The sequence below is a fragment of the Argopecten irradians genome, chromosome 10, assembly GCF_041381155.1.
Source record: "Argopecten irradians isolate NY chromosome 10, Ai_NY, whole genome shotgun sequence".
NCBI classification, from domain to species: domain Eukaryota; kingdom Metazoa; phylum Mollusca; class Bivalvia; order Pectinida; family Pectinidae; genus Argopecten; species Argopecten irradians.
In genome coordinates this window covers 32,736,807-33,241,900 of record NC_091143.1, presented here as the reverse complement: position 1 = coordinate 33,241,900, position 505,094 = coordinate 32,736,807, and the positions used below count along the sequence as shown (strand labels likewise).

The 505,094-nt window shown below is 35.0% G+C and overlaps 20 protein-coding genes, 1 long non-coding RNA gene, 2 other non-coding genes and 1 pseudogene across 44 annotated transcripts; 11 read left to right on the top strand and 13 right to left on the bottom strand.

Annotated features, from left to right (window-relative positions):
- Positions 1–13,137: 13,137 nt before the first annotated feature.
- LOC138333697 (uncharacterized) lies at positions 13,138–14,034 on the bottom strand. Its single transcript, XM_069282244.1, has one exon. It carries the CDS (start codon positions 13,892–13,894, stop codon positions 13,469–13,471), a length of 426 nt encoding a protein of 141 aa, XP_069138345.1. The 5' UTR covers positions 13,895–14,034; the 3' UTR covers positions 13,138–13,468.
- LOC138333696 (uncharacterized) lies at positions 13,138–18,745 on the bottom strand (annotated as a pseudogene).
- Positions 18,746–21,183: 2,438 nt separating this feature from the next.
- Positions 21,184–32,028, bottom strand: LOC138333695 (ADP-ribosylation factor-like protein 15). Its single transcript, XM_069282243.1, has 5 exons — positions 31,413–32,028; positions 28,592–28,736; positions 28,114–28,173; positions 27,584–27,792; positions 21,184–22,101 (listed from the first exon to the last, which is right to left on the bottom strand). The coding sequence occupies exons 1-5, from the start codon at positions 31,464–31,466 to the stop codon at positions 21,919–21,921; spliced, it is 651 nt and encodes a 216-aa protein (XP_069138344.1). The 5' UTR covers positions 31,467–32,028; the 3' UTR covers positions 21,184–21,918.
- Positions 32,029–34,113: 2,085 nt separating this feature from the next.
- Positions 34,114–47,116, bottom strand: LOC138333694 (organic cation transporter protein-like). Of its 3 annotated transcripts, XM_069282241.1 has the most exons (11): positions 46,906–47,116; positions 46,182–46,387; positions 45,186–45,416; positions 44,026–44,228; positions 42,171–42,470; positions 39,874–40,008; positions 38,812–38,902; positions 37,277–37,389; positions 35,501–35,573; positions 34,509–34,641; positions 34,114–34,467 (listed from the first exon to the last, which is right to left on the bottom strand). In XM_069282241.1, exons 1-11 carry the CDS (start codon positions 47,039–47,041, stop codon positions 34,406–34,408), a joined length of 1,683 nt encoding a protein of 560 aa, XP_069138342.1. In that variant the 5' UTR covers positions 47,042–47,116; the 3' UTR covers positions 34,114–34,405. The 3 variants fall into 3 exon arrangements, with proteins under 3 accessions (XP_069138342.1, XP_069138341.1, XP_069138343.1); XM_069282240.1 differs by having other exon boundaries at positions 34,115–34,641; positions 46,906–47,115; XM_069282242.1 differs by having other exon boundaries at positions 34,115–34,641; positions 46,922–47,071.
- Positions 47,117–54,066: 6,950 nt separating this feature from the next.
- LOC138332804 (uncharacterized) lies at positions 54,067–57,295 on the bottom strand. Its single transcript, XM_069280762.1, has 3 exons — positions 57,127–57,295; positions 56,729–56,870; positions 54,067–54,743 (listed from the first exon to the last, which is right to left on the bottom strand). Exons 1-3 carry the CDS (start codon positions 57,273–57,275, stop codon positions 54,540–54,542), a joined length of 495 nt encoding a protein of 164 aa, XP_069136863.1. The 5' UTR covers positions 57,276–57,295; the 3' UTR covers positions 54,067–54,539.
- A 25,143-nt stretch (positions 57,296–82,438) lies between these two features.
- On the bottom strand, positions 82,439–86,927 carry LOC138332803 (uncharacterized). The gene is made up of 3 exons (XM_069280761.1): positions 86,740–86,927; positions 85,115–85,247; positions 82,439–82,665 (listed from the first exon to the last, which is right to left on the bottom strand). The coding sequence occupies exons 1-3, from the start codon at positions 86,892–86,894 to the stop codon at positions 82,459–82,461; spliced, it is 495 nt and encodes a 164-aa protein (XP_069136862.1). The 5' UTR covers positions 86,895–86,927; the 3' UTR covers positions 82,439–82,458.
- Positions 86,928–118,253: 31,326 nt separating this feature from the next.
- On the top strand, positions 118,254–159,265 carry LOC138333692 (uncharacterized). Of its 8 annotated transcripts, none has more exons than XM_069282232.1 (6): positions 118,254–118,592; positions 131,868–131,948; positions 132,705–132,772; positions 142,398–142,572; positions 152,003–154,510; positions 157,970–159,265. In XM_069282232.1, the coding sequence occupies exons 5-6, from the start codon at positions 152,008–152,010 to the stop codon at positions 158,023–158,025; spliced, it is 2,559 nt and encodes an 852-aa protein (XP_069138333.1). In that variant the 5' UTR covers positions 118,254–118,592; positions 131,868–131,948; positions 132,705–132,772; positions 142,398–142,572; positions 152,003–152,007; the 3' UTR covers positions 158,026–159,265. The 8 variants fall into 8 exon arrangements, with proteins under 8 accessions (XP_069138333.1, XP_069138336.1, XP_069138334.1 ...); XM_069282233.1 differs by lacking the exon at positions 118,254–118,592 and adding an exon at positions 119,547–119,611; XM_069282231.1 differs by lacking the exon at positions 118,254–118,592 and adding an exon at positions 119,711–119,933.
- A 7,588-nt stretch (positions 159,266–166,853) lies between these two features.
- Positions 166,854–212,238, top strand: LOC138333691 (myosin-IIIb-like). Of its 6 annotated transcripts, XR_011210022.1 has the most exons (32): positions 166,854–167,033; positions 172,278–172,346; positions 172,808–173,041; positions 175,864–175,966; positions 176,677–176,833; positions 182,703–182,808; positions 183,250–183,372; positions 184,493–184,601; positions 184,921–185,034; positions 185,405–185,505; positions 186,202–186,288; positions 187,595–187,660; positions 187,961–188,077; positions 188,453–188,564; positions 188,928–189,001; positions 190,025–190,078; positions 192,704–192,823; positions 193,307–193,392; positions 193,789–193,884; positions 194,164–194,255; positions 196,588–196,752; positions 197,173–197,306; positions 197,677–197,864; positions 199,281–199,370; positions 200,014–200,131; positions 201,406–201,453; positions 202,466–202,531; positions 203,656–203,694; positions 204,797–204,997; positions 205,360–205,404; positions 207,961–207,992; positions 209,157–212,238. XR_011210022.1 is itself a non-coding variant. In XM_069282228.1 (31 exons), the coding sequence occupies exons 1-30, from the start codon at positions 166,920–166,922 to the stop codon at positions 207,973–207,975; spliced, it is 3,198 nt and encodes a 1,065-aa protein (XP_069138329.1). In that variant the 5' UTR covers positions 166,854–166,919; the 3' UTR covers positions 207,976–207,992; positions 209,157–212,238. The 6 variants fall into 6 exon arrangements, 4 of the variants coding, with proteins under 4 accessions (XP_069138329.1, XP_069138330.1, XP_069138331.1 ...); XM_069282228.1 differs by lacking the exon at positions 205,360–205,404; XM_069282229.1 differs by lacking the exon at positions 207,961–207,992.
- A 3,523-nt stretch (positions 212,239–215,761) lies between these two features.
- On the bottom strand, positions 215,762–215,834 carry Trnat-agu (transfer RNA threonine (anticodon AGU)). The gene has a single exon. It is a non-coding gene; the product is annotated as a tRNA-Thr (tRNA).
- Positions 215,835–220,267: 4,433 nt separating this feature from the next.
- LOC138333690 (aquaporin-9-like) lies at positions 220,268–228,859 on the top strand. Its single transcript, XM_069282226.1, has 7 exons — positions 220,268–220,929; positions 221,929–222,055; positions 225,261–225,398; positions 225,706–225,824; positions 226,282–226,499; positions 226,812–226,990; positions 227,244–228,859. Exons 1-7 carry the CDS (start codon positions 220,867–220,869, stop codon positions 227,294–227,296), a joined length of 897 nt encoding a protein of 298 aa, XP_069138327.1. The 5' UTR covers positions 220,268–220,866; the 3' UTR covers positions 227,297–228,859.
- Positions 228,860–231,083: 2,224 nt separating this feature from the next.
- On the top strand, positions 231,084–248,995 carry LOC138333689 (aquaporin-10-like). Of its 3 annotated transcripts, none has more exons than XM_069282223.1 (8): positions 231,084–231,426; positions 238,938–239,064; positions 239,332–239,469; positions 239,925–240,043; positions 243,176–243,393; positions 244,214–244,401; positions 245,274–245,334; positions 248,729–248,995. In XM_069282223.1, exons 1-7 carry the CDS (start codon positions 231,337–231,339, stop codon positions 245,312–245,314), a joined length of 921 nt encoding a protein of 306 aa, XP_069138324.1. In that variant the 5' UTR covers positions 231,084–231,336; the 3' UTR covers positions 245,315–245,334; positions 248,729–248,995. The 3 variants fall into 3 exon arrangements, with proteins under 3 accessions (XP_069138324.1, XP_069138326.1, XP_069138323.1); XM_069282222.1 differs by having other exon boundaries at positions 231,086–231,426; positions 245,274–245,330; XM_069282225.1 differs by lacking the exon at positions 245,274–245,334 and having other exon boundaries at positions 231,085–231,426.
- A 2,535-nt stretch (positions 248,996–251,530) lies between these two features.
- LOC138332802 (uncharacterized) lies at positions 251,531–252,232 on the top strand. The gene is made up of 2 exons (XR_011209877.1): positions 251,531–251,611; positions 251,771–252,232. It is a non-coding gene; the product is annotated as an uncharacterized lncRNA (long non-coding RNA).
- A 2,376-nt stretch (positions 252,233–254,608) lies between these two features.
- On the bottom strand, positions 254,609–279,122 carry LOC138333685 (secretory carrier-associated membrane protein 1-like). 5 transcript variants are annotated; one of them, XM_069282216.1, is made up of 10 exons: positions 278,914–279,122; positions 275,892–276,002; positions 274,361–274,399; positions 271,188–271,334; positions 269,467–269,533; positions 268,617–268,745; positions 268,222–268,381; positions 265,061–265,159; positions 263,821–263,938; positions 254,609–260,423 (listed from the first exon to the last, which is right to left on the bottom strand). In XM_069282216.1, exons 1-10 carry the CDS (start codon positions 278,968–278,970, stop codon positions 260,259–260,261), a joined length of 1,092 nt encoding a protein of 363 aa, XP_069138317.1. In that variant the 5' UTR covers positions 278,971–279,122; the 3' UTR covers positions 254,609–260,258. The 5 variants fall into 5 exon arrangements, with proteins under 5 accessions (XP_069138317.1, XP_069138316.1, XP_069138318.1 ...); XM_069282215.1 differs by lacking the exon at positions 263,821–263,938 and adding an exon at positions 262,483–262,600; XM_069282217.1 differs by lacking the exons at positions 263,821–263,938; positions 274,361–274,399 and adding exons at positions 262,483–262,600; positions 275,379–275,405 and having other exon boundaries at positions 278,914–279,121.
- Positions 279,123–279,125: 3 nt separating this feature from the next.
- LOC138333688 (universal stress protein YxiE-like) lies at positions 279,126–319,108 on the top strand. Its single transcript, XM_069282221.1, has 5 exons — positions 279,126–279,195; positions 313,842–313,918; positions 314,545–314,628; positions 315,967–316,076; positions 318,839–319,108. Exons 2-5 carry the CDS (start codon positions 313,843–313,845, stop codon positions 319,031–319,033), a joined length of 465 nt encoding a protein of 154 aa, XP_069138322.1. The 5' UTR covers positions 279,126–279,195; position 313,842; the 3' UTR covers positions 319,034–319,108.
- On the top strand, positions 293,423–301,380 carry LOC138332660 (uncharacterized). Its single transcript, XM_069280655.1, has 4 exons — positions 293,423–293,452; positions 295,953–299,479; positions 299,861–299,989; positions 301,053–301,380. The coding sequence occupies exons 1-4, from the start codon at positions 293,423–293,425 to the stop codon at positions 301,378–301,380; spliced, it is 4,014 nt and encodes a 1,337-aa protein (XP_069136756.1).
- LOC138333687 (universal stress protein YxiE-like) lies at positions 306,293–312,792 on the top strand. The gene is made up of 4 exons (XM_069282220.1): positions 306,293–306,401; positions 309,065–309,148; positions 310,134–310,246; positions 312,430–312,792. Exons 1-4 carry the CDS (start codon positions 306,326–306,328, stop codon positions 312,622–312,624), a joined length of 468 nt encoding a protein of 155 aa, XP_069138321.1. The 5' UTR covers positions 306,293–306,325; the 3' UTR covers positions 312,625–312,792.
- Positions 319,109–324,188: 5,080 nt separating the features above from the next.
- LOC138333684 (universal stress protein YxiE-like) lies at positions 324,189–330,335 on the top strand. Its single transcript, XM_069282214.1, has 4 exons — positions 324,189–324,861; positions 327,479–327,559; positions 328,851–328,963; positions 329,962–330,335. The coding sequence occupies exons 1-4, from the start codon at positions 324,792–324,794 to the stop codon at positions 330,163–330,165; spliced, it is 468 nt and encodes a 155-aa protein (XP_069138315.1). The 5' UTR covers positions 324,189–324,791; the 3' UTR covers positions 330,166–330,335.
- Positions 330,336–330,470: 135 nt separating this feature from the next.
- On the top strand, positions 330,471–342,128 carry LOC138333683 (universal stress protein YxiE-like). The gene is made up of 4 exons (XM_069282213.1): positions 330,471–332,605; positions 333,468–333,548; positions 337,221–337,333; positions 341,006–342,128. Exons 1-4 carry the CDS (start codon positions 332,512–332,514, stop codon positions 341,234–341,236), a joined length of 519 nt encoding a protein of 172 aa, XP_069138314.1. The 5' UTR covers positions 330,471–332,511; the 3' UTR covers positions 341,237–342,128.
- Positions 342,129–347,729: 5,601 nt separating this feature from the next.
- On the bottom strand, positions 347,730–348,611 carry LOC138332659 (uncharacterized). Its single transcript, XM_069280654.1, has one exon. The coding sequence runs from the start codon at positions 348,609–348,611 to the stop codon at positions 347,730–347,732; it is 882 nt and encodes a 293-aa protein (XP_069136755.1).
- A 1,598-nt stretch (positions 348,612–350,209) lies between these two features.
- Trnai-aau (transfer RNA isoleucine (anticodon AAU)) lies at positions 350,210–350,278 on the bottom strand. Its single transcript has one exon. It is a non-coding gene; the product is annotated as a tRNA-Ile (tRNA).
- Positions 350,279–353,822: 3,544 nt separating this feature from the next.
- Positions 353,823–366,332, bottom strand: LOC138333681 (uncharacterized). 2 transcript variants are annotated; one of them, XM_069282209.1, is made up of 4 exons: positions 366,194–366,332; positions 357,732–358,872; positions 357,106–357,477; positions 353,823–356,342 (listed from the first exon to the last, which is right to left on the bottom strand). In XM_069282209.1, exons 2-4 carry the CDS (start codon positions 358,681–358,683, stop codon positions 355,489–355,491), a joined length of 2,178 nt encoding a protein of 725 aa, XP_069138310.1. In that variant the 5' UTR covers positions 358,684–358,872; positions 366,194–366,332; the 3' UTR covers positions 353,823–355,488. The 2 variants fall into 2 exon arrangements, with proteins under 2 accessions (XP_069138310.1, XP_069138311.1); XM_069282210.1 differs by lacking the exon at positions 366,194–366,332 and adding an exon at positions 358,977–360,944.
- Positions 360,970–366,284, bottom strand: LOC138333682 (uncharacterized). Its single transcript, XM_069282212.1, has 2 exons — positions 365,321–366,284; positions 360,970–364,371 (listed from the first exon to the last, which is right to left on the bottom strand). The coding sequence occupies exons 1-2, from the start codon at positions 366,282–366,284 to the stop codon at positions 363,866–363,868; spliced, it is 1,470 nt and encodes a 489-aa protein (XP_069138313.1). The 3' UTR covers positions 360,970–363,865.
- Positions 366,333–376,339: 10,007 nt separating the features above from the next.
- LOC138333680 (glycosylated lysosomal membrane protein-like) lies at positions 376,340–387,765 on the top strand. The gene is made up of 6 exons (XM_069282208.1): positions 376,340–376,485; positions 377,782–378,057; positions 378,577–378,786; positions 381,056–381,283; positions 383,720–384,012; positions 384,804–387,765. Exons 1-6 carry the CDS (start codon positions 376,393–376,395, stop codon positions 384,988–384,990), a joined length of 1,287 nt encoding a protein of 428 aa, XP_069138309.1. The 5' UTR covers positions 376,340–376,392; the 3' UTR covers positions 384,991–387,765.
- Positions 387,766–403,199: 15,434 nt separating this feature from the next.
- On the bottom strand, positions 403,200–448,519 carry LOC138333678 (potassium/sodium hyperpolarization-activated cyclic nucleotide-gated channel 3-like). Its single transcript, XM_069282207.1, has 10 exons — positions 447,699–448,519; positions 424,500–424,663; positions 418,235–418,402; positions 415,743–415,842; positions 414,586–414,652; positions 410,419–410,568; positions 409,708–409,926; positions 409,074–409,220; positions 407,816–408,059; positions 403,200–407,263 (listed from the first exon to the last, which is right to left on the bottom strand). The coding sequence occupies exons 1-10, from the start codon at positions 448,499–448,501 to the stop codon at positions 406,236–406,238; spliced, it is 3,090 nt and encodes a 1,029-aa protein (XP_069138308.1). The 5' UTR covers positions 448,502–448,519; the 3' UTR covers positions 403,200–406,235.
- Positions 448,520–505,094: the final 56,575 nt, after the last annotated feature.

Genomic DNA, 505,094 nt, shown 5'->3' with positions numbered 1-505,094 from the left:
TCTGGATACAAGTTTTACACCAATACAGGCTGTAAGCCGGTCTGTGTGTTCTGGGTACAAGTTTTACATCAATACAGGCTGTAAGCCAGTCTGTGTGTTCTTGATACAATTTTTACACCAATACAGGCTGTAAGCCGGTCTGTGTGTTCTGGATACAAGTTTTACATCAATACAGGCTGTTAGCCAGTCTGTGTGTTCTGGATACAAGTTTTTACATCAATACAGGCTGTAAGCCAGTCTGTGTGTTCTTGTACAATTTTTACACCAATACAGACTGTAAGCAAATCTGTGTGTTCTTGATAACAGTTTTTACACCAATACAGGCTGTAAGCCAGTCTGTGTTCTGGATACAAGTTTTACATCAATTCAGGCTGTAAGCCAGTCTGTGTGTTCTGGATACAAGTTTTACACCAATACAGGCTGTAAGCCGGTCTTTGTGATCTATGTTTTTGCCTATACAGGCTGTAAGCCGGTCTGTGTGATCTATGTTTTTACCTATACAGGCTGTAAGCCGGTCTGTGCGATCTATGTTTTTACCTACAGGGATGCTACCATTACCTTATGAGTGTTATCCCATGCTTTCTTTCTAAGAAGAAGTCGTTTATATGGAAATAATTTAATTTCATATGTTACACTCATTTCTATTGGTTAGATCTTTGTGGTTATTTTTCCATAAACCGAAAGAATGGTACGAAGAGTATTATGACGTCATATATACAGAACGGTTACGCGGGGAATCTTAAAAGCGGCACAGTCATCTAAATTATTTGATAACAATGCGCCTCAACTCCATTTGTTTTATTGTAAAAGTAAGTAAAATCACTAAAATGTATGCCTAATTAGTACCTGAGTGAGTTCTCTGAATTAAATTATAAGCATTATTCTCAATATCTTTTGGGGTTATGAAGTCATACCGTCGCGTCCATGAATGAAAGAATAATGCTTAAATAGTCGAATTGGCCCCTTTTGACCCCGCCCCTCAGACCCCTAGAGGGCCAGCCCCATTATTTGTACAATTTTGAATACCCTCCCTATAAGGATGTTACTATTGCATTATGAGTGCTATCCCATGCTTAGTTTCAGAGAGGAAGTTATTGATATTAAAATAGCCAAATTGACCTCATTTGACCCAGCCCCAAAGGCCCCCCCCTTGGGTCAGCCCCATCATCTTTACAATTTTGAATTCCCGCCCTATAAGGATGCTTCCATTGCATTATGAGTGCTATATATATATCCCATACTAAGTTTCAGAGAAGAAGTCGTTTATATGGAAATAGCAAAATTGACCCCTTTTGGCCCCCGCCCCTCAAGCCCTAGGGGGGTCAGCCCAATCATTAGTATAGTTTTGAATACCTGTTCGATAGAATGCTACCATTGCATTATGAGTACTATCCTATATGGAAATAGCAAAATTGACCCCTTTTGGCCCCGTCCTTCAGGCCCCAGGGGGTCAGCCCCACTGTTTGTACAATTTTCAGTCAGTAACCCATTAGGATTTTACCAGTCAAGTTCCGACAAGCGGTTATGGAGAAGTCGATTTTTGACGGACGGACAGACGACGGACGACGGACGAACGGACGCCGGACGCCACAGTCCTTCGGACCAGATGATCAAAAATGGTATGTAACATGCAATTACTTTTTTAATATATTCCATATGGTTGTTAAGCTATGATATGAAGAATGATCATGACTTACAATGTACCTGTAGGTCAAAGTTCATCTGACTCAATCTATCAATGCATGCAATATCGGCGAAATCTCTATGGTAATTAAACCATAATATATTAGTGTATCTCTGCTGATACATAAATATATAATGTACATGTATATTTGTAACTTACTATTAAATGAAAACAATGGTTTTGCATGCTAGATGTCAGAAACAATTAATTGCCTTTGTACCACTGCGTTTAAACTTATGATTGATTGTTTGAAATTTGTCAGCATTCTTATCGTCTACGCACGAAAATCTCTATCTGATATCGGTATTACTACACTGCTACACGTACGGTAGGGCTATATTTGTGAGTTCAAACGGTTACAATCACGTGCACGAGTGAGCCATTTAAATCTACGATATAGCACTGGTGACGATATTGCAATATGTGTTACGAAAACAGTTTTGTTCGTCTGAAATCCATAGCTGCATAAATGCATACGACGTACCAAAATCAGCGTGCGCACACCGCACAGACATCGTGCGCCCAACTATGCGATGTGCGGTACAGACCCACTTTTTTGCGATTCATATCGCACATTTTGAAATATTTGGTGTATCAATATTACGAAATTATTTGCACTGGCGGAATGCCATCGTAATTAAATAACGTGAACAGAGAATCCAGTAAAGTTCTGGTTATTGATTCTTGTTTTATATCACATGATATTTTAGTTTCATTACATTAGTAATTGTTGTTTAACTACATACCTGTACGATGATAAATGTTTACAAGTGGACACGTACATTGTTTATAGATATAACTGTACTGCACAAAAAAGGGTTGTGTACATAGTATTAGGCCATAGTTGTGGTTTTTTTCTGATTTGCGTCATTTCGATTTTCTTAAACCTACCAGCCAGCAATGCGAAAAAACAAACACACAGAAATAAACACAATGTTTTGCTAAGGAAACCAGAAAGTAAAGTTTTTTGGAGGTTCAAATTGAAACTGAATTTGTACATTTTTCTACAAAAATAAGTTATTTCATTTCAACTGATCAACTTTAGAAAAAAACTTTTGTTTTTATAGATTTTATATATATGGAAATTGTAGGAAAAATTACTTACCCTGTTATCCACCTCTCATATTGCCCAGTTCGGAAAAAAAAGTTTGTGTTTGTTTTTTCACTCGAGAGACCTAAAACCTACCAGCACCCTGACGCAAAACAGAAAAAAAAACACAACTATGGCCTTATCGGAAGTGGATGTGGGGGTGACTTTGTGTGAAAGATGGACGGTCACCATGGGGGCACGCGCCCCAAAGAAAATACGATATTTTATTTCCCCCAATGTTTTATTTCTCTGTCATGTGATATATTTCAATTAATCACATACACTGTTATAAACATGAGACACAATATGAACTGCTATGTATGTAATCTGAAGTATAAAATATTTCAGACGTTGTAAGTCGGTCTCGATATTATGCTGAAAAACAAAATACAAAGTAATGGCTGAAAAATGTCTGAATTATTTATTCAAAATTTATTCTATTAAAATTAATGGATGTATAGTCTTGTTTAAAATTACGTTCATTACAAATACAAATAATGGAACTTTTCTTTTGAAACGTCCCCTAGAAATCGCCTAGTATGCGTCAGAGTCCGCGCGCGTATGTAGAACATCTACATGTACGTTCACGCGACGCTTAAAATTACTATTAGAAATGTCTAATATGCGCAGTCATGTAGGCGATAACCAGTAAGTAAAACCAACGAGAAACCGTGATACATTGTGAACAGCATAAAAGAAAAAAACACTCATTACCAAAGAAAAGGCAGACCTAATTCCAATAATGTATTGACAGCTGATGATCTCTACCGTAATATATTATCGGAGATAATTAGGTGTGGACATCGCGTGCACTTATTGATAGCTCTGATGGAACACATGTCGAGATTAACCTGAATTTAATCTGCAAATATACCTGAACGCCATTCTTATTATGGTAAACATGCCGTCACGCAGTCATCTCACAAATATATTGACATAATCAATCGAGTGGCCATAAAACTCACATAAGGACAACTGGTAGTTATATAACTATTTGCACTGAACATGTATAACTCAGTGTCTTACGTATTAGTAGTAGGTTGTGTATTTAACTCAGTGTCTTACGCATTAGTAGTAGGTTGTGTATATAACTCAGTGTCTTATGTATTAGTAGTAGGTTGTGTATATAACTCAGTGTCTTATGTATTAGTAGTAGGTTGTGTATATAACTCAGTGTCTTATGTATTAGTAGTAGGTTGTGTATATAACTCAGTGTCTTATGTATAGTAGTAGGTTGTGTGTATATAACTCAGTGTCTTATGTATTAGTAGTAGGTTGTGTATATAACTCAGTGTCTTATGTATTAGTAGTAGGTTGTGTATATAACTCAGTGTCTTATGTATTAGTAGTAGGTTGTGTGTATATAACTCAGTGTCTTATGTATTAGTAGTAGGTTGTGTATATAAACTCAGTGTCTTATGTATTAGTAGTAGGTTGTGTATATAACTCAGTGTCTTATGTATTAGTAGTAGGTTGTGTATATAAACTCAGTGTCTTATGTATTAGTAGTAGGTTGTGTATATATAACTCAGTGTCTTATGTATTAGTAGTAGGTTGTGTATATAAACTCAGTGTCTTATGTATTAGTAGTAGGTTGTGTATATAACTCAGTGTCTTACGTATTAGTAGTAGGTTGTGTATATAACTCAGTGTCTTACGTATTAGTAGTAGGTTGTGTATATAACTCAGTGTCTTACGTATTAGTAGTAGGTTGTGTATATAACTCAGTGTCTTATGTATTAGTAGTAGGTTGTGTGTATATAACTCAGTGTCTTACGTATTAGTAGTAGGTTGTGTATATAACTCAGTGTCTTATGTATTAGTAGTAGGTTGTGTATATAATCATGTAGTATTATATTGTGTATACTCAGTGTCTTATGTATTAGTAGTAGGTTGTGTATATAACTCAGTGTCTTATGTATTAGTAGTAGGTTGTGTATATAACTCAGTGTCTTATGTATTAGTAGTAGGTTGTGTATATAACTCAGTGTCTTATGTATTAGTAGTAGGTTGTGTATATAACTCAGTGTCTTATGTATTAGTAGTAGGTTGTGTATATAACTCAGTGTCTTATGTATTAGTAGTAGGTTGTGTATATAACTCAGTGTCTTATGTATTAGTAGTAGGTTGTGTATATAAACTCAGTGTCTTATGTATTAGTAGTAGGTTGTGTATATATAACTCAGTGTCTTATGTATTAGTAGTAGGTTGTGTATATAACTCAGTGTCTTATGTATTAGTAGTAGGTTGTGTATATAACTCAGTGTCTTATGTATTAGTAGTAGGTTGTGTATATAACTCAGTGTCTTATGTATTAGTAGTAGGTTGTGTGTATATAACTCAGTGTCTTACGTATTAGTAGTAGGTTGTGTATATAACTCAGTGTCTTATGTATTAGTAGTAGGTTGTGTATATAACTCAGTGTCTTATGTATTAGTAGTAGGTTGTGTATATAACTCAGTGTCTTACGTATTAGTAGTAGGTTGTGTATATAACTCAGTGTCTTACGTATTAGTAGTAGGTTGTGTATATAAACTCAGTGTCTTATGTATTAGTAGTAGGTTGTGTATATAACTCAGTGTCTTATGTATTAGTAGTAGGTTGTGTATATAACTCAGTGTCTTACGTATTAGTAGTAGGTTGTGTATATAACTCAGTGTCTTATGTATTAGTAGTAGGTTGTGTATATAACTCAGTGTCTTATGTATTAGTAGTAGGTTGTGTATATAACTCAGTGTCTTATGTATTAGTAGTAGGTTGTGTATATAACTCAGTGTCTTATGTATTAGTAGTAGGTTGTGTATATAACTCAGTGTCTTATGTATTAGTAGTAGGTTGTGTATATAACTCAGTCTTATGTCTTAGTGTAGGTTATATAACTCAGTGTCTTAGTATTAGTAGTAGGTTGTGTATATAACTCAGTGTCTTATGTATTAGTAGTAGGTTGTGTATATAACTCAGTGTCTTATGTATTAGTAGTAGGTTGTGTATATAACTCAGTGTCTTATGTATTAGTAGTAGGTTGTGTATATAACTCAGTGTCTTATGTATTAGTAGTAGGTTGTGTATATAACTCAGTGTCTTATGTATTAGTAGTAGGTTGTGTATATAACTCAGTGTCTTATGTATTAGTAGTAGGTTGTGTATATAACTCAGTGTCTTATGTATTAGTAGTAGGTTGTGTATATAACTCAGTGTCTTATGTATTAGTAGTAGGTTGTGTATATATAACTCAGTGTCTTATGTATTAGTAGTAGGTTGTGTATATAACTCAGTGTCTTACGTATTAGTAGTAGGTTGTGTATATAACTCAGTGTCTTATGTATTAGTAGTAGGTTGTGTATATAACTCAGTGTCTTATGTATTAGTAGTAGGTTGTGTATATAACTCAGTGTCTTATGTATTAGTAGTAGGTTGTGTATATAACTCAGTGTCTTATGTATTAGTAGTAGGTTGTGTATATAACTCAGTGTCTTATGTATTAGTAGTAGGTTGTGTGTATATAACTCAGTGTCTTATGTATTAGTAGTAGGTTGTGTATATAACTCAGTGTCTTATGTATTAGTAGTAGGTTGTGTGTATATAACTCAGTGTCTTATGTATTAGTAGTAGGTTGTGTATATAACTCAGTGTCTTATGTATTAGTAGTAGGTTGTTGTGTATATAACTCAGTGTCTTATGTATTAGTAGTAGGTTGTGTATATAACTCAGTGTCTTATGTATTAGTAGTAGGTTGTGTGTATATAACTCAGTGTCTTATGTATTAGTAGTAGGTTGTGTATATAACTCAGTGTCTAGTATTAGTAGTAGTTGTGTATATAACTCAGTGTCTTATATTAGTAGTAGGTTGTGTATATAACTCAGTGTCTTATGTATTAGTAGTAGGTTGTGTATATAACTCAGTGTCTTATGTATTAGTAGTAGGTTGTGTGTAATAAACTCAGTGTCTTATGTATTAGTAGTAGGTTGTGTATATAACTCAGTGTCTTACGTATTAGTAGTAGGTTGTGTATATAACTCAGTGTCTTATGTATTAGTAGTAGGTTGTGTATATATAACTCAGTGTCTTACGTATTAGTAGTAGGTTGTGTATATAACTCAGTGTCTTATGTATTAGTAGTAGGTTGTGTATATAACTCAGTGTCTTACGTATTAGTAGTAGGTTGTGTATATAACTCAGTGTCTTATGTATTAGTAGTAGGGTTGTGTATATAACTCAGTGTCTTATGTATTAGTAGTAGGTTGTGTATATAACTCAGTGTCTTATGTATTAGTAGTAGGTTGTGTATATAACTCAGTGTCTTATGTATTAGTAGTAGGTTGTGTGTATATAACTCAGTGTCTTATGTATTAGTAGTAGGTTGTGTATATAACTCAGTGTCTTATGTATTAGTAGTAGGTTGTGTATATAACTCAGTGTCTTACGTATTAGTAGTAGGTTGTGTATATAACTCAGTGTCTTATGTATTAGTAGTAGGTTGTGTATATAACTCAGTGTCTTATGTATTAGTAGTAGGTTGTGTGTATATAACTCAGTGTCTTATGTATTAGTAGTAGGTTGTGTATATAACTCAGTGTCTTACGTATTAGTAGTAGGTTGTGTATATAACTCAGTGTCTTATGTATTAGTATAGGTTGTGTATATAACTCAGTGTCTTATGTATTAGTAGTAGGTTGTGTATATAACTCAGTGTCTTATGTATTAGTAGTAGGTTGTGTATATAACTCAGTGTCTTATGTATTAGTAGTAGGTTGTGTGTATATAACTCAGTGTCTTATGTATTAGTAGTAGGTTGTGTATATAACTCAGTGTCTTATGTATTAGTAGTAGGTTGTGTGTATATAACTCAGTGTCTTATGTATTAGTAGTAGGTTGTGTATATATATAACTCAGTGTCTTATGTATTAGTAGTAGGTTGTGTATATAACTCAGTGTCTTATGTATTAGTAGTAGGTTGTGTATATAACTCAGTGTCTTATGTATTAGTAGTAGGTTGTGTGTATATAACTCAGTGTCTTATGTATTAGTAGTAGGTTGTGTATATAACTCAGTGTCTTATGTATTAGTAGTAGGTTGTGTGTATATAACTCAGTGTCTTATGTATTAGTAGTAGGTTGTGTATATAACTCAGTGTCTTATGTATTAGTAGTAGGTTGTGTATATAACTCAGTGTCTTATGTATTAGTAGTAGGTTGTGTATATAACTCAGTGTCTTATGTATTAGTAGTAGGTTGTGTATATAACTCAGTGTCTTATGTATTAGTAGTAGGTTGTGTATATAACTCAGTGTCTTATGTATTAGTAGTAGGTTGTGTATATAACTCAGTGTCTTATGTATTAGTAGTAGGTTGTGTGTATATATAACTCAGTGTCTTATGTATTAGTAGTAGGTTGTGTATATAACTCAGTGTCTTATGTATTAGTAGTAGGTTGTGTATATATAACTCAGTGTCTTATGTATTAGTAGTAGGTTGTGTATATAACTCAGTGTCTTATGTATTAGTAGTAGGTTGTGTATATAACTCAGTGTCTTATGTATTAGTAGTAGGTTGTGTATATATAACTCAGTGTCTTATGTATTAGTAGTAGGTTGTGTATATAACTCAGTGTCTTATGTATTAGTAGTAGGTTGTGTATATAACTCAGTGTCTTATGTATTAGTAGTAGGTTGTTGTGTATATAACTCAGTGTCTTACGTATTAGTAGTAGGTTGTGTATATAACTCAGTGTCTTATGTATTAGTAGTAGGTTGTGTATATAACTCAGTGTCTTATGTATTAGTAGTAGGTTGTGTGTATATAACTCAGTGTCTTATGTATTAGTAGTAGGTTGTGTGTATATAACTCAGTGTCTTACGTATTAGTAGTAGGTTGTGTATATAACTCAGTGTCTTATGTATTAGTAGTAGGTTGTGTGTATATATAACTCAGTGTCTTATGTATTAGAGTAGGTTGTGTAGATAACACAGTGTCTTAAGTATTAGTAGTAGGTTGTGTATATAACTCAGTGTCTTATGTATTAGTAGTAGGTTGTGTATATAACTCAGTGTCTTATGTATTAGTAGTAGGTTGTGTGTATATAACTCAGTGTCTTATGTATTAGTAGTAGGTTGTGTGTATATAACTCAGTGTCTACGTATTTGTAGTAGGTTGTGTATATAACTCAGTGTCTTATGTATTAGTAGTAGGTTGTGTATATAACTCAGTGTCTTATGTATTAGTAGTAGGTTGTGTATATAAACTCAGTGTCTTATGTATATTAGTAGTAGGTTGTGTGTATATAACTCAGTGTCTTATGTATTAGTAGTAGGTTGTGTATATAACTCAGTGTCTTATGTATTAGTAGTAGGTTGTGTGTATATAACTCAGTGTCTTATGTATTAGTAGTAGGTTGTGTATATAACTCAGTGTCTTATGTATTAGTAGTAGGTTGTGTATATAACTCAGTGTCTTATGTATTAGTAGTAGGTTGTGTATATAACTCAGTGTCTTATAGTAGGTTGTGTATATAACTCAGTGTCTTACGTATTAGTAGTAGGTTGTGTATATAACTCAGTGTCTTATGTATTAGTAGTAGGTTGTGTATATAACTCAGTGTCTTATGTATTAGTAGTAGGTTGTGTATATAACTCAGTGTCTTATGTATTAGTAGTAGGTTGTGTATATAACTCAGTGTCTTATGTATTAGTAGTAGGTTGTGTATATAACTCAGTGTCTTATGTATTAGTAGTAGGTTTGTGTAAATAACTCAGTGTCTTATGTAATTAGTAGTAGGTTGTGTATATAACTCAGTGTCTTATGTATTAGTAGTAGGTTGTGTGTATATAACTCAGTGTCTTATGTATTAGTAGTAGGTTGTGTATATAACTCAGTGTGTCTTATGTATTAGTAGTAGGTTTGTGTATATAACTCAGTGTCTTATATGTATTAGTATATGTAGGTTGTGTGTGTATATAACTCAGTGTCTTATGTATTAGTAGTAGGTTGTGTGTATATAACTCAGTGTCTTATGTATTAGTAGTAGGTTGTGTATATAACTCAGTGTCTTATGTATTAGTAGTAGGTTGTGTATATAACTCAGTGTCTTATGTATTAGTAGTAGGTTGTGTGTATATAACTCAGTATCTAGTATTAGTAGTAGTTGTTGTATATACTCAGTGTCTTATGTATTAGTAGTAGGTTGTGTATATAACTCAGTGTCTTATGTATTAGTAGTAGGTTGTGTGTATATAACTCAGTGTCTTATGTATTAGTAGTAGGTTGTGTATATAACTCAGTGTCTTATGTATTAGTAGTAGGTTGTGTGTATATAACTCAGTGTCTTACGTATTAGTAGTAGGTTGTGTATATAACTCAGTGTCTTATGTATTAGTAGTAGGTTGTGTATATAACTCAGTGTCTTATGTATTAGTAGTAGGTTGTGTATATAACTCAGTGTCTTACGTATTAGTAGTAGGTTGTGTATATAACTCAGTGTCTTATGTATTAGTAGTAGGTTGTGTGTATATAACTCAGTGTCTTATGTATTAGTAGTAGGTTGTGTATATAACTCAGTGTCTTATGTATTAGTAGTAGGTTGTGTATATAACTCAGTGTCTTATGTATTAGTAGTAGGTTGTGTATATAACTCAGTGTCTTATGTATTAGTAGTAGGTTGTGTATATAACTCAGTGTCTTATAGTATTAGTAGTAGGTTGTGTATATAACTCAGTGTCTTATGTATTAGTAGTAGGTTGTGTATATATAACTCAGTGTCTTATGTATTAGTAGTAGGTTGTGTATATAACTCAGTGTCTTATGTATTAGTAGTAGGTTGTGTATATAACTCAGTGTCTTATGTATTAGTAGTAGGTTGTGTGTATATTAACTCAGTGTCTTATGTATTAGTAGTAGGTTGTGTATATAACTCAGTGTCTTATGTATTAGTAGTAGGTTGTGTATATAACTCAGTGTCTTATGTATTAGTAGTAGGTTGTGTATATAACTCAGTGTCTTATGTATTAGTAGTAGGTTGTGTGTATATAACTCAGTGTCTTATGTATTAGTAGTAGTAGGTTGTGTGTATATAACTCAGTGTCTTATGTATTAGTAGTAGGTTGTGTATATAACTCAGTGTCTTATGTATTAGTAGTAGGTTGTGTATATAACTCAGTGTCTTATGTATTAGTAGTAGGTTGTGTGTATATAACTCAGTGTCTTATGTATTAGTAGTAGGTTGTGTATATAACTCAGTGTCTTATGTATTAGTGTAGTAGGTTGTGTATATAACTCAGTGTCTTATGTATTAGTAGTAGGTTGTGTGTATATAACTCAGTGTCTTATGTATTAGTAGTAGGTTGTGTATATAACTCAGTGTCTTATGTATTAGTAGTAGGTTGTGTATATAACTCAGTGTCTTATGTATTAGTAGTAGGTTGTGTGTATATAACTCAGTGTCTTATGTATTAGTAGTAGGTTGTGTGTATATAACTCAGTGTCTTATGTATTAGTAGTAGGTTGTGTATATAACTCAGTGTCTTATGTATTAGTAGTAGGTTGTGTGTATATAACTCAGTGTCTTATGTATTAGTAGTAGGTTGTGTATATAACTCAGTGTCTTATGTATTAGTAGTAGGTTGTGTATATAACTCAGTGTCTTACGTGTATTAGTAGTAGGTTGTTGTGTATATAACTCAGTGTCTTATGTATTAGTAGTAGGTTGTGTATATAACTCAGTGTCTTATGTATTAGTAGTAGGTTGTGTATATAACTCAGTGTCTTATGTATTAGTAGTAGGTTGTGTATATAACTCAGTGTCTTACTATTATAGTATTGTGTATATAACTCAGTGTCTTATGTATTAGTAGTAGGTTGTGTATATAACTCAGTGTCTTATGTATTAGTAGTAATAGGTTGTGTATATAACTCAGTGTCTTACGTATTAGTAGTAGGTTGTGTATATAACTCAGTGTCTTATGTATTAGTAGTAGGTTGTGTATATAACTCAGTGTCTTATGTATTAGTAGTAGGTTGTGTATATAACTCAGTGTCTTACGTATTAGTAGTAGGTTGTGTGTAAAAGTGTCGTACGTATTGGTTTTTAGGGTTTTGTTTCCTGCGGGAAATTTAGAGTAGACTGTGATTTATTTTCCAGACGAAGGCTATGCAGTCTAAAATTTGGAGCAGAGACAGTTAATATTATGAATATTGTTTCAGTGTCCTCGGCTTTGGGTAGAATTCTGGTGGACCATCATACATTGAACCTAACATTACAGAGTTGTCCCATTTTGGAGGTTTCAGTTTATAAGTTCTACTGGATGTTTCTTCGTTTTAAGACTGTGTTTAATAAATACTATCTTATTCAGTCATATTTTTTCGCGGCTTTCTTAAATCCAGTATTGAAATCTTAAGCATTGAGTGCTGGCGCACCTCCTGTTAACCGACTCTGCAGGATTTTTTCAGGTTGGGTGGCTTGCTTGGTTTCACAAAAGGCCTTAGGACTCAAATATGTACATGTGCGATAATGGAATCTCTATAGTTTTGCACGTCCACTGATACAAAGCATGTAGCAATCCAACAGTGGTCAAAAGATTGACAGTCTGGTATTCTTATTTCAAGCTAAAATATTTAGAAATGAAATAATTAATGTACGGATGAGATACGAAGTAGAACAAAATTTTCTTGAGTTTCTTGTGACAAACACGGCTATTGAAGTTACTTTCCGTATCATGAATAAAGTTATAATCGTCCTAAATTACTTTGCATATAAATTATGGTCACTATAGGTACATTTTGTATGTTAAAACGGCAAAATATTTGTTATGAAATAACAAAAATATCTTTCTTGTGGTAGTTTTGGTTCATTGATCAACTCATAGCAGTCATTAAACATGTTGTAGAATTTCATCACTTCTTTATTAGTTTCCATAATTAAGAAAAAACTTTAAAAACATTTCCACATCATACATTTCCAACTTTAGTCATGTGTCATTTGCAGCGTGTAGTAGCCAGGTGACAGAGATTTTGCAGCGGGAACTCCAGTTTCCCTTAATGCCAATATGCATCTTTACTATATGAACAGCACGTAAAGCACGTCCAGATTCGTGTGTACCAGTAATGTAAACAACTGTATACAATATAAGCTGCTACAGGTGTGAATGAAGCATCGCCTACAACCACACGACACCCTGTCTAAATCGATACGATGGACTGTCTAGCTGACATTTGATTTTAAGCACTTGATTGTGTAACCATTTACGGGTACATCAATCCGCACTTTCACCGTGGATCAATATAATCCCTGAGAATGATCACGTTCGCGCCACTGGCAAATTGTTGGAATCGCTTCAAACAGAATTAGCATAATAAATAAACAATACGGATATTTTACATGTAGATGTTTATTTCGATAAAGGGAATACGCATGCAACAACTACGGTAATATACGGATGGCCTCTCCTGGTTTTTCCCCGCTTGATCGGGTTTCTAATGAAACTACATAATGTAAGTCTTATGTCAAGAATAGTCAACCTAAATGTCGATAAATAACATTTTAAACTAATGATAAGTTAAATCTTATGATGTCTTTACAATAAGTTGAGCGCGTAAATTTCATATACAAAACCCAGCTCATGCATAACTGTCCAGTCCATGTTTGTCATTTTGAAGGCAGTGTGATTGGCGAGCAGTTTGCCATATTTCCCATGGGAGGTTGTTTATATACGTTTTATTTTTATACTCCACGGCCTCTGTAGCTCCGTCGCTATCTTTTGGTCCTTAGTGGGAGATTTGGTGTTCTTATAGTCGAGTTTAGTGAAAGCCTGTGACCTTTGATCCGGTTTGGGTGACGGCACGTTCTTCTGGTCCTGTTTATGGAACATTTTGTCGTTCTGTTTGGTCGACTTTGTGTCATTTTTGTTCTCCTTTAGGTCACCTTTCTGTGTGTTCTTTCGTCCTTTCTCTTTCTCGTTCTGCTGCCTTTTGTCATTCTGTTGTCGTTTGTCGTTATATAGTCGTTTGTCGTTATTTTGTCCTTTGTCATTGTAATGGCCTTTGTCGTCCGGTTTTGGGGGCTGTTGTCTTGGCTTGGACACCTCTGGTTTGTTAGCCTTCTCTTTGAGTTGGTACATTTCCTCGCCCATTTTCACGGCCTTCAATTCGCCCTAACTTTCTCCTTCATCAGATTCTATACTGATGTCACCAATACTGCTGTCTGGATCCTCCTCCGACTAGTAATCATCTATGTCTATGTACATGAAGTCCTTGTCTGTCGGCTCGCAGTCTGGATCCTCCTCCGACTAGTAATCATCTATGTCCATGTACATCAAGTCCTTGTCTGTCGGCTCGTAGTCTGGATCCTCCTCCAACAAGTAATCATCTATGTCTATGTACATCAAGTCCTTGTCTGTCGATTCTGATCCATCAGACCTATCGTCATGATTCCTGGTCTTCTCAGATTCGTTACCATCCACCATGTGCACGGGGTCAATGTTTAAACCTCGACGTTTGCTGCATTTGATGAAGTCCCGGATGTCGCTCTGTTTTTAGCCGATGTATCATTCGGACTCCTAACACGACATTTAACCCTTTTCAGGTTCCCAAGGAATGATGACTGGAGAGGGGGATACCTTTCGCCACGATTCAATCTCCATCTTTTTTTTTTCTCTTGCGACATTTCTTTCGGTTTTCCTTTCCGTGCAGATTTCCAACTGGCCCCGACTTTTTTGCTCCAGGTATAGAGAGTCGTGAACTTCCCGAAGGAATTCTACCGTTAATTCCAGTGGGAACAGCAGGACTTCCATAAAATACGTATGAGTTTGGATACTGCATCTTCGTCAGCAATCGCTTCCATTTTCTGTTTGATCATGTCTGCCCCACTCATTTTGAAAAATGGTCACCATAGCCGTCAGCAGTAAGATCCCATTGGGGTTCCGTTCTCAATGTAACAATGTGCATGTATCACAAAGTGCACGATTTTATGTTTAAGCCTCAGTACTTATAAATGCTTACTATGAAATAATGCTGTATGGTAGTCGTATTAGCTTTTTGGAAGCTAATTCTTGTTTCTATTATATATTGAACTCTTTTACATACCACAATTCCCTTTAACACATACAGTACATAATCAAAGATGTAAATACCTATATACAATATAGAAATTGGGCGTTTCAGGATGAGAAACGATTTTAAAAATACGATAATGGGCACTACAGAAACTTTTATAACTGTTAAATGGAATTCAAGACATTATAGCAGCTTCATCTTTTTACATTTCAATACCATTTAAAACACTCACCATAAGTATCAGCCACATTTTAAAGTCATCGGAACGTAAAAGAGTAATAAAACTCAGATGAAAAAATATTGTTATTTAATTTACATTGAACATTTAAAACGTAATAAAGATTTATGTACATAGCACTTTCTGAACTATATTGAATTGAGTGTTACAAATCATGATATTCGGTTCGGCAAATTTCATTAAGCTGAATTTAAATAATTTACCAGTAATGTTAAGTACATTTACATTAACAATACTATTTAGAAAGCATTTAGCGAGCCTGCGCATGATTATATTTTCTCACATGTTATAGAGAGGTCCTGACGCTCATCCAAGAACTCAAACATAACCCCCTCTATTGTAACTGGGAAAGCCCGATACATCGATCAAGGCCATGAAATTCACACTAGTAATTACAAGACCTAATCATATTTCAAGAGTATAAGGCTGTCAAGCACTTATTGGTAACGGTTAATTTAAGGAACAAAAAGAAAAATAGGGCAAAATTAGGGATAACATTTTGAATTTAGAACCACAAATTACATCAGTTTGGAGCATTAAAAAGCATCTGCAATTTCTAGAATTAAAACATGCTGAACCCATGGATCAAATACTTTCACAGTGGTTGTATGATTACAGGACCAGCCAATCAATCAGGATTATAGTAAATTAGTAAATAAGCAAAAGGACCATTATGAAACATGATTAAGTCCATTGGGTGGTCAGCAAGGCCCAAGGACCAATATTTACACCACAGTGGTGTCTTCTTGATAATCAAAATACTGAAAATACTATTTAATGAATATTGTTAGGATATTAAATTTCTGAATATATATAACCCTAAAATACATTAAATCAAACCTGAAACAAAAATTACAAATAACCCTCTAAATAGACCTACGCAACCTGAATTTGATATGTGTTATCAATATTTCAATATAAACTACAACATGTCTTGGATAACTTTGATCTGTCAGACCTAGTAAACCTATTTCATTCTGTAAAAGATATTGTGTAAAATGGCAAGGCTTGCACAGAGATAATATAAGAATGGAATCAAAGAAGAAAATCTCATATATAATGTGTTAAGTTAAATTTTACTTGCCCCCCCCCCTCCCCCTCCTATTCTTTATTGAGTTATTGATATAATTTTATCTCCACTCATCCCCCCTTTACCATAATGGACTGGTCCAGCAGCTTAATCAGAAGAGTTTGAAATGTGTCTTCATGGATAATGAAGTCTGGATGAGAATATCAAAGTCACAGCTAACTGATTATACCCAGAATAAATATTTGTAATACATTGCCAATGACATTTTCCTGAAACATTAATTTCTGAACATAATTACACTTTAGTGTCTCTTTTAAAACAATTTTAGGCACAATGAGCACAAAATGATGACAATTGAGACAAGAAATCATATGTTTGGGTCAGTTGATAAGATACAGTTTTTTGTTGTTTTGCAAATTCAATATCTGCATAATGACATTATTCTAATCTACCAGAGTTACTTCCCTTTGTTTTGCCAGTACTGAAGGAGGAGTGAAACCAAAGGGAGTATCTCCAATTGATCTGAATGCATATTCAAATTTTAGATGTACAACTTTCAAAAAGATTTCTTGACACTAACCACTGGACACACTTGAATTATGGGAGAATTAGTTGATATTTCATTTTAATATTTTGTGTATTTCAATAATGATGGATGAAACTTAGTTTTCAACATTTGACTTGAGTGTCAGATTATCAAGATTATCAAATCTGATCCGGACTCTCCGCCAATATTAGAAGAGGCTGAGAATATCCCTGGATACACCAGTTACATAATTAGATCCTATTGGGATTACTGCTTTAGGATGAAACTAGGATCTCAGTCATTCTACATAGTTTTCAACATTTATTTAATTAATTGCACATTATCTATTGCCTGATTACAGATGTATCTGAGGGAGAGAGAATTCATTGTGTTAAATAATGGTCAAAACAATGGTTGCAAACAAATGAATACCCGGTACATGTACAATGAGAAATCAAATGAAAATTAGGACTGTTTAAAAAACACAGGAATTAATAAATATTAGCACATGTATACCACAGACAGAAAAATGTACATTATGCATGTGGTTTTTTTTAATGATTTACAAAAAAAAAAGGGAATACATACCTCAAATAGACAATGTAGAGTGCTACAGAAAGTGTTTGATAATTGAATAGGAGACCTTAATCGCTCACCTGGATATTACATCCTTTATGGCAACTGAAGAATTAAGAAGATATTGGATTTTATATCCCCTTTTGGACAAGTATGTGCAAGTACAGCATTTACTTCAAAATCAGTTCCTTTCCATGAAAGATGCTGCAATGTAATTGGGTTAAAATCTATTAGATACTTAATGAAAAGTAGCATTTAAATGGGTTTGGTGTTTTCATCACTGCTTGACCTTGACCCTCAAAGCCCAGGGATCAAAGTCTGGCCAAATTTGGTTAAAATCCAATCAGATCTTTATGACAAGTGGTGATTAAAAGTAAATGTAGATGAACGACTGGCAGATGACAGACGCCTACCCATGACATATGCTCATGCTTCACTCTTCTGACCAGATGGATGAAATCTACAGAATAGAGTGAAACCACAGGAATCCAAAAGTTTAAGATTCAATTTTACAATATGTCACATGGGGTAAACAATAGTGAGACTATACCTCAAACTTGATCCAGATTCAACTAAATTTCTACACTACCACATTCAAGTTATAGACAAGAGGCCCATGGGCCTTAACGGTCACCTGAGTTTGAATATATAATGAAACAAATTAAAGAGATGTAAACACTATATACTGGGCCTTGAAGTTGGTCAGTAATGTTATAAATTTGACTTTTCTGTCTATGAAGAGTATCTGCTTCCATCAAACCTGTGAACTTAGAAGAAGGATTTTTTGAAATTTTAGTCATTTTGACCCTGTTTGGTCTCGCCCCTCTGGTCCCTCAGGGGGTCAGCGTGGACCGATATGGATGTATCTCAGGCTAATAATTCAAATCAAGTTTGACTCATTTCCTATGTAAATTGAGCAAAAAATGCTCATAAATGAATTTCCCTATATAAACTATAGTAAACTTGACCCTTTCCCTAGGGGAAAACGTGAGACCCCAGGGTCATATAATACACGATTTTGATTGGCCTTATGCCTTAGAAGGTTTGTACAAAATTTTATTGAAATTGCTTCAGCAGTTTTGGAGAAGAAGTCAAAAATGTAAATTGTTTACGTGCAATGTATGACGGATGATGCATGGCGGAAGACACACGAGGACGGACAAAAGGCAATTAGAATTGGTCACTTGTGACTTCGTCTCAGGTGACCTAAAAATCCTGAAAATATGATAATAATGGTATAAAAATTCTACAAATATAAAGTAGTTAATGAAAAAATAAGTATATATTTGTGATCATTTCTTCACAGTACATAACACATATACATAGTCGTATCTAACATATAGCTGCATGAAACTTAAAGCCATCAACTTAAATGATAATGTGGAATTCTTTCAGCTATATGTAATACAGATATGATGGAAGTGATGTGATTCCCAGTCTGTAGAGAACTGATGTCATTCCCAGTCTGTAGAGAACTGATGTCATTCCCAGTCTGTAGAGAGCTCATCCTGATGTCATTCCCAGTCTGTAGAGAGCTCATCCTGATGTCATTCCCAGTCTGTAGATCTAGAGATCTGATGTTCATTCCCCAGTCTGTAGAGAGAACTTCATGTCATTCCCAGTCTGTAGAGAAACTGATGGTTCATTCCCAGTCTGTAGAGAACTGATGTCATTCCCAGTCTGTAGAGAGTCTTCCCAGAGAACTGATGTCATTCCCAGTCTGTAGAGAACATTCCCTGTCTGGTAGAGAACTGATGATTCCCAGTCTGTAGAGAACTGATGTGATTCCCAGTCTGTAGAGAACTGATGTCATTCCCAGTCTGTAGAGAACTGATGTCATTCCCTGTCTGTAGAGAACTGATGTCATTCCCAGTCTGTAGATCCTAGAGAACTGATGTCATTCCCTGTCTGTAGATCTAGAAACTGATGTCATTCCCTGTCTGTAGATCTAGAGAACTGATGTCATTCCCTGTCTGTAGAGAACTGATGTCATTCCCTGTCTGTAGATCTAGAGAACTGATGTCATTCCCTGTCTGTAGATCTAGAGAACTGATGTCATTCCCTGTCTGTAGAGAACTGATGTCATTCCCTGTCTGTAGAGAACTGATGTCATTCCCTGTCTGTAGAGAACTGATGTCATTCCCTGTCTGTAGAGAACTGATGTCATTCCCTGTCTGTAGAGAACTGATGTCATTCTAGTCTGTAGAGAACTGATGTCATTCCCAGTCTGTAGAGAACTGATGTCATTCCCTGTCTGTAGAGAACTGATGTCATTCCCTGTCTGTAGAGAACTGATGTCATTCCCTGTCTGTAGATCTAGAGAACTGATGTCATTCCCTGTCTGTAGATCTAGAGAACTGATGTCATTCCCAGTCTGTAGAGAACTGATGTCATTCCCGAGTCTGTAGATCCAGAGAACTGATTGTCATTCCAGTTGTAGAGAATGTTGCCATTCCCTGTCTGTAGAGAACTGATGTCATTCCCTGTCTGTAGAAGATCTGATGTCATTCCCTTGTCTGTAGATCTAGAAACTGATGTCATTCCCATCTGTAGAGAAACTGATGTCATTCCCTGTCTGTAGATCATGCTCTTCCCAGAGAACTGATGTCATTCCCAGTCTGTAGAGAACTGATGTCATTCCCTGTCTGTAGATCTAGAGAACTGATGTCATTCCCTGTCTGTATCTAGAACTGATGTCATTCCCTGTCTGTAGATCTAGAGAACTGATGTCATTCCCTGTCTGTAGATCTAGAGAACTGATGTCATTCCCTGTCTGTAGATCTAGAGAACTGATGTCATTCCCTGTCTGTAGATCTAGAGAACTGATGTCATTCCCTGTCTGTAGATCTAGAGAACTGATGTCATTCCCTGTCTGTAGAGAACTGATGTCATTCCCTGTCTGTAGATCTAGAGAACTGATGTCATTCCCAGTCTGTAGAGAGAACTGATGTCATTCCCTGTCTGTAGATCTAGAGAACTGATGTCATTCCCTGTCTGTAGATCTAGAGAACTGATGTCATTCCCTGTCTGTAGATCTAGAGAACTGATGTCATTCCCTGTCTGTAGTAGATCTAGAGAACTGATGTCATTCCCCATGTCTGTCCCATCTGTAGAGAACTGATGTCCCAATCTCCCTGTCTGTTAGATTCTAGAGAACTAATGTCATTCCCAGTCTGTAAGAGAACTCTGATGTCATTCCCTGTCTGTAGAGATAACTGATGTCCATTCCCTGTCTGTAGATCTAGATCTAGATGTTGATTCCCAGTCTGTAGAGAACTGATGTGATTCCCTGTCTGTAGAGAACTGATGTCATTCCCTGTCTGTAGATCTAGAGAACTGATGTCATTCCCTGTCTGTAGATCTAGAGAACTGATGTCATTCCCTGTCTGTAGATCTAGAGAACTGATGTCATTCCCTGTCTGTAGAGAACTGATGTCATTCCCTGTCTGTAGATCTAGAGAACTGATGTCATTCCCTGTCTGTAGATCTAGAGAACTGATGTCATTCCCTGTCTGTAGATCTAGAGAACTGATGTCATTCCCTGTCTGTAGATCTAGAGAACTGATGTCATTCCCTGTCTGTAGATCTAGAGAACTGATGTCATTCCCTGTCTATAGAATCTAGACTGAAATGATGTCATTCCCTGTCTTGTAGATCTGTAGAGAACTGATTGTCATTCCCACAGTCTGTAGATCTGAGAGAACTTGATGTTCATTCCCCTGTCTGATGATCTAGAGAACTGGATGACCATTCCCCTGTCTGTAGAGAACTGATGTCATTCCCAGTGCTGTAGAGGAGAACATCTGATGTCATTCCCACAGTCTGTAGAGAACTGATGTCATTCCCTGTCTGTAGATCTAGAGAAACTGATGTCATTCCCTGTCTGTAGATCTAGAGAACTGATGTCATTCCCTGTCTGTAGAGAACTGATGTCATTCCCTGTCTGTAGATCTAGAGAACTGATGTCATTCCCAGTCTGTAGAGAAACACTTGTTCATTCCCATCTCGTAGAGAACTGATGTCATTCCCTGTCTGTAGATCTAGAGAACTGATGTCATTCCCAGTCTGAAGAGAACACTGTTCATTCCCACTCTGTAGAGAACTGATGCCATTCCCAGCCTGTAGAGAACTCATGTGATTCCAAGTCTGAAGAGAACTCTGTTCATTCCCAGTCTATAGAGAACTGACGTCGTTCCCAGACATCAGAAAAAGCAATTTGAATAGCCCACCATGGGATGATGTCGGGCTAAAAATGTGGAAATATGCAGGGAGGGAGTTTCCACTTTATATTAATTTTGAAAATTCAGCCTGCACTTAAATTTGTGTGAATGTATGAACAGCGTATAAAAGTCTGAAGGTATACAAACACCACTACAAAAGGTTTACGCTTGCAAATCGTTAAGTACTCACATGTAGAGGTAAATTGAATGTGTTCAACCTTACATAGAGAATTTTGCTCAATTCATTTGAAGATTAATAAGTATCTTTACTAGTACTTTTATTACATATATAGTGTCGAGCTACTTCGATGTAAACATTAACTATTAATGCGTACTCACGATAATATCCACTAAGAATGAAGCATATGAAATCAAAGTGAACAAGGTTATAACTGTATAAACATCAACACACCAGGTGACAATACCAAATATTGGTATTCAAATAATAATGATAAATAGTTGTCATCACAGTTGACTAAATTCATTGTTGTCTGAATGATAAATAGTTGTCATCACAGTTGACTAAATTCATTGTTGTCTGAATGATTTGCCTTTGAATGAGGTTTAGGATGTAGAAGCGTCTTATTGAGTTCCTCGAAGCTTTGTTTGATGGAGTCTTTATCATGAATACTGCATCCAAATATATTCCAGCGCCTGTGTCCGTCCTCTAGGCTCACTTCAAGAATTTCTTTTAGCTGAGGAAACACAGAGAAAACTCATAATGAAAAATTCATCAATAAACATTGACTTCATAATAATACTACACATGGTTAAAAGCTTATTTAGAACTTACACAAAAATCATCATGTAATAGCAAAAATAATCCTAATCATAGACAATTTAATAAAATTTAAATTAAGTTACTAATAAGAGATGAAATATAAATATTGGGCCCCGCCCCTCCTGCCCCGGGGGGGTCAGAGCCAAAATTTATGCAAACTATGTTCCCCTTCTCTCCAGGATATTTCTGGCCAAATTTGGTTGCAAACATGCAGAAATCTATAACAAGCAGCAATTTAAAGGAAATGTTGAAAGACGGACGATGGACAGACCAGGTGAGCAAAGAACAAACATGGATATTGAACTTATCACGATCATCAGTGTTTTTGGATTGATACTGATGCTACAAGATAAAGGGAAGTAATCTCATAGAGTGCATAATGCAATGGTACAGTATATTGCAATTGTAGTCTGTCACCATACACTGAAGTTGCATAATTATTATAAAATAAATATTTTTTTACCAGACAGCACAGAGACTACATAGTGACTTCTCACCCCTAATATATAATTACATTGTATACGGTAGTTATCTCTCACCCTAATATATAATTACATCGTATAGTTATCTCTCACCCCTAATATATAATTACATTGTATATTTACCTCTCATCCCTAATATATAATTACATTGTATAGTTATCTCTCACCCCTAATATATAATTACATTGTATAGTTACCTCTCACCCCTAATATATAATTACATTGTATAGTTATCTCTCACCCCTAATATATAATTACATTGTATAGTTATCTCTCACCCCTAATATATAATTACATTGTATAGTTATCTCTCACCCCTAATATATATTTACATTGTATTGTTATCTCTCACCCCTAATATATAAATTACATTGTATAATTATTATCTCTTACTCCTAATATATAATTACGTTGTATAGTTTCATCTCACCCCTAATATATAACAAGGACATAGTCATTCAGATTCCCCGCCAAAGCTGAAGTGAAGTTTGATTGTGGAGACTTATGTGTATAAAAAAACAGGAAAAAGGAAGTTGAGCTAAAGAAAGATGGAGTATAATTCAAGTAGAGCGGGGCTGCAATTGTTGAATCAGGTATACAGCCTTGACATTTGTTGGCGATAATTTTCCCGTTTTTTTTTTTTTTAATATAAAAAAAATTTTACTCCTCGCAGTATTAAATTCAAGGTCTGTGTTGCCTAATGTCTTAAGATACATATATCATTCAAATTTGACCGCAGTTTTGAAATTCGTATTTTTTTTTCATCCACCAATTAACACTGCCACGAATATAATCCAAATGTTTTTCTTTCTTTTCTGGTAAGGGCAGATACAGCAAGGTGAATAGTTTTCATGAATGTGAAGCATACAGGTGAAAAACTATTAACCTGTTTATAACTAGTACAATGACAGTGTCATAAAGGGCCTAAAAAGAATGTGTCTATGAAGTTTCGTGGAAATATCTCTGCTGGTTTTAGAGTTATGCTCCGGAAATGAACCTGCTACAAAAATATGATATTTTCAGCAATGTTTCTATGGTTACAGAAAAAAAAGCACAAAAAGTGAAAACCTAAAAATAGCAAAAGGCACTACTAGACCATAAGAACAATGTGTCTATGAAGTTTCATGGAAATATCTCTGCTGGTTTTAGAGTTGTGCTCCGGAAACGATTCTTACACAAAAATCTGCCATTTTCAGCAATGTTTCCATGGTTACAGAAAAAAGTACAAAAAGTGAAAACCTTAAAATAGCAAAAGGCACTACTAGACCATAAGACTAATGTGCCTATGGAGTTCCGTGCATATATCTCAACCGGTTTTCCAGTTATGCTGCGGAAACGAACCTGGTACAAAAATATATTTTCAGCAATGTTTCCATGGTTACGGAAAAAGTGCAAAAAATGAAAACCTAAAAATAGCAAAAGGCACTACTAGACCATAAGAACAATGTGTCTATGAAGTTTCGTGGAAATATCTCTTCTGGTTTTAGAGTTATGCTCCGGAAACGAACCTGGTACAAAAATATGATATTTTCAGCAATGTTTCCATGGTTACGGAATAAATGCAAAAAATGAAAACCTAAAAATAGCAAAAGGCACTACTAGACCATAAGACCAATGTGTTACGTGGAAATATCTCTATTGGTTTAGAGTAATGTTCCGGAAACCATTCATACGGATGGACAGACGGAGACGGACAGACGGACGGACAGAACCCATTTGTATATCCCCCGCCAACTTCGTTGGGCGGGGGATAAATTACATTCTATAGTTTCATCTCACCCCTAATATATAATTACATTGTATAGTTATCTCTTTCACCCCTAATATAAAATTACATTGTATAGTTATCTTTCAACCCTAATATATAATTACATTGTATAGTTATCTTTCACACCCTAATATATAAATTACATTGTATAGTTATCTTTCACCCCTAATATATAATTTACATTGTATAGTTATCTTTCACCCCTAATATATAATTACATTGTATAGATATCTCTCACTCCCTAATATATAAATTACATTGTATAGTTATCTTTCACCCCTAATATATAATTACATTGTATAGATATCTTTCACACCCTAATATATAATTACGTTGTATAGTTATCTCTCACCCCTTATATATAATTACATTGTATAGTTTATCTCTCACCTCTAATATATAATTACATTGTATAGTTATCTCTCACTCCTAATATATTATATTTAAGGATTAAAGTTTCTTTCTGGTGGTTCTATCGAAAGGATAAAGTTGAGTAGGTATCGATATTTGGAATGGACCGCGGAGCGGTCCATGAAACAAATATTGATACCTACTACTCAACTTTATCCTTCGATAGAACCACCAGAAAGAAACTTTAATCCTTATATTTACAGTCTTAACTATTATTTTCATAGCTCAAAATTTATCCTTAATAGTGTTTATGGCATTTATAAGACTAACATTGGATTATATCGTTTGGTTCCGACAGGCATTTGGAACAGCCACTCGAATGTGCGGAAATTCCCGCCAATTTATCAATGAACATACAAATAAAATGATTCCGTCTGATGAAGCATGTATCTGAGGTTTTCCCGGTATGGAACTTTAAATAGTTTTTATTTATCTGCTGTTAAAAACACCATGGTGCAAAGCAGTTTGGTTTTATTCTTTTGCTTCCTATGATTACACACGCTTACACAATTCATAACGTGGCAGGATATTTAACGTAGTTGTGACGCGGCGTCCGATTCAAACCGCCTGTGTCAAGGAGGTGTGACAAACAGAGAGTTTCTTTAATTTTGTGATCACTTGAGTTCTACTTAATCAGTTCGCGTTTGAAATTACTTGAATACACGGATGTTTTACATAGTTCCATGTCATTATTTCCGGATTTTGGAGATTTTCAAATTATCGGACGTCGTTTCGAGGAACATGTACAAACACAGGTAGGCCCACTACTGTAAACGTTTACTGTACCGCTCTCAAAATGTTAGCTATTTTTATATTGTTGTTTCAAAAACTTCAATAAATATTAGAGATATCTATTACAAGTATTGTAAAGCTACAATTGTAGGATTCCGTTTCATTGATATTTCGAAACACCCAAAACATACATTGTTTATGTAAGGCCTACTCTCGCCGATTCACAGTAGATAATAACGTACAGGACTTGTCTGTCCCCCGAGGTGAACAAAAATGCATTGTCGTGCTAGGTCGTTTTGGTTAAACTTATCCAACTCAAAGACTATGTTGTCCTGACATATCTTATCCATTTGCGTACAACCAAAGATGTTAAAAATACAAATAGGATGTAGACCTACATGTTGTAGCGAACAACACAGACTCACTGACACAAAACATGTAAACATTGCGACGTCATCGGAATGTGCAAAACTGTACATTGTACAACATTGTTTATTTATCATAACGCACGGAAGCATTGCTCAAAGAGGTACGGTAGTAACATAAACAATGTAACTTTTCTACATTTGTATTTACACACGTACATGTATATGTGTTCAAACCTATTTTGATACATGTACATGTTCATCGAACGTACGTTCAGTTACTGAAAACACCAAAAGTTACATCATAAATTCATCCGCGCGGCTCCAAATTGCGCGTGACATACTCAATCTATCGAGAAATAAAGTTGAGTAGTTTGTTGAAATCAACTGGGTTTATACTATCAATTCATCCCTAATATATAATTACATTGTAGTTATCTCTCACCCCTTATATATAATAACATTGTATAGTTACCTCTCACCCCTAATATATAATTACGTTGTATAGTTATCTCTCACCCCTAATATATAATTACATTGTATAGTTACATTTCATCCCTAATATATAATTACATTGTATAGTTACCTCTCACCCCTAATATATAATTACATTGTAGTTATCTCTCACCCCTAATATATATTACATTGTATAGTTACATTTCATCCCTAATATATAATTACATTGTATAGTTACATTTCATCCCTAATATATAATTACATTGTATAGTTACCTCTCATCCTTAATATATAATTACATTGTATAGTTATCTCTCACTCCTAATATATAATTACATTGTATAGTTATCTCTCACTCCTAATATATAATTACATTGTTGTATAGTTATCTCTCACTCCTAATATATAATTACATTGTATATTTACCTCTCATCCCTAATATATAATTACATTGTATAGTTATCTCTCACCCCTAATATATAATTACATTGCATAGTTATCTCTCACCCCTAATATATAATTACATTGTATAGTTATCTCTCACCCCTAATATATAATTACATTGTATAGTTATTCTCTCACCCCTAATATATAATTACATTGCATAGTTATCTCTCACCCCTAATATATAATTACATTGTATAGTTATCTCTCACCCCTAATATATAATTACATTGTATATTTACCTCTCATCCCTAATATATAATTACATTGTATAGTTACCTCTCATCCCTAATATATAATTACGTTGTATAGTTATCTCTCACCCCCAATATATAATTACATTTTATACTTTCATTTCACCCCTAATATATAATTACGTTGTATAGTTATCTCTCACCCCTTATATATAATTACATTGTATAGTTATCTCTCACCTCTAATATATAATTACATTGTATAGTTATCTCTCACTCCTAATATATTATTATATTGTATAGTTACATTTCACCCCTAATATATAATTACATTGTACAGTTACCACTCACCCCTTATATATAATTACATTGTATAGTTACCTCTCACCCCTAATATATAATTACATTGTATAAAGTTATAGAATACCTAAAACATAATTACATTGTATAAAGGTACCTCTCACCCCTAATATATAATTACATTGTATAAAGTTATAGAATACCTAAAACATAATTACATTGTATAAAGGTATAGAGTACAAACCTGGGAGACAGTTTTTGCATTTGGTTTATCCTGATAATTACACAACACTAATAAAGGGAGATCATCCAACACTGGGTCACCGAGAGCTTTGTGTAGTTCATTACTGGCTAGCTTTAGGCGCTCGTCAGACGAAGAGCTATCAACTACAAATATAATTCCTTGGGCTCCAGCGTAGTATCGGTCCCAGTATGGACGAATCGATTCACCACCTTAAAGCAGAGAAACAGATATTGGTGATCACATTATATTGAAATTGAATGCTATGTACTAACATTATATAGATATTGAATGTTATGTTCTAATGTTATATAGATATTGAATGTTATATTCTAATGTTATATAAATATTGAATGTTATATTCTAATGTCATATAGATATTGAATGTTATGTTCTAATGTTATATAGATATTGAATGTTATGTACTAACATTATGTAGATATTGAATGTTATGTACTAACATTATATAGATATTGAATGTTATGTACTAACATTATGTAGATATTGAATGTTCTGTAGTTTTGTATACTGACCTCCTAGTTCTTTGACATCAACAATACAGTCGTCAAACAAAAGAGCTTTGATGCTGAACCCTGTAAACCAATCAAATTCTTTACCACCGTGACAAACAAAATCTATCATTCATAAATATATACATGAATTATAAGGTAAATCATGCATCTTTTCCTGCCTTATAAAACTTTGAAATATAGATCTGTGATTTTTTTTTTACGTAGTAATGAAAATATATATATGTTTGTGCAGACAAAAATCATGTAAATAATTCTTAATGAAAACAAAAGACTGCTAGTGAAGTATTAATGTGATGTTTTTAAGTAGTCCAGAAAACCATTTCCAAATTATCATGAAACCTTCTAAAGAGCGACGTACACTATATTCGTAATATTGAAAGTTTGATCATCAAAAACTGGCAATATCATTGAATTCTCCAAACTCAAATACATTTTCCATAACAATGCTTGGCAACTATATAAAATACATTTTCCATACCAATGGTTGGTGGTATTTCATCACACTTTTCCCCACTAAGCACTGCTAACAAGGAACTCTTTCCAGACTTTTCCAGACCAATACACAGCACTGTGAAGTTGGGCTTGGCAGGAGGCGGTCCAAATCCACACAGTCTCCGAAAAAACTGTAATAAATGCATAAAATGTACAAATCCTCAGTCTGCAAAAAAAATGTAATCAATTCATACAATGTACATATACAAATTCAGTCTCTTGAAAAACTGTAAGCAATTCATACAATGTACAAATATAAATCTACAGTCTCTGGAAAAACTGTAATAAATGCATGCATTGTACAGATATAAATCTACACAGTCTCTGGAAAAACTGTAATAAATTCATACAATGTACAGATATAAATCTACAGTCTCTGGAAAAACTGTAATAAATGCATACAATGTACAGATATAAATCTACAGTCTCTGGAAAAACTAATAAATTCATACAATGTACAGATATAAATCTACAGTCTCTGGAAAAACTGTAATCAATTCATACAATGTACAGATATAAATCTACATAGTCTCTGGAAAAACTGTAATCAATTCATACAATGTACAAATATAAATCCACACAGTCTCTGGAAAAACTGTAATAAATGCATACAATGTACAAATATAAATCCACACAGTCTCTGAAAAACTGTAATAAATGCATACAATGTACAAATATAAATCCACACAGTCTCTGAAAAACTGTAATAAATGCATACAATGTACAAATATAAATCTACACAGTCTCTGGAAAAACTGTAATCAATTCATACAATGTACAAATCCTCAGTCTGCAAAAAACTGTAATCAATTCATACAATGTACATATACAAATTCAGTCTCCTGAAAAACTGTAAGCAATTCATACAATGTACAAATATAAATCTACAGTCTCTGGAAAAACTGTAATAAATGCATACAATGTACAGATATAAATCTACAGTCTCTGGAAAAACTGTAATAAATGTATACAATGTACAGATATAAATCTACAGTCTCTGGAAAAACTGTAATCAATTCATACAATGCATTGTACAGATATAAATCTACAGTCTCTGGAAAAACTGTAATAAATGTATACAATGTACAGATATAAATCTACAGTCTCTGGAAAAACTGTAATTAATTCATACAATGTACAAATATAAATCTACAGTCTCTGGAAAAACTGTAATAAATTAATGCATACAATGTACAAATATAAATCCACACAGTCTCTGGAAAACTGTAATAAATGCATACAATGTACAGATATAAATCTACAGTCTCTGGAAAAACTGTAATAAATTCATACAATGTACAGATATAAATCTACACAGTCTCTGGAAAAACTGTAATAAATTCATACAATGTACAGATATAAATCTACACAGTCTCTGGAAAAACTGTAATAAATTCATACAATGTACAGATATAAATCTACACAGTCTCTGGAAAAACTGTAATAAATGCATACAATGTACAGATATAAATCTACAGTCTCTGGAAAAACTGTAATCAATTCATACAATGTACAGATATAAATCTACAGTCTCTGGAAAAACTGTAATCAATGCATGCAATGTACAGATATAAATCTACAGTCTCCGGAAAAACTGTAATAAATTCATACAATGTACAAATATAAATCTACAGTCTCTGGAAAAACTGTATTCACTTTGATAAAGTCTAGCAGCAAGACATATCAATATTGCCACTATTAGCCCAGCTCAGGTTAAACTGACTCAAAAATGGATGTGCTATAAAAACAAATCAATCAGATGATACAGTGAATATGAGAGACTCCTGTGTTGTCAAGCACACGGCACCGTCAGTCGAGATACAAGGAAGCTTGGTGCCAACGATCTTCTTCTATTTACATGACGCCGTCAAAATATGACGATTATGTCACGGTGATCTGTAGGGGTGCAAGGGTGTGAAGGGATTAAATAATTTGTGATTTTTTTTTATTTTTTTTTTTTTTTAGTATACAAGTATAGATAAAAGGTGTGTGCAGAACTAATGTGTGAGGGCTTCAAGGGCTACGTTGGAAATATGTGCCTTGAAGTCCTCGAGTGTAGCGCATTGTACTGCTGCTACAGGGAGGAGATTCCATTGTGTTATCGTTTGTGGGAAAAATGAATATTTGTATGTGTCCTTTGTAGCAGAGATTTGTCTGAAGGAGTGTGGATTGGAGTGTCTGGTTCTGTGGTCTACTGGTAGGAATATGGTCTGGTATTCGACAGCAACTATATTGTGTATCATTTTGTAGAAAAGTATTAATCTTGTGTGTAGCCGTCGTGTCTGTAATGTTGGCCAGTTGAGTTGATGTATCATGTTTGTAACCGAACTGGTGTCGTGATATTTGTTGTGAATATATCTTGCTGCTTGACGGAACATATCTTGCTGATGACGGCACATATTCCCGCACATTTTTTATACACGGCATGTTTTCCAAGTATTTCGCCTTCGAGAGATTCAAGTTGAATATTTCTTTCTGATCTGTATATGACGACTATTATTATACACATGTATTTCTAAACACAAAACATCCATTAAAAATAGTTTTGAAGAAAAGCATAAAAATCAATGATCGAAATTCAAGTTTAAACAGTTTTAATCTCGTTCTGAGGTTATAATCCTAACTATATTCACTTTTTTTACACGTAGCTGCGCTCTTTTGTGGCTTTGCCTTAAATTCATATTACATCTGATTAGGAGGGCGATTGAGCCGATATATTCCGTATCTGTTTCTGCATGCACTATTCTTTTATGTATTGCATAGCGTGCTAAATGTTGTCATCTTTGAATTCTGAACAAAATTCTCACCGTGTAAATAGCCATCCTGAACACAGCACATGCTAACAGTAGATTGTCACACATCTTCTCAGATCACACCCTGTTGGTAGGTTCTTGTTTACGAATGGCGGGAAATGACGTCAGCATGGATTCGGCGAGACTAATTTCACTTCCGCCGTCTCGAACCGATTACGACCGTATCAATATTACAAAAGTTCAGATATCGCTGATAATAAAGATATGAAAACAATTTTTCAGGAAAAAAAAAGAAAAATTAATTTCACGTTTTTCATGTCCACGAACCCTTGAATTAAATAAATTACCATGCAGGCTTCATATCAGTATTGGCTATGATAATCAAAGTACTGAAGGTACTTTAAGGTGGAGACTTCAAAACACATTTTAGGTAAAATTAAACGCCGTAGACGTGCGTAGGTATGGCAAAATTAAAAATTAAGTGGAACAAAAATGTTTGATACGAAGAAGTTTTAGACGAAACTGGAAATACAATGTAGAATAAATTGATACCCTGGTTCATATGTATTCTAACTATAGGCCTACTTAATTGAAACTCTCAATGCTCCACCAACTAAGAATGGTATATTAGACTTGTAATTCTGCTCCACAACGTATACGTATACGATACTCTACGTTACGCTCCAATACAAGCCTGTATTGGAGCGTAACGTTAACGTAGAACATCGTAGTGGAGCGGAATTACAAGTCTAATTTTAATTAGATTGACGAATGGTATTTGTTCTTTATAAAAAATGGCAGCAGACAAATTAGTATTTTTTTTTCAGTTACAAAAGTTACTTAATTTACACCATTACCACAATTAAAAAGGTTGAGGTTATTATTTTACTTTGTAATTCAAAATACAATATAATAATACAATAGTTTTTCTTTATGTAAAGTCACATATTTCTTACAAATAACAATAGCACTTGTGAGCTATTATCGCGACAAACAAAAGTATATATGTATTGTTAACAACACAAAGATTATATTAAAATGTGGAAAATCAAAAGATGTAGGTTTGTATACATAGTTTGATAAAGAGACAAGACCTAGAGACTTAGCAATATACAATAGTCGTGTAATCTAGTTTGATAAAGAGACAAGACCTAGCGATATACATATAGTCGTGTAATCTAGTTTGATAAAGAGACACGACCTATAGCGATATACACAGTCTTGTAATCTAGTTTGAAAAAGAGACAAGATCTAGCAATATACATAGTCGTGTAATCTAGTTTGATAAAGAGACAAGACCTAGCGATATACATATAGTCGTGTAATCTAGTTTGATAAAGAGACATGACCTAGCGATATACATAGGCGTGTAATCTTGTTTGATAAAGAGACAAGAACTAGCGATATACACAGTCTTGTAATCTAGTTTGATAAAGAGACAAGACCTAGCGATATACATAGGCGTGTAATCTTGTTTGATAAAGAGACAGACCTAGTGATATACATAGTCGTGTAATCTAGTTTGATAAAGAGACAAGACCTAGCGATATACATAGTCGTGTAATCTAGTTTGATAAAGAGACAAGAACTAGCGATATACACAGTATCAGTTGTAATCTAGTTTGATAAAGAGACAAGACCTAGCGATATACATAGTCGTGTAATCTAGTTTGATAAAGAGACAAGACCTAGCGATATACATAGTCGTGTAATCTAGTTTGATAAAGAGACAAGACCTAGCGATATACATAGTCGTGTAATCTAGTTTGATAAAGAGACAAGACCTAGCGATATACATAGTCGTGTAATCTAGTTTGATAAAGAGACAAGACCTAGCGATATACATAGTCGTGTAATCTAGTTTGATAAAGAGACAAGACCTAGCGATATACATAGTCGTGTAATCTAGTTTGATAAAGAGACAAGACCTAGCGATATACATAGTCGTGTAATCTAGTTTGATAAAGAGACAAGACCTAGAAGACCTAGCGATATACATAGTCGTGTAATCTAGTTTGATAAAGAGACAAGACCTAGCGATATACATATAGTCGTGTAATCTAGTTTGATAAAGAGACAAGACCTAGCGATATACATATAGTCGTGTAATCTAGTTTGATAAAGATACAAGACCTAGCGATATACACAGTCTTGTAATCTAGTTTGAAATAGAGACAAGATCTAGCGATATACATAGTCGTGTAATCTAGTTTGATAAAGAGACAAGACCTAGCGATATTCATAGTCGACTAATCTAGTTTGATAAAGAGACAAGACCTAGCGATATACATAGTCGTGTAATCTAGTTTGATAAAGAGACAAGACCTAGCGATATACATAGTCGTGTAATCTAGTTTGATAAAGAGACAAGACCTAGATATATACATAGTCGTGTAATCTAGTTTGATAAAGAGACAAGATCTAGCGATATACATAGTCGTGTAATCTAGTTTGATAAAGAGACAAGACCTAGCGATATACTTAGTCGTGTAATCTAGTTTGATAAAGAGACCAGATTTAGCGATATACATAGTCATGTAATCTAGTTTGATAAAGAGACAAGATCTAGCGATATACATAGTCGTGTAATCTAGTTTGATAAAGAGACCAGATTTAGCGATATACATAGTCATGTAATCTAGTTTGATAAAGAGACAAGATCTAGCGATATACATAGTCGTGTAATCTAGTTTGATAAAGAGACAAGACCTAGCGATATACTTAGTCATGTAATCTAGTTTGATAAAGAGACAAGACCTAGCGATATACATAGTCGAGCTAATGCCTCTGTATTGGTAGGCTTTGTCTCATGTACACAGATTACCAAAACAATACTAGATTAGTAAACAGAAAAAACGAAAACAAGGAAATTTACATAATTTTAATTATGAATATTTCCCGTCGTTTAATTCCAACGCGTTGTTTACGTTGGTTGTTTTCCGTCGTTTAATTCCGCTGTTTCCCGTCATTTTTATAAAATATAATTCCAGTGTGTTGCTCAGTTGTTTTTTGTTGTTGTTTTTTTTTGTCTCGTTTTTTTTGTAGTTTTATTCCGCTGTGTTGTTTATGTTCAATGTTTTACGTCGTTTAATTCCGCTGTGTTGTTTATGTTCAATGGTTTACGTCGTTTAATTCCGCTGTGTTGTTTATACCATTGCTCCAGCTCCTCGACAGTGGTGGGCAGTTCATGTCCAGTCGGTTCCGGTAAGAGGGGCAATAATAAGGCCACCGATACACACATGACACCGAATATGGCCCCGGGAGCCCAGCTTACTTTTTCAGCCTGGAAATAAACATTGCCCCGATATGATATAGCTATGGTTGTGTAGGACAGGAAACGCGCGGATATTAAGGATATAAAATATCAAAAGTAAATATATGTTATAATCATATAGAAATATCATCTTTTCTGATTTGTGTCATACAATGTATGTCATAAAAGATATGAAAGTCTTAAATGGAAATGGTACACAGTATTTTTGTAAACGGGAGGCATTAAACTTCCAACGCATGGCTGTTATTTATCATGTTTGTCTCAAATCTTGGTAACAGTGATGCGTTTGGGGACTTATCCTTAATAAGTTAGCTCTATATCTAGACCGTGGTGATAAGTCGTTTTTAGTCACAGAAGCTTACCACCACATCATAATTAATATTTCTCCATCATAAAATATTCTGTTGTTGTATACTTCCTGTTTCAAATGTTATTTAAAAGAAATTGTATTATTAAAACTAATAGGCATGAAGAGACAGTGTAAATATAAACAATAATAAACCACTATTGAGTCTGTGAGATGGGTTTTCCATTGTAAAACATGCATGCATAGTTATGGGACATCCTATAAGTTATTGGGGAAGGAAGGAACAATTTCTCCAATGTCAGCCATTTAGAAGCCGTAACTGAGATCTCGAATAATTTTGATAATGGATGATCCACAGAAAAGAATGAATTTTCAAATTATGCTTTCTAGGAATAGCAGATGACGGTGATGCACCAACCTGAAAACACCATCACTTTATTTAGCGAGTAATTATAACATCATTTTAATTTATGTTTTTTTTCTTTTTCAGTCAATTTTGTTGTTTCCACTTATTTGTTAAATCTTATCAATTAATTACAAACATGTATTGGCTGTTCTTACCAATGGACCAGCAAACGGAGCCAACATTCCACCGATTCGTCCAGCAGCAGACGAAAAACCAATGCCAACATTTCTGAATGGATACAAATATGTGCCCTTTAGAGCTAAAATCCTAAACACGGTAAAACTAACCAAATTGGTCTGATCGTCTGTTGTGTTAAAGAGACAATTCACTAAGGCTATATCTTTTATATAATCAAGAAGCAAAAATGGCATAAATGTATTATTCTACATTTCTTATGAAACATTTAACATAAAATATTGACAAATTCAATGTCATTGTTTAGTATTTTAATTGATACCGTTGTAATTACAAATTGTTGATCAATACGATTAAGCAGGTAGATCTCTCTACATGTACAACATGTACGCTGTACCCATACCCGAGCCAAAGTCACGCACGTTAAACAAATTAACTACATAACCACTGAGAAGGTGACAAAATGATTTTAGACAAGAAAATTCACCTATTAAAGTAAACATACTACTGTCAGAGCGATTTAAGCAGTTCTAGACAAAAGTTGCACTTCTCTACGAGCAAGGGACAGGGTTCGGCATACATGATGTTCGACCACTATGTGTAATGGCGGACAGCGAGCGAGTTTGAACATTTTACACGCATTTCACCACTATGGGCTTTTCTGTTATATCACCGTAAAACCGACAGATCTAATATCCATTAGAACTGGGTTTTTTCGATATATGTACAAATTTTAATGTTCTCTTAGACTGAATTGTCACTTGAAAAGAATATCAGACACAACAGACCAAATTATGTATAATCAATCATCACACAAATCTAAAACCATTTTGGTTTATGTTTTTATTCAAAACGAGACAGACTAAGGTAAAGTAGAACTCCAGAAAACCGCGAAACGAAATCTCCACGAAAACACCAGTAACCTACATATAAAACCGAAAAAATGCGCCACCGCGTATATTAAGTAATTTTCATTCTAATAGCAATTCCTTAAAACGCCGTAACACCGGTTACATGTAACGCGATTGACAAATTAATGTAAAATACAGATAAATATGAAATATCATATATATAAGATCTTACATGAGTGTTCATTTCATATGAGATTTTATGAAACGAGTCTAAGAAGTTTTTATTTTAGCGAGCCTTGGCGAGCAAAAATTAAAACTTCGAGACGACTTTGATAAAATCTCATATGAAATGAACACAAATTTAAGATACTTTTTATCACATTACCGATACCTACATAACAAACAATTTCACGTCAAAATGTATTCCGAAAATCCAGCAGAGGTCGCCATTTTGTCCCGCCTTCCTCTTAATCCTGATGTCACGTCATTTTTCCTGACGTCATTTAATTGTTTCTGTCTAACGTCACAATGAATTTCTAGGCAATGAAAATCGCTCAAGGTCATATTACACTAGTGCCATACGCAAAAATATTACACTGGCGAAATCACTGCATATCAGGTGGATTATGTGATAAACAAAAATACAGTAATGGTAGAACCAGATTCCACGAAAGAGAAAACGAGCGCTGGTTCATCAACATCATAGAAATCTGAAGCAGATCGGGCTGATAAGATTCAGTGATTTTAAGATAATAAATACTGAGTTTGATTAATCCTACCCCCTGGAGGCTCTGACGCCAAAACATCATGACATCATAATCACCGGAAGGCGGGGCTTATCGACGGCTACTTACCAACGTCGTTTTTGTATCTCAAAACCGACGTATTTCAAATGAATCAGGATAATAGCGGATTAAGAAGAAAATGTTATTTCTTTCTTTTTACCTGAGGTTTGTAGGGTATAACTCCGGTGTAAATAAGAATATCGTGCTAAAGGATCCAGCGATACTCAGCTTTCCGATAAAGAAGAAGATCATCAAAGCCACCTCTGCACCTGGCTTCTCTATCAAAAGATAAAATAAGAAATTGTGAACAAGACTCAGTTATAAAAATGGCACTTGTTGCAGTTTGATAGGTACGACAGGGAATAAATTGAGAAAATTATGTTCATTTGTTATTTATCAAACTTTTTTTTTCAATTTCTCTTCATATGAAATAGCAACTGGATTATGACATGACGTACCTCATTGTAAGAAATATTGATGTAATGTATCAATGAAATTATTAGAAACGGGTTTTATTCAATTAACATGAAAGAAAAATAAACATGTGTATGTAAATTTATCAGCGGTTCTTTTACACGTACTCCAAATGACTTCTAGAATTAAAGAATCGTCCTTGAGCTAGATGTTTTTTTTCAATTCTAGTAAAATGGAGAGACAAAATATCAATCTTATTGATGGCTTCATATTATTTTCTTATTGTAAGAAAGGCTATGTGTTTGTATGGGTAATTGTTTATTCCTATAAAAACCTGAATACTTTGTTTGTTTGTTTGATTACATTTGTATATACTAGTAACAGCCAGGGTCATGTAAGGACGGTCTCTCATGTATGCAGTGTGTAGCGTGTGTAAAGTGCGAGGTGCGTGTTTTGGGAGACTGCGGTATGTTCGTGTTGTGTCTTCTTGTATAATGGAACTGTTGACCTTTTTATAGTGCTATATCACTGAAGCATGCTGCCGAAGACACCAAGCAACACACCCCACCCGGTCACATTATAGTGACAACGGGCGAACCAGTCGTCCTACCCCCTGTATGCTGAGTGTAGTCCGCTAAACCTGCCTATATTATTAGGCTTTTTTAATTTTTTTTTTTTGCCTAATATATAGACTATATATTAGGCAAAAAAAAAAAAAAAATTAAAAAGCCTAATAATATAGGCAGGTTTAGCGGACTATGCTGAGTGCTAAGCAGGAACAGAAACTACCACTTTTATAGAGTTTGGTACATGTCTCGGCCAGGGGACAAAACCCAGAGCCTACCTCACAGGGACAAGCGCTCCACAAAAGGCCAAAAGTGAGGCGGTGTCAAGAGAGACGTTAGGAAGAATAAAGTCAGTTAGGAAGAAGAGAAAAGGTAAGATCCTAAATTTAGTCGTCTTTTACAATCATCCAATCGGGGTAGCAGGTTTAATACTAACGCCCTATCTACAGGGCCGAATTACCGATAAGGCGAGGGATGATGATCATAACTTTGTTTGTTTGACCGCTGTCACCCTTGACTTTTCGTGGAGTTCACATTGAAGTGGTTTCTTCGAAACATTCACAATAAACACAGAAGAGATATCCTTCGTTTAAGGTTCTTGGACCTTTTGTATTAATCAATTCCATCTTAGAATGATTGTAGCACTATAGCCCAATACATTTAAAGGGTTTTTGTATAATAATGACAAAATAATGTTTTACATTAACACAAAAACCTTATCAGATAGATAATTAGCGACTGTTCCGGCTATGAGAGATAAAGCAGCTACTGCGTGGAATATGATACAAAGCCACTTCCGGCCCCATCTACCAATGTGAAATACATAGAGTAATACAATATGTGCTGTTCCATTATTCACCAGTACTTATAGATCCCAATAAAACAGTTAATGAATCGACTGATACCATCATTAATTATTATTATTTTTTATTATTTATATTATGCTATGCTATCAATAAAATAACTCCCATGTGTATATATTATATACTCCCCAACAGATTAATTGGTGTACAATTATCTTATTTGAACGTTTGCGTTACTGCATTCTCGATACTCCAAGGGTTGTGATCACTTACGATCTCTACACCCTGGACAATTTCATAGTAAAACTGGAGGCAACAGAACAAACGATGTGGATGCAATGTCATAGGTTATATTTCCTGCCTGATACGGGCACCCCCCCCCCCCCCCCAACATAAAGAGATTTTCTGGTATGCTAAGATCCAAATTACTTCCATTTGCTTTAAAATATACTTAAGTTAAAAAAAAAGTTACTTAATAATATCAAATGGGATCATTTCAAAAGAAGACAACAACATTTCTTGGTAAATTTAATTGAATTCTGGATATAAAATACATTACGCGTACCATGATTAGCACAAATTAAATGTATACGTGATCAGAGGTCATTATTTTATTCTACCTGGGACCAGTTTCATTTAAAAATTCCAAAGGCCCCAGGAGTCTGTACTAGGGATGATTTAATGTTGCCCTCTAATTGACAATTATTTTGATATAGTTTTGAACCAAAAAAGGGACCCTGGTGTACAGCTCGAGAGGGCAACATTAAAGCATCCCAAGTACATGCCTTTGGGGCCTTTTGAAATTATTAAATGTATCTTTCTAGTTCTCTGTTATTGTACTACAAAATGCACTTGGGTTTTGTCCAATCGGTCCGTGGACAAAATCCAATTATAGCTGTAACAGGTCTTTTAGACATGTGTAAAAAATAAGTATTTGTTTACGAACATTGTTTCGTAAAATGTTTGCCACTTACCTATTGAATGTAAAGTATTCGATGAGTGCTACTGGCAATTCCGCAAGGGAAAGAAGAAAGAAACTCAAGAAACGATCCAGAGGTAGAGAAGCAGACGACAGAGACAAGCCATAATACGTAAGGCTATTGACAAGCCTGAGTCACAATAGAAACATAATAATGTGGATAGAGTATAAAGAGATTCACGATAAATGAAACATAGCAATCTACAAGATAGGATAACGACACTTTTACTCTAAAATCACTTTATTTTCCCGTATACTGTATTTCGCGTCATCATGAATTACAACATATTCGCGACCAAGGGCCTATCAGTATATTTACATTTGTTAGTACAATTATTGGCGTAACGTTTGAATTCGCGTTACTTTGAGTTTGTATCCCGCGACAATAAAACGATTTACAGTAGTTTAATTAGCCTTTAGAAAAATGACGGAGAAAAAAAGCACATGTCCGATCATTTATTATCAAAAAGGTTCACTCTTCCATCATATACACACAGTAAGACCCGCCCTTCAATCAGACACACAATAAGACCCGCACTTCCATCAGACACACACAGTAAGACCCGCTCTTTCATCAGACACACACAATATGACCCGCACTTCTATCAGACACACACAGTAAGACCCGCCCTTCAATCAGACACACACAATAAGGCCCGCACTTCCATCAGACACACACAGTAAGACCCGCACTTCAATCAGACACACACAATAAGACCCGTCCTTCAATCAGACACACAGTAAGGCCCGCACTTCCATCAGACACACACAGTAAGGTCCGCTCTTCCATCAGACACACACAGTAAGGTCCGCTCTTTCATTAGACACACACAGTAAGACCCGCTCTTCCATCATACACACACAGTAAGGCCCGCACTTCCATTAGACACACACAGTAAGGCCCGCACTTCCATCAGACACACACAGTAAGGACCGCTCTTCCATCAGACACACACAGTAAGGTCCGCTCTTCCATCATACACACACATTAAGGTCCGCTCTTTCATTAGACACACACAGTAAGGACCGCTCTTCCATCATACACACACAATAAGGCCCGCTCTTCCATCATACACACACATTAAGGTCCGCTCTTTCATTAGACACACACTGTAAGGACCGCTCTTCCATCATACACACACAGTAAGGCCCGCTCTTCCATCATACACACACAATAAGGCCCGCTCTTCCATCAGACACACACAGTAAGGTCCGCTCTTTCATTAGACACACACAGTAAGGACCGCTCTTCCATCATACACACACAATAAGGCCCGCTCTTCCATCATACACACACATTAAGGTCCGCTCTTTCATTAGACACACACTGTAAGGACCGCTCTTCCATCATACACACACAGTAAGGCCCGCTCTTCCATCATACACACACAATAAGGCCCGCTCTTCCATCAGACACACACAGTAAGGTCCGCTCTTTCATTAGACACACACAGTAAGGACCGCTCTTCCATCATACACACACAATAAGGCCCGCTCTTCCATCATACACACACAATAAGGCCCGCTCTTCCATGAGACACACACAGTAAGGCCCGCTCTTCCATCAGACACACACAGTAAGGTCCGCTCTTACATCATACACACACAATAAGGCCCGCTCTTCCATCATAAACACACAGTAAGACCCGCTCTTCCATCTGACACACACAGTAAGGACCGCTCTTCCATCAGACACACAGTAAGACCCGCTCTTCCATCAGACACAGAGTAAGACCCGCTCTTCCATCAGACACACACAGTAAGACCCGCTCTTCCATCATACACACACAGTAAGACCCGCTCTTCCATCATACACACACAGTAAGGCCCGCTCTTCCATCAGACACACAGTAAGACCCGCTCTTCCATCAGACACACACAGTAAGACCCACTCTTTCATCATACACACACAGTAAGACCCGCTCTTCCATCAGACACACACAATAAGGCCCGCTCTTTCATTAGACACACACAGTAAGACCCGCTCTTCCATCATACACACACAATAAGGCCCGCTCTTCCATCAGACACACACAGTAAGACCCGCCCTTCAATCAGACACACACAATAAGGCCCGCTCTTACATCAGACACACACAGTATGGACCGCTCTTCCATCAGACACACACAGTAAGACCTGCTCTTCTGTCATACACACACAATACGACCCGCTCTTCCATCAATCAAAGCAATCAATAGTGTTAGGTTTAAACTGTAAATAATCTGTTGAGCAATTATTTTAAATACGTAGAATTTACGGAAATCCACATGAGGTGATTTTTGTATGACTTACCAGGTGTACGTCATGATTAGAGTAATGATGGCTATTCTCCGTCTTGTAAATAGTGTCCATACCGTGTACTTAGGCAGAACGTCAGTGGAATGCCCCGTCAATTCCTTCCCATTGATGCTCTGTGTTTGATTATCGCCCTGTAATAACTTTGATTTTAACGCGATAGCTCCAGCATGATCTACAACCTCTAAGATTTCCTCCTCGTTCACCTTGTTCATTTTTGCAGCTTTTCTTAGAATTCTCTTTGCTTCGGTTATTTTACCATTTGCCAGCAGCCAACGAACAGATTCGTCAAAAGTCCTAAGGTAAAAATAGCATATTCTTATTTATAATAATAACAACATTATTTTATTATATCAGATCAGATATTTAAATATGTGTTTATTTTTAGTAAAAGTTGATATATAGCGTAATTACATAAAGTATTTGTACTCACATGTGTGAACTATCTGACCGTTATTATGCAGCGACATGGATTACTAGCAGTGCATGTTTTAAAATACAAATTACTAAAGTCTCAAAGAATATGGACAAGATAATATGTTTATATCTGAACTCTGCCAGAGTGCCTCACGCCCGTTCACTCCAAAGACTCGATCGTAGGACAAAGACAGACACAGATGTGATGTTTACATTTGCCATCCATCATTTTGAACAAAACTGAATGCACTGCACGTCGGAATATTTTTTCTCGTTTTTAAAAAAAATACAATTGTTAATTAAAATAAAATGTTTGTATTATATATTAATAAAATATATTGTTTACAAAATTCTATGAAAAACTACACATGTACATTTACATGTAATGTGCGTCGAAATGTCAACAAAGCCATGTGTTTCTTTAATAAAGTGGCATTCGTTGCATAGAACATTTTTATTTGCAAGCTCAAACTTCAATGTTACCATGCAGTTATGGTAAACAAACTCGGCTAGAATTTGCGTATAGTGAAAAAGCTTAGCAAGTGTAAATATAAAACAATGAATGTTACCACACAAATGCAAGACTTTATGATCAAATGTACCTTGGTAAAAACCAGTGTATCATTGTTTTAGTGATATTATCAATGATGTCATGATGTTTTATTGTTAAATCCTAACTCTAAATTATTGTATTCCAACAAACGGTGTGATCACTTACTTTATATAATGTTTTAATCCGTGTCATTAAGATTTTGCATGAAGAAATTATAACAGTTTTTTGAAACACCCTGTGCATACCCAAACTGATACGGCTTCAAATGTCTAATATTAAAGTTATATGTGCCGTAACTGGGCGATAATTTTGACATGCTATTTTTTTCATCATTTATTAAAAACCATAAGGTTTGATGAATAAAGCTGTAAAAACCATTCAAATGGCTTCAGATGATTTATAAACGTTAGTTATAACATAGAAATTCTGTAATGAAAAATTGTTGCTTTTATGCCTTAAATATGTTTAAATGAAAACATACCTGCAGAAGTCACTTTATAATTACTAAAAACATTGTAAAAATGTGTAATGAAATTGTAGACCACAATTTGGCTTCATGGTTTCACCGTATGTACTCATTTCACTTCACTATTGATGTAAATAAATGATTTTCGGCTGTACTGCCAAAAATCATTTTCAGCTCTTATTTGTACATGTAAAATTAAAACCTATGCATTTAAAGCACTGTAATTTTCAAAAAGTTGGTAATTTTCGGTGCTGAATAACATATTAAAAGCTCATCTTGATTCGTGGGTATGAAAAATACGGCACATATAACTTTAAAGCTATTCAGTATAAATCCTTTAATAAAATATGTTACAGTGTCACTCAAAAGGTCCACGGGTTAAGAAAAGGAAACCAATCCCTATCTTGCATACTGACCAAAATCCGAGTAGGCTGTGGATACTGATCAGGGAGAGGACAAGGTACAGGTATCGCCATGACAAGTCTTGCATGACGTAGGCCACTGGCGCGATCAAACATAATCCCAGTGCCCATACGGTACATCCGAGGACTTCCGCCATGTATCGACTCTCTTCCGGTAGTATCTCCACAGACATCACCGCCCTGGCCATCGCCATGCCCTACAACGCCATGTGTAAAGCATCCTTGTCAAAAACCCACAAAAGCAATATTTTCTTCATCGACAACATTGATGGCAAACTGACAGCTGTGGGAACAAAATAGACTATAGTAGCATCGTCTAAAGCAACAGCTGCAACAAGAACATAAAAACACAAACATCGCAACCAACAACACGAACATCGCCACCAACAGCAAACATCGACACCAACATCGCAGCATCGCCACCAACAACACGAACATCGCCACAAACAACACAAACATCGCCACCACCAACACTAACATCGCCACCGACAACACTAACATCGCCACCAACAACACTAACATCGCAACCAACATTACGAACATCGCCACCAACATTACGAACATCGCCACCACCAACACGAACATCGCCATCAACAACACAAACATCGCCACCAACATTACGAACATCGCAACCAACATTACGACCATCGCCACCAACATTACGACCATCGCCACCACCAACACGAACATCGCCATCAATAACACAAACATCGCAACCAACATTACGAACATCGCAACCAACATTACGAACATCGCAACCAACATTACGAACATCGCCACCAACATTACGACCATCGCCACCACCAACACGAACATCGCCACCAACAACACAAACATCGCAACCAACATTACGAACATCGCCACCAACATTGCGAACATCGCCACCAACATTACAAACATCGCAATCAACAAAAGTATCATAAACGATAACATTCGCCACCAACAGCATTAACTTTTATTTTAGCGCAAATGTCATTATGACGTCATAAATCAAAATGATATAAAATAAATAAATAAATAAATAAAAGTTATGTTAAAAGCGTAGGTAGCTACAACGTTATAATTTAAATAAATTTCAATATTTTACAGGTTGTATTGTACTCCACGTGTTTTAAGCTATTGTCCGTGTTGTCAACTGTTTATTAAAGACATACCTGGTGTGTTACGCCACATATAAAACGCATAATGGCATAGCAAGTAAAAGTGGGCAAAAGAGCGGCGCCTATCCCTGAAGAAAACAGGACTATCTGTGACGTCACCAAAACAATCTTCCGTCCGTACTTGTCAGACAGCTGGGGAAGAAAAGCGGCCCCGACCATTTGTCCGATCATCATCAACATTTGGGATACCTCGGCTCTCTCTGCTCCTTCACACACGAGATCCCACTGTTATCGTGTAAAATACATAATATACAAAATGTCACAACAATTCGACAGATAATAACAGAAAACACACAATCTAAAACAGATAACAACAACTCAGTAGATAATAACAGACAACACACAATATAAAACAGATCACAACAATTCAGTAGATAATAAGACAACACACAATATAAAACATGTCCCAATAATTCAGTAGATAAAAACAGACAACACACAATTTAAAACATGTCACAACAACTCAGTAGATAATAACAGACAACACACAATATGAAACATGTCACAACAATTCCGTAGATATAGCATATTACCGTTATGTGACTATGAACCAATTCTAGAATTAATCATTACGCTACACTTTTATTTGGAGAAGCATGATGGAAATTTCTTCTAGCTATGTAAAAAGACTTATTTGAGGAACACCTCGTCATATATCACGAAATTGTTACGATCTAATTTCGACCATTCTGACTACATTGTTTGCACTTCCGTTCAGATTCATATAGATTTATTTTTTTCCGATTTTCTATGAACGTGAAATTCATGAAACTAAATCACATTTGAAAAACAAACGGTTTGAAATACCCTGTTATTGCCTATTTTCTCCAAAACATGTCATTGATAATCACATTTTTTTTATTTACTGCATATCATTGATATTATAACTTTACGTGTAAGCACATAAATTACTACGATTACACGTAAAATATCAACATCTTTACGCTAAGATTTGATTGTAACAAGCTACCTGTGAGTGCAAGTTCTTACCTCAGTCACAAAGGTTCTGTCTTTCTGTAGACCATACGTATAGCCTGTCGGACAAGGTGATAATTCCATGATGGTGTGATTGGTACCGTTCAGTAAAACATCTATATGACATGCGCCGTATCTTGTGGTTACACTTGAATTAGATAGGACCTCATAACGGCTTGTTATATTCTCCACCTCAGCGCACTGGTAGGGAGGACGATAGCCTAGTAGTAATATATATAATGTCTATAAAATGGCATTTAAGATAAAACAATGGGAATAATTTTCAGGATACAAACACGTCATCATCATCATCATATCCATTGTCGTCGTCATCATCATCATCATCATCATCATCATCATCATCATCATCATCATCATCATCATCATCATCATCATCATCATCATCATCATCATATCATCATCATCATATCATCATCATCATATCACCATCATCATCATCATCATCATATCATCGTCATTATCGTCGTCGTCGTCATCATCATCATCATCGTCGTCGTCGTCATTATCGTCGTCGTCGTCATCATCATCAATATCATCATCATCATATCATATCATCATCGTCGTCGTCGTCATTATCGTCGTCATCATCATCCTTGTAATCATCAACATCATCGTCGTCGTCATTATCATCGTCGCCGTCTTCGTAAAGTCGTAGCTTAAGTCGTTAATACTCGCCTTGGATGTTTTTCTGAAGTTTAAGAGTATGCTGAATACTAACCTATAAAGACAATTACCATTAAATGAATAGATTCAGACAAAACGGACGTAAGTTGTAAGAATATCTGAAAACTTTGGTATCTTCCCCATGTCCCAAGTCTCCTCCAAACCTCATCTAGGTAGTTATACTCCGGCATCGCATATGTGATGTTATTACCGGCGACGACAGCGTTATTCTGTCTTTGAAAAGTGTCTCCGGAAAAAAACCAGCTGGTGATCAACTCGTATTTATATATTCGACTGTATGAATACAAAATTGTATTTATATAAACGTACCGCGATGTTCAGTACTAAGTGGTTGTGATTTTGAATTGATAATGACAATAATGTATTATATCAAACGTTTAAATTCTCCTTAAACCAGTGATAGGGCGTTTTAAGACGCTGTTTAAGGTAGTGATGATTTTTAACAATTACTTCTTAGGTATACTTGAACATAGTTATTATAATCAATAAGTGTACGTTACTTGAACAGAACTAAGATGATAGAAATTGTGTATTTTACTTGAACATAAATATGTTGATAAAAAGTTTGTTATGTTACTTGAACATAACTATGTTGATAAAAAAGTCTGTATCTTACTTGAACATAATTATGCTGATAAAAATTGTTTATGTTACTTGAACTTAATAATGTTGATAAAATTGTGTATTTACTTGAACATAACTATGTTGAATAAAAGTTTGTATGTTACTTGAACATAATTATGTTGATAAAAAGTTTGTATGTTACTTGAACATAATAATGTTGATAAAAATTGTGTATTTACTTGAACATAACTATGTTGATAAAAAAGTTTGTATGTTACTTGAACATAATAATGTTGATAAAAAGTTTGTATGTTACTTGAACATAAGTATGTTGATAAAAAGTTTGTATGTTACTTGAACATAACTATTTTGATAAAAAGTTTGTATGTTACTTGAACATAACTATTTTGATAAAAAGTTTGTATGTTACTTGAACATAAGTATGTTGATAAAAAGTTTATATGATACTTGAACATAAGTATGTTGATAAAAAGTTTGTATGTTACTTGAACATAACTATTTTGATAAAAAGTTTGTATGTTACTTGAACATAACTATTTTGATAAAAAGTTTGTATGTTACTTAAAAATAACTATTTTGATAAAAAGTTTATATAATACTTGAACATAACTATGTTGATAAAAAGTTTGTATGTTACTTGAACATAACTATTTTGATAAAAAGTTTGTATGTTACTTGAACATAACTATTTTGATAAAAAGTTTGTATGTTACTTGAACATAAGTATGTTGATAAAAAGTTTATATGATACTTGAACATAACTATTTTGATAAAAAGTTTGTATGTTACTTGAACATAACTATTTTGATAAAAAGTTTGTATGTTACTTGAACATAACTATTTTGATAAAAAGTTTGTATGTTACTTGAACATAAGTATGTTGATAAAAAGTTTATATGATACTTGAACATAAGTATGTTGATAAAAAGTTTGTATGTTACTTGAACATAACTATTTTGATAAAAAGTTTGTATGTTACTTGAACATAACTATTTTGATAAAAAGTTTGTATGTTACTTAAAAATAACTATTTTGGTAAAAAGTTTATATAATACTTGAACATAACTATGTTGATAAAAAGTTTGTATGTTACTTGAACATAACTATTTTGATAAAAAGTTTGTATGTTACTTGAACATAATCATGATAATAATTGTATGTTACTTGAACATAACTAAATAAATAAAAAGTGTGTATTTTACATGAAAATTAATAAGTTGATAAAAAATGTGTGTATGCAGCAGGCCTTTACTTCGGTTTTACTGGTCACTCGAAGATTGTTGTGTTGTTGGCTTTTCGCAAGGTAAAAATTGTTTGTTTCAGTTTAGTAATTCCACAGAGTTCGGTAATATTTCTGTCACCAAATAACCATCCAATTTTGTTAACTAGTGTTTATAGCATGTACTAGGAGCGATGGTTTGACCAGATTCGACTTTACAAAGACATTACATTAGGTCATTTCTGACCTTGAAATGAAAATGGCGACTGTAGATTGTAATGGTGTAAAGTAAGTAATTTTGTAACTGAAAAAAAACGTATTCGTTTGCTCCTACATGTATTTTTTTTGAAAAAAAAACTTTGTCAGCAGTGGAGCATCTTTAAATTAAACACTGGTTTTTTTTTCTTAAAACAGTATATCCACTATGTTCAGATGACACAATAACATTGACTATGTACACTGGTATCAATTGGGACGCCCCATACATACTATGTTTACATGTTATAATCTATAGCCGCCAATATCGAAAAAAGATTGGGTGTGTATACTTTCATACTTTATAATGCTATAAACACTATAGTAAACATAACGGCATGGTTATTTGGTGACAGAAATATGTACTGAACCCTGTGGGCTTACTTAACTGAAATGTGCAATATTATGCATACGTTGCCAAAAATTACAAACAAAATAATAATTTACGAGTCAACAGTAATATCTAAGGTTAGGGCAGATGTCGCCATGCTAGACACTTTTTATCAACTAAATTGTGTTTACGTACACCTAATATGTTAGATAGGCATACAATAGATGGGTATTTTCGATCTTGTCTTGGCTCAGTCATATCTCTCTCACCTCGACCACTCAGCTACAGCAAGTTTAAAGTTATTAAAGGACGCACAAATGTTGTTGCGCGATAGCGACGCAGACGTAGATGACGTCATGGTGTGTCTTATAAATATAAATGGGGGGTATTGTTTAGATGGAAACCCTATTTCAAATAAATGGTTTGCATCGCAAAGGAGCACACGTCCAATTTAAACATATTATTGACAAATGTTTATAAATGATTTTACTGTATCACAATATCGGTTTTCTACGCACATTTAAATATGGGTTCCAGCGTATGTAAGTGTTTTTACAATCACGAAACCGGAAAATGTTGACGTATTAAAGGAAAATCAACCAAAAAAATAAAATCAACCAAAAAAAGTATCAAATATTGCATGATTACTCTACAGTCAGGCGCGTAGCTGCAATGTAAGCACATTTAAAGCCAGTGAATGCACATCACTTATCTAAGTATGTGAAATTCAAATATTCGAGGGACGTTTGGAATGTACTGGTCAGTAACTTTGGAGTTTTATGTGTATGTTTTTGTGAAACTCGTTTAAGAATGAGCATACCAGTGAGAGTAACAGTCTTTCTACCACAATAAGCGGTGCTATTCAACTCTCACAGCATAAAATAAACGGCACAGTTGTTGATTAACAATTTGTTTATACCACACGTGGTATAAACTCTACGCATTCTGATTGGCTGACACGGTGAACTTTGACCTGTGAACTTTTTTCTTGGTGTCACATCATCATTTGTCAACGTCATCAATAATCGAATGACGTCATACTATGTTGTGATCGCTGCTGTTCTGATGTTGGAAAACGTATGCGTTGTGGTCGTTGTCTCAAAATACGTGACGTTTTCATACATGTTAAATTGACATTATATTGATAATACATCTTGACGGACAAGATTATACTGAGGAGTTTCGTAGATTTAACGTGTATGAAACGAACTTGATGTTGATGGTAATGGCTTGATGATTATTTGGCGGGAAATAGACGATGCCGTGTCGTGCGAATGCTTTTACATTTATACGTGTAGTCCGACATTGAGTTTTAATTTATGGAAGTAACTATGAAGATTTGAACTCAATAAGACGTTAAATGAGTGTAATTTAACCCTTAAGATATTCCGATTAGAAGAATTTGATATCGATGGATTCTTTATCAAACGATGAATTTTTAATACTTATCAGTGTCTTTTTGTTGATGAAAATATTACTACACCTTATTTGCATATTTCGGTAAATACACGTTACCGTATCCCCACCGTATATCCGCCGTATTTCTATCGGCTAAAACAAATAAGATTGTGGTAGAAACAGGTCACACTACTCGTGGGTGTTGAATATTGAATTTGTTCCAAACTCCTAAGTTATTTCTTAAAAGTAACAAAAGACACTCGCTAATTAAGGCTCGTGTCTTTAAAAAATAACTTACTCGTGTGGAACAAATTCAATATTCAACAACCACTCATTGTGTTATCTTTATATACATTGTTTAAGAATTGGAAATTAATATATAAAAAAACTGTATACATGTATTTAATTTTTCCTGATAATATTCCCGACTAGCGAAGCTCGCCTCCTTATCAAGAGCAAATAAATAGTGTAGATAAAAAAGCTACTATGGTGATATAAGGTCTCTCATGATGGACTGCCAGTTCGTTTTAGGAAGTATTAAATCAAAATTATAATGTTGTTTATTGCCTAAGAGGAACTTTAATTTTATTCTAGGCATTTCAGGTTTTGAAGTCGTGGATTAGAAATCATTTTATTGAGAACATAAGTGTTTGAGTTTTGACATTGTGGTGCTCACTCTGTATGTGGATTAGGCCGAATCACCTGTCTCGTAAAATGAGCTCCTTTTCTTTTTGTCGTCGTTTATTGATACGCTCATTTTAAAAGGCTCATTTTTAAGAGACAGAAGATTCAGTCTATACGTAGATATGTATTTTAATACATATATAAATTGAATATGTTTGTTTCTGGTGGAAAAGAAAGATAAAATCATAGCATTAACAATATGAAGGTAAGAAATAATGATGCCACCTTACATTGGGGATGATCTAAATTTTGCTATTTCTAAATTACGAACAGATCTTCCTTGCTAACAGTTGGGATATATTTCATATCTTCCAAGTCAGAATAAGTGCATATTCATTGAACACTTATCATCAAACATATAACATACCTACCTGGAAATAACGAGTCTATATTTTAAAATGAATTCATTTCCTTAACTAACGAGACTAAAATATATTTGATGTACCCTACAGATGTATCAGCATGACCCATTTGGTGTTACCTATGTTGCATAATGGTAGATAACGCAAAAACTGCCAAATGCCACCAAATGGCACCATTTGAAATCTAGATATTTCAAATTTTTAACAGAGGAGACTATCACGGACCCCCTTCAAACCTTCTCGTACCTGCGGCGCCCTCCTCCAAAAAGCGCTTACACACCCAACATCCTTCAGCTACGCGCCTGACAGTCATTAGTTTTCTCGAGCAATTCTCATGCGGATGAACTTGACCATCGCCATGGACATTCCATTACTTACGAATGTCACGTAATCTAGATACCGATACGAGAAAAAGATGGTCAATGGGGTCAGATGTAATGTTTACAGGTTTTACAGGAGAAACATCTTTAAATGTTGTTACTCTGATGAAAATAAATACATTTTATTGCTATGCGATATCCTTTACTCATACTAATATTTACCTTAATTGTGAAAAAATGTTATGTACCATGCACCATATCGTTGAACATATTCGCGTGATAAACCGGAAGTTGTGAAACGTCATATGCAAGTAAACATTAACTTGTGCAGATCAATTGGACATTCCATATCACCTTTGACCTCCAACTCGTGCTTCACACGTTTACTGAACTTTGGCATCATAACCCTGGTAATCGGAAGTCCTAATGCCTTCACATATTTCAGAGATGTTTACCTGGTAAACAGATTATATAAGTGGTTTTGATAAATATATGTTAATATTTCTTTGACTTTCAATATTTCAAAAAGATATACATTCTTGTTTGTCAAAGTACAAGGAGTTTAACAAAATTTTTGCTATGTAGAATGAAAATTTGATACAATAAGGAAATAAATTTATCCTATTTTTTAGTGAAATCGCCATCTTGTAGTTTCTTGGGTTTTTTTTGTTGTTGTTATTTTTTTTTACATTTTGAGGAACTAATAGAGGCAGAACACGGATAATTCTTTACCAAGAGACCAGGACGGGGAAATATCTACCCTCGGAGGAGTTTCACGACAGTCTAACACTCGGCAAGCCTCATCGGGTAGAGATTAATCCGTCTTGCCATGAAGATAGGGAAAGATCTTAATCTTATCCCTAGCAACCACGGGATATCACTGTGAAGTATGAGAGAATCCGAAATCAACAAGGAACATTGCATAACCTAGGTTGATGTTCCGATTATCATATCTTCATATTCTTCATGACATTATGAATTTCTATCTGAACAATTTTACCAAATTTTATTGTCAGTTAAAGGGACAATTCAGTCTAAGAGAACATTAAAATTTGTATATATATCGGGAAAAATCCAGTTCTAATGGAAATTAGATCAGTCGGTTTTACTGTAATATGCCTAAAAAGCACATAGTTGTGACATGTGTGTAGATGTTCAAACTCGCCCGCTGTCCGCCATTACACATTGTGGTCGAACTTCTTGTATGCCGAACCCTGTCCCTTGCTCGTAGAGTAATGCAACTTTTGTCTAGAACTGCTCAAATCGCTCTGAGAGGAGTGTGTTTACTTTATTAGGTGAATTGTCTTGCCTAAAAATCATTTTATCACCTTTTCAGTGGTTATGAAGTTTATTTGTTTAACACGCGTGTCTTTGGCTCGGGTTTAGGTACAGCGTCCATGTTGTACCTGCTTAATCGTATTGATCAACGATTTGATATTTCAACGATATTAATTAAAATACTAAACAATGACGTGGAATTTGTCAATATTTTATGTTATATGTTTCATAAGAAATGTAGAACAATGGATTTATGCCATATTTTGCTTCTTGCTTATGTAAAAGAATTATTAGCCTAAGTGAATTGTGTCTTTAATCATACCGTATTTCAATACTTTACTTTCATTTGTCAATTTGATACGTCATTTGTAACATTTGACCCACCAAAAATGTTCTTTTTTGACCCACCAAAAATGTTCGTTTTTGGCTCAAATTCAATACGGCGATCATCTGAATGACATCATAACAGAAAACATTTGTATTTTTTGTACAACTAGTTCCTTATTAGTTAAGAATCATTGGATAAATTATTCGTCCACCAAAATCTTGAAACCGTTTTTACATAATACATAGTAATGTTGTATGGAATTAACTTCCAGTTATGACGTCATCAAGATAGTGGAAATGGAGAATTTTAACCAGATTTAAAAAATTGGCATACCATTTTATGATCCAATATGACAAATGCGGTATCAAAATAACGGGAGAAAGACATTGTTCAGTTAAGAAAAGAATCGAAAACAAAAAAGAACCAACATAAAAACATGATAACAAAATCAACTTCAATCAAAGAAAAAAATCAAAACACGAACACAGACCAATTCGTTATACACTTATCACCACTCAAGATAATTAAGCATTGAAGTTTCTATTTTTTAATTTCATCAGGGTATAAAAGAAATTTTGTTTGCAAACTGTGTGAATCCGCGTAGCGGATTCTAATAAAAGTTTGCAAACAAACTTTATAACCCGATGAAATTAAAAAATAGTGACTTCAATGCTTATAATTAATTTTCCAGGCTACTTTTATAAAATTAAATACGTTTACACGTACGATTACATTAATTATTTCCAAGGGATTATATTTTCCAAATCAATACGCAACGTCGGTTTCCGCGCCATTCTCGGATTTTTATTTCATCGTGGAATAAAAAAATTGAATAGGCCAATTAGAAAGCCAGAAACAAAGAGAAAATTAATTATTTAAATATAAATCAAAATAATATATCCTTCATTCTAAAACGACCAGTCGAGAACATAGAACCAATAATAGGTCATGTGGTAGCCCTCTCTCGAATCACCCGTCGTACAGCCTGGAAGTAAGGACTGGTCGGGTTGGCGTGGGTCACGTGGTACAAGGTAGGTACCATTCCAGCCAATAGCACACGAAGGGGGGTCAGCGTCCTCTACTACAGACGAGTGGAATACAACATGGATTGTCTGTAAAACAGGTATGTGTACTACATCACTCTTTTTTGCGTTCATATCATTCTGATTTAACACTTTACAAATACATCACGAACCATATGGATTTGTTTTAAATATATTTTATCTGTATCAGATATATACAGTGGGATTGGGCACAAGTTGGACAACTTGTTTTAGGCCCTCTCCCAATACAATTTAATCAATACATACACAACAAGATGACAATATATTTACGTATGTGTAATTAGGAGAGGTAGAATTTGACGGAGAAGGAAAGAGTTGGTAGAAAACAGGCAAAGTAAGATACGTATTGACCGAGGGCTATACTATTTTAAAAATAAAAATATGTCTAATGCGGGTTATCTGCCGATGCGGGCTATCTATGGAAATCATTACGAAAATAGAAATATATACGTGCTATACGTTGTAAGCTATATTAAAGACACAAAAATAGGAGGTGAATAGCTGAGGTACGCTCCTACCATATTAAAGTATTTTTATATCAGCCATTTTTCTTGCATTTGACACCTATCATTAACCATATAATATGCTAATGACTCTAGATGTCTTTAAATAAACCTATGTTTCCCTCTCCAAAATGAAAGGATTATAACATTTAGACTCACGTGCCATTATTAGTACATAATACAAATTATATGTACATTACCTGTGCGGGCAATACACAGGGAATCACTGTAGGTGGAGGGAGGGGAGAGATAGAGAATGGGAAAGGAGGGGAGAGATAGAGAAGGGGAAAGAGGTTTCGTTATTATTTTTTTAAGGTTTACTAGAATGACATATTTTCCTATGCTGACAGCAGAAGTTTCAGCATTTCACGTGTCGATGCTTTAAGCTGTTTTAAATCACATCCCGTGCCATGTTTTCGCTCTCCAATCTATCCAGGCTTTTACAATATACGTTTCTCTTTTGCAGTCAGCATCATAGATTAAGTTTTCACAATATATATCTTGTGTACAAATAAAGGGAAGAAAAACATTTGGATTATAATTTCCAAACTCTATTTGTATCAACAATGTATTTCTGGGTGCTCTGGTATATAAGTGTATTTTACTCATCTAAAAATCCATTACTTCTATGCATTAATAACCGCAAATCGAGAGAAATGAAATTGTTTAATACGCGATATAATTCTATTCGTTGTTGAACATAAACATCACTGTGGAAAAAGATGTGACTTGCATTTTCAATTTGGTATCCGCATTGACAGTGACGATTATCTACTAAATTTGATAAAATAGGTCGTTGATTAAAGTACTACAATTGCTCCTAAGTCTGGCTTGTAATATGTTAGCAATTCCATTTCCAATAAGATAGTAATTTTGAATTGAAGGTCTCATAGTGTTTATTGATTCTTTGAACACTGAACACGAAATATTTTGTCAGATCTGTAAGTCAGGTTGGTTCCATAGACGAATAGTAGTCGGAAAAAATTTTAGAAAGCTGTAACCGGAAATTAGACAAAAGTATTTCTTTGGTTCAGTTGAACAGAACTAATATAAGATAACCTGACTTAAGTTTTACTATTGAATCGGTATCTATTGTGTACATAAATTTTGGCAAAATATAGGGAAAATAAGTTCATCGGGTTTGGAACATACTCCTGTCATCAAATAGTCATGCCATCATTTTAGCCTATAGGAGGCACAAGCAACGTTGTACAAAAGTACAAACTGTGAGTCCTGTTTGGTAAAACTTAGAGAACTTTAAGTCTTATAAAAAGAGAGAAAGTTAAACAAGAGACATGCACAAAAAGGTAAAGAAGATATACGAGCACAAACCAATGAGGTAATAATCAAAAGGATATTTTCACTGTCAATGCTGCATTCCGATCGGTAAAAAGCGAATGAAAATATCAAAATTGAGTTTATCGCTTTTATGTTCACCGTGAAACCTTATATTCACTGCATTATAATGTAATAAAAAAATTATTTTGTATTGATGTATTTCCTACATTTACACAACCATCACATACGTACCGCCGCATTAATGCTGTCGTTGAGGGCAGAAACCCGGAAATCAATTGGACCGTGGTCACATGATCCAACCTGGATTTGCTGGGAGTGGTTGTACCGGACATTCGGCTTTAGTGGAGGAGTTTTGACAGTTGATATACACCCACTCACAAGTAAAAAAATGTATCATACTTTCATTATTTAAGTCGAATTCCTTGTGAAGTCATCATGATATTTGCCTGTTTTCCGCTTTTGTAAATTATTTAGAAACATACTGCTGTTGATCAATTTCTAATCTGTAAATAATCGAATTTAACCTCGACATTACTCCTAGGTTTGTAAAAGTCTTTGTAGAATTGAATAAAGGCTTTTGTTAAATACTTATTTCGCTTCAAGACTATGAAAATGATAAGTTTGACTACCTGGGATCCCAGGTATCATTAACAGTGACTAGGAATGTGACTGTCTGCACATTGACCAGCTTCTCCTGTAGTTCCCTCGGCCAGATGGCTGTCACACACAGCCAGAAGTAACCGATCAGTACTAAAACCAAAACCTGGTGGGCAAACATGGCTTCCCCCGACTAAACCACTATCGTTATCGCTACCATTACAAGGTCAAGGCTTTCGATTATTTGTCAGCTTTATTAAAATTTATATAACTGTTGCTTTTTTGAAAAATATGTAAAAGTATGTTTTTCTAACATTACCAACTATCATTTTTATTCACTTTTATTTTATTCTTTCTTCTTTTTTTTCTAGATCTTTTTTTCATGTTGATATACAATGATCATATTCATTAATAATTAATTTGACTTAAGAAAACAAATCTTATTTTAACAATAAGGAAAGAAATGTTAGATAGGAAACACATCGATGATATATATTTCAGGACTTCAATATATAGATTTATACTGTGAACAAGGATATTTGTATTAAGTAATTTAATTTGATTCTCGATTTCATATAAATGGCATCTGCCTTATGTTGTATTCAACATTTCAACAATATTTTCATTTATTGCTTTATATTAGACAATTCTTAATAAGTATAATGTATTTTGTCTTTTTGCTTTGTGTATAGACCAATACCAATATTTAGTGTCTAATTTCATAATCACCAAAACATTTATCAAGCGTGTTAAAACTTATAGATCAATACGCATGCATGATTTTATTCCTAATGCAGTCGGACTGTACATTTTTTAAAATTTCAATTCAAATTTCTTAATGAACGGAAAATGTATTATTGCATGATGGTTGAAATGGTTTTATAAATACTGAAGTAGTAAAAATAATTCTTTCTGAACCTTAGTTAGCAATATTTGAGTTATCTCCCTTTGCGCACATTTAAGCTAGTCTTGCTTAGTAACATTAAGGTAAGCTTAGTCTAGCTCAAACAACATAGCGGGAAATATTTGGCCTCCGAAAAATATAGAGATATTGTTCTTACTAAGTAAGTGCATTTCTTGAGGAAGAAAGCTTGATACTGTACAGGTTTTTGTCTGTTAAATTCAAGCAATTAAGGATCATTAATATTTCTTCTATCTGCTGATAATTTAAGTATTTCTGAGATTATATGTTAAATCTATGTTTGATAGCAAAATAGACGGAATTTCACGGTCAACACCGTTTCTTTTGAACTGAGGAGACAACCAGTTAACGAGAACGAAATTTGCGCTTTGCAGGAATTATGTATATGTATCTTCTCTTGTTCTCAACCAATCCCCCATTACATTTATTATGACGTAGAGATGTTTACCATTATCTAATTTTATCAACAAAGGAAATGATTTGTTTTAAGAAAATCACGTCATTTAAATAGAATTTTGAGTCGAACGGTGTGTACCAAGGGAATTTGTTACCCTTAAAATATTTGTTCTTAGACATTGGTATGTAAGTTTTAACTTTGAGAACGAAAACCGAAAACATTTAAGACAGAAATGTTTAATCATAATTGACATCATTGAACAAATAATTTTTAATTAAAAAATATGATATTGTAATTGTTTTCTTTTCATACAACATACAGATGTAGCCAGTGTCATCATTTCAAACTGTGTAATATGTTTTGCTTTGGTCTTATCTTAACCGGACGGAAATGTGCTTTTTGTTGCTATGTTGTCTAGTGTTCTATGTTCCATATTAATAAAGCGGTTAACTACCTCAATGAGGTGTATCTCTGGAAAAATGGGTTCATTAACCACAGAATATGTTGTCTGCTTTCTATTTTTACTTTTGTTTGCTTCATACACATAGCCAACAGGTAGAGTTCCAAAGACACAGTTTCTAATTGACCACTGTTTTCCAAGATCTCCTCTTTCCTGCTTAGGGTATTTATAATAAAGGCACAAGAACTGCGAACAAATTGAATTCATTCCTAAAGCAGTTAACAAAAATTTGTAGTCAACGCCAAGATAAAGTTTTACTATATATGTTTTTTCACAGATTTGTACTTCACAGTTTTGTAACTGCTTCACCTCCATTTAAAAATCTTTCAAAGTCAGTTTCAGGTCCTCATAGTTTTCTTTTGTCCTTATAATAAATATGAGGTAGTTCCCTTCCACTGAGCCGCACCGAGCCTCATTCATGATAGTGAAAGAAAAGTTAATCACATCCATTTTTTTGCCAACTTTTGTTCCATCCCCTGATATTTTATGTGCAATGTATCTTCATTATTACAGGAATCCTGCTCAATCAGTTTTTCACAACAGCCATTATCCTTTCCCTCAATGATTGTTGTACTCCTAACCCATCTGCAGTTTCTCTAATATTAAAGCTGGAATTAATAGAATGAATTTGTTCTGATACAGAAAAACTTCGAGGCAAAGACTTAAAGAGCATACTCAATTCATGATAACATGACCACGAAATATGAGTTGTGTCAAGGACATATATCAACATGTTCATGTCAAGTATTTTCTCTGATGACACCTCAGAATCATCCACCAATGACACCTCTTTCTTTCCATTTCTAATCACGGTCACCTCAACTACACTACATTCATTCGATTTAGCACTCTCCAATTTCTGACTTTCAAATTTTGCTCACATAAGAATTAGTACAATCACTTAGCGGTTTTTATTTTGCGTTTAACCGAAACAGGAGTAACAGAGTTTAATATTTCCTGAAAACTTTCACAGGATGCTTTCCATTTTTTCTCTACATGTCTTACATATGTTATATTTTTTTAATTTCTTGTCTCAAAAATTCATTTTCATTTCTGAGATTTTCATTTTACCTTTCCAAGTTGTAGCCCTGGTCATGTGTAACCTCAACAAACCAAGTGATGCAGCTGATTCTTAAATGCCTCAGACTGTCTTCACCCTTTCTTTTTTTTCTCAAACCATCTGATTTCAGCTTGAATCTCATTGTCTCAGGGGTCAAAACTTTGACCCTTGACTACAAAAAATCTAATTAGCTGAATGAATAAATACAACCAGTATCTGTATGTCAAACCTGTGTTGGAGACCACTTGAATGGTTATTGAAAAAGGGCCTCTCCAATGACATTTAAATGTACATTTGAAATATGTAAAGAAGTTAATATGCTACAAAATGTGTAATACACTTACATTGAAACTAAAACAACTGGTCTGTATAGATTTTTTTTTTTTTTTTTTTTTTTTGCAAAGTCTGGTTTTATTGAGTAGATTGATTATCGTCCTATTAACAGCCAGGGTAATTTAAAGAATGTCATGTTGAGATGGTGGAGAAAAACCGACCAGCTTTGAGCACATGGCAACTGCCCCAAATGGGATTCAAACAGGTGAAGGTTTATGGTTATACCAATATATCAGGATATCTATGCCACTTAGCATTTATTTGTTCAACTTAATTCTTTGAACATTCTTTGGAACACCTTTTCTTATCACATGTGAACATTTTTATCAATAAATATGATATCCCACTTATGCAAAGTATCCAATGTACTAAACGTCTGCAAGGTACTAGACTATCAAAATATACACTTGGACCAAAACAAAACTTTTGCGGAAACTGTACGACTTATTTCATCTATATACATGAACATACATGAAGTTGTTCTCATATATGTGGTTGTTCCCGATCTGGACACTCAGTACCATGGACCACCAATTCATTTGGGTCCCTCCATTCATCATATCTGGCAGGCATCCTATTTGAATTTTAAAAAAAATATAGTATTGCGAAATTGTTCATGCCACTTTGATAATTCATTAATGTTTCATATGTATGAAAAAGGAAAGGAAAAATGCAGCGCCCAGACCGCCAGACAAAAACTACCTTATTGAAACTAGGACATTTTAATCAGAAAAAAAGCACCCTTTTTGATTCCATAACATTTTGTTCAGTCAAACCTCACCCTTATTAAATCTAAATCATTTTGTTCAGACAAGACCATCCTTAATCTAGAACATTTTGTTCAGACAAAAACCATCCATAGTCTAGAACGTTTTGTTCAGACAAAACCCATCCTCAATCTAAAATGTTTTGTTCAGACAAAAACCATCATTAATCTAAATAACTTTGTTCAGACAAAAACCATCCTTAATCTAGAAAATTTTGTTCAGTCAAACACCATCCTTAATCTAAATAATTTTGTTCAGGCAAACACCATCCTTAATCTAGAACATTTTATTCAGAAAAACTACCACTCTAACTGAATCTAGAACATTTTATTAACACAAATCCCAACTCTCTTGAATCAACAATTTTTTTTCAGGCAATAACCATGCTCTTAATAGGCATAGATATTGTTTTGATATTGTCTGCACAGTAAAACATCAGATTGTTTTATAGTTCATTGAGAGATAATTAACATATCTTTTCCCGTTCAATACATGTTTGTGATAAAATCATTCTTGTGAAACAGTTTGAATGACTCATTCTATTTATATATATAAAAAAACATGTTAGATATTAAAAAAATATTTGATCAGAAAAAATATATGTTGTTGTTTTATCAGAACGTTTTCTTTTTGAGAGACGATTCAGTCCTGATATTACATGACGTGGTGCGAAATGCATCTTGAAATGAAATGTGTGTTTGGAATACTTTAACAGAGTGTTTCGTCTGTTTGGAATACTTTATCAGAGTGTTTCGTCTGTTTGGAATACTTTATCAGAATGTTTCAACTGTTTGGAATACTTTATCAGAGTGTTTCGACTGTTTGGAAGACTTTATCAGAGTGTTTCGACTGTTTGGAAGACTTTATCAGAGTGTTTCGTCTGTTTGAAATACTTTATCAGAATGTTTCGTCTGTTTGGAATTCTTTATCAGAGTGTTTCGTCTGTTTGGAATACTTTATCAAAAGGTTTCGTCTGTTTTGAAAACTAAGGTAGAATCTTTTCGACTGTTTGGAATACTTTATCAGAATGTTTCTACTGTTTAAAATACTTTATCAGAATATTTCGAAACTTAAGTTGTAGCTCGTCAATTGGATTGGAAGAATGCCAATAGACCAGTGCCATAGTTTGTATCGATATTTCAAAATATTCAGAAATTTATAATATAAGATTAAATCATGAAAATGAAATTCTAAATTATGACATGAATGTGTTTAATTACACCACAATAATATGTATAACTCCAATGTGGCGCTTCTATTTGGCAAATGTCCATCATGTCATTCAATTCTGTCTTTAAACTGAAAATTTGTAGCTGCTGTCGTTAAATGTTTGTAGTTATTGTCTTTGATAATTTGTAATTACTGTGTTTGATAATTTGTAGTTACTGTATTTGATAATTTGTAGTTACTGTGTTTGATAATTTGTAGTTACTGTGTTTGATAATTTGTAGTTACTGTGTTTGATAATTTGTAGTTACTGTGTTTGATAATTTGTAGTTGCTGTGTGTGATAATTTGTAGTTACTGTGTTTGATAATTTGTAGTTACTGTGTTTGATAATTTGTAGTTACTGTGTTTGATAATTTGTAGTTACTGTGTTTGATAATTTGTAGTTACCGTGTTTGATAATTTGTAGTTAATGTGTTTGATAATATGTAGTTGGTGTGTTTGATAATTTGTAGTTACTGTGTTTGATAATTTGTAGTTGGCGTATATGATACTTTGTAGTTGCTGTGTTTGATAATTTGTAGTAACTGTGTTTGATAATTTGTAGTTACTGTGTTTGATAATTTGTAGTTGCTGTGTTTGATCATTTGAAGTTACTATGTTTGATATTTTGTAGTTGCTGTGTGTGATACTTTGTAGTTACTGTGTTTGATATGTGATAATTTGTAGTTACTGTGTTTGATAATTTGTAGTTACTGTGTTTGATAATTTGTAGTTGCTGTGTTTGATAATTTGTAGTTACTGTGTTTGATAATTTGTAGTTACTGTGTTTGATAATTTGTAGTTACTGTGTTTGATAATTTGTAGTTGTTGTGTTTGATAATTTGTAGTTACTGTGTTTGATAATTTGTAGTAACTGTGTTTGATAATTTGTAGTTACTGTGTTTGATAATTTGTAGTTGTTGTGTTTGATCATATGTAGTTGCTGGATGTGATACTTTGTAGTTACTGTGTTTGATAATTTGTAGTTGCTGTGTTTGATAATTTGTAGTTACTGTGTTTGATAATTTATAGTTGCTGTATGTGATAATTTGTAGTTTCTGTGTTTGATAATTTGTAGTTACTGTGTGTGATAATTTGTAGTTACTGTGTTTGATAATTTGTAGTTACTGTGTTTGATAATTTGTAGTTACTGTGTTTGATAATTTGTAGTTACTGTGTTTGATAATTTGTAGTTACTGTGTTTGATAATTTGTAGTTACTGTGTTTGATAATTTGAAGTTACTGTGTTTGATAATTTGTAGTTGCTGTGTGTGATAATTTGTAGTTTCTGTGTTTGATAATTTGTAGTTGGTGTATGTGATAATTTGTAGCTACTGTGTTTGATAATTTGTAGTTGGTGTATGTGATAATTTGTAGTTACTGTGTTTGATAATTTGTAGTTGGTGTATGTGATAATTTGTAGTTACTGTGTTTGATAATTTGTAGTTACTGTGTTTGATAATTTGTAGTTACTGTGTTTGATAATTTGTAGTTACTGTGTTTGATAATTTGTAGTTGGAGTATGTGATAATTTTGGTTACTGTGTTTGATAATTTGTAGTTACTGTGTTTGATAATTTGTAGTTACTGTGTTTGATAATTTGTAGTTACTGTGTTTGATAATTTGTAGTTACTGTGTTTGATAATTTGTAGTTGCTGTGTGTGATAATTTGTGGTTACTGTGTTTGATAATTTGTAGTTACTGTGTTTGATAATTTGTAGTTACTGTGTTTGATAATTTGTAGTTACTGTGTTTGATAATTTGTAGTTGCTGTGTGAGATAATTTGTAGTTACTGTGTTTGTTAATTAAAAATTGCTGTATGTGATAATTTGTAGTTACTGTGTTTGATAATTTGTAGCTTGTGTATGTGATAATTTGTGATTACTGTGTTTGATAATTTGTAGTTACTGTGTTTGATAATTTGTAGTTACTGTGTTTGATAATTTGTAGTTGTTGTGTTTGATAATTTGAAGTTACTGTGTTTGATCATTTGAAGTTACTATGTTTGATAATTTGTAGTTGCTGTGTGTGATAATTTGTAGTTACTGTGTTTGATAATTTGTAGTTACTGTGTTTGATAATTTGTAGTTACTGTGTTTGATAATATGTACTTTCTGTGTGTGATAATTTTTAGTTATTGTGTTTGATAATTTGTAGTTGTTGTGTGTGAAATTTGTAGTTACTGTGTTTGATAATTTGTAGTTGTTGTGTGTGAAATTTGTAGTTACTGTGTTTGATAATTTGTAGTTGATGTGTGTGATAATTTGTAGTTACCGTTGCTGTTTGTTAATTTGTGGTTACTGTGTTTTATAATAAGTAGTTGGTGTGTTTGATAATTTGTAGTTGCTGTATGTGATACTTTGTAGTTACTGTGTTCGATAATTTTTAGTTATTGTGTTGGATAATTTGTAGTTGTTGTGTGTGATAATTTGTAGTTACTGTGTTTGATCATTTGAAGTTACTATGTTTGATAATTTGTAGTTGTTGTGTGTGAAAATTTGTAGTTTCTGTGTGTAATAATTTGTAGTTACTGTGTTTGATAATTTGTAGTTGGTGTGTTTGATAATGTGTAGTTTTTGTGTGTGATAATTTGTAGTTACTGTGTTTGATCATTTGTAGTAGGTGTGTTTGATAATTTGTAGTTTCTGTGTGTGATAATTTGTAGTTACTGTGTTTGATAATTTATAGTTGCTGTATGTGATAATTTGTAGTTACTGTGTTTGATAATTTGTAGTTTGTGTGTTTGATAATATGTAGTTTCTGTGTGTGATAATTTGTAGTTACTGTGTTAGATAATTTATAGTTGCTGTATGTGATAATTTGTAGTTGCTGTATGTGATAATTTGTAGTTACTGTGTTTGATAATTTGTAGTTTGTGTGTTTGATAATATGTAGTTTCTGTCTGTGATAATTTGTAGTTACTATGTTTAATAATTTGTACTTACTGTGTGTAGTAATTTGTAGTTGCTGTGAGTGATAATTTGTAGTTGCTGTGAGTGATCATTTGTAGTTATTGTGTTTGATATTTTTTAATTACTGTGTTTGATAATTTGTAGTTGTTGTGTTTGATAATTTGTAGTTGCTGTGTGTGATAATTTATGGTTACTGTGTTTGATAATTTGTAGTTACTGTGTTTGATAATTTGTAGTTACTGTGTTTGATAATTTGTAGTTACTGTGTTTGATAATTTGTAGTTACTGTGTTTGATAATTTGTAGTTACTGTGTTTGATAATTTGAAGTTACTGTGTTTGAGAATTTGTAGTTGCTGTGTTTGTTAATTTGAAATTGCTGTATGTGATAATTTGTAGTTACTGTGTTTGATAATTTGTAGTTGGTGTATGTGATAATTTGTAGTTACTGTGCTTGATAATTTGAAGTTACTGTGTTTGATCATTTGAAGTTACTATGTTTGATAATTTGTAGTTACTGTGTTTGATAATTTGTAGTTACTGTGTGTGATAATTTGTAATTGATGTGTGTTATAAGTTGTAGGTACTGTGTTTGATAATTTGAAGTTACTGTGTTTGATAATATGTAGTTTCTGTGTGTGATAATTTTTATTTATTGTGTTTGATAATTTGTAGTAGTTGTGTGTGAAAATTTGTAGTTACTGTGTTTGATAATTTGTAGTTGCTGTGTGTGATAATTTGTAGTTACCGTTGCTGTTTGTTAATTTGTGGTTACTGTGTTTTATAATAAGTAGTTGGTGTGTTTGATAATTTGTAGTTGCTGTGTGTGATAATTTGTAGTTACCGTTGCTGTTTGTTAATTTGTGGTTACTGTGTTTTATAATTTGTAGTTGCTGTGTGTGATAATTTGTAGTTACTGTGTTTGATCATTTGAAGTTACTATGTTTGATAATTTGTAGTTGTTGTGTGTGAAAATTTGTAGTTTCTGTGTGTGATAATTTGTAGTTACTGTGTTTGATAATTTGTAGTTGGTGTGTTTGATAATGTGTAGTTTTTGTGTGTGATAATTTGTAGTTACTGTGTTTGATAATATATAGTTGCTGTATGTGATAATTTGTAGTTGCTGTGTGAGATAATTTGTAGTTACTGTGTTTGTTAATTAAAAATTGCTGTATGTGATAATTTGTAGTTACTGTGTTTGATAATTTGTAGCTTGTGTATGTGATAATTTGTGATTACTGTGTTTGATAATTTGTAGTTACTGTGTTTGATAATTTGTAGTTACCGTGTTTGATAATTTGTGTAGTTGTTGTGTTTGATAATTTGAAGTTACTGTGTTTGATCATTTGAAGTTACTATGTTTGATAATTTGTAGTTGCTGTGTGTGATAATTTGTAGTTAATGTGTTTGATAATTTGTAGTTACTGTGTTTGATAATATGTACTTTCTGTGTGTGATAATTTTTAGTTATTGTGTTTGATAATTTGTAGTTGTTGTGTGTGAAATTTGTAGTTACTGTGTTTGATAATTTGTAGTTGATGTGTGTGATAATTTGTAGTTACCGTTGCTGTTTGTTAATTTGTGGTTACTGTGTTTTATAATAAGTAGTAGTTGTGTGTTTGATAATTTGTAGTTGCTGTATGTGATACTTTGTAGTTACTGTGTTCGATAATTTTTAGTTATTGTGTGTGATAATTTGTAGTTGTTGTGTGTGATAATTTGTAGTTACTGTGTTTGATCATTTGAGTTACTATGTTTGATAATTTGTAGTTGTTGTGTTTGATAATTTGTAGTTTCTGTGTGTATAATTTGTAGTTACTGTGTGTATTGATATTTGTAGTTTACTGTGTTTGATAATTTGTATAGTTGTGTGTTTGATAATTTGTAGTTCTGTGTAGTTTTTGTGTGTGATAATTTGTAGTTACTGTGTTTGATAATTTGTAGTTAGGTGTGTTTGATAATTTGTAGTTAGTTTCTGTGTGTTTGATAATTTGTAGTTTCTGTGTTGATAATTTGTTTACTGTGTTTGATAATTTATAGTTGCTGTATGTGATAATTTGTAGTTACTGTGTTTGATAATTTGTAGTTTGTGTGTTTGATAATATGTAGTTTCTGTGTGTGATAATTTGTAGTTACTGTGTTAGATAATTTATAGTTGCTGTATGTGATAATTTGTAGTTGCTGTATGTGATAATTTGTAGTTACTGTGTTTGATAATTTGTAGTTTGTGTGTTTGATAATATGTAGTTTCTGTGTGTGATAATTTGTAGTTACTGTGTTTGATAATTTGTAGTTACTGTGTTTGATAATTTGTAGTTACTGTGTTTGATAATTTGTAGTTACTGTGTTTGATAATTTGTAGTTACTGTGTTTGATAATTTGTAGTTACTGTGTTTGATAATTTGTAGTTGCTGTGTTTGTTAATTTGAAGTTGCTGTATGTGATAATTTGTAGTTACTGTGTTTGATAATTTGTAGTTTGTGTGTTTGATAATATGTAGTTTCTGTCTGTGATAATTTGTAGTTACTGTGTTTAATAATTTGTACTTACTGTGTGTAGTAATTTGTAGTTGCTGTGAGTGATAATTTGTAGTTGCTGTGAGTGATCATTTGTAGGTATTGTGTTTGATATTTTTTAATTACTGTGTTTGATAATTTGTAGTTGTTGTGTTTGATAATTTGTAGTTGCTGTGTGTGATAATTTATGGTTACTGTGTTTGATAATTTGTAGTTACTGTGTTTGATAATTTGTAGTTACTGTGTTTGATAATTTGTAGTTACTGTGTTTGATAATTTGTAGTTACTGTGTTTGATAATTTGTAGTTACTGTGTTTGATAATTTGTAGTTGCTGTGTTTGATAATTTGTAGTTGCTGTGTTTGATAATTTGTAGTTACTGTGTTTGATAATTTGTAGTTACTGTGTTTGATAATTTGTAGTTACTGTGTTTGATAATTTGTAGTTACTGTGTTTGTTCATTTGAAGTGTGTGATAATTTGTAGTTACTGTGTTTGATAATTTATAGTTGCTGTATGTGATAATTTGTAGTTACTGTGTTTGATAATTTGTAGTTTGTGTGTTTGATAATATGTAGTTTCTGTGTGTGATAATTTGTAGTTACTGTGTTAGATAATTTATAGTTGCTGTATGTGATATTTTGATAGTTACTGTGTGTGATAATTTGTAGTAACTGTGTTTGATAATTTGTAGTTATTGTGTTTGATAATTTGTAGTTACTGTGTTTGATAATTTGTAGTTATTGTGTTTGATAAGTTGTAGTTACTGTGTGTGATAATTTGTAGTTACTGTGTTTGATCATTTGAAGTTACTATGTTTGATAATTTGTAGTTGTTGTGTGTGAAAATTTGTAGTTACTGTGTTTGATAATTTGTAGTTACTGTGTTTGATAATTTGTAGTTGGTGTGTTTGATAATGTGTAGTTTTTGTGTGTGATAATTTGTAGTTACTGTTTTGTTGATTTGTGTTGTGTTTGATATTTGTAGTAGGTGTGTTGGTTTATCATTTGTAGTTTCTGTGTGTGATAATTTGTAGTTACTGTGTTTGATAATTTGTAGTTACTGTGTTTGATAATTTATAGTTGCTGTATGTGATAATTTGTAGTTACTGTGTTTGATAATTTGTAGTTTGTGTGTTTGATAATATGTAGTTTCTGTGTGTGATAATTTGTAGTTACTGTGTTAGATAATTTATAGTTGCTGTATGTGATAATTTGTAGTTGCTGTATGTGATAATTTGTATTTACTGTGTTTGATAATTTGTAGTTTGTGTGTTTGATAATATGTAGTTTCTGTCTGTGATAATTTGTAGTTACTATGTTTAATAATTTGTACTTACTGTGTGTAGTAATTTGTAGTTGCTGTGAGTGATAATTTGTAGTTGCTGTGAGTGATCATTTGTAGTTATTGTGTTTGATATTTTTTAATTACTGTGTTTGATAATTTGTAGTTGTTGTGTTTGATAATTTGTAGTTGCTGTGTGTGATAATTTATGGTTACTGTGTTTGATAATTTGTAGTTACTGTGTTTGATAATTTGTAGTTACTGTGTTTGATAATTTGTAGTTGCTGTGTTTGTTAATTTGAAATTGCTGTATGTGATAATTTGTAGTTACTGTGTTTGATAATTTGTAGTTGGTGTATGTGATAATTTGTAGTTACTGTGCTTGATAATTTGAAGTTACTGTGTTTGATCATTTGAAGTTACTATGTTTGATAATTTGTAGTTACTGTGTTTGATAATTTGTAGTTACTGTGTGTGATAATTTGTAATTGATGTGTGTTATAAGTTGTAGGTACTGTGTTTGATAATTTGAAGTTACTGTGTTTGATAACATGTAGTTTCTGTGTGTGATAATTTTTATTTATTGTGTTTGATAATTTGTAGTAGTTGTGTGTGAAAATTTGTAGTTACTGTGTTTGATAATTTGTAGTTGCTGTGTGTGATAATTTGTAGTTACCGTTGCTGTTTGTTAATTTGTGGTTACTGTGTTTTATAATAAGTAGTTGGTGTGTTTGATAATTTGTAGTTGCTGTATGTGATACTTTGTAGTTACTATGTTCGATAATATTTAGTTATTGTGTTGGATAATTTGTAGTTGCTGTGTGTGATAATTTGTTGTTACTGTGTTTGATCATTTGAAGTTACTATGTTTGATAATTTGTAGTTGTTGTGTGTGAAAATTTGTAGTTTCTGTGTGTGATAATTTTTAGTTACTGTGTTTGATAATTTGTAGTTGGTGTGTTTGATAATGTGTAGTTTTTGTGTGTGATAATTTGTAGTTACTGTGTTTGATAATTTGTAGTTACTGTGTTTGATAATATATAGTTGCTGTATGTGATAATTTGTAGTTACTGTGTTTGATCATTTGAAGTAACTATGTTTGATAATTTGTAGTTGGTGTATGTGATAATTTGTAGTTTTTGTGTGTGATAATTTGTAGTTACTGTGTTTGATCATTTGTAATTGGTGTGTTTGATAATTTGTAGTTTCTGTGTGTGATAATTTGTAGTTACTGTGTTTGATAATATATAGTTGCTGTATGTGATAATTTGTAGTTACTGCGTTTGATAATTTGTAGTTTGTGTGTTTGATAATTTGTAGTTTGTGTGTTTGATAATATGTAGTTTCTGTCTGTGATAATTTGTAGTTACTGTGTTTGATAATTTATAGTTGCTGTATGTGATAATTTGTAGTTGCTGTATGTGATAATTTGTAGTTACTGTGTTTGATAATTTGTAGTTTGTGTGTTTGATAATATGTAGTTTCTGTCTGTGATAATTTGCAGTTACTGTGTTTAATAATTTGTACTTACTGTGTGTAGTAATTTGTAGTTGCTGTGAGTGATAATTTGTAGTTGCTGTGAGTGATCATTTGTAGTTATTGTGTTTGATATTTTTTAATTACTGTGTTTGATAATTTGTACTTACTGTGTGTGATAATTTGTAGTTACTGTGTTTGATCATTTATTATTGGTGTATCTGATATTTTGATAGTTACTGTGTGTGATAATTTGTAGTTACTGTGTTTGATCATTTATTATTGGTGTATCTGATATTTTGATAGTTACTGTGTTTGATAATTTGTAGTTACTGTGTTTGATAATTTGTAGTTATTGTGTTTGATAAGTTGTAGTTACTGCGTGTGATAATTTGTAGTTACTATGTGTGAATATTTTAAGCTCGGTTGACCAAGGTAATGTTAGTTCTTAGTTACATTTGTAGATTTGTAGAAATGTTCGCCAAACATTGTCTTATTTCATTGTCGTTGTTGGAATGATATACATGTAGAATATCGGGGTACAATATACTTATAATTGACTGTACCCAGGTAGTTGTTCATTTGCTATATACGAAAAAGAAATAGCAGAAACCTGCTTGCGTTTGGTAAATTCAAATATTCATTCTTTATCTCTCTTTTTCCTTAAAACGATTAATCCACTCTGTTTTCTGTTTGAGAAAAGATAATAGTCAGGTTTTCTGAGAAAAATTGAAAAAGATGTTTGATAAACTACCTAAAGTTATTGTTAAAGAGATTACACACTTGAGTAGTAGTTATGACTTGTTATTTTTGACATCAGAGTGCACCTCTCATCGTAAACCGGTTCGTTATCTAGCGAACATCTGATCTTTTTATTGAGTTGTATGTGTAAATGTGGCTAAACGTATACGTATATCAATTGGAATGTTTGAGAAAAGATAATATTTAGGTTTTCTGAGAAAATTGAAAAAGATGTTTGATAAACTACCTAAAGTTATTGTTCGGAGATTACACACTTGAGTAATAGTTATGCTTGTTATTTTTGACATCAGAGTGCACCTCTCATCGTAAACCGGTTCGTTATCTAGCGAATATCTGATCTTTTTATTGAGTTGTATGTGTAAATGTGGCTAAACGTATACGAAATATCTTTATAAAAGTTCTCTACCCTAAGTAAACGTGACATATATTAACAGTGATAGATAATATCTTTGCATTCATGCAAGACATTAAAAAGGTATAGCCAATAGAGTATATGTACACGCTTTCAAAACAGGTTGTCGTCACTATGGAATGAATTAGTGACAGACACAACGAGAGATCAAAAGCGGAGAGATAAACACAACGAGAGATACATAAACACAACGAGAGAGAGAGAGAGAGAGAAATACATAAATACAACGAGAGAGAGAGAGAGAGAGAGAGAGAGAGAGAGAGAGAGAGAGAGAGAGAGAGAGTAAGTAATCAACATGGAAGCCATTGAAAATGCATATAAATAAATAAACGTCGAAATAACTTTTTGCTACGGGACACTTCGTTGTTTTTCTTTGGCGTATCACTAACGCCGGTGAAAAATGTAGTAAAGATGCGCCACCACTAGTTTTTATCACTAGATGATTGAGGGTGGTTGTGTATTATGTTTGCCTTTATGGTGCAGACTTACTTTAGTTGTGTGGGATGATTTTGAAAGGAAATGAATATCATTTGTAGCCACTTTAACTAGATGAGGTAGAGTTCGTCACGGAGAGTTTTCCACCTTTCTGAATATACACATCATTGGAATAATATTTACCGATTTTTTTATCCTCCGCGAAACGATTTTGCCTGGGGTATTGTTTTGGGTTATCTCCGTCCGAGATCGTTTTCCGGGATGTAACTCAAAAACCGTTCAAAGCAGCTCCGTGAAACTTTCTGTATACATCAGACAAGTGCCGAAGTTGTGCCTTTTGCTATTGTGGACCTTCAATTTTGGGAATTTTTTCCGTTACCATGGAAACTTAGTCCACTAACTCTAAAACCGTTTAACGCAGCTCCATGACCCTTTCTTAATTCGAATATATCAGACAAGTGCCCTATTTGTGTGCCTTAGTTGTGCCTTTTGCTATTGCAAACCTTCTATATTTGGAATATTTTCCGTTACCATGGAAACACTTATTAAAAAATAACAAATTACTGTTTCCTTTTGTTTCCGGACTATAACTCAAAACCGTTCAACACAGCTCCAGAATATTCTCTGAATATATCATACAAGTGCCTTTGCCTGTACCCTGTACCCTGTACCCTGTACCCTCTATCCTGTACCCTGTACCCTGTACCCTCTACCCTCTACCCTGTACCCCCTACCCACTACATGAGTTGCTATTACGGACTATCGGCTTGCGCATGCGCGGGTTATGACGCCTTAGATGTTCGAGTGAATTATAAAAGATTATGAAGGAATCTTATTTCTTGATATAAAAGCAATTTTTCAATTACTTTCATACCAATGGCAGTCGGTAAATTTATTCCGAGTCATACTTGCATACCTTGTACCCTGTACCCTGTACCCTGTACCCCCTACCCACTACATGAGTTGCTATTACGGACTATCGGCTTGCGCATGCGCGGGTTATGACGCCTTAGATGTTCGAGTGAATTACAATAGATTATGAAGGAATCTTATTACTTGATATAAAAGCAATTTTTCAATTACTTTCATACCAATGGCAGTCGGTAAATTTATTCCGAGTCATACTTACATACCTTGTACCCTGTACCCTGTACCCTGTACCCTGTACCCTGTACCCTCTACCCTCTACCCTGTACCCTGTACCCTGTACCCCCTACCCACTACATGAGTCGCTATTACGGACTATCGGCTTGCGCATGCGCGGGTTATGACGCCTTAGATGTTCGAGTGAATTACAATAGATTATGAAGGAATCTTATTACTTGATATAAAAGCAATTTTTTAATTACTTTCATACCAATGGCAGTCGGTAAATTTATTCCGTGTCATACTTGCATACCTTGTACCCTGTACCCTGTACCCCCTACCCACTACATGAGTTGCTATTACGGACTATCGGCTTGCGCATGCGCGGGTTATGACGCCTTAGATGTTCGAGTGAATTACAATAGATTATGAAGGAATCTTATTACTTGATATAAAAGCAATTTTTCAATTACTTTCATAATAATGGCAGTCGGTAAATTTATTCCGAGTCATACTTGCATACCCTGTACCCTGTACCCTGTACCCTGTACCCTGTACCCTGTACCCCCTACCAACTACATGAGTTGCTATTACGGACTATCGGCTTGCGCATGCGCGGGTTATGACGGGTTAGGCACGAGAAAACATAACGACATGGTTTATTTGGTGACACATATACCTTACGAACCATGTGGACTAAAATATTATACCAAACTGAGTTAGTAATATAAATATAAGCATTAAACTGTCTTCATATGGAATCTATGCTATATATATATAAGCCAGAGCTTTACAAATATCACCCCATAATGTACCGACAGTTAAATACTTATATTTACATAATTAACGGTTTTGGGGGTCTCTTAGTTAACATCGTTTACTCAGACAAAGAAAACCATTTATGAACAACGATTTAATTCACAGATGGAACAGCCATTTTGACGGTGATCAGTTGACGTTACCATGTCAACATTAGTGACGTTATAATGGTCACGTTTCGGATGTCAGTTATACCCCCATAAACATCATTTTGCCTTGGTTTAATTAAGTTTCTTTAGTAGAAGTGGCAAGTAAATGCAAATATTTGAATACATCTCTATATTTAGCAGACAAATATACTTGCACGAGACCGTACAATGCACACTACACAGGAGGGATTACACGCGCTTATTTCAGAGACAGACTCTCAGGCGTCTTTTTAAGTAAAAAGGTGTGCTGAAAGTCATCAGAATAGAATACACAGTTCTGCTACATAAATACGTTTTTTATTTAAGAATGAAGAACTTATAAGGATGAACATTGCAAAACATTTAACGAATAATAACATGTTTTAAAGGAGGGGTGGTAATGTGAGCCCTCTGGTGGCCATGACTGATACAGTAAGCATAATAGTTTTTGTTTACAGATACCAGGGCGTTAGGGCAATGTTAAAACAAGTACGGTTTATACTGTTCATACTTTTAGTAAAGGATCACATTCATTTAGGATACATACCTGTAAATCCACAGTTTTGGATGGGTTTCTTTGCACCTCTGTGACTAAAACACCGGCAACGCGAACGTGTTAGATAGAGCACCGGGAAAAAAGTTTTGTTCTGGTAAGGTTACGTCACAGTTCTCGTTTACGGAAAGAGCCGAAGGTTCCCGATTGACCTCGAAGTTGAATAAATTTCGGCACATGTGCTTGTGACCAGATTTTTCAAGCCACCATTCAAAACCATCTTTAAATGTGTCTTTAGAGAGTGTTTAGATGTGAGTGTGTGTTATTTTTAAGATAAATAATCAGCATATAACAATGATGAAACACGGAAATAAAATGCATTATAAAAATAACCTTGAATACCCTGTTTGCATGCTTCAGTGATCTACCGACATCTGAAATATGGAATACTATATATATATATATTACAGATGTTCCATTTAAGAATATTCAACTTTCTACATTGTTAAATATGGTTCGAATTGATGAATTCTGACAAATGTATTCTAAGCGAGACTTACAAATCACTGTACATTATAGATGCCGAGAAAGACAATCCAAAGCAGAACTGGCTTGAAAAATTATCTAAACTTCGATTTGGATATATATGGCTACGTCAATAACCTGCTATTATTGTATATTTGCCTTTCATAAAAGAAAGAGTTAAATCGAGTAAATGTGATTTATAAAAGCATATGATAAAGCATCTCTAAATGATTATTACCAGGATTTCCCTAAGTTCTGTATGTTGACTTGTGTATTTACAAGTATAAGTGCTATGAATGAACGCATAGTTTAACGTCTGTAGTGAAAGTATATAAAACTTTCTAGTAATACACTGTGCGTATATATAATAAGTTAACTAGATATAGCAACTTTTTGCAATCTAAATTATGTTATAATGAATGTAAAAAATATGTATACAATGTATATGTATATATTTTTGTACAGATGGGTCATTGATCCAAAGTCAATCAAGAATTGAAATGAATTGATAAATTGAAAAAAAACGAGAAATGAGAGGTTCATTCAAATGATTCCTTTATAATATTTTGTAATTCATTGGAACAAATAAGGCGTCATAACCCACGCATGCGCATGTCGCAATAGCAAATCATGTACAGGGAGTATGGGGTACAGGGTACAAGGTACAGGGTACAGCGTACAGGGTACAGGGTACAGGGTACAGGGTACAGGGTACAGGGTACAGGGTACAAGGTATGCAAGTATGACTCGGAATAAAATTACCGACTGCCATTGGTATGAAAGTAATTGAAAAATTGCTTTTATATCAAGTAATAAGATGTTCCTTGAAACGATTCCTTCATAATCTATTGTAATTCACTCGAACATCTAAGGCGTCATAACCCGCGCATGCGCAAGCCGATAGTCCGTAATAGCAACTCATGTAGTGGGTAGGGGGTACAGGGTACAGGGTACAGGGTACAGGGTATGCAAGTATGACTCGGAATAAAATTACCGACTGCCATTGGTATGAAAGTAATTGAAAAATTGCTTTTATATCAAGTAATAAGACGTTCCTTGAAACGATTCCTTCATAATCTATTGTAATTCACTCGAACATCTAAGGCGTCATAACCCGCGCATGCGCAAGCCGATAGTCCGTAATAGCAACTCATGTAGTGGGTAGGGGGTACAGGGTACAGGGTACAGGGTACACGGTACAGGGTACAAGGTATGCAAGTATGACTCGGAATAAAATTACCGACTGCCATTGGTATGAAAGTAATTGAAAAATTGCTTTTATATCAAGTAATAAGATGTTCCTTGAAACGATTCCTTCATAATCTATTGTAATTCACTCGAACATCTAAGGCGTCATAACCCGCTCATGCGCAAGCCGATAGTCCGTAATAGCAACTCATGTAGTGGGTAGGGGTACAGGGTAGGGGGTACAGGGTAGAGGGTAGAGGGTACAGGGTACAGGGTACAGAGTATGCAAGTATGACTCGGAATAAAATTACCGACTGCCATTGGTGTGAAAGTAATTGAAAAATTGCTTTTATATCAAGTAATAAGATGTTCCTTGAAACGATTCCTTCATAATCTATTGTAATTCACTCGAACATCTAAGGCGTCATAACCCGCGCATGCGCAAGCCGATAGTCCGTAATAGCAACTCATGTAGTGGGTAAGGGGTACAGGGTACAGGGTACGGGGTACAGGGTAGAGGGTACAGGGTAGAGGGTACAGGGTACAGGGTACAAGGTATGCAAGTATGACTCGGAATAAAATTACCGACTGCCATTGGTGTGAAAGTAATTGAAAAATTGCTTTTATATCAAGTAATAAGATGTTCCTTGAAACGATTCCTTCATAATATATTGTAATTCACTCGAACATATAAGGCGTCATAACCCGCGCATGCGCAAGCCGATAGTCCGTAATAGCAACTCATGTAGCGGGTACAGGGTAGAGGGTACAGGGTACGGGGTACAGGGTACAGGGTACAGGGTACAGGGTACAGGGTACAGGGTATGCAAGTATGACTCGGAATAAAATTACCGACTGCCATTGGTATGAAAGTAATTGAAAAATTGCTTTTATATCAAGTAATAAGATGTTCCTTGAAACGATTCCTTCATAATCTATTGTAATTCACTCGAACATCTAAGGCGTCATAACCCGCGCATGCGCAAGCCGATAGTCCGTAATTGCAACTCATGTAGTGGGTAGGGGGTACAGGGTACAGGGTACAGGGGTACAGGGTACAGGGTACAGGGTACGCGTACAGGGTACAGGGTAAAGGGTGCAGGGTACAGGGTACAAGGTATGCAAGTATGACTCGGAATAAATTTACCGACTGCCATTGGTATGAAACTAATTGAAAAATTGCTTTTATATCAAGTAATAAGATGTTCCTTGAAACGATTCCTTCATAATCTATTGTAATTCACTCGAACATCTAAGGCGTCATAACCCGCGCATGCGCAAGCCGATAGTCCGTAATAGCAACTCATGTAGTGGTAGGGTAGGGGGTACAGGGTACAGGGTACAGGGTACAGGGTACAGGGTACAAGGTATGCAAGTATGACTCGGAATAAAATTACCGACTGCCATTGGTATGAAAGTAATTGAAAAATTGCTTTTATATCAAGTAATAAGATGTTCCTTGAAACGATTCCTTCATAATCTATTGTAATTCACTCGAACATCTAAGGCGTCATAACCCGCGCATGCGCAAGCCGATAGTCCGTAATAGCAACTCATGTAGTGGGTAGGGGGTACAGGGTACAGGGTACAGGGTATGCAAGTATGACTCGGAATAAAATTACCGACTGCCATTGGTATGAAAGTAATTGAAAAATTGCTTTTATATCAAGTAATAAGATGTTCCTCGAAACGATTCATAATCTATTGTAATTCACTCGAACATCTAAGGCGTCATAACCCGCGCATGCGCAAGCCGATAGTCCGTAATTGCAACTCATGTAGTGGGTAGGGGGTAGAGGGTACAGGGTACAGGGTACAGGGTACAGGGTACTAGAATCAGTTACAAGTTAAAGTTGTGCCTTTTGATATTGTGGACATTTTATGTTATAGTGGAGCGACTAAGCATACAAATTGTTCAAAGTTTGAAGAAAGCATGACACTTTGCATATGGCTTCTTTAGGACATAAGGTTTCAGGAAAAAAGACCCCAAAAATCACGGCTTCTGGTGGCCGCCATATTGATTTTCCAAATGGCGCTAAACCACCTTCTGCGACCCATATCTCACATTCTATAACAGGTAGACCCATACTTTTAACGTCTACACCCATATCATTGAACATTCTGGTAGTGTTACACGTCAAGTAGAAGGACGCCATTTTGTATTTTAAGATGGCCGCCAACTCTGCAAACTATATCTGTATATTATATATATAAATGAACAATCTGATTTTAAGCAAATAAACTTCTGCAAATATAATACGAGTATTTAAATTTTTGTAGTGCTTCTTACATTTTGAAATATAAGATGGCCGTTTAAATCAAAGTTGTTTCCGAATTTCACTCTGTAAGTGATCGAGCAAAATATCAAGTTAACATTCTTTCACGTCTACACCCATATAGTTGATATTTATTTTTATTGATACTTCATGTAGAAAGACAATCATTTCGCATTCAAAGATGGTCGCCACATTTACTACATTAACCTATTTATCTATATATAATAATAATAATATAATGATTGTCTAAGCTGACTTTAAACAAATTAAATACATGCAAATTCAGTGAGTATTTATATGTTTTAGCGTTTGATACAAAATAATTCAATTCTAATCTAATATTCAAAATGACTGCAATCTGAAATTCAAGATGTCCAGCAGCATTAGATTAAAGGTACATAAATTAACCGAAACGTCGGATAATTTCTGAAACAATACTTTAAAACTTGAGTCCCAAATGGTATTAACTTCTGTAAATATTACACTTAACACTATTCTCTGAACCAATCTGAATAGATGAATCAAATGCAAACGTAAATTTCCATAAAGCGTGTCGTTTATGATCCCCGACGTCGTCTTTATCAACACACCGTGGTTGACTTTCACTTCGGTGATTAGTAAACTTTTAATCATTTCATCCTTTCGGACAGGTATCGGACCATTAACTCTTTCAATGTACAGCAGCTTGAAAAACATTCATGTTCCACACCCATTTTCATGCCTAAAAGTAAAGTATAGTTCTAGAATCAAATTTTACGCAACAGCAACATTTGTCATTCTCGAAAGAACATTCATACAATAACTCAGTGTTAATGCTTTAACTCTAAAAAGAGGCTTTGGCAGAGAGAACAATCACAAATTGCTTTGTGAAATCGTCTACACCATGCAATTGAAAATAATCTTTCCTGAAGGAAATTTTCACCACATCAGCACAATAACCTATTGGTACACCTTACACCGTCTACAAATGCAAGATGTGCCAAAACCTTATAAAAATACTGTAAAGTGTCATCATGGTGATATTCATGACGGCTAACGAATATATTTTTGCTAAAGCAAAAAGGCAATAAGGCTACAAATTGTTAATTATGGCTGCAATGTCCGGCCGCCAACCGCATCTGAGGAAATTTGATGTGGATTCAGGGGAAGATATCCCCCCTATTGTTAATAATCCGATAAAATGTCAGAAAATTGGTTGGATGTAATCCTGAACGACATTAACAACACCAGGAGATTCCATTTAAGGAATGACTTCATAGTAAGTTCATGCAAGATTTTGCCGCCAAAGCGTGGATGTCTGCCTCGCCTGACAATGAACCCTTGTCGTACTTCTATCAAACAAGTCCTTGCGAAGATAATCATAAGTACCTCAATGGCAAAGCATTATAAAATTTAGCTGAGCCTTCGTAGAACTCCCAATTTCAGGAGATGAAGATGGCGATGGCAAGACAGATGATAATGTTGAAATAAGAATAGAGATGAAGCGCTATGCTAGCAGTGCAGTATATGTAAAAAGATGCACCTAAAACACATAGCCACTCTCAGTAAAACATACCTACGGCACCAAGGACTGGGTGAAAATAAATTGCAGTGATGGAGAACAGAAGAACCGTAAGCCTTCAAACTAAGCGCAAGCAATGGAGATAATAGAGAGTATAAACATGCAATATTGGGACCACATAGACAGCAAACTAACTTAGTCAGATATTTGTCATCCGGAACCTTGCCCATGACAAAAAGTGGGACCGATAGTACAAGTTGTTGATTGTGCCACGAGGAACTCTTGCGCGTTCTATTACCCCAGCTAATTAAAAAAGTATAGAGGTTGCCCTGAGAAAGTGCTAAGTAAATTGGCAGACATCTTGAAAAGAAAACAAGCCCTAGCCACTAAAACAAAATAGCTTTATCAACTTTGTTGAACACAAAAAGTGATGAGAAACGTTAGTATGATATGAAGAAGGATTTCATACATACACACGAGAAAAAATGTGGATTTGTTCTCAAACACCATAAGGTGAAGAAATGCGTCCAGATGAAGTGGTTAAAGATGACTTGAAATTTTCATAGAAGCTTCACTGTGAGGAGGAATTTCTGTTTAAGGTTTTCCTGTTTACTGCACGTCCCCACATCGGAATTTTTGTGGTAGTGGCAAGTAATCAACAATGGATTTACTCTCCAAAACAGGCGAGAAGGATTAATCGCTGAAGAAGTGACAAGGTATGAGTTGGGTGTTATCTGCAAATGAGCAGTGATTTGGTTAATCGTAGTTGACTTGCAACTTTGAAGATGTTCTAGTTGAGGAGGCGATAAAGCCCATGAAATATGATCCTCCGATGAGTTAAATGCAGGGATTTATTCCAATACAATTCAAGACATGTCATATATATCAACATTTTATGAGTGTTAGCTTGATTTTTTGCTCGATTACTTACAGAGTGAAATACAGAAATTCAAAATGGCGGTCATGTTAAAATTAAAACAAGATTCAAATTATTTATTTGTACACTGCAAAAGTATTAGTACTTTCTCTATATTTGCTTAAAGCCAGTTTAGCCAATTAGATGCATTGTATATAAAGATATAGCTCGCACAGTTGGCGGTCATCTTCAAATATAAAATGTTGGTCATTCTACGTGAAGTTTAACACTACCAGAATGTTCATAGGTATCAATTATATAGGTGTAAGCGTTTAAAGTTTGGGTCTAGCTGGTATAGAACCTGAGTTATGGGTCGTAAAGGTGATTTGGACGGCCATTTTGAAAACCAATATGGCGGCCGCCAGGATCGATGATTTTTTGAGTCCATTTTTTTCCTGTAACCTTATGTCCTAAAGAAGCCATATGCAAAGTATCATGCTTAAAAATTTTGCCGAAAAATCGACCTTAGCAGCTTCACTAATAGGTGGGTTTTTTTCTATTACCATGGAAACTAAGCCAAAAATACCAAATTCTTGTTCTTTTTGTCTCCAGATCATAACTCCTTAACCGTTCAACGCAGCTCCATGAAATTTTCTGTATATTTCAGACAAGTGTCCTTCTGTTGCCATGAAGAAATGCCAAATTATAGTTTATTTTTTTACCTGCCGTTTTTTTTTTCATATTTACAATACTCGCATACATTTTATGTAATACTTGAATAATTCTTACTTTGACCTTGATGATTTTGGGGTTTATTCCAACTGTGGGGCGCGGGGATAATGCCATGCTTTGCGGCTCATTTGTTTATCTAAACCCCTTACGCATTTAAAATGGTCTATTAGCACTCTGGGAGATCGAAATGTATTTATATGTAGTATACATGTATATAGACTTAAGTACTTATACCATCCATGTGAACCATCATCATCGTTGGCAATCGACTGTGTCCCAACAATTAAATGTCATTGCGTCGTCTTGAGAACTGTTCATATTAAGAGAACGAAAATCTGGCGGTGATTTTGACGATTAAATTTAATTGGATTATTTTTTGTAATTCAATCCGATGGAAAGTACATTTTAATATGTACTTCAATCTAATTGGGTTTTTTTTTTTTTGTAATTCGATCCGATAATAAGTACATTTTGATACGTAACTCAATCTAATCGGACTAATTTTGATATACAGTCAACACCAGTTAACTCGATATGAGCGGGTCCAGATTGACATTTCGAATTATACGAGCACTCGAGTTAGTCTTAATATATTGTTATTTATACTAACAAACTTTTAATCTTGTTAAAATCTTCTGACAGCTCAAATTACTTAAGTCTCAGCTTTTCCTGATACCGTTCATTTTAAGGGTATTTCGCTTAGACGTTTCTAATCACTTTTTCAAATCAAAATAAACTGATTAATGAATTTCGAATAATGAATGAAAATCGTTGAGACCTTTTATAAGGGATGATGGAGTTGCAGTTGATTACAAATCTTTATTTTCCAAAACTCCAATCAAGAAGATAAAACCAGTAGTACGTCATGTGGTATCCCTCCCGCGAGTCCATTACGAAGCATCCCGGGAGGAGGGATTGCTGTGGGTTCTTCGCTGTTGGCACTAGGTAACTACCGTTCCAATTAAAACGGCACTCCGGGTGAGAGGCATCCTCTATAACGTGCGATTCAAACATGACATCCATAGTCTGCGGAAAATAAATTAAAACAATAGTTTCCTTATCATCTGATGTCATAAATATATTTGTTTTTTAAATCTGATTACACAGTTACAAAACATGCATGTGTTGATTTACATCATCAACTGTTATAGGTGTATATAGGAATCAGTAAGTGCACTGAGATCGTGGTAGAGAGAACGTTAAATGGTTACATCATCCTTGAAGACAACACAAGGATGTCGATGTTTGAGAAAACCTGACTACTTTTTCATTTCAAATGGCGTGTTTTCTGTGGGTTTTTTTTATTTTCAATGTTCAATTTCGTCTATGAATCTGAATTAAAAGAATGATAAATGGTACTGGTAGTATTTTTCTCTTCTTGTGAAAGAAAAAATTGGTGCCACATTTAATCGAGCATGTAAGGAAGTAACAGACATAGTCAAGTTATGTAAATTTCACTACACTACACATAGGAAAATAACAGACAAAATGTAGGAAAATAAATCACGACAAAATTAATTTTTGAGTAAAATACCTAAAATAAAATAACTACACATAGAAAATCACGTATGTAGGAAAAAATACAGACATAGTTAATTTGAGTAAAATACACTACCCCATATAATCACGCATGTAGGAAAATAACTGACAGTTAATTTGGGTAAAATACACTACCCATAGGAAAATAATAGTTAATTGGTAAAATAACACACATATAATCACGCATGTAGGAAATAACAGACAAAGTTAATTTGGGTAAAATACGCTTCACATATAATCACGTATGTAGGAAAATAACAGACAAAGTTAATTTGGGTAAAATACACTTCACATATAATCACGCATGTAGGAAAATAAAAGACTTAGTAAAGTTATGTAAAATACACTACACATATAATCACGCATGTAGGGAAAAAAGACAAAGTTAAGTTATGTAAAATACACTACACATATAATCGACGCATGTAGGAAAATAACAGACATAGTTAATTGAGTAAAATACACTACACATATAATAACACGCATGTAGGAAAATAACAGACATAGTTAATTTGAGTAAAATACACTACCCATATAATCACGCATGTAGGAAAATAACTGACATAGTTAATTTGAGTAAAATACACTACCCATATAATCACGCATGTAGGAAAATAACTGACAAAGTTAATTTGAGTAAAATACACTACCCATATAATCACGCATGTAGGAAAATAACTGACAAAGTTAATTTGAGTAAAATACACTACCCATATAATCACGTATGTAGGAAAATAACTGACATAGTTAATTTGAGTAAAATACACTACCCATATAATCACGTATGTAGGAAAATAACTGACATAGTTAATTTGAGTAAAATACACTACACATATAAACACGCATGTAGGAAAATAACAAAGTTAAGTTGAGTCAAATACACTACAATCAAGGACCCTATAGAAAACAGAAATTACTTGATAAGCTTTTATAGCATTGACAAATAATTTCCGTAGGCATCACTTCATTTCAAAATCGAAAACAAATATAAACAACAGATTTTGCCTTTTTTCGCACTGGATAATTCAAAGTTTTGTTAAACAAATAATGATTAATCCGCTAATCAGAAACGAAAGCAAACATGATGCAAACTATTTACAACACATTATTTTTTCAAAGTAAATTATCCTGCTGAGTGAATTGCAACCCGTGTTTTGGTCTTATTCTTTCTGTACATTGGACTGAATATCTTCTCATTATGTATAATGAAAAAAAGAAAAAAAATCAGCAAACTTTGTAGCAAGAATATGATCAAAATTCGGGTTGTAAATTCACTCAGCAATTTTACTTTGACATGATGATTTATTTTGAAAAAAATTATGTGTTTTATGCTAAATCAGTAGGTCAAATTAAACTGTTGAAAAAAAAGTTTATGCTAATTCAGTAAGTCAAATTAAACTGTTTATGCTAATTCAATAGGTCAAATAAAACTGATATCGAAATTTCAGCGTTTGTCGTTTTACAATTTCCATGTGTTTACTAAGCTGTTATAAGGGTCATTTCATAATCTTGCATGCAATATCAAAATGAAAAAAAAGGTAAATGTCATTTCAACATTGAGGAACAGTTACACAAACTGGTATTTAGACTAATCACATTTTAACGACAATTTTTTAATTAAAATTGAAATGGGTGTTTGTGCATAACTTGAATATTACCATCGGCATAATAAAATATTCCGTTCACAAATGAAGATAGGAAGATGTATTCATTGGTTTAGCTGATAAGAAATCTAAATTTTAGATAGCAAGTAAATAAGCCTTTCATCTTTCAAACAGTTTGATCTCTTATATCTAATTATGATTTTGTTTATCAAGAATTTCCCCAACAAAGCATAAAAACAATATGTTAACCAATAAAAAATAATGGCGTGAACTGACCATCTTAATAAACAATAATGCAAATCAATGTTTAGGAAATTGATCCTCGACCTTACCATGGCGTCTCGTCCATTGGTCGCCTTCATCATACTAACGGTGATACCCCCGTAGTCACATGTCCCAACCTCTATATTACTAAATCGCTTCCCTAACGTTATTGGCGGTGTCTTTATCGTACGAATACATCCACTGCAAAATAAAGATTATATACTAATAAAGTACCAACTGCAAAATAAAGAAAATATAAATACCAATAAAGTACCATACTGTGCGCGCAAAAATAAAGAAATATAAATACCAATACAAAGTACCCACTGGCAAAATAAAGAATATATTAATACCAACAAAGTACTCACTGCAAAATAAAGAATATATTAATACCAACAAAGTACTCACTGCAAAATAAAGAATATATTAATACCAACAAAGTACTCACTGCAAAATAAAGAATATATAAATACCAACAAAGTACTCACTGCAAAATAAAGAATATATTAATACCAACAAAGTACTCACTGCAAAATAAAGAATATATTAATACCAACAAAGTACTCACTGCCAAATAAAGAACATATTAATACCAACAAAGTCCTCACTATAAAAAAAAATACAAAGATCATTCACAGGATAATTAGAAAAAGCTTAAAATCTATTTAACTAAAACAAAATGCAGACATGTAAAAAAAACTTATAACATGAGTGTAAGACGTTTCGCAGCAGTAAATGAACATGAGGCTTTTCAATAGTTGATTTGATGACAAATATCAAATCAGTATGCGCTCTATCACGGAAGGTATGATAATGAAAAGTGGTCATATTTCATCGACTTGTTCATGTAAACTAGGCTTTACATCACAGTGTACAACTATCAGAAAATGGAAAATTTTATTTGCTGAATTTGAAAATCATAATCTCTACATAATTTTGCTGTAACGTTTTACTTTTTTCTGAGTAAATATCTGGGTATCTGACTACTATAGAAGAATATTCAGTGATTTAATACTGAGATAACCCGGTCGTGATGATTCGGTATCATGTTAAGACAAACTTCGCCAATATGATTATTGAATTTTCGCTGCAAAAACCCTTACTTTTGTCAATTGACCTTGTTACCTTGTATCTCAGGTACCATTGACTGTGACCAGTAGTGACACCTGACTGATGTTGACCTTGTTACCTTGTATCCCAGGTATCTGTTACCTTGTACCCCAGGTATCTGTTACCTTGTATCCCAGGTATCATTGACCGTGACCAGTAGCGACACCTGACTGATGTTGACCTTGTTACCTTGTATCCCAGGTATCTGTTACCTTGTATCCCAGGTATCATTGACCGTGACCAGTAGTGACACCTGACTGATGTTGACCTTGTTACCTTGTATCCCAGGTATCTGTTACCTTGTATCCCAGGTATCATTGACCGTGACCAGTAGTGACACCTGACTGATGTTGACCTTGTTACCTTGTATCCCAGGTATCTGTTACCTTGTATCCCAGGTATCATTGACCGTGACCAGTAGTGACACCTGACTGATGTTGACCTTGTTACCTTGTATCCCAGGTATCTGTTACCTTGTATCCCAGGTATCTGTTACCTTGTATCCCAGGTATCATTGACCGTGACCAGTAGTGACACCTGACTGATGTTGACCTTGTTACCTTGTATCCCAGGTATATGTTACCTTGTATCCCAGGTATCATTGACCGTGACCAGTAGTGACACCTGACTGATGTTAGTGAGGTGTGTCTGCAACTCCTGTAATTCACCAGTGCCTTTCCAGGCATCTGACAGGCCTAGATTAATGAATCCAGTAAGTAATAACAAAAACAGTAGCATAGTCGTATTGGTCCTATACCGTAATCTGTCACTGTGAATTAAACATTTGGTAAGATAAGAAGCGCCTTCAGTTTGATGAGATATGTCTGTCTTGTGCACAGTCTAACCACTGATAATGTTTTATGTTATTTATTTGTTATGTATCTTTTATTTTCTTTTCCTTTCCACGAGTTCCATTAATAAAACGTAAAATAAAAGGAAAACGTTATTGGAGAAAATCAGACAACATTTTGTGTCTATTCGTTTTGCCAATAGAATGACACAGCTTAGCAAACGAAAACCGACGTCCAAGTATATAAGATAACTTGATAATTATCAAATCAAGAAAAATGAAATAAAGAAATAATCAGAAATGTAAGCGTATTACAATATTTCTATATATTTACATATGCCCCTATATATGCCCCTGAGGGGCTTTCCTCAGGAATGTTCGAGGAATTCCATAGTTACGTCAGTCAAACACCATGCAAACACTTGTCTATCATCCGTGCAATAAAATAAAAGTCGTGACTATGAAGATTATAGTTTATATCGCGTACGTAGACCGATACATACATTACAACATTCAGCAGCTCAACAGTCATACCATTTGATCAACAGGCTATTTCATAGTCACTTTCCTCGGTTGAAAATCAAATATAGCGGCTCGCTCCACTTCGGCCGCATCACTACCCTGACAACGATACCGGTAGTCGTTCCGCCTCGGTTATCTCAATTTTTATTCGAAATGGGCATTATTGATGCATTATCAAATTGAAAAAAACAACAACATAATTTAGAAATAATTAAAGGTGTTATTGTTATATTTCAAATCAAACTGGAGCTATAACATTCAACAATCGGAACTATATCTTCGGTCATCCTGACTACTGTAGTTACCCAACTTAGCAACCATCACCGTTTTAAATTTGACGTAAAAGTAGACTTATTTATGTAAACATAAAGATTGAACAGTGTTTTGATTGCGTTAAAGGTGGTATGAACGCAATGGGATACAGACATATTCAATAATCTTTATAAAAACGAAAAGGACCATGTCTGTAAGTGTTACCGTTCGCGGTCATGTATTTATGTCTTATCTCGTTCAAGTTTAAGAATTAGGGACAAAATAGTCACTTCAAACAAATCAATCATTTGAATGTTGCTATATTTATTTCACAATAAACAAATTGTATAGTTAGTGTTGTCTTACACTGTCGCTTACTGTATAGTTGATGTTGTATTACATTGCTTACTGTATAGTTGGTGTTGTTTTACATTGTTTGCTGTAAAGTTGATGTTATTTTACATTGTCGTTTAATGTATAGTTGGTGTTGTATTACATTGCTAACTGTATAGATGGTGTTGTCTTACACTGTCGCTTACTGTATAGTTGGTGTTGTTTAACATTGCTCGATGTATAGTTGGTTTTGCTTTACACTGTCGCTTTCTGTATAGTTGGTGTTGTATTACATTGCTTACTGTATAGTTGGTGTTGTATTACATTGCTTACTGTATAGTTGGTGTTGTTTTACATTGCTTACTGTATAGTTGGTGTTGGTTTACACTGTCGCTTACTGTATAGTTGGTGTTGTTTAACATTGCTCGATGTATAGTTGGTTTTGCTTTACACTGTCGCTTTCTGTATAGTTGGTGTTGTATTACATTGCTTACTGTATAGTTGGTGTTGTATTACATTGCTTACTGTATAGTTGGTGTTGTATTACATTGCTTACTGTATAGTTGGTGTTGTTTTTCACTGTCGCTTACTGTATAGTGGTGTTGTTTTACACTGTCGCTTACTGTATAGTTGGTGTTGTTTTACACTGTCACTTACTGTATAGTTGGTGTTGATTTACACTGTCACTTTCTGTATAGTTGGTGTAGTTTTACACTGTCGCTAACTGTACAGTTGGTGTAGTTTTACATTGTCGCTTACTGTATAGTTGGTGTAGTTTTACACTGTCGCTTACTGTATAGTTGGTGTTGTTTTACATTGCTTACTGTATAGTTGGTGTTGTTTTAAACTGTTGCTTACAGACCGATACATACATTACAACATTCAGCAGCTCAACAGTCATACCATTTGATCAACAGGCTATTTCATAGTCACTTTCCTCGGTTGAAAATCAAATATAGCGGCTCGCTCCACTTCGGCCGCATCACTACCCTGACAACGATACCGGTAGTCGTTCCGCCTCGGTTATCTCAATTTTTATATTCGAAATGGGCATTATTGATGCATTATCAAATTGAAAAAAACAACAACATAATTTAGAAATAATTAAAGGTGTTATTGTTATATTTCAAATCAAACTGGAGCTATAACATTCAACAATCGGAACTATATCTTCGGTCATCCTGACTACTGTAGTTACCCAACTTAGCAACCATCACCGTTTTAAATTTGACGTAAAAGTAGACTTATTTATGTAAACATAAAGATTGAACAGTGTTTTGATTGCGTTAAAGGTGGTATGAACGCAATGGGATACAGACATATTCAATAATCTTTATAAAAACGAAAAGGACCATGTCTGTAAGTGTTACCGTTCGCGGTCATGTATTTATGTCTTATCTCGTTCAAGTTTAAGAATTAGGGACAAAATAGTCACTTCAAACAAATCAATCATTTGAATGTTGCTATATTTATTTCACAATAAACAAATTGTATAGTTAGTGTTGTCTTACACTGTCGCTTACTGTATAGTTGATGTTGTATTACATTGCTTACTGTATAGTTGGTGTTGTTTTACATTGTTTGCTGTAAAGTTGATGTTATTTTACATTGTCGTTTAATGTATAGTTGGTGTTGTATTACATTGCTAACTGTATAGATGGTGTTGTCTTACACTGTCGCTTACTGTATAGTTGGTGTTGTTTAACATTGCTCGATGTATAGTTGGTTTTGCTTTACACTGTCGCTTTCTGTATAGTTGGTGTTGTTTTACATTGCTTACTGTATAGTTGGTGTTGTATCACATTGCTTACTGTATAGTTGGTGTTGATTTACACTGTCGCTTACTGTATAGTTGGTGTTGTTTTACACTGTCGCTTACTGTATAGTTGGTGTTGTATCACATTGCTTACTGTATAGTTGGTGTTGTTTTACACTGTCGCTTACTGTATAGTTGGTGTTGTATCACATTGCTTACTGTATAGTTGGTGTTGTATCACATTGCTTACTGTATAGTTGGTGTTGTATCACATTGCTCACTGTATAGTTGGTGTTGTTTTACACTGTCGCTTACTGTATAGTTGGTGTTGTTTTACACTGTCGCTTACTGTATAGTTGGTGTTGTTTTACACTGTCGCTTACTGTATAGTTGGTGTTGTTTTACACTGTCGCTTACTGTATAGTTGGTGTAGTTTTACACTGTCGCTAACTGTACAGTTGGTGTAGTTTTTACATTGTCGCTTACTGTATAGTTGGTGTAGTTTTACACTGTCGCTTACTGTATAGTTGGTGTTGTTTTACATTGCTTACTGTATAGTTGGTGTTGTTTTAAACTGTTGCTTACAGACCGATACATACATTACAACATTCAGCAGCTCAACAGTCATACCATTTGATCAACAGGCTATTTCATAGTCACTTTCCTCGGTTGAAAATCAAATATAGCGGCTCGCTCCACTTCGGCCGCATCACTACCCTGACAACGATACCGGTAGTCGTTCCGCCTCGGTTATCTCAATTTTTATTCGAAATGGGCATTATTGATGCATTATCAAATTGAAAAAAACAACAACATAATTTAGAAATAATTAAAGGTGTTATTGTTATATTTCAAATCAAACTGGAGCTATAACATTCAACAATCGGAACTATATCTTCGGTCATCCTGACTACTGTAGTTACCCAACTTAGCAACCATCACCGTTTTAAATTTAACGTAAAATTAGACTTATTTATGTAAATATAAAGATTGAACAGTGTTTTAATTGCGTTAAAGGTGGTATGAACGCAATGGGATACAGACATATTCAATAATCTTTATAAAAACGAAAAGGACCATGTCTGTAAGTGTTACCGTTCGCGGTCATGTATTTATGTCTTATCTCGTTCAAGTTTAAGAATTAGGGACAAAATAGTCACTTCAAACAAATCAATCATTTGAATGTTGCTATATTTATTTCACAATAAACAAATTGTATAGTTAGTGTTGTCTTACACTGTCGCTTACTGTATAGTTGATGTTGTATTACATTGCTTACTGTATAGTTGGTGTTGTTTTACATTGTTTGCTGTAAAGTTGATGTTATTTTACATTGTCGTTTAATGTATAGTTGGTGTTGTATTACATTGCTAACTGTATAGATGGTGTTGTCTTACACTGTCGCTTACTGTATAGTTGGTGTTGTTTAACATTGCTCGATGTATAGTTGGTTTTGCTTTACACTGTCGCTTTCTGTATAGTTGGTGTTGTATTACATTGCTTACTGTATAGTTGGTGTTGTATTACATTGCTTACTGTATAGTTGGTGTTGTTTTACATTGCTTACTGTATAGTTGGTGTTGGTTTACACTGTCGCTTACTGTATAGTTGGCGTTGTTTTACACTGTCGCTTACTGTATAGTTGGTGTTGTTTTACACTGTCGCTTACTGTATAGTTGGTGTTGTATTACATTGCTTACTGTATAGTTGGTGTTGTATTACATTGCTTACTGTATAGTTGGTGTTGTATTTTACACTGTCGCTTACTGTATAGTTGGTGTTGTTTTACACTGTCGCTTACTGTATAGTTGGTGTTGTTTTACACTGTCGCTTACTGTATAGTTGGTGTTGTTTTACACTGTCGCTTACTGTATAGTTGGTGTTGTTTTACACTGTCGCTTACTGTATAGTTGGTGTAGTTTTACACTGTCGCTAACTGTACAGTTGGTGTAGTTTTACATTGTCGCTTACTGTATAGTTGGTGTAGTTTTACACTGTCGCTTACTGTATAGTTGGTGTTGTTTTACATTGCTTACTGTACTGTATTACTGTATAGGTGTTGGTTACTGTATAGTTGGCGTTGTTTTTACACTGTCGCTTACTGTATAGTTGGTGTTGTACATTGCTTACTGTATAGTTGGTGTTGTATCACATTGCTTACTGTATAGTTGGTGTTGTATTTTGCAAACTGTATAGTTGGTGTTGTATCGCTTACTGTATAGTTGGTGTTGTTTTGTCGCTTACTGTATAGTTGGGTTGTTTACACTGTCGCTTACTGTATAGTTGGTGTTGTTTTTACACTGTATGTATAGTTGGTGTTGTGTTACTATTGCTTGATGTATAGTTGGTGTTGTTTACAAGTCGCTTGACATGAGTTGTGTTGTTTTACATTGTCGCTTATGTATTTCATGTTGTATAGTTGGTGTTTTACATGTCGCTTACTGTATAGTTGTGTTGTTGTTTTATACATTGTCGCTTACTGTATAGTTGGTGTTGTTTTACACACTTGTCGCTTACTGTATAGTTGGTGTTGTTTTACATTGCTTACTGTATAGTTGGCGTTGTTGTTTCACACTGTCGCTTACTGTATAGTTGGTTGGCGTCGCTTAATGTATAGTTGGTGTTTTTTTACACTGTCGCTTACTGTATAGTTGGTGTTGTTTTACACTGTCGCTTACTGTATAGTTGGTGTTGTTTTTACACCTGTCGCTTACTGTATAGTTTGGTGTTGTTTTACAATGTCGCTTACTGTATAGTTGGTTGTTGTTTTACAACTGTCGCTTACTGTATAGTTGGTGTTGTTTTACACTGTCGCTTACTGTATAGTTGGTGTTGTTTTACACTGTCGCTTACTGTATAGTTGGTGTTGTTTTACACTGTCGCTTACTGTATAGTTGGTGTTGTTTTACACTGTCGCTTACTGTATAGTTGGTGTTGTTTTTACACTGTCGCTTACTGTATAGTTGGTGTTGTTTTACACTGTCGCTTACTGGTAATAGTTGGTGTTGTTTTACACTGTCGCTTACTGTATAGTTGGTGTTGTTTTACACTGTCGCTTACTGTATAGTTGGTGTGTTGTGCACTTTTACACTGTCACTTACTGTATAGTTGGTGTTGTTTTACACTGTAGCTTACTGTATAGTTGGTGTTGTTTTACACTGTTATTGTATAGTTGTTGTTTTACACTGTCGCTTACTGTATAGTTGGTGTTGTTTTTCACACTGTAGCTTACTGTATAGTTGGGTGTTGTTTTACACTGTCACTTACTGTATAGTTGGTGTTGTTTTACACTGTAGCACTTACTGTATAGTTTGGTGTTGTTTTACACTGTCGCTTACTGTATAGTTGGTGTTGTTTTACACTGTCACTTACTGTATAGTTGGTTTGTTTTACAATGTCGCTTACTGTATAGTTTGGTGTGTTGTTTACACTGTCGCTTACTGTATAGTTGGTGTTGTTTTACATTGTTTGTACACTGTCGCTTACTGTATAGTTGGTGTTGTTTTACACTGTCGCTTACTATATAGTTGGTGTTGTTTTATCACTGTCGCTTACTGTATAGTTGGTGTTGTTTTACAATGTCGCTTACTGTTATAGTTGGTATTGTTTTACATTGTCGCTTACTGTATAGTTGGTGTTGTTTTTACACTGGTCGCTTACTGTATAGTGGTGTTGATTTACACTGTCGCTTACTGTATAGTTGGTGTTGTTTTACACTGTCGCTTACTGTATAGTTGTGTTGTTTTACACTGTCGCTTACTGTACTGTATAGTTGGTTGGTGTGTTGTTTTACACTGTCACTTACTGTATAGTTGGTTTGTTTTACACTGTATTACTGTATAGTTGGTGTTGTTTTACACTGTCGCTGTATAGTTGGTGTTTGTTTTACAACTGTCATTGTCGCTTACTGTTAGTTGGTGTTGTTTTTACACTGTCGCTTACTGTATAGTTGGTTGTTGTTTTACACTGTCACTTACTGTATAGTTGGTGTTGTTTTACACTGTCACTGTATAGTTGGTGTTGTTTTACACTGTCGCTTACTGTATAGTTGTTGTTGTTTTTACACTGTCGCTTACTGTATAGTTGGTGTTGTTTTTGCACTGTCGCTTACTGTATAGTTGGTGTTGTTTTACACTGTCGCTTACTGTATAGTTGGTGTTGTTTTACACTGTCGCTTACTGTATAGTTAGTTTTATTTTCATCTACATTGCCACTTCCACGAACCGCAATGACCACAAATGAAATGGACCAATTGAAAAGACAGATGGCCTTGTGCGTATCAAAAATAAAATTGGAGAATTTCCTCCTCGCAACATTAAACAATTAAACTCCGTGTCGAGATGACCTGTATTTTTCGATTCGTTCATCAAACTGTTTAGTGTTTTGAACATTGATTTTCTGGTCCGCTGAACTGATTCCATAAATCGATAATGGCACCCAATCCTCATTGTTAATTCCATAACCTGACCTGTCAGACGTGTTGCCGCTATATGGTATCTCATTTTTATTGTGTAGTTCAGAAGGGGGGGGGGGGGGGGGGGGGGGGGGGGGTATGCATTCAATACATCCTTCACTACAATGTAAAATAACGTATTACCTGATACTAATTTGAAGCAAAGATGATTAGTAGGGGAGGAGAAATAGTTCCCCAAGTAACCCTCTGGCAGTTTTTTGAGACATGGTTTTTTAGGACCGGTATGGTGTCTAGTTTCATTTTATGCTTGTTGCCATTGACAACTAATGTCTCATGGGGGTCATATGGCGGCCATCTTGGATTTCGGTAATAAAAAATGGCCAAAATGACACATTCGCATATATACACATAGATAGAGAACCAGACAACAATAAGAGGCAAATAAATAAATTTTGTATATAATTGAAATATGCTGTATACAATTAAATCATAATAATGACGTTACGTCTTCTCATTTTTGTGAAATGACGGGAAAACAATGAAATTTTCACCTTTTCCCCTAAAAATCGATAAATGTCAACATTTTCAACAATGATTGATTGGCAAAACACCTTGTAACAATCATTTCGAATTGCACTTACCCTTGGGTAAACACATGTGTACTATAAAAAGATAGATCGCATCAATGAGTTCGGAAAAAAAACTTAAAACGAATAGATTACAGCTCAAATATTCTGGCAAAACACATTGTAACAGTTTTGCTAAATTGAACTGACTCTTGTCTAAACATATGTATTTTAAAAGGATTTTATGTTTTTTAGCAGAATAATCGTGGACATCCCCCTCCCAACACTACTCATAGAGAAAAAAAATCACATAATTATTATTACATAAATTCTATATTCCTTGATCTATGATTCAGACAGTTCCCAATGACAATTACATTTTAAACAGGCATGGTCATGTAAGAATGTGCCAGGTTTATTGGTGGAGGAAAGGCGGAGTTCCCGGAGAAAAAACCACCGCCAGCAGTCAATACCTGGCAACTGCCCCACATTGGATTCGAACAAGCGACCTAGTGGTGGAGGGCTTGTGGTAATGTGTCGCGACATCATACCAATCAGCCACCGCGGTCCCAATTACAACTAGAACGTGATTAGTACCGTAATAATCCACTCTCTTTTAGTGAACAATTGGAAAACATAGAATTTTTCATAAATTATCGGCTCTTGCCAGAACGAAACGTACCACTGTGGTAGAATTATTATCCTTGACTTTTTTGTCCTGAAGACACGATGGTATAGCACATCACATTACCACAAAACTAAATCCTGTCGATCTCTCGACTGTCCCTTTGGTTTTTATCAAGCTGCTTCAGGTTGGCGTAGGATTTCAGCACTAAAAATAAATGTCCACATCTATTTCGACGATTACCTCATGCTCAACCTAGTCTAGGAATCGTTGGAGCGGAACGCCCGTCTGGTCCTGAAACGTTTGCTCAAAGTCGATTTTATTCCTTCCAGAGAGAAGTCTGAGGTTTTTCCTCTCATGACTTCTTCCTAGGAAACCGTTTCAACACAGTTCGGGATTTGCCCTTCCATCTTTGGAGAAGTTCCGAGAAGGCAAGAAATCTTGCTCCGACCTACTATTGACTGGTCATTCGTCCAGCGTTAGTTTTTCAATTTTCTGGGTAATATCAACTCCCTGGCAGATGTGATCCCCCTAGGGAGACTTAACATCAGACCTTTCTAGAAGTTCTTCCTCGCAAACTGGGTGCCTGCCAGCAGGGCATGGGAGGCGTGGTGGACCCTAAAAGATTATTTTCTCCAGGGGTTACTTATCCAAGTCAGCTACAACCATGACCTTGTTCACAGATGACAGGTTTGGGGGCTTACCTCGACGGCCATTGCAAGTCGGGGTAGTGGTCTGGGGATCAGGTCTTCGAGCACATCAACGTGCTGGAGATAAAGGCTGTTCGGTTGGCTCTGCAGGCTTTTCAGAAGATTCTACATCCCAAGGTGGTTTGTGTGACTACGGACAACTCTACAGTTCTCTGGAGAGAAAGGGTGGGGGTCAAAGTCCCAGGTCCCTTGTGCCCTCGCCATTCGTGTTCTTCTCTTCTATCAGGAAATGCGATTGCCTATCTTTGTCCAGCATCTTCCAGATAGGTTGAATGTTCTTGCGGATACTCTTTCCAGGCGCCGCAAGCCGGTTATGACAGAAAGGCAGCTAAATCCCCCAATCTTCGAGGGCATTTGCTAGGTGTGGAACATACTTCATATAGACCTTTCCGCCACGTCCCTGAACAACTAGTTGTCCACTTTTGTCTCTCCGGTGCCACACTAAATGACTTGGGCTGTGGACGCTCTATCTTTGGATTTTTCGAAATTTCAGGAGCATCATTTCCCCCTCCTTCTGATAGCGCCCCTGTGACCGAGACAATCCTGGTTTCCGGAGCTCTTGTCGTTTCTGTTGATGGATATTTCTCTGGATTTCCCACTCAGAACCAATCTCCTACGCCAGCCTCGGTCCCGAAAGATCCATTCACGAGCATGGAAGCTATTTCAGGAGGTCTCGCTCAGTCATGAAAACGTATCAGCTCGCATCGCCCGATCAAAAAGGTTTTCCTCACCTTTCGTCTACCAGTCATGGTGATTGTCTGTGATTGGTGTATCGACAGGAAGATAGATAAGGCCAAGACCTCTGTCCATCTGATTGCGGATTCCCTTCTCTATTTGTTTAGAGAACGCAAACTTGCCTCTGGTATGATTGCAGGCTATCATATGGCTATTTCCAGTGTACTGCATTCTCATGGTAGACCAGAGTTAGGGTCTTCCAACTCTTTGTCTGCCTTGATTAGGGGGTTCTGACTGGACAGGCCTAGAGTACGGCGGTTAGCTCCACTAATCTAGCACTTGTGTTACTGAAAGGGGCTCCTTATGAGCCTTTGGTGTCGGTCTCCATTAAAGTTTTCACTTTTGACTTCCTGCTTGCTCTTGCCTCAGGCCGTAGGAGGAGTGAAATCCATCTAATCACTTTTCATGCTTCGTTGGGCCAGATATAGCTCTGTTACCCTACTCAATGATTTACAATCTCTATTGAGTCGAAGAAGAATGATCGGCTGCTTTGTCCCAGTCGGACACTTAGGTTTCCCCTTGATAAAACAAGGGGGCGATGTACTATTCTTGCCCATTAAACAGGTCAGGAGGATTTCTCCTCCCAGTACATCTCAAGATGGATATGTCAGGTGATCAGGATTGCTTATGAGCAGTCTAATTATCAATCTGGGGCGAAATGCAAGGGGATGGCCCATGAGGTTAGAGCCCTTGCGGCTTCTTTGGCTCTCCATGATGGGTCCTGGTTCCAGGACATCATGTATGCTGCCTTTTGGCGTGGTCAGACTACTTTCACTGACTTTAACCCCGGTCCCTGTCCTCTCATTCTAATGGACTTTTTTCCTAGGATCCCGTTGTGGCGGCCCAGTCTGTGACTGTTCCTCCTCAGCAGATGTTATATGTATTTGTATTTTTTAACTTATACGAGCAGGCATCCCAATGGTACACCTTTTTCATGGGAAAGTATATCCAGAATTGAAGGAGAATAATTCGAACCCAGTTGTTTTCACTAAAGATAAATAAATTATTACGGTTATTGGGAACTGCCTGAATTATGGATAAAACATGTGAACTAGCCTTTGGATGTTTACTGGATCCGGGAATAAGTGGGGTATTTTTACTGGGGGAGGGGGTTAGGGGTCATCTCGCTTCTTCTGCTAAAAACCATAAATCTATCCTTTTAATATGTTTAGACAACAGTCAGTTCAATTCAGAACAACTGTTATAGTGTGTGTTGACAGAATATTTGGAGTTTTAGTTTATTAATTTTGTTTTTCATTTTTTCCATCTGAATTTTCTTTTCGGTGGAGGGGATGGGGGTCCCTGGTTTTTCCCATCTCTTTCATGCGATATTTCTATTTTTCCTAGTACACATGTGTTTACACAAGGGTAAGTGCAATTCGAAATGGCTGTAACAAGGTGTTTTGTCAATCAATTTTTACTTGTGAGGAAAATTATGAAATTTTATCGATTTTTTAGGGGAAAAAAAGCTGAAAATGTCATTGTTTTCCCGTCATTTCCCAAAAAAATGAGAAGACGTAACGTCATTATTATAATTTAATCTTATTCAGCATGTTTGAATCAAATCAAAAATGTGTTAATTTGCCTCTGATTGATTGTCTGGTTCTCTATCTATGCGCGTATATACGAATGTGTCATTTTGGCTATTTTTTGATAAAATTTGTCGGGGCGGAGGGGGTCCCTTTTCTTTTTACCGACCTCATTGATGCGATCTATCTTTTTATAGTACACATATGTTTACACAAGGGTTAAGTGCAATTCGAAATGACTGTTACAAGGTAATTTGTCCATCGATTTATTTACTCATTGAGATTTTGAGCGTTAATTAAGTAACATCAAACAATAAAAACAACACTTGTGTCAATTTCAAATCCGCAACGAATTTGTTGAAGTTAACAATGAAATTAATGTATTCTTTTGAGATCCCCCAGTTTGAGTGGAAATTCTTTCTTTTCAAGACATCTGAAATATTGAAATACGAATGACATAAAACATCCATTGTCATTCAATATCGATGTCACTCTCGATGGCTCCTGATTCTGGGAGGCTAAAGTTGGTTCCGAGTTCCGAGTTCCGTCTAAGGATTTTTTTTCTCAAATGGAATTAAAGAAATTCAGTTGATGTGATTGAACATATTACAAATGTTGTCTGTTGTGCTTTGTCATGTAATTTGTGATAGAGTTAGCTTAAACAAGTGTTCAAATAACTCATTTTTTATAAACGGTGGGTCTGTACCTAAGGAGGTCAGCCACACAATTTGTATAATTTTGAATTCTCGCCCCAATAAAGATACTACCATTGCAATATGAGTTATACCCCGTACTTAGTTTCAGAGAAGAAGTCGTTCATATGGAAATTTGAGGTTTTTCAATGTAAAACCACTCTTCATGGTATAATACTTACCATTACTTTAGAATGCAAATACGCTATCTACACCTATCTTTGAAGCCTTGACAAACAAAAGATTTGTAGAGAATCCCGTCTCCCTATCGTACCTTATCTCGTTCTTGATGAGAGTAACATAGAGTGGTATTCTTTTCTCAAAAAAAGCCACAAGGGGAAAATGACTGTGAAGGAAAAGGGGGGAGGGATGGGAAACAAGGGTGGGATTCCGTAAAGATATTGTAAGTACTACATCATGAAAATTGGTTTTACATTGAAAAATCTCAATTTCATTTCACCAATACGCTACCATAACTTTAGTATACGAATTCGTCTTTCCGTAGTAGAGAGTCCGAAGCCAGGCAGCTCAGTCAAAGGGAAATTTAGTAGACAAGCCACAGGTAAAAAGAATAAAAAATAATTGAATGAATCCCGAAGGAAAGGAATAAAAATAGATATACCTCCACGTGAAAAGAGTTTATCCTTTTGAAGCCTGCTCGCATACAGTTAAAAACCACAAATGTATATAATGTCTACTGAGGAGGAGCAGTCAGAAACTGAGTCACCACAACCGCACCCAAGGAAATACGTCCATTAGAATGGGAGGACAGAGACAGTGAAGGTCAGTGAAAGCAGACTGACCACGCCAAACGGCAGCAGATATGTCATGGAACAAGGACCCGCTGAGGAGAAAAGACAGAATAAGTGAGAAGGGTAATGGCAGAGGCGCAAAGAGTGAAGAGTGTAATACACGACATAGATATACTAATACATAGTCCGTATAATACACGTTATAATTATACTAATACATAGTCCGTATAATACACGTCATAGATATATTAATACATAGTCCGTATAATACACGTCATAGATATATTAATACATAGTCCGTGAAATACACTTCATAAGATATATACTAAATACATAGTCCGTGAAATACACTTCATAGATATACTAATACATAGTCCGTGAAATACACTTCATAGATATACTAATACATAGTCCGTGTAATCCATGTCTATAGATATACTAATACATAGTCCGTGTAATCACTCTAGATATACTAATACATAGTCCGTGAAATACACTTCATAGATATACTAATACATAGTCCGTGTAATACACGTCATAGATATACTAATACATAGTCCGTGTAATACACGTCATAGATATACTAATACATAGTCCGTGTAATACACGTCATAGATATACTAATACATAGTCCGTGTAATACACGACATAGATATACTAATACATAGTCCGTGTAATACACGTCAAAGATATACTAATACATAGTCCATATACACGTCATAGATATACTAATACATAGTCCGTGTAATACACGACATAGATATACTAATACATAGTCCGTGTAATACACGTCATAGATATACTAATACATAGTCCGTGTAATACACGACATAGATATACTAATACATAGTCCATGTAATACACTCATAGATATACTAATACATAGTCCGTATAACACGCATACTAATACGACATGTAATACACGATATACTAATACATAGTCCATGTAATACACACATAGATTATATAATACATAGTCCGTGTAATACACGTCATAGATATACTAATACATAGTCCGTGTAATACACGACATAGATATACTAATACATAGTCCGTGTAATACACGTCATAGATATACTAATACATAGTCCGTGTAATACACGTCATAGATATACTAATACATAGTCCGTGTAATACACGTCATAGATATACTAATACATAGTCCGTGTAATACACGTCATAGATATACTAATACATAGTCCGTAATACACGTATAGATATACAATACATAGTCCGTGTAATACACGAATAGATATACTAATACATAGTCCGTGTAATACACGACATAGATATATTAGACTACATAGTCCGTGTAATACACGACATAGATATACTAATACATAGTCCTTGTAATACACGACATAGATATATTAATACATAGTCCGTGTAATACACGACATAGATATATATAATACATAGTCCGTGTAATACACGTTCATAGATATACTAATACATAGTCAGTGTAATACACGTCATAGATATACATATATACACACATAGTCCGTGTAATACACGACATAGATATACTAATACATAGTCCATGTAATACACGTCATAGATATACATAATACACAGTCCGTGTAATACACGACATAGATATACTAATACATAGTCCATGTAATACACGTCATAGATATACATATACATAGTCCGTGTAATACACGTCATAGATATACATATACATAGTCCGTGTAATACACGTCAATAGATATATACTAATACATAGTCAGTGTAATACACGTCATAGATATACATATATATAGTCCGTGTAATACACGTCATAGATATACTAATACATAGTCCATGTAATACACGTCATAGATATATAATACAAGTCCATGTAATACACGTCATAGATATAATACTAATACAAATACAGTCCATGTACTATACACAGTCCGTAATACATCAGTGATATACTAATACAAAGTCCATGTAATAACACGTCATAGATATACTAATACATAGTCCGTGTAATGTCATAGATATACTAATACATAGTTCACACTATAGATATACTAATACATAGTCCGTATAATACACGACATAGATATACTAATACACAGTCCCGTGTAATACACGACATAGATATACTAATACATAGTCCATGTAATACACGTCATAGATATACTAATACATAGTCCGTGTAATGTACATCATAGATATATACTAATACATAGTCCGTGTAATACACGTCAAAGACTATACTAATACATAGTCCATGTAATACACGTCATAGATATACTAATACACAGTCCGTGTAATACACGGACATAGATATACTAATACATAGTCCATGTAATACACCGTCATAGATATACTAATACACAGTCCGTGTAATACACGACATTAGATATACTAATACAATAGTCCGTGTAATACACGTCATAGATATACTAATACATAGTCCATGTAATACACGTCATAGATATACTAATACATAGTCCGTGTAATACACGTCATAGATATACTAATACATAGTCCATGTAATACACGTCATAGATATACTAATACATAGTCCGTGTAATACACGACATAGATATACTAATACATAGTCCGTGTAATACACGTCATAGATATACTAATACATAGTCCATGTAATACACGTCATAGATATACTAATACATAGTCCGTGTAATACACGTCATAGATATACTAATACATAGTCCGTGTAATACACGTCATAGATATACTAATACACAGTCCGTGTAATTTGTCATAGATATACTAATACATACTTATGTTACACGACATAGATATACCACAGTTCGTGTACACGACATAGATATACTAATACACAGTCCGTGTAATACCCATTTGTTTGTTTGTTTGTTTGTTAATTAACGTCGTGCTATGTTGTGCGGACGGTCTCCCATGTATGCGGCGTGTTGCGTGTATGTTGTGCGAGGTGCGTGTTTTGGGAGACTGCGGTATTTCATGTTGGTGTCTTCTTGTATAGTGGAACTATTGCCCCTTTTATAGTGCTATATCACTGAAACATGCCGCCGAAGACACCAAGCAACACACCCCACCCGGTCACATTATACTGACAACGGGCGAACCAGTCGTCTCACTCCCCGTTTGCTGAGCTCTAAGCAGGAGCAGAAACTACCACTTTTATAGACTTTGGTGTGTCTCGGCCAGGGGACAGAACCCAGAGCCTTCCTCACATGGGCGAACGCTCAACTCAAGGCCAAAAGTGAGGCGGTGCCAAGGAAGGCATTAAGAAAGATAAAGTCAGTTAGGAAGAAAAGAAAAAATAAGATCCTAAATTTAGTCGCCTTTTACGATCATGCAATAGGGGCAGCATTTACAATTCTAACGACGACATAGATATACTAATACAAGTCCGTTTTATACACGTCATAGATATACAAGTAAATAGTCCTTGTAATACACGACGTAGATATTCTATTACATAGTCCGTATAATACACGTCATTGATATACTTATACAAGTCCGTTCATAGATATACAAATATATCGTCCGTGTTATATATTTTGACGACAGGCATTTAGTTCATTAGTATTTTTATTCTGATTATTTTGTCAATTTATCTTGTATGGAATATATTACTCATACATTACTCTAATGGCCTTTCATTACATAAACAGCTATACATATATACGTTCATATATTACCCTCCAAACGCTGAAGAATATAACATGTTCGTACGCAGACTTACCATATAGTGATGAGTCATCGCGAGGTGATTTAGTTTCCTGTCATTATAAACACAGCTTTTAAAGTTTGTGTATAATCAAAAGTTGGCAATGTTCCAGAAATATACGTTTTCTTCTCATTCATGTTATCGCTTGTCAATAAGAAATATTTAAAGTTAAAATTATCAATTATTGTTGTGGTGATTGTTATTTTTAATATTATCCTGTTGATAAATTACATGTGATTTATCAATGTAGTAATTTCTGAGATATCAAAGCGCATTCATCGCTTATTATGTAATTCTTAATAGCCTTTTCAAACGTACCATTTAATACAATCCTAATCAGATAGTGTCGTGCTACGTGTTCCTTTTTCTCCTAATGTAATTAAGTTATACCGTATTTACGACCTTTGAGATATCACAATAACCACATGGTTAGATAATCAAACCTCGACAAAAATTACACATAGAAACCTCACCAGTGACAACAATTACATCTAGAAACCTCACCAGTGACAACAATTACATCTAGAAACTTTACCAGTGACAACAATTACATCTAGAAACCTCACCAGTGACAACAATTACACCTAGAAACCTCACCAGTGACAACAATTACACTTAGAAACCTCACCAGTGACAACAATTACACCTAAAAACCTCATCCTTACCAGTGATAGCCATTACACCTAGAAACAACAATAGTGCGAACAATTACAACTAAAAAACTCGCCAGTGATAACAATTACATCTAGTAACATCACCATTGACAACAATTACACCTAGAAACCTCACCAGTGGCAACAATAACATCTAGAAACCTCGCCAGTGATAACAATTACATCTAGAAACATCTCCATTGATAACAATTACGCCTAGAAACCTCACCAGTGACAAAAATTTCATCTAAAAACCTCACCAGTGACAAGAATTACACCTAGAAACCTCACCAGTGACAACAATTAAACTTAGAAACGTAACCAGTGACAACAATTTCATCTAGAAACCTCACCAGTGGCAACAATAACATCTAGAAACTTCACCAGTGATAACCATTACACCTAGAAACCACAACAGTGCCAACAAGTACACCTAAAAAACCTCACCAATGACAACAATAACACCTAGACACGTCATCAATGGAAGCAATTACATCTAGAAACCTCATCAATGACAACAATTACACCTAGAAACCTCACCAGTGACAACAATTACATCAACAAACCTCACCAATGACAACAATCACACCGAGAGACATCATCAATGGAAACAATTGCACCTCGAAACGACACCAGTGACAACAATTACACCTAGAAACCTCACCATTGACAACAATCACACCGACATACGTCATCAATGAAAACAATTACATCTAGAAACCTCACCAGTGACAACCATTACACTTAGAAACCTCACCAGTGACAACACAATTACACCTAGAAACGACACCAGTGACAACAATTACATTTAGAAACCTCACCAGTGACAACAATTACACTTAGAAACCTCACCAGTGACAACAATTACACTTAGAAACCTCACCAGTGACAACAATTACACTTAGAAACCTCACCAGTGACAACAATTACTCTTTGAAACCTCACCAGTGACAACAATGACACTTAGAAACCTCACCAATGACAACAATTACACTTAAAAAGCTCACCAGTGAAAATAATTACACCTAGAAATCTTACAAGTTATAACAATTACACCTAGAAACTTCACTAGTGACAATAATACCTAGAAACCCGCCAGTGATAAATATCTCTAAAAATTACTGATACATGAATATGTTGTTCCATTACCAGTTTTACTGTAAGACAAATGCCCCTCATTTTACTTACATTGTAAGAAATGTATTACGTTAAAGTTATATGTGCCTTATTTTTTCATACTCACGAATTAAGATGAGCTTTATAACATGTTATTCATCACCAAAAATTACTAACATTTTGAAAATTACTGTACTTTCAATGCAATGGTTTTAATTTTACAAACGCAAAATAAGACCAGGAAATGATTTTAGCAGTACTGCCAAAAATCGTTTTATGTACATCTATAATGAAGCAAAAATGAGTATCTACGGTCAGACCATGGAACGAAAATGTGGTCTACAATTTCATTTTACATTTTTACAGTATTATTAGTGGTTGTAAAGTGATTTTCTGCAAGGAAGTTTCCATCTAAAACATACATAAGACATAAAAACAACAATTTTACAGTACATAATTTCTGTGTTGTAACTAACGTTTATAAGACATCTGAAGCCATTTGAAATGATTTTCATTGCTTAATTCATCAAACTTTATGTTTTTCAATAGATTAATAGAGAAAAAATTAGCATGCCAAAATTTTCGCCCAGTTACGGCACATATAACTTTAAGATTAATACCCCTCTATTTACTTACATTCTATTACACGTTTTACAGTAAAATAAATGCCCTTCTATTTACTTACATTGTATTATACGTTTTACTGTGAGCTATATGCCCCTCTATTTACTTACATTGTATTACACGTTTTACTGTGAGCTATATGCCCCTCTATTTACTTACATTGTATTACACGTTTTACTGTGAGCTATATGCCCCCTCTATTTACTTACACTGTATTACACGTTTTTACTGTGAGCTATATGCCCCCTCTATTTACGTACATTGTATTACACGTTTTACTGTAAGCTATATGCCCCTCTATTTACTTACACATTCTATTACACGTTTTACTTATAGTAAAATAAATACCACTCTATATGCTGACATTGTATTACACGTTCAACAGTGAGCTAAATGACCCTCATTTTAACGATACTTATATTCCACGTTTTATAGTTAGATAAATACCACTCTATTTACTTACATTGTATTACACGTTTTACTGTGAGCTATATGCCCCCTCTATTTACTTACAAAGTATTACACGTTTTACTGTGAGCTATATGCCCCCTCTATTTACGTACATTGTATTACACGTTTTACTGTGAGCTATATGCCCCTCTATTTACTTACATTGTATTACACGTTTTACTGTGAGCTATATGCCCCTCTATTTACTTACATTGTATTACACGTTTTACTGTGAGCTATATGCCTCTCTATTTACTTACATTGTATTACACGTTTTGCTGTGAGCTATATGCCCCTCTTTTTACTTACATTGTATTACACGTTTTTTACTGTGAGCTACATGCCCCTCTATTTACTTACATTGTATTACACGTTTTATTGTGAGCTATATGCCCCCTCACGTTTCATAGTAACTTACATTCTGTATGTATTACACACGTTTTACTGTGAGCTATACCCGTTTTATAGTTAGATCTTCTAACATATATTACACGTTTTACTGTGAAGCTATATGCCCCTTCTATTTACTTACATTGTATTATACGTTTTACTGTCGAGCGGTAAATACCCCTCTATTTACTTACATTGTATTACACGTTTTTACTGTGAGCTATATGCCCCTCTATTTACTTAAATAGTATTACACGTTTTATAGTTAAGCTACATAACCCTCTATTTACTAACATATTGTATTACACGTTTTACTGTGAGCTATATGCCCCTCTTATTTACTTACATTGTATTACACATTTTACTAGTGAGATAATACCCTCTATTTACTTACATTGTATTACACGTTTTACTGTGAGCTACATGCCCCCTATTTAACTTACACTGTCTATTACCATTTTACAGTAAAATGAAATGCCTCTATTTACTTACATTATATTTACACGTTCTACTGTGAGCTATATGCTCTTCTATTAACACGTTTATATACACGTTTTATAGTATAAATACCACTCTATTTACTAACATATTTTATTACACGTTTTACTGTGAGCTATATGTCTCTTTATTTAAGTATTACACGTTTTATAGCAAGATAAATAACCGCTCTATTTACTTACATTGTATTACACGTTTGTATTCCACATTTTACTGTGACTAAAAGCTCCTCTATTAGCTTACATTGTACACGTTTGACAGTCAGATAAATGCCCTTCTATTTTACTTACATGGTATTAAACGTTTTACTGCGGTAAGATACCTAATACCCTTTCTATATACTTACAAAGTATTACACACGTTTTACTGTGAGCTATATGCCCCTCCATTCACTATACGGTATTACAAACTGCACGGTAGACTTAAATACCACATTTGTCATTTGATAACGGCCACGTCAGAATATGTACTCCATTTACAGGCCGTACAGACCAGACCATAGTATAGATCTGGCGCCTGGATCATATTACAAGTGAGACACGAGAGTGCTAGACGATAATTAAAATAACAAGTATTTATAAATGAAAATACTGTGCTATATTTTACACTTAGCAATAATAAAATATTATCCCGGGTAAAGTATGAACACGTATTATCAAAAGATCATGTAGACCTTGATAGCATATGACACCGCTAAGCAGTGTTATAGTATTAGATCCGACCCACGACATCATCTGTTAACACAGTATTCTCAGACAATATAAGATAACAAAATGTTGGCTCAGTGCCAGGATTTTATAACTAGCTAGTATTTGTAAGGCATTTAAATGTTACAGGAAATTAATAATGTTGTACTACAAACAGCGAATGTCCCGAGGCAGCCAATGTAATATGAGACTTGCGTTAAAAAACAAGCGCCACATATATTGTGTGCGTGCCCAATGTTGGCGCTCTGCCAATATCTTGTTCGTATGATTGACTTGGTGGTATTTCTGTCGTCTGCTCCGCCGCTCGTGTTTCTTTGTCGAATTTGAATAGCGATAAGGGTTTCCCATGGCAACCACCTTTACGTCACTATCACATAGCCTTTAAATGTCAAGATAATAAACGTTGCCATGGCGACCATGCCCTGTGGATCGTGGGTTCTCATCGATTTGTATAACGGGTTTTAAGCTGAACACACAACAGCAAAGTCCCATGTGAAATATTTACATTTTATTCGACTAAAAAGAAATAGTGTTGTCACTTGTATAGTTCAGCAAATATTTACATAAAAGCGATATTGTGACATTTTATAATTAAGGATTAAAGTCTCTTCTGGTGGTTCTATCGAAGGATAAAGTTGAGTAGGGTATCGATATTTGGAATGGACCGCGAAGCGGTCCATGAAACAAATATCGATACCCTACTCAACTTTATCCTTCGATAGAACCACCAGAAAGAGACTTTAATCCTTATATTTACAGTCTGAACTATTATTTTCATAGCTCAAAATTTACCCTTAATAGTGTTTATGGCATTTATAAGACTAAAATTGTAATTATATCGTTTGGTTCCGACAGGCATTTGGAACAGCCACTTGAAGTGGCGGAAATTCCCGCCAATCTTTCAATGAACATTACCAATAAAATGAGTTCCGTCTGATGAAGCATATATTATCTGGGGGTTTTCCCGGTATGGAACTATATTAACCATTTTATTTATCTGTTGTTAAAAACACCATGGTGCAAAGCAGTTTGGATTTAATCTTTTGCTTCGTATGATTTCACACGCTTACACAATTCATAACGTGGCAGGATATTTAACGTAGTTGTGACGCGGTGTCCGATCAAACCGCCTGTGTCAAGGAGGTGTGACAAAACAGAGAGTTTCTTCAATTTTGTGATCACTTGAGTTCTACATAAATCAGTTCACGTTTGAAATTTCTTGAATACACGGATGTTTACATAGTTTCATGTCATTATTTCCGGATTTTGGAGACTTTCAAATGTATCGGACGTCGTTTCGAGGAACATGTACAAACACAGGTAGGCCCACTACTGTAAACGTTTACTGTACCGCTCTCAAAATGTTAACTATATTCATATTGTTGTTTCAAACACTTCAATAAATATAAGAGGTATCTATTACAAGTATTGTAAAGCTACAATTGTAGGATTCCGTTTCATTGATATTTCGAAACACCCAAACGTACCTACTCTCGCCGATTCACAGTAGATTCTAGATAACGTACAGGACTTGTCTGTCCGCCGAGGTGAACAAAAATGCTTTGTCGTGCTAGGTCGTTTTGGTTAAACTTATCCACCTCAAATACTGATGTTGTTCTGACATATCTAATCCATTCGCGTACAACCAAAGATGTTAAAAATACGAAATAGAATGAAGATCTAGGCTACATGTGGTAGAGAACAACACACACTCACCGACACACAACATGTAAACATTGCGACGTCATCGGGGGGGAATGCAAATGCAAAACTGTACATTGGTACATACATTGTTTATTTATCATACGCACGGATGAGCAATTGGTCAAAGAGGTACGTAGTAATACATAAACAATGTATCTTTTCATACATTGTGTAATTTACACACGTACATGTATATGTGTTAAAACCTATTTTGATAACATGTACATGTTCATCGAACGTACATGTACGTTCGGTTACTGAAAAACACCAAAAGTTTCTGATTTGGTACCATCATAAATTCATCCGCGCGGCTCCAAATTGCGCGTGACATACTCAATCTATCGAGAAATAAAGTTAAATAGCTATTTGGTTGAAATCATCCAGGGTTTATACTATCAATTCACTACTGACTGTAAATATTTGCTGATAACACGTTTAAGTCATTAATTGTATTATTTAACTACTATACAATGGAAATTTCTTGAGATAAAATCACTGCATCTATTTCCATGAATATCCATATACAATTACCAATAGGTAGATATCCTGATATATGTTACATCTTTGTACATGTAAGTGTATACATGGAAAATTTGGTCTGAATTTCATCTCATGTACAAACTCTGCTGTATGCGTCACGCATGCGAGCGTTATTGTGTTTTTTTGGGAAGCTACGGTACGTTTTTCTTCTGTATAGCGAATACAGATACAGCAAAGTTGAACGTCATTCATCATACATCATGAAGATTATAATTATATAACCGTTGACAATTTCACGTTGATTCATTAAAATATGTTTTCTTTCGGAATCATACTAAGTTGATAATCCAAGTTACAAAAAAAGATCATTTAATTTTTTTAATCTGCAGTATAGCTAATTACGATGAAATATTCAAATTTAGAAATGAAAGATTGTAAGTATATAGTGTCGCTGTCATAAAATCAATATAATTATATAAGTGTACATCGTAATTGTGTTTATATCACTATAAAAGGCTATAGTATGTTGGCTGATAAAAGAAAGTGCTAATATAATGCCTGGGGCTATAACCATCCATCACGTACATAGCATGGTTGTCAGGAATACTACTCCAATGTCAGTAGGCGTAAGTCAGTAAGCGTCTAGTAAAACATTATTAAATGCAAAAAAATACAACAGTAAAGCGTGTTGAAATATATTCAACTGTTTAACAGTGAAGCATAAAACGTAACATAAAGAAAGAAAATTCCACAATGAATTATTTAAAACAAAATTGTTAAATAAAAATAGAACATAAAAATGGCATTGCTTAACACACTAAATTCATGAAATACATCCGACTTGTTTTCAATTTGTTTTGCTTATTGTTTATCGTTATATTTTTCAGAAAGCGTTACAGTTGATGAGCCCTGTCGAATTTTGACGTAAGTGTGAGTCCATATTTACTTTGAAAGCTACTGCACGTTACCTGGTTCTTCAACATAACTGATAAAAGTTAATTTTCGGAGACTTTAACCCGAGCTCCAAATTCAACTAGAATGAGAAAACATATTCACATTATTACTGACTTGTACATTAAAATTTCACAAATCATGTTTTGTTTTAATTTCTAGATTAATTTTGCCTTTTATTCAAGGCTGCACACATCAGACAATTTAAGCATCATTAGCATTCGAATGAGGAATCAGCACTTATGGATTCTTTTCAGAAAAACATTACCATGGTTGTTTTAATCTGAAGCAAATCAATATCAACAACAACATCAATATCAACAACAACATCAATATCAACAACAACATCAATATAAACAACAACATCAATATAAACAACCACATCAATATAAACAAAAACATCAATATAAACAACAACATCAACATAAACAACAACATCAATATAAACAACAACATCAATATAAACAACAACATCATTATAAACACAACATAATATAAACAACAACATCAATTATAAACAACAACATCAATTATAAAACATAACATCAATATAAAACAACAACATCAATTATAAAACAACAACAACATTAACATAAACAACAACATCAATATAAACAATAAACATCAACATCAACAACATAAACAAACAACAACACAAATTATAAACAACAACATCAATTATATAAACAACAACATCAACATATTAACATACAACACATCAATTATATAAACAACAACATCAATATAAACAACAACATCAATAAACACAACATATAAACAACAACATCACAAACATCAATATCAACAACCAACACATCAATATAAACATCAACATCAATAATATAAACAACAACATCAATTTTATAAACAACAACATCAATTATATAAACAACAACATCAATTTTATAAACAACAACATCAATTATATAAACAAACAACATCAATTATATAAACAACAACATCAATCATACAATATAAACCACAACATCAATTATATAAACAACAACATCAAAATAAAAACAATATCAATATAAACAACAACATCAATATAAACATCAACATATAAACAACAACATCAATATAAACAACATCATCAATTATATAAATAACAACATCAACATAAACAACATCAATATAAATAACATCAATATAAACAACAACATCAATATAAACAACCACATCAATTTAAAAACTATTATTTGTGAGAACAGTGAATTATCTTCCAAGCTTTAAGCAATTTAAGAAATGAGCTAACAGCAAAGTTGTTTCAATCAGAAAATCTCACTTTTTCTTACCACCACCACCAATTGTTCTTTCATCGTTTCGTTGTCATACACATTATATATATGTTCAATTACAATTTGACAATTTTCACAATAAGGTCGCAATACCGTATTTGACCCAATAAGCGTTCTTGCATATAAACGCGGTTCCCTCTTTTCAAGATCCCAATTTTGTTTACCTTATATTTTAAATACAGTTCACTGAAGACATGAATATTGCATAATTGTGGTTTATATGTATTTCTTTGGAACATTGATTTTCGATTTGCAGTGTGTTATAATTTTTTAAAAGTTTAAATTTGATCCCATTAGATGCTTCCTTCATCTGCTCAATTTCCATGCACTCTCAGACCTTATTGAGTCGAATAAGGTACATTTTGTAGGTCAAGTTTTTAAAATCGGCAAATGACCTTGAGAGTTGCAGGAAATTGTATCATGCGAGTCTTTATGAGTGTCATTTATTACAAGCAAACTTGTCATAAATGTACGAGCGATTCATTAATATAAGCAAAAGGTTTGCAAATAAATTAATCTTATGTACATAAAAAGCCTCGATTGCAACTAACCTCAAGATTCATGCAAACGATAAACGCTGAAGAGCTCATCATTGATGACCAATAAAAATCTAAAGTTATTTATAAATCGCCAGTATGCTCGCACGAATAATGATAAGCTAAGGGAACTGTTCGACTTCAGAGAACGCAAGGGGTGCAGTTTTGGTGTATATTCGAAACTAGAACAAAATATAATGCAAAATGCATGATCAGCGACTTATTCTCGACGTACATCGCATGAAAGGTTGTATCTTCCACATCTGACTGTGCCAACTCTCGCGATTTTTGTTTTTTTGTTGTTTTTTTGGCAACTCACTATTTCCATTGTCTGTCCCAAAGAACACGTATACATCGTGTCTCACAAAACAAGAAAAAAAATTCACAATATCTTCCGCATTCTCACACCGACGCCGAGTTATTAAGTAATCTAGGCCAATAAATTATTATCTGGCCCATTCAACAAATACTTGTTAAAATCAGAGATTTAAATAGTATTTAAATCTCTGTTAAAATGAATTAAAAATGGAGAAAGAAATCAACAAAACCATCCATGAATATCAAAACAGAATACTTTGTATAAGTAACATTTTAGTGTCATTATAAATAGTACCATGGTTTAATGAAAGTGGCGTTGCGCAAAATTCCCTCTTTGTCCTGATTGTTGGGTAGAGGAGAGATCGTCCCCGTGTCAACATTTTCATATAGTATTGATTCCCTGGTATAGACAGGTGACTTATCCATCCCAGTTAAACCTACATGCTCTTAAACATAAATAGTTTCATTACTACCTTCCTTTTCCCTGTCAGCTCTTATTCATTTACTTACACCTGAACCAAAAAGGTCCATTTTTGCCTTCCTTCTACCAAGTAAATTTCTTACTTATGAACCAAAAAGGTCCATTTTTGCCTTCCTTCTACCAAGTAAATTTCTTACTTATGAACCAAAAAGGTCCATTTTTGCCTTCCTTCTACCAAGTAAATTTCTTACTTATGAACCAAAAAGGTCCATTTTTGCCTTCCTTCTACCAGGTAAATTTCTTACTTATGAACCAAAAAGTTCCATTTTTACCTTCCTTCTACAAGATTATTTTCTTACCCCTGAACCACAAAGGTCCATTTTTGCCTTCCTTCTACAAGATTATTTACCTACTTCTGAACACACACAAAGATCTTTTTTGCCTTCCTTCTATCAGCTCATTTCCTTTCTAGGAGAATTCACACATCATTAAAGTGTGTATTATTATCTTTTCCAGTAAAACCAACAGAATGATGAACCGCGAAGGTTCTTTTATTTGCCTACCTTCGATACTTTCCTGCCAATAGACAAACACACGCCCTTGTATCGTAAATGACGCCATTGGTATTGGGTGTATCATAGCATTGTTAACAAACCAGTCAGAACATGATACTATCGTCCTACCATTTTTCTTGGTTAATTTCATAGGACTTTTTTATATTTCGTTTCCGTCAAGAACACAATGTCCAAGCACCAGATATCTTTACAGTACCTAGTACCAAGCCCTCATTTCCTTGTATGTGTCCTTGATCCGTATTTATCTACTGTATATTGTATTTTCTTTAATTTTCCGCTATTAATTGTTCAGGGTAGGGACTAATCTAAGCTGATCTGGTGGTTTATCAATCTTAACCTTCAATCTGCGAACCTTACGAGTAGTCTAGATCCAAAGATGTAAGAATCGATGCCTTGAATCTGTGATACAGTGCCACTAATCCTAGATCCAACGGCCAAACGATCGCTGTCCTTGTTTTGAAGTACCTGACCGCCCGGGTTGGAGTCGACGATTTGATAGTCGATGCCTTGGATCTTCGAACTCTGACCACCTGCCCAAGATCCGAAAGCGGAGTTTGGTCGCCCATAAGTCGGAGGGCCCGCAGTCTATACCTTGATCTGCGACGCCTGGTCATCCACTTTAAATTCTAAAATCTACTCATCTATGTCTTGAATTTGCGAATACTGACTGTATGTCTTAGATTAAAGAGCCTACAATGTATTCATTGATGCCTAAAAAACATGTGGAATCTGGTCGTCCATCAAAGAGCAAACGGGCAAGCAAACGGGCAATGACGCATTCACTGTCCTATATACCAAATCCTTCTAGTTGGTGCCGTGGACTGTTGGTCGCTGATCCCGGATCAGAAAGTCAAACAGGCAATGACTTGGATGTAGGTTCTGATAGCGGCGACATGGATCCGAGAAACCTATTACTATCGACGCCATGCAGGGGCGTATCCAGGGTTGAAATAATATGAATGCAAATCTGATTCCCCGATGTACATCAGGAACATTGATTTACCCTCTTTTCAGAAAATTATGACATACTAATTCTCTCTCTAGCGATTCCCAGGTACTCTGTGAGCGAAGTGCCTTACTTTTTTTTATTGAAAATGTATAAAGTTCAATTATCAAAGTGAAGAAAAAAATCCATTTTTGACAATTTCAAATTTATACTTTATTTACTTGTACAATGGTTATCATACATTAGGCACATTTAGCAATTTGTAAAAACTCCATGATTTTCGAATGTTGCATTACCAAATGCTGTAAAACAGCAATGAAATACAGTTTGATTGCCACCAATAAAATGTCATAATAAAGCTATCATATGCATGTACTATGCATTTTGACATATCTACAATGAAGTAAAAAAATAAATCCACCGTTGGAGACATTTCTAGGTGATTGGCGTACAACTTTTATCGGATGTATTAAATTTGTTCTTCACTACTGCCTTTGATTTAATATCTTAGCAAATTTACCGTGGCACTATTTGCGATTCAGGTAAAATATGAGTTCTCATGCTTGTTCTCGTATATTTTGTGTAAATGATGTGGATGCACGGGAGTCAAGGAGTCTATGGTAGCTACGCGTCTGCCATGGATATTTTAAGTCTGAACGTCTGACGGCAAACGACAGTGATTAACGAAGCCGTTTATCTGAAACTCTCCCTCCAAAAGTCTGACCGCCATGTGATTTTACCCGGAAAAAATATCACCAAATCTTATATCCGGAAAGTTCATAATGGTTTAAATTTTGGCTCTTATCAAATTTGTTTTTAAAATGTGTCAGCATCAAATGTGTTCACAGGGACACGTTCGAATTGATCATTGCAGCTAAATTATCTTCGGATGAAATTAAACGTTATAAGCTTCTAGCGTATATTTCGAAAAAATAACTTTGCTATAGATGCACGTCAGCTGTAGGATATCGTATGTGTTATCGGTAGTTCACGATGACAAAGGATATTCACTCCGGTTACTACAGTATCTTACTTATAAACTGGGAATATTACACATCTTCAGTTCTTCGCGATTTCGAAACTGCACTGAATTAAATCATTTTCTTTTTTAAACATGCATATTCAGTCATTCGATAAACCCCCCTCTTAAGTGTCTTCCATTACAGTTCAGTCAATTGGAATAGATTTTACAACCAATGTTGCTATATTGAACAATAACGGAACTTTTTTTATAACAAACTGTTCAATGTTTTATCAATAAATATTTATTGGCATTTTAAAAAGAAGTTTGTGAGATAAATCTGTTGGACATCTGAAATAAGTGAGTGTGCATTAATTTTTTTTTTAACATTTCGTTAAACATGTATTCTCGGGTTTTGTCTTGAAGTTCGCTGAAGGATTTCAATTATTTTCAAATGAAGCCGATAATTGCCTTGCACAATAACAGTTAAAGTCGAAAGCACTCTTTCCGTCTCTTTTGTATTTATTACTTTTTAATGGATTTGTAATTTTATTTTTCGTATTTAACGAGATAGAAAATAGGCTTCCGTATATTTACAATCAATATTGGGTTTAAAATACTCGTTTAAGTAATATCATCAAAGCCCAGAAAAATATAATATTGATCCAATTTTTCATTTTAAATAAATAAAACAAATTAAAATAATTAAAGTTAGTTTTGGTCAGGAAGAAATATGTTTTAAAACTGGATTTCTGAGTGATAAAACAACTTGCCATTTACTTAACCATTATTTAAAACCAGCAATCATAGTTGGTGTCATCTATCTAAAATGGGTCAAATTTTCAGTTCACGAAAAAAAAAATCCTAAATGATCTCTGTGTCTCGACAGCAGTTAAAAAAAAACAAAAAACAGCGTCGTAGCCCAGCAATAAAATGTTATCTTCCAACTAACAATGTGCGCGTTTTTAGTAGTATTGTGTCGATGTTGTCTTGTTGCTACAAGGGCGTAGCTTGAAATTATTTTTGAAACATCTAAGAAAAAATGCTTGATTGTACACTATTTTTTGTTGTTGTTGTTTTTGTTTTTGTTACATATTTTTCAAACAATGTATAAGACTACAAAATATTAGATATGCTGGGATTTTTCCAGTGATCTCATGGTGAAGTCACATTACCCAACCACGAGTTCTACAGGGCGGTGTTCTAAGGCCTTAATTATTTTATTTCATTAAAAAAAGAATATCAAGTAATGCTATTATATATTAATCGAATTCACATGTAATTTAAAAATAAAGGCTCCTTGATTCGGTTAATATGGTGATATACTACACCCTCGTGGAATCTAAAATAACAACCTCGGATTACGCCCATGGATAATGTTTGATTCTGGCTGAATATCACTATATTGACATAGATCTACAAAGGTCAATAATATTACTCTTCATAAATTATCATATTAAGATCAAGTCGATTGAGAGAATTCATACCATAGAATCTTGAGTTGAGTTTAATCTGGGAAGATCTGTTCAGCTTTTGAATGGGGAATAGTTCAAACGAACAGAAATAAATTATTTTTTTATACAAATTTAAATAAATAAATATTCGCCTATTGATAGCAAGTCTAAAGTTATATGAAATTATGTGATCATGGCCCTTTGAATAAATGACTTACAAAATGTAGACTTCATGGTAATTTCACCGGGTAAGAAAGTCATGTGATTGTTTTGTTTCCTCTTATTTACGGTAAAATATCTACATCGTCATCGCCATCAACCTTCACGCGATATATATCTGTATAAGCCTATCGATCCATTATAAAGGCATTCAAAACCTGAAAGTTGTGAATTTCATTTGTTTTAGAGGAGAAAGTCGTTCCTTTATCTAGATTTGCATTTCCACATTTTTGATACGTACGTATACAGTATAGTACAGATATGATTTCTATATAAAATAAGCCTAGATTTACTGAAATTATCTAATTGGCACATCGCCAAATTTATTTCACGTTGCTATGATACAATTTTTTCTCCAAACAATGGTGACGTCATCATGACGTCATAATCACATAGTCTTGCTGTGTGACGTGAGGCTCATCAATCACAACACGCAGACGACATTTTGACGTGTTGTCACCTTCGGTAAGCTTTAATGTATTTTACGTACGAATCAGTAGTTTTACCTGTTCATAACATTTTAAATAACTTTTTGTGATTAGTTCGTTTTCTAATTTAAAAAAAAAACCCGAACCTCATCAAGCACGCACAAACGGATTGAACGAAGCCCTCTCGTACGGGACTGAGTTCCACCTCGGTGATCACGTTAGCCCGCGTCTAAAAATAGAATTTGTTTTGGCACCATTGCCTCGCGGAGCACGCGGCGAACAAAACTTGTGGAGTGGAACTTACATTACCTTGACGACAGAACAAAGACCACATGTGTGACGAAGTGATTGAATAAACTATGTAAGTATTTGTCCTACAAACATCTATGATTTAAATGATATATTTTCTCATAAATATTGTGTAGTCGGCACATGGACAGCAGCTGATCAAATCGTCTGCCGGTTGGGTCACAACGAGGGGGCTCGACTGAAAATCAAATTTACCTATCGGTATGCCATCACATATACGTGTGTTATGCTGAGTCCCATGAATGTGACAGCGTATTTTAATTTGTCATGTTGCTAAATCATAGACGTGGTTGTTTCTAAGGATGTCAAACACTTGTTTAAAACACTAAGGGGCCTTCTAAACACAGTCGTCCTAGATGTAAACAGACTAGACTCCTATATTTAGGCCCTAGATGTAATATTCTAGGCTTAGTAGCTAGGCTAACTTATGTGGGACCCCTCAAGCACAGGAGCTTGACGTTCTGTCAATAATATTACATAACATAAATGCTGTAGGAAATATCCGAAATAGCTCTATATATTGTGTATGAGGTTAACATAAGCTTATAAGAGTGTTTTTGTATATTATTGACAGAACGTATAATATATAGTAGATACGCTATATATAATAAGGATAATTATTGCTATATATATAATATATTGACAGAATGTCAAGCTCCTGTGGCTGAAGTTATGAATGGCAACGTTGAAATGAAAAAAAAAAGGACAGTCACGAATCCTTCTCACTTATAAATCCTTGATCCATTATAAAGGCATTCAAAACCTGAAAGTTGTGAATTTCATTTGTTTTTGAGGAGAAAGTCGTTCCTTTATCTAGATTCGCATTTCCACATTTTTGATACGTACGTATACAGTATAGTACAGATATGATTTCTATATAAAATAAGCCTAGATTTACTGAAATTATCTAATTGGCACATCGCCAAATTTATTTCACGTTGCTATGATACAATTTTTTTCTTCAAACAATGGTGACGTCATCATGACGTCATAATCACATAGTCTTGCTGTGTGACGTGAGGCTCATCAATCACAACACGCAGACGACATTTTGACGTGTTGTCACCTTCGGTAAGCTTTAATGTATTTTTCGTACGAATCAGTAGTTTTACCTGTTCATAACATTTTAAATAACTTTTTGTTATTAGTTCGTTTTATAATTTAAAAAAAAACCGAACCTCATCAAGCACGCACAAACGGATTGAACGAAGCCCTCTCGTACGGGACTGAGTTCCACCTCGGTGATCACGTTAGCCCGCGTCTAAAAATAGAATTTGTTTTGGCACCATTGCCTCGCGGAGCACGCGGCGAACAAAACTTGTGGAGTGGAACTTACATTACCTTGACGACAGAACAAAGACCACATGTGTGACGAAGAGATTGAATAAACTATGTAAGTATTTGTCCTATAAACATCTATGATTTAAATGATATATTTTCTCATAAATATTGTGTAGTCGGCACATGGACAGCAGCTGATCAAATCGTCTGCCGGTTGGGTCACAACGAGGGGGCTCGACTGAAAATCAAATTTACCTATCGGTATGCCATCATATATACGTGTGTTATGCTGAGTCCCATGAATGTGACAGCGTATTTTAATTTGTCATGTTGCTAAATCATAGACGTGGTTGTTTCTAAGGATGTCAAACACTTGTTTAAAACACTAAGGGGCCTTCTAAACACAGTCGTCCTAGATGTAAACAGACTAGACTCCTATATTTAGGCCCTAGATGTAATATTCTAGGCTTAGTAGCTAGGCTAACTTATGTGGGACCCCTCAAGCACAGGAGCTTGACGTTCTGTCAATAATATTACATAACATAAATGCTGTAGGAAATATCCGAAATAGCTCTATATATTATGTATGAGGTGAGCCTAAGCTTATAAGAGTGTTTTTGTATATTATTGACAGAACGTATAATATAGTAGATACGCTATATATAATAAGGATAATTATTGCTATATATATAATATATTGACAGAATGTCAAGCTCCTGTGGCTGAAGTTATGAATGGCAACGTTGAAATGAAAAAAAACCCAACTAAATTCAAGTTTATAAAAATACAAATTCATTGTAGAATATGTAAACATCGCAAAATTGAAAGATGCTCCGGTGCTGACAAATAGTATTTCCTATCAAAACCAGGAGCAGACAAATTAGTATTTTTACAAAAGTTACTTACTTCATATCATTACCATCATTGAAAAGTTTGAACTTCTAATTTTAAATCAAGATAAATATATGACAAATAATTTATTGCATCCTGGAAAAATCCGCAGCACTATGCGCATGCACCAAAAACAGATTTAATTATTTTATATTATTTTTTTGTGTTAATTAGACATGTATATACACAATTAAACACCAATATTTACATTTCCGTTTTCACTTTCCTATGAAACCTTACCAACCAGGGCAATCGTTTACACTTGCATAAACGCAGAGGGGCTGCTGCGCAAGAACACAAACCGAAACACTGACTTCCGCCCTTATGTGAATGCGCATCCGGTTAGGCCAAAATATATGCCATGACAAAGGTTCCATATCCACATCAGTTTGAATGCAATGGAAAGCATTATGTTAATATAAAAAAATAAAAAAATGAAAACATGGAATCAATGGATTAAAAACGATAAAGTTATTGTGGAACCATATTTTATTTACTCCCGGAACTTGACACATTTTCCCGCCAAATTGGAGCAAGCTGTTTCGCGATTCCATCAATCACTCAGCTGTTCCACCAATTGCATAACGTTGAAAAAACGAAGGTGTATTTCACCATAACACTAAATTTAAATGAAATGGTCGGTCGAAATGTAAATATAAGGAATGTTTTTAATTTTTTAGCTCACCTGGCCCGAAGGGCCGGTGAGCTTATGTCATGGCGCGGCGTCCGTCGTCCGTCCGTCGTCCGTCGTCCGTCTGTCCGTCAACATTTCCTTTAAATCGCTACTAGTCATAGAGTTCTGCATGGATTGTAACCAAATTTGGCCACAAGCATCCTTGGGGGAGGGGGGAACAGAACTTGTATAAATTTTGGCTCTGACCCCCCGGGGGCAGGAGGGAAGGGCCCAATAGGGGAAATAGAGGTAAATCCTATAAATCGCTACTTGTCCTAGAGTTCTGCATGGATTGTAACCAAATTTGGCCAGAAACATCCTTGGGGGAGGGGGAACAGAACTTGTATAAATTTTGGCTCTGACCCCCCGGGGGCAGGAGGGGGGCGGGCCCCAATAGGGGAAATAGAGGTAAATCCTTTAAAACGCTACTTGTCCTAGAGTTCTGCATGGATTGTAACCAAAATTAGCCACAAACATCCTTGGGGGAAGGGGAACAGAACTTGTATAAATTTTGGCTCTGATCCCCCAGGGGCAAGAGGGGCGGGGCCCAATAGGGGAAATAGAGATAAATCCTTTAAATCGCTACTAGTCGTAGAGTTCTGAATGGAATGTAACCAAATTTGGCCACAAACATCCTTGGGGGAAGGGGAACAGAAATTGTATAAATTTTGGCTCTGGTCCCCCGGGGGCAGGAGGGGCGGGGCCCAATAGGGGAAATAGAGGTAAATCCTTTAAAATCGCTACTAGTCATAGTGTTCTGAATGGAATGTAACCAAATTTGGCCACAAACATCCTTGGGGGAAGGGGAACAGAACTTGTATAAATTTTGGCTCTGACCCCCAGGGGCAAGAGGGGCGGGGCCCAATAGGGGAAATAGAGATAAATCCTTTAAATCGCTACTAGTCATAGAGTTCTGAATGGAATGTAACCAAATTTGGCCACAAACATCCTTTGGGGAAGGGGAACAGAACTTGTATAAATTTTGGCTCTGGTCCCCCGGGGGCAGGAGGGGCGGGGCCCAATAGGGGAAATAGAGATAAATCCTTTAAATCGCTACTAGTCATAGAGTTCTGAATGGAATGTAACCAAATTTGGCCACAAACATCCTTGGGGGAAGGGGAACAGAAATTGTATAAATTTTGGCTCTGGTCCCCCGGGGCAGGAGGGGCGGGCCCAATAGGGGAAATAGAGGTAAATCCTTTAAATCGCTACTAGTCATAGAGTTCTGCATGGAATGTAACCAAATTTGGCCACAAACATCCTTTTTGGAAGGGGAACAGAACTTGTATAAATTTTGGCTCTGGCCCCGGGGGCAGAACAGGTGGGGTCCAATAGGGGAAATAGAGGTAAATCCTATAAATCGCTACTTGTCCTAGAGTTTTGCTTGGTTTGTGACCAAACTTGGCCATAAACATCCTTGGGGGAAGGGGAACAGAACTTGTATAAATTTTGGCTCTGACCCCCTGGGGCAGGAGGGGTGGGGCCCAATAGGGGATTTAGAGGATAATATTATAATTCCTTCAGAAAAGAAACAATGAACCTGTATTCAGAACATTACTTGGCATTACAAACCAGGTGAGCGATACAGGCCCTCTGGGCCTCTTGTTGTTGTTTACTGGTGTGTTAACTGAATTTTTTATACAGATATTACAACATGACACGCTGACATGAGTCATTTAAAATATCTATACAAAAAAATGCAGTTTACACACCAGTAAGCAACAAAAAATAAAAATCATTCCTTAAATAATTGCTAAAATGATGAGTATCGTTTATGCTCTGTCGGCGGTGAAGCATCTTTACAATGTTTGTAATTATCTTTATATTACCTGTATCTTTATCCTAAACAGCCATTCTATTCATCAGTATGATTTTAAAAAATAAAATAACATTCTAATTTTATGTTTATCCAGATTTTCTGATAGACCTTTAAATCTGTGGTAAGGCCATACCTTGTTGTGTTTTTTTTTCTGTTTTGCGTCATTTTGATTTTTTTAAACCTACCAGCTATCAAGGCAAAAAAAACCACTCACAAGGAAATAAACATAATGTTTTGCTATGGAATTAAAGTCAATTAGAATTCAGGGTTCTCATTAAAAGCCGGTTACCGGCAAAAACAGCCGTCTATTTCTTTGTTTACAACCGGCTATTTTTGTCAGAAATAAATATTGGCTAACATATATGGGGGCCTGAGGCCCACAACCACGTATTATTAATTTTCAATCATCTATTGAAAAACTTTGTAGTAACCCTGAAAATTGATACTGGTTTTGTACAATTTTCTACAAAAATTGGTCAACTGATCAAATTTAGCAAATAGTTTCTTTTTATAGATTTTATATATCCATGGAGATTGTAGGAGACATAACTTACCCTGTTACACACCTCTTTTATTGCCCAGTTCAGGAAAAAAAAGTTTGTGCTTGTTTTTTCTCTAAAGAGACCTAAAATTAAACCTATCAGCACGCGGGCGCAAAACAGAAAAAAACACAACTATGGCCAAATGCCTATATTTAGAGAAATTTTAAGTACTATTCATAACTCAATAATTGTACCTTTTTGGAATAGTTATAAGAATTATGTTTATCATTTGAAAAGATTACTGTAAACACTTCATTTTTGTGAATACAATAATTCAAGTTACCGTGTTACATGTTTGTGAATACCGCATCAATTCATGACAAAATGTTCCCACTTATAATCATGCATTTTACATATTTTAATACTATTAAATTTTCGAAATAGCTTTAATTAAATTTGCATTTGAGCGTTCATGCGAAATTGTGCTGGTATTAAAAGGGTAGATAACTTCATACGACGTCAAAAAATACAAAAAGATTAAATCTCACAATAGTGTTGAACCTATTCTTAATTTAATTCCATACTATCCAATTAATTATCGAAGACTTTCAAACCATGACATGTAAGGGTGAATTATTAAAGGGGAGATAACTCAGACTCTTTGTATGCTGTCCAGTCTACATGTAAAATTTATCTGCATATACATCTGTTTAACAATTTATATACATCTGCTTTTTACTCATGGATCCTTGACTTAGCTCACCACTTTAATTTTGAAAATGTTGAGTCCCAAACAAAATTAAAATGAGTCCCAAAACATCCTATCTGCAAACTTAAGTCCTCAAAGCAGGATGTGCCAGCTAGTGTTTCATCTTTTTTAACTGTGATAACATCAAGAAAACTACTGGCTAAAATATATACCGGGGCTGGGAAACTATTCTATTGGAACTGAAAAATTTGGACACTAAACTAAATTTTTAGCTGACAATAGTTTTATCTTAAAATCCCAATAGCGATATCTGTCTGAATTTTTTCGAGATAGGACTACATCGAAGTTAAGAAGTCAAGTTCGGAAAATTTTGATAAAAAAACAAAATTAATATTGAACATGGCTAAGTGGGTCCCATTTTTCAAACAAATCTAAATTAGCCAATGTCGTTGCCGAGAACACAATGTGACTACCATAACTACGGAACATCTTTCTGAACTCTTCCAAGAACAGGTCATGAACTTTCCGACTTCTGTTCGGCAACCAAGATCGTAACTTCTATGCCGACCAGTTTAAAATGAAGGAAATATGTTTACAAGTTTCAACTTTCAACAACTTCTGTACCAAAGTTATTGAGGAATCATTATCAATCTTCCATGAGATAGCTTAGGTTTAACTACATCTACAAATACTAACAATATCCGGGTCAAATCTTATTTGACATAATTTGCTGCTAGTTTATTTACCGTATATGTGGACCTTGTTAACTTGAACTTAGTGTAATTATTTCCAGGATTTTGTGCTCAAATAATTGAAATAACTACCCAGATTAAGCAAGATTTGTTAAAGATGCTCCACCACCGATCATGACAAAAGATATCTTTCTCTATCAAAAACAGGAGCAGACGATTTAGTATTTTTCTTTCGGTTACAAAAGTTACTTGCTTTACACCATTACCATCATTGAAAAGTTTGAGCTTCCATTTTTACTTCAAGACAAACATATTAAAAATAATTAATTGCATCCCGAAAAAATTCCATGGGACTATGTGCTATATGGAATGAAATACTGATTCTGAAGCAAAATAAATTATTTTTTTAATTTTTTTTTGGTGTTGATTAGACATAAATAAACACGATTAATCACCAATTCTTGTTCAAATGATGAGTATCATTTATTCTCTGTCGGTGGTGAAGCATCTTTAACTTTTACAGGATTCATTATTCATAATTATTTGTAGCTAGGCTTTAAGAGTATATCATTCAACCAATAAATCTGCATGACCTTGATGATGACCACAAAATCACAAATATGCTATCCCTGCGAAAATAACCGGTATGCATTTCACCTGACTTATGGTGGTTTTTACAGAATCAAACTTTGTGTTTTTAACACTTAATCTTCTGATGTTACTTTTGTATGTTTGTAATAGTTGTTTGATACTGTAAAATCATTAAATTTTGTTGGACATTTAATTTTGTCAGCATAAAAAACAAAGAAAATTATTGTAACATTTGATTGTCACATAGTTATTGAAGACAGCTTAAAATCTGTATGGGTCATTCAGTAATAAAACCAATTCTGGAGGCAAAGTGTATTCTCTGAAGTGGATGGTATAATATATAAATACTACCTGTATTAGAGGGTGACAGTGCCTAGTGTCACCCCGAGGATATCACTGTCACCTGAGGCAAAGCTGAGGGTGACAGTGATATTCCGAGGGGTAAAACTAGGCACTGTCACCCTCTAATGCAGGTAGTATTTGTTTTATTATACCAAAAGTCTAGAAACAAAACTACTTTTCAAGTATTTGCAATCTATTGAAAAATTTGATTTTAGCAAAAGTCGAACAGTCACCGTCAGTAGTAGAATAGCATATGATCAGCTTCTACTCAGTGGCGCTAACTATCATTGCATTATAAAAAAGAAAACTCACAATCAGCATTTAGTGAAAATTCTTGTTGTCTTGTCTCGTGCGCTTTTGTAAATCTCAATGAGTTTTGGTTTCGTCCCGTCATCTGTTTACAACATTAGCAACGTCACGAAGATGCCTAAAACCGCATGTCTTCCGTTCACCTAATCACCGACGGGTTCATAAAAACCAGCTTATAGTGCTTGGACGGTAAGCGAAAAGGTGTGAACGCAAAGCTCCGTCCTTAATTTGAAAAAAAAGATACTGATAGATAGACTAATTTGGCAAAACTATTACGAAATAGCTCCAGATAAATTTTGAAGCGTTGCTTCAAAAAAAAAGATGGCGTCGAAAAAAGAAACGAGTGCGCATCTTTTTCGGGCGGTTAATATTTTGCACTGTCAAAAATACACTATCACCCGTTAATAGGGGGTTGCTACGAACGTGGCTATCGTTTCCTATTGCTCTAATGTTACCTGCCGTGTGATAGTGTAAAAAACCAGATATCTCTCGACCAATCAGAATGCAGGATTCTCACTTGAGGTATAATAAAATGTATTATAGATCACTAATTTGCAGTAATGTGCCTTGGAGTGATTTTTATTGGCTGTGCCCGACAAGAAATCTGTTTTGATGTTATGATGTAAACAAATTAAATGACCTCTGAAGAAAATGATAATATACATTTTTATCAGAAGTTCAGTATGGAGACATAACAAAATGGCTGCCCCTAGAATTTTCACATTTTGACTTTTAAGTTTTTTAGAATATAGGTTCTTGTTATGTGATAGGAAAGTAAAGATCTCACTTTTAAGGTGTTTATCTCATAGGTTTGATTTCATTGATGTTATATGAAACATTTAACTTCAAGGCTTTAATAAATTAAATAAAAAGAATGTTCACTTATCAGTTTTCATCTTGTTCTGTATGTTCAATAATCAATATATTTTTTGTCAACTTAAGAGCTCTTATAGAACCAATCTTGATATGTCAAATAAAGAACTCTTTCACAAGATTTGTGAACCAATCTTGTTATATCAACTAAAAAGCTCTTTTACAAGATTTGTGAACCAATATTGTTATATCAACTAATATAAAGAGCTCTTTTACAAGATCTGTGAACCAATCATATTATATCAACTAAAGTGCTCTTTTACGAGATTTGTGAACCAATCTTGATATGTCAACTAATTATATAAAGAGCTATTTTACAAGATTTGTGAACCAATCTTGATATGTCAACTAATTATATAAAGAGCTATTTTACAAGATTTGTGAACCAATCCTGTTATGTCAGCTAAAGAGCTCTTTTACAAGATTTGTGAGCCAACCCTGTTATGTCAACTAAAGAACTCTTTTACAAGATTTGGGAAACAATCTTGTTATGTCATTAAAGAACTTCTAGGAAACCAAACTTGTTCTGTCACTAAGGGAATACTCTAGTGATGATGTTGTATTAAAAACTTCTTTTTGTTGGCCTCTTATTACCATGGTTTCATAAAAGAACTAATTAGAACAAATTCAATTTCAATGCATTTAACCTTGAAGTAGGGATACTATTTGCTTGTAAATGAGTCATCCAATGCACCCAACAAGTGCTTTTACTATTCTTAGCATAAGTTATTATTTGCATATTCGTTATGAATTAACTGATATTTCCATATCTTCTAATTTCAGAAAATGTTTGAAAGAGACGGGTTTCAAGGAATTGTGCATTGTAGTTATGATAGCTTTGGCTAGATTTGAATAAAAGAATAAACAAGTATCCAAATTCAAGTGATAACTATTATTTTCACCATGCTTAATTCTAAAGCCAAAGCTCAGTATTCCTTACAGACATGCCTTAATATATGAATTATAAGGACTTCAGCTTCAACGTCTTGTAGTACATGTGCATGTAGGATATCGAAAAAGTTCATCAGAGTAGTCATGGAAACATTCCCAATCATGGATGCAAGCTTTTAGAATGCTTAATCGTCTCTTTCTCCAAACGGAACAACAGTTTCGGCTTAACATCACTCTTCTTAATAATTTATGTAAAAGAATAACAGTTCCATCTTTTCATCACTCTTAATGTTTAGAACGACTAATAGAATAAGTCTGACAAATGGACAGGGATATCCCAAACCGAGTGAAAGATTTTGGCTGGTCAACCCGTGATACAAAGGGTTGACGGCCAAAAACTTTCACGAGGGTTGAGATATATATATCTAAGTCCACTTGAATTGACAGGTTAATGTTTGATTACTTTTCTCCCATATTAAAAAAATAAAAAAAAAACCCAAAGAAATAATGACGTCCTCGACAGTAGTCACCGCATGTTGTTGTCAAGCGTGTGTAAGCTGTGTTTCTCTACTCCGGTAAAGGTCATTTACTGTCAAGTATGGGAGAAAGTTATCACTCTTTTTATTTTTTTTATGTAAGAGAATAACAGTTTTATCTTTCCATCACTCTTGTTAATAATTTACGTAAGACAATCAGAATCCGTTTCCAAGACTTCTTTTCTTCATTCAATCATTTTTTATATTTTTTGTTTTTGTTACCGACTTCGGTATGATTCATGAGTAGCAGTGCAGTAATGCCTGGTGCTTTTATCCAATATTAAAACGTTTATTAAAGTGTTTGCTTTAGACCGTTAATATCACAATTTCTATATATGAAGTTTGATGATTATATAACAAATGATGACAAATCTGACGAGATGTCATGTACTTCGATAGAAACTCATACAACAGGAAGTGGAAGAAACGTGTGGAGCTTTAAGTGTCAAGTCAGCCATTCCATTTCGATACCGCTATTTAATGTAAACACTGTGATATATTAACAATAGATGGCGACTAGAAATTCAACGTGTCCGAAGACCAGCCAACAACTGCATGGAAGCTTTTACAATATTTTATGTCAGAAAAAATTGTTTGATTGCGTATCTGTCATGTATGTCATTGGCCATAGATTTCTCCATTACCTCTATTTGTCTTGACAGCTAGAAAAGCGAGTGCGTCATGAAAACGACAATTAAATTTCATTTCGGAATAAGAAAAACTCGCCTCGGAAGTTTTATCTAAAAGAAAACCTTCAAACAAGTTCCATCAATATTACTTATGGAATGAAAGCCGCGGTTATGAACATTAGCGACCGGCATCACGGTCGTCACGGAATTTGATAGTGGATAACCCGTTTATACTGTTATATATGTAATTAAAATACGATTTTTCCCGGGAATTAAACATATACGGTATAAACACGATGTGCTTGCTTAATCAAGAAATGCTTTTTCCATGTCTATGATTTACTTGTGGGGAATCCTCACGTATTTTAAGATGATTGGGTATGCGATAAGGCATACGTACCGTATAGCCATGCTAACTAGCGTATCTCGCTAACATTTGGCCATTTGCCAATTTTGAAACGCGACCCAAAAGGTTCTGCTTATCAAAAGTTTTGTCCCTCCTCATGTCGACTTTTGCTCTTTGTCTCGTCGTAATCGCAATTTTAGGAGGCCATGTGAGCTATTTCAGTATTTCAGGGGGATATATTTCTTCTCACAATTGAAGGATATATTTTAAAAGTGTTGAAGTAAATTGTGTATTGAATTATAGTTATTTGACGCAATCGTCTTGTATATCTGATTGATGGGTTGAACGCCAAGGCGACAGTATTGACTTTTATTTAAAGATCTTTTGATAATTTTCCTCTACAATATTGTTCCTTTCTTCTGATTTTCTGTAAATCAAGATTTATATAATTTCAGAATATCATATATACATATGAAGAACAATAGTGGATCAAAATTATTGTATTTATTGCTTTAGATGGAAAATTATACCAGTAATTGGAATCAAAACCTGAAACTTGGTAGGCATCCCGTTATATTATTGAAAATAAATCATGTTATTTTAAAATTCCATTACAAACTTGGACATATGCCTTTTGTAATTGGTTTTTAGTCCAGATTAAGTAATCTATTTTATTTTATAGAATGATTTCTCTTCCTAGTTTACGGGATTCCAAGATGATAAAACAGAAGTGAATAAAAAAAGAAACAACATCATAAATGATATATGCCATGGCGCGGCGTCCGTCCTTCAACACTTCTATAAATCGCTAATAGTCATAGAGTTCTGAAATGGTTATAACCAAATTTGGCTAGAAATATCCTTGGGGGAAGGGGATCAGACTCTCTGAGAAAGGGGAACAGAATTTGTATAAATCTTGGCTGTGATCCCCTTCAGCAAAAAGGGAAAGGCACAATAGGGGGGGGGACAAATTAGTCTTTAACTCCTTCAGAGAAAAAAAGGGGAAAAAAACCCCAAAAAACAAAACAAAGAAAAAACAAAGAAAACCAATGATCACGTTTTCAGAACAACAGTTTGTATTACAAACCAGGTGAGCGATACATTCCTCTGAGCCTCTTGGTTAAAGATGCTACGCCGCTAACGAATGGGCATGGCATTTTCTCTCTTTCAATAACAGGAGACTAATAAGTATTTTCTGTCAGTTACAAAAGTTACTTACTTTAACCATTATCACCATTAAAAAGCTGGAGCTTATTTTACTTCAATATAAAGATATGAAAATAATTGTGTCCCAAAAAAACCCAACTCCATCGCACTATGGCCAGTATGAATGAAGTACTGATTGCGCATGCACCAAAAGCAAAACAAGTCATTCTGTATGTATTTTTTGTGTTGGACACATATACACGAGTAGACATCAGTTATTGTTCAGATGATAAGTATCGTTTATGCTCTGTCGGTGATGGCGCATCTTCAATATTTGAGAAAATAGCATTGATGGATACTAGTAAATTATTGAAATAGAAAATTATAATTTGGAATCCGTGCCAATGTTACGATTCATTGGAACCTCAGCCGCCTTCCTTTACCCGTATCCGCACGTTTGCACGTTTATAATAAATGCGGGATTTAGTAGTTGTCGAGGAAAGGCGATGATAGTCTCATCGTATAGAGACCAACCCATCATTGTATGGACAATCACACAGATATCATAAGTAATCGGTGTGGTGCCTACACCATACGCAGTCGATATGATGCCGATAGCATGCGTATTTAGTTTTTGGTGCCGAATGTTATCTTCAAATGTATCGTCTGTCTGTACGTGACGTCCACCCTGGCCATTTTACATTAGTTTCAGATTCGTGAACACGACTTGGAGCCTTGCCAACGTTGTGTCCAATGGTGCGTTGTTCGTGAAGGAACAATTGGGATCTAAAGCAATAGTTCCGATAATCACGGGGAACTGAAGAAATCCTTTGTCTGTTATTATTGTTAGTCAGTCTGGCCGCATCGCTTCATAAAACGTTTAATACTTGTTGTAAAGGTACCGTATTAAATGAAAAAGACGCATTATTAAGACACACTGATATTCAATAGCTATCTAACTTATTTCAATAGGTATTTACCGGGTGCTTCTTGATCAAAAGATGATTAAGTCAATGGGTCTTGACAGTTTAACAAATTTATTAAGATTTCATTGAAACTTTTTTTAAATGAAAGCAAATTCATTAGTTTCACTAATTTTAATACTGCTTTTTTTCAGGAATAAACGATTATGTGTTACACAGAAGGCGTAGATGACATCTCCACAACTAAACGACTGAGCAAGACTTCTGTCAACTCGGTAAGATTATAAGCATTGATTCGTCTCCGTTGGTCTACTGATTTCGATGGTGTAAAGCAAGGATTTATAAGTGAGAAGGATTCGTGACTGTCTCTTTACATTACTAAACACCACGCGAGACGCCTGTGAACCGGGAACAAAAACCGTTTTTCTCAACAAATACTTGTCTTATCGAGTCAAACGAAACACCAATGTAAAGTTTATTAAATAGATTTAGAGGATATGTCTTAAATTTTCGTTAAAAAAATACGACAGCTCATGAAATGACGGCCCGCTTCAGAAAGTAAGACGGTAACCCTCGCACCCGCAAGCTACATCAAAGGCTGCGCCGGCGGATATCAAAGGAAAATCAGCCGTCGACCAACGTCACGGTCACTGCACAAACACAAAAGCTACTGCCTTGTACTCCCCCAAAACCCAGTGTGACTTATCCGTCTCATATACGTCCTTGTGTAAAGTCATGTCGTTATTTTCCTTTACGGTTGTTATGCAGCTTGTTGCGGTATATTTTAAAATTATATAATATTGAGAGATTAGTAGGCAACTATGATGCACAAAAGAAAATAGACTTAGAAAATAGGTAAACAGAGTCTAAAATAAAAAATTGAGAAGCCGAAGCTGCTTTAAACTTGCTATTTGTCGATTTTTCTTAAAATATATATATATATATATGTGTGTGTGTGTATATTTTTTGACAATTATACAAACGTCTTGAATGAATACAGATCGTTATTGAATGGTCTTTATTTGTTTTAGATCTAAACCCTTGCCGTACCATTTACGAACGCTCACGAACAAAGGCGAAGCTTTTTGCTCCAATTACGGTAAGCACACAATGGTTATGATTTCTACCTCCAGCCAAAATTGTTTTCCCCAAAAAGGTCTTGAATGATCTATTTTCAAAGAAGTAGTTCATATCTCCGAATAATCAGCTTTTATATGTGGCAACAGAAGAAGTAATTTATTCAACCAAATACAAGTCGCCATCGATTTTATTATTACCACGTGCACGAGTTCTTTTTAGTATAACGAGTTGGACGCTTGCCAAGTTTTCTAATTGAATGGGGGCCAACCCCTGCTATTCGTTCGGTATTTGGAAGCAGTCAACCGGTACATCGCCGTCACGATATACCTGTAGTTTTGTTGTGCCGGTTACCGACGGGGAGCACAAAGATAAGCCGAGTCCATGGTTAAGCTTGGCGTAATTAATCTTAGAGGCCCGCTAGCCGAGTAGCAATATATTACCATGGAGATAACTGCGTGATATTGCATGTGTGAACAGTCCTGGTTGAGCTTATTGAGTATTGACTAGACACATTATGAGCTCGACTTTCTTTTATTACTAATTCATGAACACACATGTTTTAGATGTAATTGTTCTTCTCTCAGAATTTAAAGCATAAATTACGATGAACTTGACATATTGAAGTGGCAACTTCACATAAGAGCAGACGAACTCTTTCTAAGCATTTGGCAGTGAGCCAACTTTCAGTGTTGTCCGTTAGTCTTAATCGATTATTTATAGCGCCTGAGTGATATTCTCGGTTGGACAACTGAGACGGCCTGTAATTTGTGGACAACACTATCAGACCTAGTACGGTATCTCAGTAAATTGTACACAGTCACTGACAAAATACAGGTAAGCCATGCCCGCTAAATAAGGTCTATGTTAACTACGGCCATTCACCGGAAGGTGTTTCCATGGTAACCGTAGCTACATGTACATACAGGATGTTATCACATCCCACAATGAGGTCATGTGATCAAGTGACTGCGGGGAAACCGTAGTTACTCTCAAGAGTCTAGATGTTTGTTGGCGTCGTTTAGTATTTGTTACGTAAGCGGAGTTACCGTGTTGTAAACATCAGCGTACTGTAGCAGGCCAGGAAGTGGACTAAAGATTGTTGCCGCCAAGCTACTGTGGAATACTACTGTTGCTGTTAGTTATATGTAACTATCTGTAGTCTCATATCTACATTCTTTTTGCATGAGTGTTGTAGGACATACAAAATGTTGGCAGAATGCCAACGTACCGGGCACTCCTAAATAACAAGGCTATTTGTAGTGTATAATTTAGGTGTAGTTATTTTGTGTCCGGATATTGCATATTTGTACATTTATAATATGAAAAGTTACTCAATTTTTCTTGGAATGACACATCAAAAAAATAAAAAAAAGTCATTTAAAGACCAATCAAAGTATTTTGAGTGACTATGAAAAAGATGTTATTATTTGAACATTTATAATAACATTGCAACTATGCAGAATTAATTGACAACTGATAATTTTTTTCTTGGGCTTGTTCTTATTTCAAATTAATCCTTGAAAAGGAGATTAGAAGAACATATTTGAATTGATAGCAAAGTGTACCAAAGGAAAGTTAAGCACATATACTGTATAAGAAAATATAAAATGTGTGTAAGTTTTTTCTCTACTCATAGTTTTCTCTTGTAAAACAATGTATATAATTATAAGGCTTGGTGGACATTTACATGAAAAAAAAAGATGTTAGATAAATAAACAGTTATTTATAGTTTTTTATTGACAGAAGAAACTGAAGAGTATATATATATATATATATGTAAAGTGTGTAATAAAATACCAGGAGTGTGATGCAGTTTTAATACAATACAATACATTGTGTTGTATGTTGTATTGTATACAGTTTTGATTGTGGTTGAGTTGTTGACAACAACCCAAGAACAATATTTTAATTAAAGTATAATTATTTCATTTTTTCCATATAAAAGAGTTATCTGCTCTTGTGGATATAGATATTGATCGTGACGTCATGTGTTTGACAGCATCTGTCAGATTTTTAAGAGAAAGTCACAAACTTTGTAATGTCAGATTTTTCAGAGAAAACCATGTGATCTTGGGTAACTGTACTTCACAATCGATGCCTCTCTGCAAGTGATCTAACTCTAGATCTGTAACATATATGTAAGGTTTTTTTTCAATAATTTTTGTGGAGTATGTTGATTAATTTATTATTATAATATTTCAATGAAATATGTATATATGTTGTACCCTGTAACATACATGGATGATGTAATCATTTATTTGATATAATTTTAAGAACTTGATTTGCTGAATTTTTGTGTTGGTTATTTTAGGGTCAACGAGACATATTGAATTTTCTTGCTGTATAACAAATTCTTTATACAAAAAGAGCAGAATTTGTCTTATTGTTTCTGTTATGTTTGATCTTATTATTTCCACAAATGTTAGCCACGACATTTAAATTTGGACATGATATGTTTGTCACCAAGCTCAAAGATATTTAAAATGTAATTTAGTCAGAATTTAGCTTGCTTTATCAAGTGCATTGAAAAGTTTGCTCCTGGTTTTTATGCTTCATTGAACAAATGTAATCAAGTATGAAGATTTATGGTGCCATAGCTTCATTACAGTCAGACATTGTTTTCTTTAAATACCATATGTCTATATATATATAGTGTCATTGTGTCATTACAGTCAGAAATTGTTTTATGTCTATATATATATAGTGTCATTGTGTCATTACAGTCAGAAATTGTTTTCTCTAAATACCATATATACCAGGTAGTGTCATTGTGTTATTACAGTCTCACATTGTTTTCTCTAAATACCATATATAGTGTAATTTTGTCATTACAGTCTCACATTGTTTTCTCTAAATACCATATATAGTGTCATTGTGTCATTACAGTCTCACATTGTTTTCTCTAAATACCATATATAGTGTCATTGTGTCATTACAGTCAGACATTGTTTTCTCTAAATACCATATATAGTGTCATTGTGTCATTACAGTCAGACATTGTTTTCTCTAAATACCATATATAGTGTCTTTGTGTCATTACAGTCAGACATTGTTTTCTCTAAATACCATATATAGTGTCATCGTGTCATTACAGTGAGACTTTGTTTTCTCTTAATACCATATATAGTGTCATTGTGTCATTACAGTCAGACATTGTTTTCTCTAAATACCATATATAGTGTCATTGTGTCATTACAGTCTCACATTGTTTTCTCTAAATACCATATATAGTGTCATTGTGTCATTACATTCAGACATTGTTTTCTCTAAATACCAAATATTGTGTCATTGTGTCATTACAGTCAGACATTGTTTTCTCTTAATATTGTCAGTGACACAAACACATGATAAATTCCTACCACCAGCAACAGACATCTAGACCAAATTATGCAAATACAGAATTGGATATATATGTTGAATTATAAATATACCCTTCAGAAATTAAGGATCTGTAATATGCTGGATGTATTAAGTTGAGTTACTTATGGTTTTGGTATATTGCTACACTTGCACATTTCTATAAAGTCAATGGATATACATGTAGGGATGTAGAGAAACCAATAGGCTACAGATCTAGAGCTGGGTCAAAGCCAAGCTGGCTCCAGATGGTGAGCCCACATTGGCATTTAGCCAAGATACAGGAGGTTAAATGCTTTGTCAACTGGGTCAGACTCATGATAAACTACTAACTTTTCCATGTTTATAAGATAGACCAAGACACTGCTATTTCTAGACTAACCCATATATAACACATTAACTACAAAGCCTATTATCAAAGTTACTACAAAGGTCTGTTACCACAGTAACTAAAAAGGTTTGTTACCACAGTAACTAAAAACGTTTGTTACCACAGTTACTACAGAGGTTTGTTACCACAGTTGCTACAGAGGTTTGTTACCACAGTTACTACAAAGGTTTGTTACCACAGTTACTACAAAGGTTTGTAACCACAGTTACTACAAAGGTTTGTTACTACAGTTACAACAAAGGTTTGTTACCACAGTTACTACAGAGGTTTGTTACCACAGTTACAACAAAGGTTTGTTACCACAACACAAGGTTTGTTACCACAGTTACTACAAAGGTTTGTTACAACAGTTACTACAAAGGTTTGTTACCACAAACATCAAAGGTTTGTTACCACATGTTACAACAAAGGTTTGTTACCACAGTTACTACAAAGGTTTGTTACCACAGTTACTATAAAGGTTTGTTACCACATTACAACAAAGGTTTGTTACCACAGTTACAACAAAGGTTTGTTACCACAGTTATTTACCACAACACAAAGGTTTGTTACCACAGTTACAACAAAGGTTTGTTACCACAGTTACTACAAAGGTTTGTTACTACAGTTACTACAAAGGTTTGTTACCACAGTTACTACAAAGGTTTGTTACCACAGTTACTACAAAGGTTTGTTACCACAGTTACTACAAGGTTTGTTACCACACAAAAGGTTTGTTACCACAGTTACTACAAAGGTTTGTTACCACAGTTACTACAAAGGTTTGTTACCACAGTTACTACAAAGGTTTGTTACCACAGTTACTACAAAGGTTTGTTACCACAGTTACTACAAAGGTTTGTTACCACAGTTACTACAAAGGTTTGTTACCACAGTTACTACAAAGGTTTGTTACCACAGTTACTACAAAGGTTTGTTACCACAGTTACTACAAAGGTTTGTTACCACAGTTACTACAAAGGTTTGTTACCACAGTTACTACAAAGGTTTGTTACCACAGTTACTACAAAGGTTACTACAAAGGTTTGTTACCACAGTTACTACAAAGGTTTGTTACCACAGTTACTACAGAGGTTTGTTACCACAGTTACTACAAAGGTTTGTTACCACAGTTACTACAAAGGTTTGTTACCACAGTTACTACAAAGGTTTGTTACCACAGTTACTACAAAGGTTTGTTACCACAGTTACTACAAAGGTTTGTTACCACAGTTACTACAAAGGTTTGTTACCACAGTTACTACAAAGGTTGTTACAACAGTTACTACAAAGGTTTGTTACCACAGTTACTACAAAGGTTACTACAAAGGTTTGTTACCACAGTTACTACAAGGTTTGTTACCACAGTTACTACAAAGGTTTGTTACCACAGTTACTACAAAGGTTTGTTACCACAGTTACTACAAAGGTTTGTTACCACAGTTACTACAAAGGTTTGTTACCACAGTTACTACAAAGGTTTGTTACCACAGTTACTACAAAGGTTTGTTACCACAGTTACTACAAAGGTTTGTTACCACAGTTACTACAAAGGTTTGTTACCACAGTTACTACAAAGGTTTGTTACCACAGTTACTACAAAGGTTTGTTACCACAGTTACTACAAAGGTTTGTTACCACAGTTACTACAAAGGTTTGTTACCACAGTTACTACAAAGGTTTGTTACCACAGTTACTACAAAGGTTTGTTACCACAGTTACTACAAAGGTTTGTTACCACAGTTACTACAAAGGTTTGTTACCACAGTTACTACAAAGGTTTGTTACCACAGTTACTACAAAGGTTTGTTACCACAGTTACTACAAAGGTTTGTTACCACAGTTACTACAAAGGTTTGTTACCACAGTTACTACAAAGGTTTGTTACCACAGTTACTACAAAGGTTTGTTACCACAGTTACTACAAAGGTTTGTTACCACAGTTACTATAAAGGTTTGTTACCACAGTTACTACAAAGGTTTGTTACCACAGTTACTACAAAGGTTTGTTACCACAGTTACTACAAAGGTTTGTTACCACAGTTACTACAAAGGTTTGTTACCACAGTTACTACAAAGGTTTGTTACTACAGTTACTACAAAGGTTTGTTACCACAGTTACTATAAAGGTTTGTTACCACAGTTACTACAAAGGTTTGTTACAACAGTTACTACAAAGGTTTGTTACCACAGTTACTACAAAGGTTTGTTACCACAGTTACTACAAAGGTTTGTTACCACAGTTACTACAGAGGTTTGTTACCACAGTTACTACAAAGGTTTGTTACCACAGTTACTACAAAGGTTTGTTACCACAGTTACTACAAAGGTTACTTACTAAGGGTTTGTTACCACAGTTACTACAAAGGTTTGTTACCACAGTTACTACAAAGGTTTGTTACCACAGTTACTACAAAGGTTTGTTACCACAGTTACTACAAAGGTTTGTTACCACAGTTACTACAAAGGTTTGTTACCACAGTTACTACAAAGGTTTGTTACCACAGTTACACAAAGGTTTTTACCACATTACTACAAAGGTTTGTTACCACAGTTACTACAAAGGTTTGTTACCACAGTTACTACAAAGGTTTGTTACCACAGTTACTACAAAGGTTTGTTACCACAGTTACTACATTACAGTACTACAAAGGTTTGTTACCACAGTTACTACAAAGGTTTGTTACCACAGTTACTACAAAGGTTTGTTACCACAGTTACTACAAAGGTTTTGTTACCACAGTTACTACAAAGGTTTGTTACCACAGTTACTACAAAGGTTTGTTACCACAGTTACTACAAAGGTTTGTTACCACAGTTACTACAAAGGTTTGTTACCACAGTTACTACAAAGGTTTGTTACCACAGTTACTACAAAGGTTTGTTACCACAGTTACTACTACAAAGGTTTGTTACTACAGTTACTACAAAGGTTTGTTACCACAGTTACTACAAAGGTTTGTTACTACAGTTACTACAAAGGTTTGTTACCACAGTTACTACAAAGGTTTGTTATCACAGTTACTACAAAGGTTTGTTACTACAGTTACTACAAAGGTTTGTTACTGCAGTTACTACAGAGGTTTGTTACCACAGTTACTACAAAGGTTTGTTATCACAGTTACTACAAAGGTTTGTTACCACAGTTACTACAGAGGTTTGTTATAACAGTTACTACAAAGGTTTGTTACCACAGTTACTACAAATGTTTGTTATCACAGTTACTACAGAGGTTTGTTACCACAGTTACTACAAAGGTTTGTTATCACAGTTACTACAAAGGTTTGTTACCACAGTTACTACAACTGATGTGAAAGTGCTAGCAATGTTTTTTACTTTGATTTTCGGGAATCTGTAACCTTAAGCTTTCGTCGTTTGTGATGAAATATTTCTTTATACACATAATTACTTTATTCTGTAAGAAAGCAATAACATTTTAAAACAAGTAAAACTCTTGTTTAATACTAACCACATATACATCATTCACATACCAATTATATGGTTGGTTTGACATTGGAATTTTATGGTGGCTTTCGGAAGGAAATTGCCAGACTTGAGTAAACCATAATCTATATACCACACCACTGTTGGAAACATGATGATATATACAGAGTTACAGGGGCAATCAGCTACATGTAGTTACACATTCTTCAAAATAGAATGTAAACTATTTTCAGGTAAATAACTGAATTTGATCCCAATAAAAAATTTTTCCCACATATGTTTATGACAATTGCACAGATATTATAACCTATGCCCTATGCCCAAGATTAGGTTGGAAAAACTTGACAAAAAGAAACGAAAAGTCATTAAAAATGTAGATGAAATAGTTCAAAATGGTTGGATGATCTCTTTTTTTTTCATATTTTTTCTTGTTTATGGTTGCTGTTTGCCATGCATGTAACTAGATGCTATTAGATGTAATAATTGTATTGATGTAAAAATCAATAAAGATGTTGATGTAATAGTTTTTCTTATGTTACTATTGTAATAAACGACAGGGAATATTTGTGAAAATATTTTTTTGTGGTGAAATCTGGAGTATAGATTTTGAAAATTGTTTTAATACCTATTTTAATATTACCATATATATTTCTCAATACTATAGTGCAACTGGCATGTCATATAGATCTAAGTGACTATGTTTTATGAAATTTATCAAACAAGTTCAATAATTTGATATGCCACATTTAGGCTAGTGGCATATCAAATTATTTAACGAGTTTGATATTTCATATTACATAGTCACGAGTGTAACATTCTGTTTATCATATAATTCTTATTGATACAAAAATAAGTGAATCTTTTAATTTTATCTCTCTATAAAATAAAAGAAATCCGGCTCGGATGTGACGTTTCCCTCTACTATGACAATCATACGACGTCATATATAGATTATGACATCAAAATACATATGACATCATAATAGTGTTATTACACATGTGCAGAGTTCAATCAACGATCATTATTCGTGGGTCCTTTTCAATGGTTTTTGTGAAAACCATGGGTCCCACAGTGTTATAGATACCCATTCCCAGAAATTTCATGGGTCCTTTTAAAATTCTGTGAGTACAGGACTCGGGATGCGCACGTAGATTTATCACTGCGATGTGTCTTACTATATGACATGGCCATATGACATGGCTTGACTGGCTAGTAATGTGATAACTAGTCTTATAAACTGTTCCAGGCATAGAATATAGCATTTGATAACAATTCAAACCATTTGTAGTCATCTTAAACTATCATTATAAGCAATGAATTCTTTACCCCATTATGAGATTTTGTTACCTTTAAATGATTCATGGGACATTGTATAGATCGTATGGTATCAAATATTAATCTGTTTAATTACATATTCAAAGGGAGGTAATTTTAAAGACAAAGGGAGATAACTTCAGTAGTGATCAAATAAATTAAAGGTATTTCAAAGGATAGTAATTCAATTCAAAAAGATTAGATAATTTAGGTATCAAAGGTTTAGAAATACATTTATATTTAATGAAATAATTAAACTTTATTAATGTACATATAGAAGGTGTATCAACAAGGTTTCCTACCAGTAATTTACAATAGATTTTCCTTATTGAAGCCAACACTTTCAGCAGTGGAGGGATATTGGCTCTAGGCCAAAATCTTCTTTTTATACTCTGTATGCTTGAGATAGCAACTATACTATAACTGCATAGAATATTTACCAGTAGACTTGGCTGACTGCCAGACTGCGGGAGCTGGCTCATTAAACCTTAAGATCTACTGCAGATATTTAAGTCCTAAATGGTGACTATGAGGCTGAACAAGGTTATATAACTTGACATATCTGACTGATGGGAACAGATGTAGACACCTGGACTCGATACTGTGACAGCTTTCATCTTTAATGTGTTTTCCTGTTATCTAGACACAGATGGGTGAATTATTAATGCTACTTCATTTTATTCCCAGAAGCATGCGTTAAAATGTAAAATTTACAGTCTGTTTTTAAGTGTTTCTAGTGTGGAAATGGGATAAGTCTTAAGTATGATAAGGGATACCATTATCCTGTTGAGAACTCTTGTATCATGTAAATACATACAAATTAATACCTACAGTGAAGTGACATTTATTTTTATGAATTTTTATGATTGAATAATCTAAAATTAGCTGAACTAAAACAGTTCACAGACCAATGAAAAGCTCTTGCCAAAGAATTTGATTAGGTGACAGGCTGACGTCTGAGGCAATAAAAACTTTGTGAAAATTGAATGTGTTTTCAATTCTGTAAACTTTGTAAAGAAAAAAACGGTTTTATTAAATACAAGTATAATTTTGAAATTGTTCTACAAAATAAATAGATATTTCTTATAAATACATATTACCGAATACAGTACTGTATTTGTAATATTTATCAATATCTTTTCAATTTGGTCTTTGTCAGGTACCCGTGAAAGGAAGCTGAACAGCTGCAGTCTCCCAAGAATTGAAGTTCATTTGATGGCCAACAAGGGTCAAGAAGTACAACCACTGGTCTAGGGACAAGCAAGAGAGCATCAAGTGTGACTCATGATGTCGGTCTGCTCCACGCTGTCTACACCCTGATAGCTAATACACAGGCAAGTTATATCAGGTTTCTGCTGTAAATGTTGTGGTCAGGTTCATCATCCTATGAACAGCCAGGGTCATTAAGGGTCAAGCCATGTTTAGGAGGAAAACTGGAGTACCTGGAGATAAAACAGCCCAGTGGTGAATCTAGGGCCAGGCTTGTGGTAAGATGTGGAGGCATCTGATCAACATGGCTGCTGAATTTAACAGTCGTAAACATGGTATTTGTGAGCTTTCTGACAGGAAAAGACATGCCTAAGTTTAACAAAAAACATATATGACATGGTTTATAGCCTTTTTGGCCCCCAAATATGTCAATTTCTAGGAGCTGTTATTGATTACAGGGATAATTTGGTGATCATGCAGGCTGATACTGTTACAACACAAAATACAAAGGTATGGTATCATACTGTTACAACACAAAATACAAAGGTATGGTATCATACTGTTACAACACAAAATACAAAGGTATGGTATCATACTGTTACAACACAAAATACAAAGGTATGGTATCATACTGTTACAACACAAAATACAAAGGTATGGTATCATACTGTTACAACACAGAATACAAAGGTATGGTATCATACTGTTACAACACAAAATACAAAGGTATTGTATCATACTGTTACAACACAAAATACAAAGGTATGGTATCATACTGTTACAACACAAAATACAAAGGTATGGTATCATACTGTTACAACACAAAATACAAAGGTATGGTATCATACTGTTACAACACAAAATACAAAGGTATTGGTATCATACTGTTACAACACAAAATACAAAGGTATGGTATCATACTGTTACAACACAAAATACAAAGGTATGGTATCATACTGTTACAACACAAAATACAAAGGTATGTATCATACTGTTACAACACAAAATACAAAGGTATGGTATCATACTGTTACAACACAAAATACAAAGGTAATGTATCATACTGTTACAACACAAAATACAAAGGTATGGTATCATACTGTTACAACACAAAATACAAAGGTATGGTATCATACTGTTACAACACAAAATACAAAGGTATGGTATCATACTGTTACAACACAAAATACAAAGGTATGGTATCATACTGTTACAACACAAAATACAAAGGTATGGTATCATACTGTTACAACACAAAATACAAAGGTATGGTATCATACTGTTACAACACAAAATACAAAGGTAATGCATCATACTGTTACAACACAAAATACAAAGGTATGGTATCATACTGTTACAACACAAAATACAAAGGTAATGCATCATACTGTTACAACACAAAATACAAAGGTATGGTATCATACTGTTACAACACAAAATACAAAGGTATGGTATCATACTGTTACAACACAAAATACAAAGGTATGGTATCATACTGTTACAACACAAAATACAAAGGTATGGTATCATACTGTTACAACACAAAATACAAAGGTAATGTATCATACTGTTACAACACAAAATACAAAGGTATGGTATCATACTGTTACAACACAAAATACAAAGGTATGGTATCATACTGTTACAACACAAAATACAAAGGTATATGGTATCATACTGTTACAACACAAAATACAAAGGTATGGTATCATACTGTTACAACACAAAATACAAAGGTATGGTATCATACTGTTACAACACAAAATACAAAGGTATTGTATCATACTGTTACAACACAAAATACAAAGGTATGGTATCATACTGTTACAACACAATTATAAAATACAAAGGTAATGTATCATACTGTTACAACACAAAATACAAAGGTATGGTATCATACTGTTACAACACAAAATACAAAGGTAATGTATCATACTGTTACAACACAAAATACAAAGGTATGGTATCATACTGTTACAACACAAAATACAAAGGTATGGTATCATACTGTTACAACACAAAATACAAAGGTATGGTATCATACTGTTACAACACAAAATACAAAGGTATGGTATCATACTGTTACAACACAAAATACAAAGGTATGGTATCATACTGTTACACAACACAAAATACAAAGGTATTGTATCATACTGTTACACAACACAAAATACAAAGGTATTGTATCATACTGTTACAACACAAAATACAAAGGTATGGTATCATACTGTTACAACACAAAATACAAAGGTATGGTATCATACTGTTACAACACAAAATACAAAGGTATGGTATCATACTGTTACAACACAAAATACAAAGGTAATGCATCATACTGTTACAACACAAAATACAAAGGTATGGTATCATACTGTTACAACACAAAATACAAAGGTATGGTATCATACTGTTACAACACAAAATACAAAGGTATGGTATCATACTGTTACAACACAAAATACAAAGGTATGGTATCATACTGTTACAACACAAAATACAAAGGTTGGTATCATACTGTTACAACACAAAATACAAAGGTATGGTATCATACTGTTACAACACAAAATACAAAGGTATGTATCATACTGTTACAACACAAAATACAAAGATAATGTACTTACATACTTTACAAAAAAATACAAAGGTATGTATCATACTGTTACAACACAAAATACAAAGGTATGGTATCATACTGTTACAACACAAAATACAAAGGTATGGTATCATACTGTTACAACACAAAATACAAAGGTATGGTATCATACTGTTACAACACAAAATACAAAGGTATGGTATCATACTGTTACAACACAAAATAAAATACAAAGGTATGGTATCATACTGTTACAACACAAAATACAAAGGTATGGTATCATACTGTTACAACACAAAATACAAAGGTATGGTATCATACTGTTACAACACAAAATACAAAGGTATGGTATCATACTGTTACAACACAAAATACAAAGGTATGGTATATACTGTTACAACACAAAATACAAAGGTATGGTATCATACTGTTACAACACAAAATACAAAGGTATGGTATCATACTGTTACAACACAAAATACAAAGGTAATGCATCATACTGTTACAACACAAAATACAAAGGTATGGTATCATACTGTTACAACACAAAATACAAAGGTATGGTATCATACTGTTACAACACAAAATACAAAGGTATGGTATCATACTGTTACAACACAAAATACAAAGGTATGGTATCATACTGTTACAACACAAAATACAAAGGTATGGTATCATACTGTTACAACACAAAATACAAAGGTATGGTATCATACTGTTACAACACAAAATACAAAGGTATGGTATCATACTGTTACAACACAAAATACAAAGGTATGGTATCATACTGTTACAACACAAAATACAAAGGTATGGTAATCATACTGTTACAACACAAAATACAAAGGTATGGTATCATACTGTTACAACACAAAATACAAAGGTATGTATCATACTGTTACAACACAAAATACAAAGGTATGGTATCATACTGTTACAACACAAAATACAAAGGTATGGTATCATACTGTTACAACACAAAATACAAAGGTATGGTATCATACTGTTACAACACAAAATACAAAGGTATGGTATCATACTGTTACAACACAAAATACAAAGGTATGGTATCATACTGTTACAACACAAAATACAAAGGTATGGTATCATACTGTTACAACACAAAATACAAAGGTATGGTATCATACTGTTACAACACAAAATACAAAGGTATGGTATCATACTGTTACAACACAAAATACAAAGGTATGTTACATACTGTTACAACACAAATACAAAGGTATGGTATCATACTGTTACAACACAAAATACAAAGGTATGGTATCATACTGTTACAACACAAAATACAAAGGTATGGTATCATACTGTTACAACACAAAATACAAAGGTATGGTATCATACTGTTACAACACAAAATACAAAGGTATGGTATCATACTGTTACAACACAAAATACAAAGGTATGGTATCATACTGTTACAACACAAAATACAAAGGTATGGTATCATACTGTTACAACACAAAATACAAAGGTATGGTATCATACTGTTACAACACACAAAATACAAAGGTATGGTATCATACTGTTACAACACAAAATACAAAGGTAATGTATCATACTGTTACAACACACAAAATACAAAGGTATGGTATCATACTGTTACAACACAAAATACAAAGGTATGGTATCATACTGTTACAACACAAAATACAAAGGTATGGTATCATACTGTTACAACACAAAATACAAAGGTATGGTATCATACTGTTACAACACAAAATACAAAGGTATGGTATCATACTGTTACAACACAAAATACAAAGGTATGGTATCATACTGTTACAACACAAAATACAAAGGTATGGTATCATACTGTTACAACACAAAATACAAAGGTATGGTATCATACTGTTACAACACAAAATACAAAGGTATTGTATCATACTGTTACAACACAAAATACAAAGGTATGGTATCATACTGTTACAACACAAAAATACAAAGGTATGGTATCTATACTGTTACAACACAAAATACAAAGGTATGGTATCATACTGTTACAACACAAAATACAAAGGTATGGTATCATACTGTTACAACACAAAATACAAAGGTATGGTATCATACTGTTACAACACAAAATACAAAGGTATGGTATCATACTGTTACAACACAAAATACAAAGGTATGGTATCATACTGTTACAACACAAAATACAAAGGTATGGTATCATACTGTTACAACACAAAATACAAAGGTATGGTATCATACTGTTACAACACAAAATACAAAAGGTATGGTATCATACTGTTACAACACAAAATACAAAGGTATGGTATCATACTGTTACAACACAAAATACAAAGGTATGGTATCATACTGTTACAACACAAAATACAAAGGTAATGGTATCATACTGTTACAACACAAAATACAAAGGTATTGGTATCATACTGTTACAACACAAAAATACAAAGGTATGGTATCATACTGTTACAACACAAAATACAAAGGTATGGTATCATACTGTTACAACACAAAATACAAAGGTATATGGTATCATACTGTTTACAACACAAAATACAAAGGTATGGTATCATACTGTTACAACACAAAATACAAAGGTATGGTATCATACTGTTTACAACACAAAATACAAAGGTATGGTATCATGTACTGTTACAACACAAAATACAAAGGTATGGTATAATCATACTGTTTACAACACAAAATACAAAGGTATATGGTATCATACTGTTACAACACAAAATACAAAGGTATGGTATCATACTGTTACAACACAAATTACAAAGGTATTGGTATCATACTGTTACAACACAAAATACAAAGGTATGGTATCATACTGTACTGTTACAACACAAAATACAAAGGTATGGTATCATACTGTTACAACACAAAATACAAAGGTAATGGTATCATACTGTTACAACACAAAATACAAAGGTATGGTATCATTGACTGTTACAACACAAAATACAAAGGTATGGTATCATACTGTTACAACACAAAATACACAAGGTATGGTATCATACTGTTACAACACAAAATACAAAGGTATGGTATCATACTGTTACAACACAAAATACAAAGGTAATGGTATCATACTGTTACAACACAAAAAATACAAAGGTATGGTATCATACTGTTACAACACAAAATACAAAGGTATTATGGTATCATACTGTTACAACACAAAATACAAAGGTATGGTATCATACTGTTACAACACAAAATACAAAGGTATGGTATCATACTGTTACAACACAAAATACAAAGGTATGTAATCAACTGTTACAACACAATTAATACAAAAGGTATCATATGTTACAACACCAAAATACAAAGGTATGGTTATCATACTGTTACAACACAAAATACAAAGGTATGGTATCATACTGTTACAACACAAAATACAAAGGTATGGTATCATACTGTTACAACACACAATATACAAAATGGTATGGTATCATACTGTTACAACACAAAATACAAAGGTATGGTATCATACTGTTACAACACAAAATACAAAGGTATGGTATCATACTGTTACACACAATATATACAAAGGTATGGTATCATACTGTTACAAACACAAAATACAAAGGTATGGCTATCATACTGTTACAACACAAAATACAAAGGTATGGTATCATATTGTATACAACACAGAAATACAAAGGTAATGTATCATACTGTTACAACACAAAATACAAATGTATTGGTATCATACTGTTACAACACAAAAAATACAAAGGTATGGTATCATACTGTTTTACAACACAAAATACAAAGGTATTGTATCATACTGTTACAACACAAAATACAAAGGTATTGTATCATACTGTTTACAACACAAAATACAAAGGTATTGTATCATACTGTTACAACCAAAATACAAATTGTACAAAAGGTATTGTATCATACTGTTACAACACAAAATACAAAGGTATGGTATCATACTGTTACAACACAAAATACAAAGGTATGGTATCATACTGTTACAACACAAAATACAAAGGTATGGTATCATACTGTTACAACACAAATTTACAAAGGTAATGGTATCATACTGTTACAACACAAAATACAAAGGTATGGTATCATACTGTTACAACACAAAATACAAAGGTATGGTATCATACTGTTAAAACACAAATATACAAAGGTATGGTATCATACTGTTACAAACACAAAATACAAAAATATGGTATCATACTGTTACAACACAAAATACAAAGGTAATGGTATCATACTGTTACTACAACACAAAATACAAAGGTATGGTATCAATACTGTTACAACAGTTTCAAAATACAAAGGTATGGTATCATAGATAAGTATGGTTTCAACTGTTTACAAACAAAATACAAAGGTATGGTATCATCATACTGTTAACAACACAAAATACAAAAGGTATATATTTACTGTTACATACATCAAAAGACAAAGTGTATCTACTGTTACAACACCAAAATACAAAGGTAATATGCAGTATCATACTGTTACAACACTAAAAATACAAAGGTATTTTATCATACTGTTACAACACAAAATACAAAGGTAATGGTATCTTACTGTTACAACTCAAGATTACAAATGTATTGTATCATACTGTTACAACACAAAAGAAATGGTATATATTTCAGACTATACATAAAATACAAAGGTATTGATCTGTAACTTTTATATACACAGGTAATAGAACATTGTAATACAATGTTACAACACATCATACAAAGGGTATGGGTATAGAGGCGTCATACTGTTACAAACACAAAATACAAATTTATGTATAGCATCTACTAATTCATCATAGAGTGTTATTATACACAAAAATACAAAATTTCATACGGTATGGTATCAATACTGTTACAACACAAAATACAAAGAGTAAGGTTACTATATATTTTCTCCTATACAACACATCATTGAGCAAACTATATATTTCTCTATAGAGTCATCATCCTTGAGCAAACTGTAAATTTCTCCTATAGAGTACATCCTTGAGCAAACATATTTCTCCTAAAGAAGCTTATACCTGTTACAACACACGAATACAAAGGTATCTATATCATATATTTGCAATCGATGATAGTGGCAGTTGACTATATAAAACCATCCTAAACTTACATGATCCCAAATTAACTATAGGTTGAATTTCCTATATTTGAGAGTATCCTTGGATGCAAAATTCTATATTTTTCTCCTATAGATGCACATCCTTGAGCAATCTATATAATTTCTCCTATAGAAGGTATTCCTTGAGCAAACTATATATTTTACTCCTATAGAGAGCATCCTTGAGCAAAACTATATATTTCTCCTATAGAGCCGCATCCTTGAGCAAATTATATATTTCTCCTATAGAGAGCAATCCTTGAGCAAACTATATATTTCTCCTATAGAGAGTATCCTTGAGCAAACTATATATTTCTCCTATAGAGCGCATCCTTGAGCAAACTATATATTTCTCCTATAGAGAGCATCCATTGAGCAAACTATATATTTTCTCCTATAGAGCGCCATCCTTGAGCAAACTATATATATTTCTCCTATAGAGCACATCCTTGTAGCAAACTATATATTTCTCCTATAGAGCGCATCCTTGAGCAAACTATATATTTCTCCTATAGAGCACATCCTTGAGCAAATTATATATTTCTCCTATAGAGCGCATCCTTGAGCAAACTATATATTTCTCCTATAGAGCGCATCCTTGAGCAAATTATATATTTCTCCTATAGAGCGCATCCTTGAGCAAAACTATATATTTCTCCTATAGAGCACATCCTTGAGCAAACTATATATTTCTCTCTATAGAGAGTTATCCTTGAGCAAACTATATATTTCTCCTATAGAGCGTATCCTTGAGCAAACTATATATTTCTCCTATAGAGCGCATCCTTGAGCAAACTATATATTTCTCCTATAAGAGCGTATCCTTGAGCAAACTTATATATTTCTCCTATAGAGCGCATCCTTGAGCAAACTATATATTTCTCCTATAGAGAGCATCCTTGAGCAAACTATATATTTCTCCTATAGAGCACATCCTTGAGCAAACTATATATTTCTCCTATAGAGAGCATCCTTGAGCAAACTATATATTTCTCCTATAGAGCGCATCCTTGAGCAAACTATATATTTCTCCTATAGAGAGCATCCTTGAGCAAACTATATATTTCTCCTATAGAGCGTATCCTTGAGCAAACTATATATTTCTCCTATAGAGCGTATCCTTGAGCAAACTATATATTTCTCCTATAGAGCGCATCCTTGAGCAAACTATATATTTCTCCTATAGAGCGCATCCTTGAGCAAACTATATATTTCTCCTATAGAGCGCATCCTTGAGCAAATTATATATTTCTCCTATAGAGCGCATCCTTGAGCAAACTATATATTTTTCCTATAGAGCGCATCATTGAGCAAACTATATATTTTTCTTTTAAAGTATTTTTAATACCTACATATATATATTCTTAGTAAATATTAACCTATGTGTAATATATCAGACCAGGCAAAAAAGTCCCGGCCAAATTTTCAAAGTTGTCTAATGTTTGCATATTTTGGATGGTAATCATGGCATCTAAAGCTCCAAAATAAAAAACAATTCCATTACAATTGAATCAAGGATTTACTAAATAGCCCAAATGCAACATCTTATTTCTTAAAAGTTGCTTTGTTTGAAAAAAATGCTTGATTTGGGGTCAAAAAGAGGCCCAAACCATACCATGTCAAAAAGGACCACCACAAAGGTCAGTAATACTAAAAATAGATTCAGGTCACTAATATCTTGCAGGGACCAGCAGGGGACTTGATCATGAGCATTTACACTGAATGCTTGTTTCGGACGTGAAAACCTTATTGATCCTGGTTTAATCAGGATATTAATCCACTGTATTCAGCAGTACTTATTTCAATTGTATAGATGATTACAATCTGTGTTTTCATTAATTATTTTTATTTTAAAATTTCAGGCACCATGCAGGTCCACATCAAACGAGAGAGAAATGATGATAGATATTCTGCCAGTGAAGGAACACCGGCGACCTTGCAGAATGGTCACATGGTGATGCAACAGATTGGGGAGGAGGGTTACAATAACACCCTACCTCCACCACCCCTCATAGATGCATCTCAGGTGGCAGCACTGAACAATCAATATCTGCAAAATGGCATGGCTGCTAGACAAATTCCTGGACACCAGGACCCACAGAACACTAAGCTAGTTGAACCAGTAAAGCAGAAAGTGCCAGAATCACAAATAGACTATCCTAGTTTTAAGGGCATGTTTGGATGGACGACAATCGATGGTGTCAATGTGCCTTACATCTTCCGAAAAGACAGAAAGTTTATGTCTGTACGAGTTGTGGAACAGAAGTTATTAAGTCGGTATCCAAACTCTTACCCCGACGAATTAGGCAAACACCAACCTCTTACTAGTTATTTTATCACTACACATGAGGCTAAACTTCTCAATGAGATTAACATGGTGCATTGTGGGGGCGAATTCGGACAAAAGGAATTTAACACCAAAGACTTAATAGTGCTGCTAGAGGACTTCAGTGAGTTCCATAACTTAGTGAAAAAGACCTTCCCAGAACACATTGTAAACACTCCCCCGCAGCATCAGATCAACCAGGCGTTAGTTCAGGAGAGTCAAAGTCAGGGATGTGGCTGGATACAGGTCAACAATACAGTCACGCCTTACATCTACAAAAACAAGGACAAGTACGTGCCTTTATCTGTGATGAGGTATGCGGCTTCGCTCAATGTTCCTGCTCAAGGAATCCTCCCTGAGCCAGAGGAATGCAATCTGTTAAACAAAGCCTGTAAAGAGGTGGGATTTAATTTCTCTTTCTCCAAGACTACGAGAGTGGTGGCACTGAATGAAGTAATGAAACATTTCCCCATCACAGTTATTGACCTGCCATCTGACAATCCATTAGAGTATGCACAGTATGTGGAGGTGCCAGCCATGCCTCAACAGACAGTGCAATCAATGGCTAACATGATGCCACCACAGCAGCCACCACAACAGTCAAGACCTCCTCTTAACCATCCAGTTCAGGGACAAAATATGCAGATGGCTGCAGACCGCTTCCCTCCTCCCACTAGAGGGCCTGGGCCACCTGGTGGAATTCATCCTGCTTTCATGGACCCTCGTTATATGTTTTCCTACAACAGATTCCCTTATAATGTGTACAATGTACCAAGTGGTCCACCTAATGTGACTGTCAATCCAATGTCTAATGGCTTTGGTAGTGCAGGTCCGATGCCCATTATGCCTCCACCATATCAACAACAGATGAATAGTCAAGTGAGAGCAGCCCCAGGTGTGATGGGCAAACAGAAAGTTCCTTCTCCAGCGCGGAGTTCTAGTGGAGGCTCAGTGCAACATAGACCTCCTAGTACTAGTCAGTCCTCTATGTGGAGTGACCAGTCAGGCAAGATATCTTCTGGTAGGGGCAAAATGCCTTACTCTCGCTCTCCAAACACTCAACCACATCATCAGTACCAGTCACAACACCAACAGATGGCTGCCGGCCAGTCTATCCCTGGTAGAGTGGCGCCACCATCAGCATTGCCTAACCAATCCAGACAGTCTCCATATACCGCTAGTGGCAATCCCAACTCAGGTCAAAATGGTGGGGTGGTGCCTGGTCAAAGTATTCCTCCTCCTCCTCTCATGTCAGGTCCTCACAATACAGGCAGCATCGCACGTACTTCTCCTCAAACAGGCCCTTCACCCGTCACAAATAATGACCATCCCAAGAGTAGGTCACGAAATAGTAGTGGGGCATCACCAGTGCTCCACCAGCGCAATGGTGTCAAGTCTCCAGCTCAGGTTGTATCTCCAGTTTCAGGAATACAAGCTGGGCAGGGCAAGCCTGAGGAAAACAGAAAAGCTGAAGTGCCTTCTCTTACAGAATGCATTAAAGGAGTGTGGCTGGGTGGCAAAAGCATATCTTGTATGCACCTCAATGGACCAAAGCGTACAGGCAAGTTTTGTCTGGTTGAAGCTGTGTGTAAGCTTTACTTTAATGGGTGTAGTGTGAATGAGTTTCTTTTTGCGTTAGAAAATGTGTTGAATGTTCCTCTTGTGACTTGTACAGATGAAGAGGAAAAGGCATTTATTCATTATTATAGTTTACCTGTGACCGTGTTAAAATGTAACAAAATGATTGATTTTGATGACTTGGAGAAGTTCTTCCCTCAACTGACGTATGTGTTTCGTGGTAAAATAGGATCCACAGAACCTCACAAAACCCTCTCTCAAAATGGTGGGGCTACATCGCCAGATAAAGCAAACGATAGTGCTTCCACTAAGACAAACTACGAAAACCAAAATGGCAGTCAGAATTCAGCTCATCAGAGGAAGAGGCCTAACTCTAGTGTGCCTCCTGGCCTTAATAAACAACCTTGCCGCCGTCTTGACGAAGCCGTGCGAAAGCTCCACAGCCAGCAAAAGGGGAATGAAAATGGTAAGTGATGTCGTTTAGATATTTCAATTTTGATGGTCGATCCTTTCCATCTCTGTTTTCAGTCTCATCATGTGATATTCTGTTGGGTTTCTTCCTGATCTGGAGGTTGGTATTTCTTACAGCTATTTTTTTTAGGTTTTAGCCTACTTATAATTACAAGTAACAATACAGCACAGTCTTATTATGTGGAAATTAACAACAATTCTAGCATTCTGATGGGTTCAATTATTTTAACAAGTTACTAATACCAGCTGGTGACAAAATCTTTGCAACAAAACATTGCTTTGCTGCCTTTAGTCAATCTATTTTGTGTGCATTCAAATTGTTACCATTTAAAGATAGCTACGTGTTGTACCCCAACAACAACTGCCCCATCCCCAAAACCTTCCCCTCTCTGTACCCCAACAACAACTGCCCCACCCCCAACACCTTCCCCTCTCTGCACTCCAACAACAACTGCCCCACCCCCACAACACCTTCCCCTCTCTGTACCCAACAACAACAACTGCCCCACCTCCAACACCTCCTTCCCCCCTATGTACCCAAACAACAACTGCCCCATCCCCAAAACCTTTCCCCTCTCTGTACCCCAACAACAACTGCCCCACCCCCAACACCTTCCCCCCTCTGTACTCCAACAACAATTGACCCACCCCCATTACCTTCCCCTCTCTGTACCCCAACAACAACTGCCCCACCCCAAACACCTTCCCCCTCTGTACCCCAACAACAACTGCCCCACCCTTCCACACCTTCCCCCCTCTGTGCTCCAACAGCAATTGCCCCACCCCCAACACCTTCCCCCCTCTGTACTCCCAACAACAATTGCCCCACCCCCAACACCTTCCCCTCTCTGTACCCCAACAACAACTGCCCAATCCCCAACACCTTCCCCTTTCTGTACCCCAACAACAACTGCCCCGACCCTAACACCCTTCCCGTCTCTGTACCCCAACAACTGCCCCACCCCCAACACCTTCCCCTCTCTGTACCCAACAACAACTGCCCCACCCCCAACACCTCCTTCCCCCCTCTGTACCCCAACAACAACTGCCCTATCCCCAACACCTTCCCCTCTCTGTTACCCCAACAACAACTGCCCAATCCCCAACACCTTCCCCCTTCTGTACCCCAACAACAACTGCCCCCCGACCCCAACACCTTCCCCTCTGCACTCCAACAACTGCCCCACCCCCAACACCTTCCCCTCTCTGTACCCAAACAACAACTGCCCCACCTCCAACACCTCCTTCCCCCCTCTGTACCCCAACAACAACTGCCCCATCCCCAACACCTTCCCCTCTCTGTACCCCAACAACAACTGCCCCATCCTCAACACCTTCCCCTCTCTGTACCCCAACAACAACAATTGCCCCACCCCATTACCTTCCCCCCTCTGTACCCAAACAACAACTGCCCCACCCCCCAAACCTTCCCCTCTCTGTACCCCAACAACAACTGCCCCATCCTCAACACCTTCCCCCCTCTGTACTCCAACAACAACTGCCCCACCCCCATTACCTTCCCCTCTCTGTACCCCAACAACAACTGCCCAATCCCCAAAACCTTCCCCTCTCTGTACCCCAACAACAACTGCCCCACCCCCAACACCTTTCCCTCTCTGTACCCCAACAACAACTGCCCAACCCCAAACACCTTCCCCCTCTGTACCCCAACAACAACTGCCCCACCCTCAACACCCTTCCCCCCTCTGTACTCCAACAACAATTGCCCCACCCCCATTACCTTCCCCTCTCTGTACCCCAACAACAACTGCCCCACCCCAAACACCTTCCCCCTCTGTACCCCAACAACAACTGCCCCACCCTCAACACCTTCCCCCCTCTGTACTCCAACAACAATTGCCCCACCCCCATTACCTTCCCTTCTCTGTACCCCAACAACAACAACCACCACCCCAACACCCCTCTCTTTGTACTCCAACAACAACTACCCCACCCAAACACCTATCACTGTAATATCAGTATTGAGCTGTTTCAGTTAACAGTTCTGTAGATAATGTCCTAACTCATTAGCTATACCATAACCGTTTCTAATAATCAAAAATAAGCCCCATATCTATTACAGCTGTTCATGAGCACATAATTAGATACTTAATTACCATGGCAACAGCTGTGCTTGTCAGTGGGATCAATTCCATATGTATCCAATAAAATCAATATAGCCTAACTTCAGGAAAACACTTGATGTAGACTTGTACTTTTCAATATGTGAATCTTAATAAGGTGAGTTGCTACAATTAAATATTTCATGTCATAAATTGGTTAAACTTGATGCTTAACATTAAAATATGTATAAAGTATAACCAAATGTGAGTCATTATGACTGAACCAGTGAAAGTCTGAACCAGTGAATGATTGAATTAGTAAATGACTGACTTGGTGAATGACTGAACCAGTAAACAAATGAACCAGTAAAGGATTGAACCAGTAAGGATTGAATTAGTGAATGACTGAACCAGTGAATAAACTCAGTTAAGCACTGAACTAGTGAATGACTGAATTAGTGAATGACTGACTTGGTGAATGACTGAACCAGTGAACAAATGAACCAGTAAAGGATTGAACCAGTAAGGATTGAATTAGTGAATGACTGAACCAAAATAACAGTCTAAACCAGTAAATATCTGAACCAGTGAATGACTGAACCAAAATAAACAGTCTAAACCAGTAAATATCTGAACCAGTGAATGACTGAACCAAAATAACAGTCTAAACCAGTAAATATCTGAACCAGTGAATGACTGAACCAAAATAACAGTCTAAACCAGTAAATATCTGAACCAGTGAATGACTGAACCAAAATAACAGTCTAAACCAGTAAATATCTGAACCAGTGAATGACTGTCCTAAACCAGTAAATATCTGAACCAGTGAATGACTGAACCAAAATAACAGTCTAAACCAGTAAATATCTGAACCAGTGAATGACTGAACCAAAATAACAGTCTAAACCAGTAAATATCTGAACCAGTGAATGACTGAACCAAAATAACAGTCTAAACCAGTAAATATCTGAACCAGTGAATGACTGAACCAAAATAACAGTCTAAACCAGTAAATATCTGAACTGAACCAAAAAATAGTTTAAACCAGTAAATATCTGAACCAGTGAATGACTGAACCAACAACTGACTGAACCAGTGAATGATGTTTACTGAACCAGTCATTGTCTGAACCAGTGAATGATGTATACTGAACCAGTCATGGTCTGAACCAGTGATTGATGTATACTGAACCAGTCAATGATTGAACCAGTGAATGTCTGAACCAGAAAATAACTTACGGTATATTCTTAAATCTAAACATACATATTTACATTGTATTTTTAATTCACTGAGGTGGTGAGGAAAAATAACCCTATATTATATCTAATCATTTGTATGGGCCTCTTGTCTAAGAATATATTTTTAATGAAGATACTTGTTGTATATTTCAGGAGAGGGACTGGAGACTGGTGAGAAAGCTGGGGGATCCATTATAGTTCTGGACTAGCTCCAACAGTGGCCAGACATGGTTAACAGTATTACACGTACCATCTCTTCAAACTTTTATAAAAAAATTTTGCTCTGAAAAAAGGCAAACTCTTTAGAGTCATTGGTTTATTATTTATTCTCATTGACAACCAATATAAGTCTCATCTTGAACATCAAGTCCAAGTACTGTACAACTGGGTAAAACTGGTGTGCATCCGGTCCAGTAGAAATGTTCATCAGGTTCTTTGTAGTGCTATCATAACCTGATTTTTATCAGCTCTGCTAGTTATCTCCCCTAGGATGCCAATATTCAATGTTAAAGATGTCTGTAATACACAGATATATAACACAACACCAATACATTTCTTAACTTCTCCAACCATAATCAATAGGAAAACATTACAGAAGTCAAAAGAGCTATCATAAGATAAAGTACTTTCCTTAACTTCTGTAATGCTTTACTGAGAGTTTTGAATTAGAAGTGATTCATTAGAATTAATAGAGGAATGCCTGTGACTCTGAGCCCTGTCACATGTATATCCATGTTATACCAAAGAAAGGACAGTAAGATTTCTGAACTAACTACATTTGCCAAAGTTACAATTTATTTTAGTTTTTTTGTAAGTATTAACAAGTGATTTCTCAATTTTCTAAAATGCATTTAAAAACTGGATGCAGGTAAGTAAAATAGTGCTTCCTAGCAAATACTATATGTTTATAGCAAGCTACAGAATATGCATATATAATAGCTTTGATTTATATTTTAATGTTTACTGTTCTCATGCTGTAAATAATATGATGAAAACGACTATCAAAGATGTGTGTATTTCTTCCTATGACCTGTTGATATTATCATGTTTTATTTGTTAGAATCAGAGTATTTTAGATAACTCTCTCTAGTGTATAAGATACTAGTGAAGAGATTTAGATCAATTTTATATGTTCTGCTCATGACAGTATTATTCCATGTTTTTGTTTGTGTACAGATAGATAGTGTTTGAGTCATCTTTTATTCCATCACATGAAAATGATTATGTTTTAAAAATCTTAAAGAAAACAAACAGCTGTGTGGTGTCCGTAACATCACTGACAAATCCTAGAACAAAACAGCTGTGTGGTGTCCGTAACATCACTGACGAGTCCTAGGACAAAACAGTGGTTAGGACACAGTGGTATGGTGTCCCTAACATCACTGACGAGTCCTAGGATAGAAAATAGATGTATGGTGTCCCTAACATCACTTACAAATCCTAGGACAAAACAGCCTGTATGGTGTCCGTAACATCACTTACAAATCCTAGGACAAAATAGATGTGTGGTGTCCCTAACATCACTGACAAGTCCTAGGACAAAACAGCTCCCTAGGACAAAACAGCTGTATGTGTGTCCCAGTAACATCACTGACAAGTCCTAGGACAAAACAGCTGTGTGGTGTCCCTAACATCACTTACAAATCCTAGGACAAAATAGATGTGTGGTGTCCCTAACATCACTTACAAATCCTAGGACAAAACAGCTGTATGGTGTCCCTAACATCACTGACAAGTCCTAGGACAAAACAGCTGTGTGGTGTCCCTAACATCACTGATGAGTCCTAGGACAAAACAGCTGTGTGGTGTCCCTAACATCACTGACGAGTCCTAGGACAAAACAGCTGTATGGTGTCCCTAACATCACTGACAAGTCCTAGGACAAAACAGCTGTATGGTGTCCCTATAGCTAACAGCTCTAGCTTCCATAAAACCTGTAAGAAGGGAGACAACTCTTTCAAAGAAATTGCTTAAAAAATTTGGTTTGAATGTGCAAATAAGTACATGTACTTGAAATTTAAAACAATGCTATTTTCTGATGTATATCACACCTAGCTGCACATTTGTGGAAGCATGCTGTTTGATGGTTATGTATTATTCAGAAATACAATTATTGCAAAAACATGACAAAAGTAATGACAAGCATATGTAAATAAGTTTTTCTTTATATTAATAAATCCCTGGTTATGAACATGTTTACCATTACAAATTACTGGCGAAAACATTCTAAGATGTATATATAAAGTTGAATTTATGTGGTGTCCATTGTCACCACTGTAAAATTGACTCTTATCTTCAGCATTCAATAGTGCTTTAATTTTAGCGACTTTGTTAGATTTAAGTTCAAAGATACTAGGAAGATTTTCTGTTATTATTACAGAAATCTATTTGTACAATGTTCTTTAATTCCCAAAGTAAGTCGTCTAAAAAATTTGTTTTACTGGTATTATAAAAATGTATATCAATATGTAGGTTTGTGCATACATAATAAATTAAGAGTGCCTTTGATAAGTTTTCTTTCTGTATTTAGGTCATCAAACCCAAAGAGTCCATATGACCCATTGTCATAATGCTTCGTCCACCACTGTGTGTTGTTTGTAAACTTTTAATTCAAACAGCTTCATGTACCAAAGGGCCCTTATATTGGGCATGTATCATGCTGGGATGAAGTGCTACGAAATGCACGTTTGTTCAATAAATAGCCATTATTTTCATTCAAATTCAGAAGGGTTATCTAGTATACTGGTACTCTACAGTAAGTTCAACTTTTAAAAGACTTCTTATTAATAAGTACAACAGTTGATTTTTTGTATTTTATCAAAAAATTGTTCTCTCCTCTACTGTGTAATTCTACTCTGTTGTATTGTACCAATAGTCAGATGACCATTAATGCCCATGGACCTCTTGTTACACATTTGTATTTTGATAAATTCAATTTTTATGATTGTATTCTATCACACTCTTTTAAAAAATTCTGATATCATGCATCTTCATTTGAGTCTTATACATAATACACTCTTAGACATCATCATTCGTCGTCACTGTTACAAATATTATTTACAAGTCTTATAGTATAACTAGGGCATTATTTTTACTGAGTTCAACCTGGTGCCATAAAGCTGATATATTTGTCAATTATGTGATATATGTTCTAATGTCATCATTGATCTAATGATTGACAGGTTTACATAATGTTCCAAATTATTGGGTTGTAATTTTTCTTTATTTTGTTATTTTGTTGTGTTGATGTTTTTACAAAATTTAGACATCATTCGAATATGTTGGTAAATGCATCCTTGACCAAAAGTGTTTACAAATCTATACATGTTTTGTGTTCTTCCAATTTTCATCTTCCATGCATAAGTTTTTAGGTCACCTGAGAGGTAGTCTCATGGTGAACTATTTGAATCGCCTTTTGTCCATCGTCCATTGTCCGTTGTCCATCATCTGTCATCCGTCATGCGACAATCAACTTTTTACATTTTCGACTTCTTCTCCAAAACCGCTGAAGCAATTTCAGTAAAATTTTGTACAAACCTTTAAAGGCATAAGACCAATCACAATTATGAATTATATGGTCCCCATCCCCCAGGAGGCTGTATGAGGGTCCAAAAGGGGTAACATTGACTAAAATTTCAAAAATCTTCTTCTCTACTCACAGAGGTGGTAGAATTAAATACTCTTCATAGATTGAAAAGTCTTTACAATAATTGTAAGTTATATGACCCTCGGGTCTCATGTTTCACAGAAAAAAATTCTGTGATGCTGTCAGCTTTCATTATACATATACAATATGTATGTTTAAAAATAAGAAAACTAAAAATGTTAGTTACCATTGATGAGAATAAGCTTCATTTGACATCGACACGAAGCAGATTATGATTTATAATGAGGATAGTTGATATTTGTACACTGTATTATGTTAAATCAAAAGAATTCTAATTAAGGTTTGAAAAAGTATGACCACCTGCGTCTTTTGTGAAGTTGAACAGAGGTGGATAGGGTAATTTAAGTAAACTCAGCTTATAGATTGGAAGGGTAAGGGTGTATGGGAAACTGATGAAAATATTGCCGCCCCAGAGGTTTTAGAAATGTGAACTTTGACCAAAGCTGTATAAATTGTTAAATATGTGTAAACTGTATCAGAAATGAGTGCGATATATTTGTATGACTTTATGGATGTACATATCAAATTTATAAACAACAGCAATTTTATGTACAAAAAAGAAAACATTAAAAATACAATAATTTCTGGAGTTTGTTTCAATTCAATGATGGACCACTATAAATTCGTCTTCAACGCCTAGTGTAGTAATAAGTTTCATCGTTCTACAAGGTGCAATTTTATTACATATAGTACGGTCTAAGGGAGATAATTGTAACTCTTAATGTATATGGGCTATTCGAAATTCCCCAATATTGAGATTAGACATTTTCCAAGAGTTTCCCTTATACACATGAATACAGTATAATCACAGGCGTTTGGATCTATAGATATTTTTCTTTCTATATATATGTAATACTGACACAGATTTACATATAGCCAAACGCCTGTAGTATAATCGACCTCTCAATCACGCAACAGTCAACAATATTATATAATCTAGGATATTATGGATTTATCCGTAAAATGTCTCATTTGTTACAGTATTTAAAGGACTCATTGTATCAAGGCGTCGGTTTTAAGAGCAAACCAATGTAAATAGGGAAAAACAGCAAACATCTTTTTATTACTTGCCGCGTGGCTTCAAGCCATTATTCATTTGCCCGAACCCCATTTATTTCGAGTTACGTGGTCAGATTCACAAATAAACTGCTTATATATGCCTCGTATGATGACATACACCATAGAAATACATTACAACAAAAAATATGTTTATAACTTTCTGCCAGTACGTATATACGATCACGTCTAGTGTCGCGAGCGTCACTTGAAGTATATGTACACTATCGCCATTTATATCATACTCTGTTTAAATATGTCCTGAATAGTTTGTCTATTTGGAATAAATGGGGTTTGTAGGCGATTGAAGTAGAGTGGTGTGTATTTCCAGCCTTGTGTCTATAGCTCTATTCTGTTATACTTTTTACAGCAAATTTATAAAATACTTATAATAGGAGAGCTTTGATTACACCTTGGTACATTATGTACCTGTGTTTGAAAAAAGAAACATACCACCAGAATTGAACTTCATTATATATATACAAACTAAAATCGATCTTTCTAAATATTTAGGTTTAAGCACAACCTTACATGTACGTGTACGGGTACGTGTAGACTACACGTAGACGTATACTTTGACGTTATCTGTTTACGTCATGAAAACGACGTTTTATGACGTGTACGTGTATGGAGTTACATGTATGTTGGCTAGCTCTGTTCAGCTATCAATTTCTCAATATTCTGTGCCTTATTCAAACGCAATTACACACTGTTATACAGCATAAATCCATAAAAAACTACTGTAAAACTCATTGAAATACAGAGGCATTCAAACAGGTCTACACGTTTGTACGTACGTGTAATCGTCGCGCTACAAGTTATGACTATGTATAGCATGCGCAGATACGAGGCAACATATAAAATGATGACGTCATACACACTAAATTCAGGGGATTCCCCGTTTACACGTACCCGTACACGTACACGTAAGATTGCTTAACCTCTCTATTAATATTTTAATACCTGTTTATCTTTGCATCTCTGCCCAAAATTAACGTTTAACTATTCAAAAGAAACACATTAAAGTAAGTTATAACGTTCATAAATTACGTGTAACTTGGGTTTATATCGTCACTTACAAAGTGGAGTTAGGATATTTTTCATTTTACGATTATAAATTGTTTCTCTGTGAAGGCAATCTCGGTAACTTTCTTTTTATTATACCTGTAAGCCCTTATGTCATGACATCTTAATAAAATGGGCACATGCATAACATGTAAACGAGGCGGGGCAACATCAGAGGGACCAGGTAATATAAGCTTAATACATTTTGACATATCCTTAATATATTCATTGGAATTGATTAAGCATGTTCAATAGAAACCAGTAAAAAGCATCCAAGATGTATGATAGAAAAACTAGCTGTAAAGTCCCATGTACAGATAATTCCCCTAATTTCCCAAGTCTCCGTGTTTAACACATCTGAGGAATTGACGTTAGAATTAGCACATGTAATAGGGATAGAAAAGTATAACACATAGGAAATAATTCTCCGTCAACCGGTCAAACCCCGACAAATAGTTTGCTTCCCATTTTGTCGGATACACTGATTTATTTAAAAATATTTGATGTCAAAGTATTATTATCTTTGCAAGCATATTAGTTAGACTTGCACATATATATTGTTTTACTATCAAAATGGACTGAAATGAGTCATAAAACTGCTATTTCCATTTTTTATCTATAAATGATAAAATGCAAATTGATGCATTCTATCGGTCTAACCATCTAATCTAAGATCTACTAAGATCGGCTGCTCCCGACTAAATTCGTAGATTTATTTCTTTCGGCAAACCTCGGCCGATTCCGGTACCTACTGTGAGCAGATTACCCAACGACATGCCAGGCAAAACAACCGATTATAATTACTACCATTCCAGGATGTTAACAATAATTGTAGATGTACATGGGTTGCATATATGTTTCTCTTAAAAACGATGATCATATTTTCAGATTCCTAAGTTCCTAATGTTGAATGTCGAATGTCGAGCTGCGCAACATTCAAAAGTCCGTTCGTTTGTCAGTTAAACATAACTTCTGAATGTTCAATGTCGAATGTCGAGCTGCACAACATTTCTGAAAAGTTGAATGTTCGAATGTCGACCTGCACAACATTCAAAAGTCCGTTTCGTTTGTCAGTTATACATAAGTTCTGAATGTTCAATGTCGAATGTCAGAGCTGCACAACATTCAAAAGTCCGTTCGTTTGTCAGTTATACATAAGTTCTGAATGTTGAATGTCGAATGTCGAGCTGCACAACATTCAAAAGTCCGTTCGTTTGTCAGTTATACAAAATTTCTGAAAGTTGAATGTCGAATGTCGACCTGCACAACATTCAAAAGTCTGTTAGTTAGTCATTTATATATAAGTTCTGAATATTGAATGTCGTATGTCGAGCTCTGCAACATTCACATTATGTTGTCGTTGGCAATTAAGTTCTGAATGTTGAATGTCGTATGTCGAGCTGCGCAACATTCACATTCTGTTGTCGTTGGTCAGTTATTGGTTCTGAATGTTGAATGTCGAATGTCGAGCTGCACAACATTCAAAAGTCCGTTCATTAGTTAGTTATATATAAGTTCCGAATGTTGAATGTCGAATGTCGAGCTGCACAACATTCAAAAGTCCGTTCGTTAGTCAGTTATACATAGCTCTGCATTAAGATTCTGCTGTCGTTGGCCAGTTATATAGGTATGTGTACGTTTTCCCGGCATTGCATGGACGATATATTAGAAATATATGCCGCTGACGTAGCGTAGGCCAAATCTGGCCTACGATTTCACATTTTTAAGAGGTACCGCGAGCTGACTATATATTAGGCAAAAAAGAAAAAAAGCCTAATAATATAGGCAGGTTTAGCGGACTTACATAGAACTATGCACGTCTACACACGTGTACAATGTAGAGTATACACGTGTACAATGTAGAGTATACACGTGTACAATGTAGAGTATACACGTGTATAGTCCAACGTAGAGCAGGATTTTTACCGATTTTTTAATCCAGACGCCTAAAACATCTTAAAAATGGTGTATTTTTGTAATTAACTACACATGGATATAGAAATTGACGACACATGTAGAATATAGAAATTGACGACACATGTATAATATAGAAATTGACGACACATGTAGAATATAGAAATTGACGACACATGAATATAGAAATTGACGACAAGTGTAGAATATAGAAATTGACGACACATGTATAATATAGAAATTGACGACACATGTAGAATATAGAAATTGACGACACATGAATATAGAAATTGACGACAAGTGTAGAATATAGAAATTGACGACACATGAATATAGAAATTGACGACACGTGTAGAATATAGAAATTGACGACACGTGTAGAATATAGAAATTGACGACACGTGTAGAATATAGAAATTGACGACACATGAATATAGAAATTGACGACAAGTGTAGAATATAGAAATTGACGACACATGAATATAGAAATTGACGACAAGTGTAGAATATAGAAATTGACGATACATGCAGAATATAGAAATTGACGACCGTAAAGACTTTTAAATCTTATTTCAGTTGTATTATATACATTGTACATGTACCTAATAGTTCCAGCATATCACTCTCTTTTTAGTAGTCAGTAGTCTTTTCATCAACTTTCAATGCTTCGTACAGGTTAGTAGTCCGCTAAACCTGTCTGTAATATTAGTTTGCTTTTTCGCCATAATATATAAATATTAGGCAGAAATGGTGAAAAATATAGATCGATGCATCTGAAATATGCCACTGAAGTAGCGTAGGTCAAATTTATCGTACGATGTCGTTTTAATAGGTAACTGGAGCTGACTATATATTAGCAGAGATTTTAATAGTAATCAAATTTTCTCTGTTTCTGATATTAGGAAAAGCAAAAGTTTTCTTTGTTTTTTTTTTTGTTGAAGGTAAATTTTGTATTCGATTCTTTTTTTACGTTCGGTGTAAATGGAGGTTTTCGGTTTTTTTAATAATGCATAATTTACATAATTAGTTCCAATTATTACATTTTCTTTCTGTCGAGAAAATGATAACGGTAAAATACTTGTTACACAAAAAATGCTACAAGTCTGTGATACATGCTGAAGAATAAATGGTTTGATAGGAAAGTGAGTTTTAATACGTTATTGTGCACACCTCGGGATTATGTTGACACACGATAGTATAGGTGTGGCCTGATTCATCTTCACCACGATCACGACCGAACAATGAACAGCAGACTATCAGTTTATTTTTACCTTGCTATACCGTCATCGGAAATGACCTATCAGTGTTATATCGATCTAAAAATAGCGTGCACGATCTGGTTCACTGAGCAAAGAAAACACAGGTAGACGGGTAGCAGGAAGCAGAAGTTACATATCGACCATGGAGGGTAGACCCGCCCTAGGAAAAGTGGAGGATTTGGCTACTTTGGCCAAACTTGACGACAAAGTTCTTCTTGAGGAATTACGAGCGAGGTACAGAAATAACAACATATACGTAAGTATTTGGACAGGTGTTGCACATATATATAAGGCCAATACACATTGGCAGGTATCGTGATGTATAGTACGTACCAGTACTGTATATTTGTAGGTATTTTGTTTTGCACAAATTTTGAATGAATGTCATTGTGTTATAATGCTGCTGTATATACCTATCAAAATCGATTAATACATATATAACATTTCTGGTACCGTCAATATTAGATGAAGTTGACCATACAGCTGTCAACAAGCCGATTCTATACATTGTACTTAAGGCTAACGCTACTGTCAATGGTCAAAACGCACCAAACCACTTCCTAGTCTATTCTCGCTAAAGTTTGCTAGCTAATGCCTGTATTATTGTGTTGGCATTTATTATAAGATCATGGACGTTATCTGCTTTTTAAAATTCAACAAAAGCTTAAAACAAGCAAAGAAGAGGTTACATTGTAATACAAAATCTTCAATATTATACACATTTTATACATACAAATGCATACCCTAACATCTCGATAATAAGTCTAAATCGAAAATAAGCCAGTCTTGAATTGAATTTCTTACAGTGAAATATATCCTTAAAATATGCCAGTTTTGAAAATAGGCCCCTTTTGATTTATGAAAGCTTGGATTTCTTCCTAGGAAATAACCTATAATATAAGACAACTTTTTCTGATGGTGGTCAATATGAAATATAGATATAGAAATTAAATATTTGCATATACATAAATGCATATTTGTATTATTTATATAGGGGCATTTGGTGGCCATGTAGTCTAATGTCCCGACATTTACCACAAGCCCTCCACCTTGGGATGCGGGTTCGAATCCATTGGCAGTTGCTACTGACCGCTGGCCGGTGGGTTTTTTCGACTCCGGCTTTCCTCCACCAACAAACCTGGCAACCTTACATGACCCTGGCTGTTAATAACGTAAAAATAAACAAACCAAACAAAGTATTATTATCACATTTTCATGTATCTAATGTACTTTTTTTTTGCATGTTAGAAAAATAAGTAACTATCATACGTTAATAAATAACTTTAAAATAAGGCAGGCTTAAAAAAGTCTTTTCCTGAAAATAAACCTGGGATTTTCTACAAAAAAAAAGAAAAAAGGCCGTGGCTTATTATCAAGATTTTACGGTGTAAGACCAAATTATCATCTAAGGAACCAAAATCACATGAACAAAAAAATTATAAAGATATGTACATGTTTCTTGTCTCACAAAACACTGTACCATCAAAGATCTAGTGTAAAATTACTCTCACCAAGATAATTTTCTTACCTTTATGCATCAGTATTGATTTTCTGTCACCATGACAGTCTATCTGACCCAGATGATGAGAAATGATTTTTTATATAAAAATCGTCTCTGGTGAAGTTAATAGGTCGAGAGTTATAAAATCCTTCAGTATGTACAGGTGTATTAACGATACATGAATTTTCAGTATCCGTGTTGTTTCTCCAGGTGAAACATAATAATTCAATCATATTTATCTCTCTGTATCAGAATATTAGCTTACATGGTTTCTAAGATTTTATGTTTATTTTTGTCTACAATCCAAACATGGATATCCCAACTGAAGCAGACTCCATAAGTCTCCAGTCCTGCTGTAGAGGCGCACCATAACCCGTCATTCCTAAATTATCATGGTCATTATGATAACCCAACCCACCATGATACCCAAACATGATAACCCAACCCACCATGATAACCCAACCCACCATGATAACCCAACCCACCATGATACCCAAACATGATAACCCAACCCACCATGACAACCCACCATGATAACCCAACCAACCATGATAACCAAACCCACCATAAAACCACACCATGATAATCCAACCCACCATGATAACCCAACCAACCATGATAACCCAACCCACCATGATACCACACCATGATAACCAAACACACCATGAAACCACACCATGATACCCAAACATGATAACTCAACACACCATGATAACCCAACCCACCATGATACCACACCATGATAACCCAACCCACCATGATACCACACCTTGATAACCCAATACACCATAATACCACACCATGATAACCCAACCCACCATGATACCACACCATGATAACCCAACCAACCATGATACCACACAATGTTAACCCGACACACCATGATACAACACCATGATAACCCAACCCACCATGATAACCCAACACACCATGATACCACACCATGATAACCCAACCTACCATGATAACCCAGCCCACCACGATAACTCAACCCACCATGATAACCCAACACACAATGATACCACACCATGATACCAAACCATGATACCAAACCATGATACGACACCATGATAACCCAACCCACCATGATACCACACCATGATAACCCAACCCACCATGATAACCCAACACCATGATAACCCAACCCACCATGATACCACACCATGATAACCCAACCCACCATGATACCACACCATGATAACCCAACCCACCATGATACCACACCATGATAACCCAACCCACCATGATACCACACCATGATAACCCAACCCACCATGATACCACACCATGATAACCCAACCCACCATGATACCACACCATGATAACCCAACCCACCATGATACCACACCATGATAACCCAACCCACCATGATACCACACCATGATAGCCCTACCCACCATGATACCACACCATGATAACCCCACTCACCATGATACCACACCATGATAACCCAACCCACCATGATACCACACCATGATAGCCCTACCCACCATGATACCACACCATGATAACCCAACCCACCATGATACCACACCATGATAACCCAACCCACCATGATACCACACCATGATAACCCCACCCACCATGATACCACACCATGATAACCCAACCCACCATGATACCACACCATTATAACCCCACCCACCCACCATGATACCACACTATGATAGCCCAACCCACCATGATACCACACCATGATAACCCCACCCACCATGAAACCACACTATGATAACCCAAATCACCATGATACCACACCATGATAACCCCACTCACCATGATACAACACAATGATAGCCCTACCCACCATGATACCACACCATGATAACCCAACCCACCATGATACCACACCATGATAACCCAATCCACCATGATACCACACCATGATAACCCAACCCACTATGATACCACACCATGTTAACCCAACCCACCATAATACCACACCATAATAACCCAACCTACCACGATACCACACCATGATAACCCAACCCACCATGATACCACACCATGATAGCCCTACCCACCATGATAACACACCATGATAACCCAACACCACCATGATACCACACCATGATAACCCAACCCACCATGATACCATACCATGATAGCCCTACCCACCATGATACGACACCATGATAACTCAACCCACCATGATACCACACCATGATAACCCAACCCACCATGATACCACACCATGATAACCCCACCCACCCACCATGATACCACACCATGATAGCCCTACCCACCATGATACCACACCATGATAACCCAATCCACCATGATACCACACCATTATAACCCACCCACCCCACCATGATACCACACTATGATAGCCCAACCCACCATGATACCACACCATGATAACCCACACACCATGATACCACACCATGTTAACCCAACCCACCATGATACCACACCATGATAACCCAACCCACCATGATACCACACCATGATAACCCAACCCACCATGATACCACACCATGATAACCCAACACACCATGATACAACACCATGATAACCCAACCCACCATGATAACCCAACACACCATGATACCACACCATGATAACCCAACCCACCATGATACCACATCATGATAACCCAACCCACCATGATAACCAACCAACACACCATGATACTACACCATGATAACCCAACCTACCATGATAAACCCAACCCACCACGATAACTCAACCCACCATGATAACCCAACCCACCATGATACCACATCATGATAACCCAATCCACCATGATACCACACCATTATAATCCCAATCCACCATGATACCACACCATTATATATCCCACCCACCATGATACCACACCATGATAACCCAACCCACCATGATACCACATCATGTTAACCCAACCCACCATGATAACCCAACCACACCATGATACCACACCATGATAACCCAACCCACCATGATACCACACCATGATAACCCAACCCACCATGATACCACACCATGATAACCCAACCCCACCATGATACCACATCATGATAACCCAACCCACCACGATAACCCAACACACCATGATACCACAACATGATAACCCAACCCACCATGATACCACATCATGATAACCCAACCCACCATGATACCACACCATGATAACCCAACCCACCATGATACCACATCATGATAACCCAATCCACCATGATACCACACCATTATAATCCCACCCACCATGATACCACACCATGATAACCCAACCCACCATGATACCACATCATGTTAACCCATCCCACCATGATAACCCAACCCACCATGATACCACACCATGATACCACACCATGATAACCCAACCCACCATGATACCACACCATGATAACCCAACCCACCATGATACCACACCATGATACCCAACACACCATGATAACCCAACCCACCATGATAACCCAACCCACCATGATACCACACCATGATAACCCAACCCACCATGATACCACACCATGATAAACCCAACCCACCATGATACCACACCATGATACCACACCATGATAACCCAAACCACCATGATACCACACCATGTTAACCCAACCCACCATGATACCACACCATGATGCCACACCATGATAACCCAACCCACCATGATACCACACCATGTTAACCCAATCCACCATGATACCACACCATGATACCACACCCATGATAACCCAACCCACCATGATACCACATCATGATAACCCAATCCACCATGATACCACACCATTATAATCCCACCCACCATGATACCACACAATGATACCACACCATGATACCACACCATGATAACCCAACCCACCATGATAACCCAACCCACCATGATACCACACCATGGTAACCCAACCCACCATGATACCACACCATGATACCACACCATGATAGCCCAACACACCATGATACCACACCATGATACCACACCATTATAACCCAACCTACCATGATAACCCCACCCTACCATGATACCCCACCCTACCATGATTTCCCACTCTTATGTAAATCTTCATTGTTTTACAGACGTATGTTGGTGATATACTGATTGCAGTGAATCCTTTCCGAGAGATTCCAGGATTGTATGAAAATGATGTAAGTTCTTATTTTTACCTCAAAAACACACCATATCTTTTTTATGATTAAGTTTAGCAAAGTTAATGAAATACGTGTATATTGAAAATACTGGTTTGTCAAGTCTGAAAAGAATAATATTTATTATAGTGTAATGGGATAGGACTGGGCGGATCATTGGTGACCAGGTAGCTCAGTCGGTAGAGCACTTGGCTAGTGTACATAATCGAAGGGTTCCGGATTCAAATCCCAGTCTGGCCGCTACATTTTTTTCTTTGATGTTAAATGTCCATGGTATATCAAAAATGATAAAACCAGATGTTGATCACAAATAAAATTTGAATGGAATTTTAGAAATGATAATTTTGAAAATATCCATGATCTATCCCTATTTGATGCCATGGGTGTTTCAGTCACAAATGATTTAGGTTGATACAATATTATTCAACATCATTTCAAAATATGGTTATATTTTCTGATAGGAAAGTCAGCGATATCAGTTGGAGCAGAAGAGCACACATCCCCCACACATATTTGCTGTGGCCGACTCGACCTATCAGAATATCATTGGCTATGGGGGGCGAGTTCCTCACAACCAGTGTGTGCTAATCAGCGGAGAGAGTGGGGCCGGAAAGACAGAAAGCACTAAACTCATCATCAAACAGCTGGTCGAACTTTGTAGGGGAAACACACAGCTGGAACAACAAATTTTACAGGTGAGTGGTGATCAGAGGACAAAGAAGGTATCATGGTGTCTTCAGAAGAAACAGCTGGGGGATGATATTTTGGATGCAACAGGTGGGTTGTGTCTTAGGAGGGAACAGGGGTGGGAGATGTCTAAGGAGGGATCAGGGGTGGGAGATGTCTTAGGAGGAAACAGGGGTGGGAGATGTCTTTGGAGGAAACGGATATGGGTGATGTCTTAGGAGGAAACAGGGGTGGGAGATGTCTTAGAAGGAAAAAGGGGTGGGAGATGTCTTAGGAGGGAACAGGGGTGGGAGATGTCTTAGGAGGAAACAGGGGTGGGAGATGTCTAAGGAGGAAACGGAGGTGGTGATGTCTTAGGAGGAAACAGGGATGGGAGATGTCTTAGGAGGAAACGGAGATGGGTGATGTCTTAGAAAAAACAGGGGTGGGAGATGTCTTAGGAGGAAACAGTAGTGGGTGATGTCTAAGGAGAACAGGGGTAGGAGATGTCTTGGGAGGAAACAGGAGTGGGTGATGTCTTAGGAGAAACAAGGGTAGGAGATGCTTAGGAGGAAACAGTATTGCGTGATGTCTTAGGAGAAACAGGGGTTGGAGATGTCTTAGGAGCAAATGGAAGAGGGTGATGCCTTAGGAGGAAACAGAGTAGGGAGATGTCTTAGGAGGAACACTAAGAGAGATGTCTTAGGAGGAAACAGGAGTGAGAGATGTCTTAGGATGAAATAGGCACATGGTTGATGTCTTAGGAGGAAACAGAGGTGGGAGATGACACTAGGATGAAAAAGGCACATGGATAACATCATAGGATGAAATTTGCACATGGATGATGTCTTAGGAGAAACAGGGGTTTGAGATGTCTTAGGAGAAACAGGGGTTTGAGATGTCTTAGGAGGAAACAGGGTTGGGAGATGTCTTAGGAGGAAACATGTGTTTGAGATGTCTTAGGAGGAAACAGGGGTGGGAGATGTCTTAGGAGGAAACAGGGGTGGGAGATGTCTTAGGAGGAAACAGGGGTGGGAGATGTCTTAGGAGGAAACAGGGGTGGGAGATGTCTTAGGAGGAAACAGGGGTGGGAGATGTCTTAGGAGGAAACAGGGGTGGGAGATGTCTTAGGAGGAAACAGGGGTGGGAGATGTCTTAGGAGGAAACAGGGATGGGAGATGTCTTAGGAGGAAACAGGGGAGGGAGATGTCTTAGGAGGAAACGGAGTAGGGAAATGCCTTAGATGGAAACAGAGTAGGGAGATGTCTTAAGATTAAGTAGAGTTGGGACCTATATTCATCATGCTTCGTCTTTTGTACTCTGTCCACCATCTGCGGTGCTTTTCACATTTTGAACTTTTTGAGACTCAAGTTCTTCCTATGCGATATAGCTGAAACCTGCATGAAATGATCCTGACATGGTCTTGACCAAGTGTTGTTATTTTTCGGGTCAATTTGAAATCCAAGATGGTTGCCACAGCTACCATCTTGAAAACACATTTTGAACTTCTTCCAAAGTTCTACTGGTGCTATTTAGCTGAAACTTGCATGAAATGATCCTGACATAGTTCCAACCAAGTGTTGTGTATTTTTCGGGTCAATCAAAAATCCAAAATGCCCAACATGGTCGGGACAAAGTGTTTTTATTTCTCAGGTTGATCCGAAATCCAAGATGCCCGCCACTGCCACCAAATTCTTCAAAACACATTTTGAACTTCTTTTGAAGTTCAACGGGTGCGATTTGGCTGAAACCTGCCTAAATTGATCCTGATATGATCTTGACAAAGTATTATTGCTACATCTCTCAGTTGATCCCAAATCAAAGATGGCAACTGTGGCACCATAATATCTAATTAATTTCCTTATTGCCAAGGAAGTCGGATGACCGTTAAGGCCCTAGGGCCTCTTGTTTAAATATTATAATACCGTATTCACTGTCATTAGCGCTCAGGGCGCTTAAATAGTAGTAACAAAAGGGGCTCTTATTAATGAACCAGAATGGAAGTTGTGGACGTAAAAATCAGGCATGTTTTAAATACTCATGACATATTAATCTGTTACAGTAATCTTGTATATATACCTTTTATCCTTTGAGATACATGTCTTGATTGACATGTAAAAGACACGCAAGTTCATGTAATATGGGATACAATGCTGATGTTAGAGGTATCACTTGTTGTAAAACATTGTTAAATCCATGGGATGGGAGCGTTTATACAACTTCAACTCTTCTCCAGAAAAGAAAAGGGGTGCTAATTACGACGAATTCGGTAATATATGTAATAAAACAGTTGTACTATGTCCTTGGTCATTATTTTATTAATTTGTTGTTCTTATAAAGCCAGGATAGTATAATTCACACCATATGGATATCAATCCAAATAGATCTATTGGCAAATATCAATAATTTGACAGGTATTTTCATTTTGACAAATATTTATTCAACTACAACAAAGGAATATAGGTTTCCTCCCACACTAAGACCCCTCACGCGCTTACATCCGGGCCATCGAGAGTGATTTGCATAAGTTGTATAACTTGTTTCGTAATCGATGTAAAATAAATAAAGTTTATATATATAAACGAATATATCACTTCGTCATTGAAACGTTCTTTTTTGGGGATGTAGATGTGGCGCGCTGGTAAAACCAACTATCACTTCGTTGAAATGTCTTTTTTCGAGGACATGGATGTGGCGCGGTAGTAAAAGGCGCAGGTATATTTGGCTAGGAGATTTGGTGCTGTAGATTGAGTTCCTCACCCAGATAGGGCACTAGTCAATAAACTGCATCCTTTGTTATATTGTGTTTCTTTGATATGAGTATTAATTGATGTGTATATATGTTTTATAGGTAAATCCTCTGCTGGAAGCCTTTGGAAATGCGCAAACTTTGATGAATGACAATTCAAGTCGTTTTGGAAAATACATTCAGCTGGTATTCAAAGATGGCCATGGTAAATTGAAGGAGAACTGTTGTTGAGGGACCAGTAATAATTATATCCTTGGTCATTAAGATGTGAAAGTAGTACTAAAATATAGTTTGAATGTCTATACTGCTGAAATTACAAATAAGCTAGAATAACTGATCCTATATATAGGAAATAAAAATCTTAAAGATGCTCCACCGCTGACAGAGCATAAATGACGCTCATCATTTGTCACAATAATTGGTGTTTAATCCGCGATATTAATTAACACAAAAATACAAATAAAATAATTTATTTTGCTTTTGGTACGTGCACAATCAGTACTTCATTCCATATAGTACATAGTGCCATGGAACTTTTTCGGGATGCCATTCTAAATTATTTTTAATATTTTTATCTAGAAGTAAAATTATAAGCTCAAAATTTTCAAAGGTGGTAATGGTGTAAAGTAACTTTTGTACCTGAAGAAAAACACTAATTTGTCTGCTCCTGTGTTTGATATAGAAAAAATACTATTTGCCTGCTGTGAAGCATCTTTAAAATTGCAGAAAAATACATTTAGATAAATATTTTATCTATTAGAAAAAAATTAAATATCTGACTGACTTCACATACCCTGTTATATTAAGTATTTAAGCCGATATATAGTTTTTGGTGATTAATATTGGGTGATTATTTAAATGAAGAAATAAATAGATGTTTTGATCAAATATTTAATTTCTTCCATCAAATTTCAGTGATGGGAGCCAAGATATCGGAGTACCTGTTGGAGAAATCTCGGGTGGTCAGTCAAGGAAAACATGAAGAAAACTTTCACATATTTTACTACATGTTTGCTGGCCTGTCAAATGAGTTTAAAGCAGCACACTATCTTCAGTCAGCAGATAAATTCAGGTAAATATACACTTTGATGAAGTCATTCTCAACAGTCACAAAACCTAGCTTGGTAACCATTTACTATCATTTCCTTGGGGTAAAGAAAGTCCATGTGATTTTATCACCATTTGACCATTTAAAGCTCAATATTTACATTTACTTGTTTCTTCCACTATATAAACTAATCCAAGACAAATTGAAGTCTATGGGGGTATAATTGACACCCAAAACCTGACCATTATGACATCACTAATGTTTACATGGTGACATCATCTGTTCACAGTCAGAATGGCTCTGCCTTAAGGATTAAATCGTTGTTGATCAACGGTTTTCACGGTCTAACGTAAATAATATTAATGCAGAGACCCCAATATCATTTAATAATGTAAATATAAGTATTAAAACTATATTCCTATGATATCTATGGTCTATATCTGATGCCAGAGCTTTGCAGACAATCATCACAATGCCTGCTAGCACATTATGAGATGATTGTTTAAAGTTTAATGACCATTTTTTTGTGTCCCGAATGTGGTATTAAAGGTAAGGCAGATTGGACATTTAGTTGGATGTCAAGTTTGAGTGTAGATAAAAGATAAGGCAGATTGGATGTTTAGTTTGATGTCGAGTTTGAGTGTAGATTAAAGGTAAGGCAGATTGGATGTTTAGTTTGATGTCAAGTTTGAGTGTAGATTAAAGGTAAGGCAGATTGGATGTTTAGTTGGATGTCAAAAATTGAGTGTAGATTAAAGGTAAGGCAGATTGGATGTTTAGTTGGATGTCAAGTTTGAGTGTAGATTAAAGGTAAGGCAGATTGGATGTTTAGTTGGATGTCAAGTTTGAGTGTAGATTAAAGGTAAGGCAGATTGGATGTTTAGTTGGATGTCAAGTTTGAGTGTAGATTAAAGGTAAGGCAGATTGGATGTTTAGTTGGATGTCAAGTTTGAGTGTAGATTAAAGGTAAGGCAGATTGGATGTTTAGTTGGATGTCAAGTTTGAGTGTAGATTAAAGGTAAGGCAGATTGGATGTTTAGTTGGATGTCAAGTTTGAGTGTAGATTAAAGGTAAGGCAGATTGGATGTTTAGTTGGATGTCAAATTTGAGTGTAGATTAAAGGTAAGGCAGATTGGATGTTTAGTTGGATGTCAAGTTTGAGTGTAGATTAAAGGTAAGGCAGATTGGATGTTTAGTTGGATGTCAAGTTTGAGTGTAGATTAAAGGTAAGGCAGATTGGATGTTTAGTTGGATGTCAAGTTTGAGTGTAGATTAAAGGTAAGGCAGATTGGATGTTTAGTTGGTTGTCAGTCAAGTTTGAGTGTAGATTAAAGGTAAGGCAGATTGGATGTTTAGTTGGATGTCAAGTTTGAGTGTAGATTAAAGGTAAGGCATATTGGGTGTTTAGTTGGATGTCAAGTTTGAGTGTAGATTAAAGGTAAGGCAGATTGGATGTTTAGTTGGATGTCGAGTTTGAGTGTAGATTAAAGGTAAGGCAGATTGGATGTTTAGTTGGATGTCAAGTTTGAGTGTAGATTAAAGGTAAGGCAGATTGGATGTTTAGTTGGATGTCGAGTTTGAGTGTAGATTAAAGGTAAGGCAGATTGGATGTTTAGTTGGATGTCGAGCTTGAGTGTAGATTAAAGGTAAGGCAGATTGGATGTTTAGTTGGATGTCGAGTTTGAGTGTAGATTAAAGGTAAGGCAGATTGGATGTTTAGTTGAATGTCGAGCTGTGGTGTAGATTAAAGGTCAGGCAGATTGGATGTTTAGTTGGATGTCGAGCTTGAGTGTAGATTAAAGGTAAGGCAGATTGGATGTTTAGTTGGATGTCGAGCTTGAGTGTAGATTAAAGGTAAGGCAGATTGGATGTTTAGTTGGATGTTGAGCTTGAGTGTAGATTAAAGGTAAGGCAGATTGGATGTTTAGTTGGATGTTGAGCTTGAGTGTAGATTAAAGGTAAGGCAGATTGGATGTTTAGTTGGATGTCAAGTTTGAATGTAGATTAAAGGTAAGGCAGATTGGATGTTTAGTTGGATGTTGAGCTTGAGTGTAGATTAAAGGTAAGGCAGATTGGATGTTTAGTTGGATGTCGAGCTTGAGTGTAGATTAAAGGTAAGGCAGATTGGATGTTTAATTGGATGTCAAGTTTGAGTGTAGATTAAAGATAAGGCAGATTGGATGTTTAGTTGGATGTCAAGTTTGAGTGTAGATTAAAGGTAAGGCAGATTTGATGTTTAGTTGGATGTCAAGTTTGAGTGTAGATTAAAGGTAAGGCAGATTGGATGTTTAGTTGGATGTCAAGTTTGAGTGTAGATTAAAGGTAAGGCAGATTGGATGTTTAGTTGGATGTCGAGCTTGAGTGTAGATTAAAGGTAAGGCAGATTGGATGTTTAGTTGGATGTCAAGTTTGAGTGTAGATTAAAGGTAAGGCAGATTGGATGTTTAGTTGGATGTCAAGTTTGAGTGTAGATTAAAGGTAAGGCAGATTGGATGTTTAGTTGGATGTTGAGCTTGAGTGTAGATTAAAGGTAAGGCAGATTGGATGTTTAGTTGGATGTCAAGTTTGAGTGTAGATTAAAGGTAAGGCAGATTGGATGTTTAGTTGGATGTCAAGTTTGAGTGTAGATTAAAGGTAAGGCAGATTGGATGTTTAGTTGGATGTCAAGTTTGAGTGTAGATTAAAGGTAAGGCAGATTGGATGTTTAGTATGATGTCAAGTTTGAGTGTAGATTAAAGGTAAGGCAGATTGGATGTTTAGTTGGATGTCAAGTTTGAGTGTAGATTAAAGGTAAGGCAGATTGGATGTTTAGTTGGATGTTGAGCTTGAGTGTAGATTAAAGGTAAGGCAGATTGGATGTTTAGTTGGATGTCAAGTTTGAGTGTAGATTAAAGGTAAGGCAGATTGGATGTTTAGTTGGATGTCAAGTTTGGGTGTAGATTAAAGGTAAGGCAGATTGGATGTTTAGTTGGATGTCAAGTTTGAGTGTAGATTAAAGGTAAGGCAGATTGGATGTTTAGTTGGATGTCGAGCTTGAGTGTAGATTAAAGGTAAGGCAGATTGGATGTTTAGTTGGATGTCAAGTTTGAGTGTAGATTAAAGGTAAGGCAGATTGGATGTTTAGATGGATGTCAAGTTTGAGTGTAGATTAAAGGTAAGGCAGATTGGATGTTTAGTTGGATGTCAAAACTGAGTGTAGATTAAAGGTAAGGCAGATTGGATGTTTAGTTGGATGTCAAGTTTGAGTGTAGATTAAAGGTAAGGCAGATTGGATGTTTAGTTGGATGTCGAGTTTGAGTGTAGATTAAAGGTAAGGCAGATTGGATGTTTAGTTGGATGTCAAGTTTGAGTGTAGATTAAAGGTAAGGCAGATTGGATGTTTAGTTGGATGTCGAGTTTGAGTGTAGATTAAATGTAAGGCAGATTGGATGTTTAGTTGGATGTCAAGTTTGGGTGTAGATTAAAGGTAAGGCAGATTGGATGTTTAGTTGGATGTCAAGTTTGGGTGTAGATTAAAGGTAAGGCAGATTGGATGTTTAGTTGGATGTCAAGTTTGAGTGTAGATTAAAGGTAAGGCAGATTGGATGTTTAGTTGGATGTCAAAACTGAGTGTAGATTAAAGGTAAGGCAGATTGGATGTTTAGTTGGATGTCAAGTTTGAGTGTAGATTAAAGGTAAGGCAGATTGGATGTTTAGTTGGATGTCGAGTTTGAGTGTAGATTAAAGGTAAGGCAGATTGGATGTTTAGTTGGATGTCGAGCTTGAGTGTAGATTAAAGGTAAGGCAGATTGGATGTTTAGTTGGATGTCGAGTTTGAGTGTAGATTAAAGGTAAGGCAGATTGGATGTTTAGTTGAATGTCGAGCTGTGGTGTAGATTAAAGGTCAGGCAGATTGGATGTTTAGTTGGATGTCGAGCTTGAGTGTAGATTAAAGGTAAGGCAGATTGGATGTTTAGTTGGATGTCAAGTTTGAGTGTAGATTAAAGGTAAGGCAGATTGGATGTTTAGTATGATGTCAAGTTTGAGTGTAGATTAAAGGTAAGGCAGATTGGATGTTTAGTTGGATGTCAAGTTTGAGTGTAGATTAAAGGTAAGGCAGATTGGATGTTTAGTTGGATGTCAAGTTTGAGTGTAGATTAAAGGTAAGGCAGATTGGATGTTTAGTTGGATGTCAAGTTTGAGTGTAGATTAAAGGTAAGGCAGATTGGATGTTTAGTTGGATGTCGAGTTTGAGTGTAGATTAAAGGTAAGGCAGATTGGATGTTTAGTTGGATGTCAAGTTTGAGTGTAGATTAAAGGTAAGGCAGATTGGATGTTTAGTTGGATGTCAAGTTTGAGTGTAGATTAAAGGTAAGGAAGATTGGATGTTTAGTTGGATGTCAAGTTTGAGTGTATATTAAAGATAAGGCAGATTGGATGTTTAGTTGGATGTCAAGTTTGGGTGTAGATTAAAGGTAAGGCAGATTGGATGTTTAGTTGGATGTCGAGCTTGAGTGTAGATTAAAGGTAAGGCAGATTGGATGTTTAGTTGGATGTCAAGTTTGAGTGTAGATTAAAGGTAAGGCAGATTGGATGTTTAGTTGGATGTCGAGCTTGAGTGTAGATTAAAGGTAAGGCAGATTGGATGTTTAGTTGGATGTAAAGTTTGAGTGTAGATTAAAGGTAAGGCAGATTGGATGTTTAGTTGGATGTCAAGTTTGAGTGTAGATTAAAGGTAAGGCAGATTGGATGTTTAGTTGGATGTCGAGCTTGAGTGTAGATTAAAGGTAAGGCAGATTGGATGTTTAGTTGGATGTCGAGCTTGAGTGTAGATTAAAGGTAAGGCAGATTGGATGTTTAGTTGGATGTCAAGTTTGAGTGTAGATTAAAGGTAAGGCAGATTGGATGTTTAGTTGGATGTCAAGTTTGAGTGTAGATTAAAGGTAAGGCAGATTGGATGTTTAGTTGGATGTCAAGTTTGAGTGTAGATTAAAGGTAAGGCAGATTGGATGTTTAGATGGATGTCAAGTTTGAGTGTAGATTAAAGGTAAGGCAGATTGGATGTTTAGTTGGATGTCAAAACTGAGTGTAGATTAAAGGTAAGGCAGATTGGATGTTTAGTTGGATGTCGAGTTTGAGTGTAGATTAAAGGTAAGGCAGATTGGATGTTTAGTTGGATGTCAAGTTTGAGTGTAGATTAAAGGTAAGGCAGATTGGATGTTTAGTTGGATGTCGAGCTTGAGTGTAGATTAAAGGTAAGGCAGATTGGATGTTTAGTTGGATGTCAAGTTTGAGTGTAGATTAAAGGTAAGGCAGATTGGATGTTTAGTTGGATGTCGAGTTTGAGTGTAGATTAAAGGTAAGGCAGATTGGATGTTTAGTTGGATGTCAAGTTTGAGTGTAGATTAAAGGTAAGGCAGATTGGATGTTTAGTTGGATGTCAAGTTTGAGTGTAGATTAAAGGTAAGGCAGATTGGATGTTTAGTTGGATGTCAAGTTTGAGTGTAGATTAAAGGTAAGGCAGATTGGATGTTTAGTTGGATGTCAAGTTTGACTGTATATTGAAGCTTTAATTGGATGTCATTCGAAAAGGTAATTACCTTTATGGATCCAAATTTTTCCATGAGTGAAGAACAAACTTTATTTATTAAAACTGAAAATGGGAGTTTTATGCATAAATGTTTTAATGTATGTTGTTTGATTATACAATTAAATGGATGAATTGTAAATGGATTTTAAATTCATTGGCATTCAGTAGTTAGAAATCTATTTTTGAACACTAATAGTCTGGCAAACTATCTGTTGTTGACTTCACCTGCATGCTTCAGTGACTTTAGCTCTGTAGACTGAGAGTTCCCCTATCTCAAGGAGATACAATGTATCCTGCCACGTAATCAGCCTTTTCCTTTGTCAGATACCTGACCAATGGAGGGGGTTCAGTGAATAGAGACCCTCGACTGATGAAGACTCGGTACGAAGAACTTGTCAACGCCATGGATATGGTGGGATTCACAGACGAGGTGAGAGGTCACAGATGTCAAAAGGTCAAAGATGTTTTTTAATGATGATAAACAGGTTACAGAAGTTAGATATACTGATGATAAAACAAAAACAGTTTTATTATACGATTTCTTCACAAAAGTTTTACATCATATTCATTCCCAATTAGTGAAACAATTTCCCCAAATATTAAAAATCAACATACGACATTTCCTTATGTAGGATTATAATACATCATCTTTATTCATTGATGAATGTTGTTAGTTTTGTTTTCATCCTTTTTCTAAATAAACATTTAAATTGTAATTTAGGTTATGATCTTTTTAGTTAAATATATAATATTTCTTGAAGGCCGATTCATTTTTTTTTCTACAAAGAAACCAACCATTCTTGTTCTAGAGTCAGTGAAAATTAGTTTGTGTGACTCTGATTTCTATTGACGCTTTTTTTTTCTTTAACAGGAGCAGATGAGTACATTTAATATGATAGCTAGTATTCTCCATCTGGGAAATGTCACATTCGGGATGGATGACGATGACGCTGCTTTTATAGAGGACGAGAATGGAGCGGTAAAAGTAGCATCGGTACGTGATCACAGTGTAACATGAATAGTCATGGGTATAGTGAGCTGAAACTTTCTGAACATTTTTTGAGTTATATTTTTGTAAGAATGATTAATTACCGGTGTATCATAGTATTTTGAATCTGTTTGTTATTCAATAAAACAACAAACACAAGGTAAGTTATTACACAACAGAGATGCATGTTATACAGTGTAATGTTTTAGCCAGTTGAAGTGTTTAAGGTCAAAACTTGATTAGTTATCATTTGTTCAAGGTCAGTTAAAGATATTTTAGTTTTTTTGTTAAATGCCAAAAATTATTCTTATTATCTGTTTGAAAGACGTCATCAACATCTGGTTTTAACATAATCGTCTGCTCCATATTTACTTGATTTGAAACATTCACAGTAAGAGTAAATTATCAGCCCTACAGTTTTAAAGTGAAACTACAATTAAATACAGAAGTTAATTTTTAATAGGTTAAATGTCGCAATACTCCACTGATCTTATGAGGTTCAAATAAAATTTGTATCAATTAAACACTAGTTGTTTAAGGTCAAAACACATTTACTGTGTCAAGGTCAAAGAAAATTGGTACATGTATATATACCATCCAAGGTCAAAATATGATTGTTGTTATATGTTCAAGGTCGGGTCACAATTTAATCGTTTCTGTTTCAAGCCCAAACACATTTGAGTTATCATCTGTTCAGGTTTATTACATTGAACTATTCCGTCTTTGCATATTACAGAGTTAGCTCCCTTGCGGGTAGGTATCAATTGTTACATCAGTATTTTGTGAGCACAATTCACGTTGTTTTCTCTGAAAAGTATTGTGTTAGGCCTGCAAACACATGACGCCACAATCAATACCTATCAGCAAGGGCAGATAACTCTGTAATATGCAAAGACGGAATACAAGCTTGAAGAATCTTTTGTTTAAGTTCAAATAATCAATTTTTATTTGTTTTTATAGTAAATCCGACTTTCTGATTGGCGATACTTTTTCTTCATATTTTTTGTGAGAATCCGCTTCGTGGATTCCCACAGTTTGCAACCAAAATTTCTTTCATAACCCGATGAAGTTAAAAAATAGTGACATTAATGCTTAATTGAAATTAAAACATGTTTTTTCTATATAGCAACTCCTGGGCATCAATACACAGGAAGTGGTAGGCACACTTACCGCCATGGTCACTTTCACCCGAGGAGAGCAGGTCAAGCGGAACTACACAGCTGAGAGAGCTAGAGGTATACCCATGGTCATTTTGTCTAGAGTTCAATGTTTATAATGTTTCAAAGTCATACTTATTCATAAACTTAAGTCTTTATGTATAGTCATGCATTTTGACATGTATGTTTGAAGTCTTAATTTACCATGGTAGAATGTGAAATAGAAATAGTATCTTAATTTTGATAAAATGAATGTTCATGAATAATCAATATTTGTTGATTTATAATGCTGATAGAAAATTCATGCCCAATTATTGGGCATTTAAAAGAAATCTTTTTTGAACTTCAGATAAAAAACAATCAGATTTCCAGGTTTAACAAAACTATCCATTTTCAGACGCTTGTGACGCCATGTCGAAGGCTATATATGGACGTCTCTTTGGTTGGATTGTCAATAAAGTGAACCAGTTACTGGCCCCGCCCCTGATGCATGCAGAACAGAGGGAGATAGGTATGGTCAAATATTTTTTTGGGTCAAAACATGTAAAACCTACTATAATGGATACCTCTGTCTGAAGAACACCTCTCAATAAACAACATTCTTGCTTTGTCAATATGGTGTCCTTTATAGACAGGTTTGACTGAATCAATTGAATTGTATCAATATTGACCTGATGTTAAAAAAATTTAGTGCAAACATGTTTCAGATATATTTTATTTGGTATGAAACTCTTTTATCCTGATATTGCATACTAGCTAGGTAATATTTTGATAGTTTTGAGAAAAGCTCTATAGCATAATTAATGCTTGATATGACATACAAGCAAATTAACAGTCATTCAAATTGTAATTTATTTCTTTTAATTTCTTTTTTTGTGAAGGTATATTGGACATATTTGGTTTTGAACACTTTGAAAAGAACAGTTTTGAACAGGCGTGCATTAACCTGGCCAATGAACAACTCCAGTTTTTCTTCAATCAGGTAATATAATACTGAGTCAATCTCTCTTCTCATTAATTACATGCCAATCTTTTCCTAACTAACTATCCAATTAAGTATCTGCTTTTGTTCTAAATTTGTACCAGCCTTAAACACATCTAATCCAAAAAAAGTTTTTACACTTTAAATGTTTTAGATACTCACTGCCTGAATTAGCTATAATTATAAAAATGATTTCAAAGTATTAAACCCATTAATACCATCTCACCTAAAAATCCTCCTGTTTTCAACGATTCAATAAAAGAATATGATGAATCACTGTAAGTTCACCTTTGTGGTATTTAATTAACTGTACATGTATCTCGTTTGATTTTATCAGTTTTGCTGTTAAAGAATGTAATGGTCTGTTGATTTGATAAACTACAATTTTCAGTAAGAATAGGACCAAAATGCACTATCAAATTCACTCAACAATTTGACTTTGACAGGATAATTTAAATACTTTGAAAAAATATCGTGTTTGCAAATTAAATGAGCTGAAACATCTATCATTACCACTGAAATATTTACACAAAATAATGTGTTTGCAAAATAAATGAACTGAAACATCTATCATTACCGCTGAAACATTTACACAGTATAAAAGTTTGAAAAATAATCTTTGTATAGTGATTTTTAATACATGTTGTAGATAGTTGGTAGATGTGTTTATAATCAATGTTTATATCATACTGACAGCACGTCTTCAAGCTAGAACAAGATGAGTATACCAAGGAAGGAATTGATTGGACGGAAATCAAGTTTGTAGATAACCAGCCTCTCTTGGTAAGTCTAATTATTTCTTTTTGTTTTTGTATTTTTTTTTATTTTTCAGAAGTTTTCAAAATGTAAAAGTTACATTAGATATCAGCATACAAATCATTCATAATCTTCATTCCCTCATTCATCATCATCATCATCATCATCATCATCATCATCATCATCATCATCATCATCATCATTATCATCATCATCATCATACATATATTCACTCAATATACAACGTCATTGGGGCCGCGGTGGCCGAGTGGTTAAGATGTCCCAACATATTACCACAAGCCCTCCACCTCTGGGATGCGGGTTCGAATCCCATGTGGGGCAGTTGCCAGGTACTGACCGCTGACCGGTGGTTTTTCTCCGGGTACTCCGGCTTTCCTCCACCAACAAACCTGGCATGTCCTTACATGACCCTGGCTGTTAATAGGACGTAAAACTAAACAAACAACGTCATTCATTAATCACCATATCCCACAGTAGCAAATTATATTTGATTACCATTATCACACTCAGTAAACAGCATCACTATAGTTACATCTTTGCACACTAACATCATCACTCAATTCGCATCATCATTACCATGATCATCATCATTGTCAAAATATCCTTTCTACATGTATTTTAATGATTATTAATTGATTATTATTATAAATCTAATTATTTCTTGGGCTAAAAACAATTTGTCTGTTTAGGGTTACCCGACTGACCCTAATCTTTTACCCCCGACCCTAATTTTTTTCCCCACATTTTTACAAGTCTTTTTTAAAAATTCTGGCCATTATTTTAGAGTGAAAGACACTTAAAAAAAAAATCCAGACCTACTGACCCTTTTTTTTTTTGCGTAAACAGACAATTTTTTTTGGCCTTATCACTATTTACTCCAGTTGTTTTTTGGTAAATTTCAAAGATTTAATTTAATGTTTGAAAAATTTAGTTTTTAGTGTGATGACAAAAATAAATGGTCAAAAATCAATATCATTTGATCATAAATAATTTGTGAACTTTTTTACTCTTTCATTGTGAACTATGTATGCATATTCATTGGATCATAAGTCATTATGGTTAACACCCCTGAAAATACATTTAGTCTCTTCTGATATCAAAGTATAGACTAGTCCATTTTGATATTTTAGAGGTGGAGAAGTTAAATACTGCTATGATTTTCTTGCATTAATAAATTTGTGTAGGAAAATGAACTTGTATCCCTGTTCTTCTGTGTATGAAGTTTCAGAGTATTTTAAGATTAAATGATATTACAGCTCACAAATTTTAAAAATACATTTGTGTTTATAATACCAAAATAAATCTATTGTAGGATCTGTTCCTGAACAAACCAATTGGAATATTATCCCTGCTAGATGAAGAAAGTCACTTTCCGAAGGTAAAGTTCTTGATGTCTGAGGGTCAGTGGGTGGTCAGTTTTATTCATGAATTGTTAATCTATTGTACCAGAATTGCTAATAAAAAAAAAAAAAAAAAAATTTTTAATTTACTACCTTCATAATGAACAATTTTGTTGTTCATGAATATTTAAAGAGTAAAATTAATTGGAAGATTCTTTTTAATTCTATATCCCGGATAATGTAGTTATACAAATATCAGTGGTAAAAATTTACCATTTAATTTATAAATTTATCAGACTTTATTGTGTCCCGTAAATAATGAATTGTGTTTTATTCAGGGATCAGATCAGACTTTCGTTGACAAACTGAATATCCATTTTAGTGGAAATAAATTTTATGGAAAAACACAGCAGAGCACATCAGGGAAATTTACAATCTACCATTATGCTGGAAAGGTATGTCATTATAAACTTGAACTGCATTCAGTTGGCAATTATGGGAATATGATCTGACCAACTGCAAATTTTAATAAACATGTTAGCACTTCATGTTAAATTTGCCACTGTCCAGATGGCATTTATACTCCAATTACTATCAGCTGAATGCAGTTCAATACTTACGCGATAAAAAGAAAACAAACATGGTGCATTTTAAAAGAAGAAAAGGTTGTTTCTTTATGACTCCCATCTTATCTATAATCATGGACTTTTTGCAAAAAATCTTCACTTTTGCGAGTTCCTGGACATCGTTTTTTGCCCAAATTTTGGATGCGGAAATTATACTGGTAGAGGTGATTTTTTTTAGTATTTCCAGCCCAATATATTTTACAGGTGGCCTATGATGCATCATCCTGGCTGGAAAAAAATCGGGACACTCTGCCTCCAGGTGTCATGGAGATGTTACAGGGCAGCACAGATGAACTTGTGAGGCTGATGTTCAGAGGTGAGATATCGCTACCTTATTCTACTGAGTAAATATGTGTACCTCTATGAATTCCTAGCTAGCTAGGCTTCTGGCCACTACCTAGCTTCTTATAAATAGGTATTCAAATCGTTTCTTTGTACACACAAAGTTACTTTACACATGACGTGTATAGTTTACTGATGCAGTTGATTATTTCATCCACCTTGAAATCAACAAAATTTTATTAGTATTTCAACTTGTTAATTGTGTTATTTTTCATATGTTCTTCATCCATTTAGAAACATTTAATCCTGTCTCACATTGAAATCCCAATGAATGATTATCGTTTTATTCCAATCCATTTTTATTTACCTGATATTGTATTTGATTGATGAATTTTAGGTCAGGTGACCAGAACTGGCAGTCTAGCTCTCCAAGGCAGGAAGTCCATGAGCAGACGGACTCGCAGAAGCAAGGTGGATTTTATTTTCATATTGCAGGGATTGTTCAATAATTCAAACTGTACTTCACTAGAAAATCCTATGTGTTAAATTTTGTCAGATTCCATGTGTATGTATATATGTACTGGTGCTAATTAATCATACATGTTCATAAACAATCAATTACCATAAATCTGTCATTCAGAAAGTTATTTATACATTTTTGGAATCAAACTTCCCAATGACGGCTGATGATATCACAGTGTTTACAGATCCTGCTTGTATTTGCACTGGTTCACACAATATTGTGACATACATTATCAATGATCTTCATGGTTTAATATTTTCAGCCGATTAGTTTTAAAAAGAGCATTTAGCAATACTAGGAATGATATAAAAATGATAAACTTCAAGTCAGAATATAATTTTCTCTTGTTTTACTTTCTGTTTTACCTAATATGTATACGGGAAAGAGGTGCACCGAAGGGTGTAACAAGAATAGTTATACCGAGAGAATATATATTGAGAGAATTAACGTAACACATATATGACGTCACATTACTACCCAAAGGAACGATAACCCATTTTACATTTCCAGACAATTCCCAACCTGCTGGATATTTGGAAAATAAATGTTTTGAGTTTATTGGTTTATGAATAAATCGACAAAACGTCTCATTCATTGAGATGAGTACATTTATAGGTCATCTGACCCTAAGGGTCAGAATGACCTGTAGTTATCATGCTTCATTTGTCATCGCCTGCAGTGCGCCATGCGTCGTCCATAAACTTTTTATTCAACCAACTTCTTCTCAATAACTGAAAGGTCTAGGGTACTGATATTAGGCCAGTTGCATGCTGGGATGAAGGGCTACCAAATTTGTTCAAAGGGATGACCTTGACCTTTATTCTGGGTCACAGGGGTCAAAAAGATTAAAATCTTTAAACAACTTCTACTCATTAACCCAAAGGCCCAGGGTACTGATAATGCGATTATTTGTGATTCTGTTATTATTAGATATTTTTTTGATGTTATATGCCTCTCTGTTATCATTACAGAAACCTTCCATGGATGGACGCAAAAGGAAGCTCACAGTCGGGGGCCAGTTCAAGGTTGATATAAAAAGCATATAAAGTTTTGGTTGAAAATATATTTTTTTCCATGAAGAAATGTACCATTCAAGAAAATATGAACATGAATATGATATGAAGGAAACACTAGACTAAATGTACTATACCGTATCTTTCCCTTCTCACCAAGTACTAGACTAAGTGTACTATACCTAGTCCTTCTCACCAAGTACTACACTAAGTGTACTATACCTAGTCCTTCTCACCAAGTACTAGACTAAGTGTTCTATACCTAGTCCTTCTCACCAAGTACTAGACTAAGTGTACTATACCTAGTCCTTCTCACCAAGTACTAGACTAAGTGTACTATACCTAGTCCTTCTCACCAAGTACTAGACTAAGTGTGCTATACCTAGTCCTTCTCACCAAGTACTAAACTAAGTGTACCATACCTAGTCCTTCTCACCAAGTACTAGACTAAGTGTGCTATACCTAGTCCTTCTCACCAAGTACTAGACTAAGTGTACTATACCTAGTCCTTCTCACCAAGTACTAGACTAAGTGTACTATACCTAGTCCTTCTCACCAAGTACTAGACTAAGTGTACCATACCTAGTCCTTCTCACCAAGTACTAGACTAAGTGTACTATACCTAGTCCTTCTCACCAAGTACTAGACTAAGTGTACTATACCTAGTCCTTCTCACCAAGTACTAGACTTAGTGTACTATACCTAGTCCTTCTCACCAAGTACTAGACTAAGTGTACTATACCTTGTCCTTCTCACCAAGTACTAGACTAAGTGTACTATACCTAGTCCTTCTCACCAAGTACTAGACTAAGTGTGCTATACCTAGTTCTTCTCACCAAGTACTAGACTAAGTGTACTATACCTAGTCCTTCTCACCAAGTACTAGACTAAGTGTACTATACCTAGTTCTCACCAAGTACTAGACTAAGTGTACTATACCTAGTCCTTCTCACAAAGTACTAGACTATGTGTGCTATACCTAGTCCTTCTCACCAAGTACTAGACTAAGTGTTCTATACCTAGTCCTTCTCACCAAGTACTAGACTAAGTGTTCTATACCTAGTCCTTCCCACCAAGTACTAGACTAAGTGTACTATACCAAGTCCTTCCCACCAAGTACTAGACTAAGTGTACTATACCTAGTCCTTCTCACCAAGTTCTAGAGTAAGTGTTCTATACCTAGTCCTCCCCACCAAGTACTAGACTAAGTGTACCATACCTAGTCCTTCCCACCAAGTACTAGACTAAGTGTACCATACCTAGTCCTTCTCACCAAGTACTAGACTATGTGTACTATATCAAGTCCTTCTCACCAAGTACTAGACTAAGTGTGCTATACCTAGTTCTCACCAAGTACTAGACTAAGTTACTATACCTAGTCCTTCTCACCAAGTACTAGACTAAGTGTGCTAAACCTAGTTCTTCTCACCGAGTACTAGACTAAGTGTACTATACCTAGTCCTTCTCACCAAGTACTAGACTATGTGTAATATACCTAGTCCTTCTCACCAAGTACTAGACTAAGTGTACTATACCTATTCCTTTTCACCAAGTACTAGACTAAGTGTACTATACCTAGTCCTTCTCACCAAGTACTAGACTAAGTGTACTATACCTAGTCCTTCCCACCAAGTACTAGACTAAGTGTAATATACCTAGTCCTTCTCACCAAGTACTAGACAATGTGTACTATACCTAGTCCTTCTCACCAAGTACTAGACTACGTGTATTATACCTAGTCCTTCTCACCAAGTACTAGACTAAGTGTTCTATACCTAGTCCTTCCCACCAAGTACTAGACTAAGTGTACTATACCAAGTCCTTCCCACCAAGTACTAGACTAAGTGTACTATACCTAGTCCTTCTCACCAAGTTCTAGACTAAGTGTTCCATACCTAGTCCTTCCCACCAAGTACTAGACTAAGTGTACTATACCTAGTCCTTCCCACCAAGTACTAGACTAAGTGTACTATACCTAGTCCTTCCCACCAAGTACTAGACTAAGTGTACTATACCTAGTCCTTCACACCAAGTACTAGACTAAGTGTGCTATACCTAGTCCTTCTCACCAAGTACTAGACAATGTGTACTATACCTAGTCCTTCTCACTAAGTTCTAGACTAAGTGTACCATACCTAGTCCTTCTCACTAAGTACTAGACTAAGTGTACTATACCTAGTCCTTCTCACCAAGTACTAGACTAAGTGTACTATACCTAGTCCTTCTCACCAAGTACTAGACTAAGTGTACTATACCTAGTCCTTCTCACCAAGTACTAGACTAAGTGTACTATACCTAGTCCTTCTCACCAAGTACCTGACTAAGTGTGCTATACCTAGTCCTTCTCACCAAGTACTAGACTAAGTGTACTATACATAGTCCTTCTCACAGAGTACTAGACTAAGTGTACTATGCCTTGTGCTCACCAAGTACTAGACTAAGTATACTATGCCTTGTGCTCACCAAGTACTAGACTAAGTGTGCTATACCTAGTCCTTCCACCATAGCTGACCCTACATTTGTTATATCTTTATGTAACCTATAAATAAAAAGTAGTTAAATCAAAAGAAAGTAAACCTACATTAAGAACATAAAAAGTTGACAATTATAATTATTTGGTAATCTCTTTTTTTTCAGAACTCCTTACAGATTCTGATGGAAAGGATGATGTCGTCGTCACCAGTGTTTGTCCGATGTTTGAAACCAAATCATGTGAAAGTTCCCGGCAAGTTTGACGAAACTTATATAAGGGATCAGGTAATGAGAATTGTGTAAATCTTTATAATAGTAAACAAATCTGTGGGCCTGTGTAAGATAGCTCACATGCGCTATATAATAAAATGACCTCATCAATATAAGCGGCAAAGCCAAGTCGTGCATTTTTTCGATGACGTCATCAATTTTGACACATAACGATGTTCATGTGATAATAACGCAATGAAAAAGCTGGAAAGCAACGAGAACCCTACTAAGTATTGGAGAAAAAAGAATCAAACATGGATCTGTCAAGTGGACAAGGATATCTGAACTCCAATGACAGATTTTGGCCGTCAACCCATGGCAAGGTTCAGGTTGACTGCCAAAATCTTTCACTCGGGTATCCTGGATATCTCAGTTCACTTGACAGACCAATGTAAGATTCTATTAATCTTATCCGATGTCTGATGATTCTGTATCATTTCGTTTTATCACTATTTTATCTGATCCAATGTCTGATGATTCTATATCATTTCTTTACAGTTATTATACACTGGGATGCTGGAAACTATCAAGATTCGGAGAGAGGGTTTCGCTGTGCGACCATCCTTCCCAGAATTTGTAGAGAAGTAAGGATTCGTGTTCAGAGGTTTCTCGATCTGCTCCATCTTTTTCTAGAATATAACTTCTGTTTACTCCATTTGTAGTTCTGCAGTGTCTGGAAGCTCCTGTGTCTATAAAGTGGAAGATTTTCTGATCTGAGAAGAGCACACATCGAGCTGACCTCTGGGCTTATTCCGATGATTTGAATTCTAAATATGTATATCAATAATATATTCTTTATAGAGAATAATATATTAATTGCTTAGATGTTTTATTATACTGAAAACTGAAAAAAATGACTACAATATATAAAAAGGAATATTAAATGTGTGAAGTTTTAATGATTTTCAATACGAGGTGATTCTGGAAAGGGAAAAAATTATGTTTTAATTCATGCTAATGGGTGAAGTTTAAATCTTTAGGTACAAGATCCTTCTGTGTAAGGCCAGTCTAGACGGAAACAAACAGAACTGTGTTCGGATCCTTAAAGCCAGTAAAATCACTGGCTGGCAAGTTGGGTAAGAATAATACCGTATTCGACGTAGCTTAAAATATAACATAGGGGATGCATATTAGGGAACCAAGATGTGAGAGAAAAACAATCTTTATTTTTATTTTAACTCTTGACACATCAATCTGTCACAGGAATTGCATATGCCTTCTGCATATATTTTACATTGAAAGTCTATATCAGTTGAAATTTGTATAACATGCTATATATTGGAATTTATTTAGTAATGTGCAAATGCTATTTCATGTGATGGAGTGTGGCTGACACTATGTGTAACACTTTACAGGAAAACCAAAGTGTTTATGAAGTACTATCATCTTGAACAGTTGTCAGACATCTTTAAAGTGATGGGGAAGTCTGCAGTTCATCTTCAGAAAGGTACACAGACTTACAATATATTTGATTTCTGTTCCTCATATCCAGGTACATTGTATATCCACGTATATCCAGGTAATAGTAATCTTGAGTTCTAGGTAAAAGACTCAAGTGACCTTTTTTAATCGCCTTTTGTCCGTCGTGCGTCGTCCGTCGTATGGCTGTAAACAATTTACATTTTCGACTTCTTCTCCATAACTGCTGGAGCAATTTCAATGAAATTTGGCACAAACTTTCGAAGACATAAGGCCAATCAAAATTTTGAATTTTATGGTCCTCTCCCCCCCAGGGGGCTGTGGTAGTGGCCAATTATATATATAGGGCAAAAGGGGTAAAATTGACTAAAATTTCAAAAATCTTTTTCTCTACTTACAGATGTGGTAGAATCAAATACTCTTCATTGATAGAAAGGCCTTAGGTCCTTTACAAAAATTGTGAATTATATGACCCTGGGGTCTCACGTTTCCCCCTGGGGAGGGGGTCAAGTTTACTATAGTTTATATAGGGAAACACATTTTTGAGCATTATTTGGTCATTTGTAATAGGAATGAGTAAACTGTTGTCAGAATTATCAATATGAGATGGCCATTAAATCCTATTAACAAATTTTCTATGACTGACCCCCATGGGCCTTAGGGTCAGGGTCAAAAGGGGTCAAATAGGCTAAAACTTCAAAAATCTTCTGAAGAAATTCTGGAAATAGCAGAATCAAATACTTTTCATAGATAGAAAGGTCTTAAGGTCCCTTACAAAAATTGTGAATTATATGACATTGGGATCTCACGTTTCCCCCTGGGGAGGGGGTCAAGTTTATATAAGTTAACTATATAGTTTGTATAGGGAAAACACATTTATGAGCATTTTTTGCTCAATTTTCATAGGAAATGAGTCAAACCTGGTTAGCGTTATTAGCCTGAGATAGCATTTTAACTCATCATATCCATATAATATGGTCCTGGTCGACCCCCTGGGGCCAAAAAGGTCAAATAGGCTAAAACTTCTAAAATTCTGGATGATGTAAAGGCCGGTCTTAAGGTGTTTTATAAAAATTGTGAATTATATGACCCTGGGGTCTAACGTTTCCCCCTGGGGAGGGGGTCAAATTTACTATAGTTTATATAGGAAAACACATTTATAAGCATTTTCTGCTCAATTTTCAAAGGAAATGAGTCACACTTAGTTAGAATTATTAGTCTGAGATAGCATTTCAATATCGATATCATATCCTTATTGGTCCTGGCAGACACCCTGGGGGCAGAGGGGCGGGGCTAAAAAGGGTCAAATAGGCTAAAACTTCAAAAATCTTTTAAATTTGGAAATGGTAGAATCAATACTCTTTATAGATAGAAAAGTATTACAGTGTTTTATAAAAATTGTGAATTATATGGCCCTGGGTTCTCAGATTTTCTCCTTGGGAGGGGGTCAAATTTACCATAGTTTATATAGGAAAAACACATTTATTAACATTATTTGCTTAGTTTAGTAGGAAATTAGCCAATCTTGGTTAGAACTATTAGCCTGAGATATAGCATACGTCATATTCATATTGGTCCTGGTCGACCCCCAGGGGCCAGAGGGCCGGGGCCAAAAGGGGTCAAAATGGATAACATTTCAAAAATCTTTCCTCACAGATTTGATGGAATCAAATATTCTTCATAAATTAAAAAGTCAAATTTATAAAATCACTGACTGCCTTCAAGAGCCTGATGGGCCAATGTAAGTGGTTATATGTCTTTGTTTCATTCTGTATATGAACTCAGGTGACTGTTAAGGCCCATGGGCCGCTTCTTTTTCTCTGAAATTCGATTTGGGAATTTTTCATTGTAATTGGGAAAAATATAGGGGGGTTTGGCATTGTAAAACAGGTCGTTTACTGACCCCAGTTATATAAGGAGAAAAATCACAGTGAGTCAAACTTGATTAGAATTAATAGCCTGAGATATAGCATTTAAACATCCATATCGGTCCTCGCTGACCCCTTAGGGGACCAGAGGGGTGTGACCAAACAGGGTCAAAATGACTAAAATTTCAAAAAATTCTTCTTCTAAGTTCACAGGTTTAATGGAAGCAAATACTCTTCATAGACTGACCAACTTCAAGGCCCAGTATATAGTGTCTATTTGTCTTTAATTTGTTTCATTATATATTCAAACTCAGGTGACCGTTAAAGCCCATTGGCCACTTGTTTATGTAAGAACATTACAGTATACCTGAATACAGATCCGAAGATAAAGTGCAATGACACTTTGGTAAATTTTTTTTCAAAATAGTCCTGGAATTTTTAAGTAGCACAAAAATTATTGAAATATTATAAATGTTATGTCTGCTGTTTTAGTTGTCAGAGGGTTCCTAGCCAGACAACGAGTCAAGTTACGGAAGCTGGAAGCTCAGAAAGAGGCACAACGTGTACACAACTTTCTCTCCCAGATATCCAACTTGTCTATTGAGGTCAACAATCATCAACACAGTGCCAGGGTTCACGACAAAGCCATTCCTCCAGGTAGGGGGAATTATATTGTAAATCAGAAAATCTGTAAGTTACAGAGCTGGTCATGTAGTTTTTATTGAAAAAAATGGAAAATTTACGCACCCAATAAGATATCCAACTTGTCTATTGAGGTCAACAATCATCAACACAGCGCCAGGGTTCACGACAAAGCCATTCCTCCAGGTAGGGGGAATTATATTATAAATCAGAAAATCTGTAAGTTACAGAGCTGGTCATGTAGGTGTTTATTGAAAAAATGGAAAATTCACGCACACAATAAGAATAATTTGTTTCTGTTTTCTTGGTTATACAATTTTTGAAAGCAGATGATTGATATAAATTAACAATGATGTTTTTGTATAATTGAGCATTTGATTCTTACTGATATACTGAGTCGATATTGGACGACATTAACTGTGGTTTTTGTTTCAGCGTACTTCAAAACTGGAAAGGATGAGTTACCTCCCCCTCCTGTACCCTCGTTTGACGGCATCGCAACTCCACGAAGCTCAGGAAACAAATACACGGAACCTGTGGGTCCAACCTCCCGTTCATTTGGAACTCAGGTGTGAAACATGTCTCTTTTCTGAAAATAATTGAGTTTCCCTTTAAGCTAGTTGTCTAATATAAACCGTTTCCTTAAAGTAAATTTAACAACATTGCCTGCCATAATACACATTAGATTGATCATTTCTTGCGTTTTGTCTTATCGATTTTGATCTTTATTCCTGGCAGATCTTTCAATTAATATAAGTTTGCATACTGTACGTCTTCTATTCCCCCTTTTGTGAGCAGTGGAGGAGATGCATTGCTTTACTAGACCAGTCCATTATTGACTTTAAGGGATGAATAGGATAAGCATAATTCTTACTTATTGGTGATTTTATAGGTTAACAATTATCTTGATAAATGATCATTAATTTTCTTCTTTTTTAGGCCGACAGTTCTGACTCTGATCAGTTCTCTGATGACGAGTTTAAACCCATATCATCGACGCAATTCGGAACCCCGGGGACACGCCAGGCCACGGTGAAGTGGTTCAAGGAAACCCAGTCACAGCAGGTGTATGACCCCGCCGTCAGTAGCTTTATCGCCGAATGGTTCCATGGGGTCATTAGTCGGAGGTAGAGTCTAGTGTTATAACATAGCTTCATGGCTGAGTGGTTCCATGGGCTGATTAGTCTGAGGTACAGTCTAGTGTTATAACATAGCTTCATGGCTGAGTGGTTCCATGGGCTGATTAGTCTGAGGTACAGTCTAGTGTTATAACATAGCTTCATGGCTGAGTGGTTCCATGGGCTGATTAGTCTGAGGTACAGTCTAGTGTTATAACATAGCTTCATGGCTGAGTGGTTCCATGGGCTGATTAGTCAGAGGTACAGTCTAGTGTTATAACATAGCTTCATGGCTGAGTGGTTCCATGGGCTGATTAGTCTGAGGTACAGTCTAGTGTTATAACATAACTTCATGGCTGAGTGGTTCCATGGGCTGATTAGTCTGAGGTAGAGTCTAGTGTTATAACATAGCTTCATGGCTGAGTGGTTCCATGGGGTGATAAGTCAGAGGTACAGTCTAGTATTATAACATAGCTTCATGGCTGAGTGGTTCCATGGGCTAATTAGTCTGAGGTAGAGTCTAGTGTTATAACATAGCTTCATGGCTGAGTGGTTCCATGGGCTGATTAGTCAGAGGTACAGTCTAGTGTTATAACATAGCTTCATGGCTGAGTGGTTCCATGGGGTGATTAGTCAGAGGTACAGTCTAGTGTTATAACATAACTTCATCGCTGAGTGGTTCCATGGGCTGATTAGTCTGAGGCAGAGTCTAATGTTATAACATAGCTTCATGGCTGAGTGGTTCCATGGGGTGATTAGTCGGACGTAGAGTCTAGTGTTATAACATAGCTTCATAGCTGAGTGGTTCCATGGGGTGATTAGTCTGAGGTAGAGTCTAGTGTTATAACATAGCTTCATCGCCGAGTGGTTCCATTTGGTCTTTAGTCTTTTTCATTTGATATAAGTCATACACCATGCAAGCATTTGTCTCTCCTTTCTAAAACTGTATGGATGTTTTGGCTATGGAAATCCAGTTTTGGGTTCTCCATGTCATAAATTCAGTACATGTATCTAGGGTGTAGTTTCAAACCATGTTATCAACGGCCATCAATATCTCTCTACTTCAAACTGCATCACTACTTTGACATCTTAAAGTTATATATATATATATATCATTGTTATATTTGCAATGAAATGACGTACAGCTATAGTTCAACAAGTGGAACTTTATATATCTTCGGTAATCCAGACTACTGTAGGTACCCAACATGGAAACCAATACCATTACAACGAACATGCAAAAGTAGACAAATTATGTAAATTTATGGATTGAACAGCTAACGTGCTATATGTAGAATGTGTCTGTATCCAAATGCTTCCATAGTCCCTTTAAACGCAAACACTGTTCAATCAGTATACAACACAACCCACCAAAAGCCCCCAAACGCACACAAATACTTTCATGCATATTTAATGCTATTTCAGAACTTCTGAGGTCCTCCTTGGCTCAAAACCGATTGGCTGTTTTCTCATACGAGTCAGTGAAAGTCGATTTGGATACACGTTATCATTCAGGTAATTCTCACAATGAGTAAATGTATACATCTTCTGTTAATGGATTTTGCAGCTGTGTTTGCTTCCATTCTAATTATTCTGAAAATGAAGTAATTAAACAATTAATTTTTCTAAATATCTTACACTATATTTATAAAAATTTAAAATCAAACATATGTACAACATATTGAATATGTAATATTTAATTTTGTTTCCTGACGCTCTATATAAATGTAAATAAAATATTTTTAACTTACTTAAAAATCGTTACAAATATACAAATCCTCAAAAACTATTGACCGGTCAATAGTTTGACTGCTGACCGATGAGGAACATTTTAATAGGCTCCATTGTTGAAGGCCAGCCTAAGTATTCTTTTGACTAAGGTCTTCTCTCCAGAGGCAGTAAAAGGTTCAAGATTGCGGTTCAGGTAACGAAACAGTTGTTTCATGATATATCAGTCAACAGTCAGAACTCTTTTCCCGAGGTGTTGGAACCAACCTGCTGAACTGTTTTCGGTATTTCATCGCATTGGTCCCAACACCTCAGAAAAAGAGTTTTGCCCGTTGACTGATCTGCTACGAAACAACTGAATATTATTATTGGGTTTATTGCTGTAATTATCTCTGTTTGAAATAACATGTATGTCCACTACTGTTTGTAGGGGCGAGGGCAGGGTCAGACATTACATGATAGATCAACTTCCCAATAAAAAATTTGTGATCGTTGGAGAGAAAAAAGTTCATCGGACATTGAAGGATTTGGTTGACTACTACAGTTCGGTAAGATCCAGGCCCCGCTTGCACAAAACTTCTTAAGTCTGTTCTCAATTCTTAACTTTGAATATGCTTATTTTTAAGCATATGCTTAAAATTGGCTTTCACAAACGTTCTTAATTCTCAATTCTCAAATCTTAAGTTGAGAACGGGCAAATATTTGAGAGTCTGTAATCTCGTTCTTAGATATGTTATATCCCATACTTTGTAGAAACTCTATTTAAACATCGTGTAGCTCACTTTCGTGAACCATCACCGCCATACTTATTTTTTTTTCAGAATGCTTCTCGATTTTACATATTGTGACTGCATTATGCAAATTATGTAGTGTTGCGCTTGTCAGTAAATTCGGGAAGCGTTCTGAAGATCAAATGAACATAGCGGTTATGGTTAAAGTAAGTGAGCTACACGATGTTTAAATGGAGTTTCTACAAACTACGGCACATGACACCTCCAAAGCAGATTGTGGAAAAACTCAGTTATAGGTACTCTTTACCACCACAAGCGTAGATTTTGTGATTTCGGCTTTGTTTTTGAGCTACCCTTTAGAGGCGAGACGACATTTCGACTAACAGGGAAATGTCTATCTAGCATATTTTTCGTAAATTTCCCTATTCATCAGGCCCTAACTTCGTCAATAATTGGCCACTTTTGTTCATCAAGCACTCATTAGAAAGATGAAGTATTTCTGTTTAAGGTAAGATATGCGTCACTAGTTTATATACCACATTTATTAAAATAATCACGGTTTTAAAAAGATAGGTCCGTTTTTCTCGAACGCCGAGTTCATGAAAGTGATACCATAATTGGAACCTTTAATATTAATACGGGTCCACGCAGTGTCACAAACAAGCCTTAAGGAATTCCCGTAACTTAAATTTCCCCTAAGAAAACATTATTGGATGATATGAAAAGTTCTTTAATGCTTTCCTATGGAGAATTATAAGCTAATAAGTTTCGGAGTTTCCCTTTGTGGAACTGGGGTATTGTATTTAATTCTTTTAGGCAGATTGACAAATTTTTTTATTTGGAAAATTTTGGGGTGATTGTGTACTTTTTTCACATATGACATTGTTTTCTCTTTAAGTATATATTATGTTAAACTGGCTTCCATTGCCTTGAAAGGTTATTAAATAAGTGACTTCATCTTGAAAGTGAACAAGTATGATGGTATATGTCATTCGATAATGGAAATAAAAATAAAAAGATATAATTGATATACATGCATAATTGTAGTGTTTTCATTAATATCATTAATTATTAGGAACATTGTATTTTAGAATCACCTTTCAAACTGGGAAGGATATTTGTCTGAACCATGTGGACAGGTAGTATATATATTTCTTGATTATTCTTTCGTTGACTTAGTTAATATATTTTTTGTCTTCAATGAACATATTAATGAAATGAAATTACTATCTTCATAATAAACCAATGCCAATATTTGGAAACGAAACTAGAACAGAAGCGGAAAAGACCAAACGGAAACCTGACATGGATCATTTGTAAAATTGTAGACACAACGTCCTTTACAAAATGATTTTGAAGACTTACTGACAAAATACAACAAGTCGCTGGGGAGAGTCGCTGATGCAACAGCTCGCTCGCTGGGACAGTAGGTCAAAATGGGTAAAATTCAAATGATACTGGCGTTTCACAATGTTTGTTCTGAGTTTATTGACTTATTAACTTCAAAACTTTTTACCTGTTGATTGTTTCATTTCGTCACGGTTTCCGGTAAATCAAACATGGAGTTAATTGGGTATACGTTTTCAGCAACCATTCTGGAAGAACCCTGCAACGACTCCCACCACCCTTTATATTGATTCATAAACGGTTCTCCAAAAATTGGAGGAATTTACGATTACAGATTACATGGCGGTGTATTTTGAATAGAATTATGTTAATGTTGTGTGTGTCTTTGATATTGCCACTAATAGCTGACGAAACATTATAATCAGCAAATTTGTAATATGTGAATTATCTGAGAAATGTATTTATATCAGCCTGACACTAGATCTGACTATGAGAAAGTGCAGAACAAGGTAACATATGTCCCGCCTTTCAATCGCCGCGATAGCCAATGAGAGGCCCTGTTACTTACGGCGCTGGGTACCTCACAGCATCATCCACCTGCTGTACTATGTGACCTACTGGCGAGAGAGCTATTACATCAGCGTCTCCCCCAACAATTGTTATATTTTGTCAGTAAACAATTGCAATAGTAATGTACAATCGTACAATTGCTTATTTAGTTAAATTCAAGCTCAACACCACATGAACATGTTTTAGAAACAGATCGTGGAACGTAATATTTAAAACCAATGTGTTTGTCGACAGGAGGATGGAAACTGTGACTATCAGGAACTTATGCCTGAGAACTACTACTTTAAACTGGAGCAAAAGGTAAGACAAGCATAAATATATATTCATATGTATAAAGAAGATAATGATATTCAATCACTTCATTAATAAGTCTTTTTTTATTTTGGTTTGATAAATAAATTTGTATTTGTTTGAAGAAGAATGTTGGAGAAACGCAATTTAGATTCAATTTATTTTTGTTATTAGTCAAAATTGTGTGTTCTTTAAATTTAAACTCACTTTGGACAGAATTTACAAAAAAAATCAATTTGAGCTTTGTAAATTACATTATCAAGGGATATCAAATGCATGATTTTGTGTCTACCTGCAGGAAAGAAATATCGCAAAACCAAATGCCAAAGAAAACAAACGATTCTGATATCATTCATTCTATTTAGAGAATTTAGGTTTTGAACCTAGTGGACACATTTAATCACCTGTAATATGTTATATAAGGTGCAAATACAGCCGGAAATTGTTACCTTTTGTAAGATTTGTTGGTATTTCGTAATTTAATTTGATATATTTAATTTCATTTGGCATTAACCAAAGAAATGGTTCCAACCAAAAACAAATATGTGCTGGGAAAGCATTATATTTTGAAGGGAATGATTTCTCGTTGTTGAACAAAATCAACAAAGTCCACACAAAATTTTCTATTTTTAATAAATATTTTAAATGTCATGTGTGCTTTGTTCATTAGAAATCTGATCTTCACCCACAAACTTCGGCTTGACACGTCTAAATGTCGTATCTAACAGTGCAGACAATGATTAAAAACCTTGTATTCACACAAGCCAATAAAATTATGATTTTTTTTTTATCCCAGAAATTGAGCCCAGAAAATTTTACAGTAAATACGTTCTATTTATATTTGATCTCACACTGTGTTAATCAGATGTTGATTAGCCGGTTATTTTTGTTGGGATATTTTCACAATTCTATGGTACAACGATATGGCAGTGGAACTTTTATTCATGAAATGAAAAAAGGTGTTGTGAATAATATTAAATTCTTTAAGTCAGATTACGAAGTTAAACTCCTCTGGAAATAAAAAATGTAAACACAAACCTTACCCGCAGATATAACCGGCTGTAAATATTACATTATATACTTCACGTTTTATCTTGATCCAACCTCAACTATGACCTGTGTTCCAATAACAGGCACCGCCGCAAAGGCCGATTTCTTCAGGCCCTAGAAGAGTAAGAGCATTTCTAAACCTAACCCATTCTCAACTGCTTCTCCCTTGGCTTTTCTTGAAAGTGATCTCCCTGTTACAAACGTTCCCGAACTTAATAATGAAATTATGCAAATATACTATTCTTACTATCTATGGAAAACATCATGTCAAAACTGGGTTCAATTTAAACACTTAAACTACTGATAATGAAATAAACAATTATAACTCTTTTTTTGGTTATTCTTAAGTGAAATTTCAACTACTGTATAATATCTATGTTGAATTGATTCTCAAGGTGATTCTCTTTAAAAAAAATACATTATAAATGTATAAACGCTTCACTTTACAAAAAGTCGTTTTGTTGCAGAAATGGCAATGTTTGTAACAGAAAGATCCCCATGCTGCAGCTACAGTCCAATCGTCATTTTATGTGATTTGAAATCCTGAATTTGCAGAAACTATATCTATAGAATGGTGTCATGATTTATTTTTTTCCAATGAGTGTGGAATATGAATGTATATGGTACGAGAATCGTTAGATATTCATTACAGGTCATTTTGTGACGAAAAAGTAACCCATAGAAATAAGAAAATGTGCAGAATAAGCACTTGCATGCATACTGAAACATAACAAGGTTTGTAGCTTATAGCTTTATGCAAATTATCTAACAACAATAAAAAATTAAAGCGTACTTAAGAACATGAATGTGCTGTTTTCATTTAAATGTCGTTTTTGTCTTTTATCTCACAATTTCTGAACATTGTAATGTAGAAGTTCTGCCATTAAACATTTACGATTGAATGTTTTCCTTTGCACTTTTCATTTATCGATGGTGTGCGTGTTGTTTAATAAATTTTATTATTTTTGTCATCATAATATTTTCTCACAATTTCAAGCAGCGATTAGTTATAAAATATAAGGTTGATATCAAGACAGTTCATTTTTAAATTTCGTCTATTTCTCTTGTGTATTTTATCTGCTAGTCAAATAATAATCTGTTAAGAATACTTTTATCTGCATCTGAACGTATCAATTTTAGAATATAAAAGGTTTCCTATAACTCAAGTTTTTGTATAAAACGTCACCATGTGTTAAATTTAGTTAAATCTAATACCGTCCACAGCAACAGGCGAGTCGAGTGCGAGCCAGCCGTACGCCAGGAGGCCCACAGAGAGATTCCACGGTAACAGGTCCCCCTCTTCCTGACCGTAACTATACGATACCCAACAACTCTAATACAAGGGTACGGTCGTCCGCCGCTATGAGCGGCAGACCTCTCCCGGAAAGACCAGTGGACGCTCAGAAAAGACTTCTCCAAAATCAGGTAAGGAGAAAATTTATGTAGAGCCAATTTCTAGCCTGTAAATGTAAAGGAATGGAAAAAACATAATGCGTGCGTTGTTATTGTTGTGTTTGGACAAAGAAAACCATTAACACTGTAGGGAGTTAAGTCCGCTAAAACACACATAGAACAAGATGTTGTAAACATACTGTAGAGGTAATATGATTTCAGCGTTCAGAATGTTCTATTAATTGCCTTTTCTGGATGGCGTGAATTCATCAAAATCAGGGCTGCTCTGAAATTTTATTGCGCGAGATTTTGTAGGTCTATATACAGTATATGTGCTTAATTTGACGGCTTGATTCTAACCCTAAACTAATGCAAGGATGTTACTTCATAACCAGAATCCTGACTACTAAGTCCGATGTTCCTCAGTAAAGACTGCGCGAGTAAGTTAACGATTTCACCGTCTGGTATATATCATACATTTAAAACATATGTACATGCAGATATATCATTGATAACGTTGGTGGTTAGTTAACTATATCATAGACTGTAATTTATAGATTTATCATTGATTACCTTGGTACTTAGTTAACTATATCATATTATCATATACTTTAACATATAAATATATCATAGATCACCTTGGTAGTTAGTTAAAGATGCTCCACCGCCGACAGAGCATAAACGATATTCATCAATTTAACAATAATTGGTGTTTAATCGTGTATATATATGTCTAATTAACACGAAAAAATGTGAAGTAATTTATTTTGGTTTTGGTGCATGCGCAATCAATATTTCATTCCATATCGAACATAGAGTGACGGATTTTTTTCGGGATGCAATTAATTGTTTTCAATATTTTTGTCTTGAAATAAAATTAGAAAGCTCAAACTTTTCAATGGTGGTAATGGTGTAAAATAAGTAACTTTTGTAACTGAAGAAAAATACTAATTCGTCTGCTCCTGTTTTTGATAGCAAAAAAAATGCCATTTGCCAGCGATGGAGCATCTTAAATTATATCAAATCATAGTGCTTGTCTCCTATGTCTGAAGACAACTCAATATATTTACTCTCTTACGTCTGATAGAGCATGTGTTTGATGGTTATAATAGAAGATACAATAGCACATCTACAGATAATTGATTAAAAGCTATTCATTAGATTTTAGAAACATCATTATTATCTTAATATATTTTTAATGTTTGCCCAATCTAAAATATACTCGAAAAGTTAAACTGATATTGGATCCGTAGAGTTGGATACATGCGATGTACGTGGTATTGTGTGACTCGTTGTAGTACGAGGTCGAATACATATCTAATTAGTACATTGATGTATATTTTTTCAATAAATTGTTCCATTGACCATAAAATTCAATCTAGGAATCTTTTTAAATTAGTTTTTAGGTCATCTGCCCCGAAGTGTCAGGATGACCTATAGTCACCATGCTTCGTCCGTCGTCGTCCGCCGTACGTTAATTTTTCACATTTCAAACTTCTTCTCAAGTTCTACCCGTGCGGTTTGGCTGAAACTTGCATGAAATGATCCTGATATGGTCCCGACAAAGTGTTGTTATTTTTCAGGTCGATCCGATATCCAAGATGGCCGCCACTTGAAAACACATTTTGAAATCCTTTTCAATTTTTACCGATGCGATTTGGTTGAAACCTACATAAAATGATCCTGACATGGTGCTGACAAAGTGTTGTTATTTTTTGGGTCGATCCGAAATCCAAGATGGCCGCTACAGCCACAATCTTGAAAACTTATTTTGGACTTCTTTAGTTCTACCCGTGCGGTTTGGCTGAAACTTGCATGAAATGATCCTGACATGGTCCCGACAAAGTGTTGTTATTTTTCAGGTCGATCCCAAATCCAAGATGGCCGCCACAGCCGCCATCTTGAAAACGTATTTTGAACTTCTTCTCAAGTTCTACTGGTGCGATTTGGCTGAGGCTTACATGAAATGATCCTGGCATGGGCCCGACAAAGTGTTGTTATTTTTCGGGTCGATCCGAAATCCAAGATGGCCGCCACAGTCGCCATCTTGAAAAAGTATCTTTAACTTCTTCAGTTCTACTGGTGCGACTTGGCTGAAGCTTACATGAAATGATCCTGACATGGTCCCGACAAAGTGTTGTTATTTTCGGGTCGATCCGAAATCTAAGATGGCCACTACAGCCGCCATCTTGAAAACACATTTTGAACTTCTTCTTAAGTTTTACCAATGCGGTTTGGTTAAAACTTGTATGAAATGATCCTGACATGGTGCTGACAAAGTGTTGTTATTTTTGAGGTCGATTCGAAATCCAAGATGGCCACTACAGCCGCCATCTTGAAAACACATTTTGAACTTCTTCTTAAGTTTTACCTATGCGATTTGGCTGAAACTTGTATGAAATGATCCTGACATGGTGCTGACAAAGTGTTGTTATTTTTCGTGTCGATCCGAAATCCAAGATGGCTGCCACAGCCGCCATCTTTAAAACACACATTTTGAACTTCTTCTTAACTTCTGTTTGGCTGAAACTTGCAAGAAATTATCCAGACATGGTCCCGAAACACAAATTGAAATTGGCTACCATGACACTATATCTAATTAATTTCCTATACGATTATTGCCAAGGTAGTCAGATGACCTTTAAGGCCCTTGCGCCTCTTGTTTAATATTAGTTTTTACACTAGGTATAAATTACAACAGCACAACGTACAAATCTACATACATAACAATTATTGAACACGTTTGAGTTTGTCACATTTACGAACGTGCAAAACGTTATATATAATAACAATTGGTAATAATATATCTTATCAAAATTTCTCAAATTTTGAAATTCTTAGTACATTTTTAAGTTATCATTCCGAATCTCTGCTCTATTTTCCGCTGTCGTTAAAAGCTATTGATGAAAACGATATATTTTGAATCAGTGTTTATTTCGCCGGATTTGTTTCGCTGCTAAGAGCTTAGTTATTAATTAGACCTGTTTACAATTTAGATCCAAAGGCGATAAGCCAGCGAAGATTACAGGTAAAGTTCTACTCGTCTTTGGTATACATACAATCCTTTGTGTTGGGCTTTTTCTTGTTCGACTTTTCAGTTCTGTCTTTCGGACGAAATTCAAAACTCATTTCATGATCAGTAACCGGGTATTTCCACACGTTTATTACCGCTTATAGTCAAGGTCTATGTTTCTATGTTCTGGCCATACTTGTCGATCACACTCTTCAATTAACGTTTGTAAAAGACAATAAAAAAATTGATATTCCTTTTCTTGTTACTAATTTCTGTGTGTATTTCAGTAAGTCAGCTTTCACTCAGTTTTTTGTGTGATGATTGTAGCGTTGAATATCAATAGTACAAATATTTATCCGTGAAGCACTGCTTGTTTGCACGTGATGCGAACACCTTCCCATTATTTTTCGTGCAGTGGGTAGTAAGATCCATAGTGGTTTGGAGACTGTAATACATGTACATGTATATTCCCCTTGTCATATCAAAGCGTAAGTCAACAAAATCGAAATAAATCCTATCTATTTAGAGTGTATATACCAATATGAATATCCCTTATTTCAACTGCTTGTTCGTGGACATATAACTAAGTCTGTTCTTCTTCCAAACATCCTGTGTTAAAACCATGCATCATGATAGCAATAAAAATATTTGTGACAAATATTACTATTATACTAATGCAGTATCAAGGATTGCATAATGATTTCACATCAGTAGGGAATATATCGGAATACTGTGGTATTTGTCTAGCTTCATGACTTTATGCTTTACTTGGTTTTCTTACTCTGTTGGATGTACACATTTTTTTATCGGATTCTGTTTCTCATGCCAAGACAGAATATCGTTCTTCACGCTTTATTGTTATGCATGACACTGTTATCTATTCATTATAACATACGGGGCAGTGTATTAACTACACGCGATCATTATTTAATACACTCATCAACTTGTCTATCAATTGGATATTGTTCAAGAAGGCCTATGCGCCGTATTTAAGATCTTTTGTTTTGCAATGCAGAGACTATTTCAAATTTTCATAAATAAAACGCATTTTGTAAAATTCCAAATCTATATTTTAAAGCTACATGCCAGCTACTATTAATACGTGGATATTATATATGTATATATAAAATGTGTTAAAATGTTTTGTTTTAAGACTAATTTTTTCATTATGTTTTGCAGAAAACCAAATACGACTATTGAAGCCAATGAAAGTGTATTGAAGTGGTGCTTTATTCTACAACAGGCGAGTGGGTCTCCCACACAATGATTCCATGACTTTGTTTTCTAATGTAGTGCTTTACGTACCAGTGAGACTATACGTGTAGTTATATAAACAGGGTAATTCCCAGAAATGTGTACAACCCTCCTATTTCTTGTGTGTTGGGATATACTGGTAGTTTTTTTTGTGTCTAGTGTTCCAATTCACTATTTACTCGACGTGTGTGCATACCCTAGATCATCGTCTATTGTTACATGACATTATACTGTTAGTAATGAACCATGTATATCACATAGCACTACTGTTTCCGCTAAATCGCTGTATGTGAGTTAATTCATTGTATGCAAGAAAGATTATTTTGCTTGACATTATGTAATTTGTTTACAAACATGTTAAACAACATTCCGTGCGCAACGCAGCGAGTTAGAGTTTGTGAAAAATAAACACCGCTGAAATATAAACTGCGTGTGCAATCAAGTTTCTTAACTGTTTTTAGCGAAACAATATCGCCATGAAAAAATTATGTTGGCATCAAAACGCGAAATTAGTTATCTGCTAATATATGTTGGTTTACAGAATTTATCGATATATCATACATTTAATTATTTCGATTTTTATTACCATACCTCATTAAAATGATGATATATTTCTTTCATTTCTATCTGGCCTAAATGATAATATCATGCTCAGTTCAAATAAAATCCATTAATGTTCCAGTATATTATATCCTTGCCTGGCCTTAAACAAATATTATATGACGTTAACTTGAATGGGTAATCTTGTTTTTAATATACGTGTCCATATACGCATGGTTTATTTTCGTGTCCATAGCATCATCATTAATTAAACTACACACGTTTACAATTCATGAACAGCTTAATGTAATACTGATCAGATCCTCTGTTGCAAAAAAGTCAAGGTCATCGTAACTGTACACGGAGTTATTACAGCTAATACTAAATCATCTTCAAATTATCTTTACGCGGTACATTATGTTGCGGTTGTATATTATAGGATCTATTACTCTATAATATTACATATTACTAGCCATATCGCTCATCACAGCTGTGATACAGTAGTATTTAAATCAACATTTTTTATCCGACACCACATATTCCTTCATGCCTTTGTTGTTATCACACGTGTCACATACGATATATATGACACTGAACTATGCGTTTGCTATAAGATATATTAACAACAAATGTTCCAAATGCAAGTCGAGGATTTATAAAAATAAAAAGTTGTAAACCAAAATTTGGATTAATTAATATGCTTTCATAAATATGGTATTTGTTTTGAGATGTTTTAGATGATTCAAGCGTTTCACTGTAACCAACTTTGCGGTGAGTAGATTTCTGCTCTTACTTGCTGAGATATTGCTGTGAAGTATAACACACTTTCGTCTTTTGTGAGTTATTCAGAAATGAAAATATGTCCAAAAGTTGAAAATGCAAACGCGTGCAAATTACCAAATCTAATACGTTTTTAGTTTATTCGATATCGAGAACATCCAAACTAACATCAATAACTGTTTTCAAAGATAACGGACATTTTGTCTTTTTAAAATTAACAATCAATTTTATAATACATGTACATCATACTTAGCCACTTGCATTTTCATATAAGTAACAAGATATGTTTTTTACATAATTTGTAAATATATTTGTAGTGAAATTAAACTTTATACTATACTGTTGATACTCCGGTATACTATTATTAAGTTGTTAGTCCGTTAGCCTACTCTACTGAAAGGGTTTGGATTATACATGTTTAAAAATTATGATATATTTCGTCAATGAGTTATATCCGGGAACAATAGAGGTAGACGTGCGTTCACAGGGAGATTTTGATATACTAGCCAATGTAGAAACTATTATTCAGCACAAAAACCCTTTATTTGTGTGGAATGAAAAATAAAATTTAAGAACTCATGATATAGATAGATAGATAATCTTTATTCCTCCTTATAACGTATGAACGTAGTAGAAGGGTGTAACGTGCATAATAATATGTAATACAGAGAGATTAAGGTGTAACGTAATAGAGAGATGAAGGTGTAACGTAATAGAGAGATGAAGGTGTAACGTAATAGAGAGATGAAGGTGTAACGTAATAGAGAGATTAAGGTGTAACGTAATAGAGAGATTAAGGTGTAACGTAATAGAGAGATGAAGGTGTAACGTAATAGAGAGATTAAGGTGTAAAGTAATAGTGAGAGATTAAGGTGTAACGTAATAGAGAGATTAAGTGCAACGCAATATAGAGCGATTAAAGTGCAACGCAATAAAGAGAGATTAAGGTGTAACGTACATAATAGTATGTAATAGAGAGAGATACAGCTGTAACATGATAGAGAGAGATTAAGGTGTAAAGTAATACAGAGAGATTAAGGTGTAACGTATTAAGAGAGATGAAGGTGTAACGTAATAGAAAGAGATTAAGGTGCAACGCAATAGAGAGATTAAGGTGCAACGCAATAGAGAGCGATTAAAGTGCAACGCAATAGAGAGAGATTAAGGTGTAACTTAATAGAGAGAGATTAAGGTGTAAAGTAATAAATCAAAGAGATTAAGGTGTAAAGTAATACAAAGAGATTAAGGTGTAAAGTAATAGTGAGAGATTAAGGTGCAACGCAATAAAGAGAGATTAAGGTGTAAAGTAATAGAGAGAGATTAAGGTGTAAAGTAATAAAGATAGATTAAGATGTAAAGTAATAGAGAGAGAAAAGGTGTAAAGTAATAAAGAGAGATTAAGCATTACATAATTCAGAGAGATTAAGGTGTTACGTAATAGAAATTTATGGCATTTATTTGTTGTTTAATGCCTTCTTTGTTCATCATTCGTTTTAAATACAAGAAGAACATAATCAAGAACTTGATAACCTGTGTCGTGTGTATTACCTGATATAATCCATAACCTGATAACCCGTGTCGTGTGTATTACCTGATATGATTCAGAACTTGGTCACCCGTGTCGTGTGTATTACCTGATATAATACAGAACTTGATAACCTGTGTCGTGTCTATTACCTGATATAATCCATAACCTGATAACCCGTGTCGTGTGTATTACCTGATATGATTCAGAACTTGGTCACCCGTGTCGTTTGTATTACCTGATATAATACAGAACTTGGTCACCCGTGTCGTTTGTATTACCTGAAATTAAGTTGTCACTGAAACATTTTTAATGTATTTACAGTAAAACTGATATACGTCACAATGATATAATCCAGAACTTGAACATTATTAACATAGTTATATAATTTTCTGTGATTAGATTTGTTCTATTTTTGTGTGTGCTAATATGCAAGATAGAAAGCAACTGAACGAATATCCAATGCTATAAAACTGAGTAGGTCAAAGCGAACCATATCTCTATAGAAATCCACGAAACATGTTAGTGCGTAGTGCCAAAAGGACCATTGCTTCTGGAGTTATGAATAAATCAAAATGTTTCATTGTTGTTTGTATAAGATATTTATCATATGAATAGTTATATATTTTTTATTATATACGAATGCATATTTTTGAATGCATTATTTCAATTGCATAATAAAATAGTAGAAGTGAAAGTTAACTTTGCATTGAGTTTTTCATATCGGTACGGAACACAACATATAGAGATGTACACTTAGATGTTCCCCTATGGCAACTTCTTATGGCTTCATTTTGCCAATAGGATATAGTTAAATGTTTAGAGCATTTTGTAAGCAGTTTTAGTAGTAACATGACTGGAAGATTGTAACAGGAGTGCTCTTGTCTTTATCAATTAATATACAGGTTTCAAATATTCGATAGTCATGAAATGTTTATAAATCTATTTTGTTGAAAGTTTGTCATATGTTTTGAAATAAAGCTTTCTAAAATAAGTAAAAATAGAGGAAGATAACACTGATTTTCATAAGGACCATCCAAATATGTTGATAAATTAAATTACGACATGAACATATGATATCTGAAAGTAATAAGAATTTAGGTCACCTGCGACGAAAATGTGGCAGAATCAAATACTTTTCATAGATTAAAAGGTCCCAAGGCCCTTACAAAAATTGTGAATATGATGGCCCTGAGGTCTCAGTTTTTCCTCTGGTGAGGGGCTCAAATTTACTATAGTTTGTATAGGGAAAACACATTTATGAGCATTATTTGCTCAATTTTCAAAGGTAATGAGTCAGACTGACTTTTTTTAGAATAACTAAGACAGCAGTTGGACATAATATCCATAGAGGTCCTGGCTGACCCCCAGGGGCCTGAGGAGCGGGGCCAAATGCGTCGAAATGGCTAAAATTTCAAACTCTTCTCTGCTTGGAGATGTGGTAGAATTAAATATTCTTCATATATGGAAAAAAGTTAATTTCAATACCATGAGGTCCTAGGTTTTCCCCTTTGGAGAGGGTCAAATGTAATGTGCTTTAGTTTATATAGGGATAATACATTTATGACTATCATTTGCCCAGTTTCATTGGAAAGGAGTTACTTGGTTAGAATTATTAGTCTGAGATAGTATTTGAACATATAATATCCAGATAGGTCTATGACTGACTCCCAGGAACCAAAATGGCTAACATTTCAGATATGGTGGAACAAAATACTCTTCATGCATTGAAAGGTTTCAAGGCCCTCTACAATATTTGTGGCCTTGGGGTCTCAGATTTTACTTTAGTTTATATACGGAAAACACATTTATGGGTATTATTTGCTCAGTTGTCATAGGAAATGTAACAGATGTAATGGAATCAAATACTCTCCATAGATTAAAAGGTCAAAATGTTATAATCATTGACTGACTTCAAGAGCCTGTTGGATCAATATTATATAGTGTTTATATCTCTTTGTTTATTTCTAGTGGTTAAATGGAGATCACTGAATGTAATGGAGATCATTGAATGTCCTATCGATATTTTTTAATAAACTTATTTCAAACGTCTTCGTTGTGTATCTAGAATTGATAATTGGCGGAGAAAGTAACAGCAGCACATCGTATTTTGACCGTTTGTTATATTCGTTTCATAGGAATCGTATTATTAGCATCTTTAGTTTACTTCGAAATTTGTGAATGAACAGATGATTGTCATCAGATTGTATTAGCATCTTTAGTTTACTTCGAAATTTGTGAATGAACAGATGATTGTCATCAGATTGTAGACTGTCAGAAATAATAGAAAATGACGGCTTCAATCACACATCATATCAACATACATACAGTTAATACGCCATCTACCGTGTTTGAAGGTCACGTATTTTAAAAAGACAACCTGGTATAGACGTATCAACATAACTTTTTTGAGTTATCGCCCTTTGTAAAGCGATAGTGGCGCCGGGAGTAAAGCAACTTCCGGTTTACATGGACAGAGCATTGCATGGTAGTAGATGTCAGCTGATCTTTTGCGTAAAACACTTAAATTACGAAATTTTAGAGGTACATGAATGTTATGTTTGGATTTTGAACTGCTGTTTAAACCAAGTGAAAGAATATAGTTAACTGTCAAGTCATATTCACTAGAAAAACTACCGACTGTAAGTCCCCGGTAACGTGATAATGGCGGTATTACACTGGTTACATACACGTACCTTTCGCGTAGATACATTACTGTTGACGGTGATTTGACAGCTGTATTAAATGTACAGATAAAACGTCTACATATCATGTTTGTTTGTAAGCATCTGTGATTTAATTCTAACACTTAAAAGTAGCCGTTTTCAGTGAAATAGGTCAATAAATATTGTCTTCGACCATAGCACATGAAGGAGTTTGACGTCTCACGATTTGTATACATCCTACAGTATCGACATAAATATACCACTCTATAAATTATTATTAACAAAACCTATGTTTTTGAACTGAATAAAGTATTTAATGTCACCGTAACAACATTTTGTTAATTTGTGTTATGTACTTTAATTGTATGTATGTAAATTAAAATAAACATTTCCCACTATCATAACCATATTGGAACAGACTACAATTATGAACCTGTAGACTGAATTTGTCTTCTAATAAACCATCTGAAAACATGCTTAATGAATAATAATAAATGAATGTTGTTACTACATGTATGTACATCATAACATGTTCAAATGTAGATGTATACAACATTCAAAAGAGTATGTTTTTGTTTTTACAACAATTACATGTACATACAGGTATCAATCTAGCTCTGATTTAGAACCGTTTATGGTTAGTTCCCCTCAAGGATTGAATTACCCTCTAAACTTTAAAAAAAATCCCATTTGAAGCTAAAACTGAACACTTTTTATGACAAAAATCCCCCTTTGTCTTATTTTTCATCACATTTTAAGCCTTTGGTTGTAAATGTCTTCATGTTTATTATACATCTGCTACATATATCTATGATGATGGAGCTTAAAAAACTGTTTACTGAATCCTGCAATAACATTCTAGGTGTTATAACACTTCAAAATGATTATTTCTACCAAAATGAGAATGGTCAAATATCCGATAATGCAGCTATTATAAACTTTTCCCAATTTTGAAAAGGACCATAGTTTTCCCCACAACCTAGATTTGATCCCTGGTATATATACAGGAGAAAATGTAGCGGCCAGACCGGGATTCGAACCCGGGACCCTCAGAACACTAGCCGAGTGCTCTACCAACTGAGCTATCTGGTCACCGATGATCGCACCAGTCTAATCCCGCTACAAATATATAATGCATATTTGGTTATGATAATGTATATGTATGTTTACTTCTAAGACTTTGGTTTATACTAGTCCTAAGACAATGTCACAGCCAGCTGAAAGCAATAAAATCTTCAAACCAAGGGCTTGAACACTTATAAACTAACCTGAAAAATAATTAACCATTTCTGGAAGAAATGGGTGGGAAAAATGTCACTGATTAGAAAAAGATCATAGGTTATGTCTGAAAGTGTACCTAAAAGAATAATTTTCTCATAAATTTCTAATGTATTTTCCATCTGTATTCCAAATCAAATAACAAACAATTATGTCTTCAAATTCTCATACAATCATCATTATTTATGATGTTCGTTACATAATACACATAGTGTAAATTTTTTTGGCAGTTTTCCTATGTGTCGCTGTCATGGCCATATCCCTTACTAAAGAGACAATGCAGTGAGGCTAGATACACAAGATTTCTGTCAGCTTGAAAAAATAATTGCAAATATCAAGATTTGAAGATAGTTTTCTTTTGGTTTGGGCAGTTTGCTAGCATCAGTATTTTCACAAGAAATTTACAATAAAAAATCTCCTAAGATGCATATCAATCACTAAAGAAGTTTGATTAGCCTGAACCTGAGTGTATTGTACATGTATTTATATCCAACAAATAAAAAATATATACAATACATGTAACGTGTATATAAGCCAGGTTTTCTTTCCAGTTTTTTATATATAGGATCTCCGATTCTGTGTTTTCTGAAGTTTGAAGGTACCATTCTGGCTAAAATGTGATTAATGTATAGATGGATTTCTAGCATAGTTACAATGTACTATGTTCTAAAAAGTAAAAAAAAAACCACTTTATTATATGCATTTTTACATCAATAGCTGCAGTATCATGCTTCATCAAAGTGTATTTGTAACACAGTATGGTTTGATGTATATGCATTTATCATTTGTATATAGTTATCATCAAATTATAAATAAATAATAATTTGCTTAATTGCTGACTATCTACTCTAATATATAACCACATAAAATGAAAGAGATAACGGTTTAACTTCTTCATGAAGGCGGTGGAATACAATTCACATAAACAAACACACATAAGTACAAACATGTACATTCTTTCAGCTTCCTCTTCATTTAGACAGCAACACCTACCACTGATTACCTTTTGTTGTCATCAGCTTATCAACTTTTTAAGATTTACATGTAGGTCAATTCAAATTGGTTTTATTTGAAACTATGTGCACATAAGAATTCATACATGTATATCTAAATAAAGTGCTATGAAGTATGTGTAAAGAGTGCATGTGTATTTCATTTTGAATATAAATAATAATAATACATTTATCTACCTAAAGGGATCATGATATGGCATTAAATATTTCTGATTTGAATGAAAAGACTATCATCATTTACCAAGTCTTTTAGAAGAAAGCAAACATTTCAAAGTACAAGTCAAATAATCCATTTAAGATTTGTTTTCACATAAACAATTGTTTCAAACTATTCCAAGTAGCAGAAACATTGACAAAACAGTGATGGTAAGTTTTAACAGTTTTATTTCCAGATCCTAGGGTGCAGAAAAGAAATCTATGTATACACAAGTGTCATCCTATTTAGACTTTTGGATTGAAGGGTGCTGTTTATAATGAGAAAAAAAATCCTTAATCAACAGTATACTCTCTCTGTGTCCACTTCAAATACAGCAACTACACAGTATTCATTTGTTTGAATGATGACACTTACAAGATATGGACAAGTTGTATTAGGTTTTGAGTAAATATAATTCCAAGTGACATGAAAGAATCCTATATTATAATAGCCATTAATTGCCTATAATCAATGAAAGGTACATGTCCATTTCCACAGTGCGTTCTAAGTTGTCAGTTACCAATTTGGATCGAATTATGGTAATCCCTTACCCATTCAATTTCGTACCCAAACAAACTCGTACCCACATTTGGCGAACTCGCAACCAATCATGGCTAACCCATACTCATGGAATTTGGAGAACTCGTACCCATCATAAAATAGATAGTTCATGTATTTGTGATTGATATATATAAGACTTAAAGTGAATAGTCGGGGAAAGGAAACCAGTCTAAATGCGTTCTTTGGCCTTCCAAAAGTCATTGCATACCATAATTATGGTCAAGTTCTGCTTACGGTGTCCAGTTTTGACCATTGAAATTTTGGGGAAGCCCCGTGTAAACGCCAAACTCTCTGAAAACGAGGCTGCGTGGAAATGTCAACATGGACATGTGTTTCTCAGTCGTATCGGTTTCGTTTCGTGTGATAAACCACTAATACGGTATGTAAATTGTTGTTTTGAGATGATACATTTGATGCAAATGAAGTATTCTTACATTAATGACAATGCTTTGTAATCATTTTTCGATAAAAGCATCTTTATACATGGAAATCGACACAAATATTCTGCCGATGTAGAGATGGGGCCCCGGCAAGGGGCAATTATTGCAGCATCGCATTCGTCGTATTTTACATCAACCGAATCATGAAGGTTAAATACAAATAATCGTAACATAATTTCCCATTTAAAACCACACGAAAACGTTCCATACAACGTCCATGCATGTAGCTGTCAAAGATGTGAAAATAAATTAGCTCATACAAGTCGAATTGACCCTCCACTAAAACTTTTAATATCGGCCACGCCCACTTAAAAAATGAACGAAAAAGTGGGGAAACTATCCAATATTTACGAGAAAAAACACATACATATAAGAAAATATGCAGTCCAAACAGTATTACCAACAACACGGGTCACAAATCGGGGAAAATCGTTTCAAAGTTACTCAAAAATGCAGGTAGTTGTAAGCTGTTTCTATATTGCGCAATGAAAACCGGAAGTGTCTTTACTCCGATCAAGGGGAGGATAACTCTAAAATTTCAAGATGGCGGATTGAAAAAGACAACCTGGTATAAAACAGGCTTACGGAGGACCAGCTGTAGAAGGTGAAGAAATGCGGAGTCCTCGGAGAAAACCTACCAAACTATAGTCGCTATTTAGTTGAGTTAGATTATGACCATATCTATCCGGGGACTAATAGACTCGACATCAGATACTGTAACCCAACCTTTTATAGAGCGGGATCTAAGGTTGGGGGGGGGGGGGGGGGGGGGGGGGGGGGGGGGGGGGTTTGTCTTCTTCGGGAAAATGGGTTTGACTACTTTTTAGGGGCGCACCCCCCTCCCCACAACTTAACGAACCAATGTTTTATGACCAACTGATAACGAAATCGAGAGGTAACATTGTATAAACTGGGATGAACTCCCGGTTATGACGTCATCAAGATGGCCGCCATCTCGAATTTCACTAAAGATTGAAAATAGTCATAACATTGACATTTTTCAACAGAAGAAGACAAACGAGGCATCAAAATGATCACAATAGGACAACATTTGACGAATTTCTATGACTATTTTTAACTTTTCCGTGAAATTCGAGATCGCGGCCATCTCGATGACGTCATAACCGGAGCTTATACAATGTTAACATTGTTTTTTTTTGTTGGTGTTGTTTTTACTGATTGATCAGAGGTCAAATAACTGATTAGAAATAATAGTTTGCTGTTGGCAAACATTTTTGCTGTATCAAGCCAAATATGAAAAATTTGCTTAAAAATTACCATTTTTTCGTAGCAATAACTACATATATTGGATAATACGGTCCTGATATGTATTTGTTGTTCTATTGTGGTCATTTTGATGCCTCGTTTGTCTTCTTCGGTTGAAAAATGTCAATGTTATGACTATTTTTCAATTTTTAGTGAAATTCGAGATGGCAGCCATCTTGATGACGTCATAACCGGAAGTTCATCCCAGTTTATACAATGTTGCCTCTCGATTTCGTTATCAGTGGGTCAAAAGGCTTCAGAAAAACATTGATACGTTAAGTTGTCGGGGATGGGGGGTGCACGTGAACCCCCCTAGATTTTTTTTAATTCTATCGGGGTATGAAAGAAAAAATGTTTGCAAACTGTATGAATCCGCGTAAAAAATAGTGACATCAATTCTTATAATTAATTTTATACATTATTTGATAAAATGAAGTACATTTATGTAGTGGTTATTCAAGGGATTTTTTTCCCGAATTAATACGCAACGTCAATGTCTCTATTGTGACGTCACGATAACGTCGGGGTTTCGCGCCATTCTCGGATTTTTTTTCATAGTTGTATGCAAAAAAAATATTGGCCTATCCAAAAGCCATATTTTCGCGCCATTCTCGGATTTTTTTTCATAGTTGTATGCAAAAAAAATATTGGCCTATCCAAAAGCCATATTTGGTATGAAACCAAAGAAAAATTATTTATCAGTATATACTGTTTGTTCTAATTTCGTTATGGCGTATACAATTACGAATTGGCTAGTGAAAAAGGACACTATCACACAAGGAATGATCACCAGTATCTATGGTAAATACACTGATGCCGGACATTTCTCATAGTCTGGTTATCATTTTGATGCCAAAGACAGCGTACCCAGTATGTGAAGGCCCACTGGACGAGCTTACAGGGAATCTTTGATATCATCTTTACAACAGAATACATGGACGGCAACCAGAAAAAAAATGGTCAACTGCAGTATGGTTTACATGTCAGATACATGATTTTTAGTTATTTCAAGCTAACAGTACTTATTACAAAGAAACTGTCGTCAAAATACACACAATTTAAGATAAACAAACCGATAGCTATAGATAACACATCTACCTTTGCTGTCATGGATTGACACGCTTACCGTTCGGAATCTAACGATCTAAACAAGATAGTTTTAAAATTTCCGGTCAAACTACGTCTGTTGCAACGGTTTCTGATTTTGGTTTAGTGTTGTAATTAAGACGTGTACCAATATTTGTTCTGACTTTCGAGCTACAATATCAGGATGAACTCGCCTTAAAAATCAATAATTTGCGGAAGATATTGCTACTACCGAGGATTACCAATACAAACATCTTGATACGAGACGTAACATCCTCGTCACCATGCTGCCAAAGTCAATCAAGCGTGAAGCCATGGCCGAATTCCTGGGAACGTTTATGTTAATGGTAAGTTATGTTTTTACTTTCATTAATCAGGTCAGTTATATCTACCAATCAAAACTGGATAAATTCTTCATGTCTGGATAGGAACGCAGTACTCTATAACGGGTAAAAGAGATAAACATGAGAAACAAATGTTGTGCATGTAAGGTTCTCATTACATATTACATGTTCAAATTATCGGGAAAATACAGTATACTTTGGGGAGTGTATCAGACAAAGAATTGAAATAGTTTACAGTGTCAAAAGGTCTGAGGTTATTCAAAAGAATACAATCAACCGTTTAAACACAAAACCAGACCATAGGTCATGGTGACCTATTGCGATAGTCTTTTCTCCGTCGTCCGTCGTGCGTTCACATTTCCTTGTCAACGAGAGAAATTTGTATGTAGAATAACATTGGAAAGATCTTGGACGAGTTCGAAAATTAGCATGATTCGACAGTAAGTTATGGAGTTATTGCCCTTTGTACTAATAATTACTATTGGGCCTTGTGAACGCGATAAATTTAGTAAATATGAACTGAGCTTAATGAAACTTTGTATGTATAGACTAGCATTGGAACGATCTCGGAAGAATTCGAAAATCAGGAGGAGTCGACAGTAATTTATGTAGTTATTGCTCTTTGCAATGATAATTATTGAACCTTGTTAACACGATAAATTGAGTGACTATGAATCGAGCTTAATGAACTTTTGCATATACATGTAGAGCTTAATGAACTTTTGCATATCTCGAACAAGTTTGAAAATAAGCTTGATTCGACTCTAACTTATTAAGTTATTGCCCTTTTCGATGATAATATTGAACCTTATGAACAAGGTAATGTGAGTAAATATGCACCAAGCTTAATGGATTATTGCATGCATACCTTTTAGGTTTATGTTCTTATTTCATGAACAAAAGACATCAGTTGGATAGTAAATTACATAACTAATTTGTATCAAATATCAGGTGACCGTTAAGGTCCATGGGCCTCTTGTTCTAACGTTTTATGGTTTCTAGGCATTTAGTGATGGCGCGAATGCCCAGTGGCTGCTAAGTGGTGGGACCCAGGGATCTTCTCTATCTATCTATCTGTCCCAAGGGATAGGAGTGATGATGGGGATATACATCTCAGGAGGGGTATCAGGTACGAAAATAATAAACAATATTTTATCCTCTGAAGTATTTTCCTATTACATTCTCTAGCCCTCCTGATTAGACTAAGGAAATACTAATTTCTTACAAAAAATCAAACGAGTGAAGGATAATTGTACCGCTGTATATACAAATGTAGCTATCACCCGACCTCATAATTGATCTTAAAACGGTAAACTTTTATTCGATACGACTTAATTTCACGAATGTGATATGTACCATAAATTCGCGATTGCAAACATCCGGACGTGACGTGATTGTGCGTTATATTGGTGGCAGCGGTGGGATACGAACCCACGCCTCCGAAGAGATTGTCATACATGATGCTACATAATGTAAAAAAAATTGACACCGCTGTATATACAAATGTAGCTATCACCCGACCTCATAATTGATCTTAAAACGGTAAACTTTTATTCGATACGACTTAATTTCACGAATGTGATATGTACCATAAATTCGCGATCATTTAAATGCGCGAGCTCTAGCTAATCTGTAATAATGGTGGAGTTTGCGAGATATAAGACATTAATTAGAAACATACAAGTAGACATATATGTTTATACAAGGAAAACCGACACAGCAGTACCATGTTTTATATATGGTAGTTTTTAATATGAAAAGTTTGTTTTACCAGCCATAAACCGCAAGTCAAAATATTCATATTATTGGTTTAATTAACCATGTGAACTCATTTTACTGCACTATAGACGTGAATACCAAATGATTTTTGGGAGTACTACTTAAATTAATTTTTGGGCTCTTATTTGTTTTTGTTAGATTAAAACCTCTGCATTGCAAGTATTGTAATTGTCAAAAACAATGTTGGTATTTTTTTAGGCGGTGAGTCTCTTTTTGATTCGTAAGAATGACAACTACGACACATGTAACTTTATTATATAATGTACAAAGTATGGACACTGTTGAAATGCGAGTCGCTCATTATTACAGACTCTCTTGATGTGTCTTTTATTGTGACCTCTATTAAAGTTAATAACTGTACAACACTATCACGTATGAAAATTCCAGAATCGTCATTTTGAGTCCTAGTTATTAGAATGTAATCGCGAGTCTCCCCACTTACATCCAGTATTATCAGTTTTTCTAAGATCTAGAGCTAAAACAGTATCACAACGAGACAAATCAAACATCTCGAAAGATCGAAACATTTACATTAAAATCATGCCTGGTTATAATCCACAATTTTAATTATTCCTGGTTACAATCCACCATTTCAATCCACCATTACAATTATACCTGATTACAATCCAACATTTTTATCATTCCTGGTTTCAATCCACTATTACAATCCACCATTTCAATCCACCGTGAAAATACACCATTACAACCAATACCCAATTTTAATCAACCATTACAATTCACCATTACAATCCAACATCGCAACCCACTATTACAATCCACCATTACAATTTGGTTTTTTTACGTCCTATTAACAGCCAGGGTCATGTAAGAACGTGCCAGGTTTGTTGGTGGAGGAAAGCCGGAGTACCCGGAGAAAATCCACCGACCAGCGGTCAGTACCTGGCAACTGCCCCACATGGGATTCGAACCCGCATCCCAGAGGTGGAGGGCTTGTGGTAATATGTCGGGACATCTTAACCACTTGGCCACCGCGGCCCCACTACAATCATACCTGTTTACAATCTACCATTACAATCATACCTATTTACATTCCACCATTACAATCATACATGATTACAATCATACCTGGTTACAATCCACCATTACAATCATACCTATTTACAATCCACCATCACAATCATACCTGATTACAATCAACCATTACAATCCACCATTATAATCCACCATTACAATCATACCTGATTAGAATCCACCATTACAATCAAACCTGATTACAATCCACCATTATAATCAACCATTACAATCATACCTGATTACAATCCACCATTACAATCCACCATTACAATCCACCATTACAATCCACCATTACAATCAAACCTGATTATAATCTACTATTACAATCCACCATTATAATCAACCATTACAATCATACCTGATTACAATCCACCATTACAATCCACCATTACAATCCACCATTACAATCAAACCTGATTATAATCTACTATTACAATCCACCATTATAATCAACCATTACAATCATATCTGATTACAATCCACGATTACAATCCACCATTACAATCATACCTGGTTACCATCCACGATTACAATCCACCATTACAATCAACCATTGCAATCATACCTGATTACAATCCACCATTACAATCCACCATTATAATCCACCATTACAATCATACCTGATTACAATCCACCTTTACAATCAAACCTGATTATAACATACTATTACAATCCACCATTATAATCATACCTGATTATAATCTACTATTACAATCCACCATTTCAACAATACCTGGTTACAATCCACCATTACAATTCTCCATTACAATCCATTACAATCCATCATTACAATAAGACCATATTATAATCCACCATTACAATCCACGATTGCAATCCATTATTATAATCCATGATTGCAATCCACCATTACAATCATACCTGGTTACAAACCACCATTACAATCCACCATTACAATCCACCATTGCAATCATACCTGGTTACAATCCACGATTACAATCCACCATTACAATCCACCATTGCAATCATACCTGCTTACAAGCCACCATTACAATCATACCTGGTTACAATCCACGATTTAATCCACCATTACAATCCACCATTGCAATCATACCTGGTTACAAGCCACCATTACAATCCACCATTGCAATCATACCTGGTTACAATCCACGATTACAATCCACCATTACAATCAACCATTGCAATCATACCTGGTTACAAGCCACCATTACAATCCACCATTACAATCCACCATTGCAATCATACCTGGTTACAAGCCACCATTACAATCCACCATTACAATCATACCTGGTTACAAGCCACCATTACAATCCACCATTACAATCCACCATTACAATCCACCATTGCAATCATACCTGGTTACAAGCCACCAGTACAATCCACCATTACAATCATACCTGGTTACAATCCACGATTACAATCCACCATTATAATCAACCATTGCAATCATACCTGGTTACAATCCACGATTACAATCCACCATTACAATCATACCTGATTACAATCCACCATTTTAATCCACTATTAATGTTTATTGTAAGGTGGACATATAAACCCAGCAGTTACCATAGCCCAGGCTGTCCGAGGTCGTCTACCGTGGGTAAAGGTGCCTTTCTATTTAGCAGGCCAGTACGGAGGGAGCTTCATCGCTTCTCTATCAATATACCTGGTCTACAGCGGTAATCACGAAGATTTATATTAGATTATATAGTGACAATGGCATGGAAATATTATCAAGCCTTTCTTCAAAGTCTAATTATTTATCTGAATATTTTAAGATCATATCGTATATGGTAATTGCATGATTTGGAAATATTTATATCATTCGCAGTAATTTTTGTTCATTTCAAGATGCCGGTTTGTATTATAAAGGATACATATGTATGTTAAACTAAGAGTTGCAGTTACAATTACTATATTTTAGTTTAACCACCTTAATCTTCCTTTTTGACCATTTCTGTTAATAGTCGATTTGTTACACTGCAGACGCTCTTTATCACTTTGATGGAGGAGTGCGAGCGACGAAGGGTCAGAATGGTACAGCGGGGATATGGGCGACTTATCCGCGTGGATTTCTGTCTGTCACAAACAGCATCGTGGACCAGGTCAGCTGACACTTTTTAAATAACTTATAAACTAAAGATTTTGTTTCGTAGTTTTCTCCTTTAAAGTTCTCTAAGGTTTTTGTATTGTTATTGAGAATATGCTCTTTAAGGTGGACATTAACTATGAAGTCCGGACATGGTTTCTAAGGATATGAAAAACATTTTAGTTTAAAGGCCCACTTAGATATCATTCAGGGGACCAGTGGGTATGAAAAACGCACTACCTTTCAAAACGAATTTTACGTCAACATTGAACACGAGCAAATGCATTTGAATAAAAAATCTTCTAATTTGTAGACTTCAGTTCAGACAATCGTGGTATCGTTCAATGATCATCATTTCACCGACTGGTATTCAGTAGTGTAACATATTTGTCGTTCGTTTTCTCTCAATATTTATATGTTTTATTTTCAAAAGATTTGTATATAAAAATTGCTGCTCTTGAAATGTTTGGTAGATATTCGGAGCCGCAGTTCTATTGGTATGTGTGTCTGCCTTGTCTGACCAGAGAAACATGAACACATCATCAGGACTCTTACCCATTTGTACAGGCCTCGTGGTCTTCGTCATCAATAGCACGTTTTGCTTTAACTGCGGCTGCGCAATGAACCCAGCACGTGACCTGTCACCGAGGTTGTTTACCGCAATGGCAGGTTGGGGAAGTGAACCGTTCAGGTAAAATGATGAAAACGTGTAATAAAAGTTAAACTTAGCTCGATGTATCAGCGTAAAGCGTAATTATTTCAGTTATTTTAAACACTTCATACAATATCACATTTCGTATAGGACTAAATTTATCTGCTTGTAGTTGATCAATTTACGTTTAGAATTACCAAATTATAATTTCGTGACTAAACCAATACCTCATCAATAGTGTGATTTTGAGATAAAGGGTATTTTATTTTAAATGTACATTTACATTTACGTAAGGTATTTGGAATAGTTGGAAATGTAATTATTCTTACAGATTTCTTTTATTTACTATAGTTTTAAGGGGTACTCGTATTTTTGGGTGCCTGTCCTTTGTCCTCACATCGGAGCTATTCTGGGAACCTTAATATATGATGTTTGTGTCGGCTTTCACTGGCCAGATCAAGAGGGAACACATGATGGTAATCCTGAGCCTGTCTGGATCCCACGTACTCCGGACAAGATTAAACAAACAGGTATGAATGCATTGTATTTTATTATTTTTTCATTAACACATTTTAAGTGGTTTTAACTGAGCTACTGTTTTAGGAGCAAATTCGGTAAAAACATCCAAGCGATCTAGAAAAAAAACCCAGAAAAATATCTATATTGATATGAATTTAATGCAAATGAACCGCTAAATGAAGTAATTATTAGATAATTTTCGAAATAGTTAGGCAGTAGTATATTTTGCATTAATATATAATTGACATTTTTTTAAACTTGCAGAGTATCAATTTGAAAATGATGAACTGGATTGTCTTTTGGAAACAACGTTATGAAGGACATGAAAGAAGTAAAGTTCCTAATCAACCATGACCAATACTTTGTTGGGGATGTTTCAGCTTAGCAATAGAGCGGAATCTTTAAAGAGTAACCCGTAAAACACTTTACATACGGATTGAATGTAAAATTAGGAAAACAATATTACCATGAAGCAGCTGAGTGAAACAGATATGATCAGAGATGTAATGAAACTCTGTAGCAACACCACAAAACGATATTATCGAACATAAGTAGAACCAAGGGATATTAAGGCAGCTAGGAACAAATGATATTATCTCATCTTATCATGGAAACATAAACACAGCGATGAATCTGCTTTATGCTAGTTGGTATGACCAGTGATTGATTTCTTTGTCTTCGAGGGAAGTCCTGTATTTTCCTTTGTTAATTTAGAATGTTTGTCTTCGAGGGAAGTCCACTGTTTTCCTTTGTTATTTTAGAATGTTTGTCTTCGAGGGAAGTCCACTGTTTTCCTTTGTTATTTTAGAATGTTTGTCTTCGAGGGAAGTCCTGTGTTTTCCTTTGTTAATTTGGAATGTTGTTCTTCGAGGGAAGTCCTCTGTTTTCCTTCGTAAATTTGGAAAATTGGTCTTCGATGGAAGTCCTCTGGTTTCCTTTGTTAATTTGGAATGTTGGTCTTGGAGGGAAGTCCACTGTTTTCCTTTGTGATTTTAGAATGTTTGTCTTCGAGGGAAGTCCTGTGTTTTCCTTTGTTAATTTGGAATGTTGTTCTTCGAGGGAAGTCCTCTGTTTTCCTTCGTAAATTTGGAAAATTGGTCTTCGATGGAAGTCCTCTGGTTTCCTTTGTTAATTTGGAATGTTGGTCTTGGAGGGAAGTCCACTGTTTTCCTTTGTGATTTTAGAATATTTGTCTTCGAGGGAAGTCCACTGTTTTCCTTTGTTATTTTAGAATGTTTGTCTTCGAGGGAAGTCCACTGTTTTCCTTTGTTATTTTAGAATGTTTGTCTTCGAGGGAAGTCCTGTGTTTTCCTTTGTTAATTTGGAATGTTGTTCTTCGAGGGAAGTCCTCTGTTTTCCTTCGTAAATTTGGAAAATTGGTCTTCGATGGAAGTCCTCTGGTTTCCTTTGTTAATTTGGAATGTTGGTCTTGGAGGGAAGTCCACTGTTTTCCTTTGTGATTTTAGAATGTTTGTCTTCGAGGGAAGTCCACTGTTTTCCTTTGTTATTTTAGAATGTTTGTCTTCGAGGGAAGTCCTCTGTTTTCCTTTGTTAATTTGGAATGTTGTTCCTCGAGGGAAGTCCTCTTTTTTCCTTCGTAAATTTTGAATATTGGTCTTCGATGGAAGTCCTCTGGCTTCCTTTGTTAATTTAGAATGTTAGTCTTGGAGGGAAGTCCTCACGTTTCCTTTGTTGATTTTAGAATGTTTGTCTTGGAGATAAGTCCTTTCGTTTCCTTTGTTGATTTCCTGTATTTGTACTACAACATAAGATATTTTTTTAAATCTGTTGCTTTTGAAACCTATCATTCAATACCTTACCTGTTATATCATACTTGTTGTATTACGTTTAGCTGATATAATAAAGAAACTAATACCGCGTTTACTCTTTTGTTTATGATTGGCTATCGGTTTTACTTTCAAAATAGTCACCTTGAATTTGTTTTAGTTCTGCTTCATTAAAGAGCATGGATATGCTCTGTTTGAATAAGGGGAAACACGCCAAAAACTCTATATTCTTTAAAGATGCTCCACCGCTGACAAATGGTATTTTTTCACTATCAAAAACAGGGACAGACGATTTAGTATTTTTCTTCAGTTACAAAAGTTACTTACTTTATACCATAACCACCAATGAAAAGTTTGAGCTTCTAATTTTACTTCAGGTTAGAAATATAAAAAAAACAATTAATTGCATCCCGAAATAATTCCGTATAATTATATCTATATGGAATGAAGTACTGAATGTGCATGCACCAAAGGCAAAATAAATCATTTTATTTTATTTTTTGTGTCAATTAGACTATTATATACACGATTAAACACCAATTATTGTTCAAATGATGAATATCATTTATGCTCTGTCGGCGGTGGAGCATCCTTAAGTAAGTGATATTTATTGTTATAATAATAAATGATGAAAATACAAGCATAATCTTTACTCATTATTATGTTGTTTGCTATCTATATATTAAATGGAGTAAAAAACGTTTCTTGTACAAAGATGGAAATCCATCCACGCCGCATATAGCCGGAGAGAATGGACAACTGTCCAAGCTGCTAATACCCCCATCCACATCCGTAATATATAACATAAAACAGTATCTACATAACAGATCAAACACAGCTGTGCCTTGAAACTAAGATGGATTTAAACAACTGAGCATATAGATTCCAATACATTCCAGTATTCCTTGGACTTTGAAATTGTGTCCCGCGGGAAAAGTCTCGCGCCTCCATGTAGGCAGCCATTAATGTCTAACCTGAAATATAATCTATGTTTGTATATTTTCATTGTTCTTTCCCTCATTGTAATAACAAATAAAACTGAATATTTTGGGTTTTGCATTAATATAACCGGGACCGATTGTATAATTTGTGTGTCAAACTTCGTTGCCTTACAATAACTACGTTAAGATTTGTACCCCTTCCCTGGTAACCAATTGGGTTATTTGTCTAAACGTTTTTCTCGTGTATCATTGTGTCTCTCATGAAATCTCATCAGTATACACATTATGTTGAATGTTAACTAAAGTGACTTTGCATTTCTTGACTGACACTTGTCATGATCTACTACAATAGTCCCTACTTCGGGGCATTTAGACTGGTCGACAACTTGTCACTATAACATGACTATTCGGCGTCACGTTCTAACGCTCAAAGTAATTTAGACGCGATAACATACGTAGGGTTCGAATACTGGTCACGGCACCCAAATGTAATAGCGAGAAAATGGGAGGCCAGACCGGATCGAACCCGAAACACTATCCAGTTCATCCTCGATACTCCAGAGGTTACAATCAGTGTCATTATATCAACACCTGGAATATTCCATAACAAAACTGAAGGCAGTACAGGAGAAAAGAAAGTGATCAATAACAGGCCTACATAAACTTCCTTTGAAGATTACAGAGACATAAACGCCCAACTTCATATGCAAAGTTATATAGTCGACCGCAGTGTATTCAACTCTTTTGATGTACGTCAAAGGAACAAATTACTTTTTCATCTGTGGTCGCAGACGTTGCCATTAGTTTTGCTACACAATTTCCAAGTGGTGGACATAACGATATTGATAGTAACCCCTGGAATATCGATGATGTAGCTGCGGGTGTCTACCGATGGATGTACCTGGTCACCGATCACGATGATTGTCCTAGTTCCACTACAGTCATTATAAAAGGGATATTGGTTATTACGCATTCTCTTTAAATGGGAAGCAGTCTTTAAATGACTTAAGCTGTTGATAAACATTATCACTTTATACGGTGTGAATATTAACCTTTCGTTATTAACATCTTCTATATATCAATTATTTACATTTGATATCGGGAGTACTTTATTGTGTAGAGAGATATTTACTTAGATTTCGCTTCGCGCGATATCAACTTTGTTCGAATATATGTTCTGCAAACTTGAATTTGTCTAAAAATAGACGCTATCAATATCTCTCTACATTTCCATAGATATCTTAGATCGTTTACTATTGTATGACCCACGTGGCAGTGTGAGCAACTTCCGTTGCTTTTCTGGACGACGTGATTTTTTATGCAGTTGCAACATTTTATCACATATACTCCCCTCCAATACGAAGTCATACTTAGACAGTGTATTAAAGATTAACGACTTGTTAGGATTTAACGGAATGTATTTGTACAGGTAATCTCCACATAGATATACAGACCGTACTGACCCAGTCTAGTTATAAACACTATGAGGTATTACACTGCACACATACACACATAGCGGCGAGGGATTGTCCTGTGGTGCTACCATACAACACAAATACTGTATACAACGTTAGGAACATGCTTTGATGTAGCACTTTGGATGGACATACGACCACCACGGTTGTCACAATGACAGAATGGTTGAGAAAGAAACTGAAAGTCAGGAATGACCTGGTACGGGAATTTCTGGCCGAGTTCCTCGGTACTTTCATTTTAATGGTAAGTATCGTTTGTGTATATGTGCACGTATGCATGTTTTCTTTTTTCCCCTCAAAGGTCTTAAAATAATTCTAGATTTATACATACTTGTGTTTATGTCTGAAAACGAGCTCGGCACAACCTGCGTTGTATGTGCATGTGCATTACATGTGTAGTGCACACGGAGCCACTTAGCTTTAAAACTCATGGATATATTCATGCACATATCTGCCACTCTGTAATTAACTGTGTCATTAACGACATATATTTTTGCATTTTGTAATTTACATTATTTGCACACTAGGTACAATTTTCTAGGCCAGATGAAATTTGCATTGCATATCATATTCCAACACCGCCTCTCTGAAGAGCACACAGGCGTATTCAGGGCCACAGATTGTATTGTTGCTTATGTGAACTAAGAGGTCGCAACTGTTAAACGATTTAAATGTATGGGTCATTCAGACCATTGATATTTATTCAAATGCTGGAGGTAGAACGTACTACTTGGCTTTGGGAGACCTTGAGATTTAAAGTTCTGAACTATAAATATCAATACGAAATAGCGTTCTGACCTGTCCCTTTAAAATGGTTTTATGTACATAAACATTATATATTGTTGTTATAAAACAAAGGGATAGCTCGTATTTATAACTGACAACGGATTCATATGACGTTTTACATAAATGAAAGAGTAAATTTGTCCATGGGATTGAAAAATTATTCAAATGACGTTTTACAGAAATGAATGTAGTGAAGTTGTCATTGGGATTGAAAAAGGATTCAAATGACGTTTAACATAAATAAACGTACTAGTTAATTTGTCCATGGGATCGAAAAAGGATTTTTTTCTTAATAATAATTCCTTTAATGTATCCTGTGTATTTTATCATGTATATGCTGATTTTATTCGTGATAATACTTATCAGTGATAATCATCCTTTGTTTACACACTACTGTTTTTTTACTGACAGCATATGCCCCAATATTAAAGGCCCACTACCTTTCCGAAGCAAAATTTAAAGGTGTCTTAAAAACATTGATAACATAAAAAATAGATATCGATCGCCTAAGATGAGGTAATAACACCAAACATATGCAAGATTTCCTGCGTAATATATGATTACTGTGGAGTATTCATTTCGCTGTTTTGCCGTCTGGCGCAGTGATATTTAACTACCGCGCGGTATTTAGGACGACGGCGGGAAACATAAGAAGACCCGCGTTATGAAAAATTAAAATTTTAGGTTTTTTTTTTTTTAGAAGATGATGGTGAGTGTAGTATTAACGGTAAGTTAATACCTTTTCCAGCTCTACAAAATTATCGATCTCGTTTTACATTCCCATTTTAAAAATTGAAACCGTTTCGGAAAGGTTGTGGGCCTTTAAAGGTCCATTGCCTTTCCAAAACGGCTTTTAATTTTTAAAATGGGAATGTACAACGAGATCGATAATTTCGCAAAAGTTATTAATTTAACAATTAATATTATACTTATCATTTTTTTCTGAAAAATTTCATTCAAATAAATAAAATTTTAATTTTCAAAACGCGACCGGGTCGTCTTATGTTTCCCGCTGTCGTCCTAAATACCGCGCGGTTGTTGACTACTACTGCACCAGAAGGCAAAATAGCGAAGCGAAATAAATCTCCATTGTTATCATATATTACGCAGGAATTCTTGCATATGTTTAGTGTTGTAGCCACATATTAGGCCATCGATATATATTTTCTTATGATATTATGTTTTTTAGAAACCTGTAACTTTTGCTCCGGAAAGGTAGTAGGCCTTTAAGTTATAATAACTATAATTTTTATGTAAGGATACTAATGATGGGTTTAGAGGACACATAAATCTTGTCTGTCCTTGATGACTACGTCTTACCCTGCAAGTTAGTAAGCTGTTAAACTTTAGAACAAATGGAATAGGATAAGCATATTAAAATACAGTTGTTAGCCAGTGTTAGATGTTTCTAATGATATGTTAACGATTAATATATCTAGTTAATTGAAAACATAAGACTATATTAAAATATGTAAAAGGCTTTTGTTTACTACCTCATATGACAGGACTCTGACTTTTGTCTATTAAGTAACTCGGTTGACTGCTGTAGGCAGTGTTATAACTAATGCACACCACAGCTAGTAAACTGTGGCACAATGCCTGGTTAGTATATAGGGTTAATGGAGACGCCATGACAACAATAATGTTATCCAAACCTATAAAACAGAGTCAGGCTTGTGGTAAATCCCATATAGAGCTGTGTGTCCCTAAATATAAATTTGTTTCTGCTGCATCCACATCACAAAGCCATATCTATAGCTATATGTCAGGTCCCCATCTTGGAAAACCAAACAACAATAATGGAACTATGATAAGGCAAATTTAAAAAAAGTAAATCAAACAAGTAAATTGATTGATTTATAATTATAAATAAATTAATATAATATAAATAAATAACATCATAAATAGATAAAAGGATTATCTCACTTTGCTAAGGGAACCAACACCTAGCATAATGAGAGGTTGTCCGGCATTCATACACTGGCATTTATTGTTTGTTTCAAATACGTAACTAGAAATGTCTCTATTGGTACACTATATCTGCATTATTTATTGTTGTTATGTGTTATAAAATGTAACTGTGTGTTGTTTTACATTATCGGGAACAATCAAGCAATTTTCGACAAATGTTTCAAAATATTTACAACAGTCAACAATAGCATTCAAACAAAACAGTCACAGATAAAAAAATGTAAAATAAGTGAAAAATTCAGAATGCCTTTATAAGATAAAGGATACTTGTTATACAGTATGGCGACCGATAGCCATTAGATTCTGTCCTGGTATGGTATTGGTAGGAATTCTAGCATGACAACATGTAACTGTATCTCGTACCAAGCTTTGGAATATCGAGTTCTTCAAAAGAGGAAAGGTTTAGCAGTGGTTGGAGGTCATTTCATATGTTTCAACAAGATTGCATTGATTCAAAGAGATTAGAGACTAGATTGCATGCGTTTATATTAGCAATTTAAACCATTCACGGTAATCTCAAAGCTGCATGATAACACCAAACTGACCTTGACACTTACGTGAATTATAGGCAGTTCTAGGTATAGGGTTCCAAAATGTATTTTATAGTTAGTTTGAGAAGTGGTTTGAGAAGACGGAGTAAAACCCATTCTTACAGCAATATTATACAAATATCGACCGGTTTTTAATTGGATACGGTGATTTATTAACTTGAGGAAGTGATATCACCCGGGGCCGAAGGGTTGTATCACTTTTCCCAGGTTGATAAATCACAGTATCAACCTGAAAACAGGTAGATATCTGTTTTATTATATGGTATTAACATAATACAAACCCTTTGACTACATGCACATACATGTATCTCCTCTGCAGGATATTGAGTAGCCCCTCTCCCCGATATTGAGTAGTCCTGTTGAGTAATTTCGAAGAGAAAAATGAAGGCTGCTAATAATGAAATTAAAGAAACGCCACATTATATATTTTACTAATATGTAAAAATATGGAAAAAATGAGAAAAGTGTACACATAAATACCGGCAGGGCTATACTGATTGCAGTAAACCTATTGCCTCGATCTCCGTCACATCTCGTTGAATGTTGACGTCACAATAGATTTTTCGACATCATGGAAATTTCCCTTGCGCTATATTTGGGTGCGACCTGGACCTGTTGGAATGTTATATCAACCTATGAAGTGATTGTGACATCATTCAACATGAAGTCACAATGCAAGGTATTTGGGTAAGACTTTGGGGTTTCGTATCAATCTGGGATGACGTCTCAATGCATAGTTTGGAATTTTCTGGTGGATATCGTGTTGTATCAAGGCGGGAAAGTGTAGTTTCAGCCAATCAAGAGCAAGCAAATCGCACAGACATATAGTAGATGTTAATTCCTATAGTTTATTGCATGTAGTGCGTATACAGTTGTTTATATCGCTGGGGAGTTTACTTTGTTTGAATATAATCAATTTTTATTTGTTTTCATACTAAATCCAACTCTCTTATTGGCAGATTCTTTTTCCTTATATACTATGAAGAAAAAATCCAAGAATGGCGCGAAAATCCGACGTAATCATGACGTCACAATAGACACGTCGACATTGCGTATTGATTTAGAAAAAAATTTGAATAATCAATAGAATCATACATTTAGGCCTATTCTATGTTATCAAGTAGTCAGAAAAAATAATTACAAGCATTGATGTAACTTTTTTAACTTCATAGGTTTATGAAATAAATATTGTTTGCAAACTCTTGTGAGAATCCGCTACGCGGATTCACACAGTTTGCAAACAAAATTTTTTCATAACCCTATATTTACACTTGCTAGGCTTGGTCACTATACGCTAATACTAGCCGATTTTGTTTACCATAACTGCATGGTAACATTGAACTTTGAACTTGCGTAAGGAAATGTTCTGTGCAACGTAAAAGGACTACTTTTTTAAAAAAGAAACACATGGCTTTGTTTACATTTTGACGCAACATTAGTGATTACGTGTATATTGTTGTTTTTCATAGAATTTTGGGAAAATGTAAACAATATATACATGTTTTATATTTATATATGATTCAAACAATTTTTAAATTAACAATTGTATAAAGAAACGGAAAAATATCCCGACCGGGGCGACGTGCTTTCATTTTTGTTAAAAATGATGGATGTCAAATGTAAACATTACCTCTGTGCCTATGTTCGTCCTACGATCGAGTCTTTGGGGTAGACGGGTGTGAGACCCTCTGATAGAGGTCAGTTATAAACATATCCTCTTGTCTTTGTTCTTTGAGAATTTAATCATGTGTATTATAAAACATGCACCGCTAATAATCCACGTGTTGACAGTTCCGCGTCACCACAAATACATTGTATCCATCGAACACAAGTGAATTTGTTTCATCTATCGATGGCGATATGGATCTAAGCGTAGATTATATAATCACATGGCTCCCAAGGATGTAAAACCGTCAAGTCAGACGACAATTCAAACACATTGAGTTACTTGAAAATCGGTGTCCGACAACTTCGGCAAACTCCAGTGTGTAAGCGTGCGTCAGCTTCGCCTCGCTGCACAGTAACGGTCACCGAGTTCACACATGTGGCCGTGTACAAATTCTTTATGTTATTACGCTATATATTAACTTTTAGCAAAATTGAATATATATTTAAAGTTCTGATCTGATTAAATAAAATTATCTATGAAATTTACTTTGTTTGTCATGTTTATTTTACACTAAAATATTGAACTTTTTTGTCGTCGCGGATGAATAATTCTACCTTACGTGAAGCGTCATCATTCGCTGTTCAATTGAGTAAGCTCCTCCCACTTTTGACCGACTTTTATTGAATAATTACGTCACTTTCAAATGACGATTTTATTGCATAAAATATAAATAAAAAGTCGTGTCAGTGTAAATATAGGGATTGGATTTCGTTTTTATGTTAACCATGCTTGTATGGAGCAATTCCTCTTGATAAGTCAAACAGCATCATTAAAGCATTGATGTTGCTATGTATCTATATATATATATACTTAAAAACCAACTTTATTGAAAAGAAATATAATATCCGTTCCTCCATTGTATTTTCCTCTTGTTGAAATATATCATGAAAACATGGTAATTTTGAGAATGCTGTTGAACTTTCCCAGTAAACCTCAATTGGCTTCCCGAAAAAATTCCGCGGCACTATATCCTATATGGAATGAAGTAATGATTATGCATGCACCAAAGGCGAAATTAATTATTTTATGTATTTTTTGTGTTAATTAGGCATATATATACACGATTAAACACCAAATATTGTTCAAGTGATGAATATAGTTTATACTCTGTCGGCGGTAGACCATCTTTAATATACATAGATGTAATCAATGTTAAATATGTGAACTGTAGCACAGAAATCAATATCATAGATACAGTGGTTTAGGTGTTTTACGTTAAGATGACCATGCTTTTGATTACAAATTAATATCACAGATACAGTGGTTTAGATGTTTCACGTTAAGATGACAATGCTTTTGATTACAAATTAATATCACAGATACAGTGGTTTAGATGTTTCACGTTAAGATGACAATGCTTTTGATTACAAATTAATATCACAGATACAGTGGTTTAGATGTTTTATGTTAAGATAACCATGCTTTTGATATTTCACACTAAGACAATAAAATTTATGATGTGCCATATTCAGCGCCTCTTAAATACATTGACCGGGCTCCTGGTAATATATAGGGCAGGATAGAGGTGGTATTTTATCATGTTGGACGTCGCCTAATAAACAAAATTTTGACATTGTCAAACGGAAAACCTTTTGTAATAAGACAACATACTGGACTAAGAATCAACTTATATCGCAAGATAAAGACATCTAAAACAAACAATACACTAAATAAAACAAACTGATAACATCGAAACTTTTCAATAACTGCAATGCTAGTGTCACTATTTAGGTTCTTTGCATAAAAATCCAAACATGGAAAACTGATGTGCATTATGTTATAAACTTAAGGCAATACAATATTGCTATTCTCGTCCAACTTCTCTAGCCAATGGTATACTCTCACTGAAAGGAAAGCATAGCATCGTACTGAATACCCTTGGCTTGTGAAGTTTTAGTGATGGCATCGTACTGAATACCCTTGGCTAGCGAAGTTTCAGTGATAGTATCGAACTGAATACCCATGGCTAGCGAAGTTTCAGTGATATTATCGTACTGAATATCCTTGGCTAGCGAAGTTTTAATGATAGCATCGTACTGAATATCCTTGGCTAGCGAAGTTTCAGTGATAGCATCGTACTGAATACCCTTGGCTAGCGAAGTTTCAGTGATAGTATCGTACTGAATACCCTTGGCTAGCGAAGTTTTAGTGATGGCATCGTACTGAATACCCTTGGCTAGCGAAGTTTCAGTGATAGTATCGTACTGAATACCCTTGGCTAGCGAAGTTTCAGTGATAGTATCGTACTGAATATCGTTAGCTAGGGAAGTTTCAGTGATAGTATCGTACTAAATACCCTTGGCTAGGGAAGTTTCAGTGATAGTATCGTACTGAATATCCTTGGTTAGGGAAGTTTCAGTGATAGTATCGTACTGAATACCCTTGGTTAGGGAAGTTTCAGTGATAGTATCGTACTGAATATCCTTGGTTAGGGAAGTTTCAGTGATAGTATCATACTGAATATCCTTATGGATTATCTTCGTGTTCTCTTCATTCTTCAAAATCAAGGATTTGTTCCAACGGTATACATCAATCTCATAACTGTTTGACCCTGAATACCTGTGCATAGAAACCAGATGCTTGATAAGACAGCATAGTCACCATTATAGATTCAAAATAGTGGAACTTCATACAGTAACAGTCCAGAAAATTACTAATAGTTCAAAACTTAACAATATAAGCTTATTTTACTCACACACACACACACACACACACACACACACACACACATATATCACGTTTTATTTTTACGTCTGATGGAATCCTATTTTTTTTTAGATTTTTGGCGATGGTTCCGTGGCCCAGGCAGTCCTCAGTAAACAGTCTGTGGGGAATCACATGTCCATACACTGGTCCTGGGGGGTCGGGGTTATGATGGGTGTGTACGTGGCCGGAGGGGTATCAGGTAATAATGGAACTACATTTTTAGTATTCTTCCATTCACGTACATTTGGGCATGCTGATAAAACGCATCCTATATATTTAGAAGAAATGGTCCGAAAATAAGTCACTTGTTTAATGTCAAAAAGTAAAACAAATTGGTTCTTAAATCTAAATGACATCATTTTTAATAGATTTGGTATTATCATATTCATACGAGTTAAAGATAATGAAGTCAATAATATATTACTCCGTAGATTGCACCGTTACTGATGTTTGGTATACATTTTAGGTGGACACATCAACCCGGCTGTCAGTGTGGCTCAAGCATGCCTTGGGAGGTTTCCCTGGAAGAAGGTTCCGCTGTATGCTGTAGCTCAGTACTGTGGCAGCTTTCTAGCCGCCCTCGTGGTATTTCTAGTCTATTTTGGTTAGTATGACAGGTCATAAAATAGTAACACCTGGTATTAACAGACCGATATTTGGCTTAGACCTGGCTCCCGAATTCTCTAAACAAAAGTGCAGACTTGAGGTCTTGAAGTTTTTCTTCTATTTGTAAAAATGTGACTTAAGTCAGTTTTTGACCTACGTTTATTTTGCGAAATAGGGGTCTGGTATTAGCCGACGATCGACCAAAAAAATCCAGATCTGTTCATCGTAGCTGCAAAATTGTAGCTCAAAAACCTTTAAACAAAAATGGTGTCGTCTTCAGAGCTACAGTTGGTGCCTATTACTGCTAATCGAGCAAAATAAGATCAGACCGAAAAGGTATAGTAGGCTGGGTATGTATATTCGTTCTAGAATTAGCGTACTAGGTACAGTATTTGTGTCATTCAAGATTTTAAAACATTGTCTAATGGTCGAACTTGTTCACTTATTTTTCAGATGCAATAAATAATTACGATGGTGGAGTCAGAACGATTCTTGGCGAGAATGGAACTGCAGGAATTTGGGCCACCTATCCTACCGAATACGTTTCTATTGGCACATGTCTTGGTGATCAGGTAAACAAAACAAATAAACAAATAATCAGTAAACAAGATGTCTAGTTTGTCAGTAGATTGCCCTACTTACTTACTATTTACCGCTGGCAGGTAAGTTTTGAAATGATACTAACACGATTTCACCGGACATTGTGGTCACAAAAACTTCAATTGGTGAAATAATTACATGTTATAGAATAATTCAATAATAAAAATTGAAGGCAATGCATTTTAAAAGGCGCAGCTAGATGTTTCAATAACCATTTATTATGCACTTTTAAAAAGTTCAATTTATGGAAATAACGGAGCCGAATTTTCGGTTTGCTTTTATTCATTTATTCACACTCTATACTTGTCCCAAAACCCCCATATAAGAAGGAAATCCACAGAAGAAAAGGAAGCATTTTTCCCCCGAAACAGATATTCCGTTTTTGTCAACTGATTATATTAGAAGATGGTCTATCACTTGAACGCTTGCAAATAAAGAGCAATATCACTGAGCTTCTGCCGGATGAAGTTTACGTCCATCGGATCATAAAAGCGTTTGAACCGCTTGATCATATAATGAGCTGACTTCAAAGCATAGTATTCACGCTGATGGGATTTGTTACAGTGGGAAAATAAAATGGCGGCCGCAAACTGAAGCTGTCAGTGTGAAGGATTGAATTTTGAAGATTTAATTTTTCTTATATTTTCATGTATGTGTTACCTTAGAAGTGCTGCGCAATTTGTGCACAAAGGGCTGCGCCCTTATAGTTTCCTAGTTAAATCGCGAAACTGTCCTTCATTTGAACTTGATTGCCTCATTTTGAGACTGTACGGTAAAATTGGTGGTAACAGAATAACCAGGAAGTGAATTAAATCACAAGGTCGCGATATCTGATAACAAAAAAGGTCACAATTTATCTCCTAAGGTAAACAAATGTAATCACCAGACGTAGATATATACCGATAACATATATGTCTGGTATCATACTCTACTCTAAAGGTTTACCCAGTACGCTATTGAATATACATAATGTAACATTGAAAAGTATGTTTTGTATTATTCAATTCGTCATTTGTTTATGCGCTGTCCATGTATTGTGATTAATTTGCCATAGACCTGTTGACGTGTAATAATTACCCCCACCCCTCCATCATTAATTATATACCTACTGGCCCCTCCATCGTTAATTATATACCTACTGGCACCTCCATCATTAATCACATACCTATTGGCCCCTCCATCATTAATTATATACCTACTGGCCCCTCCATCATTAATTACATACCTACTGGCCCTCCATCATTAATTACATACCTACTGGTCCCTCCATCATTGATTAGATACCTACTGGCCCCTCCATCATTAATTACATACCTACTGGCACCTCCATCGTTAATTATATACCTACTGACCCATCCATCATTAATTATATACCTACTGGCACCTCCATCATTAATTATATACCTATTGGCCCCTCCATCATAAATTATATACATACTGGCCCCTCCATCATTAATTTATACCTACTGGCCCCTCCATCATTAATTTTATACCTACTGGCCCCTCCATCATTAATTTTATACCTACTGGCCCCTCCATCATAAATTATATGCATACTGGCCCCTCCAGCATTAATTTATACCTACTGGCCCCTCCATCATTAATTTATACCTACTGGCCCCTCCATCATTTATTTTATACTTACTGGCAGAGATTTAGTGAGAATCTGACGTGTAAGTGTTGTTATCAATACACAAGTCATTATATGTTTTGTAAGTCAACTAAACTTTTTATATAACTCGATAATCAATCACAGCTGTGACCGCACTGTGACCTTTCATTGAGAGTTTGACAGACGTGTACATGTATTGATCGTAGGAACTTGTATGGTCTAGAAAATCACTTACTATAAACCAATTTCCTATTGAGGCTATCGATTCCGTTTTAAAACAAATTCGCGGGACTTAACGAATAAATTGAAATACCTTTCATTATAAGTTGATATATACTTTACTTGACTGCTGTGGTTAACAGTATGCATAATAAGATAATTTTGTCACGTGATTTCGAGATTACTTAATTACAAACATATCATTAATTTATGCTGAGGCCAAAAAAATATGTCTGTTTAGGGTTACACGACCGACCCTAATGTTTTACCATCGACCCTAATTTTCCCCCCTTTTTTACGAAAAAATAGTAAAAAAGTCGGGATTTTGATCTCAGACTCCTGTTTCTTGCATCATTTAAGAGTGAAAACACTGAAAAAAAGAAAAGAAAAGAAAAATCTTCCCGACCGACCGATCCCAATGTAACCCTAAACAAACAAATTTTTTGGCCTTGTTTCGACTGTCAGTAATTCTGAAAAAGATTAAATCGATATCTTTTTTAACCTTTTGATAATAAAACAAATCTCATAGTTTATACAATCTCGGAAAGTGTTCTTTTATTAAAGTAAAACGTTCAAATACCCAGCACGAATCTGTGAGAAGATAAATCGTTCAAACCATAGAATACAACAGACGGTTGTAATTCAACAGGGAGCTAATGGGTAAATAAAGGGAGGTAAACAAATGCGAAAAATGGCTCAATAATTCTGTTTATAATAATGAAAATGACTTTTGCTACAGACAACTCTGACGTGATTATTTTTAGAATATCCATTCTCATGGCATTCCCACTTTTCTGACATCACCATATTAATTAACATTGCTGTAGTTACAATTCATTATAAACTCAAATTGCAGTTTTGCTTATAGGCATTGAATGCAGTTGCTGGTTTGCTTGCTTCCCTTATTTTTATCAGTGTATCGAATCAATATAAAGGATTTAAAGGTCTTAGCCTAATTACTAATTCAGCATTGATTTGTTTCTTGAATATTCCCTCTTTGAATATTACACAGTTAGCTCCCTTGCGGGTAGGGATCGATTGTTACGTCATCATTTTGTGAGCGCAATTCACGTCGTTTTCTCCAAAACGTGTGACGTTATGATCGCAAACACATGACGTCACAATCAATCCTACCCGTAAATGCAGATAACTCTATGATATGTAAATTCGGAATAGAAACACATAGATGGCCTCCTTTTCATATGAAATGATAATCCTTCTGGTCTTTAATTGTTTTATAAGGGAACTCGATTCTATCCTTTTTGTTACACAGGTTTTTGGCACCGCCATTTTGTTGATCTGTGTGTTGGCCATAACGGACGAGAGGAATATGACTCCCCACAAAGGCCTCGTGCCGATCAGTATAGGTCTGGTGGTCTTCGTCATCGGCATGACGTATGGTCTCAACTGTGGATACGCAATCAACCCTGCGCGTGACCTGGCACCAAGGATATTTACCGCCATAGCAGGATGGGGAGCTGACCCGTTTAGGTATTGCAATAAATCTGTTTAACACTTGGCGATATAACACACAGGGGTATTCCTTTCTGGACAACAGAATATCTTTAAATCTTAAAACACCAAATGTTTTGCCTATGATCAGAAGGTCAAACACTTACTCAAATACTTTGCTTTAAAAATTTGAAATGCAATAATGATTTTGTAAATATGCAATGTACAATATATAATTACATTCTCTTAAAGAAAACCTCCTCCCCCTTGCTCCCCAAATCTCATTTCATTATAATAGTATGCAAATATATTGCTCAATGCAATCTTATATGATATATAAACTTATTCTGGTGTATTATGGCACCAGACAAACTAGATTTTTAATTAATTGAAATTTTATTAAATTAGATCACTGTGACCTATTTTTGATACTTAGTTATATTTTTCACGCATTATATGAAAAATTATTCAAAATATCATTTTAAAAAAAATGATGCTTATCGGTCATGGCAAACAGAGGGCCTAATGTGACACTCCACCTTTAATTCGAAACAAAATCTCGAATAAAATCGAAATTGCGAAATTTTTGACCCGCGAAAAGAAACAGTTGTACAGTATTGCAGAAGTGTCATCAACAGTGTACTATGTCTTCTTACTGTAAAGCCGGACATTTTCACGGGTCAAACTTTTCGCGATTTAGTCCAAAACAGGAAAGTTTACTCTTCGCGTTTTTAAAATTTCGAGATGTGGCGTGAAGTTGATAATTCTTCCATTACACAATATTTTTGCGGCTCAAATCAATGTCCTACGAAATCGTTGAAATATCTTCCCCACGATTATGTATTACTTCTAATTTCAGCCATCGAAGCTTTTCCTACTTTTGGGTTCCTGTTATCGGCCCACACGTCGGTGCAGTGGTCGGGGCATTTACATATCAGCTTTTCGTGGGATTCCATTGGCCTGACGAATCAGACGAACAAGATCTAGAGAAACAAAATAACATGCGCAAGAGTCGTGAGGCCGTCTACTCGGACGGTGAAGATAAAGGTGAAGTGATGATAATAAATTCTGAAAAGTTCAGTTTCCTACAGGCAGTTTATAAAGATGCTAGGGAGAATCTGCCATAAACGTAAATTATCAATAACTGATGTTTGTTTCAATAGAACACTTTTCGGCGTCTGATAACTATTCTGAATTTGAATACATATAAAGACAAAATCTGCATTATTCACTCTATGTTTAAGTACTATATGAATTACATAATTATAATTCAATACTGTTAAGAGTAGAATATTTGCCTTGCTGAAGAAGCGAAGCCCCTTTACCTTACATGTAAACTGCGTATAATTAATGTTGTTGTGTATAAATTCATGTGTACTAAATCATCTACTGTTCATTCATTGTCTTTTACTTATGATAATCCTCTGTTGAATACACCTTATAAAGAAATAGATTTATAAGTTGATAGCTTCAGTATGATTGCTCAACGAGCACACGCTTCACCCCAAATATTCTGATCCTGTGGTGCCCTATCGGTTTGTGATAACATGTTCATCCTGTGATACATACCCGTTACGCTTTGGGGAAGTGGGCTTAACATTTCGTGGTAAATTATATACAAACCTACAACTGACAAACATAGTAACAATTTCGATTCCAAATATCACAGTAATTGTTTTGTTCTGTATAAAAGTTTCATTTAGATTATTGTTTTTATTTAATGCAGTCTATTTCACTCCAGCTGGCAGAAATATTAGTATAGATACAAAGTAACACGGATTGTTTTATTCAATGCAGTTTTTTTCACTCCAACTGACAAAAATATGAGTATAGATGTAAATGTATCTTACAGTCAGTACTTGTTTTGTGTATATATAATGTAACGTAGACATTCGTTTGGGTTGTTTTATTTAATGCAGTCCATTTAAATCCGCCTGGAGGATTGGAATTACAGGAATGACGTCACTGCCCGGGATGTAGGTTGTATTAACCGTCACTGTTAATTTGTGGTCCTGGGCACTCACTTAACATAAACTGGTTGTCTTTGTTGTTGTTTAGTACATACACCAATCATATCATAAAAATAATCCTCAGTTTCCATCACTCACATAGAAGTTTTTGATCACATAGTATATTCCACTAATGCTCCACCGCCGACAGAGCATGATGATAGTCGTTTAGGCTGCGCATCAGTACTATCTATATATGTGAACGAATTTTTGGTGAATTAATTATTTATATTTAACTTGAAGTAATTACTCAACTTTCAACGATGGTATGTGTAAAAAGTACTTTTTAACCGACGAAAAATATCAAATGTGTGCTGTTTTGACATTTGTAGCGTTTAGTCGTTGTACCTTTTAATCGTTGTAACAGCAGGAAATATTACCTCATTACATATATAAACTATGGAGTGCAATATTGTCAATGCATTTGCAATTCATTGATCTATAAAGTCAACTTTCAAATTCCAACAAAGGCAGCCATTCTTGTATCTGTGTTGTGTAGTAGATTCGTAATTGTACATTGTATAATAGTTAACACTAAAATATACATTGTATAAAAGTAAAAAAACTAAAATTTTCATTGTGGAAAAAGGTATGATCAAGTGAAAAGGGCTACAAACAGCTACAAACTTTCACTCAAACACTTACATTGCATTAATAATGGTTTTACTTATTTACTTAATAAAACTTTTACGAGTGTGAATACCAAAAAAAAAAAAATGATTTGTGATAACTTTGTCATTGAAATGTTACTTCATTACATGAATAAAATAGGAATGCTGGGACTGATATGCCTGGTATATCAAATCATAGCAAAAAAAACCTATAAATAAGAGGAAAAATAATTATTTTCCTTTTTCGTGGCTATCACTCTTATACAGTACCTCATAGAAAATCACAGTCTTTATATATGTAAGGTACAGGTTACATGTTCCTGGGATCATTCGAGTCTTTATATGAATAGTAAAGGAAAATAGTTCTGCAAGAGAAGGACGTGGAAAGCGTTATTACAAGCTACCTGTGAAAACTAACCATGCATAGTCCAACTCATATTTGACAGTATGTTGGTCATTAATATAAAAAGAACAACAGCGAAAACACCAAACCTGAAAAAGGCTATTTTAAGAACCTATTTGTCACTGATACTGCACTTTAGCTGCACGGGTCCACCTCCTGGGTCTGGTTTATACATATTGATTGTGACTGTGAAGGAAAATCCATTGAATGCAACCTTAATCTTTTATGCCACACTTGGATTGATGATTTAGTGCAGTTTGAACTAGAAAGAGAGATTCTCGTTTGAGAATATACCTAGTTTTGGCATAGTGACCTACAGACATCTTTCATAAAGCACTTACTCTTAATAATCTTTGGTTTCATACCCCTGAACTTCGAAGCACTTTATAGATTGAATCAGTTTTACCGTTATCAATGATTATTTCTCGATTTAAAAATCATATTTACGAGTTATTGACGTAAATATCAGTAAATGTCTATTGTAGTGGAGTAATAAATTATATTCCTTCACAGTCCTATACTAATTCATGATACAACAAGCATTTGCTGTCTACTTTATGGTGATCACATGCTTTACAATGAAACCAAATTATATATCAATCACCTTATCATTAGACAATAACTAAAAAGTTGTTAACGATAACATCATCAAACAAAACAGTGAATCTTGCTTGAACAAAATAGCTGTTTTCTGCAGTGAATCAAGCGCCAATAGTTATTTTATTTGTTCTAAGTGGTATTGTTGTAATACTCATAAGCGGCTCTCAGTCCGTACTTCCGGCCTGGTCTCATTCGGAGTTAAACTTCCATAGAAGATCACGGTGTTGTCTTTATTGGCAAGTGTGGGCTTTTTTTCGCTTGCCCATCAAACGCATTAGCATTTGCCACGACGTGACAGCGAATGCTTGCTAACACTAATATGTGTGGGTCAACTTACTAGTGTTTGGGAAAGGCTTGCACTTATGTCTTACAGCGGTACGATAAGACTCTGATGTTGTAATTCTACTAAATCCGAAACTTTTGTTGTGCATTGTTCATGTTCTTGGATAATTTTATTAGTTTCTTTCACCGGCTGAGAAATGTGCGAAACTTATCTCACACTTTTACATGTAGAACATAGTTCATTTATAAAACTTGTTTCGTCAGTATAATGCAATTAATATAATTAGTTGAATGAATATTAATTATCAATGTGACAATTTTCTGAAAATGATCTCGTTCTAGTTATCTCTGTGTTAAATTTAAAGTTATAAACTATATCGTAACTGCTGTTGCGACATAGAGTCTTATCTATCTGTTTGTGGTATTTAACATTAAAATTAATAATTTTGAGTATATATGTTAACGTTGAGTTAATAATATTAGATTATATATTTTATGTAGTTTATTTCAGTTTTCTATTTCATACTACTATTTATTCAATTTGATGTTTTAATCACTATTTCTTTGATGGTATGTTTCATTACTATTTTTGTATTTTATATCATATTATTTCATATATTATATGGTAACATTACTAATATTATGTTTGAGGTTGAATTTAGACAATTATTAACAAATATTAACATTAGAAATTGTAGATGTATTTCTTATTTCACTAAAAAAAAACTACTTTGATAACCACTGTCGCTTGACAGTAATATTTGTAGGGGTATGTAATAATTTAATCAAAACGATTAAAATAAATGCGCATTGCTTACTACATTTTGCTTTAATTGTTAAAAATCATTAAATTCAGGTAATATTTTAATTTTCATGCCATGCTAGTAGACAATCTGATTTAATTTGAAGCAATCTACCCGACGTTTGTTAACCTATATAGATATAGGAATAAAAATAATATATGATTATGTTAAAGCTTCTGAAAGCTAAGCTATTTTTTCGATTTCAGCATGATTTTTTCTTAAGGTACAATATGTCAATATCTATGTCACAATAAATGAAATGAAATTCTCCTTTGGTATTGTAAAGCTTATACCTATGCCATCTGCGTAAATAAAAAGATGAAAATGTTTTCAGCGAACGCAAATTGAGCGCAATCGCGGAAACCCAATAAGTGTTATTAATGCAATCTAAACGATCATTTTTTTCAATACTAAATTTTAGATTCAAGACAAATATGAGATGTAGGTCACATTGACCTCGTTTTAACTCTAAGGTACAATATGTCAATATCTATGTCACAATAAATGAAATGAAATTCCTCCTTTGGTATTGTAAAGCTTATAACCTATGCCATCTGCGTAAATAAAAAGATGAAAATGTTTTCAGCGAACGCAAATTGAGCGCAATTACGCGGAAACCCATCTCATAAGTGTTATTAATGCAACCTAAACGATCATTTTTTTCAGATACTAAATTTTAGACTTCAAGACAAATTATCTGGTGTACAAGGAAAGGGATGGAATCTCACAGTATGTCAAGATAGCTGACCTAACTCGGAATGATTGTGACACACTAGATCGTACTTAAGGTTATATCATACGTATCCGCTGAAACATTGGATAACGCCTTTGTTCTCGGAGATTGTATGTTATTTTAGTTTTACATGATGGTCTAGAACATATGACTTCTAAGCATGTCAATTTGAAAATAAAGATAATGTTATTTGTAAGGAAGTAAGGAATTCAGTGTAATTTTATGACTTATAATGATTATTTCACATCCTCGGTGGACATGTGTGTTACAGTTTGCCATGTATTTCCTATCACAAATACCGAGAATATAACGTGTAGAATTGGTTTCTGGTTTGAAGAAAACTATTAACCATTCGTATTTATGTAATGATTTTACAGCCTGTATCTTTAAAGAACACGTTATGGATTGAATCTTCATAATTGAAACTTCTTTATAAAAATCCCCTATCTTTATTTTCGAGTGCCTATTACTCGGACATGTAAGCCTATCGTATTCTGTATATGGTTTACGACTTCATATATCGTATCCAATGCTATGCTTTAGACAAATAAACGTAATCGATTATTTGAGCAAATATTCAGCTTAATCTAGCTAGAGAAAGGCGTCTTTTGTAAAGTAATCATTTGTATATTTTCCATGTGATACTGTATAGTATCCGAAATAATGTTATACAGCCATCCTGTAAAATGTGTGGCGTGATTTTTCCCTATATCATATCAGAAAAGTATTCCTTATATAATTAATTATGTATGTTACCCGTGTAACAGTAAATCTATAATCATATAGGAGTGTATGTATACAAATTGTTGTTTGTTTCAGACATGCGCAATATACAGTAAACCAACTAATTTTCGCGTTAGTTTTCAATTTCGCGAATTTTGAAAACGCGAAATTAAATCGCCGCCAAAAATAGTCGAGTTTTAGTAGATCGCCCTGTATCCCAGAGAGCTGATCACCATGCAAAAACGCTTATCGTTATGCTAATTTTAAGTCCTCATTTGTAACTATTAACTGGTGTCTGGAATAAGGCTGGTACATAAAAAAGTTTTCAATTTTGGAGCATTTTAAGGTTAAAAATGTCCGTGATTAAATAATATCAAATCCTTTGTTCTCCGAAAAGTCTGTAAGGAATACTTCATTCTGTAACATCCGAAGGTTTGTCTGTTATATTTCATCCTGTAACATCATGGTATAAGTTGGTATCCTTCATACTTATTCCTGTAACATCGAAGGTTAAGTGGTATAATATTACTTCATACTTCATTCCTGTAACATCCGAAGGTTTAGTCTGGTATAATATACTTCATACTTCATTCCTGTAACATCCGAAGGTTAGTCTGGTAATATATATACTTCATAACTTCCAATTCCTGTAACATCCGAAGGTTTAGTCTGGTATAATTATACTTCATACTTCATTCTGTAACATCCGAAGGTTTAGTCTGGTATAATATACTTCATACTTCATTTCCTGTAACATCCGAAGGTTTAGTCTGGTTAGTAACATCCGAAGGTTTAGTCTGGTATATATACTTCATACTTCATTCCTGTAACATCCGAAGGTTTAGTCTGGTATAATATACTTCATACTTCATTCCTGTAACATCCGAAGGTTTAGTCTGGTATAATATACTTCATACTTCATTCCTGTAACATCCGAAGGTTAGTCTGGTATAATATTCATACTTCATTCCTGTAACATCCGAAGGTTTAGTCTGGTATAATACACTTCATACTTCATTCCTGTAACATCCGAAGGTTTAGTCTGGTATAATATACTTCATACTTCATTCCTGTAACATCCGAAGGTTTAGTCTGGTATAATATACTTCATACTTCATTCCTGTAACATCCGAAGGTTTAGTCTGGTATAATATACTTCATACTTCATTCCTGTAACATCCGAAGGTTTAGTCTGGTATAATATTCACTTCATTCCTGTAACATCCGAAGGTTTAGTCATTATACTTCTATACTTCATTCCTGTAACATCCGAAGGTTTAGTCTGTATAATACACTTCATACTTCATTCCTGTAACATCCGAAGGTTTAGTCTGGTAAAATATACTTCATACTTCATTCCTGTAACATCCGAAGGTTTAGTCTGGTATAATATACTTCATACTTCATACTTCATTTCCTGTAAACATCCGAAGGTTTAGTCTGGTTATATATATACTTCATACTTCATTCCTGTAACATCCGAAGGTTTAGTCTGGTATAATATACTTCATACTTCATTCCTGTAACATCCGAAGGTTTGGTCTGGTATAATATACTTCATACTTCATTCCTGTAACATCCGAAGGTTTAGTCTGGTATAATATACTTCATACTTCATTCCTGTAACATCCGAAGGTTTAGTCTGGTATAATATACTTCATACTTCATTCCTGTAACATCCGAAGGTTTAGTCTGGTATAATATACTTCATACTTCATTCCTGTAACATCCGAAGGTTTAGTCTGGTATAATATACTTCATACTTCATTCCTGTAACATCCGAAGGTTTAGTCTGGTATAATATACTTCATACTTCATTCCTGTAACATCCGAAGGTTTAGTCTGGTATAATATACTTCATACTTCATTCCTGTAACATCCGAAGGTTTGGTCTGGTATAATATACTTCATACTTCATTCCTGTAACATCCGAAGGTTTAGTCTGGTATAATATATACTTCATACTTCTGGATTCCTGTAACATCCGAAGGTTTAGTCTGGTATAATAAATACTTCATACTTCATTCCTGTAACATCCGAAGGGTTTAGTCTGGTATAATATACTTCATACTTCATTCCTGTAACATCCGAAGGTTTAGTCTGGTATATATACTTCATACTTCATTCCTGTAACATCCGAAGGTTTAGGTCTGGTATAATTTACTTCATACTTCATTCCTGTAACATCCGACCGAAGGTTTAGTCTGGTAAAATATACTTCATACTTCATTCCTGTAACATCCGGACATAAGGTTTAGTCAAATATGATTGAAAACTATGTGTTAGTTTCTATCATTATGTAAGAGGAATCTCATTACCGTACTAACTATACTAATTATATACATTTGTACATAGCATATTAATTAATAACATGTAAGTTGCATGATAAATAATAAAGCAATGCAATTCTATACGTTATCCCTAGGTTTCAAATTGTTAAACAAAATTACAAAACGAGAGACCTCAGATATTGAGTAAGTTGATTATTGTAGTTAGACATACCGGTACTAATACGACTTTCGTATCTATGATCTAATTTAACATAATGTATATATTAATCGTTTATTTTGAATTTATTGCATAGTCTATACATTGTAACATAGGACATCTTTCCAAAAGTACTATTTGTGGAGGAAATATATTTGTTAGATAAATTCATACTTTGTATATCTATGTTATGTAAAACAACAATAAAGATATTTCAGAAAATAAAATGTGTGTTCTTTACTACAGGATGGTGAAGCCTGGAACATTTTGACATTGTAAGTAGTTTAATGTACGTATGTTTAAGCTCGAGCAAGAGTTGTACACGGTCTAGGTCGTAACAGGAGGAAAGCGGACATTTTGGCAATCGCTGGTGTCACGTTGAAAATGGACATCCGTTGAAAATTGACCTCGGGTCATTTTTTAACATTGAAAACTGACCCCAAATGCCGTTGAAAATGGAACGTGCAGTTGAAAACTGACAACTTCGAGGGTCAATTCTCCACGGAAGGTCTGTTGAAAAATGACTGTTGAAAAATGACCGTGGCAAATTCTCAACGGAATTCAATTTTCTATTGAAAATGACAGTAGTACACAAGTGGTTGTGCAAACATAACTCACAAGTTCTGTTATCTCTTTCTCCATATAATAAATTGCGTAATCACTGCGATTTAAATTAAAATTTTGTATTGTTATCGTAACAAATACTTCATTTAAACGTTTGAGGTACCTGGACGTTTATTACAGAGAATACGGCATTCCAAAGTTTTTATGTTTCTACAGTAATTACTCTGTCCGTCCGTATGTCTGTCACTTTGTCCATGTTCTTTGTCATTTGTTTATTTGTCCAGACTTGTCTCTTCAACTATATAAACTAACCAAGGCAAAGTGAAGAATATGACGGTAAAACTGACACCTAAAACGTGACCATTATGACGTCACTATTGTTGACGTGGTGACGTCAACTGATCACCGTCAAAATGGCGGTTCCATTTCGTGGATTAAATCGTAACAAACGGTTTTCTTGTTTGGATTATATTATGTTAATACAGAAACACTAAAATGAGTTAATGTAAATATAAAAATCAAACTATCTTCCTTGGCATCTATGGTCTATATAGATGCCAGAGCTTTGCAGATAATCATTTCATAATGCGCTAGCGGTAAAGGTTTTAATGTTAGTCAGACGAGTAATGATATATGTTTAAATGTTAGTCAGACAAGCAATGGTAAAGGTTTAAATGTTAGTCAGACAAGCAATGGTAAAGGTTTTAAATGTTAGTCAGACAAGCAATGGTAAAGGTTTTAAATGTTAGTCAGACGAGTAATGATATATGTTTAAATGTTAGTCAGACGAGCAATGGTAAAGGTTTTAAATGTTAGTCAGACAAGCAATGGTAAAGGTTTTAAATGTTAGTCAGACAAGCAATGGTAAAGTTTAAATGTTAGTCAGACAAGCAATGGTAAAGGTTTAAATGTTAGTCAGACAACGATGGTATAGATTTTAATGTTTAACAGACAAGCAATGGTATAGGTTTTAATCTTAGTCAGACGAGAAATAGTATGCAGATAGTACACAAATTAAAGTATTTAGAAATTGGAGAGAACAATTGAAATAAAATGGGAGTCATAATAATAAGCTAATAAATAAATTAGTCTTAGTTTACAAGAATGATTGTTTCAGGAAGTAATGTTTTGTTTTTTCTATTGTCACTGATTGCACTCGCCGGATTCGAACAACGATTTGGCCAAGTTTTTTTTTGGCAAGAGAAGGGCACCAAAAGGGTATTTTCAAGCCTCATTCTATGCAGTTATCACAAGTAAGAGATTGACATTTCCCATAACTGACATTTAAAAAACATACTTGTGAGCAAAAGTTATACAAACTTATTTGGTGTTATTTCCACCGCTGACAAATAGGGTTTTTTTCACTATTAAAAACAGGAGCAGACGATTTAGTATTTTTCTTCAGTTACAAAAATTACTTACTTTACACCATTACCACCATTGAAAAGTCTGAGCTTCTAATTTACTTCAAGTTTAAAATATAAAAAATAATAAATTGCATCCCGAAAAACTACCGCGGCACTATATCCTATATGGAATGCAGTACTGAGTGCGGATGCACCAAAGAAAAAATAAATTATTTGATATAATTTTTTTTGTGTTAATTAGACATATATATTCACGATTAAACACCCATTATTGTTCAAGTGATGTATATCATTTATGCTCTGTCAGCGGTGGAGCATCTTTAAGGAGAGTTATAGTAAACTGTTACGAATACACCAACAATTAACACAGACTTTGGGAAAAACCACAAAAGGTTTGATCCATAAAAACAACTGTCATGTTCTTTTATCTTTAGAATGTTTTCTCCTTTTATCATAACATCTCTCTTAGTCGGTTGGTAACATTATCATAACATCTCTCTTAGTCGGTTGGTAACATTATCATAACATCTCTCTTAGTCGGTTGGTAACATTATCATAACATCTCTCTTAGTCGGTTGGTAACATTATCATAACATCTCTCTTAGTCGGTTGGTAACATTATCATATCATCTCTCTTAGTTTGTTCATAACATTATTATAACAAAACACTAGTTTACGATGCCACACTGTAATGTTTATTTACAGATAACCATACATATATAGTTAATACAATGATAAGAATACTATCCATGTACTTCTCACACTGGAATCTCGTATTACATGTACGAGATTTCACCTAAACATCTCACCAATATTTATGTACTAACCTACATTCCTGTTACTATCTAACAAAAGAAGGAAGAAATCGCTCCAAGACACTCACAGTCTGCAGACATATCTGTTTATCCTTGATCTCTAATTAATTAAAGAGTCTCATTAGAATTATCAGCTGTAACTGGATAAGACTTTTATGAAAATATAACAATATGAAGGTGAAAAATATATACGATGATAAAATGAACAGATATCCTATCACAAGACATGTATAATAATAAAGGGAGAGAACTCAGAGTAACTAGAATCAATAACCTCATCATTACCGGTTACTGTTAAAAAAGGTTTTTAGAAAACCTAGACAAACATCAAGGAACCTATGTTCTAAATTTATTTGGTATTGTGTCCATCGAAGAATTTTAATCGCAGAAACCATAATGTGTCCTGTTTGTACTAGTTTTGCCAGGTAACGTTAACGCTGCAAAATACGTTATGGAAGTTCTACCCATATGTGTCTAGATTACTGTTTAAAGAACCAATATAACGAAAAATCTGAACAATAGCACACCGATATTATATGACTAAACATAAAGAAATATTTCATTTAAACATGAAGAAATGTTTCTACTTAAAATAAGAACAGTTTCTTCTAAATATCAAGAAATATATCCCTCCTAAATATTAAGAAATTTGTAACATTAAAAGAGTTGTTACCGGAAAAAAAAAAACCCATTTAGAACGTTCCTTCTACAGATAAAGAATTGGTCCTTCTAAATACATGCTAATTCAGAAATATTTCTCCTCCTAATCTTAACGAAATGTTTCTCTAAAACATTAAGAACTGTTCCTTCTAAATATTAGACACGTTTCTACTAAACATTAAGAATTGTTCTAAGAAACATTATTAATTTACCAAGATGTTAGAGTAAGATGATACAACATACAATTACAGGGCATCATGAATGAAACAGAGAATGGTATCCAATGAAAATAATGTGGAGGATATCGTTAACAGAAACGTGTGGTTTAAAATCAGAATTTAAAATCTGACATAACAAGATACATGTGGTGCTAATCACAATTATTTACAAACAACATGCGAGTAACAATATAAAGCTTAAACACCTTTCACTCAACTCAAAACTGTCGCACATCAGAACAAAATCAAAAATAATCTACACAGGTATTGCTGGTAAAAAAATTAGCCATTAACAGCAATTCTAGATCTGTATATGAATATTTAAACATGAAAAATGAAATATAAAACCTGTTCCATAATTTGGTTTTACGTACATGACTGCTTATCTAAAGTAATGTATTCAACTTGGCCTACAATCGCATTCATCTACTGTAAAACACTTTTTTGTGTGTACAATTTTTCGTGTATGATGTAAGATATTTAAATTTTGCTTGATCTTAAATATATTCAGGAATAAATTCATTAATAAGAGCTGTCACACATATTTTTAACTATGCAATCATATTACACCTCTGAAGTAGGCCAGATACCATATAGCTGGTTATTTACGCAATTTGATCTAAAAATGAGAAAATCATATACATGTTAGCGATTTTAAATTTTCACAATATGTATTTTAAAAGGTAGATATCATTCAACCATCTAATTATTTTGCATATCAAATATGCCGTGAAATTGCAAAAAGAGCATCCTCGCGAAATAATAAGCTATATGCATGGTACATGTATGTGATTTATTCAGAAGCCAGCCGTACTTTGAGTAAACACCAACCAGATCTACAGCTGTATACATATTTTTCATACACGATATATCATTAAGACAATTAAGTGCTCATTTGCTCGTCACAATTAAGGTGTAAATGTAGACTAAGCATTATTAATTTGAAACTTTTGAGATAGTAATGCCGCCAATTTATTTAAGGTTATCTTAAACTTAAAAAAAAAAATCTTGTTCATTTTTAGACAGCAAATGGCCAAAATCATAATTTAATAAACTCATATTAATTTGTATGTTTACTTTTGATTTAATTGTTCGCGAAATATTTAAATTTGTGTGATCTCTCACAAAAAGAAAATATGTATCTCACAAAGATGAAGTAGTTTAACGGTATTTTCCTTGGTTGATTTGAGGATACAAAATATCATACAAGCCATGACCCACCACCACCAATACCAAGATAGATTTTTCTCTTACCAATTTCTTTCTGCAAACAAGATTTGATCATCACATCTGAATGAAATGCCATCTGCAGCATTCCTGCTCTTGTTTATACAACAAATCTAAAAGAACTTAAATTACATCTTAACACTTAAATGTATAAAGAACAATTGTCGACACACAGACATCATATTGATGTTTTTATTCTCAATGCATTCCATCTATGCATATTAGTGTTCTTTCCTGGTGGGAAAGTATAAATTGTGAAGTCAATTTGTATGAGTGACACATTTACATTTTGTATTTTCATTGAACAAATATGACCTTGCACTCTTAACATACGGCATCACAATTAATATCTTCACACAAAGGAAGATAACTCTGTAATATACAAACATGACAGAGATGGTAACGTGAGAACAGGTTACATTGGGTATTCCTTCAGTAGAAGAATAAGCATTGATAGTGAAAAATAAGTGAAATGAAAATGTTGTTCTGGAATGTTTGTATCTCATGGACTTACGATTCATATTTAATACATTTTAGTCAATATTTTCAAACTTTCTAACAAAAAAAACAAGAATCCTTATTTAATAAGTAATAAACAGGTCAAGCTTATATTTATCTTGAAACTCGAAGGATTCCATGAAAACTTTAAATCTTCAAACTATTTAAATTAAGGGTGCATGAATATACAAGGTTGGGAAAAACAATTTGTTGCCTATCAAATAACACTTTATGTAATAGGCATTAAATAACACTTTATTCAATAGGCATTAAATAACACTATATTTAATAGGCAACATATTTTTTTGAGATAAAAATGTTCCGATTAATTTGCTCTTTAAAAGGTTTTGTGTATTTAGTTTTACAAGACTATCTCAAGAATTTCCAAATGGGAAAGAATTCAAAACTGTTACGCTAGGCAGAAATTTTAGGAATAAATTTCAAACTTTAAGGTACTGTATGAATAACACAGAGAAATAATGACAAAATTAATGTCTTAGATCTTCATCAACAGAACCGTATCAGTCTGTAAAACCTGTTTATAAGTAGAAGACTTCGTAGTTTTCACGTGTTGTAACAGTGTCCATATCATTGGGGCACTGGAATCTTGGTAATTGCACACAACCACACTCAAATTTACAATGATACTAATCAAGAACAAATTGTTGTGACATAAATACTTTAATAGGAAAATGAAGTGTACACATGACATGTGTTTTAAAATTCTTCAGTAATAATCTCAGTTTTGCAATATCCACCGTAATAGGTGTGTTTCCTGTAAATATTCAAACAAAGCTTTCACAATATTCCCATGTTAAATATTGTGTGGACAAAATCATTATTCAACATAGACCTCCACCATGTCCAAATTTGTATGTTTACTAAAGAAACATTTGATAAACAAAAACATATAAGATCTATTTTAGTAAACCTGATTGATACTCAACACCAGATCAAATGGATTTTTTTTTTTATTTCAAATTTTCTTAGGTGGCAAATGTCGATCAAAGAACATTACACCACAATCTGATCGATTAGAGCTACTTCCCTTTGTTTCATACCGTCAGTAGAAATAAAAAGAAGTACATCATTATAACTATAATAGATTAGACAGTTTTACCATCATCATTTTAATGACATCGGACAACACTAATTCCTGTCAAACAAAAGAAAACTCATCCACGTGCACGTTTGATGCACAGATCTGCCAATGAACTATTACAGTCTTAGAACAAGCTCAAAAAGATTTTAGGAGTAAATGAAATATAATAAAGTAAAACAGTTATAATTATAATATTTTCTTAAGCCTCCTCACCCAAGTAATATGATCATGGAGCATCAAAATTAAAAAGCAGCGTTTTCACAAAACACATCACAAACGCAACAGGATAAAATATGAATTCATGTATTTTGTATTGATACTGATAATAATTAATGATGAATCTGAATTTTTCACATTTTGCATGTACAATATAAACAACAGAAATGTCTCAGTCTATGAAACATTGTAAAATAACAGAAATAATAGTATGAAACAACATCAAAACTGGACATCTACATTTACAGAACATATGCTCTCTCAACACTGACTAATTTGTCCAATCAGAAGCATACAAGCAAAAACTGACCTTTTGTGGATAGAAATGGGACAATTCTATGAAACATGCATGACTGCATTGTCACATGTGTATCTTTTGTTTTCTCTTCATTCTTTGAAACAAATTGTATTTGAAGATTCATATTCTATTCTTTGTTGTATTTCACTCAATTTTCATTTTGACTTAATTTTTGCAGCAATAAAGACGATATTGTCTTAGATTTGATTGTTCTGCTGTTGTAGTTTTTTTTCTATTGTTTTGTTCAATAATAGCACTTCACAATATTTCAATACAAACATAGCCTTAATTAGAGTACCTCCTTATCCATTGAGGATTCGGCTAAAATGTAATAAATTTCTATCTGGCTAAGAAAATGACATGGTAGCACATGCAGTATTTGACACAGAATTAAACTCTCTTACGATAAAGAATAAACAAGAAATCCAATTTACATACATAGCTAGACACTCAACAATACTTTGAATATTTGGTTTCAAAAGCTTTCGCAGCAAATATAATTTCATAAATGACATTTTCCCAATCTGTAATACTACTCAACAAGCTGTTTAATATCATATTTCAGTCTGAAAACACATTTGTCCCGTTCTTTGGACTATGTTATGTGGCAACTACTTCTGCTGAATTGGATTCTGACTGAAATATTTTCTGCTTTTCTCACAAACATTTAACAAGATTACAGGGCTATAGTATCACACTCTATGAATAAGTTAAGCTTTTACTCACACTCTGCTCCACTCGCCCATATGTACACACATTATACATTGTAAAATTTGTGGAATATAAGACTGAAAACCATATAATCACCATTCTAACCTCACAGAGAACTCTTCACAGCTTAGCTTGTTGTTAATTCAATGTCTAACAGGTGAACAAAGTTCCCTCCCCCCACTTTATTTTGAATAAATCTGTACACAGAATTTAACAGATATTCTTCTCGAGACATTTTCTAGTGAAGTATTTGTCCGTTGAAGTAAAATCAAAGGATCAAAAGAAAATAAATTGCTGCAAAATATATTCCGAAAATGACTCAAAGTTTTGAAGACTTCTAAATTCATCATGAACAACAAACAAAATGTTGTTCATCAGAAACAGACTGTTCACTTTGACAAGAGAATCAAAACAAACCCAGCCATACTACTGCCTTGGTCGGCCTGCTAGGTCCTGCCTCTATATTTGGCTGTATCGGCCAAAACCTACACAGATAGAACTATACACTTTAAAACGTCTTTTTGTGTGCACCGCGACACTCACAGCGCCACAGCGAACAGTGTTACTATGGAATGGCTTAGTACTTATTTGACGTCCCGTACTGTTGCGCCATTCCTTTAACAGCTCCTTGCGCTGCAGTTGATGCAGCGCTCTGCACTGCCTCATTTTTCATAACCCCTTGAGAGAATTCCATCTGAGCTTTGGTAAAGCTAGCTCCTGTACTGCGGTATATTCTATGCACCTACAAAGTAAATATAAAAGTAATAAAACAGGTGACAAAATGAATGAAAGATTATGCTTAAAGTGTATCAGTACAAAATCTATACATTATTTTTTATGTTCTAAGCCTTTATGCAAAGTTTAAATTCATGTTTCAAGATTCCACTGAAGAGGGATAAATATGGTCTGTTACAAGAAATTCAAGGGGAATAACTTAAATCTTGCAACGCCTATTGATCAAAGAGATGCTAATTATTATAGTACATGATCTGTTAAAAGAAATTAAAAAAAAATCATGAATTTCACAAAAACTGAAAATATTAAAGTGTAAGATTTTATGAATAAAACTACTGGATATAATGTAAGTTTGTCTGTTTTGTGGAATCTTTATTTTTTTTTTTTAAAGTGCCATATTGAAGCGAGCCTTTAATGTGCCCACTGTGTAAATGGCTCTACAGTTCATCTTAGCTCCTCTTTGTGTACCAAGTTAGTACTCAGGGAGACATTGTGATCTATCGAGTCACTTCCCTTAGTTTTCTCCGTTAGTAACAACGAGACGTAACACCCTGTAAGTACTAACCGAGGGATAAAGGGAAGTAACTCTGTTCATTACTCAGCAAGCAGTCATGTTATAACACATGTAGATAAACTGATAAACACCACTAAGTATGTACACCAAACATGCTGGGAATACTCATGCATACAAGCCATGGCTATCCTAATACCATTCTGTCGGTTGAATCCTGGTATATACTACCTATGATTACTAACTGGCCATCGGGTAATTTATAGGCCTCAGTACAGACAAGTGTTAATACAGACACCGGTAACATCTCCATACAAAGTTCAATCTGTCACAAGAGACATGCAGGAGATGGATTTTTTGTATCAATGAAATACAAGTTTTTATTCTTTCCTCAAAGTGTTCATGTTATGTTTCAAACTAGGCAACTCATAAACACACGAATAGCAGACCTAGGCAACTTTCTGCTGATATACTGAATCCTCTAACATGCATTTTCTAAGCAAGCTTTTTACTTCAGCTCTGCTAACCCATCATCCAATCATAGATGATTAAAATAGCTACTCAATTCACAGTGAAGCAAGCCCTCTCCTCCACCATAAAACTTATTAATCAAAATCAACATACATTGTCATATTGATAGTGTGCTGTCCCCGTCCCTAAGCCATACTGCCCTGCCCTACACCCATCTTATTGAAGCCTCTATTGATAGTGCCCTGCCAATTGTTTATAGTGTGCTGCCCCCTTTCGATAGTGCCCTGCCCCCTATTGGTAGTGCCCTGCCCCCTATCGATAGTGCCCTGCCCCCTTTTGCTAGTGCCATGCCCCCTATTGATAGTGCCCTGCCTCCTATTGATAGAGCCCTGCCCCCTATTGATTGTGCCATGCCCCCTATTGATTGTCCCCTGCCCCCTTTTGATAGTGCCCTGCCCCCTTTTGATAGTGCCCTGCCCCCTATTGATTGTCCCCTGCCCCCTTTTGATTGTCCCCTGCCCCCTTTTGATAAAGCCCTGCCCCCTATTGATTGTGCCCTGCCCCCTTTTAATAGTGACCTGCCCCCTATTGATTGTGCCCTGCCCCCTGATGAAAGTGCCCTGCCCCCTATTGATTGTCCCCTGCCCCCTTTTGATTGTGCCCTGCCCCCTTTTGATAGTGCCCTGCCCCCTATTGATTGTCCCCTGCCCCCTTTTGATAGTGCCCTGCCCCCAATTGATTGTCCCCTGCCCCCTTTTGATAGTGCTCTGCCTCCTATTGATTGTCCCCTGCCCCTTTTGATAGTGCCCTGCCCCCTATTGATAGTCCCCTGCCCCCTTTTGATTGTGCCCTGCCCCCTATTGATTGTGCCCTGCCCCCTTTTGATTGTGCCCTGCCCCCTATTGATTGTGCCCTGCCCCCTTTTGATAGTGCCCTGCCCCCTATTGATTGTTCCCTGCCCCCTTTTGATAGTGCCCTGCCCCCTATTGATTGTCCCCTGCCCCCTTTTGATAGTGCCCTGCCCCCTATTGATAGTCCCCTGCCCCCTTTTGATAGTGCCCTGCCCCTTCCTTCCAGTACCCACCTTGATCAGCATGATGATCTGTATAACAGCACAAATAGTAAAGAAAAATGAAATGAATAGCATCACAGCTCCCGAGAATGTGTGTTTGCCAACGATACCAAGAGAATTAATCCAGCCTCTACAAAGAAATAAAATACAAACTTAAAAGTATAATTTCTACTGGGGAGGCAGGCAAATAAGCGGTTGTTAGTAAGTGCAATCACCTGGAAACTAAAGGTGTGTACCAACTATCAATTCACTGTCTGATGAACAAGCCAAATAAAATCACTGATTCATTTAAGTTAGGACAACCGTTGGGTTTTTTTAACCGTCCAATTTTTTGGGTATTAAAAGGAGCTCAAAATAAGATTAAATTGTAAAGCTTTACTTAGCGATTCATCAGCACAATGAAATGGAAAGTTGTAGAGAGGCATCTAGAAATGGTTGCTGCCTACAAATCTACACATCAAGCGGGATATAGGATGCTCTCGACCTCTGTTCCATCATGTTCACAAGATTTGCTTCAGATCAGCAACCATTTCAGATTGACTCAGTGCTAATGCACATTTACAGCAAACTGTTCATGATCAGCCCACAGACGACAGGAAAACAAAATCAAATTTGACACATATACATCTGTAGTTCTGGTCTATGAAATGTCTGCTGTCTTGTGATTTACACGACTGACATTTGTACAGGATTCCCCAATTGAAATGTGACCATCAAAAAGTTTCTCCCCTAGTTGTTGGTGGAATTTTGTGTCTACATGTACTCTGAGTTATCTTCTTTACAAATACAAGATTTGAAATGATGCCTCTCTGAAAGCATTATTATTTCTTATTTTAATAGGAAATACAAATTACTTAATGTAAAAAAAATCTGGTTGACAGTCAGCTTTGAAAGTTGGTAGCTTTTGGTAATCACATTTCTAAATCTTACAACACAATACATGCATATCAAAACATTCAAAAGAAATTCAAAATAATATTTAAAGAACCTCTTTTGATTGTTGTTGAAACAGAAGAATTATCACAAACTTCTAAACCTATGCTTTCAATACCAATAAGTGGAGAATATCACATTCACTGAATTCAAAATCAATCTTTCCTATTCTTATTTTGGCATACATCAAGATTAAGAATTTGAATGCACATTTCATTCTTGTATAAATGGCTTTAGAATTAGGTATGACTCCATTTAAAGAAGCTGCAAACATTCTTCTGTTTTTAAACAAACATATAACAGACAGTTACAACACCATGTGATACGACAAGAAATAAAAAGTGAGAGCCAGCTCCCGCAGTCAGCCACTGGCCACAGGCTACATTCCTCAAGGACGAGTAAGTAACAGCTATCTACCTTGCCCAACACAAAAAGCCCGACAGTGGCTGTCAGACCAAAGAAAATTCCAACAAAAATCATTATTAATCCTGCCGCAATATTGTCCCCGACAACGCCAAGACCACCGATGATTCCGCTGTAAAAACATGAAATACGTAATATATACATGTATTGAGGTCAAGATATATAAAAATAATACAAAGGTATAATATATTATCATTAAGGATTAACTTGAATAGATTTTTTATGTTATGGAGATATAACACAAAAATCTTAGTGTACTCTAAATAGCTAACTCTAAATAAACTGCGAAGCAGTTTTGATGAGAGTACACTCAGATTTTTGTGTTATATCTCCATAACATAAAATATCTATTCAAATTAATCCTTATAATTCAATTTACTACAGAAAATCTCTTCAATATTCAAAATTCATTTTTAGACTCTTGTCAATGAAATCATTACACCTTCATCTCAGCCAATCAGAAGCAACGTTACAAATGGCGGCACCATTTTTTCCTTTATGTGCTGATAAAGTAAATTTTAAAGCCAATGAAAATACTTGTAACAAGCAAAATAGAATTAATCTATTAAAATGTAAAACAATGCATATACATAATAATAATAATCTATCCATTTCTGATGAAGATAAAATTAAAGGTAAACAACACTTAAACATATGTATGTATCCTTTAACAGGAAGCTTAGTGAACATTTCATATCTTTCTGATGGGAACCCTTTTTTGGTATTGTTTGTGACAGACCATTGATATAGAGTGTATATAGACTAATGTTTTCACATTTTACAAATAAAAAAAGTTGTTAAAATATTGAAAATTGCACTTAACATCGATAGCCATAATTCTTTTATGTCATACTTAAAGTGGATGCAATTCATAGTTTATTACCAGTAAAGGATCATATGATCCTCAAAACTAGACTCAAATATAAAACTTGGTTAGAATTAAAGTGATTGTCGATACATTCTTTATCTAAAGTCTATTTGATGACAGTACTTTGTATTAAATTTACAACATATTTCTGGAAACCATAAAATGTTTCAACAGTTTGGAATCAAATCAACGAGACGTCCTTACATGACCATAGCTGTTAATAGGACGTTAATAAATCAAACAAACAAACAAATCAACGAGAAATCCAAGAGAAATATTTGTGAACAATTTTGCTATTTTTAGAAAAGATGGTTTAAATTAACATCCATATAAAGATGGGATTAAAGATGAAAATTGCATACTTACACAGTAAAGTTAGTTATTCCTAATGCCTGAATAACACAGACGATGAATTGGAAAAAGAAGATAAAGAAGAAAACAAAGAAGTTGAAGGAACTATCACTCCTGGAAAATAAAAAAAAAACAAGCTCAATTAATCTTGATCATCAGCACTGCTAAGAACATTTTTATATACCATGTTTATATCACTACTAATTGTTGTTAAATTCACCTTTCAAGTGAAATCTTTATCAAAGTGAATTTAAAATGAGCCGATACAGAAAATATTTTTGTAAAATTGTACTGTTAAAGATGCTCCACTGTCGGCAGAGCATAAACTATACCCATCATTTGAACAATAACTGCTGTTTGACCATGTATATACGTGTCTAATTAACACTAATACACATATGAAATAATTTATTCTGCTTTTCGTACATGCACAATTAGTACTTCATTATAGCGCCGTGTACTTTTTACGACACACAATTAATTGTTTTTAATATTTTTATCTTGAAGTCAAACAGGAAGCTCAAACTTTCCGATGGTGGTAATGGTGTCTTAAAAGTAAGTAACTTTTGTAACTTAAGAAAACTACTTATTTGTCTGCTCCTGTTTTTTATTGGGAAAAATATGATTTGTCAGCGGTGAAGCATCTTTAATAATCAGTAACACTATTGTATTTCAGTAAGTCAATTGTATTTCAGTAACACTATTGTATTTCAGTAAGTCAATTGTATTTCAGTAACACTATTGTATTTCAGTAAGACAATTGTATTTCAGTAACACTATTGTATTTCAGTAAGTCAATTGTATTTCAGTAAAACAATTGTATTTCAATAAAACTTTTGTATTTCAGTAAGACTATTGTATTTCAGCAAGACAATTGTATTTCAGTAAGACTATTGTATTTCAGTAAGACAATTGTATTTCAATAAAAGTTTTGTATTTCAGTAAGACTATTGTATTTCAGTAAGACAATTGTATTTCAGTAAGACTATTGTATTTCAGTAAGACTATTGTATTTCAGTAACACTATTTTATTTCAGTAAGGCAATTGTATTTCAGTAAGACAATTGTATATTTCAGTAACACTATTGTAACACTATTTTATTTCAGTAAGACTATTATGTTTCAGTAACACTATTGTAACACTATTGTATTTCAGTAACACTATTGTATTTCAGTAACACTATTGTATTTCAGTAACACTATTGTATTTCAGTAACACTATTGTAACACTATCGTATTTTAGTACGACAATTGTATTTCAGTAAGACAACTGTATTTCAGTAACACTATTGTATTTCAGTAAGACAATTGTATTTCAGTAACACTATTGTATTTTAGTACGACAATTGTATTTCAGTAAGACAATTGTATTTCAGTAACACTATTGTATTTCAGTAACACTATTGTAAAACAATTGTATTTCAGTAACACTATTGTATTTCTGTAACACTATTGCAACACTATTTTATTTCAGTAAGACTATTATATTTCAGTAACACTATTGTATTCACACACCATTGTAACACTATTGTATTTCAGTAACACTATTGTATTTCTGTAACACTATTGTAACACTTTTTTATTTCAGTAAGACTATTATATTTCAGTAACACTATTGAATTTCAGTAACACTATTGTAACACTATTGTATTTCAGTAACACTATTGTATTCACACACTATTGTATTTCAGTAACACTATTGAATTTCAGTAACACTATTGTAACACTATTGTATTTCAGTAACACTATTGTATTCACACACTATTGTATTTCAGTAACACTATTGTATTTCAGTAACACTATTGTAACACTGTTGTATTTCAGTAACACTATTTTTATCTGTAACACTATTGTAACACTATTGTATTTCAGTAACACTATTGTAACACTATTGTATTTCAGTAACACTATTGTAACACTACTGTATTTCAGTAAGACAATTGTATTTCAGTAACACTATTGTAACACTATTGTATTTCAGTAAGACAATTGTATTTCAGTAACACTATTGTAACACTATTGTATTTCATTAAGACAATTGTATTTCAGTAACACTATTGTATTTCAGTAAGACAATTGTATTTCAGTAACACTATTGTAACACTATTGTATTTCAGTAACACTATTGTATTTCAGTAACACTATTGTAACACTATTGTATTTCAGTAAGACAATTGTATTTCAGTAACACTATTGTAACACTATTGTATTTCAGTAAGACAATTGTATTTCAGTAACACTATTGTAACACTATTGTATTTCAGTAAGACAATTTTATTTCAGTAACACTATAGTATTTCAGTAACACTATTGTAACACTATTGTAATTCAGTAACACTATTGTAATTCAGTAACACTATAGTATTTCAGTAACACTATTGTAACACTATTGTATTTCAGTAACACTATAGTAACACAATAGTATTTCAGTAACACTATAGTATTTCAGTAACACTATTGTAACACTATTATATTTCAGTAACACTATTGTAACACTATTGTATTTCAGTAACCCTATAGTAACACTATTGTAATTCAGTAACACTATTGTAATTCAGTAACACTATTGTATTTCAGTAACACTATTTTTATCTGTAACACTATTGTAACACTATTGTAATTCAGTAACACTATTGTAATTCAGTAACACTATAGTAACACTATAGTATTTCAGTAACACTATTGTAACACTATTGTATTTCAGTAACACTATTGTATTTCAGTAACACTATAGTATTTCAGTAACACTATTGTAACACTATTGTATTTCAGTAACACTATTGTATTTCAGTAACACTATTGTATTTCAGTAACACTATTGTAATTCAGTAACACTATAGTAACACTATTGTAATTCAGTAACATTATTGTTACACTATTGTATTTCAGTAAGACTATTGTATTTCAGTAACACTATTGTAACACTATTGTATTTCAGTAAGACTATTATATTTCAGTAACACTATTGTAACACTATTGTATTTCAGTAACACTATAGTAACACTATTGTAATTCAGTAACACTATTGTATTTCAGTAACACTATTTTTATCTGTAACACTATTGTGACACTATTTTATTTCAATAACACTATTGTAACACTATTGCATTTCAGTAACACTATAGCAACACTATTGTATTTCTGTAACACTACAACCAGATGAGTAAGACTATTACCTGAAGGCTTTGTACAGTGGTCGGTACCAACAGATGAAGGAACAAGGGGTAAATAGCACAAACCAAACAAGGGATAAACCAAACGTGGCACCGCCGTCCCCGTCCGCGATAAAGTAGGCAAGACTTCCTAGCACGTTTAGGAATAGAGTTATACAGTAGACTGAAACAAAAACATCCATTATAGGTTGAAAATATTTCCAGGCCATGAAGACAACACTTTCCTACATTATCTAAACTGAGATATTCTGTTAAAATATATTTTATACTTCAATCTTCAAATAAATAGAAACACATATATATCAAAAAAAAAAGAAGATTTATCCAAGAAAGTCTTTAAATCACTATCATTCTATTTTGTTATAATTGTTTTCTCATAACATGTTTTTTGTACTTACACATCCATAAGTAGTAGACAAGTTTAACTGTCCTTTGGAATTCAAGTGGAATATCTACACTGAAGTCTTGATAAAAGCATGGCCCGACTGGACAGCAGGTTGGCAGCGGGGGCCAATTGTTCTGTCGCTCTGGAGGAGAACACAAACATCAAATTATCACAGCACATTCACAATCTAATCTCAATAAACATATTTTAGAATTACTTTATGAAAATGGTTGTTTGCCTAACTTTGGTTTAACATTTATAACTAGGGTCTTTTATTAATAAAGGATGTGTTATGTTTAGGTGGTGGAGGAAAGTTGGAAGTACAGAATAAAAGCTATCGAACCAGATGTGGAGGGCTTATATTACGGTAATATGTTGGAACATGTTAACCACTCGACCATCCCGACCAAGAGGATGAAGGCTTTTGGTCGTATGTTAACCACTCGACCATCCCGACCAAGAGGATGAAGGCTTTTGGTCGTATGTTAACCACTCGACCATCCCGACCAAGAGGATGAAGGCTTTTGGTCGTATGTTAACCACTCGACCATCCCGACCAAGAGGATGAAGGCTTTTGGTCGTATGTTAACCACTCGACCATCCCAACAAAGAGGATGAAGGCTTTTGGATGTATGTAAACCACTCGACCATTGCGGCCTTTCTTCATTTACACACAGAATTGAGGTATGAAAAGGATTAAACTATAATCAGGCAGAGACAATCTCAGAAGGCTGGTGATACGATAATCTAGTTTTTATGAGGGAGTGAACATATGGCAGTTTTTCTCACTAAGAATGGGCTCCTTCTGTAGATTTTACATCCAAACTAGAATTTCTACAAACACTAATTATATGAGTAATTACCTTGAAACTGCATATTCCTCATCTCCTGTTCTTTCCTCTGGAGTTCTGCAGCCTTCTTTTCAAGTTCCTGAAATAATGATAAATCAATGTCATCTGGCACTTTATAAATAAGTCAGAATTTGACAACAAATAATTGGGTTGGTGTGTGTGCCGAGGGGGGGATGCATTTCTTAGTATCATGATATGATTATTAAACATTTCTAATATAATTATATTCTATGATAGGCAATATAAGACAACTAATTGACAACAGTCTTGTGTACGGGTTAATGATGACCTGAATTAACTAACAGCAAACAGGTGAGTACAAATTACCTTATTTTGTTACAACTGACAATGTAAAACACACTTTTTCAGAAATCATCCATATTATATTTCTTGACAAGTTCAAAATTCTTTCCTACATTTTTTGATAAGCTACAGACAATTATCGTTCCTCCTGACAAGCTACAAACAATTATCTTACCTCCTGATATGCACAGCTATGAACAATTATCTTCCCTCCAGACCATGGCCAGCTATGAACAATTATCTTACCTCCTGACAAGCAATGAACAATTATCTAACCTCCTGACAAGCTATGAACAATTATCTTACCTCCTGACAAGCAATGAATAATTATCTTACCTCCTGACAAGCATTGAACAATTATCTTACCTCCTGACAAGCAATGAACAATTATCTTACCTCCTGACAAGCAATGAACAATTATCTTACCTCCTGACAAGCATTGAACAATTATCTTACCTCCTGACAAGCTATGAACAATTATCTTTCCTCCTGACAAGATATGAACAATTATCTTACCTCCTGACAAGCTATGAACAATTATCTTACCTCCTGACAAGCTATGAACAATTATCTTACCTCCAGACCAGCTATGAACAATTATCTTACCTCCTGACAAGATATGAACAATTATCTTACCTCCTGACAAGCTATGAACAATTAACTTTCCTCCTGACAAGATATGAACGATTATCTTACCTCCAGACCAGCTACAAACAATTATCTTACCTCCTGACAATGCAAGCTATGAACAATTATTTAGCCTCCTGACAAGCTATGAACAATTATCTTACCTTCCTGACCAGCTATGAACAATTATCTTACCTCCAGACCAGCTATGAACAATTATCTTACCTCCTGACAAGCTATGAACAATTATCTTACCTCCTGACAAGCTATGAACAATTATCTTACCTCCTGACAAGCTATGAACAATTATCTTACCTCCTGACCAGCTATGAACAATTATCTTACCTCCTGACAAGCTATGAACAATTAATTTACCTCCAGACCAGCTATGAACAATTTACTTTCCTCCTGACAAGATATGAACAATTATCTTACCTCCTGACAAGCCATGAACAATTTTCTTACCTCCTGACAAGATATGAACAATTATCTTAGCTCCTGGCGAGATATGAACAATTACCTTTCCTCCTGACCAGCCATGAACAATTTTCTCACCTCCTGACAAGCCATGAATAATTTTCTTACCTCCTGACAATCTATATACCTATGGACAATGATCTTACCTCCAGACCAGCTATGAACAAACATCTTTCCTCCTGACAAGATATGAACAATTATCTTATTTCCAGACCAGCTATGAACAATTATCTTTCCTCCTGACAAGATATGAACAATTATCTTACCTCCAGACCAGCTATGAACGATTATCTTACCTCCCGACAAGCTATGAACAATTATCTTACCTCCTGACGTTTCTGGAGGTCGTCTGTGTTGACTCTTTGAGCTGAGCTAGCAGAGTACGGTGGAGGTTCCTCCGAGGGCTGCATGATGGCTGGCTGACCCCCGGGCTGTGAGGGCTGGGGTGGGGGAATACCACCTCTATTCTGGCCCTGATAATGAAAATTTCATACATATTATTCTGTCACATATAGAAAATACACTCGGTAAATAATTAAAAATGACTTTTAGATTTATCTTATACAATCACTCACTAACATGTTATCCAATTAAGTCACTTCTATGTAAGTCATCATATTATAATACATTTGTATATACTTCAAATTTTCAAAAAGTCTGAGTAACATTGAAAGGAATTTTCATCTTCCATTAGTTTTTCTTTTAAACTATATAAACAAAAGCATCTGAAGAAATGCAGGTGTTTAATTCAGCACTGGTAAACTAGCTCTCTCTATATATATTATATATAGCTATCAGTAAAATATTTGGTAATCACGACTAAAAATACAGTACTGAGTATACGTAACTGGACATGGTTATAGCCCCTACACAATTGGTTAAGGTAGACCAAGAGATTGAGCTATACTGCGACAAGAACTTCTAAAAGGTGCTACAATATTTATATTGTGGTACTTTCAATGGGACTGTATTAGATTTCTTAAATCAATGAAAAAGAAATTACACTGGTTGCTATAGCTAAAAACAGGAATCAAACCCACAACCAAAGCAAAAAGAAAGTGGATTATTTAACCCCTCCGATGAAGGGCTTGTACACGACTTTAGATGTGGATTATTTAACCCTTCCTATAGAGGGGTCTGTACATGACTGTAGATGTGGATTATTAACCCTCTATGAAGACTTGTACACGACTTTAGATGGGATTATTTAACCCTTCCTATAGAGGGGTCTTGTACATGACTGTAGATGTGGATTATTTAACCCTTCCTATAATGGAAGACTTGTACACGACTTTAGATGTGGATTATTTAACCCTTCCTATAGAGGGGTCTTGTACATGACTGTAGATGTGGATTATTTAACCCTTCCTATAATGGAAGACTTGTACACGACTTTAGATGTGGATTATTTAACCCTTCCTATAGAGGGGTCTTGTACATGACTGTAGATGTGGATTATTTAACCCTTCTTATAGGGGGCTAGTACATGATTTAGATGGGCTTGTACATGATTAGATGTGGATTACTTGTACAACTTTAAGTGGATTATTTAACCCTTATAGGGGGCCTTGTACATGACTTTAGATGTGGATTATTAACCCCTAAGGGATTGTACATGACTGTAGTGTATATTAACCCTCTTATAGGGGGCTGTACTGTTAGATGTGGATATTACCCTGTGGATTGGATTATAACCCCTTTATAAAAGGGAGGCTTGTACAACTTTAGATGTGGATTATTTAACCCCTCTTATAGGGGGCCTTGTACACGACTTTAGATGTGGATTATTTAACCCTTCCTATAGAGGGGTCTTGTACATGACTGTAGATGTGGATTCCCTTCTTCTGGGGAGGCATTGTACACAACTTTAGATGTGGATTATTTAACCCTTCTTATAGGGGGCCTTGTACATGACTTTTAATTTAGATGTGGATTATTTAACCTTTCTAATAGGGGGGCCTAGTACATGATTTTAGATGTGGATTATTTAACCCCTCTCATAGGGGGCCTTGTACATGACTTTTTATTTAGATGTGGATTATTTAACCTTTCTAATAGGGGGGCCTAGTACATGATTTTAGATGTGGATTATTTAACCCCTCTTATAGGGGGGCCTTGTACATGACTTTAGATGTGGATTATTTAACCCTTCCTATAGAGGGGTCTTGTACATGACTGTAGATGTGGATTATTTAACCCCTCTTATAGGGGAGACTTGTACATGACTTTAGATGTGGATTATTTAACCCCTCTTATAGGGGAGACTTGTACATGACTGTAGATGTGGATTATTTAACCCCTCTTATAGGGGAGACTTGTACATGACTGTAGATGTGGATTATTTAACCCCTCTTATAGGGGAGACTTGTACATGACTTTAGATGTGGATTATTTAACCCCTCTTATAGGGGGGCCTTGTACATGACTTTAGATGTGGATTATTTAACCCCTCTTATAGGGGGCCTTGTTCATGACTTTAGATGTGGATTATTTAACCCTTCCTAAAAGGGAGGACTTGTACACAACTTTAGATGTGGATTATTTAACCCCTCTTATAGGGGGCCTTGTACATGACTTTAGATGTGGATTATTTAACCCTTCCTAAAAGGGAGGACTTGTACACAACTTTAGATGTGGATTATTTAACCCTTCCTATAATGGAAGACTTGTACACGACTTTAGATGTGGATTATTTAACCCCTCTTATAGGGGGGCCTTGTACACAATTTTAGATGTGGATTATTTAACCCTTCCTATAATGGAAGACTTGTTCACGACTTTAGATGTGGATTATTTAACCCCTCTTATAGGGGGCCTTGTACACAACTTTAGATGTGGATTATTTAACCCCTCTTATAGGGGGGCCTTGTACATGACTTTAGATGTGGATTATTTAACCCTTCTTATAGGGGGGCCTTGTACACGACTTTTGATATGGATTATTTAACCCCTCTTATAGCGGGGCCTTATACATGACTTTAGATGGAAACATTTGGCAATCAAATCATTCATTAATACTCTAATTCATACACATTGTGCTCAATCACAGTAATTCTTATAGGTTATTCTACATTTAAATAATGAATAAAGTAACAACTAAATCTACTTGCTTTTTAAGTTTAGGTACAAAAAAATTGGAACCGATTCATTGTCTGTGATTATAACTCAAAAAGTGGACTTCGATGCAAATTTATTCTCAAATTCTTGGGGTTTAACCCCAAAATACCAAACCGGCATTAGATCTTTTTTCTCAATCTTTAATTTTGTCAATATATATTCTGACTGATGCAACGAGTTACTTGGGCAAAATTTCATGTCAATTAATATTGGATGCGAGTAATTATAATTTTGTCAAAAGTGGATTTTTATGTGAATGTTGATGCTGGCGCAGGAACAGTTAGCACCTTGTAGTTTGGACTATCATCGAACACAAAAATAAAAACCCTCCTCCAGCTCAAAAAATGGCTATCAGCTGACCTATCTACACCAAAGCCTTTACCGTTTTCTCTGTCTTTTCCTTTGGTTTCTTTTCTTCAGTCTTTGAGAAAACCATGTCACACAAATAATAATTGATATCAATAAATATTGATTAGGGTATCAATATATAATATTTATTACTAATTAGGGTATTGGAATAGTGACACATTAAAAGGTCTCATTCTGCTGGAATGGTGATCACATAAAAAGCTGAGACCTAACGTACAGCAATCTGCTGGAATGGTGATCACATAAAAAGCTGCAAGACATGAATGGCAGTGGCAGATATGGCATGTACATGTGATTGAGATAAAAGGAAAATTACAAATGTGCAAATGAAAATTGAAGTTGATACATAATACTATGTTAAAGATGCTCCACCGCTGACAAATTGTATTTTTTCACTATCAGGAGCAGACAATTTAGTATTTTTCTTCAGTTACAAAAGTTACTTACTTTACACCATTACCACCATTGAAAAGTTTGAGCTTCTTATTTTACTTCAAGTTAAAAATATGAAAAATAATTAATTGCATCCCGAAAAAATTCCGTGTCACTATATCCTATATGGAATGAAGTACTGATTGCGCATGCACACCAAAGGCGAAATAAATTATTTTATATTATTTTTTTGTTAATTAGACATATATATACACGATTAAACACCAATTATTGTTCAAATGATAATTATCATATATACTCTATCGGCGGTGGAGCATCTTTAATAACTAAATATTAGGTACCAGAAAAATGCTTTAAGTTGCAATAATATCAGTGTTTATATATTTTTCATTGCTAGAATTACTTATTGATTTTAAGTTGAGAAAAACTAAAGGACTGGTATAAAAATATCATGAAAATGCATGATGCTGGTTATTCAATCTGTATGTCCTTACTTATATTTATAAGCACAATATTGAATACCAATTTATAAAGATCAAGTCATTAAAACTTTTAATTTAAAACATGATTTTACACTTTAGCCTGGAATGTGTTAGGGACATTAGTGCATAATTAAAGGAGAGTATAAAATGTTATACCGCTAGTAGTGGTTCTTCACTCATTGACTAAAGTCAACAGAAAATATCAACAAGCTATAGAGCTTTAAAACTGTATCTCAAAATAAATTATTATACTGTGATGTATACAATTAATGTGTGGATAAGAAAGAAAGAAAAATATTAGCATATCGAAAATCTATAAGTAGATTTGCCACAAAACACAGAACACCATATATATAAAAAGATAAATATTTAAATACATGTATATGTATTAGATTTCAACAAAGGTGATAAAAACAGAAAGATCCTTCTGTGCTTACCGAAAAATAGTATAAAAAAATCTACACCTCTTTTACACTTTCCATGTCACTTCTGTTTGTATCACCTTGAATGATTCAAAGCACTGAGTCGATAATGTTGACACAACTGTGGAGTTATACATAAAGAATTTCCTATCAGAAGTCTTGTGTCCAATGAGATACTGACACAACTGTGGAGTTATACATATAAAGAAAATCTTATCAGAAATCTTGTGTCCAATGAGATACTGACCCCTGCCGCTGGTCTGGTTTGGTTGCCTCCATCAGCGAAGGGATTGTAGTCCTCCAGTCCCCCCTGCCTACCGCCGGGTCCTCCTTGTGTTGCCTGCTGAACTGACGGGTCCTGAAACAGAACAAGTAACGAAATTGATTTGCTTGGTGTCAATGTTGTAGCATGTACATTCTGGCCCAGCTAGCCTCTTGAAATTCTGAAAATACAGCTTATAGTAGATACAATGGAGTTGGAGAATCAGATGAATACCAGACATTTCAGCCTATGTTCAGATAGCCCCGGAACGTTTAACCCGGGCACTTGTGATAGTCAGCCTCCGGTGACAAATTTAAAATTAATGTTTTGTCCCGCCCCTAATAATGTATGTATTAGAAAAAGATAAAACATCAAGTTAATCAATGATAGTTTTCACATTATTCACAAATCGTTTCGCAAAAAGAGAGAAAAAATTTGTCTCAAGTTATGAAAGTACTGAGCGATTATATATCCAAACAACATTTAATGATAGATCGATGTTGCCATTTCCTTCTTTGTTTTTGCAAAATGGTTTCATAAAAATTACATGATTGATTTCTTGATAAATATGACAGAAAATATTTTAGATAATTTATTAAGGATGCAAAATGTTCTTGTCGGTACTTAAAATCTTGTTGTGATTTTTTGCAATATGACGTCTTTCGGAATAACAATTAAAAATATGTAAAACAGATAATAATATACTCTACTGATCAGGGCTGTTACGAGTACCCGAGTACCCTTTTACGGGTCGGGTTGGGGATGTAACCGGGTCAAAATATGTGTACCCTGGTACCTGTCAATGTACGTAAACAAGTCTAGAACTTATATTAAAAGTATTACAAAATCCAACTCATTTGTTTTGTTTTCACTCACCAAGGATGACACCTTATCTTTTCACAACATGTTCACATGCAACATTGTTCCAATTTTTATTTCTCATGACCGTCTTTTGATGCAAGAACAATCTACCTGATAGACATGTGCACTTAAATAGGTCACACTATAGTCATATCCCAATACACTAGAGATCGTCGGAATGAAGACTATGTCACATGACCGGAAGGTTTCCGGTTGTATTGTACCCATGTGCAAAAACATTTCTTCTCGGACTGGTAAATGCTACAGACACGCTGGTTAGACTGATACTTTACAGCAGCTCATTAGCAATTATGAATGTCCAATAGAAATGAAGTAGACAATCAACGACTGAAGCTATCTTTACTGATCATGAACTCACATATGATTTCATCGAATCTCCGTCGATCAACCGATCTTCCCAAACAGCAAACATAAAGTAACCCAATTTGTTACAAAAGTAGTAGATCTGTGTCGAGTACCCGGGTACAGGTCGGGTGCTAAAATTTGGGTACCGGGGGACAAAATTTAGTACCCGTGACAGCCCTACTACTGATCGAGACACGTGTAGTTATGAAGGAACATGTACAGTAGTCGTTATTTGGGAAAAATTACATCTCATGAAACACATTATTTCCACATAAACAAAACAATACCATCGTAAAGTATTCATTAGTAGCTCCACTTTTCTGTATTTGCACATTACAGAGTTATCTGCCCTTGCGGGTAGGTATCAATTGTGACGTCATGTGTTTGCGAGCGTAATGCCATGCGTTTCGGTGAAAACGATGTGAATTGCGCTCACAAAATAATCACATAACAATCAGATATCTACAGGCAAGGGAGCTAACTCTGTAATATGCAAAGACGGAATACATGCACAGTAGATTATGCACATAATCAAGACTACTGTTTGGTCATGACCACTGGTTGGGTCCCAGTATAGCAAAATTTTCACCTGCATACTGTATTATGACCATTGCAGTATGGGTCAGGTAGCAACAATCGAGTAGATACAAGTGAGATGGATTTGTCAATGTCTTTTTACACCACTAAACACCACGTGAGACACCTATGTACCAGGAATAAAAACCAGTTTTCATGGACGTAAGATTTAGAAGAAATGTCTTAAATTTTCATTAAAAAAATATGACTAATCCTGAAATGACAGCCTGCTTCAGAAAGTAAGACGGGAAGTCATGCACGGCAAACTACATCAAGGTTACACTGGCAGATAATTGAGATATCAAAGGAAAATCAGATGTCTCCCAATGTCACGGTCAGTACACAAACACAAAAGTCATTGCGAGGTACTTCGTCCAAAAACTGTGAGTAAATTACTTCTCACTTTTAAATCATTTGTATACCCTGTGGCAAAAATTGTGTAACAATTAGAGCTCTTTGATTTAAAATTTATAAAAGTCATATAATTTAACTATAACATTATCCAGTAGCCGTGACAGAAAAGTAGTCGTGATTGTGTGCATGTTCTACTGTGCATCCAGATTTCCAAATGTCTGGAGCTGTTGATGAATACTTTATGGTGTTCGTTTGTTTATGTGGAAATAATGTGTTTCACAAGATGCAAACAATTAAATTTTACCTAAATCACAACTACTATTCAATCACAACTACTGGTTGGGTCCCAGTGCAGTAAACAGTGATGATCATTAAATGCTCCATTATATTCCAGCAGGCTATCTCAGACTCATATCTATCACAGTTTTAATTATTTCCAGTCATTTTATCATGTATCTTTCATAAATTTCCTTAGAGCTTTATCTAAACGACCATATCAAGATCTTATTATTATATTTCGTTTTTTATCGTTATTCTGAGATAATGTTATATTTTCATTAATAACCTTGGACATCCATCTTTCCAGTGAACCATTTCCAGCATCCACCAGGTTACAGCGAGTGTTAGTGGGAGGAATCGCTCCATATTTCCCCTCAAAACGCATGCATTTCAGTAAAATAACATTTCATATGTAAATCGTACATAAACATCTAAAACTAAGACAGAAGTGAGTCATAGACTGGTCTCGTGATATACATTACCTCAATCAGAAAGTATGGATTTTTACCTAAAAATATTCAATCGCTGTCACTGACAGCCACATAACGTTTATTACGACCTGGTTTCTTACCGCAAAGGGACTTGCCGTATTCGGGTCGGCGAAAGGATTGCTGTCAAAATCTGACATAATTAAATATCAAGCAACCCAAGACCGACGAACTCGTGAAGTGTATTTCTGATTCCCTCAATTTCCTGGATTTATTTACAGGTGTCGGTGAGTTGGAAAGATGGCAGATCACCTACTTCCGCACACATGCGCAGTCGCAAACGTCACATGAAATGACGTCACCTTCAGAAAAGCAAGAAATGTCACTCCCTGTAATCGATTAACCCAGAGAAGAAGGCTGACAGGGTAAGTACCTCGTGATAGTTGACTCATTATGATCACGTATAGTTGTATTACATGTATCAACATATAATATTTAAGAATGGTACCATTGGAACGCACATGAAGAATATATTGGAAAAATGAAAAGGTGTGTGTATATGTAGAATGAAAATGCATTTGTTTGTCTGTCAAATGTGTTACAAAATTTGAAAATAAAATGAAAAAAAAAAAATTATATACAGTATATATATATTTATATGTAATGGAGGAAATAGAAGAATTCATAATAGTGATATCAAGGACGTATATCTCACTTATAAATCCTTGGTGATATGTTTGGGTTTTTTTTTATTATTTTCATACTAGATTATCTAAATCTGGCTGTTTGATTGGCCGATTCTTGTTTTTTATACCACTAAAATTCATTTTTTCATACTAAATCTAGCTTTCTGTTTGGCCACTTCCTTTGAACAAAAAAAAAAAAAAAAACCGAGAATGGCACGGACACCAATCATTAGTGTGCGTGACGTCACAATGGAAAAATTGATTTAATTGATAAAAAAACCTGTATTTTATTTTATCAAGAAGTCTGGAAAATTAATCATATGCTTTGCCCAATGTACGCGGAATCACATTGTTTGCAAACAAAATTTCTTTCATACCCCCATGAAATTAAAAAAATAGTGACATCAATGTTTAAATAAAAAAAGGTTTAATTCATAATATTAGTGATGTATATATATAGATTAGTGATAGGTCCCCTCAGGGCACATGTATACACTATGTAGATTATATAATTAGTGGTAGGTCCCCTCAGGGCACATGTATATATATATATGTAGATTAGTGGTGGGTCCCCTCGGGGCACATGTATATATATATATGTAGATTATATAATTAGTGGAAGGTCCCCTCAGGGCACATGTATATATATATATATATGTAGATTAGTGGTAGGTCCCCTCAGGGCACATGTATATATATATATGTAGATTAGTGGTAGGTCCCCTCAGGGCACATGTATATATATATGTAGATTAGTGGTAGGCCCCCTCAGGGCACATGAATATGTAGATTAGTGGTAGGTCCCCTCAGGATACATGTATATGTAAATTAGTGGTAGGTCCCCTCAGGGCACATGTATATATATATGTAGATGTAGATTAGTGGTGGGTCCTCTCAGGGCACATGTGTATATATATATGTAGATTATATAATTAGTGGTAGGTCCCCTCAGGGCACATGTATATATATATGTAGATTATATAATTAGTGGTAGATCCCCTCAGGGCACATGTATATATATATATGTAGATTAGTGGTGGGTCCCCTCGGGGCACATGTATATATATGTGTAGATTATATAATTAGTGGTAGGTCCCCTCAGGACACATGTATATGTAGATTAGTGGTAGGTCCCCTCAGGACACATGTATATGTAGATTAGTGGTAGGTCCCCTCAGGACACATGTATATGTAGATTAGTGGTTGGTCCCCTCAGGGCACATACATATGTAGATTAGTGGTAGATCCCCTCAGGGCAAATGTATATATATATATATATATAGATTAGTGGTGGGTCCCCTCGGGGCACATGTATTTATATATGTAGATTATATAATTAGTGGTAGGTCCCCTCAGGACACATGTATATGTAGATTAGTGGTAGGTCCCCTCAGGACACATGTATATGTAGATTAGTGGTAGGTCCCCTCAGGACACATGTATATGTAGATTAGTGGTGGGTCCCCTCAGGGCACATGTATATGTAGACTAGTGGTGAGTTCCTTCAGGGCACATGTATATGTATAGATTAGTTGTAGTAGTACCCTCAGGGCACATGTATATGTAGATTAGTGGTAGGTCCCCTCAGGGCACATGTATATATATATGTAGATTAGTGGTAGGTCCCCTCAGGGCACATGTATATCTCAGTGTATATGTAGATTAGCTAATTAGTGGTAGGTCCCCTCAGGGCACATGTATATATATATGTAGATTATATAATTAGTGGTAGGTCCCCTCAGGACACATGTATATGTAGATTAGTGGTAGGTCCCCTCAGGGCACATGTATATATATGTAGATTAGTGGTAGGTCCCCTCAGGGCACATGTATATCTGTAGATTAGCGGTGGGTCTCCTCAGGACACATGTATATGTAGATTAGTGGTAGGTCCCCTCAGGGCACATGTATATCTGTAGATTAGTGGTAGGTCCCCTCAGGGCACATGTATATCTGTAGATTAGCGGTGGGTCTCCTCAGGGCACATGTATATGTAGATTAGTGGTAGGTCCCATCAGGGCACATGTATATGTAGATTAGCGGTGGGTCCCCTCAGGGCACATGTATATCTGTAGATTAGTGGTAGGTTCCCTCAGGGCACATGTATATATACATGTATATGTAGATTAGTGGTGGGTCCCCTCGGGGCACATGTATATGTAGATTAGTGGTAGGTCCCCTCAGGGCACATGTATATGTAGATTAGTGGTGGGTCCCCTCAGGGCACATGTATATCTGTAGATTAGTGGTGGGTCTCCTCAGGGCACATGTATATGTAGATTAGTGGTAGGTCCCCTCAGGGCACATGTATCTGTAGATTAGCGGTGGGTCCCCTCAGGGCACATGTATATATACATCTATATGTAGATTAGTGGTGGGTCCCCTCGGGGCACATGTATATGAAGATTAGTGGTAGGTCCCCTCAGGGCACATGTATATGTAGATTAGTGGTAGGTCCCCTCAGGGCACATGTATATGTAGATTAGTGGTAGGTCCCCTCAGGGCACATGTACATGTATATGTAGATTAGTGGTAGGTCCCCTCATGACACATGTATATGGAGATTAGTGGTAGGTCCCCTCAGGGCACATGTATTTATATATGTAGATTAGTGGTGGGTCCCCTCGGGGTACATGTATATATATATATGTAGATTATATAATTAGTGGTAGGTCCTCTCAGGGCACATGAATATGTAGATTAGTGGTAGGTCCCCTCAGGACACATGTATATGTAAATTAGTGGTAGGTCCCCTCAGGGCACATGTATATATATATGTAGATGTAGATTAGTGGTGGGTCCCCTCAGGGCACATGTATATATATATGTAGATTATATAATTAGTGGTAGGTCCCCTCAGGGCACATGTATATATATATGTAGATTATATAATTAGTGGTAGATCCCCTCAGGGCACATGTATATATATATATGTAGATTAGTGGTGGGTCCCCTCGGGGCACATGTATATATATGTGTAGATTATATAATTAGTGGTAGGTCCCCTCAGGACACATGTATATGTAGATTAGTGGTAGGTCCCCTCAGGACACATGTATATGTAGATTAGTGGTAGGTCCCCTCAGGACACATGTATATGTAGATTAGTGGTTGGTCCCCTCAGGGCACATACATATGTAGATTAGTGGTAGATCCCCTCAGGGCAAATGTATATATATATATATATGTAGATTAGTGGTGGTCCCCTCGGGGCACATGTATATATATATGTAGATTATATAATTAGTGGTAGGTCCCCTCAGGACACATGTATATGTAGATTAGTGGTAGGTCCCCTCAGGACACATGTATATGTAGATTAGTGGTAGGTCCCCTCAGGGCACATGTATATGTAGATTAGTGGTGGGGTTCCCCTCAGGGCACATGTATATATAGATTAGTTGTAGGTCCCCTCAGGGCACATGTATATGTAGATTAGTGGTAGGTCCCCTCAGGGCACATGTATATATATATGTAGATTAGTGGTAGGTCCCCTCAGGGCACATGTATATCTGTAGATTAGCGGTGGGTCTCCTCAGGGCACATGTATATGTAGATTATATAATTAGTGGTAGGTCCCCTCAGGGCACATGTATATATATATGTAGATTATATAATTAGTGGTAGGTCCCCTCAGGACACATGTATATGTAGATTAGTGGTAGGTCCCCTCAGGGCACATGTATATATATGTAGATTAGTGGTAGGTCCCCTCAGGGCACATGTATATCTGTAGATTAGCGGTGGGTCTCCTCAGGACACATTATGTATATGTAGATTAGTGGTAGGTCCCCTCAGGGCACATGTATATCTGTAGATTAGTGGTAGGTCCCCTCAGGGCACATGTATATCTGTAGATTAGTGGTAGGTCCCCTCAGGGCACATGTATATGTAGATTAGTGGTAGGTCCCCTCAGGGCACATGTATATGTAGATTAGTGGTAGGTCCCCTCAGGGCACATGTATATGTAGATTAGTGGTGGGTCCCCTCAGGGCACATGTATATCTGTAGATTAGTGGTAGGTTCCCTCAGGGCACATGTATATATACATGTATATGTAGATTAGTGGTGGGTCCCCTCGGGGCACATGTATATGAAGATTAGTGGTAGGTCCCCTCAGGGCACATGTATATGTAGATTAGTGGTGGGTCCCCTCAGGGCACATGTATATGTAGATTAGTGGTAGGTCCCCTCAGGGCACATGTATATGTAGATTAGTGGTAGGTCCCCTCAGGGCACATGTATATGTAGATTAGTGGTGGGTTCCCTCAGGGCACATGTATATATGTATATATGTAGATTAGTGGTGGGTCCCCTCGGGGCACATGTGTATGTAGATTAGTGGTAGGTCCCCTCAGGGCACATGTATATGAAGATTAGTGGTAGGTCCCCTCAGGGCACATGCATATATATATGTAGATTAGTGGTGGGTCCCCTCAGGGCACATGTATATGTAGATTAGTGGTAGGTCCCCTCAGGGCACATGTATATATATATGTAGATTAGTGGTGGGTCCCCTCAGGGCACATGTATATATATATGTAGATTAGATAATTAGTGGTAGGTCCCCTCAGGGCACATGTATATGTAGATTAGTGGTAGGTCCCCTCAGGGCACATGTATATGTAGATTAGTGGTGGGTCCCCTCAGGGCACATGTATATGTAGATTAGTGGTGGGTCCCCTCAGGGCACATGTATATATGTAGATTAGTGGTGGGTTCCCTCAGGGCACATGTATATGTAGATTAGTGGTAGGTCCCCTCAGGGCACATGTATATGTAGATTAGCGGTGGGTCCCCTCAGGGCACATGTATATATGTAGATTAGTGGTAGGTCCCCTCAGGGCACATGTATTTATACATGTATATGTAGATTAGTGGTGGGTCCCCTCAGGGCACATGTATATGAAGATTAGTGGTAGGTCCCCTTAGGGCACATGTATATGTAGATTAGTGTTAGGTCCCCTCAGGGCATATGTATATGAAGATTAGTGGTAGGTCCCCTCAGGGCACATGTATATGTAGATTAGTGGTGGGTCCCCTCAGCGCACATGTATATGTAGATTAGTGGAGGGTCCCCTCAGGGCACATGTATATGTAGATTAGTGGTGGGTCCCCTCAGGGCACATGTATATGTAGATTAGTGGTAGGTCCCCTCAGGGCACATGTATATGTAGATTAGTGGTAGGTCCCCTCAGGGCACATGTATATGTAGATTAGTGGTAGGTCCCCTCAGGGCACATGTATATGTAGATTAGTGGTAGGTCCCCTCAGGGCACATGTATATGAAGATTAGTGGTAGGTCCCCTCAGGGCACATGTATATGTAGATTAGTGTAGGTCCCCTCAGGGCACATGTATATGAAGATTAGTGGTAGGTCCCCTCAGGGCACATGTATATGAAGATTAGTGGTAGGTCCCCTCAGGGCACATGTATATGAAGATTAGTGGTAGGTCCCCTCAGGGCACATGTATATGTAGATTAGTGGTAGGTCCCCTCAGGGCACATGTATATGTAGAATTAGTGGTAGGTCCCCTCAGGGCACAGGTATATGTAAATTAGTGGTAGGTCCCCTCAGGGCACAGGTATATGTAAATTAGTGGTAGGTCCCCTCAGGGCACATGTATATGTAAATTAGTGGTAGGTCCCCTCAGGGCACATGTATATGTAGATTAGTGGTAGGTCCCCTCAGGGCAAAGGTATATGTAGATTAGTGGTAGGTCCCCTCAGGGCACATGTATATGTAGATTAGTGGTAGGTCCCCTCAGGGCAAAGGTATATGTAAATTAGTGGTAGGTCCCCTCAGGGCACATGTATATGTAAATTAGTGGTAGGTCCCCTCAGGGCACATGTATATGTAGATTAGTGGTAGGTCCCCTCAGGACACATGTATATGTAGATTAGTGGTAGGTCCCCTCAGGACACATGTATATGTAGATTAGTGGTAGGTCCCCTCAGGACACATGTATATGTAGATTAGTGGTAGGTCCCCTCAGGACACATGTATATGTAAATTAGTGGTAGGTCCCCTCAGGACACATGTATATGTATATGTAGATTAGTGGTGGGTCCCCTCAGGACACATGTATATATATATGTAGATTAGTGAAGGGTCCCCTCAGGGCACATGTATATATATATATATGTAGATTAGTGGAGGGTCCCCTCAGGACACATGTATATATATATGTAGATTAGTGGTGGGTCCCCTCAGGACACATATATATGTAGATTAGTGGTAGGTACCCTCAGGACACATGTATATATATATGTAGATTAGTGGTGGGTCCCCTCAGGACACATGTATATATATATGTAGATTAGTGGTGGGTCCCCTCAGGACACATGTATATATATATGTAGATTAGTGGAGGGTCCCCTCAGGACACATGTATATATAGATTAGTGGTGGGTCCCCTCAGGACACATGTATATGTAGATTAGTGGTGGGTCCCCTCACGGCATATGTATATGTAGATTAGTGGTAGGTCCCCTCAGGGCACATGTATATGAAGATTAGTTGTAGGTCCCCTCAGGGCACATGTCTATGTAGATTAGTGGTGGGTCCCCTCAGGGCACATGTATATGTAGATTAGTGGTGGGTCCCCTCAGGGCACATGTATATGTAGATTAGTGGTGGGTCCCCTCAGGGCACATGTATATGTAGATTAGTGGTAGGTCCCCTCAGGACACATGTATATGTAGATTAGGGGTGGGTCCCCTCAGGGCACATGTATATGTAGATTAGTGGAGGGTCCCCTCAGGGCACATGTATATCTGTAGATTAGTGGTAGGTCCCCTCAGGGCACATGTATATATATATATGTAGATTAGTGGTAGGTCCCCTCAGGACACATGTATATGTAGATTAGTGGTAGGTCCCCTCAGGGCACATGTATATGTAGATTAGTGGTAGGTCCCCTCAGGGCACATGTATATGTAGATTAGTGGTAGGTCCCCTCAGGGCTGATGTGTATATATATATGTAAATTAGTGGAGGGTCCCCTCAGGGCTGATGTGTATATATATATGTAGATTAGTGGTGGGTCCCCTCAGGACACATATATATGTAGATTAGTGGTAGGTACCCTCAGGACACATGTATATATATATGTTGATTAGTGGTGGGTCCCCTCAGGACACATGTATATATATATGTAGATTAGTGGAGGGTCCCCTCAGGGCACATGTATATGAAGATTAGTGGTAGGTCCCCTTAGGGCACATGTATATGTAGATTAGTGTTAGGTCCCCTCAGGGCATATGTATATGAAGATTAGTGGTAGGTCCCCTCAGGGCACATGTATATGTAGATTAGTGGTGGGTCCCCTCAGCGCACATGTATATGTAGATTAGTGGTAGGTCCCCTCAGGGCACATGTATATGTAGATTAGTGGTAGGTCCCCTCAGGGCACATGTATATGTAGATTAGTGGTAGGTCCCCTCAGGGCACATGTATATGTAGATTAGTGGTAGGTCCCCTCAGGGCACATGTATATGTAGATTAGTGGTAGGTCCCCTCAGGGCACATGTATATGTAGATTAGTGGTAGGTCCCCTCAGGGCACATGTATATGAAGATTAGTGGTAGGTCCCCTCAGGGCACATGTATATGTAGATTAGTGGTAGGTCCCCTCAGGGCACATGTATATGAAGATTAGTGGTAGGTCCCCTCAGGGCACATGTATATGTAGATTAGTGGTAGGTCCCCTCAGGGCACATGTATATGTAGATTAGTGGTAGGTCCCCTCAGGGCACATGTATATGAAGATTAGTGGTAGGTCCCCTCAGGGCACAGGTATATGTAAATTAGTGGTAGGTCCCCTCAGGGCACAGGTATATGTAAATTAGTGGTAGGTCCCCTCAGGGCACAGGTATATGTAAATTAGTGGTAGGTCCCCTCAGGGCACAGGTATATGTAAATTAGTGGTAGGTCCCCTCAGGGCACATGTATATGTAAATTAGTGGTAGGTCCCCTCAGGGCACATGTATATGTAGATTAGTGGTAGGTCCCCTCAGGGCAAAGGTATATGTAAATTAGTGGTAGGTCCCCTCAGGGCACATGTATATGTAAATTAGTGGTAGGTCCCCTCAGGGCACATGTATATGTAGATTAGTGGTAGGTCCCCTCAGGACACATGTATATGTAGATTAGTGGTAGGTCCCCTCAGGACACATGTATATGTAGATTAGTGGTAGGTCCCCTCAGGACACATGTATATGTATATGTAGATTAGTGGTAGGTCCCCTCAGGACACATGTATATGTAAATTAGTGGTAGGTCCCCTCAGGACACATGTATATGTATATGTAGATTAGTGGTGGGTCCCCTCAGGACACATGTATATATATATGTAGATTAGTGAAGGGTCCCCTCAGGGCACATGTATATATATATATATGTAGATTAGTGGAGGGTCCCCTCAGGACACATGTATATATATATGTAGATTAGTGGTGGGTCCCCTCAGGACACATATATATGTAGATTAGTGGTAGGTACCCTCAGGACACATGTATATATATATGTAGATTAGTGGTGGGTCCCCTCAGGACACATGTATATATATATGTAGATTAGTGGAGGGTCCCCTCAGGACACATGTATATATATATGTAGATTAGTGGAGGGTCCCCTCAGGACACATGTATATATAGATTAGTGGTGGGTCCCCTCAGGACACATGTATATGTAGATTAGTGGTGGGTCCCCTCACGGCATATGTATATGTAGATTAGTGGTAGGTCCCCTCAGGGCACATGTATATGAAGATTAGTTGTAGGTCCCCTCAGGGCACATGTCTATGTAGATTAGTGGTGGGTCACCTCAGGGCACATGTATATGTAGATTAGTGGTGGGTTCCCTCAGAGCACATGTATATGTAGATTAGTGGTGGGTCCCCTCACGGCACATGTATATGTAGATTAGTGGTAGGTCCCCTCAGGACACATGTATATATAGATTAGGGGTGGGTCCCCTCAGGGCACATGTATATGTAGATTAGTGGAGGGTCCCCTCAGGGCACATGTATATCTGTAGATTAGTGGTAGGTCCCCTCAGGGCACATGTATATGTAGATTAGTGGTAGGTCCCCTCAGGACACATGTATATGTAGATTAGTGGAGGGTCCCCTCAGGGCACATGTATATGTAGATTAGTGGTAGGTCCCCTCAGGGCACATGTATATGTAGATTAGTGGTAGGTCTCCTCAGGGCTGATGTGTATATATATATGTAAATTAGTGGAGGGTCCCCTCAGGGCTGATGTGTATATATATTATGTAGATTAGTGGTGGGTCCCCTCAGGACACATATATATGTAGATTAGTGGTAGGTACCCTCAGGACACATGTATATATATATGTAGATTAGTGGTGGGTCCCCTCAGGACACATGTATATATATATGTAGATTAGTGGAGGGTCCCCTCAGGACACATGTATATATATATGTAGATTAGTGGAGGGTCCCCTCAGGACACATGTATATATAGATTAGTGGTGGGTCCCCTCAGGACACATGTATATGTAGATTAGTGGTGGGTCCCCTCACGGCATATGTATATGTAGATTAGTGGTAGGTCCCCTCAGGGCACATGTATATGAAGATTAGTTGTAGGTCCCCCCAGGGCACATGTCTATGTAGATTAGTGGTGGGTCACCTCAGGGCACATGTATATGTAGATTAGTGGTGGGTTCCCTCAGAGCACATGTATATGTAGATTAGCGGTGGGTCCCCTCACGGCACATGTTATATGTAGATTAGTGGTAGGTCCCCTCAGGACACATGTATATATAGATTAGGGGTGGGTCCCCTCAGGGCACATGTATATGTAGATTAGTGGAGGGTCCCCTCAGGGCACATGTATATCTGTAGATTAGTGGTAGGTCCCCTCAGGGCACATGTATATGTAGATTAGTGGTAGGTCCCCTCAGGACACATGTATATGTAGATTAGTGGAGGGTCCCCTCAGGGCACATGTATATGTAGATATTAGTGGAGGGTCCCCTCAGGGCACATGTATATGTAGATTAGTGGTAGGTCCCCTCAGGGCACATGTATATGTAGATTAGTGGTAGGTCTCCTCAGGGCTGATGTGTATATATATATGTAAATTAGTGGAGGGTCCCCTCAGGGCTGATGTGTATATATATATGTAGATTAGTGGTGGGTCCCCTCAGGACACATATATATGTAGATTAGTGGTAGGTACCCTCAGGACACATGTATATATATATGTAGATTAGTGGTGGGTCCCCTCAGGACACATGTATATATATATGTAGATTAGTGGAGGGTCCCCTCAGGACACATGTATATATATATGTAGATTAGTGGAGGGTCCCCTCAGGACACATGTATATATAGATTAGTGGTGGGTCCCCTCAGGACACATGTATATGTAGATTAGTGGTGGGTCCCCTCACGGCATATGTATATGTAGATTAGTGGTAGGTCCCCTCAGGGCACATGTATATGAAGATTAGTTGTAGGTCCCCTCAGGGCACATGTCTATGTAGATTAGTGGTGGGTCACCTCAGGGCACATGTATATGTAGATTAGTGGTGGGTTCCCTCAGAGCACATGTATATGTAGATTAGTGGTGGGTCCCCTCACGGCACATGTATATGTAGATTAGTGGTAGGTCCCCTCAGGACACATGTATATATAGATTAGGGGTGGGTCCCCTCAGGGCACATGTATATGTAGATTAGTGGAGGGTCCCCTCAGGGCACATGTATATCTGTAGATTAGTGGTAGGTCCCCTCAGGGCACATGTATATGTAGATTAGTGGTAGGTCCCCTCAGGACACATGTATATGTAGATTAGTGGTAGGTCCCCTCAGGGCACATGTATATGTAGATTAGTGGTAGGTCCCCTCAGGGCACATGTATATGTAGATTAGTGGTAGGTCCCCTCAGGGCTGATGTGTATATATATATGTAAATTAGTGGTGGGTCCCCTCAGGGCTGATGTGTATATATATATGTAGATTAGTGGTGGGTCCCCTCAGGACACATGTATATGTAGATTAGGGGAGGGTCCCCTAGGTGCTCATGTATATGTAGATTAGTATAAAATATCACCCGTGTAGTAATGAACCAGACAATGATCTGAGGTTATCTATCTTTGTATAGAATGTCACTCTTGTATTCATGTTTTATTAATCACTTACATTGTATCATTTTATTATCACAAACGATATTATCAATTAGTGATTAGTTATTGCACAGTATCTATCTATTTTTGAAATATGATTTCACATTCTGTGAATTAACTGATTAGCATGTTGAGAAGGATTTCACTGGCGTTATATCATTATATAGGTCATGTAAGGCTGAACACAGAGCATCCATACCACAGGGACCTGGCACGAATTTCTAACCAACAGTATTGATATATGTGCCAGGTCCCTGTGATCCATATACTCATGACATTCACTGATAATTAATATAGACTGTCAGGGGACTAAAAGAATCTTGCATTGGTCTGTCAAGTGGGCAGGGAATCCGATATCTCAACATGAGTGAAACATGTTTGGCTGGTCAATTCGAGGTTTGATTATTAAGATATCTCTGTGAACCTTACAGACCCATGATTCTCCTCCCCCCGTACTTTTATGAAAAATGGTGAACATTTAGTTATATAAACATTTTTATAGAGACGCACGTCATCACATTGACGTCACGGTGCGTAAAAGATAATGACGATGTTGACATTGCATGACTGCAACATGTATGTGGTGCACATGCTAAGGGAAAAATCATTCACCCTTTTAGGGTAAGACAGGAGATCTCAACCCTCGGGATACGATTCTTAAGCTGTCAATCGGGATACGATTCTTAATCTGTCAAACACTCGACACAACCTCGTGCTTGACCACTTAAGAATCTAATACTCGGGTTGAGACCTCAAATGTGTTGAACGATTCTTTTTCCAAGCACCCACGGGATAGCCCTGTCATGATATCCACCATATGTAATGTAAAAAAATAGATATGCATGATTTGAAATTATGAAAAATAGTGAAAATAAAATTTAGAGCAAATATACGAGAAGACATACTGTATTCCATGCCAGGGTATAGATATTAAATCACTTCGTAAAATATTTATAAAGGGCTCCGGAAATCCAGCTGTTTGCATATAACGATTTTAAAATCCGTCGGACTATTCAGCTTTGTATGCAAATTGGTTTACAAAATCCAAACTTATTAAGTTAAAATCGATTTATTTGATAGATAAACATTTATGCCAAGTAAAAGATTCTCTCTTTGTAATATACTATGGTTTATGATCGGTTAATCTGAACTGACTTTTGAGGAACAAATATAATTTTTGTCTATAGTCCAGTCGGGTACAGTGTAAGTTTGAATTATCTCCCCTTATCTATGCCTCTTAGAAATATAGGCTGACAGGCTCATGAAAATCGAAAAAAATTGTAACTAGACCTGTTCGATATTTGTTCGGAAGACACTATTCTTTCTTAGTGTGTGTGTCGGTAATACAATTGTACATATGTACCTTTTTAATCCGTTGAATATATTCTGTATCATATTAAGAAGAAAGTTATCGAATTTACAAAGACCCCTTACTCTTTTAAATGCATTAAAGGCCCGCTACATTTCCCGAATGGCTTTTATTTTTTTTAATGAAAAGGTAAAATGAGATTGATAATTTTGTAGAGTCGAAAAAGTTATTATCTTCACTCATCATCACCTTCTGAACAAATTAATCAAAATAAATTAAATGTTAATTTTCATAACGCGAGTTGTTTATGTTATCAATATATATACATTTTCGTCAGTTATTGTTGTTTTTAAGAAACTTTTGTTTTTTGTTTTGGAAAGGTAGTGGGCCTTTAAATGTCAATACTTACTCTACAATAGAGTGATCATATGTATAAATAGGTTCTATAAAACGGGGGAAATACAAGATAAAAACAAATAATCTCGACTGTTTCGGAAGGTTTACCTTTTCCGTGTGCACTCACTGTATCTTTTTGAGTTGGAAAGTCTATGAAAATTTCTATTGAATTATATTGATCAACTATTGTAATAGTATTAAAAACTTTATCTCCAACTTGTGGGTTGTTCACAGTTTTATATGTTTTATCGTGATCAAGTTGAGGATTGAGAACAAGATTGAAATCTCCACAAATAATTATTTCAAGATATACGCAGTAGTGTTTGGCTATCTTTATTTAGACCACCGTATTATATTATCACCCAAGTCATGCTTACAGAGTCAATTTCTATATCTGGCATATCTAGCAGTATGATTTTTTTCTTTAACTTAAAACTTAAATTCATTTTTTTGTTAAATACATGACTACTCCTTAAGCATCGGTCAGAATTTTGCTAGTTTCAATTGCTTTGTTGAATAATAGTTTAAATGGTGTAGCGATAGATCTAGAGTGTCGAAGTGTTTTCGGTATCGTTTGATTTAATACCATTACGAATGTCGTTGATCGATGACATCTTGTACAGAAGAAATTGATTTGATGGGGACATCCTCGATAACTCCAGGGTTCCGACCACATACATTCAGAGTTCAATTGAATTTGCCAAGAAATGTTTGTGTCTTCATTTGGAATGATCTAATTTTATGTTAAGTATATTTTCCACAAAATGGAAATAATTTCGATCTTAGCATACATATTCATTATTTGTTTTGGGAGATGTTTGAGGGTGGTCGTAAAAGCGAAAATCCTATGTCATTGCATCCACATTGTTTTAAACCTGGCTACTCCCCTGACGATCTCCACACCCCTGGACTATCTCATAATAAAATTGGAGGCAACAGAACAGAAATGTTATTTTAGCCCAATGATGAACATTTGTAGACGTATAACGGTGCACTATAATGTGGTTGACTGTCTAGCTCTGAAGTTGGGCGTTGCTCTCTCTGTAGTCTTCAAAGAAAATTTTTGCAGACCTGTGATTGGTTCAGATGTTTTCCGCTGAGATGCCTCCAATGTCCAGGGGTGTGGAGATCGTAAGTGATCGGAAACCCCGGAGTTCATACTTCCGTGAAGTTGATTCCTAGTTCCCAGTTCCTTATTCCATTACTTATTCGATTCCCTGATTACTTTTTCGATTCCCTGATTACTTATTCAATTTCTTACTACTAATTGCCATCAGAAATGGTTCAAAATGCATTATTATGCATCACAATAATCTAGTTGACCTTTTAATTGCTCATTAAGGGCCCATTACTTATTCGATTCCCTGATTACTTATTCGATTCCCTGATTACTTATTCAATTTCTAGCTACTTATTACCATCAGAAATGGTTCAAAATGCATTATTATGCATCACAATAATCTAGTTGACCTTTTAGTTGCTCATTAAGGGCCCATTACTTATTCGATTCCCTGATTACTTATTCGATTCCCTGATTACTTATTCAATTTCTAGCTACTAATTACCATCAGAAATTGTTCAAAATGCATTATTATGCATCACAGTAATCTAGTTGACCTTTTAATTGCTCATTAAGGGCCCATTACTTATTCGATTCCCTGATTACTTATTCGATTCCCTGATTACTTATTCAATTTCTAGCTACTAATTACCATCAGAAATGGTTCAAAATGCATTATTATGCATCACAGTAATCTAGTTGACCTTTTAATTGCCCATTAAGGGCCCATTACTTATTCGATTCCCTGATTACTTATTCGATTCCCTGATTACTTATTCGATTCCCTGATTACATATTCGATTTCTAGCTACTAATTACCATCAGAAATGGTTCAAAATGCATTATTATGCATCACAATAATCTAGTTGACCTTTTAGTTGCTCATTAAGGGCCCATTACTTATTCGATTCCCTGATTACTTATTCGATTCCCTGATTACTTATTCAATTTCTAGCTACTAATTACCATCAGAAATGGTTCAAAATGCATTATTATGCATCACAGTAATCTAGTTGACCTTTTAATTGCCCATTAAGGGCCCATTACTTATTCGATTCCCTGATTACTTATTCGATTCCCTGATTACTTATTCGATTCCCTGATTACATATTCGATTTCTAGCTACTAATTACCATCAGAAATGGTTAAAAATGCATTATTATGCATCACAATAATCTAGTTGACCTTTTAGTTGCTCATTAAGGGCCCATTACTTATTCGATTCCCTGATTACTTATTCGATTCCCTGATTACTTATTCAATTTCTAGCTACTAATTACCATCAGAAATGGTTCAAAATGCATTATTATGCATCACAGTAATCTAGTTGACCTTTTAATTGCCCATTAAGGGCCCATTACTTATTCGATTCCCTGATTACTTATTCGATTCCCTGATTACTTATTCGATTCCCTGATTACATATTCGATTTCTAGCTACTAATTACCATCAGAAATGGTTCAAAATGCATTATTATGCATCACAATAATCTAGTTGACCTTTTAGTTGCTCATTAAGGGCCCATTACTTATTCGATTCCCTGATTACTTATTCGATTCCCTGATTACTTATTCAATTTCTAGCTACTAATTACCATCAGAAATGGTTCAAAATGCATTATTATGCATCACAGTAATCTAGTTGACCTTTTAATTGCTCATTAAGGGCCAATTACTTATTCGATTCCCTGATTACTTATTCGATTCCCTGATTACTTATTCGATTCCCTGATTACTTATTCAATTTCTAGCTACTTATTACCATCAGAAATGGTTCAAAATGCATTATTATGCATCACAGTAATCTAGTTGACCTTTTAGTTGCTCATTAAGGGCCCATTTCTTATTCGATTCCCTGATTACTTATTCGATTCCCTGATTACTTATTCAATTTCTAGCTACTAATTACCATCAGAAATGGTTCAAAATGCATTATTATGCATCACAATAATCTAGTTGACCTTTTAATTGCTCATTAAGGGCCCATTACTTATTCGATTCCCTGATTACTTATTCGATTCCCTGATTACTTATTCAATTTCTAGCTACTAATTACCATCAGAAATGGTTCAAAATGCATTATTATGCATCACAGTAATCTAGTTGACCTTTTAATTGCTCATTAAGGGCCCATTACTTATTCGATTCCCTGATTACTTATTCGATTCCCTGATTACTTATTCGATTCTAGCTACTAATTACCATCAGAAATGGTTCAAAATGCATTATTATGCATCACAGTAATCTCACGGATTTTAAGGCAAAATGGACTTAATCAATACATAGTCAAATTTCGATTAAACACGTTGAATACCATTGAATCTATCATATTATTGTAACTCGTTAGGATACTCTACTTAAAGGGAAAATTACACTCAATAAAACTTGCGTTTTTTTATCAGAGAAAGAGGAAAAGAATCACACCAAAGAGGTTTGATAGGAAAGTGCACATAGTAACTTTGCCAAATTTTGGTCGAAATGAAACGGAACGCAAACTTCCTACAGCGAACAAAGTGAGCATCGTAAACACAGTGATCCCACAATAATCATTGAAAGTAATGTTCATGCTCAGCATGAGGAACAGAATCGTCGTCCTGCACCACATTCCCGTGAACAACAAGACCCGATCAACGCAGAGTCATCGGATGACAATGCTGATGTGACACCTCGACGTAGTCCAATGTTCGGTAAAAGGAGAAAACACCTTGGTGATCGGAATCGTCGTCGTGCAACACATTCCCATGATCAACCAGACCTTAGCAACGCCGAGTCATCGGGTGACAATGCTGATGAGACACCCCGTCGTAGTCCAATGTTCGGTAAAAGTATAACAACCATTGGTGATCGGAATCGTCGTCGTGCAACACATTCCCATGATCAACCAGACCTTAGAAACGCCGAGTCATCGGATGACAATGCTGATGAGACACCCCGTCGTAGTCCAATGTTCGGTAAAAGCATAACAACCATTGGTGATCGGAATCGTCGTGCAACACATTCCCATGATCAACCAGACCTTAGCAACGCCGAGTCATCGGATGACAATGCTGATGAGACACCCCGTCGTAGTCCAATGTTCAGTAAAAGGAGAAAACACCTTGGTGATCGGAATCGTCGTCGTGCAACACATTCCCATGATCAACCAGACCTTAGCAACGCCGAGTCATCGGATGACAATGCTGGTGAGACACCCCGTCGTAGTCCAATGTTCGGTAAAAGTATAACAACCATTGGTGATCGGAATCGTCGTCGTGCAACACATTCCCATGATCAACCAGACCTTAGCAACGCCGAGTCATCGGATGACAATGCTGATGAGATATCCCGTAGTAGTCCAATGTTCTGTAAAAGGAGAAAACACCTTGGTGATCGGAATCGTCGTCGTGCAACACATTCCCATGATCAACCAGACCTTAGCAACGCCGAGTCATCGGATGACAATGCTGATATGAGTCCCCAACGTGTTCTCATGTTCGAAAAAAGGAGAAAACCCCTTGGGGATCAAATTCGTCGCTTTGCACCACATTCCCATGAGCAAGAAGACCCGAGCAACGCAGAGTCATCGGACAACAATGCTGATGAGAAACCCCGTTGTAGTCCAATTTTCGGTAAAAGGAGAAAACCCCTTGGTGATCGGAATCGTCTTCCATCATCACATTCCACTGAAGATACCGTCTCGAACAATACTGAGAACTTCGAAAACCTCAGCGAGGTTAGAGGAAATGTTAAAACAGGGATAGTTATTGATAGAAAGGAATGGGAAGTTATTGCGCCATTACCAACAAAGAGAAACCGACCTCGATGCTTAAAGAAAGGTTGGCATAAAGTAATTGGCAGTAAACTTGAAGAGATATACCAAGAGGGATGTGTCTTTTCATATATTTACAACATAGTAAAATCAGAACACAGCAGAAAATACCAAGCGCCATTTTTCAGGGGAAAAGCACAATGCAGACGTTCAAAGTGTGAAAGAAACATTGATTTGATTATCCACGATGAACCCACAGAACCTTTTGATAATGTCTTAATGTATGCTACATTGAATGGAAAAGTCTGTCACGACAAACCTGAAAGGCGTCCATTAACTGGTGATGCAATGACCTCCATGGCACGGAAAGCTCTTGACGTAGGGATTGACAACGTGTATTATGAGAACATTGAGGCCTCATCTAAGCATGAGTATGAACTTGGCGATATTAAATCTTGTCCATCAAAGACAGTCCTTAGAAAGGCCGTGAATGAGATTGTACAAGCAGAAATGCTTCACAAGGACATCATTCAAGAAACAGTATCTTTGAGACAAAGTTACATTGATGATGACGCTGATCCAACATCCAGATATGCGGGCTATCTTCAGTATGTTGCAGTCGATCCTTTCACGGTAATAATGTTTTCCCATGCCCAAATTGAGGTTCTTGTGAAGATGGCTAGACCAGATATATATATCGATTCAAAAGGATGTCTCATCAAATCATTCCCAGACCAGAAGAGGCCTTACCTCTATTCTGTTGTTATCAAACCAGAGGAAAACCTTCCACCTCTATCCATTGCTGGCATGGTAACAGCAGACCACTCGCAACCTTCCATTATACATTTTCTCACATTTTTCCAGAGGGCGGTTAAGGAAAATTCCAAATCATTTCAGCCAAGAAAGGTGGAAGTTGACTGGAGTTGGGCTTTGATAAACAGTATACTCATGGCCTTCAAATGCATGTCTGTAAAACGCTATCTTAAAGTTGCATGGGACATAGTTCATCATCGAATGCAGAATGAAGACCTATCTAGTTTAACTGTTGTACACATTTGCATTGCCCGTATGACCAAGACGTTTTGTAAACACGCACGTCAAACCTCCAGAAAAGACAAGGAACTCTTTAGGTTTCTTATGAAGTCATTTGCTCTTCTCTCCAATGAAACATCCATTGAAAGCGCAAAGGAAGATCTATTATCAATTTTCATGGTACTGCTATCTACAGAAGATACAGATGATGTCAAAAAAGCGAGAAAAGCCGTCAATGAGAGATATCAGAAATATCCAGACTGGGCGACCGATGAAAACTATGTATACACTGAAGATGAAATAGAGCATAGTGTCAAACTGGATGATCAAGATGTCTCCATAACTGAATCATCGCCATGGACACAAATGGCTGAACAGACAAAAAGAGATCTCACAAGATGCATCAACGAAAAAGAACCCTCGAATAGTTTCTACTGTCCAGAAATAGTATATATTCTAGTTAAGAGATTCTTTCCCATTTATCCACTATGGAGCGGTCTCCTTCTTGGTTCACTTGGACGCTATGAGTGCGATTCAGAATCACTACCAATAGAAACAAATGAAACTCGCCATTCAAATGCAAATGTGGAAGCCTGGTTCAGGATTGTTAAGAAGGACATATTGAAAGGAAAGGAGCGTCTAAGACCGGCCAAATTTGCATCGAAACTCAAGCGGAGTATCAATGCTCGAATAAAGGAACTGAACCTACCTGAAATGAGATGTGCCAAAAGGAAGAGAAGAACTATTGATGTTGCCGAGGAAAAATTGTCAAGAAAGAGAAAACGAGGCAAAAACAGGTATCAACCTCCCAAGAAACCAAAACAGACTGCAAGGAGTTCTGGGGACAGCCGACAACAACAAGATACAAGATTTGAAAATGAAAAACAAACAGTAGCGAAACATGAGAGCGTTCTTCAGAAATTTCCCCCGGTGCCTCGGTGGGGAGGTGTAACCAGCATCGGGCAACATCTTAGGAACACTTGCACCATTGACAATTTTCTGACCATCATGTATATCACTCATTTGGACAACCAGTCCCTATTAACAGATTGCAACCGCCAAAATCCGATATTGAACACTCTACTTAATTCTCTACATCTAATGTCAACCGGAAACTTTGCAGACGCCAAGGCCACATGGCTAACCATGGTAAAGGAGCGATTCCTTCGTGAAAAAGTCATCAACCTATATGGCGAGGAAGATGAGATGTTCGCTGGCATTTTCAACAAAACAGTTCAAACAATGATCAAGGAGAAATGCAGCAGCCCCTCTTGCCCGCATCCGTACATCGAACGACAAAGGACAGGGATATTCCTAAGGTAACATGAAATAAAAACTTTACGGGTTCATTCACTGTAGAGAATGGTATTTATGTCTTGTTGCCATTTCATTAAAAAAAAAGGTCATTGTCGTTAATCATATACAATGAAATGTTATATTACATATTCAATAATGATAGTCATTCATCTAATTCATCTGTCAACGTAATGAAATGTGATACTACATATTCAACAATGATAGTCAGACGGTGACGTAAAGTTACATAAAGTCTTTTGTGTCATTAAGGAATTGCAATTTGTCAATTGAAACATTAGTTTAGTCCTTAAATATTGCGTTGATTGATTTTAGAAGAAACAATTATTGCAAATAAATATAGAACCATTTATAGCAAGTGATACGTCCCTTTCGGTTTTTAACAGTTCGAATTGTCCCAGTACCATCGATCAGATGTTCCGAGAATGGATTGCTCCTAGTGATTCGAGTTGTGGATTGACGATGCTTTCTGATTCTGAGGTGGAGAATGTTTCCGGAGAGACTGGTGCAATGAGGTGAGAAAAGTTAGTGTGAAAAGGGATATATTTAAAACGTGACTGGTGGAAAAGCCAGAGTTTGCGCTCCTATAACTAAAATAATTTACTACTCTGTACTGATGAATGTTGACTTGACACCGGCACTATGAAAAGAATAATTCTTCGGGATAAAATATGATCAATTATGTTTTATCAATAAACATTTTTTTCTGAAATGAAATGAATATATACATAAAAAACAGAAATCAGGGAGAGCTGGGAATAAAAATGTCCACTACAGAATGATCTTTACTGGTCCATCATCTGTCTCTTTTTCGGATATCTCCTCTAGGTTACAGGATATTCTACATCATTCTAGGTTTTTAGATCTATAGAAAAGAGTACACGAATTCTTAATACATTAAATATCTAATAATCTTGTATAGAAATATTCAAAAGTTATCGGTATTAAACATTATCAGGTTGGGACATTGTTTGTGAATGAGACAACTGCGTAAACATGATGTACATATCATTTCCTTGTTTATATCGATAAAACGAGGAGAAGTATAGTGCTTTGTCTTAATACGTCCGTCCAGCGAAATGAGGTAATTCCATTCTGGAGAATGTTTCAATACATGGTGGATCAATGATTTAATCATACGACGATCAAACGAAATTAAAAAAAGATATTGCAATTTAATATCACGTTTTTTTCCTATTGTTTCTTTATCTCCTTTGTTTATCGTTTGTTTGAACGTGGGGAAAGGATTTTTGTTTGACTTTTTTTTGGATGATACGGCAAAAACGTATCTCAATGCTTTTTAGCCTGAATTCCAAACGATTTATCATATGCCTTAAGATAATAGAATGTAACATTAAAACTTCAAAAAAAAAAACTGAAAGTGCTTCAATTCCGCAGCAATATTTTATTTGTGATATCTGATGAAGAACCTCAGAAGCTTGTTATTCATCTCTTCATCGCTTGACTAATTTCAGGAGGTTGCAAATGACCTGGCGACGTCCACGATTGTAGATTTTTTCAGTATTCAGTTTTATATATTAAAAAAGATATAAGATTAAGAGCTATTATTTTCTGCAGGTGCACAGGAAGAAGATCCATTTCTCGGGTATTTGGAGATGGACGGCCATATGTACTAGTTCTGCGAATAGCCGACTTGGTACGAATCGGATATCTGGAAAATGACATTGAAGACTTTACTGAGAATTTACATTATCCTACTGGTGACGTATACACGCTTGTCGGTGTCACCATGCACCGACATGGCCACTTTAGTGCCTTCATTCGATCAATTATCCAAGGCTGGATCTATTATGATGGACTTGTTGGGTCGTTAAAGAAGTTTTCCAAAGCCTGCATCAAAGGCTGCACCCACGTAAATGCCATTTACGTTCGGGGGTTGAAATAAATAAATAAAGCTCCGTTCAAAAATCGCATTTTGTTATCATTTCAATCAATCCTTGTTAATACAGTGCAATTAAAACTAACCATCGTAACCGTAATTTCTTTTGTATTGCCGAAGGTTTTTTTTACATCAAAGATAAGGTATCTATGTATATTAATAATAGAAGAAGCATGCATATATTTATGTAAAAATTGTACTATCTTCCAATGTCAAAATCAGTGCGTGTTATATAGAGCTTATTTGATAAAATCATAAAAAAATGTCTTTTTATAACCTTTTTGCAGTGAAAGGGTTTTGTAATGAAAATATAAGTGATATTTTTACTAGTCCAGGAGTGATATTTTCATTCGTTTTTGACCAATCCGAATGCAGCATTGACATTGAAAATATCGTTTTGATTATTACGCCATTAGTTTGTGCAAAAATGTCGCCATATTATTTGAAAAAAATATGACGTTATGCTCACAAAAATACTAAACATAATCGCTTAGGCAAATAACTTTGTAAAAGACAATGGCGGAATAACCTTTGGCCGAAACAGTAGTGATGGTCTTCTAAAAATGAAAGCCAGAAAACAAATGTAATAAATAGAATATTCCTTGTTTCTTGATGAATACCTCATGAAAGATATTTAAGTTTTCACCTCACTCGATGAAATGTTATTTGTATGCAGCAAGAAACGGGGAGTATCCTCTATTTATTTTCTGTCCGCTGGTATACCCTCATGTAAGTAATACGCAGGAAATTACGATAATGGAAAATGGAAATAGCAAGTACATTTAGATAAGACATCAATATGGATCAATACGTTACATAAAAGAATGGAAAATATGTCACAGCTCTAGTTAAAGTTATATGTGCCGTATTTTTCATACTCACGAATCAAGATAAGCTTTTAATATGTTATTCATCACCAAAAGCTACTAACATTTTGAAAATTACAGTACTTTCAATGCATTAGTTTTTATTTTACAAATACAAATAAGAGCAGAAAATGATTATATGTACATCTATAGTGAGCAAAATGTTATGTTATTAGTAATTGTAAAACTATTTCTGCAGGAAAGTTTCCATCTAAACATACATAAGGCATCAAAACAACAATTATACAGTACAAAATGTCTGTGTTTTAACTAACGTTTATAAGGCATCTGAAGCCATTTGAATGATTTTCACGGCTTAATTCACCAAACCTTATGGGTTTCAATACATAAATGAAGAAAAACATGCCGAAATTTTCGCCCAGTTATGGCACATACAACTTTAAAGTAAATTATTTCTAATATAATACAATAAGTGTAATGACTGAATCGCATACGTAATGGGCCCTTAATGAGCAATTAAAATGTCAACTAGATTATTGTGATGCATAATAATGCATTTTGAACCATTTCTGATGGTAATTAGAAGCTAGAAATTGAATAAGTTATCAGGGAATCGAATAGGTAATCAGGGAATCGAATAAGTAATGGGCCCTTAACGAGCAATTAAAAGGTCAACTAGATCATTGTGATACATAATAATGCATTTTGAACCATTTGTGATGGTAATTAGTAGCTAGAAATTGAATAAGTAATCAGAGAATCGAATAAGTAATCAGGGAATCGAATAAGTAATGGGCCCGTAACGAGCAATTAAAAGGTCAACTAGATCATTGTGATGCATAATAATGCATTTTGAACCTTTTATGATGGTAATTAGTAGCTAGAAATTGAATAAGTAATCAGGGAATCGAATAAGTAATGAGGGAATCGAATAAGTTATGGGCCCTTTACGAGCAATTAAAAGGTCAACTAGATTATTGTGATGCATAATAATGCATTTTGAACCATTTCTGATGGTAATTAGTAGCTAGAAATTGAATAAGTAATCAGGGAATCGAATAAGTAATCAGGGAATCGAATAAGTAATGGGCCCTTAATGAGCAATTAAAAGGTCAACTAGATTATTGTGATGCATAATAATGCATTTTGAACCATTTCTGATGGTAAATAGAAGCTTGAAATTGAATAAGTAATTAGGGAATCGAATAATAATCAGGGAATCGAATATGTAATGGGCCCTTAACGAGCAATTAAAAGGTCAACTAGATCATTGTGATGCATAATAATGCATTTTGAACCATTTATGATGGTAATTAGTAGCTAGAAATTGAATAAGTAATCAGGGAATCGAATAAGTAATCAGGGAATCGAATAAGTAATGGGCCCTTAATGAGCAATTAAAAGGTCAACTAGATTATTGTGATGCATAATAATGCATTTTGAACCATTTCTGATGGTAATTAGAAGCTAGAAATTGAATAAGTAATCAGGGAATCGAATAAGTAATCAGGGAATCGAATAAGTAATCAGGGAATCGAATAAGTAATGGGCCCTTAACGAGCAATTAAAAGGTCAACTAGAACATTGTGATGCATAATAATGCATTTTGAACCATTTATGATGGTAATTAGTAGCTAGAAATTGAATAAGTAATCAGGGAATCGAAAAAGTAATGTGCCCTTAACGAGCAATTAAAAGGTCAACTAGATTATTGTGATGCATAATAATGCATTTTGAACCATTTCTGATGGTAATTAGAAGCTAGAAATTGAATAAGTAATCAGGGAATCGAATAAGTAATCAGGGAATCGAATAAGTAATGGGCCCTTAACGAGCAATTAAAAGGTCAACTAGATCATTGTGATGCATAATAATGCATTTTGAACCATTTCTGATGGTAATTAGTAGCTAGAAATTGAATAAGTAATCAGGGAATCGAATAAGTAATCAGGGAATCGAATAAGTAATGGGCCCTTAATGAGCAATTAAAAGGTCAACTAGATTATTGTGATGCATAATAATGCATTTTGAACCATTTCTGATGGTAATTAGAAGCTAGATATCAAATAAGTAATCAGGGAATCGAATAAGTAATCAGGGAATCGAATAAGTGATGGGCCCTTAATGAGTTATTAAAAGGTCAACTAGATTATTGTGATGCATAATAATGCATTTTGAACCATTTCTGATGGTAATTAGAAGCTAGAAATTGAATAAGTAATCAGGGAATCGAATAAGTAATCAGGGAATCGAATAAGTAATGGGCCCTTAACGAGCAATTAAAAGGTCAACTAGATCATTGTGATGCATAATAATGCATTTTGAACCATTTCTGATGGTTAATTAGTTGCTAGAAATTGAATAAGTAATCAGGGAATCGAATAAGTAATCAGGGAATCGAATAAGTAATGGGCCCTTAATGAGCAATTAAAAGGTCAACTAGATTATTGTGATGCATAATAATGCATTTTGAACCATTTCTGATGGTAATTAGAAGCTAGAAATTGAATAAGTAATCAGGGAATCGAATAAGTAATCAGGGAATCGAATAAGTAATCAGGGAATCGAATAAGTAATGGGCCCTTAACGAGCAATTAAAAGGTCAACTAGATTATTGTGATGCATAATAATGCATTTTGAACCATTTCTGATGGTAATTAGAAGCTAGAAATTGAATAAGTAATCAGGGAATCGAATAAGTAATCAGGGAATCGAATAAGTAATGGGCCCTTAATGAGCAATTAAAAGGTCAACTAGATTATTGTGATGCATAATAATGCATTTTGAACCATTTCTGATGGTAATTAGAAGCTAGAAATTGAATAAGTAATCAGGGAATCGAATAAGTAATCAGGGAATCGAATAAGTAATGGGCCCTTAATGAGCAATTAAAAGGTCAACTAGATCATTGTGATGCATAATAATGCATTTTGAACCATTTATGATGGTTAGTAGTAGCTAGAAATTGAATAAGTAATCAGGGAATCGAATAAGTAATCAGGGAATCGAATAAGTAATGGACCCTTAATGAGCAATTAAAAGGTCAACTAGATTATTGTGATGCATAATAATGCATTTTGAACCATTTCTGATGGTAATTAGAAGCTAGATATTGAATAAGTAATCAGGGAATCGAATAAGTAATCAGGGAATCGAATAAGTAATGGGCCCTTAACGAGCAATTAAAAGGTCAACTAGATCATTGTGATGCATAATAATGCATTTTGAACCATTTATGATGGTAATTAGTAGCTAGAAATTGAATAAGTAATCAGGGAATCGAATAAGTAATCAGGGAATCGAATAAGTAATGGGCCCTTAATGAGCAATTAAAAGGTCAACTAGATTATTGTGATGCATAATAATGCATTTTGAACCATTTCTGATGGTAATTAGAAGCTAGATATTGAATAAGTAATCAGGGAATCGAATAAGTAATCAGGGAATCGAATAAGTAATGGGCCCTTAACGAGCAATTAAAAGGTCAACTAGATCATTGTGATGCATAATAATGCATTTTGAACCATTTCTGATGGTAATTAGTAGCTAGAAATCGAATAAGTAATCAGGGAATCGAATAAGTAATGGGCCCTTAATGAGCAATTAAAAGGTCAACTAGATTATTGTGATGCATAATAATGCATTTTGAACCATTTCTGATGGTAATTAGAAGCTAGAAATTGAATAAGTAATCAGGGAATCGAATAAGTAATCAGGGAATCGAATAAGTAATGGAATAAGGAACTGGGAACTAGGAATCAACTTCACGGAGGTGGAGTTCATTTGTATCTGGGGTAGATATTCTAGGTCAAGAGAGGAATTTGCAATAGATGTAAAATAATCATTTAAAATAATACATTTATCAAGTTTACTAAGTGGATGTTGAAATATTATAGAAAGCCAATCTTTTGTAAAAAAAAAAAAAAAAAAAAAAAAATCTCTGTGTCTTACGTATCCCAGTAAGTTATACTGTCACACATGTCACCGTTTATCGCTAGTTGTCTATCCGTCCAGAGTTCAAGGCCCGGTTGCATACATCCACATGTACATGTATGGTATATTAATATATTGTAAATTTTACTGATAACAAGTTTGTGTAGCCGCTGTCGCCGAAACCAACTAACATGGCTGACCAAGAGAAGGCTCGTGTATGTTTAATAGCAGTCGATGGGAGTAAGCATTCCAACTACGCTCTCGATTGTAAGTATTTTTTTTGTAAAGGAATATTCATCAGTATGGCTCTTCAATTATATAGTTAAAATGCCAATTCTCGAAAACTGCCAGGCCGGGAGATAGACTGACCTTGGATAGGTCAGCTCTTACACACACCATGCATGTGATAATTTTATGGCAAAGGAAGCTTCAGTGTGCTTGATTCAGTAACTCCATCAAGAGACCGTTACGCAACAATGGCATGTTCCTTTCAGGAAAAAATGACCAAATTCTCCCACAAAGGGACAAGGTCCCCACGAGAGGTCGAAAATGAAGCGATTTCAATAAGAATGTAACAATGCCATCAGAGAGAAGACATCTACAATCGCCGTGTGCATGCCAAGGATTCAATGCGTATGCTATGATGAATGCCAATTACGATTTTCCAATATGAAGTTGTACTGATGAAATCATTAGATATTTATTAGGTGATATCTAGATATTTTTTTCCATGTTCCGATATCGAACCATGCATACATTTTATCCTCAGAAACGTACATTTTTTCACATCACTTACAAGAGACTCAAATAACCAAACATCATGAATACGCACTTTACACAAACTTACTAGTAGGTTTGTTCGACTGGCCAAATGAAGTGATTTTAGTGCACAGTATCACTAGTTTAAACGGAAAATAATACCTTAAAAGAATTTGATTTAGCCCCATCCTTCACCGGTGTTGTAAATACATTCGATATACATGTAACCCATCCTTCACCGTGATGTAAATACATTCGATTTATCCCCATCCTTGACCGTGTTGTAAATACATTCGATATAGCCCTATCCTTCACGCATGTTGGAAATATATTCGATATACATTTAACCCCATCCTTCACCGTGTTGTAAATACATTCGATTTAGCCCCATCCTTGACCGTGTTGTAAATACATTCGATATAGCCCTATCCTTCACGCATGTTGGAAATATATTCGATATACATTTAACCCCATCCTTCACCGTGTTGTAAATACATTCGATTTAGCCCCATCCTTGACCGTGTTGTAAATACATTCGATATAGCCCTATCTTTCACGCATGTTGGAAATATATTCGATATACATTTAACCCCATCCTTCACCGTGTTGTAAATACATTCGATTTAGCCCCATCCTTCACGCATGTTATAAATACATTCGATATAGCCCCATCCTTCACCGTGTTGTAAATAAATTCGATACAGCCCCATCCGTCACACGTGTTGCAAATACATTCGATATAGCCCCATCCTTCACACGTGTTGTAAATACATTCGATATAGCCCATCCTTCACCGTGTTGTAAATACATTCGATATAGCCCCATCCTTCACCGTGTTGTAAATACATTCGATATAGCCCCATTCTTCACCGTGTTGTAAATACATTCGGTATAGCCCGATCCTTCACCGTGTTGTAAATACATTCGGTATAGCCCGATCCTTCACCGTGTTGTAAATACATTCGATGTAGCCCCATCCTTCACTGTGTTGTAAATACATTCGATATAGCCCCATCCTTTACCGTGTTATAAATACATTCGATATAGCCCCATCCTTCACCGTGTTGTAAATACATTCGGTATAGCCCGATCCTTCACCGTGTTGTTAATACATTCGATATACATGTAACCCTTTCTTCACCGTGTTGTAAATACATTCGATATAGCCCCATCCTTCACCGTGTTGTAAATACATTCGATATAGCCCCATCCTTCACCGTGTTGTAAATACATTCGATATAGCTCCATCCTTCACCGTGTTGTAAATACATTCGATATAGCCCCATCCTTCACCGTGTTGTAAATACATTCGATATAGCCCCATTCTTCACCGTGTTGTAAATACATTCGATATACATGTAACCCTTTCTTCACCGTGTTGTAAATACATTCGATATAGCCCCATCCTTCACCGTGTTGTAAATACATTCGGTATAGCCCCATCCTTCACCGTGTTGTAAATACATTCGATATAGCTCCATCCTTCACCGTGTTGTAAATACATTCGATATGGCCCCATCCTTCACCGTGTTGTAAATACATCCGATAAAGCCCCATCCCCCACCGTGTTGTAAATACATTCGATATAGCCCCATCCTTCACCCTGTTGTTAATACATTCGATATTACCTACAATCGTAGTTGTGTTACGTGTCTCGGACTACGATAGTGCCCATCACTTGACCTTGGACGGACCAATGTACTTTAGACATGTACAATTGTGACCTCAACTGAGGATGTCTCATGGGTGTCCAGCTACGGGTTCATGCACAGGTGTACGACTCGTGTAATGCCACACTGATATATACATTGTAAACATCTTATGTCACAGAGTGATGAGACACCACATGACATCTTACAGAAGTTGTCATTCTTATTGCATTGTAACACATGAATATGTCTGGGGTTGCGATTTTCCGTGGCAGGAAATTCTCATTATAATTACTTGTTACTGTAATGACACTTTATATTGACGGTAAGATTCCCGCAAAGAACTTATGTACTCAGGTTGTTTTTTTATCTAAATCGTTATTAAAACATGATATTCAGAATAACACTTAAAATAAAACAATATATCATATTTTTTACCCCGGTAGTTTTCGAATTGGCTCTTACTGCTGTTTCCTATTCTCATACTACAAATTGCCATCACGTTTGACATTCTTTTTTCAGGGTATATTAAGCATGTCCACAAAGAAAATGACCGAGCCATCTTGATAACGTGTGTCGACCATTCCACAGCCTTTGCCTATGGAAGTAAGTATCACATAATGCCATCAGTGTACGGCGTACTGTCATCAGTGTACGGCGTACTGTCATCAGTGTACGGCGTACTGTCATCAGTGTACGGCGTACTGTCATCAGTGTACGGCGTAATGCCATCAGTATACGGTGTACTGTCATCAGTGAACATGGATGGTTTGTCTGAATTACAATAGAAAATGATCGTGTGTTGTATAATATTATGAGATTTGATTTTTAGATTACATCCAATTTTAAATGTTATATCGGTTTGTTTTAATACTGATCATCAGTCCCTGTTTTTGTGTATACTTCGCTTGTCCTAGCTTCAGTCTTGTATTTTATATTCAGTGTCCAGGAATAATGTATGATTACATATTTGGGATTCCATTGCAAATATATATGCTTAAAACAAAGAAATCAGTTCGATTCAGGTGTAGACTATTGGACCATCCTCTGAAATATGGCATAAGATCCGAAAATATCTAAAATAGTAACAATAACACATTTAACGATAAACGATTGACTAGAAATGGACTTTTAATAATGGTATACACAGATATGTCAACAGTGCAGCATCAAAAGTGACTCCTAAAATAATAAAACTGCATTCAATTGGTAGATATACACGTAATACACATAATGTAACATAAATGAATAATCATCGTCTCAGCCAACATCAGAGCAATATTTCTGCGGGTGGCAATTAATTATTTCATATTTTGTTTCATTAAAAAGTAAATGAGAAGTTCAAACATTTTTGAAATGTTTAAGAGTAAGATAAGTAAATGTTGTCATTTAGGAAAAGTATTTTGTCTGTTTGTTACTAATGATAGCAATGATATTTTTCGGCGATATGCTGCTTTTACGTAAAGTAATGTCATTTTCAGCTATCTTTGCACATTTTTAGCATTTTGCTTTAAGGTCAATACAGAGGTTGTAGTCACAATGCAAATTTACGTAAAATAAATTTTAGTTATTTACATTCTTATATTTGAAGATGTGTCCATGGTTCCGGGGAATCCCGACGCCATCACAATGGCCTATAAGAAAGAGGAGCACAAAGCGAGAGACTTGCTGCACAAACTCGAGGAAGAAGTTGTGAAGCAGGGGGTAAGGCATTAATGTCATGACTGTTGAAGTTGATCTTCTAATGCCCAGAGGTTTGGCAGGAAATATAATTTCGGAAAGAATCCAAGGAAAGAACTTTTTTAGTAGCCTGTGTTTTCAAATGCTTACAATGACAATCGACAGATTCCAGTTTGTCCCTTTTCACGTAAAATACTATTACACAAACGAATTACATACATGACAAAGGCGAACGCCTGTATATACGTGGAAGTAATGACAGAACATAGTAAAATGAATAAAAGGACTTTGTTTAAAACTTCCTACATTATAATGAATGCTATTAGAGATACGTGTGACAAATGCAATAACCAAACTATTATAAATGCACGGCGTTAATGTATCGGTTACTCTTTGTTATGACGATTGCTTCAGTTGACATGCTTCTTTAAATTACTGGGATAGCGTAATTTTCAATCCAGATATTGTCTTTTTTGCTAAGGATAATTTATGCGATGGACCATTGGTTATTTAACTCGGGGTCACGGATGCAAACGATGTTGTCGACAGGGATGGTAGATGCCAGGTGTATTACTGAAAAACAAGTAGCTTTCGCGAGTTTGTAATTTGCGTTGTTATTTTCTCGTGGAGATTAAGTGTCGTGATTACTATTTATCCGCTAAATACGCGACATTTAATAGCATGCAATTCGCAGGTTTACAGCCGACAACGGGTCTATCTCAGTCTACATGGACGGGTTGTTACCAGGAACTGTTCGATAGTTATCAGGTTCTGTTTGATAGTTGCCAGGTACTGTTCGATAGTTACCAGGTACCGTTCGATAGTTACCAGATACTGTTCGATAGTTACCAGGTACCGTTTGATAGTTACAAGGTACCGTTCGGTAGTTACCATACACTGTTTTATAGTCATCATGTGTTGTTCTATAGTTACCAGGTACTGTTCGATAGTTATCATGTACTGTTCGATAGTTATCAAATACTGTTTAATAGTTATCAGGTACTGTTCGATAGTAATCAGGTACTGTTCGATAGTTTCCATGTACTGTTCGATAGTTGCCAGGTGCTGTTCGATAGTTTCCATGTACTGTTCGATAGTTGCCAGGTACTGTTTTATAGTTATCATGTACGGTTCGATAGTAACCAGGTAACGTTCGATAATTATCATGTACTGTTGATAGCTACAAGGTACTGTTATATAGTTGTCATATAATGTTCGATATTTACCAGGGACTGTTTGATAATTACCAGTTACCAGGTGATGTTCGATAGTTACCAGGTACATGTACCGTTCGATAGTTACCAGGTACTGTTCGATAGTTACTAGGTAACGTTCGGTAGTTACCAGGCAGTGTTTGATAGTTATCAGGTGCAGTTGTATAAAATATAAGTTTTTGTTCGATAGCTACCAGGTACCGTTCGATAGTTATCATGTACTGTTTGATAGTTATCAGGTACTGTTCGAAAGTTATCAGGTACTCTTCGATAGTTATCAGGTATTGTTCTATAATTACCAGATAATGTTCGATACTTACCAGGTACTGTTCGATAGTTACCAAGTACCGTTCGATAGTTGTCATGTACTATTCGATAGATATCAGGTACTGTTCAATAGTTACCAGGTCTGTTCGATAGTTATCAGGTACTGTTCGATTGCTACCATGTACTGTTCAATAGTTACCAGGTACTGTTGGATAGTTATCATGTACGGTTTACTGTTTGATAGCTACAAGGTACCGTTCTATAGTTATCAAGTATTGTTTGATAGTTACCAGAGACTGTTTGATAATTACCAGTAACGGTTCGGTAGTTACCAGGTAATGTTCGATAGTTACCAGGTATTGTTCGATAGATATTAGATGTTGTTCGATAGGTATCAGCTACTGTTTGATAGTTACCAGTATTTTTCGAAAATTATCAGGTACCGGTCGATAGATTATCATTCACTGTTCGGTAGTTATCAGCTACCGTTTGAAAGTTATCAGGTACTGTTTGATAGTTATCAGGTACGTTTCGATAGTTATAAGGTACCGTTCGATAATGCACTCTCTAAGCTGTTCACCATTGGCCTTGTACCTCTTTTATTGACAGCAACTATAGAAAAGACAAAAGAACAATTAAAAAAAATAGCAAAATTACAAAATAAAGAACAAATAGTGATATTGATTGAGTATATATTAATGATTCTTATTATATATTTACACCTAGGTGGTCGCAGAAACCCTTAAAGTAGGAGGAGATGCAGGGGAGGCAATCGTCAGAAAAGCAGAGGAATATGAAGCCGACCTGATCGTGACCGGATGTCGCGGGTTAGGACAGATAAGACGGACAATGATGGGAAGTGTCAGTGATTATATAATACATCACTCACATACACCTGTGCTGGTCTGTCGTCATGACTGATGACGTCATCATCGATATTCATCTCTACCATAACGTTTTCTTCTTATTGAGAAATAAATTAAAGTTTTTCTTTTATAATCGCTCCGTTATTATTGCAGCATTTCAAATAAAGCGGACGAAATGAAAAGAACGTTTTGTATCAAAGCAGGATACATAATGCAAGATTAATTAAATAAAATGGGAATAAAACTGATACTTGACTTGATACCATTTCTATGTTTTTATTGTTACAAATATCCACTGTTTTAACTGAGAAGCTCTTTTTGTACTTCCGTGATTGTCTTATAAGCGCTAAAAAGAACCAATGTTTATATCAATTAAGTAAATCAAATCCGAGACAGGTGACAATCCAAAATGAAAATTTGGCGGTGACAACCGAAACAGTGTAATTATACCTGGCAATCCCCAACTGAGTTGTGTAAACAAACTTATCTTCACGTGTGGTGTGATTTCGTGAGCTTTGATGATTAAGAAACCACTAGAACATTTCGCTTCAAATATAAGATTCTTATGGGATCTTCAACCATGTATATTTCCATAGTCTTGAGGTCGACAAACTCATCTATGAAGACATGATGTACATTGCATTTATCTGGCGAGGTATTTTTGCCAGGTGTTTGGACAAGATAACAGGAGTCGTTTTATTTCCGCGCTACTGCAAAGTGTGATATTTTCATTAGTAAGAAACAATCTAGTATACCAGGTCCTTGGTTTTAATCTATCGATACTTATTGTGACATATAATCCTTTGTTATTTCGTCATCATACCACAATGGATAAAGTGTTTGGTGCCTATGGCAGCACTATCTAGGAGTCCGTTTTACTATTATAAGGAGACACGACAGGAATATGCCGCAGTCTCCCAAAACATGTAAACAATTACACACACAACACACTACATACAAGGGGAAGCCACAGTCTCCTTAAACATATAAACAATTACACACACAACACTCTACATACAAGGGGAAGCCATCTTCATATGGCTGTTAACAATCTTTATCAACACATTACCTCCTCAATACAATAACAACTAAATTATCTACGTTAAAAGCACAAGGCACACCACGGCTGCGACCCCAAGTCTACCCCAGACACAGAGCTCTGTTATCTGACTAAGGTTCACGGTCATATCTAGATAATACACCTTGCTGTTTTGTGTCTAGTAAACCATCGGTACCCCGTTTTTCCATCCCGTCTTCTTTCCATCCTCCCAGCATGGCTACAGAACAGAAGAAGCGCCTGTGTTTGATTGCAGTGGATGGCAGTAAACATTCCGATGTGGCCCTTAATTGTGAGTAAATAGAGAAATTTTATGTTTTGTGCCATTATTAAAAACCATACTTTCGTATCATTTATTGACCTGTAGCGTTTGACGGACATCCCTGGTACCTTGGAGGTGAAATAAGGGCTTACAATGGAAGCAAGCATACACATACGGTATATCGTAAAAAACATGGGGCTTCTCGCTTGTGTGATTTAAAGCTTTCAACGTATGTCGTTTGATAGAAATATTTGTGAGCACGGTCATGTATAGTAAATTTCGTTGGTTTTATATTCGCGTTGTCATAGCAACCACAAAAACAACAAAACATTATACATAGTGAAGGTTTCATGTTATACAGTAGAATTATTATCCAGGTGTAATATATTTTGTGGCACGCTCTGAAAGTTTTGGTTCGAGGTCACTTGTCAATATGTACAGATAACGTTATCGGTGACCTTGTTTCTCTACGACGACTGCGTCCTATTTAGATTCAAGTTATCAACATACATTTTCATACATGTATTTGATTTTTCATTTCTGTTTATTTTTTTAAGTAAAATAGAATGTATCGCCGTCTATTACTGTTTGATGATCATTTGCTGTACTGACTTCCAGCTTCACTGTTTGGACCATTTTGAGATTTTCTTTTTTAGGGTTTATAAAGCATGTCCATAAAGAAAACGACCGGACCATCCTAATAACTTGTGTGGATTATAACTCGGCCTTTTCCTACGGAGGTAGATATCAGTTTTAAATATGTCTTAATTTCCAGTGAGAATTCCTTCAAATATCGCTTCCGAAGCTCACAGAGGTCAAGCTCAGTGTGGAATAAAAGTGTTTTTTTTCCTTCAAAACAAGTTTTGTCTATATAGTGGAATCTGGCTGTTTTGGCGGCAAAGATTGTGCACATTTCTCACGAAATATTTTATTTTGTTGATCAATTAACTAACACTTAAATAAATCCTTCATAAATTATAGTTTTCTTTGATTTGGGGTATATTTCAATGACAGTTTTTGGGAAATAACAGGAAGTAAAACGATATTTCTATCATCAATAGAGGAGCTTTCTACGATGGCCGATAGCGGAATAAACAAGCAATGCAATAACTACTAACGGTTTTTGTACCTATGTTACAAACTATATGTCAATAATCCTTTATTGTATCGAACAAAAACCTAATCTACTTCAAGTAAAAATAAAGCCAATGGGTAACAAATTTTGTACCTTTAGAATATCTTGAGTTACATGACGTACACATCTATTTTCCTTCAATGTCATGTCAACACGTGCATATGTACATGCACATAATTACAGTTGATAAAAGTGCTGACCTTTCCCCCAGTCGTCAGTAGCGAAGGGAAGCAGATCAGATCGCAGGCCCACACGTTTGCTTTATTAATATGGGAAAAAAAACTGTTAAACATTGCTTTATTTTTATTCTAAATTATTCTTTGAAATACCAATTGACTACACTGTAGCTACAAAAAAAAAAAAAAAAAAAAAAAAAAAAAAACAACAACATTTTCTTATTTCACTTTCTGTACAAAGAGATCTGAGTATTTACTCGTGTGAACAAAAAAGGTAAACAGGCATGTATTTCGTCCGTCACGTTATCGGCCATCTTAGTTTTCAACTTGAGAGAGTTTTTAAAGATGCTCCATCGCCGACAAAGCATAAATTATATCCATCATTTGAGCAATAATTTAATCGTAAATACATATGTCTAATTAACACAAAAAGTAATTTAAAATAATTTATTTTGCTTTCGGTGCATGCGCAATCAGTTCTGCATTCCATATAGGACATAGTGCCACGGATTTTTTTCGGGATGCAATCAATTATTTTTGATATTTTTATTTTGAAGTAAAATTAGAAGGTCAAACTTTTCAATGATTGTAATAGTGTAAAGCGAGGAGTATCTTTTGTAACTGAAGAAATATACTAAATCGTCGTCACACTCGGTGAACACGGTGTGGGTACAAAACGTCCGGTTTAGAATATTTTTTTCTTAATTCTTTGCAACATTATCATCAACGTACATATTAATTTTGCATTGCATTTTGTTCATACGCAGTGTCCATGGTACCAGGAAATCCTGAGGCCATTTCGAAAGCCTACAGCAAAGAGGAGAAGAAAGCTACCGCTTTGTTAAGCAAACTTGCAGAGGAAGCATCAAAACATGGGGTAACTGTATGATATCAATAGTGACAGTATAGTATACACTATATTACACGGGGTTCGTCATTACATTCAATTAAACATATAGAATAGTTTTGGTTTCTTACATTACACTCTAGTTTGGATTTGTTCTATGTTTCTTGTGAGTATTGAAAGACTAAATATTAAATAATGATATTAACAATGTTAAGGGGAGTAGATACTAGACTTGTCTACATAGGACTAAATTTTAAACAATGATATCAACAATGTTAAGGGGGGTAGATACTAGACTTGTCTACATAGGACTAAATTTTAAACAATGATATCAACAATGTTAAGGGGAGTAGATACTAGACTTGTCTACATAGGACTAAATTTTAAACAATGATATCAACAATGTTAAGGGGAGTAGATACTAGACTTGTCTACATAGAACTAAATTTTAAAACAATGATATCAACAATGTTTAGGGGAGTAGATACTAGACTTGTCTACATATAACTAAATTTTAAAACAATGATATCAACAATGTTTAGGGGAGTAGATACTAGACTTGTCTACATAGAACTAAATTTTAAACAATGATATCAACAATGTTTAGGGGAGTAGATACTAGACTTGTCTACATAGAACTAAATTTTAAAACAATGATATCAACAATGTTTAGGGGAGTAGATACTAGACTTGTCTACATAGGACTAAATTTTAAACAATGATATCAACAATGTTAAGGGGAGTAGATACTGGACTTGCCTACATAGAACTAAATTTTAAACAATAATATCAACAATGTTAAGGGGAGTAGATACTAGACTTGTCTACATAGGACTAAATTATAAACAATGATATCAACAATGTTAAGGGGAGTAGATACTAGACTTGTCTACATAGGACTAAATTTTAAACAATAATATTAACAATGTTTAAGGGGAGTAGATACTAGACTTGTCTACATAGGACTAAATTTTAAACAATGATATCAACAATGTTAAGGGGAGTAGATACTAGACTTGCCTACATAGAACTAAATTTTAAACAATAACATGTTAAGGGGAGTAGATACTAGACTTGTCTACATAGACTAAATTTTAAACAATGATATAACAATGTTAAGGGGAGTAGATACTAGACTTGTCTACATAGGACTAAATTTTAAACAATGATATCAACAATGTTAAGGGGAGTAGATACTAGACTTGCTACATAGGACTAAATTTTAAACAATGATATCAACAATGTTAAGGGGAGTAGATACTAGACTTGTCTACATAGGACTAAATTTTAAACAATGATATCAACAATGTTAAGGGGAGTAGATACTAGACTTGTCTACATAGGACTAAATTTTAAACAATGATATCAACAATGTTAAGGGGAGTAGATACTAGACTTGCTACATAGGACTAAATTTTAAACAATGATATCAACAATGTTAAGGGGAGTAGATATACTAGGACTTGTCTACATAGGACTAAATTTTAAACAATGATATCAACAATGTTAAGGGGAGTAGATACTAGACTTGTCTACATAGGACTAAATTTTAAACAATGATATCAACAATGTTAAGGGGAGTAGATACTAGACTTGTCTACATAGGACTAAATTTTAAACAATGATATCAACAATGTTAAGGGGAGTAGATACTAGACTTGTCTACATAGGACTAAATTTTAAACAATGATATCAACAATGTTAAGGGGAGTAGATACTAGACTTGCCTACATAGGACTAAATTTTAAACAATGATATTAACAATGTTAAGGGGAGTAGATACTAGACTTGTCTACATAGGACTAAATTTTAAACAATGATATTAACAATGTTAAGGGGAGTAGATACTAGACTTGTCTACATAGGACTAAATTTTAAACAATGATATTTACAATGTTAAGGGGAGTAGATACTAGACTTGTCTACATAGGACTAAATTTTAAACAATGATATCAACAATGTTAAGGGGAGTAGATACTAGACTTGCCTACATAGGACTAAATTTTAAACAATGATATCAACAATGTTAAGGGGAGTAGATACTAGACTTGCCTACATAGGACTAAATTTTAAACAATGATATCAACAATGTTAAGGGGAGTAGATACTAGACTTGCCTACATAGGACTAAATTTTAAACAATGATATCAACAATGTTAAGGGGAGTAGATACTAGACTTGCCTACATAGGACTAAATTTTAAACAATGATATCAACAGTGTTAAGGGGAGTAGATACTAGACTTGTCTACATAGGACTAAATTTTAAACAATGATATCAACAATGTTAAGGGGGAGTAGATACTAGACTTGTCTACATAGCTAGGACTAAATTTTAAACAATAATATCAACAATGCTAAGGGGAGTAGATACTAGACTTGTCTACATAGGACTAAATTTTAAACAATGATATCAACAGTGTTAAGGGGAGTAGATACTAGACCTGCCTACATAGGACTAAATTTTAAACAATGATATTAACAATGTTTAGGGGAGTAGATACTAGACTTGCCTACACTAGACTTGCCTACTTAGGTCTTCTCTCTCACAGCGTTCTTGTAGTGAGTCCATTGAAGCTTTGGCAATATTTAAAGAAACGAAGCAAACCATGATTGATGGTATAGTAAGAAATATTTCACATTCTGGTAGATTAAATGATAATGCCAATATCAGGTGGTGGTATATTGTATCTCCAAATCGTATACCGTACTGATTTATAAACATTTTTAAAAGGATGAAACGCGTACGATTGATTTCATGATTGTTTGTACAGTTTACTTCACATTCCATAGGTAAAGGCCGAGACGCTCAGAGTTGTGGGGGAGCCTGGGGAGGCTATAGTGAAGGCTTCGAAGGAAAACCAGGCCGACCTGATCGTGACCGGATGTCGCGGATTAGGACAGATAAGACGGACAATGATGGGAAGTGTCAGTGATTATATAATACATCACTCACATACACCCGTGCTGGTCTGTCGTCATGATTGATGACGTCATCCACCATTGTCTATATCATAGTTCGCTATATCAAGGAATAATATATAAATTACATGTGTTGTTGTATCTATTATCATTGTTGTTTTATGTGGATTAAGACACAGGAGGGGGCTAGTTTTTGCTCTCGTATGTCTGTCTCTCTGAAACATCTGTCCGGATTTGGTTTCCAGATGATAACTTTTGAACGAATTGATGGATTTTGATCAAACTTCACACAATTGTAGCATATGAGAAAATACAGCTTGGGATTTTTCAGGTCTGAAGATCAACTACAAAGGTCACTGCTACTTTAAAGACAAAAGACAAGTATCTTTCCAGATGATAACTTTTGAACGAATTGATGGATTTTGATCAAACTTCACACAATTGTAGCATATGAGAAAATACAGCTTGGGATTTTTCAGGTCTGAAGATCAACTACAAAGGTCACTGCTACTTTAAAGACAAAAGACAAGTATCTTTTATGTTTATTATACAAACCACCATTCTAGACTTTGGACACGACTGAAATATGCTTTGGACAAAGCTTTTGACTATACGCCTCGTATTATACTAACAGGGGACATAAACATTGACCTATTAACAGAAACTAACAATGATCTTATCAATCTCGCGCAACAATATAATTTGACTAACCTTGTAAACAGTCCAACTAGAATAACACATACAACTCAATCTCTTATCGACCCATTCTACATCAGTGATACTGTATCCTCCGAATCATCCATGGTTATACCGGTTTTAGAAACTATTAGTGATCATAGAGCTTTTATTGTGTCATTGCCATCCTGTCTACCTAAACATAAGTCTTTTAAGAGGAAAATATGGTTGTATAACAAAACAGCTATTCTTAACCTAAAAACAGAGGTAGGACATGTAAAATGGACTGATTTTTTTTCTCAAACGGATAACGTAAGCGACAAGTGTAAATTGTTCTCAGATAAACTTATGTCTATTTTAGAAAAAAAAACATATCCTTAAAAACATTGTAACTGTTAACAGAAATGACAAACCATGGATGAAAGGAACTAAAAGGAAAGAAATCAAACGTAGAAACAGACTAAGAAAACACTGCATCAGAGTTAAAATCCCAATGTCCGAAATAAACGCGCGCGAAACAAAGTAAACAATATGCTAAAACACAGTATTTCACGCAAATGTAGACGGATTCATCAATAACAACTCAGCTAAACCCAAAGTATACTGGAAACTAACGTGCATGCTTTTGAAAGGAAACCATTCAACTGACATACCCCCTGTACTAAATCCTACTAATAACCACTCCACTTCAAACGACTATGTAAAATCCAACATTCTAAACAACTTCCTCAAATCTGTTTCTGACCTTGACGACCATGACGACTCTGCACCCAATTTTGAAAAACAAACTGATATGACATGTGCCTTTCTGAAATTGTAGTAACTTATCAAGATGTTTAAGATATAATTAATATTTTAGACGTGAACAAAGCTGCTCTTCCTGACGGTATAAGTCATAAAATGTTAAAAATGTTATCCAATGAATTATCTGCACCTCGAACACTCCTATTTATTGAATCCCTAAACATCTGTATTTCATATGGAAACTTGCCCCCGTGACATCTATTTTCAAAAAAGGGGAACCTAAATTGGCAAATAACTACATACCCATTTCCCTACTTAGCTGCATAGGCAAACTTTTCGAACGAATAATCCATCAGCACGTTTGCCATTTTTTCTTCCATAACAAACTTCTATATAATTTACAGTCTGGCTTCCTACCTAATCACTCAACAACTCACCAACTTATAGAACTCTATCACATCATACTTACAGCAATGGAGAATCGTGAATATACTGCTCTTGTTTTCTGTGACTTTTCCAAAGCTTTCGACAGTGTCTGGCACACAGGATAATTGATTAAATTAGAAAACTACGGGATAAAGGGTAAACTACTGAATTTGATTACTTAAGCCAGTCAGTCGTACTAAAAAATGATATATCCTCTGAAGTATCTATCAAAGCAGGAGTCCGCCAAGGTTCAGTTTTAGGCCCACTTCTTTTTCTTGTTTACATTAACGATATTTCAAATACATTATTATCAATTACTAGACTTTTTGCAGACAACACCACATTAGCATACTCCTCTAAAAACGTACATGATATAACACAAGTAATAAACTACGACATGGAACTACTACACCTCTGGTCACAGAAATAGCTACTAAACTTTAATCCTAACAAAACAGAAATACTCCTAGTCTCTAACACGCATATTCCTGCAAATCTCCAATTTATTTTCAATAGCAAACCTATACCTATTGTTAGAAATCCCAAACACCTAGGAGTCATTATGAACAACAATGGTACATGGAACACTCACATTGAACACATACATGTACTAACAAATTCTACCAAGTACATTGCAACTCTAAGGAAATTAAAATACATCCTAAATAGAAAAAAAAAAACATAGACAAAATATTCCTTGTTTTTCTTCGACCACTTTTGAAATATGCCTGCGAAGTATGTAATAATTGTAATATAACACTCTCGAATCAATTAGAAAACATGTAGTTAGAAGCTGGCCGAATCATGACCTGTTTACCAATATTTTCGAGAGAAAAATATATTTACAGAAAGCTTGGATGGAAACCATTAGCACATAAGCGTAAGGACAGAAAATTATAAATTTTTCACAATATATATCATAATAACGCTCATTCATACCTTAAATTTCTTCTCCCACCACTTGTGTCAAACTTCTCAAACTACAATCTTAGAAACAATAATAGCTTTCAAAACCCACACTACAGACTGCAAATCACAAAATCATCCTTCATACCAAAGGCTTCACCCTACTGGAACAACCTACCAACAGAAACAAAGTCTTCTGATTTTTTCAAACAATTCAAAACTCGTCTTCGACCTCAAAACACCATACTTCCTCACATTAAATGCCTTCTCGAATATGAATATGGCCCTAGAAAAACTAACATTTTACATTGTCAACTACGAAATCACTGCAGCCCCTACATTACGACCTATATAAAGCTAATCTTCGAGACGACTCCTATTGCGACTGTGGACATTACCCAGAAGAGGCTTTCTACTTCTTACTATACTGTAAAAATCACGACAAGTCCCGTATCTTAATGCTCCTGTCTCTTAACTGGTACAAGGAAATCAACGTGGAACACCTTCTTTTTAGAGATACTAATCTAGACGCCAATCTAAATATTCAAAAATGTAGATCTGTCCAACGTTTTATTTCTAACTCTAAACGGTTTAACCGAACGGCCAGGATACTCTCAGCTTTCTCTGCCCAAATCACGTTTCCCACTTTTACTTCAAGCTCGTAAATTACTAATTAATTTAACTAAATTAATTTGTTTTTATAAATTTATCCAACAATAAGGAGGGTGTGCCTGGTTGATCTTATCTACTCGGCTAAGTACGAAAGACAGGATTTCGTAAGGACCCGGATTATCATGGTGAAAGGCAAACGCGGCACGGGATGTGACTGAACATTAGAAAGGCAGAAGGCTATGAACACAAGCATTATACTTACGCCAACTAGCTAAGAATCACCACTCACACGTTCTAAGTAAAGCTCTCTATAACAAACAAAAATATGCGTTGGTGTCTCTTATCCCTCCCTTATCTCTTTAGCTATATCCTAATTTGTAACTCTTCTTTTTCAATAAAATTGATTTAAACTAAAACTATAAAGAGATTGTTTTACAAAATATTTGTTTCTAGACGATAAATATTTGAATATAGATATATAGAAATATTTTTTTCTAGACGAGAACATATCAACGGAATTTGTTTAAACCTCATACAATGATAACATGACTAAGCAATAATAATAACTAGGCATAGATGAAAAAATACGATGGTATATACATGTAATGGTACCGGAATTTTTTTCCTCACTAGCACTCCTTCAACAGAAAAAGCCACGTGTATGTTACCTTTGTAAGGTAACGCTGCTCTCATGGAAACGCTACAACATTCTCAATACTCCAAGGATTCCCATTACGTACAATCTTTACACTCCTGGACTATCTCATAGTAAAAACGATGACAACTCGAAGGAAAAAATCTCAACCAATTACAGACCAGCAAGCATTTTATTTGAAGATTAGCTGCAGAGGGAGCGACGCCGAATAGTCAACCACAGTGTACCGTTCTACGGCTCTTTTTATGTATATCAATTGACTAAAATACCGATGTTCTGTTCCTGGAGTATCGAGGATGACGCCACAAAAGTGTGACTGAAGCTTGTGACCTAATGCCATAGTAATCAACACGAACAAAAATGACGCAAACTATATATACTTCTACCGTGAAATTCACCATTCCATTCCGTTGTCAGTGTAGTACGGAAGCGTGTTAGGCTCACAGAGGAATACTTTTTTCAACTAAATGATAAATAGAATATCACACTCGTGTCTACGTAATATGTAATTTATAAAACTAAATAATTCGGTATGGCACTCGCCTAAAGGTTTGTAGCATCAAATTATTGAACTCGTTTTATTCCTAACTGACTTTATCCTTCCTAATGCCTCCCTTGGCACAACCTAATTTTTGGCCTTGAGTTGAGCGTTCGCTCTTGTGAGGAAGGCTCTGGGTTTTGTCCCCTGGCCGAGACACACCAAAGTCTTTAAAAGTGGTAGTTTCTGCTCCTGCTTAGCGCTCAGCATTAAGGGAGTGGGACTACTGGTTCGCCCCTTGTCAGTATAATGTGACCGGGTGGGGTGTGTTGCTTGGTATCTTCGGCGTCATGTTTCAGTGATATAGCACTATAAAAAGGCAACAGTTCCATTATACAAGAAGACACAACACTAACATACCGCAGTCTCCCAAAACACGCATCTCACACTTCACACACGCTACACACTGCATATTTGAGAGGCCGTCCTTACATGACCCTGGCTGTAAATAGGACGTTATATCATCAAACAAGCAAAGAAACATTATAAATTTCATGTTAAATAGCCACTCATGTAAGATCCGCTATATTTTGCATATGTTTGCTTCGACTGTAGACCTTTTACGATGTTGTTTAAAACGCAAGAAAAATCCTTGATCTGCAACTAAACCCGTGTGCGTGCATATACATGTACTTCTCACCGCACCATCACCTGGCGGGACTCTGTCAGTGTTGATGTGTGGTACATAAATACTGTTATCTTTTAAACGTCAGTCTGGCAGGGTCCATTGACGTTATTCATCATTTTGCTTGCTCGGAGTATGTTAATAACCAGATATTCCATATGGTTTATAACTCGCCTCTAGGTTATACCAGCAACAGACGTTACCAATACTTTGATGAATGATCAGACGCACTGGTATGGAGTGCACAAACATTATGCTTCTAACATATTGTTAGTTCCACAGTTGGTAGTCTCGCGTCTGAACAGAACCGTGATATTTTGTGTAAATTTAGTTTTAGACAATGAATGTTATCTACAGGCAATATCCAGATATCCCAGGAAGGGGATATGTAATCGGTTATATGCAATCCTAACTTGATTTTACAGATAAAACTGGTAAGTCGATAACTTCATTAACATTTACGGTAAATAAAAGGATAATTGATGCGGATTCATCGATCGTGGATATTTATATGATGAACAAACTGGCTGATGCACTGGCTCCGTAATGCATTACGCTTGTTAACTACTCCTAAGAGCCATAGAGATAGCTTTGATGGGAGTACGAGATTCATTCTACGTTTCCAAGTGAACTGGAAAACAAAATGTCCAAACAGCGGTTTGTGGTGTTAATCTGCATGGACGGTAGTAAACATTCGGACTACGCTCTCAAGTGTAAGTACATAAAAATGTGTAGATCTAGATCAAGTTTAAAAAGTACATAACATTAATTACGTAGATATGGATGAAGTTTAAGTACATATATGGATATGGATGAAGTGTATGTAGATATGGGTCAAGTGTAAGTACATATGTTAATATTGATCAAGGGTAAGCACGTACATATATATATATAGATATCGATCAAGTTTACGGAAATATGTTAAATGGATCAAGTGTGAGTACATATATAGATATTGATCAAGTTTAAGTACATATATAGATATGGATCAAGTTTAAGTACATATATAGATATGGATCAAGTTTAAGTACATATGTAGATATGGATAAAGTTAAAGTACATATGTAGATATGGATAAAGTTGAAGTACATATGTAGATCTGGATGAAGTGTAAGTACATATGTAGATATGGATAAAGTTTAAGTACATATGTAGATCTGGATGAAGGGTAAGTACATATGTAGATATGGATCAAGTTTAAGTACATATGTAGATATGGATCTAGTTATTTGTTAGAAGCACCATTGTTACATCTGATATATATATTTACCGGTATGATAAGAAGACTTTTGATAATAAAGTTATCATAGGTATGGTCAAATGACTGCGCCTCGGGAACTATGTCATCCCTTGACAACACTATATTTAAGACCATAGTGGCCTCAAAAGAAGCTAATAACATATAAATATATTTATCGGTATAGTTGAATGGCTATTGATAATCACGTTACATTATTATGATTTTTTTTACCGGTATTGTTAGATTAATAATGCTCCTGAACGTATTGTATTCTCTAATATTGTACGATAAATGTGTATATGATATTTCTCTATCATCTCATCATTTAATTCGGATTGATATTTCGTATCTTCACACTATAGCATATGTATGTCCATCTGTTTCAAGAAAAACAAAATAGGTTAATGTGTGCATTCAACTGCGTTTATGACGATTGTATAGTAATGTATTCCACACAAAAGCAAAATATTATGTTAGACAAAACACACAATCTTCGAACAGAAACATACATGAATATGACATACGAGATGTAAACAAATGCTTGATTTTTTTTATTGATGTTGTTTATTTTTATATAAATCCTGAGATATATATCAACATCTTCTGTATCTAGTTTGCGATAAAGATACCAGATGGGTTATTTTTCAAACTGTGTTCTGGTAAGGAAAATTACACAGACAGAAGTTTATGTGTTATCCTTCCCAGCATTCTCTTTGATGACCTTGTATATGACCTTGGGTATATATCCATTAGTGTTTCATCATTAGTCGTGGTTTAAGCTGTCAAGAGTCGCATAATTGCTTTTAAGTGCCATGTTATTGTTGTGCGTGGTTCAATGTACGGGCAGTGAAATAAACACAATAAAAAGACAATGCATGGTACAAGTCACAGTAACATGGATTACCGTTACATAGCCAGACATGTCTATGTAATCAATGTAATTAAGATTCTTCACCATACCATAGCATAGACCTGTAAATCAAAGCTCATCACAGCGGCTATGCTCATCACAGAGAGGTGCTCTCCAGAGAATAACGACAAAGTCTAAACAACACGACTAGTTTAAGTACCATGGTAATGATGCTCTTAGTTCGATGAGGAGACATATCAAATATCGAAATCGATTTTCCAATCTTGTCAGTCTGTATAGTTTGTGGTTATATCTATTTGAAAGTAATTCCAGATAATGTTGGATATCCCAAACACGAAACGATGTGTATGTTTTGATTACACGTTTTGTAAATGTTAATCCGTGATCATTACCGAATGGGTTGGGAATGATTGTACACAAACAACTTTGTTAGTTCTCGTGTTTTGTTACTGTAAATTTTAATACTTTTTTTTTATTAAATAAACAACAACAGAAGACTGCATATATAATTTGTCAATGTAGCATTTATGTTACAATGGTACTTAATTTCCAATCCGTTTAATATCGGTGAACAAAAGCTGACGAATAAGTCTCCGTTTAATGCCCATACGTATGTATAGTTCTGACGATAGCCTGACAGACCAATAAGTGTAACGGTTATTAATTAAGCTTTCTGAGTGATCATATAACAGTTTTTATTCTGTATTTGCATATTAAAGAGTTAGCCGCCCTTGCGGGTAGGTATTGTTTGTGACGTCATGTGTTTACGACTGTAACGCCATACTTTTCGAAGAAAATAAAAATGACAAAATATCACAAAATAATGACGTCACAATGAATACCTTACCGCAAGGGAACTAACTCTGTAATATGCAAAGATAGAATAAGTATTTCCTACACGTGTTGTATTCCGTCTTTGCATATTACAGAGTTAGCTCCCTTACGGGTAGGTATCGATTGTTACGTCATTATTTTTTGAGCACAATTCACGTCCTTTTCTCCGAAACGTATGACGTTACGCTCGCAAATACATGACGTCACAATCAATACCTACCCGCAAGTGCAGATAACTCTGTAATATGCAAATTAGGAATTGAACGACACTTGAATATAAGTTTTTATTAGCATTTCTCGTACTGGTTGTATAGTGCGACATTTCAATAACTGATGAAGGCAATGATGTATGACCGTACTAAACCTAATGAATTGTATTTTGCAGACTACAGGGATCATGTTCACCAACCCAACAACAGAGTGTATGCCGTGCATTGTGCGCACTACCACACAGAGCACTGGAATAGTGAGTATCATCAGGCCGATCTCATCAGTCCAACATCATTGGCGTATAGAGATATAATGTGATATTTACATAAATGGTTAAATCGTACTCATTTAAAGATGCTCCGTCACCGCCGACAAAGCATAAACGAAACCCAGCACTTGAACAATATTAGATGTTTAATCGTGTACATATATACATACAAAATAATTCATTTTGCTTTTGGTACATGCGCAATCAGTAGGTCACTCTATATAGGACATAGTGTCATTGAATTTGTTCTGGACGCAAATAAATATTTTCCATATTCTTAACTTGAAGTAAAATAAGAAGCTCAAACTTGTCAATGATGGAAATGGTGTAAAGTAAGTAACTTTTGTAACCGAAGAAAAATACGAATTCGTCTGCTTCTTAAAGAAAAACTACCATTCGTCAGTGGTGGAGCATCTGTAATGGCATAAGCATATACAATGTTCGGACTAGTAAGTATAACAAAGTTACGGGAATCCGTTCCGTAACATTTCTGTCCGATATGTGAGTTTTCCGGACTATCGGCGTCCCGGATTATCGCGGGTTTGATGTATGAAATACTGCATTTCCTCGTCATATATTTGTTTAAATACATGGTTGCAATGTTGATGGATGAAAATTTCTGACGTGGTTCTTCGAGTGTTTGTTGTATCTGTGTTAACAGATCACTAGACAAAACACACACTAACTGACTTATTCTGTTACTAAAATAAAGATAAGAAATAGTCTTCTATTCCATACCGTTTGTTGGTACTAACTGATGCAGGTGTAGGCAAAGGAATTCTGTGGGTATTCGAAGTGTTTTGGCATATTGCTTGTCAAATAAACAAGTTATGTTTTATAAGTAGAGAAACATATCTGAAACAGAGACGGCTGTATATCAGTTGGCGTATTTGCGTTTTGGCATTCAAGTATAATATCATAATACTTAAAGTATTTCTCGATATCCGTGAACTATGTCCACCGACCGTTAAACAACAACGATTTTGGGCTTGACTTAAAAACGAACGATGCATTAAAAACGTCTTGAATACCATGTTTACGTCATTGCCGTTTAGAAATACCCATTTGCATGTCTCTTCTCTAATTCTACGAAATTATTTTCACATGTAAAAAAAGCTTGGTAAAGGTGTAGAGTGTTTTTTGAGTCAGTTGACAATTGGTATTTTTGCTGTATAACATAAACGTTAGACAGCGTTGTTTTATGTATCGATTTGATGTTTTTGACGTTTTATATTTTACCAAGGCTTTTATTACCTTACTAATATATTGTCTTTGACAGAGTTCTCAATGACTCCGTCGGATCCTGCAGTGCTGCAGACAATGATCGATCAGGATATCGCGAGAATAAGTAAGGTTGTAGCGCACGTCAAAGACACCATCAGTGATCTCAAGGTATATCGAGATTGACATCACTTCTACCACAAACAATTTTAAGATAAAGCCACCTAAATGATAACATATTTATATTGCGATGACATGTCATTCCACTTAAAAAAACTACAGTGTCAATTTTTTTATCCACGTGGAGAGGTCAAGGTTAAGGGTTAAAGGTCAAGTGGTTGATTTGCTGAAAAATGTACTAAAAACTGGCTTTGACTTTATTTTCTTCTTCAATATATGTCACATCTCTGATGTGTTCACTGGATAATTTTTTGTGAGTTCACGTTAAAATGGGAATGTTTTGGAAAAGGACTTATGGAATTAAGGTCAAAGGTCGTACTACTTACATAGGCAGTTAAGCAAAATAAACTACATAAAACGCTTAAAAATGATTGAATGTATTATTTCTTTTACATTTGTAATTTGATATACACTTAATCTCCTACAAAAGTATGTCAAATTAAACAAAGTATAATATATAATCCATCCTCTTTAAAATATTATTGTTGTTAATCATAATAACAGAATGAATATATCTGTATGAGCAAACTTTTGCGACAATCTTAAAAAAAAGACACATTAGTAATAATCTTCCCTTTTTATCGAAAAGTTTGTTTTGCCAAAAAAGTAGTTGGCAAAAAGGAACAGTTGGAAAAACATATATAATGGCAATGGTATCAGTCGATTCGTCTTGTTTCAAAATAAAGTCCATTTAATGCAAAATAAAAACTAGGTCATGGATTTATTTGAAGTCAAACGTGTATAGAGATTATTGATTCGCATTGATCGATTTTTATCTGATATTGACTGCCTTGACACGAATCATTATGATAAAGGTCTTCGATGAAGACTCTTCTTCATGAGAACACGTACCGTGTTTGATAAGCTGTTTCTTGGCGGTTTTAACGCTCATAGTGCATTTCTTTTTCAAATCCAATCAGAAAGAATTCTTAAAAATATTGAATTTAATAAAACTTAGATTTTAATTCAATAATTTATCACTTTTGCAGATGAGTGCTGAAATTATGAAAGTTCATGGACATCCGGGCCATGCACTTGTGGAAAAGGCGAAGGCAATAAACGCCTCCATGATCGTGGTAGGGTCACGTGGGATTGGTACTGTCCGAAGGACCTTTCTAGGAAGCACCTCAGATTACCTTATTCACCATGCGAATGTGCCTGTTCTCGTTTGTAAACATCCACACGATATGTGAGACAGGCGATGGTGACCTGCTGGTGTGATTATATAATGGGCCGACGGCTACATTGATAACAGATAAAATCAGGCAAGGACTATTTCATACTACACTATTTAATAGAAACGTTCCTTTGACGAAAAGAGGGTTTTAAATATACTTTGAGTCCAATAAAATTTGACATATAATGTCCGCTTATGTTGTTGATATAGTTAATAAATGATCCGGTAAGCGTTGTAGTTTACGGATTCATACGATAACCCTCATTGTCAGACATTTCTGGAGAACTTATCCTAGTCTCAACGTCATTGTCGGACATCTCTGGAGAACTTATCCTAGCCTCCACGTCCTTGTAGAGTATCCACTACAAAAGTGCCGTATAACGTAGTGTATAATGGTGATCTGTATTTTAATCAGATTGTTCTCTGGAGAACTTATCCTGGTCTCTTCTTCATTATCGGATATCTCCGGAGATATTATTTTTGGAAAAGATATTATTGACTAGATGATATTTTTGTTAAAACACATACGTTCCTTCAATGTTTCAGAAAAGAAAAGGGACTTTACCAAACGGAATTATACTGAAATAGACAAAAATAATTGTATACTACTCATATTGTGAATCCTAATAAAGAAGTTAAAAATGGTCAAATAAACTAATGAGCTATAGAGCTAGTCAGTCAGTTATTATTCCGAGTTATGCCACTTAAATGGTTTTTTTCGTAATGTAGCATTTTCTTTCTCCATAATTTTGGATTCGAGTTTGATTTAATTTGTCAAACATTTGTTTAAAAAATAAATATAGTAAGATAGTATATGCTAATTGACTGGGATTTTTACTGGATAACAAATTTTACAAATCATTAGTTAAGTAACCATGTTAACGATCAATACGTTATGTAGATAACATGTTAAGATAGAGTTTATGTAAAGAGACAGTGTTTTGAGTGTGACAAATTAACTGTAAATACTGTTTTTCGGTAAAACAATATTTAAGTGCATCTCCACAAATCCACGTATTTTGCCCCAAATACAGCAGTAGAACTAGTCTTCGCCCCAAATTCGGTGTTCCTAAAAACTAACAGGAGTATTTGTGATGGTTGAAATAACTTCTTATATGCCATTTTTGCATGATGTAATTTACAACCGCCAGTTGTATGGCAATGTCAAAAATGATTCGATGCTTTTGTAAAGTCGAATCCACACACTAGACATTAGACCGTAGTAACTACAGTGATTTTTGGTACACATGTTACGAACCCCGCGGTGGACGTGCTTAACTGAAAAGTACAATTGTTTTTCATAATTTGTCAAAATTTACAAGCAACACAACGATCTATGACTTAAAAGTAATACCTAAGTTTTAGGCCTGATGTAATTAAAAACGTATGAGGTGTCCTACGTACATATAGAAACATTAAAGTCGTATTTGGTAAAAATATTCGTCACTTAGGTAGAATGGGTTATAGGTTCATTGAGAAATAACGCCGAAAATAGAAAGCGGCGATACATTGTACATGTACGTTATGTGATAATGATGCGTATTCATTATTCTTTTGGTCTTACACCGATCAACTAATATAAGTTTATCGCCAATATTTAACTAATTTAAATATTTATTGATATGAAAATAAAATATACTAATTATATACGTGGCTTTGACACAAACTTTTCTCCATTATAAATGTCCCAGTCTGTGTTGTTACGATATTATATGTATAAATAATGTACAGCGTTGAAATGTATGCCAAAAACTATGAAGTTAGACTAAATACATTTAATTATTCATATTTCATATTAAGAAGTATAAATAATATTTTGAAGCAAATGTGGTTCGTTACATTGTATTTTATCATATATCTCTTTTAGACAAAACCTGAATACAGCCTTTTGGTAGTATAATATATCGAGGTAAATAACCCTGAAACATTTGATATTTGTGTCCTTGTCCTCGCTGAAACTTGATACCACCAAGATGGAAATGAGGACGGGACTCTGCGCAATCTTGGAGATCTATTACAGAGGAATATGTGCATTTGAATACAGAAGAGAGTTTGCATACGTCATAGCCTATATAACGAACAATAACCTATATATAGTATGACACCATTTGTGACCTACTTATTCATTTATGTATGACATCTTCTAAGTTATATCTAAAGGCTGTGGCACAAATGCAGCAGGTACTACACTTGTTTGTATAAGATAAAGTGAGATTTGACCTTGGAACTGACCACGTATGTACATACGCTGACCTCGAGAAAGTAATTGTGACGTTCTAGATCTCGTTGTCGGTCACTGATATTTTTACAGACAAACATACTAGTAAAAACCTGTGTACGTGTGCAAGCTAAAGAATAGAACATGGAGGGACAGCAGACAGCCAGCAACGCTGCCCACAAAACTATAGTTGCTTTATGCATGGACGGAAGCAAACATTCAGACTATGCATTGGAATGTAAGTAATACTTATATGTACCTGTTATATATTTTATGTATATCATGTATAGCACATGTGTGATTTAGAGATATGCGTGTGTATGTATATACATGGTCACTGATCACTATATGTGTATACACATACATCATACATGTGCTATAGCTAGGGTGGTATTGATCTTACGTTTTGGTACAATGTGCATATAGTCACTTCTTCCAAATATTTTGTTTAATTGCGGTTTGCGTTCCTTGATAGACATTATACATGTTGAGAGTGTATTAAAGCTTATCGTTTTATGCAATCTATACATCTCTAGTGACGTCAGTTGATTGGCATTTTCTTTCTTGTCATTGCTATAGGCCTTTAAGGGTACATGTACATTTACCATTTTAATGGCCACGTATGTGGTTCCGATAATATATTTCAGTGAAGTTCTGGGTCGAACGCCCCTTCACAAAGATAATGCAGCTACGTTTAGCACATTTCTTACTTTTTAAGTTCTTAAGTTACCGTACTATTATAAAGAGAAAACAGATCCATACAGTGTTTAAGGCCCGATGTCTACTTAATAAAAAAGCACATGAGACAAAAATTGTGTCTATGCATAATAAATATAGATATAAATAACAGCATCTTATACTTTGTATATGACTGCTGTCAAAGATACTTATAACTTACATATGGGAACACTGTACATATCACAACATATACCAGCCGCTTACAAACACTATAATCATCATAATAAAGAGGCTTTATTTTTCTGTGCTTATACCAACGTTCTTGTTTATTGCAATAACTTTTTTGATCACCATGGTGACTGTAAATACCTAACAATGCACATACACACAAACCATAATGATGACATATATGATTATTACAGATTACATGGAGAAGGTCCATCGTCCGGACAACGAGGTCCACGTCATCCACTGTGGGAACTACAAGGCAATGGAGAGTTTGTGTGAGTACATAAACGGGCTGTCTCATGGGTACACAAAACTTGTTAAAGATGCTCCACCGCCGACAGAGCATAAACGATATTCATCATTTGAACAATAATTAGTGTTTAATCGTGTATACATAAGTCTAATTAACACAAAAAATAATATAAAATAATTTATTTTGCCTTTGGGTCATGAGCAATCAGTACTTCATTCCATATAGGATATAGTGCCACGGAATTTTTTCGGGATGCAATTAATTAATTTCTATATTTTCAACTTGAAGTAAAATTAGAAGCTCAAACTTTTCAATGGCGGTATTGGTGTAAAGTAAGTAACTTTTGTAACTGAATAAAAATACTAAATCGTCTGCTGCTGTTTTGATAATTAAAAAAACACCATTTGTCAGCGGTGGAGCATCTTTTGTATCCGAGTTAAGTGTGTGTCTGATACAAAGGTTAGGCTAATAAACATTATCTTTACTTCAAAAAGTAAGTTTGATTTGTTAAGGGTAAACTAGTATGTTTTATTAAGAATTGTTGACCAACTGTAGTCACATTACATAAATATGCTCACAATTATCATATCGGGAAAAAAGACTTGAAATATAAAAATGAAGATTATTTGTAATAGGTAACACAGGTCGACGAATATGCTATGACGCACAGCAGTACGACTAGACTGGCAAACAATCTTTAGAATATTAAAAACATCACTGGAATTGGACATGACAATTTGTGTCTCTTGGACATGTCTGATTCTAAATTTTACCAGACCATAAGTTTCAAACTAGGGTGAGAAAATCTAGTACTGGAACTAAAGTTTCAGTATATTTTAAACTCAAAGTGCTTAGGTGAATGTTAACCCGTGGTAAATGGCAATTAAAGAATGAAAATTAACAGGACACGTGTTTGTGTGTCATTTTAAACTTGGTATTGTACTCTAGCCATCAACATAACTGGTCAGTGGCGTAAAAAAAGATAAAACGTAATGAGGGGGGGGGGGGGGGGGGGGGGGGGTCCCCCAAAATGTCCTCAATATTTTGCAAACACCAAAGGCGCGAGATTTTGTTGTCTGGGGAGTTCGTGCCTGAATGACTTTTACAATGTATTTTGATGATTTTAAAGCGTTCTTAACACGGTAGTTTTTCGATTTAAAGTTACCTGCATTTACAAATGATAATTGTGAATGTCGTCATACCATTATGCAACCCTGTTCGATCTGAACATACCGGATTCACACCATTGGCACATTGTTGTGTAACTCAAAATAAAAATGAATTGTCTCTTTTAAGATATATTTCTTAAAATAGTGTAATCCTTTGATGGACATTTTCAGTCTAGTTCTTGCGTTTTGAATTTTCATTATGAAAGGTGTGAACATTACGTGCTCGAACGTTTCAGGAATCGCGCCGCGCAACGAAAAAAATTAAAAATGAAGTACGAAAAATGTGCCGGAGGACCTTTTTTCTTTCAAATGTGCATTTTTAGAACATTTTCATTTCATTTCAAAATATTTTATTGATAATACAATAAATATAAACAAAATTATAACACATCTCATAAATATAATTAAATAAAATGTACATGTATTAACAATTGGATTAGATAACAGGCAAAGCCTATACAAATTCCTTCCAAGAACACTTCACTCGGCGAAAATGGATTAATGTTTTCCCCCCTGCCCTCCACCGCCTCCTACGCCCCTGCTGGTTTTATGAATTTTTGAAATCTATTGATTGTTGTGATGATAGACTGGTTATTATGATTCCTATGTTTTGTAATGAGAGATGATCTCCGATATCAAAGATATCAAGCTTACACTAAAGACGCGCATTAGGCTTACTAATGATAAAAACAAATGTCTTCTCAGAACTGAACTTGCCTTTAACCATCAATTGAAATAAAAGAAAGATTTTTTACTGTAACATCAGCTTAGTGTGAAACGATATGGCTTTTTCATATCAGCCTTGGCAAATATTTGTCGCTCACCGAGACGTTCGCGGCGTAGTCACACGGATGATGCTGGTGAGTATGTGGAGCTTCCGAATACATGTTTATTATACCTAATATGTAGTCTGTAGCAGTTGCAATACAAATGAAAGAGAATACGCGTTTGTTAATTAGCATATTCATGACATAAGCAGATCCTATTTTTCATTTTTCTCTTGTTCATGTAAATATATTCTAACCAATGTTTTTTATTAAGAAAAGAAAGATGTGTAATGAACGCACTGGAAATATTGCCTGTCTTTGTATTTGAAGATTTATTAATATTCTTCCGTTTCATCTTAGGTGATAATGTTTTAATAACAATGCCAATGTACATGATGCATTCTGCTTTTATCCAATCTCAATAAATGTCATTTCCAATTTACAATGGAGAAATCGTATTTCTATAGTGTAAATGGGAATCCAAAAGACTTTATTCCAATACATGACATCATGCATTTCCTGAATCATCCAAAGATATTTTTTTCTGAAATCATTGTCAGTTATTTAATTTTAATTTAAGTGTTTATGCATCAACGCACCTTTTCGATGGAAACAGCCAAAGTTAAATTCGTACATTGTCACTAAATCATATGAACTATTAATAAAACTAACCAAGTCAGATAAACAGTGTATACACAATATTATTATATATCGGCTTTGGATTTGACTGTAATTCTGATATATCTCGCTAAACAGACGCCCGTATATATCACTTACATGTTATAACTGAAGATCTAATACTCTAACGGGTGTAACACAGTTAACGTAAAACAACAATAGTTTTAATCTGGATTTGACACAAATAGAGATACCTGCATTCGGTCACATATCGAGGGTCATTTCTAACGATCGTTCTGTTCTGCTTTCTGCAGAGCAATCACATCTTATTTTCTTGTATTCGGCATCTGTAGACTGGCAGGTTACCGCTAGGATAATTACGAAGGAACCCTTCAAAATTCCAGAAGTGCCTTCCCGTATGATAGATGTGAACTATATTTCACAGTTAAGGTATCAGAGAAAAATATTCCTTCATGGGTGTATATGAAGGATAAGGATAGATATGACAGGCTGAGAAATCTGATACTATTTTGTGAACTCTTTGTTTGAGTATCCTTCATACATGTATATTTACATTTTCTCTGCAGTTCCACTATGTAAGCTTACTAAGCACAGAAGGCAGTCATGTAGACTATGAATTTCAATATCATATCATTACGTCATTATCACTGTGATGTCACAATTGTCGTACCAGTGATCACGGAAAACAGCTGTTCAAATGGCTGTTCCATCCTTGACGATAATGAATGATCAATTCACTCTAGATGCAAAATCCTTTGGTATTTCAACATAAAATTGTAGACAAATGTAAATATAAGCATTGAACGTCTTTCAGTTGGCATTTATAGCCAATATAAATGCCAACTGGACATAGGCAAATCCAACATGAAGCGCTCATGGAATATGCCTCTGTCAAGTTGGCATACATATTGGCTATGAATGCCAACTGAAAGACGTTCAATGCTTAAATATAAGGAAGCCTCGTGATATCGGAGGATGGAATTTGTACGTTGCGATGTTACTTAATAATAATACTTATTGAGAGCCTTGACGAAATGTTAATGATCGGGAAAGAGAAAGAGAGCCTTGACGAAATGTTAATGATCGGGCCTTCCACTAAATATTACTTTTATTTAACAGCTATGTCCATGGCACCAGCAGAACCGGGACTTTTACAATCTGTTATAAACGAAGAAGAACGACGAATTCAGGACACTATGGAACATATTAAACAAAAGCTCCATGAATGGCATGTAAGTATAGTCAGATGCATTATATTAATTGTTGATACAAAAATAACTTAACAAGTAAATGCTTAATTCTAAAGCTTATATAGATATTTAAAATACATATATAAAATAAAGTCTTAAATATTTAACATTTATCAAAAACATAATTTGGTTTAACGTTATATCAGATATTGACAATCGGTGCTAGTTGGTGTAACGTTATATCAGATATTTAAGGATTAAAGTCTCTTTCTGGTGGTTCTATCGAAGGATAAAGTTGAGTAGGGTATCGATATTTGGAATGGACCGCGAAAGCGGTCCATGAAACAAATATCGATACCCTATTCAACTTTATCCTTCGATAGAACCACCAGAAAGAGACTTTAATCCTTATATTTACAGTCTTAACTATTATTTTCATAGCTCAAAATTTACCCTTAATAGTGTTGATGGCATTTATAAGACTAAAATTGAATTATATCGTTTGGTTCCGACAGGCATTTCGAACAGCCACTTGAAGTGGCGGAAATTCCCGCCAATTTATCAATGAACATACCAATAAAATGAGTTCCGTCTGATGAAGCATATATCTGAGGTTTTCCCGGTATGGAACTATAAATCATTTTATTTATCTGTTGTTAAAAACACAATGGTGCAAAGCAGTTTGGTTTTAATATTTTGCTTCGTATGATTTCACACGCTTACACAATTCATAACGTGGCAGGATATTTAACGTAGTTGTGACGCGGCGTCCGATTCAAACCGCCTGTGTCAAGTAGGTGTGACAAACAGAGAGTTTCTTCAATTTTGTGATCACTTGAGTTCTACTTAATCAGTTCACGTTTGAAATTACTTGAATACACGGATGTTTACATAGTTCCATGTCATTATTTCCGGATTTTAGAGATTTTCAAATGTATCGGACGTCGTTTCGAGGAACATGTACAAACACAGGTAGGCCCACTACTGTAAATCGTTTACTGTACCGCTCTCAAAATGTTAGCTATATTTATATTGTTGATTTAAACACTTCAGTAAATATTAGAGGTGTCTATTACAAGTATTGTAAAGCTACAATTGAAGGATTCCGTTTCATTGATATTTCGAAACACCCAAACGTACATTGTGTATGTAAGTCCTACTCTCGCCGATTCACAGTAGATTCTAGATAACGTACAGGACTTGTCTATCCGCCGAGGTGAACAAAAATGCATTGTCGTGCTAGGTCGTTTTGGTTACACTTATCCAACTCAAATACTGATGTTGTTCTGACATATCTTATCCATTCGCGTACAACCAAAGATGTTAAAAATACGAATATAATGTAGATCTAGGCTACATGTTGTAGAGAACAACACAGACTCACAGACACACAACATGTAAACATTGCGACGTCATCGGAATGTGCAAAACTGTACATTGTACAACATTGTTTATTTATCATACGCACGGAAGCATTGCTCAAAGAGGTACGGTAGTAACATACACAATGTAACTTTTCTACATTTGTATTTACACACATACATGTATATGTGTTCAAACCTATTTTGATACATGTACATGTTCATCGAACGTACGTTCGGTTACTGAAAACACCAAAAGTTTCTGATTTGGACCATCATAAATTCATCCGCGCGGCTCCAAATTGCGCGTGACATACTCAATTTATCGAGAAATAAAGTTGAGTAGCCTTTGGTTGAAATCAACGGGGTTTATACTATCAATTCACCACTGACTGTAAATATTGACAATTAGTGCTAGTTGGTGTAACGTTATATCAGATATTGACAATTAGTGCTAGTTGGTGTAACGTTATATCAGATATTGACAATCAGTGCTAGTTGGTGTAACGTTATATCAGATATTGACAATCAGTGCTAGTTGGTGTAACGTTATATCAGATATTGACAATCGGTGCTAGTTGGTGTAACGTTATATCAGATATTGACAATTAGTGCTAGTTGGTGTAACGTTATATCAGATATTGACAATTAGTGCTAGTTGGTGTAACGTTATATCAGATATTGACAATTAGTGCTAGTTGGTATAACGTTATATCAGATATTGACAATTAGTGCTAGTTGGTGTAACGTTATATCAGATATTGACAATTAGTGCTAGTTGGTATAACGTTATATCAGATATTGACAATTAGTGCTAGTTGGTATAACGTTATATCAGATATTGACAATTAGTGCTAGTTGGTGTAACGTTATATCAGATATTGACAATTAGTGCTAGTTGGTGTAACGTTATATCAGATATTGACAATTAGTGCTAGTTGGTATAACGTTATATCAGATATTGACAATCAGTGCTAGTTGGTGTAACGTTATATCAGATATTGACAATTAGTGCTAGTTGGTGTAACGTTGTATCAGATATTGACAATTAGTGCTAGATGGTGTAACGTTATATCAGATATTGACGATCAGTACTAGTTGGTGTAACGTTATATCAGATATTGACAATCAGTACTAGTTGGTGTTACGTTATATCAGATATTGACAATTAGTACTAGTTGGTATAACGTTATATCAGATATTGACAATTAGTGCTAGTTGGTGTAACTTTATATCAGATATTGACAATTAGTGCTAGTTGGTGTAACGTTATATCAGATATTGACAATCGATGCTAGTTGGTGTAACGTTATATCAGACATTGACAATCAGTGCTAGATGGTATAACGTTATATCAGATATTGACAATCAGTGCTAGTTGGTGTAACGTTATATCAGATATTGACAATTAGTGCTAGATGGTGTAACGTTATATCAGATATTGACATTTAGTGCTAGATGGTGTAACGTTATATTAGATATTGACGATCAGTACTGGTTGATGTAACGTTATATCAGATATTGACAATCAGTACTAGTTGGTATAACGTTATATCAGATATTGACAATTAGTACTAGTTGGTATAACGTTATATCAGATATTGACAATCAGTACTAGTTGGTATAACGTTATATCAGATATTGACAATTAGTACTAGTTTGTATAACGTTATATCAGATATTGACAATTAGTGCTAGTTGGTATAACGTTATATCAGATATTGACAATTAGTGCTAGTTGGTGTAACGTTATATCAGATATTGACAATTAGTGCTAGTTGGTGTAACGTTATATCAGATATTGACAATTAGTGCTAGTTGGTGTAACGTTATATCAGATATTGACAATTAGTGCTAGTTGGTGTAACGTTATATCAGATATTGACAATTAGTGCTAGTTGATGTAACGTTATATCATATATTGACAATTAGTGCTAGTTGGTGTAACGTTATATCATATATGATAATTAGTGCTAGTTTGTATAACCCGATGTCTTATGTAATGCTAGTCACCTGTGATTTTGAGGCACTAAGATAAATTCATCCCAACTGAGAAATACGCAATAGTACGTTGTAATGTTTGAAATAAATATAATTTGAAAAAGTGTGTTGATTGAGAATAGCAACAAAAAGTAGGAATAACTAAGACTCGTGCAGATAATCGTTTATGTTGTGAAATGTCACATTATCGTAAATTCTGCATTTTTGTGAAATGTCACTTTTTCGTAAATTCTGCATTTTTGTGAAATGTCACTTTATCGTAAATTCTGCATTTTTGTGAAATGTCACTTTTTCGTAAATTCTGCATTTTTGTGAAATGTAATTATATTGTAAATTCTGCATTTTTTTACAGTTGAATGCCGTTATCTCACGAATCCATGGCGATCCAGCTCACGTGCTTCTACACAAATGTAATGAAATTGGTGCCAAAATGATCGTGATAGGGTCACGTGGTCAGGGCAAGATCCGAAGAACGTTTTTAGGCAGCGTCAGTGATTACATAGTTCATCACGCTCACGTCCCAGTCATTGTGTGTAAACATGAAAGCCATTTTCATCCTCATCATGGACACGCGAACCACTAATAGACCGACCGCGGCTCTATCGGACATGGAATCTTCACATTTAACAATAGATCGGTGATACTGGACTCACCAACAGCAATTCGTATGAAAGGCAGTTTGGACAGAGTAAAAAGACTAACATTAATGTGAGGCGTTTAACATACGCCGAGTTATGTGACTTGAAGCTATTTTTGTTATCACAGAGATCTTTTCTTCATAACCTCAGGTACAGTGGTATGCAAATATACGAGGTTTTGGTTTGCAATGTAATTAAAGATATCATTCCATAAGTATTCAAGGCTACGAATACGTTGCCTTATCAGCATTATCAAAGAACACAAATAGAATAATGTCAGACGCTATCTCGCGTCGTGCTGTGAGCCAACAAGAACATGTAAAATATTGAAACTTCTAGGTTTGAAATAATTCCGATAATTGGTTTAACTAAAAGTTCCATGACATGATATACCTTGTATCCTGTGGGATGTACATAATTCATACGAATCCTGAATACGAGTATAATGATTTATAATATCTATTTGTTCATCGGTATTTGTTCACTGTTTGTTGTTCATTAGTTTCTATGATGTGATGACTGATATAAAATGGCTTTTTTCTCACTTGTTATAGGTGTCATATAATAGGAGTTCTTATAGTATTAATTAGTGTCAACTAACGAGTACAAACATAGTACAAACTAACTTGTACAACTAGTATAAACAAACTAGTACAAACTAACTATTTTATATAGTATGAATATGACTTCACTTTGCTAGCGTTATATAGCATTATGGATATTTTATTATTGCGTTGTGGTGATTACTTGGACGGGGGGATATTTACCTTGTAATAATGATATGATATGTGTTAATGGGAAATATGGTAATAAAAAGTTCTAAAACTGTAAAAGGAGCTAGACAATGTGGTTTGTAATATAGTATTGAATACGGACTCAAATTCATCACTCAGCTGGCGGAGCATGCTTCTTTGACAGTCTATAGTTAAAAGGTTGTGGGTTATCACGAGATTTTGATTCCTGATCTGGTGACATGACATCAATAAATAATGCTCTCTGTTATAGATAGACATGTACATAACTCGTTTTACAATTATAGATAGTTATGTACGTAGCTCCTTTTACAATTATTGAAAGTTATGTACGTAACTCCTTTTACAATTATAGAAAGTTATGTACATAACTCATTTTACAATTATAGATAGTTATATACATAACTCCTTTTACAATTATAGAAAGTTATGTACATAACTCCTTTTACAATGATAGATAGTTATGTACGTAACTCCTTTTACAATTATAGATAGTTATGTACGTAACTCCTTTCACAATGATAGATAGTTATGTACGTAACTCCTTTTATAATTATAGATAGTTATGTACGTAACTCCTTTTACAATTATAGATAGTTATGTTCATAACTCCTTTTATAATTACAGATGGTTATGTACATAACTCCTTTTATAATTATAGATAGTTATGTACGTAACTCGTTTTACAATTATAGATAGTTATGTACATTACTCGTTTTATAATTATAGATAGTTATGTACGTAACTCCTTTTACAATTATAGATAGTTATGTACGTAACTCCTTTTACAATTATTGAAAGTTATGTACGTAACTCCTTTTACAATTATAGAAAGTTATGTACATAACTTCTTTTACAATTATAGATAGTTATGTACATAACTCCATTTACAATTATAGAATGACATGTACATAACTTCTTTTACAATTAAAGATAGTTATGTACATAACTCCTTTTACAATTATAGATAGTTATGTACATAACTCCTTTTACAATTATATAAAGTTATGTACGTAACTCCTTTTCCAATTATAGAAAGTTATGTACATAACTCCTTTTACAATTATAGATAGCTATGTACATAACTCCTTTTACAATTATAGATAGTTATGTACGTAACTCCTTTTACATATTATTATTATTCTCTTTATTGCCTCCAAATTTGAAGATTACAAAAGCATGAATAATAAACACAAATATACAAAGCATTTTTAAATATAAGAGTAATACAAAGTAAACATTACATTAATAAATAGTTATTTGTTCAATAATATAAGTACAAGTATAAGTACTAGTATATACAAAATATCTTATAAATATTCATTTATATGTTAAATATAGGATGGCATAACAAAGTGTGCAACCCGATGCTTTTTATTAACTTAATTATTATTCATTACCCATTATTCTTTTGTTATATTAGATTTATAACAAAATTATACAACTAACAGTAGGGGTGGGCAGAGCCCTACAAGTACCAGCAAGGCGTTACGGTCTCGCACATCTATTCTATAGTTTTAAGGATACAGCATGTAATTCACATTAAAGTGTTATACTTTAAAAATATATCAACTCCTCTTTTTTCAATTAATACATGATTAAGCATAATATGATTTACACATCTTGTACACATAGACAACAGATTTTATTCTGAAATCATTCAGTTCTTCTTCACTAATAGTGAAGGAAACATTCCCTCCAATCAATATATGAAATATCTGTACATCTGTAAGCGAGTGTAAATATACACTAAACAATATATCACTGATATTAATTATGCAACACCAAAGTTGGTCTCTCAACTCAGAGGTATATGAACATTGTAGAACTAAATGTGTCATAGGGTCCGTGTACAGAAACCCACATTTATGACATAATTCCATCGTATTCAAACTACGTATAGTTATAACTATTTTCATTATATAATGTATTATTTCTCTGTATTGAGGGAACAAAAGCGCTAGCTTCCATAAAATATAAGGTTTAAGTTCGTTATGTAATTCACGAAATCTTCTAAAGTCTGTATCAATTTTCATATGTTCATTAAAATTATGCTCCTCAAATTTCATAACAGCATTGTAGACTATTTTTTTCCAAACAACATTCTTTCTAAAAGTTCCGGTTTCAAAAAATGTTTTTAACTCTTTATATAATGAGTACTTGTTCAATATTTCTACTATGTCAGGAATAAATCCCTTTTGGTATGTTCTACCTAGACGAAAAAGAAGGAGTCTAGTAGTAAAAACTTTAAAAACAAGAGATGTTGGTTTCATTCTACATAATCTTCCAAAAAATAACAATTTTCTGGTGTCTATATACGCTTCAATAGAGGTCCAACCAAGTAATGATGTGCACATATCCGTTCTGGTCCTCTTTTCGAATCCCTGTATCGATTTAACAATAAAGTGTTGTGCTCTCTCTAACATTGTAATTTCCGTTCTTGTGAGTTGCCAAAGCTCGCAACCGTATAAAGCAGATGGATAAACCTTAATTTTGATAATTTTTGCAACAGTTAAGGGGTTAAGGGCACATGGATGAGCACCAGAGCGGACAATGGACATTGTACCTGACCTTAATTTTTTACAAGCATTCGATGTTCTATCAAAATAATTTTGTTTGGAATTTAATAATATACCAACATGTGTAATTTCTTCAGTCTGTGGCATAATACAATTATAAAGATAAGCATTATTATACACAGTACAAGTTCTTATCCTTTGATTTGTAAAAGTTACAATTTTGCTTTTTACGGCAGAAAATGAAAAACGCCATTTTCTACTATAATCTTCACAGATTAAAATCATTTTCTGAAGGCTTTTAAAACTGGTGCTAACTAAACAGATATCATCTGCTTGTGTGGGAACATTAACATTCAAATCTACAATCACTGCACCTAGACCAGAATTTTCTATTTTATTTAATAAATCATTAATAAAAACTAAATACATTTTGGCAGACAATGCCCCTCCCTGTAATATTCCACGTTCCATTTTGAGCATGGGAGACTTTAACCCATTATATAAAACACAACTTTCAACATTTGTATACATACATTTTAGTAAAATCCACATTTTTGAATTAAGACCCAATTCATAAAGTTTGTATAGTAATCCAGCATGCCACACGGTGTCAAATGCTTTATTACTGTCTAAAAATGCAACATGAACATTTGAACCATATTCGATATTGTGATTAATGCACTCTTGTAAACTAAATGACGTACATAAACTACACAAGTTCTTTTGATAAGCAGACTGCTGTTGATTCGGAAACAAGTTAGAATTAAGAACTGTTTTAATTCTTTCCGATAGAATAATTTCAAACAATTTGAAAAATACAGGTAGCAATGTGATTCCCCTGTAACTATTTGGGTCATCTTTCTTTTTACCTTGACCTTTGTACAATGTTATAATAATACCTTTTTTCCAATCTTTTGGAATATATTCGTTTTTTATAACACAGTTGAACAATCTAGCTATATAATCAAAAAGTAATGTACCACCATATTTGATGTGCTCATATACTAAGCCATCCCATCCTCCTGCTTTCTTAGATTTCAATTTTTTACACAATAAAACAATCTCCGAAGTGCTAACACATTCATTCAGATATATATCCTCCTCGTTACGGACTAGTGCTTCAATTTCAGCCACACGATTGGTTATTTCTGCATGAAAATTACTTTTAAATTCTTTATTCGGTGCATCTCGGAATAGATTTTCGAAATGAGATGCCCATGCTTTAACAATGCTATTGGGGTCACGTAAAACAATATTATTGTATTTCATTTCAGTCTGAAGTACTTGATTTTTAAAAGATTTCCCTCTGTATAACTGCCAAAACAAATTTTGATCGATTTCACTAGATTTATCTATTTCATTAAATTGATCAGACATATACTTATTGAATGCCTCACGGAGGTTTCTTCTGAAGGAGGTTTTACTTTCTTTATATTCAAGAAAACTTTTAGATAAATTTCTAGGTTTTCCATCTTTTATCCAAACTTGTCTTTTTGATTGGACATTTTTATGCAATTCTGATAATGCAGTAGACCAGTATGGTTTTAGATACCTTTTGTACTTAATTGTTGGTAAGGTTGAGTTAGAAGATTGTAAAATGGCAGATACAATGTCTCTGTTCAACTGATCTATAGCTTCATTAGATATTTGATCATTTGGCAATTTTATCAATCTTAATTCATTTTCTAGCTCCAATCTATATTTATTAATATCACCGTTTACAATTGATTTTTTCCAGTTATATTTTACAAACTTAGATGTATTGCACCGCTTTAACAGTGGCGAGACCTTCATGGAACATACAATAGGTCGGTGCTCAGACATATTTATAGCCTCTTCATCTAGAACTTCACACGATTCAACAAGGTCAAACTTATTAGACTGAACAATAATATGGTCAATACAAGTACAATTACCAGTCTGGGGCCAAAAGGTATGAACAGGTCCCTTACAATCTGATTGTACATTTACAGATATTAGGTTCATTCTATCTAAAAATAACTGGAATGCAGTGGATCTCTGGTCAACTTTAAAGTTATAACGAGGACCCTTTATTTTTACATTTAAGTCACCTAAAATCACTACTGGTCCCCTTTCGGAGTAAACAGAAATAAGCGATTCCAGTTGATCAATATGGTCAAAAAATAGTTCAATTGGCCTCGAGGAGGCTGGCATATACGCCAAAAAACAATATATGTGGTTCCCATTTTGGGTTTGAATTTCACATCCAATAATTCTAGGGCTATCCACAGGGATCTCTTGAACAATCAATGATTTTTGTCTGAACAAGATACCAACCCCACCTCTGATACTACATTTATAACGGAGTGGGTCAATTTCGTAGACTGGTTTTGCTATATGTGAGTAACAACAACCTTCAAAAGTATCAAAGAAAGACATACTATACTCTCTCAACCAGTGTTCAGAAATACCACATATATCAATGTCATGTGTATTTAGGCAATTAAGAAGATATGGCGTACCGGCCATTATCCCCTCAATATTCCAGCACATAATGTTCAGATTTTCAGTTATGTCCATTTTCAGTTAAAAACACCTCGCGGGGTAACCACGGACGCACGTATATACCGTCTGGCCAGAAGGAACGGTTACCTACCAGACAGTCGCCGTCGTCAATCACGTTAAGTTGTGCAGATGCTGTTCGTTTGTAGTCTCTTTCAAAATATCGAAGACAGGTAACTTTTACATTTTTCCGTTCGAGATACTGTCTCATCAGTTTCTCAGACGAAGTGACTTTGTTGATTCCATGCACATAAAATCTTTGAACCTTCCGCCGAGTTACAGGCTTAAAACCACAAAATTCTCCATACTGCATGTTACACACCGACGAAGGACAGTGGACTTGAATAGGTTTAGGTTTTTCGTCTGGGATCACTTTAGTCTTGGAAGCTGTAGATTTTCCTTGAGAATGGCCTTGTAGGCATGAAGAATAGTGAGCTTGTATGGGTTTTGGCTCCTCGTTTGTCCGCTTGTTTGTCGTTTCTTCAGTCTCGCTTTCCGTCTCGTCGTTATTTGTGTTGTGTAACACCTGGAATCTATTCGATAGGTTTAATGTCGGTTTAGTAGATACAGTTTCATTCGATTTCTCTTGTGTTGTAGATGTACGTTTAACGTCTCTGTAGTTCTTAAGAATCATCTTTTTGAGATCAGTTTTGCTGTTTTTGTAAAGTTGACGTGGATGATTTTAGCTTTTCCATTTCTTCGTCAAGGTCTTTGTACTCCGTTTCACGTTGCTTCATTTTCTGATTTGTTAGCCTTATTTGGTATTTGAGACTTGCCACACCGTTTTGTTGTTCGTTATCGTATCTTTGTGCAACGTTTAGACAGTCTGATATCTTCTCCTTAGTTTCAGAAATGCCCGACTTTACCACATTAAGTTTCTTCTCGGTATTGACACTGAGTTTCTGTATTGCACTGCTTTGTTCATTAATGTCTTCTTTATTGTTATTAACGTTTATCTCAAGCTTATTGTTTTCCTTGATTAATTTCTCGATTTTCTGATGTGTTTCAGTTTCCACTTCTTCTAGTTTTTGTTTAACAGTTTCATTTTCTTTCACACAGTTTTCTAGTTGGTGTTTTAATGTCTTTATTTCAGCCTGAAACTTTTTGGCTCTTGTTTGTGCACTTTCTTTTTCTTTCATGATTTTGTTCATTGTGTTTTTGAGTTCATCTATCTGTTCCGTGTAAGCACTTTTCATCGAAAGAATCTCACGTTGAATGATTGTCACTGTTTCAGTCAATATCTGTACCCCCGCTACATCGTCGGGTTGTGATTGTAATTTTGAATTGGTGCCGATCACACTACCCGAACGTTGCTTCTTTGTCGGTACGACTTCCGCAATGTCATCAGAATATTCGCCATTACATGCAAGTAACAGGGTAAAACAATCTTTTGACAGTTTTTTCTGTAATGACGCTGGAACCACTTGGCCCAACTTTCGCGTTTCGATCCGTCGTCTTAAATAGCCGTCTTTCACGGGAAAGTCATCGCGTAAAACGGCTTTTTGATAAAGATCAGTCCTGATCATTTCTAGATCTGGGATATTGTACATAACTTCTTTTACAATTATAGATAGTTATGTACATAACTCCTTTTACAATTATAGATAGTTATGTACATAACTCCTTTTACAATTATATAAAGTTATGTACGTAACTCCTTTTACAATTATAGATAGTTATGTACGTAACTCCTTTTACAATTATAGATAGTTATGTACGTAACTCCTTTTACAATTATTGAAAGTTATGTACGTAACTCCTTTTACAATTATAGAAAGTTATGTACATAACTCCTTTTACAATTATAGATAGTTATGTACATAACTCCATTTACAATTATAGAATGACATGTACATAACTTCTTTTACAATTATAGATAGTTATGTACATAACTCCTTTTACAATTATAGATAGTTATGTACATAACTCCTTTTACAATTATAGATAGTTATGTACGTAACTCCTTTTACAATTATAGATAGTTATGTACATAACTCCTTTTACAATTATAGATAGTTATGTACGTAACTCCTTTTACAATTATAGATAGTTATGTACGTAACTCCTTTTACAATTATAGAAAGTTATGTACATAACTCCTTTTACAATTATAGATAGTTATGTACATAACTCCTTTACAATTTACAATTAACTAGAATGACATGTACATAACTTCTTTTTACAATTATAGATTGTTATGTACATAACTCCTTTTACAATTATAGATAGTTATGTACATAACTCCTTTTTTAACAATTATAATAGTTATGTACGTAACTCCTTTTACAATTATAGATAGTTATGTACTAACTCCTTTTACAATTATAGTACATAATTCTAACTCCTTTTACAATTATAGATAGTTATGTACGTAACTCCTTTTACAATTATAGATAGTTATGTACGTAACTCCTTTTACAATTATAGATAGTTATGTACGTAACTCCTTTTACAATTATAGATAGTTATGTACATAACTCCTTTTACAATTATAGATAGTTATGTACATAACTCCTTTTACAATTATAGATAGTTATGTACGTAACTCCTTTTACAATTATAGATAATTATGTACATAACTCCTTTAACAATTATTGATAGACATGTACATAATTCCTTTCAATTTACAGTTATCCATTACACCATGAGTAAATTTATGTTGAAAGCACTAGACAGCTGGTTTGTAGGTACTTGAAGCCATCGTAGATGTTCTCGGATACCGATACAATGTATAAATGAGAAGAGGAGATATTTGTGTAAACCGTACGGTATAAAACACCATCCCTCTATAAAACCATTGCATGATTATACACTCTAGAGTTGTCTTCCTTTACTTGTGTATCATATTAGTAATTTTACCAGGTCAGACGCTAACAAGTGTAACAGGAGAGGAGAAAATGTAGCGGCCAGACCGGGATTCGAACCCAGGACCTTCCGAGCACTAGCCGAGTGCTCTACCGACTGAGCTACCTGGTCACCAATGATCGATCCTGTCCAATGCCGCTAAACTCCTTTCCTTTCTCGAAGTCTTCGTCCTCGAAGACATACGAGACCCTTCCAAACACCACCACCGTGGGTTATCTAGTTGGGCGCCAATTTTGTAGCAGGAGAGGAGAAAATGTAGCGGTCATACCGGGATTCGAACCCGGGACCCTCCGATCATTAGCCGAATGCCCTACCGACTGAGCTACTCGGTCACTGATGATTGACCCAGGCCAATCCCGCTACACAAGCAAACTTTAAGATAAAATCTGGAAGATGCAAAACCTTCAGAACTAAATGGATTCTTAATAATAGAAGTCACCAATCACTAGGATACGGAAATCATTATATACCGGTATGTGTTGCATTGTATAAGTCAAGTAGAAAAAATTCTCAGCTAGTACAGAATCAGGTCTTTGCTTATGTAGATAAATGTATAAAAATGGCTTCGAGCTTTCGTCTTACTGTAAGCAACTTTAGTTTCGTATATACGATAATTCACGTCTTCAGTGCATTGTAAGTTCAAAATATTCGTAATACATTTTTGTAATTGTTTTATTTTAAACTAAGTTGTTGAATACATTAAAATGGGACACTTTGGTTGAACCCGTCTTGTTTTATGGCGCATCCATAAATATTTAGTCTATCCAAACATCCGAAAATCATAATTAGGCAAAATCGTGCCATTATATACTTCATGATGATCTTGGTTGTTCCTCTGTGAAAACGAAGCAACATTTTATCAAAAAAGTTGTTATAAAGGCCGTTGCTTATATACTATGACGTAACGATTGTACTGATTGGTCAAACGAAATTGAGAAAGATATGGGTAAACCAATATAATCTGGACGCCAACTAACGATTTTGCCGTTACCCAAAAATCTCTGATATAGTTTTTTTTTCTCTGGTGAATATTACCCATTGGTATGTATGTGATAATTTCCAGATTGGTATGGACCTCGCACCGAAACTTTTAAAAGTGACGGAGCGAAATGGCGCCAAAATCTAATTTCATATATCATAGTTTTGATGTCAACAAGCGATGTTTGTTCAGACACAATATCTGATATTTACTTGTAGTTTTGTTCTCTACTTAATGTAACCTATTGGTTTGAACATATAAATAGTATAAAAGATCCAAGTGAGTGTGGTGTTTGCACCCTTGAGTATTTTGAAATATTCAAGATGGCGTTCAAGATGACCACTGCAATCATGCACATGTAATTATTTTTTTTAACATTAACACCAAGTAAAACAGACCATTTGTTTACTTTTGTACTTTTAAGTTATGAATAGAGTATCCATTTACACCTAAACCTTTTTAAAAATTGAAGAAGATTGACAAATATGGCCGTCAATAGTTTTTATATTCACCAAGGATTTCCGCTATAGCATATATTGAAAATTCCCATAGTTCATTAAAAACAGATAAAGGTCAACAAAAAACTACATCTTATTTTAAGTCTTTTAAGCTTAAAACAGATAAAATTTATACTAAAGTAATATATTTACATTTATTTGTCACTTCTACTATATAAACTAACCAAGGCAAAGTGAAGTATAGAAAGGTATAACTGACACCCAAAACGTGACCATTATGACGTCACTGATCAACTGATCACCGTCAAAATGGCTGTTCCATCTCGTGAATTAAATCGTCGTTAACAAACGGTTTTCCTGGTCTAGCTTAAACAATGTTAATAAAGAAACCCTAAAATGAGTTGATAATGTAAGCGCGCATTATGAAGATTGTATTATATAGACCCTAGATGCCATAGGAAGACAGTTTAATGCTTAAATACATTATAAACATTAATACAAAAAACCAAGATGGCAGACAAAAAGTTATAAATGATGTAATAGTTATCCTTATTTTAAAAATGGAAGGAATTCCATGAAGGTTGAATGTCATATACACGATTTAAATAATAAATATTGACGTAATTATCCAAGCGATAGATTTTGAAAATAATCATCGACAGCAACGACATCACTAAATGGCCGCCAGAGTTTTTGATAAATAATTTGTTATAGCCTAAATGCCAACTAGCGATTTCTTTTGTTTCATGGCATCATATGTAGGGTTTCCATTAACGCCTTTATAAATCAAAATTTCAAGACTGTGGACAAATACGGCCACCAATAGCTTAAGATGTGTTTTCTGTGTTTATTTAAATAATTAGTAATAATGATAAGAATTATTCCAGGGATCTGATTATGTGTATGATAATGCAATAAGATTGCTGGCTTACATTCTGGAGGTTAAAAACACAGAGAAAGAGGACATATCATCACATAGAACTGACTTCTATTCGGTTTGTGAAACAAGAGTAAATGAGTAAAGGACCATTGAAAAACGACTCTTCCATCGTGGACAAAGCACACAAGGGAAGATTGTGAGGAAACACAAGAAAAAAGAAAACCAAGTACGTCGAGCTGATATCAAAAATGTGTAGGATCAAGTGATGGAAAGCAAAACTCCTCCAAGTTGAAATAGGGATTCCAGAGGTTTCCCTGTCTATTCAACTTTCAGAACGAAGCGGGGTGACAGTAAGGGAACGAAGCCCATCAATCAAACGTTTGACATAATCTGTATAGTAAAGAGGAGGCGAGCCATTGCTGAAGCCTACATTGACGAGCGGTGGCTGGCCACCATTACTTTCCAATTTGTCGCTTGATGTTATGGTCAAGTAGGTTAAAACATCAGAGGAGGTCTGGGTACAACCATAAAAATAAAGACTTCCCAGTAAATGAATATCGGTGACATACTTCAAGCAACGGATGCTTCAGAATGCCCAGTTAGCATCGCCTATAGGACATCACACAGTAATTCTCTGGGGCAGGTAGGAGTGGTATAACGCGTTGTTGTTGTATACCAGCAAACGTCGACTTCATGCCATTCTTTAGATTTCTCAGGCGAATAAATAAAAACCGTTTTGATGTACTTGATAGATACTTCCAAAGCACTGTATTTTCACTTGAGCTTTTATCAGTTTTAACTAAAACACTTTAGTTTGTCCTAGAAACTTAAAGCGAGTTATTGGTTCGTTGATTATTTGTTTTGCGTGGCGTCCTAGTAACAGCTATGGGCAGTATTGTATGAGTAAATTCCGGTTTTATGATACATATTTCCATAAAGGACTAACTTCAATGTATAATTTGTAATTGAACAGACATTTAATACGAAGCATGACGAAGGTTTCAAAGAAATAGCATTGGGGCTTCTAAATTTGAAATGTAACCAGATGAAATTTCAAATCACAGAAAGGCTCAATAAGCTATTGGCGACAGAGTCCACCATCTTAAAATTTTGAATATTAACAAGAACATAGAAGCCCTACATGCACCTATTGAATTAAAAAGTACACGTTAATTATATTTCATTCGGTTTGAATGTTAAAGAAATTATTACAATTTTATCATTTCAGTGGCCATCTTGAATATTTCAAAATGACAAAGGGTGTGGATCCACATTCACTTAATATATGGATAGCATTAAACACAAAGGCAATATTCAGCAGAGAAAAAGAAAAATATCAGATATTTGGTTGAGGCAAAAATCAAAAGCTCTTTGGCCTTCGGGCAATAATAGTGATACATGATTTATCAAAGATTTTGAAGGCCATTTTGAATTTAGTAATTTTAAAAACATACATATTAGATCATCCCGTCCCTATTTTATCTAAATCCTATGTTTGACATTCATACTGTATGGGCATATTTCCATTTGGGAGTAAGGATAATTCTAATATTACTTAAGGAATTTTGCTATTTTATTTATTGATTGTATCATTGTATGTAATACATATACCATAGCTAATGCAGTCTTTTCATTCACCTCATTCACACAATATTGATATGGTTTTGTTTTCTCATCCGTCGTTATTGACATTTAAAAGTTTAAACTGAGTACGAGGATAAACTACGTGTGCCTGTGCCTGTGTTGTAGTGTATCAACCACACATTGAGTTATAGCACACACCAACACCCACACTATTTAGGTCATACATGATTTTGTATCACTCAATACATCTATATCTACCTGTACATGTATACCTCTCATGAGTTTTACACACACTGACACTTGCAAGACTCACACTGCAGTCGGTTTTCTGCACACATGCAAGTACACACCAACGCACAAACTATATGCCAGTATTCCTATCAAAAATACATAAACTCCTGTTTATTTACACATATACATACAGGCATAAAGATACGACATTCTTAAAAGGAAAACAAAAGAATATATAAACATACACGTATATATATAAGAATAAAAACAATAATGACTGAGTAGTGAGCGCTTTCACCCCATTCAAGGGAGCTCTTCAGACTTTCGTCCGTAAGAATTTTTCTTCAATTATTATATAGATATACAGGGTGTACCAAAAAACATGTCCCAACTTTAATAGGTAATAACTTTCACAATACTGAACTTTTTATGAAAATTCAAAATGATTTGGAGAGCAGGAGTATCCAAATTTAACTTAGTTGGATACAAATGTGCATAATACATCATAATTGTGTGTGATTACGTCATAATATAAATGATGACATCATCGATGATGTCACATTTTGGTGACTTTCTAGCACCATGAAGATTCAGGCTGAAGATATTGAACTCTACAATGCGGTTGGAAAATCCACTACTTAAGGAAATGAAATGTTATGAAAATGTCACCCATGTATGCAGTCCATCTCCAGGAAGTAGAATAACAGAATTGTGAGGTGATGAGGAATTTTAAAGACAGAATTCATCATATCATCGAAAAAAAGGGCGGACACCTTGCGCCCAATCTTTAAATGAAAGTTATTGATTTTCTGAACAAATCGCAAAATGAGCGAAATATGACTTTCGCTCAATTTTCAATATAGGTATTAACAAAAAGGTATTTGTCCGGGTTGTTATATATCGTTGTACAGAGCAGATCACTACCTTTCTCATGGTAAATAGATCAAATTCCTCCGTCTATCAAAACATTTTTATACAGTGTCAAACTCGGGACATGTTTTTGGGACACCCTGTATATACATGAGGGGAAGATTTGGACCTTGAGCAGAACATGGTGTTTCTGGAAATTAAACGTCACACATTTGTTATAAACCGGACAGATGGACAAATCATATGTAGAACATAGCATTATTTCAATATAGAAATATATATGGCACAAGAGAATGGTGATTGTATATAGCACAAGAGAATGGTGATTGTTTGATTGTCTGAAGTGGCCTTCAGAAGAAATAATCTAGATTTCCGATGGAATCTGGTGTCCACATCACCTACATCCAAGGTCATACGAATTATTGATAGAAAGCTGTGAAAAAGTTCTTTATGTAAAAAAAAATCGCAATCTCGCATGGAACATAAATGTACACTTAAATAATTTTGAATAGAAGATTGCAACTTTTTGTACCCAGTCACTTCGGCCGGTGTCCTTTTTGGATTAAAAGAACTTTTTTTAAGACATACCCTTTAAGGTTAAAAGGTTCATTCATAAGGTCATCTTCCTCTAAATCTGACAGTATAGTACCATCAATTATATGTTCTTCACATATCTCGGCGACGCGGTCCAGTTTATACTTCCGGAACATATTTGCAACTTCAGATATCTTCATTAGCTCTATTGGTGTGTCTTCCTGTTCCAATAGCTTGTGTTCATCGGAGGAAATACTACTTCCATGAATGGGCAAAACACTTTTCGTTTTATGCGATGCCGGTTGTGAATTAGTGGTTGTGTCACCATCACCACCACCACCAACATGACCACCACAACCATCTCCACCACCACCACGACCATCATCATCACCATCAACATCACCATCACCACCACCACCACCACCACCAACACCATCACAACCACCACCATCATCATCATCATCATCATCACCATCAACATCACCATCACCACCACCACTACCACCACCATCAACACCATCACAACCACCATCATCATCATCATCATTATCGTCGTCGTCCTCCTCATCACTATCATCATCGTCGTCATCGGAATCAGCAGCGGCATCATTGATCAATTTGACTACTTTGTTTTCCGATGGTGGTTGACCCTGTGTAATGTGTTCATCTTCTAGAAACACCTCTTCTAGAAGGGCTTCGTCATCAACTAGGAGGGATTCCGAAATGGATGTGGGTGGTGTTACAGCATGTACGCTCCCCCCTCCTCTCGACCGCCTTGGCAAGGGTGGATGTGTCTCTACTGGATCAGCAGGGACATCTGGACATAGGCGGCGAGGGGTGGGCTCAAGGTAGTCAGCTAAAAAGATAAATTTATCAAGCGATGCGTTTAACATATTTTATCGAAACAAATTTGGAATATATGTTGTATTGCAAAAGATAGTGATAACAGTGCTATACTGGGCTAGTATGAAAACCTGCTATGGTATTTATAGGATCTCACCAATAACAACACCAATAAGTTACCCATACATGTATCTTCCCAACATATGAATTGCAGATACAATAAAGTACGAACAATGAATCAATTTGGTCAGCTACAAATAACATACTCTGACAGTTGAGCGTATAACAACAATCATTCATGATTAGGAATGCATGTAAACAAATACGTACTTTCATAACATGAATAGCTATGAATTTAACATGTATTTTTAAGCCAGAATTCCTCTAGTAAATGGGTAATATGTTTATCAAGATACTATTTTATAAAATGTGTTGTATTAAGCATTCAACTGCAATCAGCTGGCGATCATGTAAGTATAAATGCCGACTGGACAACGAATGTTGAATTTTCCGTTGTCCAATTGGCATTCAAACTCCTATAGTTACCAACTGAAAGCAGATCAATGCTTATATTTACATTTGATAAGAAATTTATATAAAATATAGAGGTATTTCGCGTCTATAATGAAGGACGAAACAGCCGTACGTCAAGGTAAGTGGCTGGTAGTCCATGCTCTGAACAACACCATCTACGTTTGGAAAGATAGCATAGTGGAGTTGCAGTGAAATTTGTTTATGGTTTAATTTAAGTGTATTGCATATTCTTATATCTTTACCATCAGTTAGCGACGTGCTCTTTGTTGATGGATGTTGCGATGTCAGCGACGTGCTCTTTGTCAATGGATGTTGCGATGTCAGCGACGTGCTCTTTGTTGCTGTCAGCGGTGAATTATCAAGTGCTACATAGGCATCATCGGTCAATTGATTGATCGCCATTTTTCGAAGACTTGTTTCCATATGTTCTTCATTTGAAGATAAGCTTTTCTTTCTGCAACTGTTTACGAAGATCGGTGAGGAATGCTTCTGAATAGCTTCGTCATAAGGTAAAGGGTGGTGTAGGTCTGTTTGTCGAACGCTTCCATTTCTAGTTGAACGACGCGGTAGACGCGGCGGTGGACCTTGGGGAGCTGTGCGTTCAATGTAGCCAGCTGAAAAAAGGTAGTTAAAAAGGACATCACCTCATTCGAAACGGTTTTGGGGTGTCGCAATATCAATGAGCGGGGAAATACGATAATTAAATAAATACTACATTAATTCATTCAGGTAAATAAAACGTTTTTGAATATTAATTTCTCAACGAAAATCAAGATTTCGACATGAAATAATTCAATTGACAATTAACATAAGGTTACTGGTGTGTGATCCCGGAATGTACATCCACACAAACTTTTATAACACTCACATGATTTTCCGTACAGATTGTACATGCTGAAACCATCACAATCTCTTCCCACTTGTTTGCCGAACTCTGTCCTGAAAGCTGATCTTGTATCTGTATCGATGATTTGTACTTTTACTCCATCCATCAGCTCGAACCTAATGTGGAGACACCAGACATTCTTTATCTTCAGCAAGTGGTTATCAACACCCTCAATCAGGGTGGCGGCCTCTCCGCTCGCACAACATACACACAATAAAGGCTGTTCACTCATAGGTAATACATTGAAACCTACTTCTACTTCGTAGGTCTCTTGTACGTCTTCATCCTCAAAAATCATTTCCTTTAGCTGCCAATTCGAATCTTTGTACAATACATCAACCGTTGTGATCACTATAGGTGTATTTGGACCAGGCAGGGATGTGGCGTCGATACAGTCTCTTGTTATTTGTATATTGTGGCCTTTTACACTGCCACTGAGGACATTATGAGATATAGCATGTTTGTCAACCAATATCACATCATCTTTAGCAATCATCATCATGTTACCATCATCACCACAGCCGAAAATAGGCTGGTGAACTTTGACTGCGTATGGTAAATCAACAAGAATGTCGCTAACATGCTTATATACCTTGCTTACGAAAGTGTTATATTTTAGCTTTGTATTCGCAGATACAAATACATTGCTAGTTACCAGATTTTCAGTATTTTCATAAGTTTTGGCGCCGTAGTCAGCTGATTTGTACCGGGTTGTCCGCCTCGAGACATTTGTGTTTCTACACCGGCGTCTCAGGGAAGCATTAGTGACGGGAGGGACATAGACTCGTAGTCCCCGACTATATAAGGTAAGGACATTGTTGTCTTTGTCAGAGAAACATTTACCTTCCTCGGACGTAACACTGCCCCTAACAATGCGAATTGTAGTTGGATATTCCAAGGCTTGTACAACGCTTCTTAAAGTGTAACCATCCATTAAGAATATTACCTGTACGTGTGGATTATGTGCGACTAAGCGAAATATCAATAACACCCACTGTTTACAAATCAAGGTCCAGAAATACCCACATCATAGTGCATCACGGATCCGATAAAGACCAGGAAGTGTTGTTGTTATCGTAATCAAATTATTCGCCATTCCGTTCTTCCTTGTACTTTGTTCAATCTGAAAAAAGTTTCAATGCCAAATTATTTCGGTATATCTTAATATGTATCTGTTTCAGTAAAGTGAACGTTTTATATGGACCTGTGCAAGCCTCACACACTTACCTTGTTGTAGCAGTAAAAACCCACTTCACGTAATATTGTCGTCTGCTTTGTGATTACTAATAATGTATATATTTGTCAATCGAAACGGCAGGCGCGGGTTATACATTTACTGTTGTTATATTTATAACTTTGCCACCCATCATGATAGTGCATTTTACACGGTAGCTGACAGCGGCAGTCATCTCGTACACACATATTAAAACAATAAACTGTACCTGGAAAATGCGTACAATGACAGTTTGTAAACGCGTATTAGAAAAGTGTGAACATGTACAAAATACGTCCAATGGCACTTAGTGCTAGAAAAATGAGTACCTGAAAACCCCTACTACGTATAACAATTCGTTTACGCGGCTAAAATATTGTGTAACCAATAAGCAAGTCAAGGAAACAATTCTCAGAGAAGTTATTTTGTACGAAAAAGTGTGAAACTTTACCAAATTATTTAGGTCGAAATATCACCATATATAGAATAAGACATTTGACATGACGTACGATAACTCGTCTTTAATAGATTACTGTGGTTTTGTTAAGTTTATTTTCGATAAAAAAAAATAAAACCCTTTTTATTGCATTTAAAAGAAAAGATTTATAAATTTGCATCTTAAGACAGAAATGAAAGCATGACTTAAAACTTAAAAACCATAGTCTTGTGCGATTTTTCCGACATTCAAGTTTTATTTACATTTCAGTATATGTACAAAGTTTACCATTCAGTTTAAAGCTGAAGAAATGTTCCCATTATAATTAACATAGGAACCATATAATCCCAGACTCCCAGCTATCGTAATAGTTTAGATGTCATAGTTACACTGTATTGAGATCTGAGATTACAGTTGTGTAATGCAAAGAATATGTGAACTACATGGTATAACCAAAAAATAACGCACACTGTTATACAAGTATATATCGTCATACCCTGATCACGTGACCTGTCGTCTGCTGTCGTAACTAATCTCAAATACAATGTACATTATTATATGTATACATTGATATTAACACTTAACAAAGACATAAAGATATAAGCATGAACCACATGTTTAATTTTTTGTCTGTGATCTTAATCTTCAAAGTTTAACTGTTCTCGCAATTAACTTATCTACATATCAAAACATAATTGGTTATGGTAGTAGAATAGGAATGTCATTACACGTTTTATTTATATCGCTCGCTGTCTATTGTATGAGCGAGTCATAGAAAAAACACACTTATTAATTATTTTCCGGTGTCGGGCCCTAATATAAATCTTGAATAAATTTGTATAAAGAATACGTGTTCGGTGTCTTAAAATAGAAGTTGTATTTTCTCGAGGGAAAAGAAAGCCAATGGCGACCTAGTTTTTTTCTTACTGACCAAAACAAAAATACCGCTTATATTTTAAGACACTGCACCATTATATACATTTTTTATACTGTTACATTCCGTTCAAAAATTAAGCTGATAGATGCCAACATATATACATAACAATGCCCGTCTTTAAAACAATATTTCGCCTCAGATGCAGATCAATCGAATCGGCACAAAAAAAAAATAAAATAAAAAAATCAGCCAACCGTTGTTTGCAATATAAATGACGATAACCAAAAAGAACACCCCAAAAAGGTGCTGACATGATGAGTTCAATGACAAGTACATAGACATCACAGTGATAGATATCCTACAAATAATTAGAATCATGTATGGAATTGACATAAACAGTAATAGATACACTACAAATAATCATTATTATGAATGGAATTGTCATAACCAGTGATAAATACACTACAAGTATTCAGAATTATGAATGGAATGGACACAAACAGTGATAGATACACTACAAATAATCATTATTATGAATGGAATTGTCATAACCAGTGATAGATACACTACAAATAATCATTATTATGAATGGAATGGACACAAACAGTGATAGATACACTACAAATAATCATTATTATGAATGGAATTGTCATAACCAGTGATAGATACACTACAAGTATTCATAACCAGTGATAGATACACTACAAATAATCATTATTATGAATGGAATTGTCATAACCAGTGATAGATACACTACAAATAATCATTATTATGAATGGAATTGTCATAACCAGTGATAGATACACTACAAATAATCATTATTATGAATGGAGTTGTCATAACCAGTGATAGATGCACTTCAAGTATTCAGAATTATGAATGGAATGGACACAAACAGTGATAGATACACTACAAATAATCATTATTATGAATGGAGTTGTCATAACCAGTGATAGATGCACTTCAAGTATTCAGAATTATGAATGAAATTGACACAATCAGTGATAGATACACTACAAGCATTCAGAATTATGAATGAAATTGACACAAACAGTGATAGATACACTACAAATAATCATTATTATGAATGGAATTGTCATAACCAGTGTTAAATACACTACAAGTATTCAGAATTATGAATGGAATGGACACAAACAGTGATAGATACACTACAAATAATCATTATTATGAACGGAATTGTCATAACCAGTGATAGATACACTACAAATAATCATTATTATGAATGGAATGGACACAAACAGTGATAGATACACTACAAATAATCATTATTATGAATGGAATGGACACAAACAGTGATAGATACACTACAAATAATCATTATTATGAATGGAATGGACACAAACAGTGATAGATACACTACAAATAATCATTATTATGAATGGAATTGACACAATCAGTGATAGATACACTACAAATAATCATTATTATGAATGGAATGGACACAAACAGTGATAGATACACTACAAATAATCATTATTATGAATGGAATTGACACAATCAGTGATAGATACACTACAAATAATCATTATTATGAATGGAATTGTCATAACCAGTGATCGATACACTACAAGTATTCAGAATTATGAATGAAATTGACATAATCAGTGATAGATACACTACAAGTATTCAGAATTATGAATGAAAATGACACAACCAGTGATAGATACACTACAAGTATTCAGAATTATGAATGAAATTGGCACAAACAGTGATAAATACACTACAAATAATCATTATTATGAATGGAATTGTCATAACCAGTGATAGATACACTACAAGTATTCAGAATTATGAACGAAATTGACACAACCAGTGATAGATACACTACAAATAATCATTATTATGAATGGAATTGTCATAACCAGTGATCGATACACTACAAGTATTCAGAATTATGAATGAAATTGACATAATCAGTGATAGATACACTACAAGTATTCAGAATTATGAACGAAATTGACATAACCATTGAGAGATACCCTGGTAAAGGTAAAGGTACGCTGTCCATATTGGATCACTGTAGGACAAGGAACAAAGTGAAAGATTGCTAAAACACACACGAAACGTAAAGGTTCACTACCTTTCCGGAGCAGTATCTAAAGGTTTCTAAAAAACATTCAAAACATAAGAAAATATATATCGATGGCCTAAGATGAGGTTACGACATGAAGTTTATGCAAGATATCCTGCGTAATATATGATAACAGTTGGGTTTCATTTCGCTGTTTTGCCTTCTGGCCATTTTAAAAATTAAAAGCCGTTTTGGAAAGGTAATGGACCTTTAACATTGGGATTCATGAAACATAACAACAATAGTGATCAACGACTGGAACTACTTACATTAGAAAAGTGTAAACGCCGAGTCAGTGAACAAATTCAAGTCCTTTATCAAAGCGTATTTATTGAACGAACTGTGAGATAACGTTTAAGCCTAGCTGATATGGAAGACATATAAAAAAGACATGGAGTGTATATACACGTATTACATCCGAGGTGTACGAAGCGATTTTATTATTTCAATTTCTGGTTATTTTTTAATGACTATTGCGTAATCATGTTCAGATAATAGACTTGGAATGTCAAGAAGCATTCTTCTTCTTTAGACCGAAATTGGGTACCGGAGCGTTATACATTTGTATGTTCATTCGATTTAAAACTGTTTGTTACACTGTGAAGATTTTCTCTTCATGTTGATTTCTCCCACCATTCACTGATTTGTCACCGGTTTTAGCCGTAGAAAATTTCTCTGTCAACCCCTAGGGTATGACAGATTGTGCGCGTTAACCTTTTGAACCTGAAGACAATTACGTGACGTCATGACTTCATGCGGTGTGACCGTGGCGTGCATTATCGATGACGTCATCAATATTGACGTGCAGATGATGGAACTATGTTCATGCCGCGGTAAAAATGCTTATGTTTAGGCTAGTATCTCCTCTTTTTCTTTTGTATGTGGGATAAAAAGAATCATTCCCTACCTATGAGGGTGTGACAACAAAATCACAACCCTCGTGGGAATTCCTGAATGTCCAACCCTCGGCAAGCCTCGGGGTGGACGTTCATGAATTACCCCTCGGGTTGTGATTTTGTTGTCACACCCTCTAGGTAGAGAAAGATTTTATTGATCTTTTCCCCTAACGTACCATGGGATGATGCATACCGTCTAGAAGCAATAATCGTTTTACTTCGGCCTATCTATATCTTAATGCCCCGAATAAAAGCACGTGTCACGGAGTGATCCTTAGGTTGTTTGACGACTACACCACTTGCTCAACCTTCTTAAATACAAACTTAACATTGTGGTACGGAAATCAAACCTGTTCTTTAATAATGAAATTTGTGTTAAGGCTTAATTAAGTAAACATGAAATAATTGACAAAGTGTAGTTCATGCAGATTTTACAGTATGTGAATAATCGTTACGTAAGTTTTTGAGACAATATAAGAACGAAGAAAAGAAATGTGCGGAGTTTTTCACACTGCCGACATGGGTCCGTTATTCTGAACCCTGTATGATAGTCAATGTCTGTTCCATCTTCTTTCGGTTTATCAGCAATGTTTTTTAAACCGTCATTTCGGTCGGTGGCCTTTTTTGAGTAATACAACTTTCTTTAATTCTAATCCATTAAGGTAAAATGGCTCTTCCCTCAGGTCGTGTTCGTTTAATGCTAACAGTATTGTACCATCAACAAGGTGGTCCTCACAGAGCCTAGCCACCCTCTCCAGCTTATACATTCGAAGCATATTTGCAAGATCAGATATTCTCATTTGGTCAATGGTTACTGCATCTAATTCCGAAATCTTGACGTCATCTGTTGTGTTTGGAAGTTCTGTACTATTCATGACTGACCCAGCTTGTACTTGTGGGTCAGACGTTTTGTCAGTCGCAGTTTTCGTGCGTAGGGGTGGTGCAATTGACAACATGCCCCTGGGTGGGAGTGGTGCAACTGGCATCTGTCGCAATGTTACACTCCCAACTCTCGAGCGTGTAGGTAAAGGTGGTGGTGTCCTGTCTGGGACTTTAGCCGGGAGGTCGACCGACTGACTTCGGCGGGTTACTGGTTTCAGGTAGTCCGCTGAAAAAATACAGTGTATGAATTCTGTAATCCAAATATTTCCAGAATTTCGAAGTATAATGTATTATTTTTAAAATCATATTATTTTTTCTTTTTCTTTTAAAATATCATTTATTACATTAAAAGTATCTTTATGTGATTTTTTGAAGCCATTAAATAAATAAATAACAAATTTGCCCATCCTTTTTAATATCCACATCAGTTTTCAAATTGTAAATGGTTGATGGTGATGGCAATAGGATATGTAAACCTCGGGTGCAACTCAAAGAAGATATCTCAGTATAAGATTTACCCTAAAACATTGAAACCTTGATGTCGAATTGTTATGGCGAATCCCTAAGAAAGAATAATTATCTTTATTCCCGTGAAAACAGTGTTCTAGTTTTACCGATTATCTCATAACTTCGCAATGTAACCCAACTTTCTTTCGCGGCTACCAACTTTCGCGATTTCAATTACAAAATAAGTTCGCGAGGATTAACATTCGCTGATTTGAAAATTGTCCGAAAAATCCAATCAGAATCAATGATGTAAATGTTAATTCGCGGAAATAAACTTTCGCGAATTTACTTGGATCGCGAAATTCGCGAAAGTGAATCGCACGCGAAACAAAATTGGTTTATTAAATCGGCTTTACGAGAAGTTTTGAGTCAGTCTTTTCACGATTTGAACCTAAGCTAGAAAACTAAAATTCAGCGAATTAAAATTTCGCGATTTGGTTTGAAGCATATACATTATTCAACCGTTTTGATATGACGGATCAAAAGTTTGCGACTAAAGCGATGGCATGTGAAATAAAAATATCATCCTCATAAAATAACCTGTTATGCGGTATTTCAGCTAACAACGCTACAATATTAGTATGTCAAAGTATTTTATGATTATTTGTGAAATGATGTGAACCTGATCACATGAAAATTATATACTAAGTACCGAGTATAATTCTTACGTGATTTCCCGTACAGATTGTATCTGCTAAATCCATCTGGATCTCTTCCCACTTCTTTGCCAATCTCGGCTTTGAAGGCAGGTTTGATGTCTGTATCGATGACTTCCACCTTTATCCTATCCATCAGCTCGGCCCTATAGTGGAGGCACCAAACCTTTTGTATCCTCAGCATACCATCATCGATATCATCAATCAGGGTGGCGGCCTCTCCGCTCACGCAGCATACAGACAATAAAGGCTGTTCACTCAGTGGTAATACATTGAAACCTACTTCTACTTCGTAGGTCTCTTGTACGTCTTCATCTTCAAAAACCATTTCCTTTGGCCGGGTGGTCTTGTCTTTATATAAAACCATCTCAGCAGCTAACACTTCAGCATTAGGGTTAGGCACGGCAGTCACAAAGACGGTTTGGCTTGTTACAGGTATAGAAACATGGTCATCATTTACACGCACACTAAGTGCTTTCATGTTTTCATAGTCTTTAACATTAACACGGTCAACATAGAGCACTTCGTTTTTAGAAATCACGCGAACATGATTGTCATCAGCACATATGAAAATGGGTTTATTTGCTCTAACCGCATAGGGTAAATCCGTAAGGATGTCACCAGCATTTGTATACTCCTTACCTGCGAAATGGTTATCTTTTAGCTTCGTTTTCGCAGATACAAATATATTCTTAGTGAATAAGTTTTCCGTGTTAACATATTCATCGCCAATATCGTCAGCTGATTTACGTCTCATCCGCTCCGATTCCTTCGCTTCCCTACACCGGCGCCTCAGGGAAGCATTAGTGACGGGAGGGACATAGACTCGTATTCCCCGACTATATAAGGTTAGGACATTGTTGTCTTTGTCCGAGAAACACTTACCTTCCTCGGACGTCACACTGCCCTTAACAATCCTGACTGTTGTTGGGTACTCCAGGGATTGTAAAACTGCTGTTAGGGTGTATCTCTCCATCGAACACAAATTCTTCTCCGGGTAATATGGTAATATGGTACTATATACAGGTGCATGACATAATCGAAAGGAAACGTCGACCGTAAAAAACACACACGTGTAATCCGAGGATATCACTTTGTGTATAGAATATGCCAGATAACATCCAGGAAGTGTAATATAGGTACACCGTGTACACTGGTCCTACGCCATTACGAATATGTCTTCCCTGAACTTTGTTTTAAGCTTGGCAAACATTGTAATGCTACATGGCATGCTTTTTATCCGTAACTGTCCGAATGTTTCCTTCTAACATCATATATAGAATTCAGTTTGGTGATCACATGGGTTGTGTATGCATGTGTGGTATTCTATAACATACCTATCACCGTCATATGTACCCGGAATGTGTTTTACAGTGCAATGCACACAGTCAGCTGACAATGTCGTCTGCTAAAATAATGTGTCACGTTAAGGGTTACATATACACTAAATTGATTGCCAATTCATACAATGACACGTCGATATATCATGTGTCTTAAATCGTCTGTAGATAGAGACGAGTTCTGTTAGTACGTACAGTACTTGTATCACCATATCTACCACTAATTCGTAGATAAAATCCTTTTAACAAATATTGACTTTTAATATGTTAATACAAGGAATTGTTATACCGGAGATGATAAGATACCAATTTCGTTTGTATTTTGTATGACACTAGCAATGTATACCTTATTATAACCCACTTTGAAGAAAAAAAACATTTTATTTTTTGGAAAGTGCATTAATTTTGTTTTCGAAATGCCTTTAGCTCGCGCTATATTTAACGCATCGTTTAATGTTGTTTTAAAGTTGAGTATTTTTTCAAAGTTTGTTAAAGACAATGCTTCTAAAATCTACAGTAGACTTGATTGCTCTACAGCGACGATAAATAACGCGATGCATTAAAAAAACTGGCTTATTCTGTTTTGCATATAATCGTGAAACAATCTTAGCGGCCATTTTTTCGTTAACAGAACAATTATGACGTATAACTATAGGAATACGATTAAGGCAACCAGGAATTGTTTTTAGACATAAATACCGCTTATCAGTTTGTTCCTGAGAGAAACGGCAGTAATTAAGTATATTCGTCGACAGTATTTCCTGTTTGGCAACACGCATCCGCAAATTCATCAATTCGCTAATTAGTTTGATATCAATTTGCGATGAAATGTATTGCACCAACACAGAATGTTCATAATGTTAGATATACAAGACAAAGAATCGAAAGTCAATTTTATTTAAGGATATCAACATCTTCAATAAAGTAAACATAAGTTTGCATGGGATACCCTAATGTACGTGAAGCCTGCACGACGGACCTGAAGTACCTGCCATAGTTTGTCTACTCTCCGCTAGTAAATGGTGGTTTGTTTGATGATATTTTGAATGAGGCAATCATTCTGAATGAAATGAATCACACGAATAAAAAACTTAATAATAATAAGGCAGGTTGTATAAATATTGCATTATTAATAACTATATAAATAAAAAAATACATTAGATCTATTTATGCATGTTTATTACATTTTATTCAATATTGTGTTCAATACGCATGTATCCCGGAATCGTGGAAAGTAGGTGTAATACTTGTAAAACCGTTGTATAAAAACCAAGGGGATACGAACAACTTATATATACTGCGAATAGCCTTGTGTAGGAGATATCATCTATTGTAAATACCAGAAATAATAAGTCATCTGATTCACTTAATATCATTAGTGATGCTCAAATGTATGTGGGCTTTAGAAAGAAACATTCTATTGCTCTAATATTTTTGTTTTAACATACCCTTATATCTATCTATACGTATATATATCACTAAAATAGTTTGTTCTTAGAGTATTCAAAAAATCATTTGAGTCAGTTTGGCGAATATGGAAAAGGAATAAAAGTGATATTTCCGGATTTTTTTTTAAAGTCATAAGAAACTTGTATGATATAACGAAAGCGTGTGTTGAGAAAGCAAATGACATATATGTATCAGAATTATTTTATTGTAATATTGGTCTTAAATAACAGGCGAAATTTGTTACTATTTTCATTTGCCATTTATCTCAATAATCTAGAAGATTTTGTTAAAGCGACTTTAGACCTTATTTAAACATTTTATTTGTATCAAATATATACAATGGGATTGGGCACACGTTATCCAACTTATTTTAAGCCCTCTCCCAATATAATTTAATACATACAAAAATATACACAAACAAGATGACAATATATTTACATATGGAAAATTTGAAGAGAGAGAGGTAGATGGAGAATGAAAGGGGGGGGGGGATAGAATACAGGTACAATAAGATATACAGATTGGTAGGAGTGAAAGAAGGGGGAAGGAGTTTCGATTACAGTTTTAAAAGATTTGATTACTAATGACAATATTCTCCGATGCTGACAGCAGAATATTTAACAGTTCTCTTTTTGATGCTTTCTACTGTTTCAAAAGTCTATCACATGTTGTTGTTCTCCCATTTAACCAGGCTTTCACGATATACGTTTCTCTTTTACCGTCAGCATAGGAGATTAATATCTTTACGATATACAGTGTATATCTTGTGTACTAATAAAGAGAGGGAAAAGAGATTTGGATTGCGATTTTAAAAATCTATTTGTATCGATAATATATTTCTGGATGCTCTGGCACACGAGTGTATTTTCGTCATCTGATAATTAGATACTTGCAAATCGAGAGGTATGAAATTGTTTAAAACGCGATATAAATCTATTTGTTGTTGAACATACTTGCAGTTATTACAGTGGAAGAAGAATTACTTTGTAAGATGCATCATCAATTTGGTATCCGCATTGACAGTGACGATAATTTACTAAATTTGACAAAAATAAGGCATTGTTTAAAGTACTACAATTGGTCCTAAGTCTGCCATGTAATGTATAACCGATTCGATTTCCAATAAGATAGTACTTTTGAATTGAAGGTCTGAGAGTGTCTATTGATTTTTGAAAACTGAATACGAAATACTTTGTCGGATCTGTAGATCAAGGTGGTTCCATTTTCGAATAGGGAAACGAGAGTTTCAAACACGTTTGCACTTTTTATTTTGCAATGAAGAATTAGAAATACTGGAATATTTTAAATATTTGGTCATTTTATTCAACTGTAATGGAACCCTCGCTATATCAAAAAGCAAATTAGCGCATCAGGCGAGAAAAGTTTTATTTTCTGTTTGCAAATAGATAAGGAATATTTCTTTGTCTGTTTATTTACAATTGAAGATTTTCGACACTTTTGTACAGTCTATCCGTTTATATTCTGCTGAAGTGTAGAGTTTTGTGAATATTATTATTATTGAGAAAAACAAAAAAACTCCCTTGCGATTCTATTAAAGTATTTCAAGTTTCATATGTAGTACACCAAATTATATGATGTATGGTGAATTGGGTAAATATCAAGTAAATACTTAAAGAATATCAAATAGAGAAAACTATTTTATTTCATTATATTGTTCAGTTATATTCATAATTATGTTAATGTTATATTGAACGTGTTCCGTCATATGAAAATGTTTATATGACTTCTTGTTACACATATAAGTGTGTATGTGAGCAATAAAGAAATCTGGAATTGAAATCTGTTATATTTAGCTTTCTCTTAATGATCAGCTGACTTTTAGGGATAGATGACTTACATTTTCGAAACGACAAGTTGACACCATTCACTCAACAATTCTTTTTATTATCAACATAAGTATATATATATATATATCTTAACTATAGTAACTGTTTTATACTTTAACCAGAAGACTAAACAAAATATAAAAGGAATATTATACATGGTTAGGAAAATATTAAACACCTCAATAATAATCGATCTTAACGCTTTCCAAACCGGTAAAACAGTGCATTATAAAACTATAAATAAGTGGATAAAATAAATCGACCCCAAACCAGTAACAAGTCCTTGAGTAAGATATATATTTAATGCTTTACAAAAACTAAAATCTTCGTCAACGTCCATTACTTAAGAGGACTTTTCAGTATTAAAACAAACATATGATACATTCCTGTGTATCCACATCATCTTTATGTTAAAACGTTATCAGATAACGTTTACACACAACATCTATGAGAAATAATCGTTTTACCTGCATCGCAAATTATAGTTTCATTGTATTGAGAATTTGTTTTATATCAAATCAAAGACAGTCCTAAAGATCAAATTCACAGATACACGCCGATCGCCAAAATGTCTCTAAAGGATAGGCACAGGGTATATAATTCCCCGCTGATTTATTTCGTGACTTCCTTATAGTTATGCCAAAATACTATTGCATATAATCCATTTGTAGTGCATTGTAATAATTACATGTAGCAATCATTTATATGCAACTATTTTTTGAAACATTTGGAATTGTAACATTCGAGAATCTTGGATTTGTCCACATTAAAACATATATAGGCCTAATGTATGATAACCATGTTACCAGTATAAGTTAAAATTGAATTGTAATTATCCAACATTATACAGATTATATTTTAGATATGAAAGTAAGATACTCTCAATACTAGGAAACCGTTTGAGAAAGGATGAATACTATTCATAATTTGCAGGGGGAGGGGGGCACATTTTTTTTTTTTAATTTTCGTTTGAGCAGCAGAATAAGTAAGACACTACTCGAGTAATCTAACATTTTGATGTTTAAAATTATATTCAGGTTATCATCGGTTCATCATAAACAGCTCAAGTTGATGAATCTCTGGATATGACCCTGGGTGTCGTGAACTTAATGCCAACAAAGAGTTTGTAAGATTCTGACTACAAATGGATCCTTCGAAATCCTTTAATGACCATTGCTTTTTAGCAGCTTCATTTTGCCAGATAATGAAGAGATTGGTTGTTCAATGTTTATAGCACTGTCTCTATTTTCATGAAAATACTATTGTTAGCAACCTTTTAAGGAATTTTTTCATTTAACCTCGATCGCAATCACATGAACTACTTTCGCAGGTAGGTGTTAGATTTCTTACTACTACCCCTTATTGGTGACCATAAAAGGCGACTAAATTTTTCTTGTTTCTAACTAAATTTCTTCTTCCTAACAACTGCTTTTACATTACCTCTCTTTTGTCCTTTGTATTATCTTTTCTCTTATTCCTTACTTATTTTGTTCTTCCTAACGTCTCCCTTGACACCGCCTCACTTTTGGCCTACTGTGGAGCGCTCGCCCCTGTGAAGTAGGTTTCTGTCCCCTGGCCGAAACACACCAAAATCAAGCCACAGTGATTTTGCTTTTTGACTGTTATTGAAAAAAAATCATTTGTTACATTGTCATGAAACGGATACCGTTTTTTCCAAAATATTGAAAACTAATAGATAGCATATTTTGTATGGTTTTGTTTTTAATGTGATATATTCATTAAAAATGTGTCAAGTCTATTCCTTTCTTTTTTTCAAAATGGCTCTTATGGTTATATCAATGGCTATTTATCTCACTCCGTTTTGAACAAATTTAAACATTGTCAAACAATTTTTAACCCATTAGTTGATTGGTTTGTTGTTGGGCTTGACAACAACTCACCTGGTAATGTTGTACTGATTGTGTTTTGGTATGCGGTCTACTGACCCCTCGAACCCATGCACCAGGTATGGAATTCCAGTGCCATATTAAAACGGAAAAATAGCCCAAACAAGTTTTATTTTTATTAACTAGAGATCAAAAATAGGTTACAGTGATTTGGTTTTGGTACGTCACAAACAACCTTACCAAGGTGAAATCATACATCACATTATAAATGTAAGTACTGATGCTTTATAGTATTGGGGATCAAGTGTAGACAAGACCATGTACGTAAGGATGAAAGATGGAGTGCTGAAAGGACGGTCAGACTGACGGAATGACACGACACAAATCTATACTTTTGACCCTTGTTCGGGGTTGAGGAGTATAAAAACCATCAGTAAATAATTTTTATTCATAATTGAAATTGTTTAAAATTATTTATTGATCAACCCATTTAATAAAATGGTGGCCATATTGAAAAAGAAGGTGTCCGAAGGCATTTTCATTCAATAACTATCATAAAAGCATTGACAAAAAAGTAGGATTCTACGTCAATTAAATTTTAAAATATTAAAACTTTTTGAAAAAAAAAATAATATAATAAGGCTTATAGGCTACTATTTAACTTCATTTTTTGTATCCAATAACCTTGAAAATGAAGGTATTGGCGCAAAATTAGGATTTTGAACCAAATATGTTTTAATATATTAGAAAAGTACATGTACGTGTGTCTGTGCTCCATGCACTGTCGTGATTGGCTGTCTAGTCTCGGGTATTGGATAAATCCATGGTAGGGATTGTATACTGGGCAGACTGGTGGATTGATTAGGTAAATATTGGTACATTTCTGTAGCAAAGCATTTCTTAGGCAATTAGATGTGAGAATGGGAGCATTTCTTCGGCAATTAGATATGAGAATGGGAGCATTTCTTAGACAATTAGATGTGAGAATGGGAACATTTCTTAGGCAATTAGATATGGGAATGGGAGCATTTCTTAGGCAATTAGATATGAGAATGGGAGCATTTCTTAGGTAATTAGATATGAGAATGGGAGCATTTCTGAGGCAATTAAGATATATGAGAATGGGAACATTTCTTAGGCAATTAGATATGAGAATGGGAGCATTTCTTAGGCAATTAGATATGAGAATGGGAGCATTTTCTTAGGTAATTTAAGAAATGAGAATGGGGGCATTTCTTAGGTAATTAGATATGAGAATGAGAGCATTTCTTAGGCAATTAGATATGAGAAATGGGAGCATTTCTTAGGCAATTAGTATGAGAATGAGAGCATTTCTTAGATACAATTACATATGAGAATGGAAGCATTTCTTAGGCAATTAGATATGAGAATGGGAGCATTTCTTAGGTAATTAGATATGAGAATGGGGGCATTTCTTAGGTAATTAGATATGAGAATGGGGCATTTCTTAGGTAATTAGATATGAGAATGGGGGCATTTCTTAGGTAATTAGATATGAGAATTGGGGGCATTTCTTAGGTAATTAGATATGAGAATGGGAGCATTTCTTAGGTAATTAGATATGAGAATGGGAGCATTTCTTAGGTAATTAGATATGAGAATGGGGGCATTTCTTAGGTAATTAGATATGAGAATGGGAGGGCATTTCTTAGGTAATTAGATATGAGAATGGGAGCATTTCTTAGGTAAATTAGATATGAGAATGGGGGCATTTCTTAGGTAATTAGATATGAGAATGGGGGCATTTCTTAGGTAAATTAGATATGAGAATGGGGGCATTTCTTAGGTAATTAGATATGAGAATGGGGCATTTCTTAGGTAATTAGATATGAGAATGGGGGTCATTTCTTAGTAAATTAGAATAATGGGGGCATTTCTTAGGCACAGTAATTAGATATGAGAATGGGAGCATTTCTTAGGTAATTAGATATGAGAATGGGAGCATTTCTTAGGTAATTAGATATGAGAATGGGGGCATTTCTTAGGTAATTAGATATGAGAATGGAGGGCATTTCTTAGGTAATTAGATATGAGAATGGGAGCATTTCTTAGGTAATTAGATATGAGAATGGGAGGCATTTCTTAGGCAATTAGATATGAGAATGGGAGCATTTCTTAGGATATTATGTAATGATTCTTAGGATATTAGAGGGATTAACATAAAAATGGTTAAACTTTTCTTACGGCAAAGGCCATTCATTTATGAGAAAAAAAAATTAGTTCTTAAATATTAATAAGGCTGAATCTGAGAATGGGACATATTTAAAAAATTATTATAGCATTAAGATGGGGGACTATTCATTTTTAATATTACAATAAACCTTGGGGGCATTTCATTAGGTTATTGGATGATGAAGATTGTTGGCATTTCTAAAAAACCAAATATGTTTTAATATATTAGAAAAGTACATGTGTCTATTGCTGTGCTCCATGCACTGTCGTGATTGGGGCTGTCTAGTCTCGGCCGGGGTTATGGATAAATCCGATGGGTAGGGATTGTATGGGCAGCAGACTGGTGGATTGATTAGGTAAATATTGGTACATTTTTGTAGCAAAGCATTTCTTAGGCAATTAGATATGAGAATGGGGTCTGGTCATAGTATTTGTACAGTATGTGCTTTGTTTTGTAGATGTTCCATGTTGTATTTGTAATAAATAGTTAATTGTTAAATGGAGTTGTTTGTTCTTCCTCTCAGGAGACAGACAAGCGAAAGCTATAACGTTTGACGTCATGTCATACTCTAACTCAGTCAAACACACTCCTGTTATATAGCAAACGCTTCGGCGAAAAAATAGATGCAAACATCTTTTTATGAAATTCAATCTGTTTCCCAACTTTGGAAATGAAACCACGATCCGCGGGGGATTTTTCCCATTATGGTATAAAACACGGTTTTTTTTAGTAAAAACCAAGGGTAAAAACGTAGTAAACAAGTCACGTGCTTATACCTCATTCATGTCATTGGCCGAAATAATCGACTTTGTATGGGTAATTATAAGTAGCTATAGTGTCACGTGATTGTGTGTTTACTTCCAAATATAGTGATTTCTCTGACCTGTTATTTAGTAGGTATATATTATTTGTCCTGTTGACGGAAATTTTCTTTTCTTTGTGTTATATTTATCTATTTTGAAACCAATAGGACATATGTATGTAAATATAAATTGAGAATTCTACGAATTTAGCCGGGAGAAGCCGATCCTAGTAGATCTAGATTAGACGGTTAGACCGATTGAATTGATAAATAAAAAGTGGAAATGGCAGTTTAATGACACATTTCAAAACATTAGTTAAAGTAAAACGGTAGTTAATAATATATATCATGTGCAATTCAAAATGTATCCATGCAATATTAATAACATTTTGGAGTCTAAAATGTTTTAAATAAATCACTTTTTCCGACAAAATGGCAAGCAAACTATCACTATATTAGGAAGTAAACACACAATCACGTGATCAATAGTTACTCACAATAATATTCTATATTTCGGCCAATGATATGAATGAGGTATAAGCACGTGACTTGTTTTACTAGGTTTTACTACCAAAATAGAAGCAAATTCCATGTGGCTTCTAAATTCTGAATTTATATTTACCTACTTTGAATTTTAGAAGATATATATATATAACACAAAGAAAATATAGGTATATAACAAGAATTAGAATGCTATATCGATAAGTCTGAAGATTAGAATTTAAACATTTCTATGTCGGTCATTTAGAAAAAAAGACGGCCGATGGCTTTTGCCAATTATTAATGTTTATATTTATAGTCAGTAACCCTGAAAATATAGGCTGATAAAAATTAGATCTCTTCGTCAATTAGTTATCAAGATATTAAGCTTTTGATATTTCTATGGCCGTCATAGCCGTCAGCAGCAAGATCATATTGGGGTCCTGTTCTCAAATACTTTGTATTATGTCATAGGAATGGTGTACCAATTTCATACTTGTAAGTGCACGATTTCAAGCTTAAGCCTCCAGACTACATGTGCATTTCTGGTCGACATAATAATGGAATTGAATACTAAAAAAACATAAAAGTTTATAAGGTCATAGTTTTTTTTTTCTGTTTTGCGTCATTTTGATTTTCTTAAACCTACCAGCCAGCAAGGCGAAAAAAATAATAAACACAATGTTTTGCTAAGGAATTTAAGTTTTTTGGGGGGGTTCAAAGCGATACTAATTTTTTTTTCCTGCAAAAATGATTTATTTCATTTCAAATTTGTTATATTTTTTTTTTTTCAAAACTGATTTTGCAAGTACTTTAATTACAGCAACATTTGTTGATCATGCATGTATATATTTTAGGCTAGGCCTAATTGATTTTCGCATTTGACCTTAAAAATCCAAATCCCCTTATCTGGTAAAGGTCGATTTTTTATATGTTATTCATGTGATATAATAGAAAATAAAAACACTTGAATTGTTCCTGTTACAATTACTTTGAGTTTTGGCCATTTTTCATGTAGTATATATCGAATCAACAGCCGAAGGGAGATAACTCTTTGTCTTATAGCGATGCAATGATCAGCTGACTGTGACTTAAAAATCATGTGACCACACAGCCGCTTTCAAGATGGCGATCACCAGAGCGCTTGGACGTGTGTTTTCTGTTTTGGTGTTGATTTCATTTGTTATTTTAACTAATAGTTACACCCCAAAACGACAGGTAAGCCCATCATAATTCTCTTAAATTATGTCATACAGATGTTTTACACGAATATACAGGTTCTACTCAAAATCGTCTTATTTTGAAGCGTAACGTATAACAGAGTATCGCAGTGGGAGCGGAATTACTTATATTGAAGCATAACGTATTGTATCGTAGTGGGAGCGGAATTACAAGTCTATTTTAATTAGATTGACTTCTTGATCGAAGCGTTTAATTTCACGCCACTACAACAGTGTCTGTAATATGCACTATTGAAAATGTAAATAGTACCCATGTAGCCAATATGAGAATGAACTATTCTGTCATGTGATGTACTAAACTATTAAGTAGGCCCTAAGCAACACATATATACTAATTTTAACTTAATAATTAAGTCTAAAAACTGAAAACCAATATACTTTAATGCATCTATATTCTAATTTGCCTTTATGTTCATATCTTTACATTTTCACAAAATGAATATTTAGATTAAAAATGAAGTGTAGAGAAATTTGATTGGGTTCATAATCGGTAGGATCGAGCTAGAGGGGATCCATCGGTGGCCATTTTTACACTTTGGATCTCAGACATTGTAATACGCCGATTCCGGAACAACATTCAGTCAGTTTAGTCATGTGACTTTCATCACCGCGTGACTTAATTTAGGGTAAAATGAAACAAAATGGCGGAATATATGTAATGATTGAACACGGGTGGAAAATTACTTATCACGATAGAACATTTAACATTAATTATCAGAACATATTGTATCAAATTTAATCTAAATATGCACGAAAATAGAATTTAGACACTTCATAATGAAATGTGTGTAAATTACGGCATCAAATGGAGCTGTCGCCTAGCAGTTGGAAATCAACGGTATCTGACGTCTCACTCACAAATATTTCATAACTTACCCTGGTGCATTTTCACAAAAATCAATAACAAATAAGAAACACAAAACATAACAGTTTATCTTAGTTCCGTTATCAAGCAAGTATTACCGACTATGACCTTTACCCGGACATTGGTATTCTCTGCCTATAAGTGTCACTGACATGACGGAAAAATGTGCCCTAAATTTTTCGCGGTCACATGTCCAGATCAACGTTTTCTACCTCCTACCCAGAAGAGTTCCTTGTATCCCGGAATCAGCATATTGGCTATACATGTATAAATATATATATCTGGACCTTGATTTAAAGGATTGGGAACATTAATTAAGCTTCCCTGTGGTCATTTGGTCTACCACAGATCTGGAGTTGATATACTTATGATATCTATAAAAGTTAATGTATATCATTCCTGTTACAGTTGAACACCTACCTTAACCCAGGCTGTACAGAGGACTGTGGTGGTGGACTGGCCTATGTAAAGGCGAGGGGTGAGCAGGATACACTGCACTTTGTTTTTACCTCTGTAGGAACACCCTCTGCCCTAGTGATCCGGACCAACACTCTCCAGGACAGAGAAAATGACAAACTGACCTTTGACTGGACCAAACTGAGGTCAAACGATACTGCCGGAGCAGTCTACACCACCAATCACCTCACTAAAGTTTTATATTCCTATGGAATCATCTTCACAAGGGTATGATTATAAAAATTTTCTTTGTTTTCATACAAAATCTGACTTTCTGATTGACGGATTATTTTTTTCATACCACTATGGAAGAATACATGAATGGTTGAAAAAACCTGACGTTATTGGGACGTCAGAATAGAAATATAGATATCAATGTTGCTTATTAATTCGGAAAAATAATCCATTGATAAAGCAATGGAATCGTACGTGTAATTTTATTTTAGTTTCAAGTAGTCTTGAAAATAAATCATAAACATTGATGTCACTATTTTTTAGTTTCATTGGATAATGAAATAATTTTGTTTGCAAAAATTGTCTCAGTCTAATTCATTTTACAAGTTTGTATCGGAAAAAAATGACAGCACATACATGTGTTATACATGGTTATTTACTATGTTATTTTGTTTAAATAGGAAACAGCTTATGTGAATTATTACCGGGGGGGGGGGGGGGTATAACTGTGAGTTGAAAATTTCTCCATGCTCTGTTTTAAAATGGATTTCCACCTGTTCACTTTGTTGACAGTTATTTCAGTATAATGACACTTCAGACGATGCTGACCTGACCCACTTCCCCACACGCGGCCCAGAGCTGACGGTGTACGATTTCCACAGTGATGTAACAGAGTGGGAGAATTTACTCGACACCTCATCAGATGAACTTATTGTGTTAAAAGTTCAGCAGACAGATCCAGATCTACCTACAGCTATAGTAAATGGTTCACTCACAATTCAGGTAGGCATAGTAAATGGTTAACTCACAATTCAGGTAGGCATAATAAATGGTTAACTCACAATTCAGGTAGGCATAGTAAATGGTTCACTCACAATTCAGGTAGGCATAATAAATGGTTAACTCACAATTCAGGTAGGCATAGTAAATGGTTCACTCACAATTCAGGTAGGCATAGTAAATGGTTCACTCACAATTCAGGTAGGCATAGTAAATGGTTCACTCACAATTCAGGTAGGCATAAAATGGTTCACTCACAATTCAGGTAGGCATAGTAAATGGTTCACTCACAATTCAGGTAGGCATAGTAAATGGTTCACTCACAATTCAGGTAGGCATAGTAAATGGTTCACTCACAATTCAGGTAGGCATAGTAAATGGTTCACTCACAATTCAGGTAGGCATAGTAAATGGTTCACTCACAATTCAGGTAGGCATAGTAAATGGTTCACTCACAATTCAGGTAGGCATAGTAAATGGTTCACTCACAATTCAGGTAGGCATAGTAAATGGTTCACTCACAATTCAGGTAGGCATAGTAAATGGTTCACTCACAATTCAGGTAGGCATAGTAAATGGTTCACTCACAATTCAGGTAGGCATAGTAAATGGTTCACTCACAATTCAGGTAGGCATAGTAAATGGTTCACTCACAATTCAGGTAGGCATAGTAAATGGTTCACTCACAATTCAGGTAGGCAATAGTAAATGGTTCACTCACAATTCAGGTAGGCATAATAAAATGGGGGTCACTCACAATTCAGGTAGGCATAGTAAACGGGTTCACTCAATTCAGGTAGGCATAGTAAATGGTTCACTCACAATTCAGGTACGCATAGTAAATGGTTCATTTACTATTCAGGTAGGCATAGTAAATGGTTCACTCACAATTCAGGTAGGCATAATAAATGGTTCACTCATTATTCAGGTACGCATAGTAAATGGTTCATTTACTATTCAGGGTAGGCATATTAAATGGTTCTCAGGTAGGCATTATAAAAGGTTCACTCACAATTCAGGTACGCATAGTAAATGGTTCATTTTACTATTCAGGTAGCGCATTGTAAATGATTCACTTACAATTCAGGTAGGCATAGTAAATGGTTCACTCACAATTCAGGTAGGCATAGTAAATGGTTCACTCACAATTTCAGGTAGGCATAGTAAATGGTTCACTCACAATTTCAGGTAGGCATAGTAAATGGTTCACTCACAATTCAGGTAGGCATAGTAAATGGTTCACTCACAATTCAGGTTGGCATAGTAAATGGTTCACTCACAATTCAGGTAGGCATAGTAAATGGTTCACTCACAATTCAGGTAGGCATAGTAAATGGTTACACTCACAATTCAGGTTAGGCATAGTAAATGGTTAACTCATAATTCAGGTAAGCATAGTAAATGGGTCACTCACAATTCAGGTAGGCATAGTAAATGGTTCACTCACTCACAATTCAGGTAGTGCATAGTAAATGGTTCACTCACAATTCAGGTAAGAATAGTAAATGGTTCACTCACAATTCAGGTAAGCATAGTCCATTGGTTCACTCACAATTTCAGGGTAGGCATATTAAAATGGCTTAGGTAAACTTCAGTTATCTCACCTTACGATCATAGAAAAGCCATCGGAGTTTGATTTATAAAATTGGGGTAGGACTTGGTAAGTAATCTAATATATACTATACTGGTTTTATGACAAAATGTAACTTCAGGTTAACTGAATGGTGTGACAATTTTTACACAAAAAATTTTACTTTTAGGCTTTTTGTTTATATTGTAAAAATATTATCTGCCGAGCATATATATTAAAGTGAATCGTCGGGCAAAGAAAACCCAGTCTAAATGCGTTCATTGGCATTTCAAAAGTTCTCACATATTAATACGACGTGTCAAGTTCTGCTTTAGTTTCCAGTTCTGACCAATAAAGTAGAAGAAAATTTGAAAGCATTGAAAGCGTAGGCTGACGTGGTAATGTACCACGGACATATAGTGAGCCGGGAGGACTGTTTAGAATTATGACATACTTTAACTTCAATTACTGAATGGTGACAATTTTTACACAAAATTTTACTTTTAATTTTTTTTTTTATAGTAAAATATTTGCCAGCATATATATTAATTATTAATGAAAAGGAAGTATCATTCTTGGAATGATAAGTTGTTACGATATATACTCACACCTGTCTTTTTAATTATTTATGTCATTAACAAAAACAAATGGTACCTTTATATTATAAATTATATTTAGTCATAAAAACTTTGTGTTTGATAGTTCCATCTATTTGACCACGGTGATAGATCAGACGATCTCCCCCATCTGGAATACAACGAGGATACAACACACTTTGATTTCATCCTCCATGATATTGACACCGGTAATATGTCTAATGCCCGCTATGGTGTGGAGACAATCTTCTTCAGTATGGATACAGATAAAGATAACATGGCCATAGAAGATGTCAAGTCCATAGATGATGAGTACTCACCAGGGGTATTTTCTGTAAGTCATTAGGCCATTTAAAAAAAATATTTTTGTTTCCGGCCTGTACCTGTAACCCAACCTACCCTAAAAAATCAGTGTCTACTCAAAAACTTTTTATCAGTTTTGCCCTCAAGCGAACAAATAACCTTATTTTGTTTGGTTTTGCACAAAATCAGGAATATGGATACAAATTCTGGAAATTTAAGACACCAATACCATGGTTTATATATTTGTGTAAGGTTAAATAAGTTTTTTTTTCAGTTTTTCACTGCAAGAAACTGGGATAAAGAGAAAAAATATATATATTTAAGAAAAAAAAATCCTACTTACTGACCCTTCATTTTTAAAGAGTGTTACCGGAAACAAGAATATTTTATTTGGTCTTAATATTTTCTATATAGAATTATTCTTAAACACCAGATTCTACTTTCTTACTAATTTTACTAAGGTACCATATCTAACCCAATAAATACCTGGGACAGTTAACAAATTGAAACATGAAGGAGCATTTAATAGGACCACATTTGGACACATACTTATTGCACAAAGTATGCCATTAATTAATTCACAAAAGAAATCAAATATTTTCAATAATTAGAGAAGCTTGAAAAATGTTTTTATGCAAAAGTACTCGTAAATGAAATTGAGGTCTCAAAAAGAGGAATGGGGCGTATATAGGGACAAGGGCGCACATAAGGACGAGGGGCGAATATAGGTACGAGGGGCGCATTATAGGGACCAGGGGACACATATAGGGACGAGGGGCGCATGAATATTGGGACGAGGGGCGCATATAGGGACCCGAGGGGCGCTAATTAAGGGCACGAGGGGCGCATATATTTGGTCCCATAGGGACCAGGGGTGCATATAGGGTCAGGGGTGCATATAAGGGACGAGGGGCGAATATAGAGATGAAGGCCCTTTTTTTAGAAACGTGGACGCTTAAAGGGACGAGGACGCTTATTAGACTGAATACATTAATTGATGGTTGATGAACTCATATTATCAGGACTTTTATAATAAGCATACTGTAACGTGTCGCTCGACCCAGCTAGTATATTATCCGTTCCCAGCCTAGATTATGAAAAGTAAAAACCTTAGCAACCAAAATAAAGATATATAATTCTAACATTTTAATTAGCAAGTTTGACAAAGTGTTAACAATATAGTTACATAAATGATGGTGAGCTAAAAACTCAATGTACAAAAGAATGATTATTTATCTTAACTCGTTCCCAATATGGAACGCCTATCCCGTTCCCGTATGGAGACAAACCGTACTTGTTCCCAAATGTGGAGCAACTATCTTTGTTCCCAGATATGGAGAACTATATTTTTCCAGATAAACCTGGAAATTATGAAACTTTATAAAAAGTTAGATTTGTATGACACTTGACCAAATATAGTTTATATAATGAAAAATACTCATAAATGGATAATTTACTATAGCAAAAATTGCTTTACATCAACGGTGACACTCAAACATTCCCGCCATGAGGAATTTCTTTCCAGTGGGTTAAATCCGTAATACATAAAGAAAAATGTATTTCCCACTAAAAGCTTGTTCCAATATGTGTACACCCGGGTTCATCCGCCCCAATTTACTCTGCTATAAAGCTTACCAAAAGTTTCCATTTATGGCAATTGGGTTGAAGGGTCAGTGGCCTCCGGACGTTATGTATAACGAATGACGACATTTGTGAGATTTTCTAGGGTTATATATTTAGTATTCGGAACAGGGTGCTGCGTTTGCAGAATCTCTACTGTGATATGAATCTGTGCCGAGCTTCTATACGCCTTCGGCATATTAACCAATCAGCGCCATGCTTACAAACGTAATGCTTTGTTATTAGCGATGTCTGATAGATGTGCAACATGCTGGTCAACAAGATCTATAATTTATTCATTTCTAGCGTAGAATATTCATAGGATCTGTCCTATATATAAACACAATTGATCAGACTAAAGAGACTACATAGAGAGGTAATTACTCTATCGTTCATGTTATACCGTGATATTACACCGTCTATTTTGTTTATATTGACATCGATGATTCGATAGTGATTAAAATTGGCAAACATCTGTTTTGTACGGTCAGTGGGGTGCTGGTGTCTGACTATCTCTTTCATCATCTATCTTCATAAAGGATATTTTAGACCCATAAATTTAAATACAGAGAAAATTGTGAAATAAATGGATAATTTAGACCCAAAAAGTGATATTGATAAGCGCTGCAGGGTGTTTTTTCTGCACAGGTAGTTTGCTGAGACAAGTTTTCACAATATATACAAATGGTTGGCTGAAATAACAAATTTTATTTTACAACATAATTTAATTTCATATACCAGGTAATCTTAACATCAGATTACATTTTGCTAATAGATATAATTGTTTATGATAAATGTAATGTATTTGAAGCAGTGTTTTGTTAAACGACTTGGGTATCTGTTTTAGATTAATAACCTAGTGAGTCGACCCTCAGATAAAGGAAACGGCGGATTCCTACAATGGAAGCCTATCTGTTACCAAAAGGCTACAAGAACCCGCTCCTCTGGAACGGCAGTAAAGAAGTACGGACCACAGGCTCTCACCGTTGCTGAAAAGATGTCAACAGATTTCATCAACAACAGTATTGTCTATGCTTTTTATGGAGCAGATAAAATTGGAGATGTCAAAATGACATATTCCAATTTCTCATTCGGACTTTCTAAAGATGGATTTTTTACAAAGAATAATTACACCGCATGGTAAGTAACTAAATTGTATTTTATGATTGGTGTATACTTCTTAATCAAATGTCATACCAGATGCGCTTTTTAGGTGCAGTAGTTTTTAGCTGACATGGTGTGAAGGACAAAGGTGAGTTTATGAGATAATGTGGCGTCCTGTATCCATCAGTGTGTCAACAATTGACTTCTTCTCCATTACCGCTGGTCGGAATTTAACAAAATTTGACTAGTACCATCCATATAGGGTACTGACTGAAATTAAACAAATGGTTACAGGTTGACCCCCTGGAGGCCAGAGGGATGGGGCCAAAAGTGGTTATTTGACTATTTCATATAAACAACTTCTTCTCTGAAACTAAGCATGTGATAATACTCATAATGCAATGGTAGCATCCCTATAGGGTGGGGATTCAAAATTGTACAAATGATGCGGCTGACCCACTGGGGGCTTGATGGGTGGGATCAAAAAGGGTCAATTTGGCTATTTCCATAATATTATAAAAGACTTCTCTGAAACTACATTGTACGCATGGAATAACTCTTATAATACAATGGTAGTATTTTTATAGGGTGGTGATTCAAAATTGTATAAATGATGTGACTGACCCCCTGAAGCCTGAGGCGTCTATAGCATTGTTATATGGTTGGGGTTCAAAATAAAACAAATTTTTCTTCATGTAAAAGTCTTTGTGATAATTACTTTAATAAAAAAAAAAAAAAAAAAAAAAAATTTAACCGATACAGGCCCTCTGGGCCTTTTGTAATAAGTGGTTTTAAGCCGTTTATACGAGTGTGATTTTCTATTTTAGGACTGGTTCACTTGGTTATGGGGTCCCGCCAGCAGACAAAGTGTCCACACTTGTGATCGCAGTGATATCAGCAGGGCTTGGTCTACCAGTAGTATTGATGGTCTTTGGTGGTGTGTTTGTGTGTGTAAAGAAAAGGTTCACGAAAAAATCTTCCACTTCCAGCTTCTCTGAAAACAGGATCAATTAAATAATTGAAATGCAATTATAATTATAGTAGGATAGTTAAAAAAAACAATTTTTGAATTTAGGAGTTAAGGAATTACCTGCTGTGATAATATGGAAATGCTATTGTCTCTTTTACTGAGTTATCTGTCCTTGAGGGAAGGTAGTAATTATCATTTCATTGGATTATAGAGAGCTTTGTGAGAAAATAATTGGACTAGACCTTGCAATTGAAAAATATTAAAATATAATAGCTAGCTGCTCTCTGACAAGAGAAGACAGCATTTTTGTAAATGGACCAAGTTTATATTTGAAGCCATTTGCATGTTTATTTTGCCTATGAAAAACCATAGGAGTGTTTTTTAAGGCAATTCCTGTAAGGTATGGAAGATTTTGTTTTAAGGTGTTAACTTTTCTTGCCCTTTTAATATCAATGTGTATATCACCTGTAACTTCCATCTATAATGGTTTAGTAATTATTGAATTACCTCCCTTTGAAGATCACGACTACCATATGATCTGTAAGGAAGTTGGAATCAGATTCATAATACAAACTGGAATGATGATTTACTGTTATCAAATCAAAACAATTTTTGTGTCGACAAAAATAAGCTCAGAGTCTTTGACTTACCTAAGGTCTGGTCTTTGACTTACATAAGCTCTGAGTCTTTGACTGACATAAGCTTTGAGTCTTTGACTTACATAAGCATTAAGTCTTTGAATTACATAAGTTCGGAGTCTTTGGTTACATAATTTCTGAGTCTTTGACTTACATAAGCTTTGAGTCTTTGACTTACATAAGCATTAAGTCTTTGAATTACATATGTTCGGAGTCTTTGGTTACATAATTTATGAGTCTTTGACTTACATTAACTCTGAGTCTTTGACTTACATAAGCTTTGAGTCTTTGACTTACATAAGCATTTAGTCTTTGACTTACATAAGTTCAGAGTCTTTGATTACATAATTTCTGAGTCTTTGACTTAATAAGCTTTGAGACTTTAGTTAATACCTTATTGGAAAAGCTCTGATATTCATAGAGATTAAAATGAGATTGTTCCATGTACTAAAGGTAGGGATAAATATTAAGAGTTAGCTATCACCGGTTTATATGTGCATGTTTTGTATACAATTCACTACAAACTGTAAATACACATGTTTTGATTTTGATTGTATCATACATTTATGATGTACTTGCCAAATTAGCTGGAAACTTTGTGATATTACAATCTATTGTGTCTGAGAGAAAGGCGAGAAAGATGTGAAAGAAATGTGGATTTCAATTGATACCATAAAATGCGTTGCCGATAATGAACAAATTTGTGATACAGTTTGAATGTTGATTAAGTATGAGAGAGATGTGAAAGAAATGTGCATTGTAATGATACGGTCAAATGTTTTGCTGCTAGTTACTGTAAACACTCTTACTTTTGTGATATTTTTAATGTAGTGTTTTTCACAATGACTTTGAAAGGATATTTCTGTTATTAAGCCACGGAGTAGTGGTGATTTATATCCGCACTAATAAATCAAAATTTACACTTTTTCGCATTTGCACTTAAATTTGACCCCATTATATTAAATAAGGAAGTTTACAGTAATATGATGAAAACTGTTTTATGATTTAGGATTGATAAAATTAATGTGATTATATGTAGAGATGAGTTGTATTTGTATATAATTGTAATTGTTTAAGTTATCATTCACACTTTGTTATTCGTAATACATGTATATATTGATGTTCAAGTTCGTTCCTAGTCGGGGATATGGAATTTGATTTATAAATAATTATATGATGTGATGTTATGTTCGTGACTGAAATCCATGGTTAAAATGTTTTATCAAAGGAAATCGTTCTGACATTATATACTATATACTTTATATGTTTTCTGTGTAATGATGAATTTCCTCTTATTAAAAGGATTGAAGGAATAAAAACCTTGAGATTTTGACCCAGCCTGAAATGGGGGACATTAAGGGTCATCTTGAGCTCTTTTTCTCAATTAGCCTAGACAGGAATTACCTTGGCATGAAGATAAGCTACATATATAGGATCTTTGCATGTTTGGCGTAATCAAGATAAGATAACTCAACCTTTACGATAAGATTAATTCCTATCTAACTATCAAAAAATGGTATTTTGAACAACTTAGAATTTTACCCCTTGGGTTTCGACCCTTCTGTCTCATCCTAAAGTGTAGAAATATTGTACAAGTCATCACACATTCCAAACCCACATATCTATATAAATTACTGGTAGTCACTATTCAATAAGTTTTGTATACTCCATGATCTCTTGGGCCAAGTTCTGTCTTCGAAAAACTTCATGTTAATGTTGAGCATGAAAGATGGAACACTTAGTAGCGTGTTTGAGCAGCTTCACAAGAATGCTTTACACCGTTTGTCATTCAACTCAAGAGCTTGCATGATATTGAAAAAATGATGGATATTTTAATGAGTGTTCTAAAAATAAATTGTGCAATAAATATGTTACAGTATTAAATGATAGTGATTTATCATTAAATGATGTGATAAAAGTATATTTCAACTTCATATTGTGAGAGGGATTTTTAAGGCTGTAAGTTTCCTGAATGAGAGAAGTCAGTGAAGTGCGATCCTAGTTCTATACATGAATATAAAGGTACGGTCTGGGTCCTTTTTGGCCCCCAAATTCAGCAAATTATAGTGTTACACAATGAAGCTATTGAATTAGAAAATTTAGTATATTCCTGATTCATCATTTCTCATTACTGCTCTAGTTACCATGGTAACCATTCAGAATATGCATAAATTAAGTGGATGTGAAAATTTTGTTATTTTTCACCTATATTTTTGATAGTTTTTCTCTAAGAAACGATATAGGCCTAGTGAAATCTTTAATAAACCTAAACTATACTGAGATTATGGTAGGCCTATAAGGACGTATTCCACTGAGAAGATAAAATTTGCTTGTGTTAAACTTTTTTTCTCATAGATATTTGGAAATTTGAGTTCATACCATAGAAGAAAATCAAGAAAACACAAATGTCCACGTGCTCGTTTTTGAGCTATTGTTACTCAGAGATACCTAGCTGACAAAATATCGAATTTTATGGGAATTTCGCCATTTCAACCATATAAACACGAAATTAAAACCATAATTTACTAATGAGGTGTGTGATATGTATAGATGTTTGCAGAACTGATTTTCCAGTGGTATTCTTTAAAAGTATACTATTTATGATTAGTAGGACTTATGCTTTTCTCAGAATAACAACATATGCTACCCCTACCCCTTAGTTTTGAGCTGCAAAATGCACCATTTTTAGCCATTTCTGTCATTTAACCTGGCATAGAAAAAATTCTGATATTGAATTTTTGTAAATATACTGTCAATGAATAGGGAAAATGTTGCTCTTTCTGAATCATGCAGAAAAATGGGGGAGTCTGTGTGTTTACTTTTTTGCCACGTTTGATTATTTGTTAGTTTTTAATATTTTAGAGTAAAAAAATAAAAGTGTTCAAATTACCAATAAATGTAAAATTAAAGCGACAAAAGTGTATCATTTCACATATTAATGCTCATATTTTAATAACCACGAACCTAGAAAGATTTACAGGAAACATTAGCTTAATATAGCTATACTTTGGCTCTTTCAAAGCGGAAAAAACACATTTTCAATGATCTTTCAATGGACCATTTCTTAAAATCCCCTAATAAAAAGAAATCTACTGAAATTTAATTTTTTGACAAAATTTGAACTTGGCAACTTGCTACAGATATCGATGAATTATGTTTGAACATTTCATAAATTCTTTTATGTATGTCGAAACTAGAACTCAATGGAACTGAAACCTCAGAGGAAAACATCTTTAAGATAAATCTTTTGGAAAAATATAAAGTTTGTTCAAGGATGCGCTCTATGATTTAGACGAAAAAACTAGGCAAAAATGGGTTAAAAGTGACCTTTTTTAAAAAAAACATAGCTTAATTAGCTTAATATTTTGATGGTTGTCATGGCAACTACATTTGCAATGATACAAAACTATCAAACTATCAGGATGTACAAGATATTTGAAATTCAACAATTTATCACTAAATACAAATGGCCCAAAACATACATAATCCTTTCCAAACCTGTATTTCAATTGAATTAAATAAAAGATGATATTTGAAAATTTTCATTTTATCTTCATGTTTCAATCAAGTTTAATTGAATGGAATGGTTTCAAATCCGTTGTTATTAGCTCGCCTATGGAAGGCTTATGGAATCATTCTGGTGCGTCGGTATATCGTGGATGGCCAAAAGGTGATCCGATGGTTCACGTAGTACACGATAGTTGTTCTGATAGATTACATGTAAACAGATTTTCAACATATTGAATTCAGTGCTTATATGTTATTCAATGCTTTCCAAAATAATCATATAATAATACGATACACTGTATTTTATCAAAATATCTCGTGCATTTTAAAACAACAACAAAATTCTTCGTCTCATTTAGGTCAAACTTTACCAAAGATCTATGCTTGGGCCCCTCTTATATCTTTTATTTATATTAACGATTTTGCAGAAAATATCGAATGAGCTGCGCCGCGCATCTCTTTGCCGATGATACATCATTTATAACTTCATCTTCGTGTCTTTTGTGTGTGTGTGAAGGATTAAGGGGGCCGCGGTGGCCAAGCGGTTTAGATGTCTCGACATATATATTACCATAAGCCCCCCCACCTCTGGGTAGTGAGTTTGAATCCCATGTGGGGGCAGTTGCCAGGTGGTTTTTCTCCGAGTACTCCGGCTTTCCTCCACCAACAAACCTGACACTTCCTTACATGACCCTGGCTGTTAAGAGGACGTTAAACGTATAAAACCATATGAAGAATTGAGAAATAGGGATATTCTACCCTCGGGATCACAATATGTTGTGAAACCCCGAGTAAGCCCTAGCAAAATTATAGCTCAAAAATATAGGTCAATACCAAAAACAATTTACTATTAATCACACCTATTTACAAACATGTTGTAAACAACCTGTTGGATTTTTTTCGGTACATAATGTACCTTATTTCATAAAGACTGTCCTGGTTACAAGAGTTTCGGCATTGGTAACAATAAGTACACGTATAGACCCACCAGAGTGCCCATAAACCATTTGTAGACATTTTAGTGGTTTATTCAACATAGTACTATACATCAGAAAGGTGCAAAGCTCCACGAGGCAAAAAATCAATTTCATCAAGCTTTAGCGATAAAAAATATATTTCTAGTTAGTCGGCAAAAAAGGTAACTAACATTGGAAAGAGCGATAATTTTCCTTTCAAAATCATCATACACAACTATAAAAATAAAGTGCCGCCACTAAAACGCAGCAGCCCCGTTTCAACAAAAATGACACAGGAATGTTCTCAGTTGGGCTGAGGAAATCCATGGTGGCACTTTCTCATACATTATGCATGTATATTTACCGGGAATATGTGGTGTGTTTGTCACGCCAATGTTAAATGGATTTCCACAAAGAAATGTGATGTTTTAGCCGCTAAAACTAGGCGGAGTAGAAGTTTTGTCTCGGCAAGCTTTCCACCCTTTACTTGTATAGGACATGTAGTATGTAGAATTTGGTGTTTACCTTTTTTTTTATCTATATCCCTAAAATGTCTAAAATGGTCTGTGGGAACTCTGGCGGGTCCAAAATGATATGAAATATAACTAATTTTTAGATCTCTGGGGTCCTGCTGGTGGGAGTTTGATCTGAAGGGCCCCACGTTTATCCATCCAGTTATAGAACATGATATTTTTAACTCAATTTGATTCAGCAGTTTTAAAAATACATTTCAAAATTTTAGTCCTGGTTTATGAGCATCCTCGACATTAAAGGTGTTACTATCAATGCCTTTATATCCGCTCCTGGACTATGCATACAACTGAAGGTAGCAGAAAACACGGGTAGTTTTGTCCTAACAGCCATTTAAGAAAAATGGTCCTACTTTTTTCAAAATTTTAGCAGCTGTCGCTTGCGGATTTCACAATTATGTTGTCAGTTGTGTGTAATTTGTTGTTCCAAATGTAAGACGACGGTCTTAGGCTACATGAAAAAAAATAGGAATGGGGTTATTTCCGCCGCCCATCTCTTGTCTCTATTGCTTAGAATAAGCTTGAAAATAGTCTTTTTCGATGTCGTTTTGCTTATAGGACAGTTAAGAGCTAGTACATTTCAGTATTCTCTTTGGTAAAATATCGATTTTTGGTGGTGGTAAGACTTTGATATATGTATAGAATCTGATACTTTTTATTTAAAAAAGGATCGTCAGATGCACTTTTATTGTATTGCATATTTCAAAATGTCGACGAACTCCACATTACATCCGTAACTAACATTAAAGATAACAAAATATAAAATATAATCGCAAAACTATTATGATTATGTGTACTTTTCTCTTTAACTAGTAGTTTGATAATTTGACCCAATCTCAAATTTAGAGTCAGAATGACTATTTCAAAAATATTTGTCCAAATCGTCATCAAGGTTGAGTGTCGTATTTAAGACGCTAACCTCCATAACATGTTGTTTGATAAAATTAAAATGGGTATGTATCAGTTGCTCACATTTTCGAATCATCTTATGGTAAAAGAACAAAATCAATACAAAAACATGACTCTTGATCGGAATTATCTTGAATGATTCTCAAAGGAGCATGTATATTCTAACATCCATAACGTCTTACATCCGTAACGAAGTATTATTGGCAAAGATGTACAACCTAAAGAATCGTTTTTCTTTTCCAATCATTGGTTATGAACATCACCAATAGATTTAGTAGATTATTTTGTTAGAATGAAGTAGCGATTTAGTTAAATATGATGGATGGAAAGGAAAACTAGGTATTTTAGGTATTGACATTTGACTATGTAAATTTACACAAATGCTCAATCGTATCAATATAAGTGAACAAATATACACATACAGTCCATAAAAAACGAATGGAAACATCATTGACTTCAAAATTACAGAGCTCAGAGGAATTATACATGTTAGAAATAGTCTGTCCAAAGACGACTTATTTTTGCTTCAATACATGTATGATTGCAAACACTTTTCGCACGCATAATGTCTCTTCAAAATAAAAAAGTACCTGCTATTATAGCATCCATAATAAAACTAATTTTCCTGTAATTTATGTTACCTCTTACTATCAGCTTGCGTTACGGATGTTAGAGAGAAATAATGTGGTGTAAATATTTTGAAATAACACTTCACAACGATCAAAATTTAGACAAGCCATCCATTATTTGTATTTTTATTGAATAATACGACGGGTATGTTATAGTTACACCATCAATCTTTATACAATATAACGTAGTTTGATTATGAATAATGTTAAGGATGTTAAAAACATTGAAATTGCGGTAAAAATAGCTTGAATGAGTTTCATCAGAAATTCTTTCAATAAAATATTTCTGGCAAGGGTTTAAAGTGTATATGTTCGTCTATTGACAATTGATTTCACATTTCCAACGTTTTTAACACAGAAACTTATATTACTGTTCTTTGTAAATAGGATCACAGGCCGTTCAAATTCATTGTTTTCATCGATCTTTCTATAACGAGAATAATATGCCAGGCCATCTCTTCGTTTGTCCAAATACTCTTATTGCAAGATATGAATAAATCTCTCGACGATGATGTTATTTTTTTTCTAAATTTTGAATGTGGAATTAGTGATTTACAAAAAAATATGACTTCCATAACAAAGCATAAGCTGTTTTGAATGATGCATCAAACCCAAACTTAATCATCAAATCGTTTGAAAGTTTGAATATTCTTTCTAGATATAGTCGACGCTAATTTCTAATTCAAATTGATATGCTGGATAGGGTTTTGTTGTCGTTATTTTGCTTGATACTTATGAAGTATGACAAATTCGTAATATCACATAATATATAACACTTGTAGCTGCTACCAAAGTGAAATTCCAGTTGTTATCAAATAACCCAATCCATCATCAGATGATTAGACCTACATAACATGTGTAAATATAGTTAATATGGAATTTAACGTAAAGGGATTTTTGTTATGCTTAGTGAATATATTTCCTAACGTCCGTAACGAAAATAAGAGATACCAAAGTTTCACATGTCGTCATTCCATTTCTGATAGAGAAGTATGTGTGAAAATTTCAAAGATTTTTCTTTACATATTCTTCTTCGAAAAAAATCTATACCATTGATATTTTGAACTACTTTATTTTTTCATCGTTTTTATATCAAAGTGGGACCATTTGTTTGGAATGGCTGCTAAACGAATCGAATAAAGATATATTGTATGGATTATATGCTCTATGTATTTTCAAAGTAAGTTTCTGTAGACCCGCGATTGGTGAATGTTCTTTCTTCTGCAATGCCTTCCATTTTACCGTGACCTAGTCCATGGGCGGATACAGTTATAGTAACCATGGAATACCGAGGATTGTCTTAGTGAAACGCATTTATTTAGTATCTTCAAAGGTTTAAAGTACCGAATGTGTGGGTGGAAGTAGAATGCTAACACAACCTAAGTGTATATACCCCCTTGTGTTTAAATAATACAGGAAACACTCCTATTAAATAAGGAAAACAAAGGTGTAATCTCATTTAACTATGTAGAAATGACACAATTTCATGGTATTGATGTTCTATTTGAAATGACTGCTGTGAAAGTTTGTCGTATTAAACAGATTTGTAGTGATTAAGGCTGTACTATATGCCCTGGCATTGTCACACCATTTCATATCTCGTCACCCATTGAGACAGAACTTAATGTCAACGCTTGACATTCAAGCGACTGGAACCCCTGATAGCAATTAGCAGGTTCAAAGTTATTCTAAAGCCATTTGCTTCGCATTCCCACAGAAATGTCTTCAATACAAAGGGTTATTGCCAATATAAACGGATGTAATGTTCTGTTTCCGTAAAAGTTCAAGTCGCCCCTATTTGATGAAAGCATTTAAGCAAAGGTAGCCTGGTACGTTCTTACCACATACAGTTAGCAGGGGAAAATAGTGCTGCAATGTTCTTTAATCGATGTATCCCCCAAACCAACATTTTATTCAATATGACATGTTAATAACAATATATTTTTTTAATAAAATCTGTGTAATTTACTAAGAGAGATCACCTTTTCGTTATTGCCCTACCAGGACCCAACCTCACTATGTACAGTCGATCGTTAGTTAATCAAAGAAAGTATTTCGCTTGGAACATTAGATTCTGTTCCTTGCAAAGTCATGATTTGGTTTTCATGTTTTTCTGTTACAATCGAGGCTGGGCATTGGTTTAGTTTACGTATTATTCTGTTACAATCGAGGCTGGATATTTTTGGGGTTACATTTATTCTGTGTTAATCGAGGCTGGGTGTTGTTTTGGGTTACATTTATTCTGTATCAATCGAGGCTGGGTATTGTTTTGGTTTTCACATTATCCTGTTAACATCTAAACTGTTTTGTTACTGGAGAGAAAACCATGCATTATCACACGAGATATTGAAATATATTAATAATATTTGCAAACTGTAAGAAGTTCTTGATATCTATATCAATCAATAGACTATATATAGCTAAAGTGTTTGGAATATGTGACAGATATGTTTATCTATTATGGACATTTGATTCGATTCATATGGTCTTATAATGCCTGGGTAAAATTAGTTAATGACAGAGGACGTACTTTTAGATATGTACTCGTTCTTCTGACAAATGTCTAAACGTATCCGAATAATGTATACATTATTAGAAAAACGATGGCTACAGAACGTCACCCTGAAGAACTCAACGTTTGAGCAATGACGTCACAGAAGGTATATATTGACTCTATGTTTCTAACAAGAGGCCCATGGGCCTTAAAGGTCACCTGAGTTCAGTTACAGAATGAAACAAATACATATAAACACTATATATTGGTCTATCAGGCCCTTGAAGTCAGTCAGTTATTTTATACATTTGACTTTTTGATCTATGAAGAGTATTTGGTTCCACCAAATCTGTGAATTCAGGAGAAAGATTTTTGAAATGTTATCCATTTTGACCGCTTTTGGCCCCACCCCTCTGGCCCCTGGGGGACGGACAGGACCAATATGGTATGACGTTAAAATGCTATCTCTGGCTAATAATTCTAACCCAGTTTGAGTAATTTTCTATGAAAACTAAGCAAATAATGTTCATAGAGGTGTTTTCCTTATATAAACTATAGTAAACTTAACCCTCTCCCCAGGGGTAAACCTGAGACCCCAGAATTTTGTTTATATAGCTTTGTCACGATTGTTTTCGTGGTTGATGTAAACAAACAATTTTGTTTATATAGCGTTGTCACTATTGTTTTCATGGTTGATGTAAACATACACTTTTGTTTGAATAGCGTTGTCACTATTGTTTTCGTGGTTGATGTAAACAAACAATTTTGTTTATGTAGCGTTGTCACCTATTGTTTTCGTGGTTGATGTAAACAAACAATTTTGTTTATATAGCGTTATCACGATTGTTTTCGTGGTTGATGTAAACAAAGAATTTTGTTTATAGAGCGTTGTCACTTATTGTTCTATCGGCAAACCACGAATATTTCTATTATCGAAATGATGTCAAAGCCCAAAACCATGGAAAAAGTACACAAGAATTGTTGATGGCGGACAGTGGTAACTGATGGGCGTTCCTTCAGAATGTGTCATTTTTGTGGAAACATTTGTATCATAGATAGTATATCATTATATTACTGAAAATGATATCAGAATTAGTTTGACTTTTCAGTTAAAGATGCTCCACCGCTGACAAATGGTTACAAAACTGATTTTACACCATTACCAACATTGAAAAGTTGAGCTTCTAATTTTACTTCAAGTTAAAAATATGAAAAATAATTAATTGCATCCCGGAAAAACTCCGTGGCGCTATATCCTATATGGAAGGAAGTACTGATTGCGCAAGCACCAAAGTCAAAATATATATTTTCATATTATTATTTTTGTGTGCTATATAGTGATAGAGACATGTGTATATTACCAAAGATAGGCGGGGCATGGTACCCTTAACTTGTAACTTTGTTAATGAACCTTTTTAATGTGGATTACAGAAAATAAAACACACACCATCTATATGATCATCTTACTTTATTTCTCTGACTTGTTATGACAATCACTGATAATTCATTAATTTGAAGCAATTTCCGTTTGCCCATTGCATATAAGACATATTTTCTACTGTATCCTATATACGCATAACGCAGACCTGAGATCCATTGTGACATACAGCTACAACTACAGCGCCCTCTATTCCGTGGTGACGTCATACTTATTACGCCTAGTGATGACGTCATATTTATGATCACCAGTGGTAACATCATCATTGTCATCAGGGTGTCATACACATATCACATGACGTCATGTGATGACGTCATTCTTGTCATCACAAACAATGACGTCATGTTCATTATCGCCGATGGTGATGCCATTCTTATCCTCACCGGTAATGACATGGTATTTCACCGCCAACACAATAAAACCATTTTTCTTTTCGCAATAATTAATGTAAGAGTTGACCCAAGAACACCTCAACATTATATAGTAGGAACGTCCGGTACTTAAAAACTTTAAATACGTAACATTTTATCTGCACTGACAGACCGATCATATTTCTTCGTAGATGAACATGGGAATGAATTTGAACTATCTTTTATTAAAAATACCCTGCTTGTCAGTTTAATAGTGATTTCTTATAATGACAGACAATCGTGGTCAAATCTGAAGTCTAAACAGTCTTAGTTTAGACTTAGCAAATCGCAAATGCTGTTAAACAAATTACGTCAGTTTTTGATTGGCTAGTCTAAATCTAATACTAAGTCATGGAGCTTCGAGCTTCCAACAGAATGTTAAATAACCTATACCAAAGTTCACCATTTGTTTGCTGTCAAATCCAAACATGGTCCTACGTATCATCATCGTCTGTTCCAATATTCAGCATGAACAGTGGCTTTGTTACTGTTATTTTCCCAGTTATCTAATATGTTATTGCAATTCATTTCTGTCAAGTATTGTTATCTAAACACATAATGAGGTTGTTGGCAGTTGCTGATATATTTATGTATTCGCTGAGATCAAATGAAGCGAAGACTTCCGCACCCAAATAATTACACTTTACATCGGTCAAAGTGACCCATCATTTTGTCTACTGAAATGACTTGATGTATGTTGTCAGGTGACCATCCACTGGTGATGACTGCCCTGTTTATAGAAGGTATCACAGACTGACGGTAACATGCATAGCACGAAGGAGTTAGATAAAAAGCGACACCATATCCCACGCGACTACTACACCGACTACGTAATGCACGTGACCTCGTGATCGCTTTGACGTAACAATGTCTGCACTATAATAGACTTACAAGTTATTGTGATTTTTAGAACAATATCTACATTGTATCTATTTGACACATTTTACGTTATTAACATGACCGTTTAAACTGGAAATATTTTTGAAGTACTTTTATGTAGATCGACAGGCTATCGTATTCCATAACCTTCAATATCTGCAGTCACGTTTTTGTCAATATACACTAATAAATGCCGTTAAAATCGTCATACATCCCGAATATAAAATATCGTGCGTGACATCAATAGGTAATTCAACAGATTACGTGATTAATCATTTATTTAGTTTTATCAAGCTGTCTTCTGATTTCGGCGATCGTTTACAATTTTGTGTGTGATTCGTTTTCAAACACTGAAAATGTTATTTATAGGGACATTGGTACTGATCTGGTTGTGTCTATAGTATGAGGACATTGGTACTGATCTGGTTGTGTCTATAGTATGTGGACATTGGTACTGATCTGGTTGTGTCTATAGTATGTGGACATTGGTACTGATCTGGTTGTGTCTATAGTATGTGGACATTGGTACTGATCTGGTTGTGTCTATAGTATGTGGACATTGGTACTGATCTGGTTGTGTCTATAGTATGTGGACATTGGTACTGATCTGGTTGTGTCTATAGTATGTGGACATTGGTACTGATCTGGTTGTGTCTATAGTATGTGGACATTGGTACTGGTCTGGTTGTGTCTATAGTATGTGGACATTGGTACTGATCTGGTTGTGTCTATAGTATGGGGACATTGGTACTGATCTGGTTGTGTCTATAGTATGTGGACATTGGTACTGATCTGGTTGTGTCTATAGTATGTGGACATTGGTACTGATCTGGTTGTGTCTATAGTATGTGGGACATTGGTACTGATTGGTTGTGTCTATAGTATGTGGACATTGGTACTGATCTGGTTGTGTCTATAGTATGTGGACATTGGTACTGGGTTGTGTTACGATGTGGACATTGGTACTGATCTGGTTGTGTCTATAGTATGTGGACATTGGTACTGATCTGGTTGTGTCTATAGTATGGGGACATTGGTACTGATCTGGTTGTGTCTATAGTGTGGGGACATTGGTACTGATCTGGTTGTGTCTACAGTATGTGGACATTGGTACTGATCTGGTTGTGTCTATAGTATGTGGGACATTGGTACTGATCTGGTTGTGTCTATAGTATGTGGACATTGGTACTGATCTGGTTGTGTCTATAGTATGTGGGACATTGGTACTGATCTGGTTGTGTCTATAGTATGTGGACATTGGTACTGATCTGGTTGTGTCTGTATGTGGACATTGGTACTGATCTGGTTGTGTCTATAGTATGTGGACATTGGTACTGATCTGGTTGTGTCTATAGTATGTGGACATTGGTACTGATCTGGTTGTGTCTATAGTATGTGGACATTGGTACTGATCTGGTTGTGTCTATAGTATGGGGACATTGGTACTGATCTGGTTGTGTCTATAGTATGTGGACATTGGTACTGATCTGGTTGTGTCTATAGTATGTGGACATTGGTACTGATCTGGTTGTGTCTATAGTATGGGGGACATTGGTACTGATCTGGTTGTGTCTATAGTATGTGGACATTGGTACTGATCTGGTTGTGTCTATAGTATGTGGACATTGGTACTGATCTGGTTGTGTCTATAGTATGTGGACATTGGTACTGATCTGGTTGTGTCTATAGTATGTGGACATTGGTACTGATCTGGTTGTGTCTATAGTATGTGGGACATTGGTACTGATCTGGTTGTGTCTATAGTATGTGGACATTGGTACTGATCTGGTTGTGTCTTAGTAGTTTGTACTGATCTGTTGTGTCTATAGTATGTGGACATTGGTACTGATCTGGTTGTGTCTATAGTATGTGGACATTGGTACTGATCTGGTTGTGTCTATAGTATGTGGACATTGGTACTGATCTGGTTGTGTCTATAGTATGTGGACATTGGTACTGATCTGGTTGTGTCTATAGTATGTGGACATTGGTACTGATCTGGTTGTGTCTATAGTATGTGGACATTGGTACTGATCTGGTTGTGTCTATAGTATGGGGACATTGGTACTGATCTGGTTGTGTCTATAGTATGGTGACATTGGTACTGATCTGGTTGTGTCTATAGTATGTGGACATTGGTACTGATCTGGTTGTGTCTATAGTATGTGGACATTGGTACTGATCTGGTTGTGTCTATAGTATGTGGACATTGGTACTGATCTGGTTGTGTCTATAGTATGTGGACATTGGTACTGATCTGGTTGTGTCTATAGTATGTGGACATTGGTACTGATCTGGTTGTGTCTATAGTATGTGGACATTGGTACTGATCTGGTTGTGTCTATAGTATGGGGACATTGGTACTGGTCTGGTTGTGTCTATAGTATGTGGACATTGGTACTGATCTGGTTGTGTCTATAGTATGTGGACATTGGTACTGATCTGGTTGTGTCTATAGTATGTGGACATTGGTACTGATCTGGTTGTGTCTATAGTATGTGGACATTGGTACTGATCTGGTTGTGTCTATAGTATGTGGACATTGGTACTGATCTGGTTGTGTCTATAGTATGTGGACATTGGTACTGATCTGGTTGTGTCTATAGTATGTGGACATTGGTACTGATCTGGTTGTGTCTATAGTATGGTGACATTGGTACTGATCTGGTTGTGTCTATAGTATGTGGACATTGGTACTGATCTGGTTGTGTCTATAGTATGTGGACATTGGTACTGATCTGGTTGTGTCTATAGTATGTGGACATTGGTACTGATCTGGTTGTGTCTATAGTATGTGGACATTGGTACTGATCTGGTTGTGTCTATAGTATGTGGACATTGGTACTGATCTGGTTGTGTCTATAGTATGTGGACATTGGTACTGATCTGGTTGTGTCTATAGTATGGGGACATTGGTACTGATCTGGTTGTGTCTACAGTATGTGGACATTGGTACTGATCTGGTTGTGTCTATAGTATGGTGACATTGGTACTGATCTGGTTGTGTCTATAGTATGGTGACATTGGTACTGATCTGGTTGTGTCTATAGTATGTGGACATTGGTACTGGTCTGGTTGTGTCTATAGTATGTGGACATTGGTACTGATCTGGTTGTGTCTATAGTATGTGGACATTGGTACTGATCTGGTTGTGTCTATAGTATGGGACATTGGTACTGATCTGGTTGTGTCTATATGTGGGACATTGGTACTGATTCTGGTTGTGTCTATAGTATGTGGACATTGGTACTGATCTGGTTGTGTCTATAGTATGTGGACATTGGTACTGATCTGGTTGTGTCTATAGTATGTGGACATTGGTACTGATCTGGTTGTGTCTATAGTATGTGGACATTGGTACTGATCTGGTTGTGTCTATAGTATGTGGACATTGGTACTGATCTGGTTGTGTCTATAGTATGTGGACATTGGTACTGATCTGGTTGTGTCTATAGTATGTGGACATTGGTACTGATCTGGTTGTGTCTATAGTATGTGGACATTGGTACTGATCTGGTTGTGTCTATAGTATGTGGACATTGGTACTGATCTGGTTGTGTCTATAGTATGTGGACATTGGTACTGATCTGGTTGTGTCTATAGTATGTGGACATTGGTACTGATCTGGTTGTGTCTATAGTATGTGGACATTGGTACTGATCTGGTTGTGTCTATAGTATGTGGACATTGGTACTGATCTGGTTGTGTCTATAGTATGTGGACATTGGTACTGATCTGGTTGTGTCTATAGTATGTGGACATTGGTACTGATCTGGTTGTGTCTATAGTATGGGGACATTGGTACTGATCTGGTTGTGTCTATAGTATGGGGACATTGGTACTGATCTGGTTGTGTCTATAGTATGGGGACATTGGTACTGATCTGGTTGTGTCTATAGTATGTGGGACATTGGTACTGATCTGGTTGTGTCTATAGTATGTGGACATTGGTACTGATCTGGTTGTGTCTATAGTATGTGGACATTGGTACTGATCTGGTTGTGTCTATAGTATGTGGACATTGGTACTGATCTGGTTGTGTCTATAGTATGGGGACATTGGTACTGATCTGGTTGTGTCTATAGTATGTGGACATTGGTACTGATCTGGTTGTGTCTATAGTATGTGGACATTGGTACTGATCTGGTTGTGTCTATAGTATGTGGACATTGGTACTGATCTGGTTGTGTCTATAGTATGTGGACATTGGTACTGATCTGGTTGTGTCATTAGTATGTGGACATTGGTACTGATCTGGTTGTGTCTATAGTATGTGGACATTGGTACTGATCTGGTTGTGTCTATAGTATGTGGACATTGGTACTGATCTGGTTGTGTCTATAGTATGTGGACATTGGTACTGATCTGGTTGTGTCTATAGTATGTGGACATTGGTACTGATCTGGTTGTGTCTATAGTATGTGGACATTGGTACTGATCTGGTTGTGTCTATAGTATGTGGACATTGGTACTGATCTGGTTGTGTCTATAGTATGTGGACATTGGTACTGATCTGGTTGTGTCTATAGTATGGGGACATTGGTACTGATCTGGTTGTGTCTATAGTATGTGGACATTGGTACTGATCTGGTTGTGTCTATAGTATGTGGACATTGGTACTGATCTGGTTGTGTCTATAGTATGTGGACATTGGTACTGATCTGGTTGTGTCTATAGTATGTGGACATTGGTACTGATCTGGTTGTGTCTATAGTATGTGGACATTGGTACTGATCTGGTTGTGTCTATAGTATGGGGACATTGGTACTGATCTGGTTGTGTCTATAGTATGTGGACATTGGTACTGATCTGGTTGTGTCTATAGTATGTGGACATTGGTACTGATCTGGTTGTGTCTATAGTATGTGGACATTGGTACTGATCTGGTTGTGTCTATAGTATGTGGACATTGGTACTGATCTGGTTGTGTCTATAGTATGTGGACATTGGTACTGATCTGGTTGTGTCTATAGTATGTGGACATGGACTATCTGGTTATAGTATGTGGACATTGGTACTGATCTGGTTGTGTCTATAGTATGTGGACATTGGTACTGATCTGGTTGTGTCTATAGTATGTGGACATTGGTACTGATCTGGTTGTGTCTATAGTATGTGGACATTGGTACTGATCTGGTTGTGTCTATAGTATGTGGACATTGGTACTGATCTGGTTGTGTCTATAGTATGTGGACATTGGTACTGATCTGGTTGTGTCTATAGTATGTGGACATTGGTACTGATCTGGTTGTGTCTATAGTATGTGGACATTGGTACTGATCTGGTTGTGTCTATAGTATGTGGACATTGGTACTGATCTGGTTGTGTCTATAGTATGTGGACATTGGTACTGATCTGGTTGTGTCTATAGTATGGGGACATTGGTACTGATCTGGTTGTGTCTATAGTATGTGGACATTGGTACTGATCTGGTTGTGTCTATAGTATGTGGACATTGGTACTGATCTGGTTGTGTCTATAGTATGTGGACATTGGTACTGATCTGGTTGTGTCTATAGTATGTGGACATGGTACTGATCTGGTTGTGTCTATAGTATGTGGACATTGGTACTGATCTGGTTGTGTCTATAGTATGTGGACATTGGTACTGATCTGGTTGTGTCTATAGTATGTGGACATTGGTACTGATCTGGTTGTGTCTATAGTATGTGGACATTGGTACTGATCTGGTTGTGTCTATAGTATGTGGACATTGGTACTGATCTGGTTGTGTCTATAGTATGTGGACATTGGACTGATCTGGTTGTGTCTATAGTATGTGGACATTGGTACTGATCTGGTTGTGTCTATAGTATGTGGACATTGGTACTGATCTGGTTGTGTCTATATAGTGCTGTGTGTCTATAGTATGTGGACATTGGTACTGATCTGGTTGTGTCTATAGTATGGGGACATTGGTACTGATCTGGTTGTGTCTATAGTATGTGGACATTGGTACTGATCTGGTTGTGTCTATAGTATGTGGACATTGGTACTGATCTGGTTGTGTCTATAGTATGTGGACATTGGTACTGATCTGGTTGTGTCTATAGTATGTGGACATTGGTACTGATCTGGTTGTGTCTATAGTATGGTGACATTGGTACTGACTTGTTTTGAGCTTGCTTTTTTATGATTTATTCTGACTTAGGTATGTTGCTTCAAAAGAATTTCAAAGAAGTTGACTATTTTGTTAGTTATGTTGTTCCTGTTTTGATAGATATTATTTTTTATATATCCGATTATTCTCTTTTCTTTGTCCTTATATATACATACAGTAAGTTACGTTTGTTGACGTTTTTTTACTTACAAAACGAACAGATTCATGTGCAGAACATAGTCAGAAGTTACACCCTAGTATTGTTATCATAACACACACATAATGGACAAACACATTTCTATTTTTGTCTGAAACATAAAGAGTTGTACATAGTTCATCAATGATATATCTGTAGGCGGCTGCTTATTCTTATATACACGTGATATACAAAATACACAGAATACACTTGGTCTATACAGAGCTGCACACAGAATACACGACAGGTGGACTTAGTCTAACATCGCAGCTTACACAGTCTATCACCAACGCGTATTATATACATATATGTATAAAGGTTAGGTCAAGTATTTTGCATATTTACATATTCATGATAATGTCCAATGTAGTTTATATGCCCTTGATATTGTCAATGGAAAATGAAAGTAAATATGCAAAATATTTGGCCCAAGTATGAAAGACTAATGCATCGTCTATTAGATAAACCTCAATGTATTGACAATGTATTGAATCATTTATACTATAACCGTGTCACATGAAGCATGGTACAATTATCACTCATATGACGAACCATTGAGATGATATCATTATGATAATAGTGCAATTTTCATCGTTACGTCATCGACACGCTTTGTACTTAAGGAGTGGATCGATATTTAATTTAACTTTGTAGGTCTCATCTATGTTACTTTGTGGAATTAAAATGAAATTATATCGTCTATCATTTAATATATATAACTTCTATCAAACCGTGTTGTAACATGACAAACATCAATTAGATTTTGCACATTCGTTGTCAATAACTGAAACTAAATTTGGCACATACTGAAAACGATATGTACATAGTAAAAACGTATTTACATTTTGACTAACAAGTATTAATACCAATCTAAGCCAAATGAAAGTCAAAATACACAAATTCATTTAGTTCATCAATCAATATAACCCATTTCAAGCAATATTACTTAAGATACAGCTGTTATATTATCACACATGCTTTTAAAAGTCATATTCGAATTCGATTGGGAAATTCAGTGGAATGCTTGATCTTGATTGGACCATCGTCCGTATTTAGTCTCGTATTCAGTTATGATACACGATGGATTTCAGAATAAATAAATGTTAAAACATTACACTACAGTTGCTATGGAAATTGTACTTATTGTTCACTTATAATACTTCTTTTGAAATATCATGAAGCTTATCATTGTTTTACCGCTAATGCATAAAATGCTATGCAGATTATTGGTTTGTTTCTAACAAGACATTTTTTACGTTACGAAATTATGTATACTGCAAATTTTCAAACCAAACATATAAGTAATGATTTGAAATGAGTATTTACAATAGCGTATACCACAAACTTAATAAAAAAACAACCAACAAGCAGTCCCCAAAATTCACAGCATGGACAAGTTCTAATTTCTTCTAGTAAAACTCTATGGACCGCACACCAAACGGGTTGTAGGTACATTATAATACGATTGTGTACCATTGTTAGGTAGCCAATGTGGTAGTACAGAATATGGCAATTGTGTACCATTGTTTAGTAGCCAATGTGTTGGTACAGAATATGGCGATTGTGTACCATTGTTTTTAGTAGCCAATGTGTTGGTACAGAATATGACGATTGTGTACCATTATTAAGAAGCCAATGTGTAGGCATAGAATATGACGATTGTGTACCTTTGTTTAAGTAGCCAATGTGTTGGTACAGAATATGACGATTGTGTACCATTGTTAGTAGCCAATGTGTAGGTACAGAATATGGCGATTGTGTACCAATATTAAGTAGCCAATGTGTAGGTACAGAATATGACGATTGTGTACCATTGTTTTTAAAGTAGTCAATGTGTTGGTACAGAATATGACGATTGTGTACCATTGTTTTTAAAGTAGCCAATGTGTTGGTACAGAATATGACGATTGTGTACCATTGTTTAGTAGCCAATGTGTTGGTACAGAATATGGCGATTGTGTACCATTGTTTAAGTAGCCAATGTGTTGGTACAGAATATGACGATTGTGTATCATTGTTAAGTAGCCAATGTGTTGGTACAGAATATGACGATTGTGTATCATCGTTAAGTAGCCAATGTGTTGGTACAGAATATGACGATTGTGTATCATTGTTAGGTAGCCAATGTGTTGGTACAGAATATGACGATTGTGTACCATTGTTTAGTAGCCAATGTGTTGGTACAGAATATGACGATTGTGTACCATTGTTTAAGTAGCCAATGTGTTGGTACAGAATATGACGATTGTGTACCATTGTTTGAGTAGCCAATGTGTTGGTACAGAATATGACGATTGTGTACCAATATTAAGTAGCCAATGTGTAGGCATAGAATATGACGATTGTGTATCATCGTTAAGTAGCCAAAGTGTTGGTACAGAATATGACGATTGTGTACCATTGTTTAAGTAGCCATCGACTTATAGCGTACTCTCTGATATGTTGATGCAAGTGCGAAAGGACATGTTTAATCTGTTTCCTGTCATGTTTGTGAGAGTTTAAACCGATTTATGTAACGTCACTAAAGCATAAGTAACACAACACACGGTGCATGGGGACACACATATATATAACTCCTATATATTTAACTGTCGGTGCATATACTATAATCGTGATGAATCTGGTTTAAGATTGTCTCCCTTGGCGGCAGGAACGCTTAATTTAACAGGCTCTGTCACTTTAATTGTTGGACTTGGTTCAAGTTCCGTTGGACGAGTTGGCGATTTTTCTGTAATTATTGGCTCCTTTGGTTGCGCCAAACATGACGTGGTTTTTGGTAATTTATCTGTGGATTCCTCCCCATCACCCATGCTTCGTCGGTGGATAGCAATGTCTTCTTTAGACTTTTGTTTCAGCTCCTTTGTGTCCTTGGGATCGGGAATTTTTAGGAATTTCATCGCACTTTTTCCTTCAGACGGAGGCGAATCATCCGTTGACTTTCGTTTGTCTCTTTGTTTCTTAATTTTGTGTTTTTGTTCTGACGGCTTAAATAGTTTTGTGCCCAGAAAACTGGACCGCCTACTGCCGTCTTTCATGTCTTCTGGATCAGAGTCTCTACGGGACTCGTCGGAACAAGAAGATTGTTGCATTCGATTTAAATCAGCACCAACACTACCTGAGCGCCGCCTTTCAGGAAAATGCGGAACTCTTAGTCCAAACAGATTAGGACCAGATGGCGCCTTCTTCATTCGACCCACTTTCCCATTAGGGATATCTAAGTCTCTCAAACTTTCCTTCGATTTTGATTTTCTTTCTTCTGTGATGCGATGTAGCTTTCCAGTGAAGTCAAACTTAAATTTTCGCTTCTTTCTAGAGCTTTTTGAGCTCTCTGAGCTGTCGTCCGAGTCCTTATCCTCGTCCTCGCTAGCACTAGTGACCACGGGTGTGGACTCCATCACAATTTCGTTCACTAATTTCTGATCCTCCTCCAGATCGGCCCTACTACTCACCAAGCTGGGATTTTTACCAATCTTTGTCAAGCGCTCAGCGGCTACACTTTCCATTGTTCTACGCATAACTGGGTAACGTTCTAGGACAATGTTGAAGTGAGTCACACACAGTGAATACACACTTACGTAGGTCTCTGCTCTTACACTCGCTACTCTTTTAGCATTGGTCAGTAGACAGATTTCTGTGGACAATAAACAACATACAGATAGTTATCATTTCACACAAGTCGTCTATCGTTCACATGATGTTGGATAGATGAACTGATGATGACATTGGGGCGGATTATAAGTTCTAAAGACTCCTAAACAAGTTATGGTTTTCGTCTTTATGAAATAAGGCTAGGTAAATATTCTAACTGACGGACAATGGTGCATGTGTAATCATCGACATTGGGGCGGATTATAAGTTAACTGTAATATTTGATTTCTAAAGACTCCTAAACAAATAATGGTTTTCGTCTTTATGAAATAAGGCTAGTTAAATATTCTAATTGACGGACAATGGTGCATGTGTAATCATCAATTATGGAAGGAATTTTAGAGGGATACTATGAGTAATCAAGATAAAGCAAATGTCATAAATGGAGAATTACGACTACCACTAACATTAGTTTTTAGTCCAATCGTAAACAAAGTAACTACTTCATTTCATGTCCTCGTTATAAACCGGATATTTAAAGATAGTAATGATAAATGAAAAATATTATGCATTAACGTTACATGTTTGTACTAACCTCCGAAGTAGGAGCCATCAGAAAGAGACGTGGCTACCTCGTTGTCCATTGTGATAATGTCTACAATACCCTCGGATATAAAGTACATCTTTGTCCCCATTGTGCCCTCACGAATAATATAATCTCCGGGTTGATATACCTCAAATATCAGTTTGCTTATAACTTCAGACACAAACTGAGGATCGGCATTTGCGAAGAATGGAACAGACTTCACAAGAGCCCTGCAGTTATGGTTGATGATATCCTGAAATAACGAAATAACATGTAAGTTGATCAACGCATGGATACTAAGATCTCAAAAATGGAATATATTGTTGTCTGATCAAGATGACAGTGTACACATCATACTAGATACGAGTCATCTGTCTGATGAAAGTGACAGTATACACATCGTAATAGTCATCTGTCTGATGAAGGTGACAGTATACACATCTTACTAGTCATCTGTCTGATGAAGGTGACAGTGTACACATCGTACTAGTCATCTGTCTGATGAAGGTGACAGTATACACATCGTACAAGTCATCTGTCTGATGAAGGTGACAGTGTACACATCGTACTAGTCATCTGTCTGATGAAGGTGACAGGGTACACAACGTACTAGTCATCTGTCTGATGAATGTGACAGTGTACACATCGTACTAGTCATCTGTCTGATGAAGGTGACAGTGTACACATCGTACTAGTCATCTGTCTGATGAAGGTGACAGTATACACATCATACTAGTCATCTGTCTGATGAAGGTGACAGTGTACACATGTCTGATGAAGGTGACAGTGTACACATCGTAGTAGTCATCTGTCTGATGAAGGTGACAGTGTACACATCTTACTAGTCATCTGTCTGATGAAAGTGACAGTATACACATTATACTAGTCATCTGTCTGATGAAGGTGACAGTATACACATCATACAAGTCATCTGTCTGATGAAGGTGACAGTGTACACATCGTACTAGTCATCTGTCTGATGAAGGTGACAGTATACACATCGTACTAGTCATCTGTTTGATGAAGGTGACAGTATACACATCGTAGTAGTCATCGTCACACAACCCCACTAATTGTATAATACTATCATTACATAAACAATAAAAGAGTTTAGAAATTCAGTATAAATAGAAAGAAAATGTCAAATGATGTTAAGGTAATAATGATAAATTACAGCGTTATTAAACCCAAAATTGGTAGTGAAAAATACGACATCTTTTACAATATCGACAGGAAATGATTTAGATTTAAGGAGATTGATTAGAACCTGTCTAAGACATTCGTTCAGTTCACACAGTATATTCTCCTCGTCGAACATTTTGCCCTGGTATCGGTGTTCGTAGTACTCAGATATTTTCTGGCGCAGGCGCCGTGGTAACTTCCGGTATATCATATACTCCTCCACTTGTTTGAACTGAAAGAAGAAATGTGAAAAAACATTAGCGTGTATTGAAATCATCAGAGTACATTACACGGCAATATGCCGTTGGAGTTTTCGCAAACAAACAAGTTACGAGGAAACATTCCCTATTGTTTTTTTGGGTCTTATTTTTCCTAATATGTATACTTATGTAAATGCACCCAGCAAAACTGAACAAAATTTTATTCGTTTGTAAGAAATCAATGTAGGATGGAAACATCTATATATATAGCCTTCTGACGGAGTCTACATTTCTATCTTCTATCTAGACAAACGCTGCATTACTCAACGAGCAAGGGCCAGGGTTCTGCAGACATGACGTCCGACCACAATGTGTAATGGTCGACGGCAAGCGCATTTGAAGATTTCACACACATTTTACCACCATGGGCTTTTATGGCTTATCACAGTAAAACCATCTAATAAATTTCCATAAGAACTAGTTTGTTTCCGAAATTTGATGTTTCTTTAACAGTATTACCTTTTCATTGTAGAGTCGTCTCGATGTATCAAAGGACTGAATGATTGTTGTGGTATGGCCTAAGAATAGTGCATAGCATGTGGCTCCGCTGAGCATACTCAGTATCGTCAGCCAAGTGTCCGTCATATTCTGGGGAGGGAATCGGCCATACCCAATGCATAGCATGTGGGAAAGAGCTTTAAATAACGCCCAAGTATACTGTTCTGCCCAATGAGCTTTCTGAAAAAAGAACGAACGAACGTGGTGGTGAAGATAAATGCTGTTACAGTACAATAGTTATTTTTATTCGCGTGGAAATTAATTCCGAGTAAGTTCACTTACGCAAATTATCTGCGAATAGAATGAAAATGTTGAGAAGCAAGACAGCAAGTATGTGGCATGGTATTATTACTTTTGCAAATTGACTATAATGAATGATTATCCCTGTAAATCAGTATCAGAGAGAGAATCGAGTAAAGTTATCCCTCAGCAAAATTTGACAGCTCTATACAATGTATTATGTTCTCAATCGTCTATATATTTTCATTCAAAACTGTTGCATAAAATAAGAGTCTAAGAAAAATGGTATATACAATAAGGTAGTCTTGGTACACATGTAGAAATTTACCTCAAGAAAGTGGTCGTACTACGCAGGTAGTTATTGTACAGAGGTTGTCGCTAAGATACAGTAGGCTTTACTGAATATAGTACATTTGCACCTACAGTACAAACCTTAAGCCCTTCAATAGAGACCCAACAGTCGTCAGGATATTCCTGTAGCATCGGTATGAGGAACTGGAGACAACCATTCCAATGCCCCAGTAAAAACATCAGACACAGTAAGTTAAAAATCCGCATAAACTTCCCTGCGAAAGCTAAAAACTGCAAAAACAAAATTTTAAAATGAAATAGGAACGTTCATTTCACTCGAAAATAATCCATGTACCATATACCATGTAGTTTATGTGGTATTTTTTGTATAAACTGAAATATGAAAATCGAAACTCTTTACATAAACCTGTAAGAAAAACGAGGGTTCATGTTTAATGATTGTACTGGATCGTCGTCTATTAGATTAACTGCGGAGAAAATATATTACGGTATGTGAATGGTAGTCTATGTTTTTTGTCATTTCTTTTTTAGGTGATAGCTTTAATCGTCCATGCATTTTTAGACGATGATACAGATATAAATAAAATAGCAGAATGATGAGTTCTGCGTGTTCATTTAGAATGGAATAATAGAATTTCTAGTTGTTTAATAAGTTATTTTTATTTCATTTTAACGTCATTTATAACGACGAAGTGCCCAAAATGAATGATATTTTAAAAACATATCACAATTACATTATTGGGATAGATACCTGTAATGGATTTTTTTTTCAATAATGACATTGCGTTCAAATTTAATAACTTTGAGATGGAAACTAATTTGAAATTACAGATCTTGCACGTGCAGAGTCTTGAAATAGGGGTTTACTTATTGGATTAAGGATATGAAACCTCACATATGTCGATGGTAGTTTCTGAAATCTATTGCTACGAGAATAACATAGGGACAATTTTGTAGAAAGTCAGGAAGACTACCATCTTGAACATGATAAACTATTTCGAACACAAGTTTCGATACAAGATATAGTTATATTTTCAGAAACATATTTTAAAAAGTGATAAAATTGTCAACCGGAGTAAAATAAAAAAAGAAAGAAATAAAGCCGAACGTTGTCACTGAAAATGGAAATACAATTAGACGTCTGAAAAAGAAAAAAAAGAAAGAAAATATATGCTAAAGTAGCTTGCGATACGTAATATGAAAAGAAAATATAAAAGTAAATATGAAAACCACGGGTATAGCACGTGTAGCTTTATCTGTATGGTAGAAGCAACCAACAAATGATAAAATAGATCGCCGGGCAGGGCGGGATGTCAGGGTATTATTATTCCTTCAAATGACGGGGCAAAAATCTAAATATGGACTGATATCAGAGGGAGGGAAGTGGAGTAAAACAATTATGGTCTATTATATGTTTTGTTAGATAGAGTGCAAACATATTCATAAAATGAAAACAATGGATTGTGGTTGAGGGTTACAAGTACTGTATAGTTATTATAGTAACTCGCGGGGTATTATATGTTGTTATATTTGCGGTCAAATTTAGGTCCACGAACTTATATACAGGCGAATTATAGAGAAAGATTGATAAGTTAGATAACAATAAATAATCAATTAGAAATTGGAATAATTCATGTACCACTTGGTACCGGATAACGTTTGTGCAAGACTTTTTTTTCAATTGGTGATAGAATGACGTCAAAAGATGACATCCCGTGCTGACGTCATTTCAGCGGGAAGATTATAACTAGACAATAGTCCCGCACAAACGTTTTCAAGTATCACGTGGTACGTGAATTAGTCCCGTTGATCAATGGGCAAACGTTTTCCCCGCAAATCAGTATTATAGATGAGTTCGCGGAATGTTCTCCTCACAAAACTGAATAACTACACAGCACGTACAAAGGTTATTTAAAGGTACATAATATAATAAGGTATGTTGTCTGCAAAATAAAATTTCGAAATCTTTATATACATTTCGAAATAAGCACACAATGTATCTGACGTAGCAATGACACAAAAAAGCATGGCAACATACCGATAATATACTTATATATATATATAAGAATATTTACAAACAGAGGATATTGTTTGAAGGTATCAAGGTACATATTACTAGATTATAAGTGCTTTACAAAGATAGGAATTCTAATTGTTCTTTAAAAGAATGGACCGTTGTTATACATTGTAGGACTATAATATATATATATAATACTGTTATCTATAACAGATATAAAACAAATCCTATTATTATTTATACAACTGGTAATTGACATTTCCTTATTAAACCTTTATGGTATGTCGATTACTGCAGAAATTGAACACGTATGTAGCACTGTCTTGCGATTATGATTTAGCATTTAAATATGTACACTATAAGTTTTAATTAGTACAGAGAAGTTTTTAACATATAAGGGAGTCTTAAGTATAATAAACGGTCGCACCCTTTGAAAGACACTGCGATACACTATACTATAGCTACTATAATACATCACGGATACACATAAAAGACACCATTAATACCAAAACAGAAACATCATGAATTTCGAGGTCGAAATAGCGATCTAGGTTGAGTGATATATTTATTTTGAAAAAATGTGCGGAGTGGTTTAGAGTTTGATCAGTGTTAAGCAGCATTTGTGACGATATCTACTACAACAGGGTGATAGTAACAGAAAAAAAAAACACAAAATATTAAAAGTGTTCCTCAACAGGCAGTCCTACTCTATCCTACTCTATCCTACTCCAGTGTGATTATAAACTGACGTTTTACACTGTAAACCAACTTCGCGTGCGATTTTATATCGCATATTTCAAGTTTTGGTGAAGTTTTGAAAAAAAAATCGACGCAATGTTATATATAATACAAAAAGCACGAAATTAAGTCGTTGTGATGTAAATGTAAAAACCAGAAGAGCGAGATTATGTCATTATCATGTAAATGTAAAAACCAAAAGCGCGAGATTAAGTCGTTGTGATGTAAATGTAAAAAAAACACCAAAAACGCGAGATTAAGTCGTTGTGATGTAAATGCAAAAAAAAACCAAAAGAGCGGGTTTATGTCATTATGATGTAAATGTAAAAACCAAAAGCGCGAGATTAAGTCGTTGTGATGTAAATGAAAAAAAAACAAAAAAACGCGAGATTAAGTCGTTGTGATGTAAATGCAAAAAAAAAAAAAAAAAAAAAAGAGCGGGTTTATGTCTTTATGATGTAAATGTAAAAACCAAAAACGCGAGATAAAGTCATTTTGCGAGATTAAGTCATTGTGATGTAAATGTAAAAACCAAAAGAGCAAGATTATGTCATTGTGATGTGATAAAAAAAAAACCGCGAGATTTAGTCGCCGAAAATATCTTAACTATATATAGTATATCATAACATCTCGAGATCATAATTGTAACCAATCAGTCGTTTGGATACGATTAGAATTGTTGATATACGATAAGCTTGTAGCCTCACTTTGACATATATACTCTAGATTAAACCAGTACTTGTTTGCTTGCTCTTTCGCGACATCCCGTAAGATGAGCCGTAAACATGTTTCACTTTTTATATAAAATAAACGACTTTCAGTTTATATTTTCAGTCATTCTATGTAATCGTTAGGTGTTATAAGACGCCTAACGAAGTCAGTCATTCGTATTTGATAATTTTTATAAATATAATTTTATCACATAAACTGCTTACTATCAAGTGAATTCATGTAATACATTTGCATCAGTCACTAGTGTGACATAACATAGAACGCTTTTAATTGACTGGGAATTTATTGTGACGTCAGTAAATAATGACGTGACGTCAGGATTCAGGGACGTTGTGTCAAAATGCTAATTTCACATTATGGCGTTCAAATTTTTCGATATATATGTTGTTTAGTTATGTGATAAAAATGTCTTAGATTTGCGTTCATATCATATGACATTTTATTACATTCGTCTTGGATTTTTAATTTCTGCGAACCTTGGCTGGCAAAATTACAAAAATCTTTTTACACAGTTAATAAATTCTCATATAAAATGAACACTAATTTAAGATCCTATATATGTACATTTCTTTTATATAAAGAAATTATACATTTAGTATTATTTTGATAAGGTAAATAAAACATTGCAAGCTCACAATCAAAATAGCTTGCTGTCACGTGCAGCTACGTCAGCAGGGGTAAGTGCTAATGATAATGTCAGAATGCAAGCAAATATTGATAATACTGGCCAATCAAATCGCAGCTACTATAAAGCAGAGATGAACTGGCCAATCAATCACTCCTACTCAAAAGACACTCACCCCAGGTCGTCTGCGACGTCCGCACATTGCGAAACAGGGGCTTCCTTCAAACTGATGGGAAAACAAATGTCTTAATGGCACAGCATGCTTGATACAAAGCATTTAGAAACAATACACTTACAAAAACGTTCAATTAAGATAAAATGGTTTCGTTATAATTTATTTTAGAGTTAATCTAAACATTTGCACATGCAGATAGAGCAGAAAAGGAACCAAGTGTTTTGTTTTTACAATATTCATTTCTCCATCACACTTACGGCTCACAATATTATGAATGCTGGAAAAGTTAACAAGAAACAGCTGGAGGTACTCAATACTGCAAGTCTAAGCATATAGAGATATCTGTTTTGTGTGTGCGGTGAGTTAGTAAATGGATACCAAGACAAATAAACAATAACAAAGCAGAAGGCATGCACAAAATATTTAACAAAGTGACAAGTAATTACACCATGTGGATTTAAGCATGCAAGCCGAAATAATGTGAGAGGTGCTCATGAGAGCGAGATTCGGCAGAATTTATAGAGATAGATAAAATAAGTAGAAGCAAGTAGCCACTTCCCTCCCTTTGAGAACGAAAACGGTGACGAAGATTGTGCTGAACTTGTGAAATCTAAGTGCCTATTGGGTTTTCAATAAAAGATGTGGAGTGAATAGCAGCATATGTAGGGTCTCTATAGTTTTTACACTTTCAGTTCTGGGTACATTCTGTATTTTTATAGTTTTGTCTACATGACCAATACTACATAGATCACTAGAGTGCGTTATACGTATACCGTACATTTTTTGCCATATGCTAAAACAAAGATAGAAAAAAGATTGAAAAAATACAAAATAAAAAACATAAATTTATGAACTAAATATATAAGGAAGTTTTCCAATAAAAATCAAAGAAATATTAAATCAAAAGACAGAGAAAATCAAAACAGCTTTTTAATAATATCTGCATTGATCATTTGTACAATTCTGTCGGTTCTTTACTAAAATTAAAACATGTACTCTTCTTCAATACCTTAGTGTTTTAAATCATAACAACGAAATATTCGAAATCAGGGACTGCTAACCGATAAGTACCAAATACATGTACAACATGAAACAAAATACTGTATGAGAATGTAAACCAGAGCGGAACCGTTGATTAGGTGATGGTTGTCTCCCTTACCTCTTCCCACTGCTGGACATAACGTACAAGGCGGGACAGACGAAGGAGACGTAGCAGACTTAGTAGTTTTGCTAGACGTAGCATTCGGAGTGCTCTCCCTGTAACAAAACGACAAAACACACTTCCGCTTTGTATTAACATGGTTTATAATGTTGCATTATTTGGATCTTGTGTTAATCACATATGGTTAATTATGGACGCAATTAACAATCAGTTGTATTTATGAAGTAAAGGAATGATATCTATTATATATCACACTAATGTCAATTAAACTACAAACGACATCGACATGTATTTGAAACATTTTTTTTTTCATTACTGCTGTAGTTACTGAAGCAATCATTTAAAAATAGCAAATTTGGAAATGACAGTTCGGTATGTAACAACCAAATATGATTGAAATCTGCATGTTCTACATAGAAAACGGGATTGAAATTACAGACATATCGATTGATGTTCACTCATTGTAAACTATATCAGAATATCGATATACAAGTATATCAAAGGAACCGTGAATAATTATATTAAAAGTGTGTTATTTCAGTAGTTTAATTTTGTATTTCATCATTCGGTATTAGATATTATTGCGAAATTATAACAAAAAGAAATCACAATGTTACTATTTGCTGTGAACATTGTTCACAATTATACTATTTGTTGTGAACATCCATATGTAATTGATGTGAGGTTAAACTGATATTTAGTTTAAAAGTGGTAATTTGTCTAAAAGTGATTTTTCATCTAAAAATGATATTTTTCGATTTGTAAAAAGTTGGACTAACATGCAAAATTCCATATATTAATGCAGAGTGCACGTGACCAAGATATATAAGTCTAAAGGAAATGCCGTTTAAAAGTGCAGAAACTGAAATACGTGAGCAATTATCATTTCATAAACATTTCCAATGATGATATATAACTTTATGTAACAATTATATAACAAAATATTACATAACAATTATCCTAGATTGTGTACAATGTTGATGTGTTCCATTGAAAAAAAAAGAATAACGCGATATCGTTCGGAAACAAAATGACATTATACATGTACATGACGTAATGAAATTGAATCATGCAGACGTGAATGGAACAATACAGATCATGGTAAAGTATATCAAGTAGGGTGAAACGCCTACCAGGCATTTATTGTATCCATTGTATAATATGATTCCATATAACATCTAACGCTATTTTGTCATCGTTGCCAAGCAATTGTGTATGGAGCTGTGGAGGTCCTTTGAACAAATATATCATATGAAATGTGACAAAATGCTGCTAAAGAATCAAAATGATGAAAACAAAAATAATATATATACATAAAACAACAACAACAAAAAATGAAAATAAAATAAGATACAATGATGATGAAACTGTAAGGCGACCATTCTCACATTTGCAAATAGACGTCAGTTGACCTTTCTGAATGGAAGACATAGGATATTTATAAAGCAAAGCACACATATGGATAGAGATACAGTAGACAGTTAACCAAGTGGGTAAATAGAGTATAACAATGCAGGGTAAGCCATGTACAACCGCGATATATCAGGGGTTGCTATCACTGTCGTTATATTCACGCCTGGACTATGCCTAAGCAAAACTGAAAAACCAGGTAACTTGGTCATTTGTTGTATAAAATTCAAACAACGGTCCACTGTACGGACTTTGACGGCATTCTTTGTAATCTTCAGAGGAAGTCTCGCAGACATGTGCTTGGTCAGATTTATTCTCCAGAGCTGCCTACAGTTATGCTAAGACATATACCCAGGAGGTAGATATTACGACATTGATAGTTACCCCTGGAGTATCGAGGATGACAATGTGGGATGGTGCAAGATATATGTGTGGTATAACAGTTATCTTATACAAAGTGTGATTACTGTTGTGACGGTGGTACAAGGGAGACTATTCCTTGTTACTACTTGTCCATGCTTTGTCTTGAAGTGTCTATATCTAAACGTCTAGTAGACACTACTCCCATTTTGTATTTTCTCGTTAATCTAAGGCCTTGTGCATTTTTTTTTCTTTTCCAATGTGACTGTTTTGATACAAATCTATTGCGATATGTAATCACTCGTGTATGCTATATATGCTACCGTCAATTTCAATCATTGGTGTGTTTTACTAGTATCATTAGATAAACATTTTTGTTATCGCCACATTACAACTATTCTTTACTAAGATGCAAACATATTGTAACTGTTAAGAAATGTCATGCGTTTATTCTATTTCTTCTAATTAAGTAATTAATGTCATATCATCCAACACATATTTCAAGCAACATTTGTAACAGGCAGCGACCACATGATAATGCGTCAGCATTGACAACAAGCAAAGTCCTACCCGTGAAATGGAAACAAATTGTCAGTTAAGTAGATAAACAGTAATGACATATGCATGGATAGCCTCTTTAAAATTTTGTGTCAAAAGATAAAATCCGAGAATGATCACCTTGCCAGTATGAAGATGGGCCCATGGATGCAGTCGTACCTGCGTGGAAGAGCTGGTTGAAATCTGCTTCCGCATCCCACATAAGAAAAATATAGTCCATCGGTATGGAACTTATCAAATCCAGGAAAAACCAAGATTTGACATAATGTCTTGCGATAAGTTTTGGATCTAATATGATTTCATCAGCGAAGTCATTTAGAATCACACCTGCAAAGAAAAATTGAAAATACAAGTTGAAATCGTGCAGATTGAAAAAGTTTTCTACATAAACTTTACACCGGTTATTTCATTATATAGTGATTAATTATATACGTCGAATAATTTTATCGTGGTACATAAATCATTTATAGGGGCATGAATAACTGGATAAAGAAAGTCCTTTATGTGACCAAATTATAAATGAATAATGTTGTGTAATTTCCAGTTTAGTGCAAACTTTATCATCAGCGTATATATAATATTGTGAATTCAAGCAACTAAATAAATAACACTAAAACCGCATGACAGTAAATTATCAATAAACAATAACATAGAAGCGGAACTGATAGACAGAGGAATATGTTTATCAAATCATCAATAATAGAAGAAAAATAATGACAGAAGAATTATTGTGAACCATCTGAAAAATAAATAAAAAAACACACAAAGGAAACCAAAAAATAAAATGAAGGAAATTTCATATTTTGTTTGAATGACAGAATATGTTTCATTATTATTGTAACAGTTAGATTTATACATACATTATAATGATATAACATACACTTTCCCCATACATTCGTGTTGTTTTCGTATCCGCTGTATTTTATTTTCTTTGCAATTTAACTAATTTATTGCATCAAAATACAAATCCAATTTAGATCATGTACTGAAAGCTACATATTTTTTCATCATTATTTACATATTTGTCAATTGTGTTTACAAACATAAACAAAGCCAGCAGGTGTGTTATACTATACTACTAGCATATCATGGTAATGCTTTAACGAATAATATATGATAAATGTAAACTAATCATTCATATAAAGAATATCGTACATGTATAAAGTAACTTTTTCCTGTTATAATTCTAGCAAGTGTAAAGATACACAAACACATTTTCATTGACGTTATTAAAATAATGCTTTACTTAATATCATATTAATTTGAAGTAAAAATACATTATTGGACGTATGAAATGAATTGTGGTATTTTGCGTCTAGCGGATAAGTAAAGAAAAGTTGTCAAACTTTTTATGATTTATTGAGCAAGCTCACTTAAGCAGTCAAAAGCACAAAACAGGATACAACTAAAGTCAACAATGTCCCATATTGATATTCAACTAAAAATTGATATTAGTGATACACCAATGCTAGATCAGGGTGTAATATACAGATAAATGTCTATTGTTATATTACATGCTGATATCACGCGATGATGTACATATACTTTAACTAGACCAATCATTAAGAATAACAAAACCATCGCTCGCTCTTGCATATCTATCTTTGTTCTAAACACCTGCATATAATTGAATAGTGAATGCCATCAGCCATATACTTATCAAAAACCGCGAAGTTTAATTTCTCTCATGTTATCTTCCTATAAAATGACGTACGTTAAGCTTTTGATGACAGGCAAATGATATTTACGAGAAGGTGATACCAACAAAATATTTGTTTAAGCATATTTTTAATACTGCATCGGCGGAACCAAACAAGTTATTTTCATACACTATTACAAAACACTGATAATGTATATCATTCTTTTATGGTGAGCTCTCTTGCGGCGGTAGTTGAAAATGAATCAAAATAAAAATACTTATTTTCAAATTGGTATCTAACAGATTTATAGAAAAGCACCACAGAAAAACAAGTAAAAACACCATTCTATTAACTATAGATTCCTACTTTAAATTGCATTCATATATAACTATAACGCACTACTATTATACAACAAGTCTATAATGGTATCATTGTCAACACTACACAAACAAATGGATCTAAGGGCTACTAGGACGGGTAACTACCTACCCCAATGCCTATGTTTGTTAGTCTATTGTACGCATTGTTACTTTAACAGCAAAAAACCCCGTCTAGATATCGTGTAGGTTTGGTGTTTCACTATTTGCATAGTATGCAGAACTACAGTTATGGCTAATGAAATCTTTATCAAGCGTTATCTGCAATATCGCAATCAAATATACCCGGTTATACTGTAAACGGTCATCAATTGCCTTACACGACCACAACCAATCATGTCAACAATCTAAATATACTTTAAAATGGACACATTCTAAATATATCTTATTTTATGTTTTTGTTTTCTTTTATGTTAAATGCTCATTAATATCAACAATCGAAATCGAAATGTCTAGGATCTGATATCCTTTTCTACGACATTTACGTATTATCTACTAGTTCAGCTAACGCGAAAAACTAATGAAAGTACATTTTGTATAAACTAATGAATACTTAAGTTCAAGATCTATATATATTCTTTGCAAACGAACAATGTACTAAAATGTTAAAATTGTAAGTTACCGTGAAATTTATTTTTTGTTTGTTTAAGGAAGTGTTGAAAGTTCATAATAAAGAAATCAAGATTTGGGATGTAGAAGCAGAATATAGTAGAAGCATGCTTCGTTGGAAACATGATGAATGGACACTAATCAAATCTTTAAAACAAGCAATTGTGGTTACATTTTTTAGAGATATAATTTAAAATTATTCATTTGGCGATTTTTAGAAGAATCAGATGTACTGATTAAAATCGAAAATCTTGATTCACAATTTAAGTATCTAGGCGGCGCTGACAAGGTATTGCCTACATGAATAGTTGTGCATCCTATTGCATTCATACACTATGAATTGTTAGTGCCACTCGTGAGTAATCTACATAACTGTTAACATTATTAATCGACATGTGTCGAGCTAATCACTACTGGAAGTCTGCTATCACGTTGCAAAATGCAGGTTTTGTTTGTTCCATATAACACGTCATGTTGCCAAACCTTTAAGTGAATCGGACACTTGGTACAGTGTAAATATGAGCAATCTTGTGAAAAATACCTATATGTTAACTTACTGTTGACGTTTTCTTGATCGTCATGGCTGATTTGGAAACCTGATTTTAAATGTTACGTAAAATGACCAAACATGATGAAGCAAACATTCAAGGTACAGTTTTAGAAAAATACAAACTGTTGAGCTAGAATTAAGCTTAAATTAACTATCAAAGGAACATAAAATTAGCTAGTTAGGATTTTTGAAGTAAATATTCAATTGTTTAGTTTTGTTGAAAATCAAAACAGATTTGTTAATTGATGTCATATTCATGATCCATAACTGACAATTGATTCCAAGAATCATACTAGACTAATAATAGTGTAAATCAGAAATTTAGAATTAAAAATCAATAGACGTGACTCTATTACTTGATGAACATTTCAAAAAAGAATCATTTCAAAACTGTGATGAAAAGATAAATTTATATTTTCTTGGAATGCTTTGCATAATGTCGGTTTAGGATCACTCTTGCAGACATACAACGGATGTAGCATTGAAGCCTTAAATTGTACCAATTCATGTTTGTATCTAGGTTGGACATTTGATACAAATCATAACTCCGTATAACAATTATATCTCGTATCCGAAACTATATATGTAGCTCTGTAGACAAGTGAATACACTACCATCATTTTTTTTATTTATCTTGTTAGAAAACAAACATGCCATCCACGAAAACAGTTAGTTTAATAAATACTGATCACCCAGGTCGGCAAAACATATCAATTTGAGGAATGTCAAACCCCATGTTCATATAAATATCACTTTAAAATGGGAAACAAGAAAATATTATTTTGTTCCGTTAATTAGGGACATGTTAGTAATTGTTTAGGATATATATAATAAAGCATCCTATTCTCAGATAGGATTCAATAATTTGGTAAAGTTGCAAAATGTATACATATACAAAAAAAATGAATCAACTGAAACGTAAACATAATTTTCCAACAGCCTAGAACACGTAATATGGCTAAAATGTTTTATCAGCATCTAAAACAAAACAAATGTTTCACAGAAAATAAATGTTAAGAAATAAATATTACAATAATAAGCGTTGTACTACACTGTATAACATGCAAGACGGAAACCGCTTAAGATAGTTGAGCACAAACAACACTGACTAGCTGCTTCAGACGTGCATTGTGTATCAACCGGAGGTCTGTTAGTAGTCTCAAACCAAAGTTTATAGTCGCCAAATTAGCCTCACTATTGCTATGCTTAAATTGTGTTATATATGTATGAATTTAGAACTACATTTACAGCGTCACTGTGTATAGTCAATGCGTTTCCTTATCAGCATTAGTTGTTCCTTTATTTGCTAGTCCCAACCGTGATTAACAAAGAAGCAAAGCAAACGCAGATGGATATATATGAATAGGATATATAGATATATATAAACACAATGTGGTTGATACCAAACAGGCACCACACTGGACACTGAGCAACAAAAACAACAACAGCATGCCCCACGTAATTTTCCCTGGTGTATGTATAGCTGTTGTTGTATATCCACACCGCGAGGACGTATTCAGCGAATAGGTAAAGGGATAAACACATAATTTGGCATTTATCTTGCTTTTCATTTCCATTTATGTTTTAATAAATATTTTGCGAAGAATTTTTTTTTTTTAAGAAAAGCGAGATTGTGCAGAAACACCTATCATAGAAGTAATGATTTTGTAAGTTGTTTTACTCAGATTAACGATATCACTGAACCTCTTATACGGTTAATGTTTTTATCGGTTCACGAAGAAAAAAATCTGATACAAATCGCTTTAATCAAAGAGCTTTTTTAATTTGTTGTGTAAAATATCGTTCGTGTAATAAAATAACAAGGAATCGTTATTAAGTACTTTGGATTTTACTCAAAGAACAAAAGAAAATAAAAACATACATTTTACATGAATGAACGTTGCGTTAATGATGCACCCTGTAGCAGTATTACACCACGTTAGCCTACAAACAACAAACTACCGAAACAACAAGAAATAATCATATACATCTCATACGCAAGCATATGCATATATAAAATTATTTTATGTTGTTTGCCGTTTTAAAGAAGTTCAAATGCTTTAAAAATGAAAAACATTTTGTTTTTGTTTTTAACTTTCAATTTAGGGTCGTCGGTAGCATCATAGTAGTATGCGGAGGTCACGTGGTTGTAGTGTTGCCAAGCATGTGCACCTGACTACCAAATGTGGACACCTTACCATTCGAAAATGTCTGTTGTTGCGTGTCTTTCAGATAAATTGACTGAATGTAACCTCCATCGTCACATATCCCTGATAATGCATGATAATGCACGTGTGAAGCGTTTAGTCAGATTGTATCTATGACACTGGCACGATCTACCCCTAGCAACAACACAACACTAGTGACTGGCTTATATACACCGATTTGGTGACGTAGTACACTTAATTCTGATAATTAGATACCAAAGTGATAGATAATTTGTATATAAAGCAACATTGGTGTGTGATGTAAAGAACACAGGTTCGAAAGGCTTTAATTGTGCAATCTGTCATAAACAAAATGATAAGCCAGTCAAAAGGGTCCTTAACAGAAGTGAATAAATACAAACTAGGGGCAGACAACCAGTTAGTGGTATAAAAATAAGATTGAAAGGAGTGATTCAGCATGTCTCAATAGGTGTTGCTAATATAATAGTTTCGCACCATGTGGATTATAGATTTGTGATTTGCTTTATATATATAATTATTACATTCTTTATATTCAACACCAAATGACGATATGCAGATTTTGCAACAAGTCTAAAAATAGACTGATTATCTTAACAAAGTCTGATTAACCACATTCTTGAAAATTTACAGCTCTAATTATAATTTTTGGCAATACATTGATTAATATATATGAAATTCTGCTGAAAATTCATATCGTCATGTGTTGAATTAAAAGCCGATATTACTTAGACGATAGGCCCACTTACCAAATATAGCAATAATATTTTATATAATATTTTGTGATTATGGATAAATATACATGAATAATATAACCTTTAGCCATGACTTAATTACATGAGAAGCTTACAGCTATGGATCACACATATGTATCAAGTTGATATTTGGTATATAAAACACATATTAAGCAATAAGCCGTAAATAGAAGACAATTAATGCTTAGATAAATCCTATTGTGTAATCATTCTACTGATTCAGTGGGTGAACATCAATGAGCTGGATGGCTCGGAGGTCCACACGATCATGCTGGGCTAACACAGAGCAATGGAAGAAATTACTCACCCGTTCTAAAGTTGATGACGATATCTAGAAAGAACACTGTGTCAGAAATACAGTTGAAAACAATCCAATGTGTACTAAGGTCGTCGTTGAAAAACGATATAGCAACCGGAAGGATGATGAGATTGGCGATGAGGAGTACTAGCATGAATAGATCCCAATAAAACCTGAAACATACAACAGCATAAATTGCATCACTTTTTACCCTATCGGACAAAGGTACTTGCACTTCCTGTGATGGTAAGATTAGTTTTCCCTACTTTGAGGGTAGAACAGAGAAATATCTACCCGAGGAGGAGACTCACGACAAGCCGTGGGTTAGACTGTCGTGAATCTCCTCCGAGGGAAGAAATTTTCCTGTCCTACTCACAAGATAAGGAATAGTCCTTTATCTACCCCCGTAATTTACCCTAAAATCTACCAATACGCGAGTAAAAACAAAAAGAATAAATAAATCAACTTGAAGATTCCTACTTTACTTTGTCAAAAGCTTTGTTAAACCTTTTCAATGTGACAAAAAAAAATCTAAATCATTTCACAAATATGATATATATTCACAATTATAGAAATACTGACTTTTATCGTATAAAAATAGTAAAGAAATATGTTGCCCATAGTAAAAGTATAAACATGATCTGGGCAGATTCGTTTTATGTTAACGGTAATTATAGGTAGGAAATACAATTTTTTACAAACTTTAAACCCGGGATATCATAATTCTAGGAATCCCAGAAGATAAAATAACCTAATATTGACATTAGATTGTTATGTGCTTTACGTGATCAGGATATGTCAAAATTGATTAAAATATACGAAAACAAATGAGTTCTTAAGATCAAACCAACCGGACGATCTATCTTAAAAGGCGAAATATATAGGGCAAAATATATAAGGATAAATATAAAGGACAAAATATATAGGGCGAGATATATAGCGCGTTATTCAAATAAGGGCGAAATAAATAAGGCGAAAGTCTGTTGAGAGAGTTCAGTTGGCGGTATACGAGGGTGCTGGTATTATCAAGGGGCGAAAATTCGAGGAAACACTATATAAAACGGATGACAATTATCGATTTTGTACTAAGAAACTGACATATCAGCAAATCATCCAAAAGTATGTATTAGTGTTTAAAGTTTGGATTATCGTCGTTCTATAGTCTTTTTTATACATTATTGAGCCGACGAGCGAGGACAATATAAACGACAAAGGAATTACAAATTGATTGATTGATTGATTGACATTATTGTCGGTTACCCGCGTAATCGAGGTAATGTTTGACGTTAACATGTATAATTTTGTCAAAAGTGTGCAAAGTAATTCCGAAAATATTGTGCCATATAGCCGCATTTCAACAACTAATATGTTGTGTATGTATCCAAAACGTTAATTGAACTGAACTTTCATTATTACCATGTTTCGTTATTATAATTGAACGGCATTTATGTTATCAAAAATAAGATAATATGTTTGTACTTAACATAAAGACAATCAGTTTCCCACTATAACTCTGTATCCGCCTATAGGGGATTCTATTATTTCTATGACGTCAAAGCTGCCGATGGTCATCTGATCAGCAGGTATCACTGACCGGAAATAAACATATCAACGTCTTCATCATCTTCCCATACAACAGGGGATAGAATAAAACCACGTGACTGTACCGTGCGTACCTCGCATTGATTAGACATTCAACACAGTAACACAATTAGGCAAAGAGTTTCAGAGAGTCTGATGCAGACATATCTGTAAAATAACATTAGTGCATCAGGAACTTTAACGGTCAATCTTAGTATCTAGGTCATTAGTTAAAGTACCGCGGCCATGCAAGATTGTTATCTGTTAATAAAAACTTAAGTGATATTCGTAGTTAATTAATTACATACTACACAGAGATCATTAAGAAAACCGTTATCTAAATAGATTACATATGTAACATGAATGAGAGTTTTGTCAACCAGCCGGGATCGAACTCGCGACTCTCACAGCTCAATTATCCCTATGTGACTAGTAGATGACCGTATTACTATGTACAATAAAATCCATGCTTTACATGTTTTGAAATCTTACGTTATTTGACCCAGATCCACTCGTGTTACTATTGTAAGAACACTATTAACAATTTGGAGGTTAGCGAGCTTATCTTATAAGACACGGAATTAATTGTATGAATTACTTGAACGTTGCTCTCTTTTCATTTTTTAAATATAGTGGACATTGACATCAAGATATAAAATTAAAGAAAATTGAAATAACAAACACAGACAAATTTCACTCCCATTTTTCCGAAACGACAATTGGGATTCAGTATACCAAAAAACCTCTCCCAACACAAGCTTTGAACCAAAAGATGTTATTTTTGATGACAAATAACGAAAACATCATGTGATCAACACATAATTGTCTTCAAAATTATGACTCTGTCGTCGGCGTGATTTATCATTTACTTATTTTAAGATAGTGTAATACTATCACAAGATAGAGTAAACATATGAACAACTGGTGCAGAGGAAGGCTTCGATGAAAACAACTTTGGAAACTAAACTCGTGTGTGCATACCAAATCGTAATGGCAAACGAAATGCTAAACAGTATTGATTTCATATATATTTCCTGGGTACAGCAGTGAGAGCCAGGAGTACAAGAATTCGTGAGCAATCCGATAGATAATGGTGTGTAATCCATGTCTGTTGACTGGTGGAGTTAATGTAGGTAACTCTCAAACACATGGTATACCGTTGTTATCTAATTAGTCTAGTTATTTTTTGCATGGTTTTATAATTGATTATCCTGCTTCAAAGCGATATTAAAATAAGCAATATAATGTGTCATTTTATTTATTTTCTCCATCGGAGTCTGTTATTGCGCATCTATTGGTTTTATTTTAGTGTTAATGATAATAGATGATAGCTCCAGATGATTTCATAATGCTTTGTTTTTTATTATTCAACTGTAAAAAGTACTTGCTGTCGTTGGAAATGTAGTAGAATGAACGGAAAACCTAACCATACTGTCTCATGGACAAAGATAGCATTTTCATTTCAACACGCGATATCGATTAGCTATTATAACACAGATTCAAGCGGGCATCTGTAACGACTGTTCAACACAGAAGATTTACAAATATATCTGTTTATCAAGTTGTATTGATCTCGACACCACCAAGCAATCCAATAAACTAAGAAATGGCTTACTGAATTTCTATTCCAATCCTTATAACCAGTGCTATTTGAACAAGGCGGTTTATATACATAAAAAACCACATGTGAGGTAGGCGCCTAGAGATACAGTATGAAATGGTTACCTTCGGCTGGACACATTTGATCTAATACACAAAGTCATGATCAATTTGAAGAAGATAAATAGCAAGAGACTACAAGAAACACTCAATTGTTGAGAAGTCAAAAAAGTAATCTCGCTTGCGCTAACTGTTACTATGGGTCATATGTAACTGGAAGTGGTAGCCGGGAGGACAGAGTTATAGCTGTATTGATTTCTAGATCATACAAGCAAACAACGGAAATAGAAACTAGACAAAACCTGGCAGTAGTAACAGGAATTATGCATTCGGAATGACTCCGGAGATCAGTCCCTATCATTCGGAATGACTCCGGAGATCAGTCCCTATCATTCGGAATGACTCCGGAGATCAGTCCCTATCATTTGGAATGACTCCGGAGATCAGTTCCTATCATTCGGAATGACTCCGGAGATCAGTCCCTATCATTCGGAATGACTCCGGAGATCAGTCCCTATCATTCGGAATGACTCCGGAGATCAGTCCCTATCATTCGGAATGACTCCGGAGATCAGTTCCTATCATTCGGAATGACTCCGGAGATCAGTTCCTATCATTCGGAATGACTCCGGAGATCAGTCCCTATCATTCGGAATGACTCCGGAGATCAGTCCCTATCATTCGGAATGACTCCGGAGATCAGTCCCTATCATTCGGAATGACTCCGGAGATCAGTCCCTATCATTCGGAATGACTCCGGAGATCAGTCCCTATCATTCGGAATGACTCCGGAGATCAGTCCCTATCATTCGGAATGACTCCGGAGATCAGTTCCTATCATTCGGAATGACTCCGGAGATCAGTTCCTATCATTCGGAATGACTCCGGAGATCAGTCCTTATCATTCGGAATGACTCCGGAGATCAGTTCCTATCATTCGGAATGACTCCGGAGATCAGTCCCTATCATTCGGAATGACTCCGGAGATCAGTCCCTATCATTCGGAATGACTCCGGAGATCAGTCCCTATCATTCGGAATGACTCCGGAGATCAGTCCCTATCATTCGGAATGACTCCGGAGATCAGTCCCTATCATTCGGAATGACTCCGGAGATCAGCCCCTATCATTCGGAATGACTCCGGAGATCAGCCCCTATCATTCGGAATGACTCCGGAGATCAGTCCCTATCATTCGGAATGACTCCGGAGATCAGTCCCTATCATTCGGAATGACTCCGGAGATCAGTCCCTATCATTCGGAATGACTCCGGAGATCAGTCCCTATCATTCGGAATGACTCCGGAGATCAGTCCCCTATCATTCGGAATGACTCCGGAGATCAGTCCCTATCATTCGGAATGACTCCGGAGATCAGTCCCTATCATTCGGAATGACTCCGGAGATCAGTCCCTATCATTCGGAATGACTCCGGAGATCAGTCCCTATCATTCGGAATGACTCCGGAGATCAGTCCCTATCATTCGGAATGACTCCGGAGATCAGTCCCTATCATTCAGAATGACTCCGGAGATCAGTTCCTATCATTCAGAATGACTCCGGAGATCAGTCCCTTTCATTCGGAATGACTCCGGAGATCAGTCCCTATCATTCGGAATGACTCCGGAGATCAGTCCCTATCATTCAGAATGACTCCGGAGATCAGCCCCTATCATTCAGAATGACTCCGGAGATCAGCCCCTAACATTGCTGTGCTGGCGTATGAGACTTCTCCGTAGAGCTAGTATTGTAAAAACTATGAATCTTTAATCCAGATATGACAGTCAGTTCGAGAATGACAGTTGGGGTATATAGCATACACACTTTAGCGACAAAGGATTCTGTTCAATCAACCACTATCATGGAATCGTGATGTCTAGTTCTTATCAAAATTACGATCTACCACTCTAAGAAAGAATTGAATGTTGGAATTTAAGTGTACACAAGAATTATTACATTTTCGATCATTTTCGAATATTTAGTACCGTACATAAATAGTGATTTTACATCATAAGACACTTATACAGGTGCAACATTCGATGTCGGTCTGTATGGTTTATTGACAATTTATAACCCAGCTATAACCTTATTATTAGAGTACCGTAGAATCAAATGAAAAGTGACCTTGGTTTATAAACAAACGACCTTCAGAAAGTGTGGAAGGTCGCACACATGAATCAATTTGTTCATATGCTAGCTTTACAATGACGAACAAGATTAATCAATACTGGTTTTATTCCTTGCCAAGGGAATTCGAGTGGCGGTAATGTGATATTTATACAACATTAATTTATTATTAATTAATATAAAATTATCTACCCTTAAGTAGTTTTATTAGTATTTAATTTACAGGTCAGCCAAGAGTAGTCAGAAAAATAGGCAAACCTCTCTCATTTGAGTTTGAGTAAATGATCGCCGGGGTCGCGAGCAGGCCAACGCATAGTTACAGCCATAAATACTGGCAATATTGTCTCACAATGTTACAATAGTGGCATGGCCTAACTTTTGTCTAGCACGACATTACAATAGATGTATATTAGTTATATTCACAAAAACATATTGGGTTAAGATTTAATACTGTTTTACAAAAATCATTTGAATAACAGAAAGACATAATATGAGAAAAATGACTAGCTAAATACTATAGTAATTAGTACAAGATTAATTCCTTTCATCCTTCGATTTTGAGTCTACCAAGTATACTATACTCTGAACATCTACTCACCTCTATATGTAAATTACATTAATTAGCCATTGAACTAAACAAAAGGTTTTTCAATACAGTATCCATTAGCAAATTGATGTTTTTAAACTTAAGCAATCGAGTTTATGCGTTTAAAATCTTCGATGTATGATTTTAAAACAAGACATTGAAATTAATTATTTTCCTCAGACGTCTTCAACAATCGTCATTATGAGAGTAGAATCGACAAGTCAAATACATCTTACAAGTGCTGCACACCATCCCACACGTTGCTGTGATTGTAGGAGAATCTATGTTTGAATTATTAAGACTATCTGATAACGGCTCCTGCACGAACGCAGACCACGGTATCGATCACGGACCCTCGGCGTCTAATGGGAACCACACCGTGTGGCCATCGTTCGTGACAGCTAAGTGTGTAGGAACAGGTATACCACACAGGTAAACTAACATTAAATATAGTTAATTGAGCAATGGGTGCCTAGCACATGCATGCCAGATTCATAATCGGTCATTTAGAGCGGTTGTTCACATTGACGACATGTTTTATGTGGTTGCTAGTTTGGGGTTACGTTTCCTAGAAAAGCACAATTTATTAACATTACAGTCAAGTGATAAATGTTGTCTGGCCAACGATAGACGGAGTTTGCCTGCCATGCATCTCTATGGGTTTAAATCGATCAACCGTTAATATATACTGGACCATAATTTGACTTGTCAGCGCTTTGTTATTAATTGCAGTTTCTATAACGCGGTCTGCTTTTTATTCATGTAGTTCCATGAATGTCAAAAAGACATGTTGTTATACATTGTAATGGGCACTAGAGTGGAATAATATTAAATAACATCCCAAGAGTGAATGACCTTTAAAGGTCAATTTGGTGAAAGTTTGCGTATGCTTCCAAAAACATATCGCTAATAAAATACCATCAGGAAGATACAATGTATGATAACACACCGTAAGGGGTAATGCTTTGGTGATCAAATTGACCAATCAACTGACCACTTTCGGAATTTGAATTATAGATGTTTGAAACATTATTTACGTAAATTGGCTACTACTTTATGTTTCTGAAAGTATCGACAACAGGTGGATTGTAGTCATACATAGTGTTGTGGCGAACTGACGACTTTATATATATGGCATTACAAGTGAACAGTTGATGTTGAGAGGGGCAAGAAGTAAAAGTCTTTTCTTCGGAATATACGCTTCAGATTGAATATTATCAGATCTTTGATGTAACCATAGCACAGAATGTATAACTAAATGCGTGATGATTTATAATATAATAAAACAGATGAAGAACAGTCAACAACACATATATTTATCTATTTATCATGGTTTAATATCTATTAAAATTAATTTCTGTCGGATCACATATGAAAACAAGACTTTTTGTTTAATTTATGATAAATTTTGTGTGACTACAGAAGGCAACCCTTAAGAGGTAAGTACCTTAATAAGTTTGCTATCATATTGATTTTGTCTTCTACAGTGTATCCAATTATTTTCCATCCGTCACACACTGGTTTATACGGAAATAGGTTCGTGCTTCATATAAAATGTGTTTACATGCATTCAATAATTGGAAAACTTACGACCATACAGAATGAAAACTCCTATCGCAAAACCAATTAAGCCCTTCCCACAAGATGTATAGTGTAGAAACATGAGGAATGTATTGATTAGATTAACGAATTAGGATATTGAGATAATTGAAATTTAACAATGTAAGAGTTATGTCATATTTGCACAAATTCTATGATTTACGATATTTCTAATTCAGAAACTGTGCTTAATGGCTTAATTTGGAAACGTCTGCAATCAATAGCCAGGGTGATATTGATATGTCGGATTCAGAATATGGTTTGACACTATCACCGTAAATTTTGATATGTACGTGCCGTCCAATAGGGTTTGCCTGAATTTAATTCTCGGTAATCGTTATTGACTGATCATGCATGGTCTTTGATTGACGCACATCAACCTACACAGATGATATATTACTCCAATATGGTATAGGAGTTAGCATGTCGCGCCGATGTATTCCCTCATATATATGTAGTCCGTTTACTTAAGAAAATGAAATATTAACACTAAATATAATAAGTACACGCGCCATAGAAACTATACATCAGGAAAATCGGGAAATTTTCTCTAAGTAAGAAGTTTGCCACAAAAACCTGTCATATACTTGAATGGTTATAAGTTAAAATGCAAGCAATCTTTTTTCTGCTCAAAAAATCGTATTCTTACGCAAAACTCTATCATTCGTTAGATATGGTTATCATTCGTTAGATATGGTTTTGTTTGGTTATTATGTATATTGCAAATAGTCCTTAATGCGAATAAAACTTTTTAGAAAATAGATGTGAGCTACACAATGGTATTTGGGGGTTAAATGCAGGTGTATTTGTTCGGGTATCTACACCTTTACTAACAAATAAAAATTATTGATCATAAAAAAAACCCAAAAAAAGGTATTGAGTTTTTCATGGTGGAAGTTCAACAAGGAACCAAAAAACAAACAGCAACATTACTGATAAAAAATTGTGAAATATTGGTTATTAAAAAAATGATATTACATTATGAACAACTGGTTATAAAACAACGACGATAAAACAGTCTGAACTATTGGTTATAAAGTAATTAAACAATGACGATGGAACATCTGAGATATTGATTAGAATTAAGCACTAGGTTATGCAATGGGTTTTATCAATTTGACGCCCTATTATCAGTCAGGACCATGTATGGATGTGCCAGGTTTGTTGGGGTAGTAAAGCCGGATTACCCGGAGAAAAATCACCGACCAGCGGTCAGTACCTGGCAGTTACCCCATTTGGAATTCGAACATGCGATTAAGAGGTGAAGGGCTTGTGATAATGTGTCGAGACATTTTAACCACTCGGCCACCGCAGTCCCATTTTCTACAATAGCATTGCAAGTTTAACAGGTATCATGTACCAGTGATATAGTAATTATCAACAGTCGTACTACAATGAGAAACTGGAGAAGTTTGTGGTCAGTCATAGGTTTATTGATGCTGTAAATTACGTCGGGGACAATTATCTAAGGACAGCAAATAATCTATCCGACAGGTGTATGAATAACGGGAGCCTGTGGAGTAGGCTTCGGTCAGATAGTCGGCATTGATGATTTATCTACCAGATTTCGTACACAGAATAGTCATGACTTTGTACGTACGTAAAACTCGTTAAAATAGATAAATATAAAGATAGATAAATATCGAGGATAAATTATGAAATAAATATTATATACAAAATTCATGTAACCTAAAAATATTTGTTTTATCGTTGATTATCAATTGATTTTAAAAGCTACAATTGGTAAAATGTATTGTAAAATGTCTTTGATAAAGCATTTCTAAGAATCATTAAGTAGTATCCCTAGGTTAAACAATTCAATTTGTACAGGACATTTGGTTCAAATGTTAGGTAATTTAATTTGAACTAAAATGGTAATATACGCTCCATCCTATAGTCTTCTATGTTCTTTTAGCATATATATATATCAATTTTTCTCATACCTATGGGTGTAATACAAGGTTATCCATGTAATACAGCCATGTTGTCTGGATTGTATTGATGGTTACCCATTTGATAAAATTTCATAGGCGTCACTGCGACAAAACAATTGTTATTTGTTTGGTAAGTTTTTAATAATTTTTTTTTTCAGAAAAAAGGCTGATTTTACTATGAAAGATGCAAATAATGTTATTTGTGTCAAACTTTCTCGCAATTTTCATGTATGGAGAATTAATTTGCATATGCGGGTTTCTTCGAATTTATTTATCAAAATGGCGGACTGCAAAATTGGAAATAAACGTCAATGTATGTACAATAATACTTTTTCAGGTGTGGATATTAAGGAAAGGGATATTTTACCCTTTGAATCACAAGATATTGTTTAACACTCGGAAAGTCTGGGATTTGTGACCCTCAGGTAGAATATTCCTATATTTCATTTCATGTGAATAGAGTCTATATTGTTTTGTGTTGTCTATATCCATTTTCATCTTTATAATCAATTCTCATTCATTTGCAGCCGAGCCGTTTTCTGGGTTTGGGATTGGTATGAGAATAACAGTGCATCAAAGGTATGTTAAGAATGAAAAAGACAAATATTGCAATGTAACTCTGACTTTAGTAGATGTACATCATTTAATTTCTGCCCAAGATTGACTGATGGTAGCTATCGTATAAAGTATGGCTGCCATCGTTGTTCCTTTGGGTAGGCTTACATTAGGAAATCATGGAGTATTTACGTGATTTCTCCTTCATCGTGTCAGAAGTTGGACGTTGTAAATTTGCGTGAGTTTACTTTAAACTCTTGGTGTATATTCAGACGATCTATTACGTTTGATTTGTATATATTACAGCAGACAAGGAGATGTTTGCGGTTGGTATAATGTGAACAAAGTGACCTACAACACACCGGAACAATGAAGTTTGTGTAACATTAGAATTAAACTACTATCATATGACGGAAAAGCCAACAAAATAGAAAAAACTCTTGATTTGCCGCAAATATTCTTTATCTGTCTTTCATATTATTGAGAGATCATGCTGAAAAAATCCTTTTCTTGCATTATTGATTGTAAATTTCAAACTCTTTTGTTTGAATAAAAATCTGAATTGAATGGATATTGATTCAATGTATATTTATATAACTTAATTTTAAAATAGATATTGGATATGATAATACTGTAATAGAAAAATTTAGTTTAATGATTATAGTCTTTGCTTAGCGATTTATCTTGTCGGATTGTTCGGCAAATCGTCAAACAAATATTACCCGTAAATTGCTCAATGCGATACATCAGAGAGAAGAAGTGGTATATCTTGGATACTTAACAGAACAAATTATCACGGTCATAACTTGGACATAAATATGGGCTGGCATCAGTTTATTTATCAAAGAGTTTTAATGGAAAATGAATATATCTTGGATACTTACAGAACAAACGCATTTTGAAGTTCTGATATAATTTATTTAACGTCCAAGCATAACAGACGTTATATTAAGAAACATGAACGATATCTTTTCATTACCTTTGCTATTTGACATTTTGTAGTCATAAACACATGATATATATCGAACATAAAAATGTCTCAGCAACACGAAAGCAATATATATACAGATAAATTGGGTGTGCCTTACTGCAATTCCGTTAAATTCAATAACATTAGATGATTAGGGGTCTTATCTGCTTGGTTCTTACAAATAGTCTGAGAACATGACGTTTTATCCAAATATACCAAGTGTTTGAAGCATTCTGTTTTCGGGACGTCAGGGAGTATGACATGTAACGCGTAGGTTTCGGAACGTCAATTAGTATGACATGTAACGCGTAGGTTTCGGAACGTCAATTAGTATGACATGCAACGCGTAGGTTTCGGGACGTCATTTAGTATGGCATGTAACACGTAGATTTCGGGACGTCATTTAGTATGACATGTAACGCGTAGATTTCGGGACGTCATTTAGTATGACATGTGACGCGTAGATTTCGGGACGCATTTAGTATGACATGTAACGCGTAGATTTCGGGACGTCATTTAGTATGACATGTGACGCGTAGATTTCGGGACGCATTTAGTATGACATGTAACGCGTAGATTTCGGGACGTCATTTAGTATGACATGTAACGCGTAGATTTCGGGACGTCATTTAGTATGACATGTAACGCGTAGATTTCGGGACGTCATTTAGTATGACATGTAACGCGTAGATTTCGGGACGTTATATAGTATGGCATGTAAATGATTACGTATATAGATATAATCATGTCGGTAAGCATTACGTTATGATATATATATAGCACATCCCATTTATTTTATACTATATGGCAACACCATACAAAGTATACTTGTGGAACAGCAATGCAACGGAGTCAGAGAGATCAAATCGACGTTGGCAACTACATGTACAGTTACCAACTTCTTTCTACGTTACGGTGCTTGTAACGTCCTGTTTTGATTTGACGTTTAACATTACAACATAAGGGATGTGGGGCTTATCATCTGTAATTAGTTTACCGACGTCGTCGCATTAGTTTCTCGATGCTGCCGTGTAGTATAAATGTACAGTAGACGCCTCATGAAAGCCACTGGAAGGTGGGGCTTCATGTATATGGTCCAGTTTGTGTAATTATCTCCAAATCTCTATATTACTTTTCGTTGGGTAATGCATCAAACCTCATCATTCTCCATTTTGATTCACATGACCATATTGGTCTAATGGACGAGATGTCTGGCGATATAACACAAACTCTATTTTTCTTCATTGCTGTCATTTGGCTATAGGTTTTATTAGGTAGAGTTTGATGCCATAAACCAAATACAGAACGGAACATCTCTGTATCCAAAAAAGATATAATACGGTTACAGGTGATTAGCATCATTTTCATCATACACAAACATATAAACACCTGTTCCTTAGTGTTTCCCATGCCGTGATGCGTGTTAAGACGATTGAGCAATTTCGCTACAAAACACATTTCTGATAAGACACATACGTAGAATTGTTCACTTGCATAGTGTATCACATTTGGTTGCTGGCTGATATAGGGCATACCTGTATCAACTAGCATTGCTGTACAAGATCAAGGCTATGAAGATAGATAGTGAGAGCTCTTCTCAAAATTCCTATATTTACTCCTCTACTGGGTAAGTGCTATCACGAATACTCCTCTACTGGGTAAGTGCTATCACGAATACTTTATTCTTAAAATAAAGTTTTATTTCCAGTTACTGAAATATATATTAAAATTTGCCAAATATGCAACTAAAACATAACATAAGATAGCAGAATAAATACTTCGTTCCTATTGTTAGAAAACAATAAGTGACAACGATTTTATAATCAAAACAAGAAAAATGTCCAAAAATAACAACTATTTAATGTCAAAAATAACACAAAATAATCTAACGTAATGATAAGGTTTTTTTATTTATATTTGCCGAAAACAAAGTAAAAAGGAACAAAAACAAATTTGGGCAGAGTACAGCGTCAAGGAGTGGAAGCAGTGACAAGGCACAGACCTGGCATTTACCGTACCTTATATCTCCCACGAGAATCAATGCTTGGGCACAGCTGTAAAACTCTTATATTGTCTTTTATTTCCAATACTTCTCATGATCACCTGTTGTTAATAAACATTTACCAGAGCATGCGATGACAGGCCACATTTTTCAATCAGCGTTTGATCAGTAACTCGTGATCGTTTCGTCTATAACCGATACGATATACATAAGCCAATGACCAATACAAACACTAATAATAAACAGTGTGATCAAGGATTTATCATATACGTCCTTGGTGTGATGGACTTATATATGTAAGCTAAATAAAAAATGACATGGTCATGAAAATATCAAAAATTCATAGTTTACATATCCGCTCCAGGATTACTGAATTGCTATAAGATACAATTATATCAGTTTTAATTTTAACAATTGTCGTCTTACTGAATCTATTTGTAGAGACATTGGGGTAATTTGTTGTGATTTACTGATCAATGTGTTATTGCATGCTTCACGGTGAAATATATTGTGTGGTAAATATATATATGGTATTTTGCAGTTTTTATATTCATACTCAATATTGACCAATCAGAACACAGCATTTAAGTTGAAAATATCGCTTCGGCGGGAATAATCTTTTTTAGATATCAAACAAAAATATACATGTAATAGTACATGCATCTTCCCAATTAATTTTCTATTGTACTTTGTTGTAGCAAACATGTTTTGTATTAGATTAGTTTATGTTGATTTCTTTAGAACATTGTGTCCCATGTGTGGAACTGAATTAGTCGGTGGGAAATATAGGGATTATTTTAATAACTAGGTATCGCGACATATACAAATACATGTACATGTATCAGTAGGCCTAGACCTGGGGCAGAGACGTAAATATGTAATAATTGGAATTAATAACGCTTTATTTTATCTCGTGAAGCGGAATCTTTTATTTTTTCACTCGGTTACTGTTATTCATCATAAAACAAGGTATATTCGTTATGTATATAAAGAATGAAAAGTATGACCCTGTCTACATCATGTCCACATCACAGATGAGCTGTTCTGTACCGGTACTAAAGGTATGATAGGCAGTATATAGGAGTCAAAGAAGTAATATCAACAGGATTTTCCAGATGACACGGGATCCAATCAAACGTAAGTCTGTTGGATACGAATTACTTCAAATAATAAATATGGGACAAGGAAGTAATTCCTACCGTGTGGACAAAACAAAATTGTCAAAGTTTTGAGGCGATCTGCCCCTTTATCAAGACATACAAAACGAACACGATTACATAATAAGATACGAACAGTAATGCGGGCAAAGTAGACAAATGTTAAACTATACAGCACAATGGAGTGCAATTTACCCTTCGGCAAGTGGCAGCCGAAGGCCGGATCTACAAATATGTATCCATGCTGTTCGACAGAACGCTAAAAAAGTACATACACATGATAATAAATAGAAATTTACATTATCAAATCATATTCATTGTCAGTAATTATATTTGGAAGTAGATTGGATCCCATTTTTTAATTTGACCAAAATTGAGTGATTATGTAGACTTTTCACACTAAATGAATATTTATAATTATATTAATATGGTAAATATAAAAGATTGACAGTATTTTAATGATCATACATACAGCGAAATCACTACTGAGCACTTGTATATCTGGTGACTCGGACAAATATTTATCACAGCTTGGGAAACAGAATTGTAACTTTTTAAACTGTGTGAAGTTATGCCATTTCATTTTAAATGTAAAACTCGTCTCGACCTTTTAATGACTGTACGTTCAAGCCAGCGAACATAAATGTATCAATTTCTTCAAGAAAATAAAAAAAGCAAAAACCTATATATAAGGAAAATATGACTTCTTATGCTTTGGAAGAAATCCCAAATGTGACATCATAAAGCGTAGATACCATCGACTAGAATAAGGCATTTGTATAAGTCTTTGTGACATAGAGACTAGCATATGTAACAGCTAGAAATTAAAATCGTTTTTTTAGCCCGATAATAAAAGTTTTGGATGACGTCAATGTTTTGTAACCTACCCTCCTACTTAGGGTTATGTTAAACAGAACACTGTTGTTATATACCTTAACGACGGTATTCAAAAACTACAATGTATTATAACATAACTAAGTCAATGATGGTCATCACGTGGCTGATGTAAGTAGATACAATGAAAACGATATAAAAAAATATTTCGATTTTCTTTGTGACGAAACAAACGACAGGGATTAGTTCAACTTTGATGGAATACTTGGATTGATTCTAGAGTAAAGCCAACGTTTATGTTTTATATTTTAGTTCCCAATAAAGAACAAAGGCTACATTAACCTTCAGTCAAATTTGATTTCAGATGTAACATATTAGAGTCATATGATTTTAATAGATATGCCTTTTTCGAAGTTAAAATTTACCAGTGTGTACATAGTATCCCAATTATCTCATTTTGCTTAATTTTAACTAGTGTTTCTATAGTAATACTGATCTTTCTATGTATTTATTGAACTCACCATGCCAAAGCACAAAGAAATGCAAACTTAAGCTGGTTGAAAATTTCAATTCAGAAAGCGCCAAGAAAAACATTTATGTAGTATGGGATTCTGCAACCAGCGAGGAGATAATTGTGCTTGACAGCCATTGCCGCGTCTATCATCCAATTACCTAGTCGGTAGAGTGTAGAGCCTTGACACTTCTCTAACTGTTACACTATACAGTAAAGTGGTTACTAGAGTGATTTACTAATTAACTTCTAATTACTTCCTTGTTATGTCGAGTTTACAGGTAGAAGATTACCACCAATACAAAAAGAAAGAACGATTTAAAAAAAAATGTTATACCTAGAAAGTGTCTCAAAGGTCAAGTACAGCTTACCAACGAGGCAATATCAGCTCATGTAATGCACCATATATTAGTGTACTTTAACACATAAACACGACAGTTTTACGTACTTGATTTTCAAAAAATTGACATATAATCAATAAATGGGATGAGCGAGGAAGTCTTGCCCTGGTTTAGCTTCTACCATTGTTTATAACATTACATATTGCAACAGCAATATTCTTGTTTGATGTGCATGTCTTTGAGCAATTGGTAAGTCTAGAACTTTTAATGTCTAAATACAATGCTTATGCCTAGTCGACTTCGATAATGGATTCAATATGTGTGCAGTAATAATGATGCTAATAGTTCTTCAGATGATAGTATATATGATAACATCGTAAATATAAATGATGTATGATTATTTTAGTATTCGATTAGCCATAAATAATGGGATTAATGGGATTTATACTTTATGTATAAAATGAATAAAAAAACCTGATTTTTGTATACGTATTATAGCTGGAGTTATATCAAAATACACAATTACTGTTCTTTGTTAACCTTATCGGAAGCTTTCAGAGAGCGCTTTACTCATGTAGAATTAAATCACTCAAATTTAAACATGACGATTATTCTGAAGGACTTCCTGTCTGTTTTTACTGTTGTTTGGTTATGTACACCTGTGCAGGTCTAACACGTGCACATCTGGACGGTTCTGGGCTATTCTTTACAACTATAACCGAGCGGGTGAGATCTGGAAGAATTTCCGTGACTATAGTATTAGTCGGCGTGCATGGAAATACTTCAGTGCATATGTTAAAACCACAAAGACATGATCAAAGATAGTGTCCATTGTTATTCGTAAATGCTACGGTGATTTTACCCCTATTGAAGATTTTCTACTGCACTAATCACATTTCTGGTTAAATATAGAAGCACTACGGAAGTCTTTGAACGAAACTCGATTAAAAAGAAAATCAAAACATATCAGCTCTTTGTGATATTGCCGTAGAATATCTTCGTAATCTAAATATAAGTAGATTGTTTAACAGTTTAATGACTGTTTTCTTTTCGACCACGCCTGGTTCGAATCGTACTGACAGTTTACGTAAATCGGCATGTGATCATTATACACACGTGCTGCTTTTAAATGTTCGATAAATAAATTGTGTTTGAAAATAGAATCGTTGTTGTCTGGACTTTCCAGGCGGACACGTTCGATAAGTAGTATAATAATACACAAGGGATTTCAATAAGTATTTGATGTATTATCATAATAATCTTTTATTAATTTTGACACTTCAAAAGCAAAGTTAATGTTTTCGATTCAATATGTTCCAAAAAATTTCAAAATAAAAATTATATCTAGTTGATATGATAGAACCATGAACTAAGGGGAGGGGAAGGAAGCGTGGTCCTTGCAACCTCCCCCTACGTCATAGGTGTAAAGGTCAAGGTCATTCTATGATTCGCCCCATGACTGAAACGTAGCAAACCATATATATATTGGTGGTAGACTAATATCAGTCAAATTTTGGATAGTATTGTGGATTGCAAAATTGCATTGTTTCAAAAATGATAATAATATGATTTTGCCAATAATGTTTCAGAATATTCATTTCATGTGCATCACTAATCAGATTTGTTCAAATTAACAACAATTTGGAGAGATGATGACAATGACTTAATGTTTTCACTGAATAACCTTACACGAGAATACTTTGACACTGTTATTGTCTGGCATTCAATTTAACTTAGGCCTGATTAACCGTGGTTGATGCCGATTATAATTCATGTGAGTTATTGTTTCGAGCGTGTTCTCCACCAACATAAACATCCGTCAAGGAGTGTCCTGAAAAGTTGCGACTAAAAAGGAAATCATCGTCAAGGCCTAACTCATAAGTTACGTATTTTGTTTCTATTAGAGGGATATGACAAGACAGAAATTTTATACCATTGCCTTGACTTTAGGTCTGTGAACCGTTCCATAATTTCTACTCTTTTTGAATATTTACAGCTTTGTAACTGACGTAATGCTTAATTAAGATCTGTCGATATGTACCATGCCACACCCAACAGCCAACTAACGTTCCATTTCCCGAGTACCCTAAATAAAGGACCTTAATTAGTATTAATGTTGATCGACTTCCAACAATTAAAAACAAACATCTTTTTAGTTGCAAACACAGATAGAGTGATGTGAATACAAAAACAGGTATAGCTACAACTCCTGAATTATATAACGTATATGTACATTGTAAGAGTGTCTTTTTATTTATACTCAATGACGATCTGGTTACGCTATGAATGGTCAAGAAGTTTAGCATGATGTATTACGACTATAGTTTACGACTCAAAAAGCCGAATATTACGAATTTTAATATTTGCTTGAGACAATAAAATACATATACTTAATCTCTCTTTTCTTTGCAGAAGATCAGACGGCATCACATTAAAGGTCACGCTCTGGTGACCTTTATATCCTAATATATTTATTAATGTATTTTCTCCATTAGACTACATTAACTGAAACTATTTCCTCCCAGTATGCTCTTGACAAAAACAACACATATAATGACTATGATTTTGTTACTATGTGGTTATGTCGTCAACATTTGATTCAAACGTCTAATACAAGGCGAATTTCTTTGTTGAAAAATATCATTGATGAACATGTAAGCATGTCATGAAAATCCAAAAGCAGACGACATGCGTGGTCAATAGTTGTTGCATGTACTGCTTGATAAAGTGTTAGGTACACAGACATGGAGATCGAATGGGTCAGGGGAACTTTAAATAGTATCACCTAAAGAAACAGACGCTCAAAACAAGAGAAATTAGAAATAGGAAAGAATGACGGAAAATCAAAGAAGTCTGTAATGGCATGCTGCAGTTCGGGAAGCTCTGTATAACCTTCTTATATATTTATTGGGCAGTGGTAATGAATATTTTAGGCGTAATCTCACCTCACAACCTATTTTTATACGTAAGGAGCTATCCAGCATCTGATTTAAGTTGGAATGGACGGCGGGTATTCTATAGAGCGGCGTTACATAACATGGAACAGATGAAATATCAGCTGTTCCACCGGCTCTGATTAATTACTTCCTAACAGCCTGGCCACGATCCAGCATCTTTGCGGAACTTTTTATTTTGCGGGGAACAGGTACACATACTTGATAAAGTTGGTGCCCCATACCTCTACGCACATACACTTCGATGGATTTAACTCAAGTTAGTATTAATAATGTTGATACTGTAATATGTTCATAAGAGTTACCAAAAAACGTGTTTATGACTTATCTTATATGATACTTTTAACGAAAAGAAAAGTGACATTTTAAGAATAACAACTATTGTATGTATTGTATATAAGGTCAAACTTATATGACGGTCTTTTAACCTCTCGATGTATTTTCTGTTACTTTATTTTATAGGTATCTGGAGTGTATTTGTTTTTTATTGCGCTATAGTTCTGACATCGCCCAATGTTTGCTCTGAGAGCTTCCTCTTAACGAAACATGTTTCCCCAATTTCTTTAGGGTTTTACATATAGTTGAAAAGAAAGAAACGTTAGGGAAACTATGGGTTTTCATTACAGTGACTGGTGACGTCGTAATGCTATAATTGTTAATAATATTATATTTTAAGTGATGATTTTCAAACAATTGAATCTGACTTTTAAATTGATTATAATGCGCATGTCCAGTGTGTTCTGAAGCTGTCATTTTAACTGTCAGTGATCCAAACAGCGATATAAAGCAGCTGTATATATATAAAAGGTTCTCCGTGTACCAGGCACGGTTTGTGTATCGTCTTTATATAAAAAAACCCATACACATAATGTTGGCGTTTAAATGTATTATCTAGTTACCCCTGTTCATGCACTCTCTGGAGCATTAGCCTTACTGTTCTGCTTAAAGGGGTGTGTGCATATGTACGTATATATCAATATCGATTCGATCGGTGATAACATCAAAAATCACATTTTAATATGTATAAGTTTAGAAAAAATGAGATTTTACGTTTAATTTCAAATATTTAAAGTATGTCACTTCTACTAAATCAATTGACCAAGTCAAAGCTAAGTCAATGTTGGTATAAATGACACCCAAAACGTGACCATAATGACGTTAGTAATCCTGACACGACTATTCTGTGGAGTATATTGTCGTTGAAACAATTTTAACACAAAGACATCCAAATTGATTTCATAATGCAAATATAAGCATAATACATAAATTGTGCAGTCTTAACAGAGAATTTGAAAAAAAATATGATTTTCATTTTGTTCTAGATGGATTTTTAAAATGTGGTACATTTTCAAAGAAATGGAAACGTTTAGTAGATGGCCATGTTAAAAATATGAAAAGTTTCAAATTTGTGAAAGGATGAAAGCTGACAAAGATTTTCTCGTTTTGTTTCTTTTACATCAGAATTTAGAACCATATGCAATATGAAAACTTGCTTTACGTTTTCCACAGTATAGTTTATGCATTAAGAGAAAAATTTGCGTAGATTTGCGTGATAATGAAAATGCATATTTGTGCTATTTTTGTGGTTTTGTATAATGATTTCGTATTGCATTTGAATGTATAGCCACGCTGAGTACTTGCGAAACCAACTGTGATGTATTCCCAATACTGTGAAAGATATAGATTTTGTTTTTTTATCATAATTCAATGCCAAATTATCGTCTATTGCATGCTCCTATTGTTCGAATATTTAACTACCATTTATCTCAAAATGAACTGGAGAACTACATTAAATGCAATTATTATTGTTAACAAAACGTTCGTTCAAAGCGGTGTTTTATAACTGACCTTATTATTTAGGCAAACACTAAATCATATTAGTCAACAAAATGTGACCCATGCTGTCGAAAAAAGACGGACTGATGACGAACCATGGACGAATTAAAGATGATGATTGTGGGTTTAAAATTGTCTTTCAAGATCAGATAAATTCAATAAAAGTATTTTGGCGGCGTATCCACTGGAGTTGCATCAATGCGTAAATAACGACTACATGTAAAATGCTGCAATATTCAGTTTTCGTAACTTTGAATGTGACCGTTACCCACAAAGTTTTAAGTGTGACCGTTATCACTTTCATAATTTCTAATTAAGCAACGTCTATGTTTCTCCACGAGCAGATATAATGAATGAAGTATTTTATTTCAACAGTCATATATTACATATTAGTAAACGGGACAGTTTTGTGACAGAAAAAAATATTTATTTACAATTTATAACGTTTTAATGAATAAAATGTGACCGATATCCCTGCTGTCGAAAAATATTGTGTCGATGTGTTTGCATTATCCGAGCTAGTTTGACGATATCTAATTGTTTCACAGAGTAGCTAACAATACACTGTCTTTGACGCACGATAGGTTTAGAAGATGCATTGCTTTTATGTCATAATTTCAGCCGATTTTCATCTTGAAGCGGGCGTTTTTTCATTGTTTTTGTGTGCCCGATATCACTTCCAGTGACGTAGGTTGTGTAATAAACAGATATTTTTGCATCATAGATCACTTGATTTTAGCGAAGATTGGAGAATATATTCATACAATAATAAACACATTGTATATTTTTTAGTTCATTTGACTTTAGCGAAGATGGGAGAATATGTTCATACTATAATAAACAGATTGTATATTTTATAGCTCACTTGACTTTACCGAAGATGGGATAATATGTTCATACTGTAATAAACAGACTGTATGCATTATAGTTCACTTGACTTTACCGAAGATGGGATAATATGTTCATACTGTAATAAACAGACTGTATGCATTATAGTTCACTTGACTTTAACGAAGATGGGAGAATATGTTCATACTATTGTAAACCGATTGTATGCTTTATATATGTAGTTCACTTGACTTTTGCGAAGTTGTCGGCAATTCTGTTTATTTGCACGTAAACATAATCATCATACAAAAATGATTTTTCGCGGCTTTCGCATCAAACACAAATCACCCAATCAAAAACGGTATACTTCGTTATCACCGAGAAGTTAAATTGATGTCCTGTGATATTAGTTCAGGTTTCAACCGTATGTTTAATTACTGGAAGAGCTGTTTGAACATCAGGATCAGCAGAATGATTGATGTCTACCTGTTATCTAAGTCGATGTGAAGCACTCACGTAGCGGGGGTGAACATGGCGCCATCACGACAGCTCGTTATATTACTGTGTGATGTTGTTAGAATCTTCTATGGTCTATTGAATACAAATTTGAACACTGGAGTGAAGGCAGATTGTAGCATATGTAAAAATGAAATTTAATGTAACACACCATAGCAGCAAATGATTTAACTGTCTTAGCTCATTAACACTATTAAGTAGTAAGATATTGTATTGGGTTATTGGTTAAACAGTGGAGGATAAAGGTATTCATAATAGATAAGAAGGCAATCTTGGAAATAAATCTACTTAGCGATAGAATGAAAGGGATGCACGTGTTAGCTATTATGGTCTATTCAATAAAGTGTTTCATACTTAACTTCAAAAATCATTGTTATTTATGTACGGAAGAGTATAAAAGATCTATCAGTGATTTTATTATTTATTGCAGAAGTTTATGGGGAAATTACGGTAAGAAGAACTTGGGAGAAGGGCATGGCCTAGATTATAGACCTGATGAGGGAGACTGCTCTTTATACTAGTCGTTTATAGGTTACAATACCTGGCCAATGTAGAAATGAAACGTCTTCGATTAGAAAAAATGCATGCACGCGTTACACGTGGCCCATAACTCGCCAGCAATGTTTGTGTAAAGCTCGGGGAGATGGGGTGGGCATGAAGAGCACAAGTTTGGTTCTGAGACACACCATATGCATATACAGACTTTCATTCCATCTGGTTAGGTATCTCAATACATTGTGTATGACCAGCGGGGATCTACACCCAATGTATGGTGTACACACTAAACCGTTCTGTTTATAAGATATAGCGATATTAGTATTTATATTTCAGACACGAGTGATCACATCGTCAAATAAATACACATTAAAATGAAATAGACACACCAAAGTATTTTCACAAACTTCGTTATAATTATAGACACCACAAATCTCAACTTACTCCACCAAATCTTTTCCGCTGTATATAACATTCATCATAGGATACTCGCTAACGTCAACTCCGAATGTTTTCATATTATGACACACATGTCATCAAGATTTACTCTACAGGATAATAGATATTTGGCATCGTCTGTCAAAGGTATTATTTTCATAAAAACTATTGCTTATGAAAATATTGATGGTTTTAAAAGTTATGTCATAACGTGTGCCAAATTTGCATTCAAATGTGAAAATATTCATAAAGCAAAAATAACAATATCATTGGAATATTTCACTTACCTAAAATTGCTGCATGGATGTATAACCCAGTTTCCCACTCGCTTGTGTCGCATCTTCTCCCTCATTAACGAATTTCTATTTCCAAATAGTTTCATAGCTAATTTATTATCCGAAGGTTGGAAAAATGAAATGAACTGTTCTTTCAGGTAGCTTGTTGGACTAGTTTTTTGGTCTGTGGAGGATGTTTCCCCCGACCCTGGTAATAGTTCCTCCTTTGGAGTACCATACAAGGACTGCTCATCTCCTACAAAGTGAACTTTAATGTCATTGTTGTAGTTCATGTCTGGGCTCAGATAGTCACTGTATATAGATTCCTCGTCCGATTCTATGGTAATAGTGATGGAAGGATTTGTGGGACGATTCGGACACTTGGGTAAACACGGCATAGTTCCCTCAGCCTTATCGGAGTTCACACCAAGGTTCATACGTTTGAGCTTCAAACTTGGCACTCGTCTGGACGGCTTTGGGGGTGTTTGGGAACTTCCGATTGGATGTGAGCTCTTACGTCCTGCGCTTCCATTGGCTGACTTAGAAAACTTAACAGAGTCGGACCGGGTTATCTTTGGAGAGAGATGTACCTGTTGTAAGGTGCTCGCCTCACTCTCGACGACGCTACTCGTGGCTTCGCTTACTCCTTTGGATCGATGTGGTACGGGGGGAGTATTGCGCGGTGGCTCCGGAGCTCGACGATAAGGTGAGTTCTGGTTACTTGACGACTCCTCGTCTGATGAGTAAGAAACAGGCCGATCATGCTCCGATATATCGATCAGCGGCTGTGAAGAGGGGTTCCGAATGTTGGCCATTCTGCTGGTGTGTGCTGGTGGCACCTGTAACAACATCAAAGAGTAAGTTAGTTTCAGGTAAATAAAACGCATTATTGGTTAAACACGATATACTGTATTTCTATGTTTAGAGAATGTTAAGCACACACATCACCTCAGGTCTGTAAGTGCAAAGTTCAAAGCAGTAGCTGGGTTCTAGTTGTACAAAGCATTATTGTTCAAATAGAACAGGCTGAATTATTTCTCGTGGTTAAATCGTTCGCATTTTAATACACATGTAAACTGCCTCATCCACCTGGACAATCTTCCGGCTGGACTTTCTGTCAGATCGATAAGAAATCTCAATCGATTACACTCACATGTTTTTATGCCACGCTGAAAAGACATTCGTAACAAAATATCCTTGTATCTCGATAAAATGTGTTCCGTTCCTTTAACAAAAAAATACATCTCAACACAAATTGAATCAGGTAGCGTTGCTCGTCTACCGTTGGGCACCTTGGCAGGTGTAATTAAACCCCTTACACAGTCATAAGTGGTATCACCAAAGACACATACAGTCCTCGCCTTTATACAGACAGCTAGGGACGGGAGGGGATGGGCCTAGTCTACGCTTTACAGCTCTGCGCAAAGTAATTTACGTTGCTACATGTATTCTCTAAACGACCATTGAACACTAGCAAGAAGGCAAATTGAGAAAACCTAAGCCCGAGGGAGATTCTTGAACTTTAAATTGGAATTACAGCATTGCTTCGACGTCAGCAAGAATGTTTTTTCGATCTACATTAAACCGAATGACATATTAAAGCACGTGGAAAGGAAATAATTAAATTCGATGATGTTCATTAATGCTGTGAAGTTGTGTACAAAGTACCTTCCTATTCGCAACACATTATACAGTTTTAAATTTATCCGTGATTGCTAAGGACGGCATTCATAACCTAATGAACATGATTTTCAAATGTTAACTGCAATTGTAATGGCGTTTTATGCGTATGTTAGAACATAAAAGAAGAACGGTTATGTATAAATACGGCATTTGGCCTTGAAATCATGCGGTCAATACTTCAAAGGATTTGTCGTAAAACCAGAGGGTAACAGTAATGTTTTATCTGCAAAGGAAATAGAGAAATAGAGACAACAAACCTAATTACCACGTTTGATTTTATGTAAGTGTTGCCAGCTGTTCTGCGAACGAATTTTTTGTTAATGTCAGAAATTAACTTAATCTGACTGATGAAAGAAACATAACAGACATTTATACAAACAAATAATTTATTGCGTAGTCTTCTTGGTATTTTGTGGAAATCTGCTTTGAAATGAAAATATTCCTCAATGGTGGACGTTTTTGAAGTTCAGTATACCATTTTAGTTGTAGAAAGGCATTCCAGGTATCAGAAAACATGCGTTGTGTAAACATTTGGTCGTCCATAAAAGTCTTAAAGATAATACATTCTTAGAAATATATATATAATTTGAAACTGCAAAATAATCCTTTGAAAAATAATATTGCTTGGATGGTCGATCATAGATTGTGTGTTAAATTTTAATGAGAAGATTGTGTTTACGTAAGTAGACAATATATCTGGTTCAATTTACCGTTAAACGTATGATTAAAGTAATTCTTTATATCCCGATTGATCTGATCATGTTTCAGTTCTAAGCTTTGAGATGACAGAATAACGAGAAAATTCTCCTTTTGTCGCGAAGGTCATCACTGCGACAAAGACTATGATAATTGCAATTAGGAAACGTATTGCTTGGCTATCAAGGGACTCATTTCTAGGACAGGGATTTTCTGTGCCATGAGCACCTGTTTTGTCGAGTTCACCGGTAAATACGTGCAATATTAAAGATACTGTCCATGGACTAACACGAGCTATGGCCTGGTGTTGTTGACAAGATAACGTATCTTGCAGACAACCCGGCGTCCCCAAGGAGACGAGATGTAGACAGCGAAATGACGCGTTGTCATTGGATCATATTAATCTAATTAGTCCACTGGGTCGCTGTGGGGTTTATTGGGGTTTTTAATCCATCTGTCCATTCATACGACCGCTATACGATCACAAGACTACGGATCTACATACATATTGTCAGGCTCGGCTGTCTAATTTCCTCCGAATCGTTTATCCTATCAACCTCGTGTTCAGTTTATGTAAGAGATTTAACCGCGCGTGCTTCGACCGGCGCGTGCGTTGGAAACACTAATTAAATACTATATTATTCTACATATCCATTTAATTAAACAGACGACTTACAACAACATAGCAATAAACCTTATCTTGTGTTATTAGTGGCGGGTATTGGTTACCGGACATGTTAGCTAGGAGGATCACTATAAGGGCGTAGTAAATAGTGATACCGCACACTTCAATGTTCACGATTAAGAATTTATGTTCGACACAGGTTTGACCCAAAAGTCACATTACGTAATATATGTGTTAACAATACTATAAATCATACACTTTTGATATTTTATATCGTTATTGTTTTGTTTCAATATGTATTTTCGTTCTACTCATTATCATCAATGATATTTTACGGGAAAAGACAATGATTTTAAAACTTGTATCTTTTATATTTATTTCATTTTACATTTATATCAATATAATAGATCGAGAATGTCAGATTTAAAAAGAAAAATACACATGTATTTGAAATACATACATAAATGTACGTACATGATGAAAATTCATTAAATGATAAATATCTAGCCGTGAAAGTCATCGTTGAAAAAATAAAACAATGTTTGTGAAAATTTAATTTCATGTGAAACAATCGAAATCAAAATTTAAGAGAATAGAAGTTTTATATTTATCATTTAATGTGTATTTTATGTGTATGTGAGTACGAAGCGAGGCTACACTCATACCTACACGTGTCATACTGGCTGGTCTAGGGCAATACACTCGCAATGTCACCAAAGGTTGTATTGCATGGCTACCCGTGCAATACAGCCTCGTGACGTCACAACGATAATAAAATAATTATTTTAGGTACAATTTCATAAACTAGGCTGGATTTACTTTAAAAGATACAAACAACGGGATTTGCGTTGAAAATAAAATGTATAACGCAATTTTCATATAGAATTGACTTGCAGTCGCATTTTTTCGAATCTAATTCAAAATGGCAGAACATTATAGTAGAAAAACCGCAACAAAATATCGAGGATATATGAGCGAAAAATACTTTTTCGTACATGAATATGAAGGGTGGGGATATCCCACCCTCGGTATCACAAAAAGATGTAAAACTCTCGGTAAGCCTCAGATTTTACCACGTTTTGTGACCCTCGGGTAGAATATCCTTATATTATAATTTTGAATACTATACAGAGGTTTATGCCATTGCTTCCTTGGAGAGGAGCTACAAACATTTGCTCGTAGAAATCCATTGGACATTCGTTACTTTAATATATCTATCAGAATTAGGTAGCCGTTACACGTCATGTAATTGATCAAAGGGATCTGGAATTCAGACCGGATGTTGCAAAACTACACAAAGACCGCTACACATGTTTTTCCGCGATAATCAACTCAGGAATTTCATTTCAGATGATGTTATATTGTCTTGAATAGTGGAATATGATAACGGCGTTGCTGGATATTCTCTTTATGCTAAATCATTGATTGGGCTGTACAAGCATCGCAAAGATATCAAACACATGATGATCCAGAAAGTCATCAGAGATAGACCAAAAACGTTTCAAAGTCCAAGACGACTAGTACATATGTTACTGATGGATATCACCTCATTTATATAGTCTAGCTGGCCTTGTTTTAATATATCAGCACTCTAGAATTGAGATTCATCTCTTTGGAATTGAAGACAATAATCGAGTAGAGAAAATAGCGTAGCATCCTGTTGTTATTGTCTAAGAGCACGTTAACACGGCAAAATAAATGAAATGATAAAGATACACGATCATTTTATAGTAGGTAAGCTCTTGGAGTGTATCCGAGGAACGGGCCTTCAAGTGGTAGTTCTTTACTGTCTAATTGCATTGCCGCTTTGATGTATTTCTGAGTCGGAAACAAATTCTTATGCAATTTAGAATCGATCGATAACATTCCAATTAAAACATTTAAACGTAATATATGATAAAATTAGGAGTGGAAATTAAAGTTTGTGTAAATATTATCATGAGTAATCATTCATTACTTCATTTTCTCAATTGCAATATTTGTCTTATCGCATACCAATGCATATCAGATTGCACATCTTACAGGTGTATACATTTCTACCGCTCTGTAGAGCAAGTGGTGAATGGGAATTTGTTGTACGTTTGGCCTACTTTATTTTTATTGCTGCAATTAGATACATCAAGTCTTCAAATACTTAACTTACGCAAGGAATGCTACATTTGTATCTCATTTTGTTTACATATAACCATTACTTAAAGATGCTCCACTGCCGAGAGAGCATAAATTATACTTATCGTTTGAACAATAATTGGTGTTTAATCGTATTGTGTAACAAAACATAATATAAGATAATTTATTTTTCTTTTGGTGAATGCACAATCAGTACTTCATTCCTTATAGGACATAGTGTCACGGATTTTTTTCAGGACAGAATTAATTATTTTTGATATTTTTTATCTTGAAGTTAAATTAGAAGATCAAACTTTTCAATGGTGGTAATGCTGAAAAAACAATACTAATTCGTGTGGTCCTGTTATTGATATATACAAATTGTCAGCGGTGCAGCATTAACAGGGGAAACTTATGATGCCATCCCATGGTTTTGAGGATTTGTTTAAATACAGTCATAGTTAAAACACCGTAAAGGCTATCAACTGTTTTACTCACAATATTGTATTTACAAATTATGACTGACAATTTTTCTTATCTCTTTTCATATGTGATCAATTCATTCCGCATACATGATTCACATTAACAAATAAAACGTTATCTAAATAAGATTGGTAGGTGTAATCCGAAAAATAAGGATAGAAGGTGTAACCCGTCAAGTAAGGATGGTAGTGTAACCCGTCAAATAAGGATAGTAGTGTAACCCGTAAATAAGGATGGTAAGTGTAACCCGTCAAATAAGGATGGAAGGTGTAACCCGTCAAATAAGGATGGATAGTGTAACCCGTCAAATAAGGATAACCTAAATAAGAGGTCAAATAAGGATGGTAAGTGTAACCCGTCAAATAAGGATGGAAGTGTAACCCGTCAAATAAGGATGGTAGGTGTAACCCGTCAAATAAGGATGATAGGTGTAACCCGTCAAATAAGGATGTTAGGTGTAACCCGTCAAATAAGGATGGTAGGTGTAACCCGTCAAATAAGGATGGTAGTGTAACCCGTCAAATAAGGATGGTAGTGTAACCCGTCAAATAAGGATGGTAGTGTAACCCGTCAAATAAGGATGTAGGTACCGTCAAATAAGGATGGTAGGTGTAACCCGTAAAATAAGGATGGAGGTGTAACCGTCAAATAAGGATGGTAGGTGTAACCCGTCAAATAAGGATGGTAGGTGTAACCCGTCAAATAAGGATGGTAGTGTAACCCGTAAAATAAGGATGGTAGTGTAACCCGTCAAATAAGGATGGTAGTGTAACCCGTTAAATAAGGATGGTAGGTGTAACCCGTCAAATAAGGATGGAGTGTAACCCGTCAAATAAGGATGGTAGGTGTAACCCGTCAAAAAGGATGGTAGGTGTAACCCGTCAAATAAGGATGTTAGATGTGTAACCCGTAAAATAAGGATGTAGGTAACGTAATAAGGATGTAGTGTAACCCGTAAAATAAGGATGATAGGTGTAACCCGTAAAATAAGGATGGTAGGTGTAATCCGAAAAATAAGGATAGAAGGTGTAACCCGTCAAGTAAGGATGGTAGTGTAACCCGTCAAATAAGGATAGTAGTGTAACCCGTAAAATAAGGGTGATAGGCGTGCATTACGTTTGAAATATATTTCACAGATAAAAAAAACGTGTCGCATGATTATAGTTTTGCTTGAAATTTGTCTAAAAGAATTCTCAGTGATTACATCGACATTCTATTTTAAAGAGATGCTCTGAATATTGTTGAAACACGAAAAACCATTTGGGTTACATCTTCTTATAAATCGGTATAATGCGTTTTAATGTGAAAAAATGGATTGTTATAGCCATCTTACTCAAATACCTCTTAGCCAAGCATACCGACAATCACGGCTGACAGATCGATAAAGTTCCGATTACGAGCTTTTGTCACCCGCAGATCTCATCCAATAAGCTATAATCACAGATTGATTGTTTTCTCCGACTGCTCTAGATCGCACTAACACGATTAGCCGGGGCATCTTCGCGACGTCAGGGTACAACAACGGAGCGATGCACTTCTAAGATTTCTACTATAACCTTAGGTTGTCCATAAGGGGGTCGTTAGGTCAAATTACCTCATTCGCATAGTCACAATCGCGTTACAGTTTCGGACAAGTGTTTTTCTTGGGATTTCATTTGGGGCCTTTTTTAGTCATGTTTTATACGAATAGAAGTTGCGATTCCCCCTGTTTTCATACTAAAGTGGTCACGACATTGTAAATTGCGCAAGTACATACGGGTGTCTGTTCAGCCCACGTGAGAGTTCCATTTCGTGCTTATTGGTAGGAAAGTACAGAGTGACATTTTAATGTCAAATCTATTCTACTCTGTAGCATAACATCCATAAGAATTATCAAAGTGCTTCAACCTGTCGTCGGCATTTTCCATAGATTTAATTGTTTCATCTGTATTCCTTCAATAATTATAACGGTACCGTCGTGAGATAAAATTTGGGTCATTTTTGTTATTATTATCAAGGAAGATCTAAATATATTTCCACTCTCTGACATACAACGCATGTGTTTATTTTTTCTTGGATATCTGCCATGTATTAGCGTACCAATCTAATAAAAGAGTGTTGACGTATCCCTGGCCGCCTAATATTCACTTCGATTTTCTCACATGCAGATAAACATGTCCATGCGAATAAACCCAGATTTTTTTTCCATGAGGCTAAATTTAAACAACAACATAAAACAAAAATCCTCAAATTTACCCTTTGACATCGCATGGCAACGTAATGATACTACAATATAAATTACTTAACAGTGCAATATCATTTAAGCGCTACGACCATTTGTCCCATACTGACATTGATATGAACGCCATAATGGGTCAGAAGAATATCTGACAACTTTCTCTCATCTTAGGAAAGTTTTACATCGTATGATACTGACATCTTTAATGCAAGATTAAGAACGTTACATGCGGCCAGTCCAGGACTCACTTCATACTTTCTGTTTGAAGTGTTGATGGCCATTCTCTATGTTATACATTTAAAATTATCATTAAATAATATTTACATTTTCTCTATGTGTTCTCTATATAATATTATTACCAACGACTTTGACATTCATTTTTGTATGAACCGTTCATAGAGTAATTGCTACAATTTCACACCTTTATTAAAGCTTGTGTAAACACAAACATAGCTACACTGTACCTGCATTATGCAAGGGCCTGATATGAATCTTAAGCCCTGAGATGTAATTAAATTTGCGCTAATTGCTTGATCTGACGTAATTTTTGTGAGTTTTTTTTACACTTTGGTCAAAGTGCTGAAAATCGGGCCCGCCGGGTCAATCGGGTTATACATTCTAAAATGTCTAAAAAAAACGGGTCAACCCGAGGAAATCGGGTGAGTTGGCAATACTGTGAACGTCACATATGACGCGTATTCATACTTTTACGGTGAATGAGAGATAGGCACTGATTCGTTAAATTCACACCTGTACTGTCTTAATTTCAAATTGAAAATTAAGTCATTCCTAAAGAACCAACTCTAATGAATATATAACTGGAACATGTAAATGTTTGAAACATTGCATAGAACCAGATAAATACGACATCATTGTAGAACATTTTTTTTATTGCGCTCCAGATATTAATAGTTTCCCGCGAAATCGGTATTATGTATATTGCATAATTCAATTAGTTCCGAGGCTGTTTCAACCACGCGTATAGCGTCAAATAAATAATGCATATCCCATTGCGATTAAAAGTAATGTTATGATAAATCTGTCGAAATATTAATATAAAAAAATAATCGTTATTTATTGTTTTTCACCAGTGTATGAACATCATTATTTGACAGATATGTAAACATGACGCGCTTAATTGATTCTGAAATATAGATAAAGTGTCCTGAGTCAAAACAAATGATATCATCACCGTTTGAATTGACCTTAAATCTTTGCATGTACTTAAGGACGGTTAAAATACTGATAAGCTTATAATTCTGGGTACCTTACTTGAATTAAAAAAAGAAATGTGAGAAGAGAAAGTATTTGGTATGATACAATTTCCTACACGGAAGTAACCAATAACTCATCAGAGTTGAGAACATATAATCTAAGCTTCCACCTTCACCTAAGATCCCGTTACATGATGGTGGTGTATCAAGTATACTGATCTGTAAAAGGGGGCGCTTAGATAATGATGACATACGAAATGTATCATGGTAGTCACTGTACAGTAGGAAACATTATACCCATCATCTTACAGTTGGAAATTCTAGAACACAATCTGCGGTTATCTCCCTTGGAATACCACAGAATGTAAGCCAGTTTTGATTAATTATCAATATTATTATTATTCTATTGTATTTCCTTCCAAAGTACAGAAGAAACGACAGAAGAAATAACATAAGTATTAATTCATAACTTGAATGCCAAAATAGCACAGTGCATAAATGTGACGCATGTGAAACGAACAATATTGATGATTTGTATATATTTACAAAAATTGTGAAGGAGATTCACCTGGAAAAATAAAAAATTATATTATATAGGTGGCCTTTAACAAACACAGACTGAATGGTGGATACATCTTAATATTTTTATAAGCGTTTTATATGTCAAGATAGTGTTAAACTTCCTTTCCCTAATAATGACGACAGAAAGGTTTTTTTCATCCTGTATTGTAACAGAAAAAAATCACAAGTAATCGAAATCAGGAAAAGTGTTTTGTTATTCAATTCCTCAAAATAAATTAAGAAAAGATCTATTATTTTAGGAGGTAAAGCGAACTCTAGTACAGGTAAGAACCATATGTCGGTATCCAAAAACAGCATCTAAAACAGCAGAAAGGCCAATGCTGAAAAAGTTCAAAAAATCATGAGCCGTTTTTAGCGTTCCTCATTTCTCCAATATCTTGAATTTACTGCATCATTTTAATTGATTTGTACTAGAGTTTGTATTACTATATACATAATTCAATACGTACGTAGTGTATTGTCAAAATGGCGGGCCTACATTTAAACTTAACCAGGTGTGTGCTGTCCCCATTGTCCTCATGTTATTGGTATTGAAAAAAACGGTCCGAAAATATCACCTTTTCATGTTAATAATTCTAAATAGCAGTAAAACGTTTATTTTATTTTTTTTATAATTTACTCATCACTGTTACTACATGTAGTGATGTCCTAGTTACCGTGTCATTACCATGTCTTAATTGCGTTTAAAACTAAGATATCATGCATGTCTACCTGTAATGTTATATTATTCCTAATATAGGAACTATTAATATAAATATTATCAACTAACGAAAAACACTCATACGGTTGTAGTATAACGTTCATATTCCATGATTGTTCAGTAGAAAACTCTCTTTGTTTACTAGGTAGTGTCGGATTGTGTGCCAATTTCGTACTCATTTTACGTACATGTGGATAGCCCTCGGTCATTTCATGGACTTGTAGGTTAATTAAGCACCGCCACAATGCATATGGTTCAATAGTTCATTTCATTGGACTATTTGCAACATCAAGAGTAACTTTCACAATTGGTATAGATGTTCTGACGGTATGATAAACTTTTGATTTTTGTTTCGGAAACATTGTGGGCCTTTTGAAAAAAAAATCCATTGTACCATCTTGTTTGAAATACAGCAGCCTGCTGAGATTCACGATGACATATAAGTAGAATTAACAAAGAGACAGAGATGTCTGGGAGAGGGTATCAATTGGCCTCACACGCCATGACGAGTTAAGATGAAATATAAATTGATTTAATCAGCACTGTCATCTTACCACGAGCACGACATTTGCATGCCAAACAACAGTAATATATCGATTGGATTAGTATATATATATAAATAGTACTGTGGTCGGGCCTTACCTCGCCTTCAGTTTGAGTGTAATTGTCCCCATATATCATATTCAAAGAAAATAAGCGAGACATCCATGTACTCAGACGACCCCACAACACAGTTGACCTTTGACATTAAGACGGACGATCTTACCCGACCATGTCGCTCAATTTGCAGATCATCTGTTTAGATCTTGCAGAATCACGATTTCTAACTACGGTGCCTTCTTTGTACGTTTTGTCTCCCGTGTTGTGCTTGGAGTCGTCGTCAATATTCCTAGATGGGATCATGAAGTAATCGAGAAAGTGAAGTATCGTGTTTGTCCTATAAATTCGTGTTTTGTGATATAGATAAATCTCGAATAGAATCAGATATAACAACAATTGTTTAGGAAAATTCTAAATACATTGCACATATCTGCACCACGCAATTCAGTGAAACTATGTCACGTATGATGGTTAATTTCTCATAGTTCTTTATTTCGTTCTGTCGCCTCCACAAAACGAAACTTATCGCTTTTTCGCTCTGGTAGCAGTATGGAACAAATATACGTACCCGGCCTACTATATATTTCGGCCGGGTACGAATTAATATTGGTTCCTATATATATGTGTCGTAGTGGAGCACTGCCTCCAAAACTAATTCGGGCACAGGCTTTTTTTTATACTTTTTGTAGGTTTCCAATTATTTTGTGCGTATACATGCATTTACATATTAATTTGTCCAAAACAAACATAATTACCACTCTTAATATCTACCGTACCGCTCACAAGACGTCAAATTACAATTTGTGGACTTGCCGTATAAATTCCCTTCAAAAAGACCTTCATATTTATTATGTAAAAAAATAATGCCTCGATGAGAATTTGATATTTTATGTAGTTCAGTTTTATTCCCTAGTAGGAAACAAGCGATATCAAACAGGTACGATAAAATGCAAATAAACGTTTTATAATAGATTGCATAATCATTACTTTGCTCCATTAGCAGTGAAAGGCACCAATTGTAGCTCTAAAGACAACACCATTTTCTGTCTAAAATTTTTGAGCTACAATATTGCAGCCTTACTAATCAACATCGTCGCGAAATATTGAGAAAACAATGGCCCAGAAAAGGAAAATCAAACAAACCAAAAAACAAACAAAAACTCACTTACCAGGTCAAGAACACAGCGGTTTAAAAGATAAACACTATACCGGAATATCGGTACATAATTTGATATGACAAAGAGTTATCAATGGACCAAAAACTCGCTATAATTGACTGAACTGAATTACAATGTAGTTTCCTATTAGATTATTACATAGCTACCATTTCAGCTACCAATCTAATTTGATGTATTGTATAAAATGTAAACGTTTACTAATTGTCAGGTTCAGGAGCACTTAACAAAATATCGTGTTAACAGTCACGAAGATAACAGTTAGGTATTGTCTATAGTCCAATTACTTTTGTATCGAGCATTAAAACATGGTAGACGTATAGGCAACATAGGAAAAGCGCGACACCTCTAAAATGTCATATGTCCTTATTAGGATTTTGATTCACACTGATGTCAAGACAAGTGTCTAAATGGTAATTGTGTACCCAGTGGTCATAACATCAGAACGATAGAGTAACTGTTCACATTAAAGGCTGCAAGCTAGAACTTTAGTGGCAAATCTGGCAGCCACGGAAGCCACAGGGGAGATATATCAGACAACCTCTCATCGCCCATGATTGGCGATATGTCTGCCACCATTCTTCATACCAAGAAAGCTGGGAAAAGCTATCTTCAATTACGTTTTACTTACAGTAAAAGGCGAAGCTAGGCAAAGGTATCGTACTGCAACCGTCCATGTTATTGTCAGGAGTCAATTATATATTGTGGGTTATCTGAAATGTATTTTACTGGACCAATTTCTTATTTTACTTAATACGATAAATCATTTACCAGTCAATCGAAGTGAATCGTCATCAGATTAAAAGATGTTCCACCACCGGCATATACTTTTTTTCTCAATGAAAAACAGTAGCAGACGAATTCGTATTTTTCTTCAGTTTCAAAAGTTTACTACTTTACACCATTACTACCACTGAAAAATGTGAGTTAATTTTACTTCAAGATAGAAAGTATAAAAAAAAATAATTGATTGCATCTCGAAAAAATCTATTGCACGTATGTCCTTTATGGAAAAAAGTACTGATTAAGCATGCACCAAAAGCAAAGAACATTATTTTATATTATTTTTGTGTTAATTAGAATATATATGCATGATTAAACACCAAGTATTGTTCGAAAGATAACTATCGTTTATGCTTTGTCGGCAATGGAGCATCTTTTAAAATGACTGCAAAGTTCATGCTTGATTAACAGTTATTCAGTTTATTTAGACTTCGATATATTTAAATGTCGTAGCAAGAAAAAATAATCAACTACAGTCAATGAAAGTCAGATGCTTAACGGTCTTTTCAATTCTTCAATTTAAAAAATAATCAACCCCATCCATCCTTGTGCTTCTGCTGTACCCTGTGTTGTGATGCCAGTAATACTATTGTTCACAGAAGAGTAAACCATCCTATGTTCTCCAGACACAAGTTTTAACGTAATCTTGCGAGAGCTCAAAGGGCAATTCAATTTCGTTGAAAATGATTGTATAAAACGTATATTTGAATGAGAGTCATTAATAAGTCGGGAATTTGTGTGATCGTGGCGAACATATTGAAAACCAAGAAGACGCAAAAAAATTGTGTGCGCCAAAATACAATGGTACAGTAATATTATGTATGAAGGTTCATGAACTTAACAATTTTACAACATATAACACATGGAGATATTTTCTGATATAGAGTCAGATAAAACCGATACATCTTCCAGCAGTGGGTGTTTATCTTGTGTGGCGTATTCCAAACTAATAATGACATAAACAAACTATAATTGCCCTGAATCCTAAGTTTTGGTTTGTTTTCTGCTACTTTGCACTTCATGTAATTCGACCGGCTACATTGTGTCTTTAATTAACTCAGAATAATGTCAAAGAATATCTCAGATTTTTCACTTCAGAGATGAGATGTCGTAAAATGCATCGCTACAGTGAACCTGTTAACCATATACCTGGAAACAATAACTTTAATTTTGTTTACTAAACCATATATCGGAGAAACGTTGGGTATAATTAGACGATTTTGTCACATTTACATATGTCATTTTCCATTAGATTTACATTTGATCAACGAGACAGCGGTACACGTATATGCCAGTTTTGATAGTGATATGACTTTTCCAGTAATGGTTTCATGGCATGAATACAACCCATGGGGCTCCTCCGTGTTCTTAAGTATCCGGGTTAGATGTACAAATGGCATGTTGACGTTAGCTTATTAGGGATGAATTTCTTACGAATCGATCGGACTCACCCATGAGAATATCATTAATGTTGCTGACATTGCTGCTTTCTGACTTTAGTAGACACATAGCTATCTAAGATTCTGCTCACGTAGACCGTAGTCCGAATGATTGCTTCATTTTCCAGCACCAAGTTTCCATTTATTTGTAGTCACATACCAGCTCTTACATGTTTTAGAAAGTAATCATTTTAATATCCTGATGGTATGGCAACAGAGGCTTACAATAATAAGTAACATGGCCATTAAAGAGGGCATAAAACAGAGATTAAATGTCAGAAAACTGCGGGTATACCGTAAACTGTGTAACGATGGGAGAATTATGCAAACTAAGAATACCTTGCCTTCCATATTTTATCTCATGTCGCATTAACTGTTCACGCCATTTGACTTGTGACATGCTTTGGTTGCGACAAGAAGTCGCAGTGACTACACTCGGTATAGAACGTCATTTATTTCATTTCAAGAAATTTTATTGACAATGATTGAATAACAGGCAAAGACTATATAAATTCTTTCCTGGGGATGCCAAAGTAATTATATTTACACATATTCTGAAATGAATGATTATATAACAACAAAACAAAGAGAAGGTAGTTAGGTTATATATACATATAACATTTTTTTGTTTACATTTTACATAAATACATACACTCGCAAACACCATTACTTAGTAATTTTAAGCTTAAGTATAAGGAATAAAATAAATGTGAAATCTAACATTTTAAGAAGAATAATCAACAGGTAGGTGGTTTGACAAAATGTCAATGTGTATAATTGACTGTGTATAATTTTATAGATATTTACTAATTGATTAAATAAATATTTCCTAATAAATTATATCAATTTTTACTAATTGATTATATATAAAAAGTATTTACTAATTTATTATATAGATATTTAATAATTAATTAATACAGTAATTACAAATCAATTAGTAATTAATATGATTAATAAGTAGTTATTGTAGTGAAGTTTAATGAATCAAAAACAAATAGACGACAATTGGTTTATTAACACTCTCCCACAGCACTATTGATCAACTGGACTTATAACTTGATAATACTATATAAATAGATTAATTAATCTGTCAGTTAATCCAACGGTCAGTACAGAGGCTTATATTTTGTTAAGGTAAAATCGCTTAGACGATGAAAAGATTAATATTAAAAAGCATTACTCTATTCATAATTAAGATCAAAAGTGTTTCATCCATATAGAAATGTATCAATGTGATTATGTGTATTATCATATGTTGTTGTTAATGTTTTGGAATAATTCATTGGGGAGATTGATGTAGAAGGCACATCAGAAACAACTACATGATGGGTTATCAGTTAAGTAACGCGATCATAGTGAAAATGAAATTTTAAATCACTACAATTATTTCTGAGTTAAGTAAGTATGATATTTGCCCTCCTTTCTCCTTCAGATTTAAAAGTATCTACAAATATCATATAAGTAACTTTATCTATATCTTACAAATGTTTGAAACTTACAAGTGTACAAGAGTAAAAAAAAAATTATCTCAAACATTAACTGTAAGGCACATCATCCTACATGTAGTAGCTGTGATCTGACATCGTTCCAAAAAGTATTTGTTTTGAAAGTGTGTTGAAAAGGTGATGGCTCATACATGGATACCTCGCCACCTGGTCGCAATAGAACTACACTGTAGTGTTTATAAATGGGAGATAACTCCCCGACATATAACCCATTTCATGCAACCCTGTTTTTTACACTGTATACTTGGCTCCCGTCATAAAATGGATGCATACAGTGTTCATCATGTCCGCCCCTCCCCCGTCCCGTCTCCCTGTCCCGTCCCCCTGTCTGCCCCCCCCCCTTCCTGCGCTTCATCCCGTTCCACCTTTTCCCATCCCTCTTCTCTGATAAAATCACATAGAAGCAATAATTCATACCTGACAGATACGTCTAGTTTGTTGATTTTCTTCTTATTTCTTATGATAAATTCGTTATGTACCTTTCCCACCATCTTATCTGATATTGGTGTTATGCTTTTGGATACAGCTTTTGTAATTACATTATACTTCAGTGAGTATATGTGAGTATATGTTGTGAATTACTTAACATCAGTGAGTTAATTATCTCGCTAAATTCCGTTACTTTTTTGTAAAAAACACAGCCATCTGCTTTCTATAACAAACTTTTACCGCTGTTACACCATAAACACACCCGGGATACTAGGATTTAAATACATGTAACTACACGTAACGTATTATATTAATAATGCATTTTCATAAATTAACAGTATCCTGTCATTTTTTGTTTAAAAAATCGGTTATTCCACAAAATAATTATTGACCTATCAATAACTCATTTGGACCCGGAATGCAAGTAAAATTGATGAGCCTAGTTATATTTAACAAAGACTACAACAAGAAACTGTGTAAGTAAAATGATTCAATTTACCATAAAGCATGTCGAAAGTAGAGCCAATTTCAAAACCAGGTATTATTTCATAAGGAGAAGGTGTGTGTACAGTTTATTCTGTTTTTGTTTCCTACCTTTATTTGTTATAATAGTATGCATCCAATTCATTAGTGTAGTGTTATCGGTCGAGCTATTTACGTATGGCCTATAATTATGTAAGAGTGTGAGGGCGTTTTATCCAGGGTCCTTACGTACAGACATTCCTCACACCAAATATTACATATAATGAGAAGGCCACTGCAGGCACCACTTAGTCTGTCGAAAGGAGAAATGTAGCATTACTGATAAAAGGATAAAATGATTAGCACACGAGTGCTTAAAGATAAATAAATCTAAGGATATGAGCATACCATATAATCCACCTTTATTAGTTTAAGTGAAAAAAGACACTGGAAAAAGAAAGAAAAAACAGTTTCATCTTCAATAATTGAGAACTGATCCAGAAATCAATGAAATGTAAGTAAATACTTCAGTTGTATTCATGCATCAACAAGACTATACCATGACCGCAATGATAACATAGCCCAATGTAGTCACACATGTGTTTTTTTTTTAAAAAATTTATTACTTTTAAGAGGGAAATGATACAATAAGTTGCCCTCACACAGGAGGGGATCCAATCAACTAACAACTTTCATACTTATTTAAATCCAAAAGGCACGTTGTAAAATTGCAAGGTTCAAGCAGAATAGTCACACGTGTTGAGAATTATCAGAAAAGGACAAAAAGACATATCAAGACCTCAGCAATCTTATTTACTTCACGACAAAAGATATCTGTAGTAAATTGAATTTTTGTTTTCAAAACACAAGTAGGCTACGTACATTAAATGATTTTTTTTATTTTCAAAATAAAACACTGAATTTTTGTTTTCAAAACACATCAGAGATACAGTGTGTGATTTGATTTTACGCAAGTCGAGTTTATTAGTAAATGTACCATCCATTGCTCATGAATGTGAATTTGACTAAACAGTAAATCCATACAGAGGTTAGCTGTCAATCGTTACAGAGGTTATCTACCAGTAATCTATGTTGTAACATTTCCGATTTCTCAGTTATAGATAATTAAGAAGGAGAAGACCTGTTCTATTGAATCTGTTATACGCGTGATGACCTCGGTATAATTCTCCTCATTAATACGCCACATATTAATATCTTCAACTCGATTTGCCGTCTTTTTATCTCTGAATTTGTACTTATACATCACGAGCTCTTACGGCAGATGTTTGGCCTAACAAAATGTTTTACGTCAATAACTGTGAAAACAGTTTCTCTACCCAGCAGTACATTGCCATAGCAACCAACTTATTGGGGATTTAGGAGTAAGTATGTAGCGTTTAAAAACATGTTAATTTCACCATCTGCGTGTGTGCTATGTCTATATGTACAACAGGGGAACACAGGTGAAACAGAACCGACTTTAAGGGCTGCTCTATTTTGAAGAGAAATGTATTTTCAATGCTAGTTATGAAATACCTACTGTACACATAGCTGCTTGTGTCATAACTGTTTTGTTTGTTTACAGATAAATACAAGGACGTATCTCACTTATAAATCATTGATACATGTATAATAACTATAAGAAACTATTAACTTTGCCACATTGTAGTTTTAATCAATTGAACAAAATAAATAGAGTAATTATTTATTTACATTGATGTATTATACTTGGTAAACTTTCACTTTGTATTGTCATGAGTTGAGACTACCGGTATTAAACTTATTCAGATAGATGGTGATTAACATTATGTATTGATTAAACTCATTGCAATAATAACACGCTATTTAGGTTATAAGCAAAATTAGGAAAATCTGCTTGTCCCAAAACATTTCCTGGAAACTGATTCTAATTATCAGATGATATAATCGTCAGCATTTCAAATAATGTAAAATAGATCTTAAACATTAATATTTATTTTGCGATGTTGCCATGGAAATTAAAAGTTTTGCATTTTGTCCTAATTAGAGGTTTTAATTTGGAGGTTCTGTCCTGTCCGTGGTCTAAATACTGATTAGTTTCGTTTGTGAACCTAGTGGAAGTTACAAGATGTCACTAAAACTAGATGGTATAATGATCTCGGACGGAACCGTTCTGATTCCTTAGTCACTTGACACTAGATGATACAATGATCTCGGACAGAACCGTTCTGATTCCTTAGTCACTTGACACTAGATGGTACAATGATCTCGGACAGAACCGTTCTGATTCCTTAAGTCATTGATTCACTGACTAGTCGGTACTGATCCGACAGAACCGTTCTGATTCCTAGTCACTGACACTAATGGACATACGACGTTGATAACACTATAGATCAATGATCTCGGACAGAACCGTTCTGTTCCTGATTCACTTAGATCACTTCTGACTAGACACTTCTGATCTTGTCATGACAGATGGTACAATGATCTCGGACAGAACCGTTCTGATTCCTTAGTCACTTGACACTAGATGGTACAATGATCACGGACAGAACCGTTCTGATTCCTTAGTCACTTGACACTAGATGGTACAATGATCTCGGACAGAACCGTTCTGATTCCTTAGTCACTTGACACTAGATGGTACAATGATCTCGGACAGAACCGTTCTGATTCCTTAGTCACTTGACACTAGTCGGTACAATGATCTCGGACAGAACCGTTCTGATTCCTTAGTCACTTGACACTGGATGGTGCAATAATCATGGGCAGACCCGTTCTAATTACACTAGATGGTACGCAATAAATGCATGATATAATACTTCAATAACAGTCGAACCTACTTAGCTTCATATCGAAACTAAATATACTACCGTTCTTTGATCTCAACTTCAGGAAGCTGTTTGTGAATAATAAAAGTCCCTAAGCTTTGCACGACGTTATTCGATACATTGCTATTTGTACATTAACAATCTAAATTCGATCACGATTTACACAACTTAGCACAACGCCTACCGCCGGAGACTTGTCAAAGCTCGCCAACTTCCTTGACGAAAACATCATTACCTTTGTTCAGTGAGAAATCGATAAATCCATTCCCAAAAGTGAACCTGGATGATCGTTAGTCAGTTAATCTCTATTGTTACTACATGCTGCAAAAGTTAACACACGTAATCACAGGCAAAACTTTTATAACACATGTTAAGAATTTTAGGAATGGTATTTAAAGTTAAGTTAACTTTACTGTTATATTGTATACACAACTCCCACACAAACAAAAATACATGAATAAATGAAACAAAATTTGACAAATAAAAATGGTTTAAAGTTGTAGAAAAATTAAAAGATATTTCGAAGAATATGAAACATACGATCAGTCTATAATACCGTTATGTTTTTAAATGTATGTAAATTCCGAGGATTAAAACATTATTATCATAACTTGTATTGTACAAACTTGTAACTAAAGATGTAATAGTTTCATTGTTTATTGAGATACATATTTCTATTTTCACCCATGACATATTGAAAGTTAATTTAGAGAGCATAATTTCGTAGTTGATAACGGATGTAACTAGGAAGACTTGAGTTGAAGACTTTCTTCTGGGAAAAAAGAAATGACTAAATTGTTAAGGTCTATTACGATTTATCACTTGTCCCTTAACACTTAAGCACCATTTGAAACCTAACTGGCATTTTCTTCGATTTACGTCGAAATCTTTAATCTAGCAAAAATATATACCACTATCAACTATAATTAAACAAACTATATCCTGCATCTTCAACTTGGAAGATTTTCTGCTTTTTTTCTGACATTTATTTATCATATTGAACACAAACATAAATAATTTGTAACGCTCTAGATCATCAGGATGATTACTCACAGATTTTTTACATAAAATCGGGAAAAATCTAATATAATTTTGTTGCCGTTGTTTATTTGACGATTTACGGCTATGCGTGCTCGGCCAGTTTCGCTACTGTCAGATTCGCTTTGATTATACTGTTGACTCCAATACAACACAGCTCCTAGAATCAATAAAAGAAGCCAAACAGCTCACAGTTTCGTGTATGCATACCAATGTGTTGTATGTCCTCTAAGATACGGGAGGTCATAGATGGGACAGAAGACATCCTACAGTTCAATCTATCATCATCTCAGTTTCTCACGCTCCCATGTATGGGGACATGACGTATTCATCAACAAAATCATTAAAGAAAAAAAGTCAAATTTTAGTTAAGCCTTTACAATGATAAGAAAAATAGTTCCATTTTATACGTCAGTAGTGTGTAGGAATATTGGTAAGACAGGAACATTGTAAAAGTTTTTTTGGACCTACTTTTTGAAAAATGGTTTTGATTTATGTTGTAAGTCTCGCTGCGATGTACTGATCGAGTCACAATAACATATTTCTTATTTAGATACCAGTCAGCATTGGTCGTATACATATCTTTTTAACGGCCTAATCACATTACGTATATAATGTATTTATCGACAGTGTACAATCAAATACAATGAGAGGTCATTGGAAGGCCTTCACAAAAACCTTATCGTGGTGTTGATTTGGAAATGATGTGTTACCAAAAGATAAAAAAGCTAATACTGGTTACGATGATTTGTACATCGCATCAAAGGACGATTAAGGTAGATCCCCCTAGAAAAAACACCAACCTACCTGCGGTCAGTTTATATTATTGAACATGTAATTACTGTACGAGAGTTTCGAACTCCAGAGTTAAAGGGCTAGAGAGTGAATGCATAAAACGGACGGTTTGTCAGAACAAGATTAACAAAGGTTTATTGTTAAAGAACAAAAAATAAAATAATGCATATATGTAATATCGCAAAATAGTAATTGTCATTTCCTATACCATATTCTGATATGCATTTGGCCACAATTATTGATTTAAAAGGGAAAAAAGCAATAGTGTATTGTTTATAGATTTCACAAACATGCGATAGACGCATTGATGACTCAGTGTTATATAATCTAATGAATACACAGACGACGACAACATGTACAGTTCTTCAGAAAAAAAAACTTCACTTCTTATGCTATATAACGTACATCGATCTATATGTTTTTTGAAAAGCTACAACCGTAATATGAACATTACAAACATCTATGTCTATACCATCAATCCCCCACAAGATACTGCAAAGACTATAGCGATGTACTCTGTCGACCAATCACCGTCCGTTCATCCGAAATTAAAAACGGCCTCTGTTCCGAATGAAGACCTGGAGCGATCTGAGTACTAATTTACTGACTAACTCGAGTGTGAAATCTCGAGTTTGTATCCATTAAGTAACTTTTCTTGTTCATTCCGTGTGCCTGCCAATCAACAAAGGCCAATTTGTGACCCAGTCTCAGATACTACTTAGATTTACTATTGTCCCGGAAGGCCAATAATAAGATACCGACATCTTATTATATCCAATGGTTTCTTATTGGGCTAAGGTTTAAGCTCAAGGCTAAATCACGTTCCGTATTTCGGAAGGAATAAATCAGGTTATCACCGAACATTATCTGGAAATGAGAACATCTTACAACTTAGTTCTGGGTATTGTATAGAGATATGTATGGTTCTCAAAAGATTATTAAACATTTTCATTTCGTGTGATGGTATAGAATCGAAGTTGTTGACTTTAAAAAGTTTTTGGGATTATAATTGACAAAAGAAACGGAGAAATTTCGTCAGATAGTGAATTCTTCATATTAATGCGTTGTATGTGAAGAAGTCAGTTTCATTAAATCATAAAAATAATACATGTATTCCACGTTACCTAAGCCTTTGTTGCGATTTTTCATTATACTATCCTTCAATAATATATAGTTCCTTATTTCATTATGAGTTGCACGTCCGCAGATGACTTAGTTTTATGGAGTTAGTACTATGTTGTAATGTTGTAATATTTGATGTGGTAATTTCGTGTATTTTCTGGCAGTGACCTTTGTGATTATTTAATACATTAAGGATACAAAAGCGAATTTAACAAATCGCCTGTCAGTCAGGAGACCAGTCGTGGGTTATATCACTTCAGGTTAGAATGTACAGTACCAATACCATTGTGTATGGAATAATATGTGTTTGCTGTTCACACTCACAATCGTATGGCAACTACCGTTGTATAAAACGAAGTATTGAGGTGCCATTATGTACAAAACACAAGTCGATCGGATTGTCGCTGAAAGGTCTACACAATATAAATTGTTATATTGAACAGTCGGGGAAAGACAATGCTAATTCTAATATTGATGTGTTTACTATATACAGCACGTACCCTGTATACATTTGATGTATCCTTTCTGTAGGCGTTAAGGCGACGTGAATAGTAGTTATTCTGAAATCAATACACAGAATAATACCCTGATCCTTCGGTGTGTTTTCTAGCTGTTTGCAATGTTCTTTTACTCGTTTTTGCATATTACAGAGTTGACTCCCTTCAGGAAAGGTATCGATTGTGACGTCATTATTAGGTGAAAGAATAAAATATTACGATAATGACAATCTACATGGGCAGGTAGCTCTTAGATAGGCTGCGAATGATTTATTATTGATAAAATAATTATCACAACCACATAAATTTGCTTGAAACTTTATAAAATAGGGCTATTACCATAAAAAATAACATTAACGTATAAAATTGTTTTAATGTAAAAAAAACCCCAAAAAACTAGATACCTTGATTTTAAGGATAATCATATTATCTGAAGCACCTTCAGAAGCAGAGGCTCCGCGTGTGTTTATGGCGTACGAAAATATTTCTTATAATGAAATACACATGTATTGGACATAATTTTCAACGCTGCGGGACGCATGCACAGATCGTTGAGATAATGTTCGCCTGGTTGAGCACGTTAAATTCCAATGAGAACAGAAATGAACAGATTCAAAGTTGATCTGTACTTTTACTTTTTATTCCATTTGTTGTTTTACCACATTAGATTTACACCATTATAAACTACATAGACTGAAGTATTCGATATCTACTAAAGTGCACCACACAGATCGATATGGTTTGAACGATCAGGTACTTGAACTTTGTTGTGAGAAATGTAGTTTGATGGTGTCACCTAGGGGTATCACTGGATTAAAACACTTCTGACATGTACTCAGTGAGCTGAAGAAAATTGCATGTACTAAATACATTTTGTCATACACCTTAATTACAGCTGCGACTTTAAGCACTAGTCCGATGTCCATGACTCGTAATTTTACAGCCGGACAAATGCCAATTATTATTACCAAGTCCGACTAGACTAGTGGCTCCCCATCCGATTAAAATCCGTAAATACTATATTTACAAATATGGTGGTCAATTGCATTTTTCAACACATTCTGAGTGCATTATAATGTATGCAATTATTTTGGTCCGGATGGGATGCATCATTTTGTGAGAATTTGCGTCTGTGATTTAATTGGGTCAAAAATCGTAGACTGATCATGACAGAAGTGCTGAATAAGACAATAACATATTTAATTTGGACTAGTGATAAAATTGTCGGATTAATAAAATTTTGGTGTTTACTAGTCAAAATGACTAGCAGCGAAAAAAATAACGTCACAGATGAGACTAATCAATTCACGAGTCAAATATCTGTTTCAGAAAGGTGCAACGTAACCACGATCTGAGAACACATCTTACTGAGACATCGTTAGGTATACAACAAAACTTTTCTGTGATCTAGATAAAAGAGCTCGTTTTTTTCCGGAAGCAAGGTATGAAGATTTCTGACTAAGATTACCAACTAATGCCTTACTTGTGTGTCCAACACAATTTACAGGCGCAATAGAGGTACACCTCTGAGACACGAGTAGAAATATAATCACGCTCTCATGTTAAACCCAACAGGTTCAATCACAACGTGCCCAATTACAAAGTAATAGCTAGACTATAAGATCGGTTGCTCCTGCACAACAATTCGTTGACCGCCCAGACTGCTGTGGACAACGTTATATTGTCTGATATAGACGTAACAGGGATATACTGTGATTACGTAATAAACGTTTATTTTGGAAACGTCAGTATTTATAGATTCAACTTTTGACAATGCAATTTCCTGCAACGTCTATACTGGACAAAATAAATCGCACATTCAAACATTCGGTAGATTTCATGTATTCCAATCAGGCTAATGCCCGAAAGCATGCTAGCGCTCCAAAATGTGATCTAACTAGAGAAACGTCCTTGATACTTCATCGTGCCATGAAAAAGGTCATGACACATAAGATAATCGTCCCAATTTGTATTCTAACTAAGATATATCCTATGGGCACATATTATTACAGTGCTTATAACAGAGTTATCTACTCTTGTGGGTAGAAATAGTGACGTCATGTGTTTACAAGTACAACTTAATTTGTTTCAATACTTACCGGCACGGCAAATAACTCGGAGAGTTTATTCGTTAACAAGCACATAATAAATTCGAATATCATGTTTGAAGCATATCGTAGGTCCAGTCATTATATCATCACCTGGACTATTCGGATTACACTATGGTCCCAATCATTATATTATCACCTGGTCTATTCGGATTACACTATGGTCCCAATCATTATATTATCACCTGGACTATTCGGATTACACTATGGTCCCAATCATTATATTATCACCTGGTCTATTCGGATTACACTATGGTCCCAATCATTATATTATCACCTGGTCTATTCGGATTACACTATGGTCCCAATCATTATATTATCACCTGGACTATTCGGATTACACTATGGTCCCAATCATTATATTATCACCTGGACTATTCGGATTACACTATGGTCCCAATCATTATATTATCACCTGGTCTATTCGGATTACACTATGGTCCCAATCATTATATTATCACCTGGTCTATTCGGATTACTCCATGGTCCCAATCATTATATTATCACCTGGACTATTCGGATTACTCCATGGTCCCAATCATTATATTATCACCTGGTCTATTCGGATTACACTATGGTCCCAATCATTATATTATCACCTGGTCTATTCGGATTACACTATGGTCCCAATCATATAGTATCACCTGGACTATTCGGATTACTCTCATGGTCCCAATCATTATAGTATCACCTGGACTATTCGGATTACTCCATGGTCCCAATCATTATATATCACCTGGACTATTCGGATTACACTATGGCCCCAATCATTATATTATCACCGTCTATTCGGATTACACTATGGCCCCAATCATTATATTATCACCTGGACTATTCGGATTACACCATGGTCCCAATCATTATATTATCACCTGGTCTATTCGGATTACTCCATGGTCCCAATCATTATATTATCACCTGGTCTATTCGGATTACTTTATGGTCCCAATCATTTCGAGGTAACGAAGTTGGATTGTACATTCATTTGTAAGATAGCTCCCAAAATGTGTGTTCAGCTTAGGTCATTCACTTGTGAACATTCTTTATAATCAATTAATTGTGTCAAGCCATGTATTATGACAAATTACAATAACAAAAGCGAATGATCGAAACGCATAGTCCTATATACCATTCCAAATCAAAGCAATACTGATTCAATCAATGGCTGCAATGAATTACTTGTACTGGCTATCGACATTTTATCGGCGAACCTCGCCGGCGCGAAGCCTTTCAATGAATACTGTACCTAATTCTCTAGAGTCGGATTCAATACTCCAGCTCTGAATTTGTTTCCGACCCGGTAAATGATAGGTTCTCTAACACTTGGTCTGCTGTGTGAGTTACAGTTATAGCACGATGGCCATTATTATTAAGTATGTTAGTGCGTTTGTTGTGACTGCTATGTCCCTTGTGGTTTATGTGAGCAGTTTATGGCATTGCGATATAGGAATAACTTCACTACATGTTAGAAGGGTGTTGATATACTATATTTTAGTGTGTTTCTGTCTCATCAAGTATTACAACTGAGAATAGTTATTAAATAGTTTCAACAAATGTCACTTTATTTAGTGTAAATGTAATTAGTCTATGACGTAACATGTTGTGTTTTTATTGATTATAGCGCAGCAGTTGTACGATATACCACTCTTTCTTGCCAATTTGTAAAACGAACCGCACATATCGTCAAACCATATCTAACCGTCGACATGACTTCTTTATTATAGTCAATACTGGCGAACTGAATATGATGCATAGATGTTACTGTATATAGTAAACTTATGTATATGTTTAAAGTTGGAAATGGAGGGAAGTGTATCTGGCAGGTATCCGTACTTCTTTCAATCTCTACAATTTTGGTGTTTTTTAGTTTGCTTTTTGGTGTGGTTTTTTGTATAATTTTTGTTTTTGCTTTTTTCAATTGTTGTTTGTTTGGTTTTTTTTTTCTTTGTTTTTTTTTTTTTTTTTTTTTTTTTTTCGCTTTTGCATTTCCCTTGCGAGTACAATACTTAAACTCAAGTTACGAATGGTAGCACTAACACTTTATACTTAGACAGTTGGTACGGAATTTTCTGTGAAGAAAAAGGTTGTTAATGTTTAACGTTTAACGCTTAACGTTTAACGTGCTATCCTATATGTATCGGTTGTTTTGGGGCAATATTCGGGTTAATGAATACGTATATCTACCCCGCGATGATCACATCAGATAAATATAGATTACCTAACGTGCTGGCAGTTGATTAAGTATAATGTTGTGTGCTATGACGATCATTAGCGTGTGCTGACTTCCGTCTTGAGGTAACTTGGACCATTATTGAAAAGCTAAATGCTTCATGTCGAAGTCGCCCGCTGAAAAGGGGTCAAATTTGTTGTGGAAGTACAGTGATTGATTTGGATCCGGGAAAATTAATCAGCATTCGTTGCCTGGTGAACGACTTAATCTTGGGTGAAATTTGCGATATATATCTAGACAAATTGATATAGGCCTGTAATGGGCTTGTCAAGAATGGTGAATATAGTGCTACATATGTATTAGTGATTGCGTGTGATGGTGCGTTGCGGTGTACGTCCTACTGTATATTTACCAATAAGTCACTTTATATTTGGACAGCATTAAGTGATGCAGATATATAGGCCGTCGTCCTGTTTAGGTGTAAAATGAATCATGCGTTTTTTAATGGACCACACACTATATCCCTGTTCTCTGTATCCAAGGTTCCATACTGGATTTTCACCACGACCGCCTGTTAACGTTTTCTTTTTTATGTAAAATTCAATATAACTCATACGAACCTCTGTAGTTTCTATTAGAACTTCCCATAAAAGAAAACAAAATCCAATTAGCCATATTGAGAATGAATCATCCAGGATTATCTAGGACATACAAAACAAGGTGGAAAGGATAACCAATGGCTGTGTTCTGCCGCTTGCTTACTCCTTATTTCGTTAGAAACATAACTGACGGACATTTCAGAGAACCCAATTATTTTAAGATGGTTCTTCAGGGACACCACCTCTCCGCCTAGAAAATCGTGGGTTTGTTTTTGCCAATTCTACTTTTGTGTCGCATACGACAATTGGATAAACAAAGGAATAAAGTGGAGTTTTGTTTGACGCCAAAAGAATAATGAATAAAGACGAATGCAAATTTGAGTTTGGTTCAAGAAATTTATTATTTGTTACAATACTCTATTGTAAAAGTGGAAACATTCAGGGCGGCGTGGGGATGTTCGCTTATTTCTCTTTCAGTAATTTCAACATAAACAAGACAAAATTGATGGTTATCACTAATCAAAGTGTAGGTGAACAGTGCAAGATCATTACATCTTGAACAGTTTGGAAGCTTTCTTTGCGAAAATAACGATATCCTGACACCTTGAACAGTTTAAAAGCTTTCTTTGCGAAATTAACGATATTATGACGCATTGAACAGTTTGAAAGCTGTCTTTTTCCACGTTTACACTCACTGATAGTTTGAATGATATTTGTTCACAGAAAGGAAACATCTGTATCATAACCGTCCTACTGATAGGCGTTTCAAAGTGATTACATGTGTTAAAGATATATAAGTTTCAGATTACACATGTGCTAAAGATGTACAAGCTTACGATTTTACATGGACTACATGTGCTAAAGATGCGCAATGTTATCATTACATATGCACTACATGTGCTTACGATGTATAAAGTTAATGTAAGAATAAGGCGTAATCAAAAAACAAATAGGTATGCTATATTGAGGTTTGATTCATCTGTAATAATATAGCAGTAAATGATAATAAATATTTTACGGATCAGTTGCAAAATTTAATGAATATATCGACACATTTCTAAAAAAGCATTCCACAGTATAATTAGGATAGTGTTTGATAGCAAATTGGTAATAATGGTTTGAAAGATGTCAGATACAATGGTACCACTATCGAACTTTATCATTATAATAACGAAATAAAGGTTTATTTTAGATAGTGTCTAATTGAAATCAGACAAAATAAAAGTGGTATGCAATGATATTACAGAATAACTGGAGGACTTCAGTAATTCAAATATACATATGATATCCATAACATTTTCGTTTATCAAATCAAAACATAAAATTGTCACATAATCTATGCACGTAACACGATACAAAATGTGGTGTGCATATCAGATATTGTTAGGTTTTCATGATATATCTATTCAAACGTGCTGTTATTCTGTCCGGTAATGATGTGACAGCTTGTTCGCTAAGTTACACGTTAGAAATAGTCATCCCATATCATCCAGCTATTGGAACATTATTTTGCAATACGTCTGATGTTGACTTTGGCTAACTGTCCCTTCTTTAAATAAAATAGGTATCTATTACAATCGTGTAAATTCACGCGAGAGTGGAATTATGGCTAATAATGCGAAATATATCTAAGCATGACATTCCCTCGTGCTTACTATCTGCTGAACATACGACATTGTGATGCAAAAGCGATTTTATTCATTACAACTGTTCTGTAAGGTTACCTATAATTTCATTATTGAATCTGTAAATGTGATTAAAACTACTACAGTTACTACCTGTTAACATTGATATGGCTCTGGCATATTGAGCTGTATGATGTTGTTCTCGTGTGTTGCAATTTTAAATGCATTTAAGTGTAATTAACTCCGACAAATCTGTTAAAAACTTTAACGCATGGTGGATCTGCAAATTTAAAAAGATTCCCTAAATATCCAACTCAATCGACAAGATAATGTAATTATATGTAGTTATATCTATTTGTGCTTTTCCTCTGGGCGTTTCCAAGGCTTTGTTTCATAATAGTAAGAACATATTTAACACTAATATGACTGTCCAGTCTCATGCATCATTAAGTATTGTATGTCTTTGAAATCTACGTTCACCCTCCACAGCTTCCATTAAATGCGGATGTTTTGTCAAAATACAAAACGCATAAACAAGTAATAAAAAGAAAACTAGTATTATCAAACAATTTCTATATACCACTTTTCATTTTAGCAGTAACAACACTTCATATTGGCACTTTATCCAATGACGGCTTCACTTACTCCCCCCATTGATTACCATGATTGATGCGGTTGATTACCATGATAGACGAGTGTTACAGATTCCTTACAGGTTTACTATAAAAGGGATCTCATGTTTTACCTTCGGTATCCCTCCCTACGCTAGCCGTTTGACATTTAACATAGGAGTATTTACAACGACATTGATTTCCTTGTCATAAGCGCCAGCTAGAATTGAGTACGTCGCCGATGTGATTGTTTGATAAGGACATAGGAAGATTCCATTGTCAGAAAAAAACCTCGCTCTGAATCAACAAGCCAAATATATCGAAATCTATTTCCACATTCCCATTAGGATAACACAACAATATGGACAATATAAAACCTCTATAGTTATATGTACCATTGATTTTTTTCCCCATATAGACGATTTAATGCCGGCACGTTTATCTGTAAATATAATGATAGAAAAAACCACAAACTTCCGGTGTTATCATGAGATAAACATATATAAAAGTGAAGATGCATTTCCAAAAAAGTTGATGATACAGACTGTTTATCTTCCAAACAGCAAAACATCAATACAGACAATGCCAATGTGATCTCTGAAACAACATAACACGTAATCGAAATGACAAAGATTCTAAAGGGGAAGAGAGAAATCCGAGTTATTTAACGTTACAATCGACACTATCATTGTATTGCAATATTTCCTAGGTAACGTCATGAACCTGGTAATTTAGGAGGTGCAGTTTTGCAGAATTACTTATACACGCTTTCACAGTGGTTTTTACTTATACAAGATTTGTACCAAACTGCCATAGAAGCTTCTAGTTGATATTCGTTTACATGTTAATCCTGTACAGTATAACAAATCAATAATCTAACGTTTATATATTTAATACAGGCATGTTTTCTTTGATTCACATCAGCCTATAAAGCTTTGGAAACCATCGCAGCACCAGCAACACACTATTTATCACAGGTGTAATTGGTAGTATACCTGTGTGCGTTATTCTGTCTTATCAAGTCGTTCCATTAGCTATACAAACACTGAGCGTTCCTTATCAGAACGCTGAAAGGAGTCACCAAGCAGCATGGGAATATCACTAATGTAACAAATCAGACTCACCTGTGCAGTTTCCTCATCACACGGGACCGTACCATCCACATTGGCCACCCACGCTTCCAAATAGTCCATTTTATTATGTGGCAATTCCATGTCCTTTATATCATATTCATTTCCCTTGAATCACTATTGAATATGAGTAGCGGTCATTGCTAGTTAGACGTCCGAACATTGCCATAGACCCCAGCAGATTGACGTTTCCCGCTATACTCACGTGCTATAGTGCATATGGTAAATCAATCATTCCCTCTCTAAGCATTGCACGTTTCTGAATTAATGTGCAGCAATCCTCCTATGCGAATATTTCAGATCAAACGATTTAAGCTCAGTACTTTTCACAAATATATCCCCGGACTAGTTGAAGCCCGGAATGTGTACGAGTGAAAACATTGGTGCGTATTGGAGTAACCGTCAGAGGTTGCAGTCCCGTCTGGTTGGCTAAGGCACAAGGTCGGGCATATCGACAGCGGATAAACCACATGAGGTAAATCAAATATGGGCGACTAATATCTTTCAAAAGTAAGCATATGTTGGACATATTCCAGACTGTTGAAATTACAGACTAGATGGACCATCTTGTATATTTATTCGGAGTTATTGAGAAAACTACCATAGCAACCAGTAATTCCGAAAACCGTCCATTTTTTGTTGTGGCCTGGTTTGTTTGGGAAGTTCTAATGACTGATGATAAATGGCAAACACGGTCCCCAGGAATCGCAGAAAAGCTTCAGGAACGACAGATCGATCAACATTCAACTCCTAATAGAAATGTTAGCAGTACTTGGCTTAGTCTGTGTTTACTTGCAAGGTTAATCAGCATCACACGACATGAGTGGCAGCCAAAAGCAGACGAGGCGGAACTTAATGAATATACTGTCGTAGAGAATAGAGGCATGTACTAATGCCTGGTCAATCGTCATGCCTGACAGAGCATACTATAAATACATTAATTATTCACGGCCGTCCATTAAGAGAGGCACGAGCTGATTGCTATGATTTTCCATGGGAATACATTTGATCGTATGAATCCAATTTTATAAACCTACCGCATGCACCACATGTGTTGATAGTAACGCGGGGAAAAACCAACGCGATATCTCTGGTTTATATTTCAACATCCATAAGTACCCAATGAAGTATATATTCAAGATGCCTGGCCACTGATATAAATATAATCTCATGTAAATAAAAAAGAAGCCATCATATAATTCATAAATAGATGAAACACCTGTTTGATATGGTGAAATAGACGATGAACACGAGAGAAAATAACCTTCTTTCTGAACCCTGTAACCTAGTAATGGTGTCGATACCAAAGTAAACACACGGCCAATAGATACAGCCAATAGATACAGCTACTGTAATGGTTACAGCAGTAATTACCAGGCACTAAAACAAACACCATTATCTCTATTACAGTGACAAAAACATCACCGGGAAATCTATCCAGAACGAGACTTCTTTTAAAAGTGTATAACAGTGTAATAATATCTATATATTAAAAGCAATTTAAAAGACAATACCTATATATTTCCTATCATTGTAATGATTTTGTCAACTGGGTGTCTTTCATTCGTACACTAGGAATATATGACAGGTATGGTACATCTGTAATAATCATTTAAACTGTACAACAAGTTTATCGGGGATTTTGTTAGGACTGTGAAAAATAACCCTTGGAATATCAAAATCATGGTTGAATCATATATACCTTTAGAGCAAAAACGCGAAATTCTAACATGGCGTAAATTTGTTTTTAGATGAAATCGCGAAAATTTTGGCTCAAGAAAATGCCACTTTGTACATTCAAGAAAATGTGTCATAGTTATTGTTTTTGTTTTTTGGTGTTTTTTTTTCAAAATAGATTCCTTAATATACTTCGACCGCCAATTCTACAGACACTATATCTTGTTGTGATTCCTATTTCACATATACGTCAATATGTGGCTCGTTCGTGGGCTTGATCAGTCGTTGACCTAAAACTGTCGTCTGCTCATCAAAGGCACCTAAATTTGTTGTTATGTATTTAGCACGGGGATTGGAGAAACTATAACGAGGAGGATTTACTGCATAGTAGTAGTCAAGCAAACTAAGCGAGATTATATACTGCTGACAACTCATTTAGTTCTGACAGAGCGGCGCTAAGACATTTAGTTTTGTAAATATTATATTGGCAATAGCTCATCATTTTAAAAATGTTAAAAGCTAAATCTATTTTACGAAATGAAGATGAATGACGAACCATGAAATTATTGAACAATACATAATTGTTATAAAACTGTTTGACAAAATCCAATCATACCGGTCGTAATCTAGCACTTTCTCAAAACAATTTTAAGATTTATTACCCTATGATATATGACATTATAATATTTATGATGGTTGGAATTACGAATTTCATCTCACAACATTGTTATACCCGAATAAATCGATACAACTACAAATTTCGAAAATGTGTGTTATATTTGATGCGTTATGAACAATACCAGCTCTATCTAAGACAAAAAGGGGAAAAAAAATAGGAAAATTCAATTATTTTCTGTTTCTTTCTCTGGGTTTGAATGCATGTTTATAAAATTTTCAAATTCTGTTAATAACAGACAATGCTTAAAGCTGACAATGCAAGTTAAAAATATTAAGTTGAGATTTAAAAAAAAACACCTGTATTTTAACTTGCTTTGTCATTCATAGTTGTGGATGTAAATCGATGTCTGCTGGTTAGGAGTAACGCCCTATTAACAGATCATCCTATTTGAAGACTGACCTCTGAATGCAATAATTACTAATGTGACTGTATGTATGTCTTTGAGAAATCACCTAACATCACATGTGTAACGTTAGGGATAATATATCGAGTTAGTAGGAAGACGAAAGAAAATAATGTCCTAAATTTAGTCGCCTGCTAAGACCATACAATTGAGACAAAGGTACAGTTTCAATGCCCTACCTCTAGGTAGTAGACCAGTTTTTGTCCGAAACAAAAGCGTCTTTCCTATCCTAATTTCCAGGAATCTAGTAGTCCCCTAAAACGATTAAATGACATGTTATATATTTAGTATTATCGGCTTACATCCTAAGTATATTTACAATACCAGAAATGTGAGTGTAACATTCTACATCGGTTCAAAATTAAATCACGTGATTATCTAGGGACTATCCTATTGGATGTCATTACGCCTGTACGAAGGTCGGCGTCGGTAACTTGATTACCCACACCTTTCTAATTCCCTACATCGTACTAAAGAGATCGTTATATGTTCTCGTGGAGATGTTTAATTTAGAAACACACTTGCAGGTATCAGGGGACGATGACGGGATAACGTACATGTATGTAGTTTTGATGCGTATGTTGCAAACATCTGACGTGATTAAAACTAATACCCAAGGTAATTCGCATCCTTTCACCATGACTATATATCTGGGAAACAAATATAGGAGTTGTGTTCGATAAAATAAATTTCAAATAAAGAAGTTAATTAAGTCACGAATCTTATTTATAATCAGGATCTTTGGATCAATAATATTATGCAATGGCTCTACAAAGAATAATAAGACACCAATATATTAACACACTACATATATAACGGGTGTATTGTTCCATTGAATGTTCCGTGAAAATCAGGAATTCGTCTGGTGATATTTTTCCTACATGTGCCATGGGGATCAACCTGTCATCAGTATTGGAGGATAATACATCACACTTTACACCCAATACATAACCGAACACATCTAGGAGAAATACAGCAATTCAAACGCAAATCAATTCTCGTGTGTATTAAATGTCTTATTCCGAGCAGACTAAAACCCGCCAAAATGCAGCTGTGACGTAATGTGACTTTATAGAATACATATATAAGCTGTATCTAATGCAGGGGCGTCATGCTACAGAATGAACAAATACAATCTGGTACACAACAATTTGTTAACTATGGCATGCATATCCTGATCAGTCCGCATACAAGAAAGGTCAAATGTCCTCACATACAAACATCATCTTTACACATGTATACATAAGAAATATTAAGAAGAGAGGAAAAATGTAGAAATAGATCGAGATCAGAGCTGGCTGGTAAATAGCCTTAAGTAACTTTTCCATTAATGTAGCATTTAGACTCGGTGAACACTGGATGGAATTAATTAGGATTTTCTTTATTTTCTCCAATATCGAGGAGTTTAAAGAAGAAAAATAATGTTTTATAGGGATTGAATGTATTTTTCTAATTTTCATAGCGGCTATGAATAGCAGAAGCTATTTACATATCCCGTAGAGCGCGTAAGCGCTCCTCGGAAGATATGTAGATAGCTTCTATTTTCATAGCATTATTAGATCAATTCATTAAAATAGGAATTTATTGAAAGGTTATTATATTATATTTAAAATTATGACAACCACATACGACGAGAAACGAGATTAATGGACAGCTGGATTACAAAGTCGTCCCACAACGTCACGCAGGAAGGTCATAAGTCCAGGACTCTTCTAGGACTCTAAATCGCTGTTAAAAATACGACACCGCAAGATCGTCTAATATATATAAAATATCGTAGAAAAAATAATGAAGACAGAGACAATTTTATGACCCCTGTCCTACCCGAGCCTCGATCTGACGATCTACAGCACACTAGCCAATCATACCAAAGGCTTACGTCATTGTACAACATCGATAAAAGGGCGTTTTAATTGCTAAATGCTGGTACATAAGTAAATGTATATATATAAAGTGATTTATAAATGATTTATTTCTTTTGAAATGCACTTTGTTGAGAATAAATCAGTACCATGCAGGTTTCTTAGCCATTTGACATAGCACACATTCTAGCATTCATACTGTACCTTAATTCAGATGATGTCAAATTACACAGAATATAGACGGGTTAGAGTGGCCGTTAACATGAGCTGATACGTTTGTCATTCTACATCTTTGATAAATACAAAATCAATATATCCTTTTTGATCCACCCCGTACAAATTCAACTGAATACACACCCCTTGTTTTTTTTATTGTCTTATTTAATATACCAAATGTGTTTTAAATCTTTAAGACAGCAAAATGTTGATTAATTTACCTAATCGTATTAGAACCGTCGCTGACATTCTTGAGTAGACAAATTAATGAAGGGAGCAGAGTTAATTAACCCTTTCTCGTGGAAGCAATCAGAGTGAAACACAAATGTTGTTAAGTCAGGCTAATTAGCTGTAGATGACGGTAAATTTCCCTGTACCCTGTGAATGTGATGATTCAGACAATCCATAACAGATTGTGTACTTTGGCCAACAATGAATACATCAATGACCATTTACAAACATGGTTTTTAACATGCAACAATGATTACGGATCTTAATAATGTTAACAATTCACTACCACTTCATCAAATCACCATGATCACCTAAATTCCAGCGGATTATTCAATGAAATCTTTAAGATTCCGTACCTGATTCAATAACACACACGTTTTTATTCTTAGAATCTATGATAAATTATAATTTATAACTTACAATTACAATTCATATTTGTTTATACTTGAGTAGCATATGTCACTCAAACCGTACAGTAGAAATACCGGAACCGTGAGTAATGTTGCTTCTAAACACTAAATTACTGAAAAGAAGGGGGATACAGGATTTAGTTATACATCACCCACGTCATACATACCACACCCAATCGTATGTCAATGTTTATATATCCAATAGCCATAAATAGAGGCCTCTGTCGGTAAATTGTTTATTTCAATTGTTCAGTGTGAGCATAAGTTAGCTGAACTTTACAATATATAACTGCCAAAACTAATATAAACAAATTCATTATATGTAAGACTTCCTTTGATGTGGATTCCGACACTTACAGCATGTGTGGTGGATAAAGAAATCACCCACTCGCATCGGCCATGCAGACGTCAGAACTGTCACAGAAAAATTGATCCTGGTTTATTTAGGCTGTTTCAAATGGCATATTACTGATGAGATTCTGAAGAGAATGACGTAAATGACCGAAAAGTATCGAATAAATCAGTGTTGTCATTTTGTGCGAACTTCTGAGCCAAACACCTGTTAGCGAGTTCTGAATTCACATGGCACAGTTGTGTGTTGGTACGACCAGTGGTCGATGATTTTTCTCCGGGTACTCCTCCACCAACACATTCAATAGGGTTTCAATGGGCAGAAATCCTGTACTGGTAATTGTTGTTGTGGAGGGCAGTGTAGCATTGAATCATGGTGAAGTATACGTTTACAAACTGTATATCTATACTTCCTGACTCAGTGTTATAAATTGTTTCAGTGAAATGCAACTGGCTAAGGGTGAGTTTAATCTATTTGCTCTGTATTTCAAGTAAAAGGAAATCTCTCTTTTCAGTTCTAAACCTGACCACGATTCTTTCACCACCACTGTAGTCGCCCATATATCTTAACCCATAAAGATGACAGGTCGAATCGATCCTGTACATTCAATACAACTCTGTGCCAGAGTCCTAAAGGAACGTTTCTGAAGATTATCGACATGAATTGAATTTGAAATCAAGGACAAATTAAAGAATTTGATAGTTTATGAGAAATATGCAAAAACACTGTTACACACATAAGAAATGTAACAATGAAGTTACAATACACAAGACACTGGCGATTTAAGTCCAAGGCAAGTTAATACCACTGAAATCCGTTTAAAAATATGTTATTTTATTCCAAATCTTTAACAGATGTAGCATGTCGTAAGCATGCTTTAAGTTATTCATTTGTCTTTCTATATATTACAAAGAAAGTTTCACTATAAGAAATATATAAGATCAAATAGCACCAAAACAATACATATATTTCGGGTCACAAATAAACAGATTTTTCTAGTTTATTTTCTATAGAATCAAGTCAAACTTGCATGGATACTTTTTGTCAGCTTATAAATACTTTCTTGATAAGCGTACATATTACATTTATCATAAATTTTAATCGCATATCATTATTTCTCCTAATGATAGGTGAAAGCGTTATTCACACAACCGTGTTTTTCGTGAACGTAACTCAAAGCGATGTGAGTCCTTGTGTCCTTGGTACCAATGCCCATCACTTGAGAGAGACCTACATCAAAGGAATTTACCACCCAGAAATACACAGTAACGTCCAGGTAGTTGACGTGTGAATAGTACTGCCCATTTAATGTGTCTGACGCTGTACATCATTGGAAGTGTAATGATGCCATTTGATTACAAGAAGGTATTGATTATATTGACATCTGGTTACAATTTAATGATGGAATCTCAAGGGATTTTGCATCTATAATGAATTAATCATTCGTTATGGTGATGAATGGAACAGCCATTTGAACAGCCGTTTTCCGTGATCGCTGGCACGACAATTGTGACGTCACAATGATAATGGCGTCATAATAGGCGCTTGAAGTTCATAGTCTGTATAACTGCCAACTGCGCGTGGTAAGGTTACATAGTGGGACTGCAGAGAAAAAATAAATATAAGATAATAACATGTCGTTCTAAAAGTGATAAATGTAAAAGCGTCACTATGATGTTACTTCATACGTAAGATACGGATTGAAGACGGTGATTACATTTCCAGGAAGTCCTTGTTTACTTTTAGGTATGTTTTATAAAATTACTTCGTACTTTGATGATTATACAGAGGTTTGTAAAACATAAACATATTTTGTATCATGATATCCTGTTTGAGCAGCAAAATATTTGTATTTTTCTATCTGTTGTAATCGTTATTGGATTTGCATACCATATTTTAACAAGAACATATTCATACAGATCGCATTTGCCACGCGAAGAGGGAACAGGATTGCCTAAAAAATTGTAAGAATTGAAGCTGCCTCGCAACATGCATTAATAGTACCATACCATATATAATAATTCGGTAATTAAATATCTTATTGTCATAAGTCATTAACATACACGCTATGTTTATTCATGGTATCGCTGTTTCACCGTGTACATTTGTGAGGCGCCATTTGTCTATTACGATAACGCTTAGTATTGTTAATGGTTATCAAGATGGTATATAACAGCTGATCGATAAAAATAATTACGATGCATATAGCGTTTGTGAATACGAGACAGTGATGAAGCAGCGAATACATAAACTACTATGCTATTGGCGAACATCACGTCTATGTAGCGACTGATCGTCACCGCCTCCAAGCTTCACAGCTATCGATACCTCGATCCTGGGCGATCAAACTTCCGGTTGGCCATAATTTGTCAGATTTTGATAACTATTTCACTGTTCCGACACTGGTTCCAATTACGGTACCCTGGCAACATGACAACTCAAGGTTAAGTTAACAAGAAAGGTCAAATTGATTCAGAAGGTGAACAAATTAGAGGTCAAACTCCATATCCGAGGCCGAACATCGAGTTTAAACTAGACATCTTACACAGATATAGATAATGCTAACTACCGGATATACGCTTAATAGCTATCGCTTTCCTCGTCACTTATAAGTTATCCTGATATGGGATTCCAACCAACATCATTTTAAATCAACTCACTTTCTACTATCATTCCTTAAAACATGGTATCGAATATCACTGTTACTCTCCCCTATTGTTTAGCTATTTCACAGCCGCCGGTAACCATACTATACCTATTCAAACCTTGAGACCTATTCATGATACATTTCATTACCTCATTTAGAGAACCAGCATTTTGATTTGCATTATTCGTTTTATAGATCCATTCACAGGTACTACATATATGTATATAGTACTCATACTAAAACATTTAGTCAGTTTCGTTTTCACTGTTCAACGTGAAGGACCATAAATACATGTATGTAGATTTGAACACACACAAAAAGTTTAATTATGTGGCAAAAGAATGCGTTTTTTGAAGTATTCCTTGGAAATAATTATCTTTATGATCGGTGTTGGAATGCAAATTTGTTTGATAGATGCCATTTCCATGGAATATGAAGTAATTTGGATAAAGAAACATGGAAAAAAATATGTAAAACATCTGTAATTTCAATTTGGCAGGTTAATATTTGATTCATCTCTCCATGGATTTAATGAATGAGGATGTATTTTTGACTACATGTTAAGCTACGTTCACCAGTCTTTACATGTACTTCCAACTCTAGAATAGTTACCTTTTCCCCGTGGAATAGTTCACAAAGTATTCCGCAGCAAAAGGTAACTATTCCACAGTAGTAGGTGATAATAATATCCTTTGCTCTGACTTTACCTTAAGCTATAGCAGTAGATGACATCACAGCCATGTTTTAAGTATGAGAAACACCTCAAACTGTGGAATATTCGAGATTATGAATAATGGACCTCGAACTGTTCATTATCTTGAATTTTCCACAGTTTGAGATGTTAAAGTAAAAAAGGAAATTTCTGAAATCGTTGTACTATAGGGAATCCATGTTACGTAAGTAATGACATTAATTCAGTTTAATTTTGTAGGAATAAGACAGATCTTCAGCGTAGCGTTGGAGCAGTTGTAACGCATTGCCTTTGTTACTATGAAAATAAAAACGATAACCAGAGTACAAATTAACAGAAAAATAACAAGTTAAGAAAAATTATTTGTTATGTACTGCTATGGGATATATGAATAACAAAAACCCAAACCTGTGGTCTAAGTCGATATCTCCATCACTTTCTTTTGATACAGCGATACGAGACTAAGTCTGGATTAAAATACAGGCATTGTCGAACGATATCTTGACACTCGAATATCATTACAAAGTACTATACATGTATATGTGAGGAACCTAGTTACCTCGTGTGATGAAGATAAAACAATACAATAATGTGTATCAAAGATATTCAATGTAGCCTTGAATGGAGTTAATGGGAGCAATAAGATAATAATTATCAAGAATAGGATATTTATACGGCAGCGTACACTTATTTCGCGGTTTATTGCTTCATATACCTTCTTACGACCTGTCTGAAAGTCAAAGATTTATTGGATATATGGCCGTCACATCATCAACTATGATTTATCGATTAGCATTGCCTGGGACGTATGGTTACCGGGATGCGCCCCGGAAGTGACTATAAATCATCATTATGAACAACATTGATTGGCCGGTCCCAGACAGCCGCCTCTCACGTATATACATCATTATGGCCGGTTTGGGCTGTTTCTCTGTTTATACTGGAGTTCCAGAACCACACTTTAAAAAAAAATATTTTCAACCATTGTTCCGAAAAATACTATTTGAAAGCTTTTGGACGAAAAAGTAAGAATAAAAGAATCACTTAAGTGTCAGGTTATTTATTAATATATTTTTTCTCTCTCTCTGCTCATCAAATAGAAAACTACTTGACATGTAAAACCGAAATAACAATTCCAACCAAGCAATATCTCTCTCATTATTCTTATCTAGTGTGTGAGTATGCAACAAAATAAAGGACATTAGAAATATACCTTATATGTGAGATAGGAAAAAATGTGTGAATTGTCTCCCTTGATTTGTGTGAGACGCTTAAGATTCCCGCAGTAATAGACAGAAGACAATAACTGTTTAACCTACACAACTTCTTAAATAAGCATTTTATCAGCAAAGATTGGTTCTAATATTCAGGCGTTTAGAACTTGGCGAGCGTGTATTTCATGTTTTAATATCAAGAACAATGTAGACTCATTAACGCAGGTCTAATTTTAAGATTATGTTAACTTTAATATGAAATACGACTGCCTTATCCCCTTGTGGTTTGTCTCTGGGGTTGGTAAATACAAGGTTTTATTTTAAGTGGATTTGTGGCAGCGATAATAAAGCATGTCTTAAACGCCGGTTTTATTGTGTTTGCAATTGTTATCATGTTTAGACAATATGGATTGGGACCGATCTATACTGGGAGTTCTGTCTGATAGATGTTTTACTTTAGTGGTTAAATGTACTTAGTAAATAGGCCAATGTGCCACCTCAGTCACTGATAGCTGTAGTAATAAATTTAATTATACATTTGGAAAAGATAAATATGTCATTGCTTTTCACGACTATTCAAAACAATGCATGGTCCAGGAAAAGCATTGCAAGTGTAGATTTTATCCCAATATAAGCCAGCTTATTACGTAATCTGCTGAATATGTACCTAACGACATGTGAGGAAATACAAAATAGATCAATACCCCCGTGTATGTATGTATATATTTATATATATATATATAAATACGCACGAAATCCATGAGAAATAAAAACAATGACGACTGACTAGTGAGCGCTTTCGCCCCATTCAAGGGAGCTCTTCAGACCAATCTTTCTATATCTTTTTACATTTATTATATTTCTGTGATTACATTTATTATATTTCTGTGATTCAGTCATAATAATCCTTATATAGGAAATTGAAAATGTTTCTTTAACTGATATAAACTTGGACATTGAGATAAAAAGATGGTGGGATCTGAATAAAACTGTCATGTATAGAAAGCAGGCCTAGGTGATCAAACGTCCCTGATATGTTCTGTTATTTTATTTTTATAAACCAAATCATCTTTTTACATAAATGCTCACTAAAGCCGATGTAACTGTATATCATCATGTTGCTGATGGGGTACAGGAGGAATTACTATGAAGGCTGTTTATTATAACTCGACTGGCTCGACCTTTTCATGATGTACGAAAGATGGACAGAGTATAATTTTTATGTTGTTTATACAAATGTACGCTTCAATATCTACATACCCTTAGGTTTAAACAAATATTTCACAAATAATGGGAATCTGTGGGGATTCCACAGACCCCCTGCATACACTCCGTATCAATCTGATTTGTTTACTGAAAGCTATCTTCACTCGGCAACGAGGTACATATCCCTCCAGGAATTAGGGTGAAAACCCACAGACAGAGGTTACCAATATCAATCAGACGCAGTTCTTCCGACAGTAGATTCCCCAATTAATGTGATGGATGTTTGGCGAGTAGTGTCCTACATATACGACTTCCATAGAAAAAAAATAACACACTGATCACGTCAGCTGAACAAAGCATCGAAATGGGTCGGACGTGTTACAGATCTAGAGCTTCTAAACTTCTGGGTGTTAGAAATCTAAACATACAAATTCATATTAATGGATTAGTTCCTTACATCGCTTTGTGCAATGTATTCTGGAACGTATCGCCCGAAGCAATCAACAGATTGGGGATAATTTGATTAAAGATGCTCAACACGAAGCCCAAACATTTATGATTTGATATGATCTAGTATAATATACAGTATGGTGTGGTGTATTTATACGGCGAGGAAGGAGGAGAGGTCCACCATATTAAATATAGTATAGCTTAATTCAATAAATTGGTCTGCATCATACCGACATTATCACCAATGTAAATCTTATTACATTGTAATTCGGTTGTCAATAATCCAATATGTTCGCTCAATGCTCAGTAATTCAATGCATAGAGAAATCGATACAGGCATTTGGTTTCTGTCTCCTCAGACTTTCCATCGTGGTAATTCAGTTTAAAATATATCTTTTTAACCTCTTTTGTTTTTTGCTTTGTAACAACATCTACACATGCACATAGAAAATTAGTTATGTTCCAAAATATGCTCTTTTTGGATTTCGCAATAGTGATATATCGATTTGTCTATAGGTTTATATACACTGTTTTCTATTTAAAGGGGAAATACATGAGCCTACCAGACGGGGACCATCACAGGTTCCATATACAACACTATAATCAATTTCACCAGCGGTCTTGGTAAATGTACTCCCTCAAGACACTTCTGTCCCGACGCTGGTGCCTGATAAATGTCCGCATCCTTTAGCTGTGTGTCTTAGGCTTTGATTTCTCCGCACTTTTCTGTTCTTTATCGATGTACACATCAACCAAAAGTAAACGTTCGGGTTTTTTTTGTAAAACATACTTAAGTTATATATACTAAGTGATCTGTCTTCGAAAAAATAATGATTGCAGGTTTGTAGCCCTAAGGTACCCGCGAACTGGTGTTTGTTTCAATACCATTTGTATAGATGACCGAACATGTAATTAATTATGTATGAGTTGTTTAAACGTTCTGTTCATTCTTCTCTAAGTTTAATAAGAGCAAACATTAAACAGTATGTTGTTACAATTATGCACTTCATTAGATATTTTATAATCAATTATTAAAAATTCTTATAACTAATTAAGGAATTCTTTTATATTTATTTATGGAATTCTTTTATAATTAACTATGGATTTTTTTATTATTAGTTATGATTATTTAATTCTTTTATTTAAGATGTTATGAAGGGAAATGGAAATTTATTATTAATATAATTAATATACCGAAATGAAATTACACTCTACCTGTTAAATGTTAGTTAGAAAAAATCCTTTAATATAAACATGATTTTTTTTTGTCTTATTTTCTCGGCAACTGTCTGTTATTGACTCATCAGTTCTCTTGGGCTAGATATATCAGTAAATTATGTACAGCACCGGTAGAAGATATGATTATAAAAATCTGCATTATTTTGCCGCTTTATTCCATAAATACAAAGTAACTGTATTACAATGTATCGGGATTATATAAACGACAAGACATAAAGCTGGAACATTTGACAGTTCACAACACAAGCCTGTCTGATGAACAGAAAAACCTGCTCCTATTCTTCCCAAAATTCCGTCATTTTTTTAAAGTACGTGTTCAGATATATATAAAGTTATTACATTGGAATTATTTAGTTCATCCCTGATTAAATTTTCAGATTTCTAATTTTGTAGTTTGTTTACCGTACCATGGTAATCATCCAAAATATGCTCAAATTAATCGAATTTGAAAAAAAATGTTATTTGTATCAATTGTTTGATAATTTTGTATAAGAAACAATAGAACGCAATTATGAAAAAGCTTTAGATATGCTAGGAATATAGTAGGCACTACAGATATACCTGAAATGGAGAAATATAAAATTCCATGTGTGGAACTGCTTACATATTGTGCAAATAATGTACTCACTCGGGATTGGAAATTCAACAGTTTAGTAAATAACTAGCAGGGTTGAATATTTAACGGAACTTGAGGTCAAAAAGGCAAACCATATATAGTTCTTTGATGATAATATATATCCCTTATGGTATGAAAACCATACCGAGATGAAAGTAAAAACTATCTGTGATTCATGAGTTTTTGTAAAAATCAACCAGTATCATTAATAATCTTAATAATGATTTTCAATGCAGCAAAACTCACACAACACTTTGGTTTAGATAACATATTCCGACCATGCCTACACGATTTGTACAAAAAATATGAAGTGTAATAGAGTCAATATGGGCGCGCTGGAAAAGATGGATCTGAATTGTACATCGTCACGGATAGCAATGCTGCATACGTCAGAATAATTTCTATTTATTGGTGTGATTCATTTTAAGGAGGAAGTAGTGACGTCAAACACTAAAAAATTGTTGACATCTGCTGTTTTACATGAGGGGCAGCAGTTGGCGTTGACAGAGGCAGTCCATTGTATTTTACCATAATGATGACTGGTCTGATAGTTCTATCGAGCTGAATAGCTGTGAGTGTGGGCTAGTGGTCTCCTCGAGTTATCTTGCCTACGACGCTTTCAGATTAATATCAAGTGAATCGTGGAGTCTTGGTGCCACGCATATATCTCTTGTTGTTTTGACATACTTACATGATGTGACGCAGACCCGATATACTGTTCAATTGATTACATAGAAATATATGTCCGATTTTCGCATATAATAGTAATTCGTTCAGAGAAACAACACAATTGTAATTTGTGAATGCTGTAGTAAATGATAATGAACCTTATTCTTTATCATACATATTCTAAATATAGTTATTACAAACTGCAATTGTAAGATACTAATAACACATGTTCTAAATATAGTTATCACAAACTGCTATTGTAAGATACTTATAACACATACTCTAAATACAGTTATTACAAACTGCTATTGTAAGATACTTATAACACATGTTCTAAATATAGTTATCACAAACTGCTATTGTAAGATACTTATAACACATACTCTAAATACAGTTATTACAAACTGCTATTGTAAGATACTTATAACACATGTTCTAAATATAGTTATCACAAACTGCTATCGTAAGATACTTATAACACATGTTCTAAATATAGTTATCACAAACTGCTATCGTAAGATACTTATAACACATGTTCTAAATATAGTTATCACAAACTGCTATCGTAAGATTAACACATGTTCTAAATAGATTACAAACTGCTATTGTAAATACTTATACATGTTCTAAATATAGTTATCACAAACTGCTATCGTAAGATACTTATAACACATGTTCTAATATAGTTATCACAAACTGCTATCGTAAGATACTTATAAAATGTTCTAAATATAGTTAGTACAAACATTGTAAGATACTTATAACATGTTCTAAATATAGTTATTACAATCTGCTATCGTAAGATACTTATAACACATGTTCTAAATATAGTTATCACAAACTGCTATTCTAAGATACTTATAACATCTTCTAAATATAGTTACACAAACTGCTATAATAAGATATTTATAACACATATTCTAAATATACTTATCACAAACTGCTATCGTAAGATACTTATAACACATGTTCTAAATATAGTTATCACAAAATGCTATCGTAAGATACTTATCACACATTTTCTTAATTAGATATAACAAACTCCTATCGTTAGGTACTCATACCATTTTGATATTTCACATCTACCAATGAAATATATATTGCAATAGGGAAGATTGTCTGTCCTTTTATACAAACAGACATGACATATTTTTTTCAAAAGTACGAAGCTTTGACCAAACATTGACCAATAACTAAAGTAACTGAGGTAAAGTAAAAAAAATCATAAGGCAATGTCTGTACACATAAGATAATATCTAAGGATGTCAACAAAATTACTTGTTTAAATCGTCACTTACGTACAAATTACTTACAAACAGGTTTTTATCAAATTATATATATACATGTAGGAGGCGATTCATTCAACACACAACCATAGATGCTTTTCGTTTTTTTTTAAATTTCTTTAACATTAAGATTTTCATAAATAAATTTACATAATTTTATTCTTTGAACACGTAGATATCTCTCAACTACAAGAAGATTCCGGACAAATTATAGTAGCTGATGAGATTTGTCCCACCTAACCTATTTGCTGTCATCCTCTTAAAGTGAGAGATTATCAAATTTATTCTGAGACAAATGATAAAAAAGACAAAAATGATATAACATTAACCTTCTCACGCAAACAATATACTGCACATTAAAAACTATATTACATTTTGTTACTATTTCAGGAATTTTTCCACCATCTTCGATTCAATTAATTATATATGTATGTGTGTTTCTGGCTTCTGGATTTTGGCCTAGTAATTCTTAACTCTGAAGAACATCCGACCGTTTGGGTAAATAACTTTAAACGAATTATATGAGTTTATATCAATATATATTAAACAGTCCTAATCTATATTATTCGTATATTTGGAATGTCTGGGGCTTCACTGTTTTTGTATTGAAAGCCTATTTTGGATTTAGACGTTTCGTTTCACGAATCACACACAGTGCTTTAACATTTTAATGTAAATGTTTTGGTGTTTACGATCATTGTCTAAAACTAGATGATTGCATCAAAGGGCAAAAAAAAAAGACAAATTTCGGTGTACTTTAACTTTACTTTTGCAAATCAACAAGTATATATTTATACAGGATTCTTAAATGAAAGTTCATTTCATATGCGACTTTATGAAATGATTCTTTTGAGCCTGGCATAAATTTCTTTACTCCTTGACGTCACTTCATAGTAACTATCATGACGTCATAATTTGATGTATGCAAAAAACATTACACGAACAAAGTCACTGGATATCGGGCCGAGCTAAGTCACTGGATATCGGGCCGAGCTAAGTCACTGGATATCGGGCCGAGCTAAGTCACTGGATATCGGGCCGAGCTAAGTCACTGGATATCGGGCCGAGCTAAGTCACTGGATATCGGGCCGAGCTAAGTCACTGGATATCGTGCCGAGCTAAGTCACTGGATATCGTGCCGAGCTAAGTCACTGGATATCGGGCCGAGCTAAGTCACTGGATATCGGGCCGAGCTAAGTCACTGGATATCGGGCCGAGCTAAGTAACTGGATATCATGCCGAGCTAAGTCACTGGGTATCGGGCCGAGGTAAGTCACTGGATATCGGGCCGAGCTATGTCACTGGATATCGGGCCGAGGTAAGTCACTGGATATCGGGCCGAGCTAAGTCACTGGATATCGTGCCGAGCTAAGTCACTGGATATCGGGCCGAGCTAAGTCACTGGATATCGGGCCGAGCTAAGTCACTGGATATCGGGCCGAGCTAAGTCACTGGATATCGGGCCGAGCTAAGTCACTGGATATCGGGCCGAGCTAAGTCACTGGATATCGGGCCGAGCTAAGTCACTGGATATCGGGCCGAGCTTAGTCACTCGATATCGGGCCGAGGTAAGTCACTGGATATCGGGCCAAGCTAAGTCACTGGATATCGGGCCGAGGTAAGTCACTGGATATCGGGCCGAGCTAAGTCACTAGATATCGGGTCGAGCTAAGTCACTGGATATCGGGCCGATCTATGTCACTGGATATCGTGCCGAGCTAAGCCACTGGGTATCGGGTCGAGCTAAGTCACTGGATATCGGGCCGAGCTAAGTCACTGGGTATCGGGCCGAGCTAAGTCACTGGATATCGGACCGAGCTAAGTCACTGGGTATCGGGCCGAGCTAAGTCACTGGATATCGGGCCGAGCTAAGTCACTGGATATCGGGCCGAGCTAAGTCACTGGATATCGGGCCGAGCTAAGTCACTGGATATCGGGCCGAGCTAAGTCACTGGATATCGGGCCGAGCTAAGTCACTGGATATCGGGCCGAGCTAAGTCACTGGATATCGGGCCGAGCTAAGTCACTGGATATCGGGCCGAGCTAAGTCACTGGATATCGGGCCGAGCTAAGTCACTGGATGTCGAGCTGAGCGACGTCACTAGATATATGGGCCGATTATGTGATAAGGTAAAAAGTCGTGTTCATATGAAAAAATCTATAGTTCACTAGATCAATATTAGAATCAGACGAATCAGGAAAAGACTAATGCTATTTCATTGTCTTCACACTACTTTCTACAAGTTAAAGTAATTACCTGTTTAATCACCCCTTCACTATATAAACACTCTTCCCTGTTCCTCTTTTATTGCAGCTTCATCAATAGCACATGAAACCAGAATAGAACTAGGAGTGTATTTCTACACCTATGTCGACAAGCGAGGAAATCCCCATTTACTACACTCTATCCCCGCGTGTCCTACGGATAGATACCAGATTAATATGGTTTTGGAGAAGTTGTTGTATTTTGTGATGAGTCAGGAAATAAAAACATACGCCAATGTCATTGATTATTTACTCTAATGTTGTTTTATGTGTTTGGCCGAGCTTATGTACGATTTAGACATGCAATGAAATCAGGAGATAACACTATCTATTTTACACCTTTTACCGGTTGTTTAATACGCGTGTGGAGCTAATTAAATTTTATCTTAAACAATGCTTACCAGAGAGTTACTCGCTAGATTATAGATTTCTATACGTCATTCAAAAAAAAAAAAAAAACAGTAAATTTTTCCCATAAAAATACATTTAGAATAGGCTTACAGATGCAAGTCAGTCCACCTCAAAATTCAACCAAATACTACTGTATCATTTGTCTGCATCAGTTAATGCTAAGATTGTGTCTCTTGGGTACCCTCCGACAGCGCTATATCTCACCTATGAGCACCTTATTTCCCCTAATTGTTTAAAATTGACAGCACATACTGTCACTTTGTAAGTAATTCGAACAGTCGCTACTTTTTTGAATTTTGAATAATTGAGATAATATTGGGAACTAGTTGCGAGAGGAAATAAATACATAATTACCGACGCAGTTTCCCACCATGGATACGTTTTATCAGTCATATCGTAATGTGTAAATGCTAGCACACCTCTCTTACGACTAGACAGACTGCTACTCTTAGACTAGGGGGACAGTCTTCGCCTGCTAGAACACCTCTCTTACAACTACACAGACTGCTATTCTTAGACCAGGGGGACAGTCTTCGCCTGCTAGAACACCTCTCTTACAACTACACAGACTGCTATTCTTAGACCAGGGGGACAGTGTTCGCCTGCTAGAACACCTCTCTTACAACTAGACAGGCTGCTATTCTTAGACCAGGGGGACAGTGTTCGCCTGCTAGAACACCTCTCTCTTACATATATGTACAACTAAACAGGCTGCCACTCTTAGACCAGGGGACAGCCTTCGCCTGCTAGAACACCTCTCTTACAACTAAACAGGCTGCCACTCTTAGACCAGGGGGACAGCCTTCGCCTGCTAGAACACCTCTCTTACGACTAGACAGACTGCTACTCTTAGACTAGGGGGACAGTCTTCGCCTGCTAGAACACCTCTCTTACAACTACACAGACTGCTATTCTTAGACCAGGGGGACAGTGTTCGCCTGCTAGAACACCTCTCTTACAACTACACAGACTGCTATTCTTAGACCAGGGGGACAGTGTTCGCCTGCTAGAACACCTCTCTTACAACTAGACAGGCTGCTACTCTTAGACAAGAGGGACACTAGTGCATGACTATACACCTTCACAAGAACCATTGGTTATTCAGGATTTTGTTTTATCTGCCAACAAAGTCTAATTACGAATTACTCAATGTGTAATAAATATAACAGTGGAATTACAACATATAGAAATAAAAGGTATACCATAACACTGAAAACTTAATATTTAGTTATTTACATTATATATGTATAGGACAAAGAACGGGTGGATAGGATAGGGAAGGTAATGATCATGGAAATGCTGGTTCAGCATTATTAAATTGTCAATCTGCACCATCACTAGCCGATCGCTATATCGGAGAATATCCAACGAAGGGCACTTGTCCGAATCCGACGTTTTTGTATTCACAGACACTACAATCAAGTACTTAAATGACTACAGCTAGGTGATTCGTTTATTCGTGGTGCCAAAGTAGGTTATATTATAGTATAGATTCAATATTTTGAGGACAGTTGTTAATTGAAAAGTCCTTGCGATAAACACAATGAAGTAGGTCTTTCTGCCAAATATAGCCTGTAATAGATCTAGATGTATACTTGGACTGGTTGGTGATGGTATCTGGTAATACAACTACTCACACAGACACACTAATCAAACTTGCTTCAGTGTAGCACGCAAATTTAGCACGTGAAATGCCTTCAGTATGTAAACCTGAGTTTTAAATAATTATAAAATAATATGGATAAGTAAGAGGTAAACATGCTCTTAAATCAACAAGCACAATGGAACCCGTAAAAGCAAAGCATTTATAGGAACAACTAAGTCTCGAGTGTTCCAAGCGGTAAGGCGTCGGGTATTTTATCAGTATGATCCATGTCCTTATTCTCACCTCCGTTTCCATAAACACAAGGATAAAGATTTTTCAGGTTATATTCCGGTTGGTGCTTTGCCATCCCATAAACATTAAGGTCAAATTCCAGTGAAAGGTTCAAATTATGACACTGAAAACAGGTAAATCTTTATTGATGTGATAGAATGCCGGTATTGATGTCACACGCGATAATTAAACATTCAGATAATAGACATATTGGTTTAAGTGGTTATGATAGTTTGACAACGATACCTCTGTCAAACCATGACGTCACTGTTGACCCGCTTAGTCGTATGACCGTATACTAAATAACCTTACATGTCCAAAGTAACTGTGATGTAAAATACAAAAAAAAGCGATCAAGCAATTCAAAAACTATAATAAATTGTATCTTTTAATGAATAAAATCCAAATTAACTGAGCTAAAATAGGTCAGTATATAAACCTAAACATGTCTCTGTTTTTACAAACCGGTATAACCTGATGTATTTACTATGTGTGAAAATAATTACAGATTTAATTATGTCTTCTGTAGGGAGAATAGATATATGTCCCTTCCATGTAAACAGCTTTCCCCGGAAGGGTTTGCTATGAAAATCATCAATATAAGTCAGTATTATATTGCCTAATGGGAACTAAAACCACATGCATTGTACACGTGTGTGTGTGGAAAACTCTGAAGGTGATTACGTAATGGTTAGCATGCCGTGTCACGTGGCAGTGCAATCTGTTCCAAAGCTCCAGATATATACAACAATACTTCACAGCAGTACTTTAAAATAAAACAAACAAACAAATACCATAAGAAAACAATTTTAAAAAAGCTACATGTTTCAGATAAACTATGTTGGGAATGAATCCCTATGTTGCATGCATCCTTGTTAGATACGATATATTTCAAGGTTAGGGTTAAAGGCTAAAACGATTATATAATCAAAACCAAAATACTATATACATAAACATAAAAGTCATTTTATAAGCCAGAAATGTAAGGCTGGGGCGTTCAGGGTGATATGTGGAAGATATTTATAGTATGTGAACGGTATCAGGTCTGATCCGCATAGATAATATCAAGAAAGCTAAAGCCCAAAGCAGCACCTGCCGACTTCCACGTGCACGCGCATGAATCCACAGTACAGACAAACTATTAAATAGTAGACATTTGAACCGATACGTCTTTTTAATGTTTTGCTTTGAGAGAGTTATAAATAAGGAAGGGCGATACATAAATAGTTTGAGATGTTAAGCATATCTTCTGAGGGCAGAGAGGCGATTTATTTTTATTTTTGAATACATGTAGTTGGTTTAATCTCCAAGTAGTGATTTTACTTGTACGGTTCTGCTGTTTGTTGTTATGCCCTTTCGGCTCCAGTGAAATATAGAAGTGTGCCAAATCCAATTACAGCATTGGAATGTTTTACTGATGGGCACATTCTGTCATAATATAAAACATTTATTAGTTATCCTGGCGCACTGAAATCTTTCTCAGGCGCAAATCTTGACTTATCATAATCAATAATTGAACACTTGAACGTTTTAAGTACATCAAATGTTTTTCTTGTACGGAGAATATTAATATTGTATTCCGATAATTAGCAAACAATTGGTACCAATCAATATGTAACTAGATGCATTTTCACTAAATTTGAGAATATAAATATTTATAAGACAATCGCACGAAATGCGGGGTTGAAATCGACACCGATATTATCACTTAAGTCCGAGGACGTTCTACACGTGACATTAACATATACATGTATTTGTTGTAATATACTATATAAGTGACATGTTCAGTCCTATCTCACTTGATTTTTTAGTGTAAAGCTCAAATGGTTCATATATTAATAATCGATTTATTTTACAAAGTAGATCACTTGCCTTTCACAATGTAAGAGCTATTAATCCCTATAAGCGTATTTATAGTCTTAAGTATCTAAATAATACATGTTAATATAAAAATGTTTTATAAAAATTCAACGGAAAGCAATGTATCGCATCGAATCTGTAAGTTATTAATTTTGTGTAACATAATATGATGCTACGACCTGCATTCGGATCAATATAGAATAGTTCTGAATACATTATGCTGGTTTGAAACAAGTGAATTAAACGTGAGGCCAGCGATACATTTCACACAATATCAATAACTGGTATACATAACCGACATACAGAAAAATAAATGTATCTGTTAAATTCCATTTAATCTATATTGTTTATGGTTTAATACTTATAATAAGGTATACATCCATACTTAATTCATTAATTATTATACCTATTTAAAATTACATAAAAGTAGCAAACTCTTTTTATAATCAGTATTAACATTAGCAAGCAGCAAATCATTTAAATATATATTACATTCAGCGTTCATTTCATCTAGGATATTGTGTCAAATTTAAAGTAAATTTTGAGCACGGAATCAAAACTGATATCCCAGAACGGAACATGACGGTTTTAGGATAATAAGTGATTTTATTAACGCATTGTTGGGATAGTGTAACTGTGCTCCCACTTAAACTAAAGATAATAACTTTTAATAAAAGAATTGAGTGGTCAAAATAATACATTGCATTTTAAGCAAAATGCACAAACAGTTAATGATTATAAAAATGGTTTCAAACATTGAAATGCATCCAACAAACACAACGTAGTGAAATAATTACAACATTGATGTATGTGTTCGATGTCAATAAATCTAAAATTGGTTGTATAAGCTTAACCTATTAGAAATTCCTAGCAAGTCATATGAAATGAATATCAAATAAGGAAGTTAAAAAAAAGTCAAACACAGGGTCGAACTGCATGAATGGATACGTGATGGAAGACTTCCGGAATGAATCATAGTTTGAACCAAAATACCTGAAATGACATAGTGGAAATGAAGAAGTCACTGGCTGACTCAAAGGACGAAACCCTTCTATACAAGACAAAGCAATCAGACAATGTCAATAGATACAATGTTTAATATATACACTGGTGTCTCGTAAAGATTTGATGACCGGATAGGAACTAGACACAAGTACTGTGACCGCCTCGTTCACAGAGAGCACGTCTTGAGGATAACATTAGCAGACTTCGTGATGCTATCTCTGCACTTTGTATGTCAAGAGAAGATATGTTCCGAATAAAATACAATAGATTCATACGATAAAAGAAAAATATACCATGTAGATGTACAACCATATAAAAGATTGTTGGAAATAAAACAAACAAAAATGATTGTCGATTAAACATCGCCAATGTAGTTACTTGTTTCCAAGATAATGTAAAAGCTTGGTATCAAAATAGTGAGTGCGCCAGATTTCCCACAGCATTGGCTTCATTACCAGTGGAACAGATGTAAAAGAAGATGTTTCTGAGCTACACAACATCAGGCGATCGATACAATATTGATTATATGTTTGTAAATACTGCAAACACATCGAGGTTAAATAGCTAGCCCACACTGGTGACGTGCCTCTCTGTATCATACGGATTTCTCCGTTTGAGTAACAGAGTCAGTAAATTTGCTTCAGCGAGCACCTAATTATGTATCTTTCACTCAACAGCACGGCCGCATTCATACCAATGAAGAAACCAAAGCTTGAAGAATAGTTTAGGTTCAATGAGTTTGAATTCCAATACAAATAATGTAAAGAATTTCGTTTGATTTCCAGACAAGATCTTTACAATAGGAACATTAAAGCAACTAGGTCAAAGAAACATTGAAGTCAGTCTTGAAATAATTATTTCCTGATGTCCTAGATACGGTCTGTATTACAAGTGTAGCCAGATGACGATATCATTCCAGCATATACTGTATTTTCATTTGAATTAATGTCGGTGATTCGCTATTTTTTAAAGGATACAATCACTTCATGTGCATCTATTATTGAATACGTTCAACACATCTTATGATATGAAATACAGTGACTCTGTGTTGATGACTTTATATCCTTCACGATTTTCGACAAAAATCATGACGTCGACATCTGTAACATGGGAAGGCATTGGTATTTGCCATTGTGACCTCTATAATATTAAGATAACATTTCCGACTTCTTGAAGAGATGTTTATCCATATTTAATAGAATGTGTACGATATCAATGACCAATGGGGACAATCTTTAGAATAGGAACGAGCAATATACAGACTGTAAATGACACGAGACAATGGAGTGCATTCGTGAAGTAGGATTGGTCATGGCTCCAAGACATAAATGACCATAGGTTGATGTCAGTTCTATTCAAAATCCCTGGGGACATATTGGAGGCATGATCAAGTATGTCCGACATGCTTTCCGGCACGTTTCATTCTAGCATTTACTCAAATACCTTGATAATCTTCATTACGAAAGTTAGAACTGAACTGTTTTATGTTTTGTAATGTTTGTGGTTTTTTATTTACTTGTTCAGATCAACTATGTTTATGCAGGTTAACTAGGTTTTCTGAATCGGCTTCGTGACAATTTATGCAATTGATCCGCTAAAAATATAGAACTTGAGAAATGCTTATCTCACATTTTGCAGACCGCCATATCGTTATTATCATTTTTTGTTTTTCTTGTTTGGTGTTTCAAAATAATATCAAACTAATATTATAGCAATAAGGTATACGAAGAAAATAACCAACGAGTTTAACGAGAATAAAGCATATTTCTGAAAAAAGAACAATCCCTTTGTAAGTTCAAAATTATGAATAAACAGTACCGTTCTACCTGTGTTTACAATGAATAAAGATACGACTTCGTTTCCCATGGACTTTCTTCATCAATAAAGACCATTGTTGAATGGCCATTAAGTAAAGGACCAGTATAGACAGTTTAGTTACCAAATCTGCTGAATCGGATTACATACTTTACATAAAGACTGAGGATGATAGATGTTGCTATATAAGTCTTAATAATAATTATACAAGCTGTCATTGATTTAAATCGTTTTTCTTTAAGACATCAAGCAGTATACAATTTAGGTAATATATCATGATGAACTCAGCATTTTTTGATAATCTTTCATATTGGTAGGTGTTTATTTTTGTATTCATATACCAATTTTATATGTATTAATGTACTTATACACTAATACATGTACTAATTCCAAAAGTCATTATCCAATAAAGTAATACATAAGCATTGACATTTACTATCAAAATGTTTGCTGAAATGCAATGGTTCCCGACGTTAAATTGTCTCCAAATCAATGATCGTTGCGTAATAAAAATGTATAATGCATTTTATAGTTTTACTTAAATATGACGTCTAAACAATCGACCATGCATGGAGTTATGGCATGCGTATAAACTAATAGTTACACATGTATACATAAAATGCAGTCAAAGGGGCGTAGATATCATCACTATGCAAATTACTTTAAGTCTTGAAAAATTTATTTTTATGTCAATTTGATGAATATTTCCACTTAAAAAGGACTTAAACTACCATTATAATGACCCTTTTCCTGAATTAAAAAGATAATGTAAAAAGATTATGTTTAGTTACACATGTAAACATTTTCTCATTGTAAAGTAAACATGACTCCCTGTCTGGGTGAAAGTACATTAAACATGGGAAATATCAAATCAGTTAAGATATATTTGAAAACATTAACAAATACTTACAACCGTCACTTTACTTTAGTTGTATTTCAGAAAATCTCTATAAATATATTTTATTTGATTTTGAAAATATGGCACAGATCCCGCTGTCAGTGTCTAATGCTTTGTAAAGATTGATGTATTATTTGATATAAGAAAAAATAACTGAAAAAAAACCCACAAAATAAGTGTTTGTTAAGGCTTTCGCCAATTTGTGGGTTCTTCAAAATTAAA

What these genes read in the sequence shown, in the direction of transcription:
- LOC138333697 (XM_069282244.1), bottom strand. Translation starts at nt 13,894, where the DNA reads ATGGGCGAGGAAATGTACCAACTCAAAGAGAAGGCTAACAAACCAGAG.
- LOC138333695 (XM_069282243.1), bottom strand. Translation starts at nt 31,466, where the DNA reads ATGTGTGACAATCTACTGTTAGCATGTGCTGTGTTCAGGATGGCTATT. An exon ending in TGATGTCAAAGAACTAGGAG is followed by an intron (nt 27,793 to 28,113) that starts GTCAGTATACAA and finishes CTCTGCTTTAAG; the next exon opens with GTGGTGAATCGATTCGTCCA. An exon ending in ATGCAAAAACTGTCTCCCAG is followed by an intron (nt 22,102 to 27,583) that starts GTTTGTACTCTA and finishes GTGTTTCCTCAG; the next exon opens with CTAAAAGAAATTCTTGAAGT.
- LOC138333694 (XM_069282240.1), bottom strand. Translation starts at nt 47,041, where the DNA reads ATGCCGGAGTATAACTACCTAGATGAGGTTTGGAGGAGACTTGGGACA. An exon ending in TTATACCCTACAAACCTCAG is followed by an intron (nt 35,574 to 37,276) that starts GTAAAAAGAAAG and finishes GTATCCATTCAG; the next exon opens with AAATGTTGGCATTGGTTTTT. An exon ending in CTCCGTTTGCTGGTCCATTG is followed by an intron (nt 34,642 to 35,500) that starts GTAAGAACAGCC and finishes GTTTATTTCCAG; the next exon opens with GCTGAAAAAGTAAGCTGGGC.
- LOC138332804 (XM_069280762.1), bottom strand. Translation starts at nt 57,275, where the DNA reads ATGTTTGCCCACCAGGTTTTGGTTTTAGTACTGATCGGTTACTTCTGG. An exon ending in AATGATACCTGGGATCCCAG is followed by an intron (nt 56,871 to 57,126) that starts GTAGTCAAACTT and finishes TTTACTTGTGAG; the next exon opens with TGGGTGTATATCAACTGTCA. An exon ending in ACGACAGCATTAATGCGGCG is followed by an intron (nt 54,744 to 56,728) that starts GTACGTATGTGA and finishes CCTGTTTTACAG; the next exon opens with ACAATCCATGTTGTATTCCA.
- LOC138332803 (XM_069280761.1), bottom strand. Translation starts at nt 86,894, where the DNA reads ATGCTACTGTTTTTGTTATTACTTACTGGATTCATTAATCTAGGCCTG. An exon ending in AATGATACCTGGGATACAAG is followed by an intron (nt 85,248 to 86,739) that starts GTAACATATACC and finishes TTTATTTTGCAG; the next exon opens with TGGATGTATTCGTACGATAA. An exon ending in CCAATGGACGAGACGCCATG is followed by an intron (nt 82,666 to 85,114) that starts GTAAGGTCGAGG and finishes TATTTTCCGCAG; the next exon opens with ACTATGGATGTCATGTTTGA.
- LOC138333692 (XM_069282235.1), top strand. Translation starts at nt 152,008, where the DNA reads ATGCAGGTCCACATCAAACGAGAGAGAAATGATGATAGATATTCTGCC. An exon ending in GCAAAAGGGGAATGAAAATG is followed by an intron (nt 154,511 to 157,969) that starts GTAAGTGATGTC and finishes TGTATATTTCAG; the next exon opens with GAGAGGGACTGGAGACTGGT.
- LOC138333691 (XM_069282227.1), top strand. Translation starts at nt 166,920, where the DNA reads ATGGAGGGTAGACCCGCCCTAGGAAAAGTGGAGGATTTGGCTACTTTG. An exon ending in TCCAGTTTTTCTTCAATCAG is followed by an intron (nt 185,506 to 186,201) that starts GTAATATAATAC and finishes TCATACTGACAG; the next exon opens with CACGTCTTCAAGCTAGAACA. An exon ending in AAACTTATATAAGGGATCAG is followed by an intron (nt 192,824 to 193,306) that starts GTAATGAGAATT and finishes ATTTCTTTACAG; the next exon opens with TTATTATACACTGGGATGCT.
- LOC138333690 (XM_069282226.1), top strand. Translation starts at nt 220,867, where the DNA reads ATGCTGCCAAAGTCAATCAAGCGTGAAGCCATGGCCGAATTCCTGGGA. An exon ending in CATCTCAGGAGGGGTATCAG is followed by an intron (nt 222,056 to 225,260) that starts GTACGAAAATAA and finishes GTTTATTGTAAG; the next exon opens with GTGGACATATAAACCCAGCA. An exon ending in GGACAAGATTAAACAAACAG is followed by an intron (nt 226,991 to 227,243) that starts GTATGAATGCAT and finishes TTAAACTTGCAG; the next exon opens with AGTATCAATTTGAAAATGAT.
- LOC138333689 (XM_069282223.1), top strand. Translation starts at nt 231,337, where the DNA reads ATGACAGAATGGTTGAGAAAGAAACTGAAAGTCAGGAATGACCTGGTA. An exon ending in TCGGTACTTTCATTTTAATG is followed by an intron (nt 231,427 to 238,937) that starts GTAAGTATCGTT and finishes ATTTTTTTTTAG; the next exon opens with ATTTTTGGCGATGGTTCCGT. An exon ending in CTCGGACGGTGAAGATAAAG is followed by an intron (nt 244,402 to 245,273) that starts GTGAAGTGATGA and finishes TATTTAATGCAG; the next exon opens with TCCATTTAAATCCGCCTGGA.
- LOC138333685 (XM_069282216.1), bottom strand. Translation starts at nt 278,970, where the DNA reads ATGTCAGATTTTGACAGCAATCCTTTCGCCGACCCGAATACGGCAAGT. An exon ending in AAACCAGACCAGCGGCAGGG is followed by an intron (nt 274,400 to 275,891) that starts GTCAGTATCTCA and finishes GTTTTCTCAAAG; the next exon opens with ACTGAAGAAAAGAAACCAAA. An exon ending in ACCTCCAGAAACGTCAGGAG is followed by an intron (nt 269,534 to 271,187) that starts GTAAGATAATTG and finishes TCATTATTTCAG; the next exon opens with GAACTTGAAAAGAAGGCTGC.
- LOC138332660 (XM_069280655.1), top strand. Translation starts at nt 293,423, where the DNA reads ATGCCTCCAATGTCCAGGGGTGTGGAGATC. An exon ending in TGTCCAGGGGTGTGGAGATC is followed by an intron (nt 293,453 to 295,952) that starts GTAAGTGATCGG and finishes GTTCATGCTCAG; the next exon opens with CATGAGGAACAGAATCGTCG. An exon ending in GGAGAGACTGGTGCAATGAG is followed by an intron (nt 299,990 to 301,052) that starts GTGAGAAAAGTT and finishes TATTTTCTGCAG; the next exon opens with GTGCACAGGAAGAAGATCCA.
- LOC138333687 (XM_069282220.1), top strand. Translation starts at nt 306,326, where the DNA reads ATGGCTGACCAAGAGAAGGCTCGTGTATGTTTAATAGCAGTCGATGGG. An exon ending in TTCCAACTACGCTCTCGATT is followed by an intron (nt 306,402 to 309,064) that starts GTAAGTATTTTT and finishes TTCTTTTTTCAG; the next exon opens with GGTATATTAAGCATGTCCAC. An exon ending in CACAGCCTTTGCCTATGGAA is followed by an intron (nt 309,149 to 310,133) that starts GTAAGTATCACA and finishes TTATATTTGAAG; the next exon opens with ATGTGTCCATGGTTCCGGGG.
- LOC138333688 (XM_069282221.1), top strand. Translation starts at nt 313,843, where the DNA reads ATGGCTACAGAACAGAAGAAGCGCCTGTGTTTGATTGCAGTGGATGGC. An exon ending in CTCGGCCTTTTCCTACGGAG is followed by an intron (nt 314,629 to 315,966) that starts GTAGATATCAGT and finishes GTTCATACGCAG; the next exon opens with TGTCCATGGTACCAGGAAAT. An exon ending in AGGAAGCATCAAAACATGGG is followed by an intron (nt 316,077 to 318,838) that starts GTAACTGTATGA and finishes CACATTCCATAG; the next exon opens with GTAAAGGCCGAGACGCTCAG.
- LOC138333684 (XM_069282214.1), top strand. Translation starts at nt 324,792, where the DNA reads ATGTCCAAACAGCGGTTTGTGGTGTTAATCTGCATGGACGGTAGTAAA. An exon ending in TTCGGACTACGCTCTCAAGT is followed by an intron (nt 324,862 to 327,478) that starts GTAAGTACATAA and finishes TGTATTTTGCAG; the next exon opens with ACTACAGGGATCATGTTCAC. An exon ending in ACACCATCAGTGATCTCAAG is followed by an intron (nt 328,964 to 329,961) that starts GTATATCGAGAT and finishes TCACTTTTGCAG; the next exon opens with ATGAGTGCTGAAATTATGAA.
- LOC138333683 (XM_069282213.1), top strand. Translation starts at nt 332,512, where the DNA reads ATGGAGGGACAGCAGACAGCCAGCAACGCTGCCCACAAAACTATAGTT. An exon ending in CAAGGCAATGGAGAGTTTGT is followed by an intron (nt 333,549 to 337,220) that starts GTGAGTACATAA and finishes TTTATTTAACAG; the next exon opens with CTATGTCCATGGCACCAGCA. An exon ending in AAAAGCTCCATGAATGGCAT is followed by an intron (nt 337,334 to 341,005) that starts GTAAGTATAGTC and finishes ATTTTTTTACAG; the next exon opens with TTGAATGCCGTTATCTCACG.
- LOC138332659 (XM_069280654.1), bottom strand. Translation starts at nt 348,611, where the DNA reads ATGATCAGGACTGATCTTTATCAAAAAGCCGTTTTACGCGATGACTTT.
- LOC138333681 (XM_069282209.1), bottom strand. Translation starts at nt 358,683, where the DNA reads ATGGATGGTTACACTTTAAGAAGCGTTGTACAAGCCTTGGAATATCCA. An exon ending in CAATCTGTACGGAAAATCAT is followed by an intron (nt 357,478 to 357,731) that starts GTGAGTGTTATA and finishes ACCTTTTTTCAG; the next exon opens with CTGGCTACATTGAACGCACA. An exon ending in GAGCACGTCGCTAACTGATG is followed by an intron (nt 356,343 to 357,105) that starts GTAAAGATATAA and finishes TTATCTTTTTAG; the next exon opens with CTGACTACCTTGAGCCCACC.
- LOC138333682 (XM_069282212.1), bottom strand. Translation starts at nt 366,284, where the DNA reads ATGGAGAGATACACCCTAACAGCAGTTTTACAATCCCTGGAGTACCCA. An exon ending in CAATCTGTACGGGAAATCAC is followed by an intron (nt 364,372 to 365,320) that starts GTAAGAATTATA and finishes GTATTTTTTCAG; the next exon opens with CGGACTACCTGAAACCAGTA.
- LOC138333680 (XM_069282208.1), top strand. Translation starts at nt 376,393, where the DNA reads ATGGCGATCACCAGAGCGCTTGGACGTGTGTTTTCTGTTTTGGTGTTG. An exon ending in GTTACACCCCAAAACGACAG is followed by an intron (nt 376,486 to 377,781) that starts GTAAGCCCATCA and finishes TTCCTGTTACAG; the next exon opens with TTGAACACCTACCTTAACCC. An exon ending in AAGAATAATTACACCGCATG is followed by an intron (nt 384,013 to 384,803) that starts GTAAGTAACTAA and finishes TTTCTATTTTAG; the next exon opens with GACTGGTTCACTTGGTTATG.
- LOC138333678 (XM_069282207.1), bottom strand. Translation starts at nt 448,501, where the DNA reads ATGGCCAACATTCGGAACCCCTCTTCACAGCCGCTGATCGATATATCG. An exon ending in CAACCAGCTCTTCCACGCAG is followed by an intron (nt 415,843 to 418,234) that starts GTACGACTGCAT and finishes GTTTTGTTACAG; the next exon opens with GGAGAGCACTCCGAATGCTA. An exon ending in GACGTCGCAGACGACCTGGG is followed by an intron (nt 410,569 to 414,585) that starts GTGAGTGTCTTT and finishes TTGTTTTTGCAG; the next exon opens with TTTTTAGCTTTCGCAGGGAA.